This window comes from Schistocerca nitens, chromosome 5 (assembly GCF_023898315.1).
Source record: "Schistocerca nitens isolate TAMUIC-IGC-003100 chromosome 5, iqSchNite1.1, whole genome shotgun sequence".
Classification (NCBI taxonomy): domain Eukaryota; kingdom Metazoa; phylum Arthropoda; class Insecta; order Orthoptera; family Acrididae; genus Schistocerca; species Schistocerca nitens.
In genome coordinates, this window is record NC_064618.1 from 548,431,365 (window position 1) to 549,008,080 (window position 576,716).

General features: G+C 41.6%; 2 protein-coding genes and 1 non-coding gene across 4 annotated transcripts; all 3 read left to right on the top strand.

The window, feature by feature from the left end:
* Positions 1-155,131: 155,131 nt before the first annotated feature.
* On the top strand, positions 155,132-155,854 carry LOC126260571 (uncharacterized). The gene has a single exon (XM_049957906.1). The coding sequence runs from the start codon at positions 155,132-155,134 to the stop codon at positions 155,852-155,854; it is 723 nt and encodes a 240-aa protein (XP_049813863.1).
* A 20,747-nt stretch (positions 155,855-176,601) lies between these two features.
* Positions 176,602-441,755, top strand: LOC126259575 (balbiani ring protein 3-like). 2 transcript variants are annotated; one of them, XM_049956482.1, is made up of 21 exons: positions 176,602-176,722; positions 197,247-197,323; positions 326,733-326,927; positions 344,370-344,555; positions 353,125-353,265; positions 353,410-353,610; positions 353,738-353,953; positions 354,044-354,253; positions 379,320-379,502; positions 386,258-386,425; positions 392,284-392,467; positions 396,130-396,353; positions 402,635-402,790; positions 408,810-409,022; positions 409,364-409,711; positions 419,106-419,273; positions 433,344-433,595; positions 435,130-435,316; positions 436,622-436,743; positions 436,864-437,090; positions 439,245-441,755. In XM_049956482.1, the coding sequence occupies exons 2-21, from the start codon at positions 197,248-197,250 to the stop codon at positions 439,767-439,769; spliced, it is 4,182 nt and encodes a 1,393-aa protein (XP_049812439.1). In that variant the 5' UTR covers positions 176,602-176,722; position 197,247; the 3' UTR covers positions 439,770-441,755. The 2 variants fall into 2 exon arrangements, with proteins under 2 accessions (XP_049812439.1, XP_049812440.1); XM_049956483.1 differs by lacking the exons at positions 176,602-176,722; positions 197,247-197,323 and adding an exon at positions 316,730-316,840.
* On the top strand, positions 317,283-317,356 carry Trnan-guu (transfer RNA asparagine (anticodon GUU)). Its single transcript has one exon. It is a non-coding gene; the product is annotated as a tRNA-Asn (tRNA).
* Positions 441,756-576,716: the final 134,961 nt, after the last annotated feature.

Sequence of the window (576,716 nt, forward strand, 5' to 3'; positions counted from 1 at the left end):
CTGTAATCGACAAAATATTAAAAAAAAAAAAAAAAAAAAAAAAAAAAAAAAAAAAAAAAAATTAAAAAATTTAAAACAAATTTTTTGATGTAAATAATTGACTGGGGCGAAAATAAATATCGTATTCGTAATCAGCGTATCACATTTGACTATAATCGATCAAATTTTGGAAAAAAATGAAAAATTTTTTACGTACCTGCTAAACTGCATAAGTGCCGAAACACCTACCTTTGCGAACATCGACGCCGTTGTTCCTGGCCGGCCTTCAGATGCTTTGGGGACAATAAACTCAGCACCTGTCGTAGGCGATGTGAAGGCTAAAAACTACATCGACCATATATGCCCCGGGAACAATAGTCATGAAAACGCACAAGGACCTGGAGTGTTGTATCGTAACAGAAGACATGGACGTTGCTTCAGATCACGCACAGGCTCAATCTTATGGTGTCACCGGACTTAACACGCCATTTATGCTGGAATAACAATTTGTAATGAACACTATGTGAGAGTGAATGCTGTTCAAGACTGTCATAACACAGCGATTTTGAAACTGCCGCACGCGAAATTCAGTGATGCTACTGCGCATGCGCAAAGACTACGTGCTGCCAGAGATGCATTGGGAAACCAACGCTGGGAGCGCACAACATTAACTGCGCTGGCGAGCAGCTTGTTCAAACAAACTGTATGTAAATATATATATTAATTGTGTACAAAGGATCAAAACTGTAACAAGTGTATGTAGTATATAGATTTAGGAACCAAGTATTGACAAAGATAATCCTCTAAGTATGCACGTGGCATTACCTGGGAAAATATGTATAATAGACATTTAGGTATATCTATTCTATTGTTTGCTAGCCTGCCACGCTAAATGTTTTAGCGTGACAGTCGAGGGGGCGATGTAGCGGGACTTTGAATTTCGCCGCGCTACATTCGTTTCCTCAGATAAAAATATCCCGTCGCAGCGGTATGAGCGCTCGATGGCAGAGAGAAAATACTAAAATTGTTAACTCTTTTGTTTGTTTTTTATTCCGTTTCAATTATCTCTTGATAGCCGTAGCTTAAGGCAGGCGTGATCGGATGCTTACATAAAAACTTAATGGCTAATCTTGATCTGATTGTAATGTGTAGACATTGTGGAAGTTATTAAGAAATTAGGTGGATGGAAGTAGCAAAGTGAATTAAATTGCATACAGTATCAAGATGATTTTAATTGGTATAAATTAGTGATTCCTGGACTATTGCAAGATTTCGGAGCAGATTTTTCACGCTGAAATGAAGGAGATTTTTGAAGACGTGGACGCCGTCCGAAAGAGGATAAGTTAACCTGGTAAAGGATGATCTCTCATCTACGCCACTTCCCCCTGTCAGTTACATTCTGTTATTCTCTGTTTCTTTTCAATAACTTTTGTAGTGAAAATTGGTTTAACTTTTGCTCAAAAACGCCACAAGGACCACCCCAACAATAGCTTTTCCAAATAACGAAGTCCGATAGCTTTTCTGTAACACAAAGTCCGATTTGCTTTTCATTCTTTCCCTTTTTCACGGTCTCTCTTTTCACATTTATTTATTTTTATTAAACACTACAAACAGCAGGGGTGCATATCTTATGGAATAACACAGATATAAGATATATCTTTGCTGAATGTATTTGGTCTGTTTGAATTAGGAGGGGCATGTACTGAGACTGAGTAGGAAAAAAAAGTATTGTTGACTGAAGTTGAGAAATGCACTGCCTATGTGTTTCTGAGAGTGACTGACAACTGCACTGAAGGGAAGATTAAATATGATTCCCCTGAGACACTGCAAGAAGCAATCAGGGTTGCATTATTACACAAGGAAGTGCAACAGTTCACGCCCTATTATCAAGAGTTCAGAATACTAGATGTGCTTTTACAGCAGAACATTGCTGCAATCAGTATAGATGCAATGGATATAAAGCCGTGGAAAGTTTGGAGCCAAGTTGCAGTGACTGTAAGCATATAGGCCATGAGCGCCTCAACTGTGTATTATTAAGCACTCAAAAAGCACAAGGTATTCCACAATGCACAATAAACGGAGTCAAAAAATCATACTGTCATCCAAATTTTGGATATGCAATTAGAACTGACATATCCACCATTCCACACTTCCAGTAATAAAGGTAAGTAAAAAACCAAAAGATAGATTAGCCCAGGTGGAAAATGTAATTCTAATCAAGAGAGTTAGTGGGAAGCCCTCAACACTTCTTGTTGATACAGTTATTCAAATAAGTTCACTGTTTGTATCTTCAGTCAAGACGCAAAGTTTGATGTTGCCATGCCATCCTCTGAGTGGATTAAGAAGAGAGGTTATTTACAGTATTGGTTCACAGAAAACTGAACTTAAAATAAATAATGGGAAATATGAATTCACTTTTGATGCAGTATGGAATCAAGAGCAAGACTTTGATGTAATATTAGGAAATGATTTCCTTCCACATTTACAAGTTGATGTCAATTTCCAAACACACAAAGTCCATCTTGGTCAAATCATCAACCATTCTGTAAGAAAGGTCAAGAAAACAAGCCAAAGCCAAACCATGTACTGAACTCCACACCAACACCGACAAATTTTCAGTGTTACCAATTGCAGTCTCCCCCATCCTACAATTTTTGCTGTAAAGGTTTAGAACACGTACCTACAGCTGATTAATTACTGTGCTAGTTATTTTTATGATGAGTACTGATTATTTATTAACTGTCTTCTGACATACTTGGCCTCTCTATGTGACAACTGGTTAGTAAAAATTTTTAAGTAGGTTCATTGAATACATTTCATATTATCCTGTTTGAGGAAGATGTGTCAAAAGCAGAAAAGTATGTTGTCTTCCAGGGTCACATAATTACAGAGACACATTTTAAGCAACCACCAGTGTCTGAGCTGATCATAGCATTCGTTTCATTTCACTTTCTTGTTAAATCCTCTTTTGTCACCTATTATCTTCTTTTCTTGTTCTCACATCCTACTGAACTACCTATTTGCTTTGCTTTAACCAGGCAATTAATAATATTATGTTTTCCATTTTATGTGTTTTGTCAGTGCATATTGTGGTACTTCATGTGTTACAACTGAGATATTTATTTTAATTCTAATTGGAAAGATATCACAAAACTGGATACCCAAGAGCACCATGGCAAGCAATTTCACACAAACAATGAGCCTAAGTCCACTCTTGTATTGCTCACTCCAGCTCGTGTTGATCAACTCCCTGTGCTGGTAGGATACCAATTCTGCCAATACGTAGTGTCAAATCATCCCATCAGCACTCCTGACAAGCACAATCAAGGTTCATCTCCTCCTGTTGCTAAATTGCACTTTTTTTATCACCTTATATGCTGCATCATCACTGGAACTACGGAACTTCATTCATTTCTAAAAGATATAAACCTAGTGCTGAATTACCTCTGGTAATCACATTAAAAGGGATTTTGATTCATAAATCAGGAAAAACAGTTCTCTTTTACTGAACTTTGCAGAAACAGGTAAACTTCCCTGTCTGTCCCTCTTTTTTTGTTGCACACTATACAATTCTTTTCACTGAAAACAAAGAAGGGGAAGAGAGAGGTGTATACTAACAGTTAAATGTCAACATGAAATATTTTGTGACAGATTTATTATTATTGGAAAATATGCTACTGAGACTTCCTAGAAATGACATCATAAATATTTTTATACAGCTTCACTACAGCTATGCATGTGCGTCCCTATGTAACAACTACACTCCTGGAAATGGAAAAAAGAACACATTGACACCGGTGTGTCAGACCCACCATACTTGCTCCGGACACTGTGAGAGGGCTGTACAAGCAATGATCACACGCACGGCACAGCGGACACACCAGGAACCGCGGTGTTGGCCGTCGAATGGCGCTAGCTGCGCAGCATTTGTGCACCGCCGCCGTCAGTGTCAGCCAGTTTGCCGTGGCATACGGAGCTCCATCGCAGTCTTTAACACTGGTAGCATGCCGCGACAGCGTGGACGTGAACCGTATGTGCAGTTGACAGACTTTGAGCGAGGGCGTATAGTGGGCATGCGGGAGGCCGGGTGGACGTACCGCCGAATTGGTCAACACGTGGGGCGTGAGATCTCCACAGTACATCGATGTTGTCGCCAGTGGTCGGCAGAAGGTGCATGTGCCCGTCGACCTGGGACCGGACCGCAGCGACGCACGGATGCACGCCAAGACCGTAGGATCCTACGCAGTGCTGTAGGGGACCGCACCGCCACTTCCCAGCAAATTAGGGACACTGTTGCTCCTGGGGTATCGGCGAGGACCATTCGCAACCGTCTCCATGAAGCTGGGCTACGGTCCCGCACACCGTTATGCCGTCTTCCGCTCACGCCCCAACATCGTGCAGCCTGCCTCCAGTGGTGTCGCGACATGCGTGAATGGAGGGACGAATGGAGACGTGTCGTCTTCAGCGATGAGTGTCGCTTCTGCCTTGGTGCCAATGATGGTCGTATGCGTGTTTGGCGCCGTGCAGGTGTGCGCCACAATCAGGACTGCATACGACCGAGGCACACAGGGCCATCACCCGGCATCATGGTGTGGGGAGCGATCTCCTACACTGGCCGTACACCACTGGTGATCGTCGAGGGGACACTGAATAGTGCACGGTACATCCAAACCGTCATCGAACCCATCGTTCTACCATTCCTAGACCGGCAAGGGAACTTGCTGTTCCAACAGGACAATGCACGTCCGCATGTATCCTGTGCCACCCAACGTGCTCTAGAAGGTGTAAGTCAACTACCCTGGCCAGCAAGATCTCCGGATCTGTCCCCCATTGAGCATGTTTGGGACTGGATGAAGCGTCGTCTCACGTGGTCTGCACGTCCAGCACGAACGCTGGTCCAACTGAGGCGCCAGGTGGAAATGGCATGGCAAGCCGTTCCACAGGACTACATCCAGCATCTCTACGATCGTCTCCATGGGAGAATAGCAGCCTGCATTGCTGCGAAAGGTGGATATACACTGTACTAGTGCTGACATTGTGCATGCTCTGTTGGCTGTGTCTATGTGCCTGTGGTTCTGTCAGTGTGATCATGTGATGTATCTGACCCCAGGAATGTGTCAATAAAGTTTCCCCTTCCTGGGACAATGAATTCACGGTGTTCTTATTTCCATTTCCAGGAGTGTATATCCATAGCTAAAATAGACACCAGCTTTCACAGAAGCAGATTATGAAGCAACTTAATAGATTTATCACAGTCAACAAAATACAGTTCTGACCTGAAAAGTATCTCCATGTTTCTTTATCAAGTACTGTCTTATGTATACAGAGGGGTCCAAAAAATGTGTCCACTGTTTAAAAGTCCATAACTGGCAAACTAATGGACGGAGTTGTCTCATCTTTGGTTGTGTAATAGTTTGTAGTTCTGGCAATCGCCACACAAATGCTGTATTGTGTTGTTTTGTTTTGTCAGATGACAGTCGCCAGACAGTCAGTGTTTTGTTCTTAGTTGCACCTAGTCACATGAGTAAACATGGCTAGCACAAGGCTTACATTCCATGAAAGGAAGTCGGTTTTGAAGTGGTATTTTAAGTATGAAAACATTAATGAGGTTCAATGGCAATGGCGAAATGAGTATCAAACAGAGCCACCAACACATTTAACGATTCGTTGCATTCGAGACAAATTTGAAGCTGAAGGCTGTGTTAAAGATGTAAACATACAACGATCTGGAGGACCTGTAACAGTAACAAGTCCAGCTAACTCCCGTCGTGTGTTACAACAATTCACTTGCTCACCACAGAAGTCTGTGAGACACTGTGCCCGTGAAACTGGAGTGAGTCACTCAAGTATTCAGCGAATTTTGAAGACAGAAAAGTGGAAGTGCTACATCCCATGATCGGTACATGCAATGAACGAAGATGACCCAGATTGTAGAATGGAGCACTGTGAGTGGTTTACTAACGTGGTGCACAACGATGAAGAGCTTGCAGAGATGATTGTGTGATCTGATGAGGCACAGTTCAAACTCAATGGTATAGTAAATTGCCACAATTCCATCTACTGGGCTGCCGAAAATCCAAACATCCATGTAGACAAAGCCTTGAATTTGCCAGGAGTAAATGTGTGGTTTGGGTTGTCTTACCGGGGCTTGATTGGGCCATTCTTCTTTGACGGCACAGTTACCGGTGAGGTGTACCTTCAGAAGCTTGAGACATCCATTTTACCTGCCATCCGAGACTTGTATGGAGATGGAAGAGTTTACTTTCAACAAGATGGTGCCCCATCCCACTACGAAAATCGTGTTAGAGCGTAACTCGATGAAAATCTACCAGGAAGACGGATAGGCCGTAGAGGTGCTGTAGAGTATCCACCACGTTTGCCAGACCTAACTCCTCTGGACTTTTACCTGTGGGGAACACTAAAGGACGTCATTTATCGACAAAAGCCATGCACATTGCATGAACTTCGAGAATCCATCGTACATTTATGTGCAAATATCCAACTGAACATGTTGCAGTCAGTAGTTCATGCTGCAGTTCGGCGGCATCATTTGTGTGTGGATGTTAATGGTGACCATTTCGAACACCTACAGTGATATCTTTAAGTTGGACTTTAAGTTACACTTTCACCAAAAATGAGTCAACTCCATCAATTAGTTTGCAAGTTATTGACTTTTAAACAGTGGATACATTTTTTTGGACCCCTCTGTAATTTATAACACAAAAGAAAAACCTCAGAGGAAAATTTTAAATTTTGGTTGGTTACGGCATATAAAAATAATGTGTGGACCTCTAGTACACATCTGAAATAATTTCATTTATAACAATTTACATCGTGTCAGTTATGTTTTTCAAAATTTATACATACAGTGAAGGGCAAAGCTCAGTTCCCCAAAGTGTCTGGCTACTGAAATTAGCACAGATGAACATTCTCGGAGTGATTCCTTGGCTAGTGACATCACTAGTGGTGCCACTGACTGTATCACTATGTGGGCATGCTGACCACTCAGAATTGATGCAGCTGCACTTATAACTGCAGCTCGTACCTGCAAATCAAATAAGTGTTCGTCCACTGCAGTAGCTCAAGGTACTCAGTCACATATTACCAATGCTAAGTTTTCACAGTGTCCAAGTTACAACTGGATGAAGACCCAAAGTGCTGTATAACACAGTAAGAACGAAAAAGATATAATTTACTTTAGTGGAAAATGTACACAAACGCTCATTTCATAATATATGTACATAAAATTCAGGTTTGTTAACTTTGATGGTCAATCGTTCAAGTTAAGCTGTAATGTGGACAAAAGAGACTATTTTTATTAACCAACATAAGAAAGTCAGAATACTAACAAAAAATCAAGTTTATGGTATTTATCAAGTAGTTGATGAGGGCTCCTTTTTTTATTATTAAAGAATCTGCAAGAACTGGACCTAAATTCATATTCAATGATTCTCATTTAAGTTTCACATTATTTCCACCAGCCATTGGCAGTATTTTGCCTGCGACATGTCTGAGGGACTGATGCACCAACATGCTTCTCATATTGTGCCCTAATCCAGGGAAGACAAAAATGTTTTCTGAGATGTTCCCTCTACTAAACCTGCCAATGTAGAAAGGAGCCTGGAAGTTGGCTGTCTTGAAACAAATGATCAATAAGATCTGACCATTTTTTAATTAGTGAGTTGTTACCACTTCTAGATGGGATGGATGACCTCTACGACAGCAGAGTCAGGTTGAGGCAGTAGGTTTCTGTTAGGATGATAATCAATCCCTCTACTACATCAGTACTAGACATAAATTTTATTGGAGAACAAAATACATAATTGTAGTAAAGCAACAATGTGATGTGTAAGTGCCCCTGGACATGTGCTGATGGCAGCTAATGTAGCATTACTGATGCAACAGGCAGCCAGCAGCCTGTTTGATGCTGGCCACTGGCAGGAATGCTCACACAAGGAGGTCTGCAGCAGCATGTATACTTTGATCCCAACCATGTACATCAAAACAAGACAATAGCTTGGAGGTGTAGTAACTGGCCTGCTGAAGCCCCAGTTGCCCTGTCTTTCTGCTGTATCAACATTAATGAGTTGCTTGTGCCTGCTATATGGAAAGCAACTGTTGGTGTTGCTGCATCTGACATAATTGTCTTTTGATAGGCTCTGCACTCACTGGCTTTCATGGGCATTTGCAACAGCCATGCCGGTATTCTTATTTTACTCCATAGCTCTGAAAAATAGTGGTGGCACTACATACTATCCCTTTCTGGTAGATCTAGCTGCTGGATCTTAGCTCAGGTGATTCTACAATGACACGACATACTTTCCCACATTGATACTTGTGAACAGCACAATTTTCTTAAGACTAGTCAGTTTAAACCACAATGATCGATTGACTACGAACTTGACCTACAGTATTAACCCACAGAATTTTCATTTTTACTGTAAATTCCTTAAATGACCACTTATAAACTAACAGGGCAAAGTTACCAAATTCTTCACTCTCATCTATTATCCTTTAATAACTACTTAACAATAAATTGGCTACATAAATTTCCTGCCAAATTAACAGGGCAGCATAAAACTGTTAACACTGATTCCTACCAGTCCACTGATCGACTGACTAATCTTCAACATGCCATAAATTGTTTATGTCCTTCATTAACCATGACACAAAATGTTGCTTAAAGGCATTATGTCATTAATTTCATTCGTGCATTTCAGCAAAAGAAAAGAACATGCACTATGACTCATTAAACATATTAATCACTGGAAAGCATATTCTTACCATTAATCACAACAAATTTTCACACGAAGTAATGAATCCTCTAATGCTGCTACCAACAAATATAGAAAAAACTAAAAAAATACTGGAGAATTCTTTTATCTCTGAAAAACTCTCCTTGACTAAGTCATCTTTAACAGTAAATGGTCTGACTCCAATGATTCATCATGTTCGGCATCTCTTTTCGTCTATTCGGTGGTTTCTGAAGCCACTGTTCTGGTACATCATCCAAAACTTTGTCCCTGCAATGATAGTTCCTCTTCTGTTTTTCTAGAAAACACATCTCTAAGACTATGCTCCTATGACACCCATATACAGTACTAAGACAGACAATATGTTGACAGGTAGTTCCGTTTATTTCCCTCACTGTAATGTTAATTGCAGATTGTGTCCTCCCCACAATGCTAAGCTTTCCTGTAACCTCGCTCATACAAAGCAATTTCCTGGCACCTTACAGCACTATGTTACACAAATTAAGCCTTAGTGGTTTCATCCACAGTTTAAATGGTTTTTCTCTTATGACAAATGAACCTTGCAACAGTAGTTCACTGGTGACAGTTTGCCAAAGATGAGACATAGTCTTCCTGAATTCAACCATGTGTTGCCGATGGGTATTTTTGGTGTTATGAAACAGAAAATTTAATCTTAGTGCACCTATTTTACAACTTGGCACACATTCCACGAAGTATTTCATGTCCTTCCCACCCCATGCTTCTGATGAGGTTACATCACCACAGGTGGCAAAGAATTTGTGTGCTTCAGAAATAAATGTGTCTGTACAACTTCATAACCCACAACATCTGCAACACAGTCAACCTTATTAACAATATGAGAGAAGGAAAGTTGCTACTCACCATATAGCAGAGCTGCGATAGGCACAATAAAAAGATTCACACAACCTGGTGTAGTTTCAGCTCTCTGAGACTGCATATGTGTGTGCAAGTTGCGCTTGCGTGAGTTTGTGTGTGTGTGTGTGTGTGTGTGTGTGTGTGTGTGTGTGTGTGTGTGTGTGTGTGTGTGTGTGTCTACTGCTGACAAAGGCCTTAATGGCCGAAAGCTATGGTTGTGTGAGTCTTTTTATTGAGCCTATCGCGGCTCAGCATCTCTGCAATATGGTGAGTAGCAACTTTCCTTCTCTCGTATTGTTACATTCCATCCTGGATTTTCCATTGTTTCAGAGTCATCCTTTTTGATAGCTTTCGTTGCATCCTCTGCAGTATCTGTAACAAAATTACTCTACAACTCCACTCTTCACAGAACAAAAATCATTGGCAAATGCACTTGCCATGTACATCTGGCCCGGGCTCCACGGCCTCTAAACAACAACCATAATCACCCAGTGGGATAGATACTACTGCATGTATGCTGCTCTCCAAACACTTTTCTACTTCAGCACAGCACACACCTACTCCACCTGGCATTACAGATGATTCAAAATCAGCATTTTCACTAGAATCTTGGAACTGATAATTTCAGAAACTCCCCTTAACTTTGACAACACTACTGCTTTCTGCACCTGCACAAGCACAACCTTCTTTCCTTCTTTCAAGCTTCTTCAAAATTCTCGTATTTCATACTCCTGAAGATTCATTTTTAATCAACCAGTCATTAAATTCTTTCCATATCCACCCAGCATACTCTGGAATAACTGTTCTGCACAAAGCTCTGTTCCTTGCCTCAGCCTATATTTCCTTAGACATATTTGCATTGTCTGCTTGAAAGTGAGTTACTTGGGCTGTAATAATTTGCAATGTTTTGTCCAGGGTAGTTGCCTATGATATTCAAAATGACATGTTTGAACAATTGGATAAAAATCTAACACACAACAAGAACAAACAGAATGATGACGAGGACACTTAAACGTAAAACTATTCTAACACTGTAACTTAAGTTCTTAACCTGAGCAGCTATTCATGGCTACTACTGTACGTGCTTAGACATAAAGAGCCACCAGCTTAAATCCAAATATATTTTCTGTTCCAAATAGTGCAAATTAGCACACACTCTTAGACTTGTGGAAACTCTATTCAGTACAACAAAACAGCAACGACAGAGAAAACAAAATCAAATAGCCTGGTCGACAGTTACCTGTAACACTGTCATAACAATTCTTGGTAAAATTACTCCTGAGTCACTACACCTGGTTGACACTTTAAAAACTTCTACACAATGAGCCACATATACGTTGCTGATGATAAAGACATACTTGCTCTGCTGACCAACACTTATATTTAGACATCAACATAACATTCCCTGAGTTTATCTTCCACATGCAGAACCTACAAATACCATTCAGTCCGCTGACAGGTCATGATACCTGCAGCCAAATAAAAACACACACACACAATAAGTACTGCACTCACACTACTGCATGTTGACGCTGTGAGTTACAACTCATGACAACATTTCTGGTCCAGCTGCAGACGCTGATCCCATGTCTGACACCAAAATATAGACGCCTGGAGTGGATGAACTCTATAGTGGCAGGAATGAGTTGAGGTAGTGGATTGTTGTCAGAATGATGGCTGATGGTTTCTCAAGGTAACATCATTATTAGTCACATATTTTATTGAAGAACAGACTACAACACTTGTAGTGACACTGTGGTGTGTTCTGACTGCAGTAACTGTGGCAGCACCTACACCTACATCTACAGATACATCCACTGACGGAACAGGCAGCCAGCAGCCTATCTGATGCTGGTGGTGGGTAGGAATGCTGACACGCAGACTCCACAGGGGTGTGAGTACTGTCTACCACAGCTCTGCACCTCAAGGCAGGATGTGCTGGTGTGTATGGTAACCCATTATGATTCTTGCAGCAAAAGACAGCCTCCAGCAATGGTATTTGCCTTTACAAGCGGAGGCACCAAGCATCAGTGTGCTCACCCAAGTGTAGATGGTTGAGCAGCTGCCATCGCTCTAGTCTCGAACGGCTGCCCTCGAAAGCAGGAGACTGTGTCTGAAGTGAGGCTAGAGGTGACCCACCAACTGGAAGGCAGACTCGGTGCAAGCCATAGGCTTGCAGTTGGTGGATGCAGAATCTCATGGTGGCTGCTTGCAGAACCGTGGCCCACTCCCTCCCCACCTTGACTGGCATAGATCTTCCCTCGTAGATGGTGCTGCCAAACTAAGATCTGTTTGGCTGGAAATTATGGGTAATTATACTGGTTAGGTGCCTATTTGTTTTGCTGAAGCACCACATACACCAATATATGAGTCCGTACCTTGGAGATGTACAAACTGACCTGCCAAGGCTGCAGTTGCTCTGCCTTTCTGCTGTATAGAAGTTACTGAGTTGCTGGCCACTGGCATGGCATGCTATGTATAATGGGCGTTCAAAAAGAAACAAGCCGCAGGCATAAATACAGAAACCAGTACCTGTATGTTACAAGTACTGACTCTAGCTGTTAAGACACTTGTCCCACTGTGACACAAGGCGTTGAATGGCTGTCTCATAAAATTCCCAGTTCCCCACGTACAGCAGGACATTGTCGTCCAAGGTAAATTGTTTGCCACTCGGAGCCTTTTTAAGAGGACCAAAAATGGCTCCCTTCTGGTTCACTTCCTGCAGCAAGAGACAGCAATGAATGCCCAGTGTTACTTGCAAACCTTGACCAACCTTTGCCAAGTGATCGAATCAAAACGACCAGGCAATCTCAACCGTGAGGTCATTCTGCTCCACAACAATGCCTCATGCGGCCAAAACAGTCACGGCACTCCTTCAGAAATTAAAGTGGGAGGTTCTCAGCCACCCTCCATACAGTACAGACCTCTGTCCCTGTGATTACACCATTTTTGGTCCCCTCAAAATGGCTCTGAGGGGCAAACGCTTCACCTTGGATGACGACGTCCAGCTGTATGTGCGGAACTGGTTAACATCGCAGCCCCGGGAATTTTATAAGACAGCCATTCACTGCCTTGTGTAACAATGGGACAAGTGTCTCAACAGCCAGGGTCAATAATTCTAACATATGGGTACTGGTTTCTGTAATTATGCCTCCGGCTCGTTTGTTTTTGAACGCCCCTTATAGAAACTGACCAGAGATGATGCAGCCTCAGACATAATGCTGTTCTGGTCAGTTTTACAGTCACTGGCTGCCATGGCCTTTTTCAACAGCTATGGAAGTGTTGCTATTTTACTCAGTAGTGGTATTACATACCCAATACCAAACACAGATCTAAAAAGCGATGGAAAATCCAGGCTGGAATAACGACAGCATTATGAAAAGGATAATTGCTACTCAGCATTAAGAGAAAATGTTGAGTGGCAGACAGGCAACACAAAAAGTCTGCTATACATTTGAGCTTTCTGTCAAAGCATCTTCTTCTAAATTGTAAAATACACACACATTCACACAAGCACCTCATACACACATGACCTTGGTCAAGGTGCTTCTGTGAATGTGCGTGTGTCTTTTATATGTTAAAAGAGGGCCTTCTGATTGAAAAATCAGCTGTATAGCAGTCTTTTTGTTGTCCTTGTTGTGACTCAACATCTCCTCTGTATCATGAATATCAGTCATTCCTTTTCATAATACTGACATAGATTTGAGGAGGTAGAGTCAAAAATAAAAAGTTCTAGTTGGTGTACCATGGACCTCAACAATGCATATCGTCTAGTGTTCCAACACTGCCTCATGACCCTGTACCATGCATTCTGCGAATGCGTGAGCCATTTGGTCACTTTGCCTGGGGCACTTGGTCAAGGCAGTACAGTTGCATAGGCCATGGTTGGCTGCCCTACTGCCCACATATCAGCTGTCTGCCCACTCACACTCAATAGATGACTGGCTGCCTGTATGTGGGCAATTGAGCTGGAACCGGCTGGTTTATTACATGCAAAATACAGGAAAGTGCTAGGACTCAGAAATATTTCAAGCTAAAATGTGTGTGGTAAGATATGGTTGATAACAAGACCTCAGGAGGTCACATTTCATTCACAAAAATGTGCTTGGCTAGTGACAGGGCCCCAAGCTGTAACCACGGTTGCTTCCAGATTCCAAATTTTGAGCAGTTCCCTACTTTTTTGCTGTAGTATACATTTCACAACATAATTATTTTACCATTGGGTTTATCATGGACGGGACCATTAAATATTAATAAGTTGTATAAAATAAGTATCTTAGGAATTTAGGGAATATGGATAAAAACAGAGGAAGTGCATATCGAGTGATAAATAATAAAAGTATTGAAAGATACTGAATGAATTAAATGTTTGGGAGTTTATAATACAAAAATAGATGGATTTTGTTAATCAGTATGAATACATAAAAGGCATAATGTCTGTCTAGGAAATAGGAATTTGTAGTTCTTCTTTTTTGTGTGTATTTAGTATTAACTGATCTGAATACATCACTATTTACCAACATGTGCATTCTTAGGAAAAACTTAAGACGATAATTTTGAAGTGGCACCCATAAATTTTGGAAACTTGCATGAAATTCTTAGTAACTTGATGTTTCTAGAGTGAGAAAGGGAACTAATTTTGCAATAATGTTTAGTATTTGCAGATAAATAAACATGATAGGAATGACTTTATCTGAAGCAAAAAAAAAAAACTCTTTGTTTACATAGTACACAAATTATATTTTTGTAAATATTTGCTGTGTTAATTAAACCTATCATAGAAACATTAAAATGATACATTCCATAAAAAACAGAATAATAATCATGACAAGGGGCAAGGAGAAAGGCAAATTGTTGTGTTATGGAGCTGAAACTAATGTTAAATAGTGTTTTTGATCTCTCATTCCCTGCCCCCAGGAAAAATTGGAACTGAGACTGGCCATCACTCAGGGGCACTTGCACATTTGTATGAGTGAAGGGCATCAGAGCAGGGGCTATTCACCCTTGGGGAGTCAAGCAGTGAAAAGTGAAAGGAAAATCAAGGAACAGTGATCAACTATGACATTCACGTCTTTTTTAATATTTTCTGTCATTCCTCAGTTGATTCTATATTTTTGGACATGTGGTCCATCTGTGCAACCAAAGGGAAGACTGTCTGTTTTGTTTTGTGCCACCAAAGGGAAGGCTGTTTGTTTTGTGCCATATAAAGCAATTATTATATACATAAAGGAAATGTGCAATATAAACCACTGGTGATGCTTCGTAAATAAAAAGAAGTGGTACACATATGACATAAAATCATAGAGCCTTTCATTTAGTTGCACAGAGGAACTACATCTCAAAGAAAATGATGTTTAGTTTGTCTGATGTTTCAATGATTTGATTTATGTATCTGTTGCAAATTTATGTACAAAGAGAAAGAAAAACTTAGGTAAAGTTTAAGTTTGTGTTTTATATTTTGGCCATATACTATCTTCCAGGCCTATTTTTTACATTTTAATTTGAATCCCATTTTGTGACTTATTGGTACTAAACAATTATTTTTATTGAACTTTTTCCACTTATTTATAACATATTCTCTAAATCCATGCTGTGAATAGGTCACAGATATATGGAATAAGTCAATATTACAGGCTTGTTGTGGTTATTATGATACAAACATCCTATAGGATTAAGTAAATACTACTAATCAATTAAATAATTAAACGTCAGACAGATCTCTCTCTCTCTCTCTCTCTCTCTCTCTCTCTCTCACACGCACACACACACACACACACACACACACAATGATCTGACGAAGAATTTAAATTTTATTGCAACATGGATGTTGTACATCGTTCTCAAGAATTTCCATATGGTGTACAATGTATAATGAACCCTGCAGCAGAAAATGTCTCAACTTTTCTTTGACGTTCAAAACATCATGAAGGGAGGGAATCAAAAACCCTGCAGCCACTGATCTGAATCCCCTTATGCACCGTGCTAAGGTTTGTAAGTTCGAAATGGATGTCTCCTTTTCTTCTGCTGCCTTGAGTGTGATAAACACTATTTTACTTATGAAAGACATTACAGAGAATATGTATTGAGCAGTAGATGTAATGATTTTAAGTTTCCTAAAATGTTTTCTGCATTTGGTTCTTGTGAGAACACCATTCAAGAGTCACACGACTCATTACAGTGCATATAGCACTTCCCCCATCGGCAACCGATTCCCCCTAAAGATAATTCCATTAACTATGATGGCATGAAAGTAACCCAAATATGTTAATTTAATAGTTTCCATATTCTTACAAGAATAACGAATGAGTAAAGCAAAAGTTTTAGGATACAGCTGTTAGCACAGATCTATGATGTGGCTTGATCAGTTCAGTTCACTGTCAATATGTAAGCTGAGGTATTTTTTAGTGTCTACCCTTGCTATCTGGTGGTCACGTGGTTTCACTCCTATTTCTTCCAAAGCATTAGTAGTTGTATGAAACTGAATATAACTTGTGTCACTGAGGTTGACAGAAAACCTGTCTTGAGTGATCTGTTTATAACATACCACTTCAAAAGTTAGTGTAGTGGGGGGGAGGGGGGGGGTGTATTGAAAACTAAAAGGTTGGCCATCCTACTACGGGTTACTGCTTCTCCCTCATCTTCCAGCAGAGCTGTTGTAAGATGGTGACTCAGTGTTGAAAGCTTACTGCAAACAGGATCACAGGGTTAATAGGCATTAGAATGTCCTCCTTGAGTGCCTAAACAGAATATATTTTAAAATATGCATTGTATGTTACTGAAATAACAAAAAATGGCTTACTGTTGTACAAAGAAGAATGTGTTATAATTTGAATATACAGGTATAAGTTCTAGCAGAAGCTCAATATGTGAATTGTTTTAGTAATAATATGCTACAATATTTTACTGTATTCTCAAAACTATCTACAATGTCAAAGGAAGGGAAAGGCATTGTTAGGTAGAACATTAAGAAACCTATATTCAGTCTTATGATGATCACAGATGGTATTACATTACAAAACCTTGACTTAGAAAAATCACTTGCACAATTGAAAATTTCTGTGTGCTATGGATTTTATATGAGAGAATTCTGTACATTCATTTGGCTGTTTGTTACTTCATACACAAGTTTAAAGCAATGATGGTGATGGGCACATAATGTACATGTATACTAGAAACATACATCTTTCAAGTGTAGTGTGTTACTCTGCCATGTGTCAATCATTACAGTAGAGTATCAAGCCTTCTCGCAATCATTCCATTCTTCTGTTCCCAAGAAAAACTGTTGCAATTTTGTTACAGTTTTTCAAAAACAGCAAATTCTAATAACAGATAAGAAAAGAGTCTTGCTGCTAAGTAGTATCCATGGGAGGAGTGTGGGCCAGATGGTGCAGGAAATGTTAGGAGCAGGGCACCAGGTCACAAGTACTGTGAAGCCAAGTGCTAGCCTTAGCCAGGTGACAGAGGAGTTAGGAAAATTGTGCAAAGGTTTTGGCAAAGAGGATCAGGTTATTATAGTAGGTGGAGCAGGAATTAGCCTGGCTAAGAACTAAGTAGCAACTACACACAAAAAATATGAGTTTCATGGAGGTCCTGCAGCGCCATGACTAGCCCTTGGTTAATACTGCTGTGAGCCATGTTAACTCTGAGTTGAGCAGGTTACTGCTGACTGAAATAAATTCTCATGTGAGTGCAGTGCCCGTTGCTACAATTGGGAAATGTGGTTATACTAGACATGGCCTGCACATGAACAGGAGAGGGGAAGATACGTTGGCTGAACTTCTTGCACGAAATGTATGGGGGCCCACCATCACACAATCCAAGATCCCTGTGGTTACTGGTGTCAGAGGGGCACCTTTTTTAAGTTAGAATCAAGTTGCAGGACCCTGTTTTGAAAGAAGTCTCTATAACAGCAGAATGCACAGGAAAGTAAGGTTAGCTTATTCCACCAAAATATTAGAGGATTGAGTAATAAGGTAGAAGAGCTTCCTGCCTGCTTACAAAATTTAGAGAAAAAGATAGACACCCTGTGCCTGTCTGAGAACCACATAACAACAGGGTTAGATACGTTGCATATAAAAAATTACAGTCTAGCAGTTTACTCATGCAGAACTAATATGGGGAAAGGAGTTGTTGCATATATTAAGACAGAACACAAGTTCAAAAGCATTGGCACAAGTAGATTTTGTAGTGATCAGCACATAGAAGTGTGTGCTTGTGAATTAATGCTGAAAAACAGTTCACTTTTAATTGCAACAGTATACAGATCCCCACTGGGAAATTTTGAATTATTTATGAGGAACCTGGATTCCTTTCTGTGCTGTCTGTCAGACATCAGCAAGCAGTTAATAGCCTGTGGTGAATTCAGTATAAATTTTCTAAAGGATTCATATGGGAAAAATGATCTGGAAACCTTAATTGGATCCTACAGTTTGCTCTCAGTAGTTAACTTTGCAACACAGGTGGATAAAGACAGTTGGTCCTTAATGGATAATATTTTCTTTGATGGAGCACAAAGCAAGAAAATAACTGTTTACCCAGTAACAAATGCTCTCTCTGATCATGATGCGCAGTTAGTTAGGATAAATGACATAGTGCCTTACAGTGTTGATACACCTCGGTGGAATTCAGTTGGAATCATTAATGACTACAGAGCAAATGTTTTTAAGAGTGGTTTACAAGAAGCAACATGGCATGAAATTTATAAAGAAACAAATGCCAATATAAAATTTAATCTATTCCATGATAAATTCATATCAGTATTTGAAAATATATCTCTGCAAGCTAATCAGAAGGGACTTTAAACAGCTATCTAAAAACCATGGATCACTAAGGGGATTAAAGTACCTTGTGAAAGGAAAATGTATATTTTGGCAAGAACAAGTAGAGGCCCTGCAGTAGTTGCGCACAACAAAAACTACTCAAAATTACTAATAAAGGTTTTTAAAAAAATCAAGAAACATGCATGTAATGTCAGAAATCAGAAAGTCTGACAACAGAGTTGAGGCAACATGGAATATAGTGAAGCAAGAGACAGGATAACGAACCACAGTAGAGGATAACATTACTATTGAATTGAATGGAAGAATTATAAATGGAAAGTCACAGGTCGTAAATGTATTTAATAATCATGTCTTAAAAATAGTAGAAAGCATAGGGGCCAACAGTTCAAGAGAAAGATTACAGTAATATGTTGAAAAAGTTACTCTCATAAAATTACATCATATGAATGTACCACCAACTTCTTCTTCTGAAATTGAGAGGATCATATGTTTTCTCAAGAATGAAAGCTTTTCTAGTTTTGATGGTGTTTCCAATAGAGTACTGAAGATTTGTTCCCATATAATAAGTCCAGTATTGTCCGAAGTATGTAATGCATCACTAACTCAAGGTATTTTTCCAGAGAGACTAAAATATGCCATTGTTAAACCCCTCTTTAAGAATGGTGATAAAGAGAAATGTCAGTAACCACTGACCTATTTCACTGCTGACATCATTTTCCAAAATTTTGGAGAAGGTGATGTATTCTAGAGTATAACCTCCCCTTGGCAACAAAAATATCCTCAGCAAATCACAGTTTGGGTTTCAGAAGGGTTGCTCTACTGAGAACATCACTTATGTGTTCACCCACCAGATATTACAAGCATTAAATAACAAAATAGCACTGGTAGGTATTTTCTGTGACCTATCTAATACATCTGATTGTGTGAATCATAGTATACACCTAGATAAACTTAAGTTTTATGGGATTGATGGTATAGCCAACCAACAGATCATGCCATATCTAAACAAAAGAATGCAGAAAGCTGTACGTACTAGTAATTCAACCAACAGAATCCAGGGGCATAATTCTGACTGGGGAGAAATCTCATATGGGGTTCCCTAAGGCTCAATCTTATGGCCAATACTGTTTCTCATATGTGTAAATGTACAACAAGCAGAATTAGTTATTTCTGCAGATGACACCAGTATTGTAATCACTCCCAGTATACATACATAAATGGAAGAAATGGTGAACAAAATTCTCAAAAGTATCATTGATTGATTTTCTGCGAATGGTCTCACCCTGAATTTCACAGACACTTCATATTCATTTCTGCATCACTAGAGGTACTGCACCAGTCATAAGTGAACACATGGTGATGAAATAATACATAGAGTGGAAACTTCAAAATTCTTAGGTGTATGTATTGATGAGAATTTAAATAGGAAAAAAACACATTTTGGAACTCCTAAAACAACTTAGCCACATTTGCACTTAGAATCAAAGAAAATTTTTGGGAGAGAGAAATCAGTAAGATGACATATTTTGCTTATTTTCATTCACTAATGTCATATGGAATAATGTTCTGGGGTAAATCATCTTTAAGAAAGAAGGTCTTCATTGCCCAAAACTGGGCTGTAAGAATAATATGTGGTTTTCACCCACGAACATCTTGTAGACATCCGTTTAAGGAGTTGGGCATTCTGACTTCTGCTTCACAGTATATTTGTTCCCTCATGAAGTTTGTTGTAAATAATCCACTACAGTTCAAAAGGAACAATGAGGTACATAATTACAACATTAGAAGAAAAAATGACATTCATTATTCAACATTAAGGTTGTCTTTAGCACAGAGAGGGATGCACAACGCTGCAAAAAAATTTTTGACCATTTACCCAGTGATACAAAATGTCTAACAGGCAGCAAGGTAAAATTTGAAAATAAATCGAAAAAGTTTCTCCTTAACAACTCCTTCTGTTCAGTAGAAGAATTTATATTTTTGTTATGTGTAAAAGGTGGTGGATAGGAACTGCTAACTCAATCTGTATATCTTGTTTTCATTTTGAGGGGGTGGGGAAATTATATGATGATGGTTCAAGTACAAATAAATATACAAATTAATTTGCAATATGAATGTAAAATTACTCATTTCACATCATGACAATTTATCATGCAAAATGATCCATGGAAAATGAAAGTAACTAACCAAGTTCAATATTTTTCTTTGCACAGATACCATAAGTAGGTAAATTTTAGTAACTGTTGGCTGCACTATAACTCAGAGATTAGTCTAACAAACAGTCAGCAGCAGCACAGTTAACAGACAAAATAATAACTGCCATAGAGAACAAGGAGTAAGTTACTCAAATGTTTCTTAATCTTGAAAAAGCTTTTGATTGTGTAAACATCATCATATTACTTGACAAGCTGTAGAACCTGGGTATTAGAGGAAGTGACTATGAGTTAATAAAATTGTATATGAGCAACAACAATTTGTGTTGTGTAAAACAAACAGTGAATCTTCCAAGTCCAAAATTACTGATATCAAATACGGAGTGCCTTAAAGTTCCATGTCAGAGGCATTCTTTTCTTGGTTTGTGTTAGTGAAAAACAGTACTGTCTCCTAACACTAACAAAAAAATTGCGTGCTGCTGATACATCAAATGTGTACAGACACAAAGCCTATGATAGACTGGACGTGCTGTGCAACAGTGTTACAAATGAAACATCTAAGTGTATCAATGAAAGTCATCTAAATATAAGTACTTCAAACAGTGCAGTAATGGTCCTCAGAGTCTTTTATGGCGGCACATCTGAATAAAATCTGCTTGGTTGGATGTCAAAACGAAGCAACAACAAATGTTTCATGCTTAAAAGGAGGTAGGAATGGCAGTTTCAAATGTGACATCAGTCCCTCATGGCACATGATGTCGCTTGGTCCCTCGGCAGGCTGGAGCTGCTATGAGTCTCCCAATCACCTTCCGTGCATGTGTCAATTTGGTCCTCTCTGATTGGTGCCAGAGGCTACAATCATGGCTAAATAAGAGCAAAACCATGCCAGCCCCAACAGCCAGTGGTTTTACTCCTGACAACGATGGCGGAGATGGCCATTGAAAGTTCAAGAATTTTATTGGAACTGACGCAGCTTGAAAACCCAGAAGTTTTATTCACTTCAATAGTGGAATTTAACACCAGGAAACAAATAATGGAATTCAACATTAGGAAATAAACGGAACTTAGCATGAAATCCATAGGAAACAACACTGTAAAAAATGAAAAATGGACAATATTCTTGGGGAATCACACTCGAGGACAACCCCAAGCAGGACATGCATATATAGATTCCTCACCCTGTACGCAGTCTAAAAATGATTAGCAAATATTGTAAGGATGCATAACTGAGGAATGAAGTCGATGAGTATTGGCCATTTGTGCCAAAAACTACTTATCATTCATTATCCTCATCAAATTTAAAATATGCAATAGACATATGGAGATGCAACAATAAAAACCAACATAAGCATATTATTAACACAGCAGAAAAAAGCTATCAGAATTATTTGTGTTGTCAGACCCAGAATCATGTCAGAACCTGTTTTCAAAATTAGGTGTGATTACCATAACAGGTGCATATATATATTAAAGTAACACAGTTTGTGAAAACAGTAAATACAAACTTAAATTATGACCTACACCAGCATAGTACAAGACAAAAATTAAAACACTAACTAATAATTATTTTACCTGAAAACTGATTTGATTCCCTAGATCAGTCTTTTCTCCATGCAGATGCTTTGTAAGTATGTCTGGCTCATATTTTTAAGTAATTTACAAGCAATCTAATGATAATACAAATTTTTTGTAGCACTGTTGTTTTTACGAGGGAAAGTCAATTATTATCCGCAAAGAAGTTATAAAATTTTGTTGTAATCAAATACGAAACTTACAAGAACATAATTTTTTGACATAGTCTCCTTGCGTTTCAACGCACTTGGTCCATCGTTGTACAAGCTTCCTGATGCCCCCATAAAAGTAGGTTCTCAGTTGAGCTGCAAGCCAGAAATGCTTCACGTCTTTCACTGCTTCGTCCGAGGTAAATCGATGGCCCCTTAATGCCTGTTTGAGTGGACCAAACAAGTAATAGTCAGAAGGGGCAAGATCGGGACTATATGGAGGACGATCAAGTTCTTCAAATTTGAGTTTCTTGAGCGTTTCAGCAGTGTGGGCAACAGTATGTGGATGGGCTCTGTCGTGCAACAACATGATACCTTTTCACAGCAATTCTCAGCATCTGCTTCGAATCACAGGCTTTAGCCTGGCAGTAAGTATCTCACTGTAATGTATATTGTTTTTGTGTGTCCCAAAAAACTGTAAGCATCAGTTTTCCTGCGGACGGTTGCGTCTTGAACATTTTCTTGCATGGCGAATTTGGATGTTTCCATTCCATACTCTGCTGTTTGCTCTCTGGCTCGTAATGATGGATCCATGTTTCATCACCAGTAAAGATCCTGTCTAAGAAATTGTCCCCTTTGTTACGATAGTGATCCAAATGTTTTTTGCAGATGTCCAAGTGAGTTTGTTTATGCAACTGTGTGAGTTGTTTTGGGACCCATCTTACACAAACTTTATGAAACCCAAGTCTGTTGTGGATGATTTCATAGGCAGAACCATGAATAATTTGCAGACAATGTGCCACATCCTCAATAGTTAATAGTCTATCTAAGAGAATCATTTCACATGAACGGTCAATGGTTTCTTCATTTGTGGCGGTAAATGATCATCTGGTTCTTTCATCATGTGTAACGTTTGTGTGACCATTTCAGAATTTTTCAATCCATTTATAGACACTCCATAGCGGAAAAACACTGTTCCCGTACTGTACTGAAAGTCTTTCATGAATTTCGTCCCCTGATATGCCTTCCGACCACAAAAAAGGGATCACTGAACGTTGCTCTTCTTTGGTGCAAATAGACAGTGGATCAGCCATGATTAACACCACAGCAGCGATAACAAAACTAACCTAGCAGCTTGAAAATTGCAAAGATATAACAACAAATAAACAAAGCATGCATCATCAATGTAAAACTACAGTACTACCAAAATAAACAAAAATATAACTAAATTGCGGATAATAATTGACTTACATTTGTATATTATCAAATATAAAATTTATAACTAAACACAAACCCTTACTTCATAATTTGTAAACTGACATATCAGAAGAATAATCTGTATGATGACCTAAAATTGTATTATTTGATTAGTCAATGTTGAATAAATATTGTTATCACTCAACAGATAATTCAGAAATACCGTTAAAAGCTGAATTTGAGAGCTTTGTAGTGATACAATGTCACTAAGATTGAACTCAACATTTACCTCTTCTGATTCATCACTACCAAGAGCCAAAAATTCTGAGATGAGTTTGGGTGATGAGGCAAAACAGTGAGTAGCATAGACAAACTGCTGGCACGCTGCAGCCCGCACCCTCCACTCTGGATCATGACAGAGAACTATCAACTTAGGTATTACTGCGTCTCGGAGCTCACTTGTACCAGGTAGACTGCACATCTGAAAGCCATTAAAATTGACTGGCATACAGGAAGTAGGAAACATCGGTATTACTAATCACGTCCAATTTTATGACAGACAAAGTAATTAAATCTTTTTGTGTTTCTTGCTGCATCAATTCACTGTGTGTTCTCAATGTTTTGGAAGGCATATAGTTCCCTTCTGTCTTCTGCTAAAGTGTCAGTAGTTCATAACCCATGTGCAAAATACCAGCACTTCACTAGAAGATGGAAGGTTATTATACATCTTGCAAAACATTGTGAGCCAACTGAATTAATACTACAAGCAATGTCAAAACATTATATTGTGTTGACCAGCCACAAAAACCTTCAAGTGCTTGGATTTTAAGCATTCTCAAACATCGCACAGTATTAAAGACAAGCCAGTCTTATTGTTCTGAACTGAGATGAATGAACAACCTGTCACACATTCACCTCCATGTGTGAGATGTTCTATGTTCAAACATGATGACCCATCTGAAACAAAATTATCCACTTCATGGCAACCACCATTAATTCTGAAACCATAAATGAAGCGAAACCGAAAGCTATCCCTAAAGTAATGGGTAGATGTAACCTAGTAAATTCAGAGTTTCTAGATTTTAAAAAATCTTGGTTTATTATCTGGCGAAGTGAATATGATTATATCTTGATGGGTCTACAATTGAAGTCCTGAGAGAGAATAACCACATTACTTTGGAAGGAATCTCATCTAGCCACACAGAAGTACTATAAGTGTGCACCAGATGTGTGATAAAACCAGTATGATGATTCCTTTCTAAGTACAGTAAAAAAAAATGCAAAGTTTTTAGTTTTTAAGATTGTTCAATTTTTCAGTGTATTCTTCTTCAATGGCTATACACCAGATCCAGTGTGAGTCAAATTCTTCATCCTATTGTACAAGTAGGGTTTCCCCAAATTACACACTCTTGTAGAGGTGATCATTACCTCATTTAAGGAAAATTTCTTCCCACCATCGCAAAGTTCAAAGCAAGGATTGGGAATACATCATTCTGTGACAAACCAAAAGAATATGGTTGACTGAATCCCAATTGAAATACCGACTGATCCACTTTCAAATTTGAATTGCTCAACATTATCCTGCAGAAAAAAGATTTTTTTCTGAATTTGATCATTTTTCAGTCATCTAATGTTTTTTTGCAATCTGGTACTGAAACACAAGAGGAGTTCCTGGTAGTTATTCAGTTTGCTGAGAACTATCATTAATACACACAGGTACTCCAGAAGAGTAGAGCTCATTACACTTTCATGACACAAACATATATTGTCTTCTTTGATGAATATGCATAAGCATTTACCACTTATTTTACTGATGGGTGTACTCAAGATTGTTCTAATTGACCTAGGTTTCATATAAAGTTACAAATTCATACAAAAAGTTCTGCAAGTTTCCCCAAAACATGCTTATTCTGTACCCACTTATGGTCAAGAGTCAGCAATCACAGTCTCAATTGTACAAAGGACTTATTCATGTCATTCAGGTCTAGTTTTTTAAAGAAGAATGGAAAGTGCCACATCAGTTAAAATGTTCAGAATATCAGTTACTTTGTGCATTTTCATTTTGTGATAATCTATTCCCTTGTGGAATGAACGTTCACTCTGCAGCAGCATGTGCACTGACCTGATACTTCTGGGATTCAGAAGAGGCCAAAACAAGGCTTCAACAATTTTGCTGATGGCCCAGCCTTCTGTATAGGTGTAAGAATCTGTACGGGATCACCTGAATTCTAGCTTACATAGCATTTTTTAGCATTACACTGTTCACAGACTTTATCCTGAGCATCAAAGATCCTTACGTTTTCCAGCCATCTTGCTTCCTCATTCTGGTGGTGATATATTTGATGTAATCATCCTGAACAATATCAGTTTGAAACACAAACAAAGTATTCACTAACATTTCAGTCTGTCAATCATGGATCAGGATAAACAGCATGAAACCTGTAGTTTTTTGCTTTGTTGTGTTGAGCGCAAATGTCATGAAAGGCTGGATGATAAGCCAGTTTCTCTGTTAGTGTCAATGTACACTGAGAACATATCTACCAATGTCTTATACAAATAATCCATGAGACCATTCATCTACAGGTGATAGGCAGTTGTTACTCTGTAAACAAAGTTGCACTAAGAAATTATTTCTGACCCCTGTCTTGAGTGAAACACTTTTCCATGATCTGAGATTACTGAATATCATACTCAATAATTCAAAATTATGTCTTCTACAAAACACTTGGTGAAACACACAGCTTCTGCAGGAGGTACAGCCTTGATGAATACATAGCAGGTGAAGTAGACAGTGCACACTGTTCACCATTTATTCTCATTTGCTGACCTGAGAAATCTCCCCAAGAGATCACTTCCAATCTGGAGAAATGGAGGAAAAATCGTACCAGATGTCCTGGTGGTAATGAGGAACATGCTTTGGTCACTGAAATTTCACACAGTGGCTTACAGAATGACCGATGGATCGGAAGAGACCTGACCAATGATGCATGCTTCTGATTCTATCATGGGTCTTTGCAAATCTTATATGATCTGATGTCGGAGTGTCATGAGAATACTTCACTATGTTTGGCTGTAAATAAGTTGGGATGATAAGTGCCCATGTTTGCTCCACTGGGTTGTAATTAACTTATTACAATGTTCCATCTTTTAAATTCAGTTCTTCTTTGACTGCTTCTTCTTTCACCAGGGCCTCTGTTGTCTACAGTACTATTAGATCTTTCCTTTGTTCAGCGGAAATGTTTGTTAGTATAGTGATGACCAGGACATCACCAGCATAGTAATGTTTCTCCAGTGGTTTCTGTGAAAGGCAGTAGGCATCCTCTTGCTTGCAACCATTTATGTATACTGTAGTGTCGTGGAATAGTAAAGAGTTTGGAATATTGTCGAAGTTTCGTTGCCTATGCCGAGAGCCAGAGGCAGTAAGTTAGCCAAGAGGTAAGAGGATTGCGCATGTATGGAATGTGTCGTCACGCAAGGGCAATGCTTAGCACGCGGGTTTGTGTTAGACGGAGACTTTCGTAGAGTGCAAGTCAGAGGTATAGCTGTACTGTGTTTCACAACTTCGCGTAAGTCTGCCGCAACAACACGTAACTCTGGGGCAAGAACACCTATGGGGCAAGTACGACAGATGAATCAGCAGTCCACCACGGATGAGCCACCAGGAGGAGTAGGGAAGAAGACGGAGTGGGATAGAGTACACCCCGCACTACGAGAACGCCTCTCGTGCCGACAGCACCGGGACTCAAACCCGGAGCCTCTACGCGCAACAATCTGCTGTCCGCTGCCGAGCTGGCCGAACACCCAGCTGGGCGCCGCCAGCCATGCGCGGCCAAAGTAAGGGCATTCCTCCACTACGTCACAGCACGCGGCGCTGCACTAGCAAAGACTGCGCGGCCCGGATCTGGTGTCATCGCTATGAGGCAGCGAGGACTCGGGGAAGGTTGTTGATATCACCAAGCCACATTGTTGTTTCTTTGGCGTTTCTGACGCTTCTACAGCCATTTCCTAGCATCCTGACAACTGGAGAGGTCACCACTCGGCCATCCAGTCCACCGTAGGCGACTGGAACCACCAGGGCGCCTACAATACTGCTGTGATACTGTACTATTGAAGCTTCAGTTTCTGTAACATCAATCATCCTGATGGATCCTTCACAAAAAATGGTGGGGTGAATGTTGCACCTACGTGACTGTGAGGCACTCTCTCTGTTATAGGGTAATGCTTCTCAGACTGTGAGACTACTCTGAAGGTATAATCAATCATTATTCCAGCAAGTTATTTTTTAAGATTTGCATTAGAACTGCACCTATATCTTAACCACTAGTAATTGTATAGAGTCTTGCCTCAGAATTCTCACCAAAATGTGCCAACGCCATTGGCAATAACAGCACCTCCTCAGAATGCACAAAGTTCTTGGTGCACAATCCAAGAAAATTAGGCATCTGCAAGCATCACTTCGGGTAGTGATCATGCCTTGCAGCTGAAATCCTTTGTGAATCATCTATAGTAGAACAAACCCAGTTTCCATTAACTAGGTGCATCAAAATTTTTGTTCTTTGGTGAACGATGAGGCACTTTTTGAGGTTTAGGAAAAGACCTGCATTATTGACATGCTATCTCAAAAGTATGAGGCAGCTTAAATGACTTTCAAATGTCTCATCTAGTTAGCAAAAAGACTTCATGAATTCTACATGTCAAATTTGGTTGTCCATCATGCATTCTAAGGTGGATGGAGCCTTGCATACACCAGACAGCATACTTCTGAACTTCCAGGCCAATAGGTGTTGGAAAAGTAGTCATTTCTCTGTCAGCCTGGTCAATCTCAATGTGCCAATAGCCAGCCTGCATTTTCATAGTGGAGAGACACTTCATTATCAACCCCAAGATGTCGTCAATTCATATGACGATCAGACAAGCTACTGGTAATTGACATGGAAATGCCATGTCCCAAAGTTCACGGGGACCGCAGGAGAAGACCAAGAACTCTCTGACAGTAGAATGACGTTTCCTCGCAGCATCTTCTCCAGTTCCTTCGGAATTATCCATTGTTCAGCTTGACACACCTAATATGAGTGTTGACTGACTGTGGGATGATCCCCAATGGTGATATCATGTTTCACATTGGATCATCTACTATGGCATGTCTCCACTTTGGACTTGAATGTCCTCAAAAACTGACAAAAAATGGCCAATACTCATTGACTTCATTCCTCAGTTATGCTGGGACCTATTGACCACTGGATGGTAGAGTCATCTGGCAGGTAGTGAGTTATGGTATCATGAAGTTATTCTTCATTTATGGCACTTAGCTAATACTCCTGACTGGTACAGTTGTCTCTATGCACATAGCATTAGGGATGGCATGGTAACTGATGATTCAAGGTTCTCCTTGCCTTCATGGTTGTCACTGGCATACAGATTTCTTTAGTGAAACAAATAGAGCTTGACAATTTAAACAGATACCCTGACCGATGACTAGAGCTGATCATCTTGATTTTTATGGTGGGATAAAGGTGTTCTCAAGAGCAATTGTTGTGTGATCTTGTTCTAAGTAGCTTCATCAATCTGGAGCTTCAATCTCCCACAGTCCATAACTGATTGTGATGCCTGCAAGGAGTCTCATCCAAGAATAATATCATGGCTGCATTCTACTAAAACAACAAATCTAAAGAGCTATTTTCCGTCACTGAGAGTTATTCTCACAACACAGGTTCCCGATGGCAGCATTATTTTCCATATGCAACCCTCTGCTTATGACCTTTGATACATGGAACATAATATTCTTCAGCTGACAATGATAAGAATACTGTAATATAGAAAATGATGCACACAAGAACGGGTTGATTGTTGCTGATGAAGTTGATGTGATCCCGACATGACAACTTCAAAATTTTAGTTGTATCAGAGCCCACAGCTGAAATAATTTTTTGAATGACAATAAACTGCCACAAAGACTATTTTAACTTGGATTAGAATATCCTTTCACTTTTATTTTCCCATCTGACAGATCACAGTATGCATCAGAATATGGTCACATGTCCAAAACTAAGCCGTATTGACAAAGACAAATTAAAATGATTTTCTAATACAAGTTATGACAGTAAGTGTAGCAGAGTATAGTATTCAAAAAATCTCTGCAACTGCTGTTCATAGACGATTTTGATTTGAGGTAGCCTCACCTCCACATATGATAGAATTGGTCAGTTTTCTTGACTTTGACAGATGAGCAAGTGCTGGAACTACTGTTTGAGGGACAACTGTAGTGTGTTGGAGAGAGACCTCAACTATGATATAGTGATGGACTTGGTTCCATAGGTTAGCTGTAGTTATTTTCAGTTGTTTGGCGCAATCAGAATGCCCTGTTTCTTGCTGTCTTGTAGCATAAATAGTCATAGGACATCCTTCTTCTTTCTTCATATTAGTGCAGGTTATGCCCAGGATGTCCGCAATGGAAACAAAACTGTGTGTTGTCTTCAATTCTCCAAACATGCATTTTTCTGCCTGGTGATTGAACTGGCAAGGGACATGATTGTATCTGCGTTGTTGAGAAATTTGGATGTTGTCCAATAGCTGCAGCATAAGTCTGGGGTTTCTGACTCCATTCCTCAATGCTGGTAGGTCTTAAAGATATTAGTGCAAATGATCTGTGAGCCTCTTATTGGATTAATGATACCTCCAACTGGATGGATTCAACAGCAATGTTACTACGTCAAACCATCTGGCTTCAACAGTCAATGTTGCTATGTCCAGCCATCTAGATTCGACACTGCAAGACATCATGAACCCTTGTATTTCTTTTCTTACTATCCAACAATGGAAACACTGGATAGGAATATCAACAATGTACGAAAAGACAGACTGCTACTTATCGTAAAGAAGACATGTCACATTGCAGACAGACACAATTGAAAGACACTTAAAGAAAATGTTTAGCCAGAGCTTTCATCAGTAAAAGAGAGACATACCTCACTCATGTACACAAGCAAACACACCTCACACACACACACACACACACACACACACACACACACACACACACACAGACCACTGCTAAATCAAGCATCTCGGGCCGGAATGCAACTATCACATGGGGTGCAAGCAGCATCTGGAAGGGACGGGGATGGGGAAGGGATAGTAGTGTACTGGTGGGGAGAGAGACGAACACTGTCTGCTGGAGTGCATAGGGCCTAGCATGCCAACAGGAACAGCATCATGAGGTTGTGTGGCAGGGAGGTGGGGAAAAAAGGAGCAAAAAAGGAGAAGAGCAGGGAAAGAAGGGTAGATGTGTAGGCAGAGGGCTGCAAATAAACAGTTTGGGAGATGAGAATCAGGAAGAGATGATAGGACAGAGACAGCAGAAACTGTTGTATGGAGGTTGTGGGGACAGTATATTACCTTTGGTTCAGGCCAGGGTAATTACGGGAGCGGAGAATGTGTTGAAAGGATAACTCCCATCTGCGCAGTTCAGAAAAGCTGGTGATGAAAGGAAGGATACAGATGGTTTGGGTAGTGAAGAAGCCATTGAAATCAAGTGTGTTCTGTTCAGCTGCATGTTGTGCCTCAGGGTGGTCTAATTTGCTCTTTTTCACCATTTGGCAGTGGCCATTCATCCTGGTGGACAGCTGGTTGGTAGTCATACCAATATAAAAGGCTGTGCAATGATTGCAGCAGATGTGGTAAATGATATGGCTGCTTTCACAGGTGACCCGGCCCCTGATGACGTAGAATAAACCTGTGACAGGACTGGAATAGGAAGTGCTGGGTGTGCGGGTTGGGCAGGTTTTGCACCTGGGTCTTCCACAAGGGTATGATCATTGTGGCAAGAGGTTACGATTCGAAATGGTGTAGAGATGGACTATGATGTTGTGGAGGTTGAGTGGCCAAAGAGACACCACTTCAGAAGGGGTGGGAAGTATCTCAACTAGGATGTCCCTTATTTCACAGCATGATGATAGGTAATCAAAGCCCTGTCGAAGGGTGTGGTTCAGTTGTTCCAGTCTGAGGTGGTACTGTGTGATGAAGGGGAAACTCCTTTGTGGCTGGTTCTTGGGGGTGATGAGAGGATTGTGGGTGTCAGGGGAAATGACATGGGAGATCTGTTTGTGGACTAGGTCTAGGAGATAGTGCCTGTCTGTGAAGGCCTTGGTGAGACTCTCAGTATACTGAGAAAGGGAGTTCATGTCACTGCAGGTATGCTGTCCCTGGTTGGCCACACTGTATGGTGGGGGGGATTTTTTTGGTGTGAAAGGGATAACAGCTGTCCAAATGCAGGTACTGTTGGTGGTTGGTGTGTTTAATGTGGACAGAGGTGCAGATGGAGCCATCACAGAGGAGGGAGTCAACTTCTAGAAGGTGGCATGCTGGGTTGAGGAGGACCATGTGAAGCAGATGAGAGAGAAGGAGTTGAGGTTTTGAAGGAATGAAGATAGGGTGTCTTGACCCTGTATCCAGGTCATGATGATATCACCAATGAACCTTAACCAGACTTGGGGTTCGGTGTTTTGGGAGGCTGCAAAGGACTCCTCTAGCTGGCCCTTAAAAAGGTAGGCATAGGAGGGTGCCATGGGATGCCCATGGCTGTGGCACAGAATTGTTTATATACTTTCCCTTCAAATGAGAAGGAGTTGAAGTTTAGGATAAAGTTAGTAAGGTATATGAGGAACGAGGTACTGAGTCTGGAGTCTGAAGGACATTGGGAAAAGTAGTGTTACATAATGGTAAGACCATGGGCTCGAGGCATGTTGGTGTATGGGATGGTGGCATCAACAGTGACGAGTAGAGATCCAGGAGATAAAGGAATGCCAATGGTGGAGGGTTGGTGAAGGAAGTGGTTGGTGTCTTTGATGTGGGAGGCTAGATTACATAAAGAAAGTGGTTGGTGTCTCTGATGTGGGAGGTTAGATTACGTACCAAGCATTATCAACAAGAGCTAACGCATCAAGCTGAAAGTAAGTTTATTGATCGCACATGAAAGTACAAGGAGCTCAACTATCAGCCTCATGGAGAGTGCTCTTATTTATATACACATGCGATGTTATAAGAAAACAACTTGTTTTACAAAACCTTTTGTGAACCATGAATACCGAATTATAAATAATTTCTCATGGTGGGAGTCAAACAGTTCAACTGCATGTTGCCATGTAGTGACAAACTGTTATACCCAGTGTATCTAATACAGCACACAGAAACAATAAACAGGCTACAGAAGTACAAAATAATGTACAGTATCATATTTTAAGGATAAATTTCCTCACTTTTTTTTACATCATAAATTTTTATGTAAGGAGTACCATGCTCCCAATAACTTGTCAATAAAGGAATGAGCAGTAGACAGTAACAAAGTCAGCTCTCACTGGAAGTAAATCTGAAATATTTCACTGTGAAACTAAAGTCCCAATTGCCCTTCTATCGAAAAGCCTTGTCCTGCAGAAAGACTAGATTGTAGCTAGTGGCATAATGTACTGCCATTATTGACATTATGTCTCATGGACTCATCTGATAAATTCTCTTTGGGCATTATCCTAACAACTGGGCACTGTATATCTTGCCCAGACACCCTCCTGATGGTCTCTCTACTGTGGATTTTGTGGAGCAGTTTATGGAATCAACAATCTTATACCACGGCCTCCTACTGATCTCCTGGATGATTTAGTACCTTTTGGTCCCTACTCCTTGAAATGTGAAGTTTTCAGCTACTGGACTTCATTTTAATCTGTGCAGAGCCACACAAACATACTTGATTTTTAAACAGAAGTCCTCACTCCATGAGGAACAGAGTTTTTGCAGACAGTTTGTAGACTTTGTAACATATGCATCAGCAGCACAGCAGGTCACAGGCATAATATGACACACTAACGTCTGTCTTGATTTATGTAATTAACATTACGAAGTGTCTATTTCAATGGATTTATTTTGGATACTTCTGGAGAATGGTCACTAGAGTGCAAAATATTGGCCGTTTCCCTCTGAGCAGTGCAAGCGAGAGCAACAGAGGGTAACAAAAGATTTATGGCAGAAAATAGTACTGTAGCAACATTAAAGGCCATTTGGAAAATTCATACAGTAGTGCTCAAAAGTATTTTGTAGAAAGCATTAGTTACAATTACATAATGGTAAGTGAGCAAAATTGTATTTAGTTTAAGCAAAATATCTTGCATCAAAACCGAAATAACAGCTCTCAGGCTCAAAAGTAATTTTCAGGTCTAGGTGCTGTAATCTAAATCTCCCTCCTTTGTTGTTGTCACTACTACCATTGATGGTAAAGTCATTTCAAATAATTCGAGAGGAGTAAGATTTACAATAAACTTTTTGCTTACTTCTTTTCTTGTAGTTTGCTCCAGTTCCTAAAGTCTAGAGGTCTAATTCCTGAAGCTGAAAGTTTTGCATTTTAGGTTCCCATATTCCAATTTACATAGATAATTTTGATGAATGCCTGTGCAGATATTTTTATATTTATTTGTTTCACATTTTACTATATCACACTGCCTTTTGAATTTTCACATTGACAAAAGTGAAATTAGATTGTTCTTCCAAAATACAAAAACACATAAATTACTTCACAGGCATGCCCACTACCACCTCCTCACTCTGAATTAATAACAATATTCCAAAGGGTTTACAAATTTTCTTGACAAATGAATTTCTATTAATTTATAAATGAATCCAGAAATAAACATAATAAACAGTATAAGATTGCATAATTAATAATAGAAGTTTTAAGTGTGCCAAGTATTTCATAATTTCAAATGTTTCTAAAAAAAATAATTTTAACTGTACATACAGATTTAATACATATCGATTGTAACAACAAAAATAAAGTTAAGTCAGTTTCATGGTTTTTAGCTTGAAATATAACACATTGTGTATTAAATTATATGGAGTATTTACATAAAAAGTTGAGGTAATACTAACCTGTCCAAAATTTGAAAATTGGTTCTGGTATCAACTACTTCTGTTGATGAAAAGTAATGCTAGAGAGGAGCTTCCCTTTACAATGTCTCCCTCACATAATAAACAAAGTGTTTACAATATTTTGTGTCCTACTATAAGCTTTGCCAAATGGTGTACAAAATGATGAAAAAAGATACAATACAGGTGTCTAGAAGTATGTGATACATAACATATTACAGAAAACATACGAAAAGTATCTACTATGAAAGTCATAATTTATACTTATATCAGGGCATGGCATTCAGATTTTCAAATCTGTGGAACATTCCGTCACAAGACGAATGATACAAAGTCAAAACTACAATATTACAATGTAAATTTTTATAATTACAAATTGCAAGTTTACATCTATAGAGTCACACCTTCAAAATCTTCAAAAGAGAAGAAAAAAAATTCAAAGCCTAAGTGTACAACGAGTGAGCTGACTCGAAAAACTCATGACGGGTACAGGCCAGAACAATATACTCAATCACAGGTATGACTATAACACAAGATCAATCAGCCGCATAAACCATAGCATTTAAGGATGTGTTGACTCATGAAAGGAGAGAATAATGAAAAAGTATTAGGGCCCAAGCTTAAGATGTGGGGACTGACCCATGAATCCAAACCACACCAGGTACAGACCAGCAAAAATGATTCAACGCAACAAAATGAATAAAGTTCACAATCATATACCAATAAGTTCAATCATATGTAAAGAGTAATTATAGGAAGCATCTAGCCTCAATCAATAGTTGCATGCTCTCCTTGAGTGCACACACACACACACACACACACACAGTCGCATGACCAAGGGTACCAAAAACAGAGTTAAGCATGAGTTTGCCCACAACTCATGTTCCAATGAAATACAATATTGCAGTACTCAGGATAAATACAGGTAATCAGAGTCATAAACAGCTTTGAATGAGGATATAATCAAGTAGCTTGAGGACCAAAATCAGTGTGTGAAATCAGAAATGTATACATCTTGTTATACTGTCTATACATGTAAATGTCTTCCACACTAACTGCTAATTGTTCATACAAACTAACTAGAGATCTAGATGATTCATTTACAATTGGTGGAAAAAAATACATACTGATTTAAAGTAACATAATGTATTGGGAAGTTAATCTCCCTACTTGTAAAAACATAAATTTATGTGGAGTAACACTGTCCATGCCAGTGACGATTTTTCTAAACAAGTTCCATGAATTCTTCATAGAGGATAATTTCTTGGCTAACAACTTACAAATCTCAGTCACAACACTGATGTAGTTGACAGATGCTTGAGTACATTACCCAGCACCTATGATCTCTTGTAATCGACTGGACCAGCGAGCGATACAGCCATACAGCAGCATGGGAGTGGATCCACCCACACGCTCCAATGGATAGGTTGCTTCCTGTCTAGCATTCACATAAAATCCTGCAACATTGTTGTGTGTGCTAAGTATGCTGTTCAATTCCTCCCTCACATCACACAGCATATGCTCTGCTTATATATATTGAGGGGAAAAAGAGAAGTGTTCACATACAAAACTTTAATAAACAGAGCTAACTGTAATGAAAAAATTAACTAGTAAGGTGATACACAAACATGTACTAAGATACTATTCCTAATTTTTGCAGTACAAGAAATGAAAATTTATTACTAGATATTTAAATGCACAGTCCCATTACAAAATTGTAAAAGGATCTACTCATTTAGTATCATGGCATATATGTATCAAATTCTAAATCACAAATCTAAACATAATGACATAGTTGTATGAACCTGCAAGTATAGTGGGTCATAGATTTAAACTCAGTCAAAATATAAGACAGAACTTTAGAAATCAAATAATCTTACATACTACATTCCTGACAAGCAAAACACAATTATATAGTCACATGAATCTGCAAATATAGTGTGTCATATATATAATATATAAGACAGAATATATAAGACAGAACTTTAGAAATCACATGATCTTACATAGGCCTACTACTTTCCTGAGAAACAAAACAGAATTATATAGTCTTGTCAATCTGCAAATATGGTGTATATTTTCTTCCAGACTTTGGATCATTATGCATCCATGTTAAAAAGTACTTGTCCTATATACTAAAAGTTAACAGTACTTGAGAGTTTACAAATTTGCTTTGCTTACCAGTAGCTCCTCTTATCTTTGCACCTACAATGGACATTTCTACAAAATTATTACTATACTTGATCTTGTCTCTGAATTGTTCATATACATCACAAATTGGGCTACCTCTATAAATCAAACAGTTACCTTCCCACTAATCAATCTTAATTTCACGGTAAGGACACCCAAAATCTGAATCATCTCTGTTGTCAGACCCTTCATTCAAAAGGTCACTTTCAATTTCATCAAATGCTACATCCACACCGCCTTCACAGGTTTTTAACAACTTTGCTGGTATCATAGCATTACTTTGGTTACTCATGTTATCAGGTAAAGACTGAACACAATGAATGGATTCTATGGCACAACTAACATCACTTGTTACAGAAGGAACACAAAACACATTACTGTCAAAATTAGACTTCCTGTTTAGATCTTCTTCACTTAATTCCAACACTTTGGATACAAATTCTCACTAACCACAGCTAACTTACTCCACAATGCACTTTTATCTATGTTATCTTCAATCTGGTTCCAAACAAACTTCAAAAAGTTTTTACCCCTATTCTCTAGGCTCACAGATACCTCACCTTCACTGTTTGGATCATTACTCTGCATGACATTAACGAAAAACTGTTTTGACTGGACTGGTATTCCCATGACTCTCACTTACAATATCACATACATCACTTGTATTGTCAACATCATTCACAAATAACTCTGCAACTTCATTATTCTTAAACTCCACAAATTCCGGGTACTCATTGTCATCATATTGCTCCACAATTACGTCATCAACAACATTGTACAAGTCTGAGCTCCATCAAAGTCACTTACCTCACCTACATTCATTTGCAATAAGCCACCAGCCTCAGACTTACCAACCTCAGTTATTTCACAACTCTCATTCAGATCTGCATCAAAAATATCATCTAGTTCAGATCCAATACAGTCATAACCTGATTTACATAAATCAATAACACTGTTTTACAACCAAGAGAAGGAATCATTAGTGCATACTACCTCACAATTATCACTACTCTCACGTTCTGGTTTGTGATTTGCACCTACATCACCATAATTAAACATAGTATCCCAAAACATTTGACCAAAACATAAATGAGACACATGATACTCCTGTTCAATTTCAGACACATGTTTCATATCACCAAGACTCTTATTATTGTGTAACTGCAAGCATAACTTGGTAGTCCTGTACTTTTTGTGTTTCCTTGCCCTGAAACTGTGGACCTTCATTGAGGCAAACTGCCATTTCCTGAGTAGTTGCTTCTATGATTGTTTCTTCAGTTAAAATGCTCATGGTTATCCCCATTATTCCTATTCTGCTGATGTTCAAAATTTCCCTCTCTATTTATACTTTGATCCTGATAGAAGTTAACGTTATCTCTGTTTCTCTAATTACTCCCATTGTGATTTCTATCACTATAATTATTATGGTACATACTTCTTTCTGCTGCCCTACCCATCCTGTCAACACACTGTAAAAATTGTTCAACACAATCATCGGGTCCATATACTAAATCCCACTGCAACCTTTCTGGTATCAAGGTCATTTCATCAAATGGCTTGTCAAGGTTCTTACAAAACTCTTTCAAAGTACCATCTCTATTCTTATAATTAGTGTCATTCAAAAATTCACTTTTGAATGCAGATCTTTGCTCTGTTTCTCGATGGGCACAGAACCTAGGTCTGAAACTAAACCCCAAGAAATCCCAGGTCATTCTTATATCTCATCCAAAGTTAATCAGCCGGTACTTTCGCAAAACAGTCCCTCAAATACTCCTCAATGGTACCCAACTACCATACCAAAAACCAGTAAAAGACCTTGGAATGATCTTGGATGAACACCTAAACTGGGAAGAACAAACAGTCACAGCTTGCCAAAAATCACTCTCCTCCCTACATGCAATCCAAAAATTTAGAAAAATATTTCCAACCCACGTTAAACAAAAATTAGTCCAAACACTAGTCTTGCCTAATCTTTACTACTGTGATGTAGTTCAACACGGCACAAATAGTGAAAATTCGAGATGCCTTGAGCTAGTGGTGAATGCTTGCATTAGATACATGTGCAATATACGGTTGTATGATCATATCAGTCCTTCATACTCCCAGCTAGGTTGGATACGCCCACATAAAGCACGCGATCTCCACACGATGTGCTTACTTCATCGATTTCTTAGCCACTGGTGCCCCCAATACTTATCTTCTCACATTAAACACCTATCATCATTCCACAACTGCAATACCAGATCGGATACGTCTAGCATCTTGGCTGTACCTTTACATAACACAAAATCTTTCTCCGTGTCATTCTCCATCTCAGACATACGACTATGGAACGCACTCCCCTGTGATCTGCGTCTTATGCAGAACCACTCAACATTCAAGAGGGAACTCAAAACTTACATATTAGGGATGGTATAGCCACCATTGTTGTGCCCCTCTCATCTCTTTCATTCTCCTCTCCATCATAGCTTCGAATTTTACCATTCTATTTCTCTTCCTCTAACCTAGCTACCTCTTCTATATCTCTTTCACCCCATTCTATTGTCTTATGTCTCTGCTCGATGAGAATAACTTACAAGCTGCAAGAACATAACGAGAAAATTCCCAACTAGCAATAGGACTGACATTCATAAAAGAAAAATATGTTTACTTTCATATACATAGTGGTCATTACTATTAATATTATTATTATTACTGATTGTTATAATTATTTTTTTGATTGTTATAATTATCATTGTACTACTGTTATAATCTCTATTTTTTCTTATTTAACATTAATACTGTATAACACGTTATATGTCCTTAATGTTCTGTACAAACTGAAATTCATTCAATTTGAGTATGCCTGGTTAGGTGTAAGAGAGGGCCTGAAGGCCCTAATCTTGCCAGGTAAAATAAATGCATCAATAAATAAATAAACAAATAAATAATGTGCACTTAATATGTGAAGGATATACGTATAGTTTTAATAATCACCTCAAAATAAAAATAGGGCTGTGACCATGAAACTTTGTGACAGTGTTAGTCCTTCTCAATGTATTTATACCCCATTGCAGTATATTTTTCTTAACAACAGATTACTCTGGGGAGACCTTACATGTAGATGTCAGCATTTTGACCATTCAGGAAATGTTCCACATTGAAGATCACCTTGTTGTTCATCTGCCACTCTCTTCATCCAAAGAAATTTCCATTTTTAGCTGCCTTGTGTGGAAGTAATGCTTTGTTGTTCCTTTTTAATGGGATATATTGATGCTGCAGTGTTCGTCTCTGACAAGCTAGTGTAGAAGGTGTCTGCAAAGTGCAGCATCCACGCTTTTTGCACATTTATTCCTTGGTCCGGTACCAGGACTCAAGACATGTACTTGAAAAAAATAAGTTATTTTTTTGAGGTGATGACTAGAAATTTATGACTACCACTTATACAAAGTCAACCTTTCTTTAATATAGTCTCCAGTAAAGTCATCCTTACATGAAGGTCATAGACCATTATCACTGATGTATCTGAATGTTTGACTTTGTCTCCTGCAAACAAAAGCACAGGTGTTTTCCTTGTGTTAGTAGCTTGTATTCTCACACAGTGAATCCCTTACTATTCTCCTGCAGGTAGGAAGCTCTGTAACTGTGAGCTTTTCTCTTCTTTTCCTCTTTTTTCTCAGGGAGTTAGAGACCCTATAATCATTCAGAGGATACATGACAGACATTTTTGCTTCTCTCATGGGGAATTAAGCTTCCATACATTATCATTTAGAGGATACATTGGGGACATTTTTATTTCTCTCATGGGGAGTTACACTTCCATACATTATGTTAGAAGATTATAATTTGAACTAGCAATCAAATCTAGCATTGCATGGTGTGATAGTTTCACACATGTTCTCTTTGTTTTGCTCTTGCTTTTGAAATTGATTTTTGCTTTTAAAGATGGAAGTGTGAAGTGCTGTGTGCTTTGGGTTTCAGGGTTTGTTGGCATGAATCAATAATGAATCAATAACTGGCACAGTATTCAGTTCACTGCCACATGATTATTTGCAATCAACTAATGATTTTGTATTTGATTTTCCCTTTGAACCTGCTGGTACTTTTGCCAATATTGGTGTCTGTGTCATTTATCATTGTGGTTTCAAAACATTAACAATTTGTGCCAACTTATTGATCAACACTTTGAAATTATAGGACAATGTAGGTGTTTTCATTGCTTTAAATATTGTTTCTGCCTCTGTGTATGGTTTTCATCTACAACCCCCTACAAATTTTTCGTTATTCTATGTACAATGAACATTGGCAACTCTATACCGAGTGTTTACCCAAACAATTAACACAATATACAAAGTAATCCCTTTCTGGCTTCACGTGCAGTTTTTCCTTATTTGCCACATGTGTTATAACTCTTACATGTCAATATGGCATGTGCAAAGAGTTCACATCTTAGCAATATATTGGTTTAGTGGCAATTAGCTGGGAAATGCAGACTGACGACACTATGAAATTGTCAAAATTCCTTTTATGCGATGAAAGAGCTTAACTCCAATGTTGCCAGGAGATTCTGAAGATGCTCAGTGCAGTTGTGCATAAAATATCATGAGAAAATGATACATCTATATCTAAACTCTGTGAACCACTGTGAAGTGTGTGGTAGAGGGTTTGTCCCATTGTACCAGTTATTGAGGTTTTTTACTGTTCCATTGATGTGTGGAGTATGAGAGGAATGATCAAATGCGTCTGTGCATGCTGTAATTAATCTAATCTTGTCCTCAAGATCCCTATGGGAGTGATATGCAAGGAGTTGTAGTACATTTCTAGTCGTCATTTAAACCAGTTCTGAAATTTTGTAACTAGGTCATTTTAGGATAGTTTCTGTCTATCTTCAATAGTCTGCCAGTTCTATTGTTTCAACATCTATGTAGCACTCTCACATGGGTCAAAAAACTTTTACTACCACTCTCTGTATTCAGTCAATATCCCCTGTTAGTCCTACTTGCTACAAGACCCACACACTAGAACAATAATATAAGATGGGTCACATTACTGATTTGTATGCAATCTCCTTTGTACACTGATTACATTTACCTAGAATTCTACCAATGAACTGAAATCTGCTACCTGCATTACACATGACTGAACCAAAGTGATTGCTACATTTCATGTTCCTACTAACAGCTACATCAAGATATTTGGGCGAGATTACGGATTCCAACTGTGACTCATTGATATTAGGTTACCGATTACAGCTGTGACTCGTTGATATTATCATCAGTAATCTTGAAAAAGATATTTTTACAGGCTAGTGAAATAAAGAACAAGCTTGAGCGTACTGAATATACATATCACTGAAACTTCTGATAGCTTAAAACTTTGCACTGTTCTGGGACTCAAACCTGGATAGCAGTCCTTGGTAGGCAATTGTATCAGCAAGTGAGCTATCCAGCTTGCCCTTGCTGCTTCAATTCTGAAGATGGAAATGAGGGTGTTAGTCATGTTTCAATAACTCATTGTTGCCTCCAAAAGGCGTGGAACCAGGTTTGAGTCCCCATATGCCACATAATAATCGGACAGTTTTATAATGACAAAACACCCTCTGCAGAAAGAGAGATTTCAGGGTGCCGATTATTATTCAAACATTATATCTGATGCTATGTTAACTATATATCTTTTAGAAAGCTTTTGTGAATTTGAAATTGCAAGTTCTTTATGATCAGGCAATGGATAAGTGAAGTCCAAGAGGACATCGTTCAATAAAAAGAAAGGAGGAAACAAAGATAATTAATCTATAGTACTGCAGTCACCTAGTCTCAGCTGAAGGATGTTTACACAAGAACTTCCATGGGCAACAAAAATTTGATTTTTGGGATTTCATACAATTACTGACCAAGCTTAAAAATTTAAAAGGTATTATCTTAGGTTACAGATTTGTCAAACCAAGTCAAATATTATAGATAGAAATTGTAGAAATTGTCTTAATGTCTTCAGGCAGTGTAACTCATTCATCCAGTTTTTCAGAATGAGAGCACTTAGTGCCTCCCAACAAAATTTCCACATAACTTCAACTTTTTCATGCTGTACCCATACAAAATAATGAACGGAAAAGGGTTTATCAATATTGGATTTTTGCTGTTCAAATATTTAACACATTAAGTCATGCTGAAAGTAATTACATCAGATATGTGACGCTGTTTTACATATAAGAGTTCAATTTGTTAAGGAATTGTACAGATCACATACCCTTAAATAGAGTAAATAATGCCAGGTTATGAGCTTTACCTTTCCAAATATAACTGCAGCAAAAATCCGCTGTTGCTCATCATGCCAGGCAGCATTGGCAGCAGCTGGCAGGATCACTGACTGAACCACTTTCCTGGGCACACTCTCCATAACCGTAAGCAACATGTTTATCCAAATCTCAGCAATTGCTGCAGGAATGAACCAGATATTGAAAACATATGAAACACAGCTTTATAAAAAATATTTCAATTCAGTTTTTCTTGACTTTCTGGGAGAAATAACATATTTACTATGGTTTACAATGGGTACATTCAGTGGCATACAAATTTTAATTGTGCACAAAATACTTGTGTATGTAATTATTGTATGGGAATAAATTATAATGACTATGTAATGGCAAATGGAAATTTGTCCAGACTGGATCCAAACCACAGATACATGGCTTGTGTGAGTAATCACATTAACCTTTAATGTATCTGAGCACGCCTCCTGATCTATGTCAAACTTTCATTTTTTTACTTATATTTGCTCCTATTACTTTATAATACTAAAACCAGAAGTTCTCCATGGGGTATGTGACAACAGCACCACTGGGGTATGAGGGAACAGATTTTGTGAAGAATGGTGGCTTATCCAACCTGCTGGCATGTCAGTTGGATTAAATTCACTGAAATGAAATTAAGTAAGTCAGCAGTGGTGAAATCAATGAAGATGCAATGATTATGAAATAATATCAGTGAAATGAATAATATTAGTGAAAACCATTCAGAAATTTCAAAAGTAGTGTGCAGAGGCAAATGAAAATTTCTGCCAAACCTGAATTAAACTCACTAGTGCAGTTCCCTGCTCCTTGAGAAAATCTCCTTGTTATAGTATTCAAAGAAAATAGGAGAAAGTATGAGTGACAATAAAAGTTTAAGAAAGGCCTGCAGATTTGCACATATAACCTGAGGATTAACGTAACTGCTAATGTTAAATAGAATTATCTGTGTTCAAGTCCCAGGTTTGCGCAAACTTTCATTTTTCAAGATACATTCATTACAATGCACACTCAGTATTTATGAACTGTTTTCACTGACATCATTTCATCTCACCACATCTTTACTGTCTTCATCCTCAATGACCCTATTCTTTTCATTTACATTAATGAAACTCAAATGAATAAATTATGCTGAAAAATGTTAATCAAGATAACTGACAATCATCCTAAAACAGAAAACCTCAATTTCAGGTAATTTCAGCAAACCAAATTACAATAACTAGTATTTATGTAAAATACAAGAACAGAAAATGAACTGAAATACAACCCACAGAAAGAGTTCAAGGAAGCTAAAAAAGGCATTGTTAGAGGAGAAATGGAAAATGAAAAATCCAAGTAAAAATTCAAAAGTAAAATATGATTGTGGTGGCAAAGTGAGGAGTAATGGAAATATAACAGAAAATAGATATTTTAAGATTAAAGGAGACCACTCATCGAACAGCAGAAATGTTGAGTTGTCGACAACACACACAATCTAGAGTATATACATAAACACACACAAACTGACAAACATGCATACACATGCCTATGCTCCTATATGGTGCTAGTTAGACTAACAGTGACTAAACTGGCTGGGTTGTGAGTAACTGAATCCACTTTCCCTTCTTCCCTTTTTTCCCCTCTCTCCTCCCTGATGAAGGAACAAAGTTCCGAAAACTAGTAATGTAAATTTTCTGTTCTGTTTTGTATTATCTATCGGCTGTACTGAGCTGAGGTAAGTACTGGCCAGCCCCCCTATCTCTTTGTTAGTATTTGTTTAACAGTGATAATGCTATTTTGCAGCACATCAACAGGTTGCAGTGAGGTGGTGTCAGATAGGGTGAGCAGATAGAAAAGGGAGACAGGTGGCAAAGAGTGGGACTGGGGTTCAGTTGTTAGCAGTTGGAGGGAGATGGCCAGTTTGCTTTCTAGGAATGCAGGAGGAAAGGGTAGCAGGTATATGGGCTGGCACAACTGTAGCAGTGCTGGGAAGCAACACACACTGAAGGCCATTTGGGCACATGACTCGAGAGGGGGTGACAGGATGAAGGGAGTGGAAACTGTTGGGTGGGGGGTGTAAGGACAGTAGGTTACCTGAGTTTGAGGCCAGAATGATTATAGGAATGAAGGACGTGTTTTAAGGGTAGCTCCCACGTACGTGATTCAGAGGAACTGGCATGGAGGGAAGGATACAGATGGCTTGGGTTGTGAAGCAGCTTTTAAAATTGAGCATGTTGCATTCAGACACATGTTGTGCCACCTTGTTCTCAATGAAAATTTTCCAGTGGCCATTCATCTTGGTGAATGGCTGGTTTAGTGCAGACTTCCAAATACAGGAACAGTGTCATTAGAGAAGCCATCAAAATTCACACCAGGGATAATATTATCAATTGGGACAGCAGCTACAATCTCAGGAAGGCCTGTAAATCAGCACTGGGCCTAATTAAAGAACACTCACCAAACACAACAATCTGGTGACCAGGGCAGACAGACCAAACACTTCAAAGCTACCACTGCTACCACTGCTGACATGTACCCTCAGGCGTAGGCCACGGAGAGAGCAGCTTGTGGTGGGATGGGGTATTAGTTGGCCGTTTGCCCTGAGGAGCTCAGTTTGTCAATGTACCTGATTATGACAACATGTCTGATTGCCAAAATATTGTGCCCAATGGACACTTCAGACTGGCAGCATACCAGTGGACTGTTTGATCAAAGCCAACCTCATCCCAAAATTCAACTCTGCTCTCCCCATTCATACCGCCATCCATTCCCTTCCTAAGATACCAACCTTCCAGCAGGAGAAAGGACAGCCATACACGGCCTCAAAACAGATCCTTACATAGTCATCATATCTGTAGATAAAGGTTCCACCACTGCCCATTGTGAGTAGTAGTGACTATCTGGCAGAAGGCCTCTATCAATTGCCCAACTCCTCCATCTACAAACTTTACCAGAGTCATCCCATCCCCGAAGTCCACCATAACTTCCAATCCTCACTTAAAGCCAGAGGCCCTTTCCAGAACCTCTCCCTTCAATCCATATCTTTCCTCACCCCTATGATATCCTGCACATTCACCTTCGACATGTTCCCCAAAATCCACAAGCTCAGCAATCCTGACCAACACCTCCAACTAATTGCCCAAAATCTAGCCTCCCACATCAAAGATACCAACCACTTCCTTTACTGACTCTACACAATCGCCATCCCTTTACCTTCTAGAACCCTACTCGTCACTGTTGATACCACTTCTCTATACACCAACATCCTTCATGCCCATGGTCTTACCGCTATTGAACACTATCTCTACCACTGCCACTGTCAATTGCCCAACTCCTCCACCTACAAACTTTACCAGAGTCATCCCATCCCCAAAGTCCAGAATAACTTCCAATCCTCACTTAAAGCCACAGGCCCTTTCCAGAACCTCTCCCCTCAATCCATTTCTTTCCTCACCCCTATGACATCCTGCACACCCAACTTCTACATGCTCCCCAAAATCCACAAACTCAACAGTCCTGGATGCCCGATTGTAGTTGGTTATTGTGTGCCACTGACCAACACCTCCAACTAATTGCCCAAAATCTAGCCTCCCACATTAAAGCTACCAACCACTTCCTTTACTGGCTCTACATCATCACCATCCCTTTACCTTCTGGAGCCCTACTCGTCACTGTTGATGCCATTTCTCTATACACCAACATCCTTCATGCCCATGGTCTTGCCGCTATTGGACACTATCTCTACCACTGCCCTTCAGACTCCAAACCCACTTCATTCCTCATAAACTTACTAACTTTATCATAACACACAACTACTTTCCTTTCAAAGGGAAAGTATACAAACAAATTTGTGGCACAGCTACAGACACCTGCATGACACCCTCTTATGCCACCCTGTTTATGGGTCATCCAGCAGAAACTGTCCTAGCTTCCTAAAACCCAAAACCCCTTGTCTGGTTCAGGTTCATTGACAATATCTTCATGATCTGGGCTCAGGACCACGACACCCTATCCTCATTCCTCCACAACCTCAACACCTTCTCTCTGTTTTGCTACACCTAGTCCTCCTCAATACAACATCTCACTTTCTTGGATGTTGACCTCTTCCCCTTCATGGCTCCGTCCACACCTCTGTCGACATTAAACCCACCAACCACCAACAGTACCTGCATTTTGACAGCTGTGGTCCCTTCAGCACCAAAATCCCCCCCCCCCCCCCTTTATAGCCTGGCCACCCAGGGAAGGCACATCTGCAGTGACAAGAACTCCCCAGACCTACACGACCACCCTCAAGAACCAGCTACTAAGGAACATCCCCTTCATTGCCCAGTGCCACCGCAGAATGGAACAAATAAACTATATCATCAATCAGGGTTTTGATTATCTGTCATCATACCCTAAGAGAGGGACATCCTACCCAAGATCCTTCCCACCACACCTAAAAAAGTTTTCAATTTCCACCTAAATCTCTAAAATATACATACGCCACTAAGCTGCTTCATATTTGAGGTTCTAATTTGTCTTACAAGGAGAGGTCAGCAGGGAATACAACGTACTTCATCACATACACTGAGGAATGTCAGATGAAAGGCTTAGGGCAGGCTTGAACAGGTACGTGGAAGCCATAGTGCTCAGCTGCTCAGCTTACACAGAGCATCATGCTGCACTAGCCAATCTTCTGCCCCTGGTCCATCCCTTGCCAACCTTGATACTGCATTCATGTGGCTTACATAGGCCTGTTTCTAGGCTCTATGTGGCTATTAATGGTGGATGACTACTCCAAATGCCAGTGTGTGGTAATCACGGCAACCACACTACAGAAATCACAATAAATAAACTAGTCTACATTGTAGCTATTAAAAGGCTTTCCTGAACTAGATTGCCTATCAGTGGGCCCCATTCACAGTTACAACGTTCAAAGAATTCTGCACACCCTCCATACCACCAACGCTGCAACAGAAAATCGCATTGCAGGGTGCTGACATTTAAATGCTTGTACATGGTAAACACAGCAACCACCACAACAGAAAACCACAATAAGCATACTAATCCAGATTCTAGCTACTGAAGGGCTTTCCCAAGCTATACTGTCTGGCAATGAGCCCCGTTCACAGCAAGTACTTTCAAAGAGTCCTGCACATCCACCATTCTACCCATCCTCCAACAGCAAATTGCAGTGAATGGTGCAGACATTTACGCAGAAATGTTGAAAGCAGCGGGAGCCACCCCACAATAGCAGAAATCACACTTTTCTTGAGATTGTAAAGTATCACATCCATTCAGGACAACAGTCTTGCTGAACTCTGTGTGAGGCAACTGTGAACACTGGACTCGCATTCCAGAGAGTGATGGTTCTGTGGTGTCACCGTCAGACACCACACTTGCTAGGTGGTAGCTTAAATCGGCCGCGGTCCTCTAGTACATGTCGGACCCGCGTGTCGCCACTGTGTTATCGCAGACCGAGCGCCACCACATGGCAGGTCTCGAGAGACTGACTAGAACTCGGCCCCAGTAGTACGGACGACCTAGCAAGGCGCAGTTATCCATATCTGGAGAGAGTCTCACTTGTGTTCACCATAGAGATGTACAAGAAGAAATTAAAGATAAGTATATGAGAAGCTCCGTTCTTTTCTTTATAGCTTTTACCACATATCCTGTTTCAGATTTAACGCAAGACGGCGTGAGTTGACGCGTGCCCTATCGGCTACTTCATTGTGGACTGGCTGCTCTTGTCAGTCCACAACAGGTTCAAATCCACATCTGACCATCCTGATTTACATTCTCAATGATCTCCCTAAATCACTACAGGCAAATACTAGGATGGTTTCTTTAAAAGGACATGGCTGATTTTCTTCCCCATCCTTTAATCATTTCGAGAGTGTGCTCCATCTATAATATGAGAGTATGCTCCATCTATAATAATTTCAATATCGAAAGGATGTTAAACCCTAATCTTCCCTCCTTCCTTCTGTGAACACTCCTCCATCTCTTGGTCCCACATCTCCAGGTATACTAGAACCAGCAGTCAGGGTGCTATCCACAAGAAACAGCAGTGTGGGCACATTCCTACAGAACAAAAGAAAAGTGGACACTAGTGAGTGGTGGACACTAACAACAGTGGTGGACACCTACAGATGGTGCATCACCTCTGTCAGCAAACTGAAGAGTTTAGAACAGTGTCATACAAACCAACCCTATCCACATCTACCAAGTGCACCACCACCACCAGCAGTACACCCAGAACCAGAACATACATACCACCCCCCACTGTCTGTCTCACAGTCACAGAGACACAATGTGAATCCAAGATAACTGTTGAAATACCACCAGACACAGATATGGAGATGGAGATGTCCACACAGCCTCCACATTCAAGACTAACAATGCTCACTACACTGTGACCCTGTAAGTTTCACATGCTTGTCAGCAGGTTTGGCTTCAGTGCTAGAACACTGAATGCACCAGCAGTCCACCTCCTGAAACACCGCCAGATGCACTTCCAGCCAAATGCACCAATTTAAGAGGGGTGGGATTTAATATCTCCACCTGACGACACTAAAAGCTTGCCAGAAAGTGTGGAGGTAGATTTCATCTGTTAGATACAGCCAAATACTAGTGTCACTTGTTGCAGGGCCACTGGTTCGCACGACAACTGACCAGCACTCCCAGTGGTTGTATAAGCATGCCTGCTATGTAACACAAGAGACAACTGTTTATTCAGCTTGCAATTATTTCATCATAGTATTACAATGCTAGTTCTTGAATCTGCTTTGGTACATTTCCACTTTCCTCTCTTTGTGTTACTGGTTGAACTTTGCTATTCAGCTGCACCATCACAACTTGTTCATTTCCTCATTTGATTTCATTTGATTTACAAAGGTAGATAAAATTACAGTGGTCTTAGCATGATGTTGATCCTTTATTAGGAGTTTATTAGAGACAGTTTCTTCAGATATTAATGACCCTAATATTCTCTGTCTTTTGGCCTCCAGTGTTTTGCTTGGTAGATTATTTGAGATGTTGTTTCATCTCCCTCATTTACACAGCTTACACTTAGTGTCTTCTTTCTCTATACTCACTCTGTGCAGGTTTTTCCTGAAGTTCCCATGATCAGTCAAAGGCCCTACCCTGACTTCAATCTGTCTGCTGTTCAAGTCCACAATTGCAGAACTTCTCCGCAGAGTCCAGCGACAAGTTTTCCAGGACAATTTTTGATTTTTCCAGAGTGTAACTGTGTTTTCCTAAGCAATTTTGATAGATTTTATGACAAAATCTACAGGTCTTATCAAAATTTTTTGAGTCATCAGTCTTCTGACTGGTTTGATGTAGCTTGCCAAAAATTCCTGTCCTGTGCTAACCTCTTCATCTCAAAATAGCACTCGCACCCTATGTTCTCAATTGTTTGTTGGTTCTATTCAAATCACTGTCTTCCCCTACAGTTTTTACCATCTACAGTTCCCTCTAGTACCATCAAGGTTATTTCTTGACACCTTAACATGTCTCTACCACCTTATCTCTTCTTCTTGCCAGTGTTTTCCATTTGTTCCCTCCTTTTCTGTGGAGAACCTCCTCATTCCTTATCTTATCAGTCCACCTAATTTTCAACATTCTTGTATAGCTCTAAATCTCAAAAACTTTGATTCTCTTCTCTTCCAGTTTTCCCACTGTCTGTGATTCACTACCATACAATGCTGTGCTCCAAACTTAACAATCGCAGAAATTTCTTCGTCAAATTAAGGCCGATCTTTGATACCCGTAGACATCTCTTGACCAGGAATTCCCTCTGTCTGTGTTAGTCTGCTTTTTATGTCATCCTTTCTTCATCTGTCAAGAGTACTTTTGCTTCTAAGGTAGCAGAATTCCTTAACTTCATCTATTTCATGATCCTCAATTTTGATGTTAAGTTCCTAGCCATTCTCATTTCTGCTACAACTCAATACTTTTGTCTTTTTCCAGTTTACACTCAAACCATATTCTGTACTTATTAGAATGTTCATTCCACCTAACAGATCCTATAATGCTTCTTCACATTCACTTAGGATAGCAATGTCATCAGTGAGTCTTATCACTGACATCCTTTCACACTGAATTTTAATCCCACTTGTGGCAAAGCATGCTGGCATCACTTTACTTCCTCTCTTGTTTTGCCATCTGCTTCCATAAATTCATTTTATTTCCATTTTTGCCTAATTATCATTGACATGCATGTTTATAATCTGTGTTCCCATAAAAGAGAAAGGTTGTCCCTCAGTCTTAAAGAATATAGCACCAGGTCTATCTTTCTGCTTAGTTTTGTGTACCGGTATGCAATTAATTTCCTTATTTATTTTGACCATTCCTAGTTAATATCTTTTGCTACATATCATTATAGGGTGAAATTAGTAATTGTTTTGTGACATGATTCTATTGTTGACTTATAAACAAATATAAATTATGTATTAATTATAAACATTTGGAAGAATAACTACTAGGATTCCTAAAGTATTTATTTGGCTCTATTCGAAAACATATTAGCAAAGCCAGCCCTTAATTAATTCCAACATAATCACCAGGTTTGTCAAAAGTATTGTTTGTATAACTATATCTGTCAATTTCATTATTTAAACAAATAATTCAGCCTAATCTTTGTGGTAGAAGGAACTGTTAAAAAGAAGGTATTTTTTCATGTATTCAGTTAATTGAATGAGTTATGTTTTGATTGTAATTTCTGTAACTTAAACATTGAACAATGTAGAGTTTCAGAGCCTATTGTTGTGGGGATATATAAAGGACAGATTTTTGGTCCCGAGACAGTCAGTCCACGCCCGATTTTCAGATGTGTAACATGTATTGGTTAGATTAGCAACAATGTATCAACTTAACAGTTGAATAAGTGTAACACAAACAAGCCTTGTGTTAGAACAATTAATGATAATGTCTGTTTAATTTATTTGAAAAATAGTGTCACATGTACTGTATTATTCTGCAAGAACTGTGACCTGTGTGGTTAGGTTTTTACTGCTCATAGATTTTCAACAGCAGACTATTGTAGTAGTATTCTGATGTTGCCTGCAACCTATTAATGAGGCTTATCAACATTTACCAGTAGTAAACTGGCCATATAATTGTGTAGTATTGGAAGCTTGTGAACAGTGAAAGTAAAGAATTGTGAAATGCAATTGTGCAACTGTCCGCTACATCATTTACAGTAGTCAAAGTTGAACTTCCATCCCCCATTTTTCACCCAGTATAGAAATGAAGTATGTCAATACCGAGAACTATCAACAAAGAAATAAAGCAGGAGAATGTCACATACACTTGAACCTTTCTTTATTTCTGTCATTGATTCCTTGATGAAGAGTTTGAACAGTACAGGTGAAAAACTCCTTTCTTGTCTTACATCCTTTTTAATACGAACAATTTGTTCTTTGTCTTCCATACTTATTGGCCCCTCTTGGGTCTTCTACATATTGTATGTGACCTATCTTTCACTATAGTTTACTTGGATTATTCTCATAATTTAGAACATCTTGCGCCATTTTACATTGTCAAACACATTTTATAGGCCAAGAAATGCTAATACCATGTCTTGATTTTTGTTCAGCCTTGCTTCCATTATCAAGCTCAATGTCAGAACTGCCTCTCTGATGGCTTTACCTTTCATAAAGCATCATCTAACTGTTCCTCAGATTTCTTTTCCATTCTTCTGTGTATAATTATTATCAGCAGTTTATATCAATAAGCTGTTAAGCTGATTGTGTGATAGTTTTCACATTTATCTGGCCTTTCTGTCTTTAGAATTGTGTGGATGATATTTTTCCGAAACTCTGATGGTGCATTGCCAGTCTCATAGATTCTACTCACAAACTTAAACAGCCATATGGTTACCACTTCTCCCAATGATTTTAGAAATTCTGCTTTATTTGATCTCAAGTCTTCCAGAGCTCTTTTAGACTCTGACTCTAATACTGGATCCACTATGTCATTTCTATCGACTCCAGTATCTTCCTCCAACACATCATCAGACAAGTCCACCCCTCATAGAAGCCTTCAGTGTACTCTTTCCACCTATTTGCTCTATCTTCTGCATTTAACAGTGGAAATCTCATTGCACTCTTAATGTTACCACCCTTGGTTGTTTCACCAAAGGGTGTTTTGACTTTTCTAAATGCTGAATCAGTCCTCCCGATGATCTTTTTTTTCTGATGTCTTCACATCTTTCCTGCAGCCATTTCACCTTGGCTGCCCTGCATTTGCTATTTGCTCCATTCCTAAGGGATCTACACTACTGTATTCCTATCTTTCCCTGAACATTTTTGTACTTCTTTCTTTCATCAATCAAATGAAGTATTTCTTCTCCTATCTGAGGTTTCTTCACAGTTACCTTCCTTGTACCTGTCTGTCCAACATCTGTGATTGCCTTTTTCAGAATTTCCACTCCTCTTCAACTGAGCTGCCTACTTTAGTATCTCTTATCACAGTGTCCACATCCTTAGTAAATTCCAAACACGTCTCATCATTACTTAGTGCTTCGGTATCCCACTTCCTTCCATGTTGATCCTTCTGGACAATTCTCTTAAACTTCAATCTACTCATCATTATTACTAAATTGAGAACTGAGCCTACATTTGCACCTGAGTATGCTTTACAATCCAGTATAAATGATTTCAGAATCTTTGTCTGGCCATGATGTAATTCACCTGGAACCTTAATTCTCTCAGCCTTTTCCAGGTACATCTCTTCCTCTTGTGTTTCCTGACCAGAGTATTCACTATTACTATCTGAAATTGGTTGCAGAACTTAATTAATCTTCCTCCTCTCTCATTCCTAATCCCAAGCCATGTTCTCAATTTATAGAAACATAATATGGGCTATATTCTTGAATTGCAAGAAAACAACCCTTAGAATGAACATGGTTTATTTTAACCAAGATATAAACGTATCAGGAACTAACAACAGAATTAAGTATAAAATGTAATTTGAACAAAAAAATTACAAGAGGATCACAATGAGACAAAATTTCAAAAGAAGTAAATATTATTAACAAACATTTACATTAGGAAAAATCAGCTGTTTGGAACACACAGACCAAAAAAAAATCTGTTTTTGTAAGAAATTACTCATTTTAAAAATAGGTCTAAGAACAAATAGAAATGCAATTTTAATAAATCGGTTATGGAAGGAATAGAATAGGCTTCTCTGATAAGGAAACATACATGTACACTGAGTGAAACCACAAGCAGTTAATTTTTAGTGATAGAATTACCTCTTCAATCTGAGAACCTCTTTCTGCACACTTTCCATTAATTTTGTTTTCATACTTTCTAGCACTCTTAGGTTTTCTCTACTCACTTCCACCTTTCCCTCATTTTCTTTCAAAGACTTCTCAGCTTCCCTCTTGTCTGCTACTGTTTCACTGTACCTGCCATGTGGATTTCTGAAGTTGTGTATTAACTGCTTTGTGATAGTTACAGATCTAACACCCCCAGCAACCTTAACTGCACTGTGAGTGGTACAAACGACTACAAGAGAGGCTTCGATCCAATTTTTGACCAGAATGAAGTTGTCAGAGAAAAGTTTCTCAAGGCTAGCATTGCCATGGAGGAGATTTCAACAAACCTGATAAATCTTTTCACATTTTCATATACACTCTTTAGCCCAATGACATTATCCAGAATTGATTGAACCAATAATATCCTTATCAAATTCTTTGAGGATTTTTTTTTTTACTGACCTGATTCCTACTAGATTTTCGAACTCATGGGCAATGGCCATGACCATCAAAGTGATTTAAGGTACTGGGATGTATCAATACTAAGCCTAACTGTCTCTTCTCATGGTCAGGTTAAATCCCACTGCTAGGTCTAAACATGTGATGCCCTTTGTTATGGAATATGCTGGAGATGATTTATCCAGAATTTTGAATACCATACACATCATAAATGTAAGACACTCACTCCAGAATGCTAAGTTCTTTTCCGAAATATCTCATTGACTCAGAACTTTTCTGGTTCTGTACCTGCTGTCCACTTTCTGAGGTTGCATTTGATTTATGTTGCCATTCAGATCCTTTTTGAAGCTGATCTGTTTCTACCCACTTCTGGTTTGACAAATTTTGTCATTAATTTTCCAAGCACAGACTGGATGGAAGTATAGAGGAAAGGAGCTAAGGAAGCATCTGACTAATAATAATAATAATAATAATAATAATAACAATCAGAAATGACTCAACCCAAGCATCCATAGTCCCTCAAAGACTGACACACTACTTGGTAACTATAACTCTTGGGAATTCCAGTAGTGACCTTAGGTTTTGGTTTTGCCTGCTTCTGTTCCTTCTTTACCCTTTCTAGTTCCTTTACACATTTTTAAATAGCCATTAATATTTGCTGAGCCCAGACTGACTATTTCACTCCCCACCCACCAAATGTTGCAAAACATCTGCAGGAAAACTGAGGTACTTTTAATAGTGTTGAAATCAGTTTTGCAGGGGGCAGGAGCACATTTTTGAATAGATTCAAACAAAGTTCTAACCAATGCTAGTACAACCAGTCTCAAAGTCACCATGCACTGTACATAAGCCACATGTCCCAAAGAACAAAAGCATGAGATCCTCTGGATTACCCTAGACTTTGAACTTGCTTTTCAGTTCCCTTAGGAATGCCTTATTCGCATTAGAGCCACAACTTGCCTTCCCCCCAGGTTTACCTTAGACTGGGATGCACCCGCCCCCAATCCTTCAATTACATTTTTTGCAGCACTTTTTCTCAAAAATATGAAGTGAGGTACCCACTCAAAACCTGACACAACACACAATCCTAGAAACATACAAACAGATTTCCAGTCATTACCATGTCACAACATGTAGTTGTTTAGTGAAAAACAGCTGCAGTCTGAACACTATGCTATAATTTACTTTTGAGTTTTGGATCTGCATTTTGGAGGCAATGTTTCTGTCTGAGTACACATCCAGTAAGAGATTAACAAGGCTGCCAGTGTTCTGGTGTCTCACAGCAGCCAACAAACACAAATATATCTCTGCCTGTATCATGGCATCATTTTGCATGTAATTTGGCTTTGTCGGCCATCATCTAGATGTAGATGCTTGCTGCAGTTGCCTCTGAATAGGGTCTGGTTACTGGACCACAGCACAATGCATGATGCACTCCCTGTGCTGTGCTGCAGCAGACTAAAAGTACATGGACACTAATTAGAAATAATATTTTTCTTCATTGGAATTGGTACCTTTCTTTTCCAGTGCACTTAACACACTGAGGACACCTTCAGGATTGTCCTTTCCATTGTCAGAATTGATGATCAGCTGCATGAGCCAAGAGATGGCAGACAGTACCTCAGGGGTTACATTGGCTGCACTAGCATTGGAGCCATGGCTATTTGCAAAGATCAGCATGGATACAAACACTGTAATCTTCCTAGTAGCCTTGAGCCCAACTTGCTTCTTTCCCTTGCATGACTGGACAAGGCCTTGTTGCCTGTATTGCTGAACGAGAAGTTCATTTTACAGGGCATCATCCAACACTGAATTTTTCAGACATATGTTCCTCAAACCACCCAAATTCTGCATTCTCAGTCCAGCAAGTGTTGAACAGACATTTACAGTTCATTGAGAAGACCCTGAGTTAATATATGAATTAGACAGGATCACAGCTGAACAATACAGTGAGACATGGCCAGGAGTTCACAAAGACAGAAAGCCACTAAAAAAAATCTCATTAACTGCACATCTTCTTTCTTATGAGCCACTTCCATCCAACCCCCTCAACTACATCTCTCCTTGGCTGGGTCCAAAGGAAGGCACTAAAATCTTACTTACATGCCAGTAATTGAAAGTAATTTATGTTAACTAAGATCCCATCACAGCCTTTAGCTCAATATTAACTACATAAACAACCACATACCAAAAGTCGGGACTCGCATTCAGGAGGACGATGGTTCAATCCTGCGTCCAGCCATCCTGATTTAGGTTTTCCATGATTTCCCTAAATCACTCCAGGAAACTGCCAAGATGGTTCCTTTGAAAGGGCATGGCCGACTTCCTTTCCCGTCCTTCCCTAATCCGATGAGACCAATGACCTCGCAGTTTGGTCTCTTCCTCCAAAACAACCTAATCCAACCAAAAGTCGAATCTCTGCTTATTAGTGCTCTAATTACACTATTTTATGCCTACCACTAAAGATCTATGATCAATCTTATTCATAGACAACACAATCAGATGGGTAGCTGTTGGCATATACAATAGTTTTTCAGTCAATATGTCCCAAACAATTTACTGTATGCAAACCTATTTCACTAGCATTCGAGGTTCAAAGTAAATGTATTCAAATAGGCCACATATTCCTGTAAAAGCAGACATCTTTGTGACTACATCATCTTGCAAAGAAGACAGTACATATATTTGAACAGATGTAGGTATAGGCCACACCAAGTAATCTTGACAGATCCTTGCTGGTCATATCACATCACAAAAGCACGGAACCAAGGCACAACAGACCAGGCTAGCAAGGCTAGGTTGCAGTGATATGCAAGCAAGCCATTCCACATCAAACCTCCATGCAGCTCATCTGGACTTGGCAAGGCTTGGCTGGCTTACTGGCCACTGCACTGGACTGAGTGAGGGGAGGAGTTGAGGTATAGTGAAACACCAATGGAGACTGGTCATACAGCACAGCACTGTATCGAGCCAAGCACAATGCAAGTAAATGCCTTTGCACAAAATGAAGTTAGGTACCACGGTTTTTCCAAGATTTTTAGGCAAAATACAAAAATTCTCTGTGTCACTTGAGTTTTCTATAACAAAAACATTCCCTGAGATTTTCCTCGTTTTCCAGGATGCTGGACACCCTATTCTTCTAAAACACAGTTTCAGCATTATTTGCTTGCCATATTCTTATTTTTGGATTTTTGGATCTTAGTCCAACATTCAGTGTGTTGCCTCCAGCAACACAGTATAGATTTTACCGTCTCAGTGATGGATAAGATAGGTTCAGGTCCAACAAATGGAGTTGTCGCTCCTGTCCTGGCTAGCCTCTCAGCTTTTCATTACTATTAACTCCTGAGTCACCAGAGACTGACAGTAGGTTTCCCCTGTTGCTTTCCCCTACCCTCACAAGGGATTCAAAACATCCTGCAATGATCTCTGACTTCACTGCAAGTGCTGATAAGATGTGTGTGAATGAATTTAGAACCCATGATCCTTGTAGCACCTGAGTAGATTCTCCTCTACACACACTCTGATAGCAAATGTCTCCACCTAGAATACATGGCCAGCTTCCCTAGAGAGATTGTGCTCTGCATTATAGGCTGTGCCCTGTATGTACTAACACAGTTTCCTAAGTGTACTGCTTTGCCTATTCACTTTCAACAATCCATTTCAATTTATTCTAATTGGGTTATCGTGTCACATCCAACATTTTGTCATACCTTGGTCACAATACCTCCCATGTTTTCTGTAATTCAGCCTTCACTAGGTTCCCTAATGTTTTGTGTACCTTAATAAACTGACTGTGAACAGCTAAAGTCATCAACAAAAACAGTTGTATGCTGCCAAAACTTTTTAAAAGCACACGTTCTGTTGCAGAGTGAAAGATTCATTCTGGGAACAATCCACTATGTTGTGACACTATTCTTTCCTCCTGAAGTGCCAACCAAGTGAAGCATGGAAAGTTGGGAGAGGAACTGATAGAAGTGAAGCTGTGAGGGAAGGTCAGGTGTCATGCATGAATAGCTCAGTCAGAAGGCGATTTGACACACCGTCCAGCAGACAGTTTTAATACATCATGAAGTTTGTAGTTTTTTTCAGATAATGAAGTTCCTCATTCATGTTACTTCATAGATTCTGTTACATCATTTATGGTCAACAAAACAAAACTGTCAATGTGATATGTATATTACCACATTACTCCTTTACCACACACGGAGCATAAACTATAGTGACAACGCATGTAATCAGCATGCTCTACACAGTCACACACACTCTGAGCATTGAGTGAGCTAAAATTCTCTAAATGGAGAAAATTGGGTGAGACTGACCAGGGTAAGACTGTAGAGGTACGTGTGTTCAAACGTATGATCAGAGGAACTAACCAGAAGTAATGTACATCCACACTCATTATTAGTGAATTTATGGTGAAGTGAGGGATTCAGAGGATCACCTAATCATCACTCTGGCTTGCCTGAGAAATTAGATGATAGGGGCCACCAAACTCTAAAGCACAGTTTATGAACTAGTCATCAGTCATTCTTTCAATTTCTGCAAAGGACTTCTGTTGCAGCTGTGGCATAAAAGCCAGTTACAGAATGATCTGTCGAGAGGTAATAGCACTCAGTTTTCATGATTACACTATTACACAAAAAACTCACTGGTGATGATAAAGAATATGTAACAATGCTTATGATTCTGCAATACACTGTCACTGATTAGAATTAAAATTTTGTGGGACAAGAATCACATTGCCTGGGTGTGGACTTGGTACTTGCCTGGAAAAGAGTATTCTGGGAGTGTTGAGGCAAAAGTGAAATTTGATACAAGTGGTAGGATGTCTGGTGCTTATTTTCCTGGTTTGGGATCACAGCATTAGAGGTCATTGATGGAAAAATAAACATACCTGCCAGTATTTCAAAAACCTTTTTGACAGTAGCACAGTTCCCACAAAGGAGCAATATGAGCTTTCTCCATATTACCATGATAATAATAGTGTCCACAAATCTCGAATCATTGCATTGTGTGTCTGAAGAAAATTGAATGCATTTACTGAATTGGCTTTCTCAAAGTTCCCAGTTGATAGCTATCAAACATCTTTGTGGTTAACTAGAGCATCAGTCAGGCATAAGATTAATTTTTCAAAATTCTGCCATCAATCTACCTTCAGTGAGGAATTCTTTCCCAATAAATAAACATTGTAACCATGGCAAGAGGAAGTTATACAAATTATTAGTTAAATGCACAGTGACTTTGGAATGAACAGCAAATGGTGACAGATGGCATTTGGCCATACAACATATAATGAAACTGTGTACTGAAGAGATATGTTTGGCAAGTGTGACTTTTAATTTTCCTTCCTGAGTGTGTATGTGTGAAATCAGCAAAGCTAAATGGACAGAGCACTTCAACGGAAAACTGATACCTTGGATGGCACAGTGATTGGGATATCAGCAGGTACTGTAATGTTACATTTTAATAACTTTTCCTGGTGCACTGATATAATTTAAAAACCTTGGATATTATACTGACAATCTTTACCAAGAGTATGCATTAGCATCATATAAAGAATGAACAATCAAAATATTGTTTAACATAATTTTAGGTTTTAACAACTTTGCTATTCTCCTTGTCAGCTGATTTTTACATTACTAGTTTCTTGACAAATTATGTACCAGACTTGTTCTATAAAATATGAAAAATAGGGTTAGCTTATAGTTACCCTGATCTGGATGAACAATATTTCCACCAGCAAAGTGCAATAATGTATTGAGAACACTGGGATGCACATTCCTGCCTTGCTGACAAATTACCTGGAAAGGAAAATATGTGAAAAAGTGCTAATAAACTTTTGTTTGTTATGCTTAAGTATTATGCCGACATAGGGTGAAAATGTATGGCTTAGTAACTAAGTGAATGTCAGTTTAAAAATTAAAAAGGTCCATCAATTCAACCCACAGTCAGATCCAGTAGTTTCCCTGTCACTTATTAGTACTTTCACCTCTGTCAAAGAGTTGTGTATATGAAAAATAAAGTTGCTATTTGGCTTGGAAGGCACGTTAAGCTGTAAGTCTGCTAGTAATTGGCTGGGTAAGTTAGTTCAAAGGGTGGGAGGAAGGCACTGGTGTCATGACAACTTGTAAAATTTGGGAATTGTCTTTTTCTTTAAAATAGTACATTAAAGCACAAGGTTTGAAGAAACACCAACTTCATTTATTTTTTAAACAGCAACCAGCTCATATTACCAATGTATACAGAAACAATGCATACCGCACCAGCCGTGGCCTTACATTAACAGGTACATATCACTTTTGTTTACCAAGATCATTTTCTTTACATCTCAACACACTCCCTTAAACAAAACAATATGTTACTGCCTCAAAAAATTTGTAACCATGTCTTGGAAAATATATCAATTATACAAAAACAAGATTTTAAATTAAAAAAATGTCAACTTCTTTTTGAGTCTTTTAAAAGCAGTACACTGAAGAGGTTTAGCTGGAATATCAGCAAGTTGTCTTCAGTTTCACAGTATTGTATGCTGAACCAGCCATTATTCAATTCATCATTGATGAAATGATATTTTACTTTGCCTGAAGATGATAGGTAATAAACTCACTAAACATTGCAACTAGATGACACCACCATTTAACTTATCACCTCAGATTTCACCATTCATACTTCACATCAGTGTGCTTGCTTCTTCTTGACACTTGGACTGATTTTATCACTGGTATGGCACTTTCATTATTCACACAAAGCATCATTTTCATGTTTTTATTCAGCATTTCTTCTATGAAAGTCTTCACAACTTTCACCTCTTGATAACACTACGCAACAGACCTGTATTCTGCTTCTGTTAGGGCTATTGTGATCACACACTATCTCTTGCAGTACCAAGTGATTGGAGCATTATTGTAGAGAAATATACAGGGTGAACATTATTAAAACTGACAAACTGCAGGGATGGATTTCTGACTGTAAGTGGATGAAAAATGTCCTATGAACGTGTATCTGGAAATGCATCAGTGCCATGGTAGATGGCTCTAAGGAATGGAACTTCCTCTGACTATGTGCCATGTGTTCCTTGTGTGTTGCAGGTTGTGTGATTGACACAGCATACCATTAGCAGCAAAATGGTTGGTTTTAATGTATTCATATCTGGTATTTATGAATTCATATCAGGAACAAGCCGAGATGGTGTTTGTGTATGACCAAGTAGATGGAAACAATCAAGAGACAGCATGCTAATACCAAAACAAGTACCCTCACAGACACCAACCACATCACACAACATTTCAAGCCCTTTTTGAGTGTTTGTGTGATCATGGGTCATATCATGTTACCAGGCCACTGGCCTGGAGCTGTACTAGGTTTCCTCTCAATATCCTGTAGAGTAGAATTTGGATCTCCAAACCTGGTGTATGCACAGTCTGCCACCTCCCTGCACATTCGTCAGTCTGAAAGGACCCATGATCACACAAACGTCCAAAAAGGGCTTGAGATGTTGTTTGATGTGTTGGTGCCTGTGAGGGTACTTGTTTTGGTATAGCCATGCTGCCCCTCCACCACTTCCATCTGGTTGGCCATCCACAAACATCATCCCAGCTTGTTCCCGACATGAATATCAGACCACAGTACACTGCATCAATGGCACAGCCTGCAACACACAAGGAACATGCAGCATGTGATCAGAGTAACTTTCACTCATCAGTGCTATCTACTGTGGCAATGATGCATTTCTGGACACATCTTCATAGGACGTTTTTTCGTTCACTTCCAATCAGGAATCCATCCCTGCAGTTTGTCAGTTTTATTAATGTTTACCCTGTATATCATGTGGTACATTTTCTGTCTTTCTTATCACCTGTGAAATCTGCATCGCAGTAAGCTACTCTCTGTTGTTTTTATGATGAGTAGTGTTATATCCTAGCCAGTAATGCCACCCGAGCCCGCTGCCAAAAGGTTGGCAGCATCAAAGTCCGGATGCCGTCCGCATAAGCAGCGCCAGCGAGACAGGAAATCGCCGCAAGTCTGCGCGCGCCACCGCTGGCTTCTGGCTTCTTAAGTGCTGGAGTCGCGAGCGCTAGGACAGTTCTGTATTCGCCACTCAGTTGTATACTCGCCACCGAATTGTGTACTTGCTAGTCAGTTGTGTGTTCATCGCAGCAGATTTGTTGTTTGTCGTCAGCCGACGCTGATCTAGCCGCTCCGACTCGAACTAGACAGATTTCTGTAGACACGGAGTTCACTACTGTGTTCCTGTATCTTCGTTAATAAAGATAAGTACCGACTTTTATTTAATCAGAGTGTTTGGGTTTTCATCTCTCTGTTCACTGTTCCAGCGGACCGGTCGGCCCGCTATTAAAAGTGTGGCGGTGACTTCGTAAGCCGTTTCTACAGCGAATTGTTTGTCGCTACGAACGCCGCCACAAAACTGGCGACGAGGGCTTCCGAACTCGTGTTGCAGGGCTGGTTCAACTTGTTTCTGGTTATACTAATTATAGCGATAAAATTTTGGGAGCTGGTTTAATTTGTGTTCACTATGTCTGCTGAATTACAACAGTTGATCTTGTTACAGAGTCAGCAAATACAAAGTCTGGTGGAAGCAATCGCCAAACAAGCGGCTAATCCTCCAACACAAAAGGAACAAGCACAGGCAGCACCGCCTTTCCGTGCTTTTGATGCATCAAGAGAAGAATGGCGAGAATATTTCGCGCAGTTGCAGGCGCACATGACAGTCTACAAAATCACGGGTACTGAGCGGCAGCTTTATTTAATTTCCACTGCAGGCGTGGAAGTCTATCGACTACTTTGTAAGTTGTTCCCGGAATCCAAGCCAGAAGCTTTAGACTATGACGTTGTTGTTAACAAGCTTGCTGAGTATTTCGAGTCGCGAGTTCATGTGGCAGCAGCCAGATTCAAGTTCTTCAGATTAAAGAAACTGCCACATCAATCTAATAAACAGTGGTTAACAGATTTACGGGGCCTCACCCGTCAGTGCCGATTTAATTGTGTGTGTGGAGCTTCCTACAGTGATGTCATGCTACGAGACGCTATTACTCAAAACATTGCAGATTCTCGTATTCGTGCTGCTATCTTAAAGTTGCCTGACCCATCATTAGAGACTGTGATGAACATTATTGAAGCCCAAGATACTTTTGACTATGCTGAGTGTGAGTTAGATCAGCCATGTATTTCTCAAATTGCCTGTGCTAAGCAAGTTATGTCACGCCCGCGGCCCCACCGGCAGAGTCAGACTGTAAACACTAGCCGGCCGCGTCATGTTAAACACATTCGTCAGCCGCGTGTGCAAAATGATAGAGTTAAGTCTTGCCCTAAGTGTGTTCTTGCTCATCCTCGTGAACGTTGCCCGTTAAGAAACGCGGTTTGTCACTTTTGTCAAAGGAAAGGACACATCCAGACTGTTTGTTTGCGTAAACGCAAGAACAATTCTAGTGCTGCCCAGCCCATGGATATTCATGTTCTTCAAAGCCAGCCCGCCCAGAAGGTCGCGTTTAAAGACTCTTCCACGGTTCGTGTGGGTAATAAACTTGTTCGCAATAAGCCACCCACCCAGCCCTCTGCTATGCGACCCAAGCGTAATTCAAACGCTGTAAAAAGTAATGTACAGACTGCAAGTGAAGCGGGAGTTGTTGTTCCACCCGCCCAACCCACGAGTTGTCGTAAGCAGTGAACACGCGCTAAACGCGCTGATTTTGTGTCTTCCGCCTCCGCTGCACCGATCCAGAGACAGTGTAATAAACTATTTGTGAAGCTACGCATCCAGGATAAGACCTTCAATTTTCAATTAGACACTGGTGCGTCTGTGACTCTCATAAATAGTGCTACGTATGCGGCTATCGGCCGCCCTAAACTTTCAGCGGCAAAACATTCTTTGTCTACTTATAGTGGAGAACAAATTCCTGTGTTAGGTGTATGTAGCGTGCCAGCCACATTCCGTGGCAATACAAAAACGGTTTCATTCACAGTGCTCCGCGCTACAGACAGTGTAAACATTTTCGGATTAGACTGTTTTGACTTGTTTGGCCTGTCTATCCAAGACAATGTGTTGCAAATTAATTCTGTTGTTGTTCCTCAAGACAGCATAACCGATTTGTGTAAACAATACAGTGACATATTTAAAGACGAACTAGGTTGTGCAGCGAACTTTGCCGTTCATATTACGTTAAAAGATAATGCTCAGCCTCGATTTTTTCGTGCTCGTCCAGTGCCTCACACCCTCCGGGCACCTGTAGCAGATGAACTTCGTCGTTGGCAAAACAACGGTGTTATTCAACCCGTTTCAGCGAGCCAGTGGGCTTCTCCCTTAGTTATTATAAAGAAACCGTCTGGCAAGTTACGTTTGTGTGCTGATTTTAAGTCGACAGTTAATCCTCAGACTGTCATTGATTCTTTTCCTTTGCCTAGACCGGACGAGCTGATGGATAAGTTAGGGGAAGCTCGTTTCTTCTCCAAAATTGATCTCCGTGAAGCATATTTGCAATTGCCCCTCGACGAGCAATCACAACAGTATTTTGTCATAAACACGTCGTTGGGGTTGTTCCGTTTTCTGCGTTTGCCTTTTGGTTGTGCGTCAGCTCCAGCTGTTTTTCAGCGTTTTTTGTCACAACTTCTGGCTAATGTGCCATCGTGTTGCAACTATTTAGACGATATTGTTGCGTCCGGTCGGACGCCTGCTGAACATTTCCGTAATTTGGAGTGTTTGTTTACAGTGTTGTCTCAGGCAGGCCTACGTTGCAACATCGACAAATGTTCATTTTTCCTTACGGAGATGGAGTATCTGGGACATGTTATTAATGCTCAAGGCATTCATCCCTCCCAGTCACATTTAGCAGCTATTCGTGATTTGCCCGCCCCTCGCAATCTGCATGAATTGCAAGCAGTTCTTGGCAAATTGACATATTATATTAGGTTTATACCTAATGCATCACAGATTGCTGCGCCGTTGCATCGTCTCCGCCGTAAGAATGTTCCGTTTGTGTGGTCAGCTGATTGCCAATCAGCCTTTCAGCAGCTTAAAGAGGCTTTATTGAATGATCGTTGTCTGGTCCATTACGACCCTAACAAGCCTCTGGTGTTAGCTTGTGATGCCTCTTCTTTCGGCCTCGGTGCTGTGTTGTCTCATCGAGTCGGTAACACCGAACGTCCTATTGCGTTCGCCTCTAAATTGCTAAACAAAGCGCAGTGTAACTATAGCCAATTGGACAAGGAAGTGTTGGCTATTGTGTTTGGTGTCACAAAATTCCATCACTACCTCTATGGTAGACCATTCTATTTAGTAACAGATCACAAGCCCCTGACGTCACTGTTTCATCCGTCTAAACCAATTCCTCAGCGGACAGCTCAGAGACTACAACGTTGGGCTCTTTTGTTATCACAATACCAGTATGAGATACTGTATCGCCCTACAGCTCAGCATGCAAACGCTGACGCGCTTTCTAGATTGCCGATTGCTGCGGATGATGTCTTCGATTCCTCTGACGACTATTGCCATCAGATTGACACCGATGAGCATCAATCCCTCCGGGATTTTCCGATTGATTATCGTCAGGTGGCACGTGAGACAGCTACGGATCCTCATCTGAGTTTACTATTACGTTTTGTTCAACGTGGTTGGCCGTCCAAGGCAAAGGACATATCGGATCCTGTGGTTCGTCGCTATTATCCGAAACGTCATCTGTTGTCCGTTTCGCACGGAGTTTTGCTGTTACACACCGAGAATGACCAGCTTCGTGTAGTGGTTCCCCAAGTGCTCCAATCCAAGGTCCTCGACTTGTTGCATCAAGGTCATTGGGGGGTGGTCCGCACCAAGCAGCTTGCCCGCCGTCATTGTACATGGATCGGCATTGATAAGCAGATTACGCAGATGTCTACAGATTGTTCGACGTGTGCCGAACACCAAGCTGCTCCGCCTCAACGCTATTTTGAGTGGGCACGCCCTGCCGGTCCCTGGCAGCGAGTACATATTGATTTCGCTGGTCCATATTGGAATTCTCGTTGGCTCATCGTGATAGATGCATTTAGTAATTTTCCGTTTGTTGTGCCCATGCAGTCTACAACGTCTGCACAAACTATACAGGCGTTGACTTCAATTTTTTGTATTGAGGGTCTTCCAGAAGTTTTAGTGTCTGACAATGGTCCACAATTTACCTCTGCTGAATTTGAAAGTTTTTGTTCTGCCAATGGCATTCGCCATGTTCTTACTCCGCCGTTCCACCCTCAATCGAATGGTGCAGCGGAACGTTTTGTATGCACATTCAAGGATCATATGGACCGCCTTCGTGCTACGCACTCTCGTCAGCAGGCCCTCATCACGTTCCTGTCGTCGTACCGGACCACGCCACGCGACGGCCCTTCGCCTACGGAGCTTCTCCACGGCCGTCGTCATCGCACCCTACTACAGTTGTTGCACCCCCCGGATCGACCCGCCGCTTCTGAGCATCGCACGCGTTTTCAGCGCAACAACGCCGTTGTTTTCAGAGTTTATCATGGTCGCCGTCGTTGGGAACGTGGTACCGTGATAAGTGTCCAGGGTCGCGGTTTTTATACTGTTCAAGGTGCTACTGGGGTGCACAGGAGGCATCAGAACCAGTTGCGCTGCGCTGGCCGCCCGGATTCTGCCGCTCGTTCTTTGTCCACAGATTTGGTCCGCGGCGGGTTCCAGCCGCGCCTTCCGACTTCGCCGCCGCCCCCAGGGCAGCAGCAGCAGCCGTCGCCGCTACCACGCCGACAGCCCGTCCCGTTGATGCCTCCCGCGCAGCTTCATCCGGGAGCGCCCCAGGTGGTCGCTCCGGCGCCTGCGGTCCCTCTTCAGTCGCCACCGCCTTCGGAGCTGATGGACGTCGACCCCTCAGCCGGGCCGCCTTCCCAAGCGGTGGCTGTGCAGCCTGTCCTGCAGCCGCTTTCCTTGGGCACCCCCAAGGAGTCTGAAACCACAGCGCCTTGTCCGGCGCCCACTCAGCAGCCGTCGACGCAGCGTCAGGAGACGCTGCCTCTCTTCGTGGGTCCCGACGCCCCGTCGCGTCCAGTACCAGAAGCTGCGCCCGTGGTCACAGGCGTGCACCCTGACCTCGGTTTTCAGTCAGTGTTTCCCGAGGCCCCGCGCAGCCAATGCTGGGGTGCGGACCGGGGACTGCCACCGACAACAGTCTCCGCCCCAGTCTCTTCTGCTACGCCTGCGGCCAGACCCCTCCCCCGCCGTCGACGCTCGCCACGTCATTATTCAACGACGGTGCGGCGATTTGGAGGGGAGGAGTGTTATATCCTAGCCAGTAATGCCACCCGAGCCCGCTGCCAAAAGGTTGGCAGCATCAAAGTCCGGACGCTGTCCACATAAGCAGCGCCAGCGAGACAGGAAATCGCCGCAAGTCTGCGCGTGCCACCGCTGGCTTCTGGCTTCTTAAAAGCTGGAGTCGCGAGCGCTAGGACAGTTCTGTATTCGCCGCTCAGTTGTATACTCGCCACCGAATTGTGTACTTGCTAGTCAGTTGTGTGTTCATCGCAGCAGATTTGTTGTTTGTCGTCAGCCGACGCTGACCTAGCCGCTCCGACTCGAACTAGACAGATTTCTGTAGACACGGAGTTCACTACTGTGTTCCTGTATCTTCGTTAATAAAGATAAGTACCGACTTTTATTTAATCAGGGTGTTTGGGTTTTCATCTTTCTGTTCACTGTTCCAGCGGACCGGTCGGCCCGCTATTAAAAGTGTGGCGGTGACTTCGTAAGCCGTTTCTACAGCGAATTGTTTGTCGCTACGAATGCCGCCACAAAAAGTAGAATACTCCACTCCCTGCTGTTGAATTCAGGTACCTTAAACTTCTCTACAGATTTTGTGTGTCTGTGTAATTTGAACCATTCATTGACCTGCTTTCATAGTTCACTGCATATGCCATGACCAATCTTGTTTCACATGTTACACACAATAAAGAGCCTATACCTTCACAAAATGGATAGTCTGACTTTGCTGCAATAATTTCCTCAATTTGTCCTTGTGGTGAAATTGGAGTTGTTACAGTTTTTTATTTTCCATTCTGAAGCTATCCATGACATTTTTAGCATATTTTTCTTTATGAATACAGATACGTTCTTTTGATTTCAAGTTCAATATACACTGATGATTCGTCATCAATTGCAATGTAAACGTTTTTCTTCAGTTTTTGCAGATTTTTCATTTTACAGAAGTCTTTCTAAACAGAATTCCATCACCAGCATGTACAGTAAGGTACATTTTCTTCTCAGCATCTGATTTCAGTTGAATGAGTTTTTAATTCATAAGAAACTTCTTCAATTTCTTATTCCATTGCAAAGGAGTTCTTTTTTCTATCCATACAGTGAGCAGACAAATTTCCCCAGTGCTTTGTATCCTTCTGGAACTTCCATGAAAGCTTGTCCCTTTAGATAATCATTACAAAAGGTTATGACATCAAGTGTCATAATTATCACATCTTCTTGTGCTGCAATTGCAAACAGAAGTCTCAGGGACTTAGTTTGCGCACCAGAACTAAAAACATATTCGTTTGATCCTGTAGGCATCCTCTTGCCACTGCCTTAGCTTTGACTTTGTGTTTTCCGTTTTCTTGACAATCCATTTTCCTGTAATTATTTATTTCCCAAGATAATTTTTTTTTATCCAGCGGAGTCCATGTTTCATTTGTCTTCAATGATACTTTAACTAATTTTCCTTGCCTTTGCATTCTTCACATTCAATGATGCCTTCCTTGTACGATAACGTGATATAATCATCATATCTCTTTGGCAATTTTTTTTATATCTTGGTTTCTGACATATCAATGAAAATAATCAATTTTTGAAAATATAAGTAATTGGAGAGATAAAAAATCTACTCACCAAGTGACAGCGGGAGAACACAACATATAAAAAGCTTTCAGAGCCAGTGATTACTTCTTCAGGCAGAAGGGTTGAAGGGAAAGGAAGACATGTGAACATAAAGCACCAGCAAGCTTTAGTAAAAGGATTAAAGTTTTGAAAATTTGCCCAGAACAACAGGTCAGTGAAACTTGCCAGACGGGATGAGAAGGAAAGACTGATTATTGAGGACTGTCAAGATATGCTAATAAAGAAGACAGAGATTATTGCTAAAACGTCATTCATGAGTTAATAACAGTGGAAAGCTATGTGCATTGTATGTGATAGAGTGGGAGGGGGACAGAAAAACAGACAGTTCAGAAAATGAAAGATGTAGAAAACTAAAAGGGAGTGAAGAAAGGAATAGTTACAGTGAAGACATGCTGAAACCAAAGAAAGTAATGTAAATTAAGGCAGGGTGGGTAGTGAGAATCAAGGACATGTCGTAGTGCCAGATCCCACCTGTGGAGTTCTGAGAACCTGGTGTCTGGAAGAAAATGGCACATGTGGTGAAACAGGCACTGAGGTCATCACTGTTATGTTGTGGAGCATGCTCTGCAACAAACCGTGTGTTTCCAGTATGCACCCTCTGCCTATTCCCATTCATCCTAACTGATAACTTGATGGTAACCACGCCAATGGAAAAGGCCGAACAGTGTTTACATAACAGTTGGTATATGAAATGTATCATTTCACAGGTGGCTCTCCATTTGATAGTATATGTTTTGCCAATTACAGGGCTGGTATAGGTGGTGGTAGGAGGGTGCGTAGGGCAAGTCTTGCAGTGCGGACAGTCACAGGGGTAGTCCAGAACAATCATTCTTTCTTTCTCAGCCCATCTGGTAAGTCTCCCATGACCCAGGTTTCTCGGTGACTTTTCCAAACTCTACTCCTTTTTCTAAACCTCACCAGCCCTTTTCCTTCATCCCTCTTCTTCCTTTTCAACCCTTCTGCTAGAAGAAGGAGCCAGTGGCTCTGAAAGCCTGCAAACTGTAATACCTTTTTATATATGTGTTCTCCTGCTGCCAATTTTTTATCTTTCCAGTTGGTTTCTGATACATTTTTTGATCTTCTTCTGGTATGTTTCTTCTTTCTTCTTCTGGTTCATCTTTTCTTTCTTCTTCTTCTCCTTCTTCTTCAGTCTTTTCTTTCCAGTATCTGTTGGCCAAGGAGTGGAAGAAAATTTTGGTGTTAAGAACACCTTTGGCCTTTACCAGTGTAACAGGTTGGTGTATAGGTTTGGGAGCTCATCTGCTACTTTTGAAAGATCTTTAAAACAGTTGATAGTAGATATTCCCCAATGTGCCAGCTAGCATGATGACACCCTGGTTATAAATCATTCAAACAACAAACATCTGCTCAATTTTCATTGGGTTTTTGCAACTCTATCTGAAATGGCCTGAAGTGCAGTTTTCTAAACATTCATTTTTAAGCTTCGATCACTTACCTAGGATATGTCCTTAAAAACAAGGGATTATGGCCCACAAAGAACTGAACTGAGGTGATCAAAAATATGCCAATTGCCAATCTGTGAAAGGCTTCCCAGAACTTTCTTCTTCTTCTTCTTCTTCTTCTTCTTCTTCTTCTTCTTCTTTTTTCACTTGAACAGCTTTCATCACCAAGTCTTTAAAATTAGTTTCCAAAACTTTAAATCAGAATTAAGAAAATTATTTTTAAATACAGAAGGAAGTGCTGACTACCATTTTTGGAGTGCATACATTTTGATTTTTCTGTATGGAAATAAGTTTCATTTAGTTAGTGGGCACAAGCCTTTGCTTTATTTGTTTGGACCTAAGACTAAACTGCCAGAATTAATTGCTCACTGTCTTCATCATGGTCTTATCCAGTTACCACTATTCCATATATTAGCATCTGTCCGTCAATATTGTAATGCCTATGCACTCCCCAGATTGCCAATGGGTCCAAACTTTGAATTTGATACAAACAGTATAGGCCCAGACTTGGAATCTGACGCAGACAGGAAACTAATACTAACAAAGAGATAGAGGGGCTGGCCAGTACTTACCTCAGCTCAGTAAAGCTGATAGGTAACACAAAAGAGAACAGAAAATTTACATTACTAGCTTTCGGAACTTTGTTCCTTCATCAGGGAGGAGAGAGGGGAAAAAAGGGAAGAAGGGAAAGTGGATTCAGTTACTCACAACCCAGGTTATGAAGCAACAGGGAAAGGTAAACAGGGAGGGTAGCAAGAATGGAGGCATGGTTGTCAGAGGGAAGCCATAGATATCCTACTGTTAAGTAATGTGCCAGCTTCAAACCAAAGAGGGTGCATACAGAAGTAAAGAGGTATATTGCATAAAGATAAACACAACTATGTAGGATGAAAAGATGTGTGAACGGCTAAAGAGGAGAGGGAAAAAGAAGAAGACTGAAGATTAAATGGGAGTGAGGTTGGTTAACGTAGTTTCAGTCCAGTGGGATGGCGGGATGAAAGGATGTGTTGGAGTGCAAGTTCCCATCCCCGCAGTTCCGAGGGACTGGTGCTGGGTGGGAGAAGCCAAATGGCATGTAGGTTGTAGCAGGTTCCTAGGTCCCTAGAATTATGCTGGACAGCATGCTCTGCTACTGGGTGTTGGACATCTCCTAGGCGGACAGTTCGTCTGTGCCCATTCATGCGCTCAGCCAGTTTAGTTGTCGTCATACCGATGTAAAAGGCTATGCAGTGCAGGCATGTCAGCTGCTAAATGACATGTGTTGTTTCACATGTGGCCCTGCCTTGAATTGTGTATGTTTTACCAGTAGTGGGGCTGGAGTAGGTGGTTGTGGGGGGACGCATGGGGCAGGTTTTGCAGCGGGGTCGGTTACAGGGGTAGGAACTGCTGGGTAGAATTGGTGGTCTGGGAACATTGTAGGGTTTGAAAAGGATGTTACAGAGGTTAGGGGGGCGGCGAAAGGCAACTCTGGGTGGTGTGGGGAGAATATTGTCATGGGATGATCTCATTTCAGGGCTTGACTTGAGAAAGTCATATCCCTGGCGGAGTAATTTGTTGATGTATTCGAGGCCAGGATAATATTGGGTGACAAGGGAGATGTTTCTGTGTGGTCTGGGGGTAGGAACATTGTTGTTGGACAGAGAGGAGTGTATTGCTCTGGAGATCTGTTTGTGGACAAGGTCTGCAGGATAGTTGCGGGAGAGGAAAGCACTGGTCAGGTTATTGGTGTAATTGTTGAGGGATTCGTCACTGGAGCAGATACGTTTGCCACGAATACCTAGGCTGTAGGGAAGGGAGCGTTTGATGTGGAATGGATGGCAGCTATCAAAGTGAAGGTACTGTTGTTTGTTTGTGGGTTTGCTGAGGACAGAGGTGTGGATGTGAGCTTCAACAAGATGAATGTCAACATCCAGGAAGGTGGCTTGGGTTTTGGAAAAGGACCAGGTGAAATTCAGACTCGAAAAGGAGTTGAGGTTATGGAGGAAATTAAGGAGTGTTTCTTCACCATGAGTCCAGACCACCAAGATGTTATCTATAAACCTATACCAGGCCAGGGGAAAAAGCTGTTGGGTCTTCAGGAAAACCTCCTCCAATCGGCCCATGAAGAGGTTGGCATAGGATAGAGCCATCCTGGTTCCCATGGCCATTCCGCTGATTTGTTTGTAGGTCTGGCCTTCAAAAGTGAAGTAATTATGGGCGAGGATGAAGTTGGTAAGTGTGATAAGGAACGAGGTTTTTGGAAGATCTTTGGGTGGGCGTTGGGAGAGGTAGCGTTCAAGGGCAGAGAGACCATGGGTACGTAGGATGTTTGTGCAAAGGGATGCAGCATCTATGGTGACAAGAAAGGTTTCAGGTGGGAGGGGAGTGGGAATTGATTTGAGGCGTTCTAGGAAGTGGTTTGTGTCTTTGATGTAGGATGGGAGTCTGCAGGTGATAGGTTGGAGGTGTTGGTCTACCAGAGCTGAGATACATTCTGTAGGGGCCTTGAAGCCTGCCACAATTAAACGGCCAGGATGGTTCTCTTTGTGGATTTTGGGTAATAGGTAGAAGGTAGGGATACGTGGCTCAGGTGGAGTGAGTAGGTCTATGGAAGCCGTTGTGAGGCCTTGTGAGGGACCTCAGATTTTTAGGATTTTCTGCAGATCAGTCTGGATGGAGGGAATGGGATTCTGGGTAACAGCTTTGTAGATTAAGGTGTCAGAGAGTTGACGCGGTCCTTCTGCCACATACTCCACACAGTCAAGTACCACAGTTGTGGAGCCTTTATCCGCCGGGAGGATGACAATAGAGCGGTCTGTTTTCAGCTCCTTAATGGCACGAGATTCAGATGGGGTGATGTTGGGGGTTGTCGGGATGTTCTTCAAGAAGGACTGGGAGGCAACACTGAATGTGAGGAATTCCTGAAATGTCTGCAAGGAATGATTTAGGGGGAGGGGAGTAGGATCCCTTTGGGAAGGCAGTTGGAACTGTTCTAGACAAGGTTAAACACTGAGTTTAGTATTTGAGGGCTGTGTTTGGGTGGTGAAGTGATATTTCCAGTTGAGGTTCTGGGTGAATGAGAGGAGATCTTTAATCAGAGCAGTGTGGTTGAATTTAGGCGTGGGGCTAAAGGTTAAGCCTTTTGATAGAACAGATGTCTCTGGAGGAGAGAGGGATCTGGATGAGAGGTTTCGAACAGAATTGGGACTGGTTATATGTGGCATTTGACTGTGGTTATAGCTGAGATTTGGTCTGTGTGGGGTATGTGCTGGGACTGGGAGATTGAGTAGGGTGGCTAGGCTTGGTTTGTTGGCTATGAGGGGGTTTGTTGAAGGTGTTGTTGTGGTTGGTGTTTGTGAGGGATAGGGAGAGGGACCCCACTTCTTAGGTGTTGCACTAGCACTGTGGATAGTTTTTTCAGGTGGTGTGTGGCATGAAACTCAAGTTTACAGCTGGCTTCTAGGATGATGTTCCTGAGTCTGTTCTCCAAGCAGGGGTTTGAGAGGTGGAGGACTTTGAAGAGAGATAGGAGCTGTTGGGAGTGGTGGTTACACGACGTAGTGTAGAGATTCAGGACAAGTTGGGTAAGGGCTAAGGATTGAAGGTTCTGGAAGTCCAGGAGAGACTGGTGGGAGGAGGGATTGCACCCAGAGTTGGGAACTTTTAAGGTAAGTCCTTTAGGGGTAATTCCAAAAGTTAAGCAAGACCAGAGGAAAAGTGTGTGGGATTGCAATTTGGCTAGGGTGAAAGCATGTTTCCGGAATGAATGTAAATAATGTGGTATAGGATTAGGGTAAATAGTGGGTAACTGTTGGGTAGGGAAATTAAATAACTAAAGTTAAAATAGTAATAATAAGAAGGAATAAAACAAGGAGGGAAGGATGAGAAAGAAATTAAAATCTGTTGGTAATGTTTAATACCAAAGGAAGACCACTAAATAAGAAAAGAACGGATAAAGGATGAGCAGACCAGGCAAGTATGTTCAGATCAGGGCAAACAAACACACGTTCCTCAAAAAAAGAGATCGCGAGTGGCACAAAAAGGATCGCGGGTGGCACAAAAAAGATCGCGGGTGGCGCAAAAAGATCGTGGCTGGTGCAAAAATATCGCGGGTGCCGCAAATAAGATCGTGGGTGGCGTAAAAATGGCCCAAAAAATTTGCCTGTGGCAGAGAAAGATAGCAAGTATCACAAAAGGATCGCCAGCAACACGAAATCGACGGAAATCGATGATACTGGTAGGTGTGGAAAAGATTGTTGGCAGTGATTGTTGGCTGGAAAACAGCGAATACCGAATGTTAAAACTATGGACAATAAAAAAATAAAGAGAAGTGGACTATAAACAGAAGAAGATAACTGGAGGGATGGAAATGAGACTAGCACAGTTGGTGACGAAAATATATAATACTGAAGAAGAGAAAGTGTTTAGATGACAGATGTAAGTGATAGCTAACAAAAGGGACAAAACAATGAAGAATGTGGACCATATAGGTGATCTAAATGATTAATGGAAAATCTCATATAAAGATGTGAAACAAATACTAACAAAGAAATAGAGGGGCTGACCAGTACTTACCTCAGCTCAGTACAGCCGATAGATAACACAAAACAGAACAGAAAATTTACATTCCTAGCTTTCGCAACTTTGTTCCTTCACTCTCTGTTTTCAGACTGACTGCCAGGTTGAGCAGCTTTTGGAGGAATTCTAGGGATGTTGCAGCAGCATCCCTGCAGAGTTCCTTATCGCATCGATTTTCCAGAATGTATGAGCATGATGATTGACCAAATCGGTGGCCACAGCACTGTTGGGCCTGTTTCCCCATGCAACGCCAACAGCACAAGATTTGCCCAGGCTCCCTAAAACTGTTGTAGAAGAATGACAATTGTCAGATGGTTGTGTCTGTGACTCTGGAGCACTGGGTGCTACAGCACTTCCATCAGTCTCACTGGAAGTCCTCCCATATTAAACACATTGCTCATCATTACACGCACTGGCTGCAAATGGACAACAACATCACATGGGAGGTGCATGATTGATTCACCTCTTGAGCACAATAACCAGCATCTGTGCAGTCATTTTACCTTTGGCCAGAATCCAAACAGCTGTGGGACCTCCTGTATGTGGATTTTGCTGGACTTTTCTTGGGAGTCACAAGGCTTATAAATGTGTTTCCTATGCCATCAGGTTGCAGCTCGAATTGCTACTCTAACGATATGCCTCATTACATCTAATACTAGGGCACTCAGTAAAATTTTATGGATAATGGGTTACAGTTTACAGTGGTTGCCTTCTGGTGATTCTGCACTTATAATAGCATCAAACACATCGTAACCCCTATTTCATCGCAGCTCAACAGTCTGGAAGCAAGTTTGGTGCAAACCTTTAAGACCCAAATGTCATAGGTTATGAGATCACTCATGGCCATATCTCTCAATGCTTTCCTAGCTTCTAACAGAGTGGTGCCCTCCACAGATGCAATCTGGTGGAATTGATGCATGGGTGTCCTCATCGAACGATGCTCAGCCTTTTACTACTGCCACATGTTTGAGTCGAAAAAGAATGTGTCGGCATTACCATCTGAGTGAGTACGCTTGGGTGGACCTTGGGGTGGATCTAGATGTCAATTTGAGCACAACAAAGCTATCAATTGGTTCTCATGGTGATTGTGTGGACGTTACTCAGTAGACATCAGAATTAGTTTCAGTGCTGCATTCTGGTCTAATTTTTCTGCCATCTGCTGACTACGGGATTGTGATGTCCAGCATCTAACCAGGGAATAAACTACCATCCCCTTCATGCCTGTCACTGGAGGTGTCTATGGACTTCAACTCCATTCCTCACCAGTGGAGTCACCAGTGCTTCCAGCAACTCAGACTAAGCAGCCAACTCTTACTACTTCACCTTCAGAGCATCAAAACCCCAGAGGTGTCAGTGGCATCCTATTTACCACCAGCCCAATGCTGCAATGCCATCCTCTGCTTTGGCCAACTAGTTTTCAGCATTACACAATGATTCAATCAGAGAGGAATCTCTTAAACCTGCTGGATATATCAGTGGATGATGGCACACTATTGATATGGCTCATTAAACCTACATCTAGTGTGGTTGCTGCAAGCAAGGAGCAAACAGAATTTCTGCTGGCAGGTCATGTGGGCTCATCATTAACCCAATTTAAAGCCAAACGGTGACAGACTCACTCATTTCTGTTTGCTAGCTAATGCTTTTCTCTCTAAAGCCAACATAAGTACTGACAATGACCATGACTCCTCTTCACGATCTTTGTTTCCCTTTTACCCACTATTATGCTGCTTTGGGAAATTTATGACACTTTTTCCTTTTCCCCCACCTTTCCATCATTCTTCTTCCATAACTTTTTTTTCCCCAGTCCAGATCCCTTCTTCTTAAACCAGTCATGATCAAATAAATCCATTTTACTCTGGGTCTTCCTCTTTCCCTAAAATTTGGCCTCGTTTAGGTATTCTTCTATCTTCCATTCTCTTTACATGTCCAAACCATTTTAACCTACTGTTTTGAATTCTGTCATTCAACTTTTCTACTCCAATTTTCTTCCTAACATCTTCATTTCTCACTCTGTCTTCCCTCATTCTCCTAACATCTTTCTTAGGAATTACATTTCACTGGTTTGGATCCTACTCTCCTCTCCTCTGGTCATTGTCCAGATTTCCAACGCATCTACACCTACATCTATATGATTACTCTGCAATTTACAATTAAGTGTCTGAAAAAGGATATATTGAACCATCTTTAAGCTACTTCTCTGCCATTCCACTCTAGAACAGCTGCATGGAAAAAAATACTTAAATCTTTCTGTGAGAGTTCTAAATTCTCTTATTTCATAATGATGATCATTTTTCTCTATGTAGGTGGGCACAAACAACATATTTTCACACTATGAGAAGAATGTTAATGACTGAAACTCATGAGAAGGTCCTGCAGCAGTGAAAACCACCTGTGACTGCCACCCCAATTTTTGTACCATTCCTCTCTCCCTTATTTCCCAATAATACAAAATGATCTGCCCTTCTTTGAACTTTTTTGATGTCTTCTGTCAATCCTACCTGTTGTGGATCCCACACCACACAATAATACTCCCACAACATTATTTATGTGATCATTCCAATTTAAGTTATTTGTAATTCTATTGGCTGAATATTTAGTTAAGTTTACAGTCTTCAGATTTTTGTGAGTCATTATGTAGCTGCAATTTAGTGATTGTTTTTAGTGCTCATGTGGCTGCCTTCACACTTTCATGAGTCAATTGCCACTTTTTGCACCACACAGGCATCTTGTATAAATCATTTTGCAATTGGTTTTAATCATCTGGTGACATTACATGATGGTAAATGACAGCATCATCTGCATACAGTCTGGGAGAACTGCCCAGATTGTCTCATAATCATTTATGCAGATCAGGAAAACCAGAGGGCCTTGTAGTGTAACATGGGTTATTGGTGAAATGACCTATGTTCCACTGAAAATGGTAATACTGGTAAAAGATGGTCGTGTCTTTCAAAAAGATTTTATATAGTGAGAAAAATATACTGTGCATGCCCCGATCAGTGATCTCAGTAGACAGTGTGTATGCAGTGAAGCACGGCATGGTAAGTGCAGTAGCACTTGCTGAACACGGACATTTATGCCTTGGTGACCCTAGAGCAGTGGTCATCAAACTGTGGCCTGCAAGCCACATGTGGCCGGCCCAGCTCATGTTTTCGTGCAGCCTGTGACCCTCCTCGGCTTTGCACTGGTAGCAATAGTTGTCTACTTGTCTGGCGTAGCAGTGTTTTGTTTATGGAAACTGCATAGAATTGTGATTAAAGTCGGGTGAGTAATTAGGTAACTGAAAACCATCCACCACTTTCACTGAATGCACCAGTTGCCGGTGTTCCGCAGTGCTAAAGGTGTGAGCAGCCTGCTAGCCAACAACGTGAGCTGTGCAGCAAACACACCGCGTGCCCACAGCTGCTCGTTTCTTGGTGGTGGTGGCAGGTGGCAGGCTTGTCCCGCAGCCACCTCATTGTTAGCTTTGTCATGGCCGTGTGTCAGTTGTGAACTAAGTTTCGGTGCCCCTGAGCATTCGTCACGTATTGAGTGAATTTGTGCTCATATTTAGTGATATAATTATTAGTGGAATAAATAATGTGTGATGTACCCTCAAGAACAGTGACTAAGAGTAAAATATGTGAAGAGAAAATAATTTTCCAAGAAATATGGGAAGAAAAGTTTTGCTTTATAATGGGACACAAAGAAGGTAATGCTACTTGATTAATATGCCAGGATATGATTGTGGGACTGAAGAGATACAATTTATTTCGCCACTACACAAGTAAGCACAATTCATTTACAGTAGCTTTTCCTTTTAATTCAAATGAAAGGAAGGAAAAAATTGCTCATTTAAAATCTACTATTTGTCGTCAACAAAATGTTATGTTAGCAGCAGTTGGGCAAAGTGAGGCGGTCACGAGAGCATCATAGCAAATACATAATATTCTGGCAAAAAATATGAAAGCTTTCACTGATGCTGAATTAGTGAAGCAATGTATGATGACTGTTTCTGAAACTTTGTTTCAAAATTCCTCCAACAGTCAACAAATATCAGCTGAAATAAATAAGCTCACACTTTCAGAATCTACCTGTCGACATCGTATAGAAGATATTTAAAAATATATGTTTGAGGCAGTAATTAATAAAGTCAAACTATGCAAATACTTCAGTCTTTCATGCGATTCCAGTACAGATTTAGCTTTGATGGCTCAGTTTTCATTATTTGTGCGTTACTGCACAAATGATGGGGTAATAGAGGAAGAGTTTTTAGCAATTATAACCATGAAAGGTCCCACAGGAGGATGTGATTTTGTGGATGCAATTAAAGAATTCGTAAAAAAATGACTTATCTATGAGCCAATTAATATCAGTATGTACAGCTGGTTGTCCATCAATGATGGAGGTCAACAATGGTTTGATAGCACTGATTAAGAAGGAACAGAATTTGCAAAATTTACTCTCCATTCACTGCTTACTGCATCAAGAAAGTTTGGCATGTCAAATTTCAAATACCAAATTGAAGAATGTTATGCAAATGGTTATAAGCATTATAAATTTCATTCGTGCCCAGCACCTTAATCACTGAAAATTTAAAGAATTTCTGTAGGAACTGCAAGCTTATTACAGTGATGTTCTCCTAAAAACTGCTGTCAGATGGCTAAGCAAAGGGAAAGTGCTGGAATGGTTTCTCAATTTGAAATCTGAAATTATTTTATTCTTACAACAAAGTGGCAAAAATTATCCTGAACTTGATGATGATGAATGGTAGATACTATAGCTTTTTTGACCAATATTACACAAAAATTCAACGTACTTAACTTGGAATTAAAAGGACCAAACAAGATAACTGGGCAAATGACTAACAAAATATTTGCATTTGAAGCCAAACTGCAATTAGATATACACGAACTTGAAGTAAAAGATCTGTCTAATTTTCCAACTGTTGCTATGCTCCGATCAGGCTTAACTATCGCCGAAACTATTTACCAAAACATGAAAGAATATTTGGAAGCCTATTTGGAAGAAATAAAGAAACAGATTTGCAGATGTTAGAAATTTTCGAAGCTGTTTCATTCTCACAGAGAACCCTTGGCATGTTGGACATGATAATCTCAAATTATTCTGCCAATTCGGATTTCCTAAAACTAATTTGCTAAATGAAATAATCGAAGTTCAGCATGACACACAGCTTAAAGCTCTGTTTATAGAACATCGTGAAACACAACAGTACACTAACTTTTGGAAATGTGTGCCCAGTAAATATAAAAATTTTTGAGACTGTGCACAGTTCATTTTAATACTATTTCCTTCAACTTACCTTTATGAAGCTTCATTTTCAAAAATGAAGTATCTGAAAAACAAATATCGTAATAGGTTGTCCAGTCATTTAGAAGATGCAATGAGGATTGCATGCAGCCCAAACGACGCAGATATAGATGACATAGCCAAAAAAGTTCAACATCACAAGTAACATTAATGAAAAATTATATATTTGTATTTATGTTTGTTTTGCAATTATATGTGCAAAGCATATGTCCTTTTCTTATTTTTTAAATTTCTTATTTATTTCTACATTTTTTTGAAAGTTTGAGATTAATAAAATTATAATAAAGTTTTTGTGGCCATTTGAATAATGTAATATAATGTTTTAGTAATACTCCTATCACATCTTGCATGAAAGTACTTCAAAATAAATTTCAGGAACATAATACGCAGATCCCAGATTTGTTTTTGGTAGTCGCTCAAAATTACAAATGATTACCTTGCTTCCCTTCGCCCTTCATATGCTCCTGCCTAGCTACATGAATATCGTAAGATTATGCAAGTCATGTGAATTGTATTTTCACAGAGATAATTACACTGGAATAAATTAGTCAGATGCACTGTATACCTTTTTCCAGTTTATTGAAATTTGATCAGCAGCATTTTATGCAGTTTTCATTGACTCATGTTACCACAATGATTATTCCAGTCAGTCTCAACACTCGACTCCTGTGAAGACTGACTAAAAATGTAATTGTTTATAACATGACACAACTACTCGTATGTCTCCTACAAATGTAACACTCATAATCTAAAAGTTGTCAAACCAGCGGATGGGTATTTAAAAATCTTTTTCCCTATATTGCAGAATTTCAGTGTCATAAACATGGCTTATTGTTGTCAGCAACTGCACAGCAATGTTATTTGGCAAAGGAGTCACATACATCCAACAGTTGAAAGTGGTTTGTTTCCGAAAGTACTATTTCATTTCAACAGGTGCTAATGTTTACAGATTCTGAAGAATGGTAAATGCTATATATCCAAATGCAGTACAGAATAAATGGTTTGCAGCTGTTGGCCGTACCTGTCTCCTTTGTCAAAAGAAAAATATTCCAAGAATAGTAAGTAGGATGCATTTGTCGTTGCGGTGGGAGGGGACATAATAATGGAAATGTTTTCTTGTCTGTTTCTCAGTGGTGACAACAAATGGGTTGTACCAATTATCTGCTATTGTATCAATCTTAAACGAAAGTTCAAAATGGTTGAAATGGCTCTGAGCACTATGGGACTTAACTTCTGATGTCATCAGTCCCCTCTAACTTAGAACTACTTAAACCTAACTAACCTAAGGACACCACATACATCCATGCCCGAGGAAGGATTCGAACCTGCGACCGTAGCGGTCACGTGATTATTTTCAGTCTGTAAAGAAATATTATGGGGTAAGCAAAGGCAACATCTTATTGGGGCGGGGGATGGTAATGTGGAGAGAGAAGGGGGAAAGGACATGGACACATACAGGGGGTGTGCGAAATGGACAGATAAAGGGCTGAAGAGATAGTGAGTGAGGGGAAAGTCAAGATGGACGACAGAGATTGAGGGAAGGAAGGGACAGAATAACATAAGATTGGAATAAATACATATCTAGCCAGTGCCAGGTACCTCATCTAGTATGAAATAAAATTAAGGCTGTTGTAGTTCAGTCAAGTGAGTTGAAGAAAAATGACTTTCAAAACATATAGAAAACAGTTGTGATCATGTCTCATGTTACATAATACATTTAAGTATAAGTCAATTTGCTGTTATTAATGATCTGTTCACAAAGACCATGCAGAAACATTTCATCGGGCAATTACAGTGTTACAATTTATGGGTCATTGAGGGTGGCAACAATCGGAAACAGAGAACATTTTACATGTAGTGGTCCAAATGGTATCGACTTTAATGATAAGTGCTAAAAAGTCAGTGGTAAACCTCTCACTTCTTTACTACAGCTACTCTACTGGAGGTTCATAACACACCATTTACGTGTTTTGCCAGTTAATAAAAAGACCTGGAAATCTCTGGCCGAGGTGTCACATTATATTGTTAGTTTTGGCCCTTGAGCAAAAAAGTTTGATGACCACTGCCCTTGAGAAAAGAGACATACTACAATGTAGACACTCAAGACAAATGAAGACTGTAAATCTTAGATCTTAATTTGAGTTTGGCGTGGTCAGACATATTGAATGATGTACTGAAGTTATGAGTTAGTGGTAACTGGACCTGTCTTCACAACTGGTTAATTAGCTAAAGCAATATAGCACATTATCAGTGAAGATGTGTTTATCATTCAGTAGCTGGAAATAGTGAGACATTCTCTTACAGCATCACTGTCCCTGGAGACTAAATCAAGAAGAACAAGTTCATGCATGGCCATGGTACAGAGTAGGTGGACCACAACAACAAAACAAATAGGTGATCATATTGAAGAAAACAGCAAAAGGTAACTTAGACCACAACAAATTGACAAATGTGCTACACAGTGTTCTCTACTCATGGCGTTACAGCCAAGTCACCATACACACACCCAAAAGGGAAACATCGCAGCCTATATCACTTCCTTGGAGAATGTCAGATATTACTTTGTTTCACTCAATGACTTTCTACCAATTATTACGAACTATGACAGGAAATCATGGATCCAGTCACACAACAGAGATGATATTCCATGGGCACACAATTTAAGTAGAAGTCGCTTATCGGGTACAGTGTCAAAAGCCTTCTGGAAGTCTAGAAGTAGGGAATAAATTTGACCTCTCCTGTCAATAGCACTCATTATTTTATGAGAATAAAGAACCAATTGTGCTTCAGAAGAATGATATGTTCGGAAACTGTTTCAGCTATTGTGTCAATAAATACTTTTCTTTGAGGTGATTCATAATGTTCAATCTTCTAAAATGCTATTTCAAATCGACGTTAACGATATGGATCTGTAATTCAGTGGATTACTCCTATTTTCTATATTGGGTATTGTTGTGACTTGTGTAACTTTCCACTCTCTGGGTATGGATCTTCTTATGTGTAAGCGGTGCATGTAATTGCTAAGTATGGAGCTATTGTACCAGCATACTCTGAAAGGAACCTGACTGGTGTATAATCTTGACCGGAAGTCTTGCCTTTCTTAAGTATTTTAAGCTGCATTGCTATGCCAAAGATATCTACTTCTAAGTTACCCATGTTGGCAGTTATTCCCGTTTCAAATTCTGGAATATTTACTTCATCTTCTTTTGTGAAGGAATTACAGAAAACTGTGTTTAGTAACTCTGCTTTAGCGGTGCTGTCATCAATATCATCACCACTGTTATTGTGCAGTGAAGGTACTGATCACATCTCACCACTGGTGTACTTTAAATACAACCAGAATCTCTTTGGGTCTTCTGTAGATTTCGAGGCAGAGATTCTTGTTGAAACTATTAAAAGCATCGCGCACTGCAGTTTGCAGTACATTTTGAGCTTCTGTAAAACTCTGCCATCTCTTATTAATTTATTTTGTGTACATCTCTCAATTGCCATTGATATACTATTTCTTTGAATTTAAACCACATCTTTTCTACACTTACACAGTCAGATTGGAAGGAGTGGAGACAGTCTGCTGTGAAGGTGCCATCACATTTTTACCTGCATGTTTTTAATAGTTGTATTTTGCTTTTATTTTTGGAGGGTTTGGATATTATGGTACTCAGTCCAGCTACAATAACTTCATGGCAACTAATCCCTCTATCTGTCATGATTCTCCTTATCTGGTCAGGATTATTTGTTGCTGAAAGGTCGAGTATGCTGTTGTGACCATATACACTTCAAATTGACTCATGATAAATGCTTCTCACAGCAATAAACACTCCATCAAAATAATTTTCTGAGAAGGCATCAGTATGATTCTGGCTGACGTTGTCTGCCTACCACTGACTTTAAACATGTATTATCACCAATGTATTGGTGGTATATTGAAGCCATCACCAGGTATAATTGTATGAGTGAGGCACCTATTGGAAATGACACTCTAGTTTACTTTGAACTGTTCAGCAACTGTGTCATCTGAGTCAGTGGGTCAGTATACGAAACTAATTATTAATTTATTCCAGTTGCCAAGTATAATCTCTTACCATACTAACTCACAGGAACTATCCACTTCAATTTCACTACAAGATAAATGCTTCTCACAGCAATGAACACTCCATCACCAACTGTAATTAATCTATCCTTTCCATACATGATTAGTCCTTTGTAAAAATTTCAGCTGAACTTATTTATGGCTTTAGCCAGTTTTCCACAGCTATAATGATTTATGATTCAGCGTTTCCTATTAGTACTTGGAGCTTTGGTTCTTTTCCAACTAAACTCTGACAGTTTACAACTACAATATTGGCTGTTCCTACGTCCACCCTCTTCCTATGTTAGTCCTGTACCCTTTGGAGCTGAAGCCCTTTCTGCAAACCTAAACAACTGCACAGTCCCCTTCACGCAGCTCCTGTTACCCATGTAGTTGCTTCTTGTCTGAAGTGGACTCCTGACCTATTTACAGAACCCAGAAACCCATCACTCTACAATGCAAGTCAAGGTATCTGCAGCCTACATGGTCACACAATTGCCTGAGCCTCTGATTCAGACCCTCCACTTGACTCTGTAGCAAAGGACCACTGTTGGTTCTGTCGACAGCGCTACAGATGGTGAGCTTCACCTTCATCTTGCAAGCAAGACTGGCACTCTTTACTGCTTTGCCAGCCACCAAACTAGTTACTTGTCCATCCATCCAAAGCAATACACGTCATTAGTACCAACATGAACCCCCACCGGCAGTTGGCTGCATCCTGTGCTCTTCATGGCATCTGGAAGAACCTGTTCCACATCTGGAATGACTCCTCCTGGTGTGCACGTAGAGGGGCTTCATTGTGCGCTTAACATTGGAACTCCCAACTACCAGTAATCCCACCCTCTGTGAATGCCCAGACCTTGCAGGCCAAAAGGATTCCTCTGGAACAGTGCGAGCAAATTCATATAGCTCAGGGACTGCATCAACCACAGATAGCACCTGAAACCTGTTTGTCAGACGAACCACAGAGGCCCTCTCAACAGCCCCTTGGAAAGTCTTTCACTGCTGGCCAAACCTTGGAACGACCTCCCACTCAACCACAGGTAAGAGATTAACCACCTCAGCGTAGGCAGTACCAAACGCCATCAAGCTGGGTGACCAAAGCCAACACCACCTGGGGCTGAGACTGAAGGGTAACCACCTCAGCTTGCATCTGAACACAGCAATCACAGTTCCTATCCATACCAAAGATGGACTGATAAATACACATGAAATATAAAGAGTTGAAGCTAAAGAACACTGACAAAATGTAATGTAAGTCACTTTTCCTGAGAAGTGGTGTCACCTAACGGTACTCTAATGAGCTGCTGCTAGGAGAGCTATCACTTGACTGGAGGATCTAACTACTACAACAAGATCTCGAAACACAAAAACTAGTAGCTGGCATGATGCAAATAGTGGTTTTATGGACTATACAGTTAATAAATCACAGAACTGTGCCTGCTAAATAAACAAATACATGCAAGAAACAGGACTTGAAGCTAAAGAACACTGATTAAATTTAAGATAAGTTGCTTCTTATGAGAAGCAACTCATAAATGTAATTCACACACAAAGGATGTAACAGCCTTTATCTGCAGCAGGAATGCAGATCCTTTCTCACTGACAGTCTAGCCAACACTGATCTGAATACATGTGCGAAAATGGGTGTAAAATGTCTTGTACAGCACTTCATTACACTTCACTGGCATTTCCCTTCCTCAGAGTAAACCTTTCACACACTGGTAAAATTCACTGCTCTGTTATACCCTTTTGTTCATTGCTGCCCCCTTCCCTGCAATCTCCATTATCACACAACCTAAATATTTAAAGTTGTCCACAATTTCAATATCATATAATTTAATATTAATTTGTCCTTTATGCTTTCTGTCTCCTCTGGTAACCACTACAGTCTTGCTTTCCTCTACACTGTATTTCATACCATATGTCTCGATTTATTCATTTAAGATGTCCAATTGTCCTTGTACATACTTACTGTCAATTCTCCACAAGATAACGACACTGGCAAACACCACCAAGTTCCTCTCCCTTCCTCTATGAGTGTTTTGTGTCTCTTTCATGATTTCATTTGTTCCCACTATAAATAATAACTGTGACATTATACTTCCTTGTCTCAATCCCATAACATTCCTAAACCAAACATGCCTTCCGACTTGGGTCTGGACACATGTGAAGTTTTTGTCATGCATTGTTTTACAACTGTCTTTCTCTCCAAAGTTTCCCTTACCTTCTCTGAGGGGACACTGCCAGATGCCTTCACTAAGTCAAGAAATGACATCACCAGATTTTTCCATCAGCAGATATTTCCATCAACTGTCTCATACTAAAGATGGAGTCCACTGTTGGTCTACCATGTTGAAAGCCGTACTGCTTCTCTTCTAACTGAACTTCCACTTTTCCCCTCATTCTTCTTTCCAGTATCCTCTCCATTATTTTTGATAATTGTGATATAAGTGTGATCCCTCAATGGTTATCATGTACCTTTTCATCTCCGTTCTGGAATTATTATTGCCTTTCACCATTTTTCAAGCCCACATTTCTGAGTGAGTCCCTAAGCACCTTATCAAGTAGTACAGTAATCCACTGGACCAATCAAAGCCTTTTTGGTATGTTCTGGAGTTTGCCACTGATGGGACTACCAATTGGTAGGAGTATCTAAAACAAGACCCGTTGTGGGTTCGAACATCAATTTCTTACCAGTGAGAAAGGGAGGAACCGAAAAAGTAGTGCAGTGAGTGAATAAAAACAAACATTGCTGTGTGAGTAGTCAGTAAGCAGAGATACAGTGACTGAATACAAATCAAAAATAACATGTCAAAAGTGTGTAAACTGTACTTAGTGTATTTGATAGTAAAAAGTTGATTTGATTTATATTTTAGACAATACCCAAATGTAAAAGATGAGGAGATCTTGCCAGTTCTGAAGCAAAACAGCAAAAACAAAAAGAATAGCTAGAAAATGAAACATACGAAAAGGGTGAAGCACATTTAAGTTCACAACAAACGAGAATGAGTGCTGTGACAAGCTGAGAAACAGAAGAACACTGAAATGAACACATTGAAGACTCAAGAACTGTGACACAGTCTTATAATAAGAGACTGGAAACTCAAGTCAGCCATGACAATAATACCCTATGAAAAGTGCAGACAAGGACAAGTAAAAAGTACAACCCAATAAATAAAGCATCCCACTATGACCCAACGAAAGAATATAACAAACACAAACATGTCATAATTTATGCAATAGGAAAAAATTCTGTAGAGAAACACCAGGACTCTGTTACATGAATGAAAATATTCGATTACTACCAATGGGAGTACCTCCACAGGAATTTTTACATCACATGACCAGGACAACTCCAGAATCAAAACGCTTTCTTCAAAATACAAAAGCGTACAGTGCCTGCTTCCAAATGACTTCTTTTGGTGTCACCTCAATCAATGCCAACAGACATGAAATTGAGTATGTTTTCTTCCATCAAAGGACAAACTTATGATAACAAGAGATCATTACTACCACTTCCCAATGAAGAACATACATTTATGCAAACATATTTCACCAGAAATGAAGAAACAGACATTGATCAACAATGTACAAATATCAGTGGATTGAGATGAGAAGTAGTGCAAAATGTACAGAGGATCTTACACAAATAAAATCAACTGATTCGCATATTCAAAACAGCTCTAGACAGTATGATTTCTGATGACTGTAAAGTTATAATTACTCATTGCAGAGACACGCCACTCATATGATGCCCTCCAATATCCACTAATATTTCTGCATGGAGTGGACAAATATCATTTTAATGTGAAACACATTCAACCTGAAACAGGCATATTACTTAATTATCAGAGACAATGAAACATACATCCCTCGCCATCTATTCCAACAATTCCTGGTATATATATATAAGCAAAAGTACAAGTGGAACGGGTGCTTTACATAAGACTGAATAATAAGAAACTACACATGGAAAAATATATCCACCTTCTAGACACAATCATAAGTGATGGAAACATTGATGACACTGGAAAATGGTAATCCTATGTTTATCATACATAAGTGTTCAGAGACAGAATGCACAAATACACTCAAGATGCCATGACCTACATAAGAAAATGTGGATGACCTGACCTCTTCTTAACATTCCCGTGCAACTCATTGTGGCTGGAAATCAAAGAACAACTGAGATATGGACAAGCCGGTATACACTACATGACATAATAACCTGAGTTTTCCGACAAAAGCAAATGTGATTTATTGAAGTCATTACAAAATGCCACATCTTTGAAACCATTAGATACTGGATGTATGCAATTGAATGGCAAAAACAAGGACTGCCTCCCTCACAAAATCTCATATGGGTACACGAGAGAATTCATGCCATGGATAACAACAAAATCATCCAAGCTGAATTTCCCAATCCACAAGAAGATTTGGAACTGTGTGAAATAGTAGTGAAAAACATGATTCATGGACCATGTGGGCCACTGACGACAAACACAAACTGGAGTTGAAGGTTATCCAAAAATGGTGGCTTAAGAGCAAAAATATGAATTCCAGTTAAAAACAAACTGGAAATAGATTATCAATGGGGTAGTACCATGTAACACACTACTTTCCAAAATGTTCCAAGCACACATAGACTGCTGCAATTCAGTGAAATCCATCAAATATGTATGTAAGTATGTGAACAAAGGCAATGACATGGCAATATTTTAAACAGCCAAAGACAAAGAACAACAAAACAGAAACCACAAGCTCCTCATGTGCCACCTGGGAAGATACATACACAGTAATGAAGCAGCATGGTGGATTTTTTGTTTTCTCACACATGAATGCAAACCAATTGTGCAACATCTAGCACTATATTTGGAGAATGGACAGAGAGTTTGTTTCACAAAAGATAATGCCAGAAAAATTGCAAGCAAACCACCTCAGCATACAACATTACCAGATTTTTACCAAATGTGCCAAATGGATCCAATCACAAAAACATTACTATATGTTGACATACCTACCTATTACATATGGAACAAAACAAGAAAAACCTTTCAACAATGAAAACAAGGAATTCCAGGAGAAGATCATCCAGGAATCATGAAAACTGGCACACTAGGCTGAGTACATCCAAACAACACCAAATGTTTCTATCTCTGGAAGCTGCTACACGAAATACAGAACCCACCAAGTTTACAGATCTCAAGACTCTTGACAGTTCCCTAAGCCAGATGTACAGATAAGCGTGCCAATACTTAGGACTACTGGAAAATGACAACCACTGTGAATTCAGTCAACAAGAAGCCACACTCACAGCATCTGCTGAACAAATGAAAGACTTATTTGCCATAATTCTAAAACCATGTAACCCATACAATCCAATGGGACTCTTTCAGAGTATGAGTGATGACATACTGTACCAAATCCAATAAGCTCATCCTGAACTGACCATTAAATTCAGTGATGACATCTTCAATGAAACATTCACTCGCCTAGAAGAGATGTTTAGCAATGAGCAACCACACATTAGTACAACTTGGGATGCGAGCTATTAGTGTGCTAAACTTCTAAATTAAAAAGGAAAAAAGCCACAGCATCAACGAACTACTTCAATACATTGCTCACTACAAACCATTCCTCAATGAAACTCTAAAAGAAATTTACAACAATTTCATGTACCAGATCGACAACAACACTGGTGGAATTATTTACTTGGATGCACCAGGTGGCACTGGGCCAACATTCCAAATGAATCTAATGCTGGCAGAAATACTTGCTAAACAACACATCACACTTGCACTGACATCATCTGGCATTGCAGCCACACTTATGGAAGGTGGACGAACTGTCCACTCTGCCCTGCAACTACCATTGAATACAGCCGAAAAACAATTCCCGGTACGTAAAATCTCAAGAGAATCTAGGCAGAGTGAACTTCTTAAGCAAGCTAAAATTAACTCATGGGTGAATGCACAATGGCATATAAAAAAATCACTTGAAGCCATAGACAGAACATTGCAAGACTTGTGAGTATACTCTGAAGTCTGTTCATACTCTCAGGAAATTTTCAACAAATACTTCCAGTTATCCCCATATCAGCTCCAGCAGATGAAATCAGTACAGGGTTTAAAAAATCACTTCTCTGGCCACACAAACAAATACGTCGTCTACCAAAAAATATGAGAGTTGAATCATCGAAAGACAAAACAACAGAACATTTTGCTAACCAAGTTTTGCGAGTAGGTGAAGGCACATATCCTACTGAGCAAACAACTGGCCTCATTAAACTCAACAGTGATTTCTGCAACACAGCCATTGCTGAAAACGAACTCATTGACTAAATTCTTCCAAACATTGTTCACAGCTGTACCAATCTGGACTGGCAATTTGAAATAGTAATTCCGGCAACTAAAACTAATATTGCAAACAATATCAACTTTAATAATCAAAAGAAAATTCCTGGTGAAGAGAGAATATACAAACCAGTCGACAAGGTTGTAAATGTTGAAGAAAGTGTGAACTTCCCTACAGAATTTCTAAATTCTTTTCACGTACCAGGAATGCCATTAAAGTGCCTTAAATTTCAAACTGGATCTCTGATCATACTACTACGAAATCTCAATTCACCAAAACTGTGTAATGGTAAAAGGATAATGGTTAAACATAGAAGCCAAACTTGTGACTGGAAAAGTACAAAGAACACACACTATTCATCCCCAGAATACCACTGTTCTCTACTGAACAGTCATTCAAATTTAAAAGACTGCAATTTCCAGTCAAATTAGCCTACAGTTTTACAATTAACAAAGCACAAGGACAAACTTTCAAAATATTGCAGCATCAACCTCAGAGACTCCTGCTTCTCTCACGGTCAACTACATATAGCTTGGCCTTGAGTAGGAAATTCGAAAAACTTGTACATATATACCCTGCATAACAAAATGAAAAATGTTGTTTATAAACAAGTATTGTAAATAGTTAGAACACGTTTTCAATATTTTTGTATCTCTTATACTTTAGCAAGTATTGTAAATGGTTAGCCAGATATCCTAGCTAGCAGGAAATAAAGGGAAAAGGTCTATAATTGTTGAGGACACATTCCTTCGCAAGAATTGCGTTCTTATTAGAATTTTACTTTTCATTACCTTGCTTTGAGAGCAGAAAACTCACTGATAATGTTATTGAAGTCACAATTAGCAGCTGTGTAATATTCCTTTAGCAAGATAGCTTTATTTGATAGTTCACTTCACCTACGCTCCACCATAAGTAGTTTTTTTATCACTTTTAATTTGGTGGAACTTTGTTGAAATTGTCATCAATATCCTCGCATTTGTTTCAATATTTGGATAAGCATCTTGCAACCCATACATCAAAAACAAAACATTCAAAATCGAAAACAAAACATTCAAAATATCTGGGAATCTTCTCTTTCAACTGGAATTTGTAAACGTTTATTTCTTTACATAGGGCTGTTGTATCAATAATTCTGTTATATTTGGCACCAAAATCTGCTGAATATTTTTGAATAAAAAACCCAGTTTTCACTGAACACTTTCCTGGCAGAAAATTATAATGAGATGAAATGTTGTGTTTTGCATCCGATATGTTTCCCATTCCACTGATTATTCTGTCAAATATTTTGAAACACTCTAGCTTAAGAGTTTCATTCCAGTCCTTAGTTGGCTGAAATCAGCAGAAGTAGGGACCCTGCCTTTAAACAGCATATTATTGGCTTCAACATCCAGTGGACAACCTTTGAGACTGTACAACACTGTAGCAATGTACCAACAAAAACTCCACATTCAAATGGGCTAGCTGTGTAGGTAGCAGCTGTATGAACTAAGGGCACTGTTGACACATAACTGAAATGATGCATGTTCGGTCCTGCATTCCACATCCCTCCCTTACTGCCATTCATCAACAAGAAATGTTGCAAACAGCAAACGGGCCCATCTCTTAGTAGTGTTCCATATTCTGGAGCTGTGTGGTTGAAACTCGAGTATTCTTACAGTGATTTTAAAATGAATGAAGCAGATTCTTAGCTGAAAACGCCCTTTAATTTATTTAATATGGAAGAGCAGCTAGAAATCAAGCATTTAGATGCACCTCAATCAACTGAAATATTACACATACAACATAAAAAATCAAAAACAAAAATTGAGTTCACTTCTGTATACACTTTATTATTAGCTACAGTATTTCTTGAATTATGCCCATATTTATAGCTGTATAATTACCATATTTACTATTTTTTAGTATTTTTAAGAAGTATGATAATAAAGGAAAGTTATATAACAAACAGTTCATAGCAATTCCGTCATAAAGTTTATTGAGTTTTTTCTGGGCCCCACCAATGGAAATGATCACCAACACCACTGATATGAATGTATCACCTACTTCTCCCTCTGAAAATCAGAAAATTACTCATTCTCTCAAAAACAAAGGGTCATCTAGTTTTATGGTGTTTCTAATACAGTACTAAAGATTTGTTCCCAAATCACAAACCCAATATGTAATGCATCACTAACATTTTTCCACAGTCAGACAAAGGTGATAAGAGAAATGTCAATAACTACTGACCTGTTTCACTGCCGAGATCATTTTCTAAAATTTTTGAGAAGGTGATGTATACTAGAACAATATCTCCCCTTAGCAACAATAACAGTCTTGGCAAATTACAGTTTAGGTTTCAGAAGGGTTGCTGCACTGACAATACCATTTACAGATTCACTCACCAGATTTTACAACCACTAAATAATAAAACAGAGCTGGTTGGTACTTTCTGTGACCTATCTAAGGCATTTCACTGCATGAATCACCTATTCTCCTAGATAAATTTATGATTTATGGGACTGATGGCATAGCCAACCAATAGATAATGTCATATAAAACCAAAAGAATGTAGAAATTTATACTTCGTAATTCAACCAATACAGTCTGGGGACCTTCTGTCTAATATGCAAGCAGAATTAGTTCTTTTGCAGATGACACTTGTATTGTAATTAATCTGAGCAAACATACAGACACAGAAGAAATGATAAACAAAGTTCTTAAATTGATAAAAGTATCATTGACTGGTTTTCTGCAATTGGTCTTACTCTCAATTTTAAAAAGGCACAACGTATTCAGATTTGCACATCTATGGGTACTACACCAACGATAATGGTAACACATGGTGAAGAAATAATAAACAGAGCAGAAACTATTAAATTCTTAGGTGTCGATATCGATGAGAATTTAAATTCAAAGTAGTATAATTTGTAACTCCCAAAACAACTTTAGTTCAGCCATACTTGCACTTAGCATCATTGGAAATCTTGGGGAGATACAAATCATTAAGCTGACATATTTTGCATATTTTCATTCAATAATATCACATGTAATTATGTCCAGGGATAACTCATCTTTAAGAAAGAAAGTCTTCATTGCCCAAATATGTGGTGCTCGCCAGTGATCAGCTAGTACACATCTGTTTAATCAGTTGAGCATGCTGACTACTGCTTTACAGTATATTTATTCTCTCATGAAGTTTGTTGTAAATAATCCACTTAAGTTCAAAAGGAGCAATGATGTACATAACTACAATAGCAGAAGGAAAAACGACATTCATTACCCCACATTAAGGTTGTTTTCAGCACAAAAAGGGGTGCACAATGCTGCAACAAAAATTTTTGATCACTCACCCAGTGATATAAAATGCCTGACGGACACAGCAAAGTAAAATTTGAAAACAAACTGAGAAAGTTTCCACTTGACAATTCCTTCTATTCCACACAAGAATTTCTATTACTATAATGTGTAAAAGGTGGTGGGTAGAAATTAGTAACTCACATCTGTATATCTTTTCTCTTTATGTAAAAATTAAGTTGCGATGGGAATTTAAAATGACTCATTCCACATCTTTACAATCCATCATACAAAATGACCCATGGAACAAATTACTAACTAACCAATTGCACTTTCCAATAATAAGTCTAGAAATCAGTATCACAACAGAATGAAACAGGGATGTATAAATGGCTCCCTCTTTGATCACAGTAGTTTCTGGAAACATACTTTATCTCGTAACAGACTGCAAACTAATCTGTAGAGATATTATTATGCTCCAATACGCACACTGATGGAATGAGTTGTTTACTCATGCAAACAGCTTCTGACAATGTGATTCTTCAGTTTCTCCCGGCATATTTCTTGCTGGAACAGTCCACGGCTGTACTGCCAGTCCATAGTGTCCAACGGGACCAATATTTTGGTGATCAGACACGTCGCCATCTTTAGGTGCGCTGACGAACTAAGCTCCTGATGGTGGACGGCTGTATTAAATCCCCTCCCCTCGCAAGGAGTTCTCTCCGCGGTCCGTAGAGTTGAACAGGTTGCTGCGCGACTAGCAGCTGAAGAAGTACAACGGGAAACCTGCATTGCTCTGACGAGAACTAAACCGATCAAGAGGGCAGCCATTCAAGAGCTGAGACAGAGCTCTGAGATTTTTATCTTACCGGCTGACAAAGGCAATGCTACAGTTGTTCTTTCTTTTAAGGACTACATTGAGAAGATGCAGAGCCTGTTAAATGACGAATCTTACAGGAAGATCAACGTTGCTCCAACAAAGAAGGTGGAGAACAAGACTAGAGCTCTTCTCACGGATGCAGATTTAGCAAAAAGTGTCAACAAGAAATTGACCCCTCAAGGACATGTACCGCCAAGACTTTATGGACTCCCTAAAGCCCACAAAGAAGGGGTGCCATTACGCCCAATTGTCAGCAACATTAGGGCACCTACATATTTGCTGGCCAAATACCTGGCAGAATTACTAAGCCCTTATGGGGGTAAATGTTCTCATCACGTTTGTAGTTCTGTCAATTTTGTAAAATGTCTCGACAACTTTAAGCTGAAAGACTCAGATGATATCCTGGTGAGTTTTGACGTTGTTTCATTATTCAGCAGGGTGCCTCTTAAAGAGTCAGTTGAGCTTATTGCACAGAAATTTGACGAGAAGATGACCGATCGTTTCAAGCACGTTTTGACCTCCACTTATCTTCTCTTTAATGGAGAATACTATGTATAAACAGGAGTCACAATGGGGAGCCCACTCTCGCCTGTGGTCACGAATTTCTGTATGGAGTACTTCGAGGAGGAAGCTTTGGCATCATCCAAATGGAAACCTACTTGTTTTCTACATTATGTGGAAGACACGTTCATTATCTGGCCCCATGGAAGGGACAAGCTCCTAAACTTCCTTACGAACCTGAAATCCATACATCTGAACATCAAATTCACTATGGAGACCAAATCAGAAGGAAGATTACCATTCTTGGATGTCATGGTCAAAAGAAGAGCAGATGGCACCCTGGGCCACGAGGTGTACAGGAAGAAAATACACACTGACCTGTATTTGCATGTGGGTAGCCGCCACCACCCTGCACGGAGGAATGGGGTGTTAAAAACACTGGTGCACAGGGCGCACATGATCTCTGATGCAGAGAGTCTGCCCCAAGAGCTGGAACACCTCAAAACTGTATTCCGGAAAAACGGGTACTCGGAATGGCACCTCTACAGTACAGCGTGTGGAGGCGGAAGAAGTCACGGAGAAAGAGATAGCCACTGCCTATATACTGTATACTGGCACACAATCGGGGAAAATAGGACGAATATTGAGGAAACACCGAGTAGTCCACCAAATAAAACACAAGCATTATTGGGAAGTGTCAAAGATGATCTTGGCATGTGGAAGGCCGGCATATACCAGATTTCGTGTCAATGTGGGAAGACATATGGGACAGACAGTGCACACCATCGAATAAGGTTTCCGAGAACATCAGAGGCACACTCAACTTGGGTATCCCAACAAGTCGGCGGTCGCAGAGCACTGTTTGTCCAAATATCACAAAATGGACTACCAACTTACGAGAGTCTTGGCACAGACATCTAAATACTGGGACAGCGTCGTCAGAGAGGCTATCAAAATTCATACCAGGGATGGACTCATCAACTGAGATTGTGGCTACAACCTCAGCAAGGCATGGGAACCAGCATTGAGTCTAATTAAAAAGATGCTCACCTAAGGAAACGAATGGGCGACTAGGGCAAAGGAGGCAATTACACCAACGCCACCACAGACACCAATGCCAGTGTCTCAGTGACCACTGACGTGCGGGCGCGGACCTCGAAGAGATCACCTTGCGAGGGGAGGGGATTTAATACGGCTGCCCGCCATCAGGAACTCAGTTCGTCAGCATACCTGAGCTCGTGTGATCTCCGAGGAAGAAAGCTTAAAACAAGAACTAGACCACCTCAAGGATATGTTCCAGAAGAACGGCTATAGTGACCACCAAATTCGATGCGCCTTTAAGCAGAAGACCACACCACAGCCGACACCTGATGATGATCCACCAAAAGCGACAGCCTACATAACAAACGTGGGCAACGTATCTGGAAAAATAGGCAGGATTCTAGGACGTCATAACACCAAATGTGTCTACTGCCCACCGCCAAAGATCAAGTCCCTTGTAGGGACAGTGAAGGGCAATTTAGGACTCCGGAAATCTGGAATTTATTTCATACCGTGCGAGTGTGGGAAAGCATATGTGGGGCAAACTATTCACACGATCGAGGAAAGGTGTACTGAACACAAATGGCACACCAATCTCCAATAGCCTACAAAATCTGCAATCGCAGAACATTGCCTCGAGACAAATCATCGTATGAAATACGAGAACACAGAAGTCCTGCACAACACATCCCGATTTTGGGACTGTGTATACAAGGAAGCGATTGAAATCCAACTGCACGAGAACCTTATTAACAAGGACAACGGATTTCAACTCAGCCAAGCGTGGAATCCAGTAATAAAAGTTCCAAGTTCCGCAGGAGCAGCAGAAACGGGGCACCACACCCGCCGAATGCGGCGTGCGTACTGACACCCATCAGTCTCTCGTCAGCGCAAGCTACCCCCACCACCGCGGCCTGTACATCCCCGGTCCATATGCAGAGTCAGAGGAGGGGAGCGGCGACAGGTATATATAGCACACCACCCGCCAGCCCAGGACGTCAGACGTGCTCCTGCCGTCGCAGCGGAAGGAGCTCTCAGCCAGTGATGGCCGGTGCAACGGTAGCTTCAAAATGGTTCAAATGGCTCTGAGCACTATGGGACTCAACTGCTGTGGTCATCAGTCCCCTAGAACTTAGAACTACTTAAACCAAACTAACCTAAGGACATCACACACATCCATGCCCGAGGCAGGATTCGAACCTGCGACCGTAGCAGTCGCACGGTTCCGGACTGCGCGCCTAGAACCGCGAGACCACCGCGGCCGGCTGCAATGGTAGCTATTGGGGTTTAGGCCTCGCTGACCGCTCTGCTCTACAGTGAGTTCCCTTTCGAGGCCCAGTAGCGCTCGGTGGATCGGCGGAAGGTTGAGCTTGCTCCCTTTCGTCGAAAAGCCGCGTAGCTCGCGGAGAAGCTCAATTGTCGGAAGAGTCACTGACTAACAGTAACCCGTAACTTCGGTTACAAACTTCCTTAGCGAGACTATCTCATTCTGTGTTAGGGTTGATCAGTGCCAGGGGCCCGTTCACGTCAGACCACCCCGCGTACTGTAGGCCACTTCTCTTCCTCCGCACCTCCTTTAGGTGCCACGCCACTGCACGCTAGGCCGTAGGGCATTCCCCCTCTTCTGTCGGACCTACTTGTTAGCCTTTTCTTTTCAGAAAAAGCATAATTGTCGTGCCCACCCACACCTAATAAAGCTCCCGAAAGCACCAAGATGGCAGATTCCGCCGGTGTTTCCCCTGCCCTAACCCGCAGCAAGGCTGCAGCTAAAGAGGCGCATGAGTCGGCTGTTCCCGTTGACGTCAGCGTCCCACTTGCCGCCGTTGAGGAGGTATTGGCCGACAAGGATCGGCAGATCGCTGCACAAGCGCAGGAACTGCTGAGCCAGCGTCGATTGATAACCGACCTCTGCAGCCCAAGTGAGTCCCCCACACGGACAAGTACCCTCCACATCACGCTACATTCACCTGCAGCTGGTGACTCATGCACTACCGTCCCACTGCGGCAGCTGACTCCAACGGCAGAACCAGCAGCTGCAGATGCGGACACAGAACAACACTACACTGGGCCCTGGCAGGTGGAGGGCCCATGACGCAAACAGAGAAACACCATGCAAACAAGCGAGCAACCACACTCGCAAGGTAGCCGAAAGGCGCTGCTGCCTACACCAAAACCCGCACTTCCGGTTAGGAACACCAACACAACAACAAACACGAACCGACCTGCGGTCAGCAACACCACGCAAGAACCAACCGTAGCTATTCCCGCACAACAGAAGACTGGTTTTCCCCCAGTCGTAATACAAAACTACGGGGACCTCAGTGTCCTCAACACAACATTCGCGGAAAGGCACACACCTTGCACGCTACACACGAAGTACTCTGGGGATAGGGCCTCACTGTACGTATCAACTAACAATGAATATAAAGATCTCCTTACCTTCCTCAAAGAAAAGGGGATCGAACATTATACGTACAGGACTGCCGAAGAACGGACACAGCAGTACGTGGTAAAGGGAGTGGACCCCAGTACCCCAAACACCACAGTACAAGCGGCGCTCAACTTCCTAGGATTCGACTGCAAAAGTCCTTCCAGAATGACGGGCTTCCGCTCCCACTACTGTCTACCACACTACCTGGTCGAGATGGCCGACACGGCCGCCTCCCACGGCCTTCTGCAGATAAAAAGCCTTCTGCAGATGGACGTAAAGGTAGAGATATACAAAATGCCACAGGTCCCACAACAATGTAACAACTGCCAGCGGTTCGGTCATTCGGCCCTCCGCTGCGGCCTGGCACCCCGTTGCTGCAGATGCGCTGGCAAACACGCATCCAACGCATGCACACTAATCCACGGAAACATACGCTGTTGCGCCAACTGTGGCTTAGGCCATGAGGCCAACTACAGAGGCTGCGACGTGTACAAAGAGGTGCAGAGGAGCAAAAATCAACAGTCGAAGCCACCCAACGTCATAACACATCCAAGGCCAGCACCAAACCCTGTCAGGAACGGAGTGTCGTTCGCCATGGCTACACGCCCTGGAGGAGCGGAGCAGGCCGCGGTACCTCTGCGCCCAGCACATGCACCTAACACAACCACTGCGACAATAACACAGTCGTCTCAGCCAACACACAACACTACAACCACACTGGTACCAACACCAGCCCTCAAAAACAACACAACCCCACCCCCTGAAGTCACTGCCTGTGAACCTACACACGACACACAGGAAGACACACTCACACAAGGAACCCCAGAACCAAAAACCCAGAGAAGGCGTAGGCGACCACACGGAAACAGGAGCGGGAACACACATGCACCACAACAAAGTACCCAACGACAACAAAACACTGACACACAGTCAGCTAGCCAGTGATACCAGCACACACACTACTCCACCCCGCACCACGTCTGACACACAGGCACCTCAAAATGTTCCACATAACAACAACACAAGCAGAAACTGACAAGAGAGACCATCAGGCGTGTGAAGAGATCTTACGATCAACCAAGGCTGCAAAAGTTGGACGAAGAATTTAAAACGTACAACACCAGAAACGTTTATCAGGCCTCCAAAGATGAACTCTCAGGGCATAAACCACAATGCCTTCACTTTAAGAATATGGCAAGAAGCTGGCCACTAATAACTGCAAGAAGTGGGACTTTTGGCGAACTATTTTGAGCAACTTCTTAAGTATGAAGAGTCCACAGAAAGACTGTCTGTTGAAGATCTTGAATAGATATACCTACCATCTAACCCAAAAACTATACAGCAAGTTGCTAATGCCATCAATCATCTTAAGAACTGCAAGGCACCCAGGGAAGATGGCATCATTAAAGAAGCTCTGAAAGCAGGTGTAAATACGATTACGGAGGCTCTACACCAGCTCTTGGTCAACAGTTGGAAGGCTGGTAGGATCCCTGATGACTGGAAGTCAGCTATCTTACACCCGTTACATAAGAAAGGCGATCACAGCGATGTCAACAATTACTGAGGGATTTCTCTGCTGCCAATAGGATACAAAGTACTCTCCAAGATTTTACTGGACAATGTAGAAAGTCAATGTGCTCAAACAGTTGGTGAATATCAAGGAGGATTTCAATGTGGAAGGTCCTGTACTAAGAAGATCTTCAATCTGAAAACCATTTTCCAACTAAAACAAAAAAGGAGTACGAACATCGCCATAGTTTTCGTCAATTTTACGAAAGCTTATGATTCCATCAACTGCCAAACACTCTTCTTAGTACTCCAAGAACAAGGTATGAATTACAACACACACACCCTCATCAAACAGACTCTCATGGATACAGCCTCTAAGGTAAAGTTCAGAGGAGAACTATCTCAGAGTTTTAACATCTAAATGGGAGTATGACAGGGTGATGGTCTATCACCCATTCTGTTTAATCTGGTACTTGATGAAGTCATCAAAACCTGGGAATGTACGCTGAGAAATCTAGGTCTCAAACCAGTTACCATTGGAGCTGAGACCCAAAGAATTGAGATAAGGTACCTTGCTTTCGCAGATGACATTGCAATCTTGACCAATAACTCTAAGGTTGCTGTAATTGCTGTCCAAGCCCTGCATGAGATAGCGGATTCAAACTGCATTAAAAGAAATCTAACATACCGCAAAGAAGCGGGAAGGTAATGGTGAAATAAAATCATCTCTTTCAGCTTCCGGACTTGCAGAGCAGAGCAGCAGATTTTATGATGTGTTTTGCAGGTTGACGCGGGCTGATGATAATATATTGCTAACAGTACAAAAGAGATAATTTACCTTTGTAACATAATAGGAATTTTGCTGTGCTTAGTTCTTGTCTGGCAAACCTTATAGTAAAAACGTATTTTTCTCCGACAATAGTCTCATGTTCTGGTGCTAGCCGTGGTAATTATTGGTGTTTTGCTCTTAACAAAAATCCACTGCAAAATTTTGATGTGAACAACTTCGTGAACTGTAACATCAGTATTCATAACAAAGTAAATTTTCATTTTCAATAACTATAAAGTAGGGAAGATATGTTGACTTTTATAGTGAGTTACAGTAACGAGAAATGTTCCTTTAATAGAAAGCCAGATACAGAACAATAAGAACCCAATATATTCTGTTTTGTTGAAAATTAATGTTTATAAAGAAATTCAAGGCACAGCATTACTAAAAGGTATTTCGCGGCTCTTTTCGTATATGCGTTATTACGCGAGCAATAATAAAACAAAATAATAGAAAAGAGTTTTACGAAAGGCGAAATTGGCGCCCAAAAACGCGGGGCCCGAATTTGCAGTGGCCACAAAAATAAATGTTTTAAGTATTTCATTTCAGTGTCTATTGTTATATATATGTATGTATTTAGTGATAAATGTATGTACGTGTATCATGATTAATGCCATGTATTAACGAATGTACAAAAAGTTTTCATGAAAAAACGCACCACTGCAAGCGAGTCAGAGGAAACGATCCTGATAGTACTGAAAAACTGTAACGACTACATAATCCGGGGGCAGCCGAAACCCGAGATCAGATAAATTAAAGGTAAGACTACAGTGTAGTTGTCCTGTTTGTAGAAGCTTAACTCCAGTGAAGTGATCTCATATCGCTAGTGGTGTGTGTAGTTTTATGTTAGTGTTTATGAAAGGACAAAGTTGATTGTAGATAGTAATTTTTAGTGTGCAGTGTATTGTAGATAAATTAACATATTTTGTGTGCAAGTGGAAACTGTCAGATCTTGTGTTCGAGTAGGTAATTTATGAATATGGTTAAATTGCGTAGTCAACGTCCGAGCAATATGGATACTGAGGAACAGCCATTAGTTAGTGCAGGAAATGTAGAAGCGGGTGTATTAAGCAGTACAAGTACTCTCATTGAGGATATACCATGCGAAAATGTAGGGGCAGGGGCACAGGAAGTGATGCCACCGCCCACCAGTGATCAAGGGGAGGTAGATAAAGAAATTGCACCACCTCCAGAAAAGCAGGAACCAGAGAGTGGTAATCTGCCTGGTGGATATTCACTTCAGGCGATATTAGAGCGCGTGCTGGATTACCAGGCAAAATTTGCGCAACAGCAAGCCGAGCGAGATCGCCAGCAAGCTGAGCGAGATCGCCAGTTAGCAGAAAATTTACTTGCCCAGCAAGCTGAGTGAGATCGCAGGCTAGAGGAAAATTTACTTGCCCAGCAAGCTGAGAGGGACCAGCAACTTGTGCAATCGTTAGAAAATATGAAAAAAAGAGATTGCCTGTATGAAACAGAATTATGAGTCGATACCTAAGGCCGTGCAGAAGTTGACTGAGCAGGTCAACAACCTGCAAGTAGCAAACACTAACATGGTAGACGAAATAGGTGTCTTAGCCAACCGATTAGAAAAGCTAGAAGTAGATTCCACACAGCTTGTAGAGCAGAAGTGGAACGAACAAGTGACTAAAATTGAAACCGAATTCAACTCATGGCTAGAAGTGAAGGAGAGTGAGATCGAAAAAAATATTAATTCTAAGGTACAAGCAGCCATAGCAGATAGAGATTCCGAATCGTTCAGTACCGCAGTAAATAGTCAGGTACAGAACGACGTGCAAACCATCAAACAAATACTCAGTGAGGATATTCCGCAGTGGCAAGTGAATATTAACAAACGGATATCCGACTTGGAAAAGGGTTTAACACAAAGTAGCAAACATCTTGAACATGAAACTATGTCGCCAACAGCCAATGTTTTTGGCAACGCACAAACTTATATGCGACGCAACAATGGTGAATCTTCAGGCGATAATGCGAAGAGCTGTAGCTTCGGTTCGGAGCACACAGCCTATGTCCCAGGAACAAACCAGTATAGTCCAAAAATATTAGTTGAAGAAAGTTTGATAAAAAATAGGCAATTTCAAACGTTTACTACTGAACGGAAGTCAGTACACCCAGTAGTATTTATAAAAAGCTTTAAAAATATCTTGCCTAGTGTGTGGAACGAAGCACAGAAAATTCAATACGTAATGTCATACATTCAGGGTGATGCAGAATTGTGGGCTACGGAAGTAGCAGACAGCTGCATGACATACGAACAGTTCGAAAGGGCGTTTTTGTCGAAATACTGGTCGCCTTGTATACAAGAGCGGCTAAGAAAAGAAGTATACAATCCCGAACCGTACTCACCCCGTCTTGGGAATCTGAGACGGTATTTCGAGAAGTACATAAACAAAACGCGTTACTGGGACGAGCCTATCTCACCAAGAGACATAATAAGACTCCTAAAATCACATTTACCCATTCATATCAAAGAGAAATTAATACACGTACCAGAAAGCGACATGGAACATTTCCTGTCTGTTCTAGATTCAATAGACTTAATCCAGGAAGACGCAAAAGCAGCGTGTGATCACTCGCGGAATAATGGATCAGGGTGTAAACATGACAGAAATAATAGTGTACAAAACCACAACCATGGAAATGGTGGGGGTGGTAACAAGCGGCAAGAGCATTCGCAAAATGGTAATAATGGTAGAAGTCAGAACGGGTATGGTCAACCGTCCGATAATAAAAAGCGTCGATTTGACGACCGGTACGATTCCGGACTGCCAGGGACCAACCGCTGGAAAAATGCGCGAGGTCAGTGGCATAGCAATTACAACGATGGGAATCGTAATTGGAATCAGAATCAGCGACCAAGCCCAGAGCGGCAGGGTAATGACCGGTACGATAACAACAGACCACCACTGCAAAACGCGCCTATTGCGCAGTCGTGGCGGCCCACAAACCAAAAAGTAAACATAGTAGAGGTCGCGGACAATAGCCGTCCAAGTACCTCGCAAGCAGGCCATCCAACAAACTAGAATCGGCCTCGATATGCTCTCCATCGTTGGCCGAGGGGTGGAGTGAGAGCAACACGAATGACAATAATATCCCTGGAATACGTATGCTGCGATACAACGACGGTATCAGTATAGATAAAGATCTACTGACCGAACCGCATGAATGTAAGAAAGACAGCAACGAAAACGTGCAAGCCATAATAGAAGCGAAAATCAATGATGTTACAGTGAATATAATCATTGACACAGGTGCCTCAGTGAGTGTAATGAGTACAGAGCTGTTTAAAGCGCTAGGGAAGGGACGTAGCATACCGACTTTCCCGGTTAATAATTGCAAGGTGTCTGGAGCTATAAGTGCACAGAGCCAATTAGTTAAGTACCAAGTGCAGGTGGAGATTTGTAAGGAGGGCGAAGCCATAGTGAGCTCGTTCCTCATTGTTAAAGGGTTAAAGGTGGCCTGCATTCTGGGAGTAGATTTTCTCCGTGAGAGGGACGCAGTGATCGACCTCTCCTCGGGAAAACTAAGCATAGTTAATAAAGGTAGGAGGATTGAGTTGTCTATGATGAAATCGAAGGCGGTACTTGTGCCATGTTGCAATCGAATTAATATCAAATGTAGGAACCCCTGAGTACTACACCTCAATGATTATTCACCTGTGACGGATCTCTATTATCCGAATATAGAAGATAGAAATTTTGAACCAAATGTTGATGAATTTCAAACCAAAGTACAGGAATCTGAAAGTTTAAGCAACATACAAAAGCAACAGTTGACGCAGCTGCTATCAGAATATAACATGGTATTTACCGACCGACCAGGAATAGTCAAAGGGTACCACTATCACATAGAGGTGATGCCTCACAAAACATACTGTCGCGCATCTTACTCCATCCCTTGGTCGAGGAGGGAAGTAGTGGCTAAAGAGATTCGGAAGATGTTAGAATGGGATATCATTGAGCCCTCTCTCTCCCCATACAGTAGTCCTCTTGTAGCAGTGGCGAAAGCCAACGGAAAAATCCGGCTAGTGTTAGATGCACGGGATATCAATAAAATTATTATACCCGTCAGAACTCGCCCAGAAAAGTTAGATGAGCAGATACAAAAATTCCACGGGGTACAGTACTTGACCTCGGTCGATCTTAAAAGTTCATACTGGCAAATCCCACTTACACCAGAATCAAGGAAGTACACAGCCTTCATATTCGGAGGGCGAAGTTACCAATTCAAGGTACTTCCCTTCGGATTGAATGTAAGTGCTGGAGTATTTATTACTGCTCTAGACACGGTACTGGGTCCAGACTTGTTAGAAAAAATCACAGTATATGTTGATGACCTTGTAATCGCTACTGCTACTTGGGACGAACATATGGAATTGCTGCATAGAGTATTAGAGAAATTTAAGCAAGCAGGGGTGACAGCAAATTTAGAAAAGTCAAAATTCGGACGCAATAAAATTAAATTCCTAGGACACCTTATCACGCCGCTTGGTATCAGCCCAGACAACAAAAAACTAGAGGCGATCCGAGAATTTCCGAGCCCCCGAACTAAGAGACAATTGAAAGCGTTCATTGGACTTACGTCTTTTTTCAGAAGGTTCGTACCTAATCAGTTGTTAAATGACGCGTCATTGTTACATCTATTGCGAAAAAATGTGCAGTGGGTTTGGACTGACAAATGTCAGCAAGCTTTCGAAGCAATTAAAACCGCCCTGCTGAATGCAAATATTTTGCAGCACCCGGACCTATCAAAAAATTTTTGTCTTGCGACGGACTCGTGTTCCTATGGCTTGGGAGCGTGCCTGTTCCAGTGGGAGGAAGGCAACGACCCGGCAACAATAAAGATTATCGGCTTTGCCAATAGGACTTTAACTAGCTGCGAGAGAGCCTACTCGGCAACCGAACTGGAAGCGCTCGCCGTAGTCTGGGCTGTAAAAAAGTTTAATTACTACCTATATGGGAAGGAGATTAAAGTGTATAGTGACCACCAGGCGTTAAGTTTTTTGATGTCATGCAAGCTATTCCATACCCGACTAAGGAGATGGATGCTTACATTACAAGAATACCGAATAAAGATTATGTACATAAAAGGACAAGATAACATAGTAGCGGATGCTTTATCGCGACTGCCGGTAGGATTACCGGAGTTAGCAGAAATGCTAGAACAATCCGCCGAGTATAAAGTGCTTTTAGTACGAGACAATGCTTACAGGAAGGATTTTCTATATATATGTAAAAATATGTCTGAACTACAGAGGTCAGATCCGATGTGGGCAAAAATCATTAACAATATTGAAAATGGTGTCAACAATAGAGATGAGCAAGGTTTTAAAATTGTGGACAATATTTTGTATTATAAACTTAGCGCGAAAGAAGACGGCTGGGCAGTATGCATACCTAACCAGTCCGTCAAAGTCATAATATGGCACACGCACTTGGCATGGGGCCATGCAGGGATCGGGAAGTGTGCAGAAATCATGGCGAGATACTGTCACTTTCCCCGAATGAAACACCAAATTCAGGTAACAGTTAGGACTTGCGCTATATGCCAGAAAGCAAAACACTATAATAGGTCCACCAAATTTGAACTTCATCCCATAGTTCCACTCCGGCCGCTTCAATTAGTATCTGTAGATGTAGCAGGTCCCTACCCCATGGCCAGAGGAGGTATGAAATATATACTGGCCATGTACGATATTTTTTCCAAATACTTGGCAATTTATTGTATAAAATCAGCTACTGCCAAAACCATAGTCAGACGGATCAATCAAGAATACTTGCCTCAAGTGGGGAAACCTGAAGCCATAACGACTGACAATGCCACTTATTTCACGGGTCGCACTTGGAAAAATTACCTAATGGAACAAGGTATACAGCATATTCTGGTATCCCGGTTCCATCCAGAAGCAAGTTTAGTCGAAAGAACATTCAGAGAGTTGAATAAGTTCCTTAGAATTTACATAGGGAACCGACACACAAAATGGCCTGAGTTGGTACCTAAATTTGTAGAAATACACAATTTAACACCCCACTCAAGTACAGGATACCCACCGGTAGAGATATTGAAAGGGGTTAATGAGACAGAATGAATGGCTCATGCCTTTACCGAGACTACCAGCCAGGGCAGAAACAAGAGAGGAAAAGATAAAAAAGATATGGGACAATCTAACCAGCTGTGCTGAAAAGAGAAAAAAGAAGTATGACCGAGGTGTAACTAACAAACAGAAATACAATGTAGGGGACATGGTGCTTATTCGTAACCACCCCAAATCCTCAGCCACCCTAAAGCGAAATAGTAAGTGGCAGTTGGTATATTCAGGGCCCTTTGAAGTAATAAAGGTGCCACACGAATTTGTTAGCACATCCCCAGACGGGGAAAATAAAAGGACTGTATCCACGTAAAGATGTAAAATTATTTATTCAATGACATGTCTGATGTAAATAGTAGTAGTAAGAAGATTTCAATTGTGTTTTAGAGTATAAGTATGTTAGTTTTAAGAAAGAATTTGTGTGTAATTAAAATTTTGAGGAAGTAGAATCAGCAAACTGAGCAATAATATGCAAATGGAAGACTTTGTTTACAGACAGTTAGTGTCATTAAAATACTATATGCTCTTCAAGCAATGAATAATCTTTTTGTTGATAAAATAATGATTAATTTCTTGAATCATTTTTCATTTGTAGTAAGTAAGTACAATTAACGATGAAATCTCATATAGTAATGTAACAGATGTAATTGTGTTAGAATTAAGGAACCCTGAGAGAGAGTCTCTACTAGCCAAAAATGGACTTTGTAGTACGAAATAATTATGTGATGTAATGTTTACTGCCAGTAGTGATCTGAGAACGACACTGGAGCAGAATTCAATCAAAAACAAAACCGTTCCGTGTGACCTACGCTTTGTATGTATCGATGCTTCAATTGAAGCCTGTGTACTTGGTACACGTCCTTGAATATTAATTACGCGGTACGCGAATCAAGTTACGCGGAAACTACACTGTAGTCCTGTAGGACAGATCATTGAAAATAATACTAGTACTAAATGGAGTATTTATTGAGCAATATGCCCAAGTCAAGCTGTCATGCACATGGTAAAATCTGTTTGCTAGATGGGTGATAACTTGGCAAGCTACACTAAAAAAGGGAAAGAAAGCTATGTACCAAAAATCACACACCTTTAAATAATTACAAAAAAAACCATATATGTCTAGTAATAGTATTAAAAGTGTGTAATGACAAGGTAAACACAATGGACTCAATGTAGATGAGAGTGATTATGCTAAGAACAGTTGTTATGCATTAAAAATAAACTGTGTGCATAAACAATATAGGAAAGGACGGAATATTGTGTGTAGTAGGGACAGAAAATGACTGTTGTATCTGCACCAATATATACGTCGGTATAAGTTAAGTGTTGAGTGACTAACTGACATAGTGCAGTGCTCAACGAACAATACATTGTGAACAAAAACGGTAGTTAGTGATCCGTTCGGAGTCGATACAAACAAACATTGCTCAACGGAAACATTTAGTATGTGTGTGAACCGAAACATTTTCGCGTGTTGAGAGACGCTCTAGCAGCGAATCGACCGTGAGAACAAATGAAAGTGTGTAGTACAATGTGTGTGTGACGAACCCTAAATACCAGTGTCACAAGAAACCCGTTATCACGCCAAAACAGCCTGTGCATACCAGCGAAGCGACGGCGTAATGAACAATAAACGCTTTTAACCAAAGTGCATTTTCTTCCACAGCTAATAATTTGTATCCTTAAAGACAGTACACCGTTGTGGAATATTTGTTTCATGCGTTACGACGGGGAGCCATGCGGAGAAGCAGAGACGGGTGCCGTGCCGCCAGCCAGCCGGTCGCGAGAAACCACTACCACACGCCGACATTGGTGAATGGTTCGGCGCGGTTCGCGACTGCTCGGGCGCCACCTCAGCACGCCGTCGCTGTTACTGTGAGCAGGTCGTCAACCTCAGCGGTCGTTGGCACGCCGCGTTCCAGACGACGCTACGCAACAACTGCTTCGCGCCGCCCGCTCCGTACGACATTGTTGACGTTCAACCGAACATTACCAACTACGTTGTTAATGTACTAATATGAAAATGATTTATTGGACACGAAATTACGTGACAAACATTTTTTCTTTCTTTAGTTACTCTGTATAAACTCAAAACATTTACTTGTTCGATGATATATGTGATATGTTTTCGTCATATTAGTGAAGCAAACTGACACGAATGCCATACCATGGTAGAACATTTGTCGTGAGTAAGTGTAGAGACAATCCATTACATTACTGTATAACTGTTGAATGATTGACTTTCATTGTGACACAGAACACAAATGTGAAAGAGTGTAGAAGGTACATTTTTAACAAGGAGACAAAAAGTCTAACATTTTGTCATAAATAACCTTTGTTATCTGTGAACATTGGATAAAGTCCAACCTTTTTTGATGAACAATCAAACTGTGTGTTAAGACAAACCAAGCGAGATGACCATGGCTCCGGCGCAGTTTTCCCAGGTTTTCTGACCGCACGTAGCCCAAATGGGGGAGCCAGAAAACTGTAATGACCCTGGGACTAGGTTTACGGTCACCTCGCAAAGTGTGAAAAAAAAAACTATAAAAAGTGTAATTAAAAGAGCAAAGACGTGAACAGTGAATATTCCAAACAAGGTGATAGACAATGACAAAACGGACGTTAGTGGCAGCATATTGCCGAACATTCTTAACGTTAGTCAATTGCTGCCAGGGGGCATTGTAACGTCCTTTAGCAAAAGACATATTGTGTAGTAAAGAAAAAACATTGTGTATTATGTTTTATTATTGTATGGAATTATGTATTTTTTTCTTATTTATTTTAGATAATATCTGTGTCGGCGAGTACTGAAACCGCACAGACGATAAATATCATACAAAGATAAGAATATACCACTAGTATAAATAATACAGAACGAACATTAATTTCTCTGTCTTCTTCTTGGAGTTTTACGAGTAAGATAGCCTGTGACGTTGCAGTAAATGTTAACGTAGTCTTCTTTTGTCATGGTCAACAGATGTACGCCATTACGTACTCATTGTAAAAGGTGTGTATTAGTTAACATATTTGAATGTTTTGAATAGAGTTATTTAATGAAATCTTGCATTATTATTTGTAGTAGCTTGCTTGGAATATTATCCCATCCTTTTGAGACATTTTCAGTTATTTAAATATTATCCGTGGTGCAGAGCTGCGCTACGAACGAACGAGCCGCTGCCGCGGCGCATTCAAACTGCATTAAAAGAAATCTAACATACCGCAAAGAAGCGGGAAGGTAATGGTGAAATAAAATCATCTCTTTCAGCTTCCGGACTTGCAGAGCAGAGCAGCAGATTTTATGATGTGTTTTGCAGGTTGACGCGGGCTGATGATAATATATTGCTAACAGTACAAAAGAGATAATTTACCTTTGTAACATAATAGGAATTTTGCTGTGCTTAGTTCTTGTCTGGCAAACCTTATAGTAAAAACGTATTTTTCTCCGACAATAGTCTCATGTTCTGGTGCTAGCCGTGGTAATTATTGGTGTTTTGCTCTTAACAAAAATCCACTGCAAAATTTTGATGTGAACAATTTTCGTGAACTGTAACATCAGTATTCATAACAAAGTAAATTTTCATTTTCAATAACTATAAAGTAGGGAAGATATGTTGACTTTTATAGTGAGTTACAGTAACGAGAAATGTTCCTTTAATAGAAAGCCAGATACAGAACAATAAGAACCCAATATATTCTGTTTTGTTGAAAATTAATGATTATAAAGAAATTCAAGGCACAGCATTACTAAAAGGTATTTCGCGGCTCTTTTCGTATATGCGTTATTACGCGAGCAATAATAAAACAAAATAATAGAAAAGAGTTTTACGAAAAGGTGAATCAGACCACAGTTTCTGTATGCCGCAGAGACCCTCTTGATGAACAGAAAAAGACACGATGCATGACCTGGAGAAAGCCGAAAGACATATTCTCAAAAAAAAATTAATGGCCCGAGATTGCTCCCAGATGGAACCTACATATTGAAGTCTAATTCTGAAGAGTATCAACAGTTAGAACTGGCTAACACCAGTATGCAATGTAGGAGGCTCAAATTCTATAGGCACCTAGAATGAATTAACAACAATAGGCTTACAACGAAGGTTAAAAGCTACAAGGCTGGAAGCCCGTAGCTCAATGAAGTACTAAAGGACTTGGATTCAGCTGGGATCTCTGATGTTGAGGTAGAAGATTGTTCCAAATTTTGTGCTAAGGTAGATTCTTGGACCACACCACCTAAAGTCCCTAAACGTTGGAAGCCCCTTTCACAGGAGAGGAAGGAGAAACTATCAGCAGGGCTCAAGAGATGTTGGGAATGGAAGAGAGCATTGAAGAAGAACTAGACATAAGCACTCCTCAGTGGGCTTAAATCAATAATAACTTAGTAATGACATGCCTGTTCATTTATAAGGGGTGGCAGGTGTAAGGGTACGAGATTTTCTAGATATTTTGTAGCTAAAGCTTGGAAATAAATAATTTTGTTGAGTGTAAGTGAAATCTCATACTAATTTTGAATATAAATGAAGAAGCTTTATACGTAGAATAATATGCATTTTTGTTATCCTGGATAATCTTTCAGGATATAAAGTTTTAATTATTATATAAAATGATTTATTATGGGGCAGTTCCTGTCTTGTTTATTTTATTATTTGCATGAGATATTCCGCCTGTTCTCCATGCTGTTCCAAGAGACTTGAAGATGTACTTGGAGTCTTGATGGGCAAAGTAGTCAAAGACAACAAAGCATCTTCTGTGCCAGCCATGCTGTCAAGGAACACCAATGACCAGCAGTTTATCAATAAAGTATATACACACATCAAAAAAAGTTTTGCATAGCTCGGTTCTGAGAGTTCCAGAACATGTACAGAAAACTGGAATAGAGATTAACATAAACATGATTTCCACACTTTTTATTGCTCATAAAAACCATACATTGCATGTTGTACCACAATACAGTGAGACCTTCAGAGGTAGCGGTCCAGATTGCTGATCACACCGGTACCTCTAATACCCAGCAGCATATCCTCTTGCATTGATGCATGCCTGTATTCGTTGTGGCATACTATCCACAAGTTCATCAAGGCACTGTTGGTCCACATTGTCCCACTCCTCAGAGTGGTTGGTGGGGAACGTTGTCTGTAAACAGCCCTTTTCAATCTATCCCAGGCACATTCGATAGGGTTCATATCTGGAGAACATGCTGTCCACTCTAATTGAGTGATGTCATTATCCTGAAGGAAGTCATTCACAAGATGTGCACGATGGGGGTGTGAATTGTCGTCGATGAAGATGAATGCCTCGCCAATATGCTGCCGATGTGGTTGTACTTCAGTTGGAGAATGGCATTCACTTATCGTCCAGCCATTATGGCGTCTTCCATGAGCACCAACGGCGTACGTTGGCCCCACGTAATGCCACCCCAAACCAGCAGGGAATCTCCACCTTGCTGCATTCGCTGGTCAATGTGTCTAAGGCATTCAGCCTGACTGGGTTGCCTCCAAACACATCTCTGATGATTGTCTGGTGGAAGGCATATGCAACACTCACTGGTGAAGAGAATGTGATGCCAACCCTGAGCGGTCCATTCGGTTTGTTGTTGGCCCGTCTGTACCAAACTGCATGGTGTCATGGTTGCAAAGATGGACCTCATCATGGACGCCAGGAGTGAAATTGTACATCAAACAGCCTATTGCGCACAGTTTGAGTCATGACACGACATCCTGTGACTGCACGAAAAGCATTATTCAACATGGTGGCATTGCTGTCAGGGATCCTCCGAGCCATAATCCATAGATAGCAGTCATCCACTGCAGTAGTAGCCCTTGGGTGGTCTGTGCGAGGCATGTCATTGACAGTTCCTGTCTCTCTGTATCTCCTCTGTGTCTGAACAACATTGCTTGGTTTCACTCTGAGATGCCTGGACACTTCCCTTGTTGAGAGCCCTTCCAGGCACAAAGTAATGATGCAGACATGATTGAACCATGGTATTAACTGTCTAGGCATGGTTGAGCTACAGACAACACGAGCTATGTACCTCCTTCCTGCTGGAATGACTGGAACTGGTCGGCTGTCGGACCCCCTCCGTCTAATAGGCACTGCTCATGCATGGTTGTTTACATATTTGGGCAGGTTTAGTGACGTATCTGAACAGTCAAAGGGACTGTGTCTGTGATACACTACCCACAGTCAACATCTATATTCAGGTGTTCTGCGAACCAGGGTCACGCAAAACTTTTTTTGATGTGTGTATGTATGTAGTATTTAAAGGCAGTATAAGAGCCTTGAAAGATAGGAGTTGCCAAGTTTTGGTTTTTAGTAAAAATGAAGTTACTCTACAGATAAGAAGAATATTTATCAAGTCAGGGAAGTTCAGACCACTCCAAGTTAAAGAGCACAAGGTAACTTAAATATAAACCACCTCAAAAGCTGAAACAGTTCGTGAACTTGGAGCATTCTTAGGGATCATCAGTTTCCATCATCAGCATTTGGAACATGCTGCTGAAAACCAAGTTTTGTTGAATGATTATTTAAAAAGTACAATTAAAGATGACCATAGACATATTGCCTGGACAGAAGAAGCAATTGCTCATTTCAAAAATGCAAAGAAGAGCTCACAAATGCTATGCTTTTGACATTTCTTGGTTTGTACACTAAATTCGCATTATTTGTTGAGCATCAGATTTTGCAGCATGTGCAGCACTCCAACAGTTGCAAGAAAGTCTGGGAGATCAACGTGATTTGTTTCAAAAAAGTTCACAACGGCACAGAAGAAGTATACCACATATGACAGAGAGTTGCTTAATATATGCAAATTTCAAATATCTGTTAGAAGGAAGGGATTCCATTATTTACATGAACCTTGCATTCAAGTAAAATAATGAGAAATCAACACCAATCTAATTACATTATCTCCAGCATATTTTGCAATTTGCTACAGATCTGTGACATATATTTGGTAAAGGAAATATTGTTGCTGATAGGTTATCAATGAACTATAAAGATATAGCTCAAGGATAAGAAGATGATGAAGAACTCATCAGCTACAATCCAACAGTCATACATCACTTCAATTAAAATATCATTAGAAACATGGAGGAAAACAATTATGGTGTGATGTGTCAACACAAATTATTCCCCCTTTGTATTTATGAAGCATTTTCATATCCTACTTACCAGCACTATCACTATTTGGCTCATCCAGGCATTAAGATGACATCATCACATCAAGGACTGTTTGGATCAACTTAAAAAAGGATATCCAAAATTGGGGAAAAACATGTACTGCTTGTAATAAAAATAAGGTACCAAAACCTGTTCAAGTGCCATTAAGTCACTTTCCTAGTAATGACGAATGCTTCAAAATAATTCATCTTGACTTGATAGGACAAATATATATATCCTTCTGATGAATGCAATTATTGTTCAACATGCATCAATAGAGTTACAAATTGGACAGAGGTAGTACGTAGTACCTCTTCGAGACGTACAAGCGGAAGCAGTAACATGAGCATTTTTCAATTGGTCGATCATTAGATTTGTAACATCATACCAAATAGTGATCAATCTTGAAGACAGTTTAAATCTGAGCTATACCAAGCACTATCAAAAATAATTGGCTGTAATTAAACTCAAAGTACAGCACACCACCCTCAGTCAAATGGAAAACTGAAAGATTTCATCAGACACTTAAAGCAGCCATCTGTGGGCAGGCAACTGGTAAATGGACTCCGATAATACCTGTAATCCTTCTTGGTCTCTGATGCTCCATTAGAGAAAACACTAATGCTATAATTGCAGGAATGTTTTATGGATCACCCATTGGGATACCAGGTGATCCTCTCTCCTCTCTCTCTCTCTCTCTCTCTCTCTCTCTCTCTTTTCTTCTTCTTCTTCTTCTTCTTCTTCTTCTCCCCCCCCCCCTCCCCATGAGTATTGCACAAAATGGGATGCAGACTTACCTCAATTTGTAACACACATGAAGCAGTATATGAATGGTCTGAAACCTGTACAATATCCCCCAAAGCAACAGAAACACCATTCATACATAAGGATCTCAGCAATTCAACACATGTGCTTGTAAGGGTGATTGAGTGGAAGGCATTAGAGTCTCCAAATGAAGCCCATACAAAGGAATTGAAAGGAACCCTTTTTTGAGGATTTAAAGTGAAAGATCAGGTAAGGAATATATCCATTGGTCAATTAAAATCTGCATACCCGATGAATGAGACTGGTAAACAGCTTGAAGACACTCCAGTTGAACCAGCAACCCACGACCAACAGGCATCAACGATAAAGTGTAAACAATCATTCATCCCATAATTCTGGGTGCATTCATTGTCCAGGAAATCGACAGCTTGAATAGCATGTATGCACTCTGTGAGTGTTTATCACTGTCTAACACCTACATGGCATGCTCCCTATAAGTATGTGGTATCCATTCCCATTCATCAATGATGTCCCATGGCAATTCTCAGAGGGTCTGTTGTGGAACAGATCAACCAAAAACATGTCTCTCAAACGTGTCCTACATAAGCATGACGGGGTTTAGGTCAGGACTCACTGCCAGCCATTTCATTACTTCAATGTCCAGGGCTTGCAAAAATCCATACTGACACCTGCCACATAGGAATTCAGGGCCACCACTATATACAGCAGCCACCACACTGTCCACCAGGATCTGTTCAATGCACTTTCTGATGCTAAGGTGATCATGGACACTGTCAAGACCAGTAAGAATGTCAAAACCAAAGCTTTCCTACAACATCACAGAACCTTGGAAATCTGTCAATTTCCTGGACAATATTTGCCAGGTACCACTCACCATGGGTCTCCACCCACAACTATAGCCATCACCTAGCGTCAATGTATATCTGCACTTGCCAGTGACGAATTTGTCAGTTGACATGGGAACAGCAAAACTGAGGGCGAGATGATAGATACTGTCGTGTCAGGCAGGGTACTCCAACAGGATGAGTGGGTCATAAGGCCCTTTCTCATAATGTGTTTATTACAATCTGATCAGACACAGGGGCTTCAATGGCCCTCATGAGATTGTCTTTTTGTGCTCTCATTGTATCCATATGATGCTGCAACACAGAGAAGAGGAAACATTGGGTCACAGGTAATCCTTCCTTCTGAGGGGTCACCTGACAATGTAATGCACCATAGCCAATAGATGGTGAATCATTTCAATTGTTGCCTACACTGAAAGCAAAAATCTCAAGCCATACAACAAGACCACAGGTACTGTCACTATTAAAAGAGATTTAACATACCAGTTGTTGATACATGTGTTTCCCTAATGCTTTTGAACAGTGTATTAATATTTAAGAAATCTCTTACTGGCTCAATAGTAATCTTAAATTCATCTCTTATTTCCCTTGGGAAAATTTCAATGTCCTTCACACTTGCAGATACTAAACCAACATCGACATACAGAACTACAATGAACTTGTTGCAGTCTTCTCAATAGAACAGGCATGGATCTGCTTTACTTTCCACAAGCTCAAGATTCATTAGGAAGTCCTTGAACCATTGGTTCCAGCACCATATAAACTTTTATGAAGCTTCCACATCCAATCAGTCACATCATTATACCGCTCTGGCTGCTCCATATGTAACTCTTCTTTTAAGAACCCAATCAAAATAGTAGATTTTCCATTGAAATGTGCAAATTCAAGATGCTCACTAACAGCAACACTCAAAATTTCTCTAATTGTAATGTATCTTGCAACATGACTAAACTTTTCATTACAGCCAATACTCCGTCGTTGACTAAATCCACAAACAACTAGTCTTGCTTCATAATGATCAATTTTACCATCAGCTTTACACTTAACTCTATAAATACAACAGTTTTTAATGGACTTACAATCTGTTGGCAGAGGTTCAAACGTCCACTTAGCATTTTCCATTTTCCTCCAATGAAGCCATTTCTTCCTCCAATGCTCTTCTTCAGTGTTCATGATCTAGAGGCTTATTTATTTTAGTCAGCATCATTTCAATAAGATGCTCTGGTTTATCCAGCTGTTGCCAATTCCTCAATAATCTTTTACTAGAAATTGCTTCATATTCACGAATAATCTCCAACTCTTCATAGTGCATTTTACTTGGAAATAATATCATTGTCCATCCAATTTTCTCATATTCAAAAACAATATCCTCACACCAAATAATATATTTTTCTGATTCAATCCATTCTCAAAAGCCATCAGTGCCATCAGAATAACCAACAAAGATTCCTGGTTTGTAACAATACCAGAGAAGGAAAGTTGCTACTCACCATATAGTGGAGATGCTGAGTCGCGATAGGCATAACGAAAAGATTCACACAATTAAAGCTTTCAGCCATTAAGGCCTTTGTCAGCAGTAGACACACACACACACACACTTATGTAAACACAACTTGCACACACGTCTGCAGTCTCAGAGAGCTGAGTGGGGTTTCAGCTCTCTGAGAATCCAGACGTGTGTGCAAGTTGCATTTACGTGTGTGTGTGTGTGTGTGTGTGTGTGTGTGTGTGTGTCTACTGCTGACAAAGGCCTTAATGGCCGAAAGCTATAATTGTGTGAATCTTTTTGTTGTGCCTATCGCGACTCAGTATCTCCGCTATATGGTGAGTAGTAACGTTCCTTCTCTGGTGTTGTTACATTCCATCCTGGATTTTCCATTGTTTGAAAGATTCCTTGTTTCCCTTTTTGATCCCATTTCTTTCACTTTTCCTTTGGAATATGAACAAAATACTTCGCCCCAAAAATATGAAGTTTACTTAGCTGCATCGCCTTTCCAGTGAATACTTCATAGGGTGTTCTGTCATCACATGACTTGTACCAGTTCTGTTTAACATGTAAACAGCCATGTTTACCGCTTCTGCCCACAAAAATGTAGGCCAGCCCCAAGCAAGCAACACAGTTCGCACTAGCTCCACAACAGTTATGTCGGTATGCTCAGCACATATATTCTTGTCTATAGTGTAAGGATTTGTGATGAAGAGTTGTATTCCGTTTAATTTCATCAATTCTTTAAATTCAATATTATCAAATTCTCATATGCCATCACAAAGAAATGCTTTTGGTAGCTGACTACAAAAATTCATCACACTGCTCACCATTTTTGCAATCTTCTCTGCACTCTCAGACTTCTGCTTCAGGAAATACACCATGAATAATCTTGAAAAATCATAGTAAAGCTGAGAAAACATTCAGCTCTACCCAGCGATTTACAATCCATAAGCCCACACATATCAGCATGAATCACGTCTCCTGTTTGTATGGCACACTGCTGTATGAGTGGAAACTGCTCCAACACTGCTTCCTCCTACACATGCTCAAAATTCTTTGCCAAAATCTTCAGTTTCAACACCAAGATACATCAAGAATTGTTGGGCATGGGATTTGTTCTGATGACCCAAGCATTCATGGTGAGTTTGCAGAGATTCCCTTTAAGAGTAGATTTATCTCAGATTTACAAGGATGAATTTGTTTTGTTGGTCGAATCAATATCTTCAGTACATTGCTACTGCAATGCTACACACTTTTACAATGCCATTGTTTCAGAACTCACATGTCTTCTGATGAACAGAAGTGTAATCCCTTGTCCATAGCAGATTACAGAGGGAAGATTTCTTCTCCCGTCAGAGTATACACAACATTATCCATATAGCATAACTACCATTCTCCATCAACAACTGCTTCAAAATACATAGCCCCTTTTCCTACGGCTTTCATAATGAGACTATTACCCATATTTATCTGCAGTCATTTCTTAAACTTAGTAAACAATGTATACCACTCAATTTTCTTAGACATGTGATTCATTGCTCCACATTCGGTGATCCATGAGTTTTCACGTAATTCTGCAATCATCACTTCACCAGTGAAAGCCTGGTCAGGTATTCACTGTTATTTTGGTTATGGATAGTTGTTTTGGTTGTGTTTGACATTTGGCCCCTTTTTTTAGTATGGGAAAATGCACCACAACCAAAACACTTCATCTTCTTTTGGTTTGTCAACTTTTTTTATTTATTTGATGAAGTAACATTCCTGTCAGTGGTGCCAACTGCACTGTTCTCTTTTTAAATGTTTACTTTGGCAGCGAGTTGTGCAACAAACTTGTCCTGTTTCTCCATCTGAGAAGCATGACAACTTTCATCAGATCTTATGATGTCCATTAAATATTTTAGTGTCCACTGATCTCCACATTTTGCCCATGACAACTGTTGCAGACTTTCATAACTGTCAGGCACTGTGTCAAGTATTCACACAATTAATAATGATTAATCAGATTTCATACTGAGTTCCTGCATTCAAAGAACCAAGTTTTCAAAATGAGCAAGATGGACCATGTCATTGCCTAACTTATGTGAAATTGAAGAATTCTCATTGAAGGACACTGGCAAAGCTGCTAGCTCTTCTATGTCACCAATACACACTTCGTATGTGCCATCTGATGTTCCTGACAAATTTCTTAGTGCAAACTTCAATACAGTCCAATTTTCAGTCCTTCGCGGTTTCCCAGTAACATGTAAATCCATTGCAGCTCCTTGAAACAGTTCAGATTTAAGGCTGCAAAAATTTCACAGGAGAACATGCAGAAATTGTTCATGTATATGCAATATGGACCGCTTGTATTGCATAACACCTGGTAACACGTTTCTGGCATCACAACATGCATTATTACAATATCCAATTTCTTTCTTGAACTGAGGACTGGGCCCATAACCTGTTGCAGGAACTTCAAGAAAAAAGAGTACAATATAAAGTACACACACAGTGTGGTTGCTACAACATATACGAGGGCAGTTCAATAAGTAATGCAACACATTTTTTTTCTCGGGCAATTTTGGTTGAAAAAATCAGAAATTTCTTGTGGAATATTTTCAAACATTCCCACTTCGTCTCGTATAGTTTCATTGACTTCCGACAGGTGGCAGTGCTGTACGGAGCTGTTAAAATGGCGTCTGTAACGGATGTGCGTTGCAAACAACGGGCAGTGATCGAGTTTCTTTTGGCGGAAAACCAGGGCATCTCAGATATTCATAGGCGCTTGCAGAATGTCTACGGTGATCTGGCAGTGGACAAAAGCACGGTGAGTCATTGGGCAAAGCGTGTGTCATCATCGCCGCAAGGTCAAGCAAGACTGTCTGATCTCCCGCGTGCGGGCCGGCCGTGCACAGCTGTGACTCCTGCAATGGCCGAGCATGCGAACACACTCGTTCGAGATGATCGACGGATCACCATCAAACAACTCAGTGCTCAACTTGACATCTCTGTTGGTAGTGCTGTCACAATTGTTCACCAGTTGAGATATTCAAAGGTTTGTTCCCGCTGGATCCCTCGTTGTCTAACCGAACACCATAAAGAGCAAAGGAGAACCATCTGTGCGGAATTGCTTGCTCGTCATGTGGCTGAGGGTGACAATTTCTTGTCAAAGATTGTTACAGGCGATGAAACATGGGTTCATCACTTCGAACCTGAAACAAAACGGCAATCAATGGAGTGGCGCCACACCCACTCCCATACCAAGAAAAAGTTTACAGCCATACCCCCAGCCGGTAAAGTCATGGTTACAGTCTTCTGGGACGCTGAAGGGGTTATTCTGTTCGATGTCCTTCCCCATGGTCAAACGATCAACTCTGAAGTGTATTGTGCTACTCTTCAGAAATTGAAGAAACGACTTCAGCGTGTTCGTAGGCACAAAAATCTGAACGAACTTCTCCTTCTTCATGACAACGCAAGACCTCACACAAGGCTTCGCACCTGAGAGGAGCTCACAAATCTTCAGTGGACTGTTCTTCCTCATGCACCCTACAGCCCCTATCTCGCACCGTCGGATTTCCATATGTTTGGCCCAATGAAGGACACACGCAATCCGTGGGAGGCACTACGCGGATGATGAAGAAGTTATTGATGCAGTACGACGTTGGCTCCGACATCGACCAGTGGAATGGTACCGTGCAGGCATACAGGCCCTCATTTCAAGGTGGCGTAAGGCCGTAGCATTGAATGGAGATTACGTTGAAAAATAGTGTTGTGTAGCTAAAAGATTGGGGAATAACCTGGTGTATTTCAATGCTGAATAAAACAACCCCTGTTTCAGAAAAAAAATGTGTTGCATTACTTATTGAACTGCCCTCGTATTATCTGGAAAATAGAAGGCAAATGGTATCAGTCCAAGGAGCACTATCATGTGAATAGAAGTCGGAATGCCGCATGTCACAGGGATTGATAATGGCCCCCTCCTGTTCCTAGTTTTTGTAAATGATTTACGCTCTCACAGATAGTTGTTGCAATTTGCAAGACGACACAAGTTTGTACTCAAAAGCTATCACTTCCAGCAAGGCTCAAGAAGAAGCAGATGCTTTGTCTGATGCAACAAACGACTAGTTTGCTTTACACAAAATGAAAATCAATGAAGAAAAAAACACAAGAACTGGTGGGTAGCATCAGTGACAAAGGATACCTAAACTGTAGAGGGGTTGTGAACTTATGAGGTAGACAGCAAACTAACTCTACAAGAACACATAGCATGTGTGTGATAAATTTTATACAATCACATACCTGTTGAGAAAATTGATACACATGATAACTGATCAGTACCTCCTGATAGCATACTATTCATTGTTTCCGACCCATATCAGCTATAGCCTGGTGGAGTCAGTCTACGTGCCCCTAGAAAGCACTATTGCTCCAAAAATAAGAATAAAGGTCATAACATCGAGTAATAGCACTGCATGTTATTATTCAAGAATTTGGGAGTAATGAATGTTTATAGTAATTATGCATTTTTGCGGCTCCTTCATCTGAAGGAAAATCTAGATTCCTTCAGCAAGAGGCTTGACATACATTACCACAACATCCAGAACAGAGAGAAAAATCGTCCCAACCTGTAGACTGTCCAAAACAAAAGATAGCTTTCTGGACATTGCCCTGAGAATGTTCAAATCACCACCCACTAGTGGTTTGAGAACAAAATTTCAAGAGACTTAAAAAACATTTGTATAATCCATCCAGGAATTTTTTGACTGAAAAAGCAAATGGATTTATTGAACTTTTTCCAAACCTAGAAAATCTGTCAGAGAACTAAAATGTCAATAGCAGATTAAATTTACCCATAGTAAAATTATTAATCTGTTTTAAAAAAAATTTGCATGTTATATATTATTTGGATTGTAATATATCAATTTTGTAAATTTGACGCAGTCTATCCAGCCATAGCCGGCGAAAAACACACACTTGGTAATAAATGATTGAGTAAAAATGGTACCATAAAACAAGACACATATATTGTAGGACAGCAACCAAAGACAGAGATATGCAACAATGCATCAAGATTATTATAAACATTTCCTTCATTTCAACAGTCAGCTAGCTCTCCCTAAATGTAACTATTGAAATTAAAATTAACACCAACTTAAATGAGTAGAGCATATTGCTAAGATGCTTCTCTCCTTCCAGAGCAAATTAAATTTTCCTAACTACAGGTTGGCCAAAGGAGAAAGAGAAGGCAACAGAATTGCTCTTTGGAGAAATGCCAAGTTCGAATTGACAGTTAAAGAAAATATTGCTTCTATTCATCCAAGATAATTTTAACTTTTCCATGTAGTCAAACAGTGTTTCATAGAACAATGTCAAAAACATGAATCAGACAAGATATACTGAAAGGATGCGTAGTCAGTGGAATGAATCCCTTAAAATACTACAGGGTACTCAAATGTGCCACCCATGTGCAGTTCCATAAGTGAATTCAACAGTTAAATAATGAGGGATAATCACAAAAAGAGAACAATTACCACACTCACAAGTGATGATGTGTGTTGATGATGGTGGTAATACATACAGAGGACAACAGCTTTGGGCTAAATTACTGATTGTATTGTTATATTTGGAGAGATTACAATCATATAAAAGTTCAAAAGGTATGTGTATAGATGATATACAGGGTCATGTGTTACCTGATTTGCCATTATGATTTGTAATGTCCATGGTTTGCCCAAATTATTGTACTACCTGTCTGTAACAATATTATGAGAAGGAAAGTTGCTACTCACCATGTAGCAGAGAAGCTGAGTCACAGATAGGCACAACAAAAAGACTCTCACAATTAAAGTTCTCGGCCATTAAGGTCTTCATCAACGACACACACACACACACACACACACACAAACCAAACGCATGCACGCTCACGCACGCGCGCGCACACACACACACACACACACACACACACACACACACACACACACACACACACACATGCGCGCCTACGCAACTCACACCCATGACTGCAGTCTCAGCCTGTGGTTGATTAATATTGTTTCCCTGCCAATGTCTGAAAGCTATTAAACATAGAATGTTATGTTGTATTTTACTCTTATTAATGTTAATAATTATTATTATTAGTTTCATTATTGTTTTCACTGTTATTTTCATTTTGCAATTTCATAACTCAATGTTTCATTAATCTGATTGCTTTTATTTTTTTAAGTTTTTATCATATACAACATATTACACAGTTATAACTTAATTTCATTGGCACCGAGGTCTAATCGAATACAAATAAAAATAGTTAATTTTGAGTTTAAAGATGAAAAGTTGACCACTCTGTAAATTTTTTTCAGGAAAATTTAAAAAAAAAAGACACATCTCATTTTCATTAGAATGCTTCCAAATTTTTCTCAGATTTTTATGTTAGGGAGTAACTGAGTGAACCAAGTTGTCATACTAACAGACATGTGAGTCAGTCATCATTCAACAGAGGTAAAAAAAAGAAAAGTGGTAATAATAAGAAAGAAAGAAAAATGTACAAACCTGTGAAATATTATCACTGGCAGCCTGGTGGAATATTTTGGACCTTCCTGCACTTCCTCTTGCAAGTTCAATAATGCACGGTACAAGTTCTCGAGAAATTCTTTCTGTGTCAGGTGATAAAAGTAACTGGGGTAAAGTATGTAGTACACTCACTCTTTGGGCATCACTACCTTTCCTGAACAAAAAAGGATACACATTAAGAGTAGTGGAATAAGTAATATGTTCAGCATCATCATTATCAGTACTATAGGCTTCAAGTCCTCATTTATTTAGCTAGCTAGCTTTTTGTGATGAAAGAAAATGCTTACTAATATAGAATGTCTTAATTTTTTGAAACAAGCTTGCTCATATGTAAACATAGTGATATGGTCACCACACAATATAATAAATAAATGACACACTGAATTTGTTACCTAATATCTATTTGTATAGGTACATTAAATTCTAAACTATTTGGGGGCCGTTTGGAGAAGGAGACCAGACAGCGAGGTCATCGGTCTCATCGGATTAGGGAAGGATGGGGAAGGAAGTCGGCCATGCCCTTTCAAAGGAACCATCCCGGTATTTGCCTGGAGCGATTTAGGGAAATCACGGAAAGCCTAAATCAGGATGGCCGGACGCGGGATTGAACCGTCATCCTCCTGAATGCGAGTCCAGTGTCTAACCACTGCACCACCTCGCTCGGTCTCTAAACTACTTCATGATGATAATGATGATTACTGTAAAATTGTAAAATTATTTGGGCACTATTTAGGGCCCATACTGAATTCTGATAAATGCCAAAAGAATACAAAAATAAAGATTTTGTTACCAATTCTTACATGAAGGACAAACACACAATAAGAGCAGGTCATATAACGTTCTTGAAAAATTAACGAAAATGGAAAGACAGAGCTCAGAGATAAAGACAGTAAAATACTACAGCAGATACATGTGGGACTCTGATCACTAAACTGGATCTCCAATTTCATAAAATTTTAGCATGTGTACAACACTTGTCTCATTGTCAATGGAAACAGGGGCATATCCTCACTTAAAGTTACTGCTGTCCTTTCATCAGAATACTGAATTTACTTTCTGCAATCTTTTAGGTCCAGACAGTAAAGTGTATTTTCTATAGCGTTTCCACTGCTTCATATCTTCTTGTTGTTTAATCTTTCAGACATGCGTACCTTGCTCTAATGGCATGCAAATATTCTCTTTATTGCTTGCCTGAGATAGGTGATTACATTTCCAGGATCTTGCAAGTTATCTTCTGCTCTTCACTAGTGTTTTTTTGTATATGTGTTATATGGAATTTTAAAAATTTTATAACCATATACTTCTCAATACAGAAAAAAATGATAACACAATCACATATCTAAAATGTTACTTTAAGTATAAAATGCTGCACATCTTCATTTCAACCCCCATTTATGGGGTGAGTGAAGATAAAAAATGAGGTTCAAGTAAACTTGTTACACCAAAAAATTCCAAATAAAAATTAAAATCAGTCAACTTCTGATATGAAACTACACTCAACAAATGAAGTAGATATAACACATATTTATACTCATTCGACAATCGTAACAGGAGCTAAGGAAAAAAAAAAAAAAAATACTGTATGCAAATTTCAGGTATGCATTGCAGATTTTTTGTGAAAACTTCGGGATAAAATCAGAACAAGTGTTTTGTATAAATATGTAATTTTCATTATCAGTATTTTTAATACAATGTAATGTAATAATGTAATAATCCACCAGCCAAATGGTGGCAGGAGAAAACATATATAAAGATTAAGTAAAAATGTGCAAGCTTTTGGAGCCAGTGGCTCCTTCATCTAACAGAATGGTTAGAGGGGACGGAAGAGAGATGAAGGAAAAGGTCTGGTGAGGTTTAGGGAACAGAGAGAGTTCGGAAAAATTGCCCAGAATCCAAGGTCGGGGGAGGCTTACCATATGGGATGATATGGAAAGACTGATAGTTGGGGACTGCACCAGATGGGATTTGAAAACTGGAGAGATTAGAGGTGGAAGATGAGGTAATAAACAAGACAGACATTACTGACAAAACATCATGCATGAATTAATAAGATCAAAGCTAAGTGCATTGCATGTGATACAGGTGTAGAACAGGGGAAAATAGACAGGTCAAAAAGTGAAAGACACAGAAAACTAGAGGGAAGTGAAGATAGGAATAGTTTAATTAAGACCAGGTGGGTGGCAAAGCTAAGGGCATGTTGTAATGCCAGTAACCAACTGTAGAGTTCTGAGAAACTGGAGTCTGGGGGAAGAATCCAGAGGGAACATGTCTTGAAACAGGCACCAAGGTCACAACTGTCATGTTGCAGAGCATGCTCTACAACAAGATATTATGTGTTGCCAGAATACACCCTATGTCTATGTCTGCTCTTATTAATTCTTACACAGTATTTTGTCAACAATCTCTGTCTTGCTTATTACTCTACCATCCACTCCAAGGTCCCACATTTTCAAATTTCATCCAGTACAGTCACCAAATATCAGTCTTTCCATCTCATCCCATCTGGTAACTCTCCCCTGACCCAGGGTTCTGGGCAACTTTTCCAAAATCTCCCCATTTCTTAAACCTCACCAATCCTATACCTGTTCCTTCACCTTCAACCCTTCTGTCTGAAGAAGGAGCCACAGACTCCAAAAGTTTGCATATTTATTTATCCTTTATAGATGTTTCTCCTGCTGTTGTTTGGTGAGTAGATTTTTCAGCTATCCAATTACATTATATTTTCAAAAACTGATTATTCTTGTTTTTAATACAATGGTTACACAGAGTAGTCTAATGGTTACAGACAGATTCCAGTTCTGTTTAGGAAAGTCCTGTAAAATTTATAAGTGCCTTAGAATGTTCTGGATATTTCAGGAAAGTTCTTGAATGTTTTAGTAATAATATGACTGTTCTTAAATATTCTTGAGTGTTCTGGAATAAGAAATGTTTTAGAATTATATCAAATGTTCCTAAATGATCTCTAATGTTCTGGAACTGGAAATAATCAATGGTACTTTCTGTAACTTTCAGTCTCTGGCACTGTAAATAGCACAATTCAGCTTAAATTAATTAGTCAACAAAACAAGAAAGAGTAAGTCAGCCTGAAGCAAAAGGCTAAGGTACAGTAGAACAAAAAAATAAACAGAAGTAAGCTATGTTACAGATGTTTCAGTCTCCGAGTTTATAGAAGGTGAAGTTTGTCTTGATTATGTTAATTAGGTAAAAACTCAGAAAGTGAATTAAGTGAGAATTTCAGTGGAAATTACAAAAACAATATTTAGTGATTTTTATTACAAGGAGAATTTACGTGGATCAGAGTGAAAGAGAGACAAGGTGGCAAGAAGAAATAAAAGGGAGCCGAGTGAGAAAATGACATCTATCAGAACAGGAATATAATAAATAAGAGAGAAAGAAATAATGACAAATACGTGAAAATTTTCATGGACTTTTTTTTTCCTATTGGCAGATAATTTGTCAAGAAAAAATTGTTTTCTATATGCACACAAAAATATTAGTTTTGGTAAATGGTTCTCATTGCATGCTTCCCACTGGACCTAAAAACGAAACAGAACCTGACTGAGTTAAACAAATGAAATCAAGCTACTAAGCAAACTGACAAAAGAGTTACAGTTATTTAGTGATATCATATAAAAATCATAGCATAAAGATCAAAATATATATTGTACAATCCATTCAGATCCGACACAATAATGCAACCAAGTGGTTCCCACATTTCCTGCAAACTTTAATGTTGTAATCAACATGAAATAATGAAAATGGTACAAAGATCCTAACTCTTGAGTAGGCATACAGATGAAAACAATAACTGGAAAAACCACAAAGTGCACCTACAAAAATTGTAAGATCAGCTACTTTCACCATAGGAAAAACTGTGAACTTTGAAGACATGTGTTAACATATTTCTCAACCACGAGAAGGTAGGTCACTGTGTGAGGTTGGCCACATAAAATACAAATGTGCTGCTATTATTGTGTAGTATTTTATTTGGCTATGATAACTGACATGCTGTCTACTTGACCACCATCAAATTGTGGCTGCTCTTATGACATACTGGACGCATGACCATCCATCTCCCTTCCCCACTCCCATCTTACAGAAGCTCTGTACAAGAGTACAAGTGGAAATTATTCCCCCAGCACAGTCTACATTCTTGCAAACATCTTATCCTAAGCCTGTCTCTTTGTATGTGTCTATATTGAAGTTGTAGGAGACAAAGAGGGTCACATATCTCAACCAACAGCCATGACCTCAAATGTGATTTTCGAAGCGATTTGGAGGTTACTGTGAATTTTTTAAAATGGGAACCCTAATATTTAACTTGTAATTTGAGAATAGTGGCAAATTATTCATGTAAAATGATACATTTTTCAAGATCATGGCAATATCAAATAAGCAAATATATTTTTAGTCCTGGTATGGATTAATTCTGAAAACAGAAGGAATACAGCAAAATACAAAGTTACATGCAAATTGGAAGGGGCATCCTGAGGATTGAGAGATGAGGGCACCCACTCAGCAATTTGCAAATCAATGATCTACATTTTATTTGTGTTCATTCCATGTCGCAAATTTAAAAATAATATTTATACCTTGTAAAGTATTTTATTTCACTAATAAACACGTTCCAGATTGGGAAGGAATGCCTGGTCCCTGGCATGAATCCGCCGGGCAGACTTGTGTCAAGGTCTGGTGAGCCGGCTAGTTTGTGGATGGTTTTTAAGCGGTTTTCCACTTGCCTCAGTGAATACGAGCTCATTCCCCTTATTCCGCCTCAGCTACACTATGTCGGTGATTGCTACGCAAACAAGTTCTCCACATACGCGTACACCACCATTACTCTACCACACAAACGCAGGGGTTACACTCGTCTGGTGTGTGACATTTGCTGGGGGAGGGAGGCAGGAGGGGGGGGGGAGGGGGAGGCTCCACCGGGGGCTGAAACACACAATAACTGGAAAAGAATGGTTCGGTGTGGGGCGGCAAAGAGGTAAAGTGGACTGCGGTAGTTGTCGTGGAGTTATGGAACACTGCGGCTGCAGCAGGGATGGAGCCTCTCCATCATTTCTAGGCCCCTGGTTAACATACAATACAATATAATAAACACATTGTAGTGCCTCGAGAATTTTGGTGTAAGTTCTAGAGACATTCGGCTTTCCACCATCTCAAACATCCAATATTTTAAGTACGAGGGTGAGAGAGTGAAGATGTGTCTACCTCGCTGCCTCTTTCTGTATGTGCCGGATGGACATGTACTGGGAGAATACTGCAATAGTGACAGTCGATCGGTGTGGACAAGTGTTTTCCACTCATGCCATAGAAGCTATATGTCCAGTACAAGGAGCAAGCACGCTTTATTCCTTGATGGTGTAATGACTGTATTTGTTGTGAACAAATGAATTACACTCCTGGAAATTGAAATAAGAACACCGTGAATTCATTGTCCCAGGAAGGGGAAACTTTATTGACACATTCCTGGGGTCAGATACATCACATGATCACACTGCCAGAACCACAGGCACATAGACACAGGCAACAGAGCATGCACAATGTCGGCACTAGTACAGTGTATATCCACCTTTCGCAGCAATGCAGGCTGCTATTCTCCCATGGAGACGATCGTAGAGATGCTGGATGTAGTCCTGTGGAACGGCTTGCCATGCCATTTCCACCTGGCGCCTCAGTTGGACCAGCGTTCGTGCTGGACGTGCAGACCGCGTGAGATGACGCTTCATCCAGTCCCAAACATGCTCAATGGGGGACAGATCCGGAGATCTTGCTGGCCAGGGTAGTTGACTTACACCTTCTAGAGCACGTTGGGTGGCACGGGATACATGCGGACGTGCATTGTCCTGTTGGAACAGCAAGTTCCCTTGCCGGTCTAGGAATGGTAGAACGATGGGTTCGATGACGGTTTGGATGTACCGTGCACTATTCAGTGTCCCCTCGACGATCACCAGTGGTGTACGGCCAGTGTAGGAGATCGCTCCCCACACCATGATGCCGGGTGTTGGCCCTGTGTGCCTCGGTCGTATGCAGTCCTGATTGTGGCGCTCACCTGCACGGCGCCAAACACGCATACGACCATCATTGGCACCAAGGCAGAAGCGACTCTCATCGCTGAAGACGACACGTCTCCATTCGTCCCTCCATTCAAGCCTGTCGCGACACCACTGGAGGCGGGCTGCACGATGTTGGGGCATGAGCGGAAGACGGCCTAACGGTGTGCGGGACCGTAGCCCAGCTTCATGGAGACGGTTGCGAATGGTCCTCGCCGATACCCCAGGAGCAACAGTGTCCCTAATTTGCTGGGAAGTGGCGGTGCGGTCCCCTACGGCACTGCGTAGGATCCTACGGTCTTGGCGTGCATCCGTGCGTCGCTGCGGTCCGGTCCTAGGTCGACGGGCACGTGCACCTTCCGCCGACCACTGGCGACAACATCGATGTACTGTGGAGACCTCACGCCCCACGTGTTGAGCAATTCGGCGGTACGTCCACCCGGCCTCCCGCATGCCCACTATACGCCCTCGCTCAAAGTCCGTCAACTGCACATACGGTTCACGTCCACGCTGTCGCGGCATGCTACCAGTGTTAAAGACTGCGATGGAGCTCCGTATGCCACGGCAAACTGGCTGACACTGACGGCGGCGGTGCACAAATGCTGCGCAGCTAGCGCCATTCGACGGCCAACACCGCGGTTCCTGGTGTGTCCGCTGTGCCGTGCGTGTGATCATTGCTTGTACAGCCCTCTCGCAGTGTCCGGAGCAAGTATGGTGGATCTGACACACCGGTGTCAATGTGTTCTTTTTTCCATTTCCAGGAGTGTATGTATTGAACTAAAGACACTTACATTTTTTTCTGGTGTTGGACTTGCTAGAAGCAAGACCAGTTTTTTGAATTTCTGAGTGGTTCTAAAACCAAACTTGTTTGTAAATGTTAATTAAGTATGTTTCTAAAGCTTGAAGTATGAGTGAAATACAAGAAGATGGAGATATTTATGTCTAAGAAGAGAATTTTATGGTGTATGAATACATAGTGAATTGCCTATTTATTTAACAAGGACGGCAATCTGACTTTACACGTTCTATCGTCGAAAACGTTAGAACGTGGCGACCTAAGTGAAAGGACCTGAAGAAAACAGGAATTTTAAGACAGAAACGGGAAGAAGATATTATGAGTTGCCATAGCAACCAGGCCTAACAAGATGTGAGAACTGTTTCCAGTAATTGGATTGAGCCCAATAAACCAATGGAAGAAAGTTGCAAGTGCAATGCAGTGAAAGACGTGAGAAAGTAATAGTGGGGGGAAAAGACAAAAAAGAAGGAAAAGAAAAAAAAAGCAACAGAGAGAAGACCCCAATTTTTCGATTAAGAAGATTGGGTGTGGAGAGTAAGCAGTTTTCACACACATACATCGCGCTGACGCCGATGCAGTAACCAACCACCAACGTCGACTGCACCAGCTGCTACTCACCAGCGCTGACTCCGCATCTGCTCGCCGCCGACAATGTTGAAACCAACATTCGATGCGGCCAGTGCCAGTGCTGTCCACCAGCGCTGATTACACATTCACTCAGCAATGTAGCTAGTACTCTACACCGGGTTAGTGAAAAACAATAATTGTTTGGTAATGTTGAAGGAACTGTTGAATGATAAACTGTTAGTGTAGTTATTGTACTCCGTGGTAAATTTTCTTTTAGATGATTACTAGGTCATAATCAATAAAGTTATGCATCAAGAACAGCAACTAGCAGAACCATCCATGACTATGACAGTGAATAAGGAAACACCAGACTGGGCTGAAGTAGCAAATTTAATCAAAGAACTAAGTCTAACGTTAGACTCAGTAAGAACAGAGTCAGATGCTCAAATTACTACTCTAAGTAACAATTTAAATGCTCAAAATGCTTCCTTGTGAGATGAACTGAGTGCGAATTTAAGTGAAAAACTAAAAGCACAATGTGTAACGCTAAGTGAAAAATTAGATGCTCAGAGTGAAATTTTAAGTAATCAAAGTGGAAACTTGAACAGTCAAGCAGCAAATATAGTTTTATTAAAGACTGAATTTGACTCTTTAAATAATAAGGTAGAAAATCTGAAGTTAGATTTAAAGGGTGAACTCACTAGTTCTTTGAATACTCACATTAATCAACTATTTACTGAATTTAACCAGAGACAGGATGAGCAACTTCAAGATTTAACTAAAAAATTTGAAGTTGACATTGAAGATAAATGTAATAATGTAGAAACAGAACTTAGCAAAAAACTAGTATGATTTCAAAGCATCTGTAATGTTACGTTTGATGCTGTAAAACATAGATTACACACCTTAAAGGAGAGTGTTGAGAAAAAGGACAAATCATTACCAATAGTTCAATCGCAAATTACAGGTGTCAGTACACGAGTTGTCAGTTCACAAGTAGATAATATAGAATGAAGTTTTAAAGAAAAAGTAGCCAACTTTGATATTATAAATGTAAGTAGTTTGGTGGAACCATTTGAACTATTAAAAATCAAGAAGTTACTGAGGGTATAATCTCCGGAAACATTTTGACGGTTGCTTTTTCCAAACTTAAAGATGCAAGCAAGGCTATGGACAACTTGTACGAAGAATTCAAACTTGTTCATGACAAAGTACAAAATGGAATAACTTTACCTAATGTTGTGTTTCCTAGTAAAGTGGTAATTATTTTGTTGCGGGGACACTTTCACACTAAATATAACAAGAAGTGTTGGTCCATAAGTAATCGAGTGAGGTTAATGTCTGATCCATGGGATCTGGGCAGAGTCACATCTGTCTCCCCGGGACATTAACGTTCTGTGTTAACGGGCAGAGTGACGACTGTCAGATCCCTAGTTGTTTTTGGTGTTTCTTCTGTACTATTTTTCCTGCATCGAATTCCCTTCAAATCTTAAACTATTGTGTAATTTATTCTTGAATTCTTAAAATGTCCTACAATTTTAGTAAGTAGAAAAAACGGATATGACCAAAAGATTGAGACCAATTTAAGAGAATCACGGATGAAGTGAAACAAATAGAATGTTATATTAGTGGAAAGTATAATATGATGGTACTATTTAAACCAAGTGAAGTTGAGACAACATAAACTGAATAGAGGATTTTATGTGTGTACAACAGTACAGTATAAACTGAATGACAAAACAACTATGTAATCGTAGTGTGTAATTTTATATTTTTTATAGAACATTTTATACCTTTTATGAGAAGGGATGTATAAGGGAGGGTTTATATTAGTTTTGGAAGGGGTGGGTAGTGTAAGTACAAGCATGACTAACACTACACATACACACCACACCTTACAGATAACTCTCGCAGATAAGTGTGACTGGTTCTTCACCATTTGCCATTCCATAGGGGTTGCTGAGATTTTTCTTCGGGGACTTCAAAGGTGAAGGTGAGAAAGTCCATTCTGTAGGAGATGTTTAACATACCTCTTCTGGTTTCTCATTCAAGTACCAGCGAAGTAGGGATTCTGGGGAAGGGGGGTGGGAAGAGTTTCCTGTTTTTGGAGCTATCTTCTTTCTCTTCTTCGATCTTAGCAACCATTTCTACTTTTTCCTTTCTTACTTCTCACCTGAATACCTACCCAACTTTCCCTCTTTTCATATTCATATACTTCTATAGCAGAAGTCCTTCTCTTTTTCCGTGGTTACAAAGAACCTTTAACTTATTTCACATAAGCAGGCTGAATAATCAGACTGCACAAACAACCATAGACATACGCACAAAGAGAAATTAACACACAAGGGGAGTAGGGGACTAAAGACATATGTACATCTGGGTAGATGCACATATTACATTGTTGATATGTGATGGTTCTGCATCTTTATTTTCTTTATCGCTCTCATATATATTTGCATGCATATAAAGACAGGAGAATAACAATCAACACATGTGCCTAGAGAAGCAGGAGCAGGAGAACTGGGACAATAAGTACAAAACAGCGATAAGTTAATTGGAGTTAGTTGTGCTAGTCTTTTGAGAAAAGGCATAGTATCTACTGGGAATTGGTAAATACAGGTAGATATAGCATCTAGTATGTGTAGGCATATTTGTTCATATAGTAAGAGAGAAGAGTAAAAGAGGACTCTAGGGTCTTAGATGGAGTTTTGGAAAGTCTAGTTGAGGTGTAAAGTAGATTTGCAATTTTACCAGAGGATATTTAAGAATAGTATTCATAAAGATGTATGCTAGGGCAATGAACCACAAGGCCTACTCAAGAAGGATATGGAGGGTGCACTCGGCATTTATTGGATGAGAAAAAGGGCGGATAGGCAGACCTATGAAAGGCTGACCTATACTGCGTGGACAGGGTCACCAAGAAGGATAGGATTAATAAAGGGGCATACCTAGCAAAATGAAAGGAGAAAGGGTACTCCTAGGATCAACCCATGTAAGGTATAGGTACTGTTCCTAAAGGGAAAAAGGGCAGTATCGTGACAAAAGTCACACGTTTAAAGGGATGAGTCCAGTGGGTTTGAATTCTATGCAGCACTAGCATTTTTACGTTTTAGATTTACAAGTGTCAGAAGAAGGGAACACTTTTATTTTACCCAGAGTTCCTCCAGATTACAATAAGTAATGAATAAGTACGTACTTAGGAGAAGTAGTACGGGAAATAAGAACAAAGCAGTAGAGTATCCATGAGTTATGTACACCTGGAATTTATGATTGGAAAAAGGCAGAAAACAAAAATTTGGCATGCATGAATTGTCGGAGAATTGAAAAGAGCTAACTCCAACATGGATTGAACGATTCATGTCCTAATTGACGTAAAAAAAAATAGGAATAAGTAATGAGAATAGGCATTTTCACTGTTATTGATAGAAAAGATATATTGTTGAAAGATGAAGTGTTATCCTGTGAGTCCTTACTGGACATGATAATTATGTATAAAATATTGCATGTTCAAGCTAAGGGGAGGGATATGTAGTACCTCAAGAATTTCAGTTAAGTTCTAGAGACAAGCAGCTTTCCACCATCTCGAACACCCGATATTTTAAGTACGAGGGTGAGAGGGTAGAGATGTGTGTACCTCGCCGCCCATCTCTGTGTGTGCAGGATGGACGTGTATCGGAAGAATACTGCAATAGTGACGGGCGACCGGTGTGGACATGTGTTTGCCACTCATGCCGTAGAAGCTGTATGTCCAGTACTAGGGGCAAGCATGTTTTATTCCTTGATGGTGTAGTGACTGTATTTGTTGTGAACAAATTAATTATGTATTGAACTAAAGGCACTTACATTTTTTTCTGGTGTTGGACTTGCTAGAAGCAAGAACTGGTTTTATAGTGGTTATCAGACCAAACATATTGTAACTGTATCTGTTAGTACCTAATGGTCCAAGACGGGGTTGATTTGCAAGAGTTGAATGATTATGTGAAACCTGTGAAGTTGTTTTATTGTGTAGATGAAAATATAACAGAGTTGAACAAAAAGTATCCTGAGAGTAGAAAAGAAGTCTATTTTGAAATTCCTTCAACCAGCTATAGTCTTCGGGGAAGAAGAGTTTGTGAAGATCGACACAGCTGTCTGACCCGAGAAGAAGATCGGCTGCACACAATACGTAAGTCAACTGCGAGAGACGTGTGAGTCTTGCACCCTAGTACCACACTGTCTCATGTCGTCAGAAACGGTTAGAACATGAATTAAAACCTAAAGCTTAAATCTCTCTTTCCAAATCTGATGTTACAAATAGGGGATTCTCATTTGTATCTAACATTGCATTTTGCTCTATCCCTCCTATATTCCAATTTTATACCTCTTAGAACTGAAGTCTTATTTGCTTATTTGACCTTCATTGAACCTTGTCATGACTTTGAATAACATGTGATTTTATATGTAAAATTTGCTGCTCTTTCAAATCTTAAATCAAATATTGAGCTCCCATTTAAAAAATCACTTTAATCTCCAAATCACATTGAAAATCATGTTCAAGGTCGTGTCCATTAATAGCAATGCGTGACCCTCCTTGCCACCTACAACTTTTTGCCAAAGCATTTTCCTGTATTTATCGCCATCCTGAGTTATTCTCTATTATGGATTAAGATTTGTCCAATGATTTACCCTGTATGTGTGTGTGTAGGTGTGTGTGTGTGTGTGTAGGTGTGTGTGTGTGGGGGGGGGGGGGGGGGGTGTGAGTACACAGGCCTCTACATCCAGATCATCTCACTTTGCTGGACTACACTGTTATCTGCACCATCAATCATGAGTTGCAACCATGCTCCGAATTCTGGACTAGCATTTTGTTATAGTCTATCATTCCCTGTCTATTCTTGGCCAGACTAACTAGGCACTGTTTATTGGAGAAGGCTTTGGCTTGTGAACTGTACTTGGTAGATGCAGCCATGGCTCTTTCCTTTGTATGACGAAGCCATTGAGGAATGGAGTTCATATTAAAAATGTACTCACCAGCACTTCACAGTTTTTAAGGTAGGAGATCCTGACACTATCAAATCCCTTTTTCTCTTATATATAAACTGTTGGGAAAATCAGCAACGTTGACACAGCCTACAGCATTAACTTTTGATGAAATGTGTCCATTGCTCAGTGCATATTACTAGCAGCACTACATGAAGTTTTGGCACAGGTAGAATTTTATATGGGTAAAAAACTTCCTAACTAGTCGTATAGGGCATGGGTAGCTGAACTCCAAGGGCTTAGTAGAAAATGTCATTTTGTGATGGCCAAAAAAAGGATTTATGCAGACAATAAAGTGCCAGAAGCGGTCATTCAGTATGCCCTGGATAAACAATTCCAACATGATGCCATGCAGTAGCTAAGCCCAAATTAGATGAGGTGCTCACACTTGCCCAGTTACATGAGGTTTCGAATGCAGCCAGGAAATGGTCAGAAACATGGGCAGACATAGTAGCAGTCAACCACGGCCTAGAAAATCTTTATATGCAGGATGAGGACAATGAAACAGCAATAATTCAATCACGCTGGCAACAGCAGGTTGCTAAACATTGCAATTACGAATAAAATAATCCAGCTTCAGGTGGACACTGGTGCTGTGGTCAGTTTGATCAATTAGCCAACATATGTCCAATCGGGGTCACCAAAGTTGACTCCCACATGGAGGCAAACTGCCAGCTACAACAAACAGGGAATTCCATAAAAGGGCCAGGAACGCAACCTGGCAATTAACTTTTTCGGTAGTAACTAGCAACAACACAAGTTAACTTATACAACTCATTAACATCACAGATCCAAATTTTGCCTTCTCTATCCAAGATTTTGTAAACCTGATGTCAGATAATGTCCCACTTTAAAAAAAACAGATGCATTGCGCGAGGCTTACCATCAAATTTTCGCTCCTGGACTGGGAAAAACCAAACTGTTTGAAGCTCACATTATCGTTCAAGCATACAGCAAAGGCACAATTCCTTTGAGCTCCCCAGGTGACAATGTCGCTTCAGGCATGGGTAAAGGAGGAAATCGACCATTTGGCCAAGTTAGACATTACTGAACCAGTTGCATCCAATGAGTGGGCCAAGCCACTTGAATGTATTCCAGTCTCTGTCTTCCTCTGCTGTTTTTATTCTCTACCACTCCCTCTAGTACAACGGAAGTTATTCCCTGATATCGCAACAGATGTCCTATTATCCTCTCCCTTCTTCTTGTCAGTGTTTCTCCGTACATTCCTTTCCTCGTTGATTCTGCGGAGAACCTCCTGATTCCTTACCTTATCAGTCCACGTAATTTACAACTTTCTTCTGTAGCATAACATCTCAAACACTTCGATTCTCTTCTGTTCCAGTTTTCCCACAGTCCATGTTTCACTACCATACAATGCCATGCCTCAAACATACATCCTCAGAAATTTTTTCCACAAATTAAGGACTATGTTAGATATTAGTAGACTGCTCTTGGCCAGGAATGTCCTTTTTGCCAGTGCTAGTCTGCTCTTTATGCCCTCCTTGCTCCGTCAGCCATGATTTCTCATCTACATTGTGATCCTCAATTCTGATGTTAAGTTTCTCATTGTTCTCATTTCTGCTACTTTTCATTGCTATCATCTTTCTGCTATTTACTCTCAGTCCGCATTCTGTAATCATTACACTGTTCATTCCAGTCAGCAGATCCTGTAATTGTTCTTCACTTTCATTCAGAATAGCAATGTCATCAGTAAATTTGATCACTGACATGCTTACATACTGAATTTTTACTCCATTCTTAAACCTTTCTTTTATTTCCATCATTGCTTCTTCAGCATACAGATTGAACAGTAGTGGTGATCAGCTACATCCCTGTCTTACCCCACTTTTAATCACAGTACTTTGTTCTTGGTCTTCCAGTCTTATTGTTGCCTCTTGGTTCTTGTACATACTGTATATTATCCATCTGTCCCTATAGATCACCCCCCTTTTGCTCAGGAGTTTGTGCATCTCACACAATTTTACAATGGTAAATGCTTTTACCAAGTCGACAAATCCTATGCATGTGTCTTGCTTTTTCTTCATTCTTGCTTCCATTATCAACCACAACGTCAGAGCTGTCTCTCTGGTGCCTCACCTTTCCTGAAGCCAAACTGATCTTCATCTAACAGATCCTCAGTTTTATTTTCCATTCTCCTGTGTATTATTATTGTCATCATCTTGGATGCATGAGCTGTTAAACTGATTTTGGCATAATTCTGACACTTCTTGAATCTTTAAATCATCAGAATTGTGTGGGTGATATTTTTCCAAAAGTCTGATTGTATATCACCAGACTCATTCTACTCATTCATGAATAGTCGTTTTGTTGCCACTTTCCCCATTTACAGTAGAAATTCCAATGGAATACGGTGGACACCACACAGTATGGAATGGTATATATCCTGTCTTATTTACTTTAATTCATCCAAAGCTCCTTTAAATTCTGCTAATAATATGGATCCCCTATCTCTTCCCTGTCAACTCCTGTTTCGTCTTCTATAACATCATCAGACAAGTGTTCCCCCTCTTAGAGGCCTTTAAAGTCCTCTTTCCATCTGTCTGCTCCCTCCTCTGAATTTAACAGTAGAAATCCTATTGCACTCTTATTGCTATGAAATTGCTTTTAATTTCACCAAATGTTGTTTTGACTTTTCTATATGCTTGGTCAGTCTTTCCAACAAGCATTTCTTTTTCGATTTCTTCACATTTTTAATGCAGCCGTTTTGCCTTAGCTTTCCTGCACTTCCTATTTATTTTGTTTCTAAATAGCTTGTATTTCTGCGTTCCTAAATTCCCCAGCACATTTTTGCACTTTTGTTGATCAACTGAAGTATTGAAACTTCCTGGCAGATTAAAAAGGTGTGCCGGACCGAGACTCGAACTCGGGTCTCGGTCGAGTCTTGGTGCGGCACACCATTTTAATCTGCCAGGAAGTTTCATATCAGCGCACACTCCACTGCAGAGTGAAAATCTCATTCTGGGAACTGAAGTATTTCTTCTATTGCCCAAGGTTTCTTTGTGGTTACCTTCCTTATTTGTATTTTTTCCTTCCAACTTCTCTGATTGCCCTTTTTTGAGATGTCCCTTCCACTTCAACTGAACTGCCTACTGCACTTCTCACTATTGCAGTATCAATAGCCTCAGTGAACTTCAAGAATTTCTCTTCATTCCTTAGTACTTCCGTTCCACTTCTTTCCACACAGATTCTTCCTGACTAGTCTCTTAAACTTCAGCCTACTCTTCATCATTACTAAATTGTGCTCTGAGTCTATATCTGCTGCTGGGTGTGCCTTACAATCTAATACCAGATTTCAGAATCTCTGCCTGACCATGATGTAATCTAAATTGACTCTTCCCAAATCTCCCAGCCTTTTCCAAGTATACCTCCCTCTCTTGTGATTTTTGAACATAGTATTCACTTTGACTAGCGGAGCAGGTACTCCCCTAAAATCGACCTGGCTGAGAAGTATCTACAGCTCCCCTTAGACCAGGCCCCACAGCCTCTTTAAATTTAAAAGATTGGTCTCTGGCATTGCCAGCGCACCAGCAATCTTTCAATGGGTTTTGGAGCACCTGGTTCAGATCATGCTGTCATGCATAAATTTTTAGAATGACATCATCATGATTGTATTTAAGGAACCTTGAAACATTGTTCCAAGTTCTGCAGGAAGTTGGGTTAAAGTGCAACTTAAGAGCATTTTTTTCAAACCACAAATCAAATACTTCAGCCCCATTATTTCTGACGCGGGGGTGAAACAAACAATTAAGGGATAGAAGCTATAGTAGCATTCCCCTGGCCAGCAAACATTAAGCAGTTGCAATCCTTCTTAGGGAAAGTACCACATTAATGGAAGTTCTCACATGCTGTGGTGGAGACCATATTGCAACTGCATCACCTGCATAAAAAAAAGCACTCCGTTCATCTGGACCGATCAATATGAATATGTGTTCCAGACGGTGAAGCTACAGTTACGGTCCTCGCCATGCTTGGCTCTTTATCAGCCGGTGAAATCGCTTGTGATAGTCGCCAATGCCTCAGGCCATGGCTTGTGGGCACTGCTTGTCCACAAAAATGCTGACAGGTCAGGTGGCTTGGGGGCACTACTTGTCCACAAAAAAGCTGACAGGTCAGAACAGCTCATCACTTCAGCATCAACGTCATTGAACGCAGCACAAAAAGCATATTCACAAATACAGAAAGCAGCACTGGCAATTGTGTTTGCACTTTAAAAAATTTATGTTTACCTCTAAGGAAATACCTTTCAGCTCGTCACTGTCTATGAGCCATTGGTCACACTGTTCAATCTGGCCATCAGCTTCCATACAAAATCACTCATACCGCCATAGTGGGGCATTGTCCTTAATCCTGACATCAGTATGACATACAATTTCAGAATACCTCCTCCCATGCCAATACTGATGGTTTATCACAACTGCTCATGGCTCCTGACCCTGGATTAGCTCATGGTTTTTCATCCATATGACAACTTTCAGACGACCTTAGACAGCTTTCAACTCACCAGTGAATTAATTAGGCTACTAAGGAAACTGGATCACACCCACTACTCCTGGTAGTGCAAAAACACATCTTACGTGGCTGGCTGGAGTTGAAGCTGCGAAGAGGCAACAAACAAATTGTAATGGGACATCCTCCTCTAGCATTACTTTTCCTCAATGGTAGTAGTCAATACCAGCATTATTTTTCGAATTCTGCACAGGTCAACATTATCTCATCTGCTTTTCTGAAATATTTCATATATTTTTATGCATAATATGTTATACTTCAAACCAAAATTTATGAACAGGAATTATTATTTTGGATGTCATAATCGAAAAATACTAGTTCTGAACGTACAGTTAAATTTTTTTTTTTTTTTTTTTTAGGAACATCTGAAATTACAAACTATATGACATTTAAAATTTCTATTATTAATTACGCAATCTAGTACTGTTTGTTGTGTTTATTTCTGGATTCATTTATGAAATAATAACCGAAATTAATAGAAATTTATTTGACAAGAAAAATTGTAAACCCTCTGGAATACTGTTGTTACCATAGTGTGAGGTGGGAGTAAACACGCCTCAGATGTAGTAAGACGTATTTTTGTATTTTGGGCAAACAATGTCATTTTGGCTTTGTTAGTGTGGAAATTCAAAAGACTGTGTGATATACTAAAATGTGGCAAAATAAATTAACATAAAAACAAAAATTCTGCAACAACAATCTTCAAAACTGTTTAGATCAATTCAATCATGAGGGCCTAAAATGTGAGAATTTCAACTTCAAGAATCAGACCCCTAGAAAAGAAGAACTGGAGCCAACTTTACAAGAAAAGATAAGTAAAAAAAAAAGTTCATTGTAATCTTTCTCCTCTCCAATCTTCAGAAAAGACTTTGCTTATGTGGACAATAGCTACAATTAGGAAGGAGGGGGGAGATTACAAACTGCATCATTATTTCTCAAGCGACTCTTGTTTGTGAATATCAGTCTCAAGTCATGGTCCACCCAACACTTCACCAGCACATGCTGGAATTGGATGGGGAATTGCCAGAATGAAATTCTTCGCCCACCATTTTACCTAGTGGCCAGGAATCAGCCAGGACATTGTATGACGCAAATATGCTGCCACTATGCAATGCATCAAGCTGCTCCACAGCAGATGTTTGACCCCTGGCCAGAAGTCATGTCACTGCAGGAATGAGCCCACATAGGTCTATCAGGGCCACTTCTTAACACTGTGTGACTCATCATCACTCTTGATGCATATTACCTATTATCTGTTACTGGGCCTCCTTCATACTCTAGTTTCTGACAATGGGCCCAGGCTTTCAGGCATTTCTGTTCTCATAGCAGAATCCAACATAGTCAGTCTCCCCCCTTCCATACCCAATCAAGAGAGAGATTGCAGGGTGTATAAACAGACAAGAAAAAAAAATCCCACATTTTTCCTGGATTTCCCAGTTGAAAATACACTTTTCCCTAGTGAACATACACTTCTTCTGTCTTAAGTGATAGTATACTTTCCCTCAGAACTGTGAAACTTATCAATCGTTTGAATGGTTAATGTTTTATACACCAGTGTAGAACTTCCCATCACTTAGGAAACAAAACCCAGAAAAAGAAAGAGAGAAAAAAACATGTTTTAGAAAGATCTTTGATATGCAGCAATATGTAAGCTGCATATTTCCTTAGGCCTATTACATTACACTGCATACTTTGTATTACGAAAGTATAAATATGAATTCCACCAAACACAGCTTGTTAGTTTCCAAAGCAGTGAACTCGAGATAGAGATGTGTTTTTGTAAGCCAATCACAGCTCACATCACATGATCTTGCCAGGCGATGACAACAGATATTCAAAACATAGGACATGTGATGTAGTTGGGCAATAGCAACACCACTGTTAAGTAGTGCGAACACGCAAATAGGAATAGTTAAGGTTCAAAAATGGTTCAAATGGCTCTGAGCACTATGGGACTCAACTGCTGAGGTCATTAGTCCCCTAGAACTTAGAACTAGTTAAACCTAACTAACCTAAGGACATCACAAACATCCATGCCCGAGGCAGGATTCGAACCTGCAACCGTAGCGGTCTTGCGGTTCCATACTGCAGCGCCTTTAACCACACGGCCACTTTGGCCGGTGGAATAGTTAAGGCTTAAATTAGTATACATCATGCAGTTACAAGAAAAGCTAAGCTTTCACATATAATACTGGTCTTGAAGATTAATAAGCTACAAGAATAGCTAAGCTTTCACTTATAATGTTGGTCATTTCTTGCATGTTTTACACTTTTAAGATATGTCATACAAATATGCCAGTAAAACTTTAAATGATGACATATATATATCTGGTCTTCTGAGCACAAAATTCTTCTAAGTGGCTGCTCCTTGGAGTATCAGTACTGTATTGTATCATGTTTGGTTCTTTATTGTGGCATAATGCCATACATGCACTTGAAATCCAGTGAACAGCTGAAACTAGCCAGTACTGTGGAATTAAACATTTAGTTTCAAATACATTGGCTGCCTCTGTGGAAAAGTTAATTAAAGTCCAATTTCTTTAGCAAACAGACAAAAATAACAAAATTGTTCTGCAAGGTGATTAACACTTGACTTTCTGAAAGCTGAAAATAAAATAAATTCTGAAACTAAAAACATATGTTAGCCTTCTGTACTTACGTGAATGTACACTCCTGGAAATGGAAAAAAGAACACATTGACACCGGTGTGTCAGACCCACCATACTTGCTCCGGACACTGCGAGAGGGCTGTACAAGCAATGATCACACGCACGGCACAGCGGACACACCAGGAACCACGGTGTTGGCCGTCGAATGGCGCTAGCTGCGCAGCACTTGTGCACCGCCGCCGTCAGTGTCAGCCAGTTTGCCATGGCATACGGAGCTCCATCGCAGTCTTTAACACTGGTAGCATGCCACGACAGCGTGGACGTGAACCGTATGTGCAGTTGACGGACTTTGAGCGAGGGCGTATAGTGGGCATGCGGGAGGCCGGGTGGACGTACCGCCGAATTGCTCAACACGTGGGGCGTGAGGTCTCCACAGTACATCGATGTTGTCGCCAGTGGTCGGCGGAAGGTGCACGTGCCCGTCGACCTGGGACCGGACCGCAGCGACGCACGGATGCACGCCAAGACCGTAGGATCCTACGCAGTGCCGTAGGGGACCGCACCGCCACTTCCCAGCAAATTAGGGACACTGTTGCTCCTGGGGTATCGGCGAGGACCATTCGCAACCGTCTCCATGAAGCTGGGCTACGGTCCCGCACACCGTTAGGCCGTCTTCCGCTCACGCCCCAACATCGTGCAGCCCGCCTCCAGTGGTGTCGCGACAGGCGTGAATGGAGGGACGAATGGAGACGTGTCGTCTTCAGCGATGAGAGTCGCTTCTGCCTTGGTGCCAATGATGGTCGTATGCGTGTTTGGCGCCGTGCAGGTGAGTGCCACAATCAGGACTGCATACAACCGAGGCACACAGGGCCAACACCCGGCATCATGGTGTGGGGAGCGATCTCCTACACTGGCCGTACACCACTGGTGATCGTCGAGGGGACACTGAATAGTGCACGGTACATCCAAACCGTCATCGAACCCATCGTTCTACCATTCCTAGATCGGCAAGGGAACTTGCTGTTCCAACAGGACAATGCACGTCCGCATGTATCCCGTGCCACTCAACGTGCTCTAGAAGGTGTAAGTCAACTACCCTGGCCAGCAAGATCTCCGGATCTGTCCCCCATTGAGCATGTTTGGGACTGGATGAAGCGTCGTCTCACGCGGTCTGCACGTCCAGCACGAACGCTGGTCCAACTGAGGCGCCAGGTGGAAATGGCATGGCAAGCCGTTCCACAGGACTACATCCAGCATCTCTACGATCGTCTCCATGGGAGAATAGCAGCCTGCATTGCTGCGAAAGGTGGATATACACTGTACTAGTGCCGACATTGTGCATGCTCTGTTGCCTGTGTCTATGTGCCTGTGGTTCTGTCAGTGTGATCATGTGATGTATCTGACCCCAGGAATGTGTCAATAAAGTTTCCCCTTCCTGGGACAATGAATTCACGGTGTTCTTATTTCAATTTCCAGGAGTGTATTATAATTCACTTGATAGCTCCCGGCCACAGATATCCATTTTGTTTTCATTTGACGTGAGAGTGAAAGAAAGGTAAACAGCAAAATCACAAAATGTAAACACAGGTCACGTGGAGACTACCCACTATAACTCAGACTGCTCTGCGCACAAGCCCCGAAACTACAATATTTGCTAATTGGGTCAATACTAAAAAAAAACGAATTTTCTAAAATATATTCATTTTGTAGCACATATCTTCCTGAAAAGTCTAAAACATAAAACATATGTGTTCGAGGAAATGTAAGACACGCTATTTGTTCTTAAGTGTGACAATGTGCAGTGCCACACCTCTTCAGACAGCATTTTTCTATCGCACATCACTGTATTTCGCTCTGTTGAATTGAAACGTGTATATTTTGTAAAGGATGCCATCAAACTGTATTCAGGACAGTGGAAATTTTAATGTCCTGTGGTGCCTCTCCTGTTCCCAGTCGGCCGGTTTAATAGCGGATGGGATTATTTCTAATTGGGAGAACAAGACCTCTTCAGAAAATGTGCACTCTTTATTGCCTATTAGCTAATAACTTGCTGTTTTGCAACATAAAATTAAATATAGGATACATAAAACCAATAAAGTTTATTGGAATGGACCTGTATTTTTGCGGTGTGTGTAACAAGCGTGTGTCTGTGACTGAGTCTGTGTTCTTTCATTCATAAAATATAATGAGGAACATGAGGTGTTGGAATAGATTGTAATTGTGTGTGGTGCATAGTAATGCTCTTTATGTCCTGATTCCATTTTCATGTTATTACAACTATCAAAAAGACACTGTTATCACTAGCCTACAGAAGAAAATTTTGTAACTTAACATTAATAAATGTATTATCCTACATATCAATTAAAATTTCATAACAAAGTGGGATATTATTTTTTCATATGAAATAAAGGGTGCTGAGGCTTGGTTAAAAAATAAGTCAAACCTATGAGACTGGTGGTTTATGAATTCTGACTAAATATACCACGTTAGTACTTCCAAAGAAGTAAAATTTTATTGACGTAGCGGAAGATATACTGGACTGCAGAATTTTTAGCATCAAAAGTACAACTTCATTGACACAGAGGTATCAAAATCGGAGATTACCATTAATTCCAATTCAATTACATAAGATCACACAATCGAAATGGGCACCCTTGATTCCAACCTAACATACAACACGGGCTGTGATACAGCCATCTGTCACCACGATCAAGGAGGCAAGGGTGAGGTGACACTGCCACACTTATAGTATGATAGGGTACGGATATTTCTACGGGAAAGGTGAGCGGGTAAAGTGAAAAAGGACGCTATGGTATTGAGAAATAGACTCATGTGAGAAAAATAAAAAAAAGTTTTGTGGGTGAAAAGAGTCCGTCCAAACAAATAAGCAAGTTTGCAGATGCATCTACTGTAATTCATATGACAGGTTGCATTACACGTCTGAATAGTGTCGCGATGTGATTTGTCTGCCGCACGACAGAAACGAACGGACGTATGTTACGAAGGCAATTAGCAAACCATACCATGTGCGTGTTCAAACAAATTTCGGGCTTGCAGCCGGTCGTCGTTCAATACTTCGCACGATATTTCAACTGGGCACCTGAAGATGACTGGCAGGTGCCCAGTTGAAATATCGTGCGAAGTATTGAACGACGACCGGCTGCAAGCCCGAAATTTGAACAGTCAATTCGCCGGGAAAATTTTCAAATTCATACCATGTGCGTTGGTTAATATCTTGCCCCGTGCCCCATTTAGCTACCAACGCCCGAGTGAAACTATAGTCCACCTTCAAGAGATTCCAGAGGATGCGGCCAAAATTCACGAGAATTTTTCTATTTCTTTCCAAAGGCAACGGAGGGTAGCAATAATCGACAACCCACAACAACTGTAACGATTATTGCTACGATTTTTTTTTTTAAAATAGCGTACTGTAACCCCCCCAGAAAGAAACGATCACTTGACATACCTTATTAGATGCAAGGCTCTGTCCATAGGTCCTAAGGATTCGTCCACTTCATGTTGTTTTATTGCTTCTAAATCCTGTCGTGATAAGGATAATATATGATTATTAAATTTCAAATATTTCTGGCAGTTTCACTTTAAGATTACAACATCAGATTACATACCACTTTTACGTTGGCCTCATTGTAATCAAACTCTGTGTATTTTGCTCCCATATTATGACTGTAATTCTATGATGTGGCCTAACAAATTTGTTTTATTCAATAAATGATTAGAAGCGCTCTTTCCGGTTTTGAACATAAAAATAATATAAAACAAAATCAATCAAAATACGTCAAAACGACGACATTGACAGTTGTGTTCGCCGGTTCAGGTCTAGAACACAACCACCCATATTGTGTAAATGTTGTTCATTGTTGAAACAAAAGAAGAGCAGTACCGGCACAAATCTACTGACATGGTGACTGCCGAATTACATACAGCTATTAATTGCCGGAGTGGGAAGCAATCGAAACAGAATACGTAAACGAACAACCAAATACATTCATTGTTTTTAATCTTAATATAATAAACCCAACAATGCATTCGACTGCTTGTAGGCAAAGTTCTATGATGTCAGATAAATAGTCGCACTAGAAAACAGAAGAAAAGAATAAACACGAACTTCATGCAACAATCGCAGTTAAAGTGGTGCAAGTTTATCAATGACGGGTAGTTGTATTCAGTTATTTGCCGAGCTTAATTTTCCGGTATTGTATCGCGTATGCCCTTTAATTCATACGGAAAGTGCACCCGAATAGGCCTATCTGATAACACAAATACGGAAAAACGTCTCGCCATGAAGTAGCATGTAAATAATTGTAAGTATAGTAAACTAATACTTTAAAACTTCTTCCTAAGAGATTCACTTATTAAATCAAAGGTTAAGCAATTCAGTTATTACTATTTTGCGTATTAGTTACCTACATGTTAACGAACCTAATAAAATGTAGATATCTCTATTTAATTAGGACATCGTTCATAAACAGTTATTATGCAGCAGATAATACGGTAATTTAGATAATGGGACAAGTCTATTTAACCACTAAATGTAAATAAACAGTTGTTATGCAGAAGATAATACGGTAATTTAGATAATGAGACAAGTCCATTTAACCACTAAACGTATATTTTTAAGGTGACTATACTGCCAGTGCCTTGTATTTATATTGATGAAACAGATTGTTTTATTCAAGAAAATATACATATTTTCACAAAAAATAAAGACATAGAGCTTCATCAGTACATTCAATGTAATAAGGCACCGATATCAGTAATAAATCATTGGCTGTGTAAAGAATACAGCAGTGCAAGGCAAATGGGAGCAGTTCTGTAAAGCAAGCCACCCGAAAGCTGTAAGTCGAAGAGAGAAGTAGTAAAAGTAAAAAAGATACTCAAGTAAAAATGCTTCTATACTGCAGAGGAATTTATGAATGCCAGTCTGGAATAATTAAGTTAAACATTTGCTTATAGGCTTTACAGCTCTTTTAGTTCATTTTGCAGATGCAACTGTTATTTTTCTTATTGTGAATCTAAAATAGTAGATGTCCTTTCTAATCTCTTCAGTGCTAAGGTCTGAGCTTTGTACCGACATCCGGGACAGTTCCGGTTTATGATGTGATAGCTGGAATTGAACAGGCAGTCGTGAAACTTTCTAGTGAGGATACGGAAGAGATTAGACAGACACCTGCCAAATGTTAACCCAAAACTCTGTCTATAAAGAAGTTCCATATTACTTCAGCAGAAAGGAAGGCTCTGCAGGACTTTAGAGCAAACAAGGACTTTGTCATTTCACCAGCCAACATGGAAAATGCCACTGCCCTATCACAAACTGAGTACAACAGCAAGGTAAACCCTCCATACTGCAGAGAGGATCCAGCTTGTAAGATTCAGGGAAAAAAATTTTTAAGATGTCCTCATAAGGACCTCTATTCTGGTTATCATCATCAAGGGCCTGTGCCAGCAGGCTGTGGTTCCTTAAGACTATAAGGCCTATCAGAGTTTCACAAAGTCCCCTCTTCCACCTTTTATGAGTAATATTCGAGTGCCTACTTACATTTTTGCTAAATAACTTACTTTGCTGTTGGAACCTCTCACAGGTAAAAGTGGCCGACACATTCGGAATTCAGAGGATTTTAGGGTTGCCTGAAGATATTTAAACTACAACCATGTGATCATTTGGTTAGCTTTATGTTGTATCCTTATTTAGGAGAGTGCTTCTACAGTATTCATTAGACCTTGTTAGCAGCATTTTTTAGAATGACATTGTGGCATTGTTTGAATATGGCTCACCTCATTGTATTTCTTATTTAACAACCAGTATTTTGAGCAAGTGAGCATCATTGCCATGGGAAGTCCCTTATCTCCAATTATTGCTAACTAATCATGAAAAACCGAGGGAAAAGCTGTGCAGTCAGCAACTCCCCAACCTTCCTACTTCTGGCAGTAGGTTGACGATTCATTTGTATGGTGCCCACATGGAACAGAAACAATACCTATGTGTCGCCAGAATTTGAACTCTCTCCACTCAAATATTCAGTTCAACACATAAATGGCAGCTTACCGTTTCTGGACGTCATGGTTAGAAAAAAAGCTGATAGAATACTGAGACAAAGTGTCTGCTGCAAACCAAACCAAATAAGAGTTATATTTGTAGGCCAGAAGCTGTCATCACCTTGTACAATGTGGTAGTGTCTTATACTCCTTCGTACATAGAGCACATGTGGTCTGAATCCTGACTGTTACCAAGTGAGCTGTACACCAAAGAATGGTGTTCCAACAGAAGTTTTTTGATAAAAGATATGTGATGCATTCTGTTCAAAGCAAGTAAAATGTTGGCATATAATTTTATTATTTATTTATTTATCTCTTGTTCCAGTGATCCATGTTGTGACACTATCACAGGATACGGAACATGTCGATTTTACAAGCTATTGGCCAGAATTTATGGTAATACATAAAACAAAACAAAAACAGTAATTTAGGTCCCACTACAAAAAAAAAATACATTTTAGAGATAGATAGAGATTACAAAACAAAAAACAGTAACTTAGGTCCCACTACAAAAATACATTTTAGAGATAGATAAAGATTACAAAATAATAAGTGTTACAGAGAAATAAATATTGAAAAATATATGTTTACAATAAAAATATTCAGTATTACAAATATAAATTTGGGCATACATTTGCAATTTACAATACAAGAAATGTTAAACACTGTAGTTCAGGAACTCTTCTAATGTATAAAATGATCCTTGCAATAGGAACTGCCTTGAGGTTTTTTTAAACAAGAGATCATCATCTACCAAACACTTAATTCTTGAAGGGAGGGCATTAAAAATCTTACAGCCACTGAAATGAACTCCTTTCTGCACCATACTTAGATTTGGCTGTTCATAGTGGATATCATGTTTCCTTCTAGTATTGTGACTGTGATATGCACTATTCAGCTTAAAGATGGATTTTACTTTCCTTATGAAGCACATCAACGAGAATATATATTGCGCAGTGGATGTAAGTATTTCAAGCTTCTTAAAAAGATTCCTGCATGTGGCTCTAGGATGGACTCCACACATGATCCTTATGGCTCTTTTTTGTACACACAGTACTTTTTTAGTCAGTGGCTGATTTCCCCAAAATATAATTCCAAATGCCATAATTGCATGAAAATAACCATAATACGCTGACTTCATGGTTTCCATATTTCTATAAGAAGAAACAATGCGTATGTTGCTGAACTTAGTCTTTTGCACAGATCCACGATGTGGTTTGACCAGTTCAGTTTGCTATCAATATGCAAGCCTAGGTATTTTGAGAAATCTACCTGGTTATTGTCTGCTCACCTATCTTTACAAATATTTCCTCATCTTTGGATGTTTTGTGGAACTGAATGTAGTTTGTTTTACAGTAATTTAAAATAAGACCATTAATGTTGAACCAGTTCACCGTTTCATTTAAAACCTTATTTGCCGTTACCTCAAGTTTATCTACTAAATTATCAATAAGTAGTGTAGTGTCATCCGTGAAAATGGTGAATCTACAATATTCCGTAGAGAGAGGAAGATCATTTATAAATATAATAAAAAGTAGGGGGCCCAGAACTGAGCTGTGCGGCACTCCACATGTGATGGTACCCCATTCTGAAGATACTGGGACACCATCTTGACTATCTACTACAACTTTTTGTTTCCTGTTTGACAGATATGAGTCGAGCCATTTCCCTGCTGCAGCTTTTTGTAAAAGAATTTGGTGATTTACACAGTCAAATGCTTTTGTTAGGTCACAAAATATGCCAATCACTTTCAGTATTTTGGTGAGAGATTCCAAGAGTTTGCCAGTAAATGCAAATATTGCATCTTCCATTGACAAACCTTTCTGAAATTCAAACTGACGTTTGCTGAAGCTATTGTGTTCGCTGAGATGCTTAACTATCCTGGCATGCATTAGTTCCTCTACAACCTTTGAAAAGCTTGTCAGTAGTGATATTGGCCTATAATTAGCAGTATCCGTCTTATCCCCTTCTTATACAGCAGTTTTGCAACTGCATACTTAAGCCTCTCAGGAACTATTCCTTGCTTAAGTGACGCATCAAAAATGTGGCAAAGAACTTTACTTACAGGTATAGAGGAACCCACTGTAAAAGCCATCCTGCTGTTTACAGCATTTATCACACTGTGCAAGTACTTTGTTCTGAACACCACCAACTTATAAGCTTTGGACAACCCGATAAATCAGCAGTAACAGCACGGCTTGAACATGGGACACTGCATGTCTCATGAGAAGAGTGAAATTTTATCTGGACTGTGTTTTCAAGAAGGCAATACATATCCATATGGCAGACAATCTTACCAAGAGTGATACAGGTTTTCAATGAACCATCTTTCAGCAGTGAGGACAATAACAATTGTGGAACTTGCACAGTGTTATCTGGCAGCATGGCAGCAAACCTGAGAAGTGTATTTGTAGCACAGCACTGTTGCTACTATCAGTCCAGTCAAAGAAGAAAAATAAGGAGGGGGAGGGGGGAATTGTGTGGTCACAATTTTTTTCATGACAAACGGGATGTGAGTATACAGGTGGGGGGGGGGGGGGTTAAAGGTAACATTTTTTATGATTATTGAAATTGTTTCCCAATACAAACTTGAATTACATTAACTGTACTACAAAAAAAAATCTTATTCGTTTTTTCTCGAGGACTAATAGTTTCCAAATTGCAGAGGGTGGAAAAATTGTGGGTTATTAAGAATAGTGCTTTAATAGAATAAAATTGGTGTCTGTTGTTAAATGAAGTGGGTTAAGAACAAATAGTGGCCTATTATTGATAACACATGTAAGTTGAACCACTGTGTTAAGGGATATGTTGTGTTCAAATATATTGTGTTCTTGTGGTGTAATAGGCTGAAGGGGTGGTTGTGCTCATGGAGATCCCTCCTTTGCAATCTGCAGACTGAAGAGTGAGCAGGTGAGTCTTCAAATTTCAACCCCTCTAAGTCACAAGAATCAACTACAGAGTATTTGACAAAATTATACCAAACCTTCTGCAGCTTTCCTTTTGAACTACTGGCAACGCAGAGTGCAGCCACACCTGGGGTGTGCATTAACACAGCGTTGAATACAGGTAAGAGTTATTAATAATGCTATGAAAAGTTTGGTTTGCTACTCACCATACAACAGAGGTGCTGAGTAGAAAACCATCCTTTTCATAATATTGTCATTATTCCACCCTGGATATTCTAATGTTTGATTTTACTAACAATACTAACGTATATGGACAGGGTCTACATCCGTCTCTGTACATTGTTCTACACTGCTAGAGGAGAAATTGATTCTTAGTCACCCTCTATGGCAGCTGAAGCATTCCTCCAAAGAAGGTGACATCCCCCACAACAAGAGTTGTTGGGTTTAATGTTTACAAATAGAACAAGCCTCCCCATAATACCTTGTCCATTTATCTTATGTGAGTAGACTAAACAACTTAACTGAGCTTGTGTTTGTATAGTGAAGTTATTTTGAGGTGCTGAGTAGTTATTTGCAGTTGTTTAGTGAGCTATTATGTAATAAAGCTCAACAGCTGGAGATGTCAACTGTCTCCAACACACAAGGGCCTGCACCAAGTGTAACCTACTGTTAATATGTATTCAACAATGTTGACTTCATTGTCTCTACTATCAGTGGTAGAGCACTTTCCACAGCTTGTTAGGTATGAACTGCATCACTCAAGCCTCAGCTTTTCCAAAAACTAGGGAACCAGACATTTTAATTGACTCCTTCTGCATCAGAAGGAGGTCACCTTTATGTTATGGGATCTGTTCATGAACATGATCAGTTCCATTCCATTAGGTATATTTACACCCACATTACAAGATGTACTGTAGATGTGCATTAAATTGCTCCACTCAGTACAGCCCATTATGGCGCCTAGTGTAGATAGGGAGTATGTTAGCTCCGTACAAAAGTCAAAAAATAACGAGGAAAAGTGTTCGATATGCAACAAATTCTGTGTGTATTATGACAGTGCATGTATGCCATGTTATATTATCGCAAAAGTAGACGCCAAAAAAAACTTGGTAACAGGAAAATGTTATAATCAGGCATCTCATCCAGCAAGTACTTCGACTCATTCGTGGGAAATGGTGAACTCTGATACAACATGCCATTGCAAGAAACGTGTTGTAAAAGGTATAATGTGCTTAAATTGTAAAACGGTTTTTCATTATTCGTGTGTTAATGTCAGTCCTAAAAGGAAACTATGGTTCTGCAATAGCTGTTTCAAAGGCGACTTAGGCCAAAAACCTAATGTGAGAAACACCAAAGACGAAGTTATCAGTGCTCTACTGGAAGAGTTTTCAGTTATAAATCATCACGAACACGAACAGTATGAAAAAGAAGCAAAGAGGCTTAGCGTTTTACCTCAAGATACTGTAACTTTTGTTAATAACAGTTCTGTTATTTATGTTTGTAGAAAGTGCGGGAAAAACACAAACAGTGGTGTAACCTGTTGCGAGTGCGAAAGAAAACATCAGTCTAAAACTCCCGACCATGTTCCAAAACTTTACATTTTAGGCGATAGCCACAGCCGCGGTATTGTCTCACGCATAAATAAAGCTTCAAATGTGAAATCGATGAGCTTTGTAAAGCCTGGGGCGCCCTTCTCAGAAATAAGAAAACTAGTTTTTTCTGAAGAAATAAAAAAGCTGTCTTCGAAAGATTTTGTTGTCCTCTTTGGTGGATCTAATGACATTTATCAAAATGATACATCTAAAGCCTGTTGCGAATTAAACAAGTGTTTATCTGAACTAAGTCATACAAACGTTATCCTCGTAAATATACCACAAAGGTACAACTTGATGTCCTGGTCGTGTCAACAAGGAAATTAGTGCCGCCAATGAACTTTTTTCCAGTATATGCAAACAATATAGAAATGTTTCTGTTGTTAATATTAATACCATTGGACGCAGATTCCACACTACTCACGGGCTGCACCTAAATGGCCTTGGAAAGCAACTTGTTACATTAAAGCTAATGGAAACTATTCAGAGACTACAATACTTACCAACAACATCATCAGTGGTACCTGTATCATCATCACAGAAAGTATCTCTAGGAGTGACTAATGAAGAATCAGATACAGTAGCAGAAAATGCAGCAGAAGTACCTAAAGAAGCAATACTAACAGAAGTAGAATCAACAGCAGCATCAGAAGAACCACATTCAGTAGCAGCAGAAGTAACTCCTCCAGCATTAGAACCAGCTCCTACAGCAGTAACACCATCTCCCTCACCAGCAGTAGCAGCACAAACTACTTCACCAGCAATAGCAGAAGAAACACCATCAGCAACAGCAGAAGCAACTCCTCCAGCAGTAGAACCAGTTCCTATAGCAGCAGCACCATCTCCCACACCAGCAGTAGCAGAACCATCTCCTTTACCAGTAATAGCAGAAACAACTCCTCCACCAGCAGCAACTAAACCAACTTCACCAACAGCAGAAACATCACCAGCTCCTCCTCCATCACCTTCAAGAGTAGCAGAAAAGAATAGACCAGTCACAGTAAGTAAAGTATCACCTTTGTCTCATGATGAAGTGATACCAAATGATTTGGGAAAACATGTTCCTATAAAACTTGTGGACAGTAAAGTGAAACAAACTTCCAACCGTGTTTCAAACAGACCCAAAAAATTACCAAAGAGAAATGAAGATTTTTTATGGTTTATCCCAAGGAAGTCCAACCGCCACCTAACGTAGATTCCAGGGCTGAAAAAACAATTAAATGTTCTCCATTGTCCCATAATACTGTACTCCTCCCCTCCTGTGACATTAACAAAAACCACTCACCAACTTTGTCTTTCAAGATAGGTTATCTCAATATTGAAAGTATAAGTGGAAAACACATAATTTTAAATGCATTTGCAAATGAGAACTTATTTGATGCATTATGCTTAAGTGAGCACTGGTGTAAAGGAAATGAAATATCTTTTCATGTACTAGATGATTTTCACTTAGCAAACAGTTTTAGCAGAGAGCAACATATTCATGGGGGTGTATCAATTTACATTAAGAAGGGATTAATAAATTGTAGTAATGAACTAGATCTAGGATTTTTGTGCAGTGAGATACATTTTGAAGCCACAGGCGTATATCTGGATCATTTAAAAATTGCTATTGTATCTCTTTATAGATCACCAGATGGAAGTCCATTAATATTTTTAGAAAAACTTGAGACTTTACTAAACTTCTTTCTTAGTCCTCAGTGGAAGAAATATAGTATCGTGATTGGTGGTGACATCAATGCCGCATTTGATGTAAACAAAGATGTACACACTGTAAATGAATTTAAAAACCTGTTACGACAATTCAACTTCATTTTTACGAACTGCAAACCCACAAGACAGTCCGCTTGTCTCGACAACATACTTACAAATGTCAATAGAGAGTTACTGTCTTCAGATGTAGCTGTCTTCGATTTCTCGGACCATGACTCAGTTTGGGTAAAAATAGGTACAGATAGACCTAACATGGAGTATAAGGAGTTTAAAGAGCCTAAAGTAGTCATCACAAGACCAATAACGCAAGAAAAATTGTCTAATTTTATGGTCTCACTCAGTAATTATGACTGGTCACATCTGTTTAACAATAATGCTCAGGACTCTGCCAATACATTGTTTGATAGATTTTTTCATTATTTCTTAAATATATTCGAGACTAACTGCCCTCAATACAAATGTAAAGTTAACCCTAAAAGTAACAGTAATAGACATAGGGATAAGAGTCCATGGTATACCGCTCAACTAGCCAATATGAAAAGAAGGTTGTTGTTGTATAGAGATTCTTACAGACTTAAGAAAACTGATATGGCTAAACAAAGGTACTCAAGAGCACAAAAAGAATATAAGTATGCTTTAAATGAGGCCAAAAAACAACATAATCTAGTCAGCATTGAGTCATCAAAAAATAAATGCAGAAAAGCATGGACTATAATAAATTCAGTGGCCAAAAGCAAGCAGAAAGTTGAGGTAGTAATTTCAGCAGACGAATTTAATAACTACTGTATAAAATCTGTTAACCAAATTAGGGAAAGCATTGTGAGGCCACAAGAGACTGTTGTTGATCTCATTAAATACCATAATGTAGACTACACCCTGAACGATAAATTCCTTTTAACAGAGGTCACACCAGATGTTTTAACTCTTGTAAATAACTTTAGACCCTCTGATAGTAAAGATATATATGGTATTTCTTGTAATATGTTAAAAAAGATAATTGGCTACATAGTATATCCTCTTACTAAATGTATAAATAGATGTCTAATTGAAGGAGTATTCCCAGAAGTATTAAAATTATCCAGGGTAGTGCCCATTTACAAGAAAGGAGACAAAAATTGCCCATCTAGCTATCGCCCAATATCCCTGACACCTATTTTATCTAAAGTTTTGGAATCCATCATCTACTCCCAGTTGTGTGATTATCTGACATGTAATAACATTATTACTCCGGTACAATTTGGCTTTAGGAAGGGCAAATCCACAGTCCATGCCATTGACTCCCTGATTAAAAAAGTGCTTAATGCTTATGAAAGAAAAAATTTTGCTCAGGCTACATTTTGTGATCTGAGCAAAGCCTTCGATTCTGTGGAGCATATTTCACTCTTCAACAAACTAGTTTATTACGGAATCACAAACAGTGAAGTCGACAACATTTTTGAATCTTTCCTCAGCAACCGTAGACAAATTGTTTGTATTGGTAAACAGAGATCACAGCTAGCTGAAGTTAAGTGCGGTGTGCCACAAGGCTCAGTATTAGGACCTCTGCTATTTATCCTAATGACAAATGATCTACCATCCTACATAAATACTCACTCCATTCTCTATGCAGATGATACCACTTTTTTCAATATCAGCTCAGACATTGATATGCTCCAAACTGTGGCAAATGACACAATATCACAGGCATCAGTCTGGTTCCGAGCTAATGGGTTCCTGCTTAATGAAAGTAAAACTCAAAAGATTGTATTTAATTTGAGAGATCCGCCAGCAGAAGACGTCAAGAATAGTGTTAAGTTCTTAGGTATTGTTATAGATACTAAACTGACTTGGGAGCCACATATTAAATACATTAGTGCAAGGCTATCTAGAGTGGTGTATTTGTTAAAGAATTTAATAAACCATGTACCTGCGGCCTATGTAAGATCAGCCTACTTTGCTTTCTTTCAAAGTATTATATCTTATGGGCTTTTAATATGGGGCAATAGCTCACACCTTCAGGACATTCTGGTACTTCAGAAGAAAGTAATTCGAATTATCACAAACAGTGATAAACTGGCCCAATGCAAACCACTGTTTATCAACTTAAAAATATTAACTGTGATAAACGTGTATATTTACACTGCCCTACTGCATATAAAGAGCAACTTATCAGAAGAGATGTACACTTTCATGGAACCAGGAATAGTAGCAATCTTGACATACCTTACTACAGATTATCCAAGTCATTGAACAGCTACGAAGTGGTGGGTATGAAGATGTTTAATAATTTGCCACTAGAATGGGTAGAAGCTCCATTTGATGTATTTAAAGACAAATTGTTCAGTTGGTTAGCTGCAAACCCATACTACTCACTTCAGGAATTTTACGACTGTAAAATATCATAGTGGTACCGATTTGGAGAGTGTAGCATAATTTCTTTAACTGAATCAGTTATGATGCAATGTTTTCATATTACTTCATTTTAAATATTGTATTTTATGCAAAACTTATGTCACATATTGATCTTTAACCCATGTATATATGCTGTATAACTTGTATATGTGTAACTTGACTTTGTCAATTGCTGTAATAGCTAAACGACAATAAAATTTCATTCATTCATTCATTCATTCATTCATTCTATATGGCCAGAAATTCCTGGTTGTAGAGATTTATGCAGTCTGCCAGTAATACTGCAAATGGTGAGAGAGTGCAGTAACTTTTTGGCCATTCATTAATGCACCGCCAAGGGGTTACATGGCCTTACAATACACTGTAAACAATAGGTGCCATATTTAACAATAAGGCCATTTGACACCAACTCTACGTAGGTCACTGTCAACTGGGTCATTCAATGTCAAGTCAGCCAGGCCATCATACCGTCCATCTAGTTGAGAATTGAAATTTTGTGTACTGCTGTTGTACTGAATTTCATGAACTTATGCTGATTTTTATTGCTTATATACTTTCCAATGATAATAATTGCAGGAAGTTTGATACGTTGTGTTACCTCAAAGCAAACTGTGAAACATTGAAAATTGGCTGCAGTTTTTAAATGAAAAAAAGTAGGCTCACAGTTTTTTCTCTGAATATCATTTCTGACATACAGTTATTAAGACATGAAAGAATTGGCTATATAAAATTTTGTAGATTGGTTTTATTTAATTCTTTTGTCAAGTTTAAAATATTGAACACTTGCCTCCTCTGAAAATCATTTTAAAAATTTGAATAAGATCTACAAATAGCAAAGTTTCAGTAAACATTGACTACTTAAGTGAGCATAAAATGCAAAAAATGGCAAAATAAAACAAACAATTTATTAAGACATGAAAGAATTGGCTGTATACAATTTTGTAGATTGGTTTTATTTGATTCTTTTGTCAAGTTTAAAATATTGAACACTTGCCTCCTCTGAAAATCATTTAAAAAAATTGAATAAGATCTACAAATAGCAAAGTTTCAGTAAACATTGACTGCATAAGTGAGCATAAATATATACAAATGCAAAAAATAGCAAAATAAAACAAACACTTTTTGCCATTGGATTTATTTCACTACCCAATTGCAGCTGATGTTGGAATCTACCTTTTGACATGTACATACAGCTTCAGAATCATGAATGGTGTCTTTTCTTTTTAACATGCGCATAAATATATACAAATTGATGGCAGATAATAACACCTTCAGTGTGGATGCAATCTTTGTTCGACCTCTTAATGGAATCACGAGAGGCTCTGTGCAGTGAGGATAACGGACAGGGGACACTATGTGTGTAATGAGCGACATCTGAGAATTTTGGTTGGATGGGAAGCATGCTCAGATAGCCAAAGTGGTTAAGATGACCACTTGTGGTAAGTGGGAAATCCAGGTTTGAGTCCTTACTGGTGGTGGGAGAAGTCACCTTTCCTGGAAGTGTGCTGCAGCTGCACTGCAGTGTGGCTAAGAATCATTTTCCTTCTGTTATTGTAGAACAGTGTGTAGAGATTTATGTAGATTATGTTCTTATGCATTTGTATTATTAGTAATTTATATATCTGTGTTCCATGTAGTGTTGATGAACTTTATGGAAAATTAACGACCTCGGTATGTATACACACTGTGTTGCCATTGATCCATAAGTCGAGCTGCAGAAGGATTGGTATAACTTCATGAAATACCCTATGATTGCTTTTTGTTATGTAATACAGTAGAGAGAATTGTGAATAAAGATTGCACGCTCTTCATTTTGCATGCCTATGAAGGAGGGAAGTGCATGAGCACAATCCAGCAACCTACTTTCCCTTATACTTCTAAACTTTTACCCTGTTACACCCCAAGAACATAATTTATGCCTTAATATGGTCATACTGCACTTAGATGTGGTACAAACCTTTAATATTTGCTCTTAACCCATCTTATTTAACAACATACCTTAAATGTATATAATTTAAAACTATTTTAATAATGTGTGATTTTTTTCAGTACTTGCAATGCAGAAACTGTTAGTTCTAGAGCAGAACATAAGTAGGACCTTTTTTGTAGGAAATTTAATGTAGTTTAGTTTTGTACCAGAAAACATTTTTGCTAGTAGCTGCAGTTTTCGAGATAGTCAAGAAAAACTTAGAAAAATGACCTCTAAATACCCCCCACCCCAACCCTGTGGTCATGCAGTGAGAATTTTTAGTATTTTTATTACACTTCCCCATGCCACTGTAAAAAAATTGGGAATACATGATTTTTTTTTTTTACTGGATTGCACCATTTTTTTCTACCTTAGGTTTGATTACTTCTAATGTTCAAATGGGTGTGAATTCCTAAGGGACCAAACTGCTGAGGTCATTCGTCCCTAGTTTTACACACTACTTAAACTAACTTATGCTAAAAACAACACACTCACTCATGCCCGAGGGAGGACTCGAACCTCCGGTGGGAGAGGCCACGCAGCCCGTGACATAGCACCTCTAGCTACGTGGCCACTCCGCGCGGCCTACTAATGGTGATGACATTTTCCACTAATATACCAATTTGTATGGCAATAAACATGTACTTTCTTAAGTTTTAGAATTATAAGCCACTATCTCATACAGCAATAAAGTGTCCCAGTCGTTGTGATTGCTGTTCACATAATGGCTTAGAATTTTCCCTATTGTTTGATGAACACCCCGTTCTTTCATTAGGCTGTGAATGTAAAGGCCTCTTTCTCAGCCTGTGATTATGCAGTAAATGGTACAACCGCTTCATTAATGGAATACTGATCCCCAGTAATCAATTTTTTACCATTGCATGCCCTACTGTGTCAGCTTGCTAATTCGGGATCGCACCATTCTCACACAGCAAAAGAGATTATCCATTATGGTCAGAATATAGCGGTTAACCACTGGTATGTGGCTGAAAGGTGCTGAAATGTACAGCCTAATCACTTCAAGAGGTTTATTGGCTTCCAGATTCTCTGCAGCAGAACACATTGATGGCTTAATTTTGCTCAAGGTGCATGTGCCACACAGTTTTTAACATACTGCTCCACATCTTTTCTATGCACACAACAACATTAATGCTCACCTATCTTGCATCTGTTCTTACTCAATCATGTCTCATTACATATCCTAAGTAATTCACTTCTTGTAACACAAAGTTACTCTTCTCTGCACTAAGAGTTAGATTTGTTGAGTGTAATCTCTTAAAAACCTCCCTCAATTATTGAATGTGCTTTCTCATGTCTTTCACAAACACAACAATATCATCTAGGTACACCATGCATTGTTTAGGATTCAATCCCCTCAAAGGTCTGTCCAACAACCATTGAAATGTGGCTGCTGCACTTTTCAAACCAAACACCATTCACTGATACTGGTAATGATGATAGTCCCTCCACAGATCTATAGCGGAAAGATACCTACATAGCCCCAAGTTGTCAAGAGTTTCCATTCTATTCGGTATTTAATAGGTCTGTGATTGTATGACTATTGAGGTATCTGTAGACACAACAGAATCAATACTTCCTTGTTTCACAGTGGAATCGATACTTCTTTGTTCAGTCTGAACTTTTTTTCAGTACATGTCCACCCAATGAGCTAGTACTCTCCTCAAAAATACCATGTTGAAATTTGTTTGTTAATGAATTCCTCCATTACCACAATACGGTGGTGACTGGTTCCCTGTTGGGATCTTGTGTTGTGTCACTGGGGTTTCTGGTAATGTTCACAAGAATGAAACTGGTCCTCAAATTCTAACAGACACTTCCCAATTGCTACTCTTCCCATTCCTTTCAAATGCTTTATCTTCTAATGTAATGCAATTGTACTGGTGCCTTGCTCATGGCCAAGTTTTAAATTCACCCTTCATGAATCGTCTTTGTCCAGAACATCTGAATTGACAATCCTTCAGACAAATCCATGTCTTTGATCCCAAAATCATCAATATTGATAGGCACTACTTGCTCACCATTGTTCCCTGTACATGTACGATACTCCTGCACACAAAACAACGTGCTTTATTGAACTTATTGTTTTCTACCAGTAGTTTCACCACACATAGTACATTTTCTGCTTCCATGTTTATCCACATTTTCCCTGTACATTATGGTACATAATCACAAAAAATGATCCTTACTGCTCTTGCACAGAGTTTAACTGATTCATCTCTCATGAGAGATGAACCTTGGTAGTATGCTACTTACAACTACTTCCCTAATATGAAATGATGTTACCCCCAAGTTCTACCATGTGTTGCTCAAAGCCAGTCTTAGCAAGATGCTTATACAGGAAATCTATTACTAGGATTGTGCAGTACCCTTTGCCCATATGAGGCAAACTTCCATATTTTCTCGGAATCGATCTGCTCCCACCTAAAAACTCAACATCACTGAGTGTACCACCACCTCCACATATCCTATACTGAGGAGGATTTCATTGCCTCTTCACCTTGAGGCTCAAAACCTGCCACAGACATTTGAGCACCTGTGTCTCACAAAAACATATCTTGCCTACTGTTCACTATACCAATTAAACAACATTCCACCTCTGCAAACATTTTTACAGCATTAAAATGTACCGGGAGTGCCACCCAGTGGGCCTATGGCTCTCATTGTTGTTCAGCAGTTGATTGTTTGAACATTATGCCCTTTACTTGTGCAGTCTAGTTTTCGATGTCCAACCCTGCCACTTTCTTACATTGTGGCTGATGACTAACTAACTATTCATATGTGACCTGTGCAGCCACAATAGTAGCATTTAACATCCATGTCTTTGGCACCAATCTAGTCCTTTGTAAATTCTGCATGCACTTTTCTCAACACATTGAGTGGAAAACGCTGTAAAAGTGAACCAAAAAAACTTTGCTCAACTTCCTGCAGAAAGATGCTATTTGTGTCATCACTATACATTAATTAGTAGATATTATCATTAATTTTTGACAGATAGCAGAGATGATGAGTTGGAGATAGGTGCAATAAAAGATATTCAAACAAAGCTCTTGGCAAACAAGCCTTCATCAGAATTAGACAAATACACACACACTACTTCGGTCTCTGGCTGCCAAGGCCACAGACTGTAGTCAGTTGTGTGAGTTGTGTTTTTGTGAGTGTGTGCTTATGTTGTCTAATTCTGATGAAAGTCTGTTTGGCTGAAAGCTTTATCTGACAGTCTTTTTGTTGTTCCTATCAGCGACTGAGCATCTCCACTATATGGTGAGTATCAACTATCCTTTTCGTAATATTGTCATTATTCCATCCTGTATTTTCCACTGTTTGATTGAACCTTCAACATAATCATTCTATTTCTGTAATACACCTTTTATTTGGCTGTGATAGTATCTATGTCTGTCCCACCTCCTATATTGCTTCACTAGACCTGTTCTTCGTTAATCAAATGCCTATCACTTTTTGTGGTACTTTAAATGAGTTCCCGCACCCCCCATCAAGCATAATTTGGTCATTTTCAACAATTGCTTGTGTGTCCAACAACCCAGCTTTGCAGCTGTCAACAGGATATCTATAAACACTAATACATCGTGACCTGCCTTGCCTCAAAATGGATCAACTATGCTAGTGGTGGGTGAACCTAGGATGGGAACACCAAAACTAGATGAAGCTGTTTGCTCTTTCACAGCATCTAACTGATTATGCAGGTCTGTATTATCCACTGTCAGTTGAACTACCTGATTTGAAAGATTGAACCACTTTCTGAGTAGTAACCTGCTGTGCTTTGACTCACTCATTGTGAAGCCTTCATTAACACACTAGGACAAACAAAATGAAAAACACGATAGGGTCAACAGATGGATAAGCACTTGAAGTAGCACTAGTGCAATGCAACTCAATGTTTTTGCCTAATATATCACACATGTGCACTCATCTCTCTCTCTTGCATAATGTCTGCATCTTTCACCTGTGAAGCATATCACTAGAGATGATTCCATACAGAGGCCACTTTGTTCTAATGAATTATGCTGCATGCAACTAACCAGACACATGCTGGTGTAGTCATCTTTCATATGTCCCCTGAACTCATCCAAGTTTATTCCCACATTACTTTTCACAAAATTCACTTTCAGAAGACTCCACCAGTCCATCTGCCTTCTATTGCATGATACTTGAAGGAACACCACCGGAAAGATAGTTTTTCTGCACTCATCCTTCTGTTCTGATGATCCTGTATACTGATCCACATCATTATTTGATGTTGCTGATCATGTCTGACACCAGTTGTAGTGGGGTCAGGATGGTGCTGAGTATTGTTGACATCACTATAGGCCAGAATGTTGGTGGAGGATGGGAGACAGGGCAGCAGGTTTCAGAATATCAGTAGTTTGTTTACAGTAGTTTTGTGCAACACTACATAGTAGTATCAGTTGCTCTGTTATTTTCTAAGACATAAATGATAAGTCTTCTTCTTGTAAAGAAAATTTTATAATAATGTTCTTGTAATTCCTTGTCTGTATACCTCTCAAATATTTCTGCATTAAGTCATGTGTTTATTCATATGTAACTCTGTGATTGATAAATGTTCCCTGGATCAGATTAAGTAAAATTCAAATTAATTTTGAACATAATGATGATTTATGATGGTGTATGTTACTGAGTGCAAGCTGTCTTGGTCTTAAGTGCCCTTAAAACAATCTTCCAGAAACAGATGTGCTTAAAACAAATCAGTTAAAGTTTCAAAATGAATTAAAACATACATTTCCATAAAAATAAAAATCACAAACCCCCCACATACACACTCAAAAATAGTAGTGCAGTAATCCATTGTAAAACTATTAATTAAGAAAAAATTGATGCATTAAAAATATAAAACAAAATATAACAGTTTACACTGGAGTTTGCAAATTCACAAAATTTTGAACACATATTACATTTATCTCAGCATCTGTTAAAATAGAGGGCAAGTTCCCATAAATTTACTGCTGCTCTCTCATCAGAATATAAAATATATGTAATAATGTCATTAAAAAAGGTTAAGTGACATGTTTATGCCATAGGCATCACAAATGGGTGGCTCTTCCTGTTAGAGCAAGGGGCTATCCTACATAGAAATGAGTGAACAAGACTTAGTGCACCTCTATGATTGGAAGGAGGATTGCCGCGAACGTGTAGTTAGTTTCACAGCCCACAGCTTGTTGGCTTTCATCTCCAACCAATCTTACTCCCATTGATGCATGATCTTCCGACTTAACAGTGAGTTCAGATTGTTTAGGGGAATGGCACATTGTTCAACTCTGTCTCTCCTGTATGCCTCCTTGATTGCGCTTAATTCTAAAATAATTGTTCATTTCCATTTAGTCCCATGTACCAAATTACTCAGCTGAGCAGGACCACTTTTTCATGCTGTTCCAGTGAGAGGAAAGCGTATTGTACTCTGTGTAACTTTTTTGACTCGGTGCATTTGTTGAAAGGCGTGTAGATCAGTAAGAAAATTGCAGCAAATTAGAAACATGTTTCTGTGGTCTTTTCTCATCTGCTCCTGTGCCTTCAGAATCAGATACGGCATAACTTGATAGACTATAAATATATTTGGTAGGCAGATCCAGATCAGTTAGGGAAAAATATTGCACAGCTGAGTGAATTTCCCTGTTTTACGGCCATCTCTACATATACCCTTAAAATTTTAGTGCTCATCTAAAAATTATCAAACATATCTAAAAATCAGTTTCATGGTACTTTCTTTTCTAAACTTAGCTAAGAACCCAAGATGATGACTTACTGCACCCTTGGAATATAACGTTGATATTTGCCACACTTATTTCTAAAAAATGGCATTTTTTTTATCCCAAATGGCCTCGTTGCTCACAGACTACCATTGAAAAATTGCTCCATAAGAATTTTTATTCACCATTGATCATTTTACAGTGAAATAGGCTGCATCATTAGAGTGCAATACAGAATGTAATAATACAAATATAATACTAAAATAATGTCAATAAATATAGTATAGCCTACATATTAAGCACAGCAGTAATAAAATACACTACAGGAAAATTTCTAAGAGCTATAGTCAATAAGTTCCATAGTACAATGTGGTATCAACTCTGTGCATAATAGTTAGATAAATAATACAGAACATAATTGTACAAGACCCAGCTACAGCACATAATAATATAGTAAAACTTCAGTTAAATGCTAATATCATCCTCGAACATCTCAAAGAATGCTTTAATATAGTAAATTGGGTGCACTGATAGCCAGCTGTACCATTTAATTTTAAATGTTTTTGGTCCCATAGATCAATTATAGATTGGTAATTTGTTGAAAATTTTGAGTGGGTTCAACTTGTGAGAATTTCCAGGTGCTGCTAACATGTACCTTAGTATACATGAATAACCCTGGGCTCTGGTGTTGCATTCATGACTGCCCCCCACCCCTCTAGCAGCAAATTCTAAAATATTATTATTATTGCAATTGTTTGATTGTTATTGTTATTATATATTTATTAGCTGCAGTATAGAGCACCAGCAGATAGATGCACAAATTTATAGTTGTGAGTATTCTGAGCCTGGGGAAAACAGGACAATAGTGCTCCATGTGACCTGCTTTACGCATTATTCGTAATACTTGTGGTGTCTGGCCCACTTGTCTCTTATAGAGTGCCTAAAGGATGCTGCTTTATCAGATAGCAATATAACAGTTCAGTCAAATCACATTAATGGATTTTATTACGATAAAGTAGATTGATAGTACTTAACTTTGGGTCACAAGCATTTGGCGACGTGCAGATAATCAATGTCCTTTACTATAGACAATGTCCATACAAGCAATTCACACAAGTTACTATGGATCACTAATAACAGCTGTTCTAGTGCCTCTCTTCTAGTGCATGGTTTCTAGTCTGGATCTGCTAGTGCCTCTGCTAGTGCACATCTTCTGCTGTCTGGCCGAGGTTGGCAGGAGCAGCACTTATATTCTCTTCAGATAAAGGCTGCTCCTGTTGTGGTACAGTCCTAGTCAGCATACTATTGGCTGACATTGTCTCACAGTCTTCTCTGCAGTTACATTCTTGATCTTCGTGACGGCGCCTGTCGTTACGCCTGAACACTCCCCCCCCCCCCCCCCCCAAGTGATGGACTGTCATCACATAGGGACTACGACCACAGAGGGTGAGGCAGGAGTGTTATCACATCACTGGACCAGAAGTTCTGGCTGCAGTGGACGTCAAGCTTCTGGTCATACCCCTCCATCCTTCCTTCGCTCTGGCGGAAACATTCCCTGGAAAATGACCAGAAGGGTATGTGTCCCCCTCCTGATGCCATGCACCAGATGAAGGCAGTGACTGCTGCTGTGTGGGTGGGTGTAGCTCCATTTGTAGGACAAGAGGAGATGGAGGAGGTGAAGGCTCCGTCTCCATGGGGTCATCCTGCAGTGTCACGATGACACCCTCTGGTGGCTGCTATGGCCGCGCTGTCCTCTGGATCTGTGAATCTGGGGGAAGAGACAGCCGCTCAAAACCCTGTAAGAGACAATATCACATGGCACAATGTGATACTAACGGTTTTTCTACAGCACCAGATGCTGAGGAGGGTGGAGCAGTGTCCGATGGCGGCAGCCATGAAGCAATTCCGCCAGCGATGGTCCATTTCATGGGTGTGAACGATAGGAGGCAAGAAATAGTTGCAGTGCATGATCCCTGGTGTGTGCAGAGCGAAGTTTGGTCATCTGCTGCTTGAAGGTTCTGACAAAATGTTCCATTTTGCTGTTTGACTGTGGATGTAACAGTGCACTAGTTAGATGCTGTATACCATTGCATTCACAGAATGTTTCAAATTTATTTGTCATGAAGTGAGGGCCATTGTCCGACACTCTAATCTCAGGTAAACTTTCAAAGCAAAAAATAGAGCACAACACCTGAATGGTGCTACATGACATTGTCGAGTTCATGGTCACAGCAAAAGGAAACTTGCTGTATGAGTCAACCACAATCAACCAACGGGGGTTCCAAAAAGGTCCTGCAAAGTTTGTGTGCACACATTGCCATGGTGATTGTGACTTAGGTGAAGCAGACAATTTTTGTGGTGGAGCGGGCAGATTTTCCGCACATGCGTGACACTGTTCTATTTGGTTATCCATACCCTGCTGAGTACAGTGTCGATGTGCTAACTATTTCGTACGAACAATCCCCTCAGTGTTCTTGGTGAAATAACTGCAACACTTCTTTTTGCAGAGCTTTAGGGATAAACACATGTGACTGTCCACTGTCATTTTGAACAAGAATCACACCTTTCTGTACAGCGAAGCTATGCTGATGTGCAAAGCATCAGCACACTACAGAGTTCTTTATGCTATGCATGAGTGAGGCCAAGGTGTACGAATGTATTTTAGCAGAACCTGTTAAACTTAAATGCCTCATAAATTCTTGTGGCCATTAGCTCTTAGCTAGTAGGTTTCAGGTGTAGTCCATGTGCTTTTTATAGCTCTTTATTATTAGAGGTATTAATAAAGCTCACCTTTTCTAAAATTATGTTGTTTAGAAACTTACATACAAGTGCAATTGTCTTTCATCAGTAAATGTAAATAATTTTACTTTTAAACATCCAGATATTCTATAATGTTACAAAAGCAATGTGTTATTAAAAATTGTTTTAGCTCCCCACCCCACCCCCACCCCCACCCCATCTCCATGAATCATGGACCTTGCCATTGGTGGGAAGACTTGTATGCCTCAGCAATACAGATAGCCGTACCATATGTGCAACCACAATGGAGGGGTATCTGTTGAAAGGGCAGACAAATGTGTGGTTCCAGAAGGGGGGAAGCAGACTTTTCAGTACTTTCAGGGGCAACAGTGTGGATGATTGACTGTTCTGGCCTTGTAACATTGACCAAAACTACCCTGCTGTGCTGGTACTGCAAACAGCTGAACACAAGGGGAAACTACAGCCATAATTTTTCCCGAGGGCATGCAGCTTTACTGTATGGTTAAATGATGATGGCATTCTCTTGGGTAAATATTCCGGAGGTAAAATAGTCCCCCATTCGAACCTCCAGGTAGGGGCTACCCAGGAGGATGTCATTATCAGGAGAAAGAAAACTGGCATTCTACAGATCAGAGAGTTAATTGGCAGGTATGTTAGAAAATTTAAGAAGGAAAATGGATAGGTTAAAGTTAGATGTATTGGGAATAGTGAAGTTTGATAGCAGGAGGGTCAAGACTTTCGGTCAGGTGAATACAGGGTTATAAATGCAAAATCAAATAGGGGTACTGCAGGGGTAGGTTTAATAATGAATAAAAAAACAGGAGCACAGATAGGCTACTACAAACAGCATAGTGAACACATTAGTAGGTTGACACAAGGCCCACGCCTACCACAGTAGTAGAAGTTTACATGACAACTAGCTCCAGACATGATGAAGAGATTGAAGAAATGTATGATGCAATGAAAGAAATTATTCAGATAGTTAGGGGAGACGACATTCAGGGGGGACTGGAATTTGATAGTATGAACAGGAAGAGAAGGAAAAGTAGTAGATGAATAAGGACTGTGGGTAAAGATGAAAGAGGAAGCCACGTGATAGAATTTTGTACAGAGCATAACTTAATCATAGCTAACATTTGGTTTAAGAATCATGAAAGAAGGCTATATATGTGGAAGAGGCCCAGAGACACTGGAAGGTTTAAGATAGATTATATAATGATAAGACAGAGATTAGGAACCAGGTTTTAAATTGTGAGACATTTCCAGGGGCAGATGTGGACTCTGACCACAATTTATTGGTTATGACCACAATTTATTGGTTATGAACTGTAAATTAAAACTGATGAAACTGCAAAAAGGAGGAAATTTAAGTAGATGGGATCTGGATAAACTGAAAGAACAAGAGGTTGTAGAGAGTTTCAGAGAGAGCATTAGGAAACGATTGACAAGAATGGGGAAAGAAATACAGTAGAAGAAGAATAGAAGAAGAATGGGTAGCTTTCAGAGATGAAATAGTGAAGTCAGCAGAGGATCAAGTAGCTAAAAAGACAAGGGCTAGTAGAAATCCTTGGGTAACAGAAGAAATATTGAGTTTAATTGATGAAAGGAGAAAATATAAAAAAGCAGTAAATGAAGCGACCAAAAAGGAATACAAACATCTCAAAAATGAGATCGACAGGAAGTGCAAAATGGCTAAGAGGGATGGCTAGAGGACAAATGTCAGGATGTAGAGGCTTATCTCACGAGGGGTAAGATAGATACTGCCTACAGGAAAATTAAAGAGACCTTTGGAGAAAAGAGATCCACTTGTATGAATGTCAAGAGCTCAGATGGAAACCCAGTTCTAAGCAAAGAAGGGAAAGCAGAAAGGTGGAACGAGTATATAGAGGGTCTATACAAGGGCGATGTACTTGAGGACAATATTATGTAAATGGAAGAGGATGTAGATAAAGATGAAATTGGAGATATGATACTGCATGAAGAGTCTGACAGAGCACTGAAAGACCTAAGTCAAAACAAGGCCCCAGTAGTAGGCAACATTCCATTAGAACTACTGATAGCATCGGGAGAACCAGCCCTGACAAAAGTCTACCATCTGGTGAGCAAGATGTATCAGACAGACAAAATACCCTCAGACTTCAAGAAGAATGTAATAATTCCACTCCCAAAGAAAGCAGGTGTTGACAGATGAGAAAATTACTGATCTATCAGTTTAATTATTCACGGTTGCAAAATACTAACATGATTTTTTTACAGACAAATGGAAAAACTGGTAGAAGCTGACTTTGGGGAAGATCAGTTTGGATTCCGTTGAAATGTTGGAACACATGAGGCAATACTGACCCTATGACTTATCTTGGATGATAGATTAAGGAAAGGCAAACCTATGTTTCTAGCATTTGTATGATTAGAGAAAGCATTTGACAATGTTGACTGGAAGACTCCTTTCAAATTCTGAAGGTGGCAGGGGTAAAATACGGGGAGTGAAAAGCTATTTACAATTCTACAGAAAGCAGATGGCAGTTGTAAGAGTAGAGAGGCATGAAAGTGAAGCAGTGGTTAAGAAGGGGATGAGACAAGTTTGTAGCCTATCCCTGATGTTATTCAGTTTGTATACTGAGTAAGCAGTGAATAAAGCTAACAAAAGAAAAATTTGGAGTAGGAATTAAAATCCATGGAGAAGAAATAAAAACTTTGAGGTTTGACGATGACATCATAATTCTGTCAGAGACAGCAAAGGACCTGGAAGAGCAGTTGAACTGAATGGACAGTGTCTTGAAAGGAAGATTTAAGATGAACACAAACAAAAGAAAAACAAGGGTAATGGAATGTAGTCAAATTAAATCAGGCAATTCTGAGGGAATTAAAGTAGGAAATGGTTTACTTAATGTAGTAGATGAGTTTCACTATTGGGGCAGTAAAATAACTGATGATGGTTGAAATAAAGAGGATATAAAATGTATAGACAGGCAATGCCAAGAAAAGCGTTTCTGAAGAAGAGAAATTCATTAACATCTAGTTTGGGGGTAAGTGTTAGGAAGTCTTTCCTGAAAGTATTTTTATGGGGTGTAGCCATGTACAGAAGTGAAACATGGACAATAAATAATTTGTACAAGAAGAGAACAGAAGCTTTCTAAATGTGGCGCTGCAGAAAAAATGCTGAAGATTAGATGGGTAGATCATGTAACTAACGAGGAAGTGCTGAATAGAATTGGGGAGAAGAGGAATTTGTGGCACAATTTGACTAGAAGAAGGTTGGTAGGACACGTTTTGAGCATCAAGAGATCAACAGTTTAGTATTGAAGAGAAGCATGGAGGGTAAAAATCATAGAGGGAGACCAAGAAATAATACATTAAGCAGATTCTGAAGGATGTAGGTTGCAGTAGTTACTCAGAGATGACGAAGCCTTGCACAGGATAGAGTTGCATGGAGAACTGCATCGAACCAGTCTCTGAAGACCACAACAACAACAACACTTTTTTTTTTATAGCAAGCTGTGCACTAAGAAGTATTTTATGTTGATAATGTTCACTTTTTTTTATGAAAGACTTTGTGGATACTTCTGCAAAAATCATTGCCTCCTCTTGTTTTGTACTTATGAACCTTATTTTTCAGTGTTGAAAGTTACTGTTGAGTTTTCAGAAAGCACACACACTATAAACGTATAAGCTAGGACGTGTCATTATTTTAAGTTCTGTAAATATTGGAACAAGCACAAACAATGATTCAGTGCTGCAATAATCTAAAGCATACTTAGCATATAACAGCATTTACTTAGTTTTTTATTCAAAACTTTTGGTTATTTCTCCCATATCTAGTATTACTCCGTCCATACACCAAGAAATTTTGTGTATGGAGGTTGTCCCATACCACAGTTAGTTTTTATGCTGATTTTAGATTTAATTCTAATATTATCAAATTTTGTCCATACTATTTTTCTTGTTTATGACCAAAGTGTTACCCTATACCATTTTCATGGCTCATTTATTGTCTTAGACACGTTATAAAAATTCTTGTCATTGGCAAACATCGCTCTTATCAGTGACCTTCACATGGTTTAGCAAATTATGTATGTACACCAGGAACAACAGAAGGCTTAACATGTAACTCTAGGGCACTCCATCACTAATTTTGGTTGTAACCTGAAAGGTATTAATTGCCTTAATGATAAATTTGTACTCTCTGTTGTCTATCAGAAAGATAGGACTTGCATCATTTGAAGGCCAGTCCCTGGGACCCTGTAACAATATAGTTTCATAAGCAGTAAGTCATGGCTGATTAGATCAAATACTTTGATAAATCCAAGAATATCTCAGAGCTTAATTTATTCATATTCAAGGCATTTAGGACCATTTGCATGAATTGAAAAGCTGCTGTTTCTGTTGATTTGCTCTTCGTAAACCCATTTTGAGCATTAGTCAATATTTTATTTGTGTTCAGAAACCCAGGTAGGTTTTCACTTACCTTAGAAAAACTTGTCAGTAGAGACACTGGTCTATAATTACTTATGATAGCAGTATTATCTTTCATGTAGAGCGGCTTTAGTTTTGATGGAAACACCCCTGTCCTGAAAAAAGTTAGACTATCTGAGAATCTGTAGTGGTGGAATTACGTTTGATTACATTGTCTGGATTTCTGTCAACACCACTAGACATTCATTTTTTAATTTATTAATAGCATTTATTGCCTCAGATTCTGTTACTGGGTACCAGTAGAGAAACATAGTCTTTTCATAAAATAGGTACTTTTATGTTGTTGTTGTTTGAATTGCACATACTTTTAATTAGGGTTGGCACCATGTTCACATATGTTCATTGAATATATTGGCAATCTGTTGAGCATCTTCTATCACTTTATCCTCACTTTTGATTGTGAAGTTATAGGTTTTAGTTTTACGTTTTCCTAATCTTCTGAATCAAATTTGATTTATTGCTTCGCCTTTTGATGTATGAAATATTGCATAGCCATTTTGATTCCTGTAAAACATTAATGTAGAGTATAGACCTTCTGTATTTTATGTAGTATGGTTTTCTTGGTGTATTCATTTTGGCATGTCTGTATCCTTACCTCTGTTCCAATTTGTTTTCATAGAAGGTATTTAATAATGTTTCACAAGATGTTTTGTCACCCCCCACCGCAAACAAAATTGCAATTTTTGCAATTGATTGTTAAAAACTAAAACTTAACTCCACCCGAACAGGCCATGAAGGCCCCAATGGTACTGACCGACCACCGTGTCATCCTCAGCCCACAGATGTCACCGGATATGGAGGGGCATGTGGTCAGCACACCACTGTCCGAGCTATATATCAGTTTACAAGACCGGAGCCGCTACTTCTCAATCAAGTAGCTCCCCAGTTTGTCTCACAAGAGCTGAGTGCACTCGGCTTGCCAACAGTGCTCGACAGACTGGATCGTCACCCGTCCAAGTGCTAGCCCAGCCCAACAGTGCTTAACTTCGGTGATCTGATCGGAACTGATGTTACCACTGCGACAAGGCTGTTGGCAATTGATCATTCGATGATTAAAATCTTCACCAGTGATTACAATATGATGGGGAACTTCCCCACATGGGAACTGAAGTTTCCTTTGAAGTTTTGGTTACATCTGGAGGTGACTCAGGTCGCCAATAGATGAATGCAATTACAATTTTATGGTCACTCCTGATACAGAGTCTTGCCCAACAATCTCCCATGCAGCATCCATTTCTATCTCTGTGGATTTTAGTTTCTTTCCTACATCAACCAATGCAGCACCTCCATTTCCCATTAGGCTGTCTTCAAAAATCTCACCGCTGTTAACTTCAGGTTTTAATCAACTTTATGTTTTTAAGTGTTTGTTAAATTTCAAGCAACTTTATTTCGCGACTGGCTTAGTGGGATTTTGGTGCTAGCCTTCTGTGAGGTCTTGTTTTTTTCCCCTTCATTCATGTAGCGTAGAAGAGTAACAGAAGATGTTTCTTTCTAAAATAGCCTGTGTATGGAACATCTTGTTAATGCAAGTTGTTATTGCATTAGAGACAGCTGAACGCTCTTTACTTCATAAATTCGTTTGATTTTTGCAGATTTCCTTGTGACGTACCATAGTACATCACTTCTGAATAATGGAGTGTATCACAACATATACTAACTGAACTTAGTTACGATGCTAACTAAAAGTACATGATCGGAATCAACATAAATGACCACACGTTGCACTACACTACTGAACACGAAGTGGACAACTAATTTTGGCTTAACCTACAGCGCAGTTGCAGAGTTTTTCCGGGAAAGCTCACTTCCCCCACTAGAGCTCTGGTCGCTCAAGAGTTTACTGACAAGCTATAGTGTTGTGCATTGTTTGCTGTTGAGACACATCTGACTGGTAGTTGAGCATTATTTCAGTCCATGACTAATAATTCATGAAGTTTTTTAAGTCTACCACAGTCCAACAGTAAGGGTCTGGTAAGAAACAGCAAACCCTATCTAAAATCCCGTGCATAACCAGCCCGAACATGTTACTGATTTGATTATACAAGAAGTCAGGAGGGCTATGCCATTACAAGTGGCTATTTGTGAACGTGTAAATTAACAAAATGCAAGAAGCAAAGGACCTTGAAAGAAAACAAGGCTTCAGGGGCGATTCTAGAAGTCGGTCAAGGGTGGGGGGGGGGGGGTCGTTGGGAGAATGGAATATCGTTTAACAAAAGGAGAGTCGGGGTCCTCCACCGACAAATTGGTAACATTTGGTGTTGCTTAAAGTAGTTTTTGGTAACCGTTTTGGAGTTCAGGGTAAAAATGTGTCTACAGAATCTGTGTGCCCGGGAAAATAATACGATTTGATCCAGATGTCCGGCGATTTGGAAGTTTTTGTCTGGGGTCAGCAATTTAAGTGTTCGTAGGTATACCCGGCATATTTAGCTTTCTTGATTATTGATGTATATTAATAAATAATAAGTTGAATGATATTTATTGGTTCAGATAGTAAGCTATTTGTCGCTCTTATTCTTTTGTTAAAATGTGTTGAAATAAATTGCACCCTATATTGCTACATAATTATTAAAAAAATGATTGAATCTGTTGAAGTAATATATTCGCTCATTTCTGAAGTCATTTTATCCAGTGTAACATGATACTCGATTGGGAGGGGGGGCTATATCCCCCCCTCCCGCCTTGCCACCGCCCCCCAAATGCTTTAAAAAGTTTCTTCTCGGCGCTCGTGTTCTGAACGGATACCGGACGTAAGAAATAAGCAGCTCTGGCGTGTCCCTGCGCCTTAACTAGTGGCACCCCATAGCGGCGAGTTGTGGCAACTTCGCGCATGCGCAGTTTCACGGAACTAACGTGACGTAGTGGCAGTCCCGCGCCTTTGAAAGTCGGTCAGTGTGTTGAAAAGCGGCAGTAAAGCGCGATCGTATGTGGCGCGGTGACCAGTGCTGCTGATTTTGTTCGCATTGAAGCTGCGTGTGTGTTAACATTACAGTCGACAAGTTGCACAGGTCCACTACAGGTAAGTACTAAGCACGAATAAAGTATTGGTGTTGAGAACAGTGTATTCACCACTCAACAAACGACTGACAATATTTTAATACGCTTCGAGGGTAATTACTGCAGACGAACGTAATCTATTGCCATGTAACTACATAGTAATATGCAAATTATCTTCTTTTACAGTAAGCGTAGGTTTTGCTGGCTATGCATGCCCCATAAACTTTTGTCTGTGAGGGCAATTTAAAAACGTTTTATTAGATATCTGTCTCACAAAGCACTTCAGGATGCCCGTCTTCTGAAGATTTTCTTTTCTTAACGTTGAGGATTAATCTTAGTAGATAACATTTCGTGCTACTCTCTCTCGTAAGTTCTGTACCTATTTCATCTTTCGTTCTCGACGTTTAAGCTTCTTTTCAGATATGCTAGTGAAAACGTGGTAAAACAGAATTGTTAACAGCATGTAATATTGCTTCACAACTGAAGAGCGTCAAGAGTACTTGTCCTAACACTTATCGTGCTATTTTAATGTTATGTATAGGTTTTTAAAATAGCTACGTTTCCGTATGTATAAACAACAGAGCTACAATACTCAATAGCTTAGCGTATCTACATTAGAATAATGTCTGTGCATGTTTCAACAGTCCGAGAAAGTGTAGAGTATTTTTCTTAGCCGAATGGCACACGACTACTTGATGCCGCACGATTTACACTTTATGGTTTAGGAACTGTTCGACTTGCTAAGAAGAAGAATATACCGCAAGCAGTTTTATGTTGTATTACTCACCCTGCTGGACGTCTGTACATTTTACGACATGACGCGAACTACAGCCCAGAACAATTTAATAAAAAAAGTGGGAAGTTTTTTCGTGGATAACGATATTTAAAAATCATCAGCTAGAGACCTGTATATGGTGGTCATTACTATTAACTTTCCACGAATTTCTACTTCACAATCTTAAAAAAAAAAAAAAAAAATGCTGATCTCTGTTCCGTGTATACCTCTATAAAACCAGAAGTAAAGTTATTGCTCCACGGGGTCAAAACGAAATCATTCAAAACTATACAACCACGCTTAATTGACAAATAGTAGCAGCCAACCACCCGTATTCCCACAAATTTCTGAATTACAAGCGATCAGCAACCTGTCGCTGTCACTTGACGCGCACACATGCGAAATGTGCAGACACACGCGCTCCCTCCCCTCTCTTACTGCTCGGCGGAGGTAGCAGCAGAAGAATTAACCCAGGTCAAGAAACGGCCCAAGTTAAAAACCTAATGATGCAGCGTATCACGGTTCTTGACGCAGATCGATTTATTAGGGGTTTAGACGAGATTGTCACGATTATTACCTGCACCACCAACATATTGTAAATCATCTATTGTGTTCCTTGAATTTGATTGTAACTGCAACTAAGACCCGGCACAGTAATGCTTTATCTCACAAAATACCTTGTGTTGCAGATTATTTCTGGTTTCGTGTTGACATTTGACTGTCGGTAAAGTTCCGTTCAAGACAAGAGATAGACCTAGATAGACACGCAAAAAAAAAGTAGTTTTGGTGGGAAACTTTGAGATTGCCTATTGAGAGCACTCTTCTGTAAATATGAACTTGTAGTTAAGCACGACTTCTTGTCTGAATACCGTATGTACAATGAGGAAGTGGAAATACTAATATCCTGTGTAAAACTTAACACTGTAAGGCATAGCTTCCGGCCATTTACGTCTGACCAGTATCTGAAACTACTGTAAGAAACTACATAAGTATTTATAGAGAAACTTCGATACAGTGTAATTGTAAATCTCATCAGTTGTGTGTTTGTGAGAAAAAAATTTGTCTGTTTGTTGTTAAGCATTAACTCATACAAGTCGGTTGTCACGAGACGATTCGTCCTCGTGGGTTTAATATCATTCAACAATTATTCTGGAGTCGTTTTTTTTTTTTTTACATAGATGTTAGCTATCAATAGTTGTTCGATCAGATCCTGTTTGCGGCTGCGATATACATCGCATTTCTTCCAGGAAGTTGTCTCCTTCAGATGAAATTTACAACTCCCTAGAAATGAATTCTGCTGCTTACCTTTACTCTAGTGAAATAATCGTCGAGTCACTTCGCAATGCTTTTAATTTACTAGACGATTGGTTCGTTAGTGAGTGTTAAACGCTAATGATATAATACCAGGGAACAGTTCTTTGCCTATCTACAGAAAGAATCCCACTGGATTCGTCGTTACAGTAATTTAAGGTTCATTAAAATCGGAATTAATGCTTTTAAAACATGAATCCCGAACATAACGCTCAATTATCACCACGCTGAGGTGAGCTTCGTTCTGTTATCGCTGTACTTCAAATCCGGTAGTATTTGTAGCTGGACCTCCCGTGCAGACTAGTCGCTTTCTTGCGTAGACCAGAAAGTTGCTAGAATCAGAATGATTGCCTTCTAGAAACAGTTGCCAGATGTCCGGCGTTTTACAGATTGTTGAACTACGGCCGGCCAGTGTGGCCGAGCGGTTCTAGGCGCTTCAGTCTGGAACCGCACGACCGCTACGGTCGCAGGGTCGAATCCTGCCTTGGGCATGGATTTGTGTGATGTCCTTAGGTTAGTTAGGTTTAAGTAGTTCTAAGTTCTAGGGGACTGATGACCTCAGATGTTAAGTCCTTTAGTGCTCAGAGCCATTTGAACCATTTTTTTGTTGAAATACTTAATCGACGAGTAACTCACACAATGCTACACTTGTTGATACAAATCGGATTAATGGCAACGATTGCATTATGTCTGTAGGATATTAGTATGCTCATGCACACTCGCCTAGTTGTTGTCGGCCGTTTGCACGTGAAAATGTCACTGTACAGTGTGCCTGAGCGTATACCGCTTGTGAAGGCCTACTATGCGAGCATTAATAGCCCAACTGCGGCTTAAAGTAAGTTTGCGACCGAGTTAAAGCTGAAGACAACCGGTCCAAGTGTACTAACAATCAAGAATTTGATTCGCAAGTTTGAGAGAACGGGTAGCGCTCGTGATGACAGTATTGGAAATGTCGGTCGTTCAAAAAGGGTAAAAACGCCAGAAAACTTCGAGAAGACATGCGCTGTGTTTCAAACCCGCCCAAGGAAATCGGTCAGACGACCTGCACAACAGACCGGAATCAACCGGGAGACACTGCGACAAATTGTTGCTGAAGACCTGCATCTCTTCCCATACAAAATTCAAACCCGTCAGCAATTAAGCCCTAGGGCCATAGAACAGCGGTTGTGTTTCGCCAACACTGTCGTCCACTGAATTGCGAACAGGACTTTGATGTGAATATGGTTTAGCATAGCGACGAAGCCGACTTATATTTGGATGAGTTCGTCAGTAAGCAAAATTGGCATATTTGGGGGACTGAGAATCCGCATTTCGCGATCGAGAAGTCTCTTCGCCCTTAACGGATGACTGTGTGGTTGCAATGTCCAGTCATGGAATAATCGGTGCGATATTCGTTGATGGCACAGTGACTACGGAACAGTACGTGAAGGTTTTGGAAGGTGATTTCATCCCAGTCATCCAAGGTGACCCTGATTTCGATAAGATGTGGTTTATGCAAGGCGGAGCTCGACCCCATCGAAGCAGGAGTGTGTTCGATGTTCTGAAGGAGCACTTTGAGGACCGCATTCTGGCTCTGGGGTATCCAGAGGCCATTGGCACGGGCCTTGATTGGCCGCCATATTCTCCCGATCTGAACACATGCGACTTCTTTTTGTGGGGCTGCATTAAAGACAAGGTATACAGCAGTAACCCCAAAACCATTGCTGAGATTAAAACAACAACTGAGGAGGTCATCGGCAGCATCGATATTTCGACACTTCGGCGAGTCAAGCAGAATTTCACTATTCGTCTGCGCCACATTCGCCAATGATGTGAGGCATATCGAACATGTCATAACCAAAATCCGAATATCTGTAGTGACGTTTACTTGTTGAATAAGTTTTTTTCATATAGTTCAATAATTGTCACCCTTTACAACAATAGTTGCCGAAATTGACATCTCGTGAGAAAGAAACCCAAGGACTTTCGCAGAGTGAAAAAGAAATGGCAGATGAAATATTTCTGCAAGATGATTCAGTGGAATGTGTGGTGTCGTATACACTTGACTGTGCAGACAATGTACATGGGGGGCACAATGATGAATATACGTGCTTAACAAGTGAAAGTGATATTGAAACAGGTGTCGAGCCAGGTAGTTCATCACCCTTGTCGGACAGGGAGCCACAAATCCCTTCTCCAGTGAAACATAGTAAAGGACAATCGTTGTCCAAGGATCGGGTACTTAACATAAATACGTACATGGAAGATCATCCGCAGCATAGTAAAAAAGCAATTATGAACAAATGTTGAGTAAGTTCGCAAAATATGATCGTGTAATGCATAATAAAAACTAAGGATATTCAAGGGAGGACAAGGAGCACTTGTTACAAAAACTGGTGTTTGCGCGTTTCAAGGGTGCTCGGTACGGTTTACAGGATGTGCATGGCAGGGACCTACTACGTTATGCACATCAAATTGTGCGCGACACAAATCACAGTAATTTCGAGAGAAGCAATGGATGGTTGAATAACTTCAAACAGTGCTACAGAATTGGAAGTCGTAAGATACCGAAATTTCAAACAAAGCGTCAACTTGTCGATGCACAGCAAACTGCGGAATCGGTCCGATAATATGTAGGAGATAAATAAACTTTTATCATCGTTGAGTAAGGAATTTGTTTTAAGCGATGACCAATCGGAATTTGAAAATGTATATGAAAGGAACCCTGGATGTTAGACGTCCCAAGAGATTTGTATCAAGATCAAATAATAGCAGTGCCTTAACGCATTCTTGTACAATTATGCAGACTTAATCTGGATGGTAAATTGGTTGAAAATTTATTTATTGTGCTGCGAGAAGTTGATGGTGCTCTGCACCCCACGATTCTTTCTCGTGTGCGTGTTCTTGCAAGGGCAATAGGTAATATTTGCGTCACAACAAGCAAGTGTGGGATAATGGGCATAAGAGAACTAAAACTGTGGTATGAGCACTGCTTTTGGCCAGTAGCTGGTCAAAATAACTTGCTTTTGCTTTATTCCTGGTCTGCACGTAAAAATAACACTTCTTTAGAGCGAACTATCCATCCTGAAAAGTGTATGACATTGCAGTTCGTACCATCTGGAACCAATGGACAAATTCAGCCTCTGGATTTTTTTTGTGCCTATAAAACACATTATCGCACTATCTGCAGTTACACCTTAAAGGATAGCCAGTTTCACGATAAGCGGCACGACAGACTGTTTCGCATTCGGTTGCATGCCATCACATTCCATCAGTTCTCATCACCCTGTTACACCAGTATGATTCTATATGCATTTTTTAAGAGTGGGTCCCTAACTGAACATCCTTCACTGTTTGTAACTCCCAGGGAGTTCGCCTTCGATCTTGATGGTGCGCGCCAAATTTTGTTCGGTGTTCATTGTGCAAGTTAATGGTTTGTTTTCAACATATCTTGACTGTTGACGATGCCCATTTTGTGACCTGTGTAACATACTCGTACATTACATAGAAGGTTGATATCTGCACCTCCCAGACACTCATTTTCTGTCGCACTCCTGATGCACACGGTGAGTCGTTAGTAGCTAATATTTTTCTTGTCATAGTTGTTAACACAAGCACTTTCAAATGAGCCTGATTCAAGATTGAACTTGCAGCCTCGCACTCAAGGGTTCCTTGTCAGTATGACATCTTCTTTACTGGAGTTAGTTGTGTGTAGTCGTTCCACTTTAAACTACCCTGTACGCATATCGCTAATATTTTATGGACGTGACTGCTTCCAGTGATTGTAATGTAATTGTGTAATCATACAGTAATGAATCTTTCTCCTACATATGCCCAACACGTTGTATTTGGTTGTGCTGAGGGTCATTTGCCGATCCCTGCACCAAGCGCCTATCCTCTGCAGGTATTCCTGTATTTCAATACTATTTTCTAGTATTGGGACTGCTCTGTATACAGGGAGTGGACAACAATATGGAAGCACCATAAACACAAGACATGACATGACCATGCGAAGTATGGTGTAGGCAAGCCGGTGGCATTCGGAACAGCTTCCAACCGTGTCGGAGTGGATAAATTCAGGGTCTTTGTGGTTTTCAAGGGAATCGTATACCATTCTTCCTGAAAAATAGTGACGAGCTCCGGTAACGAGGACGGAGGTGAATAGCAATCACACATCCTTCTCTCTCAATAATACTGAGATGTGATGACGGTAGTAGCCAGGAGAGACGCGACAATTCATTCTCGTGCTCAGAAAACCAATCCTGGACGTTGCGAGCTGTGTGAACAGGGATTCCTGTCGTTTTGGCACAGAGCATCGCCATTGGGGAACAAAATTAGTAACATGGGATGGACCTGGTCAGCCAAAATGCCCACATAATCCTTGGCAGTAATGCGCCCTTATAGTGTAAGCACGGGGCCCTGAGAATCACCGAATCCTCGTCGGTTTCACTCTTGGAAGTAAACTGCGCCAAACGTTGGAAAGTGTGTGAAACAAGACACATCCGACCAAATGACTTTCTTCCATTGCTCCATAGTCCAGGGGTGGCCGAGTGGTTCTAGGCGCTATAGTCTGGAACCGCGCGACCGCTACGGTCGCAGGTTCGAATCCTGCCTCAGGCATGGATGTGTGTGCTGTCCTTAGGTTAGTTAGGTTTAAGTAGTTCTAAGTTCTAGGGGACTGATGATCTCAGAAATTAAGTCCCATAGTGCTCAGAGCCATTTGAACCATAGTCCAGGTTCTATGGCTTCGGCACCAAGTTTTCCAGCTACAGGCATTGGCATCACTGATGAGTTGTTTCGGAGTTCCATCTCGCCCAATAATTCCCTACTTCAGGAGCTCCGTTTCTGTTTTTGGTGCTGACAGGATTCGCAACTGCGACAATCAGTTCTGCAGTGTCATCGTCTTATTTTTCGTCACAAGCCTCCTGAGTGGCCGCCTGTCACTATCACTCAACACGGGCTTTCGTCCCGCATTGTGACTTAGCGAATGATGTTTCTCCGCTTTCCCCGTTCAAATGGTTTAAATGGCTCTAAGCACTATGGGAATGAACATCCGAGGTCATCAGTCCCCTAAACTTAGAACTACTTAAACCTAACTAACCTAAGGACATCTCACACGTCCATGCCCGAGGCAGCATTCTAACCTGCGACCGTAGCAGCAGCGCGGTTCCAGACTGAAACGCCTAGAACCGCTCGGCCAAAACGGCCGGCGCTTTCCCCGTATGCGGTGTAAATCTTTGATACGGTGCCTCTTGAAGCACCAAAAACTTCGGCTCCCTCGGTTATGGAAGCACTGTCCATAGGAGCACCAACAATTTGCTCATGTTCGAATTCACTTTGCTCCGACTTAATGCTCTCGAAACACAGAACGCTGGTCTGACTGCGACTGACACTTGCAACGTATCGAGACCATTGCAGAGGTGCCGATCGTGGTCCAATACAACAGCGCCACCTGCAGGCTTGGCTATGTTCAAGCTGTATTTATGTTTAAGCATGCATTTCGTATGGTGTTTCCATATTTTGTCCCCCCATTGTACAGCGGCATCGTCAGGCTGACCGACCCAGTGGTAAGTCACAAGACTCGTTTTCGGATGAATGGCCGTTCAAATCTCCGACCGGCAATCCAGCTTCAGGTTTTCCACGATTTCCCTAAATTGCTGTCTCGATGAATACTTTGCAAGGGCATGGCCGATTTATTTCCCCAATCCGAGCTTGCAGAAGTGTCCTCACATTCCATGTTCCAATTCGTATCTTTCCTCCCTTCACTGTCCCTTTCTTCCTTTCAAATATGTCTACTCTCAATGTGTTCCCCTCCCGGAGATCCGAATAAGGGGAAGTTTTAACTCCGGAATCTTTCACATGGAGAGACATACCATGTACTGCTTGGGAATCTACCATTAGCCAAGTAATCTACCATTAGCCAAGTAAGTGAATTTAAATATCTCGGAAGCACAATAACTGAAGGCTTGAGATGTCACCAGGAGGTGAAAACTCGAATTGCCATAGCGAAGGAGGCATTCAACAGAAAGAGGAGACTCTTATGTGGCAAATTAGATAAAGGACTAAGGAAAAGGCTTGGCAAATGTTTTGTCTGGAGTGTGGCACTATATGGGGCAGAAACATGGACACTGAGACGAGAGGATGAAAAAAGGTTAGAAGCATTTGAGATGTGGATGTGGAGGAGAATGGAGAGAATAAGCTGGATGGAAAGAGTGAATAATGAAAGAGTTTTGGAAAGGGTTGGTGAGAGAAGATGTCTGCTGAAGGTTGTAAGAGAAAGGAAAAAGAACTGGTTGGGCACATTCATTGAGAAGGGAGTGCTTGCTAGTAGATGCTTTGGAAGGATTGGTTTGTGGGAGAAAACTGAGAGGAAGAAGGAGATACAAGGTGATAGACGACATAAAGGGAAGAGGAAATTATGCAGACCTGAAGAGGATGGCAGAAGACCGGACAACCTGGAGAGCTACCATGTGAAAACCTGCCTTTAGGCAGAACACTAATGATGATGATGATGATGATGAATCCGAGCTTGTGCGCCGTCTGTTATCACCTTGTCGTCGAAGCAACGTTAAAATCTTGTCTTTCTTTCTTTCTTATAACTCTGCTTTAGTGGCACTGACCTTGTCGTCGAAGCAACGTTAAAATCTTGTCTTTCTTTCTTTCTTATAGCTTCGCCGTTTCTTTACTAACTGTAGTCAAAAAAATAAAATTGTGCATGTGCAGATAAAGCTGAAAAACCAAATGATGATTTAAAATAAATAAGCAAATGAATACATTACAAGCATTAATCACAATACCAAGTAGTCGCCCATTGACTGACTGCGCCTTACGAAACATTTGCCATGAAAATACTGATACTGTTACATTATAGTTCCAAATTTCTAGTCTCAACATTTACAACACATTATTGTATCCAGTTATATAAGTAAAAACTTCCAACTGATGTGTATTGTACCAAAATCGGAAATAGATTTACTGCTTCTAAATCTTCTGGCATATTCTACACAATAACTTCACCGTTGTTATCGCGCAGTGAAGGTATTGATTGCGTCTTGCCACTGGTGTGCTTTATGTATGACAAAAATCTCTTTGGGTTTTCTGCCAGATTTCGAGACAGGGAAATTATTGTGGAAATTATTGAAAGCATCTCGCGTTGAAGTACGCGCTATATTTCGAACTTCTGCAGAACTTTGCCAGTCTTGGGGATTTTGCGTTCTTTTGAATTTGGCATGCTTTTTTCGCTGCTTCTGTTGTCATTACACACGACATAAAGTATTACTACTTATATTATCTGAAGCGAAATACTGAACGCCTGCATCAATTAGAAAACTCCCTTTGTCAGAAAAGTTCCAGTTAAAAATAGAAAATTGCACATACCAAATAATGATCCTAGTTCCTATCGAAGTACTCCCCTTGGCTACTAGCCGGCCGTAGTGGCCGTGCGGTTCTAGGCGCTGCAGTCTGGAACCGCGAGACCGCTACGGTATATTTCTAAGTTCTAGGGGACTAATGACCTCAGAAGTTGAGTTCCATAGTACTCAGAGCCATTTGAACCTTGGCTACTAAACACAGTTGCAAGGGCCGGCCGATGTGGCCGAGCTGTTCTAGGCGCTTCAGTCTGGAACCGCGCGACCGCTACGGTCGCAGGTTCGAATCCTGCCTCGGGCATGGATGTATGTGATGTCCTTAGGTTAGTTAGGTTTAAGTAGTTCTAAGTTCTAGGGGACTGATGAGTTCAAATGGCTCTGAGTACTATGGGACTCAACTTCTGAGGTCATTAGTCCCCTAGAACGTAGAACTAGTTAAACCTAACTAACCTAACGACATCACACACATCCATGCCCGAGGCAGGATTTAAACCTGCGACCGCAGCGGTCTCGCGGTTCCAGACTGCAGCGCCTAGAACCGCACGACCACTTCGGCCGGCGTGGCTGATGACCTCAGATGTTACGTCCCATAGTGCTCAGAGCCATTTGAACAGTTGCAACGTTCCTGGTTGCAAGCCTATTTGTCACAGTCCGTTGGACGTCTGCGATATCTTGATGAAGCTTTCCTTCAGTCACCTCTTCACTCGAAGAAAAAATCGCAAGGCGAGAGATCGGGGGAATATGACGGACGTTGGGTGGCAATAACAGAATGTCTCGCCAGCTTCTCAGTAACAGATAAAGCGATATGGGGTCTGGCCACTGCCATGCAGTAAGAACCAGTCCTGGGAATGCCACAAATCAGGGCAAACGTTTTGTCGCAAACGTTTCAAGACTTCATTGTAAAGAGTGTGGTTCACTGTTTGATCTGGACGAACGTACTCATGGTGAACTAATGCTTCACTATCAAAGAGTGTAATCAACAATGCCCGTGTTCTCGAAGGGTTTTTTTTCCGCGGCTGGTGAGCCAGGACTCTGCCATTCAGCGCTTTTTCGCTCGTGTGAGGGTCATACTGGTAACACCAACTTTCGTCCCCAACAATAAACTTCGACAGATATGTGGAATCACGTCTGACACTATCCAGTAGCTCAGCTGAAATTCTTCGTCTTTCCTCTTTCTGTTCGTCTGTTAGTTTCTGAGGACCTAGTTTTGCAATAAGTTTCCTTTTTCCTAAATCTGCGCGTAAAATTTTTTGACACACATCACGATTGAAATTTTCAGCAGCTTTTGCAATCAGAATAATTGCCACTTTTGAGGATGTAGGAATTATTAAGCTAACATACTTTGCCTACTTCACACTCTGATGTCATACGGAGTAATATTCTGGGTCAACTCAACACTTAGGTAAAAGGTGTTCACTGCTCAAAAGAAAGTAGTTAGAATAATGTGTGGGTTTCATAGTCGTACATCTTGTAGGCATCTGTTTAAAAGGTTAGGAATTCGTACAACTGCTTCACAGTACATTTACTCAGTAATGAAATTTTTTCTCAACAACTTGGACCAGTTTAAAATCAACAGCGACATTCATGATTACAATACCAGAAAAAAGAAAGACCTACACTACCCTTTACTTAACCTATCTTTGGCACAGAAAGTGGTAAAATATGCTGCTATAAATCATTCTGATAAATTACCAGATGAAATAAAATGTCTGACAGACAGCAGTAATAGTTTCAAAAACAAATTGAAATCATACCTCCTTGGCAACTCCTTCTATACCATAGATGAATTCTTGAATATCGATAAATAAATCTGGAGATATAGGCCTAATATATGCATTTTGTGCCATTTAAGGGAATGGGATAGATAATAGGAATATTTAGGTATAACACTATAATGTAAAAAAAAAACCAAACACACTTGTTTCCTGTGCGCATTTCTTGTGCATTTGACACGTTCCACATCATAACGGTTTTCCCGTGCTGTTGATCAATGGAACACGTAACTAACTAACTTTAGTTATATCGCAAGCACAGTTACATGACGATCTTCTTGCAACAACTGCCTTAAACGCTCCACGTTTGCATCGCTTGCTGTAGACGGGCGACCAGCTCTGGGATTGTTTTGCACTGAATTTCTGCCTTCACGTAACCTTTTGTGCCCCTCGAAAATACGACTTCTTGAAAGTGCCTCGTCTGCATACGTTTGCTTAATCATTGTCCACGTTTCACTAGGGGTTTCCCCAACTTAATGCAGAACTTAATGGCCACTCTCTGCTCGCAATCAGCATCCATTATACCATCGTAACTAATGCGCCGAGAACCCAAATAGTGTGTTGCTAAGCACAGTCCTGCCACCTACTAAGTTTATGCGGAAACGTGGCCAAGGACATACGAATATAAGGTAACATAAAAACATTTGTTCGTTTTTATGCTGCAAAATCAGAAATAAAAAAAAAACCGTCCAGGGACTTTTCCGACAAATGGAGTATTACCCTGTAAGTCATTCCACCACACTTTATCCAGAGAAGATAGCCGTAAGTGGTCAAATATGCCAGGGAAAGTGGATGAGATGCAGTTCGTAATGTAACTGCCCCACAATCCATTCCGTAGAAATTGCAGACCATCGGATGTGTTAATCCTGGTGGTAGAGAATCTGATTTTTGCGATTTTTTTAAAAAAATTGTTGCTCTTTTTAAAATCATTTCCCTGTGAAATTTACTCAACACAGAGGCACAGCAAACATAATTTTTCTCTTTTCCAGTGCGGATTAAGTATTATTATTTGCGGACCTCGGAATAAGAAGCCATTATCTTTGAACTTACCTGTCGTTTGCACATTCCTTAAGCAATCTTGAAAGTTTGTTTTTAGGCTAAAAATACGTAATCGATTTTGTTAATAAAAGTACAATAATATTTAGCGTCAGGCGAAATTTGTGAATGGGCTTGAGAATATTTTGGTGTGGGGAAAACATGTTATCTTGTAGGAAGAGTCATCAACAGGCGTCGTCGTATCTTCCAGGCGCCTCCGAGGGAAGTGTGTTGAAACCATGTTGTTCATATTGCATATTAACGACCTGGCAGACAGTTAGTAACCTAAGATTTTTTGCAGATCATACTGTTCCCTGTTACGAAGAACTATTTGAAAATGTGTGTGAAATCTTATGGGACGTAACCGCTAAGGTCATCAGTCCCTAAGCTTACACACTACTTAACCTAAATTATCCTAAGGAGAAACACACATATCCATGCCCGAGGGAGGACTCGAACCTCCGCCGGGAGCAGCCGCATAGTCCATGATTGCAGCGCCGCAGACCGCTCGGCTAATCCCGCGCGGCAAGAACTATTTGAAAAAGTCACAAATATCCAGTCAGATCTTGATGATATTTCAAAGTGGTTTGAAGGTTGGCAACTCGTTTCAAATGTACAGAAATTAAAAAAAAAAGTGCACTTCATAAAATGAAAAAATGTAGTATCCTATGGCTACAGTGTCAATATGTCACAATTTTGCTCAGGTAACTCATAAACATCTAATTTTAACAAATGAAATAGATTGTCTACGTAGACACATTCTTACGTATGATACTAGGAAAACACAGGCATTATGGAAAGGAAGTTGTTTATTCGTGCGAGTCATCTTGATGCGCAAGGGTAAGTAAGACTGTCAGGCCGCTTTCACACTATACGGTTTTGACCGTACGGCAAAAAGCCGTACGAGTTTTAGCCGTGCCTGTGTTGCTTTCACATTACACGGCTTTTTGACGTGACCAGTTGTTGGTGTCTATTCAGTTTGCTTAATGTGTGTATCAAGATGAACCGTAAACGAGTTGTTGCTTTGTGGTTGCTTCATCGTCGCCGCAAAAGAAAAGGTCGTCTTTTGTGGGTACACCCCATTAACCAGAGAAGAGACGAAGTGGGTTTATTTTATACACTCTTTGAAGATTTGAGGAACGACGGAAATAAATTCTTTAACTATTTCCGAATGTCTATTACCTCGTTTGACGAATTACATAGAAAACTAAAGGATGTGTTACAACGACAAAACACACAATTCCGCAATTGCATCCAACCTGTTCAAATGCTGGCTATCACGTTAAGGTAATTTAATACATAAAAACTAGTTCTGTTTATTTACTTATTTATTTGTGTTTTACATTTTTATTACGCTCAGATTATGAAGTAGAAAAGTCAATATCAATATCAGCAGTTGAAACCAAAGAGTTTGTAGCAGGACTGACTGTACTGTCACTTTGTGGCGACAGGCTCTCTGCAAAAACGTTGTAGAACTGCGTTGTTGATGGTGGGCCTTCATGGCTACTTGTGGAAGGCGAAGGGTATGGTGGTGGCACTTTATTAATTCGTTGATAAGAACTGCGACCTTGAGAAGTCTGTAATGGTTGTTCGAGAAAAGTAGTTGGGTTTGGTGCAGCTGGAGGAGGACGAATCTGATGCGTATGGTAAGAGGATATTGGAGCAGCATTTTCCATAGGTGAATAAGAATAAGCTTGAAATCTATTATTATAGGGCATGGGAGGTGTGTAATGGGTAAATGGAGGAGGTTGAGCTGTCAATATATTTCTCCTTTCATATATATTTTCTATAACTTTGAGGACTCCCATCTGAAACTGAAGATAATCCTGTTCATCAAATTTTTCCAGATGAGGCTTCAGACTAAGTAAAAATGACATTTTGCTGCAAGGTTTGTCTTCTTCCAGAGCTCGTAATATTTTCATTTCGATTGCATCAGGTTTTCTATGTTTTCTGTTTGTATGGCACTCGCTTTTGGATGTTTGTTGTGTGGGTGCTGTATCAAATGGCCCAGAAACATTCTCAGTATTTTCGACGGAGCCCTGCGTTTCTATATCTTCTTCCAGTCTGGCGGTGCGTTCCGATTGAAAACTGTCCTCCGTCTCTCGAGCATCATACAGCTTTTTTAGAAACTGCAGCTGATCAGAATATACATACTTTTTCATTTTCTTTGCTGCTGAGCCACTTTTTTTCGCAGCTTGAATTTTTATGTTTGACTTCACAAAGGAGTCTCGTAGATTGGTCCACCTCCGTATTACTTCTATACCTACATCAAAAGAAAACAAAACTGTATGAAAACATTTTAATTTTGTATAGAAAAAAGCAAAACTGTAACAAAAAATGTCCACTGCAAACTAAATGTCACTGATTTTTTTTCGTTTTGTTCAGGTATCTGGCAAGCGGTTGTTCCTTCACTGACTTACATTTCCAGTACAGAATTGGGATTTCTACAGCAAGTAAAGTGGTTAATGATGTATGCACAGCAATTTGGTCATCACTGCGGGAAGAATGTATACAAAGACCGACCAAAGAGGTATGGGAATCAATAGCGGCTGGATTTGAACGTACTGCTAATTTCCCCCACTGCTTAGGAGCGGTGGATGGAAAACATATCCGTCTTACTGCCCCATTTAATAGCGGATCAATGTACTTCAATTACAAAGAATACTTTTCTGTGGTTCTGATGGCTGTAGCGGATTCCAACTACAGGTTCATTTATGTCGACGTAGGAAGTTATGGCAAAGACTGTGACTCTTCAGTGTTCAGACGGTCCAGTTTATGGAAGTCAATAGAAAGTAATTCCCTGGAATTTCCAGACGTCCAATGTCTGCCTGGTACGGAAGGTCCAAAAGTACCCTACTTCTTCGTGGGAGACGCAGCATTTGGCCTACACACGCATTTGCTCCGGCCTTTTGGGGGAACAAACTTGACAGTTGAGAAACGTGTATTTAATTACCGTTTGTGCAGAGCAAGGAGGTATGTGGAATGTGCTTTTGGCATCCTCACCAATAAGTGGCGGTTGTTTCACCGACCTTTAAATGTTCATCCAGATTTTGCAGTAAAAATGGTTAAAGCTTGCATTGTTTTACACAATTTTGTACGTCAGAGAGATGGATTTATAATTGAAGACACCACATCCTTCACTGGTTTGGAAGACTTAGCCCAAGATGCCAACATAAGAGGAGGACTGACAGCCAACGCCATAAGGAACACTCTTTGTAAATATTTTATGACAAATGCTGGAAGCGTGTCATGGCAGATGTCAAAGATATAAATTAACAAGCCTTTTCCTTTTTGTAGATTGTTTGTGAAAGCCTGCGACTGTATAGTAAATAGTTTTCTTTATAAATAAATTACTGCTACCACTCACGTTTTTAATCGTTTTGTTTATATTTTGTACGACGCGTTTCGGGAAATAATTCCGATCTTCAAGTGCGTTTTTTTCTCTAAGTTTTCATTATGTGTAGTGTTTTTTTATTTGTGAGGTCTTGTGCGTGTTTCTCTTATAAATTACAGTAAAGAAAACAGAATGCAAGACCTGACACATAAAAAGACACCACACATGATGAAAACTTAGAGAAAAACGCACTTAAGGATGGGAATTATTTCCCGAAACGCGTCGTGCAAAATATAAACAAAACAAAAAAAACGTGACTGGTAGCAGTAATTTACTTATAAACAAACGATTTACTTTTAGAATAAAATTTATAACGTTAAATAAAAACTGTTTAAAACGTATTAAATGTAATATTAATATATTAAATAAATACTTACCAAACGCATTTTTATCTTTGTCTTCCATCTCATCAAAATCTTGCTTCAGTGCTACGCAAACTTCCCGCCAAGCATTCTTTGTAGCAATACGATCTCTATACGCATCTAGAGTTTTGTCCCACAGAACAGGTCTTACTTCCACCAAGGTTATCAAAAGTTCAGTATCAATTTCATCCATTCTTCTACACTTTTCAGTAAACAAGAATAAACACAAATGAATAAAACGACACTACAACGAACTAGTCGACGCCGTACGGCTCAAAACCGTCCAGTGTGAAAGCATGCACTTAGTCACGTAGGCCACTGTTGTCGAACTTGCCGTACGGCGACCGTCTGTTGTAGTGGCAAGACACGGCTGCAGCACGGCACGGCAGCGGCATTTTGCCGTCGCCGTATAATGTGAAAGGCGCCATACATTTCTTCACACCTACAGCCGTACGGCTTTTTGCCGTACGGTCAAAACCGTATAGTGTGAAAGCGGCGTTTCAGGGAATATCGAATGTATACAAAGAAATTCCCAACTTATGGCTACAGATTTGATGGGAGAGTGTCACACTTTGTGGAAGGTAGACGCCAACCATGGTACGAAAGCCTACTTAAAAAGTTTCAAGAACTATCATTAAGTGAGGGATCAAGTTATATACAACTCCCTACTTATCGCTCGCGTGCGTAGGGATCGCGAAGAAAAGATTAGACTAATTACAGCGTAAAAAAAAGGCATATAGGCAATCATTCTTGCTGCTGCGCCCCATGCTAGTTTGGAACGGGAACAAGCCGTGATTGGGTTGTACCCTCTGCCATGCACTTTTGCGCTGGTTTGATGAGTGTAGATGTAGGGGACTTCGATTGCAGTTAAACTCTCTTAGGCACTGTAAGAAAGTGTTACAGAATTAAATTCTTGGACCGACTTGGATGTTCGCGATATCTCTCTTACCCATGTCCAGATGTTCATTCCAGATAAGTAACCAGTAACTAACAGGTTTTTCCAGCCTTCACTATCTCGCTATCTTCACTCATTTTCGTCAGACTTGCTGCTTTATATTACAAGTACGGTAGATCGAGATCGATCATTCCAGTCATCGCAACATTCCACTTGGAAAACAAACACTAACGCAGTTAATTAGTCAAAATTTCTTGGTTATATTATCACTCGCAAAAGACTAATTAAGAAAAGATTGGCATCCCGATGTCAGACAGGATAAGAAAACGAAATGGAAAGCGAAGCGAGACAAATTTAACAGTTTCCAAGCCAGCTGTTGATTAAAGGAAGTCAGTCCCAAATTCAGTGTTGAGCTTCGTCGCAACCTTCCCGGCAGTTTAGTAGTGTAGGTGGTTCGTGGGTGCCTGCCAATGGCGTGTCAATGAGATACCAGGTTTGTATGGCGTGGTTGACTGTTTCAGCAGTGTAATGTTGTGTTTGTATTGTTTTATGTACGAATATGGGATGAAATGCTGGGAGAAGGTTGGAAAGAAATGGCGGCATACACTCTAACCCTTCCGAAAAACGCCGAGTTTGTCTCTATATGGCGGTTGTGTTATAATCAAGTTCCATTAGACGCACGAAAGAGGGTTGGAATTTAACCCAGGCATTGGTTCGCCACACACCAACAGAATCCGAATCGGGTAGGTAAGTTCGAACGTTACTTATCTTTTCTGCCTTAGAAATCTCGGCTGATGATGGAATTTAAAAAAAAATCTTTTGGCAGCTTATTGTAAGAGAAAAGTCAAGACTGACAAAGTCACTTCATAGAGAAAGTCCGCAAATTATCCGTAACTGATATCTGAAGCAACTGGATGGTCAGAACGTGTGCAAATAACTTTTCTCTCTTGATCATCTAGTTTCATCAGGAAAGCGCGCTGGTGTTCCATAATTGGTATATTGAAGCAACTCGTCTCGGTCTACCTACAGGAGCTCCGTGTCTCTACACCGTGACTTTAAGGCAAGAAAAATTCCGGCAGTTAGCGCCTCCTTACAGGCCATCTCTGAAGCGGAAGCTCACACTAATTGGAAGAGTACAGCGCGTCTGTTCTTTCGTCACGAGGCCTAGGCAACAGATTTGGACGTTCGGTGGACCTATTCGGCCTATTGAACAGTTTCGGAGAGTAGTGAACACTGTTTCAGGAGAAAATTTGTTTGTAAACTGTTTTGTTGCGTGCGGCAGCACAGCTCGTCTACGAGTATTGCTTCTTACTCTGACTACTATCCGTTTCATCGGTAACTCAATGCAGCGATTGTGTAAGTCGTGAGAAGATAATTAAAACTAGTGCTACATTTAGCAGGTTCGCAATTTCTACCGTTGCAATATCAGAAACGTTAATCGCGTTGTATTTGTTATAAATTAAAGCGTACCATTCTATTTTTGTTTCTGTCAAATACCCAAAGAAATTCAAATTCTATTGGAAATGAAACTTCAGTAGCCTATAAAGCAAGTAACTCCGTGTAGACGTCATTCACATTGTTAGAAAACGAACAGATAACGCTGTTAAATAACATGAAATGAATATATATTTATAAATATGGAGTTATTAAAATGCAGTAGTAGCTCTGCAACAGCTTGTAAAATGAGAGAAGTGATGGTATACGTGCAGATAAGTTGTTTATGAGGATTCCTAGGTAAAACTTCGTTTTAAATGTTTTACAAATCATCATAATATTATTATATTTCCTAGAACAGCCATCAGATGCGATCGTCGAAGGCTGGAATGCATCTCATGTAACGAGCACATTTAGCCAAATTCTCCGGTATTTTCAAAAATGTAAACGTGAGTTATGATAAATAAACAGAAAATGTACCTGAATATCTGCAAATAACGGTAAATCTGCTGCTACCGAGCGAGGTGAGACGAAGTATTCGGTAGGAGTGAAGGTTAAACCTCGGACGGATATCGAGATTTCCTTAAATTAGTTTACATAGGTAACAAGCTCCATATGGCAGTAATCTATCCTTTTACGTATTGTGAATCCTGTCTAAGGATGTTTTTCTCAGTAGTTGACTCTTTTCTCTTCCCATTCTTTCGCCCGTTAACTGTATATTTTTGTAGAAGTAATTTAGATTTTCTTGTATCGACCGTAGTGGTCTCTGTAATACTTTACTTTTTATTTGTCTTTGTGTTTCCTTTAGCTGTGATGAGACGAATGTTGCTATCTAAGTCTGACAGTTCGGCTATCAAAGAAATCGAGCAGCTTCTTCCAGATTCGCATCTATCTATCTATCGCTTGGGCCTTCGTCCCGCATTTTGCGCGGGGTTGGCGTCATTAAATCGGATTTGGCATGTTAATTTGAAGGGGTGGCCGTATGCCCTTCCTGCCCCCAGGACGGAATCAGAGTACCCCATCTGTCTGTGTCTAGTGTAAATCATGGAAAAGTGCGGATGTGTTTCAAATGTCTGTGAGTCATGTAACTGAGGCGGGACATGGGGACCAGCCCAGTGTTCACCTAGAGGGATGTGGAAAACCGCCTAAAAACCACATCCAGGCTGGCTGGCACACCGGCCCTCGTCGTTAATCCGGCGGGCGGATTCGATCCGGGGCCGGCGCGTCTACCCTAGTCCAGGAAGCAGCGCATTAGCATTCTCGGCTAACCTGGCGGGTTCCAGCTTCCACATCACGCTCTATTATTATCGTAAATCTCTTACAAGGCCAAAAAGGGCTGAGGATGTTTTACTGCAAGAAAGCAGTGTGGCTAAGGCGAACAAAATGTGGAAAGTAGAATATGTGTACATATATGACGGTAGTATCTGTTCCCGAAAGAACACATACCGTGGTTGACCATGCAGCTTTGCTAGAAATGAAATGATAATTAAATTATTAAATTATTAAATGAAATGATAATTAATTATCATTTCATTTCTAGCAAAGCTGCATGGTCACATTATTAAATTATTAAATGAAATGATAATTAATTATCATTTCATTTCTAGCAAAGCTGCATGGTCAACCACGGTATGTGTTCTTTCGGGAACAGATACTACCGTCATATATAGTTAAAATATGGCTTCCCGGCCATTGACCTTCTTGTGTGAACGCACACGCTATGCCCGAACTCGTACGGGACTTGGTAGATTAATCTGCCACGAGTAATGAGTATGATGGGCAAACATCTATTATGCGCACTACGAATGTAGTGGTGTAGACATGTTGGGAATGTGGATCTCACGGGGAGCGTGCAAGGGATAAGTCCCTGCAGACGCACTATCCTCTGTGCCCTCGGTGGCTCAGATGGATAGAGCGTCTGCCATGTAAGCAGGAGATCCCGGGTTCGTGTCCCGGTCGGGGCACACATTTTCAACATGTTCCCAGTGAAGTATATCAACGCCTGTTTGCAGCTAGGGTGTCTATTTAATTATCATTTCATATGTGTACATGCAGTATGCCTCTGAACAAAAAGAGACCGCCACACAAACCGGAGCGCGTCCCCACGGCGTGAATGAACACGCTGTTACGATATCACTTTAAACAAAGATTTTTTATATTGTTTATTCTTCTGGGCAGCTATGTTATAGGCAATAGTATCAGGCGTGTCATTGTTGTTGCAGAATGCAGTGGAGCGGCCGCGTGGGCACCATTCTGCTGGTGTTAGCGGCGATACTGCAGCTGTCTGCCGCCCTCACAGGTACTGTGTTAGCATTAAACTAGCCATACTATGATTATCCTAATTTTGGACTGTTATAAATGTCAGACACGGAAAAAACCGCTATTTTAAATTTTTCTGTTTCTCACTGTCCTAAGATAATTGCCATGAAGGTCAACATTCATGCAGATCAGACTGTTGTAATGTCTTCTGTGACCTCGACGGGTACGCAAATTTCATACTTTAATTAATTCTTAAAGCTCGCCATAATATACACCTACCTGTCTGAAGAGGCAGACTCTCGTATGAAGAAAGTAAACTGTATCTTTTTTTCTGCAACTGCTACCGTGAATTGGTATTACAGGCCAACTGCTGCTCTGTGGATCGTAATTGCGGTGATTTAGTGCAACAGGTATTCGCCGTCAGATACATTACCTGTTCGTGGTTTCGACTAGCAGCTGCAAGCTTAATGCAGGACATATGTCTACAGGCGGAGCTATGTCTTCTTTCGTAACCTATCTACGTTAATCTAGTTCCATAGATTTTGCTATGTGGGCTAAGCTAAGGTAAAGACAGAGACGAGGGTATCCACTACTCACGTGTGTATATCCATAACAACGCAGGACTATTTACTCCATTGACAAGTACATAGTGGAATTTATTTTGTTGGTCACCTCCTGCAGCCTGGCGATGATTATTTTGTCGGAGTGGTAACACTTTTTCACAAATGACAACAGTAATTGCCAAGTACAATCTTTTGCTTGTGTTGCAGTGGTTCACCACAAAAACAGGGGAGAATAACTAACGCGTAGCTTACACCTCAAGGAAGCTTACGAAGAGATCATAAAATTAACATCCATTCTTTGCAGATTGTTCGCTCTTTAATTCAAGATATTAGCACTCAGTCAGGTTATCTGCAACTATCTGTTAATGCTTGCCCATATTGTTGAACAATTCTTCAGTTGTGGAAATGTCATATGGACCTTCCAGACAGTAGCACACCGGGACACAATTCCGAGTTGTCTTTAATGAGTAACATTGTATCACGTAAGCTATTTAAGCACCTTCATAACTCAACGAGTTAATCTTCCAATACCTGGTTCCTGAATTCGTGTCTTTAAGCTCTAGTGATCAGTGCCGTTAAGGAGGCTATGGAAGTTCTAAATAGGTGTATGCCGTTTGTGGCTTGGAGGATAAATCGTATCTCTTAAATAATGTTGTGAAAGAGGGAAGTATAGAAAGAAAATAATAGTTGGAGTAATTAAACGACAGAAGAGACTGAAACACGAAGTGCGTCGTAAGCCGTGAACAGATCTATTTCAAGGCAAGGTATTATTTCTTCCAGGAGTGTACAAAACGTACTGCCCCCATTGGACCACCATAAAAGTAAGACCAACTTAAGTTTCTTGTTCATGGCCAGAGCTCAAAGAAATGGCTCTGAGCACTATGGGACTTAACTTCTGACGTCATCAGTCCCCTAGAACTTAGAACTACTTAAACCTAACTACCCTAAGGACATCACAGACATTCATGCCCGAGGCAGGATTCGAACCTGCGACCGTAGCTGTCGCGCGGTTCCAGACTGTAGCTAGAACCGCTCGTCCACAGCGGCCGGCGCTCCGATTATGTTTCAGTGTTTGGCATCACATTCAAAACTACCGCAAAACATAATACGGACTTTTTATTCACAAAGTTGTACAAGTTAGCAACAGAAAGGTCGTTCGTAGAGCAAACAGGCAACGGAAAAAGGCAGCTTTCACGACGGCGCTGCGTCATGCATTTCTCGTAAACTGCATTCTGCTGTTGCAGGGTGACGCGTTTCTATGAAGCGCAGCATATTTGCTGTGCTCTGCATTTTTAACACGCGCTGACGACGTACCGAAGGAGAAACTCGAGTCACATAACAAAAGTAGTACAGACACGGCTGAAGAAGGTGTGACTAGGACGTCTTAGATATTTAACAACAGCTGTGGCATTGTAGTATCCACTATTGAGCGGGTGAAAGATGATGTCCAAAACAAATTTCTGCAAGTACGTGCTGATCACTTAGTAGCTGATAACAGATCGTAATAACACACTGTGATAACAAGCAAAAAACATCTTTTAGATTATGGAAGAAAAATATAAAAAATGGACATATACATAAATTTGTTCTGAAGTGATATGGCCATATCATTTTCTGGTTGTACACGCATTACCAGCTACAGGCATCAGCTGTCCTGAAGCTGAAGTGAAGTTGCGTCCTGCATGTGACATGCAACTACCTTTCAGTAGAAGTTTGATTCATACATCCGTTCAGCTATCTTAATTCACGTTTTTCCTAAATAACTACGGGTTCTAGAAAGCTCACGGCCAATTTTACTGTACAATCCGCGTCTCATCCAAGCTTTCGCTCCGTCACTAATAACTCCGTCGTAGACCGGATGTTGGAGTTTGGTTGTCCTTTTGTTTTCCTCCAAGCGACAGAATACGACTTGCCATTTAAATACAAAATGAGAGAAACACAATATTTAAAAACAAGGAAAACAAAAATAAAGAAAGCTGTCCTACAATCGCCGGCCGCGGTGGTCTAGCGGTTCTGGCGCTGCAGTCCGGAACCGCGGGACTGCTACGGTCGCAGGTTCGAATCCTGCCTCGGGCATGGGTGTGTGTTTTGTCCTTAGGTTAGTTAGGTTTAAGTAGTTCTAAGTTCTAGGGGACTTATGACCTAAGATGTTGAGTCCCATAGTGCTCCGAGCCATTTGAACCATTTTTTTTTTTTTTTTTTTTTTTTTTGTCCTTCAATCAGCCCCACTCGATGAGCCAACACCTGTCATCGTTTCAAGTCTGAAGACTGTACAGTTTACTTCACATTTGAATGATTTACAGAGGGGTAACACTGACATAACCCGTAGTGTGGTGGTAATCAAGAGTCCGAGCTCGACTCCAGATCCTATGCATTATTTTAGTCTGTCACAATAACGCACACCCCGCGACAAAGCGAAATTTTCAGTCCAAAAACAGCGTCGCTCTGTATACCCGTATCAATTCTCCCAGTAATGCTAATCCAGAAACGAGCAGAAAATCAGGTGTAGAATTTGGAAAGTTAAGCAGGGCGTGATGCGTACCTGGGTAGCTCAGTCCGTAATAACATTTTTTGCGGAAAGTAGGTACCGAGGTTAGACGCACATTTTTAGTCAGTCAGAAGGTTTCAATGCTATTCATTGTCAGCAGGTTCTCCATTGCAGCGATCCTCAATAAGTTGTCACTGAATGGAATGTCAGTTTGAACACAACGCTTAAAGACATTCTCTTGATGCAGGTCCTGTCCACCGACGCAGCCTGTTACAATGGCACAACTTAAACAGTTTATAGTCGGATTCACGAACGAAGACGATTCGCGCAGGTCGAATTATGGACGGGGATTGCATTATTGCGGGTTCCAAGTGACAGTTGCGGTACGCGCATGCACGTGCTTTGCGCTTAAAGAAAGCGTTTACCCTGCAAATTATGTCTCTCACTTGCTTATGTAGAATGTGTCGCTTACCGTCACCATCACCTATGACAACTCGCAACAAACAATAAAAATTCTCTAGATAAGTCGCTACGATTAGGTTTAATGCTCGCTTTGGCTACAATATCCATTGCTGAGCACTCAGAACGCTACTGATCGCTCATTGGATATCGGAAAATACATGACGTTGATGCACAGAACATGACCAGACTAGACTTGCCATCGTTCATGACTTCATGTGTAGTATAGAATACGAGCTACGGGGTAGCTTTATATGCTCACACACACAAAATCATATCGACTGCTGAAACTGCGGTGAATACCTGTTCCAGAACAACATAATACCTAATTCTTAACGTGTAATTAAGTATCGTCAGCAACTTTTCTTCTTTAGGGCCAGCAACGTATTATATGTCTGATAACGACATGGTTGTTACAGTCTATACACCAAATAGCTGCTTACAATAAGTATCATTATTTACGGCAGACTGTTTCGGCTTAATCGCCATTTTCAAGTACCTGCAGTTACAATTTTGGTGAGAACAGGCATGGATGCCAGTGTCATTCATATTAAAGTAACTGTCTTGTACTCATGTCTAGTTTGATGTGACGTCCATATTGCGTCGTTAGTGGACTATTTTGGAACTGTCACTGCTTTATTAAGATCGTAAATGGTGTCAAGATGTTGAAATTAAACATCGAAATATGTTAACCAAGGCATATATGAAGTCATGTGTGGCATCTGTAATAGCTTTTACATTGGCCATACAGTAAGAAATTTTAACGTGAGATATAAAGAACACACTAGAGAGAGCGAATGTAATCAGTCGAGCATCTTTCTACATTTGAAAAATCAAAATCACACTGCTGATACTATCGAAAATGCATTGCAGACTCGGCACAGTATACCAAAAGGTTTTGCTATGAATATTCTTGAGGAATTAGAAATTTATATGCGAACGAGAAAATACCCACAAAAAATATTAAACGAACATTTACAGAATTCAGACACAAGTACTATCTTAAAAACTTAATTGAACTTTTAGAACACGAAAATGAATGAATCGGAAGTAGCATATGCGACAACCAAAGATAATTGTAACAAATTTTTATTAATAAAGTAATATCGCTGTTCATCTGCACCATGTTTGTAAACATATAGCGTCGTAAGAGCGGAACTGTCAAACTGCTGTCACGTCACAGCTAACACTTAATTTCAACATCTTGACATCATTTACGATGTTAATAAAGCAGTGACAGTTACAAAGCAGTCCACTAACGACGCAATGTGGACGTCACATCAATCCAGACGTGTGTACAAGACAGCTACTTTAATATGAATGACATTGGTATCAATACCTGCTCTCACAAAAATTGTCATTGCAGGTTTTTGAAAATGGTGATTAAACCGAAACAGTCTGCCCAGTCTGTCGTAAATAAAGATTATTTATTGTAAGCAGCTATTTGGTGTATGTGCTCTAACAATGTAATTAAGTAATTTAACACCTATCCGCATACTAGCCATCAAGACAACTGTTTATTCTTCTTCTTCTTAGCGTGCCTATCCGCTTCGGACGTTGGCGATCATCATGGCTATTCTGTCTTTATCAGTTGCAATGCGAACCAGTTTTCTTCAGAGCTAATATTAAAGCAAGATCTAAGGTTGTCGAGCCAGGAAATTCTTCTTCGTCCCGGAGGTCTCTTTCCCTCGATTTTTCCTTGTAGGAAATGCTTATTAAAAGAAATTAAATGGAATGTACCGTAGCCATCTAAAAAATGGTTCATATGACCCTGAGCACTATGGGACTTAACATCGGAGGTCATCAGTCCCCTAGAACTTAGAACTACTTAAACCTAAGTAACCTAAGGACATCACACACATCCATGCCCGAGGCAGAATTCGAACCTGAGACCGTAGCAGTCTGGCGGTTCCGGACTGAAGCGCCTAGAACCGCTCGGCCACCGCGGCCAGCGTAGTCATCTTATTTTACTGCAGGCGAAACGTTATTACTTTAATTTCCTCAGAATTTTGACCTGCATCTTACAACAACTTTGGTGTAGAATACGAACCAAGCGCAGCTTGAAATTCTTCTCATCAACAGTGGTTACATGATGTAGCGGAAAAAATTCCTCAAACCAACCGTTGATCGATCCACGACATTCATAGTCTCACACTTCCCTACTAAGCTGTTCATATGCCACAGTAGCGCAATGGATTTGAATGTTCTCCAAATTTTTGGTATACTGTGGTATGGAGAAAATTTCTTGGCCTGGACCAAAGACAACTTTGATATAATATGAATATTTAATTTTTATACTGGTACGCACAATATCTGATCAAAAGTATCCGGACACCCTGTGTAATGCGGAATTGACCACCTGAGTGGCTCGGTCGGGAGACCTCAGGGGCTTCGAACGAGGACATTCATTCAGACACCTCATTGAAAGTCCACAACAGGTTTCAAGCCGTCATAAAGGCAAGGGGTGGAGACACGCCATGTTAATGTCCACTAATAGGTGTCCGGTTACTTTTGATCATATCGTGTATAGCGCTATAACTGAAGTGGTGTATCAACTTGATCCTTAGAATCCGCTATTTAATATAGTCGTGTTGTGTTCGTAACCTTCAGATGGATAGACTGGAATACAATGCCGTCAAAAAAATTTTTTTTTTCTTTTCTGTGATATTTCGACTGGGGGAGCTCACCCAAACCAAGTGCAGAGATTAATAACAAGTCGGCTTCTTCAATTTCAACAGAGGGATGGTTGAATTCAAATGTGATCACATAACCGCACTTACTTTGAAAATGAATCACATGAAGGACATCCCAAAGCTGCGAGGCAAAAGAAAATATCGATTACATGTACAGTATGGTAATGGGCGTTCGATAGGACTGAGCATAAAATGACTCAGAGAGAGTACGGTGCATTTTGTATGAAGCGTTATCTATTCGTAAGCATTATGTAAAATGAGTGTCCCATTCGTTGAGTGCTGACCAGAATTAAATGCGACAACTAATTCCTCAACAACATAGGGTTCGTTTTGAAGATAACCCACCTGATTTAGTGCGTCGATTTTTACTCTCGATCAGACTTGATCAGAAACTAAAGGGCAATGGGTTTAAGCTGGCGACCCTGTTACAAAAAATGTGAAGTCCATTTCATTTTCCCGAAATGTTATTCTGGTGTTTCCGAAACACAAAAAAGAATTTTCCTTTTTTGTTACCTTGCAAATGGTGAAAATGTTACTGGAGAATACTACACAACTCCTCTTGAGTAAATGTATGAATAACGACGTTAGAGGACTCCTAGACTACAAAATGGTAACTGCTTCATCAGTGGAAAAACTGATGATCTTGAAGTAACAGTTGCTGAAAATGCACCTTCTTCAACAGATTTGGCGCCTTATGCCTTACAATTGTTATCACACCTAATTTGTTATTTTTTTAGTTCATGCCAATCGATAACAGGTTAGTTCACTGGATAAATATTAGTCACCATCGCATAAGAGAACAATGGCCACTTTTAAGCATTGTAAATGATATAGAACTGGTACCAAGTTGTCATGAGGCCATCCAGTGCTGTCGTAAGTTAAGTCAGTGAGGTGGTTTGTTTGTGTGTCAGTCGGTTGTAAGACATCAGCGCCGTAAGATGATTGACGTGCAGAACGTGACAGATTGGCAGATAAGTTCTGTCGTGTTTGGGGTGTCCATGACTAAACCTTGAAAATGAACTTGCTCGATTTGTTACTGTATCAGTGAATAGTTCGCCATAAGCAGCCGAGTAACGAGGTGTAAGAACAGTGGCCGTAATAGGGCCTTATCTACAGAGACAGAACGGCAATGTCACGCCTTGTCAATGACAATTGCATTAAAAACCGGCAGGTATTGCTGCTGTTAGTGAAGCAGGCCCATCTCAACCAGTTTCCCAGTGAACATTGCGATGGGAACTCCACGTAATAAACGTGGTGGGGTGTAGTATGCTCCGATTTTGCCTCTTTTAAAATTGTGCACGGTGTCGACTGCACCGACACAGACCAATGAGGTGTTTATCGTGCAGTGTGTGGAGGGTGTAGTTTAGGGCGGGTGTGGTTCTGTGGCGCTTTGAGGATGTTTTTCATACCATGGCTTGGGCCCACTAATACAGTTTACCGTGATTATGAACCAGGAAGTACATATGCAGACTGAATGTTCCAAGGTCAGGATTCGAACTCGGGTCGCAGATGCATTAACCACTACGCCACCCTGGCACGGTGGCTTTGCACAACTGCACAGACTTGCCTAGCACGCGTACCTCTTCAATCCAAATTCCCATTTACACCTCAGCCCACGTGGGAATACCAGGTGGGCTTGAGGGGTGAGTAGGAATTTGGATAGAGGAGGGACGCGTTTTAGAGTAGTGCATGCACTTGTGCAAAGCTACTGTGCCAGGGTGGCGTAGTGGTTAATGCATCTGCGACCCGAGTTCGAATCCTGGCCTTGGAACAAATTTTCATTCGTCGCTTCAATCTGCATACACGCGTCATAGATTTTGAAATATGAAAAAGTCTCTGGAACTATGTAGTTTCATTTTTATGGTCCAGAATGTTTATTTCTACATTTTCTGACTTCTGCATATTCATGAAGCGTACGATGTGACTGCTCCCGTCTTCCAAGGTGACAAAACCTGTGCCCGTAGGCCTGCAGTCATACGTTCCTGGTTTGAAGAACTAATCGACATCGACTAGTCCGCAGAATAACCCCGTCTTAGTCCCACAGACAATGTCAGAGAATATTTACAACAACAGATGAAACGTAGCAATAAGTATTGCTGCTATTTTGCAGCACTGTGGGATTTTATAATCATTCAGTGGCTTCAGCTGCGTATAGCACATTTGTAGACTCTCTTCCTCTCCATATTAAGGCCATTATCAAGGCTCGATGTAGTGTTAGACGGTATTAGCGTTATGTCTTCTGAGGTGAATATTCTTTTGTCCGGTGTACTTATCTGGCAGACGTCAGAATGGCACTGCAGGGCTTTCTTTATATGTTGGTATTGTGTAAGAGGTGTGGCAAATCAGTGGATTAAATCATATTTGGAATATCGCTCTCAGGTAACTGAAATTAAGTACATGGAAGGAAATGAACTCCAAGTACACCTTTCAGAACTATGTGGACTAAGTCATGGTGTTCCACAGGGCTCCGTTTTAGGTCCCTTTCTGTTTTTGGTCTACATTAATGATTTCCCATCACATGTTAGGGATTCTGAACCTATACTATTTGCAGATGACACCAGTCTATTGATTGAATGGAATAAAGAAGAAAATCTTACTGCATCTGCAAAAGATACTACAAAAGGAGTGTCTGAATGGTTTACCAGAAACAGGCTAATAGTTAATCCCTAAAAAACGGTACTCATGAATTTCCACACTGATCAAAATAAAAATCCGGCACAACATGTAATATGTATAGATAACCAAAACATTAGTGCTGTGAATGAAAGCCGGCCGGAGTGGCCGAGCGGTTCTAGGCGCTACAGTCTGGAACCGCGCGACCGCTACGTTCGCAAGTTCTAATCCTGCCTCGGGCATGGATGTGTGTGATGTCCTTAGGTTAGTTAGGTTTCAGTAGTTCTAAGTTCTAGGGGACTGATGACCTCAGATGTTGAGTCCCATAGTGCTCAGAGCCATTTGAACCATTTTTTGTCAATGAAACTAAATTTCTTGGGATTCATATCCAGGAAAATCTTAAATGGAGCACTCATATCACAGCCCTAAATTCAAAACTAGAAAAAATGAGCTATGTAGTAAGAATTCTCTGCAACAGTACTAGTGCAGAAACAGTTAGGGCTGTATACTTTACTCGTGACATTCAATACTGAAGTACGGTATCATTTTCTGGGTTCAAAATGGCTCTGAGCACTATGGGACTTAACATCTGTGGTCATCAGTCCCCTAGAACTTAGAACTACTTAAACCTAACTAACCTAAGGACATCACACACATCCATGCCCGAGGCAGGATTCGAACCTGCGACCGTAGCAGTCGCGCATTTTCTGGGGAAATGTACATCAGGCCATAACAGTTTTCAGGAAACAAAAGGCAATTATAAGAATAACGAAACAAGTGAGCAGCAGAAAATCATGCAAACCTTTCTTTAAAGATCTAAAGATCCTACCCTTTCCCTGCATTTATATACTGGAAGTAGCCACGCATGTCAAAAAAAGCATACTGAAAAAAGAAAACCTTTTTCCTCAAAACAAAATTTTCCATGATTACAGTCCCAGGTCAGACAGTAACATACATGTTAATCATTGTAACACCACATTATGCCAAAAACGTGTATATCATTCAGGAAGAAAACTTTACAACAGATTACCAAGACATATAAAATCTCTTCCTCCATTACAAAACTTTAAAAAATCTGTGACATCCTACCTTCTGAGAAACTGTTGCTATTCAATCTCACAGTATCTTAAGCAAGAAAAAATGTAATTGTATCTTTAATTGTAGAAATAAGTTATAAATATACGGTATTTCAAAAAATTGTAATTATTAACTGTATAGATCCAATTTGTGATAAAAATTTATAAAATGTATGTTTGACATTTGAAAAACCAATAGCTAAAAGGGTTTTCTGTCCAATATCCTGTGTACAATATATGTACTGAAAAAGAGATTTATGACATCTAGTCCTTGGAAAATCATGGGTAACCCGTCCTGACCTAGAAGGGTACTACGACTAAAACAAGCGCATTTTTTGTCCAAAAGAATGCAGCCTTCTACTGACTGAGATGGAATTTTTCTTCTTGAGCTCTACAGACGGTTTTTCATCGTCCTGGTAAAACCGCATGTGAAAATTTTCGTCAGAGAATTGGCCATCGCTGAACGGAAAGGTCGGTGCTGTGGGTCAGAGTGAAGGCGGCGAGTGCCGGAACTCCGGCTGGTGCCCCAGAAAGCTCGCAGCGGTGAAACTAAGCTCGCAGACGCAGGCGGCAGCGGCGTGGCGTCACGCTGACCGCGCAGAGGTGCGCTTCCTGCCGGCGCCACGCAACACCTGCTGCCGCCGTCTGTCTCTGCCGACTGCACGGACACGACGGTTCGCATTCAGTCTTCCGATAGCCATCTTACGCCTCGGTTAAGTGAATGTTAGACACAGACAGTTGTTGTGTAGGATCGGAGGGACTGACGTAGATTTTGCAATCAGTTGTAATTAAACTGAGCTTCTGTTTCTGGTGACACGTTCTTGATTCAGTCAGACAACAGATCTTGGATTTTGTTTGTGAGTGACGAAATGCACCATAAAGGCAAATTCTCTGACTGCTGCTCCAATAACTGAACTTTGGTTCAGGTAACACTTTCGGAAGCTCTGCCTCTTCGGTTACGTTTTATGAATGTAAGAAAATAATTAATATTTAGAGATCATTTTTTATACTGTGGATCATTGTCTGTACTTAATAAATAGCGTCACCTGCGTGTAATCGCGCAACTCACGTACTATACGATATTGCAGTACCTGTGATATTCCTAATTACGCCGGCTGCTGTGGCGGTTCTAGGCGCTTCGGTCTGGAAACGAGCGACTGCTACGGTCGCAGGTTCGAATCCTGCCTCGGGCATGGATGTATGTGCTGTCCTTAGGTTAGTTAGGCTTTAAGTTCTAAGTTCTAGGGGACTTATGACCTTGGATGTTAAGTCCCAGCCGGCCGCGGTGGTCTCGCGGTTCTAGGCGCGCAGTCCGGAGCCGTGCGACTGCTACGGTCGCAGGTTCGAATCCTGCCTCGGGTATGGATGTGTGTGATGTCCTTAGGTTAGTTAGGTTTAAGTAGTTCTAAGTTCTAGGGGACTGATACCCACAGCAGTTGAGTCCCATAGTGCTCAGAGCCATTTGAACCATTTTTTTTTGTTAAGTCCCATAGTGCTCACAGCCATTTGAACCATTTGCAGTAACCGATCTAACAACCATCCGGCCGCTGTGGACGAGCGGTTCTAGGCGCTTCAGTCCGGAATCGCGCTGCTGCTACCGTCGCAGGTTCGAATCCTGACTCGGACATGGATGTGTGTGATGTCCTTAGGTTTAAGTAGTTCTAAGTTCTAGGGGACTAATGACGTCGGATGTTAAGTCACATAGTGCTCAGAGCCATTCCGAATTACGATACAGTGTTCCTTTGGACATGCAGGACAGCCACTGCGCCGACTACAGCCATTATGAAATAGATAAAATATATTCGTAGTTTCGAATATGGACAACCAGAGGCTGTATAATGGAACGACGACAGTGAAAATTTGTGCCGGATCGCGACTTGAACCCGGATTTCCCATTTATCGCGAGCGGTCGCCTTGCTATTAGGCTCGCGGGGAAGAGCCCACGACCACACCCAAGTTCCATAATGTCGGAAACCATGTGTCTACAGCCTGTACCCGTACATCCATTGTGTATATTTCCGTGCAGGTCAGAAATTTCACTTGAAAGTCGCTTACCCAGTGTCGGCGGATAAAGAATACATTGCAATGCCCGTGTTATTACTAATTACGATGCGCTGCAGCGACTACAGCCGCTATGAAATACGTTCAATGTATCCGCAGCTGCGGATATGACAACTGTCAGCTGTATAATGGATCAAATAATTTCATATTCAAAAAAGAGATAAAAATTCGAGAGCATTATTTGACTTAAAAAAAGGTGTCATGTTTTAATTACAGTTAGATTAGAAAATGAGACACTAGGAGTAGTAGACGGGTTTTGTTATTTGGGCAGAAAAATAAGTAACGATGGCCGAATAGAGAGGATTAGCAATAGAAACAAAGCGTTTCTGAGAAAAGTATAAATTTGAGTGTTAGGAATTCTTTTCTGAAGGTATTTGTCTGGAGTGTTGCCTCGTAGATAAGTGAAACGTGGACAATAAATGGTTCAGAAAAGAAGAGAACAGAAGCTTTTGAAATGTGGTGCTACAGAAGAATGCTGAAGAATGGATGGGTAGATCGAATAACTAGTAGCGGTGAGGTCCTGAATCGAATCGGGAAGGAAACACATTTGTGACACAACGTGGCTCAAATAAGAGATTGCTTGACAGGACACGTCATGAGGCATACAGGAATAGTTAGTTTTGTTACGGAGAGAAATTGGGAGTGGTGGGAGTAAAAATTGTAGAGGGAGACTAAGACTTAGCTACAGTCAGCAGGTTCAACTGGATGTACTAGAGCGAAGAGCTGCACCAAACCAGTCTTCGGACTCAATGCCATAACAAAAATTTACCTGAACGTAGCGGGTAAATATAAAAATACTTTTTCTTTAGTCTAGAAGTAAGCTCCTTGACTCTACAGTCCATGTAGCAACCTTCCGTGCCAAGCCACTGAGCATCATGAAAGGACAGTATTTGAATAACATGTGTTTAGTTCATTGATTTTCCGGAGCCCCTGCAACGCTTTCAAGGTGCTTCTCATTTGCCCTCACGTGGATGACAGAGCCCTGTTCCACCGTTTCCACCATGTAGAAATCCTCCGCTGTACTTGGGCCAAGTACGATAGACACGATTATCGCTGAGCTAAGTTGATCATTTCGTGAAATGTTAACTTAGCAAACACCTTCCGAACAGGCTTCAGAAGGCCCAACGTATCGACAGACCACCGTGTCATCCTCAGCCAATAGGCTTCACGGGATGCGGATATGGAGAAGCTTGTGGTCAGCACACCGCTCTCCCAGCCGTTCTAAGTGTTTGTGACCGGAGCCACTGCTTCTCAGTCACTAGCTCCCCAATTGGCCCCATAGAGGCTGAGTGCACCCTGCTTGTCACCAGCGCTGTGCAGACCCAAGTGCAAGCCAAGCCTGACTGTGCTTAACTACGGTGATCTGACAGAAACAGGTGTGATCACTGCGGCAAGGCCATTGGCACGTTTGCTTAACATTCTTCCGAAATAACCAAGAGTGAACTTATAAAATAGATGCTACAAGTTTGCAAATATCCTCCAGTGGCAAAGTGCGTAAGGCAAATAAGCAATATCTTAGCTGATTAGCTTGCGATGCAACGCATCATGTGGGACCTTTCCATATTTCTTTACGATCCTTTAGTACATCTAGCAGGATGCTCCGTTTACTCGTCAGTTACTCATTAGTACCGTTCATTCTTTCATATTAATCCATCGAACCAATAACGTCGCTTTACAGTATTTAACTCTTGGCTGTGATGGTTAAGAATCCAGCGTTTCGCCGAGCCTTTACCTGTACCTACGTCTTTATAAACGCTCAGTACCCATTCAGCGTCCTGCGTAAAGGGCTATATTACTTCGAAGCTTTTCATTCTGGGATTCAGTGGAAAGTTCACAGTTTCGTAGTTTCACGTTCACAGGAGAAATATGGACCAAGAAAATCAATGGTTCGAAAAGCGCGTTCTTGCGTCCAAGCAAAGTTTTACCCTTGTACATAATAACAGAGGTATATTAACTGCTTATAAGGAAGCACTGTGATTTCACTTATATGATTCGTGAGGAGGGAAATAAACTGTAATGTTAGTAAAATTAATTTTTCAAAAATTAGCTGTGAAGGCAAACATGCTGTTTATCTTGTTGAATGGAATAACTTCTTGTCTTTAGCAACTGAATTTGAATTTTGTGACTGCATTGACGATTTCTCGATAGGGAGGGCTCTATGTGTTGCCTTGAATAGAGTCGTCGACAGACGTAGAAGTAACTTCAGGTGTCCCTCAGCGAAATGTGTTGGGACACTTGTTGCTTACGTTGCATGTTAATGATCTTGCAGACAATATTAATAGTCACCTCGGACTTTTCGCAGAAGATGCGGTTATCGACAGTAAAACACCGTCTGAAAAAAAGCTGGGCAAATATTCGTATGTTCGTAAGATTTGATGCAAAGATTGGCAGCTCGCCTTAAATGTACATAAATGTGAAATTGTGCACTTCATAAAATACAAAAACATAGTATCCAATGACTCCAGTGACTTGGGTTTAGCAATTTTTATGAATATGAAAGAAATGATGACCTGGGCTCAGTCACAGTTTCATTTGTAGGATACTGAGAAAATGTAACGAGTCTGCAAAGGTGGTACAAGTTTGATGATAAATGGGCCACAACCTTTGTGAATTTTTTAAATGAAATCATTTTTACATACTTGCTGCTTTTGTGGAACCTTTACCACGCCTACTATGTGAAATTTAAACACCAGTGTTTAAAACATTATTTCCGGGCTCTATAACGTATATGGTATCTATAAATTCACTACACCTCGTGCAACTGCTCCTAGCACAACATGGCAGAGCGTTATATTATTGAGTGGGTTATAAAATCGCAAAATACTTGAAAATTTACAACATGTCGAAATCACAATAGCAATAAAAAATGTTTTAACAGTCAAAGGCGGAATGATTTCATTTACAAAGGAGGTGATAACAGAACACACTTTCGACTCGTCCTAGAATATTTCTCAAGTTTGTCAGATGCGTACCAAATTACGGGATACTGAACGTTTACAGAAAAAAATGCCCGCACGAATGTCTTCGGGTTTGTTTGACTCACGGGAGAGTAACAGGGACATGTTGAAAAATATGAATTGGCAGACGTTTGAACGTAAGCGCCAGTTGTCCAGGGAAAGCCTACTTAAGTTTTAAGAACCAGTATTAAGTGAAGAATGGAGAGATATTCTTTATCCTCTTCATAACTGTGGTTTGCAGAGTAAAGACGTAAATGATTGCGATTCCTAGTATTATACTCTCCAAATAAGAATTACACAGCGAATTAGCGCCGAAAATAGTAAGAGAAAGAGAAATGAAGAGTAGTATTGGCTTGTCACACATTGTAAGAGAAGGAACTATTGAAGAAAACGTGTCGAACGTTGTTTCAAGAAGAGGGAGGAGTAGCCCAAAGCTGTCAGAGGATTCGTGAATGGGTGGGGGGAGTGCTGAGCGAGAACTTTCTCCTCCTCTGCTGTTGCCCCACTCCCTCCATAGCGGCAGCAGACGGTGCCGCTACAGTCCGTGAGTGTGAACAATTACTGGATCTCAGCAACTTCGTGATGGACCATCAAACCTAAATCCGCACGTCGTGCTATGTCGTGCATTTATGGGTTGATTGTTGTGTTCTCCCTTTGTGTGGATAAAACCAAAGACATAGGCAGTATGACTGATTCATGTACAGAAACTACAGTTGTACTCGAATCATCTGTTCACCTGTTAGCACGGACGCTGGCAGTAGCTCTGTATTAATTAAAGGGAAAATGCAGCGTTAATGTAAGCGCTAGTGATGCTCATATTTTCCACTCTGTTCTCCTTTTGCTCTCACGTGTCGCTGTTTGTGTCTTAACCATTACCTATTTGCTTGATAGCGCTGCAAACCTCATTACAGTTGGAGATGGCTAGAAACGTCTTTGAAAGGAGTTAGGACCGTGTCTCAGTTAGCTCGAACTGTAAGCTAGGTCACTAAATCCAGAAGGCGGCTCCACAGTAGTCGTTATGTAAAATCATATCGTATCGCAATTATTACAATTGATTAAAATGAAACTGTAGTAGAGCAGTGACGGTGAACAAAGAGAATTTGAAGCAAACTCTAAACAAATTGAAGCTAGAAATAAACACCTGGAAAAACGAACAGACTGCTTATCGAGAAACTACACATAAAGTAGACAGTGGAGGAGAAATAATCCTACCACTGAGTAGTAATTTTTCTAGACGTTGAGGGAAAGATAAGAATTCTTGCTCTTAGGCTTCTCACATTTCGATTCCGTAGAGATAGTAAAAGATAAATTAGACAACAAAAGCTCGAAGAGAGGCGTCCAAGCAATCATTCTTGCCACACTCCCCCCCCCCCCCCCCCCCCGAAATTAAACGGGTAAAATAGCAATTGCCCTCTAACCATACATTGTATTTAGAAAAGTAAAATGTAAATATAGAATCTATTTTGTCCATTGCATTTTTTATCACAAACGTAGCCACTATGGGCTAGCCACTCCAGTGCTTCGGTGGTGGGCTCATGGATATCTTGTAACGCACCCCTGAAGGATGCATCGGAGCAACCAGCGCCAGTTGGGCGATTGTTTTCTCTTCGGCTCCACATCTCTTGCACCGGGGGGCACTCTGAAGCTTTCCTCATCGAGTAGGTTCTTGTTACAGATATCGTGGTATGTGAGAATCCTGTTGACGTTGCAGCACTGTCTTCTGCGAAGAGAAAGTCCTGGTACCTTCAAAGCAGTATCTGTCACGAGATAGAAGTTCGTGACATTCTGATCTCGCCAAAGTGGTGTCCAGTGATCATCGATGTTGAAGTCGTTGACTCGATTGACGACAGTTACAGTTGGGTACCGCGCCTTCAGTTTCGGTTACTGCCGTTTAAGGAAATCTGCGTCGGCATGAATAGAAAGGAATGGATTGGCAGAACATTTTTCCTACTGCGGTTTATGGATTGCTAGTCGCCTAGTTTGGGGAAGTGCGATATTACTTAGTAATGACAGTCACTGGTGTGGAGTTCCTCTACTAATTCCAATTATGGTTAGCATTGCTTGATTTAGCTGTGTGAGAGAAGGTCGGTATGGCAGCTATTGATTCAGAATCAAGGGTGCAGTATTCTGCAGTTAAGTATACGAGGGCTATTGTGACAATTCTTAAAGCTTCGGCGGTAGCACCCCATTGACGTACTGGCCAGCTTCTGAATCGGGTTAGTTCTAGTTTTGAGTTTTGCAGATAATTCTTTCGGGTGTTGTTTGAAGGTGTGTGTTCTGTCGAGAGGGGCACCAAGGTACAAAGAATGTGGATTATGTTTCAGTGAGACACCGTCATAATGAACTACAATAATTATGTGAACTTCTTTGTTGTGAAAATGAAGCGATGTGACTTCAGTTTGCTCGAATTCGGCTGGAGCCACCATTTCCGTAATTTTCCATTTTTTTTAAAAAAGGTCCATTACAGACGCAGATACACAATTCACCAGAAAATGAGTATACGCAAGATGAGTAATGGGACACCTTTTCTCTTCGCACAACGGTACTTGTGCGTTACACTAGGAAAAGACGGAACAGGAAGGGAGTGGCTAGACGTTGCAAAGAGGGACCTGGAATTTTCACAGTTCGAATTCTACGAAGAAGGGAAGGAACAAGAAAAAGAAGAAGAAAATGCGGTCCGTTCGCAGGTTCGAATCCTGCCTCGGGCATGGATGTGTGTGATGTTCTTAGGTTAGTTAGGCTTTCAGTTCTAAGTTCTAGGGGACTGATGACCTCAGAAGTTAAGTCCCATAGTGCTCAGAGCAATTTGAACCATTTGACAGACGTAAATTTTGGCTGAAGCCCAAATATGTCCATGTGCTCTCGCAGCCGAACTGTGCTGTAATGAAGAACATTAAATAAAAGGAATTTTAATCCAAATAGCAACAGTCATTGAGGCGGATTATTGTTGTTTGAAAAAAAACAAGTAATATACTTAAGACGAGTATTTAATTGCCAATTAAATTCGGCCAGCAGGTTTTCGTAGCAAGCTGAGGTCTCCAGCTGTCTCTTCTCACCGTGATTTCTTGGCGAGAAAGCAAAGCCCGCGGCTTAGAAGCATTTCCGGAGGCGTCACACAGAGGACGGCTTTCCCTCCAGGTTGGGTGTGAGGCACAGGATATGCGACGCCGGCAAGTGGGGCGTCTGCGAGCCCTCAGCCCGGCGGGGGCGACGAAGAGCGCTGCGAGGAGAAGCGAGTGCGGTCCCGTTACAGCGGCTGTGGCTGCGCCAGCTCTCTGTGTCACTGAATCACCCGGTCACTCCGCCGACTCTGGCATCCGGCTGGGTCCCGGGCTGGGAACTCCGAGCACTCGCTCCTTTCATTGTACGCCCGCTCCGGAATGGACGGCTTTGTTCTCACCGCGGGGGCTTTTCAAAAACACTGTCTTATTTGTCCCCGTTATGAGTATTCAGCAGGATTCTTTCTGTTCTGTTGCGAATTAACCCTCCTAGTGCCACTTGGGTCCATTTGACCTCACAAGCACATTGAAAATATGTATCTCCCTTGTTTTCAAAATTATTATTTCCAAAACGGATGATTGTCTCCCACTGGGTCAACCATATCCAATGATGTTTCGATAATTTCTATATCGGATGGTTGTAATTAAAGTGCAGCTTCCCACGGAGGTGGACTGTAATTATCGTATGGCAGCGAAATTTAGCAGATGTATTAATGCAGAACCGAATTACTCTGGACAAAAATGGTTCCAATTTTGGCACGCCGCTGTGGCCGAGCGGTTCTAGGCGCTTCAGTTCGGAACCGCACTGCTGCTAATGTCGCAGGTTCGAATCCTGCCTCAGGCATGGATGTGTGTGATGTCCTTAGGTTAGTTAGGTTTAAGTAGTTCTAAGTCTAGGGGACTGATGACCTCAGATGTTAAGTCCCATAGTGCTTAGAGCCATTTGAACCATTTTTAGTTCGAATTTTGGCCACCAGCTGCATATCTGGGGAGGTACAGCATCTCCTCAACGTCTCCGGTGCTCCTGTTGAACAGTCTGTGCATGCGACGTTTAATAATAAGATCAACATTATGCCATTCCCACTTGCCTATGCGAGGTATGCTGCCCAATTGATCAATATTAAGGAAATCGGCTTTTTTTTTTTGTCTCAGTTGCATTGGTATAAAATTCAGCTGTAGTCGTTACCGGTTTCGTGCTGAAGCGCCCATTTTCAGGGTGCACACGTTGCTATTAACCACAGTTATTCATACAATACGGCACCAAAAGGCTGGTGTGACACAGCATCTGCTCAGCGTCTCCGGTGCTCATATTGAACAGACTGTGCATGTGGCGTTTAATAATAAGATCAGCATTATGCCATTCCCACTTGCTTATGTGACGCATGCTGCCCAACTGATTAGTATTAAGGAAATGGGATGTTTTTTTTTTATTTCGTCCGTCTCACTTGCATTGATATAAAATTCAATTGTAGTGGTTACCGGTTTCGTGCTGAAGCGCCCATTTTCAGGCTGCACACGTTGCTATTAACCACAGTTATTCATACAATGCGGCACCAAAAGGCACAGCAGAGTACACAGTGGGCAACATGTACCCTCCCTGACATTAGACTATCCGACCATTGCTACTGACTGACACAAAGTGAGGATACTTGTTGCCCACTGTATACTTTGCTGTGCCTTTTGGCGCCATATTGTATGAATAACTGCAGTTAAACGCAAGGTGTGTAGTTTGAAAATGGTGTGTTAGCCCTAAACCGGTAACCACCACAGCTGAATTTTATATCAGTGCAACTGAGTCGCACGAAATAAATAGAAAAATATATCCAAGTTTCCCATTCTGACTTTTCTAACGTTTTCTGCCCACGTCCCATTTCTAATCCATTACACATGAAAAAATTTCTATACATCTTCCTTTCATCCTCAGCGCCAGATTTGCACCTGGCGGCATAATTTGGAACTAATTGTTTCCAGCGTAAATCAGGCCGATATTAACACATTAGAATATCTACCAAGTTTCTCCGTCATGCGATAATTACTGCCCGCTCTTGACCTCTATGAGTAGCTGCACTTTAATTATAACTACTTGGTATTTACAACACAATAAAATTTATTCATGCACTGAGGAACACTAGGGTCAATACGACCCCAATCTAATTTTTCTTCTCCTGAATGGTACATTTATGAAAACAGAATGACGACTTACGTTGAACAACTGGAGTATGTTTTTATGTTTGTTCATTAAAACGGTGCCAGTATGCTCCTAGTAAATTACATGAAGTCTTTATGGCCCCTATGGTACTCAGTGAAACAAAAAGATTCGGATACATGAAGAATTAAGTGTGTAAATGAGTCTTTTTCCAACACACACGAGCACCCACATGAGAGGTCGTAACGACCGTTTCGTACAGATTCGGACTACGAGAGGGTGACGAATCAGATGGCTGTAATCACAGAAGGGTAGCATGCATAATTAGTGAGCTGATAAATTTGATAGACAATGGATAATTTTCTCGATAATTCTGAAGCGATCAGTGTCTTGCCAATGTAGAGAACTACTCGGGGAGAAGGTCCGCATGTTTTAAGCTTTCTAGAAGCCAAATAATGAACATAATCCCAAGATGGCGGATATGTTGAAAAGGTAGACTTTAACTGTTACATTCAAACTCGGTTCACAGTATCGATCGGCGGGAAGAGACGCTGTTTTTCGCGGGACTGCCCGTTTGACGCTTCTTCAGAATGACCAACGTAGAATGTACAGGAGTCTGACACCCCTCTCCTCCTCCTCCTCCCCCCCCCCCACACACACATACACACAGGAGAGGCTGCACTGCCTCCTTGTCAGGTTGATAGTGTAGAACTATTTTTACTTTACAGTAGTAGCACTAGTGTTACCCTCGAGGTTAGCTGACAGCACTAATTTGCTGCTTCCTGGACTCCGGTAGGTGAGCCGGCCCCGGATCGAAACCGCCTGGCGGATTAACGTCGGGGGCCGGTGTGCCGGCCAGCCTGGATGTGTTTTTTAGGCGGTTTTCCACATCCCACTAGGTGAATATCAGGCTCGTCCCCACGTCCCGCCTCAGTTACACAACTTGCAGACGTTTGAAACACGTTCGCACTATTTCATGGCCTACACTAGACGCAGACATCTGGGGCAACACTGATTCCATCCCAGGGGGTATGGGGTGGCGGCAGGAAGGGCATCCGGCCACCCGTTTGCATTAACCATGCCAAATCCGATTGTAACAATGCCGCCCCTGCGAAAACTGTGGGACAAGGCACAAGTAAAAGAAGAAGAAGAGGTAGTAGCACTAGCGTGCTGTTCCCTAGGTGATAAAACTGCAAGGTGCATCCTCCAGAACTCACTCTGAAGGATCTCGTGATTGTTATCAGGCGTTTCAGTTTATATGAAGATTAGCTTTCAAGTCCGAAGCCATCTTAGCCGCAACATGTTCTGGACATCATTTTCTTGAAGCCAGACATGTCCAGTAAATACGCAGGAGAATGCGCTAGGATTGCAAGCCTGGTGGCATGACTCATTCGTTTCCGGACGTGCAGGTGATCCGCCGTCTGCTGTACAGTGCACTGATAGTAACGTGTTCACGCGCTCGTTTCCTCGTCTAGCTCTCTCTCAAGTTTCATTGATTACGTGTGTATCTTCCCTTGATTGATATTCTCTTAACACTAAGTATATCTTCTGGAAAGCCTCATTATTATTTACTTCCGTAACTCGTATATAACTTTTCCGTAGATAGGATGTTGGGGCCATTTGTAATCTGGAATTGTGGATTATTGGCTATTCGCAGTTCGTGAAGGCTGTCTCGCTTTTTACATGTTTTTTATAGCAATGCACCGATTTTTGTTCAGTATCTCTGTTACTTCTGTAGCCCTTCCCCCTGTCCCTAAATAATTATAATCACAGTGCAACTAAAACGCCTGTTTTCGTTTGCGAGGTGCGATAATGGTCAAAGTGACTGTCAGTTTTACAGGAAAGGTCTGATTTTTCTATGAAATTACAGGAACGAGTAGCCGAGCTGCAGGTACATATTCATCAATAGTACTCAATCTTTTCTGTATTTAATCTCGTCACGAAGACTGATCACACAGAAAGACAATTCTCTCAAAGACCTCACAGCCTGGACCCTTCTCCAACATTTACCACCATAGCACAGATGCTACAAGTGATTGTATCAAAATGAAAATGCGCTTGGGCGAAACTATAAAGGTATGACATAGAAATGCTGGCCATTACTTTCCTTCCAGAAGTGAGGTTAAAAAGTACTATCAATACACACATAAGAGATGAAAGTACACGAAACTGTCCTAGCTTTCGGAATTATTATTTCCTTCCTCTAGATGGAAATAGGGATAAGTTGGGCAGGTTAAAAAGGAAGAGCAGTAGTGGAAGTGCAGCTGTAGCGTGTCTCGTTGTTGTGTCACTTATCGCAATGGAGCAACATATCGAAATCTAGGTTGTTAAAGACATTCTCGAGAATATTTTGAAGAAGAGAAAAGTGTGAGCAAATTTTGTTCCGCACACCTTGACTCCCGAATAAAACAACGACGCATGGACGCCTGTCGCGATTTGATGCGAAATGCAAAATGCCGAAAGTTCTTTTCTGGAAACAAGAAGCTTCATGCTATGAATACGAACCTTCCAAAAAACGACAACGTTCAGAACTTCATATAACCGGCATTCAAGCCAGTGTGGCGCACGAGTTAATTATTGCAGATACTGACTTTTCTGACAGTTTCCACCCGATTGTGTGAGCGTACTGTGCTCTGTACTCCAGGGGAGGGAGACTATGTAGAACACCTGAAGCATTAAAACCACCATCTTAACTTTTCTCCAATTTTTATTAATCCAGCCTCGAAAATTTTTGTTGTGATGTTTGTGTAGGCTCACTTTATGCCCACCTTTCGCAAAAGTTGTAATGTAGTCAGTTACTGTATATTTTAAAATTTAAAAAAATATTTTCTGTTTTAATGAAATCGCCTACCATATTCTGTAAATGTTTTAAATTTTCCAGTAAACTTAACCCAAAAATTTAAATATTAGTAGTAGATGTCACTTTCCACAATTAATGCCGTATTCAGTATTCTCAGGATCAGGACCTTACTCACACATCAGTATCTATTTAAATACTATGCTGTGAGTGGAAGTCAACAACAATTAATGAATTTGCATTTCTTAATTTTTTTGGATGGGCATAAAGTACCCCTCCCTCCTTGGTAATGTGCGTTATGGAAAATGCCTTGGTGTTGCCAAGGGTTAATATTGTATCCCAGGTCATTATTACAAAACGTGAATAGGAAGGGCCCCAGCACACTCCCTGGGGGAACGCCTGAAGTTAAGATAGTGTCAGAAACAAGATATCTACATACCTCTGTGCAAGCTAGAGTCAAGTGATCTTCTCTGTGTGCGACCTTTTTTCGCAGCAATATGGTAAATTAATATGATGTAAAGCACCTTAAGTATCCATATCAGCTCGAATAGTCCAGTCAATCGATGCATATAAATCCTGTTTAGTGATCAGTGGGATAATATAATTTCCCGCTAACAAGTTAACCCAGCTCTTTCAGTAATGCTACAAGAATGTCACGAATCCTTAACTGTTGTTCTAATTCAGACCACTAGTCGTGATATTATTGGAAATTGTTTGTAAAGGATAAAGAAGACTTGTTAGACCTTCCTCGTGCTTTTCAAGCAAATGTTGGACGCTGACAGCGTGTTGATGGAGGTGGTGTCATCTTCAAAATACAATCTTAGGCGGTGAACGATGTCTGCATCTCCTGAATGAACGTATTATCTAAAGCGGTTTCCGAGGTCTTTCCAGCGATCTTCCCTTGCAGGAGATCATAGGACAAATTGAAAAAAAGAATATGATAATATGGTCCAAACTATTACAAAACTCCACAATGTAGCCGGCCAGTGTGAACGAGTGGCTCTAGGCGCTATAGTCTGGAACCGCGCGACTGCTACGGTCGCAGGTTCGAATCCTGCCTCGGGCATGGATGTGTGTGATGTCCCTAGGTTAGTTAGGTTTAAGTAGTTCTAAGTTCTAGGGGACTGATGACCTCAGCAGTTAAGTCCCATAGTGCTCAGAGCCATTTGAACCATTTTTTCCCACAATGTAGCGCAGTCCGAGGAAGACTGAATTGTACGATTCCGGCTGCTCTCTCCAAGCGTTAGGGAATAATATAAAAATATACTCATCAGGTAGCATTAATTATTTCCATTAGGTCTTGGTTCAAGTCTTGTGCTGCTTGCACAGCTGAAGCTGTTTGTCCTTTACGTTCAGAAGGGTCGAATAGAGGACAATGAAAAAACAAATAATCCTAATAAACATAGGTCCAGAAACCAATTGTATCTCCGATACGACGTATGCACAAGTGCAGTCATGCCAATGTTCCAACACTGTTAATGTCTACACAACATTTATGTTGCAGCTTCGTTGCTGGCACATCAGTGTCGGTTAGTTGATGACATCACTTTAATTGGTTTCAAACGAAAAATGGCCTTGACGAAATCAATCACAGCTCAAGTTTCGAGCCGTACGACGATATGCAATATGGCTGCAGCATAAACGCGGCATTACGTTCCAAGTACCAGTTCCTGAAGTGAACAGCAGACACAACGTGCATTTGTTGTATTTGAAGCGGTTGCTATGGGCACACATACATTTTCAAATGAAGAAATGGTTGAAATTCAGTTCATATAGGGGTGATAGTGGTAGCACGATTGTATCACGAAGAGTAGCCTCAGAGAAGATCGCTAGACACTGTCCATTAGGCCCACCAGCGCCTGTGCGAGCCGGTTCGTTTAAAACTAACATGCAACATGCAGGTAGATCAAGAACGGTGTCGGCACTACGAATGGAGGAGCTTGCATTACGAATGGACTTGTGCTAGGCACAAGTATCAGAAAGATTGCTCCAGCAGAACGCAATTCGCCCTCCACCATATGTCAGATACTACATGAAGGGACAGTTGTGCGCATAAAAGTGTGCAATCCCTGGCCTCCCCTGACGTTCCAGACAGGATTACCTTTTGCCAGTGGATCCTAAAGCCAATATGAGAATGATCCATAGTTCCTCGGGTACGTGTTATTTACAGACGAAACATGCCTTACCCGAGGCGGTATTATAAACATCCACAGCACACACGTTTGAGCTCACGAGAACCCATATGCTAGGTTAGAGAGTGGACGTCAACAGAGATTTTACGTTAACGTTTTGGCAGGTTTCCTTGGTGATCTGCTAATAGGGCAACATTCCCTATCTCGCCGTCTTACTGATCATGTGTATTCATTTCCTGCAGAACAAGCTAATCGATTATTCGGATGAATTTCCTTGTGGTGAAAGGATGCGTATGTGGTACATCCATGATGGTGCACTGGCACACTTTCATGTGGCTGTTCGGGAATATGCAGAGCGAATCTTCGATAACAACAAGTGTACCGATCGTGGCTCGCCAATATTATGGCCTTCCAGTCTACCCTCTCCTTTTCTTTTCGGGACATTTAAAGCTTTGATATGTTACAGCTCTATTGATAGTTTCGATGATTTCTGTGGTTTATGCATTTAAAAAACGCATTGGATTTTTGAACGTGCACGGGTATCGATGAGGAGACGTGCCTGATTCCACTTGAATGATAGGCACGTGGAACACTTTTTTCAATGTGTTTATCCCAGAATGGATACCTGCGGTTTGTATCCCCGGGGCCGGCCGTAGTGGCCGTGCGGTTCTAGGCGCTACAGTCTGGAACACAGTCTGGATGTGTGTGATGTCCTTAGGTTAGGTTTAATTAGTTCTAAGTTCTAGGCGACTGATGACCTCAGAAGTTAAGTCGCCTAGTGCTCAGAGCCATTTGAGCCATTTTGTATCCCCGGGGAAACCCTGTATAAAGCGTGATATTTTATGTTGGCACTATATTTTCTAGATGCGTATTAACATAAAAGGATATTTTCGTAGCTGTGGTCGCCTTACACCAGTAGGCATACTATAGAGTATAGCAGACAAAGCTTATCGGGAAACCCGTATGCTCTCTTGTGGGTCTGGAGTGTAGAAGGATACATTAATTAAACGGGAATCGACAATTTGCCTTCATTGCATGATCATAAGACCCGTCGTGGCGATAGGTGTACCAATTCTTCAGAGCATTTCATTTTATACTGCAAGAGGAAAACTAAAGACAAGATGAAATGTATTGTTTGTCTTGCACTGCTGCTATTAAGAATTTACGTGTCATTAACTATCAGAGAATAAATCGAAACACTAGGAGGCGTGGAACCCCGTTTCTGTCGGACATTTCCCCTCGCAGCCGTCAAGCGTAAAATGCTTTACATTCACGTATTTCACATTTACGCTGCTTTACACGATATAAAACCGCTTGGACTGAAGTGATAATCTCTGTAATGTGTGAGTTTAGTTACTTAGAGGCATTCAGACGAATCATGTGATGATGCAGTGAGCAGCAAAAATTACAGCTCTTGTGGGAAGCTGCTATAGTACAAAGTGAATGGGTGTTCCCCTGCAGAATAACTGAACGTGAACCCACAGTCACGGTCAGTATTACGAAATTCTTGAGGTCGTCGACAGCGGAGCAGTTCAGGCGGTCGCTCAACCGATCAGTGCGCTGTTACGCGAGAAAGCCGATCAGTGCGCTGTCAAGCGAGACGGATCTCAGCCTGCTTGGGGAACACCGCTGGTATGACGTTGCCCGAGAGTTCAGCGCACTGTGAATACGCACCGACTAAAAAAAGTCAGCAAACGAGAAAGAAGGAATCTGGGTACATTACTAAAAAGTATAGTCCAGAATACACCTGGCAGGTTTCCAATAACCATTGTTTTCAATCAGTTTTATCTACAAGTCATTATCAAAACTTTGGATACTGTTTTATGATGATTAGTTAGCGGTCTAACGCACTGCTTTCCGGGCGGGAAGACGTGCCGGTCTCCGGCACGAACCCACCCGGCGGATTAGTGTCGAGGTCCGGTGTGCCGGCTAGTCTGTGGATGGTTTTTAAGACGGTTTTCCAACTGCCTCGGTGAATGCGGGCTGGTTCCCCTTATTGCGCCTGAGATACACTATGTCAGAGACTGCTGTGCAGACACTGTCTCCACGTATGCGTATAGCACAATTACCCTACCACGCAGACATTGGGGTTACACTCGTGAGGTGCGAGACGTTCCCGGCGGGGGGGGGGGGGGGGGGCACTGGGGGCCGAACCGCACAATAATCCTGGGCTCGGTGTGTGGCGGCGGTGGGATGAGTGGACTGCTGTAGCCTGTTGTGGGGTTGTGTACCACTGAGAGTTGCGGCGGGGCGAAGCCTCTCCATCGGTTCTAGGTACCCAGTTCAATACAATACAATGAGTAGTTAATTTTTAGTGCAGCAGTATAGTGTATGTAAAATTAAACTTTTATAACGTATTTTAAACACTTCTCTGAATATATCAGCCAGAATATGTAGAGGATATGTAGTAGCTGTCATATGACTGTTCCGTAGCTGTGAACACCTATCATCTACAGGAACCATTCAATTTTAAAAAGCTATACATAGGTACAATTTTTAAAAACTCGCTTTAGTTTCGTAGTACTTTTTCGAGAGCACTACGAGTTGGTATAAAATTTACTTTTTTTTAGCACTGAGGGCGTCAAATCACAAACTTAGTGTGTCCTCAGTGTCTTTATGACGGAAGGACGACAAAAATATAAGATAGTAGCCGGTGGTCGTTCAGTGTGATACTTTAAAGACAGTCACTTTACTCGGCTTACGGTATGGCCGTTTGACAACTAGTTTACACTGATAGTCAGTGTTAGTAAACTAATAAAGATACGTGATGAAAAGGTAATTGATTTTGTGGTGTAACCGCCAGACACCACACTTGCTAGGTGGTAGCTTTTAAATCGGCCGCGGTCCGTTAGTATACGTCGGACCCGCGTGTCGCCACTATCAGTGATTGCAGACCGAGCGCCGCCACACGGCAGGTCTAGTCTAGAGAGACTCCCTAGCATTCGCCCCAGTTGTACAGCCGACTTTGCTAGCGATGGTTCACTGTCTACATACGCTCTCATTTGCAGAGACGACACTTTAGCATAGCCTTCAGCTACGTCATTTGCTACGACCTAGCAAGGCGCCATATTGAGTTACTGAATGTATTCTGAACAGATAATATTGTGAATCATGTACCGTCAAGAGCGGCGTTCATCATTAATTGATTAAAGTTAAGTATCAAACTAATTTCGTCCGCTTTCTGAATTCTCATTCCTTGTCATGTTCTAGACCTGACGTCAGTATAGTTCTTCCCTCTTCACGCCAGCCTGCGTGAGCTAAAACGCGTGCATTTCGGCCCCACTCGTAACACGGTGTTGGCTCTTCTGCTAACACAACAGATTTTATGTTGAAGATTGCCTCAGTTTTTATATCTTTGTTTGCGTGGTATGAAAACTGGATGCACTGTCATTCACCACTCTCAGAACCGGGCCAGGAATCATTCTTGTTATGGGAAAAGGGCCCATGTCTTACTGGTTGATACCAAGGTTATAATACCCTGCGCGCTCCGAGTTTTGATGTCAGAGGTGTGCCGAAGTCAGTGGTGCTATTTGCAAGGAGTACACTATATGCAAATGTCTGTTTCACTCTCGCGACTTCCCCTTCAGTAAGACAAAACACTTCACTGTACATCCACACATTACAATCTTCTACATAAAACAGATAAATTAAAACAACGTACACAAGACATACGATCAATTTAGGAACACTATCTGACCCAAAATATCCGGACATCCCTACGTAATGCAGAACTGAGCACAAGATGTCATGAGACGAACACGTCATTGTAAAATGAGGCGGGTCGAATATTGTGTTGCCTGTATAGAAGCAGTAACAGCAGAATGGGACGATGAGGAGAGTTCAGTGACATCGAACATCAACTAGACATTGGATATCATCTGAGTAACATATCCATAGGAACATTTCGACCCTTCTAAAGCCGTCCGCCGACCGGAGTGCCCGTGCGGTTCTAGGCGCTGCAGTCTGGAACTGAGCGTCCGCTACGGTCGCAGGTTCGAATCCTGCCTCGGGCATGGATGTGTGTGATGTCCTTAGGTTAGTTATGTTTAATTAGTTCTAAGTTCTAGGCGACTGATGACCTCAGAAGTTAAGTCGCATAGTGTTCAGAGCCATTTGAACCATTTTTTAAAGCAGTCCAGTAAACCCTTGGTGATGTGATTTGTGAAGTGTAAATACGATGGAACTACCACAGCGAAAAGAAAGCAAGCAGACTTCGTGTACTAACGGACAGGGACGAAGAGTGACTGTAGAAGAAAAGAGCATGAAATCAGCGTAAGGAATCACTCGGGAGTTCCAAAGTGCTACAACAAATCCGGGTAGCACAAAGACTGTGCGAAAGAATTTAAAAAGAATGGGATACAGGGACCGAGTAGCTCCTCATAAGCCACACATTTCTATAGACAGTGCTTAGCGACACTAGATTGGTAGAAAGAGCGACGCAACTGGATAGCAGATGACTGGAAACAAGCGACTTGGAGTGATGAATCTTGCTTTATCCTGTGGCAACCTGATAGAGGGTTTTCTGTTTGGCGAATGCCTGCTGTTGTGTGCAGTGCTAACAGTAATGTACGGAGGAGGTAAGTGTTGTTAGGTTTGGTGCTGTTTTCGTAGTCAGCGTGTGGTTCACGTATTGGGTTTGAGAAAAGGCTAAATGCGGAAAGATATGAACACATTTTACAGCATTGCACACACGTACAGAACAACAGTTCGCTGACGATAGTCATGTGTAGCAGCATCAAAATACACCTTGTTATTCAGATGATAGTTGACAGTGAAGCAAAAAGTGTTTCAGATCGTACCTGAAGAAGAAGAGGAATTATTAAGTAAATCAATGATACCACATCAGTTATCATCATCATCATCATCATCATCATCATCCTCTTAACTAATCGGGTATTCAGAGAACATTAGACACTGCATAAGTGAGTAATACTTCTGCATCTACCGCATCTGCTTCTATTTCGGAATGTAATTGTACTGACATGCATTTGGACAAACTGCGCCACATACATGGTTAAATATGTCAGATGTACACAGTTTCCTTGAATTCTTGAATTTACATGTTATTCGTTTATTTTAATTATTATAAGTATTGAGAGAGAGAAACTTTGATTTTAATTATGTACTTTAAACATATTGCTAATTTTTTAATAGGTATAAGGTCTCGCAACTTTGACCTTCCCTTTTAAGTCTTCCTCTACCAGCTTGTGAAACTCTTCGAACGGGAAGCTGTCCGTTAATTGCTGGTCAGTAACTTCCGTAGACGACGCCTATTCGCCACATTTTCTTCGCTTTTGCTTGTACTTCTTAACTCTAGGGAGACCTTTCACTACTCTTATGTGCACTATATACACTTACGTGACGAAAGTCATGGGATACCTCCGAACATAGTGTCGGACCTCCTTTTGCCCGACGTAGTGCAGCGACTCGACGTGGCGTATACTCAACTAGTCGTTAGAAGTTCCCTGCAGAAGTACTGAACCACGCTGCCTCTATAGCAGTTCGTAGCTGCGAAAGTATTGCCTCTGCAGGATCTTGTGCACTAATTAACCGAACATTCATGTACCATAAATATTCGATGGTATTCATGTCGGCCGATCTTGGTGGCCATACCATTCGCTTGAATTGTCCAGAATGTTCTTCAAACAGGTCGTAAACAATTGTGGTCCGATAACATGGTGCACTGTCATCCATAAAAATTCCATCGTTGTTTGGGAACATGTAGTCCAGGAATGGCTGAAAATGGTCTCCAAGCAGCCGAATATAACGATTTCCAGTCAATGATCGATTTAATTGTACCAGAGGATCCAGTCCATTCCATTCCATGTAAAAACAGCCCACGCCATTACGGAGCCACCACCAGACTTGCACAGCGCCTTGTTGACAACTTGGGTCCATGGCTTCGTGGAGTATGCGCTTCACTCGAACCCTGCCATTAGCTCTTACCAACTGAAATCGGGAATCATCTGAACAGGCTACGGTTTTCCAGTCGTCTAGGGTCACGGGCCCAAGATAGGCGCAACAGACAAGGTCACGTTGTTAGCAAAGGCACCCGCGTCGGTCGTCCGCTGCCATTGCACATCAACGCCAAATATCGCTGCGCTGATACGTTCGTCGTACGTCCCACGTCAATTTGTGCGGTTATTTCATGCAGTGTTGCTTGTCTTTTCGTACTGACAACTCTACGCAAACGTCGCTACTCCCAGTGATTAAGTGAAGGCCTGAGGCCACTGCGTTGTGCAAGGTAATGGCTGAAATTTTGTATTCCTTTAATTCCCGTCGTGCAGTCGTAATCACGTCGGAAACCTTTTCACATGAGTCACCAAAGTGCAAGCGACAGCGTCGCCAATGCACTGCCCTTTTATACCTTGTATACGCGATACTACCACCACCTGTGTACACTAGCGTCCAGAATTAAAGCAACAACTACTATTTCCCCGTTCTGTATAATTCACGATATATTCATACAAACTGTCAACACATATGGTTAAGATCGTGTTTTGCACGGAAGCTGGCATTCCGATCAACCACGTCAGGGCACTTATCAAACGGGGTAGTGTTCGCAGGGCAGTCCCACATCCAAAATCGCTGTGTACACAGTCACAGGCGGTGAAGTATGGCACAGAGAAAACGCTGCGGAGGACCATAGGATGAATGGAAGCAGGTAAGTCGGAAACTGATGTGGCCCTATGGCTTAATGTGAATCGTTCAGTTGTTTCTCGGATGAGGCGACAGTTTGTAGAGACCGAAATTGTATCCCGGAGACCAGGACAAGGCCGACCACGTGTGACACCAGAAAGAGTGGACCGTTATTTGTTTGTAAGAGCACGACGGTACCGCCTTTCTACTGCACTGCAACTAGCATCTGATCTCGCAGCAGCCCCTCGACGTGCTGTATCGAGGCAAACGGTGTACAGAAGGCATCAGCAGAGTGGCCATTATTGTTGGAGACCTGTTGTCTGTTTATCTCTGACGTGTCTTCACAGAAGGAAACATCTAGAGGGGAGCCATCAACACGCCACCTGGACGATCAAACGGTGGGTTCAAAATGACTCTGAGAACTATGCGACTTAACTTCTGAGGTCATCAGTCGCCTAGAACTTAGAACTAATTAAACCTAACTAACCTAAGGACATCACACACATCCATGCCCGAGGCAGGATTTGAACCTGCGACCGTAGCAGTCACGCGGTTCCAGACTGACGAACGGTGGGCCAATATTCTTATCACAGATGAACCCCGATTTGGTCAGGAGAGAGATTCTCGACGGATTCGCATCTGTACGGCACGTGGAACACGATTTCGGGATACAAACATTGCGGAGAGAGACCTATATCAAGGAGAAATTGTACGGGTGAATCAACAAGATTTAACTGCTGTCAGGTAAAGTGAGGTGATCTTGGGATCGCCTCGGGCATGGATGTGTGTGATGTCCTTAGGTTAGTTAGGTTTAAGTAGTTCTAAGTTCTAGGGGACTGATGACCTTAGAAGTGAAGTCCCATAGTGCTCAGAGCCATTTGAACCATTTGATCTTGGGATCTCATGCGAAGTTGGTGCGAGGTGCTGTGGGGCCATACTTCGTATTGATGGACGCTAATGTTCGACCTCATAGAGCACGGGTGGCTGATGTTTCCTTGGAAACGGAAGATATTGCACGTATGGCATGACCTTCTCGTTCTCCCTATTTGAATCTCATAGAGCATGTCTGGGATGCACTAGAGAGACGGGTTGCATTACGTCAGCATCCACCAACCATTCTCCAAGACTTGTAAGCAGCTCTGCAGAAAGAATGGGCCTCGTCGTGAGACTGATGACATCATTCGCAGCATGTCCCGTTGTTATCAGGCCGGTATTAGTGCCAGAGGTAGCCACACATCATACTGAGCACAGTAACCAGTTATCAGAATGTATGTGCAAATCTGATAAGTTGGAAGAAAACGAAGAACATTTTTGTCTACCTTTACGTATGTTGCAGTTGATTACTTTCTGTATTCTTCACATTGTTTCTACTTTATTATCAGCTGTTTATATTGTTTTGTGGCAAAATAAACGCAGCCTTGCAAAATTTCCATTTGTTGCTTTAATTTTGGGCACCAGTGTATATGGATATCGCTGTCCGCGACATGTTGCCTCAATGTGCATAGCAAAAAAAAAATTAGAATTGAGTTCCAAATCAGAACCTAAATCTAACTGCACCGAGAAGTTTCCTTTGAACCTACAGGATGTGCTGTGCTGTGGGAGTTCTGTGCGTTGAACTGCGGAGGCTGTGCTCTGCCTTTGCTGCGTGTAGTGAATGCTCTTATACGGAGGCCTTACTGCATCTCGGCTCTACCTCTTCTGGGTGCAAAGGACTTAATAAAGGACACTAGTGCAGGAGGTTGCACTTCTTTTGCAAGCACTTCATCGCGATGTTATTGTCTTCCTATCACAGACATGTACCAAAAGTCCGAATGATTTAGTGATTTGTGTGCGTCCTACATTAATATTTGCCAGACGCAAACACTGCTGCACCATTTCGAACAGCATAGTTCAGATTACGGGAAGCATTCAGCTTATTCCGTCATCTTCACAACGCTTTTTGTTGGAAAGCGAGCTGAGTGCGAAAAACTCCCTCAGTACTTTTAAACAGGGCGAGGCACCTGAAAGAGGCCTTCTGAAACATATCCGGAATGAGTAAATATATCGAGCTTCGGTTTCTCTGAACGAATTAAGTGGTTAATTTTCCAACGTACACTAGTAATATTTAGCATTTATAGCTGCCGAATAACAGCATCTACTTCTATTTTTTGAATGGATTTGCGTATTTTATGGCACTGAAAAAAAATGCCTTCGTAGAGGAATTTTACGATATAACATAAGCGGAAATAGATCAAACAGTAACAAGATAACAGCGTCGCAAACCACTATCCCGCAGTCAGGAGAAGAGATGCCCGCTCCACTGCACCCATTATAAGCAAAGACGTAACTCGATTACGAATCATATACAAGGTGTTCCAGCATCATTCAAAGCAAAAAAAGTGTAGTAAACACGAGGGTCTAAACTTCATACCTTAAGACCTGTGAGCACTTCTTCCTCTTAGACACATGTTACTGCAAGCTCTTTGCTTTCCATATTTTGAGAGGAGGTAGTATAGACTAAAAAAATAAATAAAAAGTGTCTATTAAACATGAGCCCTAAAATGCACACCTTAAGAGCTGTGAGAACTTGTTCAGTGAAGAGGTGTGTTTCACAGCAGCGAAGATGAAGTACTCATTGATCTTTAGGTATGCGTTTGAGAGCTCATATTTACTAGACTTTGTTTTGAATGGTCGTTTCTGTCATATACTTGAATATTGACTATTCCTCCTGGGATACCCTGTATTTACATGCCCACATGAAGCCTATCTGTGCTCTGCTATTGTAGCGATCAGACAACTCGCTCTTAAAGCTATTCACACTTTCACAGTGTGTACTACGGACGAAAAATTCCACATTTTTTCTCGTTTATGGCGGATGTCATTGGACTGTTAGCGCTGCGGTGTGGTTGCATTGCTGAAAGCTATCTTCACGATCTACCTTTGCATACACTATAAAAAAATCGAGAAATTGTAAACGAGAAGACAAAATACGCCAACGAAAAAGAACAGCAGCTGATAGAGAAATGCAACTAACATTTGGCAGCGGTAACATTCAATACACTTCTCAAAACAAGGCAGCCAAATAAGTGTTCTGCAAATGTTATCACTCAACGCATTTCATCCTTTCCACATTTCGCTCGATTAACAGCATTACAAGAGCGGCTTGATGTGGTGATCACCAACGTTTTTAGAGACTGTACCTATGAAATATGTTCTGGTGCTCAATCTCCATCCCATCTAGTGTTTCTTCAATTTCTAGTGCAGCGACCAGAACTCGTGCTAGCAGATCTCCCTCCGTCTCTACAGGAGTGTCTTAAATTAAACTTTGCATACGATTCCACAAGTACTCCATAAGTAGTCCATATTAGTTAAATCTGGCAGTCACGCGGTTGGGCCACCTCGGCCTATCTGTCTTTCACTATATCGTCTGTTGAGGTGTCTCCGAACCGCACGTAAGAAGTCAGGTGGTGCTCCATCATGCTGAAACCATATTTCCTGGCGGACATTCAGGAGCGTAGCTTCAAGTCATCCTGTCTATCCTATTATACACCAGGACAAGCAACTCGGACTTTCCGCTTACCCTCAGCAGACGTGGACGCGTTACACATCTGAAACGAACGCCGTAGACTGGAAACGGTAGGTTTCCGGACATGGGTTCCTGTTAAAAATGTTATGTACTCATTTCGCTTTACAATTCCTAGAATTCTGTAACTAGAATTTCCGAACACCATTTATATTACTAAGCGGCGACCTCGGAATTGCTACCAGACACGCCAGGCTGCAACGACTGTACAGGTTCCCCGCTTGCATTTGGCAGCTGTTTTGTTTCATATGGTGACCTCCAGAGCGCAACAGATAATTTCAAACATCAACGGGAAGACAAAGCCATGCATCCCAGAGATAAATACAATGTATATTCCTACATTTCGTTAGTTTTGGGCAAGTCTTACATTATTTGATGCTGAAAACGTTCCATTTAAAAAAATGCATGAAAGTCAGCTGGATTTTATACATGTTTGTATTTTGAGTAGCACGATCGCGCTAGTGATTTTTTGAACGTACTATAACCATGAAAATTTTTTGAGTATTTTTATGTGATTCTACAGGTGTCCTGTAGATTGTACAGAAATTGGTGCATTTTAGGTAAAGGTCTGAAAGATTTTCTGTTAGCTGGAAAGGACTAGTTAATGGCTTCTAGAACAACAAAAATTTGGTTTTCAATATTTCGTGTGTTTATTGACGGAATTTAAAAAATTTAAAACGATCGTGTGTTAAAAATTTAACACAGGATGACGAACATTAGAATCAGAAGTTGTGTAAATATCAAAAAATTGCTTAGGATTTGAGAACGACTTCCAACAAACTTTACAAATAATTTTAGACCATTACGAAACTTTTTCTCGCTGACACACCCCACAAAATATGAAAGGATAAATGTTTATCGCCTCCTACTTATTCGCTGTTCATGTAGTAAAACTTCAGCGTCAGGTGTGACCTTTTAATTTATTATTTCTTTACCTTATTCGTAACACAGTTTTCTGAAGACATCCATGTATACCACTGAATTCCCTGCAAAATTATAACGTTGTACGTCATGTAGTTCAGGAGATATGAGGTCTTAGACAGTTAAATGCGTGACAAACTTGCTTTTGCTTCAAATAGAGTGCAAATTACTCTGACTATATTCATTCAGTTTTTCAGAATGAGAGCATTTCCTACAAACTTCAAGATAATTTGAAACCTTTACTAATCTTTTCCTCGCTTATCTGTTTAATATCAAACTTTTAACAGATTCTCATTTGTAAGGTAATCAGACGTTTGAAGATGTTTTTGCATGGGCGTTCGATTTTTAAAGACTCGGGTTTGTACTGGTGTGCTAAGATTCTACAACAAATGGATATCAAGGATAATAGACGGTACTTTTGGGGATCACTTGTGCTACTTTACTTGTAAATGGTTGTGACCTGCGCTTACTTCCAGTTATTTGGCACGGTCTTTTTTTTTTTTTTCGAGGGTTCAACGGTGAATTATGGTTAAAAGATGGGCTAACTCAACTGCAGTAGAAACTAATTGGGATTCCATGGGGTACTGGCACTTAATTTCAGTTCTTTATCAACACAATTTACACTAATAACGTATGTGCATTATTCATATTCGCGGTGGTGCGTGATGTATTGTGGGACAGTACTTGTGTGTTATTCTCTGGTTTGCTCTTCTACCCTACATATCAGTTGCTGTCTCGTCCGTGCGTGCTTAGCCACTAACTTTGGTGCCACTATTTTGTGAAAGACCTTTCGATAATATTCTGCTGCGCTATTCATTGAAGGTTTTCCGCGTTGCCCTCTTGACAGACAAATGCGTTCATCTAGTGAGTCTACAGCCCTATGCTTTGTTTTGTACATATTATGCATTAGTCTCTGTTTCTTTAGAAGTTTCTGTACAGTGGCCTTACACCACGGAGGTCCTATCATGAACTGTTCCACTAGGTATATGTCTATTAATATATCTATTATAAGCATGGTTAACTATGCTAACCTTGAGCCAGGGACCGGCCGCAGTGGCCGTGCGGTTCTAGGCGCTACAGTCTGGAGCCGAGCGACCGCTCCGGTCGCAGGTTCGAATCCTGCCTCGGGCATGGATGTGTGTGATATCCTTAGGTTAGTTAGGTTTAATTAGTTCTAAGTTCTAGGCGACTAATGACCTCAGAAGTTAAGTCGCATCGTGCTCAGAGCCATTTGAACCATTTGAACCTTGAGCCAGGGATCTTCTACATGCTCCTGTCTAGAGCTAAATGTTTTGAGTTCGTTATTGAGATAAGACACTGCTGCTTCGTGCATGATGTGTTTGTAGACATTTCAGATGTGCGGTGGCTCATAGCTTCATGACAAGCTACCCTCTCACGCCTTGCGCCCTGCAGGCATTGATGAACAGCGGAGGCCTTTCCCCATCTTTGGAAAAAAAAAGTCCGAAATCAGTTTCACCTTGCTGGGATGCTGCGACATACTGCAGGAGATCCGCGTGCCTCTGGAATTTGTGTGCCGGATGCAGAAAGCAGGACATGGAGCTCTCGCTGCGTACTACTTACTGTTCGCCGTCGACCTCTGCGCTATTAGCAAAGCGCTTGACGCATCAGCACATCCCACAATCGACACAAGGCGTATGACGTCATTCACCAATAACCTGTCTACTACTTGGCCCTCTATTTCGGACACGGTGTGATGCAGTAGGTATAAAACACGATTTACATTCGGGCAGACAGCGGTTAAAATCCCTATCCGACCATAAAGATTTATGTTTACTGTGGTTTCCCTAAATAGCCGAAGGTAAACTACTGGATGCCTTCTTAGAAAAGGACTTTGTCAGTAGCCTTTCCCGTCCTTCTTCAGTGCGACCATGTGCCCCGTCTCGTAATGACTATTGAAGTGACCTGTTTATATTGAAATTTGAGTGAAATCTTTTGGCTGTAATTGTGTCCCAGGAGAATTGGTCAGTATGAGGTACATCTTCATCTTCGATACTGTGAAATAAATCTCTTCTACTGCAAGCCCTTTGCTTTCCATATTTTGAGAGGTGGTAGTATGGATAACAATAAAAAACAAATCCACCAAAGCTCTAAAGCATACCTTAAGAGCTATGAGTATTTATTGGTTCAAATGGCTCTGAGCACTATGGGACTTAACATCTATGGTCATCAGTCCCCTAGAACTTAGAACTATTTAAACCTAACTAACCTAAGGACATCAAACAACACCCAGTCATCACGAGGCAGAGAAAATCCCTGACCCCGCCGGGAATCGAACCCGGGCGCGGGAAGCGAGAACGCTACCGCACGACCACGAGCTGCGGTGAGTATTTATTCATCTTCGCTATTGCGAAATACATCTCTTCCACTGAACAAGTGCTCATAGCTCTTTAAGGTAGGCATTTTTAGAGGCCATGTTTAGTAGACAGTTTTTCCTTGGTTTTGGTCCGTAGTACCTCCTCTCAGAATATGGAAATCAAAAGCTTGCAGTAAGCTTAAGTCCTGCTCCCTAGTAGTGTCATACTCAAATATTGATCGCCAGTCCGAAGGGGAAAATGATGACTGTACGCTAGAAATTATTCGAAAAGGCTTGTACCGGAACTTGAAACACTGCAGTGTGGATGACCAGCGTAGCCACCGTTCTCTTCGCCAATATGCGATCCTTTGGAGATGTTCTGCGTATATTGCACGTCGGTAATGCATTTGACGCGAATCTTCCCTGGTTGTTGTTTATCATTCAGCCGTGATAACGTGCTCACCCAGCCGGTTGTAAGCAGTCTTCAGTTTAACGACTAATTCGAATGGCAGTGCAGCTTAGAATTTTTTGCGTCCACTAATCATTACCACAGATGAATGTCACGTTAAGCGCCAGAAAATACACTAAGACCACTCGCTGATGCTTGAACGCCGAACAGCCTGTAGACTTTTACTCTGATCCACGACGCAGCCACTGAACTAGTTTTTCCTCTTGAAGTCCTGTAGATAGCGAATGTCCGTGTATGAGAGTTGGCGATCACATTTTTCTGCCTTTTAAATATTTGATAAAGTTGGCACAAAATATCGTTTACCTTTGGTCGATGATTTTACCCCCTTCGTGTTATAGAAAAGAATATTCTTTATTCGTGCTCTGAATCTTGTATACAATTTTTAGGTGTGACAGTCACCAGTTATTAGAGGATTGCCACGTGGAACGATTGGTGACTCAATGTTTCAGGGCATTAGTACATTTTGTGCTCTGTTCTAATTAGGATACCTTTCCATGCTCACTGTCTTCTCTGGTGAGTTTTATGTAAACGAAAATAAAACGCTTGCTACTGCGTTAAATACTTCGAGCTCTATGTACAATAACCATGTTTTTGTTCAAAAAATGGCTCTGAGCACTATGGGACTTAACATCTGAGGACATCAGTCCCCTAGAACTTAGAACTACTTAATCCTAACTAACCTAAGGACATCACACACATCCATGCCCGAGGCTGGATTCGAGCCTGCGACCGTAGCGGTCGCGCGGTTCCGGACTGAAGCGCCTAGAACCGCTCGGCCACACCGGCCGGCCATGTTTTTGTTACGAATGTTTTTATAATACTCTTTACCAAAAAGTATCAAGAATTTTACCAGCCTTATTGTTTCTTCCCTCTGACATTTAGTTGCTTAGGTTTTGCGGCTTGTCGTGTTATGGACTGAAGCATCCGGCTACGAACCGTTCTGCCCTTAGTGGAACCGCTCTACAGCGGGCGCCGTAATCCCTCTGTTCAGCGTCTAGAAAGCTGGACTGTTTTTGTCTGGGGCTGCTGTAACGGGACTACAAACGCCACAGCAGAACCAAGACTTGCCCCCTCCATATGCATGCCCTCTCTGCACACTCCGAGCCCTTAGATTGAGAATCCATATTTGTAAGAACAGTGTACCGAAACTTCACTACCAAGAAATCGTTTCATTGGTGCATTTCATAAAAAGAACTGTTCTTATAAAACGTAACTAATTTTAACGATAAGAACGGTGAATCAGTAGGATATATTACATAGCACAGAAATGATTTTGTTCGCAGTAAAGTTACGTTCCATATCGTGCATTGAAATCACCAGTGTCGGTCCCTGTTGTCTAAGAGTATCATCACTGCCACGAAAAGAGCAGGTTCCGGGTTTGATCCCCGCCTCGGATATAGGTAAGGGAGAGAGACCTGTAAATGTGTCATTACTGTGCGATCATATAGAGAATGACTTAAAAACTACGACAAATTTCCCGAAAAAAGAAAAAAAATCCAACTAAACACCTGCCTGAAAATCCTTCGTTTTAGTTATTAATGAAAGAATCATTACAAAATTGTTAAACCAGAAACCAGTTACAGCTGTAATTGTCCTGTGCTTCCTTCTTCATACGCATGCGCTTACAGAACGTTTGTGGGACAATTAAGAAACTCATGATACACTACACGCTGGACACCAACAACATTTTTAATGCATCGGCTGAAATTGCAAGTACCTGTCTGGTAAGCTCATATGTTTTCCCTATACGTCTTCCTGATGCCGTCTAAAAGGTTCTCTATTCAGGGCATTTTTCCCGGCATGCTACAGGATGTGGCGCGCACATAAAAGGGAGCATGTGTTTTACGAGTAATGGAGCCACGACGTCGGGACGTGGTTTGGCCATGGTTTCGCCACATGTTGAAGACACTCGCCACAGCACTCCTCGAACAGTTTCCGAAACGCTCGTGCCGAACCTCCGGGCCATCACAGTGTGCCCTCGGTCAAAATCGATCGCATGCCTTTCCCATACTACTCACTGATACTACATGCGCCGTGTGTGTGTGTGTGTGTGTGTGTGTGTCTACACCGTGCGTGTGTCTAACAGTCATTCCTCGCCACGTGACGCTGCTATCGCCTGACGGGTTTATATTGATAGTAGGTCGATGGTTATAATGTTCTGGCTCTTACGTATTAGATAGCTTATCACTGTCTCATAGTAAATGAAACTTACAAATATTCTAATGTAAAACAGCGATCACAGTTTTTATTAATCATATTTTAGCCATGTACAGTCGCAGGCTCTGTAGTGTTGTGCTCTGATTGTCACGCTGTTAATACATAGTGAGCCAAAGGTTGCGTTTCATTGGCAGGACACTTACAAGATGCAACAAGTCCACTAATGAGACAGCTTACACTACACTCGTTCGTCCTCTGTTAGAATATTGGCGCGGTGTGGGATCCTTACCAGGTGGGATTGACGGAGGACGTCGAAAGGGTGCAAAAAAGGGCAGCTCGTTTTCTATTATCACGTAATAGGGGAGAGAGTGTGGCAGATATGATACGCGAGTTGAGTTGGAAGTCATTAAAGCAAAGACGTTTTTCGTCGCGGCGAGATCTATTTACGAAATTTCAGTCAACAACTTCCGAATGCAAAAATATTTTGTTGAGCCCAACCTACATAGGTAGGAATGATCACCAAAATAAAATAAGAGAAATCAGAGCTCGAACAGAAAGGTTTAGGTGTTCGTTTTTTCCTTGCGCTGCTCGGTAGTGGAATGGTAGAGAGATAGTATGATTGTGGTTCGATGAACCACAGAGTAATCATGTAGATGTAAATGTAGATGTCTGACCCTGGTTCTTGCTCCGTAGTGAAACACGCGCATGGAACACTGTTAAGAAGTTCCGGAAAACCTGTTGTTCACGAGTTTACAGAAACTTAAGATGCGAACGTTTCCAAGGAAATGTATTTACTAAAGTTAAGGACTTTTTGAAAATGGGTTGCGTAGCTGAATCTAGCCGGCACGGTAGCTCAGCGTGGTCGGTCAGAGAGCTGGCTGTCCTCTGTAAAAAATATGTAAAATTCATCAAACATACGGTAATTGAGACCATCTGATCATCATTTTTATTAAAAATGCACGTCTTCTTGTTTCTAATTACATATTGCACGCAAAATGCCAGTGTTCATTGCAAATATAAATTCTTAATCATCGGTATTTTATAAAATATTTTTAGTAAAAGGTGTTCAACTTAAGGGGAGTTGGAATGCCGGAAAATGGAAAAAATTCACATTTTCAGTTTTTAACCTTATAACTTAATTTGAAATTTTCTGCTTAAAATGGTGCAAAATTTGTTAAGAAATTCCAATTGGAAGTATTTTTATTTAATTTTTCAAAATTACATGTGCGCCCAGCAAAGTTACCCATCTTGTGATTTGTACACATTTAAATCTTCGCATTTCCGAAAACATTACATATAGAAGGCTGTGGATTTCACTCTTCAGTTGTAGAATCTTTGATCCTTCCATAGGTACCATTGTTTTTACGACTAGCTGTGTTTATTGTTCAGTTTTTGATCTGTGAGTGTTTGTTTTGAGCCTCGAGTTTAGTTTGTCGCTCATTTGGAGTTTGTTATCTGTCTTGTTTTGACTTTCAGTGGTGAGTGCGTAGTTTCTACGATGCCTAGGAGTGCATCATTATTTAAAAAGCGAAAGTTTCGCGGTAATAGATTTACAAATAACGTTTGTTCAAGTGATTCTGCTTCAGCACCTGTTGATGCTGGTGAAAGTTCTGACGTTTGTACAGCTGAGATGTGTGAAGGAGACACGCCCACCAGTGCATCAAAAAAGAAGTTATCAAACTGTGCAAGTGAAATTACAGATGAAGCTTCTAATGAACAATATGTTTTAGTCGACTTTCCTGTTTTTACTGAGTTTATGAAGAAATGTTTGTGTTGTAATCTTTGTGGAGGTTCTTTTGATATGAACATAACAAACTCTATAGGACTTTCCTGCAAAATTGCTATAGTTTGTGCCAGTTGTGAAAATGAGACCTGTTTTTGGAGCTCTAAAACATGCAGTAGCAATTTGTTTGAGAGTAATATCAGGCTAATGTATGCAATGAGAGCAATTGGTAAAGGACATACTGCTGCTCAAACATTTTGTGCCATAATGAATCTTCCACCTCCACCTGCTAAAATTGACAATTACACTGAAGTGATAGGAGATGCTGTTCAGTCTGTAGCAGATTTATCAATGAAAGCTGCTGCCAGTGAAGCAAAATATATAAATGAAGGAAACCCAGATATCCCTGTTGCTTTTGATGGAACCTGGCAGAAAAGGGGTCACACATCCAAAAATGCTGTTGCTACTGTTACTAGTGTGGACAGCGGTAAAGTTTTGGACTATGAAGTGCTCACTAAACATTGTTACCATTGTGCATCTGGTAAGAAAGAAGCAGCTCACATATGTAGCAAGAATTATGAAGGTACGAGTGGAGGCATGGAGGCTGCCGCTGCTGTGAAAATGTTTAGCAGATCAGAAAAAGAACGGGGAGTATTTTACACAAAATTCCTTGGAGATGGGGACTCCAAGGCATACAAAAGTGTTACAGAATCCATGCCATATGTCAATAAGACAATAACTAAACTAGAATGTGTCGGTCATGTTCAGAAACGAATGGGCACTCGTCTAAGGAAACTGAAACAGAATCTGAAGGACAAAATTTTGTCAGATGGTAAAACCATTAGAGGTCGCCTGTCAGATAAAATTATAAATGAATTACAACAATACTATGGTATGGCAATAAGAAATAATGCAAATAATTTGCAGGAAATGAGACAAGCTGTATGGGCCACATATTTACATCGATCATCAACTGATGATAATCCTCAACATTTTGCTTGTCCAGATGGTCCTCAGTCATGGTGCAATTATAGAAAATCTCAAGCTACTGGGGATCCTTATCACCATAAAAATTATATTCCATTGGCTGTTATGGAAGTAATTAAACCAATATATAGAGACTTGGGGCATCCTGATCTTCTGCGAAAATGTCTTCATGGTTGTACCCAGAATCAAAACGAGTCGTTCAACAACCTCATTTGGACTCGTGTACCTAAGAATGTATTTGTTGGGATAAAAACATTGAAATGGGGAGTCAGTGATGCTGTTATTTCATTCAATGATGGTCATATGGGTAGGCTAAAGGTCATGGCAAGGCTCGGCATTGCTCCTGGTATCAACACCATCAGAGGTCTTCAGCTTCTGGACAGCGTGCGAGTAAGGAAGGCTCAGTATGCAGCTGAATTTAATACAAAAAAAGCAAGGGCAGCAAGGAGAAGAAAGCTTCTAGGTGAAGAAGAAGAACTAGAAGATGACCCTGATTACTCTGCTGGACACTTTTGATAATAGAATAAAAGGTATTTGTGAATTTTCATAATAAATTACTTTAATCGCATTTTCTGGCATTTGACATTTTTAGTGTTACATGTACCTTTATCTCATAAACCACTCAACCAACAACATTCAAATTTTCAGAAATGCTGCAAAACAGTTCAAAGAGGCCACTGAACTAGAATCATGACAAGAACTGGCTTATTCTCTGAACTAGGGAAGTTTATGTTATACTTTTTCCAATAAAAAATGGCTTAATGGTAAAAAATTCATAAATACTATACCAACAAAAAGAAAACATTGGTTCTAGTTCAGTGGGCTCACAATATATGCTGAAAACCTCTGCCAGAATTTCAAAGTTCTGAAGATAATAGTTCCAAAGAAAAAGGTACACAAAGTTAGCAAATTTAACATTGGCGAGATAGGGCATTCCAACTCCCCTTAAGAGAACATATATCGAATTTTTAGAACAAAAATAAAAAGTAAAATACTCTTTATTTGAATTATGTCCAGTGTTTTATACCACAGATCTAGTTTCACATGAGCCAGAGTGATAAGCTTCATAGAAACATGGAGAACAATAATTTTCTCAGCACTGAGCAGTGAGCACACCATTTAAATGCTGCATTTATACGATTTTCACCACACCACTGCAACATGAACCCAACAGAACTGATCTGGAGCCAAGTTCAGGGATTTGTCGCGAGAATTAGCAAGACATTTAAGGTACGTTGTCCAAGACGCGACACACACTAGCGACTGCGACGGGTCGCTACGTGACGTCAGAAGTTGCCTGCTGGCGCATGCGCAGTTCGAGTTTGGGATGCGACGCGCGACTGTTGCGGCAGCTGTCGCAGCACTGCACCAGTGAGCAGTGTTGCGACGGAAGTCGCACGACACAAAGACGTACGGCTGCCAGAAAGCCACTCAAGGAAAACTGAAATGAGCCACTCACAGGATGTGATGCTCTGTGAGCTGGTCTCGCAACATCCTTGCCTTAACGATTTGAAGAACCCTAAATATAGAGACACTATGTTCCGAGACAGAATTTGGGAAGAAATTGGTGCACAGTTGAAACTGGCAGGTGAGTGAAATATATAATATTTTCCCATTAACGCAAATTTTTCAGGCCTGTTATGAAAATCATATAATCCATGCAGATGTAGAATTAGAATGATGAAAATGAACTTTCAATTTTCGCATTACTCTTTTTTGTGACGATAAAAATTGAAAACGGCAAGTACATTATAAAATGAACAATCTAAAGTATAACGAGAAAGTTACATTTTACAATACCTTCACTTCGAAAGTAAACGGTAGATTGGTGTCTTGATGATACCTTCTAGTTGTGAAAAACCACCACCAGATTGTTGTACAGCTTTCTGTAATCAATAGATGTTCGTTTTTGAGGAAGGCGTTTCTCAACAGATTGCGCAAACAGTTTGCTGCAATAAGTAATTTGTCACATTCACTTCAATTCATTGGTAGAAGGTGGTGCTCAAAAAACTTGTGCCAAAAGTACACTACTGTTTTACATGGCCCTTCTGGTCTGACACAGTTCACAATTGAAATTCGTCTTTTGTAAATCCTGGAGTCATCTTTGAGTGCAGCTTGGCAAGATTAAATGTTCATGTCATCCATAACGATGTATGCTGTCAGAATATAAGAATATGGAAGTTCATTTGGATGGGAATAAAGAGTCAGTCGGCTATGAAAGTTGCCTTAGCTTGTTCCAAAAGTTTCTGCATGGGAGAAACTGACAAATGTAATTTGGGGAAATTTTGTGAACAAGCACGGACATTATTTCTTCCACATTTCTGCTAGTGTATACTGTAGACGTTCAGAATGAAAGTTCTAGAGATATTTAAGGTGAAACCCTATCTTGTTGTCAAGAACTTGAAACAATGCAATGACGCTAGCGTGCGCTTATTGTTAATAAACTTATCTTTCGTTGGAATTTTAGGTGAAATGTGCAAAAACACATGGAGGAATATTCGGGACTCTTATCAGAGAAATAAACGAGAAAGAAAGCTTGGAACAGGTTCAGATGCCTCAGCAAAACCAAGAAAATGGGTTCTGCTTGATCACTTGGCTTTAAGAAACCTACATTTCGTGGCATTTTAAATGAAATTGTCAAGAGCATATGGAGAAATATTAGTAACTCATACCGGAGAAATATATGACATAAAATGGTTTCATTAGGTCCAAATGTGTCAGCGAAACAAAACAAATGCATTCTCTATCGTGTGATGACCACACGATTCTCGTTGCGCGTCGACAGAACTGGCGGCTAGTCGCGACGCTCCCGGAGATATATGAGCCCAAATCTCGGAAACGGAGATCGATATCATTCTGATCTCAACTTTAAAAATAATTTCGATATGTTAGCTTCTTTTCATCGGCAACGATGTATGACCTAACGTGAACCATACGTAAAGTAGCCAGCGACCACATTTTTCACTGTTCACAATTCAAATTTTATGCAGTAAGTTACTTGTAAATTAAGTATCGGAATAACTGTGACGAATATCGGAAAAATAGACGCCTCATTATCAAGCTGTGATGTGAAACTGTAAGATACGCAAACATCAATTTTTTGTGCCTTTTACTTTCCTCACAATTGATAGAGAAGTAATATACAGCGAAAAAAACACGCAAAACCGGAAGAGATACTTTTCAATTTTTTAAAGTAAAAGGAGAATCTGTATCGAAAAAGTAACTCTGGGAGCCGATGTAACTTTGTTGCATTAACATACAGTATTTTTTACAGCAAGAAAATCGGAATTCTTATTTTTCTTATGTATTTGAATCCGCCGCCGCCGACCGGAGCTTGGGAAACGGCGACGACTCCAGTCGTGTTGCGGCCGTGTCGCCGTCTGCCAGGGTGGGAAAAGAGGAGGGGGCAGCGTCGCAGTCGCAGCCAACTGTCGCGTCTTGCACAACGTAACTTTAAAGCTACCACACGCCACAGTCGAACGCTGGCGGGGTACAGAGCGGCACGTCATAATACAACAGGAGAAAATGTGGCTATTGGTTGGTATCGGGGATTCAGTTGTTGATCGACTCGTTCTCAGTGTAGCAGATGACAGTGCCAATACTGAAATGTACTCCTCGGATTTGGATACGGAAGGGACTGAGAGATTACCGGGTGACTGACTGTAAATCGTACCTTCAGTGCATAACTATAAGTTGAAATCCCTGCAATATGCATCGGCGTCACACATATCTCGAGTACAAAAGTTACCCTGTATTTAAGTTGGGAGTTTTCATCACTCTTCTTTTTAATTACAGTACTGTGATAGCTAAGAACGATAGCACGTTATGCTTTCCGTTTGGTCCTCCAAGAAGCGTGCGATATTGTTGGAGCTTTGCCGAATATTATTTCATTCTCTTTAAAAATTAAATGACATTCCAAGGTGTGTTTGTCTGCTCGTCTCTTTTTACGTTTCTAACTCCAACTGCTCGCATCACTGCAAGTTAGACCAGCTAAGCGTCGGTAAAACAGTTGTTTTGTATTATCGCCCAGTTAATGTGCTCGTAACGCAGAGCGTAAAACGTATCCTTGTTATTTTTCTGGGCTGTACTGGAGACAGCTTGGCTTCCGCATCACGTGGAAACGAAATCCAGTGAGATTCCAGCAATCGCGGAAGAATACATGGTGTAATATTTACATCAGCTTTATTATGATGATGATGAACACAGTATAGCAAATGCGCTTGACTTCCTCTCTCGAACCATTCTCTGAACTAGCATTTTCATTATAGCATAGGCAGCCTGATTATACCAGCTACTTTATTCTGGAAGATTGACTAACAGGAATCTCAAAGCATTTGAAACATAATATCTATAGTTAGATTTGTTTGCTACAGACCTGACAAATGTTCCGTAGTTTCAATTTCTTCCAGTACCTTTCACTGTCCGCCCTCACCTGTGCAACTATTATTACTGCCAAGATACGGGTTCGAGTCGGCGTCCAGATCAAATTTCTAACATGTCAAGGCGTTTCACTTCATTACAGAGTAAAAGGTCCAGTCTGAAACACCTACCCCACATGATGATGAACGGGCAGTTAACAGTTGCAATAAAAATTAGTTAAATATGGCAGTGGAAGTCACTGAAGGCTTGTCAACATCCCCAACTGAGGCCTTATTCCAGGTGAAAAAGAAACGTAAAAATGGCGTGCAGGCAATCTGGAAATAAATGAAGCTATGGTAGCACACACTGTCTGCCATATCTTAATGACAGAGACGCAGAAAATCGTAGTTCACCTCTCTCGTTAATACACTCCTGGAAATGGAAAAAAGAACACTTTGACACCGGTGTGTCAGACCCACCATACTTGCTCCGGACACTGCGAGAGGGCTGTACAAGCAATGATCACACGCACGGCACAGCGGACACACCAGGAACCGCGGTGTTGGCCGTCGAATGGCGCTAGCTGCGCAGCATTTGTGCACCGCCGCCGTCAGTGTCAGCCAGTTTGCCGTGGCATACGGAGCTCCATCGCAGTCTTTAACACTGGTAGCATGCCGCGACAGCGTGGACGTGAACCGTATGTGCAGTTGACGGACTTTGAGCGAGGGCGGATAGTGGGCATGCGGGAGGCCGGGTGGACGTACCGCCGAATTGCTCAACACGTGGGGCGTGAGGTCTCCACAGTACATCGATGTTGTCGCCAGTGGTCGGCGGAAGGTGCACGTGCCCGTCGACCTGGGACCGGACCGCAGCGACGCACGGATGCACGCCAAGACCGTAGGATCCTACGCAGTGCCGTAGGGGACCGCACCGCCACTTCCCAGCAAATTAGGGACACTGTTGCTCCTGGGGTATCGGCGAGGACCATTCGCAACCGTCTCCATGAAGCTGGGCTACGGTCCCGCACACCGTTAGGCCGTCTTCCGCTCACGCCCCAACATCGTGCAGCCCGCCTCCAGTGGTGTCGCGACAGGCGTGAATGGAGGGACGAATGGGGACGTGTCGTCTTCAGCGATGAGAGTCGCTTCTGCCTTGGTGTCAATGATGGTCGTATGCGTGTTTGGCGCCGTGCAGGTGAGCGCCACAATCAGGACTGCATACGACCGAGGCACACAGGGCCAACACCCGGCATCATGGTGTGGGGAGCGATCTCCTCCACTGGCCGTACACCACTGGTGATCGTCGAGGGGACACTGAATAGTGCACGGTACATCCAAACCGTCATCGAACCCATCGTTCTACCATTCCTAGACCGGCAAGGGAACTTGCTGTTCCAACAGGACAATGCACGTCCGCATGTATCCCGTGCCACCCAACGTGCTCTAGAAGGTGTAAGTCAACTACCCTGGCCAGCAAGATCTCCGGATCTGTCCCCCATTGAGCATGTTTGGGACTGGATGAAGCGTCGTCTCACGCGGTCTGCACGTCCAGCACGAACGTTGGTCCAACTGAGGCGCCAGGTGGAAATGGCATGGCAAGCCGTTCCACAGGACTACATCCAGCATCTCTACGATCGTCTCCATGGGAGAATAGCAGTCTGCATTGCTGCGAAAGGTGGATATACACTGTACTAGTGCCGACATTGTGCATGCTCTGTTGCCTGTGTCTATGTGCCTGTGGTTCTGTCAGTGTGATCATGTGATGTATCTGACCCCAGGAATGTGTCAATAAAGTTTCCCCTTCCTGGGACAATGAATTCACGGTGTTCTTATTTCCATTTCCAGGAGTGTATATAAATTTACGATGAGGTCTACTGCAAAGTCATGTTGTTCTGGAACGCCTTCAGTTCTATAGAGCCAGCTCTGAATGAGAGAACCATCGTGTAATAAGGATAATGTCAAACGAACGACTGATATCTCATGGCATTACAAGTACACCACTATCTCAAAATCAGTAACCTGCCAAGCCAGCCCGAGACCTTCTGTAGTTTACACGGAATCAAAATACTGAACGTTTTCTTCCAGAACTGCCCGCCAGGCTGCTACGATTTGAGTATTTATCTCATTGCTCCTTCCCGCTATATAGGACATTGATGAGCCACATGAAAAGGGATCGTACACTGTAGTGTATAGCTGCTGACACACTAGATGAAAGGGCAGACCAGTGCGGTCATAATTCACTCGGTGCTGCGTAAAGAAAGAATTGTCCTTTGGAAATCAGCCGACAGGATTGTGCCGAATACAGTGTGGAAAATTCTACAGTTCAGGAGAACCTCTGATTGCCATTGCTAGTAGTGATCGAGCTTTTTTCACGTTACAACAAATAACACTCTTGACTAGATCGTATATCAGCCAGCACAGGTCATTGGTTGAAATATTGGAGTTTGGTGTTCGGCTGGTCATTACACATTAGAAACCAGTAACCGCAAAATGAGAATTTGATTTGACATATCTTGATAGGCAAGTCTTCAAAAAGACGTCCAGTGCCTCTGTTATTTGTTATCGTATAATGTTATTCCATCAGTGTTAGCCATGCAAAAATTTAGTTTCGCCTAGTACAGTGAGTGCTTTCATCTTAAACATTATATCTTTCCTTTTAGGACAGTCTGTCGTCCCATGGTTTCATTTGTTGCTGGTTTCAAATTGTCTGTATCAACTAAAATCAGTTTTTAATTTAAACCCGGCCATGTGAGGAAACTAGTATAGTGCTTTTGCTACGCCATATCGCTGGCTCACTGCGAGTACATTTTGTGCCAAGAACGTCCGCAAAGAAAAAAAAAAGACAGTGCACATAACTGAAGTACTTCTGAGGAGAGGAAGGACAATTATCATCCTTCTTCTTCTTAGATACATCAGTCTTATGGCAGTTCCCGACTGGGCGCTCTCCACTTTCGTCTGTCCTGTTCTTCTTTCTTAATCTGCTGCTAAGAACCTCATCCAGCATTCCAAGTCTTCTTCCACGTCTTCTCTCTTTGTAATGTTTTCTGTAATGACAAGATGTCTTTCTCTTTGTTATCATTTCCGTTTCCTTAGTTCTTCGTTCGTCATTCCTTCAATCCATTTCACTTGTAGCAATTTTCTCCACAGCCAAATTTCGAAAGTGTCATTTTTCTTTAACTGGCCATGATTCACTGCAGTACAATGTTACATTCTACATATCTTTCTTAATTCTAACTGAATGGTTTTTGCTGTCAACAAACATTTCACATTTCCAAAATTTTTTTTTTTCGTAGATATTACACTTCTTATTTCCTCCACACAGCTTCCATTTTCTATCGCCAGACTTCCTAAGTAATATTTTAATGCGTACTTGTGCCAAAGACTTTCCTCCCATGATATTTTGACGAAAACTTTGTTTGCTGATTCTCATCTCTTTTACCTTTCATATATATATTAACGCTCACCTCACCATAATCCGTAGTTTTTGCTCTGATTCTGCAAACATGTGCGTCATAGCGATACAGTAATTTAGAGAGAAACGAAAGTAAGAGTCCTGCTGAATAACGTCTGGGTAGCCCAGCTCCGTGAAACGGTGTTGCGTCCGCTTTCTCTGGTCCTTTGGCGGCATTCCAGCTGTGGCACTCGAAGCCAGAGTGTGTACTCTCTGCTAGCTGGTTCCTCTCTCTCCCCACGTCAGTGCCGAGGGAAAGGTACCATAGCGATACTGTGACAAGCTAACGACTGAAAATTCTTTCATTAACGACGAGCCTGAAGAATTACGGTGTGAAAAGCATCACTCTACTCTTAATGTTTCTCATCATCTGCAACGCAGTGTATTCCAGTTTGTGCCGTGGTTCATTCCAGAAGGTTCTGCTTTATAATGGAATCTGCGGAGAACGATGAATGAATGACTCGAATGAAAATGATTAGTGAGGGAATAAGAGACCCATGAAAAAGTGTGACCCTGCTTACGAAAACCAGTGAGAACATGTTATGGAAAACCGACTCTAGTGCAGTTTGATTTACACCCGTAACAATGATCTGTCGACAGTTTCAATACACAATCTTTGACCACGCAATTGCAAAAGACTTTAGCGTAGCAAGGTCTTATAGGTTACCGAAATTACGTATTCTATCTTAAATATCGTAAGATAATCACACATTATCTCTCTCTCAATGTAAATAGCAGAATTTGGAGGAAATTAACAATTTTTTAAGTACACTGTTTGGGGACAACCTAATTCCTCGGAAAATGCTGTATTCTAGTAGAGTGCAAAGCATTTGACTACTTTCGCTTAATATACATGAAGACAGCCGAGTGTAGACTCTTGCAAAAGCTTTCATTAGGTCCTTTACAGTAGTGTCTTCTCCTCTAATGAAATACAATTGGCCTGAACTCTCCTTGCCAAAAAAATTCTCGAAGTAATTTGATGCTCGAATTCTTTGCCAGCAGTTACGCAACAAGCCTTGGCGCTATTGGTGTAAGGAAAATTACGCGGTCAGTTAACTATTTTTACTCTCCAAAAATTCAGGTCAATTCTGTAGTTGCTTTCCCAACTTTAGCTAGTATTGCTTTCGTTCCTCTTATGCAGATTCGGAAACAACTGCACTGAAACCTCTCCAGTTAATCAAAATATTTCCTTGTAAGAGATCAGTTGTTCGTAAGTAAAATACTAAGGTTAGCGTCCCAAGTTGGATCTCGGATTACATCCAGAACATTGTACAAGAATCAGTTACAGACGAGGTACGAAAAGTCGTACTAAAACGAGATCCACAAAAAAATTATAGCAAAGGTTTACTGCACTAGCACATAGTCATTGTGCGCTGCCAGAGATAAGTTCTCCGTCTGTATTATTTACGGAGGTGGAAGCTTCAGTTGCAGATGGGAGAGAAAATTTAAACATGTGCTACTTAATTTTAGGAGCGTTCGGGACCGGACCCTGGAAATAGTCCCTCTTATTACGGTAGGAACACCCATTTAGAGGTTCGAAAGGGAAGCCGGGCAAAACCACAAAAAATGACGGAGAAATCTTAATTCCGTTTGTAAAATAGATAGACAGAGATAGCATTTTTATTTCTGTAAGATACGCAGCAACGAGATGAACACTGAATGAGTACACGTATGAACACAAAATATTAACAGGCAGTTTTTATAATACATCTGTGTCAGCTATGGAAGTGATGAAACTCCGAAACTCAGGAAACTCTTGATCATGATAGCGGTAGATTTGTTTGTTGTACGTTGGCTAACATTCCCATTTAGTAGAGTGGTAGTGACAAAGATTCGTACAAAGCTGTGATAAATATAATATTTGTTGATTAGACAAACCTCTCTCAGAATGAGAGATCAAGAACTAGTGCATCCGTGTTTACTGATACTGAAAGAAGTTACAAGAAATATTGGAAAAGTTACCACATACGTAGCAAAGGATGCATTGCATTCAAAGAAAGTCGAGAACTTGGTACAATATGTAATCAGAGAGCAGCCAAAACGAAAAGCGTTCAGTGACCAGGAAAACAAACATTAATCGAAATTTGAAAATAGAGAAAAAAATTCCAAGAAGTCTTGATCCTAGGTCAAATCTGTCACTTGGTCAAATCATACATCCAGTCATTCGTCAAATACACGAAAGGGAAGATGATAAAAAGGATGGCCATAGTTAATGTACTCAAGCTGTCTGATACGAATTTTATCCCAGTACATTTTGGAGACTTGCAACTTCGGAGACACCACTGCACTCCGTTTCGCTCCCTCATCTGGATGCCTCATATGTTCTACAGTGAAGCGTCAAAGAAATTGTTATAGGCATGCGTATTCAAATACAGAGATATGTAAACAGGCAAATACGACGCTGCAGTCGGCAACACCTATATAAGACAACAAATGGCTGGCGCAGTTGTTAGATCGGTTACTGTGGCTGCAGTGGCTGTTTGTCAAGATTTAAGTGAGTTTGAACGTGGTGTTATAGTCGGCGCACGGGCGATGGGACACAGCATCACCAAGATAGCGATGAAGTGGGGATTTTCCCGTACTACCATTTCACGAGTGTATCGTGAATATCAGGAATCCATTAAAACATCAAATCACCGGCATCGCTGTGGCCGGAAAAAGATCCTGCAAGAACGGGACCAACGACAACGGAAGAGAATAGTTCAACGTGACAGAAGTGCAACACTTCCGCAAATTGCTGCAGATTTCAATGCTGGGCCATCAACAAGTGTCAGCGTGCGAACCATTCAACGAAACATCATCGATACAGGCTTTCGAAGTAGAAGGCCCACTCGTGTACCCTTGAAGACTTCACGACACAAAGCTTTACGCCTCGTCTGGGCCCATCAACACCCTCGTGGACTATTAATAGCCGACCGCTGTGGTTGAACGTTACTAGGCGCTTCAGCTCGGAACCGCGCAACTGCTGCTGCGGTCGCAGATTCGAATCCTGCCTCGGGCATGGATGTATGGGATGTCCTTAGGTTAGTTAGGTTTAATTAATTAGTTCTAAGTCTAGGGGACTGATGACCTCAGATGTTAAGTACCAAGTGCTTAGAGCCATTTGAACCATTTGGACTATTAATGAGTAGAAACATGTTACCTGGTCGGTCGAGTCTCGTTTCAAATTGTATCGAGCGGATGGAAGTGTACCGGTATGGAGACAACCTCATGAATCCATGGACCCTGGATGTCAGCAGGGGACTCTTCGAGCTGGTAGAGGCTCCGTAATGGTGTGGGGCGTGTGCAGCTAGAGTGATACGGGACCCCTGACATGTCTAAATACGACTCTGACAGGTGACACCTACGTAAGCATCCTGTCTGATCACCTGCAGCCATTCATGTCCATTGTGAACTTCCGAAGAAACTTGGGCAATTCCAGCAGGACAATGCAACACTCCACACGTCCAGAATTGTTGCAGAGTGGCTACAGGAACATTCTTCTGAGTTTAAACACTTCGCTGGCCACCAAACTACCCAGGCATGAACATTGTTGAACATATCTAGGATGTCTTGCAACGTGCTGTTCATAAGAGATCTTTACCCCCCTCGTACTCTTACGAGTTTGATAGCCCTGCAGGATTCATGGTATCAGTTCCTTCCAGCACTACTTCAGACATTAGTTGAGTCCACGCCACGTCGTGTTGCGGCACTTCTGCGCACTCGCGGGGGCCCTACACGATATTAGGCAGGTATACCAGTTTCTTTGTCTCTTCAACGTAGATCTGGCGTGTAAGCATTGCAGGATATTCCACTGTATACGAACACACTTTAATGTGCCCACTGTGGATATCCATGCACGCGCATACTTCTGGAGGATAGAGTAATGCCAATGTCTCTAATGAGAAGGTTGATTTGACGCAGCTCTTCACGCCAGTCTGTTCTGTACAAGCCTCTTCATCTCTGCATAACTGTTGCAACTACTATATACATTTGATCCTTCCTACTGTACTCAGACCTTGGTCCTTCTATAATTTTTATCCGCCACACTTCCTTCCACTACCAAACTGAATATTCCTTGATGCCTCAGGATATGTCCTATCAACCAGTCTCTTTTTTTAGTTAAGCTGTCATAAATTTCTTAAATCATCAATTTGATTCAGTAGCTCTTTAGTTATTCTATATAACGATCTAATCTTCAGCACTCTTGTATAGCACCGTAGTTAGTTTATATTCTCACCTGCAATATATTGTCGGCATTTGTAACATCTGCAGAAAGATCTTGAAGATTGTGAATAAAGGTTTTAGAGATAAAGAAAAGGATCCTTGAGTACATGTTTCAGTTTTGTTATTACAAAAGTAACAGATTTTGAGGCGATATCACATTCATCGGATCTATGGTCTCTTAGCTGAGTACTTGTTCGTGTTTCATGAATAGTTTGGTGTTCTAGTATGTATCCCAAGTCTTTCCTCTCAGTACTTGATCTGTGTAGTTCCCCTTTCACAGTTTATACTTTTCATATTTTGTGCAGCTTTTCATAAAGCGTACTTCACACCTGCTATCATAATTACTTTTCCAGCGACTATTGATGTGTACAGTACTTCGCTGCTTGCTGAGTTTACTGTCGAAGTCCTGATATGTTGATAAACAACAGCTATCAAGTGTATTCATCCCATAACGCCAGTTTTTCACTTAATATTTACAAAAAGAAATGCTACCATATAACGGAAAGTCGTCCAGCTCTCAGAACTTCTTTACAGCACCACAAATCCTTCCCTATGATAGATATTCTACCTAACTCCACAAAAAGTTTCAGAATAAGTGATCAGCTTATGAGAGCTGTAAGACAGCGGTTCGTTTTCTAACACTGGGCCACTGCCTTTCTCTCATCTCGTTACGAGTAATACATGGTCCGCGGAAGAAACTGCTGACCCTCAGTTTAGAAATGATAAGTCTGATCACGCTGTCTGTCATGTTTTCGAATGCGCCACGTCCTGTAACAACTAGTTCCATTTATACCATTGGAAATCCCTGTCTGCTATATAAGATGTTTTATATTTATCGTCGTCTTTTCTTTGAATTTAACCAATCATCTTTTCTTTGAATGTAACCAATCACATAACATTTAACTCATTATGATACTTCGTGGATTAGCACTTTCTTCAGCTGAATCCTTCAATTAATGGTTGGGGACGGACTGATATCTCGTTGACTGATGTATCCAAGCCGCAGACTAAACGGATGTTTCATGAAAACATTTCAACATTTTCTCAAGTAAGCTGTTAACCAGGTAGTAATGTAACAGTAAATGTAATATAACTTCAACGTTCAGCGTAATATGCAAAAAAACTTCTATATATAAAGTCTATAATACACCACTATTTTATAGTTAGTGCAGTTCGCTTCGTAGTTACTGTTAAAGCATTATTAAAGTAAGAAAATTATCACCGAGTAACTCTGACAATATATTGCATGCCTGCGTCAGTCTGTGAAGACGATGGCTGTTAAAATGTGTTGTATGACTAAACTGTGAAATGTTGTAAGTAAACATGAAGCAATAGTGAACGTGGTAGATATATATCGTCATTCATCATGAGTAGTGGTTATTTAATATTTGCAGTTACGTTATGCATCAAACAAGCAACGTTTTACATAAAGGACCCACAAAATAAGTATCACCAACACTTCAATAATGTATCAGAACAGCCCACTTGAAGATCAGAGAGTAAAACCCATAAAGGCGTCGTGGAACAAGTATGTAAGTGTAGTAACTGAATTCAATATTTTTTATGATTGATATGCTGTTATTCTTACATAAAATCCATTATTATTGTTTTTTAATTATACCATACGAGCTTGTACGCTTAATACAAAGCGCACTAAATATAAATTCATTCCATGCCTCGATACCTTATCCGGCATTCTGTCTTAGTTCAGACAAGGAATGCCGGTATGGTCCATCAGAAAGGCTGTACTCGATTTGTTAGTGATCGCTGCCAAATGAGAGCAATTGTATCGAACGAAATGACCTGTTTGGCAACATACGTTGAATATTAACAAGCTTTGCTTTCATTAATCATTAATGTTACAGTCCGATTTACATCAGATATTTCAGATGACGTCAGCGTCGGTGAGATTTTAAATCCTAATCGCCCCTCCGTTTCCCGGCGGCTAACTGTTTTATATCCTGCCCGCATTAATTCGGTACTAGCAGCAATACAAACCTCGAAATCATTTCATTACCAAATCATTTCATTGCTAAACGATGTCCAGCGTTTTTTTTTTTTTTTTTTTTTTTTTTTTTTTTTTTTTTTTACCGTCTCTCTAACACACATGTAAGAGTGAAGAATTAGAAATTGGTCCTTGAAATATTCGTGAATATCTTCGAATGTATATCAACCTCAAATGATGCGTAATTTCTGTCACAGTTTTCTGTGAGTGTAGCAGTTCTGTATCTCATACAAACATTTCATATGCTAGTCTCTTACGAAGGCAAACTGCTGCTTCTCTGTTACACCAAAGATTGTTCTGTATTTGGGTTTTATTAATGACTCATTAAACACCGAAATGAAGGATTTGTTTGAGGTGTAAGTGAATATATCTTAAAAGTGTAACAGTTGTGGTAGTACAGTGAGGAGCATGCCTAATATTATTTAATGATGCCTTTACAAATCGTGGAAAAATAGACATCTTTTTGTATTTAGAACGTGATGCCAGATATTATATGAGATTTAAATCCTGTTTGTATCTGAATGCACAAATGCTGATGTTTCTTCAGATAACACGTAACCGTAGATATACGCATTTGTCTAAACATTCAAATTTTGTTCCAACCGAAAATAACTTAACGTCTTTAATCAAGCACTAAATTGGAAACACATACAAACGGACTAATATAAGTTAGTGGAATCAACGGCTAATGCCTAGGAAATTCATTTAGATCAGCATGCGCCAGACAAAATCTCAACATTGCTTAACGTTTATGAAATTTTGAGACATAAGGGTGAAAACTGTTAAGTATGCAGACGTTCGTTAATGTTATGGTGGCCCCGTATCTTGCTATTGGCTCTGGCTCTGCGGTTGGCTATGATCATTAGGGGGCATCCTTGAGTCGAGACCCGCAGTTGCCGGCTGGGTGAGTCACCCGGAACGCAGCAGCTGGGACGCTCCGCTGACCTACTTTTCAGCCGGTTCCAGCAAGCGGACCTGAGGAATGCCTTCTTCTCCTAGGGGGCGTAACTGCCGGCTTTGCAAGAGGCCGATAAGTGGGGCGACGGAAAAACCACTACTTTCCCAATACATGTGTCACTCTATTGACAATAAGTTGTTTAATGCGTCTTTCGCTTGAAAGAATATTTAAAATATTACTATTTTTTTAAAATTGTTTCTGAATTTCCTAGTTGACATTACTTCAGAGCCCGTGTTTGTAGAATGTATAGAGCATTAGGTCACTAAGTGACTACGATTTTGTTATAACTTTCATGGAGTTGCACACACATCAAAGTATTGTATTATGGTACAAACAATGACACCGTAACAATGTACCACAAAGATAATATAACGATTTATTTATCTCTAGAAAGGTGCATCACCGCGACACTGTCGACGTGCACCGTACAAAAGCAAGAAGTAGCATTCGTTGTTTCCTTTTTTCTCTCAAGGAAAGTAGCCATGAGAAATCTACAGCAGAATAAAGATTCAGTATGGAGATAACTGTTTTAGTAATGAGAAAATACAGGACTATTATAAATCATTCATTCGTTTTCGATGTCCTATTTTTTCCAAAGCATTGCATGTAAAAATATGTTTCATGCATAAATAGAATCGTAAACTCACCAGGTTTGCATTTTGCACTCTACAAATGTTCTGTAAGAGCTCCTCTGGTCACACGACAGACTTACAAGGGGTAGTCAAGTTCATTCCATACCCTATGTATCAACATCCTGTCAGTGGTCATCACAGCAGCCCTGATACATTCCCTGTGTTGTTATGTTCTTGGCGGTGGGAGTACGTAAACACGGTCCTTTATGTACCCCCCGCCCCCCCGCACGCACACACACGCATACACACACTCAAAAGACAAAGTCGCAAGCTGTTATGTCAGGCGACCTGGTAGGTGAAGGAAAAGTGCCACACCATGTTCACAAATACGACCAATCCAGCGATGCGGAAGTTCGTTGTTTAGGTAGCGACGAAAATCGATGTTCCAATCTTCTTGCTGAATGATGAAATTCGTGGAATCAGCAGTTAGTTGTGGAAACCACCATAACTGCAACATGTCTAGGTAAGAGATACCTGTCATAGTTTTCTCACAATGAAAAACGGACCGTAATGCTTCGTCTGTGACAATTCGTAGAAATCATTAAACTTCGGCGAGTCTCGTACAAGCGCCACAATTTCGTGAGGGTTTTTAGTGCCCCACACTCTCACATTGTGGTAAGCACCCTTTGCAGATAAATGAAAAGGTGCTTCGTCGCTGAATATCAACTCGGAGGCGGAAAGTTCTTTCTCAAGTGCTTACCGTACTGCGATTTAAAATTGAAGGTGACTTAATCTTCCGGTTTTATTTGTTGCACGAGCTGCAGACGGTAAGGTTTGATTGTAACCGGCGCCGCAAAATCTTCCTACTGTTGTCTGCCGTATTTCAAGTTCGTGGCTTGCGCAGACAGTTAATATTTATTTGTTTACTTCTCTCACCCTCACCACGGTTGCATCTGGTACACTTGCTTTTTTTGTTTACAGAGACAACCAGTGTCCCTAAACTGTCGATACCGAAGCACAACGCTCTTTTTACGTGGCGGTTCTTCTCCATAGTTCCTTCTGAATGCACGCTGCGTTGTTGTAACAGATAAATGTTTCATATATTGCAATACACAAAAACGTTTGTCTAGCTTTGTGGCAGTTCTGTCAAGGCACCCCATTCGTATCGCCAAGTGGTGTACACAATGCAAATTCGATGAATCAATCATATTTGTACATGTAATAGTTTGGAAGATACAGAACTCTGAAAACGAGTGGTTCATTTATAGCAGCCCTGTGCACCAGTGGGTTGCATGATTAAAAACAGACGGCCAAGCATTCAAAACAAGGCAGTTGGTTTGTACGATCACTAACCATGCGTAAGAGGCGAACATTATAGTGTAAGAACCCATTTCTGCCGTCAAGGAAAAACTCCAACATCCACTGCGAAATTAATGGAATATCGAGTGCCAAATGTTGATGAAATTCTAGAAGAGCTGTGGCTGTTATGTTCAATATAATAGTGACATGCTGATAAGGACACCCACTAATTCTCACAAGTTTTACGGTGATTTATAAGATCGTCCACCATCTGCAACTGAACATAGTAGGGATACACTACATGATATGAAATTAAACGTGCTAAAACACGCAGCATACAATCCAGACTTTGTACCTTTAGATCTTCACTTGTCACTTTTTGAATGAACACGTCGGAGTCAAAAAGTTTTCAGATGACGATAAGGACAATTATATGGTCCGAAATTAGTTACTACCCACGCCAAACAGCTATTTTTAATATATTTTTTCTGAAGTACATATCAACCCTTTGACGTGTAGATCAACTGTACTTGAAAACAGGATGACCATGTCAAAATGTATAAGGTACCAATCGTTAGTGATAAGGACCTTTGAAAATGAGGCATAATAAAAATTCTGTTGTTTAATGACTGAATTTTGTATTTTGCTGTTTCCCTGTTTGAACTGGTATCTCAGCCTACGAGAGTGATGGAGCTGATGGCATCATTAGTGGCGTTAATGCACGCAGCTGCAGTGTTTTTAAGCTTTTGTAATTTCGTTCTACATCCATGATTCCTCTTTTTCTTACTCATTAATTTTCATCATCGCCGACTGAGATAAACGATTCCTGAACATTTCATCGTTTTCCATTCACCGAACATGAGAACTAGCTGCCTGTTCGTGAATTTCTAATTTCTACATCCACTGTGGAGTCGCGTAAGACGTAACACCACCGTCATTGCAGTAACAGTTCACGATATGTAAACGAGATTTTCGGCGAATGATAGTACTCAGAGGGGAGTAATTTTGTTGTACGGATAATTCTCTAAACTGGTTCACGGAACGAGATATTGAAGCAACTATAATTTATAGTGCAACGACGGACGTTTTTTAGTGGCTGTCTATGGCCCTTGAAAAGATAAGTAAGCACGGTGATGTAACGCTCGTTAATGTTGGCGGTGAAGCTCTTCGCAAAAATATTCGAGACACGTGTCGAAACTGAAAGACAAAGCGGTCGTAATTGACTATTGTGTAATAAACACAGCCGAGGAGGGATCTCTTATCAGGCTCCCTCGTTAGATGAAGCAATATCCCATTGAGGTAAAACGTATTCCGTCTTGGCTCTAAATATACGATATACACAAAGGAGCAGTAACGAGTTCTGTAAATGAAACTGCATGACAACTTCTGTTGTATGTGGTTTTCAGTTTGAAGACTGGTTTGATGCAGCTCCGCAGCACTACTAACGTATCAGAAAAGGGGCTTAGTGAAACTATTACAAATATGTGTACATACTCATGTTTTAGCGAACATGCTTTATGAAAACAAGTAAAACTTGTACAACAATGGAGCCTGACATGAGAGCCCAGCTTTGCAGTTTTCGCATCGCAGTGCCCTATTCCGACTGCATTGCCTTCCAGTTTTACATTTCTTGGATACTTTTTGCGACATGTTCCAATGCCAAAATCAACAACTATCCACCGAAAACATCGTTTCGATATTATCTCGAACCGTCCACGAAGTAAAAGCTATTTTACGCCTCACGCGACTTAGCATGTAAATGAAGACTTCGGCTGTAAGGCACATGTAGATTGTGTTGAGAAATCGCTCAGCAAAGTTCAATAAAATCTCATAAATATATTTCAAGTACATCCATTGTGATTATTATATTGGGATAAGTCATTTATTTCAAATACTTCTAGAGTAACAACATGTTTTTAAAATCGTATTTTCTATCTAAAATATTATTGTTAAAAATACGTTAAAGGGTAATTAACATTGTCTACTTGCAAAGTGAATGCACTTAACATGGGTTAGCATTGACATACCTCTGTTTACTTGCTGGTCGATTTCACGAAATATTACTGTGAAACGTTATAAAAAAAGAAAATGTAAAGATCCGCATCTTTCTAATTTATGATACTAAGATTTGCATTACTAATTTTTTGTAATAATAAAATGTAATAACCTCAAAAATTAATTTTATAATTCAGCATAATATGGAATTAATTTTATTGTCGCATGCAGTGTTAAGATGGCCCTTAACATTTCTGCTCTAACGTGTAAATTCAGGTGAACAATGATAGGAGACACAACATTGTTTACTTGCCGAAATAATTAATTGTTTACGTTTATCTGAAAAGCAACAACCTTTTAATCGTATTTGCGTTGGGGTATATATTCAGGATCATTATCTGAGTCGTAGTTATCCACGTCATCACGGAATATATGCACACATCGTTCCTGAAGAGTAAAAACCGTTCACGTTACTACTACTGGCACTCACATGTTTGGCACTTAACACTGTTTACATCGACTTTTTACATGCGATGCGCACATCCTGAGGAAGTTACCATTAGTGAGAATTTGAAAGTAGAGCTGCCACTTCTCAGTTAATTGTAGAACTATCAGCTGATATGAATAAATCACATCTCGAATCATGTTTTACATGCTATAAATTCGTTTCTCATCGACTGTCCTTACCGTTGTTACAGCCGAGGCCTTCATCTAACGTAAGAGTCAGATTGTCTTGAGGCCCATTAAGAGAACTTACCGAGAAACTTAACCTGCTAAAGAGAACAGTTTGTCTTCGAGCTCTGTCTCGGCCAGTTGCAGTACTTTGTGGACTAGGTTCCTGTCTGTTTCGCCGATAGACCTTATGAAAGTATGGATTTATGTTCAAAACGACTCCCAACAAATATGGGACCTGTCCTGATTTTACTATGGACATACGGAACCCAGCGTTAACTGCACCTTACTCGAAGTTGAAGTATTGCAGTGTCATGAAGGAAACGTATAAGTGATATGAAACCTGTAGGATAAGGCAGGATGTGACACCCGATAAGTAAGTTACAGAACAATAGCGTGAACACAGACTGGCCGTAAGAAACATCATCTGAGCAACCGTAATTAGACAGAGGTGACACAATTTAAGATACTGGACTCTCATGTTGGAAGACTGCGGTCCGAATCCACATCCGATCACGCAGATTTAGGTTTACGATGATTTTCGTAAATTGAACAAGATATTTGCTGGATCCTGTGAAAAGGGCACGACCGATTTTCTACCAAACCTTCTCCAGTCCGAGCCTGTAATGACGTCGTCGATGGGACGAGAAACTTTAACTGTCTTATTATTTCCTTTCTTCCCTAATCGTCCATAACTGCCGAAGAATGATAACACTTGTGATTTCCTCATACGGGTGATGAAGTTACTCAACAGTCTCTTACTGACCTAGCTCATTTCATTTTCTCCTGTTCGGCGTTGTCGTACTTCTGACACGCCTGAGAAAAGATTCACCAAATTGTGGGCCCCTGTAATATTTGGATAGGAATCTAAGCAGTCAAACGGCGACCGATGTCGACAGTTTTCCTGAAACTCGTCATATCCGATGGCAATGCCCTTCCTGTTCACAGATTAGAATACAGGGATGAAGTGATGCCGGCCGCGGTGGTCTCGCGGTTAAGGCGCTCAGTCCGGAACCGCGCGACTGCTACGGTCGCAGGTTCGAATCCTGCCTCGGGCATGGATGTGTGTGATGTCCTTAGGTTAGTTAGGTTTAAGTAGTTCTAAGTTCTAGGGGACTGATGACCATAGATGTTAAGTCCCATAGTGCTCAGAGCCATTTGAACCATTTTTTTTTTTTTTTGATGAAGTGATAACCGTCAACACCGATGTTACTCTGCATGTCAGTTTCTTCGATAGGTGTGAGCGCCTGCCTGCCCGGAGCGGAAATCAGAAACGGAGGCTGGAGTATGACAAACAATGCGTTTTTGGTAAATGGGGCATGAAATCTCACTATGCCACGTCGATTTCACTATGGGTTTTAAAGTATTGTTTGAATATGATCTATCGTATCGAGGGTCGCGACATATACGTATCGTAATGCCACTACAGCGATGATAGTACTGAATACTTAGACCCTAGAGAACAGAACTTGTCATACACCTGGCAGTGGATTAAGTAACGTGAGGCCAGACGAGAGTCGCCCTCCTTGTCGCCATGACAGTGGTGAACGATAGAACCTCGCCTCGAATGTTCTCATAATGATGGATGACTGGTATAAGTGTGCAATTGTCTTCTCATGCATTACGCCCGCATGTGCTGCTCCGCGGAGGATGTTAAAGTATTACAGATTTGTCGGATACCAAATGAAGGCTTGTCTCGTTCCAATCGACTCGATGCTGTGTCCTGTTGTGAACCTATTATTTATGAATCGTCTTTACCATCGAGCATTACTTCGGTTTGAGCTACAATGAGGATTGAATATAAGCGAAATGTTACAGAGATGGTCATATTGTTCGACGATGGCATAGCACGATGGTATAATTTGAAATCGCAGCTGCACCAATCTGAGGATGCTTTCAACAGCGACCATCCATGAGAGAAATTTGTTTTGAATTAAAATAGAAGCATGCCATATCGGAGGGACTTATTAAACACCTATTCGTTTCAACGCTAGTAAGTGTAAGAGTCGCTTGTCGAATCTCGTGGCGGCCTCACTAAATGAGCTGCTGAGAGCCAAAGTGGCGTAACTCAATTTTCCCAGTTCTGAGAAATGAAACGTTTTGTGTATCGTTTAATATAAATTCATGCTTTACGATAATTATTGGTTCATTTGATGAAATGTACAAATGAAAAATTATAATTACGTTTAGTGCAGGCATTTTAGCTATTTGTACCTTAAATTCCTTTTTATAATCCCTAAAAGTTGGAGTACCACTTTTTCTCTCAGCAGTTTACTCATAGAGAAAGGTGTAATGGTATTAATCAAAGTTGTACCACTCTTATTACAAACGTTTTGGTGAAACTGAGTATCTGAGAAGGAATACGCTGTCTTTTGATCTCCATACGTGCAATTTATTTATTAAACGTAAACATAATGTGATACAGTAAGCGTGACTCTGCACATATTACTCCCATTACGCACTTATCGCTCAAAAACTGAGTTAAAATAATTGCATTATTGTAGTTAATTGCTAGAATGCTACCTGCAGAGTCTAATACTTCAGCAGTGCGTTCATCTACGGATTATAAATATGTAATTTGTTGTTTCTGCATGTCAAAATTTCTTAAAATGTAATTCTTGTCATGCTGATACTTCAAGAGACTTTTATAGTGGAGCATGTCTGTTAATTCGATTCACCGTCCACGTTATCTTCCTCTGCTAAAGTGTCAACATGTCCAGGTACAGATTCCTGAGCCGAACTCGCAGTTGTCAGTTGGTTGAAACAACCTTGGTACACCGGAGGGATGTTTAGGAGAAGTGTCATGTCTCTCCTATTTGGTTCGGTGACAGGTCGCACAGCATTGTTGAGACGGGTGAGCTGAACACTAGAAAAGCGAGGACGGCAAAGAACACGATGTTAAGTTGTAATATCCAAAGTTTTGAAAAGGATTGCTATGTCAAGAGATTCTTTGCATAAAATGAAATGTGGGCAGTCTTTCTGGAAACGAGGCCAGCGAACGTGAAGGGAATTGATTTTTTCATTTTGCTTGTTATTCTTTCTAAATGTCACACTTTTTTCTAGATCCTTCATTGAAACAAAATCATGAGCACCATTCTACAAACGGTAAAGGGCTGTTTTCTCCTTGCCTTTTGAATAATATTACATCAATCATCGAGAGTGAAAATTTTAGCTGTTCTTAGTTTTGCCACCATAGCTCCGAAATCCCGATCGTTTAGCAGAAAGGAGTGACATGATAATATAAACTTATGGTCAACCGTATGGATCTCATTTCTTAAGTTCTTTACAGTCTGTCCAAATTAGCGCAAGTTTCTAATTCTGATTTTGATCAGTTGCTGCGTCAGTGTCTGGTATTACGTGAGGAGCATTATGGGTATGGAGTTCTATATGCCTTAGGAGTCAGGAATTTACTTTTTTAGGAGCCCTTTGAACCCAAAGTCTTCCGTTTTGAGATCATGACTGCCGCCGTTGTATACATATAAGTTCCTCAAATAATGAACTTTTGATGTTGAAACCTTAGGGACAGGCAGCACTTTCTAAAGATATAAAGTTATGGTTGCAGTATTCACATTCCCTTGACAGAGTTTGGTGTTCTCAGCCATTGTGCTATTTCTGCTGTTCTCCAATATTCATTTCGTGTTTGCAATAATGCCGATTTAAGTGGTTCTTCTGCAGTGAAATTCTCAACTTCCAGGAGTCGCATGTAGCACAGGAATCTTTCACCGGGGCTTGGGACGACACGTTGAATCTCGCGTTGAAAATACGTTTGTAGAAACTCTCTTTCACTTCACTTCTTTCTGGAAATTATTTCTCAATGCAATTTGTCTTGTAAACATCGTACATGATCTTAATACTGAGATCAGGGCTGAGATATTTCCAATTAGGTTGTGTGCTCTAGTGAGGTGACTTTCGTGGGGTCGGAACCGTTTAATGTCGTTCAATACAACATCCTCGGGAAGTCTGGGTTTTTTTTTTTTTTTTTTTTAATATTCTTTTCTCTCAAATCCACTCCAGGTGTTCGTCCCGTTCTTCTTTCTTTAGTATACGAATTAATCGATCATTGGAAATGAAAAAGGTATCCAAGAAAACTGGAAGCAATAATAGTTTCTGTTTTAACAATCACAAAGTATTTCTACGTAACTGATTTTAGTCCTTTGCGCTTGGCTTCATCAACTGGTCGCCGCTGTTGAACATGAACACATTTCGCCAGTCCGCAGAGGCAAGCGTTCTGTGTGCTGAAGCTTCCCAACCCCAAAATGCTTTAAACAAAGCAAAGCTCTCGACAGTACTTAAGAGTCACACATTTCTTATACCAACAACAGTCTTATCCACCGAATTCCTTTTCTACAACGTGTTTTCCCATATGTTAACACTTGAGATTTTCCTAAGTTCCTTTTTCTCGTTGCCAGCTGTTTCCGGTGATTTTGAGGTTGACGTTTTCGTTTTTTCGTGACTCCAACATTTCTAGGCATCGGATCTTGTGTTGTGTTGCAGAATGTTAAAGTTTCAGGAACACCGCTTTGATTTCCCAGACCGATGCTAGGTCAGGATGGTCCTATGGCCCCTTCAGGAAGCTGACGTCGGTTTTGTAGCATAGTGATCTGTGTTAATGTTGATCCTTGAAATGGAGGATACTCAGGACTGGTATCAGTCTCCAAGGATGTAGCCGTAGCTTCTATAATATTTCTTCTGTAGCACTTTGCAGTTGTCGGAGCAGACAACAAACACTGCTCTAAATAGTCCACTGTGTCAACCTCCACTACCACTGGAAAACTCGTCCTGGAAATAAAGGCTACGTGTTCACTTCTATATTTGTATACCCAGTACCCTTTTCACCTAAAACACTTAAAACTACTGCTGAACCTACTCTGAACTGTGTTTTCCTGTCTCAAAACTATTGTTTACTTTTATAATTTAACTCAACGCGTGGGCCATAAATTTTAAGGAAAAAAGAATAGCGTTTGGAAAAACCAGTACACACAGAATACTCGAAAAAAAAATCCGACCTCATAAACTTAAACTCCAATAATTAAAATTGCTCATCTGGAATTCGAATATTCTATTCTAAACTTTTTGTGAATAGATCAAACAAAGCACAATGTATAGTTTATGTATTTAACGCGAGGCATCACTGCTTGATTCGTGTAGTCTATAACCTAGATTACAACATGGAGTGCAAACTTCTCTTTAAATGACAATTTGTGATTTAATAACATCTGGATACTACAAATCTTAAGAAAGAAAACAATGCTAATACTTACTAGTACAGTTGCAATGCCTTTTTGATTATAGAGCATGTATAAACACTCGAAACAACACAGAACAATACGACCACGTGGCCTTGCCGCTTGACTTCACCACCATTCCGGCGAACGCACTTCACTCTGACGTGAGAGGAAGAATGCATTTGTCGTTCTCAAGTGGCTCCGGTGGAAGTGTTATTGTTATACCACTTCTCCACAACAAACTTCCATGCATTGTGAGTAAACTGAGTGGTATAACGCAAAAACTAGAATTTTTTTACTTAGACCACTTTGGTTCTCAGCGGCTCAAATATTCGCCGTCTGGAAAGGCAGGAAGCAGATTTTGTGTACTACGTATAGTGCTGTTCAAAATCTAAGAGCCATTGAACTGAAAGACTGTCGATTAAAAGGCGGCTGGTTCAGACCGTTTGTTCTGGACTCGGGCGTCGCCGAACGTAGGGGATATTCACCTGGACCAGCAGAACCGGCTTTTTCGCTTCTGTCTCGGCCCATAAAGGGCAGAGTCGGTGACCGAAACAAGTGACTTCATTCATCTGCGCCAAGTACACGCAACTACTGATACTCATATCTGTAGGGCTGATCTCTTTGAAACAGCACAGTAAGCCGGCGGCTACTGCATCTTCCTCTCCCGTGTAAAGCGTGTTAATTCTTCCTAGTATACACATTCTGGCAACAGTAGAAAATGAAATTTCTCGCGGAAGAGAGAGACATCTTTCGGTAGTACGAAGGACTTCGTATTATGATCGTATTTTCTTTAAATTTCCGCCAGAAACTGCCACTATCGCAACCGGCGGCAGTACCCAATGTCGGACCGTTGACTTTCTTTCGGCCAGAAAGTTTGCCGAAGTAATTACAGACTAATAATTCGTGTAAAATTGAATCATTTAATGCTTCGTCCAGTTCGTATTGCGGTATGACCTCTGTGACTTTTTTGGGTAACATCGATTGGTTTAGGTTGCTTGCAGGATATTCTTCGGTAACAGCTACGTGTGGTGTGCAGGTGAATGAAGCGTGAATGGAAGTATGCGAAACATACATCACTTTTCCTAATATATTTAGTTTAGGCAGTAAGAGAAGATTTTCAATTATGACTGGTCTGAAGGTAATATAGCTCAAGACGGCCTTTGCAACAAATTATGAACTGAACCTCTGTGGAGCTTTTAGTTTGCACGATTAAGATATTGTTATTCATTTAAAAATATACAGTACGGTTGGCAGTTTCAGTCGTGCTGATCTTAGTGCCACACACCAAAATATGCGCTTCCCAGAGCAAAATGGCTCTGAGCACTATGGGACTCAACTGCTGTGGTCATAAGTCCCCTAGAACTTAGAACTACTTAAACCTAACTAACCTAAGGACAGCACACAACACCCAGCCATCACGAGGCAGAGAAAATCCCTGACCCCGCCGGGAATCGAACCCGGGAACCCGGGCGTGGGAAGCGAGAACGCTACCGCACGACCACGAGATGCGGGCTTCCCAGAGCACTTCATTGGTCGGTGGCGCAGTGGTTAGACACTGGACTCGCATTCGGGAGGACGACGGTTCAATCCCGCGTCCGGCCATCCTGATTTAGGTTTTCCGTGATTTCCCTAAATCACTCCAGGCAAATGCCGGGATGGTTCCTCTGAAAGGGCACGGCCGAATTCCTTCCCCATCCTTCCCTAATCCGATGAGACCGATGACCTCGCTGTCTGGTCTCCTTCACCGAAACCAACCAACCAACCAACTTCATTGGTCACCGGATTGTATGCAAGCAACTGGAGCAATCCTCCGTGGTATTGGGAGGCTGTTTGAATGTGCAACAGTGAATTCCCTACAAACTGTCGCGTTACGCGTCATAAAAATAATAGTTGTACCTTTGAGAAAGAAAGAGCGTGGATAAGGCTGTACTAAACCGGTATCAGTAGGGATCCCACTTGGATCCACCTTAAGATATCTTCCTTATTTCATACACGCAAGTGATAGGCCTACTCACAAACAAAGTTAAGCGAAACATTACCCGAAATAGGAACAATACAGACTTTTTTCACGGCGATATTGACCTTAGCTTCATTACCACATATAGTATATTGACACCAAGGCAGAATTAAACGAGATAGTAATTCTTGGAAATTAAAAATAGCCACTAATAATGTCAAGCAATTGGATTCAGTACAAGATTGCCCTATTTGATAATTCTCCTTTTCGGAATGTAACACACATCGTCCAAGCTTAAAATGTCGAATGGAAAAGCGCCACAAAGACGCGCTACAATATGCGTGAAAAAACTAACAAAACTGTTGTTAAGTGTCACTTAGCTCATCTTTCAGTCTCTGTCCAAATTTTCTGATCGACACAAAGAGTCTGTACTCTCAGCGTAACATTTCCACCATTACATCAGTACTCTGCAAATGTGTGAAGTCCGTAACGGGGTGATTTACGTTATTGTCGCTTAAACTCACCGGACAAAATATTAGTTTTGTGTAATTAGTAGAGCAATCCGTTAACTTATGAACGCTTTAGATAGTGTAAAACTGGCAACAGGCACTCTTGTGACTTTTCGCCGGCGACGTTAGTCGTGGCTGTGAAGTACTGTATGTGTGTCAGTCTGTTCTATGGAAACAGCGCAGTAAGATCGGTCGACGTGGATACGTGTCACTAAAGCAGAAATGATGTCTCGTGTTTTTACATGCCCTTGACTACATCGTAATGAAGTTGCCAGATTTGTTGGCGTCTCAACGCAACTGTCCAACGTTTCCACAAGGCATGGTGTATCATTCGGAACTGTGTCACGGTGTAATAACAGCCACCTAAAAAGATCCTGACAGGAGACCGGAGACGAGTGTCTGGAGTTGTCAATGATCGTCTATTTCAAATCCGACAAGAACTGCTGCAGTCATTGACTGCAGGTCCATCTCAACCAGTTTCCGAGCGAACGTTGTGAGGGGAACTGCATCTAAAGGGCATTTGGATTCTGCCAGCTAGTAAAAGGCCATTGCTCACAGCGGCACGTAGAGCTGCACTTCTTCAACGGGCCAAAGAACCACAAACTAAACAATAACCTGCAGTGTGTGGAGCCTGTATTTCAGGGAGGAGGTGTTTTTCATACCATGACTTGGGCCTATTCACTCAGGTTACCATGCACATGAACTAGGATTGTTGATATTTTTAAAAAAATATCGGGAATCCGATAAATCGATATTTAAAAGTATCTTATTATAGCGCCACGATATATCGAAAAATGTAGTGATATATCGACAGAATAATAATCGACGTTCCTACCTATAAAAATATCGGCGGCGCATTGTAAATAAACTGCGTTTTATAGCTGCATATTTAAGTATTGGTTTATTATCAGATATTCAGCACATCAACAAGCTAGCAGCCTGCCTATCCTCCTTAGAGCAAGAATTGAAAGAAAAACTATGCACATTCACGCTGGCGATAACCACTGTGCTAATAGTGGTAGCGGCATGTAAAGTGGCACAATAAAAGACGTCCGATGGTTCCGTCACTCGGTTTGTCCGGAACACTTCATGTCGACTCCCATATTTTTTTCATTTCTGCCAACGCCAGTGACCTAGCACTTGTAGTGTCAAAATTGCGTGGTGAAACTAAACGTTTCAGTTTCTGCTGGTAGCCCCGAGCGCCGATTACGTCAGCATTTCCCTTCACACGTCTCCGCCCACCGCAAAGACCAATCCTGTCATTTAGATTTTATTCATCTTTTCAGCAGCTGTTTTTGAAGAATGCCGATGTGAAGAAATAGCACACTAGTTGCGTTAAAAATTGTTTTTAACACAACTGGTGTGCTGTTTCTTCGCATTGGAAACCTTGTTATTCCATTTACGCCACCAGTCCCCAGTGCAATCGAACTTCTTCTTTTGTGCCACATATACTTACTTCACACAGTCAAAGTAAAATTATGATCTACTACAATTTCAAAAGAACAACTTCAAATATTGACAGAAAATTGATATGAAATAAAAATATCGTCACACGATAATCCCATTTCGATTTCGATAAATCGGTGGAAAGATATCGCCGATGTATATCGATATCTTTTGGGAGCATTTATCGATATATCATTATATTTTTCAGCAGATTTAGTATGAGCCAGGTCGTCTTTCCTACCTCTTGGTGACCCGGTGTTGTCGTTTCTTGTACGTCTTCGTGATAAGTGGTGTGGACACTTCCGTCTACCAAGATGACAACACCCGTGTTCGCAGCAATGCACGCATATTTCTTGGTTTTAACCGAGCGAAGTGGCTCAGTGGTTAACACACTGACTCCCATTCGGGCGCCATGCCACGGATTGCGCAGCCCCTCCCGCCGGAGGTTCGAGTACTCCCTCGGTCATGGGTGTGTGTTGTTCTTAGCGTAAGCTAGTTTAAATACTTTGTAAGTCTAGGGACCGATGACCTCAGCAGTTTGGTCCCTTAGGAATTCACGCACATTTGAACATTTTTTCGCATTCGGGCGGACGAATGTTCAAACCCGCGTCCAACCATTCTGATTTAGGTTTTCCGTGATTTCCCTAAATCGCTCCAGGCAAATGCCGGGATGGTTATTTTGAAAGGGCACGATCAACTTCCTTCCCCATCTTTCCCTATTCCGAGGGACCGATGACCTCGCTGTTTGATCCCCTCTCAACGAACCTGGTTTGACCGACAATATGCACCTTGAGTCGCCCCCCATTCCCTCTGACAGCGGACTCCTCGTAGCGCGACCATGCTATTTATAAGCATTTTATTTCGCAGACTAGCTCTTGTTTCCTTATGACGCTCCAGTAAGTGGAATCCTCCCATTTGCCTTACGTATGCCGAAGTCCTGTTTCAGTTCATCATATCAAGCATTATTAATTCTTGTAATTTATATTCGATTCCACTTGTCAAGTTCACTAAATTGTGACGCGTATCACAGTTCACTAATTCTCTACAGGAATAGCTAGTGTCACCTCAGTTGGCTATGTTGTGCATTTTGCTGCTTCCCCGAGGAGAACACACGGGCAGTAAGTATATGTGTGAGTGCGACAGAGTTCTCTTTGGACTCAGTGTGGGGTTTTATTATAAGTGCGCGGCACGCACCTCACGCGCCACAATGCGTACCCGCGTGCCCTCGAGCTGCGTCACAGGCCGCGTTCGGCCCACCTGCTCCACTCATGGGCACTTGACGCTGACTTTGCACGGCCTGTGTGTGTGTGTGTGTGTGTGTGTGTGTGTGTGTGTGTGTGTGTGTGTTCACGGCTCTGTCCTGATGGGAGCTGCAAAGAGCTTGGATGTCGTGTCCATAGTACACTACTGGCCATTAAAATTGCTACACCACGAGGATAACGTGCTACAGAAGCGAAATTTAAACGACAGAAAGAAGATACTGTGATATGCAAATGATTAGCTTTTCAGAGCATTCACACAAGGTTGGCGCCGGTGACGACACCTACAACGTGCCGACATGAGGAAAGTTTCCAACAGATTTCTCATACACAAACAGCAGTTGACCGGCGTTGCCTAGTGAAACGTTGTTGTGATGTCTCGTGTAAGGAGGAGAAATGCGTACCATCACGTTTCCGACTTTGATAAAGGTCGGATTAGCCTATCGCGATTGTGGTTTATCGAATCGCGACATGGCTGCTCGCGTTGGTCGAGATCCAATGACTGTAAGCAGAATATGGAATCGGTAGGTTCAGGAGGGTAATACGGAATGCCGTGCTGGATCCCAGTGGCCTCGTATCCTTAGCTGTCGAGATGACAGGTATCTTACCCGCATGACTGTAACGGATCGTGCAGCCACGTCTCGATCCCTGAGTCAACAGCTGGGGACCTTTGAAAGACAACAACCATTTGCACGAACAGTTCTACGACGTTTGCAGCAGCATGGACTATCAGCTCAGAGACCATGGCTGCGGTTACCCTTGACGGTGCATCACAGACAGGAGCGCCCGCGATGGTGTACTCAGCGACGAACCTGGGTGCACGAATGGCAAAACGTCATTTTTTCAGATGAATCCAGGTTCTGTTTACAGCATCATGATGGTTGCATCCGTGTTTGGCAACATCGCGGTGAACGCACATTGGAAGCGTTTATTCGTCATCGCCATACTGGCGTATCACCCGGCGTGATGGTAAGGAGTGCCACTGGTTAGACGTCTCGGTCACCTCTTGTTCGCATTGACGGCGCTTTGAACAGTGGACGTTACATTTCAGATGTGTTACGACCCGTGGCTCTACCCTTAATGCGATCCCTGCGAAAGCCTACGTTTCAGCAGGATGATGCACGACCGCATGTTGCAGGTCCTGTACGGGCCTTTCTGGATACAGAAAATGTTCGACTGCTGCCCTGGACAGCACATTCTCCAGATCTCTCACAATTTGAAAACGTCTGGTCAATGGTGGCCGAGCAACTGGCTCGTCACAATAAGCCAGTCACTACTCTTGATGAACTGTGGTATCGTGTTGAAGCTGCATGGGCAGCTCTACCTGTACACCCCATCCAAGCTCTGTTTGACTCAATGCCCAGGCGTATCAAGGCCGTTATTACGGTCAGAGGTGGTTGTTCTGGGTACTGATTTGTCAGGATCTATGCACGCAAATTGCGTGAAAATGTAATCACATGTCAGTTCTAGCATAATATATTTGTCCAATGAATGCCCGTTTATCAACTGCATTTCTTCTTGGTGTAGCAATTTTAATGGCCAGTAGTGTATATCATTTTAAGACGTTTAGTTTGGTCGTGTGGGAGGAGAGTCATAATTTTGGCTATGAAATGACCCTACGAGGAATACAGTATGGAGAGAATAGATGGAGCAGAAATTGCACCTCTGTAACAAATGGTTCCTCACGATCTCACAATCAAACCCGGTGTTTAGTTCTGTCAGTGGAATATCCAGTGCAGTACTGCATTTCAGGACTTCTACAGTTTGTATTTTTCTTTCAATCAGGATGGTATTCTTAACTGCTCAGTGCTGTGCGTGGAATTAAGAAAACACATACACCACACACGTAGTAGATAACTCGTGATCATCCTTTGTCAGCTTGCTGGCTGGAAATTAACAAGATCAATCAGAAAAAAATAAGCAGTACAGAAACACGTGACTCTCACAAATTGTTAATTCAATACTTCTCATCGCCTGACATATTTATTGCTGACAGTTGGTTCACTGTCACAAACTAATCAGTTTACGTTTCTCTATTGTCTGTTTAATCTTGACTCCATTGTTTTGAGATACCCCGTGTGCTTGCGAACAGCCGTTTGGTATTTAAGCACCCCTTCAATCACACATATGACTACTAACGCCTATTATACCTAGGTTCAGTATGTTTTTTTATTACTTGGATTTGATTAATGTTCTTATTTGTCTTTTTTATGAAGAACTGAAATGTTTGCAGTGACCCAGTTACGCGTATGTTGAGATATTGACATACGTAGCTGCAGCTGCGTAGGTCTAATTAGGCATCATCTAACCATCAGAAAGCACGTTTATGAAAATAAAAACTTTAAGATACCTTTATTAGATCGTACGTAGTACACAAGGACGGAAATGGGAATAGTTGGCTGTTCGTAGGCCATACTCAAATATTGTGAACAATGCTTCTGTTCTTTTGTTCATCGCAGACTATGTATATTTCTGTTTCGTGTAGTGGCTTATATGCCAGTAAAGCGAAGTGTATTCTTGGCGATGAGGACAGGCACGGTTTCATATCGAGCATCAGAGGGAAACAGAGCCTTAGTGCAAATTGCTCTACCTAAGTACAATATTTTTCTGTCTCAATTGATTCAGATTGTGGCGAACAAATCAATCAGACGTCTTAATATACAGGTGTTTAAAAAAAGGTTTACAAACTAACGTGGCACATCGGGCATACAACAGGGGTCAATGATCACATACGAACCGCGGTCGCAAATGCCACGACAGGTCGCTACAGTCAAGAGACCGAAGCATCATAGCGAGTGTCCCCTTCACCGATGAGGCTGCATTTTGACTCGAAAGTGTGATGAACGTCACAACCTGCATATGTGGGCGGATGTTAACCCACATGTTACACGTACACATACCTCGCAACGGCAATTTACCCCATAACGTGTGGGCTGGCATCTTCGGAGACTGCTAACTGGGCTGCATATTCTCCCGGACCGACTTGATAGTCGCTCGTATCTCGTATTCTTGCGAGAGGTTCTGCCGAACATGCTGAATGACGTTCACAAACCTATTCGTCGCCACATTGAATTTCGGCACGACGCAGCCCCGGGCATTCAGCACAGATGAGAGCACATCTGTTGGCAACCTTTCTGGGCCATTCGCATGGCCACCACGACCACCCGATCGGACCCCAATCGATTTTTTTCCTGTGGGGAGTATCTGAATGACCTTGTGTGTAAAATACCTGATACCTCCTCGGAGGAGCTAGTGGTCAGGATTGTTGCGGCAGCAGGATGTGTTCAAGATACACCAGGTTACTTTGAGGAGGTGCGCCGTTAAATGCAGCGTCGGTGTGAGGCCTGTCTCGATGCATCTGGACAAAACTTCGAGATCTCCTGTAGTCAGCGTCCATTTATAGCACGTGACCAACTAACTGTACTACCATTTAATAGCACCGGATGGCCTTAGCGATCCCTTCTTACAATGTGATTAGTGATCCTTGTTGTATGCCCGATGGGCCATGTCAGTTTGTAAATCTTTTTGGAATCATCCTGTATACTCCGCAGACCACTGAACAAATATATGGTCTAGAGTACTTCAAACCAATATTAGCAACTTTCATTCAATTTGCATACGGAACGAGAGAAAAATTCTTGTCTATATGCCTCGGTAGTCGATGCGAGCGCTTGTTTATCTTACTTGTTCTCATGATCACGCCACTACGTAAACGACAGAGGCAGTAGAATTGTTACGGCGTCATCCTCGAATACAGGAACAACGTCGCCTTCTTCCAAAGATTCTCATTAAACTTAATGAGCATCTCTATTACACCTTCGTATAGGATGTACTGACCTGTTACGACTCTGGAAGAGCATTTTTGAGTTCCTTCAGTGTCAGTTACTACTGATAAAGATCAAAGACATCATGACGTCCTGCGTCGCAAGTAATTCCAAACTGCACCACTGTCATTCGGGACACACATTCACATGTTTATGGATAATTATGGAAATAAGAGGAACGGAGGGGTGTCACATGACATTACTACATGACACACAATGGAGCGCATTTTGATCCGGAAAGGAAGCTCCTTGAAACTTGTTTGATAGAGAGCGGGAAAGGTGAAAATCTGAGGGTGCAAGATCATGTGAATAAGGTGCGTGCGGAATAAGTTCCCAACCTAACCCGACTCCCAAGCCATCTCGTGTATCATGTCAGGATTGCCACAAGTTCTGGAAATCAGGGAATTTCAAACGTGACAGGAAAATCTGGGATATATCAGGGAAATTTGAAAAAATCATTGGAAAATCTCGTTTTTGTCTCAGTGGATGAAAGGTTTGTTTACTGAGATGTCATGCATCGTCGCAGGCTGGGCGCAGCTGAGTACGTGCACTGCTTCCCTGCTCCTCATTCTTATTGCTTCTCCCCTTTCTACCATTCCCCTCAACTCGCAGTCAGTGCTGTCACCACTTCTTGCCGCTAGCCTAGCAGTTGCCAACGAGAGGCAGGAAGGCATGAGGAGTGGTTTGTTTGGATCGGATTCTCAGAAACTGTTGACGCAGTGGCCGGAGATAGCGGTCATTTGTGTATGAGTGGAAGTGTGTATACTCTCGTTTTCTGACAAAGGCTACCGTCGAAAATTTAGTCTTAGGAGAGTGATTGTCTTTTCTACGTGGCCGTCTGCGGCTCAGCGATCATCTCCATGGTGAGTTGTTACATATCCTCAATAGTATTGATTCTTAGGGTATTCGCGCTAAGTTATCTGTTGCACGGATTGATCACCGTGGTCTCATTTCATCAAGATGGTGTCTGTGACACGTGAATAGCTGGCCACGCGATTGGACTTCCACGACGGGCCAAAATCGCAGTCCATTTCCGCGGGTATCTCTAATGGACCAGGTCTGCCGATCTGAAGCCCATCGTGTCCCCTTATGTGCAGGCCCTGAACGTCGGATCTAGTCTCACCGATCTGCCTGCCGGCCGGGTCTGTTAGTGTGTGGCGTAATGCGGAGGATTTTCGTTGTTTATCAATGGACCCAGGACTGCGGTGCTCCTCGCCAGACCAGAGGCCATGGGTGATGGATTTCAGGAATTGCGACTGTCTCACTGCAGTTACTTTGTATAGTGCAACGTTTTATAGACTTTTATTTATTATAGTACATTGCGGTATTTTCAACGTAGTTCATACATTAGAAAGTATGGACAACAACAAGTAGAAAATTGTGGCAGTCGCTAGCGGTTTTACGCTATGTTCTCGAAAGAAAAATCACATAATATCTGTGGCATTGATGGTCGGGAGGCCCCATCAGGGGAAGTTCGGCCACCGGGTCACAAGTCTTCGTTCTGGTGGCGGCACATTTGGCGACTTCGTATCGGTGATCATGAAATGATGATGAGGACAACATTAAACCCAATCCACGAGCGGAGAAAATCTCCAACCCGGCCGGGAATTAAACCCTGGCCTTCTGCACGGTAGGCAAACACGTTAACACTCAATTAAGCAGGCGGACACACCATTCCTCTAAAATAATAGATATAACACAGTGGTTAATAACTGACAATAACGAACATAGTAGAACCAACATTTTATTGACGGTCACCAATAGTGTTGGTTTACACAACTCTTTCCCACCATATACACTTCTTTCGAGAGGCCTACTTTTTTCTGAAGTTATTTCTGAAATCAGTGAAGGTATTTTAAATCTGTCATTATGTCACCAAATGTCTTTCGTTTTATTGGAATAAAATAATGTCTGTGGTCTTAATGAAACGTGTATAACATTTGGCTTGCTTTCTCCATCTAACAACAGTTCATTACAAAAGATGTTGATGTTAGTACTTACGATGTTTGCTCAAATGTTTAGAAAAAACAGAAATTCCTACATTTTTTGCCAACTTAAGTCTTTACTCAACCTTGAGATCTCAAAATTTTTCAGGGAAAAATGCTAAAACTTGTCTAGAAATCTGGGAATTATCAGGAAATTTGACTTGGGGAAACTTGTGGCAACCCTGAGTGTTTTTTGTCAGTCTAGCAAAATGCAGGCGGGCGTTATCGCGGAGTGGCAACACTTCACGCTATAAAACTGATCGTTGTTCTGGGATTGCGTCTGCAAGACGTCTTAGTTATTGACACTAAATGTCAGCAGTGATGGTTACACCTCGGGGAAGCAACTCTAAAACACATCATCGCTGGTCCACCAGGTGCATAACATAATCTTTTGTGGATGCCCGCAGGTCTTTATATGGGAATTTGCTGCTCTGTTTGTGCAAACCATTCCTTTCTTGTCCTTGTTTTAGCATAAGGACACTGTTTCTCGGCAGCGATAACGATACAAGATATGAATGGTCGTTGTTGGTCACGAGCCAATTGCAAAGAGCGAACAGAGAAGCAAAGGTGGCTACCTGCTGATTTTTGTGATTTTACCTACGAGCATGCTGTACCCATACAGCCGATTTCTGAACCTTCCCCATTGCATGCCAATGTCGCACGATGGTGGAATGATCACAGTTGATCACATTTGCCGGCTTTCGAACACAATGACGTGGATCATTATGTAATTATTAATGCGTTTATACGATGTTTTTCAAATCCTGAAGGTCTACCTGAACATGGAGAGACAACAATGTCAAAATGATCGTCATTAAAACGAGAAAGCCATTTTCTTGCCGTACTTTGTCCAGTGGCACCGTCCCCATACACGGCACGAATGTTTCTGGCTGTCTCCGTTGCTGTCACCCCGGTATTGAAATCAAATAAAAGAATATGTCGAAATGTTCTCATTTCTCCACTTGGCGCTGCATTTTCTAGCGTCCACAGCTCTACTCACCGTCTCCAAAAGACAAAATAACAATATATAAACTCAAATAGCAACAGTGAACTACAGTCGATAAACCAACCCATGTCTACCGGAATACCAACATGCAAAACAAAAACACTACGAACTTATGAACCAACCTAACACATATGGATATTGCACGGGTTGATTTAATGTGTACATCCTGCCTTTCCTTCTTGTATGGTGCATTCTCTCTCCTAATACGAAAAATCATTTTATGTATCATCATCTTAAAATTGTTCTTTGTTTGCCTTTATTGAAGTTCTTTTGTGATACATACTCTGTCCTTTTAACTAACGTACAAATTTATAATGAGATGACGATTGGTTGCGGGGCGCTCAACTGCGCGGTCATCAGCGCCCGTACAAAGTCCCAATTTTTATGCAGTCCAGTCTTTTTTTCACAGTCCAATCCAAGCATTGTATCGAATGATGATGATGATGCAATGATGAGGACAACACAAATACCCAGACCCTGGACAGAGAAAATTCCCAATCCGGCCGGGCATCGAAACCGGGACCCCGTGATCCACAGGCAGCAATGCGTACAATTTTATAATGCTCACATATCTTTAACTTGGCAATAATAAGAATGATACGCGGAATTATTATGGTAAAGAAAATTGTTTTTATGTTTTGAAGTCGCATGTAGAGAACGCGCAAGTGTAACGTTGGAAGTGGGTGGAGATGCTACACTATGTGATCAAAAGTATCCCGACACCCCCAAAAAACATACGTTTTTCATATTAGGTGCATTGTGCTGCCACCTACAGCCAGGTACTCCATATTAGCGACCTCAGTAGTCGTTGAACATCGTGAGAGAGCAGAATGGGGCGCTCCGCGGAACTCATGGACTTCGAACGTGGTTAGGTGATAGGGTGTCACTTCCGTCATACGTCTGTACGCGAGATTTCCACACTCCTAAACGTCCCTAGGTCCACTGTTTCCGATGTGATAGTGAAGTGGAAACGTGAAGGGACACGTACAGCACAAAAGCGTACAGGCCGATCTCGTCTGTTGACTCACAGAGACTGCCGACAATTGAAGAGGGTCGTAATGTGTAATAGGCAGTCATATATCTAGACCATCACACAGGAATTCCAAACTGCATCAGGTTCCACTGCAAGTACTATGACAGTTGGGCGGGAGGTGGGAAAACTTGGATTTCATGGTCGAGCGGCTGCTCATAAGACACGCATCACGCTGGTAATTGCCAATCGACGCCTCGCTTGGTGTAAGGAGCGTAAACATTGGACGATTGAACAATGTAAAGAAGTTGTGTGGAGTGACGAATCACGGTATACAATGTGGCGATCCGATGGCAGGGTGTGGGTATGGCGAATGCCCGGAGAACGTATCTGCCAGCGTGTATAGTGCCAGCAGTAAAATTCGGAGGTGATGGTGTTATGGTGTGGTCGTGTTTTTCATGGAGGGGTCTTACACCCCTTGTTGTTTTGTGTGGCACTACCAGAGCAAAGGCCTACATTGATGTTTTAAGTACATTCTTGCTTCCCACTGTTGAAGAGCAATTCGGGGATGGCGACTGCATCTTTCAACACTGTCGAACACCTGTTCATAATGCACGGCCTGTGGCGGAGTGGTTACACGACAATAACAGCACTTGATTGAACGTATTCCTGCGAGAGTGGAAGCTGTCATCAAGGCTAAGGGCGTGCCAACAGCATACTGAATTCCAGCATTACCGACGGAGGGCGCCAGGTGTGCAGATACTTTTGATCACATAGTGTATTTACAGCTTACACCACCAATATACGTGCATAATCCTGGCCTTTGGGTTAGTGCCGGCCGGTGTGGCCGAGCGGTTCTAGGCGCTTCAGTCTGGAACCGCGCGACCGCTACGGTCGCAGGTTCGAATCCTGCCTCGGGCATGGATGTGTGTGATGTCCTTAGGTTAGTTAGGTTTAAGTAGTTCTAAGTTCTAGGGGACTGATGACCTCAGATGTTAAGTCCCATAGTGCTCAGAGCCATTTGAACCATTTTGATTTTGGGTTAGTATGAGCACACGTCGTCTGGACATTACACATACCATGTAATGATGCACGGACATGACGATAATTTTATTTTATATTTATTTTAAATATGTTCTGTCATGTAGAAGAGAAACACTTTGTACATTTCGTGTTTATAATTTAGTTTTTATGTTTTCCGTTTTAGGTTCTGAAGATCTGTTTATAAGTAAAAATATTGTGATTGTGTTCGACAGAAAATAAAATCAGAATAAAATCAGTTATGACAACACCCGAATTTAAAAGTTTTGGCATTATAGTTCTTGTTCGAGCGTGTCCAGTCCTCAACATTGGTACACCACTTGACAGCCTTCTCCTGCCTGGCAAGTTGCGGAGTTTGGACTGGGGGATTGGTGGACCTTTCTTCGACCTTTTCTGGGCGCAAATTTCAATGGGCGCAATTTACTGTACACCCGTGACGGGACTGTGCCCTCCGCGCCTGAGATGAGGCAGATAGCGTGCTGCGCCTCCCTCGGCGCGTTCCTGACTTTACGAGCGGTCGCTGTACCTGCGCGGAGGCAGGGACTGCCACCCAAGGCGCGGCATCTAACGTGCTCCAGCATCCAGGGCAAGAAACAGTCTGCTGCCACTAATGTCGCGTTGTGACTGTTTGTCATTTCTGTGCGTACATAGAATGCTGGTGTTAAACTGGGATCTAGCAATAGCAGGAAGTCGTAATAAAATGTTTTGTGGTGTTGTATTGAAAATACTTTTTTCCTGTCCTTTCCTAGGCACCACTTTCAAGTCCTTCCGATAAAGAGGCGAGAGTGTGGGTTGGTGTTTTGCACAGTCGAATTACGCTAGCAACAGCAGGTGTCCTCCACATGAGTCTCTTTTTCTTCTGGCGCATGGTGCTTTTTATGAGACCTATAACTGCTAGAACTCTCAGTGGCTTTATTAGTTCAGCACAAATAAAGCATTGCCCGTATAGTACGATTGGGAACCTCTAGAAGTGAAGTAGCCATTGTCAGTCAGATGTTTCTTACAAATGTCTTATTAAACTTGCATCTGTTCTACTAGTTTAATGTTCTCTATTTTAAGCCTTTGTGTATTCGTTAATGTTTGGAGCCGCGTTAACATCGTTTTCATTTTTACACTGTAGACTACATAACTTATTAGAGCACGCCGGAGTCGAATCCAGGATATTGGTCGGGTGGGGGGGGGGGGGGGGTGGCTGGCTGAGCTCAAAAAACTTTTTTCACCGTACTGTACCTAAATTGTCTAGAGTAAACGTAGGTATTTTCTTAATTTATTATAGTACCCACTACAATAGAGAGAAAATTATCGAAACTGTTAAGTCTGAAAGCTATGTTGCAAAGGAATAATCTCTGTTTGTCTGTATCTCTCCCTCTCTCTCTCTCTCTCTCTCTCTCTCCCTCTCTCTCTCTCTCTCTCTCTTGAGATTAAGGAGGACTAGATGTAGTTCTTGGGGGAGGGGCAAATTCTTTCGCATAATCTCAGTGGCTATCTAGATGACTTTTCACTGTTAAGCAATTCTAGTGAATTTTTTATACCAAAGTTATTTGTCTCCATAACAAGTTTCATTACTTTTGAGCCAAACAGTTTTGTCTCAGGTGGCAAACTGGTTCAAAGTTCGCACTTTTTTTGGTCACTGTTTTTCATGTACATCAATTTAAATTATCACAAACCTAAAACAAGAGAGAGAAAATGGAATAAATAATGACATTTCCTAACCTTACAAGAAAATTACCACGTGCGCAAAACAAAGGCCGAAAGCAAGATACTACTACTAAATGACCAAGTGCGTATGACTGACTACTCACTGTTTACACTGACTCATAATATAATAGACATTAATCCCAATAGATATCACAAATCCTATTTCTCTCACAAGACTGTAAAGATACTTGAAAATAATAATAATAATAATATCAAAAAGGCTGAAAGAAAAATCATCCAAAACTCACAGTCAAAGGATACCGTCTACAACCACACACACTCACAGAAAAATATTCCAACATTGAAACCGATTTCCGCAAACGACGACTGAAATTGTACGGACACATCATGAAACTAGATGACAACCGACTATCAAAGAAAATTTGGACCTGCTTACAGAAACTGAAAACGACAACAGTCTGGATAAAACAGGTCCAAATTGATCTAAAAAATGCCAAAATCTCACCGACAGACTTCGAAAATCGAAGCGTCTTCAGACATAAGGTCTACAGCTGGGAAATTTCACCAGAAGACAAACACAAGGAACCTAGAAGAAAGTGGTCAGATTAACGTCGAGCGAAGCATAGCGAGATGATGAAACAATTCTAGAAGAACAAGAAAAATAAGAGCGACAGGTCATAATTTGCTTTATATGATCCTCTGTGGGTCTAAATATTGTAAATAAATAATAATAACAATAAAAAGTACACACACACTCTCTCTCTCTCTCTCTCTCTCTCTCTCTCTCTCTCTCACACACACACACACACATTTACACACAGCACAACGACAACAGAACATACATCAGTACACATATATTCACAGAAAAAAAAACTGGTTGAAAGCGAAACATGTGACAGTTGGCTCACTTACAGAAACGTGACCAAAAGAAAAGTGCGAACTTTGAACCAGTTTGCCACCTGAAAGAAAACTGTTTGGCTTAAAAATAATGAGTTAGGTGCTGATCAGTAACTACTTCTCCATTTTATTATGAAAAACCTCAGCGAACTTTTAAATCTGTAGCCTATAATTACAAACGATAACATGTATGTGCAAACGAAAAAATCATGTAATATGTGGGACAACCACTGTATATGCCTTGTAACTACGGCGAAATGCGTCTGGGTGCACAAGATAAATAAAAAACTTGATGTGCAGCATGCAAAAGGCGTTCCTCTTTTGACTGCTGTGACTTATCTCAATATCTCCCATTTCGGCATTCCTGCGATGATCGAAATGAAGAACTGTATTAACGATTGTCCACGTTGAAACCATCTCGGTGCCTGAATTCAGTATGTCGACTTTCTCTCTGTCACCTTATGTTTCTGTGCTGGTACGGTCACTGTGTATAATTGCCTATTAGCGCAAAAGTTACCTCTTGTGAGCTGCATGAGAAGTCCATTGTATTCTATATCCTTGACATTATCAAGTTAGAGGTCTATCTAGATTAATGCAGACACAGAAGTACAACTTCAAACGGCCAAAATCGCTATTGCACAGAATTTATGCGTATGTTCCCATGATGGCAACATACACTCCTGGAAATGGAAAAAAGAACACATTGACACCCGTGTGTCAGACCCACCACACTTGCTCCGGACACTGCGAGAGGGCTGTACAACCAATGATCACACGCACGGCACAGCGGACACACCAGGAACCGCGGTGTTGGCCGTCGAATGGCGCTAGCTGCGCAGCATTTGTGCACCGCCGCCGTCAGTGTCAGCCAGTTTGCCGTGGCATACGGAGCTCCATCGCAGTCTTTAACACTGGTAGCATGCCGCGACAGCGTGGACGTGAACCGTATGTGCAGTTGACGGACTTTGAGCGAGGGCGTATAGTGGGCATGCGGGAGGCCGGGTGGACGTACCGCCGAATTGCTCAACACGTGGGGCGTGAGGTCTCCACAGTACATCGATGTTGTCGCCAGTGGTCGGCGGAAGGTGCACGTGCCCGTAGACCTGGGACCGGACCGCAGCGACGCACGGATGCACGCCAAGACCGTAGGATCTTACGCAGTGCCGTAGGGGACCGCACCGCCACTTCCCAGCAAATTAGGGACACTGTTGCTCCTGGGGTATCGGCGAGGACCATTCGCAACCGTCTCCATGAAGCTGGGCTACGGTCCCGCACACCGTTAGGCCGTCTTCCGCTCACGCCCCAACATCGTGCAGCCCGCCTCCAGTGGTGTCGCGACAGGCGTGAATGGAGGGACGAATGGAGACGTGTCGTCTTCAGCGATGAGAGTCGCTTCTGCCTTGGTGCCAATGATGGTCGTATGCGTGTTTGGCGCCGTGCAGGTGAGCGCCACAATCAGGACTGCATACGACCGAGGCACACAGGGCCAACACCCGGCATCATGGTGTGGGGAGCGATTCCTACACTGGCCGTACACCACTGGTGATCGTCGAGGGGACACTGAATAGTGCACGGTACATCCAAACCGTCATCGAACCCATCGTTCTACCATTCCTAGACCGGCAAGGGAACTTGCTGTTCCAACAGGACAATGCACGTCCGCATGTATCCCGTGCCACCCAACGTGCTCTAGAAGGTGTAAGTCAACTACCCTGGCCAGCAAGATCTCCGGATCTGTCCTCCATTGAGCATGTTTGGGACTGGATGAAGCGTCGTCTCACGCGGTCTGCACGTCCGGCACGAACGCTGGTCCAACTGAGGCGCCAGGTGGAAATGGCATGGCAAGCCGTTCCACAGGACTACATCCAGCATCTCTACGATCGTCTCCACGGGAGAATAGCAGCCTGCGTTGCTGCGAAAGGTGGATATACACTGTACTAGTGCCGACATTGTGCATTCTCTGTTGCCTGTGTCTATGTGCCTGTGGTTCTGTCAGTGTGATCATGTGATGTATCTGACCCCAGGAATGTGTCAATAAAGTTTCCCCTTCCTGGGACAATGAATTCACGGTGTTCTTATTTCAATTTCCAGGAGTGTAGTTTGGTGAAACCGGTCATCACAATAAATGCCGTACAATAGCGATTTTAGCTATTTGAAATTGTACTTGTGTTTCTCCATTGTATTCGCTTCACAAGTAAAACCGCACTGACTTCATATTCGACAGATTTAAATTTAGTAAGTTATGGAGTTTTGCACGTTGAACATGATCACTAAATTAGCCTACTTACATTTGTAGTCTTTCTATTTGAACTGGGTACAGTTTTGTATAGAGGAGATGTCGATGTTTATACCACAACAGTGTCCTGAATGAAGCCATTCCAGGCGAAGAAGCACCGTGATAAAGACTCGTGGATCGCAAAAAGCTAGTGCTGGCGATGAGAGGTTATTCCAACCCTAGCGTCCTTGGGAAGCTCTGCCGGTTGTGTCTAATGTGTACAGTAAGGTTACGTGGCTGTAGCTTGTCGACGTTAAGTGCTTGTATCGCCTTTTTGGGGTGAAAGTAACTGCATTAGTGCGTACTTACTGCAGTAGAGTAAATTGTCTTAAGCCATACAGAGTTTTGTTTGTTTAGAGTGCATCTTCTATCGATTCACTGTAGTTTTTTCTACTTTTGCTTTTTGACAGTTCTACCGAAAGGAAAATTAACTGTTTAAGTGCAGAGGACGATTTTTAAATCAAAGCGAAACGCATGTTGATTAAACATGTGATGCAGAAAGATCAGTTATTAAGTGTTTTATTCGTAGTTTATTTTTCAAAACGGAGTGGCTGATTAATTAACGCTTTTTAGATGATGTCTTTATGGCAGATCGATAATAAAGTCATGAATAAGTACCGAGAGGAAGCTAAAACTTTATAATTTTTGGAATGCATGGTGCTACGAAAGAATCATGTACTTCCTCAAATTTCCGAGCAAACATTCTGACTCTTCGTGACACAATAAGAAATCATGGCGATTAAATACTATTCATTTTTCGTTTGTAAGCGGTCTCGATGACAAACAAACGAGGATTTTTACCATTCCAATGCCAAAACTATGTTAATGTTGCTAGTAGCTTTTGATATGTTCCTCTTTCTTTAACTTCGTCTGTCAAGCTTGAATATTGAAGAAATTTTGGTTGTTGATGTGAATGACTCGAAATGGGTTTACAACGTTACACTTAATCACCCTTTTACGTAGATCGCTCAGTACAATAGTTTTCTCCAGTGTCTTTCTTCTATTGAGATGAAGACAATGCGAACATCACGGAGAAGAAAGCTATGCCCACTATAAAAACACTTTGCTTTCGAACAATACGTTACGATAAATAGACAATGGACAATTTTTGTTCTATCTACGCCAGTTATCTCTGAACTAGCCTAGCGCGTTATCTATAAACTAGCCGGGCGCCCGTTACTCCACTGGCATTTGCGTGGTAATTACAAGAGAAGTAATTTTATAAGCATGTAATAATCCTAGTGAAAAATTAATGTATTAAAAGATCCGCTTCTTTTTGTACACAGTTCTCACAAAGTCGATTTGTCAGGTGACAGTTAAATAGCTTTCTTTAATTGACAAATTGCAGCACCTTCCAAACTTTTCACACTAATTGAGACCATTGAATCGAGGTCTTTTTCGAATGTACTTCTGACCAAAAAGCAACTCTCATAACTAGAGTCGGAGATTTTCGGTAAACCTGCGTTTTCAGTTCTTGCGTTGTTATTTCCATAGAAACTTTCATCACCTAACATATATTTCTTTATTTCTAACCCAGAAGTCAAGTGCCACTTTTCATTGATTTATCCTTAAAAATGTTTTAATATAATGAAATACATTTATAAAAATTTTCATTCGCTAATTCAGTCCCTTACAGGTTGAATTTCCAAAAATGCTGAAACATATATTTTTTATTTCTTGCCGAGAAACCAAACACCAATTTTCGTAGTTATGACTTCAAAATTGCCTTAATAGCGGCATATTTTAGGAAAAAATCCCCTATTTCACCCCTTAGAGATTGAATTTCGAACAATCAAAAAAATGTATGTGAAATCTTATGGGACTTAACTGCTAAGGTCATCAGTCCCTAAGCTTACACACTATTTAACCAAAGGACAAACACACACACCCATGCCCGAGGGAGGACTCGAACCTCCGCCGGGACCAGCCACACAGTCCATGACTGCAGCGCCCAAGACCGCTCGGCTAATCCCGCGCGGCTTCGAACAATCCCTTCTTAAATGATCGTTATAATATAAGATCAACACCTTGTCCAAATCTTAAGTGTCTGTCTTTCTCGGTTTGGGCCGGTCAGTAATTGGTCAAACAGACAGGATATTCTCTAGAGATGACTAGATTTCTGTTGTTAGTCACCCTGCATTTAGGGAGGCAAGAAACGTTTTCATCCATTTATAATCGCACTTGCTGACAAGGGCATTTTTCCTGGTCGACCTAATCGTATTTTAGTGAGTTTTTGGGACAGAAATTGTAGTGTTAAACATTTTTTTCTTATTAATGATGATTCGTTTCCCTGCTTTCGTTACCGAATTTGTCAGGCATAACATTAAATACATGCACTTGCATAGATTGCAGTTCTAAAAATAATTACGATTTGCGTGAAATCATCTCGAGTTATCAGTTGAGTAGCAGCGTTAACTTGAAATAACATTTCGGCAAGTTTCCTGCTTGTCATCGTCAGTCGAAGAAGATAACGAGAACAAACTTACCAAATATTGCTTATTCTGATTATAGTCCGAGTTTTCGTTAGTGAAATTCATGGACAAAGGTTGGCTATTCATAATTACCATCATATTGTGAATATAATGTATCATCAGATCTATAACTATACACATTTTAACGTTATCAAGAACGCACCACGATATGGAATCAAGAATGGGGCAACTATTCATATGCTTCACTCGTAGAAAAACTAAGAAGCAGTTGCGTGGGTCACATCACATTTTCTGAGCCACTTGTCTCGGTTCAGTCACAAAGTTATTTTAACCAGAGTCTAACGCATTTGTGCGGTAAGACTATTTTTCTGTAGCTGCAGTGAAAAATGTCTACAGTACTCATACTAATCAACTGGTATGTTCGTGTTGTTTGGGAGAACGTGGAATGAAAGGAAAGGAGCGCATGAAATGGCCTGCCTATTTATAACATTCGCATGTACTTCAAAAAGTAAGTTAAACACATGTCGTTCCAAGATATTTGCACAAGAGTGGCACATTGACAGAAGAGAGTACATGTTTCGTGTTTCCTGCAGAGACACATCTGGACCAAAAAATAATCTCTTCATTAATGTTAACACTAATTGTGTATCATGTCATGTATACCAGTATGCTAACTTCTTCCACATCATTTCGATCAAAGAATCGTTCAAATGATCCATGGAACAGGCAACTAACTAACTAGCTGCGGTCCGGATAACAGTTGTGTCACAGTGTACGATTGGGAAACGTACTCCAGAAGTTGTAATAACAGTACGATTTTAGTCACCAAAACGTCTAAATTGCAGACGGATTCACCGTGAAATACTGGCGGTATATGGACCAAATGCAATCTCGCGTCCATTCTTAGTGACATGGCCAGCAATTTGACGCAGGCCGCGCAGACGTAGCGGTACTAATGCGGAAGTCCAGATCTTGCACCGTTCCATTTACATCGTTTCGGCAAGGTGAAAGAACATTTGGGAGGAAAGAGATTTTCCAAATACGACGACGTTCACTCGGCGTTTCTCGAATGGGTCCGTGACCAGGGAGCAGATTTTTATCGTCAAAGGAACTCAAACATTGGTAGGACGTTTCGACCGTTGTTTACAGAGACTTAGTAACTGGTGAAAAATAGTGTCATGTATCTCTGTCGCTTTGAAGCGTAGTGTAGTATTCAATAAAAGTTACAGAGCCTGCCATAGTAATGTGGAACTTTCTTTATGAAGTCTCTTCGTGCCAAGTTTTACGTAAACATTAGACATTGTTCAGGTGTTTGGCTAATAGTCTCTTGGTGAGGTCTGCATCCCATAGTATTCGCAGTTAATCCAGCTTATTGCGATGACAAAATGTTGGTTGGTTGATTCGGGCGGACGGGACCAAACAGCGAGGTCATCGATCACATCGGATTGGTGAACGCAGTCGGCCGTATCCTTTCGAAGGAACCGTCGCGGAATTTGCCTGAAGCGATTGAGGGAAATAATGGAAAAACTAAATCAGGATAGCCGGACATGGGTTTGAACCATCGTCCTCCCGAATGCGAGTCCAGTGTACTAACCAATGCGCCACCTCACTCGATCGACAAAATGTCTGTGCATGGATGTCATCTAAGTAATCTCGTACCCAGCTCTATGCGATGTTAACAACTCGAACCATGCGGCGGCCACTGAGTAGGCTGCGTCGTTATAGCCTGGAAGTACAACATCCGCAGTGCGTCCTCTGCATCCGGACGACCGTCATTAAGCCGTGCAGCTGCCTGGCGCGACCGAATCGTACGAGTTGCGTCGCAATAGCGCTCAGTGGCACAGCTTACGTAAGCAACGCCCCCGAAGGCGCGGGAACTCCGCTGTCGCCCCAATACGACGCCAGCTGTATAGCGTGGCCTCGCCACCCTTCCCTGTTGGCTCCTACCGAGCGCGTCGGGACTTCCAGACTCCATCAGCGGCCGGCTGACGAAACGGACATGTTTTATTCAGCCCGCGCCGCCGCTACGTGCGCATACATGTGAGCGGCTCATGGAGTCCATTGTGTCGCTCTCTCTCACCACCAGCCGCCGAACTCGAGAGCCACACTCTTTCCTACGTAGAACAAGCGATGTATTCTCCGAGAAGGAATGCGGACACACACAAATGCTGTGTGACAAGGGTCGGTTGGAAATGAGGCGCCTGTAATGACGCACACATCTTGGAATTGTGAGAGCCATCTGAAACTGTCCCCGAATGGTACAGTTATATACCGTACATGGAGAGCGCATCGTTAGGAAATTATTTCGAAATACGGATGTACTGCAGTTGATGAACGTGTGATAAGACAGTACATGGAACAGTTATATAGAGGGAGAGCACATAGTTGGGAAATTGTTTCGAAATGTAGATGACCTGCAGATGATGAAACTGATATTCGGGGCTGTCTGTAGACAACTGTAAATGGTGATCACGGATTCCGTCGTCAAAATTTCGGAGGTTGTTCAGGGATAGTTTCTAACTATTGGTTGGTGCATAAGTTCGTAGCGTTTTTCCGTAACTTAAATAAACACATCAGATACACATAACAGACACTTAAGTCACCACTAATATATTCTCCTTCGTCATTTACAACAGTCTGCTAACGCTGGCGTAACTGTTTGATTCTGCGACTATAGGAACACTTGGTTTTGTGGCGAAGAACTCGTCGAGGCGTGTTCGGAGCGCATTTTCACCCGGAAAGTTCCTTGAAGGTTGTTCGATAGAGAGCGGAAAAAGGTGAAAATCGAAGGGTGCAAGATGAAATGAGTGAGATGTGTGCGGTATGACTTCCCACTCTAACTCCTGTCCTAAACCAACTCCTGTATAGTGGCCTCGCGGTAGCTTTCTCGCTTCCAGAGCACGGGGTCCCGGGTTCGATTCCCGGCGGGGTCAGGGATGTTTTCCTGCCTCGAGATGATCATTCATCCCCATCACGGTCGGAGGAAGGCAATGGCAAACCACCTCCACTAGGACCTTGCCTAGTAAAGCGGTGCGGGTCTCCCGCATCGTTCCCCTACGCTCTGTAAAGAAGCATATATATATATATATATATATATATATATATATATATATATATATATATATATATATATATATCATGTGGGCGGGCGTAACCGTGGAGTAGCATTACTTCACGCAGTCTTCCTGCTCGTTTTCTTGGACTGTGTCTGCAAGTCGTCTCAATTGTTGATAAGAAGTGTCAGCAGTGATGGTTGCACGTTAGGGAATTTGTCCGTAGTACACAGTACCGTCATTGTTCCAAGGAATGCATAAAATTATTCCACCAAATGCAAAACATTATCTTTCGTAGATGCGCGGAGGTCTTTGTACGTCCGCAGCTCGTGGTCGTGCGGTAGCGTTCTCGCTTCCCACGCTAGGGTTCCCGGGTTCGATTCCCGGCGGGGTCAGGGATTTTCTCTGCCTCGTGATGACTGGGTGTTGTGTGATGTCCTTAGGTTAGTTAGGTTTAAGTAGTTCTAAGTTCTAGGGGACTGATGACCATAGATGTTAAGTCCCATAGTGCTCAGAGCCATTATTTTAGGTCTTTGTACAGGGAGTTGCTGCTTTGTTGGGGCTCCTTTGGGCTTCCTATCTTTTCCTCAAGTTAGCGTAAAGACACCATTTCGCGCCACCAATAACGATACAGAATAGGAATGGTCGGTGCTGTTCGCGAGCCAATTGCCCACGAGGAAGCAGACATGTACTTATGGCTATCCGCCGATTTTTGTGCTTTTAGCTTAGAGCATGCTGTACTCATACGAGGTCTGTTCAAAAAATTTCGGAACTTTGTCCACAAAATTTTTTTCCACTTTCCTTTTACTTACGATCTCCTTCGAAGTACTCTCCTCCGCAATTGATACACAGCTCCCAACGCCGTTTCCACTTAGGGAAACAGACTTGGTAAGTCTCTTACTGGATCGCGCGAAGTGCTGTCTGTGAATTTTCCTTTATCTTGTCCGTCGTTGCAAATCTTCGTCCTTTCAACAGGTCCGCAGCTCGTGGTCGTGCGGTAGCGTTCTCGCTTCCCGCGCTCGGGTTCCCGGGTTCGATTCCCGGCGGGTCAGGGATTTTCTCTGTCTCTTGATGACTGGGTGTTGTGTGATGTCCGTAGGTTAGTTAGGTTTAAGTAGTTCTAAGTTCTAGGGGACTGATGACCATAGATGTTAAGTCCCATAGTGCTCACAAGGAAACTTCCCCATCGCACCCCCCCTCAGATTTAGTTATAAGTTGCACAGTGGATAGGCCTTGAAAAACTGAACACAGATCAATCAAAAAAAATAGGAAGAAGTTGTGTGGAACTATGAAAAAATAAGCAAAATATACAAACTGAGTACGTGAGCTCAGGAGAGCCGTGGCCCCGTGGTTAGCGTGAGCAGCTGTAGACCCAGAGGTCCTTAGTTCAAGTCTTCCCTTTAGTGAAAAATTTTAATTTTTATTTTCAGACAATTATTATTTGTCCGTCTGTTATGTTTTCATCAGTTTTTTGGGAGTGATTATCACATCCACAAGAAATCCTAAATCGGACAAGGTAGAAGAATCTTTTTACCCATTCGGCACTCGACAACATATTCCGGTCATGTGACGCACATGCCGTCACCAGTGTCGTATAGAATATATCAGACGTGTTATCCTGTGGAGGAATCGGTTGACCTATGAACTTGAGATCAAATGTTTTCGGTTCCCATTGGAGAGGCACGTCCTTTCGTCTACTAATCGCACGGTTTTGCGGTGCGGTCGCAAAACACAGACAGTAAACTTATTACAGTGAACAGAGACGTCAATGAACGAACTTTGCGAAAATAAATAAAGTTTTCGCTCGACGGAAGACTTGAACCAAGGACCTCTTGTTCCGCAGCTGCTCACGCTAACCGCGGGACCACGGCGTTCCTGGGGTCAGACTATCCTTAATGTTGCCTATCTTGCGCATGGGTTACTCAGTTTGTATATTTTGCTTATTTTTTTCACAGTTCCATACAACTTCTTCTTCCTGTTTTCTCGATTGATCTGTGTTCCGTTTTTCAAGGCCTATCCACTGTGCCGACTTATAACTAAATCTGAGGGGGGTGCGATGGGGAGGTTCCCTTGTCAGAACCATTTGAACCTTTCAACAGGATTTTCACGCAGGGAAAATGCGGAGGTTGAAGCACCACAGTGATTTCGTTTTCTGTGCAATAGTCACGCACCAACAGGGATGAATGCGCGGGTGCGTTATGGTGATGCAAGAGCCATGAATTGTCTCGCCACAATTCAGGCCGCTTCCTTCTCACAGAATTTCATGACGTGATCCAACTGAAATATTACATTCTTCTGCAGTCTGTCGGACAGTCAAATCTTCGATTGGCAGGCACAGTTTCATTGACGTTCCTGACATGAGCGTCGTCGGTAGACGTCGAAGGGCGTCCTGAACGAGGGTCATCTTCAACATGTACGGCCGTTTTTAAACCGTGATTCTGCCATTTCTAAATTCTCAAACTGTGCGACTCAACGTTCTACTCAATACGGCGCTGAACAATAACTGACATACAACAATGAAACTTCCGAAAGTTACACATTAAACACGGGTGTGCGGAGGGATGTCAATCGCATTTCGCTCCAACACAACATCGGCGCGAATTACAATGTTTCGGAATTTGCTGAGCAGGCCTCGTACACCCGTTTTTTCTACCTTCCCCATCGCGTGTAAATGTCACACGATGGTGGAATGATTACAGTTCATCACATTGCCAGATCTCGAGTGTGGTGGCGTGGATCATTGTGGATTAATGCTTTTAAACCATCTTCTTCAAACCCCCAAGGTCTTCCTGAACACGGAGTGTCGCAAATGTCAAAACAATCCTCCTTAAACGAGGAAACCATTTTATTCTGTCCAGTGAATTGTCCCCATACACGGCGCAAACTTTTCTACGTGCCTCCGCTGCTGTCACTCCTCTATTGAGCTCAAACAGAAGAATATATAGGAAATGTACCAATTTCTCCACTTGGTACTCAATTTTCCACACCTCCACTCACTATTACCAGATGACAATATTTAAATTCAAATAGCAACAGCGAATGACAAATAAAAAATGACAATCGATAAATAAACCCATAGCAACTCGAATACCAATATGCAAAACAAAAACCTAATACTTTGGGATAAGCAATCCGTGGTCGACGATGGCTCGTTACAGAGTAATTGCATTTCACTTTCTTATCCCCATTTATCTTTGTATAAGTATTGCACTGAAAGTATCTGCACAATGTAAATGTCGACGGTTAAGTGCAGTGTGTCTTGTTTAGAAACAAATTTGCCCCATTCACTCACGGTATTGTTGAGAACTTTACTCTTCCGTCTCAAGCTTGCATTCAGCACTTCTTGATTTTTGTTTTATCGGGAGTATTAGGTACATTAATAGTGATGCACTGCAGTATGGACAGGTGTACTGACGAAGAATTGGCCGATGTGTATGCGGCTGATATGCACCTCTTGTACGTGTTCACTGTATGCAATGGATGAGCGACATAACGGCGCTATGCTGATGTTGATTTCTCGGTACCGGAAACCACATCACAGTATTTTTATGTTTCACGCTTAGGTGACTGCGTATTATTCTATTTTTTCACTGTTTTCACTTTTTTCATAGAAACAAATGTAATTGGGGTAAAATCCTAATAAATCATAATTATATTATTACTCTGCAACGAGGCTCCGGTGACTATTGGCTTCTTATACCAAAACATTCCCAAAATATCCCAGAAAGACCTCAGATGTTTATCGGACGACTTCGGGTTCAATCCGTATGCAGAGAGTTTTTACGTTGCGAAATTGTTTCGAAATGCGGGTGACCTGCAAATGATCTTCTGTGGTACGAGGCTTTATGTGGGCAGTAATGTACATAAATAGTTGAAGTCCGTATATCTTCTGATGATGCTGTTGTTGATCTGCCAGACCCTTTCAGTATCCGTTGGTACCCATCGGAGCTTTCCTTTCTTTCTCTTTTTCTTAAAAAAAAAAAAAAGAGCGTTCTAGAATGATAATTACTATAACGGATTTTCTATCAGAGCAGCTCCCTACTCAGTATTTTTCAATATCGAGTGTAGTTATGGCAACATTTCAACTCGGTGTCCTCCTTGATGCATTTCGACATGATGCTATGTGCAGTTATTCATCCTGTTCCTTTCCTTATTTATACGCATTAATATAACTTCTCACACTGCTGAGTGTGGTCGTCTGCACCAAGTCATTGCATGCTGCCTCACGCAGTATGTACAAGTCGGGGAGGGCTAACGGAAAGACCACTGGAACTCCAACTGCACTCCCACACAGGTGAAAGCAAGGCGTGCAATCATTGTAGCGGCTCTGTAACTACAGTAAGACTAAAATTTCTTCACCACTCTTCCTACAGCCTTCGTGTTACCTGATATGAATTTGCCGTATTTGTTTTCACAAGCGGTGCTTCGAATGGAAGGGCAGCGATCTTATTAAGAATGATAGGTCACGAATGCATGAGGCGGTACTGGAAGACAACGGGGAAAAATTAAATATTTAGTAATTTCGAAATACGAAGAGGTGAACTGAGCGCAGTGGAAACTGTTTTAAAACATAAGGTAAATGGAGCTGAATTTAAAATCTTTCAAAGGAGATGTGAAAGAGAGGCAGTAGTTCAGAAGGGAGCGATTTGTAATACATTGGGCAAGATGTAAAGGAAATCAAGCAGAAATTTGAAAACGAAATTAAAGTCAGGGAGAACTTTGAGACATTCCGATGGTACTGTAATTCTGCCAGAGACAGCAAAGGACTTACAATGGCAATAGAACGGAATGGGATGTTCGTGGAAACAGGTCACAAGATGAACATGAACGAAACCGAAACGAGATTAATGGCATGTAGTCGAATCAAATCAGGCGATAATGTAGGTAATCGGTTACGAAGTGATATGCGAAAAGTAGTAGACGATTTTTCTATTTGGACAGGAAATTAACAGACTAGCCAAAGTAGAGAGGATATAAGATGGAGATCACACAATAGCAAGGAAAGCGTTTCTGAAAAAGGGAAATTTGTTTATACTGAATGTAAATTCACGTGTACCGAAGTGAAATATGGACGATTATAGTTCAGGCAAGAAGAAAATAAAATCTTTTGAAATGTGGCGCTACCGAAAAATAGGTGGGTGGGTGAAGAGGTACTAAACTGAACTGGGGAGAAAAGAAATATATGGCTCTATTTGATTAAAAGACGTTATCGGTTCGTAGAAACCACAAAGTGGCACCAAGGAATAGTCAGTTTGCTTTTGGAACGAAGTATGAGAGGTAAGAATTGTTGAGGAGGGAGACCAAGGCTGAGTACAAAAAGCAGGTTGAAATGAATGTAGGTTAAAGTAATAAGGCCGAGATAAATAGGGTAATCTATAAGAATAGCGTGGAGAGCTAGCTGCATCAAACCAGTCTTTGGACTAAAGACAACAGTGGCCAGTTCTGGTAACTTCTTTAGTAATAAACAGGAAGAATCTTTTTCTCGAACATAAGACACAGTGTTTTAGCTTGCTCTCAAATTGATAGTGAAGAGTTGCTTAATAACAGCATCATTAGTCGTATTCCGAAAAGGTGAACACTGAGATGATTTGTTTCCAATGCCTTATGCAGTATTTGCGACAAAGAGAACCGCGGTATATTTTGCATCAACTCCACTGGTTCAAAATTAACTAACAAATTGCAATGTTCTACATAAAAACGTTTACATAAAACGTCTACATAAAAACGTTTATCACAAATACGTTGTGTAAACGAGATCAATATTGCGCTGCTACTAAGACAGTATTATATACATTAATGTTTAGAAATAGTTATAGCTTGTTTAATAAGCGCACAGTCGCAACTATTGAGTTGGTGTAAAAGTTGACAATGTGGCTTCGTAACATTAGATGTGAATCAGCCACAGACCAATTGCTCACCGTCGGTAATTACGCTATATTGTGAAATATCCGAATCACAATGCCTGGTATCCGTTTCACTGCTTGTTGCATTGTACGTGCAGCCGGAAGCTTGTAAAAGAAAGCGGCTATCGCACCACTGCCCACAAAATAGTATTACGGGGGTCAGTCATGGCCAGTGTTAGGAAGCTAGAGTTCTCTGTGCTGTTTCCGACAGCGCTTTCACGTGGTAGCTGTCATCTCGCAACGTGGGTGGAGCGGCACTGTGCCTCCTTTTCGTAAGAACAGTGAAAGCATTGGCTCGTTACCGGAACTACACGCACCACGGTCAGGGCAAATTACTCAGACTGAAAGTTCACTTGGCGTCATCGTGTATATGTGTTATTGGCGCCACAGCGCACAACCGAAAGGCAGTTGTACGAGATAGCCATGCCCTTAGAACAATAACGAGTGACATAATGGCGCCAACTACACTGTCAGAACAATGGCGTCTGGCACAGTGTTACAATATAGATGTCGGTTGCCGACTGCGAATCGTCTGCATTGGTTTCACTCCGTGGAATTTCTGACCCGCTGCCTTAGAACGAGTCATAAATGAAGTCCGAAGTTACGTAGGACGACGAGAAAGTCCTTCTGCTGGCTTCCAAATGTAACGTGAATATCTCCACTAATAACGCAAGAAGTTATGACATTCTAGATAAAATCGCTAATAACATCTAAAATTGTAATAAATAATGTGATACTAGAGCAGATAACCCACTTTCAGCATCTCGGCTGTGACATAGGGTGAAATGTCGACAGTGAAGCTGATAATAAGGTCCTAAAATTTAACCCAATCTTTGGTATAATTAGAAATACTCCCCTGCCAAAGGATATGTAGATAGAATGTATGGAAATAGACTTCCAAGACAACTTTTTGACGACAAACCCAGAGGGATAAGACTGAGGGGAAGACCGCGGAAGAGATGGCTGGACCTTGCTGACCAGAACAGGTGAAATCATCTGATCCATGAATTGAGAAGAAGAAGATTCTTATAAGTACCGAAAAAACAGTAGACTGCGTGAGGAGAAATCCATTATTTTTTGATCACGTTGAAACAACAATTAAGCTTGAAATGAAATGATGGAGTGGCATTATTGGCCGGGAGATTCCGTCTGGGGTTGTAAGACGTTGTATCAACTATCCATGCGACAGGTAGTGCTGACGATTTTAGTTATCTGATATTGTATGTTTGTCATTTCCACTGTGAATCATGTTGAAATACACTGCTGCAAACATAACTCCTCTATGTTTTCCCACTGTTGTCAGTCATGTCCTTCGCTGCCTGCACAATGCACTCAATGAGTTAGGCCAGAGGTTAAGTCACTGCATTCGCATTGTGGATAAGTAAGATTGCAATCGCCTTATTACTATTCTGTATAAAGTGTTCCGTTGTTTCGTTAGTGCCCTCAGGAAAAAATCAGAAGCAGCAATTGAAGAAAGAAAAGACATAAATGATTTAGTTATGCTTGTGAATCCACTCACTTTTCAAACACAACGCTTACGTTCAGCGTTACCTAGAACAAAGTGCCGTCAGTTGGTTTTCTTTCGGTCGCGTTAACCAAATTCACATTTAACAAAGTTAGCTCTCAGGATGGTGCAACAGAAATCTTCATGCGCACCTTCTGAAATCGCGGCACAATAAAAGAAACAGTTGATTTGTTATTTTTTAGGTTCAGGTTTGTCGTACATCATCAACTAAGATGATGTACAGTACGTACCTGGGCTTTTGGATTACGAACATGTGTCCGTTTATAACTTTTTATCCGATTGGTCGTGAAGTCTTCGAATAAACAGATGCATTCCTCACGTACAAAAGCAATCGTTTACTTATATAATGCTGTTATGTGCCGTTTGTGGAAGCTCCTACACGCCAGTAGTACGTATTTTTCTCTTGTCTTGGTTGTTGTCTCTGCCGTCCACCTGCAGTTTGTATTTTCAGATATCGGGAATGTTGGAAAATGAATGAGGGCAAAAGTTGTGTGGCAAAGGCCTGAGAAAGAATAATGAGGTTTTCTCTCCACAATAGCTGTCGAGTTCTGAAAGACTTTTTCTTGTTTTTGTAGGCTATACATTGTGGCTAAGTGTGTACACTATGAAACCTATTTTCCAGCATTGTTGCAAATGCTGAAAATAAGAAAGATGTCTTTATCGAACGTCTTTCTCGAACTTGTAGTGCTTTAGTGCGACCAGATTTCGGCCTTTTCGTGTGAGGTACGCAACAGGTGTGGAAAGAACAAATGGTTAAGTTACAGGTGTTCGCCGTTAGCTCAATTTACATGTGAATGCACTCGTGAAGAGGAAGAGCGAATAAGATTACGAGCTGGATTCAAACATATTACAACCACCGAAACAATTTTATAACGGTTGTCGTAGGTGGTTAATTTTCGGTTGTTATTGAGTTCCCCCTGCGAGATTCATTCATTAAATCTGACAGTATCCGCTCGTAATTATGTGGTTACTAGAAATAAATTAGTTAGTTAGTACCAAAAGTGAAATATATTGAAATGTATAGATGTTTGACGCAGTGATAATAAACGTTGTAAATTAATACCAGATTGTATTTTTCTTACCAAATCTGTAGACAAATGCCCATGTTTCCTTAGATGTCCTTAACTTTCTGGCCTAGTATACTGAAAGCATTACGTCAGAAAAAAAATAATACCTCCTTATCCATCACTCTCCCATTTTACAGTGCCCTGTCCTCCAAAACATTGTCTTGTAGACTTCCTCGCCAGAGTGTGCATCTATACTGCTGTTTTGGTAAACTACAGCCAGTCGTCTGTGTTGCCTGACGGTAGCTGTGTACGGCGCACTTAACTAAAAAAACTGAGAGAATGTTTACTTAACATTATATTTCATAGTAGGAAGAATCGTCAAAGGCCCTCCTCTAATTTAGAGGGACAATGCAACCAAAACTTTGGGAAGATCGCCGTTTTCCGTTAGAGGAATGTTGAAAAACGTGGGGAAATAACGCAATAGCTACCGTTGAGTAATGAGCCCTCCGTTCAAAGCACGATTATAATTATGTTATTTGGTGTTTTTCATGGTTTTGTTACATCACTTATCTGAAACTCAACATTCAACCGTGTAAAATGCGATCAGCGATTAATTTTTCCAGTACTGCCCATTGATATTGCCTTGTGCTATATTGTGTAGCTGTGTGGTAAGTGGCCATACACTTGGAACGACACATTGTCGTTTGCCAAGCCAAACCAGAATACTCTTTATTATGGAGCACGTCTCAAGTAGAAAACTCTCGCAAGAAACGTAGTTTACAATCTCCGTTGTACGTCACTGCTTTCCCAGTTACAAATTCTACATTTGACTGCACTTAAATGTTACCTTTGTGAAGAGTTACGGTAGATGATGCCGAGCGCACTCTGAATGAAAGGATACACTTCCCGAATACACACCCAGAACTACCTACAACCTCTCCTCCACTCCTCTACATCAACATGTACATATATACTCCTCAAGCCACCGTACGGTGCGTGGCGGAGGGTACCTTGCACTACTACTAGTCATTTCCTTTCCTGTTTCACTCACAAATAGAGCAAGGGAAAAACTACTGTCGGCATGCCTCCATATGAGCCCTAATTTCTCGTATCTTATCTTCGTGGTCCTTACGCGCAGCAGAATCGTTCGGCGGTCAGCTTCAAATGTCGGTTTTGTAAATTTTCTCAATAGTTCTTATCGAAAAGAAGGTCGCCTTCCCTCCAGGGATTCCCATTCGAGTTCTCGAAGCATCTCCGTGATGTTCGAATCTACCAGTGACAAATCTAATAGCTCCCCTCTGAATTGCTTCTATGTCTTCCTTCAGTCCGACTTGGCGCGAATCCAAAACACTGGAGCAGTACTCAAGAACAGGTCACACCAGCGGCTTATATGCGGTCTCCTTTACAGGTGAACCACTCTTTCCTAAAGAACTGTGGTAGGGAAGGTAAATGGTCGACTTAGGTTTATTGGGAAATAAACCTAAGTCGACCATTTACCTTCCCTACCCCAGTTCTCACATGCTCGTTCCACATCGTATCACTTTGCAGCGTTCTGTCCAGAGATTTTAACGTCTTGAATGTGTCAAGCGGGGCAGTAGTAACAGTGTATCCGAACTTTACGGGTTTGCTCTTCCTACTCAACCGCATGAACTTACATTTTTCCGCGTTTAGGGCTAGCTGCCATTTATCACACCAACTGGAAATTTTGTCTAAATCGTCTTGTATCTTCCTACAGTCACTCAACTTCGACTCCTTACCGTACACCACGGCATCGTCAGCAGACAACCACAGATTGCTGACCACCCTGTCCGCCAAATCATTTATGTATATAGAGAACAACAGTGCTCCTATCACTCTTCCCTGGGGCACTCCTGACGATACCCTTGTCTCTAATGAACACTCGCTGTCGAAGACAACGTTCTGGGTTCTATTCTTTAAGAAGTCTTCGAGCCACTCACATATCTGTGAACTTATTCTATATGCTCGTACCGCCCTTAACAGCCTGCAATGGGGCACCGTGTCAAATGCTTTCCGGAAATCTAGAAATGTAGAATCTGCCTGTTGACATCCACAGTTCTCAGTATATCACGTGAGAAAAGGGCAAGCAGGGTTTCGCACGAGCGATGCCTTCTAAAACCATGCTGAATCTGGGCATAATCTTTTCATTCTCAAGAAATTTTATTATATTCGAACTGGGAATATGTCCTGCAGCGCCACGCGGGATTAGCCGAGCAGTCTAGGGCGCTGCAGTCATGGACTGTGCGGTTGGTCCCGGCGGAGGTTCGAGTCCTCCCTTGGGCATGGGTATGTGTGTTTGTCCTTAGGATAATTTAAGTTAAGTAGTGTGTAAGCTTAGGGACTGATGACCTTAGCAGTTAAGTCCCATAAGATTTCACACACATTTGAACATTTTTTTGTTCTGCAGCAAACAGAAATTAGGGATGTTGGGCCGACCTATTTGTAGCTACAAGGTCTAAGATACTCCCATTGCGTGTGGGCAGCCGAGCTAGCTGCTCAAGACAGTTTTCAGAAAACGTGTTCAAAAGTATTTCGCATGACTCTTTGTCTGCACCCTCCACAATGCATCCATAGACAACCCCATCTACACCCGGCAGGTTGAAGTCGCCTCCAACTAATATTGCATGATCTGGATATTTTCGCACTATTGACTGTAGACTTTCGTTGAATGACTGTAGAACTGTCACTGCAGAATCGGATGGCCGGTAAAAACATGCAGCAATTAACTTGGTTTTACCTACACCTGTCATACGCGACCAGATGACTTCACTATCACACTCAGATTCGACTCAATAGAGACAATATTTTCGTCTGCTACATTGAACACTTTCCCTCCTATGGCCTCTAATATGTCTTCCGATGTACGTTCCACGACTCGCTAAATATCTGAGAGCTTTCCACTTCGGGTTTCAGCCAGCTGTCGGTCCCAAGAATAATTATAGCATGAGAACTTTCCTGTACTGAAGTAAATTCTGGAACTTGATTACGAATACTTCGACAGTTTACTGATAAAATTGTGACAGTCGAAGAGTCTTTATTCTGAACGCCATTTGACTTCCCTTGCTGCATATCTGCTGGCGAGTGTTCATCGGAGCACCTCATACTACTGCCTAGTCTAAAAAATCCTCATGTGCACACCAAAAGTATTCTGCTGCCCTTGTAGTTGCTTCCTTTGTATAGTGCACCCCTGACCTATCAAGAAGAGTCCTACAAATCACCACACGATAACGCAGATCTAGAAATCTACAGCAAAGACCGTCACAGAGTCGACGAAGCGTTTGGTTCAGACCCTCCACTCGGCTCCAAACCAAAGGATCCCGATCAACTCTGGGAACGATGCTGCAAATTGCGCGCTTTGCTTGCATCCCGCGCGCGAGCCAGCAGTCTCCACCACCTCCGCCAACCGCCTATACGAACTGAGGATCACCTCAGAACACACGCGACAGGTGTCGTTGGAGCCGACGTGCGCCACAACATGCAGACGACTGCACCCTGCACGCTCGATAGCCATAGGCAAGGCCGGCTCCACATCTCGGATGAGGCCCCCGGCAGACATACCGAGTGCACATTTGCTTGCTTTCCTGCCCTGACCGCTATTTGCCTAAGGAGCTCCATAACGCGCCTAACATTGGAGCTCCCAATATCTAGTAAACCTCTACCCCCGTGTGCCTGCTCGGACCCTGCTGAAGGAGCGGCCACCTGTCCACTCACAAGAGTGAATGGGCGAGGCCAGGCAGCCAGTCCCCACACTGGCCCTCCGCCTCGAGCGCCGCGAAAGAGTTACCACCCGTCATTCACCCTGCTGTGAGGGCGGATCCACCGTTTCGGGTGCACTAGGAGAAGCAGAGCCCGTGGGCAAAACAAGTGACACATGAGGTGTCTCGTACGATGCGCCAGATTCTCCGTCACCGCTACACCCCGAGGCAGCAGCCTGAAGGTGACTGACCGTAGCCAATAGCACATTCAGCTGTTCAAGAACTGCGACCAGCTCCTCCTGCGTCCACATGCAGCATGCCCACATCCTAGCCATCGTAGCAAGACTAACTGAGGATGTTAACTATAAAAGCAGACAATGCTAGATATGCAACTTGCCACCCTCTTGATATGTTCCCGATGGACGCTAGTGCGTTAATGAGATATGTAGCTGGCTGTTCAGTGAGCAACTACTACGCTACAGACTGAAAGAATTTCATCCCAGACTGCTCCGTACTTGTCTGCTGTGTCTGATTTGTATACAGTGATGCAACAGTACTTACCTCCGAATTGAGTTCATAGGAGTATATCTTGAAGAATACCTTTGTTTGTAAATGTTAATCTTTACACGTAAGCTTCTTTCATATTGAAGCTGGTAGAATAATGTTGTCGGTGAACTTTGTTTGGTAAATTTTTGTGATAACCTATTGTTACTTATGTCCTTCGGCGTTATGTGACTGCTTCTGTACTGAGAAAGTGGGTAATATGCAAAAAGACATTAATGTTTCCCAAGCAGTTTTCATTGTTTTGTATATCTTTTCCCATTACATTGCGGTGCAGGTGTTTCTTGCAAGTCCTTCATTTATTCTGGTGTTATTATGGTGTTGTGTGGTCATATATCTTCCTTAGATCTCATCCGAAGCCAGACTAAATCTTTTATTATGCTTTGTAAGCTGCATGATTCAACATCATAGTTTTAAGCGAATTACAGAACGATGAACCACATAGCTAGCAGTCTCTTTATATGGTCATCTTTACTCCTGATGACGGTATTTCGTGGCATGGAACACATAAGACTAGGAAAGTTGTGAACGATTTTATCAATGACCGCTCGCTGTCGGACCAGTCCTTGTGAAGGTCGGAAGGAACACACTGCAAGACTCACACATCCGTTTCATCATGGTCCCAGATGCTCTTGTTAAGACTGAGTTCAGGTGATACCAAAGAACGTGCAAGTACCACAATTTCACTGTAATGTCCGTACAGAAGCGGCGAATGAGCGGTTACACATTAATTGCCAATATCTGTTGTAGAGCTCGCTTGTGAGGAGCAGTGACAGTCTTGAAACTTCCAGGCAGATTAGAAGTGTGTGCTTCACAAGGATTCGAACCCCCATTTGTCTTTCGCGGCTAGGCACACAGTTTTAATCTACCAGGAAATTTCAAATTAGAGCACATTCTACTGCAGGATGAAAAATCATTGTGGGAACAGTCCCCTAGACCGTGGCTAAGCCATTTCTCTGCAGTATCGTTTCTTCGTGGAGTGGTGGTCCCACAAGGTATGCAGGAGATCAGTGAAGTTTGGAGATTGGGTATTGGCGAAAGGAAAGCTGTGCGGGTTTTAAGGAAGGGGGGGGGGGATGTTTGAGTTTTGCACGGGTAACTCAGTCGGTAGGAACGCGGAGGTTGCGCTTTCAGCTTTCGATGTCGTTGAGATACATCACCGTTAGATGTGAAGTGTCAATATGATGACCCATTTCCACGATTGTAACATCTGGTGACAATAATCTTGAGCTCATCCAACCCTGTGACATGCAGTTAACAGTGGCAATTATACGGAGCGTTGGCTTTTGTAACCTTTAAAAATGAGACCGATCTGGATGTTATGACTATCGACATATTGTTACTGAGCATTGAAATTTGACCGACATATTCTTTGTAACCATCGTTTTGTCATCCAAAGCAGCTGACCCCGGTGCTATAGTTTAACCCGAGTGTGATTGCAGTAGCCCCTCGGATATGAGGTTTGTGAAAGGCCTTAATTTTATGTTACTTCGGAAATTGGTATCCTTCTTCATTCGAATATGTATCCACCTCTCTCGGTACACGCAGTCTAACTTCCGCGATAGTGGCCTACTAAAATACCCTCAAGAATTTTAAAGCAACTACGGACATTATGGCCACACAAATGAAGAATTTAAATCTTCCAGGTTTCATTGTCTTTCAGAAAAATTAGCTAAAATTAAAAAGAATGAAAACTTCATAATGTTACGCTACTATTCTGTTGGCGGGGCGCATGGAGAAACGACCGTTGTTCCGGTGGCCACAGCTGCATTCGTTGAGCTCCCGACTTTCACTGTCACGCGTCACAGCATCAGGACACACCGCATTCCAGCAGCGATGCTCATTCTCGGAAGCTCTGAGCCTTTCTCGACGCCTGCGCCTATGCCCTACAGCAGCCCTGCAGACGGCTGTTCGGTACTTCGCTGTTATTACGTCAGTGTTCTCCGAATGCAGGGAAAGCACTTTTAACCAGACGGCTTAGTGGTTTGGGTTTATGGTAAGCAGGGCAGGGTAACACTGAAACGATTCCGGAGGAATGATAGTCGTTCATAATATGTAAAGACCTTTAGAGATTGACGTATGTAAAAACCGTTAGAGATCAACGTATGTAAAACCTTTAAAGATTGACGTACAGACATCCATGGAACAGTTGTTTCCACCTTAACCATTGTTATGGTGAACGTCATGATAACTGTGATGATACTGACCAAAGGAGCATATTCATATAAAGTATCAAATGTGGCGTTGGAACTTCAGACAGCAATACCTCCTAGCATGAAGAGGAACAGTCCATGTTTGGCATGGCATTCTTTTTTACATCATGGTACATTTGTAAAACGTTGTCATCATGGAGTGAAGGAACCGTGCTACTCCGTACCCGAATATATGAACCCTGTTTCCTCCAAAAATAGTCAGTACTTTAAAATTGTCGCTTGACAGGTGACACGGTGTCTTACTCATGTGGAAGAGTCACATTATGCAATCTGTATTGTTTCTGCACCGTTGTTTTCACATAGAGATTTCTGTCATAGTTCCATTTTACATAGAAGGGTGACATATATGTCCGCATTCGTTGACTCGCTGCAAGCAGCAACAACCCACCTCCCTTCTTCGATTAAACAATCGGCGTGCGTTTCATGGCTTCAGCGCCGTTAGATCTTTAGACATTGTACAACGTGATGATTATTGTTCGGTCCATCTTCATTTTGCATTACGCTTGTTCAAATTACGAAAGAAGATACACTTCCAGGTGACATGCGTCCATTCAGACGTCGGGAAATCGCGTAGTAATGTGAGCTCTGTGTCAGTGACACTGCTGGACGCCTCTTTCTGAGGTGAAGAGCAGGAAATCAGACGTCGCTAACGCTCACGTTTCGTAGTTGTGGATGGCTGCTTATGTACTTCTGTGTTATAGCCCATCAGTTCCAAAAGTTTCGAGACTAGATTAATAAAAAAAAACAGAAAATTTAACATTGTGGTTTTAAAGCTGGGTGTACTACATAGTCTCTCCCCACTGGCGCACAACCCACAGAACGTCCTTACAACCATATGTAACTGTCAGAATGTAATGTCGTTCAGCTCGAGCGACACATTCACTTGAATGTCTGTTACGTTGTCAAGACGTTGACCCTTCACATGAATTTCTACACTTTGACATTTTATGGTAGATTCATATTCTTAACACTACTTCACATGAATTTCTACACTTTGACATTTTATGGTAGATTCATATTCTTAACACTACTTCACATGAATTTCTACACTTTGACATTTTATGGTAGATTCATATTCTTAACACTAAGTTCCGTCACCCGTGACGAGTTTTTCCGGAAAATAATTGTCCGTGTTTTGCATTTCAATCAATTCGCGGCAGGCTTCCACGCGTCGTTGTTATTGTTAGCTATGCGAGACGAACTTTGCGCACATTTTTCTCTCCTTCAGACATTCCTGAGAATGTCTTGAGCACTTGATTTAGAGATGTTTCTTCTATACGATTTGCGCCACAAAAATGTTGAAACACTACAGCCGCACTTCTACAACTAAACAGTGTCTGCTCGCACTGACTATTCCAATGCAAATATGGGTTTTACAGTTGTTAATTTAGACTGCCACCGTAGTTTCTGCGCTGATGTCGCTTGTGCGCCAGGGTAAAATCAGTCTCGGAATTTTTTCGACGGACCGCGTATGTACTGCTTCCTTTGCTTGCATAACCTGTGTTTGCAGACAGAAGGAATTAAGGAACCGCAGCCCGAAGGAAGTTGTCCCTGACTTGGTTACTCATGGGACGAACTTCTTGCTCATTGCACAGCAGCAGGCAGACAGGGTTTAGACAACACGCATTAGTGAAGGTAATTTCTGTGAGACGACAGCTGGCTCTCTAGACGCACGTGTAGGACATGAATGCGTGTAGCTTTCACGGCGTCCTCGCTTTCTATCCGAGTCGCTGGTCGTCGGTCGGACACTGAACATTAGGGGGAACAGAAAGTGCCAACTCTTAGGAACGCCCTTACATTACCCCAGCAATTAGTGGAAAAGATTCTCGTTATCACTGTGAAATAAGGACTGTCACTGACGGTGGAAATTGACGTAGACTATCCTTGGATCCCTCTCTGGAATGATACAATAACAAATTTGTCAGTGACATATTTATTATACTGTCGACCGTTATCACTTTTTTAGTATCAGGCAAAATAGAAAACAAAAGACAAAAGGGATTTGTGTCAGAATGCTGGCGAATGCGCACCTTTGTTGTCAAGCTGGAAGCCTTCGAACAATGTTCTCATTCACGATGCCAGAAGTGGAAGATAGTGTCGTCGGGAGCGATGACCTCCGGAACGTGCATGTTATGTTTGCATTCGCGATTGACTTGCAAGGAGAAGTTAAATACTAACTTCTTGTTTGTGTAATTCTTGTTGGGAGACGGAGCACTAGCTTTGTTTGGCGACGACGGGAAGTGTATCAGCATAGTCAATTTGTCCATATCGCACATGTTGCACATGCTACTGGGACCGCACTTGTCAGAGACTTCGCACCATACCGATGGTTTCTTTGTGGGAAAATTAACCGTTAGCAGTTTTGAACTGGCTATAATATCACTGTTTAGGATTATACATTGACAATCCAGAGTATTATGACCCCCTGATTATAGTTTATTGGTCCATCATCGAAGCGTAGAATGCTGAAGATTAGATGGGTAGATCACATAACTAATGAGGAGGTATTGAATGGAATTGGGGAGAAGAGGAGTCTGTGGCACAACTTGACTAGAAGAAGGGATCGGTTGGTAGGACATGTTTTGAGGCATCAAGGGATCACAAATTTAGCATTGGAGGGCAGCGTGGAGGGTAAAAATCGTAGAGGGAGACCAAGAGATGAATACACTAAGCAGATTCAGAAGGATGTAGGTTGCAGTAGGTACTGGGAGATGAAGAAGCTTGCACAGGATAGAGTAGCGTGGAGAGCTGCATCAAATCAGTCTCAGGACTGAAGACCACAACAACAACAACAACATTGGAGCGTAATACATCACCAGTTTTGCGTATCACGGATGCGGCAGTTTATTGGTAGGTGTGTGGAGGTATTTGGCACAAGCCATGTAATTCCATAAATAACACGCCCGATAGCAACGCATTTGGGTTCCATAGAATTTTACATCAGGCGAATTTGGTGGCCAGAACATCAACTCGAGTTCACTGTGATGCTCCTCGAACCACTGTAGCACAGGTCTGGCTCTGAGACACGGACAATTATACTGCTCAAAGATGACGTTGCCCTAGGGGAGACATCAAGCAGGAAAGGATGCAGGTGGTCCGCAGCAGGTCTCATGAAAGAGCAGGAGAATGTCTCCCAAAACATAATACTGCTCCCACCGGCCTGCGTTCGTGTCGTAGTACAAGTTTCGATTATTGTGTTTGTTGAGACGACCATCGACCTGGTGTAACAAGAACGTGATGCATTTGCCCAGAAGGCAAGTTTCCATTAATTCACTGTCCAATCCTGCTGATCCCGTGACCACTGCAATCGCAATTGACGTTGTCGTTGGTTCAGTATACAGTTCGACAGTTATTGATTTATTGAAATAAAATCGTCATAACTTCTGAACGGTTTGCGTTAGGACGCTCAAGCTGCATGATTGACCGCGGGGCATGATGGGAATGAGTATGTGAATATGGTTTGGTTTAGCGACGAAGCTCACTTTCATTTGAATGTGTTCGTCAATAAGCAAAATTGGGCGCATTTGGGGGACTGAGAATTTAGCGATCGGGAAGTGTCTTCACCCTCATCAGGCGACTGTGTGGTATGAAGTGTCCAGTCACGGAATAATAGGTGCGATATTCGTTGATGGCAAGTGACTACCGAACGGTACGTGAAGGTTTTGGAAGATGCTTTCGTCCCCATTATCCAAAAATGACCATGAATTTTGACAAGATGTGGTTCATGCAAGACGAAGCTCGACCCCATCGAAGTAGGAGAGTGTTTGATGTTCTGGAGGAGCGCTTTGAGGACCGTATTCTGGCTCTGGGGTATCCAGAGTCCACTGGCATGGGCCTCGATTGGCCACCATATTCTCCGGATCTGAACACATGCGTCTCCTTTTTGTGGGGCTGTATTAAAGACAAGATGTAAAGCAATAACCCCAAAACCATTTCCGGAAACAGCCATTGAGGAGGTCATCGATTTGCGGACACTGCAGCAGGTCATGCAGAACTTCGCTATTCGTCTGCGCTACATCATCGCGAATGATGGGAGGCATATCGTACATGTCAATACCTAAATCCCGAATGTCTGTACTGAAGTTTACATGTTGAATAAAGTGTGTGCACGCCGTAGTTTGTAACTAATTTACTTTTTTTCCATACAGTTCAATAATTGTCTCCCTGTATGAACACGTAGAGGTCGTCTGCTGCGGTGCCCAAAGTTCAACAACGTGCGCTGATCGGTGTGCTCCGAAACATTTATGCGTGCACCAGAGATACCATGGATCGTCGCCTATCCGATTTTACTGAGCAGGCAAGCCTCCGAACTCCACGTTCTCTGTAGAGTCGTGGACGTTCAGCCACTCATCGCGTATTGTATTTTCACTGTCCTACCACTTTCCATGGATGCCTAAGACAGTAGCACGTGAACATTCAACCAGCTTCGCCATTTGGGGGATACTTGTTCACGGGCCTGAGGTAATATTAATTTGCCTTGTGTCAAAGTCGCTTACGTCAGTGGGTCCCCTTTACGGCCCATATCGCCGCTAGAATGATCCCTCATCCGCCTCGGCTCCGCTTACACACTTTCCTTGTCGTGTCACGTTCCCGAAATGCCACCAAGCGACATCTAACCTCGTGGTGGGCAGTGGTCATAATGTTTTGGCTTATCATTGTACGCTCAGGGTTGTGTGTGGAGTATTTTTAAACTTTGGAAATAATTGATCATTAACGTACTGTCGTTTATTTTTGGACGTTGAATAAGACGTTCGAACTACACTAATTATATTTTATAAGACCACAGTTTACTTATTAGAAACTGACAAAAAAATTTAGTTTACATTTTCGATTCAATTTTTGGGCTGTTGTGCATTATTACGAACTTAACTTTACAAGATTATTTGCTTCACATTTTTATTAAAGCTCGCATGAAAATCGCTTGCTCATAAACTCTCGCATCAAACGGTGTGTCGTGACATTTTACCATGTGGCGCAGACATATGGAGGGTCTTGCAGAATATTGCTATATGATTCTAATTTTTATAATACGGTGCATTTTCCTTTTTTTTTTTTTTTTTTGTGACAGCTCCTCCTTCAGCGCCTGGCCCAAAACATGTCGACAGGCTGCCATGTCATTCTCTGCCGGTCGGTGACATCATCATCGTCATCATCATTATCTTGAACAGTTTCCAGCCTCAAGGTGATTCTGTTTGGAGCATAAGCCACGCCATGTATTCCCGTTTTCCCAGCATCCTTCTATGTTCACTCTAGTGCAGTCTTTCGACACATTCCTCCACACGTTTCAGCCGTCCATGCCTTGGTCTTCCTTTTGGTCGTTTGCTTCGCATCTCTATTTCATGGCTCTTCTTGGGAATCCTCTTTTCGGCGTAAAGCGGATGCAATATGGAGAGGCATGTGATTAGCACACCGCTCTGCCGGTCGTTTTGCCGACTTTCCAGCCTTTGGAGCCATTGATTCTCATTCCAGTAGCTGCGTAGTTGGCATCACGAGGTTGGATGCACTCCATTCCAGCCCTCCCACCAAGGAAAAATTCTTAGTAATACCGGGAATCGAACCCGGGTCGCACGCATGGCAGCCATATGTGCTGACCAGATACGGGGGCGCCCTTTTATATATGAGCTACAATAACAATCATTTTCGAGACTGTCTGCACAGTTCTGCGCTTGCGACAGCGAGTAACTGCCGGTTTTCTTTGCTTTTTACTTGACTAGTTTCAGTGTACATACGGCGTAAGTCTAAAATTTTATTTATGTTTTATGGTGGATAGACTAACCAATCACAAACAATGATTGTTTTCCTTGCTGTGCGCGTGGAGCTGATTTAAGTCAAATGTAATGGGTTGGTGTTTTGAGGGTTACGCAGATAATGATCAAAAATTTGAAGTTACCTAAACATATTATTTGGAACTAAAATAACTTATTAAAAATGAGTACAGTACACACATTTTTTTCTAACTTTGAGTAATATTTCATTCTGTGACTTATTTCGGTGGATAAACATGGTATTCATTCTTATTATGAAAACTGCACTTTATTCAGGCCCTTTACCATTATGTATGATATACCATACAGTGGGCAGTAATAAATAACGTAGCAGTCAACGTGTAGAAACTGTATATACACTGAAGAGCCAAAGAAAGTGGTACACCCGCCTAATATCGTGCAGGGCCCCCGAAAGCACGCGGAAGTGCTGCAACACGACGTGGCATGGGCTCAACTAATGTCTGAGGTAGTGCCGGAGGGAATTGACACCTTGAATCCTGTAGGGCTGTCCATAAATCCATAAGTGTACGACGGGTGGAGATCTCTTCTGAACAGCACGTTGCAAGGCATCCCAGATATGCTCAATATGTTCATGTCTAGGGAGTTTGGTGGCCAGCGGAAGTTTTAAACTCAGAATAGTGTTCCTGGAGCCACTCTGTAACAATTCTGGAAAAAAAAATGGTTCAAATTGCTCTGAGCACTATGGGACTTAACAGCTATGGTCATCAGTCCCCTAGAACTTAGAACTACTTAAACATAACTAACCTAAGGACATCACACAACACCCAGTCATCACGAGGCAGAGAAAATCCCTGACCCCGCCGGGAATCGAACCCGGGCGCGGGAAGCGAGAACGCTACCGCACGACCACGAGCTGCGGACCAACAATTCTGGACGTGTGGGTTGTCCCGAGTCCCTCGGAATGCACAATGGGCGAATGGATGTAGGTGATCGGACAGGATGCTTTCGTACGTGTCACCTGCCAGAGTCGTATTTAGCCGTATCAGGGGTCCCATATCACTCCAACTGCACACGCTCCCCACCATTACAGAACCTCCATCAGCTTGAACAGCGCCCTGATAACATGCAGGGTCCATGAATTCATGAGGTTGTCTCCATACCCGTACACGTCCATCCGCTCGATACAGTCTGAAACGAGACTCGTCCGACCAGGCAACATGTTTCCAGTCATCAACAGTCCATTGTCGGTGTTGACGGGCCCAGGTGAGCCGTTAAGCTTTGTGTCGTGCAGTCATCAAGAGTACACGAGTGGGGTTTTGGCTCCGAAAGCTAATATCGATGAAGTTTCTTTGAATGGTTCGCTCACTGACACTTGTTGATGGCCCAGCATTGAAATCTGCAGAAATTTGCGAAATGATTGGACTTCTGTGACGTTGAACTATTATCTCCAGTCGTCATTGGTCCTGTTTTTGCAGGATCCTTTTCCGATCGCAGCGATGTCGGAGATTTTATGTTTCATCAGATTCCTGATATTCACGGTACACCCGTGAAATGGTCGTACGGGCAAATCCTCACTTCATCACTACCTCGGAGATGCTGTGTCCCATCACTCGTGCGCCGACTGTAACACCACGTTCAAACTCACTTAAATCTTGATAACCTGCCATAGCAGCAGCAGTAACCGATCTAACAACCGGCCGGCCGCTGTGGGCGAGCGGTTCTAGGCGCTTCAGTCGGGAACCGCGCTGCTGCTACGGTCGCATGTTCGAATCCTGCCTTGGGCATGGGTGTGTATAGTGTCCTTAGTTTAGTTAGGTTTTAGTAGTTCTAAGTTCTAGGGACTGTGGCCACTTTACCCCAGAATCCTCAAAGTAAGTGTAAAATTCTTCTACTGTCAGTTCAAATTTTGTATGGCCTATCATTGCAGAATACTTAGCACTTTCCATACAAATGCGAGTCATTAAAAAAATTCTTACCAAATGAATTCATCTGAATGTTTTACTTTTACCTTTTATCTTTCTGTGGCTAACCAAACTCTGCTTTGGAGAACTTGGTATTGGGTCATGTACCGTATTTGTACTTTCGTTCGTATTTTCTACACACTCATCACATATGTTTAGGATTTTTTATGGTCATTATGTCCAGCAGTAGTATGTTCGTTCTGCTTTTTGAGATAGCAAGCCCTTAGGTAATTAAAAGAAATCTATCCCTTCACCTTCCTCATTGTTAGCATCATTCCTGTCGTGGCCGTCTGCTAGAGGAACCAGAACCACTTCATCAATGGCATCAGTTTCTTGACGTACATCAGCATTCTCTTGCTCCTCCACCTCTGCTAGCCATTTCAAGATTTTTTTCTGCATCATCCCTATAAAAAGTACAGAAAACGTCCCACTATTTCCCATCGTATGATGTATATTAATTTTTTCTTAGTTTTGAAACAAATTAAATTGAATTTAACTGTAAAATCATAAATCAGTGTTATTGTCAATCAGTTACCACATAGTTACAAATGAAACTGTGACTTATTTGTCTAAAGCTTAGAGTAATTGATTATTTTCATTACTTACATCGATGCTATGATTTCAGCATTAAGCAGATCTTACTACAATTAGCGGTCCCTCAGTTATAAAACTAACACCAAGAAAACTCGTTGTTGTCAACTCACTCAAAAAAGATTCGAAAAATAAAAAAAAATCTGTTTTCGTGATATACAATTTTAAAATTAGATTTATTCTCCGTATGATCTATCATAGGATGGATTTTAGTGGGTTAATAGGGTTGTAGAGGGAGAGACCAAGGGATGAATACAGTAATCAGATGGACATAGGGCAGTAGGTATCCGGAGGTGCGGAGGATTGTACAGGATAGATTAGCGTGAAGAGTTTCAAATCAGTTTTCGATTGAGGACAACAGAGGCCTCACAGTTTGTCAGTTTCATGGAATCCCCTCGATTTTAAACAGCTAAATTTTAAAAAGTTTCTCGAGTGCCATTATTGTAGAAACCAACCGAGTATTCGCCTAGCATGAGTTACAGAAACCACAGAACGTGATGGACGATCAGGGTACATGAACTCCATTCATCCCCAATACGTCAGTCTGTTATGTTGCTCTGTGTATGACAATACTGGATTAATTTTCATCTACGAGATGCGAACAGCTCCACTAGCACTTTACAAAAATGGTTCAAATGGCTCTGAGCACTATGGGACTTAACTTCTAAGGTCATCAGTCCCCTAGAACTTAGAACTACTTAAACCTAACTAACCTAAGGACATCACACACATCCATGCCCGAGGCAGGATTCGAACCTGCGACCGTAGCAGTCGCGCGGTTCCAGACTGTAGCGCCTTTAACCGCTTGGCCACTCCGGCCGGCAGCACTTTACAGAGAGATGATATAACACTACAAGATTTTCACGTGGTTCATGGCCCCAGAAACATCATACGTTGACCCTGACACTGTAACATTTGAAACAAATTTTACCAAAAGTTGTGTACATTTCTGAATGCGTTAGATTTCATAATCATCAAATTAAAAACAGTCGTGTACGAGTAGTATAGGGAACGTGCGAACTGCAAATGCTACACGCTTGATACAGCGTCGCAACTGTCTTGAAGGAGTAAATGGTTACGCATAAAGCATCGCGCTAGTATAAATGGTTACGCATAAAGCAGCGCGCTAGTATAACGGTGACTGAATTTAATGTGTCGGACTCTAGCGGGGTAGTTATAATTACTCTGTCGTTGGTTGAAACTTCACTAACAGCAAATCTCCTCCTGAAACGAAGTTGTTCTCAAAAGCAACACGCAACTAGATCATCGGTCGTCAAACTGCGGCCCTCGAGCCGCATGTAGCCCGAATCACGTATTTGGAAGGCCGGCGGTTCTCAGCCGTATTTTAGAGTAATATATATCTAACAACTAACAGCCGATTCCTAAAACATCAAGAGCTGCTTAACAGTGTTCGTTTCCTACTCTCTAACAAATTTGTCTACAGAACAGTAATATTTTAAGATGAGCTTAATTTTAATTGCCGTTGCTGAATTCGACCGTGAAGTTGGTCGCTTACCTCAGGGACAAGGCGGTAAGCAGCCAATGCGGGATTAGAAGATGTGGGAGGCTTTTGTTGGCCTATCAGTACTGACAACTCACGGGCGTGCGCAACTCGTACTGACGAGTGGTATAAATTTTGAACGGAAGTGACATGGACTCCTGAAGGCTCGTTATAGAAACGGTCACGTTCAAACGCGTTACATATTTGTAGCAGGAATATGAAATTAAATTACAACACAATGTGTAGAGGAAACGTGACGGAGAAAACATTTAGTGAACATTTGTGATCGTGTCCCGTGTTGGACAACACATTTGTATAGAAGTACAATAATCAATTAATCATCCGCTCATACAGACAACACAACACTTCGTCAGGCCATCGTCGCCCTTTGAGGTTGCTAAATGTGGCACCACTCTGAAACAAAGAATACTCGACACGAAATGTTGCGAACGGCGCCGACATTTAACGATTAGTATTTGGGGGCCGGCGGCCAACGCAACGCGCCCTTGCTACAAGTAGACTGTCGGGGGCTCGTAACATAAGAATTTATGTAGGTTACCAATTAACAATAAGATCGTCACGTATGCGGCCCGATGTAACAATGACAGTATTGGCTAGCAAAAAAATTGGATGACCATTGAACGAGACGAAAATCTTGGATCGTGGCATTGAAGACAGCTAATGGTAAACAATGGACTCCAGCAAAACATTCACGCGTTTGTAGTTGTGGTTTCGTCCATGGTGTGCCCACAAGAGAACTTGATAGCCCATGATATGTACCAAGATTACACACATCATCTAAATATCTTGGCTGGAGGTTGCAACATATGATATTACTGCAAGAGACATTAGAAAGACCTGCAGAGAAGTAAAAGCATGTACATCTGTATGAATCAAAAACATCCCAAGCAAGCACCCAGGAGGAGCATAGTAATTTAAATCTGAACGACATAAACATACTCTTCTTCTAGTTTGGTACGTAACTGTCAGACAGAAGTTCAAACAAATGCGCAGTTGCAACAGGTGATGCATGATCGAGTGTTGAGTAAAGATGGTTATGGCGTTCAAGGTTACATGTCTATAAAAATAATGAAGGAAACCTTACTGCCTCAGGTCGCGTAACATTAAGTTGGCAAGATGGCTGATTGTTGTATAACCGTTAATTGTGGTGTTCTGTATTATAATGAACAATGCAGCCACATGTTGACAGCGCCGTAAGAGTCCTGCTTCACACTCATTCACCTTCGATCACGTTCCTTTCACACCCTGCTGCACATATCGCTTATTATACATATAACATTCTCATAATACTCTAATAAACGTATTTATGCAGCGTAAATTAATTTTAACCCGCTTGAGGTTGCTGATTATCACTAGATTCCCGTAAACACTTGCTGGACACGTACAAAACTTCCTTAACTTCAAAAACATGGTGGCTGTTTTGAAGGCCTACGCTTTTCGTTATGGTGGAAGATCTAAAATAAGAGTTGTATTTTGGATTCTGAAAACCAGCAAAAATTGGACATAAAGTATCGGACGCCGTACCCAACACATGCACCGGAATGCAGCCAACCCCTTGGTCTTTTCATTCATGTTAAATTTTCCACTCGTGATGCTAGAGGCGCTCGCACTCCCAAGTGCATGCGCGCGCGCGCCCCCTATTTGAAAGTTACTTGGGAAATGCACAGACCAAGCGCATATTAAGACATGCTCTTTGTTAATGATCTGAACATCATATGAATGCATGTTTCCTATTCGCCAACGAGACAGTAGTGCATAGAAAGTTAAAAATACACCGAATCATCCGGTCTTCTTTGGTCCATTAGCTTTTGGATGCCATGTAAAAATCACAGTAGGGTTTTGCACGATGAGAGCTCATTCTAATATCGTGAGAAGGCCCTACTGTAATTTGTCTTTACGTAGATGTTATACAATTGTGAAACATAAATAGCAGATGCTGTTGTACTGTTGTCGTAAGCACTGAGCCATTGCTTTTGTCTGAACTATGGAACCGGGGATTATTTTGTCCTTAATGAATCCAAGGTAAATTTTGATTAAACTTAAATTAGATACAAATTCCTTATAGTGTGACAAGCATTCTTTGGAATTCAGTGGCCATAGAATTTTTGGGGATTCAATTTATTTTTTACGTGATTTCCATTTTGTCCATAATTTATAGCCATCGATATTTAAGCCATGGAGGATTGGGATAATGATCTTTCGTTTCTCAGTAATGTTCAATAACAGTCACCAGTTTTGAGAGTATCTTACTGATCACTTTTTACATTCAGCGTTTCTGCCGAATGTAAAGAAACATCCATCGTTTGGGCATTAATCGGACCAACGAAGGAAACTGCTAGGGATATATTTGAATATTAATTGTAGTGACAAATACAACAAAATGTTCTTCTGCATCATTCATGTAATGTCTATTGGCTTATGGGTAAAGGTTCACATAAAGAGTGTAGGCACTGTGGGGCAACAAGCCTCCGTGGCGCAATCGGCTAGCGCGTTCGGCTGTTAACCGAAAGGTTGGTGGTTCGAGCCCACCCGGGGGCGGATATTTTGAGTATAGTCCATTTGTGTTATGAACGCATTTTGTTATTTTAATTAGTGTAGGTTTTGAACATGTCGACGTGCTAATTAAACCAGAACTTGAAAAAGTTGCAACTCTTTCAACTTTCTGGTTTCATTTCACTAGTTCGTTATTGAGGCAATAAACATCATAAGATATTTATTTACAATTATCTTATAAATTAACTAATTCAGGTGACCTTGATTATATTCATAAAAGCAAGCTATCATGTATCATTGACAGTAACTAATTGGTAGAGAAATGATTGGTTTGGACACATGGAGGTGAATACACGTTATATTCTGTACAAAATATGATATCTGACTTTGTAAGAAACCATTTCACTTAGAAAAGAGACAAAGCCGACAAGAACATACATGCAAGGCAAAATGAAACGGACCTTTTAGGAATATAGAATTGTAAATGGATGGTGGACAATCTACAAATAATGATTCTTAATTGTGGTAAAGAAATACTAATTCCGATAGTTTCAGAAAGCGGTAGTTCACAAATATAATGTCTAAAACGGCCTATGAGTTACAGAAATATTATTTTAATAAAATAATTTCGAGCAACATAAAATGAAAGAAAGAACTGAAGTGATATAACAGGTGTTGCACAATCAGACTCCAGGCATTTGCAAAAATAGTATGATATATGGGAAGACAGAGGCATTCACCATGTGGAATAAATGTTAAGCAACAGAATAAGATGTTCAGCCCTGCATCTGAGCTTTGGAACTTTGAAAGCTGAGCTTCACTGTTCAGTAACTTGTTTGTGGCCATACCAGTTGTTCAACACTTTTCAACTAATTTTTAAAAAAAAATTATATTCAACCAATCAGTTTCCATTAGCGTATTAAAACTACAAGAGTATTGCATAAGCTTTGTTGGCACCTTTTGTTTGTAGTTAAAATGGTAATTTATAATCAATCCCCTTAGTCACCAATGTTCTATTATTATTTCTTTCTTTTCTCAGACGTTATGTCTGGTCAAAAATGGAAAGTGATGCGGACCTTGATCAAGCGTGACTTCCTTTTAACTGTATGGTATATATTATATTGCATTTAGGAACTTTCGGGTAATTGAACATGTATCAATAATTATGGATTTCTGTAGTTGTATATATAAGTTTGGATGTAGCTGTATTGCATTGATGTACTGGTGGATATTGTGTGGTATGACTCCTGTAGTTGATAGTATAATTGGTATAATGTCAACTTTATCCTGATGCCACATGTCCTTGACTTCCTCAGCCAGTTGGATGTATTTTTCAATTTTTTCTCCTGTTTTCTTTTGTATATTCGTTGTATTGGGTATGGATATTTCGATTAGTTGTGTTAATTTCTTCTTTTTATTGGTGAGTATGATGTCAGGTTTGTTATGTGGTGTTGTTTTATCTGTTATAATGGTTCTGTTCCAGTATAATTTGTATTCATCATTCTCCAGTACATTTTGTGGTGCATACTTGTATGTGGGAACGTGTTGTTTTATAAGTTTATGTTGTAAGGCAAGCTGTTGATGTATTATTTTTGCTACATTGTCATGTCTTCTGGGGTATTCTGTATTTGCTAGTATTGTACATCCGCTTGTGATGTGATCTACTGTTTCTATTTGTTGTTTGCAAAGTCTGCATTTATCTGTTGTGGTATTGGGATCTTTAATAATATGCTTGCTGTAATATCTGGTGTTTATTGTTTGATCCTGTATTGCAATCATGAATCCGTCCGTCTCACTGTATATATTGCCTTTTTTTAGCCATGTGTTGGATGGGTCTTGATCGATGTGTGGTTGTGTTAGATGATACGGGTGCTTGCCAAGTAGTGTTTTCTTTTTCCAATTGACTTTCTTCGTATCTGTTGATGTTATGTGATCTAAAGGGTTGTAGAAGTGGTTATGAAATTACAGTGGTGTAGCCGATGTATTTATATGAGTGATTGCTTTGTGTATTTTGCTAGTTTCTGCTCGTTCTAGAAAGAATTTTCTTAAATTGTCTACCTGTCCATAATGTAGGTTTTTTATGTCGATAAATCCCCTTCCTCCTTCCTTTCTGCTTAATGTGAATCTTTCTGTTGCTGAATGTATGTGATGTATTCTATATTTGTGGCATTGTGATCATGTAAGTGTATTGAGTGCTTCTAGGTCTGTGTTACTCCATTTCACTACTCCAAATGAGTAGGTCAATATTGGTATAGCGTAAGTATTTATAGCTTTTGTCTTGTTTCTTGCTGTCAATTCTGTTTTCAGTATTTTTGTTAGTCTTTGTCTATATTTTTCTTTCAGTTCTTCTTTAATATTTGTATTATCTATTCCTATTTTTTGTGTGTATCCTAGATATTTATAGGCATCTGTAATCTTCTTGTTTAGTGTGTTTTCCCTTGACTATGTTATTTTTCTTACATTTGTCTGTTCCAAAAGCCATATTTATATCATTGCTGAATACTTCTGTTATCTTTAGTAATTGGTTGAGTTGTTGATTTGTTGCTGCCAGTAGTTTTAGCCCCCCCATGAACCATGGACCTTGCTGTTGGCGGGGAGGCTTGCGTGCCTCAGCGATACAGATAGCCGTACCGTAGGTGCAACCACAACAGAGGGGTATCTGTTGAGAGGCCAGACAAACGTGTGGTTCCTGAAGAGGGGCAGCAGCCTTTTCAGTAGTTGCAAGGGCAACAGTCTGGATGATTGACTGATCTGGCCTTGTAACAATAACCAAAACGGCCTTGCTGTGCTGGTACTGCGAACGGCTGAAAGCAAGGGGAAACTACAGCCGTAATTTTTCCCGAGGACATGCAGCTTTACTGTATGATTAAATGATGATGGCGTCCTCTTGGGTAACATATTCCGGAGGTAAAATAGTCCCCCATTCGGATCTCCGGGCGGGGACTACTCAAGAGGATGTCGTTATCAGGAGAATGAAAACTGGCATTCTACGGGTCAGAGCGTGGAATGTCAGATCCCTTAATCGGACAGGTAGGTTAGAAAATTTAAAAAGGGAAATGGATAGGTTAAAGTTAGCTATAGTGGGAATTAGTGACGTTCGGTGGCAGGAGGAACAAGACTTTTGGTCAGGTGAATACAGGGTTATAAATACAAAATCAAATAGTGGTAATGCAGGAGTAGGTTTAATAATTAATAAAACAATAGGAGTATGGGTAAGCTACTACAAACAGCATAGAGAACGCATTATTGTGGCTGAGATAGACACGAAGCCCACGCCTACTGCAGTAGTACAAGTTTATATGCCAACTAGCTCTGCAGATGACAAAGAAATTGATGAAATGTATGATGAGATAAAGAAATTATTCTGGTAGTGAAGGGAGATGAAAATTTAATAGTCATGGGTGACTGGAATTCGTCAGTAGGAAAAGGGAGAGAAGGAAACATAGTAGGTGAATATGGATTGGGGCTAAGAAATGAAAGAGCAAGCCGCCTGGTAGAATTTTGCACAGAGCATAACTTAATCATAGCTAACACTTGGTTTAAGAATCATGAAAGAAGGTTGTATACATGGAAGAACCCTGGAGATACTAAAAGGTATCAGATAGATTATATAATGGTAAGACAGAGATTTAGGAACCAGGTTTTAAATTGTAAGACATTTCCAGGGGCAGATGTGAACTCTTACCACAATCTATTGGTTATGACCTGTAGATTAAAACTGAAGAAACTGCAAAAAGGTGGGAATTTAATGAGATGGGACCTGGATAAACTGAGAGAACCAGAGGTTGTAGAGAGTTTCAGGGAGAGCATAAGGGAACAATTGACAGGAATGGGGGAAAGAAATACAGTAGAAGAAGAATGGGTAGCTTTGAGGGATGAAGTAGTGAAGGCAGCAGAGGATCAAGTAGGTAAAAAGACGAGGGCTAGTAGAAATCCTTGGGTAACAGAAGAAATATTGAATTTAATTGATGAAAGGAGAAAATATAAAAATGCAGTAAATGAAGCAGGCAAAAAGGAATACAAACGTCTCAAAAATGAGATCGACAGGAAGTGCAAAATGGCTAATCAGGGATGGCTAGAGGACAAATGTAAGGATGTAGAGGCTTATCTCACAAGGGGTAAGATAGATACTGCCTACAGGAATATTAAAGAGACTTTTGGAGAAAAGAGAACGACTTGTATGAATATCAAGAGCTCAGATGGAAACCCAGTTCTAAGCAAGGAAGGGAAAGCAGAAAGGTGGAAGGAGTATATAGAGGGGCGATGTACTTGAGGACAATATTATGGAAATGGAAGAGGATGTAGATGAAGATGAAATGGGAGATACGATACTGCGTGAAGAGTTTGACAGAGCACTGAAAGACCTGAGTCGAAACAAGGCCTCCGGAGTAGACAACATTCCATTGGAACTACTGACGGCCTTGGGAGAGCCAGTCCTGACAAAACTCTACCATCTGGTGAGCAATATGTATGAAACAGACGAAATACCCTCAGACTTCAAGAAGAATATAATAATTCCAATCCCAAAGAAAGCAGGTGTTGACAGATGTGAAAATTACCGAACCATCAGTTTAATAAGTCACAGCTGCAAAATACTAACACGAATTCTTTACAGACGAATGGAAAAACTAATAGAAGCCAACCTCGGGGAAGATCAGTTTGGATTCCGTAGAAACACTGGAACACGTGAGGCAATACTGACCTTACGACTTATCTTAGAAGAAAGATTAAGGAAAGGCAAACCTACGTTTCTAGCATTTGTAGACTTAGAGAAAGCTTTTGACAATGTTGACTGGAATACTCTCTTTCAAATTCTAAAGGTGGCAGGGGTAAAATACAGGGAGCGAAAGGCTATTTACAATTTGTACAGAAACCAGATGGCAGTTATAAGAGTCGAGGGACATGAAAGGGAAGCAGTGGTTGGGAAGGGAGTAAGACAGGGTTGTAGCCTCTCCCCGATGTTATTCAATCTGTATATTGAGCAAGCAGTAAAGGAAACAAAAGAAAAATTCGGAGTAGGTATTAAAATCCATGGAGAACAAATAAAAAGTTTGAGGTTCGCCGATGACATTGTAATTCTGTCAGAGACAGCAAAGGACTTGGAAGAGCAGTTGAATGGAATGGACAGTGTCTTGAAAGGAGGATATAAGATGAACATCAACAAAAGCAAAATGAGGATAATGGAATGTAGTCGAATTAAGTCGGGTGATGCTGAGGGAATTAGATTAGGAAATGAGACACTTAAAGTAGTAAAGGAGTTTTGCTATTTGGGGGCCAAAATAACTGATGATGGTCGAAGTAGAGAGGATATAAAATGTAGACGCAATGGCAAGGAAAGCGTTTCTGAAGAAGAGAAATTTGTTCACATCGAGTATAGATTTAAGTGTCAGGAAGTCATTTCTGAAAGTATTTGTATGGAGTGTAGCCATGTATGGAAGTGAAACATGGACAATAAATAGTTTGGACAAGAAGAGAATAGAAGCTTTCGAAATGTGGTGCTACAGAAGAATGCTGAAGATTAGATGGGTAGATCACATAACTAATGAGGAAGTACTGAATAGGATTGGGGAGAAGAGAAGTTTGTGGCACAACTTGACCAGATGACGGGATCGGTTGGTAGGACATGTTTTGAGGCATCAAGGGATCACCAATTTAGTATTGGAGGGCAGCGTGGAGGGTAAAAATCGTAGAGGGAGACCAAGAGATGAATACACTAAGCAGATTCAGAAGGATGTAGGTTGCAGTAGGTACTGGGAGATGAAGAAGCTTGCACAGGATAGAGTAGCATGGAGAGCTGCATCAAACCAGTCTCAGGACTGAAGACCGCACCAACAACAACAGTAGTTTTAGATCATCCATGTATAGCAAATGTGTGATTTTGTGTGGGTGTGTTCCAGTAATATTGTATCCATAATTTGTATTATTTAGCATGTTGGATAGTGGGTTCAGAGCAAGGCAGAACCAGAAAGGACTTAATGAATCTCCTTGGTATATTCCACGCTTAATCTGTGTTGGTTGTGATGTGATATTATTTGAATTTGTTTGGATATTAAGTGTGGTTTTCCAGTTTTTCATTACTATGTTTAGGAACTGTATCAATTTAGGATCTACTTTATATATTTCCAATATTTGTAGTAACCATGAGTGGGGTACACTATCAAAAGCTTTTTGGTAATCAATGTATGCGTAGTGTAGCAACCTTTGTTTAGTTTTAGCTTGATATGTCACCTCTGCATCTATTATCAGTTGCTCTTTACATCCTCGGGCTCCTTTGCAACAGCCGTTTTGTTCTTCATTTATAATTTTGTTCCGTGTTGTATGTGTCATTAATTTCTGTGTAATGACTGAAGTTAATATTTTGTATATTGTTGGTAGGCAAGTTATGGGGCGATATTTAGCTGGGTTTGCTGTGTCTACTTGATCTTTAGGTTTCAGATAAGTTATTCCATGTGTAAGGGTATCAGGGAATGTGTATGGGTCTGCAATGTAACTGTTAAATAATTTAGTTAGATGTGAATGTGTTGAGGTGAACTTCTTTGGCCAGAAATTTGCTATTTTATCTTTTCCAGGGGCTTTCCAATTGTGAGTAGAATTAATTGCTTGGGTGACTTCATGTTGCAAAATTATCACTTCAGGCATTTGTGGTATCATTTTGTATGTGTCTGTTTCTGCTTGTATCCACCGTGCATGCCTGTTATGTTGTACCGGGTTTGACCATATGTTGCTCCAGAAGTGTTCCAGGTCTGTTATGTTTGGTGGATTGTCTATTTTAATGTGTGTGTTATCTATTGTCTGGTAAAATTTCTTTTGGTTTGTGTTGAATGTTTGGTTTTGTTTCCTTCCATTTTCACTTTTTTTGTATCTTTTAAGTCGTTTGGCCAATGCTTGTAATTTCTGCTTCTTTTCATCTAATTGCTCTATAGCTTCTTGTTGTGAGATTTTACCTAACCCTTTTTTTTCCCCTGACATTTCATTTCTTATAAATTGTGTTAGCTGTCCGATGTCTTTTCTTAGTTTTTCTATTCTGATCTGTAGCCTGTGTTGCCATGCTGGTTTTGTGGGTTTCTTCTGTGTGTTGGTTGGTTCTGATCTCTGCCTAGTGTGTATATTTAGTGTAGTGAGTGCTCCTATATAAACCAGTAGTTGTAAACATTCCATAGTTGTGTTTTCATTTATTTTGTTGTGTATGATTGTGTTGATAGTTTTTATTGTTGTTTTGACTTATTTGGCGGTCTATGCAAGAATGGTCTAATGTCTGTATTTGTGTCTTTCTATTCTATATATGTCAGCTGAAATTTTTCTTCTATATCTAACATGTGTGTCACTTCGTGTTCTATTTGTGCTTGTTCTGGTGGCTGTCTTAAGATTTCGTTTTCCTCTGATTGTTTAATTGATGTGTGTTGTTCTTTGTTTGTTTGCTCTTGGATGTTTGAGTCCATTACTGTATTTTCTTCTTCTTCTGATTGCACATTATTTTGTTCCAGTATTTGTTGTACTTGTTGTTTGATGTTTTCTGATTCTAACTGGGGTATCCTGTTATTTTTGATTATTACACAGATCTGATCAGCTAGTCGTTGTTCTGTTAAAAATTTTAATTCTGGGTATCTGGTAATAAATGTTGTGTATACTTGTGATCTGTATCCAGTTGTGTTGGTTCCTAGGTTTGTTGCTTGGTAATAACAGAACATGAGGTGTCGATTAACTTCATCTGACCATCTCATCCTCTGTCTTTGTTTTCCTTCTAGGGTGGTTGCAGGAAGCATATCCTGCAAAACACCTCTATTTGGATTTAAATCATTTTCCAGTTGGCTAGCAGTGTCGTTACCATTGTGGGCGGGCGTAGGGTTCAAGCGTTGTCCCCGACCATGACGGCGCTTGTCTGAGGCTTCTTTAGTTCTGTCCTGAACCAACTAATCACACTAAAAGGGTGGTTAGCCCTATTAGTGGTTTGTTCTTTTCGTCGCCTTTTATGACTGGCAGAACATACCGGAGGCCTATTCTTTTCCCGGTATTAGTATTATTATTATTTATTATTTATTATTTAAAAGTATTCCAAGACAAAAGAGCTCATTCACACAGTGTAAATTTTTATTGTAGGTGAGGGAATCTTACAGAGGTTTATACTGCATGCAGGAACTGGCTGCTGTCCCTTGAATTATTGTTCAATTGTACATTAAGTCACGAGAGGAAGTCACAGCAAAAAAAAAAAGTGTAGAGATGTGGATTCAGAGTGAGATGAAAATGAAAGAAACACAAATGAAAGTAATTGTAGGATGATTTACTTGTCAGACTGGTATTGGAAGATATTTTGTGGATATGCAATTAAGCCATGAAATAGGTGGCTTACAAAACAGATGCTTGGGCAATTCCTGGTAGTGCCCATCAGTCTGGGACACTTAGGGGGTACAAAAAAATCCAAAAGACTGCGGCATGTTTCACTATGAAAATATATTACGGAGATACTCATCCAACTCCAGTTTCTGAAGTTACAAGATGGACATTTACAGTTAAAATTATGAAAAGGAGCTTCCCAAGAAGAATTGTCACATATTCCTTTGTCCACACATATCTTATGAAATGACCATAACAGTAACATCAGATATGAAATGACCATAACAGTAACATCAGATAAATTCAAGCATAGGTGGAGGCTTACTGATAGCTGTTTGTCCCGCCCATAGTTCACAAATGGAATAGGAAGGGAGGGAGATGGTAGATATACCCAAAGTACCCTCTGCCAAACATTATTATGTGACTTACAGAGTGTAGATTTAGATTTTTGGTAACTGAAATGGAAGGCAAACCTGAAGTAATCACACTTTTAGTAATGACAAATTGCAAATGATTGTCATCTGTATTTTCACTAAAGGCACTATTTTGTTGCTAAAATCACTGTTTGCCTCTCACTATTTGCACTCTGTGTTTGTAACTGTCAAAATCCATCCACTGATTATGTTTTAGAATTTGTTTACTTGCTTGACATAGTTTGCTGTCAAAGGCCTGTCCACTTTACCAACATAACTTTGTCATTGTTAGTGTTTATCCTTAGCTTGTGGTTAGTTGGTGCACCAGACAAAGATTTTTAACATGTTTGACTGAAAGCTTCATAATGCAATTATCACTTTAGCTCAATATTTTTTTCTAATGTTTGGTCTATCACAGTTTAAATGTTTTCAAAAGCGGCACCATAGAACAAAAAGATACTATTCGATGTAAGGACACTGTCATTTTTAAAGAATTTACTGTATGTATAATCTCTTGCATTACAGATATTTTTCTACTGAAAGGTTCATTTTCTAGTATGTGAACAGCATTGATCTTTTGAAGTTTCTTTATTCATACCTTTACCACATATTTAATGTAAAGTGAGAATACAATAGCGTGCATTGATTTTAAGGAAAGATTTGTTTACTTGTTGCAGGTTGTGAGCAGTTAAAACAAGAAGCTGAGAGACATTCCCGAATGTTGCAAGAACCTGTAAGAATCCCTGAATGTACCCACAGTGGTGAATTTGAGCCTGTCCAGTGTAATTCCAATAGCTGCTGGTGTGTAGATGAAGCAGGCCTTGAATTAGCTGGAACACGAGCTCAGAGTCATGAGCTCATCAACTGCTCGGGTATAACATAATGTATCTTACTTTACTTCTTATCATCAGTTTTATTTTATTCCATATGTTGTTGATTGGAATCATATACAAGGATTTAAATGATTTTGTGAGATACACTTTAAATTTTTTTATCATCATTTACTTATCATCCAGAAGACTGGAGGCTGTTACATACTGCTTCACCCCACGGTAAACTATGAAATCGGATACAGTTGTAAGTTTCTAAATGAAGATATCTCATTTGAAAATAGCTGCATTTAATGTAAAGAATGTAACCTGCTGATCACCAGTATATACTTTATTCCTAGATACCAGAGTAGCTCAGTGTTCCTTAGTGTAAAAGCTTATGACAAATTTATTTCACATTTAAAGCACCTAGTAGCTACAAACCTATTAAATCTAAATTTTAAAATTACATAAGGGGCAAATTTCCATTACTGTTGCTAGATATATTTAAAAAAGATAGCTTTAGATTCTTCCTCAGGGAAGAAAGAGTAGTAGATTAGGGAAGGCTGCAAAGGAGGGGCTCCCAGGATGAGACGACCGATTTGGTGTTGTGATGAAAAGTGTGTATTGACAGTCCTGGAATTTCACCTCCTAAAGATAAGGATAGGCCAACCATTCTGCCTCTTTGTTAGTCTTACAGTTTTCTTAAGAAAATTTTCATTTTGATACCATTAATTTTAATTTTGACCAATTATGAGAAAAGATACGTGTGTAGCTAATATTGTTAAGTAACTGTAATTATAGAGTAACAGAAATATTGATTCTAAATGTGGTAGTATCAAATAATGAAGCTCTTTAATATCATTACCAAGATTATATACAGGCTGCACAAGCAAAAATGTGGGAACTTTAGTCAAGAAAATGTGAATAATAAATAACTGAGACTCATCAGGTGTTCAGTCGGTGATCACACTTCAGCAAATATAAACTAAAATAATTTCAGAACTGAGATCAGGATATATTTAATAATTGCTTTCTCATATAACAATAAATGGTGATTGTCAACAAGTCTCACAAGTCAAATAATGGTTAAAATAAGTAATTAAGAGGTCTAACATCAAGATGAGGAAACGGTATATAAAATGAAATGATACAGACTTTTAAGTTTTCCCTGTTGACAGTTCTGATATTTTGAAAGTCATATTGTCACCAAAAATTTAAACTCTGTAGACTGGAATGAAATTACCATTAAAACAGTTAAAGAATATGTCATAATATTGCACACCATTCTCTCTCATAATCAACCAAACTTTTGATGAAGGCTGTTCCACTGGAAGATGCGAAAGTATGGCTAATTCATAAAAATAGTGATGTTGAGGTCCAACAACAAGGCTTGGGTGACGTGATCTTTTTTGTGATTGGATCAATGAAATGTTTGGTCCTTTGGTGAAAAAATAATTGCTTGAGATGAATCTGCCACTCCACATGTTGCTTGTTATGGACAATGCTCTGCCCATTCTCCAGGCCTACAAGACCACATCCTTGAAGGATTTCAATTCATCAAGATACAATTTCTGCCTCCCAACACCACTCCGTCACTTCAGCGTATGGACCAGCAGATTATTTCTAACTTTCTGAAGCTCTACATTAAAGCACTCTTCGAGCATTGCTTTGAGTTGGCTGAAGCTACCAATCTCACTCTAAGAGAGTTTTGGAAATACCACTTCGACATTTATTAAGCTAATCAGAAAGGCATGGGAAGGGTTTATCAAGACAACTCTCACTTCTGCTTGGAAGAAGCTTTGGCCATAGTGTGTTGTTGAATGTGACCTTGAGGCATTTGAGTCAGTACCTGTGGAGCCTGTAGTCAATGAGATTATATATTTGGCCAAGAACATGGGACTAGAAGAGGATAACAATGATATTGATGAGCTTGTGGCATATCACAGCCTAGAAATGACCACCAAAGAGCTTATGGAGTTGCAGTGTGTTTCACAGCAGGAACTTGTGGAAAGGAGTTCTTCAGAGGAGGATGAGGAGGCGGCAATAGCAAAGCAGCAATCTTCTGGTGATATAAGAGAAATGCTGAAAGCATTGCAATTGGTTGCACTGTACCTTGAAAATCATCATCCCAATAAAGCAGTGGCTATGCATGCTACAAATTTACTTGATGATAAGGCTATGTTGCATTTTTGCCAAGTGTTGAAGCATTAGCAGAAACAAATGATTACAGACAGATTTCCAGTAAAAAAGAATTAGTTACGTATCATGAATAATAAAGTACATAATACTGTATGTATAATTTTCTGTGAATAAATGACATGAATAAGGTAAAACGTTTAGTACTTTTTCTGCATGGAACGCATTATCATATTTTGCATTAATTTATATGGGATAAATTGTTTCATTGAATTAGTGTTTCGCACTGCGAGTAAGATTCTGGAATGAATTATGCTCAGTATTTGAGGTTCCGCTGTACACTACAATAACAGTACACTCAAAACTGAAGTCATCTATGTAAGTAGGCAAAACATCATGATATATAACAAGAGTTGTGAGTAATTTACTGTGCAATAGCAGACAACTACAAGTGAAGTTACATTACAACATAAATCGAACCGCATAAATAACTGCAAATTGTTTAATGCTCAGACCATGATGGCAGAGCACCAATACAACACCTGTGCTCATATCCTAAACAAAGTGTTTAAGCTCCTTCTACAAACACTGTTTATAAATTATATAGGCCTACCAGGACAGGTTCAGTCTGCCACCATCATCTGTGCAGGTGATTCAACAGTAATAAGCTGCTACAAAACTGATGAAGACTTAATCAGTCATATTAGGCAGAAGCTTGGGAAACTAGAAATATCGGTTAAACATAATTGTTTGAAATTAAATTCTATGAAAGTTATCTATGCACTGTATAACTGAAGTAAGCTCAAAGCTGAATATCATAAACAGAGCTACATTTTCATGTAAGCTGACCGAAGAATCTCAATCTCTCTTTCAGTCATTAGGTGCAGTATAACTTTGTGGGGTGGGGGGGGGGGGGGGGCTGGTTTTGAAAAACTAATACCTAATACACTCAAATGTTAAATCACAGAAAAATGTAATGCTATCCTTGGTGGAATTTATAAAGAAACATCTTTGCAGATCTCCACTTGCAAAATTAAATCTAAAAACCATTCCAAACTTGTATAAATATCAAGTACTCACATTGAAAAAAAGAAACACGAGTTTTGCCGAGTACAATTACTTTCCCCTCCAGTATGAGACCAGGCTCAATCAAATAAAATGTAACTGTTCAAAAAACCCCACACTATGAGAGTATCAAATTTGCAAATAATACAATGGAGTTCAAACTCAGCACCAATATGTCAAAAATACTGAAGCCATCCTAGAAAAACTCCTGGAAAGTAGATGCTGTTATAGCATAGAAGATTTCTTGTGTTATTCCTGTGCATAATATATGTTGGTCGTACAAAGATTAATAAGTGCATTTTATCAGAATTAAGAAATAGTCACTTTGCAGAGACATATTAAATAATTCTTTGAAAATTATCAGTGATAATCTCTTTAATGGCTTCCTCTTTAATGGGATTTATTGAAACACTATTACTGTCTGCAAAAACTATAAATTCTTTTTGCTGACTATTAAGTGGAAGGACATTGACATAGAGTTTTTATAATTCTGTTAATTTCAGAGAAGGATGTTGGTGCTGGTTCTTGTAGCATAAAGTTTTATGGAATGACATTTTTAATGTATTCTCTTTCTTGCTTCTTTAACTGAATCATTTATTCCTAATTTTGCTGTTAAATTTGGAAAGTAGTTGCAAAAAGTACTCAAGAGTCTGAATTATCAGTCAAAACATTGTCATTTAGTTTAATTCGTTATGGTATCTTGTACACTGACTGGCAGTCCTATCTCTTGATTGACATTATCCTTTGTAGCTGTAATCTTTGCCTACTTCTTGACATTTTAATGACTTTCCATAAAATATTAAAGTTTTGTAGTAAGCAAGTAATATTGGATCCTTGCATGCCTCAACGATAAAGATAGCCATACCATAGGTGTAACCACAATGGAAGGGTATCTGTTGAGAGGCAAGACAAATGTGTGGTTCCTGAAGAGGGGCAGCAGCCTTTTCAGTAGTTGCAGGGGCAACAGTCTGGATGATTGTCTGATCTAGCCTTGTAACATTAACCAAAATGGCCTTGCTGTGCTGGTACTGTGAACGTCTGAAAGCAAGGGGAAACTACAGCCGTAATTTTTCCCGAGGGCATGCCGCTTTACTGTATGGTTAAATGATGATAGTGTTCTCTTGGGTAAAATATTCCGGAGGTAAAATAGTCCCCCATTCGGATCTCCAGGCGAGGACTACTCAGGAAGACATAGTTATCAGGAGAAAGAAAACTGGCGTTCTACGGATCGGAGCGTGGAATGTCAGATCCCTTCATCGGGCAGGTAGGTTAGAAAATTTAAAAAGGGAAATGGATAGGTTAAAGTTAGATATAGTGGGAATTAGTGAAGTTTGGTGGCAGGAGGAACAAGACTTTTGGTCAGGTGAATACGGGGTTATAAATACAAAACAAATTGGGGTAACGCAGGAGTAGGTTTAATAATGAATAAAAAATAGGACCACAGGTAAGCTACTACAAATAGCATAGTGAATGCATTATTGTAGCAAAGATAGACATGAAGCCCATGCCTACCACAGTAGTACAAGTTTATATGCCAACTAGCTCCGCAGATGATGAAGAGATTGATGAAATGTATGATGAGATAAAAGAAATTATTCAGATAGTGAGGGGAGAGGAAAATTTAATAGTCATGAGTGAGTGGATTTTGATAGTAGGAAAAGGAAGAGAAGGCAAAGTAATAGGTGCATATGGAATGGAGGTAAGGAATGAAAGAGGAAGCCTCTTGATAGAATTTTGCACAGAGCATAACTTAATCATAGCTAACACTTGGTTCAAGAATCATGAAAGAAGGCTCTATACATAGAAGAGGCCTGGAGACACTGGAAGGTTTCAGATAGATTATATAATGGTAAGACAGAGATTCAGGAACCATGTTTTAAATTTCAAGACATTTCCAGGGGCAGACGTGGACCCTGACCACAATCTATTGGTTATGAACTGAAGAAACTGCAAAAAGGTGGGAATTTAAGGAGATAGGACCTGGATAAACTGAAAGAACCAGAGGTTGTTGTAGAGAGTTTCAGAGAGAGCATTAGGAAACGAAATACAGTAGAAGAAGAATGAGTAGCTTTGAGAGAAGAAGTAGTGAAGGCAGCAGAGGTCAAATAGGTAAAAAGACGAGGGCTAGTAGAAATTCTTGGGTAACAGAAGAAATATTGAATTTAATTGGTGAAAGGAGAAAATATAAAAACGCAGTAAATGAAGCAGGCTAAAAGGAATGAGATTGACTGGAAGTGCAGAATGGCTAAGCAGGGATGGCTAGATGACAAATGACCCCGGGGTTCCTGAGCTGGGGACTGGTAAGCGCCGCCAGTCCCCTGTCACCGTAACCTCTGGGCATACTTCAACGACCACCGTGCGGCGCGGCGGTGGAACGTTGTGTGTCTCAGGGAATGGGGATCTTGGCTTGACCGCCCGGATCGCGAGGATGGAATAAACCTCTATAAAAAACCCCTCAATCTCAAGGTGTGCTGCGCGCCGATGAGATGCATGGCTGTTGAGGTGGAACAGTCGATAGCGGGCAACCTCTGGGGAACCTGCCGCACCTCAGTTGTATAAGGCTTACCTAGGCACGCGGGGCTCTGTCTAGGTGGACTTCTAGTTCCCTAGCTGCTCGTGGGACCGAGATGGATCCTTCGAAATCCTCTTTTCTTCCTCCCAGCGGAAAGGGTGGGCCGCTGGAAGGTTCTAACACCCAGTCTCTTAAGAGGGCCCGTGCAGTCAGTCCCCCTGACTCCGGCGCTTCTTTGAAAACTCCAGTCTTAGGTAACAGAATGCATTCTGGTAATCCGAATGTGTTTCTCATTGTGAAACGGAAGGAGGGTAGTTTCGAGAAGGTTTCGCCCTTCTATATTCAAAAGGGATTGGAGGGAATCTGTGGCTCCTTAAAATCGGTGAAGCGCTTACGTAATGGGACCTTGCTAGTGGAAACTTCCACTTCTCAGCAAGCAACTAACCTCCAATCTGCTAAATGCCTTGGAGAGTATGCCATAGACACTGAACTGCACAGCACCTTGAACTATAGCAAAGGTGTTGTGACATGCCGGGATCTAGCTGATATTCCCAAGGAAGAACTGCAACGTGAGTGGGCTCCGGAAGGTATCGTTGATGTCCAACACATCATGAAGAGGGTTGATGGCACTCTTGTCAAATCCGACTCCTTTATTCTGACCTTCAGTAGCACAAAACTTCCCGAACATGTTAAAGCTGGCTTCCTTCGCCTTAGTGTGAGGCCTTATTTCCCGGCCCCAATGCACTGTTTCAAATGCCAGCGTTTTGGGCATACCACCTTAGGCTGTAAAGGCGAAGCGACTTGTGGAAACTGTGGTCAGGCTGCTCATGAAGGAGTTGGTTGCTCGTCTCCGGCTAAATGTATTAATTGCTCTGGGAACCACCCTGTTTGGAGTAGGGACTGCCGCATATTTTTAGAGGAACGCAAGGTCCAGGAAATAAAAACAACCAAGCGTATCCCCTATGGTGAGGCCAAGAAGATTTATAAGTCGATGCAACCTCCCACATTTGCTACATCTTTTGCATCCCTGGTACAGAAGCCTACTCCAAAAGTCGATGCCTCAACGCAGACTGAGGTGGTGAGTGTTGGCACTAACACCTGTAGCTGTCAGTGCACTTGCAACGCAGCCAGTGTTCCAGAGCCAGTAGCCCCTCCTCGCACGGCAGACAAAGGTACAGTGGCGGACTTGGTCCAGCCCCTCGCGCCTCCAACAGCTGAGGTTGTCCCCAAGCCCAGTGCGCCAATTACCACTCCCACATCCGCTCCCCCAAAGTCCACCAAGCCACAGAAAGCTACTGTGCAGCAGCAACAGCGGGTCAAATCCCGTGGTAAACCATCTGACCATGCGGATGTTGTTTTACGCGAGGCTTCATCTGACTCTTCCCCAGAGTTGATGGAGTACGATGTATGTGTGGGGCAATCATCTCGTCCCACGCCTGCCCCTCCACCTGCTGCGGTCTCCCACCCCGTCGGAGAGACAGGATGAAGGTGCTACCCCCAACATAGATGGCTCCCATACTCCAGTGGAACTTGCAAGGGTTCAGGACGCATGTGGAGGAACTTCGTCTACTTTCTCAGGGTAGCCCACTGTGTCTCTGTCTCCAGGAGACGTATTTCCATCCATCATACTCCCCTGAGATACGAGGCTATACACTCCACAAAAAGGACGACCTGAGTGGAGAGAGAGCTAGAGGAGGCGTAGGTATTTTCGTCAGGACGGACTACCATTCCTCGCCTCTCTCACTTACGACGACTCTACAGGCCGTCGCTGTGTCCGTGCACGTGCGTCATCCATTGACTGTATGCTCACTTTACTTGCCCCCACATGATGCTCTTGATGAAGCGGCTCTCACCGACCTTCTTACACAGCTCCCCAAGCCATTCATTATTTGTGGTGATTTTAATGCCCACAATGTGCTTTGGGGCTCTGCAATTACCTGCCCCAGGGGTAGAGCAATTGAGAGGCTTCTCCTGTCATCCTGTGCCTACTTGCTCAATGGAGGACAGAGTACTCATTTCTGCACGGCGACTGGGTCGTTCTCTGCCATAGATCTCTCGTTTTGCTCTCCAGCTCTTGCCGCTAGTGCTCACTGGGAAGTGGTCGCTGACTTGCACGGCAGTGATCATTTCCCAATCTGGATTCACCTGCCAGATGGCGTGGGCCCCGAAAGGAGACCACCACGATGGGTGCTCAGTGGAGCTGACTGGACACTTTATAGCCAGTTGGCCCAATTCGAACACTGTGCGAATGTTGAGGTGTGGGTGGATCATATTACCAAAACGGTCCACCACGCCGCTGCAGCATCCATTCCACAGTTCACAGGCCACCGGAAAAGGCCACCTGTGCCTTGGTGGAGTGACGAATGCCGCTCTGCAATCAGGACCAGGCGTGCGGCCCTGCGGCGGTTCAAGTGTCGGCCGACTGCTGAGAATCTTGCAGCCTTTCGGGTGGCGAGGGCGAGATGTCGCCGCATTATTCGTGAGAGCAAGAAGAGGTCGTGGCAAAAGTTCCTGAACACCATTAATCGTTCCACCAAAAGTTCCATTGTGTGGGAGACCATTAGGAGAATTTCTGGCAGAGGAGGGAGGTGCCCCATAGCTGCTGTAATGAATAACGGCACTCTCCACACAGATCCGCGAGACATTGCCCAGACTATGGCAGCATATTTTGCGACAGTTACTGCCACAACCAGTCAGGATCCAGGTTTCCAGCGCCATAGAGCGGTTGCTGAGAGGTGTAGTCTGAACTTCCAGCCCACCTCTCATGAAGTTTACAACTGCCCTTTTTCTATGTGGGAACTGGATTCTGCATTGTCTGGAGCTCGTGACACTTCCCCTGGTCACGACAGGATCCATTACAGTATGCTATGGCACCTCACAATGCGCAACAAAGAAATCCTCCTCGCACTTTTTAATGCCATTTGGGCGTCGGGTCACTTTCCTGACGCGTGGCGTGAGGCAGTTTTAATCCCTTTTTTAAAACCTGGGAAAGACCGCACGAGCCCAAGTAGCTACCGTAGTATTGCCCTCACTAGTTGCATAGGGAAGACCTTGGAGCGGATGGTCAACCGCCGCCTTGTCTGGATGTTCGAATCCCGGCAACTCCTTAGTCGCTTTCAGTGTGGGTTCAGGAGGTTTCGTTCCACCTTCGATAACCTTGCCCTCCTGGAGGCGGCTATACAACAAGCTTTCCTACGCCGTCATCACCTTATAGGTGTATTTTTCGACATCGAGAAGGCCTACGATACCACTTGGAGGCGTCTCATCCTGGAGCAGCTTCACGAATGGGGTTTTCGTGGTTGTCTTCCTCTTTTTATTCAGTCTTTCCTCTCGCCACGATATTTTAGATACCGAATTGGTGACGTCCTGTCTGATCGCTTTGAGCAGGAGAATGGTGTCCCTCAGGGTAGCGTTTTAAGTGTGACTCTCTTTGCCATCGCTATTAATAGCATTACGTCCATAGTGAAAAGTCCTGTCCAGTGTTCTTTGTTTGTGGATGATTTCTCTTTGTTCTGCTCTTCTTCAAGCCTTGCAACGACAACTCGTCAGTTGCAACTTACGATTAGGCGTTTGGATGACTGGGCGCTGAAGAGTGGATTTAAGTTTTCCACCGAGAAGTCTGTATGTGTTCTTTTTCACCGTTCTCGTTCGATTTTCACCTTTCCTGAGTTGCACTTGAGGAACACTATTCTGTCTTTTAAAGACACGGTGAGATTTCTGGGGCTCATTTTTGACTCGAGGCTCACGTGGTTACCTCATCTTAAAGACCTGAAACGGCGGTCGCTTCAGACTTTAAGTATTTTAAAATGTCTTAGCCACAGTACATGGGGAGCTGACAGGAGTTGTCTGCTCCAGTTTTACAGGGAGTTTGTGCGATCTCGGCTCGATTATGGGTGCACGGTGTATGGGTCCGCGAGGCCTTCTTACTTAAAGATTTTGGACGTTGTGCACCATGAAGGGCTTCGGTTGGCCACTGGGGCATTCCGAACTAGCCCCATACCAAGCCTCTGTGCAGAGGCTGGTGAACCACCACTTCATATGTGGCGACAGCTACTTATGGTCCGCCAGGCGTATAAAACTTTGTCCACACCATACACCCCTGCATACCATACCGTTGCTCAGCCTCCTCTGGCACGGTTGTTTCATAACCGGCAACGTGCGACGCAGCCCTATGGGATTCGCGCACAGGATTGCCTCGCTGCAATGTCTATGGCTGGTCTTCGTGTTTTACGTCGCGGTTGGAGCAGATCTCCACCTTGGCTCCTCCGAAGACCCAAACTTATTTTAGATTTGACTCATTTTAAGAAGGATGGCACGCCAGATTTTACATTCCAGTCACTGTTTTTTAACATTTTAGATGTGCATCACGGTTTCACTGTCGTTTATACTGATGGCTCCAAACAGGAGACTTCCCTTGGCTGTTCTGTGGTGTTCCCTGATCATGTTACCCGGATTCGCCTCCCTGCTGAATATACCGTTTTCGCAGCGGAGCTCCACGCGATCCTGAAGGCACTGGAGCAGATGAATCGTGTTCGGGGCAATCGATTTCTTCTCTGCTCCGATTCTCTTAGTGCCTTACAATCACTGCAGAACCTATACCCGACTGAGGAGATGGTCCAGCTGATATATGACCAACTGTACTTGCTCCAACGGCGGGGTAAAGAGGTATCCTTCTGCTGGGTGCCTGGTCATGTCGGCATATGGGGCAATGAACAGGCTGATCGGGCTGCCAAGGCGGCCTGCAGAGAGCAGGATGTGGTCCAGTGTCCTCTCCCCTTGCAGTCAGTCATCGCTGCACTCCACAGGAAGAGCATGGAGTTGTGGGAGGACGAATGGCTGGCGGTGACGGCCAATAAACTGCGGTCGGTAAAGTCAACCACTCGGCCGTGGCGTTCCTCCTGCCGGTTGCTCAGGCGGGAAGAGGTGGCCCTCACACGTCTTCGGATCGGGCACTGTCCTGTGACGCATAGCTATTTATTATGGCGGGAGGATCGTCCGTTTTGTGATGCCTGTGGTGTGCACATCTCTGTCCGGCACATTTTAACAGACTGCATTTTATACCGTGATGCAAGGGCAGCAGCACAAGTTGATGGGGATCTGCCTTGTGTTTTAGCTAACGATGAGACGTGTGTGTCTAGGGTTTTTAAGTTTTGTGATGTGTCTGGACTCTGGCCTAAACTTTTAGGCTGGAGGTTTTAGTGTATTGCAGAGTGGCTGACTCCTCCCTTTTTTTCCTTGCGGTCAGCCAGCCACTTCCATCTGCTACATTGTTTTAGCTCCCTCTCTCATTTTCTTCCTGTGTTGTCCATGTTTTACTGCTGACGCCCTGCTTCATCCCACGCTTCGGTGTGGGTAAGCACATATTTTCCAATGATTGTTCCCCGTGTTTTATGTTCCGTTTTATGTAAATGTTCTGCGTTTTTTTTTTTTTTTTTTTTTTCTTGACACCCGTCTCACTAGGATACTGAACGGGCGCTGAAGACCTTGCTGTCGTGCGCCCACAAAACCCCTCTACTACTACTACTAGAGGACAAATGTCAGGATGTAGAGGCTTATCTCACAAGGGGTAAGATAGATACTGCCTAGAGGAAAATTAGAGAGACCTATGGAGAAAAGAGATCCACTTGTATGAATATCAAGAGCTCAGATGGAAACCCAGTTCTAAGCAAGGAAGGGAAAGCAGAAAGGTGGAAGGAGTATATAGAGGGGCGATGTACTTGAGGACAATATTATGGAAATGGAAGAGGATGTAGATGAAGATGAAATGGGAGATATGATACTGCATGAAGAGTTTGACAGAGCAATAAAAGACCTGTGTCGAAACAATGCCACAGTAGTAGACAACATTCCATTAGAACTACTGATAGCCTTGGGAGAGTCAGTCCTGACAAAACTACCATCTGATGAGCAATTTGTATGAGACAGGTGAAATACCCTCAGACTTGAAGAAGAATATAATAATTCCAATCCCGAAGAAAGCAGATGTTGACAGATGTGAAAATTACCGAACTATCAGTTTAATAAGTCACGACTGCAAAATACTGACAAGAATTCTTTACAGACGAATGAAGAAACTGGTAGAAGCCGACCTCGAGGAAGATCAGTTTAGATTCCGTAGAAATGCTGGAACACGTGAGGCAATACTGACTCCACAACTTATCTTAGAAGATAGATTAAGGAAAGGCAAACCTACGTTTCTAGCATTTGTATACTTAGAGAAAGCTTTTGACAATGTTGACTGGAATACTCTCTTTCAAATTCTGAAGGTGGCAGGGGTCAAAAACAGGGAGCGAAAGGCTATTTACAATTTTCACAGAAACCAGATGGCAGTTATAAGAGTCGAGGGACATGAAAGGGAAGCAGTGGTTGGGAAGGGAGTTAGACAGGGTTGTAGCCTATCCCCGATGTTATTCAATCTGCATATTGAACAAGCAGTAAAGGAAACAAAAGAAAAATTTGGAGTAGGAATTAAAATTCATGGAGAAGAAATAAAAACTTTGAGGTCTGCAGATGACATTGTAATTCAATTGGGTGATGCTGAGGGAATTAGATTAGGAAATGAGACACTTAAAGTAGTAGATGAGTTTTGCTATTTGGGGAGCAAAATAACTGATGATTGTCGCAGTAGAGAGGATATAAAATGTAGACTGGCAATGGTAAGGAAAGCGTTTTCTGAGGAAGAGAAATTTGTTAACATCGAGTATTGATTTAAGTGTCAGGAAGTCGTTTCTGAAAGTATTTTTATGGAGTGTAGCCATGTATGGAAGTGAAACATGGACGATAAATAGTTTGTACAAGAAGAGAATAGAAGCTTTTGAAATGTGCTACAGAATAATGCTGAAGATTAGATGGGTAGATCACATAACTAATGAGGAGGTACTGAATAGAATTGGGGAGAAGAGAAATTTGTGGTACAACCTGACTAGAAGAAAGGATTGGCTGGTAGGCCATGTTCTGAGGCATCAAGGGATCACAAATTTAGTATTGGAGGGCAGTGTGGAGGGTAAAAATCGTAGAGGGAGACCAAGACATGAGTTCACTAAACACACTCAGAAGGATGTAGGTTGCAGTAGGTACTGGGAGATGAAGAAGCTTGCACAGGATAGAGTACCATGGAGAGCTGCATCAAAACAATCTCTGGATGGAAGACCACAGTAACAACATTGGATCCTGACTTATTCTTGCCTTTCTATAAATTTCTTTCTTCCTCTTACATGCGATTTTAATTCCATTATTTATCCGTGGCTTACCCTTTCTTTGAATTTTCTGGATATCTTTTTAGGTAAGAAGCTACTTTTAAATATTGACACATTTACTTTGGAATAAACTGAATTTGACATTAGCATCTGGATGTATCATTTCTCGAGGGGTTGACTGGTAGAGATTGAATTCTTATGTTCTAGTAACAACTCTTTATTTATTAACCATAAACTAAACTCCATACAACTTCAAACCAAGAAGGCACACATTTGAGTACAAGTGAAAAGCCCTCCTTGACGTAGTGCAGTGGGTGCCCACTATGGCAGGGTCCACAATTGTTGGAAGTGGCAATGAGCCAGGAGGCACCCTGGATGATCAGTGGCTCTGTACCATGAGGCTGTGAACTCAAGTGTGGAAGTGGCTGATGGATGTCCAGCACCTGAGATGACACTGTCTTATGGGTAGCAGTAGCAGCAGGTGTTGTGGTGCAAAGCACAGATGTGAGACAGCTGATGGTCAGTCTGGAGCTTGATGTGGAATGTGGTGCTGAGGTCTGAGCAGCAGCCTAAGTACCCATCAGTGGAGGAACATGCATAGTGTCACATAGACACGCAACTGTTCAGATGTAAATAGGGGCCTGGGACTTCAGTGCTGATTACCGCGACCTGTGTGCCACGTACTGACAAATTTGCACCCCCAGACACTGTGGCAACTATGGGAGGTTTGATAGTAAACAGCCTAGTGTATCTTCTGTTGACAAAAAACCTCTCAGGGTAAAGTAAGTGCTGTGCTGGCCAGTGAAGTGTATCCATGAGTGTGGTGGCCAAATATACAAGGGTCCAGCCCTCCGTGTATTACATTCCAGCCCCTCAAGAGAGATGGTGCAACCATTTCAGATAAGCACTGCACACAAGGGAGGAAGCACCAGGGCACCAACCAGTGCAGTCTGAAATGAAACAACAGCACAGTCAGTTAATGAACACACAAAAATTGATCACATTGAAAGAAGCATACCACATGTGCATAGGGGAATGGCAAAAAGTGGGTGCTGTAGGTAGTGACGGGTAAGGCGGGACTGGTGGCAGAGATAACAAGAAATTGGAACCCAAGGCCCAGAGGAACTTACGATGGAATTGGTGGTGCCAGTGGAGACAGCTAAGCTGGTCGCAGCAGAGGAGGCAGCGGCGGCTGAGGTGGCAGTGACCGGGAACAACACAAAGATAGCTGGCTGCAACAGGTCTGGTGCTGACTACAGAAGTAGCTGCACAGATGGCTGTGTTGGTGCCAGCAGCGACTGTTAAGCCAGTTGCTGGGGTGACCACAGAGCTGATAAAGGTGACAAACTGGAAACATCATCACAAGGACCAATCACAAAAGGGCCAGCAATGACCAGATGGCCAGCTGTGACAGGGTCATTGAGAGAGCGTGTATCAGCATTGGCAGGGCCGGTGACGAAAGGAGGGCCAGTCAACCAGGCCAGCAAATACTGGGCTCAATCTGAAGGGCCTACGATAAGTGGTTGGTGTCAGAGGGTGGCATGTTAGTGGCTGGGATAATACTAGAGGATCTTCTGTCAGGGACCTCTGTAACTGGAGTGTCGCATGGTATGACAAGATCGCATCAAACTCGATGGAAGATGGCCCAGCTTGTTATAAGCAAACTTCTGGACACCCTGTCCGAATGTTGGTCCTGATCGCATCCAATCAGAAGACTATGAGAAAGACTGTAGAACCTGAATGAGCAGAGAGATGCTCCATATCAGGTCTGTAAATTGCCCAAACCTGGAATGGAAGGGCCTGAGGCAACAACGGCTCCTGTGAGTGAACAGAAATCACAAACAAGAAATGCTGCGATGAACCACAACCTACACATATACAGAGGAATGAGGTATATGCCACTGAAATACTGCCAGTAACTTGTGTCTACTCAGAAAAGAGGAACACTAATTGCAACACAAGCCTACCAATATCGAGATAAACATGCAATCGAACACAGTTATGGAAACCAAGAATTGAATTGTCCATGTCCAGTACATGGGTAGACAAACTAGCACTCTAGTAGTATTTGAATACAGATTGTCACAACACAATAAACCTGAATATGCTGGCCCCCATCAAGCCAACTAGAACACAAGTGAAAATGCGTTTGCTTGAAAAACCCATGATCAGTTGCAAAAACATTAAGACACATCAGGAAACACTGAAACACATATGAAGAAGTGGCTTTGTCATCCATGTCCTGTCCAAGCACTTGCCACTATCAGGATGAAGGCAGCCCATAGCAGCATTGTCTGGGCAAAATGTCACGTCGTGGCATGGCAGCGTCGGGCTCAGCACAAAGGAGGGCAGTAGTCTGATAACAGGCGAGACCAGGAGCTGGCGCTGTAGCTGACATTGGACAGGGCAAATCTTGAGGAGGCACTATTCTGAGTATCCTAATGAACTTTGAGTGTAACATTTGGGAGAGTCAGTCTCCTCGCCACTATAGTATACGGCACTTGATGGAAGAATAATGTAACATGACACCATAATCCTCACACCACTGAAGTATCCTTATCTAAGTGGTGTGACTGATAGATTCTGAATTCACACATTGCAATAACAATTCTTTGTTTATTAAGCATTAACTTAACTCATTACAACTTAAAAGGATGCGGGTGCACTCTTGGGTACAACTGAAAACCCCAATTTGATGGCATACCCCTCTATGGCAGGTCTGCATTTTCCAGAAGTGGTGGTGAGCCAGGAGGTACCAGAGATGATCAGCAACATTGTACCACAAGGCTTTAATCTCGTGGGCTGTCGAGAGACAGCTCCCAATGCAGGTGTGGCTAACTGATGTCCAGCAGTTGATGATCCCGTCAAAGGTGTGAGATGGCACTATCTGATAGGTGACAGCAGTGGCAGGCCTTGTTGTCTGAAGTGTAGACTTAAAGCAGTTGACAGACAGTCTGGAGCCCATAGCTGAAATAGGTGTTGAGGGGCTGAGAGGTGACCTAAACACCCATCAGTGGAAGAATACATGCATGGTGTCACATGGACATGTGACTGCGTGGATACAGATAGGTGCCTGTGACCGCAGCACTCGTTACCACGACCTCCACACCGTATATCGGTGGGTCTTGCACTTCCAGCCTCTGTGGTGGCTGCAGGAGACTTCACAGTAAACAGCCTAGTGAATCTTCTGTTGACGAACAACCTTGCAAGGAAAAGCAGTGACCATGCTGCCCCACAAAACGTATCTGTGAGTGTGGTGGCTGGTATGCAGGGGCCCAGCCCTACATATACCACACATCTCTTTCTATATATAACTCATTTCATACCACCTCTTTTAACACAGTCTTAAAACATTTATCCTGTTTTCAGTAGTTAGCCTCACTGCTTCATATGAACCTGCCTCAGGGTTGTAATGTGCTAAATTGTTTTGTTTCCTGTGGTTTCTCTAAATTGCTTCAGGCAAATACTGGGACGGTTCCTTTGAAAGGGTATGATTATTTCCTTCCCCACCCTTCCCTCATCCAGTGGGACTGATGACCTTGCTGTTTAGGTTATCAACAATTGGGTAACATTAATTTTTCCTCCTGAGCATTGTCTATAAAAAAAAATTATCAGTGCAATACTATCTTGCTGCACGTGAGTTTGAAAATTGACTACTGAAATTAGATTGAAGCACTCAAATAATGATTCCAATTCAATTTTCCTGCCAGTATCTTTTAAGAAATCTACAGTGAAATCTCCACAAACTATTAACTATTTCTTGTCGAACAGGTGACTCAACAATCTACAGTGAAATCTCCACAAACTATTAACTATTTCTTGTCGAACAGGTGGCTCAGCAATGTATCTAGATTTCTCATAAATAGGTGAAAGAGGGGATCTATAGACTGTTAAAATTACAGAGAAGTATTCTGCAGTAACAACTCAAAAGCACATGGTTTTAGTTTCTGAACCACTTTGTGTCCAACTTTCACATATGTTGCAACTCCTCTTTTGTTCAATGTTAACTGTACACAAAAGAGATGTATGTATATGAAGTTACATTGAAATCTGACTTTTCTTCTGGGTTGCTTTGTTTTTAATCATTGTACTTGCTCAAGTGCCACATGCTCACTGTGTTTTTGGTTTGTAGGAACATGTAGAGCCTTGTCAGTTTGGCTGGCTACTTGCCAGCAAAAGTCACTTCTGCTGCAATCTGTCAACCATAAAGTTATTTTATTTAAGCCCTGGTACAGTCTTTAATTATAGCAGTACAGTCTTGTTCAGCATTACTGCTGAATGTAATGGTTGTTAGTTCAAAATTTAAAAAGTAACTGTATTGCCACATTTTAAGTAAGAGAGTAAAATAAGCTTGTTGAACTTAATATTCTGAATGACGGCCTTAAAGTAAGACTGCAGACCTTTTGTTGTTGTATATCTGTGTAAATCCTATTTCTACCACTAGAGACTGTTAACTAAGTGATTCTTCCCAGTTTCCAAAATATCCACCGTATACATAATTGTGGGGTGTAAAATCTTTTTTAGTGTTGAGTAACCACAGATCACCAAAGGAAGTATACATTTATTCAGCAGTTAACCTTAACTTTTTTGCAGATCCAAAGCCATGTGCAGGGCCAACCTGTCGCATGCTTTGTCCTCATGGTTTTGTAATGGATGAGTCTGGATGCCCAAAGTGTGAATGCTATGACCCGTGCAAAGAGCTCAAGTGTCCTGGTTCTCTGATGTGTGAACTAGAAGAAGCTACATGTTCCACACCACCTTGCCCCCCTATACCAAAATGTAAGTAACAAACCTCTGTCATGAGTGCTACAGTATTTCATCCAGTAATAGCAATTAATACTCAGAACTAATTAACAATTTAACTATTTCATGGAAATCATAGTCATTAGGAACGTTTCTGATCAAGTAGATTATGTGCATAAACTTCAATGACCTCTTGTGTCATGACGTAGGTATTCCAATTACAAATTCTTGATCATACGCAGCAGAAAAGGAGCTGTGTGACATTAGATGAAATGGCTGATAAGTTTGTCTTTTGTAATCATTTACTACATTTTTTCTGCTGTTCTCAGATACATCTAGTGAAAACAGATTTTGTAATAAATTTTGAGAATGGTTTAGTTATCAAGACTTTTAAAAGGGAATGTCAGCACCTTAGTTAGCTACAAATTTATCTTTGTAATTGTTGATATTTATGAAGATTGTTTGTAAGTAAGGGTCCTCTGTAGCCGAGTGATAAGCATAGCTAATTGCCATGCAGAGGACCTGGGTTCGATTCCTGGTAGTGCTAGGTATTTTTCCATGCTGGGTAGACTGGAATGTGGTACATTCAGCCTCATGATGCCAATTGAGGAGCTAGTTGACCTGGAGCCTCCAGGTCACAGAAACTGACAGCGGCTCGGAGAGCTGTGCGCCGACCCCACGCTGACCACACCGCGCCAAATGATACCATTAGCAGAAGGTGATTCTGTGATTGATCAGTACCAATGGGCCCACCTGGGCCCATTGATGGAATTTAGTCGTACTTTTAGTTTGTAAGTAAGGATCACTTTTCAGTAAAAACAAAACTAGGGTAGATATGTCAAAAATGTTACATATTTCACTCTTAACACCTTCAGCTATTTTTGTACGCAATTTCCTCCATTGATAAAACATTTACCACAATCCTGTATTAATTTGTCTATACCCACATCATGAACATCAGTAACCAGTTTTCAACTGGTTTACTTCCCCCGAGGTCTCACAACTCAAAACATGAGTACACATGTTGTGAGCTTTTGTAGTAATTCTTTCTGTTTTGTGCTGCAGCTGTACTTAGCGAGTATATACCGGGTGATCAAAAAGTCAGTATAAATTTGAAAACTTAATAAACCATGGAATAATGTAGATACAGAGGTAAAAATTGACACATATACTTGGAATGACATGGGGTTTTATTAGAACCAAAAAAAAAATTCACAAAATGTCCGGCAAATGGCGCTGGACAGCAAAACATCAGTAACTGCTACCGTGATGGGTGAGAGGTACGCCGATATGTTACAGAATCGCATCATCCCCAGCCTGGCTGCTAAACACCTGCTGGAACGTATGATGTTTATGCAGGACGGCACTCCACCCCATATTGCTAGACGAGTGAAAGATCTCTTGCGCGACTCGTTTGGTGATGATCGTGTGCTCAGCCGCCACTTTCATCATACTTGACCTCCCAGGTCCCCAGACCTCAGTCCGTGCAATTATTGGCTTTGGGGTTACCTGAAGTCGCAAGTTTATCGTGATCGACCGACATCTCTAGAGATGCTGAAAGACAACATCCGACGCCAATGCCTCCGGACATGCTTTACAGTGCTGTTCACAATATTATTCCTCGACTACAGTTATTGTTGAGGAATGATGGTGGACATATTGAGCATTTCCTGTAAAGAACATCATCTTTGCTTTGTCTTACTTTGTTATGCTAATTATTGCTATTATGATCAGATGAAGCGCCATCTGTCAGACATTTTTTGAACTTTTGTATTTTTTTGGTTGTAATAAAACCCTATGTCATTCCAAGCATGTGTGTCAATTTGTACCTCTCTATCTACTTTATTCCGTGATTTATTCAGTTTTCAAATTTATACTGACTTTTTGATCACCTGGTATTTTCTCCAATGTGTTCTCTAAAATGGATTCCATCTGACAACCCAGCCCACTTGTAGGATCCTGATAGTAGTTTCTTCCACTTTGTCCTCTGATTTTAAACCAAATATTTCAGTTAATATATTCAGTCCTCACTTCTGGATTTGACCTTGACCTTTTTCAGAATTTTTACAGATGTGCGGGCTATGCAGGATAGGTCACACGCTACCCACTAGCTAGTCCATGTGGAGATTATAAGGTACCTGTACAGTGGTAGCCCCAGACCACACAACGATTGCGCTGTTGACAACTGAGCTTTCACTGTCCCACACTTGGGAGAAGTAGAGTCTGTTCATTGGGGGACTCCAAGCAATGGCCATCATGCCAGGTGGCCTGCTGTGGTTGGCCACTCATGGGCAGAGCCCTCATTCTGAGTGGGCAGCATCATAGTGGATATTTGGTCTCATGAAATGACCTGTCAGTCTCTTCAGGCAGACCTCAATTCAGTGTCAAAAGTTATTTAACGCTGTAGGAACTTTTCTCTCCTCGACTATCCCTCAGGAGGAACTCAAATGGAAGTGACTTGCGATAAAGTTATTGTGCTCATTTCCTGGTTGACACCTGGAGCAGCCTTTCTCTTTACAAAATCAATGTTTTTTGTGGAGAATATTGAAAACATATTTGGCAAACTCTCTTGCCATAGCAAACTATGAAGTGGTTCCATTTTAATGAAGGCTGCAGGTGCTAACCAGTCCTGGGTGTTACTGTCTTCTAAGTAACATGATGATGTAATTGTTACCATCACTCTCATAAGAACCTCAACATTGGCCACAGATTAATTTTTTACTGGGACTTCACATTGCAGACAGATAAGGAAATATATGAACATTTGGAGAGGTGAGGCATCCCCCTTTGTATGTTGAGACCGGCCAGATAACAGGGTAGGCACCAGCACATTAATCCGAGGAGGATTAACTTCTAGAAAATGTTCAATTCATGTGTTACTGCTGCCTTTTGAAGCCATATTTTCCACCCCCAATGCGGTGTTTTAAATGCCAGTTGTTTTTGGTATATGTCTTTCTGATGTACATACGACCCAATTTGTGGAGACTGTGGCCGAGCACTTCAAGAAAATTCACCATGTGCATTACCTCCTATCTTTGCTAGTTGCTTGTACGGCCATCCTGCCTGATCCCCACAGTGTGCTAACCTACTCAAGAATTGGCAAATGCAGTAACTGAAGGTTACTGTCATATTTTGTAGCTAGGAAAACTAAGATTGTTTGTGTTCAGTTTCTGTGATGTTGACATTCATTACTACTGTAACCAGGTCATCAGCAGTAATTGGTGTATTTACTCAATCAGTATGGAAGTCTGGTAGTAGCATTGATAAATGGGGGCAATAGACGGTCCCCTTTCATGCTGAGGAACCACTGCACACACCCAACTGGAGAAGCAGCTTTCTCCATCGTCTACCAGTGACAGGCCTCCCTCTTGACATCCCTCTCCCTGGAAATTCACATTTCAGAGGCCTGATGCCAGCTGGTGGCTGAGGTAACCTCAGACTGTGGGTCCCAGAGCTGCCTGTCTTTTGTCCATTCCTACAGCCACAGTGACAAGCCTTTCCAGGGTCTTGATTGCCAAAAGTGAAAGAGAAGAAAAAGAAATCATAGGAGAAAGCTACTCCAGTGACCTTGGAAGCACCTGATTCCCCTCCACGCCATTAGAATCTAATCCAGTGTTCATTGATTTGATTACGTTCCCACCATTGAAAGGCAGTGATGCTGGTGTGTGACCACACCCCCTGGCCCCTTCATGCCTAACACCCACAGTGTGATGATCCAATGGAACTGTAATGGATATTACTGTCACTTGCCAGAATTACAACAACTCATTTCCACTTCTTCTGCTGTCTGAGTTGCTCTTCAAGAAACACGCCTCACTGGTGACCATCCCCTATGCTTCAAAGTTGCTGTGCATTTTGTTGGAAACATACTGGACCTGAAAGGGCATCTGGAGGGGTCAGTATATTGGTTTGGACATACATCATCCATGAGTGGATTCCCCTTCATGCCATGTTGTAAGCAACAGTGTTGTGGGTGCAAAAACACCAGCAATCACTGTTTATAATCATTATTTAGTTCACGGCAGGTCACTAACACCTATGATACATTTCGGCTATCAACTTTACAATCTCTTTGCCCAGCCTCTTGGCTCATCCATTCTCTTGCCTCATCGTGTGATATGGCCCTGTGCACAGATTCAATTCTTAAACAGATGATTAAATGTCAGAAAGTGACTCAATAGTTTCATCTACTCAGGGTCTTCAGTGGTATTTGGCTCACAGGTATCTTCCCTTCTCAGTGGCAAGATAGTGTCATACTGATCCTTAAGCCGAGCATAAACCGAACATCCATCAACAGCCAGCATTAGGACATTGTGCAGTCCTGAATTTTGGAACTCTGTTTTGTAGAAAGCTGACGTGGCTGCCCTATATTCAACAGCTAAAAACTAGCTTCATGTGTAAGCTTAATGCTTTCTTCTTACTTCCCACTCCTTTTGGGGAAGGGGGGCCGTGCTGCTGCTTTCCTTATCTACCAGGTCCTGGTCTCATCATGATTAGATTGTGATTGCCACATTTATGACCTTATGGCATCTGTTCCTTTCAATTCTTCAGGCTTATCAGGCTGCTAACATCATTTACACTGACGACTCTAAATGTGTGGATAGGATGGGATATAGTTTTAGATCTCTCGCTGGTGAGGAACAACATTCATTGCTAGGAACTTGTTTGTGGTGGAGCTGACAGCCACTATCAGAGCCCTCCAATTTAGTAAACAGGCCTCCCTTGACTGCACTTTAATTTATAGTGACTCAGTGAGGAGTTGTCAGTCCTTTGAGTAACGTCACTCTTGTCACACAGTGATATCTGGTATTCATGATTTGCTCTCTGAAATTAACCATGCTGCCTATTCAGTTGTCTGTCCCTCTGGGTTCCATATCATGTGTGTACACAAGGGAATGGATTGGTCAACTGTTTGGGTAGAGAAGCGATTACTCAGCTCATATTCAGTTTGGCGATCCCTGGTGCAGATTTGTGGGTGCAAATAAGGCATCTGTTCACTCGGAGATGGAACATCATCTAGTGGGCCACATTGCGCTATCCTGGAGAGTATTGTTGCATGGTAGTGCTCCTTCTGTTCCTCCTGGAAGGAATCCACCACCCTATGTCATCTCTGCATCAGTCATTCCAGACTAACCCATAGTTTTATTTTATGTAATGAGCTACAGTCACATTGTGGTTGTGGAGTCTTACAGACAGTAGCTCATATCCTGATGGAACACCGGTCCTTTTGGCTGTCAATGATAAGCATGGTCTTCCAAACTCTTTTCCTCTCATATTTGCGGACTTGTGTGCACTTGATGTGGTACTCCATTTTCTCTGTGAAAGTGATTTTTATTCTCATATTCAGCATTGTATGTACTTACCAGCATAGTTATTTTGGGGGTTTATTGGGACAATGAGCTATATCTTTTTTACATCTTCTTTTATTCAAATTAGATGCAAGACAAAATTATAAAATCTGGTCATCTGCATGAAAATGAATTAAAAATTGTTGCAATTAGACTGACCAAGCTGTCTCCACCATTTATCATCATACAAGTTTATAATTTAATACAATTCATCACATTATTATAAAATCAATCGCAGTTAATTTCAGTGTATTGAAGTACTTTTACAAAGTTTCACTATTTCTATTTAAAATCAGTGATACAACATCATTTTATAACAACTCAATGTTTTTTTCTACAATGGTATAGTTGAACCCTTTTTTTACGTTTTTGTATGGTTCAGTCTTAAAAAACATAAAATTGAGGAAAACATAAAATCCCCAAAATACAAGCAAAAATGTGTGTCGTTCGATATATGATTAAAAATTTAATCCTCCCCAATACCTTTTATAAAATTTGTATAAGTGAAGGAAATTCGGGTGATAAATTTCATCAGTTCTTAAAAAAAATTACAGGTCTGTAACAGCAAGCAAAAACTCATCAAAAAATTGAAATTGGTGTCTGCGTACAGTGTAATTGAGGTATTTTCTGACATGCTATGACCACAAATTATACATTGAAACATGCTTTTTTTGAGAGATCTTTCCTTTGTGCTCACCGAGAAAAAAGAAAAAATTAAACTGAAAACTGAAGTACGTTGAAAGGCACTGGAATCTAACATGTTGGGTATGTGCGTTTTCCTTCTGTAGCCAATGGAAGTGCAGAATATTCTGGTGACATGAACACAGTGACCTCTAGTGTATTGCTTGTACATAAAAATTGGTGGGTTCTATTTAAATAAAATAATAACTGTAAAGCCGGCCAGTGTGGTCGTGCGGTTCTAGATGCTTCAGTCTGGAACCGCGTGACCGCTACGGTCGCAGGTTCGAATCCTGCCTCGGGCATGGATGTGTGTGATGTCCTTAGGTTAGTTAGGTTTAAGTAGTTCTTAGTTCTAGGGGACTGATGACCACCGATGTTAAGTCCCATGGTGCTGAGAGCCATTTGAACCATTTGAATGACTGTAAATTCGATGCGATAAGGCAGACTTTGGTCAATTGGAATTGATCCGGGCACAGAAATTTTCAGCAGCTACAAGCTAAAGTGTAAAATAAGCTGAGAGATACAGTAATTTTTATTTTGTGCACTGCATATGTAATTTTTATTTTATGCACCAACTGAAATAAAGAAGCAAGGAAAAATATAAAATATCACAGCAATTAGATGGTTAAACCATAAGCATAAATGTGGACATTTGCGTAGTGACAAACTTTGTCACCATTGCTGTTATTGTTTTACATTTTTTTATGAACTGCACTTAATATACTCCAACCCAGCAAAGTGTTATTTTAGACTCAATGAGAGAAATAGATTTGTAAAAGTGAGTTTACTTCCACAATTGGTGGTTACAAGGTTATTACAAGTCGGCTTAGTGAATTTCTATACACTGTGTAAAATGTAAATTTAAGAGAGAGCTCAGGAGCTACAGTTTCACTTCACACCTTCTATCACTGCTGCCAATCTTTAAAATCTACAGTATGTGGTGCAAAGTATATACGTGAATAGTGTATGTAGTTGTTGCAACTGTGTCATGTCAGATTTGAAAACAAAAGCCTTTAAAATGTACTATCATGAAATCCTTGTTCTATTTCTATGTAAAAACTCTGCTATAGCACTTGATCTGCACAAAAAGTATGTTTTCAGCACTTCACAAAACGCTTTCACTCCTACCTCCACTTCAGTCATTGAAGGACCAATCCCCATCTCCACACATCCATCAGGCGAGCTCATTTTATGGCCTAAAATACTCCCTTAACTCTGCCACCACTTGCAGTGCAAACCGTATGTCATTTGTGCTGCTTATAACTTGTTCAGTCATATCAAATGTCAATAGGAAGAAAATGGGACAAAGTCAAGTGAGATGTTGAGTAAGAATGTAGAATCGAGGTAAATCTTACTAGGAAGAAACATAAAATTGTGTAATTTTCAGCATTGATCTTAGAGGTTTTTCACAGGGTCTATGAATTTACTGCATAGAACCTCAAAAAAATTTAAAATTGGAGAATGTAAAATTGAAGTTCTGCTGTGTATTTTTACATTAATAATTATCTACATTTCTTTACATATATTTATACTGGACATTAATACTTGTTAACATTTGTATTTTACTTGTTTAATGAGTTTTGTCTATGTACAATTCAGTCTTGTTAAACAACATTAATTTATATAAAAATTACAGAATTACATCACATAAAAGAACAAACTGCACAATACCAAAGTATTGTTATACTGGAACTTCCGGCCAAGTTGAAACTGTGTGCTGGATCGAGATCTTTGCCTTTCTCGGGCAAGTGCTCTACCGAGTGGGCTACCCAAGCAAGGCTCACGACATGTCCTCACAGCTATACTTCTGCCATTACCTCGTCTCCTACCTTCAAAACTTCACAGAAGCTCTCTTGTGAAACTTGATTCTGGAAACATCCCCCAGACTAAGGCAAAGCCATGTCTCCGCAACAGCATTTCTTCTAGGAGCACTAGTACTGCAAGTTTCACAGGAGAGTTTCTGTGAAGTTTGAAAGGTAGGAGACAAAATACTGGTTGAAGTAAAGCTGTGAGGATGGGTCATGAGTCATGGTTGGGTAGTTCAGTTGGTAGAGCACTTGCCCATGAATGGCCTACCTGAAAAATCACTCCAAATCAGTGCAAAATCATCTCTCTACTTTGTAAAACCAATGTTTTCAATAACACACATAGGGGTATTGCACAATACATTTTATGTTGGACAGTTCACCTACTACCAACAAAAAATAAGTTATATATATATATATATATATATATATATATATATATATATATATATATATATAACAAAGATGATGTGACTTACCAAATGAAAGTGCTGGCAGGTCGACAGACGCACAAACATACACACAAAATTCAAGCTTTCGCAACAAACTGTTGCCTCATCAGGAAAGAGGGAAGGACGAAAGGATGTGGGTTTTAAGGGAGAGGGTAAGGAGTCATTCCAATCCCGGGAGCGGAAAGACTTACCTTAGGGGGAAAAAAGGACGGGTATACACTCGCGCGCACACACACACATATCCATCCACACATATACAGACACAAGCAGACATATGCCCCATGTAATTGGCACAGGAAGCTGATGTAATGTTTTCCAGGTAAAAGAGGCCGCAGTTTGAATGACCTGTGTCCATCTGGAGAACCACTAAAAATAACCAACACACCACGTCCATTTCTTTGTGGTTTATCACCTGGAAAGCCACAGTGTCCACCATTATACCAGTGTATGGTTAACACCGGTAAGCATACCCCCATAAAGTAATTGTTAAAGCACAAAGTTAAATGCTTTGGTATGATCATGAGTTGTTGCTACAGAAGAGCAAAATATATTTTTTTAAGTTTACTAAGCTTTCATTGCTAATGTTTATTTAATATTGCCACAGGTCATGATTATGGTGTGTGTTGTCCAGCATCTTTCAGTCTCCAAAAACCTGGCTCTTGCCCGATTTGGGACCAAAATGACCCAAATAATTCTATAACATGTGGAATGAAATGTAATTATGACTTGGAATGCCCATCAATGCAGAAATGTTGTGAGACAGATGTTTGTGGTAAACACTGTAGTCAGCCACAGGATGTGACAGGCAAGTCATGTTTTTCTTAACTGGCAATGTCTTTTTCTGTCTTGTATGCTGTCAGAAATAACGTTAGTCACTGTACTCATTTTTTATATATAAATATTTATTTTGCATAATATATGACTTTTTTTAGTTTGCCTTCAGCAAAAATTGCTTGCTGAACTACTGTCCATGAATGAGAAAGAAGGAAAAGGATATATCCCACAATGTTCAGAGAGTACTGGAGAATTTGAAGCAAAGCAGTGTAGTAGGAATGGACTGGTTTGTTGGTGTGTTGATTCCAAAGGAGACAAGATATCTGGAACAATGGGGCCTGGAGCTAAAGTCAATTGTGAAAAAGTGTCACGAAGTTTGTACTGATACTACTTAATTGCTAACTTTGTATTGTTATTTACATGTTTCTGTCTGGATAAATTACAATATGCATAAATTTTTGCAGCAAGAGGAACAGGGCGCAGTTCATCTCCATCCTGTGATCTCAATATCTGTGCGCAAGTGTGTGAATATGGGTTTAAAACTGGAGATGATGGATGCCGAACATGTGAATGTGATAATCCATGTGAAGGATTCACATGTGGTGATGGAGAAGAATGTGTTGCTGTCAAGGATGACTCATGCACAGATTTCTTGTGTCCTACCTTACCTGTTTGTAAGTGTGAAAATTGTTGACCTTTTAGTAATGTGAAATATCTCATGAAATAATGATAAGAATCAATTATAAACATTATTTTTGTGCAGTAACTTATAGGATAAAAGATTCATAATATTGTCCATGTACAATCAGCAACAACTAATGATAATGTTTATACTGGTTCAATAAAAATTAAATTAAAAAGAAGAAAGATTAGAGTTTAATTTCTCATTGGTGATGAGCGTATTGGAGACAATGTTCAAGTTCAGATTGGATGAGGATAGAGAATGAAATAGGCTTGTCATTTTCAAAGAAACTGTTGTACTTTTCATTCTAAGCAATTTAGGAAATCTAAGGGAAACATAAATCTTGATGCCCTGACTAAGATTTGAACCCTGTACTTCCATATGCAACGCCAGTGCCTTAAGTACTGTACCACCTCACCTAGTCAAACTAAAAGATCATACTAATACACTGAAGATTTTTTAAATTTCATTTTTATGAAACAATAATTTCCTAAAACAATTAGTTTGAAGATTTTGGATGGTTAGTATAGATTTAGAGAAAGAGAACAATTTTACCAGGCTAATTGACGGTTGGAACAAGCAGGAAGTGTTGGCATAAATTCTATGTGTGCTATTATAGAATAGAGGTAGTGGTGGCTGAATTTTTAATTGCTTGCCATGTTATGCAGGAGCCAATCACATTACAAAATGTTCAGTACTGCTCTTACAAGTGATGGACACTTGTAATTGTTCGTGTAGTTGCGGAAGATACACATTTTTGACACTCAGTATGAAGCACACATGCCTAAACAAACACAACAAAAATCTGCTCTGTGCCCTTCCTAAGACCTCAGATGTTGAAAAGGCACTTAAGGTCAGGTGGGATCAAGGGCAGAGCATCAGTAAGAAATACCTGAATATCATAGTACTTAGTATATTGACTTTGTGATTCAGTGAAGTAGTCAACAGGCTGGCAAGCAACTACTCATTGGTATGATTCAGATTAAATCCCACATTCATCATTTATTTTTTGTTTTACTGTGTTAATTTTTTCAAGTCACAGAAAACATGAAATTAAATGGATAGACAGTTCGAAGTTGTTAAGATTTTTTCAGCCATCGAAAGAGAGCAGTACACGATTTCAATAGAACTTAATATTCTGCTTCAATGACCATATGTAAGAAACAGAGTCTATGAAATAAGTAATAAACCTCTCATTGTCTGCCACCACCTCTCAGCAACTAGGCTGAAATTCCAAACATCCTTCTGGGTTCTTGGTGCAGGCTCGGGCCAGTTTCCTCATGTGGGCTCAGGCCAGTTTTCTCCTGTACGTCTCTTTTTCTCATTCATATATTCACAATAGAATTTAGGTCTGGTTCAGAAGGAGATTTGTTGAGAAAAAATCCCAGTCTGTTCTGCAAACAAGTACTCCACTATAGCTGATGTGTTTGGAGACTAATTCTACTAGAACAGATTAATCCTTCAGGATACAATTGTCACTCTGAAGGAATCAGAACATTACTCGTAATATGAGTATGCTGAGCAACATGAAGTCAGCCAGCTGTACTGTAATGAATCCAAAGTCCACAGCAACACAACCATTTCCGAACTGCCACAGACACAACCACTGTGAGATGTCTAGCAATTATATTTGGGTTCAAAATGCGCACCAAGCAGCCTATGTACTTGTACTGGACGATAATTTGCCATGAAAAATACTGATATGGCCTCTGTCTGTCAGAAAATATCACACCTCACTGTTTCTAGTGGATGTTTTCATCATCAAACACTAATTGGTGGAGCTGATGATCACCATAGAGCTTCCTCTTCATTGCTGCACATTCACTTTGTAGTCCAGTTGCCTGAAGCCAACAATGAACCGTGTCAACCGATCTGGGAAATGCAATAGCATATTTCAATTGCACTGCATTTGGAAAAGAATTTTGCAGTTATCTGTTTTGTGACACCTCTCTAAATTCTAAAATTTTGTGAGTTCCACAGTCTGCCCTAGCAAATGACTTTCCCCTCAGTCACACCTAGATACAGGGTGTGTATGACCCGCAACAACCAGGAAAACCAGGAAAAACCCAGGAATTTTTCGGAATTCTGGGAAATATTCATTGTTTTAGCTTTCAGTCAAATTTTTGTAATTTTGACTGGTAATACTGTAACTGTACCCTGCTACTGGAGAATGATACTGCAGCAATAAAATATATCAAGAGGGGAAATAACAAAACTTCAGTGGCAAAGGAAATATGCCATTTACAACTACAAAACACCATGCACACACAAGCGTCTACAAACAGCAAAAATATGCCAAAGGCTTTAGGGCAAAGACTATGTAACACTTTTTAACAATAAATGGCTTTCTATGAGTGTGACGTCACAACTGTTTACATTAGGTTCATTTGACCAGTTGCCAGCGGGCTCATAAGCATGCGCAGTTGACTCGCGTATGAGCAGTGCCTTCTCCTGCTTCCCACTACTTGAAGTGTGGCTGTTAGCTGTATAAGCAGTTGCAGCAAGCAGCCAGATGTTAACGAGAAAAATTTTTCTCGCGCATGCACAGAGTTGTCGGAGTTGTAGTGGGGAGGAGGTTAGTCTCCTCCTGACCCCTGTTTGCGTTAAGTTATTTCGCTGTTTCCTCTTCATTTACAGCTCCCACATCAAATGATAACCAAATGGATTTCTGTGGCAGGGAGTTATGAAGTATAATACATTCACATAATCACAGAGGGCAGAAATATATTATTAGTTTCAGTTTTCTGATTTTATTTCCAAGTTATTAGCAGTCAAGCAGTAATTGCCTTGCAGAAAAATGAAGTTATTTTTGTCAGTTTGCTAAAGAAATTTGGCTTTATTAATCTTTCTACTGAGGCAATCAATTTATTTGAAATGAAGTGTTTGGTTCCACAGTATTGGCTAGTTCCAACTGTTCACTGAATTTCAAGTGCGCATTTTCATTTTCTGCTATGTATGGCATTATGCCATAATAAAGAACCAGATATGAGATAGTACAGTTCTGGTACTCCAAGAAAATTTACATCCCAAAAACCACACTGAAAAGCTTAATATTAAATGGGACCTACTTCATTGTGAATCTGGAAAGAAACCAATGTGCACTTCAAGCCAAATTATGCATTTCAGTATGGTTTATGAAATTTCGGTGCTCTTGGAGTATCCTCTGATGTCCTGTTTCTTTTATGGTGTAATGTAAGCTCTCTTAGTGCTTTATACATATGAACATCCGGGCTTCCTACACCACTGCAACTGTGCACATGCAATAATGCCTGTTTTCTGGTGCTCTCTGGCAACTGCTAAATCAAACCTATTTCTAACAGTCTCAGGATAGTATTATGAACGGTGGTTCGAAAAGCGTTGCTTTCAAAGTAAATTTCTTTTTATGCAAGATGAATTACGTTACATGTGAGAAAGTGGTATGAATTTCTTAAATCGCAGAGCGTTTAAAACTGGACACTTTGAGGACCAGCCACTTACAAGAATTTCGAGCCCAGAAGACCAGACATTTATGTCATTACTTTAAATTTACTGGCACACTTGTGTGATAAAGTATAACACATGCAAAAAAAGATCAGTATTAGATGTGAAAGCTTAGCTTCTCTTGTAGCTATATTATTTATATTAATGTGAACCATTAACTTTTCCTCTTTGCATGTTCGTGCTACATAACAGTGATCTTTGGCTGACTATAACACGCATTCTATGCTCTGAATATCTGCTGTCATCGGCTGGCGAGATCACGTGGCACGAGATATGATCGGCTTTCAAAAGGACATCACAGTCTCGATTTCAATGCTCCAGAAACTAACGTGCTGCAATTCGAATTTATACTTTCATAATACAAAAATATGCAGCATATGTTGCTGCACATCGAAGGTGTTTCCAAAACTACTTCTCCCTTTTTTTTCCCCAGAAAGTTCTGTGCCAGTGTGTAAAACATTAACCATTCAAAGGATTGATAAGTTTTACAGTTCCAAAGGAAAAATCTACGGAAAACCTACTGTCACTTAGCAGGGAAAAAGTGTTTTTTCGCCCAGGAAAAAGTATATTTTTTAAACGTGATATCCGGGAGATTTTTTCCTTTTCCATGTATACACCCTGAGATAATATCCAAAGCAATGATACTATAGTGGGCACCTACCAATAGGAATGTCTTTTCCTCCACTACCATTACTTGCCTACCGTGGCTTTCATTCAGGAGACCAGTCTGTATCTCAGAAGCAAAAATTCCTCCACATGTTGTGGTGGTGAATGGTTGAGGCAGGAGGTGTGAAAGTGCTTAACTTCTCATTTGTGAACCAGTCCTTCCAATGAGGACCCAAGCTGCCACGCAGTAACTATTCGAGGACAAATGTGGTGAGTCGGTCTTGTGCTTTGCTTAGCAGTGGATAACTTGTGACTGCCAGAGCTTTCCGGACAGGACCAGTCACAGATTGCACACGGCATCCTTTATAATATCCCAGAGCAAATTTGCAGAGCCTGCCATCCAATTCCAGAGGCCATTAATTCCATGTGCAGTAACATATGTAAGCCTCCTGTATGATTTATTGCTTCATACCAGTGCTGAGCATCCACACAGACTGTCCCATTTAGTTCTCACTGCATCTCTCATATTTTAATTCATTGTTTCCCACAGTCTCTATGTTGAAAAATGAATTTAACATGTATTTATTTCTGTGAAGGGACTGACGAAATAAGAAACTTGGCCATGAAAATCACACCTCAAATTTGAGTACTGATCATTTTTTCTCCAAATGTTATCATTTATGTAGTATGTGTACTAGTTTGTATGACCTAATAAATGGCTTTTGTGAGCAAAAATTCATCTCCACACCTTTTAGTTGCTTCACTAGATATGAATGTTTCACATCTCTTCCTGCCTTCTCCTTCCAGTTCCCTTAAGCTCCCCCTTTCAGTATTGGTGAGTGTGTTGTGCAGTGAAACGCTTATGGCACTGCACTGTGCTTCCGCTCTGGGTGACTCAGAAATCAAGGACCCTCCTTCTACTGTTCCCATTCCTTTCGTGTTCCACACAGTGTACCTTCATGGTCTCTGAGCTGCACCATAAGCTCTGTGCGGTGTTTAGTCATTGTTTCCATCCTTCTCCTGCACTCATCAGTCATGCAGAGCTTCTTCCCAGGTTCCTATATTTGACACCTGTGACCCATACCTGTTCTTTTCTTCTGCTGAGGCGATCTTCGCTGGGTCTAGAATTACAAGTGACACAACAGAGTTTGCTCATATCATTGCTAAGCGTGACCCTGTGGTCATGGCAGATGCTCGCAACATCGGCACCAACCATCTGCAGTCTGGCAGCTTCTGTAAATAAAAAGAGCACTGAATGGTGTGATTGGTGTGCAACTAGAATTAGATAACGCAGCCATTGTTTCACATTTTGGTCTCTTTGTAAGCCCTTTCTGTGAACTTCAGCCTCCATAACACTGCACAAACTTACCAATGCTTCTTACACCAAAACCTCCAGATGTCAGACACTCTGATCAGTACCAAATGTCGTGTGTCGATAGAGTATGAACCAAAACACTGATTCAGTTCATGCTGTTTGCTGTTGTACAGTAGAACATGTGTAAATGATAATTAAAAGTAACATTAGAACTACAGAGTGTAGGAAAAGTGTATCTGTGAGCTGCGAATGATGAGATCTCTGGAACTGAGTTGGTAGAGCATCAGATTGTCATACTAAAGGTCCCGAGTTTGAAACCCACTGATAGCAAAATTTTTTTTAACAGTTTACAGTGAAATTGTTATAGGGGAGAACATTTTTCTGACGTCTAAAAGGACATGTCAGAGTTTGTAGCACTGGTCTTTTGGCAGTCTATTTTTGTTTCATTAGTTTAAAGTAGCAAACTTATAGAGTACATTTGTATACATAGATGCGGTGTTATCTACACAAATGTACGCTATAGGTTTACTAGTTTCATCTAATGAAATGAAAGCAGACTGCCAAAAGGACAGTGCTACAAACTCCAAAATGGCCTTTTAGATGTCAGAAAAATGTTCTCCCATATAATAATTTCACATGTAAACTGTTAAAAAAAAAAAAAAAGCCACCAGTGGGTTCCGTACTCGGGACCTTTAGTATGGCTATCTAACGCTCCACCACCTCACCTACCAATGATCTTCGCATTTGGACCTCACAGGCACGGTTTTCCTGTACTCTGTAATTCTGGTGTTACTTCTAATTCACATTTACGCATCTTCTATTGGATGACAACACACAGCATGAACTAAATCAGTGGTTTGGTTGATACTCTGTCGACATGCAACATTTCATGAGATCTGGAGGTTTAGGTGTTAGATGATGTCCTCCACAGTGCTCTGGGCTGTTTTGCTTACCTGGACGATATTCTTGTTTGCTCTTGGTATATGGCCAAACACCATGAGCACCTCAGTGAGATTTTTGCTTGCCTGGAAAGAGCAGGGATCTTTTTTAATCTAGAAAAATGTGTTTTTGAGGTTGCTGAGATTGAATTCTTATGGCACATTGTTTCTGCTTCCATCTTGCAACTCCTACTCAAAGACTGTGCAGTCTTAGAATTTCCATCCACCACAGGCTAATATGCAGCTTCATAGATTCCTAGGCATGGCTAATTTGTTTTTATCACTCCCTTAAAAACATGGCCTCTATTCAGGAACTTTCCACTGCCCCTCTGCAAGGTGCCCAAAGCCCAAATGAAGGCTAACAAATCTATGACGTGGCCCCCACCTATGAATGCTTATTTTGAAAGCACTAAGGGTGACCTTACCAATGCGCACTCCTAGCATCCCCCCCTACATCCTTCCCACCCCCATCCCTTTGCCTCCCTTGCTGTTGTTACTGACGCAAGTCAATCCGTGATCTGTGTGGTCCGTCAACAGTGCATTCGGGTCACTTGGCAGCCACTGTCCTTCTTTTCAACCAAGCTATCTGAGCCCCAGAGCAGATTTGCTGTGTATGATCAAGAATTGCTCACCATCTAAGTGGCAGTGAATTTCTTCCATTGAGGAATGCCCTTCAGCATCTGCACTGGCCACTGCCCTCTTACACCCTGCGGGTTCAGGGGTAAGAATAGGCCCGCGGTATTCCTGCCTGTCATAACAGGCGACTAAAAGGAGTCTCCAATGTTTCAGCCTTAATGTGATGGTCCCCTATGGTGTTTGACCACTACATTTCCAAATTTTCTGTTAGTGTGTACCATTTGGGGAAGGACGCCTTACGTGGTGCATTCTATATCCATCTTACCTTAAGATCTGGCACATACGTTACTGTCATGGAGTTGGACTTACACTGGGCTTCCGGCCACATTGGCTGCAGTATGTTCCGTGTAGCATACCTTCCCTCCATTGTGCACTTCCATCTTTGCTCCCTATATACATGGATATTCGACACCCAACAACCAGCACGGTAGCCAGTCCGTTGTGGTGGGGTCGTCATGTACCCTCTTGGTGATAGCCCCGACTACACAGGGATCGCACTGCTGATGCCTGAGCTGCTACCTCCCCACATATGCTGAGGAGTAGATGCCTATCCCTCTGTGGCATCAGGACTCCCAACAAAGCATCCTGCCAGGTGGTCTTTGCTGTGGCTGGGTGGCGCCCGTGGGGAGAGCCCCTGGTCGGAGTGGGTGGCGTCAGGGCGGATGACCCGCAATGAAGTGTGGTACATCATCTCTGGCTGGTGGGCCTCCACCAGCAGTCTCTAAGCGATTGAGGTCTAACCTCAATGGGAAGAAATATAATCCGAGATCATTTCCCTCCCTGGACACTCCATGGGAGGAACGAATGGCTAAAGACGGCAGTGCAGATTATTCACCCCGATACCTCGTCTGTACATGAGTTGATGGTGAATCATTTATGTCGACGAAGCCTCAGTGTTTTGTGGAGCATTTAGAGGACAAGTTCAGGGAGGTGGAGGGCTTGTCCAAAATGCGCTCTGGGTCAGTTCTCATCAAAACAGCATCCTCTGCCCAGTCATGGAGGTTGCTCGCTTGTGACAAGTTGGGGGATGTTTCAGTTACGATCATGTGCCATAAGAGTTTAAACTTGGTCCAGGGTATTATATTCCACAGAAATCTTCTTCTGCAGTCAGACGATGAACTAGTCGCCAACCTCGAACGACGAGGTGTTCACTTCGTCCGGCGTGTCCATCGGGGTCCGAGGGATAATCAGGTAGCCACCGGTGCCTTCATCTTGGCCTTCGAGGGTGATTTCTTACCCGAAAAGGTCAAGGTGATGGTTTACCACTGTGATGTGAAGCCATATGTCCCTCCTCCGATGCAGTGTTTTAAATGCTGTAAGTTTGGGCATATGTCATCCCGATGTACTTCCGGCATCATGTGTAGAGATTGTGGACGACCTTCGCATCCCATTATTCAATGTGCCCCGCCTCCTATCTGTATTAACTGCGGAGAACACCATTCCCCTTGCTCACCGGACTGTATGATATTCCAGAAAGAACGGAAGATAATGGAATATAAGACCCTGGACCGCCTGACCTACACTGAGGCTAAGCAGAAATATGAGAGGCTGCATCCTGTGCCAATGACGTCAACCTACGCCGCTGCTGCAACAACGGTTCTCCCATCTCCCGTGTCTTCACATACGGTTGGCTCTATGATCTGTCAGGATCCACCTGCCCCCTTGATTGTGGGGGGGGGGGGGGGGGAGGGGCAATTCACTCTCTTTTGCTCCTGTTCCATCTACTTCAGGAGCAACACACACCCCCCCTCCCCCACCCCCAACCATTGTGGACATCAGTTCCCCCTTCCCAGCCAGAGAAGCGTAAGACTTCTTCGGCTCCTCTCGCCAGGATGGGGTCTCTTGGGGACCTCCCTTTGCAAGTTCAGACCAGCGGAAAAGCGGATACCCGCAAGTGGCTGAAACAACCACCGGTCGCTGGTCGTAGGGCCTCACGGTCGTCGTCCGTCCCTGAGACTGGCACAGGGAAGCCCTCCCAGCCAGATCCACCGAAGGCACAGCGCAAGAAACAGAAGAAGAAAAAGGTTCCCAAGAACCCCGACATTGCGGTGGCACCCGTCCCACTGCTTCCTACAAGCTCAGCGTCTGAGGATGAGGTCAAGATCCTGGCGTCTTCTGAAGACCTGGATCTCGCCGGTCCCTCAGATGCAATGGATGTCACTCACACGGGTACTGAATCTGTGGCAGCAAGTGACCCAGTGGCGTAAACTGCCTGCCCAGCCCCTTCACGGCTTTCTCAGCCATGGACAATACCATCCTCCAGTGGAACTGCAGCAGTTTCTTCCACCATCTAGCTGAGCTCCGACAACTTCTCAGCCTTCACCCTTTTGTCTGTATTGCTCTACAAGAAACTTGGTTTTCGGCAATGCGAACCCCCGCCCTCCGTGGCTGTTGGGTTATTATAGGAACCGGGCAGCTTATGAAAGGGTATCTGGTGGCGTCTGTATCTGTGCCCTTCACTCCCTTCACAGCGAGTCTGTCCCTCTACAAACCCCTTTAGAGGCTGTTGCTGTTCGGGTGTGGATGCCACAGGCTGTTACTCTCTGCAATCTTTATCTTCCACCGGATGGTGATGTCCCGCAGCATGTCCTGGCTGCGCTGATAGCCCAATTGCTGCCACCTTTCCTGTTACTGGGCAACTTCAACACCCATAACCCTCTATGGGGTGGGTCAGTGGCAACAGGTCGAGGCGCCACCATTGAGAATGTATTGACAGAGCTCAACCTTTCCATTTTAAATGATGGTGCCTCACACATTTCAGTGTGGCGCATGGCACGTTCTCTGCCATCGACCTTTCGATCTGCAGCCCTAGCTTCTTACCATCTGTCCAGTGGAGTGTGCATGACGACCTGTGTGGCAGTGACCACTTTCCAATCTTTCTGTCACTGCCACAGTGTCACTCTTCTGGGCGCCCTTGCAGATGGGCTCTGAATAATGCTGACTGGGACTTGTTCTCCTCCACTGCCACCATTGTGCTTCTTTCTAATGAAGCCATTGATGCGGTGGTTCACTCGGTCACCACCGGCATCGTTCTGCCGCAGAATCTGCCATTCCCCGTTCTTCTGAGTCCCCTTGGCGGAGGACTGTGCCTTGGTGGTTGCCTGCGATCGCCGAGGCGATTAAAGATTGCAGGCAGGTGCTCCAGCGTCACAAGCGGCATCCCTCATTAGAAAACCTCATCGCCTCTAAAAGTCGTTGTGTGCGGGCCCACTGCATCATTTGCCAACACAAGCAGGAGTGCTGGGAACGGTATGTCTCCACCATTGGCCTCCATATCTCTCCATCGCAGGTTTGGGCCAAGATTAGGCACCTCTATGGCTATCGGACCCCTGTTCAGCGTCCCTGCCCTCTCACTGAATGGAGCAGTTTGTACTGAGCAGACCATTTTGCTCTCAGTTCCGCTTCTGTGAATTACCCACTGGCCTTCCGCTCCATTAAAGAGTGGTTGGAACGTCGGAGCCTTTCATTTCACACCTGCCATCATGAATCCTACAATGTTCCATTCAGTGAGTGGGAATTCCACACTGCCCTAGCCGCTTGCCCTTATACAGCTCCCAAGCCAGATCGCATCCACTGTCAGATGCTGAAACACCTCTCAGTGGACTGCCAGCGACCCCTCCTCGACCTTTACAACCGTATCTGGGTTGAGGGTGAGTTTCTGTCGCAATGGCAGGAAAGCATTGTTATCCCCATTTTGAAACCTGGCAAGAACCCATTGGAGGTGGACAGTTACCATCCCATTAGCCTCACCAATGTTCTTTGCAAGTTGCTCGAACGCATGGTGAGCCGTCGGTTGAGTTGGGTACTCGAGTCTCAGGGCCTTCTTGTTCTGTCTCAGGGTGGGTTCCGTAAAGGCCGCTCTGCCGCCGACAATCTGGTGAGCCTGGAGTCAGCCATCCGTACGGCCTTTGCCCGCCGTCAGTACCTTGTCGCTGTCTTTTTTGACATGCGAAAGGCGTACGATACGACATGGCGTGATCACATCCTCTCTACGCTTCATGGTTGGGGTCTTCGGGGTCCGCTGCTGATTTTCATATGAAATTTTCTGTCGCATCGTACCTTCCGCATGCAAGTTGCGGCCTCCCATAGTTCCCTCCGAGTTCAGGAGAATGGGGTACCACAGCGGTCTGTCTTAAGTGTCTGCCTGTTTTTAATTGCAATTAACGGGCTCGCTGTGGCAGTGGGAATGTCTGTCATAGCTTCCTTGTATGCTGACGACTTCTGCCTCTACTATAGCTCTGTTGGCATTGCAGCTGCTGAATGTCAGCTGCAGGGCGCTATCCGCAAGGTGCAGTCTTGGGCTGTAGCACATGGCTTCCAGTTTTCGGCTGCCAAGACCTGCATTATACGTTTCTGCCGGCGATGCACTGTTCACCCTGAGCCGCGGCTTTATCTTGCCGGCGACCTTCTTGCTGTGGTGGAGAAACATCGGTTTCTGGGTGTGGTTTTTGATGCCTGGTTGACTTGGCTCCCACATATTTGGCAGCTTAAACAGATATGTTGGCAGCATCTTAATGCTCTGCGATGCTTGAGCCACACCAGCTGGGGCGCCGACCGGTCTACTCTCTTACGGCTCTACCGGGCGTTAATCCAGTCCCATCTGGATTATGGGAGCCTGGCTTATGGTTCAGCATCCCCTTCTGCGTTGCGGGTACTGGACCCAATCCTTCACAGTGGGATCCGACTTGCCATTGGAGCTTTCTGGACCAGCCCTGTGAACAGCATACTTGTGGAGGCAGGTGTCCCTCCATTGCAGTTATGGTGCCAACGTTTACTGGCTGCTTATGCTGCACATGTTTTTAGCTTGCCCGGGCATCCTAATTATCGTCTCCTGTTCCCTCAGTCAGTCGTCCATCTCCCAGAACGTCGGCCACGGTCGGGTTGTACGATCGCGGTCCGCGTCGGAGATCTTCTCTCCGGGCTTGGGGTTTTCCCTCTTCCACCTCCTTTCCAGGCCCCCCTGCGTACACTCCCGTGGTGCGTGCCCCGCCCTTGCTTCGGCTCGAATTGGCACAGGGCCTGAAGGACTCAATCCCACCAGAGGCATTCCGCCACCGCTTTCTTTCCATCCTTGCCATTTATCAGGGCTCTGGTGTTGTTTACACCAATGGTTCGATGGTTGCTGGTTGTGTCGGTTATGCTCTCACTCTAGGGGACCATTACGGACAACGCTCATTGCTGGCTGGCTGCAGTGTTTTCACAGCTGAGCTGGTAGCCATCTTTCATGCTCTAGAGTATATCCACTCCTGCTCAGATGAGTCCTTCATTATCTGTAGTGACTCCCTGAGCAGTTTACGAGCTGTCGACCAGTGCTTCCCTCGCTCTCGTCTGGTGATGGCTGTCCAGGAGTCCCTTCATACTCTTGCCCGTTGGGGCCGCTCTGTGGTCTTTGTGTGGACCCCTGGTCATGTCGGCATCCCGGGCAATGAACATGTTGACCGCCTGGCCAAACAGACCACCAGTGAACAAACTCTGGACATTGGCCTCCCGGAGACTGATTTGCAATCAGTCATACACCGCAAAGTTTTCACACGTTGGGACGCTGAATGACGCGATCTGACCACACCCAATAAACTCCATGCTATCAAGGAGACGATGACTGTGTGGTGGTCATCCATGCGAGCCACTCGCAGGGACTCACTTGTCCTTTGTCGGCTCCGCATTGGCCACACCCGGCTGATGCACTGATATTTACTGCGCCGTGAGGACTCGCCTCTATGTCGCTGTGGGGCGGCTTTGACATGGTCCACATTTTGTTGGCCTGTCCCCTTTTATCTGTGCTCAGGCAGACATTTTCGCTGCCTGATACGCTCCCTGCCCTTTTAACAGATGACACTGCCATGGCAGGCTTAGTTTTGTGTTTTATTCGGGCAGGGGGCTTTTATCACTTAATCTAAGTGTTTGTCTTTTTTTGTGTTGTGTCTCGCCTTTGGCCTACAATTTTAGACTGAGTTTTTAATGTGTTTGTCGGTAGTTGCCTTTTCCTTTTCTGTCTCTATGGTCGGCCAACCACTGTCACACTCCGTGTGATTTTAATTCGTTTTGTCTGATCTCTGTCTGAGTCTTTCTTGTCCTGTATCGCCTGTTGTCGTCTCCATTATTCGTTTTTATTCTGTGTGGGTGTTTGCAGTTCTGGAAAAAGGGACCGATGACCATCGCAGTCTGGTCCCTTCAGTCTCGCAAACCAACCAACCAACCACTGCCCTCTTACGACAGGGTTATGTCATAAAGGCGGCACCCAAATTTGCTCCAACAGTTCCACCAGCAGCAGTACATGACTCCGTTATCTACCTCATTGTCAGCATCAGTAATATCAACACGAAGTGCATAAGCCGGTCCTGTGCCCTCAGCCTCATTAGATTATGAGTCCCTCGCAAAAGCCCAGTCCACTAACTCCATGCTATGTCAGCACCTGAATTCCAACCTTGTCCACCAGCTCCACAAGGTCCCTGGCACTGACCTGCTTGTTTTGTGCGATCTCCTTTCCAACTCCACAGACACCAATAGCTCCAAAGACCGCATCTGCCCCTACCTTCTTCCACCCACTCCCTCCGTGCCTTCAGCAAAGCAGCTTTCAACTGCCTGCATGGATTGACACATTTGGGTATCTGCTACCTTCATCCGGTAATGTTTTCTCTGGTACGGCATCCAACAGGACTGTTGTATTTGGATTCGTGTCTTCATCCTGTGCCAGCATGCTAAACTGGGCCATTATGTTAATGCACCTGTTGCCTCATTTCTCCCTGTCAAGCCCTGATTCTTCCATGTACACAAAGATATCGTTGGCCTCCTGCCATTCTCAGGCCATTTTGCACACTGGCTGGAAGCCATCCCAGTCCTGGACATTTTTGCGGAAATGATTGTCAAGGAATTTATCAACTCCTGGGTTTCGCATTTTGGCTGTCCCAACCACTAAACATTGAACCACTGTTGCCAGTTCACGTCCTGTTTATTCAGAACCCTGTTGAAAACCTGGAACACATTTGTTCATTTTACTGCTAGCTACCATCCTGCAGCCAATGGAATGGTAGAACGTATCCACCATACATTAAAATCTGGCCTTGCCTACTATGGCATTAAATGGTCCGTCACCCTGCCACTGGGCCTGTTATGTTTGTGGGTGGCTGATAAGGCCAACTTGGATTCATCCACCGCTGGCCTGGTATACGGGCAGCCCCTAGCCCTACCAGGTGACTTTTATCAAGCCGCAGCCTCACCCTTGCGTCTACCTGTGTTCCAGTTTACATTCAGCAGATCTGAGATTGTGTGGCCCAGCTATGACCAAACCCTCCACGGTGCCATGGCAAGTGCAAGACTATTATACACTCACATGATGCTATGCATCAACATCTGCTAGCCTCCACTTTGCCCTCAGTACTCCAGTCTTCACCTCGTATCACAATGAAATGACAAAGTAGTTACCATGCATCTGTATGAGACCCCTTCGGTTGTGTTCATCGACAGATTAAAGCTAGCTTACATGCTCACCCTTGACGATATCTTTATGTTGCCGATAATTGAGGTCTCCTTGCCCACCACTAGTGCTGCTGATGTTACCACTAGTGCTGCCCTCGACACTGCCAGCGCCACCCTGGGCACCAACAGCACCGCTCCTGATGCCGCCCCCACCAGCTACTTTGAACCACCAGGCAGTGCCTGGGACCCAAACACAGCCACCTCACTCCACACAGCTACCACTCCCTCCTGCTCCTGCTTCTTAGAGCACACGGAGCCTGACATCAAACACACTACACCCAATACCGAGCCTGACACTGAGCTCCCACCACCAGTCGGGAGTGTCAGGCGCCACTCATCCAGCAGCCTTGTGAGCCAACTCCAAAACTCAGCCCCCAACACCTCAGAATCAACACCAACACTCTTGCTGGTTCTTGCACACTCCAACGTGCTACACATGCTGGCGTTGGCAACAAAGTGCGTGACTGTCCTTTCCTTTCTTGCGAGTACCTTCCGACCCCCCCCCCCCCCCCCAATTCCGTTCCGTGCTCAGCAAGACTGCACCACATTGCAGCTCCTCATGCTGTGTGATGCTCCCTCCGCGTCCATTGCTGTGCCATACAGCACTTTTTCCAAGTTGCAGTGCTAGCTACATCACAGCCCACCAGGCATGCCATCAGCTCTGTGGTACAGCTTGCTGTTATGCCAGTCACACATCGTGTGTTCTTGACTGCCACCACGCACAGCCTGTCGCCCGGGTCACATTCCACAACACCACACCTGCCTGGGGCCGAGGAGCTGCCCACTGCTGTTATGTGCTGTTGCACCACCATGCAGCCAGCTGTTTTTCTCCAACTGCATGCCGAGCTGGCATGGCCTGCTGTTAAATCTGCACATGCAAGGCTGAATAGATCTTGTCTGTAACCTGCCCCTGCTACTCAACCGATCTGTCCAAATGCCACCACCATTGACAATGCTGACCGACATGGCACCTGCACCCCAGCCTCTGATCCCTCAGACCCACATTTGGTCTTGCTACCCTGACATCCTTCTCTCATAATGGGAGGGGGAGGGGGGAGACAATGTGCTGCCTTTCTAAATTCTAAAATTATGTGAGTTACACAATCTGCCTTAGTAGATGCTTTTCCCTCACAGGCGCACTTAGATGCTCTCCAAAGCACCCGTGCTATAGTGGGCACCTGCTAATGTGAACGCCTTTCCTCCCACTGCCTCAATGTGCCTACTGTAGCTTCAGCTCAGGATTCCCATCGGCATGCAAGGCAGTCACTTTGGAGAGCCCGTCTTTCAATTCCAGAGGCCTGTAATTTCATGTGCAGCAACACACACAACCCCTGTATGATGTATTCCTTTGTGCCGGTGCCATGCGTTAACGTGGACCCATCCCATTTAGGTCTCATGCACTTCTGAATCTGCCTTACCCCATGATGGCACTCTGTCACTGTATTTCTGTTATTTATTTATTTTTTCATTTATTTTCACGACCTCTATGAGGGGTAAAGTTTTAGTGTTTATGTTGAATTTTCTAACAGGTGCTAATTTTAGTGAAGGCTCCAACCCGTGTATCTAACATGCTTGCTTCTGTGGTAGAACTGATGAACTAAGAACCTTACCTAAATCACACCTCAAATTTGTGTATTTTTCATTTTTTCCATGTTCTTTTGTTTAAATAATAGGTAGCAGTTTGTCTAACCTAATAAATGCCTCGCGTTACCAAAAACCATCTCCACACCTTTTTGTTGCTTCACTGGAACATGCGTTCCGTATAACTTTTTGCCGTCTTCTGTTTCCCTCAAGTTCGCTCACCCAGTGGTGGTGATGTGCTTTGTGCAGTGTGAAACACTTACAGCACTGCACTGTGTTTCCATAGTTTGCGTGTTCATTATCTTGGACAGTTGTTGATATACAGGATCCAATTACCACAACTCTGCTGCATTCTTCAGTATATCAATATTGTTTTATTTATCATTATGTAATACACAGTGAATCACCAAACCATGCCTGTGACACTGTTAAATATCCTTCTTCCACAAGGGCAGTGACTTGATTATGAATGTGCTATTGAGGATGGGATGTGGCTCAGGGTGATACTGCCATCAAATGTGAGGATAAAGTCTAATACAACAAAGTACTCCAGAATTACGTATCTCTGTAGATAAGATGATCATACTAGGAAGTTAAGCAGCCTGGCATCTCTAAACATGTCCACACCATGTTTATTTCACTAAGCGTCAGTTTTTGAAATTATCACCACCATCTGTCATCACTAATAAGCGCTTTACTGCTTTCAACTGGAGAGTTGGCACTGTGATTGGAGCGATTATTTACTGACCAGGATGTCAAGGGCTCGAATTCCCAAGCTTAATTAAAAGTATTTAATAGAACTAAATATTAACTTAATGCAATAATTACAGGATAATGCAATAACAAAGATAAGAATAATACATATGCAGATGTAGATAAGCATAACACGTGCCATTTCATATTGTCACTGAGGCATTGTCCGCTCCCGGTAGCTGAGTGGTCAGCGCGACAGACTGTCGATCCAAAGGGCCCGGGTTCGATTCCCGGCTGGGTCGGAGATTTTCTCCGCTCAGGGACTGGGTGTTGTGTTGTCCTAATCATCATCATTTCATCCCCATCGACGCGCAAGTCGCCGAAGTGGCGTCAAATCGAAAGACTTGCACCAGGCGAACGGTCTACCCGACGATAGGCCCTCGTCACACGACTGAGGCATTCACTTACCATTAACTAACTACACACAGATCAGATTCATTTTTGTTAATAAAGTCCAAGGTTCTTTTCTGGTGGCCATTAGGCAAAAGAAATGAATATGCACTGTACTGTGCCACCTGGAAAAAAACTACAAAATATCCAAAAAAAAAAACCTTGATTTCAAAGTGGTGCAAACATTGGCAACGTGCTTTAAATGTGCAGAAATGTAAAATTTTGCATTTCACAAAATACAGAATAGAAGTATGCTAAGAGTGCAATATCAAAATTGACAGTTGGTATCTTTAAGTTCATACAACCGTAACAATTTGTGGGGATATGAAATGCAATGATCTCATAGGTTCAGTCATAGATATAGTAGATTGTAGAAATTGGTTCATTGACAGGATATTTGCAAATAGTCATTCTATAAAGGAGACTGCTTGCAAGATACTTATGTGCCCATCTCTGAGTATCACTCAGGTGTGTGGGGCCCATACCAAATAAGATTAACAGAGAATATTAAACTTACTCAAACAGTGGTAGCACAGATGATCATAGGTTGTTCAACTAATGGCAGGGAGTTATGGAAAGTTGAAAAACCTAAGTAGACAGATTGAATTGAACTTTATTTGATGCTGTAGGATTACATGGTGTACAGTGAACGTACATGTAATATAGGACATGTCAAAAATACAAAAACCTTCATTATCACAACTTCATAACTATTCTAACATCATTGATTATAGTTAACAATATTTATAAATTTAATGTGAACAATGCTCATCAATTCTGTAAAATTCCTTTTCCACCAGATAGTATTTTAAGTTCTTTTGCAACTTAGTGTCATGTGCATTGTCATGCAGTTTTCCAGGCAGACTTCTTAGTAATTTGATATCTGAGTACTGGCATCCTTTTTCAAGCATTGCCAGTGGGTGGGATGTCCGCCCCCAGTAGCTGAGTAGTCAGCGCAACAGAATGTCAATCCTAAGGGCCCGGGTTCAGTATCCAGCTGGATCAGAGATTTTCTCCGCTCAGGGAGTGGGTGTTGTGTTGTCGTAATCATCATCATCATTTCATCCCCATCGATGTGCAAGTTGCCGAAGTGGCGTCAAATCAAAAGACTTGTACCCGGCGAACAGTCTACCCGACAGGAGGCCGTAGTCACACGACATTTTGCAGTGGGTGGGATATGCATCATGTGTCATTCTTCCTCTGTGTGTTGTGAGTGTGTACACTAGCGTTTGTAGTCCACTCTGCACTATCTTTTGTGACACATAGCACAGTATTATAATTGTACAAGGAGGAAAAATTTAAGATGCCTAGTCTTTTGAAGCAGTTTCTACATGTTTCAGAAGTCTTTCTTCTTAATATGATTCTGACTGCTTTTGTGTGTGTGTGTGTGTGTGTGTGTGTGTGTGTGTGTGTGTGTGTGTGTATATGAATATAATAGAGGGAAACATTCCACGTGGGAAAAATATATCTGAAAACAAAGATGATGTGACTTACCGAACGAAAGTGCTGGCAGGTCGATAGAAACACAAACATACACACGAAATTCTAGCTTTCGCAGCCAACGGTTGCTTCGTCAGGAAAGAGGGAAGGAGAGGGAAAGACGAAAGGATGTGGGTTTTAAGGGAGAGGGTAAGGAGTCATTCCAATCCTGGGAGCGGAAAGACTTACCTTGGGGGAAAAAAGGACAGGTATACACTCGCGCACACACACACATATCCATCCGCACATACACAGACACGAGCAGACATTTGTAAAAAATTTACAAATGTCTGCTCGTGTCTGTGTATGTGCGGATGGATATGTGTGTGTGTGCGAGTGTATACCTGTCCTTTTTTCCCCCAAGGTATATATATATATATATATATATATATATATATATATATATATATATATATATATATATATATATATATATATATATTAGTGTTTGTGAACACTCTTCTTATTTCTTGGATGTTGAATGAGTTTCCCCACACTGCCACTCCATACTGAAGGTATGGTTTAAGGAGTCCATGGTATTGTGCACAAAAGCTGTTTGTATACTGCACTAGCTGCCTCATTATAAATATGACAGAGCTAAGTTTATTACAGGCAGAATTAATATGTTGTTTCCATTTCAGTTTGTTACTCACAGTAATACATAAGAATCTAGTGGATTCTGCTTCTTCTAGTCTCATTTGATCCACCTCTAAACCCATGTGCATAGCCTTCTCTTTATTTCTGAACACTGCATACATAGTCTTTTTTTGGTTTATAACTAGTACATTTTCCAGAAGCCATTGAGCTGTGGTGTTTGCAGATACGTATGCTCTTCTCTCAAGCTATGCCACAGTTTGGTCATTGTTCAGTAATGTCATGTCATCTGCATACAATATTTTCTTCTCTTTCTCTTCAATACCTATGTCATTAACAAACAGATTAAAAAGCTATGGCCCCATTACTGGTCCCTGCGGCACTCCATATTTGATGGTTTTGGTTTCTGACTGATATGCATCCCATATTGATACATATTGCACATATTGGTCGCACAAGTGATGCCCAAGATTAAGAAAGTTCTTGAGGTTGAAATTCTCATCATGGATTATGTCACATGGGAATACATGCAGATCATTTCTCCTGGGGAATGTTTCTAGTTTACATGTCCCTGCAACAGTTTGGACAATCTGGAAGGGGCGTACTGTAATCGACTCCCTCTGACATCAGTGCAGATCATCTGCCACCATTAACATGGAATGTGACTAACGGGATCTCATTGTCTATTGGCTGCATCTGCAGGGCATTCTTCAGTACTGCAGCAGGGACGTAGTTAGAAATGCATGACCAAGTTGTCCTTTACTTATTAACCAATGAATCCTTGAAGAAATACTGTGGTAGCTGCAATGGCACAACCTGTGTCTCACAGGCATAGTGCGACTTTCTCATGACAGAATGCTCACACAGAGCCAGCAGAGAAACAGGGCTGGTGGTGTCAGTATCCTTATTTGCCAAGTAGCATATCGGCACTATAGTGCAAGGATAGATGACGTCTGGCACACTCAGCCAGTGTTCCAGTGTCACCAGCAGAAAGTGAGAATGCACTCTTTAAGTTGAGCTGAGGACTCTGGGTCATCAGCTGGTGAAAAGTGATGGCAGACACTGAGTGGTTTGCATGACAGCACGTAGACCAGTGGCTCCAGTTAGTAGACACCAGTGCTTGGTGAGGGCCAATGTGATGTAGCAGCACATTCAATTAATGACTAGCCAGGAGGCTCTGCCAGTCAAATGCAAGATACTGAATGATATAGCCAGCAGACACAGGAATATTTATAGTCCTTATACCAAGGTGCATAAGGAGGCAGGTTCCTGTCACATACCTGAATTTGTAAATGGTGCATTATGCTGCACTATGTAGCAGTATGGTCAGCCACCAATAATCATTTGTGCTAGCACTATTTCAGCTCCCACCTGCAGAACTGGGGCTACAGATGTTCTGCATCTTACATGGCTAGTTGCAAGGGCCCCCTTGCGTCTTAGACTGTGTCAGATTATTAGACCAACGGCAGAGCGCTCTCCATACACAATTAGAATGGGAAGAAAGCCTGATTTGTAGCACAGTGTTAAGTACCCTCTGCCATACAAATCACGGTACTTTCTTGAATATGTGTGTGGGTTACATGCAGAGACTTCATGAACTCAACGACTCGTGAAGATATTTCCCAGGTACATATTAAGGTACTCTTTGGTTCCATGCTGTGACGTTGTTCTTATCCTAATTATTTGTGTATTGTAATGTACATAAGCTGTGGCATAAAGCTCATTTCAGTATCATTTATCCTTCTAATATAACAATTTTCATAAATTTTATTGTATATGCGTAGTACACTTTAAGCCAAATAAAGAGATGCACCAAGAAGAAATTATCCAAAATGAACAGAAATCAGTAGATGTGATTTGCATATACATACAAACAAATGATTAGAGTTTCATAAAAATTTAATCCTTTATTCAAGAGAAAAAGAGATTCACAATCTGAGAAGGTCAATAGCACATTGTTCCACATCTGGCCTTATGCAAGCAGTTATTCAACTCGGCCTATGTCCTCCTGAGGGATATTGTGCCAAATTCTGTCCAATTGGCACATTAGATCGCGAAAATACTGAGCTGGTTGGAGGGCTCTGCCCATAATGCCCCAAAATTTCTCAATTAGGAGAAGTCCATTGACCATACTGGCCAAGGTGGGGTTTGGCAAGCACGAAGACAAGCAGTAGAAATCTTGCTGTGTGCAGGCAGTCATTATCTTGGTGAAATGTAAGCCCAGGATTGCTTGCCTCAAAGAGCAACAAAAGAAGGCATCGAATATCACCAACATACCACTATGCTGTAAGGGTGCTGTGGATGACAACCAAAGGGGTTGTGCTATAAAATGAAATAGCACTACATACCATCACTCATTGTTGTCAGGCCATATGGTGGGTAACAGTCAGGTTGGTATCCCACTGTTGTCCAGGGCATCACCAGATTCATCTTCCAACTGGAATCTCAATGACTGGAGTAGAATTGTCCTCAGTGATGTGTTTTGCTTCAAACTGAGCCCCAATTGTTAGTGAAAACTTGTCTCAGGGTGCCCTGGACAGTGGTGGGATACCAACCTGAATGTTGTGCACCATGCAGCTCAACATCCAGGAGTGATGGTATGCAGTGCCATTTCATTTCTTAGTAGGACCTCTTATGTTGTCATCTGCAGCACCCTTACAGCACAGTGGTACGTCAATGGTATTCTACACCCATTTTGTTGCCCTTCACAGCAAACCATTCTGGGCTTACAATTCAGCAAGATACTGCCTGCATATGGCGAGAGTTTCTACTGCTTGTCTTCGTACTTGCAAAACCTTTCCTTTGGCCAGCAGGGTCGCCAGATCTCTCCTCAGTTGAGAATGTTTGGAGCATTATGGGCAGGGCCCTCCAACAAGCTCAAGATTTTGATGATTTAACTCATCAATTGGACAGAATTTGGCAAGATGTCTCTCAGGAGGGCTCAAGAGGACATCTAACAACCAAGCTGCATAACTGTTTGCATAAGGGCCAGAGATGGACCAATACTATATTGACTTGCTCAGTTTGTTGAAGCCCTTTCTCGTGAATAAATCACAATTTTTTTTCTAAAATTGTAATAATTTATTTGTCTCTACACTTTCATCATATCTATCAATTTCCTTCCCTTTTGGCTAATTCCTTTGTGAATTATTTTTATCTTAGAGTGTATAAAGAGGGTCTAACTCTTGATTAGTGTATAACAATTATCTTTTTAAAAAAATTATCTTTCACAACATACTAATGCATACAGAACTTAAGTAAAAAGAGCATACAAATAATATAATACTGATATAATTTTAATGATATCTAAATTGTGTCTGTTAGTAATAACCTTATTTGCATGTACATTGATGAACGAACAAACATTACCACTGCCCTCATCCCCCCCCCCCCCCCCCCCCACACACACACACACCAAAAGATCAAACATCATCTGATGACATTGCAGGCACATGATGTTTTAATGAAAATATATAAGCAGAGCAGAGAGAAATGGGGAATTATTTTAGTGACAATAAGGGCCACAAATGGATGACTTTGATAAAAGGCCAGAATGTTATGGTGAGGCACCTGGGAACAGGTATCTCAGAAACAGCAAAGCTGAGTGGTTGTTTGCGTGCTGTTGTTCTAAATGTCTATGGAAAGTGATTGAAGGACAATGAAATTGTGAGTAGGTGATATGGTGTTGAATATCCATGCCTCATCAGAGAACTTGCAGATTGGAGGCTTGCCCACTGTGTAAAGTATGATAGACAGCAATCTAGGACAGATCTGATGATAGAGTACAATTGTGGTGGAAGCACAGGAGTTTCAGAATGTACCATTGGGTATAGATTGTAGAACGCAGGGCTCTGCAAAAAGTGGCCCCTACATTTCTCCATGTTGATCCAATGACACTGTCAGTTATGACTGCAGGGGGCATGGGATCATTGAGATTTGACTGTGGATCAATAGAAATTTGTCCTGTGGTTGGGTGAATGACATTTATTCTTACATCAGGTTGAAAGTCATATCCAGAAATGTTGTCGTCCAGACAAATGACTGCACAATTCATGCACTATACTGTGGATGTAGACTAGTAGCAGGCAGTATTATACTATGGGGAACATTCATCTGGGCTTCCACGGGAACTGTGGTAGTAATTAAAGGCACCACTACAGCTGTGGACAATGCGATAATTATTGCGGACCACCTGCATTTCTTCATGTTTTCACTGACAGCGATGGCATCTTCCAGTAAGATAACTCTCAGTTACTAGGCCAAAATCGTGCAACAGTGTTTTCAGGTGCGCGATCATGAACTCATGTAGATGTCTTGGTCACTAAATTTGTGCATTCTGAACCTTCTGGAACACATCTCGTGCACTATCTGGTGCCAGCTCTGCCAATAACAATTATTGGGGCATAATTTATGGACATTGTGTGACCTGTGCATAAACATCTGGTGACACATACCTTCTGAAACCTGTCAGAAACTCATCAAATCCATGCCACACACAATCACTGCTGTATTAGGTTCTAAAGCTGGGCCAACATGCTATTAAGCAGGTGACCATAATATTTTCATTCATTAGTGTATTTCTCAAGAAAATGGTTCATTCTCATTGTGAACACAAGTTAACTATCAACTGAATTTTAAGATAAGAGGCAAGACTCAGATTTACATCAAAACTTATTCCTATAGAGTGAAAATTGTGTATGATGTATAACTTCCTCTTCTATCCTGTGGATAAGCTTAATATTGTGCAAAGATAGTATTTTGCTGGCTGTACAAAAGTATTCATTCTTTATATGGATGTTTTTCTATCTTACACCTGTCTTCAATATCTTTAAATTCCATAGGTTTTTGCATGCATCACATATTCATTGCTAGTCATTGGTAAAAGTCTCTGAAACTTGAAACATCTGCTGTCTACCAGCTTAGAGTTCCCTCTAGTTCACAGATTGTTCATTAAAATGTGTTCACAACCACCTCACTTGTCAGCCATACATACAAAGTACTCTTTTGTTGTTTTTAGTATAAAATGATGACAGATAGTAAACAGTCATTAAGTTCCTAATGTTATCTATACTAGCCTTAAGTAAAAAATAAAATAGATTATTGTCTCTTTAACAAGAGTTTATGTTGGTGAAATTGCATGAAAATGCTAGAGAAGATATCCAGAAAAATCAAAAATAAAGGGGAACAGAAGAAGGGAAAGATTTTGATATGATCCACTGCTGCAGTCTATGCTTAACAGAGTAGTTTTAAATTTGTCAGTGAGATTCCTCCAGAATATCAAAATTCAGGAGGGGATTAGGAACTAGAAACCTACTCAGTTTGGTGTCCAGGATCACTGAAAAAAGTGCAACCAGAAAAATATGTTAAAAGGCAATAAGTAAGTTAATACAGGAAAGGGTGAGAAATGTAAGTACTATAATGACCATTGGACAGGTTAATACAGTTAGCTAAGTGAATGTTTTTTAATGAAAATCAAGGAAAAACCATCAGAACATATCAGTTGAATGAGTTTTAAAAATTAGATAAAAGAATATGTGCACACAACTGTGCACCCACACTCAGTTAGCATTTGACTTTAAAAAGTCATTTGATGCTCTAGGTGTTAGTGGTTGTATCTTGATACCTCTTAAGTATTTGCTGTAATAAGTTCCTTTTTCAGTTATTGACTAAAATTGGAGACCATGTGATTACTGGTAACTTTTTTTGTCAGCTTCACACTAGAGATAGTAAGACTGTATAGTTGTTTTATTGGATGTATTTGTATTATTAGCTGTATTATGATAATTTATTAAAAAGTTACTCTTTTATAGGTCGTCAAAAAAAGGCATTTATGAATCTCTGTGGTGTAAGCAGTCCTCTAGTTGATGCTGAAACTGGAGAAGCAGTAGAATGTAAAATAAATGATACAGCAATTAATTGTCCAAGCAATTATGAATGTGTGTCTGCTAATGACACAGATCATGGTGTCTGTTGTATTAGTGAAGGTAGACCAGGTAAGCAGCTGATCATTTTCATTACATATTACAACAAACCAGTAAATCCCCAATTCTCTAAATAATTGGCCTCACATGTACAAAACAGATTCAAACTTCTGATTAGAGATGAGTTGTAATGTATCAAGTATTTGACATTAAACATGTAAGTGAGAAGAAGTTTAGAAAAGGATTGAAATTACTTTTACAGTTTGTTGGAAGTTGCTGAGTGCTCTCATTATAAAAGTCTGGACATGCATAGCTTGGGTACTTAGGGCTCCATTTTAAGCAAAAGCTAGTTTTTCACAAAACTCAATGTTTATGATGTCATATCTCTGGAAATATAATAATGTTGTACAATGATATAATTTTGCAGGTACCTTCAGTGGTATACACGGGTACTGTGGGTACTGTATACAAAATGTCTTGTGCATGGAGTTGGTAGTAAAAATATCATAAATTGTCATGCGTGATGCTGAAGCTTTGCTGCATGAACAGTGAAAATGTTCTGAGTCATAAATGCTTTTCCTTTCATCATTTTTGTGATGCATGTCAGAGAGGAAAAGTTTTCCAAAGTTTTTAAATATGTGTAACATTTCTTATAGAGCATAATCCCAAGCATATGTGATTGTGTGCATGGTCTGTGCATCAAGGACCCGAATACCAGTGTGAAGTTACTGTCTTATCTCCAGTCACAATAGTCGTAGCAGTGTGTCCACTTTTTGCCAGAAAAGTGCACACAATTCATTTTCCCTACACTTCAAACTCTTTTCTGTGGTAACACCCAAATGTGACTACTGCTTTGTTTCAGTTTTGAATTGGCACAGCCATAATTCATCATCACTTATATTAAATATTGCTTTTGACCACCTGAAATCATGTTCTTCTGTAGTATTACTTACAATAATAGCTACAATATGGAGAGAATAGATTGCTGCACATCCCAAAGAGGAGATGTTGAGTTGCAGACAGGCACAATGAAAAATAATGCTAGAAATACTCCAGCTTTTGGAGAAAGTCTTCTTGTGGAGTAGCAAATTCACACAACAATAACTCTCACACACAAAGAAGCACTTAAACCATTAAATTCATTTGTAATGTCATCTCTATTTAGTCCTCTACATAAAAGTAGTTGATTCTCAGATCCACATAGGGCAATACCTTATGATGTAGAATCACATTGCACACCAAAACAATTCACACATTATGAGTGCTTGTAAGATATTCATGTCACTGTGCTGAACTTTGACACATTACATTTTCCTTCTGTGACATTACATTTTCCTTGTTGGTTAGAGAGCAGTGTATTGCTTTTGGGACCAGAGTTTATCAGCCAAAGTGCTCTGGTAGGTCCCTTGCTGCCATAATACCGTTGAGATTTATGAACACTTCACTGTCTTCTCATATGTGTGACTGATTAGCCGTCTAATGAATTCTGATCACACATAGCCATTTTCTTTTGTTAACTGCTTCAGACGAGTCTTGGTAGGAATCACTAGCCATATAATTTCTCAGGACTTGGATTTCATCTCCTCTATTTCCACTTCTTATGTTCATGGCTAACAAGAATGATTATTTTAAGACAACATTCAGACTGTTTTTGTTTTATGGAAACATAGTGTAATCTTGCACTTACAGTGTAAAGTGCGCAAGTGTAGTTAGATGAAAATTATGGTGAAACAGTGACGTGTTCATGGCACTTGCTCAGTATGGACTCCTTCAGGTATTTTTTGGATGGCTCTGTTTATGTTCAAGAGATTGCTTTACATGTAGGAGGAGGCTGTGGTCAGATATCGAAATAACACAGTTCAGTATATCTCAAAAAGAATTGGCATCCATTTCTTTGAACTGGCAACTGCATGGATTTTCTGCAATTTTCCTATGACTTTTGTCTTACCATAAACCCAAATACACCTGCCCACAGGGTCGATAACAACACTGCCTTGAGGGTCAAAATATTATTCTCACTGGTCAAAAATAAAACTGTCAGAATGTGCAGAAAATATAATGTAAATTTGCATGACAAATGCTTTGCTGAGTTTATGCATTATGATATGTTTTATATTCCTTACATACCTAGTACGATTACTTAATAGTTCATAACTTTTAATAATAAACACTAATTATGAAGTTACTAATGTTGTTGTGGTCTTCAGTCCTGAGACTGGTTTGATGCAGCTTTCCATGCTACTCTATCCTGTGCAAGCTTCTTCATCTCCCAGAACGTACTGCAGCCTACATCCTTCTGAATCTGCTTAGTGTATCCATCATTCATCTCTTGGTCTCCCTGTACAATTTTTACCCTCCACACTGCCCTCCAATACTAAGTTGGTGATCCCTTGATGCCTCAGAAAGTGTCCTACCAACCGATCCCTTCTTCTAGTCAAGTTGTGCCACAAACTCCTCTTCTCCCCAATTCTGTTTAATACCTCCTCATTAGTTATGTGATCTACCCACCTTATCTTCAGCATTCTTCTGTAGCACCACATTTCGAAAGCTTCTATTCTCTTATTGTCCAAACTATTTATCGTCCATGTTTCACTTCCATACGTGGCTGCACTCCATGCAAATACTTTCAGAAACGACTTCCTGACACTTAAATCTACACTCGATGTGAACAAATTTTGCTTCTTCAGAAACGCTTTCCTTGCCATTGCCAGTCTACATTTTATGTCCTCTCTACTTCGACCATCATCAGTTATTTTGCTCCCCAGCAAAACTCCTTTACTACTTTGAGTGTCTCATTTCCTAATCTAATTCCCTCAGCATCACCCGACTTAATTTGACTACATTCCATTATCCTCGTTTTGCTTTTGTCGATGTTCATCTTATATCCTCGTTCCCGTTCAGCTGCTCTTCCAGGTCCTTTGCTGTCTCTGACAGAATTGCAATGTCATCAGCGAACCTCAAAGTTTTTATTTCTTCTCCATGGATTTTAATTCCTACTCCGAATTTTTCTTTTGTTTCCTTCACTGCTTGCTCAATATACAGATTGAATAACATTGGGGATAAGCTACAACCCTGTCTCACTGCCTTCCCAACCACTGCTTCCCTTTCATGCCCCTCGACTCTTATAACAGTCATCTGGTTTCTGTACAAATTGTAAATAGCCTTTTGCTCCCTGTATTTTACCCCTGCCACCTTCAGAATTTGAAAGAGAGTATTCCAGTCATCATCTTCCAAAGCCTTCTCTAAGTCTACAAATGCTAAAAACATAGGTTTGCCTTTCTATAATCTATATTCTAAGATAAGTCTTAGGGTCAGTATTGCCTCACGTGTTCTAACGTTTCTATGGAATCCAAACTGATCTTCCCCGAGGTCGGCTTCTACCAGTTTTTCCATTTGTCTGTAAAGAATTCATGTTAGTATTTTGCAGCCGTGACTTATTAAACTGACAGTTCAGTAATTTTCACATCTGTCAACACCTGCTTTCTTTGGGATTGGAATTATTATATTCTTCTTGCTGTCTGAGGGTATTTCGCCTGTCTCATACACATTGCTCACCAGATGGTAGAGTTTTGTCAGGACTGGCTCTCCCAAGGCTGTCAGTAGTTCTAATGGAATGTTGCCTACTACTGGGGCCTTGTTTCGACTTAGGTCATTCAGTGCTCTATCAAACTCTTCACGCAGTAGCATATCTCCCATTTCATCTTCATCTACATCCTCTTCCCTTTCTATAACACTGCCGTCAAGTACATCGCCCTTGTGTAGACCCTCTATATACTCCTTCCACCTTTCTGCTTTCCCGTCTTTGCTTAGGTTCGTGCTTTTTGCTTTAGGTTATGACATGTTCGATATGCCTGCCATCATTGGCAATGATGTGGCACAGACGAATAATGAAATTCTGCATGACCCACTGCAATGTTGGAACTTCGATGCTGTCAATGACATCCTGAATGGTTTTTTTTCAGCTCAGCAGTGGTTTTGGGGGTCTGGCTGTACACCTTGTCTTTAATGTAGCCCCACAAAAAGAAGTCATATGTGTTCACATGTGGAGAATATGACAGCCAATCAAGGCCCATGTCATGGTCTCTGGGTACCACAGAGCCAGAATGTGGTTCCCAAAGTGGTCCTCTAGGACATCTAATACTCTCCTGCATCGATGGGGTCAAGTTTCACCTTGCATGAACACATCTTGTCGAAATAAGGATCAGTTTGGATAATGAGGATGAAATCATCTTCCAGAACCTTCACATTTTGTAGTCACCATGCCATCAAGGAATATCGCGCCTCTTATTCAGTGACTGGGCACTGCACACCACAGTCACCTGTTGAGGGTGAAGAGACTTCTTGATCGTGAAATGCAGATTCTCAGTCCTCCAAATGCACCCATTTTGCTTATTGATGAACCCATACAAATTAAGTGGGCTTCTTCTCTAAAAGAAACTATGCATGTGCACACTAATTCCCATCATGCCTCACCGCCAACTGTGCAGTTTGGATGTCCTAGTGCAGACTGTTCAGAAGTTCAATAATTGTCACCCTTTGTCACTAGGAGGCAGAGCCCAGCAGAGGCAACACTGTAGCCTACTGCAGACCACCTCTGGTATCTAGCAGCCTATAAAGTTCACAGTAATATATGCCAGAGCAGATCAATTTACTGTATGGAGCTGTTTGGTACGTGCCGTACTAGTCCAGTGTTGATGACTTCACTGTGTACTTTTCTTGTTGGACAGTTCATACTCTGCTGTTGATGGACTTAGATGTGTTTGCATACATATTGGCTTGCATCTTCTGCTGTGGCAGATATGAACTCCGAGTATAACCTTTACTTTCTCCAGTGTATCCTTTGGCATTTAATGGTTGTAGACTTAATCTAAGCATTGCTTTGCGGGGTTCTTATTTGGAGAATGGTATGGATAGTGTTTGCTTATATCTTGCAGGATACAAAAGCAACTGCATTGGCATCATGAGGTATAACTCGACCATGATATTATTGCACTTGACCTCCTGTGGCCATTATCAGAAACATGCAGTGACAGAGAAAACATGTACAGTGATGACTAAGGAAAATGCATTGCACTATTGAATAATTTCAAGACAGTTGTGCATATACTATCAAGTGGTTCGGCATGTCTCATGATATATCGTGAAAAAAACTCATAATAAGCCAACCAAAGCTGACTACTGATGATCAAGTGTGTGCCTTCATACTTATTCTATTTATGGTTAGTCTCCTTGATTGTGTGCAGTGTCCTGTGTAAAGTTCGCATCCTATAGTGAATCAAACAAGCAATATATCTTCTGGATTCTGAGATTCATACATACACCAGTGAACTAATTTCTCATTTTAAGCATTTTCTCTTTAACCTACATAAATGCTCTCATTCAGGGTAACACTGATCAGTCTTTTTCCAGAATTACTTGTAATATTAGGAAATGAAGTTCAGGTTAACATAAGAAAAATTGAGAGAGAGCACTGGATTAATTGGGGAGTGAGACTCTGAAAACATAGCAACAATGTATAGAAGTTAATCTTAAATGGTCAAAACCTTTGGTTTGACAAGGAAGGTGTTGTTTCTGGGCTTTAGTATACAGGAGTTTGATCATCATTTCTGACGTTAACTGTCAACAATTCAGGTCTGTTATGTTCATAGACAGAAATTGCATCAAGTGTATCAGTTAAACATGATACTAATTGGGAGCTTTTTCATCTGATTTGTCATGCTGCTATGATATTGCACCCATAAATGTCCCTCATCTTCATTCTTACCCAGTCATTATCAAATAAAATTTGTCATTAACTTAGATTAATGTTTTCTGTAACTCCAAAACATGCATCCCCCCCCCACTCATCTTCTCAGGAGTGGTATGTATCCTGTCAGTCCAAAAAGTTTCAGGGCTGGCTTAATAAAAAACTATAGAAAAGATAACATAGTGGTTTAAATGCTTCAGATATTCTACATAGTATCCCCCAGTTGAGTACAACGCACAGAGCATTCATATGACCATATGAAACAGTCAGAAAAGTCATTCTTGGTGATATTGTTTAATTCCCACATCACATTGGCTCGAGTATCAGTTAATGACCCTTCACATGAATTTCTGCACTTCATTGTTAGTGTTAGATTCATATTGATAATGCCAAATCTTGTCACCCGTGATGAATTTTTCCAGAAAATAATTGTCCGCATTTTGCAGTACAGTCAAGTTATGGCAGGCATTCAAGCATCATCATTTTTGTTAAGGAATCAAGATGTGCAGGATAAACTTCACACACGCTTTTCTCTTCTTCAAAACATTCTAAAGAATGTCTTGAATGCTTGATTTAGAGGTGTTGCTCCATTGCGATTTATGACATAATAGTATTAATACACTACAGCTGCATGTCCACTGCATAACAATGCCTGCTCACTACTAATTGTTTGAGTGCACATTTTTTGTTTACAGTTAATAGTTCAAGCTATCACCTTAGTTACTACACTGCCATCCCTTATACACAAGGAATAAAATCAGTCTCAAAACTTTTTGAGTAGACTTTGCACAAATTGCCTGCATAGCCTGGTCAGTAAGATTAAACAGTAAAGTTCAAGATTCCTGATTTTAGTCCCTGTCGGCCACACAATTTTAATCTTACAAGAAGTTTCAAAAGAATGCAAACTTCATTTGATAGTGAAAGAATCATTCTGGAATTGACTCAATCTTGGTAGTCAGTTACAGATAATGTTGAGAGTATGTTACTCACTTAAAAGAAAAATAATAATTTTTCTTATGTGAATTTTATAGTTTTTGATTTGTGTGTCAACTCTTGTTATATTACTTGTGTTCTCTTTTAGAACAAATGCAACTGGATGTATGCATATCAGAACCAGAAGAAAATTGTGAAAAGTTAATGCCATGTCAGGCAGATAATGATTGTGAAGAATACAGCAGATGCTGTTTCAGTGATATTTGTGGTGCAGTATGTATGAGTACTCCAGTACCAGAAGAACGGCCACAGACAAGTAAGTTTCATGTTTTGCTACACATCCTTTTTCTCAGTACATTACTATGATGTAACTTAAGTAGAAGAGCAGTAGTTATAATTTAAGCAGTCTGTTATCTTACCCAATGTTAAGAACATGCCCAAATCAGATTAGATAAGTATTGGTGCCGCCGTATGCCATGTTAAATAAGAGTTGACCTTTTTTTTTTTTTTTAATTCATAGACTTACATAAATTAGAAATTATTTCTAGCATTTTGCAAGTGCATTTAATCCACTTGTTAACAAAATTTCATTACCAAATAATAGTATTACCAATGACAGAAAATTTACACATTAAATTTAACAATGGAAAATCTAGAATGGAATAATAATAGTATTATGAAAAGGATAAATTGCTGCTCACTATATAGAGGATATGTTGAGTTGCAAACAGGCACAACAAATAGACTTATGGGATTTTGGATATGGATCGTAATATACTTAATAAACAGTTCCCAAGTTTTCTATATACACATATATTTTACCATAAAGACTGATACACATGAACACTGTAATTTGTGTGATCGAAGTGACCTATTTAGCCACACAGCCCACCTCCCGCAGTAGGGAGTATGCCCTATGAGACCTGAAGGGGGGGGGGGGGGTTGTGTGGGTGTCAGCATTAGCGTGAGTGGTGTGAGGCGGCAGGTGCACGACCGGAAGCTCCATCTCTGTCGGGTCAGCATGTGAAGGTGCAGAGGGCACTGAACGCGAATTGTCACATAGCAATGGATGTTTTTGAACTAACCTGATGAGTGGTCGAACTGATGCTTGGCAATGAAGTTCAATCTGGTGAAGGAACTGCGGATTGCAGTTCCAACAGCAAGGTGCGGGCCCAGTGAGCTCGTTGTAAGTGTGAGCAATGCAGTGTTTCAGCTCATCGTTCTCCCGGTGGAGGTGCACCACTGAGTCATATTCTGAAAGTAGGTTAGTGATGCAGGTCACAATCTTGCCCACAGGGACGGAACACTCGTGAACTAAATCCCATTTTGTGGCGGAAACGGAACGAGGAGTATGGGTGCCAGAACACGGTATCTGAGTGTTAGACGGGTGGTGTAACACTGAACACTGGACTACATTCGGGGAGAGCTTGTAATGGGACAAACAATCCATACCGAGAATTGGTTCGTCGATGTCGACAATGTAGAAGGTCTACGGGAAATGTAGAGAAGGGGATAGGTGCATCATCACTTTCACAGAACAGACAGTTTGTAACGTCGATGCATTGACAGCCGTAGGAGAGACTTCGTCGGCCGAGGGGGCGAGTGGTCGGAGTGCAATGTTAGGGAACTCCTGTGAAGTTCCCCGCAGGACTCGGTGTTTGGGTATTGGAAAGGTAATTTGCACTTCATGGCCTCAGCTCCAAAAATCTTGTGGTACCAAAAGTACAGATGAGCCAGATGTGGCAGTGGCGGTGACTGTGATAGCAGGGGAGGCTTGCCCTCGTTGATGATCTGTTCTGGGACATAAACTGGGACGTGTGGAGTCTTGAGTGCTCAGAAAGAGGAGAGAGCATACGAGTACTGCCTGGCTGCATAGAAGGTGTTGAAGCGGGAACGAGCCCTGCCCCTGCCTGCAGACAGCTGGTAACAGGAGCTGTAGTGTCACACAGCGATGGGGGATGAGCTGGGTGTTTCTGGCTCAGGAGCGCATACAGCTGATCTGCTATGCATAGGCAAGAACCGATAGACTCAAAAGAGTGCGGCAGTAGGTGTATCTGTAGTTCATTAGGTAAGTTGGTAGACCATACCGCCCACAGAGTGACGTCTGGCATTGTGTGTTCACTCACGAGTAACCTGAGGTGGCACCAAAGTTCTGACAGAGTGCATTCCCCCAGGTGCTCCTCATACAGAATCTTGATTATCAACTCCTGTGGTGAGCAGGCAAGTCAGTCCAATATCGTTTTCTTGGCAAACTCGTACTTCGGTGGCCTTGGATACGAAAGTAGGAGATCACAAATTAAATCCGAATGGTTGTGAAGGTGTGTGACCAAACATAGGAACTTGGAGTTGTCATCAGTCACTTGATGCAGCTCGAAGATGTGCTCCACCAGTGCAAACCATGAAACTGGATTGTCCTCCTATAGGGGGAGGTAGCTTGGGTAGGCGGCCTGGAGGTGGAGACGAAGGTGGCTTCGCTGTGTCTTGTAAGGCCTGCAGTCCCGCTGCACAAGAGTTCATGCTGGGATCTGGCATCACCGGAGCGGAAATGTTACTAGCACACATGTCCTGAACAATGGCTGGTTGTAATGTCTTTGAAGACGCCCGAAAACACAATGCGGCAGGCACGGTCGGTACCACGGGAGCGAGCGGCGCGTAATGAGGGTTGAAAACTGGACCGGAAATTGCAGGAATAGCACTGATATTGTCCAACTCGGAAATGATGTGGTGGCCGGTGTGGGAGTTGCAGACAGTACTGCGGAAGGAGCGAGTTGTTGTATGGTCAGAATCGGGGCTCCCTAGGGTAGGGGGGGAGGCGGAGGGGGTGGCCTGGAGCTTAAAGTGGCAACAACAAGGGTTTTCTGCACACACTGGCTATGCACTCTTCGTGGTAGGACCATAAATCACTGGTGAAACCTGTTGGCAGTCGCACTATCATAGTACAACGTTGTTCACTTTTCACTTGTTATTGTACATAATCTGGTGAAACAAAGCCTGAGTCCATTGTTTGAGATAACTGCGTAACACTCGGTCGTTGTGGAGTTGCTAAAGTAGAGGTTATCTTCATTGAAGATCGTAGATCATTGTCTGTTAGCTGCAAAATAACTGACAGCGGAAGGGTGTGTTGGCCTGGTTGTAAGAGCTGGGCCTCCAAATCTTCGTAAAGAATGTTCTGTGGTGTAGCCATGGCGTCGGGCGTGAAACCTGTTGATTCTATACGACCAGCACAGAAGTCACAGAACTTCTTGTACGGGGTCACCAATATGGGATTCTGGATATGGATCATAATATATGTAATAAACAGTTCCAAAGTTTTCTGTATACACACATATTTTACCATAAAGACTGATACACATGAACACTGCATGAAGTACAAAGGCAGACTGAATTAAACATGGCAGCTCGTCAGGGGAATTAATGTTCCAAAGATTGTAATTTGTTGTAATTCGTGTGGTCGATGTGACCTATCGGCGCCACAGACTATTACACATTTGAGCTTTTGGTCAAAAGGCCTCCTTCTAAAGTAGGAAACACACACACGTCCACACAACACAACTCATACACACGTAGCCACTGTCTCTGGTCAGTGAGGCCTCTCAAAATATGGAAAGCAAAGAGCTTGCATTATGAAAGATTTCTTTCAAAGTATTAAAGATGAATAAATGCTCATCCTAATGTATATATTTTAGAGCCCATGTTTACTGGACCTCTTTTTCTTTTAATGATCTCTCCTGTCATATCCCTGAACATCGACCAATCATCCCGGAACACTCATACGTATTTCATATCAGTAAAGCCACATTGGTCTTCAACTACTTTTCACTATCCCCTATAGTCAGTCTGTAAATTGTTATATCCTCATTACAACCAAGTTATTTCACTGTTCCTTTTGTAATGAATTCCTCCAAAAATGAGTCTTCCAGGTTTATTCTTGATGAAGGTTGAGTTAACTGCAGCCAACACAACTGTTTATTTAAATAACAGGACAGACTGTAACCTGAGTTCAAGTGTCCAAAAAGCTATGTGCAGCTAAAGAATCTGACATAGTCAAACACAAAATAGATGATACTTACCATATCATGGTTTTCTTTTTCTGTGACCTTATGTTGGTTTAACTGAAAATGATTACTCATTAAGACACTGGATTCATATGTGTGAGAAGTGGACTTCAATTTTTCATCAAAATTCAGGGCACTGTAGTTACTCCAAATCATATCATCTAAGTGCCTGGATGGTTCATTTGAAACATTGTGATCAGTTTCTTTATTCATTTTATTCATAATTGCCCATTAAGACAGCATTCCATCTCTGATTGTACCACTGTTGATGGAAAATCTTCCTTCCTTCTGGTATATTGTTATGTGGTTTTTCAAATTCATTGAGATTATTTTCTGGAGTTCTTTCTTGAACAAAGCCACAGCCAATGTCATTGCACAATCTGAACTTGTGCTATTGTATTTTATTGGTCCTGTTGTCTACAAAGCAGATTATGCATAAAACATTGGGCAAGTCAGTTTGTAAATGTACAGGTGAAAGTGATTTCTAAGCATACTTATTTAAAAGTACAATAATACACTTAATTCATTAAATATTTTACAACACACTCCATAAATTTGAAAATTATTCAATTGATTAAAAGCAGTGATATTATAAATATGACATTAAAGATTTGCCAAAAGTTTTGACCTCAGTAATTGCTTTTATGTTTTTGGGATGTTTGATATAAAGTGGAAAATACTGCTTTGGTCCAAGGATGTGTGGGTCGTATACAAGTTTTCGTTTGTCTGGTAAAGTAATCATGAACTTTTTTTTCAGTCCTTACCTATTACATTTATTTTAAAGAGAAATGATTTTTCCACATTGTAAATACTTGAGGAATACCAGTGACCTTAAAAAGGGTCTTATGTGTTCCTTAGGTTTGCATCCAAACATGATTTTAATGGCCCTTTTGTGCAGCTTGAAAGTGCTGGCAGCTGCTTTAGTTTTTTTCACAGAAAGTGACCCCATATTTCAGGCAATAATTAAAGTAGGCATGATATGCATTCATGAGTGTTTCTCTCTAGAGCAGGATTTTAGTGAGCAAAGACAATAGCACATCCTGCTCAATTTTTCATTAAGGTATTCAATACATTTATTCCATTTTACATTGCTTTGCAGCCATAGTCCTAAGACTTTGGTTTCCCTATTATTACCAGCTGATTCATTGTTGATAGTCATATATGGGATAAACATATCCTTATTTGGAGCCTTGTGGAATTTTAGTATGACATTTTATTAAAAAAAAAAAAAAAAAAAAAAAAACTGGATTGTTGTGTGTCCTGTATAAAAGGAACAGAGGGGCTGGGTCCCATTACTGACCCTTGGGGTACACCACGTTTAGTTGTTTGCAGCTTGACAAGTGTTCATAGATAGATTTTAGGTTGACACCTGTGTGTTTGATGCACACTGCTTGCTTACAGTTGCTCAGGAAGCAACTGATTCATTTCTTGGTTGGTCCTCGAAATCACATTTTTCAAGCTTTGACAGCAGAATTTTATGATGCAGCATGTCAAATGCTTTCATAAGTCAATTAATAATCCTGTTGATTCCTGTTTCTTGTCTTTCAGGCTTAGTATGCAGTTGATGCTCTCATAAATGGCAGTTCTTGTTGACGTCTTTCTGAATCCATGTTATTCATTACGAAAGATTTCACAAATTTGTCATTTCATAAGTTTTTCTTGCTGGGATTTATTTATTAAGGCCCATCTCTACTACAACACTGTAAGATTCAGATGTCTGATGACATTATGTGATAATTTTGATTTAGATGCATAAGTGTAAAATTATTTATATCTGTGTATCTTAATACTAGGCAAGTTTCAGCAAAACAGACAAATCTAGAAGTCAGTTAGGCACACAGATTTTCCCCCTCACCACATTATCAGCTACAGTAAGGGGCAGGTTTTGTTTAATATTAAGGGCAGCCATATTGTCTTAGCATCTCTTTACCATTGTGGCTTGCTGGCTTGTGAAAGGAGCCAGTCACTCACTCATTGAAACAACAGCAACAAACAAGTATCTGTTGTTTACATTAACTAAATTTTCATAAAAATAATTGGCATTTTCATAATGTTTCATTGATGACACCGTGAATGGCAAGAAATGGGAACGATTGATGTATTGATTACTTTTCTTCAGTGTGTGAATACTTGCGTGACTTTAATGATAAAATGGAAGGAACAAGAGAAGGTATGAGTCTTGCATTACCTGCTCCAAGATGCCATCCAAATGGTTCATATGAGGCAATGCAGTGTTCATTGCGTAATGGCAGAGAAGAATGTTGGTGTGTGGATGAATTTGGTTCAGAAATACCCCATTCAAGGTATGTGAATCCATGAACCCATGCTGTTCATAGTGTTCTTGCTGTAAAAATTTCAGTGTACTATAAGAAAATATTTGCGCTTTACTTTCTCATTTGACCTACAGAAGATAATGCTATGATTAAAACGATAATTGTGTTTATTGTGTTGTCTTTGCTTTTCATTAGCATTGTTTATACCTGTGAAGACAATATATATTGAGTACTAAATCAATAAATTAACTTTCTTGTGCTTTTGAGTAATTGTTGTCTTCTGCTATTGGAATTTGTGGTCTAATGTATTGATTATGTGACATTTTCGATTGATCTTGTCTCTAGTTGTATGTCTCATCATATTCAGTACCTCCTAAAACACCAAATGTGTGATTCTTGATGTATGGTAGTGCTCCACAGGACAACTGAGAGGTAGTGTACTACTGCATCAAACATTAAAAAATGTATTTTAAACAACATACTCTTTGTCCTAAAAAGAACTGCACCTAGAAGATCACAACTGATCAACTGCAAACTGGGTGGATACATTCAGCCACATAGTTGGGTATCCTGGGTGGATCTGTGATGTCATGCATTGTTTGATATAAGAGAAGCCCAAAAGGCTGTGCCAGCCAGTACTACTGTGCTAGCATCACTAGAGCATCACGTGAACATGCATTATGCCCAGGCAACATGTTTGACAGTAGGTTGCCCAGCTGGACAAGTTTGAGAGTTTGAGTTGGCAAGTGATGATCAAAGGGATCGCTGTGTCAAGGAAAACTTTGCAGATACCAGTAAGTGGTTGCTGGCTCATATTTCCACTGTATTTTCCTAAAAGTAAGTCAAGGGGCAACTAGGTGCACAAATAAAATGAAACTGGAAATTTAGATGGCTGAAGACATTTTGATTTGACATTTAAGTTCAAGAACCATGGCATTGTATGTCTGTGGTAGGTCGGGTGGTCCTAATATCATATTGTACATCACACTGATCGTACAGATAGCATTGTTTGTTGTTGGTGGTGATGGATACAAGAAAGCATGTAAATACAACATGTAGGATCTGAATATCAGACAAGCACTATAAGGAGGGGACACTGAAGGGTTGTCCGCCACATGCAAGCAGATCAGACGGCATTGATAAGTTTCATTCAGTGGACTGTCCTGCCTCCGATGCAACATCCTATAAATGTTACAGGCGGCAGCAAGATGCAAGGCTCGCTGCACACTTGGTTGTTAAGATACCTGCCATTCAACCCCTCCCCCCCCCCCCTCCTTTCCTGCTCTTCCTCTCCCCGCAGCATTGTGCCTGACATGCCTAGTGTCGATTATGATGAACATGGGACTGTGCACACTGACAGCAGGCTATCTTTAATGATAAGTCCCACTTCCTTCTAGGAGGCAACATTCACTGAGTCGGTGTCTGGAGGTGCAGTGGAGGGCGCCACAAAGAGCAGTTTGTGGTCTCCCATCACACATTTAACCAGCATAGTGTAACACTGTGGGGAGCACGCCCATTCATCGTTGGTGTCCCTAATGGGCTCCATGACAGCTTCACAGTACATGGATGTGGTCCTACAAGCGGTAGCTCTGGCACTCGTGCACACCCATGCCAATGCCCTATTTCAACAGGACAACTCTTGTCCTCACATTGCTGCCACCTCCGAAGCATACCTTGCAGCTGTGGATACACTGCCACTTGCCATGGCCAAGGGCATCGCACAATTTCTCCCCGATTGAGAATGCGTGGGATGCCTCAGTGCATGTCTTCAGGACTCTACCTCCACCCTCTAGTCTGTAGGATGTGAGCAGTCAGGGGCAAATGGCATGGGATGGAATATCACATGACTACATCTCAGACCTGTATAATTCCATGCCACATGTCTTGATGCTTGCATTCACAACCATAGGAACCCCAGCACCATAGTAGCATGTACATTTTGTTTCCGTGCAGCACAGTATGTGGTGGTCCTTTCCAATTGAACGTGTAATCATTTCATGTGCACGGTACCACCTACCTGATTGCCAACAATGATCACAGTTTCTTGTCCTTTTAGGTGCAGCTCTTTTTATGAGAGAGTATGTACATTGATTAAGCTTTTAATAATGAAATTAAATTAGTCTGTAACAATGAGAAAAACACAGAAATTGCTCATAATTTCATCAAACTAAATTTGAAACTAATTTTCAGATTAAGTTTACATTCATACAGCTGCAGACATTTAGATTGCAATTTTATGTGCTTCTCACAAAGACGCACTTGTTTTCCAAAATAACACAAAATACATATTGTTTTCTGTACGCCATATGACTTATTGACCCCCCCTCCCCCAAAGTAAACAAGATAAGAATCTTTTTTTCTTTTTGTGGTTCCTGTTAAAGTTGCAATAGCGCTTGCAGCAGCAATTATATCTGATTGTGTTTCCGTTTTGCTAGAAACTGTTCACAGATACCATAGTTCTCAGACCAAGCTTAATTGATTTGACAGGATGCCCTTAGTATTACCATTTTTAAAACACCAATTTTTAGCATTTGACAGTGACACTTACAGCTTTGATGGCGGTTAACTTGCAGTATATTTTGCATCAGAGTGGTCTGTCCAGTGAAGGGGAAAGAGCTCTTAATTACTTACATTTATTTAAATTAAATGTTTTTATTCATTTTGCATACTGGAGGCAATTATATGTTCCTTTAGCACCCAAAAATTAGCAAGCAATACTCTGGTCAGGACACGATAATTGTTTTTTGACAAAACATACACATCTCTTTCATACACTATCTTCACTGATGAACTTTATACATTCGAGTGATCTCTTCATACTACCTAACTTTGTGAATTGATTGATTTTTCACATTCTGAACTAGCCACCTTATTTTTCTCTATTGTCTTTTTTTAAAATTATTTGCTTTCTTATTGCACAAAGCCCCCTAACATTGTGGACTGCTCCAGAAAAGCTTTCTCCAGTGCTGTCTTTAATTACCTTGAACATATTGCAATACATTTGTTCTTATAGGCTGTTTGTGGAAGTAAAAGCTTACCCTTTTGAGAAAGAAACATCTGGTTCAACACCTAATGACGCCTTAAGATCTAAGTAAAATCTTTGGCACATAACACATTACTTTTGATAGCATTATTTACATTGCATAAAATTTATTCATAGTTACAAATATGAACAACCAGCAATGATGGAGTGATGGTAGTGGAAATTTTTGCTGGACTGTGACAAAACCCAGATCCCACTTATCACAAGCACGAGCACTGGGATATCTGAGTATGCTCCACTGTCAGACCCCAACTCCCATATGTCATCAACCATGTGCCTACAACCTATGCTCATACATTGATTATGTGTATTCCCGTACAGGGGAGACATTTTAATTGAAAGTCACTTGCATGGTATCATTGAATAAATATCATTTTGCAGTGCCTGCATTGTTCAGAATTACAGTGCAATGTTCCAAGCATAGCAGTAACTGATGGTCATCCACATTTGCAACTACGAATACATTTGACATATTTCATAATGGCTGTAGTCCCCGCAGTACCTGTTCCTTCAGACATGCATGCATGTCCATAGGCATATTGCAGTGTAATTCTGAACAACACAGTCACTGCAGTATCAGTATCGTAATCGTGTACACTGCATCCTACATTTCCAAAAGCATACATTTTTTGTTGTTTTGTCACTGAAGGAACAATGGCTCAACAAACTGTGCAGCATTTCGTGAAGAAATATCATGCCTGGGCCTTACATGTAGGCTGGGTTGTGACTATGGCTTTGAAATGGATCCAGAAACCAGGTGTCCACGTTGTGAATGTAGGAATCCTTGTGATTCTATCCAGTGTTCTTTAGAGGAAGAATGTCAGATGGTGGAAGTAAACTGTGATGATGAATTCTGCCCCTCTGTACCTGCATGTGAGTGAAAGACATAAATTTTAACTTGAGTGCTTTATTTCTACCTTTAACATAAGTATTTAACACCTTCATGTCTATTTCTGTGTATATATTAGTTCACTACCATTAAATGCATCTTCTGTTGGTGATATATTAAATGTTATGAAACTATAATATCAATTTTCAGCCTTATTTAAACTTCATGTGAATCTATCCACCTACTGCAGTGCTAAAACACGGGGTGACCCAGTTGTCCCTTCTGACAGGTATTATGCAACACACAATGACTTCAAAAACCACATGCTAGATTTTCATATTCTTTCGCTTACTAAGCGCAAACTACTTGTAATACAGAAAAGAACAACACAACCTTCCCGTAGGAAATTTAATGTAGTTAAATTTTGTTCTGCAATATGTTTTTGCTGGAGGCCACAGTTTTAGATCTATTCAAGTTAAATTTGTTAGAAGGTAACTTTGTACGTTTTTCTTGGTTAATTCGAAAACCACGGCCTCTAGCAAAAACTTAACCCACAACAAAATTTAACTACATTTAATTTTCTTCAAATAGGCCCTTTAAATTTTTTCTGTTAAACAAATAGTTTGCACGTAGCGATTGAGATAATATGAAAATCTTGCAAGTGATCTTTGAAGGCATTGTGGGTTGCATGAAACCTATAAATAGGGGCAGCTGAATCTCCCTGCCTACTAAAGCTTGCATTCATATCTAAACACCATTATGGAATTCATTCACTAAAACACTGAAAAGGCTAAGTGTGTAAATTCACTGACTGGAGATCGATTTTGATCTTAGTTCAGAAAATGAATGCACTTTACAAATGCACTATGTTATGTAATATTAAACTTGGATCAACATAATGAGGTTCAGTGATGATCTGAATCAGTATAACACTCACTTGGCAGCACTGCTGAATCAGCTATCAGCACAGTTATTGTGCTTCCACTGCAGGTGAAGGTTTTGTGTAATAAAGATGGAGGAAAATAAGTGGATTAAACTTATCAAAAGTCTTCAGGAAATTTCTCCATGACCATAAAACATTGAAGTTGTCAGATAGCCATTAAGTAAATGAAAAGAAAGAAAATATTTCTAAATAAATAGCGCTCCCTCCCCCCATGGACTATGGACCTTGCCGTTGGTGCAGAGGCTCACGTGCCTCAGCGATACAGATGGCCGTGCCGTAGGTGCAACCACAACGGCGGGGTATCTATTGAGAGGCCAGAGAAATGTGTGGTTCCTGAGGAGGGGCAGCAGCCTTTTCAGTAGTTGTAGGGGCAACAGTCTGGATGATTGACTGATCTGGCCTTGTAACACTAACCAAAATGGCCTGCTGTCCTGCTGCTGTGAACGGCTGAAAGCAAGGGGAAACTACAGCCGTAATTTTTCCCAAGGGCATGCACCTTTGCTATATGGTTAAATGATGATGGTGTCCTCTTGGGTAAAATATTCTGGAGGTAAAATAGTCCCCCATTCGGATCTCTGGGTGGGGACTACTCAGGAGGATGTAGTTATCAAGAGAAATAAAACTGGCGTTCTACAGATTAGAGCATGGAATGTCAGATTCCTTAATCGGACAGGTAGGTTAGAAAATTTAAAAAGGGAAATGGATAGGTTAAAGTTAGATATAGTGGGAATTAGTGAAGTTCAGTGGCAGGATGAATAAGACTTCTGGTCAGGCGAATACAGGGTTGTAAATACAAAACCAAATAGGGGTAATGCAGGAGTAGGTTTAATAATGAATAATAAAAATAGGAATGCAGGTAAGCTACTACAAACAACTTAGTGAACGCATTATTGTGGCCAAGATAGATAGGAAGGCCACCCCCACTACAGTAGTACAAGTTTATATGCCAGCTAGCTCCGCAGATGATGAAGAGATTGATGAAATGTATGATGAGATATAGAACTTATTCAGGTAGTGAAGGGAGGCGAAATTTAATAGTCATGGGTGACTGGAATTCGATAGTAGGAAAAGAAAGAGAAGGAATCGTAGTAGGTGAATATGTAATGGGGGTAAGGAATGAAAGAGGAAACTGCCTGGTAGAATTTTGCACAGAGCGTAACTTAATCATAGCTAACACTTGGTTCAAGAATCATAAAAGAAGGTTGTATACATGGAAGAACCCCGGAGATACTGTAAGGTCTCAGATAGATTATATAATGGTAAGACACAGATTTAGGAACCAGATTTTAAACTTTAAGACATTTCCAGGGGCAGATATGAACTCTGACCACAATATAATGGTTGTGAACTGTAGATTAAAACTGAAGAAACTGCAAAAAGGTGGGAATTGAAGGAGATGGTGCCTGGATATACTGACAGAACCAGGGGTTGTAGAGTGTTTCAGGGAAAGCATTAGGGAACGATTGACAAGAATGGGGGAAAGAAATACAGTAGAAGAATGGGTAGCTTTGAGAGATGAAATAGTGAAGGCAGCAGAGGTTCAAGTAGGTAAAATGACGTGGGCTAGTAGAAATCCTTGGATAACAGAAGATGTATTGAATTTAATTGATGGAAGGAGAAAATACGAAAACGCAGTAAATGAAGCAGGCTAAAAGGAAAGAGATTGACTGGAAGTGCAAAATGGCTAAGCAGGGATGGCTAGAGGACATATGTAAGGATGTAGAGGCATATATCACTAGGGGTAAGATAGATGCTGCCTAGAGTAAAATTAAAGAGACCTTTGGAGAAAGAGAACTACTTGCATGAATATCAAGAGCTCAGATGGAAACCAAGTTCTAAGCAAAGAAGGGAAAGCAGAAAGGTGGAAGAAGTATATAGAGGGTCTATACAAGGGCAATGTACCTGAGGACAATATTATGGAAATGGAAGAGGATGCAGGTTCGAATCCTGCCTCGGGCATGGGTGTGTGTGATGTCCTTAGGTTAGTTAGGTTTAAGTAGTTCTAAGTTCTAGGGGACTTATGACCTAAGATGTTGAGTCCCATAGTGCTCAGAGCCATTTGAACCATTTGAAGAGGATGCAGATGAAGATGAAATGGGATATATGATACTGCATGAAGAGTCTGACAGAGCACTGAAAGACCTAAGTCGAAACAAGGCCCCAGTAGTAGACAACATTCCATTAGAACTACTGATAGCCTTGGGAGAGCCAGTCCTGACAAAACTCTACCATCTGGTGAGCAAGGTGTATGAGACAGGTGAAATACCGTCAGACTGCAATAAGAATATAATAATTCCAATCCCAAAGAAAGCAGGTGTTGACAGATGTGAAAATTACTGAACTGTCAGTTTAATAAGTCACAGCTGCAAAATACTAACACAAATTCATTACAGATGAATGATAAACTGGTAGAAGCCGACCTCGGGGAAGATCAGTTTGGATTCCATAGAAATGTTGGAACACGTGAGGCAATACTGACCCTATGACTTATCTTAGAATATAGATTAAGGAAAGGTAAACCTACGTTTCCAGCATTTGTAGGCTTAGAGAAGGCTTTTGAAGATGTTGACTGGAATACTCTCTTTTCAAATTCTGAAGGTGGCAGGGGTAAAATACAGGGAGCGAAAGGCTATTAACAATTTATACAGAAACCAGATGGCTGTTAAGAGTCGAGGGGGCATGAAATGGAAGCAGTGGTTAGGAAGGGAGTGAGACAGGGTTGTAGCTTATCCCCAGTGTTATTCAATCAGTATATTGAGCAAGCAGTGAAGGAAACAAAAGAAAAATTCAGAGTAGGAATTAAAATCCATAGAGAAAAAATGAAAACTGTGAGGTTCGCCGATGACATAATAATTCTGTCAGAGACAGCAAAGGCCTTGGAAGAGCAGCTGAATGGGAACGAGGATATAAGATGAACATCAACAAAAGCAAAACGAGGATAATGGAATGTAGTCGAATTAAATTGGGTGATGCTGAGGGAATCAGATTAGGAAGAAATGAGACACTTAAAGTAGTAAAGGAGTTTTGCTATTTGGAGAGCAAAGTAACTGATGATGGTCGAAGTAGAGAGGATATAAAATGTAGACTGGCAATGGAAAGGAAAGCATTTCTGAATAAGAGAAATTTGTTAACATCAAGTATAGATTTAAGTGTCAGGAAGTCGTTTTTGAAAGTATTTGTATGTTGTGTAGCCATCTAAGGAAGTGAGACGTGGGTGATAAATAGTTTAGACAAGAAGAGAATACAAGCTTTCGAAACGTGGTGCTACAGAAGAATGCTGAAGATTAGATGAGTAGATCACATAACTAATGAGGAGGTATTGAATAGAATTGAGGAGAAGGGAAATTTGTTTCACAACTTGACTAGAAGGAAGTATCAGTTGGTAGGACATGTTCTGAGGCATTAAGGAATCACCAGTTTAATATTGCAGGGCTGTGTGGAGGGTAAAAATCGTAGAGGGAGACCAAGAGGTGAATACACTAAGCAGATTCAGAATGAAGTAGGTTATAGTAGGTACTGGGAGATGAAGAAGCTTGCACAGGATAGAGTAGCATGGAGAGCTGCATCAAACCAGGTTCTGGACTGAATATCACAACAACAACAGCGCTGTTCAACACAAAATGGTGCTCCCACATCACCCAGAAACCTATGATAACAGCATGTGGTATGTTCAAGCAGTGTGATTTCCATACATAGAGCTGTCAAAATTATCTTTATAAACTACACTGTAGAGAAAATGTTATTCAGCAGCTGACACTTCACAGGCACCTAGTTGGCACTGCCGATTTTAGTGCGAACAGAAACGAAATGACAGTGGTGCCATGTCTGGGTTTCAGAAGCTTACTGAGCATAATGAAAAAATACATATCACAGATCATTGACCATAGGTTTAGGCAACTTCCTATGTCAATGAAAGTTTTAGTAGATCACCGGTTTTAGAGCCATTGTTATTCAGTGCTAGAGAACTATTGGCTGCTTAGGTGGAGCTGTTACCAACCTGATGGTTTTGACAACCACAGTCATTTACTAGGGATAGTCCTCTTGGAGTTGGTACACCCTTGCCTTTCTCAAATCTTTGAACAGACTTAATATAAGTTTAATGTGGCCTCAAACCACAATGCTACTCAGCATTTTTCACTGTAACAGACATTGCCAACATGAAAGAAGCGTCAAAGAAAGAGAAAAAATAAATATTAGACCCAGCATGCAATCAAATTCCAGTCCTTACATATCAAATTCCAGTACATAAACAGTGAGACACAACTACAGTTAGAAATTACCTAATAAACACAAATTTGCTCATTGACTTGTATGGGAATTTTACCAACAACTACTTTATTATTTACTTCTTTTTAACTTGAATAAAAAGTTCTCTCTTGACTTGGCATGTCAAACTTGAATAAAATCCTAAGTTTTAATGACTATGTCACACTTAAATCCTCACAAAGATGGTGGAGGTACTGATCAAAAGCTTGAGATTTTTATCTGAATTTGACATTGCAAGTTAATCAAGAACTTTCTATCCAAGGACTCTGTCACAAAATACTTTGTAGGCATATTATTTTCTACCTGTATTTACACAAAACAAAATGTGTTCTTTTGTTGTGTCACTACATTATGAGCTTTTGTTGTGTCACTACATTATGAGCTGATGACTACATTTGAACATGACTGGATATGCAAAATTTTGCTATTCAGACTTGATCCTAGTTTACATCAAAATAATCTGAGATTAATTGTAATATATCACAGGTTTCAGAGTTCATTTTTTGTGCTAATCAAAGGTCAACAGCATTGTATAATTGGCCCTAAAGTAAAGAGCCATACATGTAGACTGAAACAAAAATGTCCTCATCATAACTAACACTTGTAATTTACATGTAAATTGAAGAGAGTTCACTGCTGTCAGCTGCAGCAGGACATTAAGCAGAATCAGCGGCAATGAACGAAAATTTGTACGAGACCGGGATTCGAACCCGGGGTCTCCTGCTTATTAGGCAGGTGTGGTACCCACTGCGCCATCTGGGACATAGTGTTATCACAATTGCATGAACTATCTCAGTACATCTCACGGCTGATCCACATTCCCACTCAGAGCCAACTGTCTACAGTCCCTGTCCATTTACTCCTGTTTGCTACCCAGAGATTCTCACAAGAAGTCGGACGTATTTGTGCATCCACACTGAGAAGGTGGATCCATTGCCCATCTAAGTTATCAGTTATACGAATGTGTGGTGTCTGTTCTTTCGGACATGTCCTAAAGAACAGACACCATGCATTCATATATTTGTAATTACATTACACAAAGTGACATACACATATATTTAGGAGTTCATGTTATTGTAAATATGCGCCTTTATAAAAACTTGTCTCTCATTATAGGTCTGCCCAAGAAACCTGGCCAGTGTCCATATCTAATACCAATGAATTCTGGATCTTGTGACTATGAATGTAAGTCAGACAATGACTGCAATTCCTCATCAAAATGCTGTTCTAATGGCTGTGGAACACAGTGTATTGAGCCTGTTCTTCTTACAGGTATAGTACAACTTACCATATACTTCCTTTTGTGAAAGAACATCATGTTCTGTAGATTTCAGTGTGAAAAAGTGTACTGGCACATTAGGAATGATGAACCTGTCTCTCTGCATTACATTGTCTTTAATTGTAGTACTATTGACAATGTTGGAAAAGGTAGATTACTACTTACTGTAAAGAAGATATGTTAAGTTGCAGACGGGTACAATTAAAAGATACTTACAAAGGCTTTAATTGTGCCTGTCTGCAACTTAATGCGTCTTTTTTTATGATAAATAGCAATCTGTCTTTTACTACAGTGTTGATATTCCTATCTGAAGTTTCCATTGTTTAATAATATTATTGAACATTTATGACAAGTTGAGAATGAGTTTCAGATGGGGAATCAGCTTTAATTTGTCATCTTAGTACTGGTATTGTTCATTCCCCTAGAACTATTCACTGTACATATTGTGCATGTGGGGAAGGTGGGGTGGGAGGAAACACTTGCTACCGAGAAAGGCAAAGGAGGGCTGCTGCTTTTCTAATCACACAATTACAGTTGTGTTTACATATTAGACTGAGAAATACCAAATGAATATGGAAGCATTAGAATCTGATAAAATATAAAAGAAAATAGGAGTTTTAGATATAAGGTAACAATATTGAATAGAAAGATTGCTAGTCCTGTGTAGAGGAGGCATTGTGTCGTAGACAAGCACAATGAAAGAAGTACTACAAATAATTCAAGCTTTCAGGCAGTGTACTCCCTCAGAAGTAGAAATCTCACAGATTCACACTGCAGCAACACACACAGGGCTGCTTTTGTGTGTGTGTGTGTGTGTGTGTGTGTGTGTGTGTGTGTGTGTGTGTGTGTGTGTGTGAGAGAGAGAGAGAGAGAGAGAGAGAGAGAGAGAGAGAGAGTTCTACATATGAGGAAGGACTTTGTCCAAAAGCTTAAATATTTGCAGTATTTCTTTCATTGTGTTCATCTGCAACTCAATACCTTTTCTATGTGGTGAGTAGCAATCTATCCTTTCCATGTTATTGTTAATCCATCCTGGACTTTCCACTGTGTGATTATGTATAAAATGTTACACCGTCCAGGTTATCTGGATACTTCCCACTAACACCAACCTGTCAGAACTCCGGAGATGGGAACTTGCCCTTCGGTATATCCTCTCTTCTCGTTATCCGCCAGGCCTCAACCTCCGCCAATTTCAAGTTGCCGCCGCTCATACCTCACCTGTCTTTCAACAACATCTTTGCCTCTGTACTTCCGCCTCGACTAGGCCTTTACAAATGTCTGCTTGTGTCTGTGTATGTGCGGATGGATATGTGTGTGTGTGCGCGAGTGTATACCTGTCCTTTTTTCCCCCTAAGGTAAGTCTTTCCGCTCCCGGGATTGGAATGACTCCTTACCCTCTCCCTTAAAACCCACATCCTTTCATCTTTCCCTCTCCTTCCCTCTTTCCTGACGAAGCAACCATTGTTTGCGAAAGCTTGAATTTTGTGTGTATGTATGTGTTTGTTTGTGTATCTATCGACCTGCCAGTGCTTTCGTATGGTAAGTCACATCATCTTTGTTTTTAGATATATTTTTCCTGTGTGGAATGTTTCCCTCTATTATATTCATATATATAAAATAATGTAGTTTCATTCTGTTGACACTATTGTTTGTTAAAAATCCAGCTCCCAGAAAGAATGGCCTGAATGAATCCAAACTTGGGCAGTGGGATTATGGAACAGTGTACCAACAATAAGTGATAAAGATTGAAGAAAGCTGGCTTTTATATAGGCAGGACAGTGCCCTCTCTTTTGTGATCACAAAAGCCACTGTTATGCCAAGAGTCAGTGACAAGCTATCAGACTAAGTGGAAATATGAATATAAATGCCAGTATGGCTTGTCAATATCAGCATGTTAGTAAGTTTGAATAGTGCAGAATACAAGGGCTCCAGAAGATGGCTTTGTTATACACTAAAAGTTTGTCCGTGTTTAGCAACAATTTTGTTGCATGTGGAAAACCAGAGGGTAGAAGAGAGTTAGGTACTGGATCATGCATTGTGGCCAAAGCACAGTGTGACTGAATTGTTGTCCTTATGGCTGTAAGACAGTATATCACTAAAACACTGCCACAGGTGCAGACACAGTTGTGTCAAAGATTCATTACCATATATTGTGGGAGCCTCTGTTGTCCAGAAACAACAAAATGTCTCACACTGGAATTGCACTCATGAATGCTGTTGCTGGTATACCTGAGTGGGGAAATGTAATGTCCTTGAATGTCTTCTGCTTGAAACTGTCCTACTGCGATTACATAGGTGACTGAAAACCCCCTGGCAATTTCCTGGTTAACAGTGCCATATAGCATTTACATTTATACCATAAATATGTGAAACAATACTGTGTTGCCTATCTGGCTGTCTGCATCAATGAGTAGCATGAGTGACAGATGTCATTTGTTAGAGTGTGGGCTACAACTGGGTACAATGTGTGATCTGGATGCATATGTTGAAGGCACTTTGAGCATCAACTGCTTCATTAGAGGTGGTTTAGAGCCCCACTACACTGCACCTCCTGCAGGTAACTCCACATGACATGTTTCAGCTGGATAGCGCCTGGTCGTGTATGGTGGAAACTGAACAGGCCTTTTTCGAAGAACAGAGAGTACTGTTGTTTACCTGCCATTGGTCTGACTTTAAATATGTCTATGGTATGGTTGGTCAAAAACATTTTCGTCATGGTAATTCAATAACTACTGTTGTCTAGTGAACTTTCATACAAACTGCTGAGCAAGGGGGCCATACCCAGGCCTTCATTGACTGCGTGCCCTGACATTTAGAAGCCCTGGTATGTGGCCTTCACATCATGGTGAATTCTCAGTGTCACAGATCATGTACAGTTCTGTAATCCCAGTCACCCTTGCATTGTTATGTATCAATACTGTGGTACATTATTTAAGTTACATACATTCTTGTTGCTGTTGCTATTTGTACAATATTATGCAGTCCTGATAACTTTCATAATAAAATAAAAGAAACTGATGACCAGAAGTGCACGAAGTATCTGCAGCAGTGCAGTTACATTGGTGTGCATTCTGTCAGAGTGATGCAGTAAGTTGTTGTTGGTAAACATTATAAAAAATAAATCAATACTCTCTGTTTCTTGGGAATACTCTTATCCCCCAATCTGGAATTCTAAAATTATTAAGCATTTTTAGTTAAAAGTCTATAATCACCATATGCTTGCCTTATGATGCAGCCGAGAGCTACCTTTACAGTGCTGTAAAACTACCATTATTTTTCTTTAGGATATTTGGTTTATTTGTACAATGGATATTAACCTTTGTTTATTAATTTTGGTCTGTGATCCAGTAACAGAGCACTTTTTCTGATGTTCCTCTATCAAATATAGTAAATTTTATATGGAATTTTTAAGTATTTCTTTTTGTTCACTTTGTTTTGATATTCAGATTCATCAGTTGCTGTAAATCCCAGAATCCAAAATATTGCCAACATGCTCTTGAAATTATGCTAACTATTTGCTAAATGTGGAAATATCAGTTATTTTTTATTGGAACCACAAACTCACATGCATAATATTCATTATCTTACTACTCATTTTTGCTATATCCAAGCAAGATCAATACTGAACATTCTTTAAAATATAGTTAATAATTTAGGAGTAGAGGAGATCACTCACTGAATAGCAGAAGTATCCCCCCCCCCCCCACCACACACACACACACACACACACACACACACACACACACACACACACACACACACACACACACACACACACACACCTGTGCTCCTACATTGTAGGTACAAAGCTGGCTCTGTGTGTGTGTGTGTGTGTGTGTGTGTGTGTGTGTGTGTGTGTGTGTGTGTGTCATTCATGTAGCTTGCAGTGGCCTGCTTCATGAAACTGTACAGACACCATGCAGTGCGATGACACTGCAATGGCAGGCTTAGTTTTGAGTTTTATTTGAGCGAGGGGCTTTTATCGCTTGATCTGAGGATTTGTTTCTTTTTTGTGTTGAGTCTGGCCTTTGGTCTACAGTTTTAGATTGAGGTCTTTAGTCTGTCTCTTGGTGGTTGGCTTTTTTTTCCCCCATGGTCGGCCAGCCACTGTAACACTCTGTGTGCTTTTAATTCCTCTGTTCTCTTCTTTGTCTGTCTTTCTTGTTCTGTGTCATCCCTTGTCATCTCCGTTGCTTGTTTTTTTTCCCCCTTGTGGGTGTTTCATGGTCATGGAAAAAGGCACCGATAGCCTTTATGATCTGGTCTGTTCAACCCCCACAAACCAACCGCACCATGCCTTGCCAAACAGGTATTTGTGCTGCTAGCATGATATTTTTCTGCTATGTTTAGTGGAATAACAATTTTGTTTCATACAAATGCACAAAAAAAGCTCTCAGTAAAATATCTTTCATAATCACTCTGTATATTTTATAATATGAATATAACAGAGGGAAACATTCCACGTGGAAAAAATATATCTAAAAAGAAAGATGATGAGACTTACCAAACAAAAGCGCTGGCAGGTCGATAGACACACAAACAAACACAAATATACACACAAAATTCAAGCTTTCGCAACAAACTGTTGCCTCATCAGGAAAGAGGGAAGGAGAGGGAAAGACGAAAGGATGTGGGTTTTAAGGGAGAGGGTAAGGAGTCATTCCAATCCCGGGAGCGGAAAGACTTACCTTAGGGGGAAAAAAGGACAGGTATACACTCGCACACACACACATATCCATCCACACATACAGACACAAGCAGACATATTTAAATATGTCTGCTTGTGTCTGTATGTGTGGATGGATATGTGTGTGTGTGCGAGTGTATACCTGTCCTTTTTTCCCCCTAAGGTAAGTCTTTCCGCTCCCGGGATTGGAATGACTCCTTACCCTCTCCCTTAAAACCCACATCCTTTCGTCTTTCCCTCTCCTTCCCTCTTTCCTGATGAGGCAACAGTTTGTTGCGAAAGCTTGAATTTTGTGTGTATATTTGTGTTTGTTTGTGTGTCTATCGACCTGCCAGCGCTTTTGTTTGGTAAGTCTCATCATCTTTCTTTTTAGATGTATATTTTATAAATTATTCTTCTTCTCTGGAAACTAACTGGAAAAGATAACTCGGAACACCACTCATCATGAAAATGTGTTGGATCTAATGACAACAAATAGACCTGACCTCTTTGAGGATGTCCACATCAAAACTGGTATCAGTGGTCGTGATGCAGCTGTGGCAAATGATGCAAGCAGAAAGATATGTATGTTCAGTAAACAAGATAAAAGGTCAGTAACATCATGTCTCAATGAAGAACTGAAACTTTCAGCACAGGGCAGGAGCATGTAGAGGAATTCTGGCTCAAGTTTTTAAAAGAATAGTTGGCCATGCATTGTATAGAAATGTACCCAGTAGAACAATTCATAATGGGAGGGACCCTCTGTGATATACAGTCCCTATAAAGAAAATGCTCAAGAAACAGAGACTGCTATGTAATAAGTGTAAAGCGAAACATAAGGTTATAGACAGAGAGATGCTAAATGAAACCCATTTGGCTGTCAAGAGGGCAATGTTCGAAACTTTCAGTAACTGCTGTAGCAGAATATTGTCAAATGACATTCCACAAAATCCAAAGAAATTCTGGTCATACGTAAAGGCAGTTAGAGGCACCGAAGCTAGTATCCAGTCCCCAGTGAATATGACAGGAACTGAAACTGAGGGTAGAAAAGTAAAAGCTGAAATTCTTAACTATGGTTTCAAATGGTCCTTTACAAAGGAAAACCCAGGAATTCTGCCACAATTTAATCCTCGTACCACTAAAAAGATGAGTGAAATCAGTATTAGTGTCAGTAGTGTAGAGAACAGCTTAAATCATTAAAATTGAACAAAGCTTCAGGGCTTCATAGAATCCCTGTCAGGTTCCTCATTGAATTGGTGGCTAAGTTAGCCTTCTAACTATAGTCTATCATAGATCCCCTGAAGAAAAATTAATAGAGGAATTTTGTTTTAAATTTGAATATTCAGCATGCCAACATCAAAAGGCAATAGTACAGCATAAGGCACACGAGAAGGGCATTCCAGCAAGGCAGTTGTATGTGCCCCAGTGCAATGATGAGGATGGGTCATTTGAACAAATTCAGTGTCATCCTGTGAGCAGACAATGTTGGTGTGTTGATGAGAAAGGTGAAGAGCTGCCTGGTACCAGAGCACCACCTGATGTACAGCCATCCTGCAGTGGTAGGTACAGTTTGTTACACTTAAGGTTTTGATATGTTTGATATTTTTTTACAAATAAAAGTTGTTTTGTGATGCTGCTTGATTAAATTTAACCTGAGGTAATCAATAATAAACTAAAAATGATAATAAATGTACTACTAGGCTGCTGTTAGCATATTAAGTTACTTAAAGGTTGTGATTGTCAAAAGAAAGGTGAATTCTCTGCCAGCCAGTGACAAGATGAGAACACAAGTGAAGAAAAACTATGAAATATGTTTTATCACTGTACTCTGGCAGTTTAAAATAATTTAATGTGTTCTCGAAACATAATCTGTTTAAAAACTCATACATATTTTGTGCAGCTCCTGCTGAATGTCCTGAACTGGAATGTGAACCTTGTGAGCATGGCCACCATATGGATCACTTAGGATGCCAGACCTGCAAGTGTCGCAATCCCTGTGAAGATATCTCGTGCAATGGTGATGGAGAGACATGTCGCCTTGTTAAAGTATCTTGTATAGACAGGCCTTGTCCACCGGTACCCATGTGCTTGCCACACAAAGAGAACCCCTGTCTCTATGGACACCCTCTGTTGTTGAAAAACACATCTAATGTGATGCAGTGTGGCCCAAATGGCTTGCAGTGCCCTTCATCACACAAATGTCATTTGAGTCCTTTAGGAGAATATGCTGTCTGCTGTCCAAAACCAAGTAAGTGAAAACAACAGCACTACAAACTAGCAATTCATTTTGACAAAAAATTTATGTATGTGCATAGCTCTGAGAAGACTTAAAGATAGTTAAATGTTTAAATACACTCAAGCTTAAAAAGAAAAATATGCTTTTATAGAAATAAGAAAAGTGCATTAGTATAAAAGTTAAGAACAACCAAGCACATAAGAATACGAATGGCGGACATGATGGCTGTGAGAGAATCAGTGATTGAACTCTATTTCAGATGTAACTAGCCATCTTCATTATGTTAAAAGTGTGTTTGTGCCCATTGAAAGCAAATAAAAATATATTGAAGTGCATATCCTGCTTCCAGTGTGAACTTTTAATGAATTAAAGATTATTTTACTCTTCTTCCTCTTCTTTTTCAAATCCGTATTGTTAGTTTACACTTGGTAAACTTCTTTTGTTTATATCTTACTAATATTAAGCCTCTGTTCCAGCCTTTAGTCTTTATTTGAGCACCATGTATTTCCTTATTCTACAATATGTTGTGAATCTTCCAGTCTGTAGTGATCAGAAACAGATAACAGGTGTTTGGGATAATAATGCAGCTTTGTGCAGTGCTATTTGTGGTTTCTGAAGGTACTTTACCATTGTTTTGATCTTTGTATTGTAGATAATGAATGTTGACATATTGTCTGCCAAGGATCAACTGATCATTTTACTAACAGCAGCACTATACTTGCAGGCAAACCTTAAATATATATCTAGGAAGTTTACTCTTTTTTTTTTTCATGCTGTTTAATATTCCTGTAAATGTACACCAGATTTTACACAAAAGTTTTTTGCAATTTTTTCTCATATTTAGACAGAAAAATTTTCCACTATCAACCATGGTTTGTCTGTTCTATTAATGATACAAATGTTTTCATGCCCTTTGTTGTTCTAAAGTTTTGATCTTTGACTTGTGGTTCCAAGTGCAAATGGATTCTAGTCTTTATATCATCCATTAAATAAAGATGACCATTTACTGAGTTAACATTTCCTAAATTGTAGCAAACCTACTTGCCGCTGGTCATCCAAGTTCTCTGGAACTATATTCTGTGTTATTTTGTTAATAGTTTTGTAATTTTGTGGTGATTACAGTTTTTACGATGTCTCACCATTTGTGACAGCTCCTACTGGGGTAATGAAACTTTTTTGACCCTTAAAGATTATTGAATTGCAGACACTGTCCAGTCACATTAATGTGACCACCTGTCAAAAACTGGAATAACCATATTTTGCAGTGCAGACTGTGAGATACATTCAGGAAAAGTGTCAGTGAAGCTCCAGAAGGACAAAGATGTGGAGACATGCCGACTTCAGTGCTGTGTCCAGCTGTGCTAGGTTACCCAGTTGAGGATCCTTGGTGTGAACAGCCTGATTGAGGTGGTTCCACAAATTCTTGATTGGGTTTAAATGTTGGCATAGAATGATAGGAAGAAAATTAGAGCAAATAAAATAGTCAGTATGATGATGAAAATGATGTGACAGAGAATTAATAAAACAATTAAATCAATTAATTGAATAAAAATAATAGACTCTTTCAATTAGATTTATAAATAAAAAAATTCGATAGATTTAACCAGATTTGAACCTACGACCTTCTATACATCATACTTATATGCTATCCATTGTACAACACCATAACTTAGGGTGACGGTATTGAGACAGTGGTGACCCAGTCACAGTGGTGTATTCAGGCCTTCAAAAATTCGGCTAAATTCAATGTCATGTGAAGCTTACCCAATGTAAGCCAATCTCTGTGATTATGGTAACTGTATAAGTGACGCTGAATTGTGTACTGTGCAGAAGTATGCTGTAGTGTTTGGTTAGTACTGTGTATGAACTGTATTTCATTACATTTGTGTGTGTGTGTGTGTGTGTGTGTGTGTGTGTGTGTGTGAAATACAATACAAAATAAAAGTGCCAGACCCATGATTTAGGATCCAGACACATTGAGAAAGAATGCCAGACTAGGGATTGGATATGAGCTAACCAATTATTGCGGCAGTTCGACTACAGCAAACAGTTCAGACATGATGTTGAGCGCTCTGATTGGAGGAAACCAGCTTCATTGTGCGAACTGATAACTATCAAGTAATTTTAATCAGATTATAGTGCTGCCACCGTCCATCTGTGAGTGGGTATTGCACATTATGTTGAGCATCGGCGGTGGTCACATTAATGGAACTGGACCATTTATTTTCATGATTTTAACTGATGTCAAGCCTTTCCACTTGTTTCTAATGAGCTGTATCTGTTATACATGTCTAAAAATGTTCCTTATCCTCCAAACAAATGGCAAAAATCACTTCATGTCATTGTAAAATTGTAATGCTTGATAGACAATAGAGATGCCATATGTATCATTTTGAGACTGGAGGCAGAGGAGTATTTAATTGCCTGAGGTTATTTCAATATTATACAAACAGTAAAATAACTTTTATGTAAAACATGTGATGATAATTTATTTTATTTATTATTTTACATGTCCTAGATGCAGGTCCATGGAACAATAAAAGTACAATACAATAAATAAAAATACAATACAGCAATACAAAATAATAAAAATAATAACAAAATTCTACAAGACACTGCAGATTTTCTATTAGATGGACCATAAACTCCAGAATTCATCTGGCCTGATGAGCTTATCACTTGCTGCTTATAGGTCTTCTGTAGTTAAAGGATCGGGCAGGTTTCTGCTGACCAGGTGATGTTGAGAGTCCTGTTCCCGGTAGATTTAGTGTCTTTCCATGTGTGGAGTTTCAGCAAGCCAATGCTACATATTCTGCTGCAGAGAAACATCATACCGGGGTGGATGTACAGAGCATGTTTTTCTGTGAGCCCCAGGTGGTGCTAGTAAGTTTATGTATGATGTTGTTCTGGTCACATACTTTCAGCTTTGTATCTTCACAGTGACCTTTGAACTGAGACTATGGTACTTTGGAGTATTATAGCATGTTGTAATTAGGTATAAGTACAACATGACCACTAGACTGAACACAGTATTTAAGTAACATTTAGTAGGAACCAATTACATACACATAGACCTGATAGACCTGTAGCAATACACACAGAGAACAGAGGCTGAGTGTAGCTCAGCTAGCCTCAAATAGACTGGGACCTGTGCCAGGTCCTGAAGCTGATTTCTCTCTCTCTCTCTCTCTCTCTCTCTCTCTCTCTCTCTTTCACACACACACACACACACACACACACACACACACACAAAGTTTGAGGCACTGTATGTGGATAACTTAACACTATCACACACACTATGCACCACTGCATTCCTCCTGTCTTAGGGAGATTATGGATTCTTGAGACTTCCTTGCTGGGCTCTTGGTAAGATGGCATGCTGCAGCAGGAGCATACAGTCTGAAGTGCTTCAGGCATGGACAAATTCTGTGCCTACCTTCCCGTGTCAAACCAGATGGCAACACTTGAGACGCTGGGGCTGTTTCCATGTCAACCCCAGGCATCGGCTCTTGTGACAGTGTTTGTGGTGTTGATGATACTGATATTAGCAGTTGCTCAGGAATGGGTGACAGAACCCCTGATGATGGTGGGTGACGGAACCCCTGATGATGGTGTCGGAAGCAATAGAGGAACTGCTGGTTCGGCTACAAAGGATGGATGCCCTCACTCACATGGGAGTAGAACTGGCAGCAGCAGGTGATGAGATGCCTGATGTAGACAGGCTCAGAAGCAATAGTGTGACATCAGGGGGCACCCAGCTGCCCATGCGAAGGCAAAGCTGGTCATGGCGCCTTGAGCAGAGGGCATCCTCCTTGCCGATGTCACAGGGATGTCGCCCCTGGCATCTGGCGAGAGCAGCTGGAATCCATTTAGGGCGACGTCCAAGCCTCCAGGCTCTTCTCTCCAAATGGTGTGAAATGGTATGAGGAGAGAAACCAACCTAAGGCAATGTCAGACAAAGAGTTGGCAACATTCTTTTTCAACATTCTTTTTCATATGAGTTTGAACATTTCCACTAGACATTCCACCTCACCATTAGGTTGTGGATGGAAAGCAGAGCAAGGATGTAACAGATACCACAGGCATCATAAAATACCACAAACTCCTGTGATGAAAATTGTGGACCATTATTGGACACTAACATTGTGGGCAAGTCTTTCAGTGACAAAATTTTGGTTAAGGATACAATTGTGGCAGTTGCAGATGTGGAAACATAGTGAATGACATACTGAAAATGAGAATATGCATCAACGATCAACAGCCAGTATGCACTGAGAAAGGTCAAAGAAATCCACATGTATACCATCCCATGCATGCGATGGCATTGCCCAAGGAGATGACGACGCCAGTGGAGCTGTTTGTTGCTTCGTAAACTGTGTGTAACATCACCATCCAAGCCTTGCCAAAACACACGTCGACATGCATTGCGCTTGTGTGTGATACACCCCAAGATGTGCCTGTAATAAATGGAGAACCTCCAAACAAAACAGTGATGAGATCACTATCTGAGGGGCTGCATGGTCTGTGTCTAAAAGCGGAACACCATTCACAACAGGGAATTGATTTGAAAGATGTAGTAATTACAGAGGGGGTCAGACACAGGAGAAGGTGGTGAATCTGGCTAACCATGTTGTACGAATTTCATGACCTTCCACAAAATGGGACCCAAAGCTATAGCCTTTGCCATCCAGTGCCAGTTACTGCAAAACCATCAACCATCTGTTGTGCACCAACATAAATGTGGAAACAGAGCAATTCTTCTTGATCAAATTCTGGATGTGGACCGGTCGGCAGGCAGGACAAAGCATCGGCATTTGCATGTTGATCCGTAGGATGGAAATGAATCTCGCAGTTGTAACGCGAAAGGCAAAGAGCCAAACATTGAATGTGATGTGCCACTTTATCTGGTAATGATGAATAAGGAATGAATAAGGAAACCAATGGTTTTGTGATCAGTGATCTAGTGGAATTTGGTACCAAGAGAATAACATGGAATTTCTTCACAGCATATAAGATGGCTAAAGTATCTTTTTCTATCTCAGAGTACCTAGTTTGAGTAGAAGTCAGCATTTTTTAGGCATAAGCTATAGGCTGCAAGGAGCCATTGGGATATCTATGAGCCAGTACCACCACTAACCCCTACTGGGAAGTGTCCATCCCAGGAACCAGGTGGGTACCTCATTGGTATGTCTCTAAGCAGGGCACAGACTGCACAATCTTCAGGGTGGAAAACACTGTTTCACAAGTCAGCGACTGGGTCCCTTTGTGCAGCAACGCATGTAATGGTTGCACAAGGCAAAAATTTGTGGTAGTAGTAGAGTTTGCCAAGAAAAACCTGTAGTTCCTTGAGTGACGTAGGGTGTGGAAGTGACACAATAGCAGAAATGAGTTGATGCAGGGGTCTGAGACCGTTGCAGAAACTTCAAAGTGAAGATAAATAGTCGAAGGTTGAAAAAATTGTCAATTTTTCTAAATTGTGCTTCAAACTGGCTGCTTGGAGAACAGAAAAGAAGAGTATGGAGATTTTGTAAATGTTCCTCAGTGGAAGCACCAGAAACTACAGTGTCATCCAAATACTTGGCGCAACTCAGTGTCAGTGGTGTAAGTTGTTCCCAAAAAACATTGAAAAATAGTGGAAACGCTGGTGATTCCAAAAGGCAACCGCAAGTATCGGTACAGTCCAAAAGAGGTATCGACAACTAACATATGTTGTGACTCTGTATCTAAAGGGAGTTGCAAATAGGCATCCGACAAGTCTATTTTTGAGAAATATTTACCACCTGATAACTCTGCAAAGAGTTCGTCTGAGCACAGTGTCTGTGAGGCGATCTAATTTATCTTTGACTTGTTCCCTGAGTGCCACTGGAACCAGACAGGCACAGAAAAAATGATGTTGAGCAGAAGGTTCCGTGGTAAGGTGCACATCAAAATTGTTAGCATATTCCAATCCAGGAGAGAACAAAGAGAAAAACTCAGAACATAATGCATCTAACTGTGCATATGGCACTTGTTCAGACACCAAATTAACTTCATCTGAAAATGTAAAAACCAAACAACTTAAAAGCATCCCAAAAGACTCTCTGTACATGTATTATCTGCAACAAGAAATGTAAGTGACCAGACTACTGACTTGTAGGTCAGGGGCAGAGAACTGGCTGAGAATAGGGATAAACTGTTTATTGTAATTTACTAACTTTTGTGACACAGGGAGAAGAGGAGGGGAGTCCAAGTCCATATAAGTTTATAAGTGTAACAAGGTTACCACAGCTCGTGCATCCAATTGGATGTGCAAAACTTTACAAAAAACCATAACATCAATGAAAATCTTGTTTGGCACAACAGAAATAGCTGATACAATGTTTACGCCCATATCCGCAGCAGGATTGTTTTGCTGAATTTTTGCATTACAAACAAGCAGTGTGACCTTTTTTGTTGCAGTTATGACAGGTAGCCCAGCGCTTTGGGCAGTCTGGGCACTCATGGTTAATGAAACAATAAGGGCAGAATGGGAGCACGGAATGCTTACATTGCTGCTTACTGGCCTGTTTACTTTGTTGGTGCGGCTGCTGCTGGGAGTGAGGCCCGCCACCTTGATGCTGTGATTGTGTGCAGATTGTCACAATCATTTCTTCCCCCCTGCAAACTAAGTGAAGCTTGGTGTGGAGGAGAGGGTTGGATTGCTGATACCTTACCCCATGACCCACCTTGGTTAACTACAGCTCGAAACACCTCGGACGACTGTGCAATAGCTAAAACCTTGGAGAGGAATGGATTTTTGCAGTGGATGGCGTGCTCTTGCAGCTCAGGATCTGGAGCTAAATGAATGGTAGCATTGCTCACAATCTTATCAGCATATGGCTCTTTGTGCACATTGGACACAAAATTATGACTACTTAACCCACGGAGTTCAGCCACCCTTTCTCATTAGGATTGATGTGGTTGCTTCCTACTGTGGTAAAACTCAGCCTGGAATGTAGTAATATGGCTGCACTTACAGTATTATTTTGAAAGGACTTCACACATTTGGTAAAACATTAAAGAAAATGGATCCTGCAAATGGGTGAGCTGACACGGGACTTGATACATTCTGGATGACACCCATAAAAGGTACAAGGCATGACATAAAATAGTGTCAGTAATTCCAAAAGCATGACAGTGTTGTTTGTAGACATTTCTTGTAAGCATCCCATTCCTCAGTGGGCTTATCATATGTAGAAGAGGGAGGCTGATAAACCATGGGGGCTGTAAGGGCAAAACAGCAGATGACACAGACTAGAGAACATACCGACTGGACAAAATAAAAGCCAATGATTGAAGTATGTGAGTTTGATTGTCCAGCACCTGTAATTGGTGGTGCAACATTGTGCTGAATGATTCTTGCTGTTCAACCAACTGATGTAAAATTTCCTCCAGAATACCATCAGCCATTGTGAGAATAAACGGAGGACCATCAGAGTAGAAATTTGGGTGGAGAACAGTTATGTGTAAGCACAACATGACTAATAGATTGAACACCAGTTCATTCCATGGAAGCATTACAAACTTGAACACATATTTAAGTAACATTCAGAAGGAACCAATTATGTACACAGAGAGCTGTAGCAATACATTTAGAGAACAGAGGCTGAGTGAGTGTAGCTCAGCTAGTCTTAAATAGACTAGTGCCCTTGGCGGGCTCTGTCGGTGATACACATCTGAGGAGCCTTCTGCAGACAACATAGCACTGCCGCACACAGGGCATTTTAAAAGTACGCACACTATCATTGCATAGTGGCACATCTGTTGGTCTCTCCAGGTAATATTAACTTTTCCCTGGCTTCCCGGTTTCTCAGATGAAAAGCGCACACACACTTGCATCTTTCCCGGGTTTGGCTTAAGGTAGTTATCATCGTAATACTATACTATACTTGCCAAGATCTTTGAGGGCTGCTGTCAGTTTCATCTCCACTTCTTCAAAGGTTTTGCCTTCAGCTGCAGTTGCTGTCATCAGCATAAATGAATGGTCTTGTTCGTAGGTTGATTGGTTGGTTGTTCTACAGCAAGGGTGCCAATACACTACCCTGAGGGAGTCCATTCAAGGTCCTCCATTGGGTTGTCTTCTTATGTATAGTCATCAAAAAACTTCCTGTTTTGCAGCAAACACTAGATAACATGGGTTAAGCAGTAGTCTTTTGTGACTGAATATATCTTTCTGATCATCATCTTGTGGTAGACGGTGTCATATATTGCTGACAGATCTCCCGCTGACAGATGCCACTCCTGTGATTTGTCCTCTTTCGTATCATTCTTTTATATATTGAGTCAGGTTCTGACAACAGCATCACTTCCCTTGGTGGAAACCTGACCACTCATATATAAAGTTTTGATCAGCATGTTGTAGATGTGATTGAGGATAATCCTTTCCAAGAATTTATACAGTTGGTAGAGAAGAGAAACTGGTCGGAAGGGTTCAGGACCTGTTGGTTCTTTTCCAGGCTTCGAAAGTTCTAGCTGTAGCCTTGTACCAGATGTTGGGGATCTGTAATTTTGAGATTCAGGAGTTCATAAAGTTTAAGATCTATTGCTTTGGTATGGGCCCAAACATTGTAATTTGCTCTAGTCTTAGCTCATCTAAGCCTGCAGCTTTGTTCCTTTTCATAGATTTGAAGGTTACTTCCAGTTCTTCCATGGTGAAAGGAGTACCAAGGCTGAGAGCCTTGCCCTGCAGGGCAACGTGTTCACTAACAAAGATGTTATCTGGATTTGACTGACCATGCCATCTTCCATTGGTGGAGGAGAATGGCAGCTTTGGATGATGTATTAGTATCAGCCCCATCTTTTCAGCCCATTTTTAAAGATCTTCTCCATTCGTATCAGTCTTGTGGTAACCCCAAGATGTGCTACAGCAGCTGAAGTCATCCGTGATCAGATTTATTATCTGTGATTGAAAATTGTGGGGTTCCACGAACTTGAACTCACCATTTGGTGGTTTGTGTACTGTTGTAATTGTGCATGACCAGATCTCAACAGTCAGGATCTCTACATAATTTTCTGGGCTTAACCCTTTGGACAGGGTGTTTAGGCCAAATTTGACAAAAACAGCACTACCTTACTTTGTATGTGGTCTTTCAGTGACAAGGTCCATTCCATTTACTTTTGGCCTCCAGTCTTGTGGCCCTGTGTCGTCTCCTGCATTAACACACATCAACTCTTGTAAATTTGTAACGTGCATGAGTCACTTCTTGAGTAAATTAATTGTAATGTGTAGATACACTTTGTAACTGATAATTTCTTCTCACTTTGCAGTAACCTTCAGTTAACAGTTTTAATCTTTCTGATTAGTCTAGAAGCTTTATAACAGTCAAGAATTGTGTTTATTGTAGTTCAATTAAAGTATCTTACCTCATTTGCTTTTTGTCACCTACAGGAGATGTGTGTTTTGAACCCAAAGATGAAGGTTTTTGCAATACAACTAATGATTCTAGATGGTACTTCAATGCCGAGAAGAATAAATGTGAAATGTTTAACTTTGGTGGCTGTGGAGGAAATCAGAACAGTTTTGAATCTGAAGAAATTTGTAATACTGTTTGCCCAGGTAATTGCATTTGTTGCTCCATCACATTCTGCATTTCTTAATTTAAACATGAAGGGGATTTATGAGGCTGTACAGTAAGTTGAGAATTAATACATTAGTAAAAAAAGGAATGGCTGTTATAAACTACTTTTTATGCCAAAACTACTGTTGACAATCATTAATGATAAACTATTTGTAAAATTATGAAATAAAATTAATTGCCAGTACTTAACCTCCAAGAGGCAAAATCTTAGTATTGCTGATAGACACAAGCCAATAACCAAACAAACTGACACATATAAAACAACTTTACTGTCTGATTACTTTCTGATGAGTCATTGTGGCAAATTAAAATCTTAAGGTTGAAGACACAAACCCTAATTTACGTTGTTTCGATACATTTCAGATTATTCACCCATAGGCTAATGAAAAGGCTTGAACCAAAACTGGTTTGAAATTTTTTAAAGTTGGGTGGAAGTGGTAAATGCCCTCATTATGAAACACTGGATGAGTATAGCATGAGTAATATGCACTCTATTTTACGAAACACTAGTTTTTCAATGTTTGTGATGTCATGTCTCCTCCTGAACTATGTTTTGTACACTGATATAATTTTGCAGATACGTTCAGTGCCATGCGTGGATACTGTTCGCAAAATGTTTTATGAATAGTGTTAATAGGAAATAAGTAATAAAGTAAAACATCATGCATGATGCTGAAGCTTTTTGGCATGAACAGCAAAAATGTAGTAAATGGTAAACTATTTCTTTTCATTATTTGATGGGAGCTGTCAGTGAGAAAAAGTTTCAGAGGGGTTTGAAATTATCTCTAAAGTTTGTTGAAAGTTGCTAAGTGCTCTCATTCTTATATACACGATGAATATAGCCTGGGTAATTTGTGCGCCATGAGTAATGCTGCCTCAAGACATATACACGGTTTCCAACTGTAATACTTGTCTGTCTTTGTTAAAGTTTTAACACATGATTATACCTCTTAATGAGTAGATTATGGCAGCTTTAAAATTTTTGAATTCAGTCAGCAATTACAAGAAATACTGAAAATCATATCTTTATTGCCCCTGGAAGCTGTTAGACGCCCTGCAATTGTAACTGGGTGATTGTTTTAGTTGCTTAGTAGTATATATAAAAGTACATTCATTGTCCTGGCTTTTGGAACTAATAATTCTTTCCTCAAGCACTTTTCGAGCATCTGCAAGTGCCATGATAAACTCATAGTATTACCATCAATTATAGGTCAAAACTCAAAATTATGCTATTTCAAAAATTTTTACAACATTAGGCCTATTCTCATTTTAAAAAAAAATTGTTCCCAAATTGTACAATTACATGAGAAGCAGGTTTGTTTTTTATAATTTTGGCACATTTATGAAAGTACATTTTTGAAAATTTTTGGAAGTTATAAGGATTGTGTTTAATTCATTTCATAGCAAATCAACAGTTGTGATTTACTATTAATGTCAAAGAATTATGCACCCAAAATTTCAGTAAATATGAGCCTGAATAAACATACAGTTTCATAATTTTTGGCACTTATCATTGCTGTTTGCATAAACGTGTTTCACAGTAAATCAGTGTTTGTGATTTAGTGACTGTAGCACATTTTATAACTAACATATAGTGTTCATCTAGCTTCCCATTTCAAAAGGAGTGTATATTATCCACATTTATCATAAGTTAACACTATGTTTGAATTTGTTAGTGACTATAGCCTTGAAAAGTTAGGAAATGAATAATTTTTACCAGAGATTATACTTTGGCTTAATGAAATCTCCTTTTGTGTACTAATCACTCAAGTTCTTCAAGAGAATTGGTAATATTTTTAGCTCAACAGATTAGATGGTTAATCAGTGGGCTTAGTTTAAAGTTATTTGTGTACTGTCGTGTATAACATTGCACCAGTCACAATGCAGTTCACTATGAATTATGATCTCAAGCATGGGATGAGTTAGTTGACATTTGTAAGCAGCTGACTACTGTCAAATGATTGGTAGCTATTGCAAATCAGTGTGTTGAGAGAGCTCCCATGGGTTGTGTATCAGATTTACCAAAGGTATCTCAAGTACTGTCCTCTCGTGTGAAACCTGTCTCCTCTGCAGGAAGTACAGGATCTGCCACTGCCCTTTCAACTGACTTTGAATGGCTTATCGTTGGTGCTAGGTGTGGCCATCCTGTACAGGATAAACAGGAACTAGCAAGGACTTACAGTGTCTTCCACTGAGACGAAAAATGAGCCAGTGGGATTTGCTTTGCCTTTTGGGAATCCTGCCTCATCCTGTGTCAAGAGGAGTTAAATGCAAAAGGGTAGGGGTCTATTGATTGTCAGCAATCCAAATGTATGACAAATAATGGTACCCCTTAGGGAAATGGCAACAGGGAACATGATGGAACACTAGCTGCACTCAGTTTGTACCCCTGGGAGCCTCATTCAACATGTTGAGGAGGCTATTCCAGCATCCATTAATGGAACAAGGTGCAATCTATTGCAGGTTATGGTGCACATTGGATCAAACTACGTACGCCACCTGGGCTCAGAGGTCATACTAGGATCATTTCAGTGACTGGTGGAGAAGGTTGAGAAGATAAACCTTGTGCATAGAGTTTCAAAAAAACTCACAATGTGCAGTATTGTCCACAGAACTGGTTGACGCCCCCTGGTTCTGAGTCAATTTGAAGGATTGAATCAGAGACTTTCAAGGTTCTCAGACAAACTGGGCTGAGACTTCCTGAACTTGAGCCATAGGGTTGAGAACTGTAGGATCCCCCTGAATAGATCAGGTGTGCACTATGTATCAGAGGCTGATATCCAGCTAGAGGATGAAAGTTCATAGAAGTGAGATTTTTTTGGGAAAATTTTAAGTGTCTAGCTAATGACAGACAAAGGTAGTTATTTGTCAAAGTGGACAAGAAATTCATGTCCACCAAGATAGAAATTATAGCTGCATGTTACATGGTTTGGGCAAGACTCAGAATCATGGATGGGCACAAAACTGTTATTGGATCCTTCTGTCAATCACCAGGCTCACCTGCCGGTTTAACCAAAAACCTTAGAGAAAACCTCAGTTCGCTTGTACTTAAGTTCCCCAAACATATTGTAATCATGAATGGAGATTTTAATTATCCAACAATTAATTAGGAAAATTACAGTTTTATTAGTAGTGGGTGTGATAAGACATCCTGCGAAACATTACTAAATGCCTTCTCTGAAAACTACCTATAACAGATAGTTAAGGAACCCAACTCATGATGGAAATATATTGGATCTAATGGCAACAAGTAGGCCTGACGCATTTGAGACTCTCCACATCAAAACTGGTATTAGTAACCTTTAGGCAGTTGTGGCAACATTGATTACCAAAGTACGAAGGTCAACTTAAACACATAGAAAGATATATATATGTTCAACAAACTAGATAAAAAGCAGTAGTGCCACTTCTCTGTGAGGAACTGGAAACATGTAGCACAGGACAGGAGCATGTAGAGGAACTACAGATCAGGTTTAAAAGAACAGTTGACCATACAGTGGATAGATATGTATCCAGTAGAACAGTTCATAATGGGAGGGACCCTCTGTGGTATAAAGTCACTGTAAAGAAACCTCTAAAGAAACAGACACTATTGCATAATAGGTGCAGGACAAAGCATAGAGATATAGATAGAGAGATGCTAAATGAGACATGTTTGGCTGTCAAGAGAGCACTGCATGAAGTCTCCAGTGACAACTGTATCAGAATATTGTCAAATGATCTTTCATAAAACCCAAAGAAATTTTGGTCATATGTAAAGGCTGTTAGTGGCACTGAAGTTAGCATCCTATCACTCATGAATGAGATAGGAACTGAAATTGAGAGTAGCAAAGCAAAAACAGAAAATCTTAACTCTGTTTTCAAATATTCTTTTCTAAAGGAAAACCTGGGAGAGATGTTCAGATTTAATCCTCGTGCCACTGAAAAGGTGAGTGAAATAAGTGTCGGAGCCAGTGGCATTGAGAGGCAACTGCAATCATTAAAACTGACTAAAGCTTCAGGACCTGATGTAATGCTTATGAAATACTGTACTGAATTTGTGGCTTAGTTAGACCCTTTGTTAACTTAATCAATCATATATCCCTCAAACAAAAAAACTGTGCCCAGTAGTTGAAAGCAAGCACAGCTCATAACTATTTACAAGAACAGTAGCAGTAATGAGCCACAAAAATACCATCCAATATCCTCGACATCGATTTGTTGTAGACACCTAGAATGTATTCTCAGTTCAAACATGGTAAAATATCCTCCATGCCAACCAGCATAGATTCCAACAATATCAGTTGTGTGAAACTGACCTACATTTTTCTCATATAACACTCTGAAAGCCTAGGCAGTCAAGTACAGACGGAATTTCTTGATTTACAAAAAGCATTTTACTCTGTACTACTTCCACGCTCATTTCCAGTGACAGATGTAGAAGTAACTTTGGATGTGCCGCAGGGAAGTGTTGGCACCTTTGCTGTTCAAGTTGTGTGTTAATGACCTTGCAGTCAATATTTATAATAACCTCAGACTTTATGCAGATGATCCAACTGTTGTACTGGAGTACAATCAGAAAGAAGCTGCATGAATATTTGGGCAGATCTTGGTAAGATTTCAAAGTGGTCCAAAGATTGGCAGTTTGCTTGTTCAGAAATGTAAAACTGTGCACTTCACACACACCAGGGGGGGGGGGGGGGGAATAGTATCCTGTGACTACAGTATCAGTGAATCACAGTTGGAATTGGCCAATTCATACAAATACCCAGGTGTAACACTTTGCAGGGATATGAAATGGAATGAGCACACCCGGCAGTGTAGCCGAGAGCACTAACGCGCTGCTTCGTGGACTCGGGTAGGTGCGCCGGCCCCGGGTCGAATCCGCCTGGCGGATTAACGAGGGCCGATGTGCCGGCCAGCCTGGATGTGCTTTTTGGACAGTTTTCCACATCCCGTTTGGTGAATATCGGGCTGGTCCCCATGTTCCGCCTCAATTACACGGCTCGCAGAAATCTGAACACATTCATACTATTCCACGGATTACACTCGACGCAGACAGTTGGGGTACACTAATTCCATCCCGGGGGGTACGGGGTGGCGGCAGGAAGGGCATCCGGCCACCCCTTAACCATTAACATGCCAAATCCGATTAACAATGACTGACCCTGTGTAACTGCGGGACAAGGCACAAGCGATAGAACAGAATAGAAATGGAATGAGCACATAGGCTCAGTTGTGGGTAAAGCAAGTGGTATATTTTGGGGAATTGAAATCAGTATACAAAGGGGATTGCTTACAAATCACTCGTGCGATCCAACCTACAATGTTGCTCAAGTGTGTAGGGCCCACATCAATAGGACTAAAGGGGGACATTGAATGTATACTGAGAAAGGCAACACAAATGTTTGATCTATGTGACACTGTCACAGAAATGGTGAAGAAACTGAATTGGCAGACATAAAGAACTGGTTTGAAATGATGACTCTAGAAATTTCTGACAACACCCTACATATAGCTCTGGTAGAGATCATAAGGACAAGATTAGATTAATTACGGCATGCACAAAGACATTTAAACATTCTTCCTGCACTCTATACTTGAATGGAATGGGGAAAAAACCCTAATAACTGGCACAATGGACATACTTTCTGCCATTAATTTTACAGGGATTTGCAAAGTATAGATGTAGATGCAGCAGAGGAGGATAGTTTGGGTAAATCAAAAAGGGAAGGTAGGTCACTTGAGACCCCAGAATGAGAGGGGCTCCCCTGCAGTGAGAATGAGGAGAGACAAAGGTCTGCTTATACTGTGTTACAGAAGGAAATTTTCTTAACTTTGTTTGTGTGTAAGAAATCTGCAAGTGAACAGTAGGGAAGAAAAAATATTTATCTGAAAACGCTACTATCTTCAGCTACCATTTAGATGGGTACTTCACATCTGTGTAAACACACGGGAGTTTACCCCAAAGAAATGGTGAGTGCGCTTTAAGAGAGATATTTGTATTGTTAAGAATGTTATTCCGTTTACTGCTGCAAATCGCCGCAGTGTGTCAAGTGTGCTGGCATGCACAACACCCGCATCTGTGACAGACAATGAGAGCAAGCACCAGCTTGTGCTCACTGCGATTGGCCACATGTAGCAAACTGGCATGGCTGCCCAGCCTTTGCCAGCGATGGCTGCACTGGAGACTAGGCACAAACTGAGAATAAAAGACGATGGCGCCATAAGCACCGCCAAATGAAGACGCAGCCCAAAGACAAGAAGTCATCTCCCACTGCCGTGAGAGTGGCATGGGGGACCGGCCGCTGGCGATAGCACTGCAAGTGCAGGAGATGCGCACCATGCAGCCAACTGTGGCAATTGCACTCACAGCTGGCGCACGACATCTGTACGAATGCCACAGGCGAAGAGAAGACACCTGCCGCCACTCCCCTTATGGAGTAGCAGGTGGAAAACATAGTGTGATGGACACACCGAAGAAGAAAACAGGTGCTGCTGCAACAATGCTGAAGCCTATGGGTCCCAGGCACCTCTGCTCCGGCGAGTGGGCTACCACAGCAATCAGGATTCTCAGGGGTATGGGCTATATCGTGCACTACACAGAGGAGACTCAACCACAGCCCTCACTGAGCCTGTAAGCACAGCCAATGAGTGAGGAGTGGTGCCACTATGGAGTCACACATCTCCAAGTGCTTGGCTTCGACACTCGCCCACCAGACACCTATGGGCGAATTGGGCCTTCCCCCATGTCAAGTCACCAGTGACGCAGCGTGACAGGGGGCTGTCATGGCCTAAACTGCAGCACACCATGCTGCAGCAACGTAACGGACTGATCTCTTATGACGAACGTGGTATCCACTTGCTTGATACCCACGTCTAACTTAACCCATCCTTGCATGACCTGTTGCAATCAGAAAGATTCCACTACTGGTCTTACCATCCGACCTAACTATAGCAGAGGTTTTATTCCCTTGGCACTTTCCTTGGCAGTTTTTTCCCCTCTGCTCTTCAAACTGCTACCCTTCATTCAACTTTTGACCCAATCTATCTCCAGATAAGCACATATTAATGGTTAACCTTAACCAGATGTATGCAAACACTGCAGTACCCACATCCTGCAAGACCTCCCTTTAGTGAAAACTAACCCTTATGCAGAGATGGCAATAGCCCTTTTGTGTTGGTCACTGTGTTGGTGTGGGCGAGGAGGGGCTCCACCTCTATAGAAAGACACAGTTGTTAGATCTGTTACTGCTGCTACAGTGGCAGGTTATCAAGATTCAAATGAATTTGAACGTGGTGTTACAGTCAGCGCATGAGTGATGGGACACAGCATCTTCGAGGTAGCGATGAAGTGGGCATTTTCCCATATGTTCATTTCGCAAGTGTACCATGAATATCAGGAATCTGGTAAAACATCAAATCTTCAACATTACTGTGGCTGGAAAAAGATCATGCAAGAATGGGACCAGTGATGACTAAAGATAATCATTCAACATGACAGAAGTGCAATCCTTCTGAAAATTGCTTCAGATTTCAATGTTGGGCCATCAACAAGTGTCAGCATGCGAACTATTCAATGAAACCTCATTGATATTGGTTTTTGGAGCCAAAGGTCCACTCATGTACCCTTCACAACTGCATGATACAAAGCTTTACGCCTCACCTGGTCCCGGGCTGTTGATGACTGGAAACATGTTGCCTGGATGGACGAGGCTTGTTTCAAATTATATCGAGTGGATGGACATGGATGTGTATGGGTATGGAGACAACCTCATGGATCCTGTATTGTCAGCAGGGGCTATTCAAGTTAGTGGATGCTCTGTAATGGTGTGGGCCATGTGCAGTTGGAGTGATATGGGATCCTTGATATGGCTACATACGACTCTAATAGGTGACATACACGTAAGCATCCTGTATGATCACCTGCATCCATTGATGTCCATTGTGCAGTTCGATGGATGTGGGCAGTTCCAGCAGGACAATGCGACACCTCACACATCCAGAATTGCTACAGAGTGGCTCCAGGAACACTCTTCTGAGTTTAAACACTTCCACTGGCCATCAAACTCCCCAGACATGAACCTTACTGAGCAAATCTGGGATGTCTTGCAATGTGCTTTTCAGAAGAGCTCTCCACCCCCTTATACTCTTACGTATTTATGGACAGCTCTGCAGGATTCATGGTGTCAACTCCCTCCAGCATACTCCAGACATTAGTCAAGTCCATGCCATGTTGTATTGCGGCACTTCAGTGTGCTTGCAGGGGCCCTACATGGTATTAGGCAGGTATACCAGTTTCTTTGACTCCTCAGGGTATATAGACTAAGCTGTTTACAGTAATTTACTCTCTGTTGTAACTTCTTATTCATAAAGAATTCTCAAGTTATACTGTTTTCTGCTGCTGCTGCTGTTATTAATCTACACTCGTCTGACCAGAAATCCTTGATTTGTTTCCATTTCATATCACTGAGCCCCATGATATCTAGATTGAGCCTTAGCATTTCCCTGTTCAGATTTTCTAGCTTCCCTGCCACATTCAAAATTCTGACATTCCATACCCTGACTTGTAAGACATAATCCTTTCATTGGTTATTCACTCTTTTTCTCAAGGTCACCTCCCCATTGGCAGTCAACTCCCAGAGATCCTAATGGGAGACTAGTCCAGAATCTTTTGCCAGTAAAGAGGATGTCATGCTGTTGTTGTTGTTGTTGTTGTTGTTGTGGTCTTCAGTCCTGCTTTACGCCTGGTACTTGCATTGTTTAATTCATAAATTTCGGGCGTATTATAGTATTTGAGAGTTGTAGCATCGCGTTTTAGTACCTGAATAGTGTAAAATCGCGTAGTCTCCTTCCGCCGCCGAGCAGTTTGTCAGCAGTGCGCAAGTAGCAGCATTACTGCATTTACTAGGCAATCTTGTATTTTAATAACCGTTTAAATTTTGTCGATTTGTTTGCGCTCTCTGTAGATTAGTTCAGACGTTCTTTGCACAACAGTTTTTAGCATGGATAGGGACTGCAACTGCTGTGTTGGGATGCAGGCTGAGTTGGCGTCCCTTCGCTCCCAGCTTCAGGCAGTGTTGACTTCGGTCACACAGCTTGAGGCTGTTGCCAATGGGCATCACTGTGGGGGTCCGGATGGAGGTTTGTCGGGGACGGCCAGCTCGTCCCACACATCCCTCGATCGGACTAGGACTGTGGTTGCCCGGGATACTGCCCGCATTGAGGCTGATCCCTCACCTGTGGTAGAGTGGGAGGCTGATCCCTCACCTGTGGTAGAGTGGGAGGTCTTCTCAAGGTGTGTCAGGGGGCGAAAGACATTCCGGAGGGCTGAATGGAAGGCCTCTCCAGTTTGTCTGACGAACCGGTTTCAGGCTCTGTCTCAGGCTGATACTGATCTTCGGCCTGACATGGCTGCTTGTCCTGTTCCAGAGGTTGCCCCTCAGTCTGCAAGATCCAGGCGGTCGCAGAGGGTGGGCTTACTGGTAGTTGGGAGCTCCAACGTCAGGCGCGTAATGGGGCCCCTTAGGGAAATGGCAGCAAGAGAGGGGAAGAAAACCAATGTGCACTCCGTGTGCATACCGGGGGGAGTCATTCCAGATGTGGAAAGGGTCCTTCCGGATGCCATGAAGGGTACAGGGTGCACCCATCTGCACGTGGTCGCTCATGTCGGCACCAATGATGTGTGTCGCTATGGATTGGAGGAAATCCTCTCTGGCTTCCGGCGGCTATCTGATTTGGTGAAGACTGCCAGTCTTGCTAGCGGGATGAAAGCAGAGCTCACCATCTGCAGCATCGTCGACAGGACTGACTGCGGACCTTTGGTACAGAGCCGAGTGGAGGGTCTGAATCAGAGGCTGAGACAGTTCTGCGACCATGTGGGCTGCAGATTCCTCGACTTGCGCCATAGGGTGGTGGGGTTTCGGGTTCCACTGGATAGGTCAGGAGTCCACTACACGCAACAAGCGGCTACACGGGTAGCAGGGATTGTGTGGCGTGGGCTGGGCGGTTTTTTAGGTTAGATGGCCTTGGGCAAGTACAGAAAGGGCAACAGCCTCAGCGGGTGCAGGGCAAAGTCAGGACATGCGGGGACCAAGCAGCAATCGGTATTGTAATTGTCAACTGTAGAAGCTGCGTTGGTAAAGTACCGGAACTTCAAGCACTGATAGAAAGCACCGAAGCTGAAATCGTTATAGGTACAGAAAGCTGGCTGAAGCCAGAGATAAATTCTGCCGAAATTTTTACAAAGGTACAGACTGTGTTTAGAAAGGATAGATTGCATGCAACCGGTGGTGGAGTGTTCGTCGCTGTTAGTAGTAGTTTATCCTGTAGTGAAGTAGAAGTGGATAGTTCCTGTGAATTATTATGGGTGGAGGTTACACTCAACAACTGAGCTAGGTTAATAATTGGCTCCTTTTACCGACCTCCCGACTCAGCAGCATTACTGGCAGAACAACTGAGAGAAAATTTGGAATACATTTCACATAAATTTTCTCAGCATGTTATAGTCTTAGGTGGAGGTTTCAATTTACCATATATAGACTGGGACACTCAGGTGTTTAGGACGGGTGGTAGGGACAGAGCGTTGAGTGACATTATACTGAGTGCACTATCCGAAAATTACCTCGAGCAATTAAACAGAGAACTGACTCGTGGAGATAACATCTTGGACCTACTGATAACAAACAGACCCGAACTTTTCGACTCTGTATGTGCAGAACAGGGAATCAGTGATCATAAGGCAGTTGCAGCATCCCTGAATATGGAAGTTAATAGGAATATAAAAAAAGGGAGGAAGGTTTATCTGTTTAGCAAGAGTAATAGAAGGCAGATTTCAGACTACCTAACAGATCAAAACGAAAATTTCTGTTCCAACACTGACAATATTGAGTGTTTATGGAAAAAGTTCAAGGCAATCATAAAATGCGTTTTAGACAGGTACGTGCCGAGTAAAACTGTGAGGGACGGGAAAAACCCACCGTGGTACAACAACAAAGTTAGGAAACTACTGCGAAAGCAAAGAGAGCTTCACTCCAAGTTTAAACACAGCCAAAACCTCTCAGACAAACAGAAGCTAAACGATGTCAAAGTTAGCGTAAGGAGGGCTATGCGTGAAGCGTTCAGTGAATTCGAAAGTAAAATTCTATGTACCGACTTGACAGAAAATCCTAGGAAGTTCTGGTCTTAACGTTAAATCAGTAAGCGGCTCGAAACAGCATATCCAGACACTCCAGGATGATGATGGCATTGAAACAGAGGATGACACGTATAAAGCTGAAATACTAAACACCTTTTTCCAAAGCTGTTTCACAGAGGAAGACCGCACTGCAGTTCCTTCTCTAAATCCTCGCACAAACGAAAAAATGGCTGACATCGAAATAAGTGTCCAAGGAATAGAAAAGCAACTGGAATCACTCAACAGAGGAAAGTCCACTGGACCTGACGGGATACCAATTCGATTCTACACAGAGTACGCGAAAGAACTTGCCCCCCTTCTAACAGCCGTGTACCGCAAGTCTCTAGAGGAACGGAGGGTTCCAAATGATTGGAAAAGAGCACAGGTAGTCCCAGTCTTCAAGAAGGGTCGTCGAGCAGATGCGCAAAACTATAGACCTATATCTCTGACGTCGATCTGTTGTAGAATTTTAGAACATGTTTTTTGCTCGAGTATCATGTCGCTTTTGGAAACCCAGAATCTACTATGTAGGAATCAACATGGATTCCGGAAACAGCGATCGTGTGAGACCCAACTCACTTTATTTGTTCATGAGACCCAGAAAATATTAGATACAGGCTCCCAGGTAGATGCTATTTTTCTTGACTTCCGGAAGGCGTTCGATACAGTTCCGCACTGTTGCCTGATAAACAAAGTAAGAGCCTACGGAATATCAGACCAGCTGTGTGGCCGGATTGAAGAGTTTTTAGCAAACAGAACACAGCATGTTGTTATCAATGGAGAGACGTCTACAGACGTTAAAGTAACCTCTGGCGTGCCACAGGGGAGTGTTATGGGACCATTGCTTTTCACAATATATGTAAATGACCTAGTAGATAGTGTCGGAAGTTCCATGCGGCTTTTCGTGGATGATGCTGTAGTATACAGAGAAGTTGCAGCATTAGAAAATTGTAGCGAAATGCAGGAAGATCTGCAGCGGATAGGCACTTGGTGCAGGGAGTGGCAACTGTCCCTTAACATAGACAAATGTAATGTATTGCGAATACATAGAAAGAAGGATCCTTTATTGTATGATTATATGATAGCGGAACAAACACTGGTAGCAGTTACTTCTGTAAAATATCTGGGAGTATGCGTGCGGAACGATTTGAAGTGGAATGATCATATAAAATTAATTGTTGGTAAGGCGGGTACCAGGTTGAGATTCATTGGGAGAGTGCTTAGAAAATGTAGTCCATCAACAAAGGAGGTGGCTTACAAAACACTCGTTCGACCTATACTTGAGTATTGCTCATCAGTGTGGAATCCTTACCAGATCGGGTTGACGGAGGAGATAGAGAAGATCCAAAGAAGAGTGGTGCGTTTCGTCACAGGGTTATTTGGTAACCGTGATAGCATTACGGAGATGTTTAATAAACTCAAGTGGCAGACTCTGCAAGAGAAGCACTCTGCATTGCGGTGTAGATTGCTCGCCAGGTTTCGAGAGGGTGCGTTTCTGGATGAGGTATCGAATATATTGCTTCCCCCTACTTATACCTCCCGAGGAGATCACGAATGTAAAATTAGAGGGATTAGAGCGCGCACGGAGGCTTTCAGACAGTCGTTCTTCCCGCAGACTATACGCAACTGGAACAGGAAAGGGAGGTAATGACAGTGGCACGTAAAGTGCCCTCCGCCACACACTGTTGGGTGGCTTGCGGAGTATAAATGTGGTGTAGATGTAGATGAGACTGGTTTGATGCAGCTCTCCATGCTACCCTATCCTGTGCAAGCTTCTTCATCTCCCAGTACTTACTGCAACCCACATCCTTCTGAATCTGCTTAGTGTATTCATCTCTTGGTCTCCCTCTACGATTTCTACCCTCCACGCTGCCCTCCAATGCTAAATTTGTGATCCCTTGATGCCTCAGAACATGGCCTACTAACCGGTCCCTTTTTTTTGTCAAGTTGTGCCACATACTCCTCTTCTCCCAAATTCTATTCAGTACTTCATCATTAGCTATGTGATCTACCCATCTAATCTTCAGCATTCTTCTGTAGCACCACATTTCGAAAGCTTCTATTCTCTTCTTGTCCAAACTATTTATCATCCATGTTTCACTTCCATACATGGCTACACTCCATACAAATACTTTCAGAAACGTCTTCCTGACACTTAAATCTATACTCGATGTTAACAAATTTCTCTTCTTCAGAAACACTCTCCTTGCCATTGCCAGTCTACATTTTATATCTTCTCTACTTCGACCATCATCAGTTATTTTGCTCCCCAAATAGCAAAACTCCTTTACTACTTTAAGTGTCTCATTTCCTAATCTAATTCCTGCAGCATCACCCGACTTAATTCGACTACATTCCATTATCCTCGTTTTGCTTTTGTTAATGTTCATCCTATATCCTCCTTTCAACCTTTTTCGATTAAAGACCACTTGTTCTGTGGATACACTTTGAAATTGAGTAATTATGGTAATGCAAATCCCAGGGTAGGAACAACATTTGTATGTTTAACATATTGTGTGTATAATTAGCATATTATTTGTATTTCTGCATCTCTGGAAACATGGTATTGAAGCTCAGTTGACTATCTCTTCACATTTTTGTGAATGTGACTGTTGCTCAATGGCGTACTGTTTTTCCACTTTGCTCATTCTGTTCGGCCTGTATGTTGCCACTTGCTGTCATAAGTATAACAGTATTTAAGTATAATTACATAGCACAAAGTCAATATATTAAGTATTTTAATCATGTGATTTTCCACGCTGAATGCAAAATCGATGTATCTAAAAACAGAAATTGTTGTTTTTATAATATCCTGACTATATATGTTGTTATTTACTGTGGCTCTTTTGTAAAAATATTTATTTCTTAATTGTTAAATTTATTTTATTTACAGTTCTGAGTCAGTGTGAACGTCTGCGGGAGAAAAATCAAAAGATGGCAGAAATGTATAAGAAACCTACTTTCATTCCAAATTGTAATCCTGATACAGGAAACTGGGAGCCAGTTCAGTGCTTGAAGCATGTTGGTGTTTGTTGGTGTGTCAATAAAATTGGCGAACATGTTAAAGGATCACTTATACGTGGTGATTCACCAAATTGTAGTTCCCGGCAAGCTCGTAGACGAATGGATGTGGAGGAAGATACCTGTTAGTATTGGAACTGAAAATATCTCTTACATATTAACGTAGAATAAGATGATGCAATTATCAAACAATGGAAAATCCAGGATAGACTGTAACAATATTATGAAAAGGATATTTGCTACTCACCATATAGCTGAGATGCAGATAGCCACTGAAACAAAAACAACTGTCAGAAAGTGAGCTTTTGGCCAACAAGGCCTTCGTCAAAAATAGACAACATGCACACATACTTTCATGCAAATGCAACCCACACAACTGTGTGAGTTGCGTTTGCATGGGTGTTTGTGCAAATGTTGTTTGCTTTCAACGAAGGCCTTGTTGGCTGAAAGCTCACTTTCTGACAGTCTTTTTGTTGTGCCTATCTGCAACACAATCTCCACTATATGATGAGTAGCAATATCCTTTTCATAATATTGATAGATCCAATTATTTCACACTCTTCCAGTACCAACCATATGGTGACTTTAACATACGTTTTTCTTGGGATGAATGGAGGTACAGTGAATGATCATTTGACAACACCAGCAATGATAGTCCATTGATTAAAAATTACAGCATATTTTTTATTAAAACCAGCTTCTTAGTTACTTGTTAACAGTTGTTTGTATTCTACATCAATACTAGTGCATCAACAGGTAGAGGACTCATTACAACAATGATTAGAACAAGAATATGAGTTTCTGCAATCACAAGATAAACTATGATTTACCTGCTTTGGCTAACCGCTTTAAAAAATAAGAAATATAAATGTATGCTGCAGCAGTTAATATGTTTGTAAATATCCTTGTACTTAACAGCCCCCTTCAAATGAAAACCCTCTAGTACTTACCACATTGAATGTAATCTCATTCACTGCAGCCGTATACGGCAAGCCATAAGCCTTAGGCATTCACTGTATAATTGAGGTGCTGAGAACCATAAGGGCCTAAGGCAAATCATTGTCAATTGTAATTCTAGTATCTATTGAAGTTTCTGTCATCTGTTGATTTTCTGGTAAGTCAGATTTATCTATGCTGTAAGTAGCATTGTATGTATGGACATTCACAAAATACTGTCTCACTGTTTCTTTGATATTCACTTAAATGTGGGCTTGATGACAGTGTGCTTTAGGTTCTCAATATTGCCAGCTAACATATTTATGCAAAATTAATATTTTTGAAAGAGGTCATTATGGACTGTAATGCGAGGAATATTAACGTAATTGTTGTGCCTAATCATGTGTTATTTCTTGGATTGCCTTGGACATTAAATAGTCCTGATGGAAGGTAGATAACATAGACATAGAAAATTGGATAGAAAAAATAGTGCATTTTAGAGATACAAATTGTGTCATTTGATTGAAAATGGATTAGAATATATATATATATTCTGCACAAGACTGGGCAAAATATTCCCTTGTCAAACACCTAGTCAGACTTTGTATGTTACTATATTTATTCTACTTTCATGTGGTAGAGCTGGTCATCAGTTATTACAACTTTCCAAAGTTTTGCAATGTGTTAAACATAAGGTATAATTTTTACCTTCTCTTTCACAGTGGCAGAAGAACTCTTAAGAGAAGTGTCTCAGTTAATTGCTCAAGAAGAATATATCCCAGATGTGATTGTGAATGAAGAGGACAGTATTATGTTCGAAGATGGTTTTAAAACAAGGTGCCAAGCACAGAAAGAAAAATTGTCAGGTGCCAACTCTGCATACTCGGTCGAATGTGATGCTGAGGGCAGGTAAAAAATTAGTTTAACTTACTTTAGTCACTGTCTCGCAATTCTGAGTTACCATACATATTCATTATACAGATTTCTTTAAATGTTTCATTTGTAAGTGGTGGTACATGAAAAAAGTTGCTCCACAAATATAATTACGAAAGAAAAAGAAACAATAGAATGCAGAGATTTCACAGAGGAGCAGGAGCAAATGTATTGTAATAATTTTATATGATATTACTATAATAACAAGAAACCTGTGGCTGTTAGAAAATGTAAGGGAAAGAATACTCCAAACATAAGTCAAACACCCAGCAGTAAATACTATCCAATGAAGAGGATAATATTTTCATGATTTTCAATTTATTTCTTTTTTTGTCAGGCAGAATTGGTAAAGAAATATAACAGAATTTATTTTATGGTCTTTTAGATGAAATTCAGCATACCCACTGGGTTCTAATTCTGCTGCCACAGTAAACACTGTAATGGTCACAATAGCTAAACATGGAATACTAACTTTATATTATAATAGTTGTAATTTTCAGTGACCTACATCCATGCAGCAGGTGAATTGTATCACTCTGTCCTCCACAAAAACAGGTCAAATTAAAACCTTGTACTTCCTGGGACTCTAATGCATATCATTAGTTTTTGTTGCCTCTCACTGATCACTTCACACAGGCATTATAGCAAAATTCCACAAGTATGGATAAAGTGACAACCTCTATCGCTAACTATTTCTACTTTACCGTTGCTTTCTGTTTTGCAAGATGAGCCAGGAATTTTTGACAAATGTTCTTTGTTGTTAGTGAAAAGAATGAGTTATTCTTACAGGTACGGTGTCTTTCATGGGGATTTTTTGAGTGATCTCTTTCATGTAGAATGGCTGTGCATGAGAAGTTAGCAGCAGAGAGATAGCTGGCTATGACAAAACTCCAACAATGCATGAATTGAAGATTATTTGTGGTGATTAGACCAAAAACACCCTGTTAATCCCAAACAGTGACTTTTGAGTAATTTTTCTTTTCCCCACAAAAATGTGCTCTTTTATGTTTTTTGGGAATTAATTCATTAATTTCCTATGTTATGGTCAGTTCCAACTCATCAATTATGATATAATCCTAAAGCACAAGATTATTTTTTTCATTAGTGACAAATGTGTAAATAATACTCATTAGTATTCAAAGTATTAGAGTTTGAAAACAAGGTAATTACTGACTCCTAGACTTCCAGAAACATTTAAGTTCACAAACTCATAAAAGTATTGAGCGTTGTCAAAGTTTAAGCATTGCAGCACTTTTTTCATCTGTGAATATTTATTCTCAGATTTTCTCCGACACAATGTTACCCACGGAATTCAGAGAAATTTCCTGAATGCTGGTGTGTTGATGAAGCTGGGAATCAACTTCCTAATACCACTACATTTCAGAGAGGCTCAAAAATATGTCGTGAGTGTCCTTACAATGTCTATTTTTGTACACTTAATTCAAATGCGCAAAATTTATACATAGTTAAGTGACTTCAAACAGTTTTGTGTTAAATGGTACTGATATCACCGTTATTTCCAGTGCCTACCCCAGTGCAAGCTGTTGACATCACTTTGGGCTTTCATGGACATTTCAGCAGATCACTTGAAAGCAAACTGGAAACAAAGATAGCAAAATTGTTGTTTGATATTGGTGCAAAATTGAAGGACAATGAACTAAGAATTGAGGCCCAGCCAGATACTATATTTATAAACTTTTCTGTGATTGGTAGCAGTAAGGTTGACGTGTCTTTCTTCTTGGAGCAAATGGTATGTTGACTTAAGTTGCAAGAATTACTTATGGGGGTGGCTCTCATTTTCATGTTTTCTTGTCAGTTTGTGTTTATATGTTTATTGATACAAATGTATATTTACTTATGATTAGTAGATTCATAACTTTCTGCAATGTGGCTCAATGGCTGGGTTGTTGAATGTCTATGAATCCAAAGGTTCAGGATTAAATCTCAGTCATAGGTTTTTTTGCTGTGACTTATTGGTTATTTCACATCTTACAATGATTTATTAATATGAGCAATGTAGGAAAAGATGCAACTTACTGTAAAGAAGAAACTTTAAGTTGAAGACAAGCATAATTAAGACACACAAATTTTTTGGCCACAACCTTCATCAACAAAAGAGAAACACAGAAACACACATCTTACATACACACAAGCAACCACACCTTGCACAGGCATGGCTGCAAACTCCGGAAGCTCAGGCCAGAATGCAACTATCATGTGGGATGGGCAGCAGCAGTCTGGACGGGGTGGGGAAAGGGAAGAGATAGTAGTGTATGGGTGAGGAGACAAAGGAACACTGTCTGGCAGAGTGTACAGGTACTAGAATGTCAGCAGGCACAGTGACAAGAGGCTGTGGGCAGGGAGGTGGGTTAAAAAAAAGGAGCAAAAAAGAGAGGAGCGGGAAAGATGGGTGAGTGTGTTGGCAGAGGACAGCAAGCAAAGAGATTGTGAGACGAGAATGGGGAGGAGATGGTAGGGCAGATGGGGTGGAAACAGTTGGGTGGAAGGTGTGGGGACAGTATGTTATCATAGGTTGGGGCTGGGCTAATTACGGGAGCAGAGAATGTGTTGTAAGGATAACTCCCATATGCACAGTTCAAAAAATTTGGTGATGGAGGGAGGATCCAGACGACTCGGGCGGTGAAGCAGCCATTGCCATCAAGCATGTTGTGCCAAAGGGTGGTCTACTTTGCTCTTGGCCACAGTTTGGTGGTGGCTGTTCATCTGACGGACAGCAGGCTGGTAGTCTTACCAGTATAAAAAGGTATGCAATGGATGTAGCAGAACTGGTAAATGACGTGACTGCTTTCACAGACCTGGCCCCTGATGGGGTAGGATAAACCTGTGACAGGGCCGGGCCATCTGTGGAAGCAGCCATGTCATTTACCAGCCCTGCTGCAACCACTGCATAGCTTTTTATATTGGTTTCACTTCCAACCAGCTGTCCACCAGGTTCAACAGCCACCACCGAACTGTGGCCAAGATCAGAGTAGACCACCCTGTGGCACAACATGCAGCTGAGCATAACATGTTTGATATCAATGGCTGCTTCACTATTCAAGCCATCTGGATCCTTCCTTCCACCACCAGCTTTTCCAAACTGCGCAGATGTGAGTTATCCTTACAACACATTCTCCACTCCTGTAGTTATCCCAACCTCAATCTATGGTAACATAATGTCCCCACACCCTCCATCCAACAGTTTCCACCCCTCTGTCCTATCATCTCTTCCCCATTCTCGTCTCCCAGCCTCCTTGTTTGCCATCCTCTTGCAATGCTCCTGCCCATCTCCCCACTCCTCTCCTTTTCCCCCATCTCTGTGCCCCACAACCTCCTGATGCTGCACCTGTAGACATTCTAGTCCGTGCACACACCACCAGTAAGCGTTCCTCTGTCACCTCCACCCATACACTACTATCCCTTCCTCTTCTGCTCCCCCTCCAGATCGTTGCGGCCATCCCACATGATAGTTGCATTCTGGCCTGAGCTGCCAGAGTTGTGCATGAGGTGTGCTTGCTTGTGTGTATGAATGGTGAGTGTTTCTCTGCCTCTCTTTTGCTGATGAAGGCTGTGGCCAAAAAGCTTTTTGTAAGTGTCTTTTAATTATGCCTGTCTGCAATTTTACGTATCTTCTTTATGGTAAGTAGCAATCTATCCTACATTTTTGATATACCTAAAGTTTGTCTGTGGTTGGAGTAATATTATAATATTAAACTTTTATATTCTTATAATTCATTGGGTAAATCCAAGGTCACAGAAAGGCAAGGGCATACCACCACCATAGGATAGACCCATGCCAAGTCTCTATTTTTTAATAAGAAATACTTGAAGAGCTATAATTTAATTTGTTCTTCATGAGACAGTGCATACTGTATTAACATAGGTACACCCTTTTGTTTTTCAGGTCAAAAATGAAAAACTGATCCTCAATATTGGTGAAGGTCATGCAGCAAAAGCCGATATTACTATCTCACGCTTCACTCATCGATTGGCGGATTATGACTCAAATGACATAGAATATTCAGACCGTATAATAGCATTAGAACACCGAGAAATAGTATCCCAGTCAACAGTGTCGATGATAACTCCATATCAAACAGCAATCATTGTACTCTGTGTTGGGTCTGCCTTTATTATCTGTATATTGGTTATTGTCATCATTTTATACAAGAAGAAGATTGCATCCTCTGAGCTTTCAGAATCTCTTAATGAAAAGTGTGCAGGACTGGATCAAAGATTTTTAGCTCAAGCTCCACCAATATATGTGGTGTCTTTGCCACCAACTAAAACCATGAGTGATGAATCCTCTCATCACAAATCGAAAGAGATTCCGTGTCAGACCAAAGACAGGAAGGATGGGGTGGCAGATACCATTGCCTCAAGTGAAGCAAAACTGGAAGACAGCAGGCCAGATAATGATGTTGTGTAACATGTATTGCATGACTTATCATTGTTACACCACACATTTTGATGGTGCAGCAGAGTTGTGGTCCTTCTCTTTAGACTGAACTAATTGTGACACTCAACTGATACAATTGAGGAAATGATGACTATGTGAAAAAGAGCTGGTTCACAGTATGAAATGTTTATTTCATTTGTGTATTATATGTATATTCACCAGTGAGTTATTTCATTATTTTAACTTGTAGCTCCTCATCATCATCATCATCATGGACTGTTCATATTCCTTTTCATACTGCATTTTTTTATTCATTTTAGCAGCATGATATATCTGCAAACCAGTAAATATACATTTAACTCTTTTCATATTAGGTGTCACCAGTTTGAAGTGTATTACTACTGTGATGTGCCACATGAAAACAGTCATGTGTTGGCCACCGCTCGTATTCCAAAGAATGAAGTTGTTATTTTGCTTGTTTGCTTCCTACTCTGAATGAATTTGAGAAAACTATGCACAGAAAGAGAAAAAAAGCATGTTGTCTTTGCAAAGCCTAAACTACATCTTTGATACACTGGACTGGCAAATATTAATTGTCTCTTTCAACAATTTGCATTACCAAGTGGTTTAGTAAATAGTTTCGAATCATATAGCATTGGAAGGACATGTGAGTTGCAGGTATCTGGCATATAAAAAAATACTAAGTAGTATTAAATCCTCTTGGATTAAGTTTCATCTTTGTGTAGTTTTCAAAGAAATATTCATTAATTTTTGTTGATAATACTAACAATCAGTTAAATTTTGTATTAGCTCTTTCCCCTAAGTAAAACAATGTCTTTCAAATTTTACTAAATCTGTAATGTAACAAGAACACTGTACATTATTTGTACTTTGATTTACTGTAATTTCAAAAGGAAAGGACATTGTTAACAAACACTAAAATGCTACATATGTATGTATTGCATTTAATGGAATTCAGCTGTTATGATGGAAAACTCTTGAGACAGACAATAAGGATCTTCACTATTTGTTGAATTTTATTAATGTTTCTCAAATTTTCATTTTTATGCTGAGTAAAGTACTTTGAAGCTGACTGATTGCACAACAGAAATATTTTCAAACACATTATTGTCACAATTGGACTGACTAAGAGCTTCCACACCAACAATGCAAGAAATGTGCAACCATTAGCTACACCAGTCATTTTGAGTGGCTACTTGTATATAACATAATGTAACTAATTACCAAAGACAAAGCATCTCAGATGTGTGATAGACTATATGTTTATTCTGCTGAGTGCAGCTTAAATATTCATGAAGGACACAGGTTTTGAAATGGCACTTGAAGAAACTGCAGGTTTGGAAGAAACTTGCTGCCTTAAATTTCTGTTTCATGTGTGGATTATAATTTAAAAAAATGTAAGACATTACTATGCACACAGAAAAAAGCCATGTTAAAACATTTGTCCATAAACAGAAGATAAAATGTGCTTAATGAGACAATGGATACTTATCGCTGAGCACAGTACAGTTTGCATAGATTTACATATCTTACTTATAATGGGACAAAAAGCAGTTTGTAGTGTGATAGCTTTGAAAGTACTCTCATACTCCATAGCCAAGTGAGGAGATAGTTCTCTCTCTCTCTCTCTCTCTCTCTCTCTCTCTCTCTCTCTCTCTCTCTCTCAGGAGAACACATTTGTAGATAGTTGTGTAATGACATTGACTTACTTTGTGACAGCAGCTAAAATTGTGTTGCTCAGTATAAATATATATATTCTTTAAATTGTAATTTCAGTGTGTCATTGCAGCTTACCTTACAAACCCCAAGTAACAATTGTGTGTACCTAATTATAAAAACTAGTGACTGAAGTGTGATACCGTATTTTATACTTTCAACCACTTTGTTTGTGTCGCTAACAAATGGAAAGGTACCAGTAGAAATCTTGGTGCTACTGTTTGTTGTTCTGTATGACTTAATAATATTTTGCAATAAAAATATAAGACTGAAACAAAAGATATCGCATCAAGAAAAATGCTGTAAAGTATAGATCCCATGCAATATAAACAATATGTTACAGAAGAAATGAGCAATTCGGCTTGGTTCTGCAAGTGTGTGACATTTGTAGGGATGGGTGCGGTCTGCTTTTAGATGTTCCACTGTAAAATTAACCTGAACACAAATGATTTGGTAGCACTATAATGGGTTGCACAATGAGAGCACTGTCTCTTAACTCTTTTTCAATGTCTCACTAATTTATTCAACCAATCAGTGTCTACTGTGCACAAAGCTAGATACAGATGTAAGGTAAGTAATGCGTGAAACATGTTAACTCAGTTTATGAAAAATAATTTTTATTCATTAGTTCATCATGTCACATATCACAAATAATTAAAGGAAAACCATAATGGATAACAATAAAGAAAAGTGGCTTTCAACTTATTTCTGCAGAATGTATTAATTTAAGCTGATATATTCACCTGTTCTTAGAAACATTATAAACAAACATAAGAAAATTAGTGGGGGACTATTCAACAGCTACCATTGTATTAAATAGCTGCTCTTTATTTACTGCTGCTTGCTTGAGACTTAATTTTCCAAGGGCAGCACTTACCTGCACACACTAAAAGGGATACCTATTTGTGATAAGTTTGATTATTTATCATTCTATTAAAAAAAATTTAACCTTCTAATCTAGATAAAAATTAATTTTATTGACTAGTGTTTATAAGATATGTTCTTAAATTTTCTGGGATTCCTTATTATATGTTTGCAAGCAACCTAAAGATCTTAGCACCATAAAACACAACTCTACACTAAATCACAGAAAAAATAAAATAATTAATAGTACTAATAAACAATAAAAATAATTTTGCAGATAAATGGAAAAATCTTTTCTTCACGAGAGCTCCATAAATGATGATTTCATAAATACTATCTGAGATGGGAAGAAATGTGTGTGTGTGTGTGTGTGTGTGTGTGTGTGTGTGTGTAGTTGTAATAATTCTTGTAACCAACTCACCTCATCCCACTTGAAAGCAGCCTGCAAACACAATGCATGAAATATGTATCCGTTTGACTAATGGTTGTTTCACATCATTCTAGTAAAAGATGAATGATTTTTTCTTATAGAACTACTGCTGAAGGCGTGTGCAGAAATAATAATGCTGCATGACTAATGAAACTAACTGGGAATTACACACGTAAGAAAGAGGGCTCCGAAGTGAAATCTTCACTTCTGAATGAACTCAGCAGCAGATGTTCAGTGTCCTTCAAATATTTTAGGCCATCAGGCTACAATTTTTCTATGTGTATCAATAAATGTTTTCATATACTAGTCTGAAGATAATATTTAGAAGATAGGTTAACTGCAGGGAGTTGCAGACCGGTCCAAGCTGCTGGAGTTGGCAGTCGTGTGCGTGAGGTGTGCTTGCTTGTGTGTATGAAGTGTGAATGTTTCTTTTTTGATGATGAAGGCTGTAGCTGAAAGCTTTATGTAAGTGTCTTTTAATTGTGCCTGTCTCAACGTGTCATCTTTATGGCAAGCAGCAATTTGTCTTTTCCTACATTGTTGATATTCCTATCATAGTTAATTAATTTCAAAACTCCTTTCTTTGAAGTTAATTGTCTGATTTGACAGTGCTGTATTATTTTTTAAGTAGCATTTATGGGAAAAAATTATGGATATATTCTTCCTTCCATCTCTCTAATTTCTACAGTATATTAGTATGCGCAGAAGAAGCGAACTGTTACGTAGGGCAGACACAACCAACTGTCGGTCACCGACAGTTTTGCTGATTTTGACAGACATATGTATTCTAAGATAGGGAAGGACACAACCTACAAAATAGTCAGGCAGATAAAAAAGATGAGACGTATTCTATTTTCCAACCAATTCAACCCGATCTGACTGTTAGAGATAACGATGAAGCATTCTTGTTTAAATAGGCGTAAGCACATGACTGTCAATTTAGTAGTCAGGCAGGAGGGGTAGAGGGAGGTACAGTTTGCAGCGAAAGTAGTGGCAGTTCCAGAACGCAATCAGTCCCCTTGCATCCGAGCACCTAGTGTTGTTCCACTGGAAATCTTCCTGCATTTCGCTTTGATTTTATAACATTGGAACTTTTCCGTACACAACGGCATCATCTGTGAATAACCTCATGCAGCTTCTGACGTTATCCACAAGGTCCTCTACATACAGGGTGGTCCATTATTAGAGACCGGGCCAAATATCTCACGAAATAAGCATCAAACGAAAAAACTACAAAGAACGAAACTCGTCTAGCTTGAAGGGGGAAACTAGATGGCGCTATGGTTGGCCTGCCAGATGGCGCTGCCATAGGTCAAACGAATATCAACTACGTTTTTTTAAATAGGAACCTTCATTTTTTATTGCATATTCGTGTAGTACATAAAGAAATATGAATGTTTTAGTTGGACCACTTTTCTCGCTTTGTGATAGATGACGCTGTAATAGTCACAAATGTATAAGTACCTGGTATCACGTAACATTCTGCCAGTGCGGACGGTATTTGCTTCGTGATACATTACCCATGTTAAAATGGACCATTTACCAATTGCGGAAAAGGTCAATATCGTGTTGATGTATGGCTATTGTGATCAAAATGCCCAACGAGCGTGTGCTATGTATGCTGCTTGGTATCTTGGGTGACATCATCCAAGTGTCCAGACCGTTCGCCGGGTAGTTGAGTTATTTAAGGAAACAGGTAGTGTTCAGGCACATGTGAAACATCAACCACGACCTGCAACAAATGATGATGCCCAAGTAGGTGCACATCAGTAGCAGACAAATTGCGCGAGAATCGGGAATCTCAAAAACGTCGGTGTTGAGAATGCTACATCAACATCGATTGCACCCCTACCATATTTCTATGCACCAGGAATTGCATGGCGACGACTTTGAACATCGTGTACAGTTCTGCCAATGGGCACAAGAGAAATTACGGGACGATGACATTTTTTGCATGCGTTCTGTTTAGCGACTAAGTGTCATTCACCAACAGCGGTAACGTAAACCGGCATAATATGTACTATTGCCGTAAACTGGCATAATATGCACTATTGGACAATGGAAAATCCACGATGGCTGCGAGAAGTGGAACATCAGCTACCTTGGCGGGTTAATGTATGGTGCGGCATTATGGGAGGAAGGTTAATTGGCCCCCATTTTATCGATGACAATCTAAATGGTGCAATGTATGCTGATTTCCTATGTAATGTTCTACTGATGTTACTAAAAGATGTTTCACTGCATGCCAAAATGGCGATGTACTTCCATTTGTCTGGCACATAGCTCGCATGTGGTTGAAGCGGTATTGAATAGCATATTTCATAAAAGGTGGATTGGTCGTCGAAGTATTCTGAGATCCACAGTGTCATGAGTGTATCGAGGATACCAAATTTCAGGCATTACCTCTCACTATGGACATTGCAGTGGCTGACGACCATCATTTAACGACTGAGAGCAATGGCATTTGCATAGAGTTGTCAGTGCTAACAGACAAGTAACACTACTTGAAATAACCGCAGAAATCAGTTTGTGACGTATAATGAATGTATCCGTTAGGACTGTGGGGCAAAATTTGGCGTTAATAGGCTGTGACAACAGACGACTGATGCGAGTGCCTATGCGAACAGCACAACAATACCTGCAGCGGCTCTCCTGAGCTCGTGACCTCATCGGTTGGACTCTAGGCAACTGAAAACCCGTGTCTTGGTCAGATGAGTCCTGATTTCAGCTGGTAAGAGTTTATGGTTGGGTTAGAGTGTGGCACAGACCCCACGAGGCAATGGATCCAAGTGGGCAACAAGGCACTGTACAAATTGGTGGACGTTCCATAATGGTGTGAGCTGTGTTTACATGGAATGGACTGCATCCTCTGGTCCAGCTGAACTGATTGTTGGATGGAAAGACCATTTGCAGCCATTTGTAGACTTCATATTCCTAAACAATGATGGAATTTTTTATTGACAGTATGCAACGTCACTATTGTTTGTTATTGATTTGAAGAACATTCTGGACAGTCCCAGTGATTATTGGTTTGGCCACCCAGATCGCCTGGCATGGATCACATTGAGCATTTGTGGCACATAAGTGAGAGCTCTGTTCTTGCACAAAATCCTGCACTGGCAACATGTTTCCAATTATGGATGGCTGTAGAGATAGCATGGTTCAATATTTCAGCAGCGGACTTCCAATGACTTGTCGAGCCCATGCTACGTCGAGCTACGGCAGTAGGCGGGGCAAATGGAGGTCCGTCACAATATTAGGATGTATCCCATGATTTTTGTCACCTCAATGTACATTGTGTATATATGGATCAAAAATTATATATTGGTTTCCACCCATTTGTGCTTTATCTCTAAGTACTCAACTTGGGATCCTCAGACACCTATATAATTTGATAATGATTTGGAATACTCTGGATAATTACAATGAGGAACTTAGTTTATCCACAGGGTTGAAAATATTTTAAAAATAAACGCAGATTCTAGATTTGCGCTGTGAATTTTGACGGCTTATAGTTGGGGATGAGTAGGCCTAGGCATTATATGGAATAAAAACACGTATGTGGGAACTACCGTTTGCTCGGTACAGAAACAAATACTTAAATTAATGTATCATAGTTTTTCTACCTCTAATGACCGAAAGGGCATTAGTAATTTACCATGTATCTGGTATTACTTAGGAAAAAACATTCTGTTTGGGGAGACAGTGATTGACTTATTGTAAGGTATTACTATTTGACTCAGTCACTTTCTATGGTACAATCACAACCGGTTTCGGCCTTCTAAGTCCATCTTCAATAAAACCCATATCATCTGAGGATGCCCTTTAAAAGCTCAAACCGGTTATGATAAAAGTGATGGTTATTAATTAATTTGTAATCAACTAACTAAAATGGAACAATGCCCCATACCGAGGGTCAGCAAGTAATATAGGTGGGGTCCAGATACTTTTGAAAATTTTTATTGAGGTCCAGAAGAAACATTGTATTCCTTATTGATGTTTACTTTAATTTTCACTCACAAAATATGAAATATAATAGATAGGCATATTTGAATTTAAAAATCAATGGGAGAAATTACATTTGCTGTCTTGAGCGAGTTTCTTAAAATTAGGTTCACATGGAGAGCAGCTTAGGTGAATACTGTTATCAAGGTGGGTGGCTGTTAATCTCGAACAATACTTGTTCTTCAAAAAAGTAATTTCTGAAAATGAAATTTCACTAATGTATGTGGAGCCAAACATAGTAGCCAGGTGTAGGGCTGATTTTTTGCAATTTTCATATTTGTCTGGGATATGTTTACTCCAAAATTCTTCAGCAGATGCAGTTTTATACATTTGGAAGGAAATTTCGTCAAGTCTATTATCTCCATTTGGAGTAAAGGCTTTGGAAGGCAGAACTACGTCTCAGCCACATCTGTCTAATATGCCGCTGGAGAAACTTCAAAAGGCGATTTTAAGAATCGCGACAGCTTCTCTATATCTGAAAAGTCTTGAAATCTTGCTGCAAATTCCTCCTTAAGCGTAGCCGGAACGATGAAAACGACAAAATTAACATTTTTTGGTTTTTTTTAATTATAAAATTATTTGGAGTTTTCTGAATAAAACAAATCAAGTTTCAACCTTCTAAGTGAATTCCAAGTGTGTTTTTTATCATTGCAAAGTTGACGCGCTGCATAAACGGTTGTAGCGACTTGGTGTGTCACCTCTGACGGTGCTGCTCGCTGGCTGCAAGCAGGGTATCTATACACAGTTAGACAATGTTTTGTTTTCCAACGTTGTATGGCTTTATCTCCAAGAAAAATTTGAAAGTGCCAGCAATCATGTGAATGAAATAATAAACATTTCCTTACTCTCTAATATTTTGAAACATAACATATTATGCCAAGTTTGCAAAGAAAGAGGACTGGAATTGAAAATAACTTCACACATTGGTTTGGCATGTAAAATGTTATTGAAGTGTAACAAATGTGCTACAGAAGTTTCGTTTTCTAATTCTAACAGTATTTCTCGTAGTGGTAATAGTGGAAAGAAGGTGTATGATATAGATGTTAGGCTAGTGTATGGTTTGTGTTGCATTGGTTAGGGCAGTGCTGCATGGACAATGTTATTTGGAACTATGAACTTGCCAAAACCACCCAGCAAGTTTGGATTTTGTAATGAAATGGTGAGATCTTCTGCTGAAAATATTGCTCAAGCAACAATGAAGAAAGCAGTTGAAGAAGCTGTGACAGATAATGGGAATTTTAGAGATTTAACTGTTGCTTTAGATGGATCATGGCAAGGTAGAGATCATAAATCTCTAAATGGAGTTGTGACAGCTACCAGTGGAGACAGTTTCAAAGTGATTGATGTTGCTATTCTCTCAAAACATTGTAGATGTAAGGGCAATACCAAGGATGAACATAGTGAAAGTTGTGAAGCAAATTTTAACGGCACGAGTGGAGCGATGGAAGTAGAGGGAGTGAAAGCAATTTTTTCCAGATACAGGAGTGGTACAATGTATGATACACTAACTGTATAGGAGATGGTGATTCTAACAAGGGAACCTCCCCATGGCACCCCCCTCAGATTTAGTTATAAGTTGGCAGAGTGGATAGGCCTTGAAAAACTGAACACAGATCAATCGAGAAAACAGGAAGAAGTTGTGTGGAACTATGAAAAACATTAGCAAAATATACGAACTGAGTAGTCCACGTGCAACATATGCAACTTAAAGGGTGATGTGCAGTCAGGAGTGCCATGGTCCTGTGATTAGTGTGAGCAGCTGTGGAGTGAGAGGTCCTTGGTTCTAGTCTTCCCTCGACTGAAAATTTTAATTTTTTTGTTTTCAGACAATTATTATCTGTCCGTCCGATGCGATCACTTTTTTGGGAGTGATAATCACATCCACAAGAAAACCTAAATCGGGCAAGGTAGAAGAATCTTTTTACCCATTCGCCAAGTGTACAAGGTGGGTCGACAACATATTACTGTCATGTGACGCACATGCCGTCAACAGTATCGTATAGAATATATCAGATGTATTTTCCTGTGGAGGAATCGGTTGACCTATGACCTAGCGATCAAATGTTTTCAGTTCCCATTGGAGAGGCACGTCCTTTCGTCTACTAATCGCACGGTTTTGCGGTGTGGTCACAAAACACAGACACTAAACTTATTACAGTGAACAGAGACGTCAATGAACGAACGAACAGATCGTAACTTTGCGAAAATAAAGAAAGTAAATTTTTCACTCGGGGGAGGACTTGAACCATGGACCTCTCTTCCGCAGCTGCTCACGCTAACCCCGGGACCACGGCGCTCCTGACTGCACATTACCCTTGAAGTTGCATATGTTGCACGTGGACTACTCAGTTAATATATTTTGCTAATTTTTTTCATAGTTCAACACAACTTCTTCCTGTTTTCTCGATTGATCTGTGTTCAGTTTTTCAAGGCATATCCACTGTTCCAACTTATAGCTAAATCTGAGGGGGGTGCGATGTGGAGGTTCCCTTGTAAGGGACATAAAGCTGTAGAGTTTGGCAATGAAATTCACATTAAAAAGCAGGAGTGCATTGGACATGTGCAGAAGCACACGGGGGCTTGCTTGCGCAAACTAAAGCAGACATTAGGATCCCAGAAGCTTAGTGATGGTAGGACCCTTGGAGGAAGAGGAAGATTGACAGATGAAGCAATTGATAGATTGCAGAGGTATTATGGGTGTGCAATTAGGCAAAATACAAGAATCATTGAGCATATCAGGAGAGCAGTATGGGCATTATTTTTTCATATTGCATCAACAAATGAGCACCCACAACATGCACTGTGCCCCACAGGTAATGACTCATAGTGTAAGTACCAATCAGGAAAGGAATATGCCCATCAAAACAGTTTGCCAAATGCTGTAATTGATGTAATTAAGCCCATATTCAGAGATTTATCACAGCAAAGTATATTGGAAAAGTGTTTACATGGGAAAACACAAAATTCAAATGAAAGTGTAAATAGCCTAATTTAATTTGGATTAGAATTCCCAGAAGAGTGTTTTTACAGATGAAAACATTGCATTTTGGAGTGTATGATACAGCGACAACATACAATGAAGGAAACAACATCAAATGTGATGCACTGAAACTTTTAGGTTTCCAACCAGGACACAACATTTCCACAATGTGCCTAATTCATGAAGAAAGACTAAGAGGTGCAGGAAGAAGAGACAAAAGCCTACAACATGCAGCAAAAGGGGAGAAAAGACCAATGAAAAGGGAACTTAACACTGGAAAAAGAAGAGGATGCTGATAATCCATCACATGGGGCAGGAATGTTTCAATAAACTTTGGAAGCCATTTCCCACAACTTTAAAATTTTCATCTTTGAGGAACATTTTCTCAAAAACTGCTAACAGTATATCAATGAAATTTATACAACATATTGTTTACTTCTTTTCCTTCATTTTTATAACAAATTGTAAAAATATTGTATAATTCTAGAATTGTAGAAGAAAAGTGTAAAAGTTTAGAGAAAAAATAAGCATCTGCTTAAAAAAATTGTAAAACAAAAACCAATAAATATTTATTAACATGGTATTATAACTTTGTAGAGAAATACTCACAGAACATGTAGTCCAAATTTCAGAACAATATGTTTAATGGTTTTAGAAAAAATGTTCCTTCTATTTGCTAAAATTAACATGGAGGAGATGGATCGTTCTGGCTCCCCTTAAGATCTGACATAAAATTTGAGAATACTGAAATGTCTATTTTAAATTATTTTTGTATTTAAAAATTGTTGGAAACGAAAAAATTCTTGACTTGCGATGTCTTTTTAAAACGGAAAGAAGACACACTTTTGTATCTGATCACATATTAATTTCACATTCCCTTGTAGCTTGTTACTGAGCGCATTTTAGTGTTTCAGAATGTCTTTCAAGAAAGCCACAGCTAGCTTACTGCGTTCGTTTGCTAAGAACTGCAAATAGTTTCTTGCTTCTTGTGAACTCAAGTTTTCGAAGAAAGATATCACCTCTCCTTTCATTTGCCAAAAATGTTCAATCACTTGACCTTTACTTACTCAGCGAACATTGTTGCACTGCAGTAAATCAGAACACGCCGAATCACACTCTGAAAGAAACTCTTCGAACTGTCTGTGCGGAAGAGCAGAATGAGCCCTCATAACATTAATCAAATTGATCAACCTCTCCATTGCTTCTCTCAGAGTCGCACTAAGTTTTCCACAAAGGGCTGCCTCGTGAATTATGGACCGATAACATAGCAGCCCAGCAGTTTGTGATTCTCTTTATTAGTCCTTTTTTTCCCCGATCACCGCTGGGCCCCGTCGGTTGAAAGAGACGCCATTTTATCATAACTAATGTTTGATTTTGTCATGAAGTCATCAAAAGTCTTGAATAAATCTTTTCCGCGAATCTTACCTTTGAACGAAACTATCGTTAGCAATCCTTCCCTAAATTTTACACTTCCAGTATCCCAAAATCACACGAAAACGAACATTTGTTCATCAACGTCTTGTGATTCATCTACCGCTATGGCGTAGCAAGGCGCCTCCTGCAGAAGTGTGAACAAACTACTTTTATTATCAGCAGCCAAAATTTTAGTTCTTCTTGTATTACTTCTTGCCGACAAGGGAATACCTTGAATTGTGACAACAGGCCGAGTGGAGTGGCCGAGCGGTTCTAGGCGCTACAGTCTGCGACCGCTAAGGTCGCAGGTTCGAATCCTGCCTCGGGCATGGATGTACGTGATGTCCTTAGGTTAGTTAGGTTTAAGTAGTTCTAAGTTCTAGGGGACTGATGACCTTAGAAGTTAAGTCCCATAGTGCTCAGAGCCATTTGAACCATTTGTGGCAACATCCTTTTCCTCTTCAAAAAGTGCCAAGGCCGTTTCCAACTTAAATTTTTTTCCCCCATCTCAGAATCTGAAGGTGGCTTCTGATTTTTACTAAGCGTCCGACCCACACGCATCGCTGCTTCCGCAGATTTTTCTTGCTTGCTCATGGAGCGAATTAGGAAGGTCGTCCATTCTTTCGTAAGAAGCTAGATATGACGAGTTTTTCTTGATACGCTTCACTACACAGGAAAATTTTTATGGTACTGCTGACGAGTTCTTTCGTAGCGTCTCTTTAAATTGGCATTTTTAGCAAGAGTGACAGTTCAGTTGTACACTCCTGGAAATTGAAATAAGAACACCGTGAATGCATTGTCCCAGGAAGGGGAAACTTTATTGACACATTCCTGGGGTCAGATACATCACATGATCACACTTACAGAACCACAGGCACATAGACACAGGCAACAGAGCATGCACAATGTCGGCACTAGTACAGTGTATATCCACCTTTCGCAGCAATGCAGGCTGCTATTCTCCCATGGAGACGATCGTAGAGATGCTGGATGTAGTCCTGTGGAACGGCTTGCCATGCCATTTCCACCTGGCGCCTCAGTTGGACCAGCGTTCCTGCTGGACGTGCAGACCGCGTGAGACGACGCTTCATCCAGTCCCAAACATGCTCAATGGGGGACAGATCCGGAGATCTTGCTGGCCAGGGTAGTTGACTTACACCTTCTAGAGCACGTTGGGTGGCACGGGATACATGCGGACGTGCATTGTCCTGTTGGAACAGCAAGTTCCCTTGCCGGTCTAGGAATGGTAGAACGATGGGTTCGATGACGGTTTGGATGTACCGTGCACTATTCAGTGTCCCCTCGACGATCACCAGTGGTGTACGGCCAGTGTAGGAGATCGCTCCCCACACCATGATGCCGGGTGTTGGCCCTGTGTGCCTCGGTCGTATGCAGTCCCGATTGTGGCGCTCACCTGCACGGCGCCAAACACGCATACGACCATCATTGGCACCAAGGCAGAAGCGACACTCATCGCTGAAGACGACACGTCTCCATTCGTCCCTCCATTCACGCCTGTCGCGACACCACTGGAGGCGGGCTGCACGATGTTGGGGCGTGAGCGGAAGACGGCCTAACGGTGTGCGGGACCGTAGCCCAGCTTCATGGAGACGGTTGCGAATGGTCCTCGCCGATACCCCAAGAGCAACAGTGTCCCTAATTTGCTGGGAAGTGGCTGTGCGGTCCCCTACGGCACTGCGTAGGATCCTACGGTCTTGGCGTGCATCCGTGCGTCGCTGCGGTCCGGTCCCAGGTCGACGGGCACGTGCACCTTCCGCCGACCACTGGCGACAACATCGATGTACTGTGGAGACCTCACGCCCCACGTGTTGAGCAATTCGGCGGTACGTCCACCCGGCCTCCCGCATGCCCACTATACGCCCTCGCTCAAACTCCGTCAACTGCACATACGGTTCACGTCCACGCTGTCGCGGCTTGCTACTAGTGTTAAAGACTGCGATGGAGCTCCGTATGCCACGGCAAACTGGCTGACACTGACGGCGGCGGTGCACAAATGCTGCGCAGTTAGCGCCATTCGACGGCCAACACCGCGGTTCCTGGTGTGTCCGCTGTGCCGTGCGTGTGATCATTGCTTGTACAGCCCTCTCGCAGTGTCCGGAGCAAGTATGGTGGGTCTGACACACCGTTAGGCCGTCTTCCGCTCACGCCCCAACATCGTGCAGCCCGCCTCCAGTGGTGTCGCGACAGGCGTGAATGGAGGGACGAATGGAGACGTGTCGTCTTCAGCGATGAGAGTCGCTTCTGCCTTGGTGCCAATGATGGTCGTATGCGTGTTTGGCGCCGTGCAGGTGAGCGCCACAATCAGGACTGCATACGACCGAGGCACACAGGGCCAACACCCGGCATCATGGTGTGGGGAGCGATCTCCTACACTGGCCGTACACCACTGGTGATCGTCGAGGGGACACTGAATAGTGCACGGTACATCCAAACCGTCATCGAACCCATCGTTCTACCATTCCTAGACCGGCAAGGGAACTTGCTGTTCCAACAGGACAATGCACGTCCGCATGTATCCCGTGCCACCCAACGTGCTCTAGAAGGTGTAAGTCAACTACCCTGGCCAGCAAGATCTCCGGATCTGTCCCCCATTGAGCATGTTTGGGACTGGATGAAGCGTCGTCTCACGCGGTCTGCACGTCCAGCACGAACGCTGGTCCAACTGAGGCGCCAGGTGGAAATGGCATGGCAAGCCGTTCCACAGGACTACATCCAGCATCTCTACGATCGTCTCCATGGGAGAATAGCAGCCTGCATTGCTGCGAAAGGTGGATATACACTGTACTAGTGCCGACATTGTGCATGCTCTGTTGCCTGTGTCTATGTGCCTGTGGTTCTGTCAGTGTGATCATGTGATGTATCTGACCCCAGGAATGTGTCAATAAAGTTTCCCCTTCCTGGGACAATGAATTCACGGTGTTCTTATTTCAATTTCCAGGAGTGTATAATCCTTGTGTTGCATTCGTGTGTACAGAGTTTTTATGTGAATGGGCCGGCCAGCTTGCTCCCTTCCGCCCCCGCTATTCAGCGCACGCATGTGCTGCAGAGCATAGCAACTGTGTATTTAATCTGCCTATCACTAACCATTAAGAATTATATTTATTCAGCAGTTAATTGTACACTACTAGAAAAAAATTATCAGAGTGACGCTCAAATGAATTGTTACCTACAGAAAAATATTCTTTAAATGACTGCGTAATTTATACTTCCGAAGTTTTTGGCGGTCCAGTTTTTGACCTTACGCGGTCCGGACCTGGAGCGCGGTCCGTCAGTAGCCGACCGCCGTCCTGTACAAAATGCTGCTGGATACAGACTATCAGTTGAAAAGAAGACATCTTGCGTGCTACATGATATGTGACTGCTGCTCGCTTAGCTAGTCCCGTAGCACTGAGCACTATTATTTTGCAATAGTTTGAATATAGATCTGCACGCCTGCTGCTTTGAGTTAGGTTTCGAACTTCTTGTTAGAGGCGTTTGTATGTAGGGTGGCGGTATCATAAAAGCGAACAAACGTTACGTACCCAAAGTTCTGCCACGCAATTACGTGAGTCACGGCTTGCTTTCGTGATTACACTTACGTAAGGGCCGTGCGTGCCGCTAGCGGAAGCGTGTGGAACACACCCACTGCGTTCTCCGTGACAGCTGCGCTTAAACTCGGACCATTTCAAAGCTTCCTCTTCTACAGCTGTGCCAACTTCAAAGCCACTCAGATGAATAGAGACCGTCACCTACGTTCATAAATAATATTTATCAAATAAAATAAACCAATTTTAAGGAGCAATTATTAAAGATAATGAACCCATAAAATATCATTAATTTGTAGTTTTTAAAATACCAATAACTCTTCTTATACGAACAGCAGAAGAATAAGCAATGAAAAACTTCTCGACAAAACAAATAAATATTACAATAACACCTCTTCAGATCTAATGTTAGAATAGTTTAGTGAAATGTGGATGAAATGCATCGTAGGAGAGCAGAAATACTAGCAGAGCTTGATAGGAGCTTCCTTGACAACGTAATTCATTAGTTGAAAATCTGTATAAGACGCAAGGACAGAAGACATCTCGATATGCAAAAGCAGTTTGGCAGCAGAAAGACAGACAGCGAACACGTGGTTGTTTGCTTTTTTACGAGGGGTGAGTCGGCGCGCACCGTACTACGAGCAGCTTCCCGATAGGTACACGTTCTTGGTGAGGAAGTACTATGTGTCACCTCAGTAAACGTACGGTCATTGGCTGGATGTGGGAGAAACTTAACCCTTTGTGAAGCATGCAAGCTATCTGTCGTAGCTGCGTTTTATGTTGTTCACAACAGTCATGGTTTTTAAAGAAAGGAATAAAGATATTCAACAGGCAAATTAATGTTGGACGGAATTATTTGTTTATCAGGGCTCTCTATGCGACCAGCGACTCCAGAGCTATAGCTGACCAAAAAACGTATTTCACTACCACAATTTAAATGTACACCAACTGCGACATGGTCGCGTATACAAACAGTGATCCAATACTGTCAAATGTTTTTTATTCCAGTCTTTGATCACACTATCAATTCTAAAAAACAATTTAAAATTAATTGATGAAACTGATGATACTCAGCGGTGTGTCAATAGATATATCTGTGTGAACGCTACCTTCATCACATTATTCACATGTTTTCTTAGCTAGCAGGCGGCCGTCTCTAATTGTCATATTTCAGAAGCTACATAAGGAAAAGAGTGTTACACACAGCATCAAGTACTAGTATTGCCCTTGCTATCAGAATAAATATAAATGCCTGTGCTTTCATGTAAATTAAGATCAAAATTAGATGACGCTAACTGCATATTATTATTTAGTTTCCTTTCATCTACTGCATATTTAAAGACTTGTTAGCTAATTTTTTAAAAGAGATCGTACATATTACAGTTTTCATCATGTAGTAATATAATTTTTTTCGTTATACAAACATATATTGTTTATAGCAGAGGAAAATCAAGATAATAATAATGAGCCTAGTTGCTCAATACGAAGACAAAAAAAGAGTAAAAAAGAAAGTCTAACAAAAAAAGTGCTGTTTAGTTGAAAAACGGAGGATGTTAAGTAAAAATGTTAGTAATTTAGAAGAGAATACAAGAAGCATAATAAATAATAAACAAAACTGTAGCCCGCCACCGTCAGTGATTGGAAGGGGAAGTCTTGGAATTGCACCGAACCTTTTTCTTTCGATCTGACATGAAGAGATTTATGTATAATATGATTGTATACTAAGGGTTGCAATTGTATACTAAGGGTTACAATTTTTAAGAGATCTTTTGCCAACAACAGCCGTGCTCTGATTACAGGCTAATTTGAAATATACTTAAAGGATAATTATCATGGTAATTATTACTGCCACTAGTTTATGGGGTTTGTTAGGAAGACAAATCTCGGACTGGGCAGATCTCGGATTGGGGTCATTGAGTTATACGTTTCTGAGCAACATTTTCTTTATATTTAGGTTTTTACGTAGCTGTGTTTGTACGCAAAAGGGCCTTTCCAATGAAAACGTGACAGATGAAAAAGAAGTAAATAAACTGTTTATTATTTCAAAAGTAATCGCCATGATTGTTAATACATTTACCCACTGAGAGACAAGACAGTCAATGTCCTCATGCAAAAACGTTTGAGGATGCCTACGGAAACATGATTGCACCGAGGTATGCACCTGAAACTTCCTAGCAGATTAAAATTGTGTGCCTTACTGAGACTCGAATTCGGGACCTTTGCTTTTCATGAGCAATTGCTCAACAGGAGGAAGCAAATCTGTGAGGGTGGATCGAGAGTCGTGCTTGCATAGCTCAATCACTGGTCCGTGAAAGGCAAAGGACCCGAGTTCGTGTCTCGGCCTGGCTCCCAGTTTTAATGTGCCAAGAAGTTCCATGTCAGTGGCCACTCTACTGCAGAGTGAAAATTTCACTCTCGAGACATTCCGCAGGCTGTAGCTAAGCCATGACTCCGCAATGTCCTTTCTTGCACGAGTGCTAGTATTGCAAGTTTCACAGGAGAGTTTCTGTGAATTTTGGAAGGTAGGAGGTGAGGCAATGGCGGAAGTAAAACTGTGCGGATGAGTCGTGAGTCTTAGTTGGACACTCAGTCGGTGCCAGCATGCAGCATTATGGAGCAGTCACGGGACAGTGTTTTGCTAACGAGGCATGTGTTGCGTGTTGCGCTTACTTCGGCCGCAGCTAAGTGCTTCCTTCCTTCCCACTGAAACCGTCATTGCGGCGCTCCGACCCAACGGCAACGTCATGAAGCATGCCACCGAACGATGAGTACAATTTCGAACCCATCCCTTCTTAAACAGCATGAGGCAGTCTCGTAAAGATCTGCAACGCCACATGCGTTCCCAACGTTGTATCAGAGGTTGCTGTGCCATCATCATGTATAACGGTCATCCCTGCACCTGTTCCAGTTGTGGGCAGGAGGGCCACTTGCGGTCTAACTGCGTTCAACGACGTGTCGCGCAGCTCCCATTGTCAGAAGTGTCCCTGTCACCCATGCTGGCCACCCTACCAGTAACATACGCGGCGGCCCTCGTCACGCCTATGGCTTTGCCGAGCTCCTTGCATGGTCTCTCTGATCAGCATGTGCTACAATCCCACTACTTTTCGGACAGTGTAGGCACTCCACCTGACAACATGGCCGCCACCCACACTGCTGTGACAGTCACCTCAGGGTTGGGTACTTCTCCACAGCACCCACTTGACTCCATCACAGTACTGGCAGTGGTCTGCGAACTAGGTCGATGCTCTTCCTTGCCATCATCCGACACTGAGGAACATTTACACAAATAATGCTCGCTGTGTCAGTGTAAACATCATCGCCACTCACTCGTGGATCCTCATGACACTCCTACCAAAGACAACACAGACGCTGCCCAACCAGCAGAGAGTCCCATGCAAATGTTGGCAGATGGTACTAGTCTATGAACAAGCAGTGGAGATTGCCATCAACATAGTACTGACTGGTGTGTAGGCTGAGATGCCTGTCTCCCTGCCGACGCCTAATGATCTCTATCACCAAGATGACATTCACATGGACATTGGACAGCCTCTTGGCACAGGGGCATGGGGTGACGACATGGGGGATGGAATGCTTCTTCCACAGGACTGTCTACCATCTCCTGATGTGGTTGATCGTTAATATCATAATTGCTGTATGGACAGTCTCTCCTTGCTATTCACACCCTGCACCTCCCCCTGTCAATGGTAGATGCACGTCCACCACTGCTAGCACAGATGTACTGGTTTGCCATAGTGAACATCAGCATGATCGGCACCACACAACAAAGCTGCAATGTTTCACCTTGCACGATCATCCCTAGTACTGCAGTGCGTACGCAGACGATCTACTTCTCACCTTCTCCACGCTGGAACTTAATGACGCCATTATTGGATCCAGCAGTATGGACATATTTTGGGTAGCATACTCAATGTCCACAAGTCGATGATGCATATCAGACGTGGACCTGAGGTTGTGGTGCCGGATCCGCTTCCCATTGGTACCGTGCTTCATTATATAGTGATCGATTTTATGGGCTTCACACACTGCACTGCAGCACTGGCTTACTGCCGTCTTTTACAATCCATAAGGTACCATGTTTGCTGCCATGTCCTTGTAGCTTGAACCAACTACACTACTGGCCATTAAAATTGCTACACCAAAAAGATGACGTGCTACAGACGCGAAATTTAGCCGACAGGAAGAAGATGCTGTGATATGCAAATGATTAGCTTTTCAGAGCATTCACACAAGGTTGGCGCCGCTGGCGACACCTACAACGTGCTGACGCGAGGAAAGTTTCCAACCGATTTCTCATACACAAACAGCAGTTGACCGGCGTTGCCTGGTGAAACGTTGTTGTGATGCCTCGTGTAAGGAGGAGAAATGCGTTTCCAACTTTGATAAAGGTCGGATTGTAGCCTATCGCGATTGCGGTTTATCGTATCGCGACACTGCTGCTCGTGTTGGTCGAGATCCAACGACTGTTAGCAGGATATGGAATCAGTGGGTTCAGGAGGGTAATTCGGAACGCCGTGCTGGATCGCAACGGCCTCGTATCAATATCAGTCGAGATTACTGGCATCTTATCCGCATGGCTGTAACGGATCGTGCAGCCACGTCTCGATCCCTGAGTCAACAGATGGGAACCTTTTCAAGACAACAACCATCAACGAACAGTTCGACGACGTTTGCAGCAACATGGACTATCAGCTCGGAGACCATGGCTGCGATTACCCTTGACGCTTTATCACAGACATGAGCTCCTGCGATGGTGTACTCAACAACGAACCTGGGTGCACGAATGGCAAAACGTCATTTTTTCGGATGAATCCAGGTTCTATTTACAGCATCATGATGGTCGCATCCGTGTTTGGCGACATCGTGGTGAACGCACATTGAAAGCATGTATTCGTCATCGCCGTACTGGCGTATCACCCGGCGTAATGGTATGGGGTGCCATTGGTTACACGTCTCGGTCACCTCTTGTTCGCATTGACGGCACTTTGAACAATGGACGTTACATTTCAGATGTGTGACGACCCGTAGCTCTACTCTTCATTCGATCCCTGCGAAACCCCACGTTTCAACAGGATATTGCACGACCGCATGTTACAGGTCCTGTACGGGCCTTTCTGGATACAGAAAATGTTCGACTGCTGCCCTGACTAGCATATTCTCCAGATCTCTCACCAATTGAAAACGTCTGGTCAATGGTGGCCGAGCAACTGGCTCGTCCCAATACGCCAGTCACTACTCTTGATGAACTGTGGTATCGCGTTGAAGTTGCATGGGCAGCTGTACATGTACATGCCATCCAAGCTCTGTTTGACTCAATGTCCAGGCGTATCAAGGCCGTTATTGCGGCCAGAGGTGGTTGTTCTGGGTACTGATTTCTCAGGATCTATCCACCCAAACTGCACGAAAATGTAATCTCATGTCAGTTCTAGTATAATATATTTGTCCAATGAATACCCGTTTATCATCTGCATTTCTTCTTGGTTTACCAATTTTAATGACCAGGAGTGTACAACGTGTGTTCTACGTCAGCACATATGTGCCCCCTAAACTGTAACATGTAGCCTACCTAGATCCTCCCAATGCCGTTACTCCTTGGTCACCAGCTTCAGTCAACCTTAGGATATTTCGTGTTGGCAGGGGCCGCTACAGAACTCTTAACACTGTTCTGTCTAAAAGGCGGCGTCAGACGTGTTAACATGTGAGTGGAACCTGCCATACACTTTGTGCATGCTATGCTGCGGCATTAGTGGGGGTCCTACCCACGTTTAGTTTCTCTCCAGCCACCAATGGACAAAGTACGTATCTGCCCTTTATTGTCCCATATCATAACTTGTTTCGTGGAACTCTGCTAAAAAAATAAAAATAGAAAGACTTGTGAAGCACTTCGAGTCTCGATCGCTTTTAATCTGCCAGAAAGTTTCATATTAGTGCACACTCCGCCGCAGAGCGAAAATTTCATTCAGGTGTTCACCTCTTCGTCTGAAACAAATCGACGGTCACAAATTCTTAAGTGCTCAAAAAATATGGTAGTCGCATGGGGAGTGGTCGAGACTGTATGTAGGAGCTGCAAGGGCTTCCCACAGGAACTTCTGCAGTGTTTTCGAAACAACTTTGGTAATGTGTTGATGGGCCCACATGTTGCCAAAGTTACTTCGACTATGCCGCAGAAGTATCGCTGGGAAGCCCTTAGATGCCCTCAGTACTATTACGATCTCTTCCCATGCGATTTCCATATTTGTGGAGTCCTGAAGATTCGTAACCGTCGATTTGCTTCGGACGAAGAGGTGCATACCTGGGTACAATATGGTCCCAGAAGCAACTGCAAGAATTATTTCATGAAGACATTGACTTTCTTGTTTCCTCACAGTAGAAATAATGTATTGACAGTTATTGTAATTACTTTTGAAATAACGAACAGATTACTTACTTTTTTACATCTGTCTCGTTTTCATTTGACTGGCCCTTATGTTTCTATCTCTAATATTATTCTATGTATTTATGTAGTTTTGTAGCTAGTTTGTGTTGTGTATTATCTTGTATTAGTGTGTGTTTGATTCATCTTCTGTTTCTGTATGACTATAAAATGTTTCATTTTCACTATCAACACTGCTCTCATTTAATGTTATAGTTTTATTTGTTCTGGTGGGGGTCGTATCGGCATATGCAAGAGATAGGCCGTATCGGCCCCCCACCAGATCAATCTCTTGCATATTCTTCCAGTAATATTTTTGTAATAGTGTCCACAGTTGCATCTATGTCTACCCATTTTTCTGGATTCCTGAGGGAGTTGTTCACATTGCCGTGTGTCATCCTATGTCATCTATCCTGTGTATGCGCAGTTCAGTGTGGTATCACATGTTCAGGTGTTCCAGTTTCACCGCACGTGCTTCCACGGGTCAGCCGGACGTTCATCCGATGTAAATGTGTTGGATATGGCCCATGTTCGGTTAGGAAACGTGTTATTCTGTGGCTGGAGGCAGCGTATTTTATTCCTCATTTTCCCCTTATTTCTGGGAAGAACACAGATTCTCTGTCCTTTTTCGCGTGTGTCCCACTCCCTTTGGCATGTATTCATCCGCTGTCTTTTAAGATGGTGTTTATCGAGGGTGTCTTCTTCTGTGATTGCTCATATTTTGATTCTAGAGCCCACATTCATCCAATATGTTGCAGCACGGTACCTAATGGTGATGTCGATTGGAAAGCCGCGCAAAACCGCACAGAGGGCTTCCGGAGACGTAGTTATACAGCCACCTGATAACAGAAGGAGCACACCCATCTACTTGCGCCTCCCAGCGGCTATTTTAATCATCAGGCGGAGTTTATATGCCAATGTGCTCGCCACAAAGCATATAATGGTATATTCTCATGTGTATTGAAGGAAATCTGTAATTTGTAACCTATAGCGTTTATTAATATCGTCAGTTTTGGGAAAATCAGAAGTGCTACATCAATTATGAGTCTGTAACTGGAAAGATGGCTATTATGCTCGAAAATGCAATTTTTGGTCTCAAGAACATATTTATTCATTTATAAAATAGAGTTGTGTAGTGGTTTAATATGAGCCTGCTTGTCCACATTATTGTTAAGTGAAATTTCCGATTATTAGAGCACGAAGCAAGTAGTGTTGTGCGAGGTGCAGATGGGGTCTCAAATCAGTTTCCTATAGAGGCGGATGTATGCAGTGATATGTGTTTTGAGTGCTAAGGCTCATTAATCTTTGAATGATGTCGGCACCAGTACAGAAGCACGCTCGTGTAATTTAAATGAGTACGACAGCAGTCATAACCTCATCTACACAAATGGTAAAACACTTAGGCATTGTTCCGCCACTTCAGTCAGGGCATAGCTAGTGTGACCATCCACCAATTAAAGAAGGCACATACTGTATTAAAGAATGTACTGGAGGCCAGAATGAAATTTTCACTCTGCGTGTGCGCTGGTATGACACTTCTTGGCAGATTAGAGCAGTGTGCCCGATCGAAACTCGAACTTGAGACCCTCGCTTTCGCGGGCTAATGGTCTAACGATCTTTTTCTTTTAGTCGGGGGACAGAGTGGGCAGGGATCGTCTCTCAAGGCTTGGCCACGGTTTTACCCTTCGCACTGAAGGAAAGAAGGAGAGGAAGGGTTGTTTGGGCAGAAAAGAACAAAAAAATGCTATCCGGAAGCATGGGTTCTTTTTTTAATCCAGTCGGATACGATGTCAAGTTGTTCCATGAAGAAAGAAAAGGAAAGGGAGGTTTGTCCACCGAATGAAAGAAAGTAAACAGGTACTCCACTAGTAGTTGCACCTGGGGTCCTCACATTGCCAGATCATCCGAGTGTATCTTCTCGTATCTTTTGTTAGATCATTGTTGTTCATTCTAAGTCATCTGCATTGAAACACATTCATTATTCCTCGCCATGGATGATCCAGCTGCATGGTGGGTTGTGTAGCACACTCGAGAGGTAGTTGGAAAACTAGTGTCTACATCTGGGGTTCCCAATTATCGCGCGATGACGCTCCTGCAGCAGTTCCATAAATCAAATACATGCTTTGGGCCATTACTGAATAAGCAGTAGACCACGGGGCCTTGGCTCCATGTGATGGCACTGGCCTTGGTCCTAGGTTACTACACTCTGTCTGAAAGAACAAGATTTTGGGTAGTGACGCGTTCTGGTGTTACCCACAGTAGAAAAGCCAACATTTGGTCCACGAAGTACAAGACTGCCCTTGCCCTGCCAAAGCTAAGGAATTGTTTGTCTATGTCAACCACATTACATTGCACGCAACTGGGGGACTTCGTCACGTGGATTTTATGCATACCTAATGGGTTGGACATGAGAGTCGAGCACGTGTGAGTGAACTGTCCGCCATACGACACGCCATCGCGTGCTAGAGCATTTTGTTTCCACCTCGCTTGGTTGCTGTCTTCATTGCAGGGCGCCGTAGATCTCCTTCGCCATCGGCAAAGGTGGAACAAGGAAAGTGTCGCATTTATAACTGAGTTCCAAATAGAAATCTCCTTCGCCATCGGCAAAGGTGGAGCAAGGAAAGTGTCGCCTTTATAACTGAGTTCCAAATAGAAACGCCCAAGATAGAAGAACGGTAAAGGGTGTTTTCTAACGATGTAACCTCTCCACACGAAATTTTGTTAAATGAAAATGGAAATGGAGCCAAGCGTAACCTCCCCACAAAAATTAAGGAATGAAAATTGACCATAAACCCACAATAATATTAATTAAATAATGAACCATGAACGAAATGTAACCTCCTAACAGAAATAATAATATCTCGTAAATTTTATAAGGACAGCAGCGCTGACCTTCGGCCCTGTATTCTGAATAAAACAAGCAAAAATTCTTACCTCAATAAAACTGCAACTATTTCTGCTCTTATTTATCGACACAGCTTCATGCAATGCTGGCGTATATATATATATATATTTTAATTCTTGGAAGGAATGCATAGGAAATATTCTTTAAATTGAAATGAATGTTTTTCTTTTTTTAAAAAAAGGTTACTTTATATTGTAAAAATTATTATTGGGGCATTTTTTCTGAACAAATTAAATTACAATTAACATACATTATTAAATATGCGCAATGCTGCTTCTTTACCTTCTACAACAATACTCATCGTCCAGAATCCTGACCAGAGTCACGAGCAGAGCACACAGTCGACGCATGCCGACACCAGCAGACTACTACTGTCCACCACTACTAAAGCCGACCGACTACTACTGTATCCGACTGACTACTACTGCAGACTCGCGCAGACTAGCAACAACTAACAATAAAGTACTCTCTGGTCAGAGATTCTGTCATGCCTCGCCCATCGCCGGCGAAGCATACACCTTACATAACCCTCCACTGGGAATCACAAAAAAATTTGGCAGCGATGGTGAGTCAATTGGACTTGCCATGAGCAACAAATTTTTCATAATTAATTAACTTTACAATCACAGAATATGTACATATATATAGGTGCAGAACATGAAATAAAATATAGTGCACATGCACTGAGTACAGAACATATCAGCAAATCACAAAATGTATACAGAATGAGTAGAAATCACATTAACAAATGGCATAAAGTGCACACCTACTGTAGTACAGAACATATCCGGAAATCACAAAATGTATACGCAATGGATACAAATCATATTAACAAATGACATAAGTGCACACGCACTGTAGTTCAGAATATATCAGCAAATCACAAAATGTATATGCAATGAATACAAATTATGTTAACAAAATGACGAAAGTGCACACGCACTGTAATACAGAACATATCTGGGAATCACAAAAAAATGTATACGTAATGAGTACAAATGGCATAAAGTTCACACGCACTGTAAAACTCTCTAATATTTTTACAAAAAATAAACATATTGAGTACAAATCACAATGACAAATGACAAAAGTGCACACGCACTGAAGTTCAGAACGTATCTGGGAATCACAAAATGTATACGTAATGAGTACAAATCATATTAACAAATGGCATAGAGTGCACACGCACTGTAAAACTCTCTAGCATTTTTTTACAACAAATAAACATACCAAGGAGTGAAATAAAGTGCACATGCACTATAGAAGTCTTTAGTATTTTCAGGACAACTGATCTTGAAACTTCCTGGCAGATTAAAACTGTGTGCCCGACCGAGACTCGAACTCGGGACCTTTGCCTTTCGCGGGCAAGTGCTCTACCAACTGAGCTACCGAAGCACGACTGACACCCAGTACTCACAGCTTTACTTCTGCCAGTACCTTGTCTCCTACCTTCCAAACTTTACAGAAGCTCTCCTGCGAACCTTGCAGAACTACCACTCCTGAAAGAAAGGATATTGCGGAGACATGGCTTAGCCACAGCCTGGGGGATGTTTCCAGAATGAGATTTTCACTCTGCAGCGGAGTGTGCGCTGATATGAAACTTCCTGGCAGATTAAAACTGTGTGCCCGACCGAGACTCGAACTCGGGACCTTTGCCTTTCGCGGGCAAGTGCTCTACCAACCTTTTTTTTTTTTCCCGACCGAGACTCGAACTCGGGACCTTTGCCTTTCGCGGGCAAGCGCTCTACCATCTTTTTTTTTTTTCCGACCGAGACTCGAACTCGGGACCTTTGCCTTTCGCGGGCAAGCGCTCTACCATTTTTTTTTTTTTCCGCGGGCAAGTGCTCTACCATTTTTTTATATAAGTGCTCTACAAATTGTTTTTTTTTAGAAAAACAAGGAAAAACCTCTTGGGTATGAAAATAAAAGACAACGTTCTTCATAAAATAACAGAATATCCTTTTTTTTTTTTTTTTTGAGCACAAGAGAAAGAGAACAAATAGGCTGCAGATAGAGAGCTATGTGTGAAAAGGATAAACATGTGTAAGGAGAAAAAAAACTTAGAAGAGGAGGAGAAAGAGAAGTGAAATAAAATAGGAATACTTTCCGCGCCATGCTCCACTTTGGCGCGCCATCAGAACAAAATGCATTCTATCATTGATCATTGAAGGGGAATGTGGGATCGTCCAGTCTTGGCTGGCACGGTTCGTTAAGATTCCAGCTTTGAGGCGGGTTGGTGAAAATGCTCTGTAAATAGTTCGCGAAAGTGGCCCGATAGTGTCGATGCCGGCGAAGGGTGTGGTGATGTACTTGGAGGCGTGTCCAAAAGTCCGCCGGATCGACGATGTCGTCCTGGAAGAGGTAGTTGATAGCCATGCCACTGATCCATGTAATGGCGTGCCACTTAGCCGATGGAAAGTAGGTCGTGTCGGGATGTATCAACATAGTGGGAGAAACGTGATGTGGTGGTACTCGGAGGTAGAAAGCCACAATCTTCTGTACGAGGGTCCAGACAGCTGCTGCTGGCCCACACTCAAAACGATGTAAATCTGTATCTTCGACATTGCACTTGAGGCACAGGGGTGAGTCCACCAGTGCGATGCGATGCTGTTTCTGTCTTGTAGTATACTTGCCGTTGACTAGAAGGTACCACATAGAGGTGGTGTCAGTGGTGTGATATGGTTGGTGGATTGTTTTCCAAACTGTAGGCCATGAAACCTGGGGGTGACGTGTTTCGACGGGGTTGCGGGGTGGAGACTTTCGGAGAAGGCGGTAGATGTCGCGGGTGGTCGTCTTCCTGGTCCTGGGGAGCTCGGTGCATATGTAGCTGTACTCCAAAAAGAAACGGCCGATATGTGACATCGGAGGTGGGATGTGTGCCAAAGACGTCGGTGGGCGTCTCGAAATAGGTGCGAGCTCGGTGGTCAACATTCCAGTAAAACTAGCATTTTGGCTTTTCCATAACCGGAGCATAGTATTGGTGTAAAGTGCCGTAGTCCTGGCTCTCACATTAACCAGATCGAGGCCACCATCCCTCTTCGGTAAGGTGAGAGCTTCATACTGGACTTTGAAGATGTGTCCAGAACAAATGAAATAGCCGAATGCCGCCTGTAACCTGGCCGCCATTGTCGCAGTGATGGGCAGAATCTGCGCTATATGGGGTATCCGAGCTGCCAGATGGGTATTGACGAAGGTGACTCTCTGGCACATATTCAGCGGGCGTAGTATGTGATTTTGTATGTTGGCCCAGATGCGTTGCAGCAGCGCCCGAAAATTGATCGCCGAGGTGCGGCGAATGTCTCGCGTGTACACCAATCCGAGACAACGAAGGGTGTCCGCCAGTTGAAATGGAACTACGCTGTCTGCGGGAAGGCCGCGGCCGATCTTCATGGCGCATGATTTTGCCACGTTCATAACGCTTCCTGCCCCTGCACTGTAACGGGTAATCCACTGCATCGCAGCTTGTACGTCAGCCGCTGAACGTACGACGAGGGCCAAGTCGTCAGCGTAAGCTCGGCAGCGGAACATATGATCCCGGAGTGGAATACCTGTCAAACGTCGCCGTAATCCGCAAATGAGTGGTTCCATCGCAATGGCATAAAGCACCGTCGACAAAGGGCAACCCTGCCGTACTGAGCGTTCAATCCGTATAGGTTCTGTAAGTCTGCCGTTGACGAGAAGTCTGGACGTTGCTCCACGAAGGAGCCGCATAATCACTTGCGTGAACGTCGGGGGAATTGCCATTCGGTCCATCACTGCGTTGAGGAATGCATGATTGACGCGGTCAAACGCTTGTTGGAAGTCGATGGAGATTAAAGCGCCTGGCAGTCGCGAGTGTGTTGCCACAGCGATCACATCTCGATATTCACTGAGGGCTGTCTGTATATTACGATCGCCGCCTAAGGATGTTTGTTCGTGGGAAACAATGTCCCGTAAGACACGTTTGAGTCGCACTGCTAGAAGGCGTGTAAAAATCTTGAAGTTCGAATTGAGTAACGTGATCGGCCGATAACTGTCGAGTCGTGTTCCTCCTGCGGGTTTCGGGACTGGTACAAGTAAGCCTTCCATGAACATTGGTGGCGGGTTCGCCGCGCCGGACAAAAGTTCCCAGTACATGTCCCTCCATCGTGGCATCATCAAATCTTGAAAGGTTCTGTAAAATTCGAGAGGTAAACCATCCGGGCCGGGAGATCGATTCAGAGACCCCTTGGCCACAGCGCCTTGGACGTCGTCGGTGCTCACTTCAGCAGTCAGGAGGGTTGCAGCTGCTGCGTGTAGAGTACCAAGTGTCTCCTGGGCAACCTCAGCAATGGCCTCTGCACCGGCAGGTACTTCTTGATAGAAAAGTCTATAGTGCGTTGTGAATGCATCCGCAATGGTAGCTTGCGAAGTCAGCCGTCGTCCATCAGGTAAGTCTAAAGTTGTCATTAAAGCCTGTCGGCGTCGACGAACATTTTGAACAATATGATGCATAGAAGGGTCTTCACCGTTAATCCTGTCTTGGCTGCGGGCTCGTACAATGGCTCCCTCTAGACGGCATCTGGTCAAGGATAAAATCTTTGCCTTGATGCGTTGAGCTTCTTTGAGGCGATCCGGGGATGGAGGATGATCCATGAGTTCACGTAGAGCGCTATAGTAAAAATCAGTTGTATGGTGATTCCAACTGGCTTTGGCTCTGCCATAGTGTGTCAATGTGCGTCGGATGGCCGGTTTGGCGCACAGCAACCACCACTGCAGTGTGGTCTCGTAACGCATAATGCGTTGAAAACAGGTGTGCCACGTGTCGGTGACCTGTTGTCGACATTCAGGGTCCCGCAGTAGCGCGACATTGAGTTTCCAAGGTCCTGCACTGCGCCATATAGACTGTCGACGTAGGTTCATGGTACAGATATAGATGTCATGATCCGAAAAGGCGGACGGTCAACGTTCTGCGTCGAGGAGAACTGATTTTAGAGCGTTAGAGATGTATATTCTATCAAGTCGGCTGGCGGAGTGGCTCGTGATGTGTGTATACCCCGGGCAGACGCCGTGTACCACTCGCCAAGTGTCGAGGAGACAAAGGCGGCGGACGAGGAAGCGAAGTTCGGGACATGTGGTGAAATGGGGGTATTGGTCTGTGCGCTCGAGAACACAGTTGAAATCTCCACCTACGATGAGATGATCGTATCGACCGAGGAATAAAGGCGTGATATCTTCTGCGTAGAACTGGGAGCGATCCCTCCGTTTATCAGTGCCCGATGGGGCGTAGAGATTTATGATTTTGAGTCCTTCAACTGTTATGGCCACCCCTCGCGCTGTTGGGAGGTATGCGACATCGGAAACTGCAATTCCTTCTCGGAGGAGGATGGCTGCGCCTGAGTGTTCCATAGCTGCAGGGCGGCGTACGTCTCATATCCATAACACCCAGTCCAAGTCGCTGTCCTCAGTTCTTGTAACAGGGCGATGTCGATGTCTGCTGCTCTTAGCGTGTCACGGAGCAGTTGAAGTTTAGCGTGGGAGCCGATATTATTAGTATTGATAGTAGCTATTCGGTACGCCTGATGAGAGATCCGTGCTGCCGATAGGTTCGTAGCTGGTGAAGATTGTTGTGGTGGATGCTGGAAGTCCATAGAAGTCGCAGGAGTCGCCGTAGAAACTTCCCCCGTTTTAGTGTTGGTCTAACGGAGAAACAGATCGCATTTCCGCATCAGATGGAGGTGGGAAATCCGTGTCATCCGCCAATGAAAGGTGTCCGACAGGTTTGACATCGGCGAGAGGTGGCAGCGCTGGCCGAGTCGCCTCAATGGCGTCGGTGACAACAGGCATGCTATGTTCCATGGCTTCTGGGCGCGGGGTTTGCGCACGATCTCTGTTGGACGGTTCACCGTCTTGTGGATGACGCGTCTCCGTGGCAGAGGAGAAAGTGTTATCGTGTTCTCCGTCGGAGTGATGTGGCATCTCTTCGTCCTGCGGAGGGGGCTCAATGGTCGAGTCTGATGTCTTGCGGCTTTTTTTTTCGTCGTTTGGGCGACTTCTGCTTTCGGCAATGAGTTTCGGTGTCTGAGGAAGGAAGAGAGTCACGTCGTTCCGGTACAAAAGCCGCGGGTGCTATGATGCGGTCTTCATTCTCCAGAACACTCTCATTGGTATCCTTGTGATCTTCTATCGGGGGTGTGTCCGGCTGTTGGACATGTTCACGGGCGGCATCGCCGGTGTCAAGGTGCTGGGACGCCTCCGGGTGTATCGGACCAGAGAGACGCTCATGAACGGCGCCTTGTGAGGGCTGGACGTGCAGTGTCGCCGCATAGGTGACTGGAAGGGTGGTCGTGGTTCTGTCGGTGTTCGTATCGTCGGGCCTTAGTTGTGTGATGCGGCGTTGCAGGCATTCATTACGGACGTGGCCTTCTTTGCCACAACCGGAACATGTTCGAGGTTGTCCGTCGTAAATGACCACCGCACGGCAGCCGCCGATAGAAATGTACGATGGAACGTGCCGTTTGAGATCGATTCGGACTTGTCTCACACCATTAAGCACCGGATACGTCGTAAACTGTGCCCATGTCTCGGCTACGTGGCTCTGGACTTTTCCGAACGGGCTTAGCACCGCGATGACTTCATCTTCATTCACCTCGAAAGGCAGTTCGAATACACGGATCGTCCGAAGGCCAAGTCCTGCATGGTCGACATCCACAGGCCCGACGTTTCCGTCGGAGTGCCGAAATTTTAGTCCATGTCGCGTCCTTTGAATGATCTCGTTGCAGGCAGCGTCGGAAATCATCTTAACATAAACGACGCTGCTAATGATCGATAGGTGTATGCCGATGAGTTCGTCACGCGGGGTCTTCACGTCTTCGCGTAGGAAGCGTTCGACGGCCAGTGCTTTGGGTCGTGCGTATTCGTTTGAGAAGGTGAACGTAAGAGTGTTCTTCCTGTAAGAGTTGGCCATTACAGCTTGTTCGACTGAGAAGCGCTGTGACGAGGAAGTAAACAAAACACTCCGCGCGCGCAGCGGCGTGGACGGCCGAGCGTGGTGCGCACTGCTGCCCTGCCGAAAGCAGACTGACCAACTGAGCTACCGAAGCACGACTCACGGCCGGTACTCACAGCTTTACTTCTGCCAGTACCTCGTCTCCTACCTTCCAAACTTTACAGAAGCTCTCCTGCGAACCTTGCAGAACTACCACTCCTGAAAGAAAGGATATTGCGGAGACATGGCTTAGCCACAGCCTGGGGGATGTTTCCAGAATGAGATTTTCACTCTGCAGCGGAGTGTGCGCTGATATGAAACTTCCTGGCAGATTAAAACTGTGTGCCCGACCGAGACTCGAACTCGGGACCTGTGCCTTTCGCGGGCAAGTGCTCTACCAACTGAGCTACCGAAGCACGACTCACGCCCGGTACTTACAGCTTTACTTCTGCCAGTACCTCGTCGGGCACACAGTTTTAATCTGCCAGGAAGTTTCATATCAGCGCACACTCCGCTGCAGAGTGAAAATCTCATTCTGGAAACATCCCCCAGGCTGTGGCTAAGCCATGTCTCCGCAATATCCTTTCTTTCAGGAGTGCTAGTTCTGCAAGGTTCGCAGGAGATCTTCTGCAAAGTTTGGAAGGTAGGAGACGAGGTACTGGCAGAAGTAAAGCTGTGAGTACCGGGCCTGAGTCGTGCTTCGGTAGCTCAGTTGGTAGAGCACTTGCCCGCGAAAGGCAAAGGTCCCGAGTTCGAGTCTCGGTCGGGCACACAGTTTTAATCTGCCAGGAAGTTTCATATCAGCGCACACTCCGCTGCAGAGTGAAAATCTCATTCTGGACAACTGATCTTATTAACAAATGAAAGGAAGTGCACACGCACAGTATATGTCTTTATCTTTTTACAAGAATTAGGAAAGGAATGGGAAGGATTAGTCATGTTTGTAGCACTTTAGGTTGCACGCAGCTGCACTGAAAGTCCATATCTTTCTACAGAAGCACAACACCAAGTGAGACAATCTGAAGCTCTTTTCCTTGAAGTATTAATCAGTGTAGCCAAGACACTGAAATGTCGTAATAATATTCCATGCTATCATTTTGGTAGTACACTAGGTACACCAAACAGTGGGACCATAATAACATCTCCATCGCTCAAGGTGGTGGACAGCATGTCGTGTCAACACCATGTTCTTGTAAAGTAGACCAACGTAGAATTAGTGCAAAAACCAAATATAGTGCTCCATGATCATGAGGATAGACAGGACAAATGGATATTGCAGTAATTTCTGGTAATTAGGTCAGAAGGTGAAGGACATTAAGTCACATAGTAGTCTTCATTGAGAATTACACCAGTCTAACAACTGATTTGAGTAATTGGTGGCACTCATCGCCCAGTTACTGAACATTTCTGTACCATGTATGTAGTATTACAGAATAATGTTCATAAAATTATCTGAATATAGTAATTATTGGCACTCATTGCCCAGTTACAAACCATCAGAAGTCATCCTTCAAAACAGAAGCTAATGAATGGCATAGTATTAACATAATTCACTTAATTATAGTAATCATTGGCCTCATAGGTAATCTTATTACAATAAACAGTGGCATTCATTGGCCAGCTACAAAGCATTTTTTTCTTTTTTTTTGTATTATTCAGAAGTCATTACTCAAAATGAGTTAATTATTGGCATAGCATTTATACATAATTAATCTAATTATAGTAATCATTGGCATCATAGGTAATCTTATTACAATAAACAGTGGCATTCATTGGCCAGTTACAAAGCATTTTTTTTTGTATTATTCAGAAGTCATTATTGAAGTGACATACTATTCAGAGCTGATCAGTATTACTCAGAACTCTCTTAAACTAGTAGCATTATTTGGGACTGGTAATTCCTTTGTTTGTTTTTGAGTTATTGCTGCAAATGAAGATGTGTAACGTCATTCGTCATGAGTCAGCTGTAGTAAGGTTATGAAACAAGTAGAGTATATGTGATCACATTCATAAACGACATAGGTTTAATAAACAACTATTTATACCACATTAATTTCATGAATAATTTCTACTGCAAAATATACAAAATGGATTATGAAACTGAAAGAAGAAACGCATATTATGCTGAAAAGTAGTGAACTTCGAATTAACAGGTAGTGAAATGTGTATAAAAATATATATGTTCTCTAGCTGTCCTTTCCAAAACCTTCAGTCATCATACCATGCGATATAAGACATACTGTCAAAACGAACTGCAACAAATACTTAAATAACTACATAGCACCTCTTAACTAACAGCAAATATATAAACTTCATCATTATTTTCATCTGCAAAGAAAAACTTCATTATCCATATCACCATAACTCCATTATTATCATCACCTGTAAAGAAAAACTTCATTATCCATAGTAGCATATTCTTCATCATTATTCATCACCATTCATTATCATCTGCAAAAAAGTCACTTCATTATTCATTATACAACTATTCCATATTTCTATCATATTTCATCACTAAAACTAAGATGTGTAGTTCTGTCTGACAGCCTGCATCAATCGCCTCGTATTCTGAAAGAAAAAATTAGTTAAGACTGCTATCATACGATGTGTATAGTATATTCTTGTTAATGCTTGTTAATTCTGATCCATTTACTCTTCATCACGAGGTATTGCATCCTCTTTCGTTCATTCCAAAGGTGAAATTCCCATTTCTGTTTAATTTATTTCGTTTACACGTTATTTCTTTCTGAAAATGATGAACAAAGACTAATGTCTTGCATTTAATTCATATACCCATTAGATAAAAACTGGTTTATAGTAACATAATTGAGCATACAGCATAGCATGACAGAAAACGTAATATGTCAAAAACATTGACAGTGTTCATAAGCAAAAATGTACACAGTGTATCACAATGTAGCAGCAAAAAAAAGTAAAGTAGTCACGATGTTTAGCTATCATAAGGCAAAATGTTAAAGTCAACTGGTGTTTGTTATATCTTAAATATTTCATAGTACATAGAAACAAAACAGGAAAACAATCATACATACATAAAAATGGAAATATGCACGGTCTAGGGTGTACAACGACAAGAAATGTGATCTTCTCTGTGTACAGCTTGTATGTTGTGTAGTTAATAGAGGCGAGAATTGAAGACTTTAATAGAGAGAAAATTTGATAAAATTAATATATCACTAGATAGAATTGCATAATTATTCGTAAGATACGTAATTTTATCTGGAAAATGTGCACTGTCTAATGTGTAACGACAAGAAAAGCGACCTGCTAACCTTACCTTGCCGGGCACTTGCCAAGAAAAAATGCGATAATCATCAGTAAGTAGTCACATAAATATAATTGCATAAGTGGTCATAAAATGTGTAAGTTCATCTGGAAAAATATGCACGGTCTGATGTGTAACGACAAGAAAAGCGACCTGCTAACCTTACCTTGCCGGGCATTTGCCAAGAAAAAATGCGATAATCATCAGTAAGTAGTCACATAAATATAATTGCATAAGTGGTCATAAAATGTGTAAGTTCATCTGGAAAAATATGCACGGTCTGATGTGTAACGACAAGAAAAGCGACCTGCTAACCTTACCTTGCCGGGCACTTGCCAAGAAAAATTACGATAATCATCAGTAGGTGTTCATGTGAATATAATTACATAAGCGGTCATAAAAAATTAGGAAATGGCATTACAGTGTGATAAATCATAAAGTATTTTCATTCAATAAAAGGTTTGACGTTCGACACGTGGTGGTTCCCTTTGGTTTTTCTGGTTCTCAAAGTTTCGACGTCTACTACATTGGGGTGAGGAATGCTGCGAATTCGATATAGACCTGCGTATAGAAGTTCAAATTTACTACACCTACTTTTTCCTCTATTCGATAAATAGTGTGTACGTACTAATATCTTCTGTCCAATGTGAAATTCACGGCGTGTACAAACCTGTTTTTGCTGTCTTCTCCGGCGCACTGCGGCACGTTTGATGTTGTTCAGCGCAATGTCAATTATTTCATGGTGTCGTAGTCGACGAGATGTAGGAAATGTTACTAATTCTTTAATTTTGTTAGGTGGTTCAACATTTTTCAGTATAACAGGCGGAGATAGCATAGTAGATTCATTCGGTATGGAATTAATTACATCTTGGAATGAGAGTATGTGTGTGTCCCAATCAATATGTTTTTTATGGCAGTAAATTCTACACAGTTTACCAATACCTTTCATTAATCGTTCACAAGGGTTCGAAGAAGCATGGTACCTGGATATATATATCGGAGAAATGTTTCTAGCTCGTAACATACGTGTCCATATAGCAGATCGAAACTGTGGTCCATTGTCGGAAATTACTTTCAACGCATGCCCTATATGAAATAGAAAATGTTTTACAAATGCTTTCGAAACAGTTTTAGCAGTAGCTTTACGTAACGGAGTGAAGGTAACAAATTTTGAAGTGAGTTCAACAGCGACAAAGATGTAGCAAAAACCTCTATTAGTTCTGGGAATCGGACCAAAAATGTCTACAGCGGCCATATGTCTCAATTTAACAGGTACAATGGGATGTAATGGAGGAATATGTGAAGTCGTGTCTGATTTAGCTTTCTGGCAGATTTTACATGACGCTAAAACCCGTCGTATACATTTCTCCATGTTGGTAAAATAACAGTTCTGTCTCAGTATAAGAAAACATTTTCTGGCTCCGTAATGTGCGTAACTTAAATGAGTATATCAGATTAATTTGTTAACAAGTTCGTCAGGAATGCATAATAACCAATTGTTGTTGTCAGGATGAGAGCGTCGAAACAGAATGTCATTGCGTACAGTGTAATGGTTTCTAATGGTACCATTATTCCTATCTTGCCAAAGGTGTTTAATCTCTTTTCATACGTTGTCTTTATTCTGCTCTTGTGCTATGTCTTGTAATGACGCCGAAATGAAATTTTCAAATGCAACTTGTTGAATGTACACTCCTGGAAATGGAAAAAAGAACACATTGACACCGGTGTGTCAGACCCACCATACTTTCTCCGGACACTGCGAGAGGGCTGTACAAGCAATGATCACACGCACGGCACAGCGGACACACCAGGAACCGCGGTGTTGGCCGTCGAATGGCGCTAGCTGCGCAGCATTTGTGCACCGCCGCCGTCAGTGTCAGCCAGTTTGCCGTGGCATACGGAGCTCCATCGCAGTCTTTAACACTGGTAGCATGCCGCGACAGCGTGGACGTGAACCGTATGTGCAGTTGACGGACTTTGAGCGAGGGCGTATAGTGGGCATGCGGGAGGCCGGGTGGACGTACCGCCGAATTGCTCAACACGTGGGGCGTGAGGTCTTCACAGTACATCGATGTTGTCGCCAGTGGTCGGCGGAAGGTGCACGTGCCCGTCGACCTGGGACCGGACCGCAGCGACGCACGGATGCACGCCAAGACCGTAGGATCCTACGCAGTGCCGTAGGGGACCGCACCGCCACTTCCCAGCAAATTAGGGACACTGTTGCTCCTGGGGTATCGGCGAGGACCATTTGCAACCGTCTCCATGAAGCTGGGCTACGGTCCCGCACACCGTTAGGCCGTCTTCCGCTCACGCTCCAACATCGTGCAGCCCGCCTCCAGTGGTGTCGCGACAGGCGTGAATGGAGGGACGAATGGAGACGTGTCGTCTTCAGCGATGAGAGTCGCTTCTGCCTTGGTGCCAATGATGGTCATATGCGTGTTTGACGCCGTGCAGGTGAGCGCCACAATCAGGACTGCATACGACCGAGGCACACAGGGCCAACACCCGGCATCATGGTGTGGGGAGCGATCTCCTACACTGGCCGTACACCACTGGTGATCGTCGAGGGGACACTGAATAGTGCACGGTACATCCAAACCGTCATCCAACCCATCGTTCTACCATTCCTAGACCGGCAAGGGAACTTGCTGTTCCAACAGGACAATGCACGTCCGCATGTATCCCGTGCCACCCAACGTGCTCTAGAAGGTGTAAGTCAACTACCCTGGCCAGCAAGATCTCCGGATCTGTCCCCCATTGAGCATGTTTGGGACTGGATGAAGCGTCGTCTCACGCGGTCTGCACGTCCAGCACGAACGCTGGTCCAACTGAGGCGCCAGGTGGAAATGGCATGGCAAGCCGTTCCACAGGACTACATCCAGCATCTCTACGATCGTCTCCATGGGAGAATAGCAGCTTGCATTGCTGCGAAAGGTGGATATACACTGTACTAGTGCCGACATTGTGCATGCTCTGTTGCCTGTGTCTATGTGCCTGTGGTTCTGTCAGTGTGATCATGTGATGTATCTGACCCCAGGAATGTGTCAATAAAGTTTCCCCTTCCTGGGACAATGAATTCACGGTGTTCTTATTTCAATTTCCAGGAGTGTACATGACGCTGAAATTTGCTTTGCAGAAGTTGGTTGTGATGTCTTGCTGATTGTTGCTGAGAGAACGGGATAGTGCATCTGCTACAATATTTTGTGTGCCGGGAATGTGAACAATTGTAAAATTAAATTCCTGTAGATAAAGTTTCCATCTGCTTAATCTGTCGTGTGTAAATTTAGCCGAAAGTAAAAATTGTATCGCTCTATGATCTGTGTAAACTGTAGTGTGTCTTTCATAAAGAAAATGCCTAAATCTGGTAAAAGCCCATACAACACAAGATGTTTCAAGTTCTGTAACAGAATAATTTCGTTCAGCAGTTGACAGAATGCGACTTGCAAAAGCGATGTTTTTAATTACTGTACAACCATCTTCTTCAATTTCCTGAAAAATATGTACACCTAAAGCGGTGTTAGAACTGTCGGTGGCAATGGAAAAATTTCTGGTAAGATGTTGTTGTTGTTGTGGTCTTCAGTCCTGAGACTGGTTTGATGCAGCTCTCCATGCTACTCTATCCTGTGCAAGCTTCTTCATCTCCCAGTACCTACTGCAACCTACATCCTTCTGAATCTGCTTAGTGTGTTGATCTCTTGGTCTCCCTCTACGATTTTTACCCTCCACGCTGCCCTCCAATGCTAAATTTGTGATCCCTTGATGCCTCAAAACATGTCCTACCAACCGATCCTTTCTTCTAGTCAAGTTGTGCCACAAACTTCTCTTCTCCCCAATCCTATTCAATACCTCCTCATTAGTTACGTGATCTACCCACCTTATCTTCAGCATTCTTCTGTAGTACCACATTTCGAAAGCCTCTATTCTCTTCTTGTCCAAACTGGTTATCCTCCATGTTTTCACTTCCATACATGGCTACACTCCATACAAATACTTTTAGAAACGACTTCCTGACACTTAAATCTATACTAGATGTTAACAAATTTCTCTTCTTCAGAAACGATTTCCTTGCCATTGCCAGTCTACATTTTATATCCTCTCTACTTCGACCATCATCAGTTATTTTACTCCCTAAATAGCAAAACTCCTTTACTACTTTAAGTGTCTCATTTCCTAATCTAATCCCCTCAGCATCACCCGATTTAATTTGACTACATTCCATTATCCTCGTTTTGCTTTTGTTGATGTTCATCTTATATCCTCCTTTCAAGACAATGGTAAGATCTGGGTGCGATAAAAGTGGTGCATTCAACAAAGCTTGTTTCAGGTTCACAAATTCAGAATGTGCTTGCCTATCCCATGACCAAATAGTGTTTTTACCTGTCAACTGACATAATCTAGGGGTGTCTAAAGCAGAGTAATGAATAAATTTACGAAAAAAGTTAATTAAACCCAAAAAGCTACGTAGTTGCTTCTTCGTCGTAGGAACTGTAATGTCACGTAAAGCTTGAAGTTTTTCCGGGTCAGGCGTAATGCCCTCTGCTGAAATTACATGTCCAAGAAATTTTATAGAAGTTTTACCAAAGTGCGATTTACTGAGATTAACTGTGAGTCCTTGTGCACGAAAAGTTTGCAACAGTTGTTCAAGAATCAAATTGTGTACAGACCAGTTAACTTCTGCAATAAGAATGTCGTCTACGTGCGTTGTAATTCTGTCTTTAAGTTCTGTCGGAAGTATTGTATTCAAACCGCGAATAAAAGCTACTGAAGAAATTGTTAAACCGAACGGTAATTTACAAAATTGATAACAGTCACCAAAACAGAGAAATGCTGTGTACTTTCCGCAGCTAGGATGGAGCTGAATTTGCCAAAATCCCGATTTCAAATCTAATGTGGAATAAATAGCAGTACCATGAAATTTCTGTAGAAGTTCTTCTAGTGTCTGTGGGCGATCTGTTTCATTAATAATAATGTCATTGATGTGCCGCGAATCAAGTACGAGGCGAAGTGAACCATCCTTTTTCTTAACAATATGGAGCGGGTTTATGTACGGACTAACTGCCGGTTCAATAATTCCTTGGTCAAGCATAGCTTGCAATTCTTTCTTAACTTGTTCTCTGTGAATATACGGAATGGGATAATGCTTGGCTTTAAATGTGTGCTGTTTAACTTGAAATTCGTACATAAAACCGGACATAGTACCAGGAACGTTGTCAAAAACTGGAGCTTGCTGTAAAAGAATATTGCGTAGTTGAGTACGTTCGTCGTCTGTATTTGCACTGCTCTGTTTAACTTTATCAGAAATCGTCTGTATAACGTCATACTCGGCTTCGTCTGGAGTATTATAGTTGTGTACGTACGTATCTGTGAACAATGTGGAATTACAGTCTATGTTACGTGATGCGGAAATGACCTCTGTACGATTAATTGTTTGTTCTTATACAGATAAAGAATGCTGAAATTTTAAGGCTAGTTGTACACTTTCATCCTTCAACATTAAATAGGAATTTTGAAAGTCAATAATGGCATCGTGTTGTACCAGAAAATTCGTACCTAAAATAATGTCTGTTGTCAATAACGGAATAATCCAAAAATTTGAGTGAAATGTATAACCTGCAATAAAAAATGATAAATGCGTCTGTAATTTTACGTCTACTCCTTTACTAGATACTGCTCCTTTGACTTTCGTTTTGCCTAATGGTAACGAGGATAGGTATTTGTTACACTCGTTGAAAGTTTCTTCATTTATAACTGACATAGGAGATCCAGAATCGATTACTGCTGAAAATTTCGATGATCCAATTTTAATTTCGATGACAGGGTATGAAATGGTTTTTTGAACAACTGGTCTTTCCTGCAAAAGAGTGTCTCGGATGTCGTCAAAAGTAATAACATTTTCGTGAACAATATTCTGTGTATCTGACGTATTGCTTACGTTGCTGGGAGATGCAACCTGTACTGTATCTAGTCAAATTCTATCTGACGTGTTATTATTTTCAGGAGGATGCTGTGGCATTTCCACTATTTGTACTGTTCTATTATTTCTTTCTGACGTATTACGTTCGGGATGATATCTACTGTCTGGTTCATTCATGATAATATGTTGTTGCTGATCTTCTTGCTGCTGATAAGATCGACTGTTATTAAATGTACGCTGAAAATTGTGCTCATTATTTTTACGTCTGTCGTGATAATCATTTCTATACGGTGCATTGCGATACGAATTGAAATAGTGTGTTTTCTGTACATACTGATTTCCTTGTTGCTGTGTGTTACTATTTGTTGGAGTTGACGCTATACGCGTACGCGGCGAAACATTAAAGCTTGGTTGACCTTGTAGACTACATTGTTGGTTAGGTATGCTAACCGGTTGGTTTTGTTGCTGTTGTTGGGAAAAACGTCTATTGTTACCAAAATGTGGTTCCTGTTGCTAATAATTTTGACGATATTGATGATTAAAATTTTTCCTATTATTAAAGTTCTGGTGGTTGTCGTTCCTAAAGCGTCTATTACCTTTGCTATTGAAATTGCGTGGCTGATCGTAATTGCTGTATGTTTGTTGACCTTGGTTATTATATGAAAAATTTTTGTTCGTAAAGGAATAATCCGATTGCTGCACTTCCAAAAGTTGTAACAGATCTCTGAATGCCGAAATATTTTCTTTCTGTTGACCCGTTAAAAGTGACACTCTTAATGATCGTGGTAATTTAGAAATACATAATTGAATAAGTGCAGATTCACTGTATGGTTCACTTAAGTACTGGTAATTGCGTGACACTGGGAAAATTTGAGTTCTCATATAACGCCGGCCGAAGTGGCCGTGCGGTTAAAGGCGCTGCAGTCTGGAACCGCAAGACCGCTACGGTCGCAGGTTCGAATCCTGCCTCGGGCATGGATGTTTGTGATGTCCTTAGGTTAGTTAGGTTTAACTAGTTCTAAGTTCTAGGGGACTAATGACCTCAGAAGTTGAGTCCCATAGTGCTCAGAGCCATTTGAACCATTTGAGTTCTTATAATTCGGTAAACTAATTAGTTGATCCTTAATTCCGCGCTGTGTCGTCTTCGACCAATTCGCTGCCAGAAAAGCATTCTGAAATTCTTCTACCGAGCAGCATTGTCTTGCGATCGGTCTCATACGAGTTACCGGTTCGCCTTCCAAAAAACTGCAAATAAATTCAAGTTTGTGCGTTACAGGCCAAGTTGGTGGAAAAGCAAAGCTAAATTGTTGTATCCAATCCAAGGGGTGGATCTGTGTTCTGTCATTTTTAAATACTTTAAATTTTCTCACTGATAGAAAATGTTTGTAATCAAAATTATCTTCTCTGTATGTCTGAACAGGTTCAGGATTGTATGAGAATCTATTTGCCTGTGACTGTTCAGAATCTAAGTCACGTACTCTCTGTAAATTAGCCAAATTATACTGGCTGTGTGAGTGTGAGAAATGTTCGGAATGTGCCGTATGCTGTGACGTGTTATTAACTGAAATATTTTTTATCTCTGTCACTTCTTGCTGTAAAGTTGACAATTTTCTACGTAATGTATCATTAGATGAATCTATCTCACTGATTGTCTGTTGTAGATTTTGGAATTCAGGTGTTTGATTAAACGAAATCGGAGAAGTATCGTCTGATTTGCTGTCATTATTACATTCGATAACATCAATACGACTGGCCAATTCATCATATTTTTCAGCAGGAATTTTAACCTGATCACTGTTTTTAGTGACGGAAGCATTAATTGTTTTTGTATTTTACGTGTGGTATCGTCCAATTTTTTAACATCAGCTTTGATGCCATCAGAACCCTGTGTTAGTTCTAATTGTTCGAGTCTGTCTGTCACTGTCTGAAAGTCTACTGTGTGTGTGTCTGTTTTTGTTTTAAGATCGGAAATTTCATCACGCAATTCGGTGTTCAACTGTTTGATTGTATTAATTTCGTCTGATACAGTAGCAATATTGTTGTCTACGTATGTTTTTGCTTTCGTAAACAATTTGCGTTTATCTTCCTGTCTCTGTGCGGTAATTGTTTCCATAACTTGTCGCTTTACTTTATTCTGTTCCTGTATAAATTTACGGAAACGCGTTTCACTGTTTTGCAGGTGATGATTAAAACGTTCGTCAATTTGACTATTCTGTTGGTCGAATTTCGCGTCTACTTTTGCATCCAGCGTGCGCGAAAGTTCTACTGTCATTAATTTAAACTCCCCGCGTAACTGTGTTGTGTTTTCAGAGCATTGTTTAGCGACTCCACTAATTTCGTCTCTAAGTGTTTCTGTTTCAGCTGCTTGCGTATTCCTTAATTCTTGAGCAACAGATCTAATTTCTTCACTACTTTTCCTAGCACAAGCCTCAATTTCCTCACGTAACTGTTCTTTAGTATCATGACACTGCGCGGCAACAGCTGCAATCTGTTCACTAAGCTGTCTGGAATTGTTGTCTAATTTTTGATTCAACTGTTTGGAATTGTTGTCTAGTTTTACATTAAGTTGTTTGTTCTGTTCACTAAGTTGTTTGTGATTGTAGTATTGTCTTTCATTAATTTGTTTGACATTTTCATTAGTTTCATTAAGTTGTTTGAAATTTTCACTATATTGTAGCAATATTGCCATAATTTGATCCAAGCCAATATTACCTACTCTATTCTCTGTGCAGTTTGATGGTGTATCTGCTTTTGTCGCGTTTTGTGTATCCATTCGGTCATTTTGTGATTTTTGAAAAGGTTTGCCAATCAGATGTGCACTGTTGGTCACTAGCTCGGAATCAAATAAATCTGTCCTACTTTGAGTATACTGTTCATTTTCGTCAGAAAAATTTGTCTGTTCGTTACGTAAATTTTGCAAACCGGGTGTGTCAAGCTCGGCAGCGTTCATTGTAACAGAACGTCCCACGTCATCAATCGTCGTCAAATTAACATAGGACACAATTGAATTAATTTGTTCATCATTAGGATCAGAATTATTATAAGTGGTCGGTACGCACTGATTGTCTGTAAATGGAGGATTGTCATCATTACACTGCGTGTCGCCCGCATCTCGTGGTCGTGCGGTAGCGTTCTCGCTTCCCACGCCCGGGTTCCCGGGTTCGATTCCCGGCGGGGTCAGGGATTTTCTCTGCCTCGTGATGGCTGGCTGTTGTGTGATGTCCTTAGGTTAGTTAGGTTTAAGTAGTTCTAAGTTCTAGGGGACTGATGACCATAGATGTTAAGTCCCATAGTGCTGAGAGCCATTTGAACCATTTGAACACTGCGTGTCGCAAGTACTATCGGTCAAATTATTTGAGTCGGCTATTTCACTCATTACACATCGCGATGTACTGTTAACAGTTTTTCGCGGCATTTTTCACAAATCAAAATTATTCACAAATGAAACAAAGACAATGCAAAATTCAACAAGCACAATTATAACAAAGAGCAACAAATTGCCGATGATCTGTGAAAGAAAGAGCGACAAATTAGTAAATGCGTTGCGCCAGATACAAACTACGTTTAAGTAATTAAGAGCAGATATATGACTACCTCTCAGAAGATTCACAAAGAAATACGTTCCTGGCCGGATGTCGCCAAGTGTAACCTCTCCGCAGAAAAATTTAAAAATGAAAAATGTGAAATTGAGCCAAGCGAAACCTCCGCACAAAAATTAAGGAATGAAAATGCAAAATGGAGCCACAATAACATTAATTAAATAATGAACCATGAACGAAATGTAACCTCCTAACAGAAATAATAATATCCCGTAAATTTTATAAGGACAGCAGCGCTGACCTTCGGCCCTGTATTCTGAATAAAACAAGCAAAAATTCTTACCTCAATAAAACTGCAACTATTTCTGCTCTTATTTATCGACACAGCTTCGTGCAATGCTGGCGTATATATTTTTTTTTAATTCTTGGAAGGAATGCATAGGAAATATTCTTTAAATTGAAATGAATGTTTTTCTTTTTTTAAAAAAAGGTTACTTTATATTGTAAAAATTATTATTGGGGCATTTTTCTGAACAAATTAAATTACAATTAACATACATTATTAAATATGCGCAATGCTGCGTCTTTACCTTCTACAACAATACTCAACGTCCAGAATCCTGACCAGAGTCGCGAGCAGAGCACACAGCCGACGCATGCCGACACCCGCAGACTACTACTGTCCACCGCTACTAAAGCCGACCGACTACTACTGTATCCGACTGACTGCTACTGCAGACTCGCGCAGACAAGCGCAGACTAGCAACAACTAACAATAAAGTACTCTCTGGTCAGAGATTCTGTCATGCCTCGCCCATCGCCGGCGAAGCATACACCTTACAACGACACTTGGGACTAGAGGGAGGCTGGCGCTAGTGCTTCAACAGAAAGCTCGTGAGGCTGATGGGGCAGCAATGCCATAACCGTAAATGTGAACTAACAAATAGAGGCATGGATCTATCGCAAACGTTTACTATTTCTATTACTCCCATGTCCTTGGAGAGGGTGAGGGATGAATTTAAAACATTGCAAAACATTCTCGTGCTAACAAAGTAGCCGAGAGTCGCCATAATGCTGCGGGTCTTTGGATTTACAATGGGAAGTACCTGTGCAATGTGCAAGATGCAAGATGCTAAGTAGACATTGGCACTCTTCTGTCCTCTCGAGGCTGCTACCCTTGCTCTAATTTGATGCAAGAGGCGCCTATAATTAGGGGTGTCGTATGGTGTACATTGTTCATGAAGTCTAAACCCAAGCATCTCATCTGCTCGCTGATCCGTAAGAGATTGACACTTTCAGGTGGCAATCCCTTATCCGTACACTTGGCGACTGACTTTTCGACATTAATACAGCTAACTGAGGTTGCCCCATAGGTCGCGATCGATCCAATAGGATGTGTCGCATTTGTAACTGAATTCCAAATAGAAACGCCCAAGGTAGAAGAACGGCCATGCGGTGTTTCGTAACGAAGTGGGGACTAGATATATCACCAACATCACGGAGGACCAACGTCAAGGCGTCCCCATACGTGGTGCAATGCAATGTGGCAGTAGCAACAATAATACCAGTCGGTCTATGGCAGAGGCAGCTTAATAAGGACTCTAAGGCCAAGGTGTATAACGTTGTTGATAGCGGGCACCCTTGGTGCACCAAGCGGTGAATTTGGATGGATGCTGTTAAATGACCATTAAAAAGCGCCTTGATGACACGTCACAAACTAGGCACTTTATCATTTCGATAATGCAGTCGTATTGCATGTTATGGAGAACTGCCGTCAAGAATGAGTAGTCAACTCAGCCAAATGCTTGCCTAAAGTTGATGGATGCCATTGCACCTGCTATGCACCCAACGTTATCGTGTCCCCATATCAGCACAGAGCTGCATGTATGTTGTGGGGACCGCCCAACGATGCTGGAGCCTGTGGAATTACGTACCTTATCATACTCCTGAAACATGCAGCCATCAATCTGGTGAAGATTTTCATCTCACTAGTCAGCAGCGTCAAGGGTAGGTAATCATGGATATGGGACCCCCAGCCAGTTTATGAGTAGGCACTTCAGTACCTGTAGGTAGGTTATGGGAAATGGTATAAGTGGAGACATCAGTTCTTGGCACATCTGTGTCAAACATGGCATTAACAAATGATTGAAGGCCTGATAAAACTCCAAAGGGAGTCCGCCTGATTCTGTAGTCTTGTTAGGCACTCCTCTGTCAGTAGTATCAGACTCCTCATGTTCTGTCATGGCCCCTATCAAGTCTGCTTCCAGTACCTGTAGTATGGTGCTATGGATTAACCCTGAAACCTTCAGATCAGGCTGCTGCACCAAATACAGTCGACCATAATGGTCATGAAAAGCCTTGGCTATATCCCATTGTTCATTGAAACATTTACTATTCTCCATGCCGACAATGTGGACCAGCGCCGGCCGAGGTGGCCGAGCAGTTCTAGGCGCTACAGTCTGGAACCGCGCGACCGCAACGGTCGCAGGTTCGAATCCTGCCTCGGGCATGGATGTGTGTGATGTCCTTAGGTTAGTTAGGTTTAAGTAGTTCTAAGTTCTAGGGGACTGATGACCTCAGAAGTTAAGTCCCATAGTGCTCAGAGCCATTTGAACCATTTTTTGTGGACCAGCACCCATCACCAGCAGCTGCACTCCATGTGTATGTGATACATTGAAGGTCTTTCCATGGAGAGGTTGTCTTGTGCGTGCTCCTTACAAATGAAAGTGCGTGATAGCATTGATCCTTGCTTTAGCATGGTTGACTGAAGCCTGTTTGTCTGATGAGGGCAGCTGACTAAAATACTCTGTGAGGATGGTAAATTAAAAGTCAATTGATTGTATGTGCAACTCTTTTTCTTCTCTAGAGTTCTCCATGAAGGTTTGCCTGAGGACAGTTTTTGCACAGTCTGTCCACCAGCTTAGCGCTGAGGGGCAAAGACCACAGTAGTGGACACACTTATTCCACATATCTTACAAGGCTACTTAGCACACTTAGCACTTACATTGCTTCTGCCTCGCAATACCGTGAGGGGACAGAGCTATTGCACAGATGTAGGCTGAGTGATCCAAAAAGGCTGTTGTCCTAGCTTCAGGTTGCATATCGCCATCTTTAGTGAACCTTTGACTTAAATATGGTCGAGTCAGCTGGACAAGTGACTGATGAAGTGAGTTTAGTCATGTCTATCACGTTGGATGTGGTGACATGTGTCCAGCATTTGAAGATTGTGGACAAGTAAGTCAAGCTCAGTGCACAGGGAATGACGTGGGACCTGGTCTAATGGCACTTGTGTTCAGATGAAATCGCTGCCAATCACTAATAATCTAATTGACCCTGGTAAAGCAGTGTGATGTCCTCTGCAGAAAATGATGGAGCGTTCTCGCTATTGATATACACTGGAAGAGGCACAGACATTGATGAAATGGACTTTGTTCGTCATGGTGGCCATGATACGTGTGTTTGGGAGATATTAAATGCTGTCAGCTGCCAAGCACTCTCTAATTATGATGGCATCGCCCTAATGTTGAATGGGAGACATTTGTTATGTGACCTAAGAGGTCAGAAAAGCTGGCTATGCTGACATCTTGCAGGAGAGCGATGTCAATGCCCAAAGCTTTAAGCGTGTCTTACAGTATGGAGAATTTATGGCACATTCTGATAATGTTCAGGTTGATTGTTCCCAGCTGAATAGTTTGTTGCCTTGTCTCTGCCTCATATGGTGTCATCATTGACGACAATAGAATATCATTGCCAAAATGCAGCTGACTCACTGCCAATTTTTGTCCACTGTAGCAGTAAGGACATGTTGGATATCACCCTGATCTTCATTCCTCTCTTCTGATGGAACATCACGTTCAGTGTCATCTGCCCTCAGACTGTAAGTTGCCAGCTGGTGTTATGTAGTAGTTCCAGAGGTTGAAGCCGATATCTCTTTCCAATGGGCAGTTGATGTAGGGTCAGCTTCCATTGGCTTCATGGCCAGCAGGTCGAGAGAAGACAAGGAGGCGACGTCGTGAGCATGGAAGGTGTCAGGCAGGTCAGCCCCCATGGCTAGCATGTCCTCCATGCCATCCACAAAGCTGTCACTTCTTTCCTGTTTCGTCATGAGTAAGAGCCAATGTTGGAACTGTACACTGTTGCTTCTTATGTTTGCGAGGTGATAATTGCATATGGATATGATTTTCTGTGTCAGAATGTGAGTGTTGATCACTCTTCATCGTTTCATGAGTTGGAAGGCCGAGATCAGCATCAACCAGTTGTCGACGACCATATTTTCTTGAGGTTCGCCCAGTAACATATTGCAAGGCTGTCATCACCTCATGTGGCTTTGTGACCTGGGTTGTGTCCTTGTTGGATCTGCAGGACATTTGCAATCGCAGATGATCAGTGGTTTCTTCGTTCATAGGAGTTGTCACCGCATCTTTGACGTAGGTGGGGGTGAGGGTTGTCGCCGCCGCCAGTGGCTCCGATTCTCTGATCGGCGTTTCTTCCATTTGGTGTTGAACACATGTCAACCTGACATGGCCTTCGTGACCATAGCCACAACAGGGATGCGGTTGGCCATCATACATCACTGTTGCACAGCAACTGCTGGTGACCTGGTATCATGGTAAACAGTTTGTCAGTTCAGTTTTTATTTGGCAGATACCATCATACACCTTGTCAGTCTCAAGTGTCTGCCGTTTCCCATTCGGTTGGAAGGCTGCAGTTACACCATGTCAGCCAGCACCTTAGTGGGGAGTTCAAAGACTCTAAGTGTGTGCAAGCCCAGGCTAAAATTGTCCACTGTAACCGCCCCCAATGTGACCATAGCAGTGTTTGAACTTAAGTGAGTTTGTGAATTTTTTCACAACAGTTCTGCACACCTCAACATTTATCATCTTTATGTAATTGAAACTGGCGGTAATTGAGAAGTGGATGCCCACAGTTGCCAGGTATCCAGATACACATTGTGTTGTAGGAATCATTGAAAGAAAATGGTTCAAATGGCTCTGATCACTATGCGACTTAACTTCTGAGGTCATCAGTCGCCTAGAACTTAGAACTAATTAAACCTAACTAACCTAAGGACACCACACACATCCATGCCCGAGGCAGGATTCGAACCTGCGATCGGAGCGGTCGCTCGGTTCCAGACTGCAGCGCCTAGAACCGCACGGCCACTCCGGCCGGCCGGAATCGTTGAACCTCAAATGCACTTGATCTGATGTGATCCTATTGAAAAGTGATTTTAATCATGACCTGTCTATAGGACGTTGCTATATTTAGAACATGTGCCTAACGACTTGCAATAGCTAGTAAGTAAACAACTGTTCATGCGCAACTCCACTGTTCGGATGCAAACAATATCCATGCCTCAATGCTGCCAAGAGCAGACTGCTGACTGAGCTACCCAGGCATGACGCATAACCTGTCCTGTTAGCCTTACTTCTGCCAGTACGTCATTGCCTACCTTCTCGAGTCCGAGTCTTAGCCCAGCACACAGTTTTAATCTATCAGGAAGTTTCAATGTACTAGATGTTTAGAGTCAAAGTAGATTATTTTTTCATATACATCATTTTGTCTGATTCACAAAGGTACTTTCTCTGTGCTGAGTAACTGTAACGAATTTTTAAAGAAATAGTAACTGAAGGGACATGAAAGTTAATTTTGGAGTAGAGAGAGACTTACCAAATCTATCATTGCCCTAAAGTCAGAGCTTTCCAATTATCTAAATATAGTTTATGGTACGTAGAACTGACCAGCTTATTTTAAAGCGATAACAAACATGGAAGAGCTACAAAGCATTATTTTAGCTGATCCATTGTTCCATAGTGGTGATTACTTTGCTACTGTGTTCTGTGGTTTGCTTGTAAACCTATAGGAGTGCATGTGTACTGTGTGATTAAGCTGACACGATTAAGTGGGTGAATTCATTTGTTCCTTTCACATTGTTGCTTTCGAAATGAAATGTTTCACTTCCCTTGTGTGTTCTAGTGCCATGGCATTCAACTTTGTAATTGCAAGTGTTCTGAGTTGTTTGCTTTTGTTACCTGCCCATTTCTTACAGATGTAGTGTTTCAAAAGCGTTTGTAAATAACTTTGGAGAGGATTTGTTTTAATTTTTTTAAGTAAGTGATGCTTTCTATAAAACTGTTCACAATAAACCTAATTACCATGAATTATGATTCATAAATCTGCTTAGCTGTGAATCAGCGAACAAGTGTGTTAGTACCCTGTAGAATATATTTGCGTTTGCACGTTAGTAGTGACGACAACTCGCGCATAGGACAGCTTCAGCGCAGTTATGTGTAAAATTCACTTGTTCATATATAGTTAAAGGAATTCTGAACAAAATTCACAGTGGGCAAAGATATTCAGTATAGTATCTGCATATTCCATTATACATACACGTTCCGTCACCCATATGAAGTGTTTGTGAGAAAATTTCAAATGTAAACTCTAATGGCTAACCTGGCATGTGAGTTCCATTCCTTTAGAACACTGGTCTCAACCACTGTGCTAGTTCACTCAATCACAAAATGAAAATATGTAGCATCACTGATGAAAGGAAGACCAGAAGAAAGGTTAGAGTTTAACTTCCTGATTCCTGATGGAGATCTCTTCAAAAGATGGGAATCTTCAGAATAGTAGGCAAAGTTCTATGGCAGCACTCTGCACTGCATCGTTGCTAAATTTATTCAAGATAGCGGATCCAAGATGGGCGGCGATAGATGTGGCAATGTCACACTGACATGATGATGGGAAGTTCAAATTTTGGCTGGGCAATAGGTCAATTGTGCTACCTGCACTAACCTAACCTCACCCCCTCCCCCCCCCCCCCCCTCCCCCGCGCCCCTTCTCCCCTTCTCAAGAAAATGGCGGGACAACTTTGATGGGGAAAAAGATCACTTGGGCTACCTAAGAAATGGTGGGAAAATAGGTCAATTGGCCTAAGTTATCCAACCACCATCTCTTTCTTGGAGTTGGTGGGAAAAGGATGCAATGTGTGCCGGGCTGCTGGATAGGAAGGATGTAAGTCTTTATTTTGCATACACTGTTTATTTAAACAATTTGAGTTGTCATAGGCAGTAGCTCCATCCAGTGCGTTCACCATGAGGTCCGGAGGCCAACTGACCAAGTACACAGTACCACCACCAGAGGGCGCTGTCATTCTTCTCATGACATAATCCAAGGTGGAGGCCCAGAGAAAAAGGTGGGAACCAATAGGAGCACTGAATTTGGTTATGTGTTAGACTTCAGCCAGTATGATGGCAGTATCTGGTAACATCACTGGAGGGGATATAGGGCAGGCTCAGCAGCTGTGTGACCTCAGTCTCGCCCAGTAAGCCAACATCAGGAGGAGCAGCAGCAGCAGAAGAAGAAGAACCATGAAGCATCAACAGCAGTCAAGATCCAGTACAGCCCTGCAGGACAGTAAGAAATGGAAAAGTAAGTACCCCATATCACGTCTTTGCTATGGATAGCATTATTATTATTGGTTGTTTTCGCATCTTGATCCATGTGTAACACTTCCTCCTCTTTGTTCAGCAGTAGCTCTCGACACATCCAAGCCTGCAGGGGCAAGTGCCAACATGACGACCTCTGCGCGGGCACTGATAACCTCGTTGTTGTGCGCCCTAAAACACTAATCATCGTCATCATCGACCTCTGCCGCCTCCAGAACAGCAGCAACGTCAGCTGCCATCTTGACGAAACCTGCACCGACCTCTGGACCTGTGGCAGCAATAACTTCCAGCATGTCTGAACCTCTAGTGACCTCTAGTGCATATATACCACTTGCTGGAGCAGGACCAGGAGCTGTTATTGTCTGTCCCACTCATTGATTTGTGTGATGAGGACACACAGTCTGCTCTCAATACATCGAACGCTACTGGTGGTCGTAAACAACAGCAAGTTTGAGGACATTACTGGTCACCAACATATGACCCATCCTAGCAGAATGTCCCTGTGCCAGTACAGATACAGAGTGCAGATGCTGTGGATAGGAAGGCATCAGGTGTACCCATGCTTTCAGTTCTACATACAATTTAACTCCCAGTGGAATGAAACGTGTAAACAAAGGTATAGAAGCACATAATGACTGGGGCTTGCATGCGTGAATAGAAATTGAAAATGCATCGAAGGGTGTTAAAGTGCCTATTTCTGAGTTCGATTGTTGTGCAGAGCGCTACATCAATCAGCAGATGACTAAAGACATTCGCCTTGCTGCTGTGACTCTATCTATTATGATAGTGTATGATGACTCTGCATTATGTGTGAAATTTGGTAACAAGTGCGCATGTCTATGAACTTATACGATCTGGATACTGCACTACACCTTGCATTGGAGAGATTGAGTCATTGGTTGCCGAGCATAGACTCCGCATACAATCAAGTTGTAAGCTTCCTATGTGTGCATTGATGATCTGCAGCAGTAGCTTTGTTTGCACATGAACACAGAATCAAAAGAGAAACAGGTTAAATTTGCGTGTGAAACACCCAAGGACTGTGAGACACCAATTGGCTTCAAGGAGATACGTGCAGAATTTATTGCATATCGGAAAGCTTTGTTTGGGTAATACTGTAGAGGTGCAAAGAGGAAGATAAAGAGTTTGACGACTTTTTTAAAAATTATTGCATCCGATGTATGATATTTGGTTCAAATGGTTCTGAGCACTATGGGACTCAACTGCTGAGGTCATTAGTCCCCTAGAACTTAGAACTAGTTAAACCTAACTAACCTAATGACATCACAAACATCCATGCCCGAGGCAGGATTCGAACCTGCGACCGTAGCGGTCTCGCGGTTCCAGGCTGCAGCGCCTTTAACCGCACGGCCACTTCGGCCGGCGTATGATATTTAAATAAATAATCTATATATTCGTGTGTTTGTGTTTTATTTCATACCTCTCATTATAGTCCAAGTATTACACTTATTACTCTCATTATTTTTCAGTGCTACACATATGATGATGCAGCAGTAGCAGACGATTACCCCAAACATCTCCTCACCAATCATTGACAAAATGAATGCTGAAGTTACTCTGCACGGGTAAAATATATATACAGCTGATTTCTCTGTGTAGCAGTACAGCTCAGTTGGTTAAGTGATGGAGCTTTAGTGGCTACACATACTATTACCATCCCTTCAAGTGTATCTTTCTGTATATGCCAACTACTTGTCAGTATCTGCCATAGTTAGTGTCATGGCAGGGTGGGTGAAACATCCTCCTCATAAGGACTTTGTTGTCAGTGACTGGTCCTCTGAAGATGCAAAACAAGACCTGAAGAATAAGAAGTATAAGAAAAAGAAGAACGAGATACTCCTTCCTGATAATTTACGAGCAAATATTTTAGGTCCATCCAATTGTGGCAAGACTAATGTCCTCATGACGCTGCTAACATATGTAGATGGATTCCGATTTGAACATGTTTGTCTATTCTCAAAAACACTGTTTCAGCCCAACTATCAACTATTACAGGAGATACTGAGCGGTGTAAAGGGTCTTACATACACGACGTTAAGTGAAAGCGGTGACATCCCTCCGTCTGAAATAGCAAAGCCAAACACTGTTTTCATATTTGACGATGTTGCTGTGGAAAACAAAGACCAAATTCGAAAATATTTCTGTTTCGGTCGTCATATGGGTGCTGATGTATTTCATCTAAGCCAAACATATTCCAGAATCCTGAAACAGTTTGTTAGGGATAATGCAAACCTCATTATAGCCTTCAAACAAACAATCGGGATTTAAAACACATTTACCAGGCCCAAATTGGAACTGACATCTCGTTCAGTGATTTTGCAAAGATATGTGCTGATTGCTGGAATCATTCACAGTATGTGTTTCTCGTTATTGGTAAAACAAGAAAACTGCATGATGGTAGGTACAGAGGAAACTTTCAAGAGTTCTGTATATACAGCCTGGTAAGAGAGGTGAGTACTTCAGTATACGCTGCACAGTAGACAAATTCGCGGGCATGTCTAGCTCTCAACCCGAGAGAATGGGTGTACACAGACAGAACATTCGCCTGTATATGGATGCGAAAATTCAGGCTACTGCACTTATAGTGGGATGTATGTGCAGGGAACTAGAGACTTATTACCAGACTCGTCTGAGAATGGTCAATGCGTTAAATGAGTTAGTTGATGAAATCTGTAAGAAAGTAACCGACTTAAATACAAAGGTCGAGGATATTGAGGGGAAAACAGAGTTAGATTTCCTTATTGTTGAGAAGGGGGAGCAAGCACATAGTAACAGGAAGAAGAAGAGCGGATATATAAAGCCTTAGGCTGTGGAGACGTCTGATTAGTACACACCGAGATGTCAACGAAGCAGAAAGCCATTCAAGCGCGGAAAGTGGTTCGAGAAAAATTATGGTTGCTAAGGTTAGGGCATATGGATCGACAGCAAACACTAAGAGAAACCTTTAAGCCGTTTACTGAATGTGTCTGGCAGCTCTCAGCAAAAACAAAAGCACACGATAACGATGGTGGATGGTGTTGCCATTGACAAAATGTTCAGATGTGTGTGAAATCTTATGGGACTTAACTGCTAAGGTCATCAGTCTCTAAGCTTACACACTACTTAACCTAAATTATCCTAAGGACAAACCCTCCCACCCATGCCCGCGGAAGGACTCGAACCTCCGCCGGGACCAGCCGCACAGTCCACGACTGCAGCGCCTTAGACCGCTTTTTGGGCGGACGTGCTAAGACATCCGTTTAAGTTCGTTGTTGATAGATTAACTCAGTTTCTTTATTACAGAGGGCAGCTAACCCTCTGACCGAACACGCTGAGCTACCGTGCCAGCAAAACATCCGTTCAAGTTGATCGTTGATTCCTTTACTCAGTTTTTTTATTACAGAGGGCGAGCAGCCCTCTGACCGAACACGTTTAGCTACCGTGCCGGCAATAAATTAAATTTTCCACTCGAGGGAAGACTTGAACTAAGGTCAGATAGATTCGGCGTTAGAAGGAGGAGACCGTACATGTTGGGTTTGCATACTGTAAATGTAACTGATGACACAATACAGATTGGTGATGAGCGGTTTGAGAGAATCTGATTTTCCTAAGACCTACCAAGAACTTATAAATTATTCAGTTAATGATAGGGAAATGTACCGTAAAATACTGCATTTGACTGATCTACGTAAGATTGGACAAAGCCTGAGCAACAAGAAATATAAAACCACCATAAAACCAATACTTGATGGCGAAAACAACAACAACAGCACCAGCGGCGATGGTATTACATTGAGCATAAAGCAGTGAACAGTCGTATAGATCGACTATGGCTTCTCATCGCATCAGCTGCAGCAAATAATATGGTTCATTCGAATGAGGCTGTTTCAGTGATCTCTGAGCTTAGAGACAGAGGTATCATCGAATAAGTATGGAGACAGCAGTTCGATAACTGCACAAACCAGCATGCAAAACATACCCTCGTAGGCATGTTATGATTAAAGGTTTGGATGACTTATGGCAGGCTGATATTGTAGATATGAGGGAATATTCAATGAGGATAATGGATTCAAATAAATGTTATTGATTATTGATACATACTTCAGATCTGCCTGGGCATTACCTGTTAAAACAAAAACGGTTAGAAATGTCACGGGTGTGTTTAAGCGTATGCTACAGACAGGGACGAATCGATGCCCAGACAACCTCCAAACCGATCACGGTGGAGAGTTTTACAATAGGTATTTCAAGATCGTGATGCCGTGGTATCGAATACGTCACTACTCAACATTCACTCACTTGAAGGAAAGTATCGTGGAGCGTCTGAACAGAACAATAAAAAGTCGAATGTGGATGCATTTTAACCTTCGCGGCTCATACAAATGGACAGATATCCTCCCAGAAATAATTTCTCAGTATAATCGAACCAAACATAGCACAATAAAAATGAGATCAATCGACGTTTGTGTGTGGTAATGGAATCAAGGGTACGGTGTACTATCGCATTAAAATGCTGGATCCAAGCAGACAGAAATTTAATATGGGTGGTTTGGTACGTATCTCAAAGTACAAGACAGCATTTGAGAAATCATACCTACTGAACTGGTCAACAGAGTCATTTACAGTTTCAAAGGTGCAAAGAATGAATCCTAGAAATTACATCTTGAAAGATAGTAAAGACGAAGAAATTGCAGGTTGTTGCTATACCGAGGAGAAGCAGAAAAGCTCAACCGGATGTGTTCTCGTGGAGAGAGTCATAAGACGTCGGGGAAACAGAGCAAAAGTCAAATAGCTTGGTTTTCCTGCTGCAGAAAACAGTTGGATTGATGCTAACGATTTGCTGTATAATGGGGCGCACAGTCCACCGCAGTAGCATAACATGGATGCTAGGAGACGCATTAGAGGAGACAGACTGCTAGTGGAATGACAAAGTCCGGGGTATAACTAACTTGGACTTAGAAGAAAGCTTCAGAAACGCTTGGCACGAGGTGATGAGGGGTAAATCTGCGCGACGAAGCGTGTATGGAACATGACAATACATACTCTGCAAATAAAGCTCCCTGAAGTCACATTACAGATAGGATTCTAGCTGATAAGGCTAAGGCGATACGCAGAAGAAAGGATATTGGTATAGGTCAATGCATTGCAACATTTGCAGTCGATAAAACCATGCGTAGAAAAATTAAGTTGGGTTTAGGAGTGATGAATCTCAAGCGAATTATGAATGCTGCACGTTGTGCACTAAACATGAAGAAGAGGACAGGTGGGAAGCAGAGCTGTTTGAAGAACGGTATCCCATCAGCGATGTATGCAGCTAAAAACACGCGGAAGCAGAAAGGTGCGGGAAGAAGAAGACTGTTAAAGCACCTCGAGTTCTACCAATAGCCTAGACGTCTGGTGGTCTTCTTCCATTCCTCATTCTAGCGCTCTCCGCCCTCTCGGTGGTGGGGTCCCTCGCTAGGATGCTGCAGCCATTGTTCGATCAGTCAAGAACGCGCAAAGTTCCCTAGCGCAGTTAGAGGAGGCAAGAAGACATAACTGCATGATGGAAGCCGTCGGAAAAGGACTGTACTTGAAACCGTACAGGAAAGGGCTTGGTCTATTAGTAAATAGCTGTCCTACCATATCGACCACTCACAAATACTGATCTTTAGTTTGCTAGAAAAAAATTCAACATTCCAAGATTCCGTCGTTGGTTTATGCGGGATACATTACCGAAGACTATGTAGAAAACTAATAATGTGGTAATGTGAATTAGATGTTGCTGTAGGTCCCGGCACACACTGTGTGTCATATGTTATGAAAAATGCGGATACCGTCTACTGTTTCGACTCATTTGGTGACCTGCAACCGCCAGAATAGTTACAACGACAATTCACTAACAGGACTTTACTACACACTCTTGACGTTTACAAACAAGAAGAAGAAAAAGAAGAATATATAAGGAGGAGTTTTAAACATTCCTTCATCTGTTGAGATTCAGATGCAATGCCGTACAATTTGATGTTAAAAGAACGATCATCTGTATTGCGTGCAAATTACTTCCCTCCAATTGATTTGAGCATTGGTGAATCGAGTATTGCATTGATTGGACTGGAGCCGTACAACAGCATCCTAAATATCACCGAGACTAACAACAAAATGTATCTGGATATTAATGGTGAAAAAGACGTTGTGGATTGGCTTTAACCAGAAAGATTCAATAGGGCACCTACTGGGTTTCACAAAAGGGCAGGTTTTGAAGAAGGACATACTGCCCGTCAGCACAAACTGAGTCAAGTGTAACATTGCAACGAACTCCTATCTCAACGACAGTTTGATTCGTACTATTTACTGATTCTTCCCCTCAGTTGCAACAGGATATAAGATTGTTTAGACATGTAACAATGCAATATATCTTCCAGTGACAGTTCAGACAATGATCTATTTGGAGTTGCGTATTGTGGACCAGAATAATCAACTTGATGACTTCCGTGGTGAGTAAATCATTGTAGGGTGGGTGAACGGTGTAAAACCAGTGTACACAATCCACAGCACGTTACTTCATAGCCAAACTGCAAAGTGATAACATGTGCGAACTACGAGTTTCTTAAATCAATTAGCTTGAAACTTCGCAATGACCTCCTTACTCAATATAACCATTCCAGTAGAGTATGATGAACGAATTATACGTCAGGAATACTTCTCAGCCGGCCGAAGTGGCCTTGCGGTTAAAGACGCTGCAGTCTGGAACCGCAAGACCGCTACGGTCGCAGGTTCGAATCCTGCCTCGGGCATGGATGTTTGTGATGTCCTTAGGTTAGTTAGGTTTAACTAGTTCTAAGTTCTAGGGGACTAATGACCTCAGCAGTTGAGTCCCATAGTGCTCAGAGCCATTTGAACCATTTTTGAATACTTCTCACGCAAACCGTATACAGCCACATTTAACAAGAATTCATCTGACACTTCCATGCAAGAGCTTCATATATTTGGAGGGGTCATTGAAGAAAACAGACAGCAGCGATACAGTGGGATCCAAGCTTACACATAACGCTTTAGCATTCCTGTTTCAAGATACACTCCTGGAAATTGAAATAAGAACACCGTGAATTCATTGTCCCAGGAAGGGGAAACTTTATTGACACATTCCTGGGGTCAGATACATCACATGATCACACTGACAGAACCACAGGCACATAGACACAGGCAACAGAGCATGCACAATGTCGGCACTAGTACAGTGTATATCCACCTTTCGCAGCAATGCAGGCTGCTATTCTCCCATGGAGACGATCGTAGAGATGCTGGATGTAGTCCTGTGGAACGGCTTGCCATGCCATTTCCACCTGGCGCCTCAGTTGGACCAGCGTTCGTGCTGGACGTGCAGACCGCGTGAGACGACGCTTCATCCAGTCCCAAACATGCTCAATGGGGGACAGATCCGGAGATCTTGCTGGCCAGGGTAGTTGACTTACACCTTCTAGAGCACGTTGGGTGGCACGGGATACATGCGGACGTGCATTGTCCTGTTGGAACAGCAAGTTCCCTTGCCGGTCTAGGAATGGTAGAACGATGGGTTCGATGACGGTTTGGATGTACCGTGCACTATTCAGTGTCCCCTCGACGATCACCAGTGGTGTACGGCCAGTGTAGGAGATCGCTCCCCACACCATGATGCCGGGTGTTGGCCCTGTGTACCTCGGTCGTATGCAGTCCTGATTGTGGCGCTCACCTGCACGGCGCCAAACACGCATACGACCATCATTGGCACCAAGGCAGAAGCAACTCTCATCGCTGAAGACGACACGTCTCCATTCGTCCCTCCATTCACGCCTGTCGCGACACCACTGGAGGCGGGCTGCACAATGTTGGGGCGTGAGCGGAAGACGGCCTAACGGTGTGCGGGACCGTAGCCCAGCTTCATGGAGACGGTTGCGAATGGTCCTCGCCGATACCCCAGGAGCAACAGTGTCCCTAATTTGCTGGGAAGTGGCGGTGCGGTCCCCTACGGCACTGCGTAGGATCCTACGGTCTTGGCGTGCATCCGTGCGTCGCTGCGGTCCGGTCCCAGGTCGACGGGCACGTGCACCTTCCGCCGACCACTGTCGACAACATAGATGTACTGTGGAGACCTCACGCCCCACGTGTTGAGCAATTCGGCGGTACGTCCACCCGGCCTCCCGCATGCCCACTATACGCCCTCGCTCAAAGTCCGTCAACTGCACATACGGTTCACATCCACGCTGTCGCGGCATGCTACCAGTGTTAAAGACTGCGATGGAGCTCCGTATGCCACGGCAAACTGGCTGACACTGACGGCGGCGGTGCACAAATGCTGCGCAGCTAGCGCCATTCGACGGCCAACACCGCGGTTCCTGGTGTGTCCGCTGTGCCGTGCGTGTGATCATTGCTTGTACAGCCCTCTCGCAGTGTCCGGAGCAAGTATGGTGGGTCTGACACACCGGTGTCAATGTGTTCTTTTTTCCATTTCCAGGAGTGTATATGCTATACACTCAATGGGTCTGAGAGCGATCGTACACGCAATGTTGGCCTAACATCAACCCTTAAAACATACGTCTTTGCATCACCCACGGATTTGAATGGATTACAAAAAGCGGGATGGTTCATAGACAGTGGCAGAGAACACGAGATTTACTGCTTGCATACCTCTAAAACTGCTTAAGGGCTACTTTGAGGACATGAGGCAGATTATTATGAATGTTAAACGGATGGTTCATAGACAGTGGCAGAGAACACGAGATTTACTGCTTGCATACCTCTAAAACTGCTTAAGGGCTACTTTGAGGACATGAGGCAGATTATTATGAATGTTAAACAGTAACTCATTCTGGAACGGCATGCAACGGATAATAACTCATACATTCTAGGAGCTCAAAAGGAGAATATGATCGCAATCTGCAATATAATATGGAAAATGCCTCACATCAGTGTATCAGATGAGAAGCGTTTGAAGTTTTTAAAAGTCCTGAATTCCGGTACATTTCTATCACTAACATTTCGCTTGTGGGAGGTTTTCGGTACCCAGTGCTACCGACAGCAAGCAAACAAACATGGGCTATTAAAACCTCTTCGCAGCTAGAGACACCTAGATTCATCATACTTGCGTTTCTGACTGATGGAAGAGGGAATATAGCAAATGACTCCACTATGTTAGACAGCTGCCAGTCAACTAATGCCAAAGTATACCTGAATTCAGATTTCTACCATATGACAATTTATACCTGCTGAAAATGTATACTGTCTGGCATACGACATGTGTGCAATGTTTCGTGCTTCTTACTATGAAAGTGCTAAAGAAGAAGGAGGAGGGTGTCTACTCAATCCACAGAAGTTCAAGGAGCTATCACTGATCATCGAAATAGACTGCTCGAAACAGAAGAGATAATTAAGTCTGGACCTATAGATGTGCAAACTGAATTTGAATCTTCGACAAATTTCCCAGAACACACTGGTGCATATGCTCTAGTTCTTTATGACTGTGTGATCTACTACTGTCTACAGGGTTGGGCTGTATAAATGAACAGGTGTTGCACCATACCTAGAGCATTCCACAATGGCATCTCAGTGTGTGAACATCATTGGAGACACTCAGGGTTTCTGTGATGGTGAGTGTACAGTTCATATTTAAAGATGATGCACTTGTAGCGTACACAAAGATGCAGAAATAATAGATACATTCTCAGCAAACATTGCAACACTGAGGTATTTCAAGAATGTGAAGTGTGCCAAGACACGGAAGAGTGTAAATTCTACCATGGAATTCATTGGGATGATCCTGGCATACCCTATAAAGATATGGTGACGTCGCTTTAATTATTCGACAACATGGATACCATCATCCATGTGAAGAGGAAGTAGAAGATCTCATGGATGTGTTAAATCTACAAGTTTGCTACTATTCAAAGCCTGGAATTCTACGGGTGTCCTGCTCTCCATCGACTCAACAAGAAGAAGAAGATGTGTGAAAATAGTGTTGCTGTGTCTGCTTATGAAAATGTAAAATTACTTTAAAGTTGGATGAGAAAGAAATGAATTTTTACCTCACAACCTCTACGTCCTTTTTTTCAACCTTGTTCCCACTTTGACAGTGTATAGTTTTAATCAGATTCTATGCTTTGGCTTTCTTCAAACACAGGAGATATAATTTTAGACATGTCTGCTATATACCTTTGGAAGCGGACACAGTCACATGCCTCCCGCTCCCATAGCCCAATTCATGCTACACGACAGGTGTAATTCCATGCAGCCAGTGTACATCTTTTGTTATCTTCAATCTTAAACTTCACCTTCTTAATAGCAAAACTAATGTCATTTGTGAACTGCACAGCCTTTATATATATATAATGCAATAGGAGATAGGTTTTTGTAAATAACAACAACAAAGACTATGGTGACGAATTGTTTTTCTTAGTTTATTCAATTCACACAAATACAATATACACTCCTGGAAATGGAAAAAAGAACACATTGACACCGGTGTGTCAGACCCACCATACTTGCTCCGGACACTGCGAGAGGGCTGTACAAGCAATGATCACACGCACGGCACAGCGGACACACCAGGAACCGCGGTGTTGGCCGTCGAATGGCGCTAGCTGCGCAGCATTTGTGCACCGCCGCCGTCAGTGTCAGCCAGTTTGCCGTGGCATACGGAGCTCCATCGCAGTCTTTAACACTGGTAGCATGCCGCGACAGCGTGGACGTGAACCGTATGTGCAGTTGACGGACTTTGACCGAGGGCGTATAGTGGGCATGCGAGAGGCCGGGTGGACATACCGCCGAATTGCTCAACACGTGGGGCGTGAGGTCTCCATAGTACATCGATGTTGTCGACAGTGGTCGGCGGAAGGTGCACGTGCCCGTCGACCTGGGACCGGACCGCAGCGACGCACGGATGCACGCCAAGACCGTAGGATCCTACGCAGTGCCACTGTGCGCAGGGACACTGTTGCTCCTGGGGTATCGGCGAGGACCATTCGCAACCGTCTCCATGAAGCTGGGCTACGGTCCCGCACACCGTTAGGCCGTCTTCCGCTCACGCCCCAACATCGTGCAGCCCGCCTCCAGTGGTGTCGCGACAGGCGTGAATGGAGGGACGAATGGAGACGTGTCGTCTTCAGCGATGAGAGTCGCTTCTGCCTTGGTGCCAATGATGGTCGTATGCGTGTTTGGCGCCGTGCAGGTGAGCGCCACAATCAGGACTGCATACGACCGAGGCACACAGGGCCAACACCCGGCATCATGGTGTGGGGAGCGATCTCCTACACTGGCCGTACACCACTGGTGATCGTCGAGGGGACACTGAATAGTGCACGGTACATCCAAACCGTCATCGAACCCATCGTTCTACCATTCCTAGACCGGCAAGGGAACTTGCTGTTCCAACAGGACAATGCACGTCCGCATGTGTCCCGTGCCACCCAACGTGCTCTAGAAGGTGTAAGTCAACTACCCTGGCCAGCAAGATCTCCGGATCTGTCCCCCATTGAGCATGTTTGGGACTGGATGAAGCGTCGTCTCACGCGGTCTGCACGTCCAGCACGAACGCTGGTCCAACTGAGGCGCCAGGTGGAAATGGCATGGCAAGCCGTTCCACAGGACTACATCCAGCATCTCTACGATCGTCTCCATGGGAGAATAGCAGCCTACATTGCTGCGAATGGTGGATATACACTGTACTAGTGCCGACATTGTGCATGCTCTGTTGCCTGTGTCTATGTGCCTGTGGCGCTGTCAGTGTGATCATGTGATGTATCTGACCCCAGGAATGTGTCAATAAAGTTTCCCCTTCCTGGGACAATGAATTCACGGTGTTCTTATTTCAATTTCCAGGAGTGTAGTTCTTGAGGTACAATATACATAGTTCTTGAGGTGCAATGTAGTTTCTGACGTAAAATATAGAATTCTTGAGGTACAAATCGACTCTGCTATTCCAATGAACAGATACTTTAAACTTACACGATCCAACAGTAACACTGGCCGAGAATATTTTTATAAATCTATGCTGAAAACTAATGTGGAGACACTTTCTTTACTACAACTAAATTGCACAGTCCCAGTAGCATAGCTTTTACAGTAATTCTGATGGACTGTGCACACTTAGAATCTAATTTCAACAGCCCCATTAGCAATGTTTTTCTACAATAAAAGTTCTGATGCACTGTGAACCATATAGATATATACACACTTAAAGACTGTTCTGACTTGGATGGCTAGTGGCAGGTGAAAAACTTAAAAACTATTCTATTTACAAGACACACATGGTGTGTAGATGTATGTACTTACAGGCTATACATACATTGCGCATGAACAAACAATGTAAAAATATTTTTTTGTTTATACTTTTTAATATTTTTGTTTATGCTTTGTTTTAGCTTTTTTCTTTCACACATATGGTGTGCATATATATACATCTTTTCTTTTAATTTTTTATTCTTTTTTTCCACACATGCTCTGTGTGTATGTATAAACACATGTGCATAGGAAAAAAAGAATTATGTATATATATACTACTTACATTATGATAAAAGGGGCATACTACTACTCTGCAGACAGTCTCTCTCTTCCCCCCCTCTCTCTCATTCTCTCACTCACACTCAGAGTCCCCCACCCCTTCTCTCGCTACAAGTGAACAGTGTCGACACAGGAGAGTTAAAATTCTGTCATCACAAATGACCCTTTTATCGTCATGAGGTGACAGGCCGATATTAGACTGTAGCACAGTGTACACCTCATGTCCTCTCGATCGAATACTGGTGTGCCGTACCATATGCAGTGGCTGCAGTGCAGCACTGTGAACACCGCTGTACAGGCATCGCAAGCAGTCTTCAATAGAGAGGGTTTTCGATGCCACACGACACACACCATTAGCCACCTTTGGGTGGCACCTTCCAGTGTGTGATAAGCATAAATTTTTAGACCTACGAACTCCACAATCAGCAATCCATTCACCTAATCCTTCATAAGACCAATACCCTTATTGTTCTGTGGAACAATACCATAAAGATTATTAGCCATATATGAGGACGTGTCGAATTCATTACCATGGTACCTCATTACTTCATATGGATCACAGTTCTTCACCCAACATATGAAGCTATCTGTATCCATAGAAAGTAATTTAGGATCTGCGAAATGAGTTTTCGCAAACTCGTAATGAAAGTGGAACATGCGAAGTTTGGATAGGTCTAGTATGCACATCCGCACATAAATAGGTTTTGTAAACTCTACTGCAGTCTTCGCCATCTCCACAGCAACATGCTCTTATTCAATATGGTGACCTGCTTAAAATTTGTTCTGGCAATGCATTTTCGTATGTGATAACGCCCATCCCATTCGGCTGTAATCAAAATTTCTCATCGTTCCCTCAAATTCTCCACTGTTTTACCGAAAAATGAATTATTCACTAATTTGTAAAAATCGTTCTCAAAATCATACATCACAGAAGTTCTCTGTCTCGTATACAAATCAATATACTCCTTCAACCAGGGGGCTGCTTGAAGGAGATAGCCTGGATCATTTTAACCAATTCCACAACCAAGCTGAGACACTGCTGAAGATTATGATAATGAATCAGTTTCAGCATGGAGCTTCCCCGCAGAACTACACTCCTGGAAATTGAAATAAGAACACCGTGAATTCATTGTCCCAGGAAGGGGAAACTATATTGACACATTCCTGGGGTCAGATACATCACATGATCACACTGACAGAACCACAGGCACATAGACACAGGCAACAGAGCATGCACAATGTCGGCACTAGTACAGTGTATATCCACCTTTCGCAGCAATGCAGGCTGCTATTCTCCCATGGAGACGATCGTAGAGATGCTGGATGTAGTCCTGTGGAACGGCTTGCCATGCCATTTCCACCTGGCGCCTCAGTTGGACCAGCGTTCGTGCTGGACGTGCAGACCGCGTGAGACGACGCTTCATCCAGTCCCAAACATGCTCAATGGGGGACAGATCCGGAGATCTTGCTGGCCAGGGTAGTTGACTTACACCTTCTAGAGCACGTTGGGTGGCACGGGATACATGCGGACGTGCATTGTCCTGTTGGAACAGCAAGTTCCCTTGCCGGTCTAGGAATGGTAGAACTATGGGTTCGATGACGGTTTGGATGTACCGTGCACTATTCAGTGTCCCCTCGACGATCACCAGTGGTGTACGGCCAGTGTAGGAGATCGCTCCCCACACCATGATGCCGGGTGTTGGCCCTGTGTGCCTCGGTCGTATGCAGTCCTGATTGTGGCGCTCGCCTGCACGGCGCCAAACACGCATACGACCATCATTGGCACCAAGGCAGAAGCAACTCTCATCGCTGAAGACGACACGTCTCCATTCGTCCCTCCATTCACGCCTGTCGCGACACCACTGGAGGCGGGCTGCACGATGTTGGGGCGTGAGCGGAAGACGGCCTAACGGTGTGCGGGACCGTAGCCCAGCTTCATGGAGACGGTTGCGAATGGTCCTCGCCGATACCCCAGGAGCAACAGTGTCCCTAATTTGCTGGGAAGTGGCGGTGCGGTCCCCTATGGCACTGCGTAGGATCCTACGGTCTTGGCGTGCATCCGTGCGTCGCTGCGGTCCGGTCCCAGGTCGACGGGCACGTGCACCTTCCGCCGACCACTGGCGACAACATCGATGTACTGTGGAGACCTCACGCCCCACGTGTTGAGCAATTCGGCGGTACGTCCACCCGGCCTCCTGCATGCCCACTATACGCCCTAGCTCAAAGTCCGTCAACTGCACATACGGTTCACGTCCACGCTGTCGCGGCATGCTACCAGTGTTAAAGACTGCGATGGAGCTCCGTATGCCACGGCAAACTGGCTGACACTGACGGCGGCGGTGCACAAATGCTGCGCAGCTAGCGCCATTCGACGGCCAACACCGCGGTTCCTGGTGTGTCCGCTGTGCCGTGCGTGTGATCATTGCTTGTACAGCCCTCTCGCAGTGTCCGGAGCAAGTATGGTGGGTCTGACACACCGGTGTCAATGTGTTCTTTTTTCCATTTCCAGGAGTGTAGTTGCTCTGGACACAGCAGCAAATCAGCATAAACATCATGCAAGCTAATAATGTGAGTTCTGCCTCCACCACAAACCCCAAATCCGAATCAGCTGACATATCCCCATGATTTTTCCACCTAGTCCCTTGCATTCGTCTTTGGGCACCCATTGTAACTCACCACTTGGCAGTGATTTCTCCATGGTGTGTCCATATAAGTTAGTTACGTGCAGGTACATTATGTAACTCGAATCAAGGGATGTTTTGCACCTGTTACCCATCCACAGGTTATTTGCCTTAATATGCCTATGGACACATTGGCAAAGTCACCCACAGATCCCTCACTCAAACAAAAGAATCACGTATGCATAGGCCAATAATTCAATGCTGCACTTCGTTTTCTTGAACATTGCATCCCAAGACAACCCAGCAGCCTTGTAATAAAATGCAGGATCCAGAGAATATGTGGTCATGCACAGACTCTGGAATTTCTCGAAAACATCTGTATGCAAGCATACGTCTGTGTCCATGTAAAGTCGTATGTACTCTGCTAGTGGAGGTGTTGAATTCCTGCCAGACATTCACGGCATGCTTATACTCTGCATCCATTATGGTATCGCCTGTAAGGTTGCTGGAGAATGCGGTTATGTTGGGTGGCCTTGTTTCGTTGAGTTTCGCCATACTAGCCACATACTCATATGGGAAAACTCCAATCCTAGTCAAAAACTGAAACTTTTCCTCGTCGGAAAATGTAGCTTGTGTGATATGCATGTCCTCCCGAGGTAGGGTTTCAACGAATTTCTGGAGGGGCGCCTGCATAAAACGTAGTGTACCAAGGAAGTGGAGCATAATTCTTAGCGTCATTCGTTTGGAGAATGAAATGTTTTCCTCGATGCTCTCTGGCAGGACACTGACCTGATTTTTCTCCCAACTGAAATCAGCCAAGTGCTCAAATAGAATCACTTTCTAGTCATACTCGCTTAAATTTTGGAAGAAAACAGGCATGTGCCTTGGTAGCTGGTACTTCAAATTGCACATATTATGAGCTGCTCCACGGAACTTCCCCATAAGATGACAGTGGTCCCTACAAGGAGTTTCCGCTTTTCTATCTAATGGCAGCCCACAAATATGTCCATTATAATTAGCCGGGCTGTTATGCCGTGGTCGGTTGATGAATTCTGTGTCGATTCCCAACGTTTCGTCTCCGACTACGGGGTGTGTTGGACCTTCCATCGAGCTACGGACCCCCTTGAAGATGTCTCCCGCAGTCGGAGACGAAACTTTGGGAATCGACACAGAATTCATCAACCGACCACGGCATAACAGCCCGGATAATTATAATGGACACGATATTTCCGGCCGTGAAAGTCTACATTTTAGCCCACAAATATGACAATCAACAGCGTTATTATACAAATTTTCATTCTCCTTTGATTTGGTCATGGGAACGTTGTCGCTGTAAACCTCATCAACATCCCATGAAAGTTTTTCGAGCTCAGTGAGCAGCCAAATTGCAAGATTATCTCTGAGATAAAATTTGTAGTGGTTAAGAATGGAATCATAGGACGATTCAATTTGGTATGCTGCCGCATATGGTATGTGTTTTTCTGTAAAGGTGGTATGTGATGCCATGTGGTCACCTTTGAAGCAGGTCACAGGGGCGAGGAGGCTTTCAACATTTGATGTGTGATGTTTGGTTTGTGGGGTGCTCAACTGTGGGGTCATCAGCACCTGTGCAAAGTCCCAATTTTTACACAGCCCAAATTTTGTACACATTTTAGTCACAAATGATGGTGATGATGACGAAATTGTGAGGACAACACAAACACCCAGTCCCTGGACAGAGAAAATCCCCAACCCGGCCAGGAATCGAACTCAGGACCCTGCGATCCAGAGGCAGCAATGCTAGCCACTAGAGCACGAGCTGCATATGTATTCAGCATTGGTGTACATTACAAACAGGCATCGCTCTTGGTGGTGAGCATTCTTAAACTTTATTAATTTGCTTTCCTCAGCAGGCATAATAACATGTACTGGATCCTTGGAAACGCAGTCTGCAAGATGCGTCACTAACAAGTTGTCTGAGGAGAAATAACTCAGGCACCTTAAGCAAGTATGCTTTACACAATGATTAGTTGATAATTGGGAGGAAAGGCGCTGGGACATGTCTTTGATCCAAACATAGCCATAGTTATCACCTTCACAGAAGAACAGCATGTTTAGCTGCAACTCACACTCACTGGCAAATTTTGAGAAATGGAGGGGGCTGACGACAATATGTTTGTATTGCTCATCTGACTTGCTTTTCTTCTCCAGGCAATATACATGAACCAATATTCTGGTATTCTGTGCCTCAAATTTAGATATGTCCTGAATCTTGACGGGAAACTCGATACCATCAGAGTTATAGCACTGACGAATATTATCACCAACGTGAGATGTACTGGGACGCTTAGGGTGATCCCTACAATCGTAATTTCTCTTGCAAGCTAGGATTGACCATGCAAAACAAACCTGATCGTTCCTATTTTCGACATTAATGCATGCCCACTTGTTAGCTATACCTTTAGGGAGCTTGATATACCTAGACCCTCCATTTACCGGATCATAGACATGTATGTGGATGTGATTCTTGAAGTTTTCCCGGCGGACATAATGTTCCATCATCTTTCGGGCGTGCACTCGGGACAGCGACAATTCTTCTTGCGATATTCCGACTCGCCTTGAAGATGGCTGGGAGGTTTCTAGCCGAAATATCGCAAGAAGAATTGTCGCTGTCCCGAGTGCACGCCCGAAAGATGATGGAACATGTATATGGATATCTAGATGTAGTATTCGGCTGAGTGCCTTAGCTGACCAACTGACCTCCGTCTCGGAAAACTGGGCCAGTATAGCACTCAAGGTGGATTTACAAAACCATTCGGCAATTGGCGTCTCCATGTTCTCATGCCATTTTCTCCCCAAAGATAATGAAGAGTTGTCTCTTCAGCACCAGAATCAACTTTAGGGGGCATGATAGTCTGAAGCAGAGCACCGCACTGCATTTGATGGCAGGATATCACAGATCATGGACTACTCTGTGAAACTCCATTTCAACGACAGGAAGGCATGCCCTTAGAAAATCAATAGGGTTGCAGTACCATCCTACCGTGTTCCTGATCCTCGTGAACGAGATTCGCTCCTCAAAGGAGTCTGCAATCAGCGAGTATTCTAACTGTGGTATGGTATCACTGATCTGATGTCCCTCACTAAAACGATGGGAGAGAGAACTGTCACTAGCCACAGGGATCTTCTCTATTACTATTAATGCTATTCTGCGTCCACCCTGCTGATGATGGTGCTGAGGAGGGGCAAATCGGTATGTGCCGAGGCACACATACCTTGCGCTTACGCCAGTTCTGACGAGGCTGGTATTCTGATGACGATGGTGACAGAGGAGGATGCTGCGTTGCTACCGGGTCAGACCAAGGTGAACAGCTAGGCTGCGTTAATGGACCTGGATGCTGTTGTTGCTGCTGCTGCAAACCCAACCCAGCTACTCGTTGCTCGGCCCACGATCGCCAGGGCGGCAGTGCTGGAGTGGCGGTGGCGGCGGCGGCAGCGGCTTCGCTTCCGGACACTAGCAGCGCCCTTATAGGCGATGTGTGCCTTACCAGGCGCCGCTTTGGCGAGGAAGAAGGTATGCCCACCACACTGTGTTGCAGCTGCGGAGACGCGATCCCTGTAGAAGATATATAAAAAAAAAATTGTTAAGTACATTGCTTACTGCAGCTGGTGCAGTGAAAGAAAGAATGCTGACGATCATAAGGCTACAATCAGAGTGAGCACTTACTTTTTTCGCTCTGGCTCCAAGGCATTAATACTTCATTGGGCCACTCCACAACACCCTCAAAGACGTCATCATGATCATGATCATGATCATCATCATCCAACAGGGTCAGATCACGGCGCCTTTCCTCCTCCTCTATTTCAGTGGCCCTTTGTCTGACCCACTCAGGCATGCCATTGTCCTCGTCAGAATCGGCATCTGGCAACTGGTCTGTCTCGCCTACAATAACAACAAACAAGACACATAAACTTAAAAAACAAATATGAAATAGGAAACTTTTGAATCGCTACTATACAAGAACAAATTAAAATGATAATTATCCTCACAAGGCAGTTCTGGCTGTGAATCCATCACAGGAGACTGGACTTTGAGAGTCTGCCACAGTCCAGCCCCTTCCGTCTCTCCTCCCAGTCTAAGTTAAAATCCTGGAGTTGTACTATAACAAGGAGACAGAATTAATAAGACGAATCTAACATACACACGAAAATTTACACTCAAAACACAAATTATTTACCCACTTGGTCTACGCCTCTTGCCACTATACTCTGAATCGTTGTTGCTGCTACCTGTCTTCATCTTGGGCAGAAAAAACAACGCACAACAGGGCGGACAGCAGTGGACTGAGGACAATGGAAGTTGGTTGTGGGTTTATAAATAGACCGAGGCGATCAATGAGAGAGCTTCATTTGAATGGACAGCGAATGAGAAGCCTTTATGGAACGTCACTATTTCCTGGAACGGCTTGATGCGACCATCGTCTCTTCCAAATAACAAGAATGTTTTCTATGATTAATGCAAAGATGTGATGAAGACTTTTAGCTGAGAGAATGTTTACCTTTTCTGAGATGTATGTTGAAAGCAGAACGGTACACTTTCCAGGAAGGATACACTTGAAGGAAAGGGTGCCTCGTTAGGACCATAGGAAGAATGCAATCTGTGTTATTCTGGGCTATTTTCGTAAACAGATCCTGTTAAGACAAGAATTCCATGCAGACATATCGAGACATGACGAAATTTCTTACAACAAAAGCGACCATTAACTACACTCCTGGAAATTGAAATAAGAACACCGTGAATTCATTGTCCCAGGAAGGGGAAACTTTATTGACACATTCCTGGGGTCAGATACATCACATGATCACACTGACAGAACCACAGGCACATAGACACAGGCAACAGAGCATGCACAATGTCGGCACTAGTACAGTGTATATCCACCTTTCGCAGCAATGCAGGCTGCTATTCTCCCATGGAGACGATCGTAGAGATGCTGGATGTAGTCCTGTGGAACGGCTTGCCATGCCATTTCCACCTGGCGCCTCAGTTGGACCAGCGTTCGTGCTGGACGTGCAGACCGCGTGAGACGACGCTTCATCCAGTCCCAAACATGCTCAATGGGGGACAGATCCGGAGATCTTGCTGGCCAGGGTAGTTGACTTACACCTTCTAGAGCACGTTGGGTGGCACGGGATACATGCGGACGTGCATTGTCCTGTTGGAACAGCAAGTTCCCTTGCCGGTCTAGGAATGGTAGAACGATGGGTTCGATGACGGTTTGGATGTACCGTGCACTATTCAGTGTCCCCTCGACGATCACCAGTGGTGTACGGCCAGTGTAGGAGATCGCTCCCCACACCATGATGCCGGGTGTTGGCCCTGTGTACCTCGGTCGTATGCAGTCCTGATTGTGGCGCTCACCTGCACGGCGCCAAACACGCATACGACCATCATTGGCACCAAGGCAGAAGCGACTCTCATCGCTGAAGACGACACGTCTCCATTCGTCCCTCCATTCACGCCTGTCGCGACACCACTGGAGGCGGGCTGCACAATGTTGGGGCGTGAGCGGAAGACGGCCTAACGGTGTGCGGGACCGTAGCCCAGCTTCATGGAGACAGTTGCGAATGGTCCTCGCCGATACCCCAGGAGCAACAGTGTCCCTAATTTGCTGGGAAGTGGCGGTGCAGTCCCCTACGGCACTGCGTAGGATCCTACGGTCTTGGCGTGCATCCGTGCGTCGCTGCGGTCCGGTCCCAGGTCGACGGGCACGTGCACCTTCCACCGACCACTGGCGACAACATCGATGTACTGTGGAGACCTCAGACCCCACGTGTTGAGCAATTCGGCGGTATGTCCACCCGGCCTCCCGCATGCCCACTATACGCCCTCGCTCAAAGTCCGTCAACTGCACATACGGTTCACGTCCACGCTGTCGCGGCATGCTACCAGTGTTAAAGACTGCGATGGAACTCCGTATGCCACGCAAACTGGCTGACACTGACGGCGGCGGTGCACAAATGCTGCGCAGCTAGCGCCATTCGACGGCCAACACCGTGGTTCCTGGTGTGTCCGCTGTGCCGTGCGTGTGATCATTGCTTGTACAGCCCTCTCGCAGTGTCCGGAGCAAGTATGGTGGGTCTGACACACCGGTGTCAATGTGTTCTTTTTTCCATTTCCAGGAGTGTATTTCTGCGACACTTTACGATTTTTGGGAAGAGGATTGATATGTAACGGATGGGCTGTCCCATTATGATCACTAGAAAGAATGCATTCCGTTTTATTCTGGGATATTTTTGTAAACAGTATCTGAAAGCATTGCAGAAGATTTCTATAGCACATCCAGGGGGAGTCATAGCTGTTATTCACACAGACATGAGATGTCAGTATAACACACAACCTTTTAGCTGCACCTGCAAGGGTGGGTCACTAGGCAAACATCTTGCAGATATGCATCAGCCATGCTGGGGAGGTAAACATGTGCATGGCCAGATGTGCCTCGCATGTGGGACAGATTGGGCCAGCATGTGCATGCCACCCCCCGCACATGCCTTGGTACCTCTGTAGGGAAAAGTTTGCTAATACATCATGGTCGAATTTCTTAATGATAGTTCGAAAGTTTATGCATAATAAAAGTGTCTGTGCATCAGTGTACTGCATTATTTTGTGAACATGTCTGCAGGCTGTGCAATGCATTATTTCGACAGTTTATAATTAGTTTGTGTGTTTGCAGAGATTTTTACATGCATTATTTTGACAATTTACGAGTTGTTTGCGTGTCTGTACATCACTGTACTGCATTATTTCGGTGATTTACGAGTTGTTTGTAGGTCTGTAAGTTGGGCAATGCATTACTTCGACAGCTTAAAATTAGTGAGTATGTTCGAAGATGCATTACTCTGCCAATGTTATGCGTAGTGAACGTGTCTGTACATAAGTGTACTGCATTATTTCGGTAATTTGCAGGTCTGTAGGCTATTTATTGGGACCCCAAGAACGTCATTGCGTGTGTTTTGTATAAGTGTCATAAATAAACTATGTGAAATCCATCCCTAAATAAATTGTTCCAGCTTCTCACTGGAAATAAATATACTCCTTCATCTCCCCTGCAACTGGACACAGACTGAGTACTTTTCCAGTTATTTTTCCCCAGACAGTCCTGATTGGTTGTTTTGTTTTTGGCGCGCGATTCAAATCTTGGCAACACACTCCCTAGTATTACTAGGAGTGTGTTGCTCAAAAACTCATTTCCGGTGCGATTGCGTAAGCTGATAAGAGTCCACATCCGCTGCGTGCGCCAGGACTGATGCTATAAATAGCACACTGTTCTGTCTAGCGCATTCACTTGGTTTGAGTGAATAGCCACTGAGGCACTGCTTCTTACAATGATGCGTAAACGTTGTTTTCGTCGTCGCCGGCGAATGCTGGTTTACAAATCACTTGTTAATGTGGACGGCACTCTTGGTGCTTCGACATCTTCTATGAAGGGTAAAAAGAACGAAACAACTTAGGTTAGTGAAGATAGCCCAATTGACCTATTTTCCCGCCAAAACTTTCCCGCCATTTTCTAAGGTTGGTGGAGGTAGCCCAAGTGACCTTTTCTCCCACCAAAATTTTCCCGCCATTTTCTTGGGAAGGGGAAGGGGGTGAGGAGGGGGTTAAGTGTAATTGGTGTAATTGAAGAGGACTGTACTATGGATTCTCCTATCATGGTAATCGACATCATGATCAACACCAACACTTCAGTATATCCCATACACATATTTCAAGATGGAATGTGAGACTAGAGCAAATCTTTTCGATGTGGGTGATTATCCCATATTTTTCTCTCGTGTCCATTGGTACCATTGAGTATTAAATTCCGAGTTTCCAAGTCTTAACTGTATCATGTTATCGCCAATGACTGTAATGCCTTAGCTAGAGCGTATTAATTGTGAGGTTGGCGTTTTGAGAAAATCAAGAGGAAACCAGATGCCAACTCATAGCGTGCTATCATCGAAATAGTTCATTCTGAAGCTTGGAAGGAACATTAAAGTATAACGTCCCATCGACAGCACGGTCATTAGAGATGAAAACAAGCTCGGACTGCGAAAGGCACCTTTTCAAAGGTACCCTCCAGGCATTTTCCAGGAGCGATTTAGGGAATTCACAAAAAACCTAAATTTGGATGGCCGCTTGGGGATATGAACCGTCGTCTACCCGAATGCGAGTCCAGTGAGCTAACCACTGCGCCACCTCGCTCGGTAAAATCTTTTTGAAATCTGCTGGAAAGGCAAGATTCGATATAGCAGTGATTACCAACATTAGGAAATGAAAATGTTGTTGGCATGCTGCTGAAACTGAGGCATCCGAATATCTGCTTGCCCGTGCGTTGTATGCTCTTACTTTGTCATATTTTCACATTTAAAAGAGCTTTTATATGCTGGTTGAGGCATATTAACTGAAGTGTCTTTACTAAGGCCTGGCCTGTAAAGCACTACGATTTCGTACTCATTTTCTTCGTTTATTGTGAAAAGCTATTTATTTATCCGACGACATAGTGAGCAGTGGTTGTTTGTATCCTCTATCAAACACAGGAACGTCAGCAAACATTGCGACAGAATAGATATCGACGGAGGAGCTCTAGCTCAGCATTGTGTCCCGTCATGTCCAAGTCAGCAACAGTCTACGAAAGATAAGCATTGTGAGAGAAACGTTGTGGGAATACTGTGACCAGTGTTAGCTAGTTACATGTTCCATAGATCACTTGAACGATTGTTTTATTGAAATGACGAGGAACGAGTCAGTTTACAAGATTTATATACATGAGTAGTGGTAACATTAATGAAGACATTATTTTTTAATCCTCCTCATGCTACTACCCCTAAAAAAAGATTTTAGTGAAACTAATACTGAAGCATTCGAGGCCGTTTCCAGTTCATGATTACAGATTACACTACAAGGTACTTTTATGATGTGGGAAAACATCTTGAGTGAGGTTTTCATCGTATTCTTCGACATGTACGCGACCGGGGAAACGAGGTGCATTCAAGTTCTAAGGCCTCCAAATTTTTTTTCTAATTAACTACTCACCCGAAATCGATGAAACTGGCGTTACTTCTCGACGTAATCACCCTGCAGACGTACACATTTTTCACAACGCTGACGCCATGATTCCATGGCAGCGGCGAAGGCTTCTTTAGGAGTCTGTTTTGACCACTGGAAAATCGCTGAGCAATAGCAGCACAGCTGGTGAATGTGCGGCCACGGAGAGTGTCTTTCATTGTTGGAAAAAGCCAAAAGTCACTAGGAGCCAGGTCAGGTGAGTAGGGAACATGAGGAATCACTTCAAAGTTGTAATCACGAAGAAACTGATGCATAACGTTAGCTCGATGCGCGGGTGCGTTGTCTTGGTGAAACAGCACATGTGCAGCCTTTCCCGGACGTTTTTGTTGCAGTGCAGGAAGAAATTTGTTCTTCAAAACATTTTCGTAGGATGCACCTGTTACTGTAGTGCCCATGGAACGCAATGGGTAAGGATTACGCCCTCGCTGTCCCAGAAGATGGACACCATCATTTTTTCAGCACTGGCGGTTACCCGAAATTTTTTTGGTGGCGGTGAACCTGTGTGCTTCCATTGAGCTGACTGACGCTTTGTTTCTGGATTGAAAAATGGCATCCACGTCTCATCCATTGTCACAACCGACGAAAATAAGTCCCATTCATGCTGTCGTTGCGCGTCAACATTGCTTGGCAACATGCCACACGGGCAGCCATGTGGTCGTCCGTCAGCATTCGTGGCACCCACCTGCATGACACTTTTCGCATTTTCAGGTCGTCATGCAGGATTGTGTGATCAGAACCCACAGAAATGCCAACTCTGGAGGCGATCTGTTCAACAGTCATTCAGCGATCCCCCAAAACAATTCTCTCCACTTTCTCGATCATGTCGTCAGACTGGCTTGTGCAAGCCCGAGGTTGTTTCGGTTTGTTGTCACACGATGTTCTGCCTTCATTAAACTGTCGCACCCATGAACGCACCTTCGACACATCCATAACTCCATCACCACATGTCTCCTTCAACTGTCGATGAATTTCAATTGGTTTCACACCACGCAAATTCAGAAGACGAATGATTGCACGCTGTTCAAGTAAGGAAAACGTCGCCATTTTAAGAATTTAAAACAGTTCTCATTCTCGCCGCTGGCGGTAAAATTCCATCTGCCGTACGGTGCTGCCATCTCTGGGACGTATTGACAGTGAGCGCGGCCTCATTTTAAAACAATGCGCATGTTTCTATCTCTTTCCAGTCCGGAGAAAAAAAAATCGGAGGCCTTAGAACTTGAATGTACCTCGTAGTAAGGATGGAAGACTCGGGTTTTACGTTCATGGACGACGAGTTCATCAGTGACGGAGTGCAGGCTCAGATAGGGGAGGGATGAGGAAGGAAGTTGGCTGCGTGTATCTGAAAGGAAACAACTTTAGAGTTTGCTCTAATCGATTGGGGGAAACCACAGTAACCTTAACTCTGAGGGGCTGCGCAGGGATTTGACAGCGTCCTCCCGAAAGTGAGGACAACGTCTCAGCATTGCACCATTTCGTTCAATGATAAGGTACCGTTCTCCAAAATTTCGGGCTGATTCTGTGTGGTATTTATTAATCCATGCCAATGACTTCTGAATGCAAATGTAAAAGTACTGCAAAGACAAAATAACTGGAAATCAATGAAACTTATAAAATACAACAAAGTAAAAAGAAAATAGAGCACAACATAGAAAGTTGTATTAAACGAGACCAGAACTTGACGACATCTAGTGCTTTTGTCCTTTTGTCTACGAGGTCGTCAACTACAGATGTAAGGACATTCACGACAGTTTGTGAAGTACTGAGCAGTCTGTTCTTCATTGTGTACACAAGGATTCTCTCGATACGTGGAAAAATCCCACTACCATTCTTGCAATTTTGTCCTGGCCATGTTGGTGCGCAGACGATTCAGAGTATGCCAAGTAGCCAAAACCAGATTTTTGCTAAATAGTAATGAAGGACTTCTGAAGATAAGAGCACTGCTTATTTTTATGCCGAGATAATTAGGCGAAACGAAGTACTTCACATGAAGGCAGTTCCACATTACTGTGTATCCAGTTTCCCCCTGGCTTCTCGGTTCCAGAGATGTTTTTGATGGAATGAGTTTTAAATGGTAAATGTCATAATATTGCGAAATATACAAGAACAGTGAGTTTGTCTTGTTCATCCCTAAAGCGAACATTTTGAACTGTTGTGTATCGATCGTCTGTGCAAATGAACGATCTGCCTTCACAACGATTGTTTTGATCATTAGAGTAGATATCGAAAAGCACTGGGAGTATTACTGCGTGTAGGAGAGAAGACTTCGAGAATTAAGAGCGGTATTCGAGAAGAAATCATGCTTTTGTAAAACATTTTGTAACGGTAGACCATTTCATTGCTGTCTTGGTCTAATCATTTTGTTCTGCAGTTCAGCCAAATCAGAATAAGCATTGCCTTTTCATAAAATTGTATTTTTCAAAAAATGTTATCGTTTTACTGTTTTCGACATTTTTTATTTCAAAATCCAGTCCGCATTTCATTGGCCGTGTCGTAAAAATGAACAACATCGGCAGACAGCGACGTGACAAGAAGAATCTGGGTCGCCTCACACAAATGAGGAAATAGCATTGAAATTAACGATAGCGTTTCTTCACTAATAAAAGTCGTTTTGGAAAACTAAAGCTTAATTTTTCTGTGAAGAACACTGCTTCCATTCACCCACAATACGATCTGGGAGCTACTAACTACCATAAAGTGACGCGCCTCTTCACGGACGTTAGCAAGGACGCACACTGCACACTGCACACTGCACATCTACAGACTAACTACTACGAGCTTGCGATAGGCGCTGTGTTGGGAAACTGTGAAAGTCGAGGCTGTTGGAAGCTCTGCAGGCAGTTAGGCGTGCATAAATCGGTGGATTTCATCGTGCAGTTAAAGGTCATATATTACCCCTGTTGTGCTGTTGTTACTGTTGGTCAAACTTACAATCTTCGGCGAAACCTCTAAAACGACACATTGTGGAAAATATAAGGCTCCGAGACAGCAGTCTGTCTCTGGCCTTCTGATGGCGTTCGAGGTTTCTACTTTCATATCAAGACATTAACGTTAAATCAACAAGACTACACTCGGTTCACAACGAAATCCGAAATAGGCCGAAGACGGTGTGAATCTAAAGCGCTTCTTTAAGTTATTTGTTCGAAACAGGGAGTACACAGACAGCTCCGTTCTCGTTTGTGCGGAAATCGTGGAAGGAAGGAAGAAACTAAGACTTGGGTTTAAAGTTGCTTCCACGACATGGTGATCAGGGACGGAGCAGAAGCTCGGATTGGGGGAAATGTGGGGAAGGCAATCGGCCGTATCTTTTTCAAAGGAACCATCCCAGCATTTGCCTTAAGCCTGTCAGAGAAACCCTGCAAAACTTAAATCTTAGTAGTCGCATGGGGATTTACGCCCCGTCCTTCCGAGTAAGGGCCGAGTTGGTCACCACTTCGCCAACTTATTCGTTGTGGCTATTCTGACGTTTATTTACAATCACTGCTACTCTTATCATTTCCCTTTTTTTCTGACCATATTTCACTTGTACACATTTGCATATGTACTAATGCAAGAAATTTCGCTTTGTGTCTTGATGCTGCGGTCACGGTTTATGACTTCGGTGGCAGGTCTCGGTGTCGCGTCCGCAGTGTGGAGTGTCCCGCAGTGCCTCCTATCGATCTCCCTGCAGTACGTCTGGACGAGGGCCGTCGGTCGACTTGGTGCGATCGCCAGGGCCAGCCAGCCTCTGTGCCACGGCTACGGCTGCCTCTTCAGATATTCCCGCTAGGTGCCAGTTCCAGAAGTTAGATATTGGCTTCTCCGGTTTCGATGCTGTAAAAATATTTTCATGCAAATGAGAGTGTAGAAAATCTGCCATTGGAGTTAACTGTGTAATAAATGCATCACCTTACTTATAGCAAAAACTTCCATTTTACATTTCAAGCCATTTTTGAAATCGCAACATTTCTCACTCGATTTTGAAAGAAATCTTCTTAAACGTATCTGATCTTCTTACATCTGGGCGGGTAAATCATAACTTCGTAATGAATACCTCATCTTATTACTGTTTACTATAGTCATTATGAAAGCTCACTATTAGTCAAGCACGCGCACTTGGCCGACAATTGTCGTATTGAAAAAAGTGTGATTAAGTTCAAGGAGGTTTTTGGATTCTGAAATACGATAGATGACAAAAACTGAAGACCTCAGCGGGGAGGAGAAAAGGATATGAAACTTCACGGATTGAAAGGCTATAATTATGGTGTTTCGATGGTTACAAAATTCAGTCAGATTTACAAAGAACTTGGTAGTATGAGCCAATTATCAGTATAGCTTCCCCTGGGCTGGATGCACTCAATGATTCGGTTGGGACGGATGTCATAAACCGTTGTATCCTGTCCTGAGACAAACTGGGCCTTGATATCATGGATACTGCCAAAGCGACGGAGCTGACGTACTTGCTGGTACCGCATCAGTTCCATCGTGGACAAATCTGGGGATCATGCTGGCCACGGTAGCACCTTGGGATTCTGCAGACAGTTTACAGAGACACGTACCATCTGTTCGTTCTGCTGAATAATAGCATCACGGCATTGTTGCCTGATAGGTAACACATGAGGCCGCAGGATGTCCGTGACGTAACGTTGTGCCGTCAGAGTTCCCTCAGTCAGTACCAGCCATGACAGGAAATGATACCTGTCAGTTCCCCCACACCACGACACCAGGAGTAGTGCCGCTAAGCCTCTCCAAAGCATTGGAAGAATGGGACCCTTTCCCAGGTCATCGACTATGGTGATCCGGGGTAGGGCAGAACGACGATTCATCGCTGAACGTAATATGATTCCATTCCCTTGTATTGGGCAGACGTGTTCGACCGGAACTTTGACGACGAGTATGACTGTCTTAAGGTTTCCATACATCCAGCATCGGGCCGCTGTCACATCTGATCGCCCCACGCATCTGAATATTATATGATTCAACCAGTCGGTCAAATGGAAACCGAAACTGAGGCCCTTTCAAATTATGTCAGGTGCCGATAGCGCTGTCTCACGCGCGGCATGTCCGTGTCCTTCACAGTGATAACATCAGACACTTTTCACGCTCGTTACATACCTATACTTCTACTAATATAACTTTTGATTGACGTTGCACCGAGACGAGTAGTGCGGGTCAGCCTCCAGGCAATCGTCGCTTTTTTTCGAGCGCCAGGTACTAGTTGCGTTGCACAAAGTTATTTTGTTTGTGGTATTCCAGGTACTAGCTGTGTTGCACAAAGTTATTTTATTTGTGGCATTGCAGGCCAGGTAACAACATTAATCATGATCAACATTAATGTACTTTGATGGCCGTTCTATCCGCAACAGAGGTCTGCAACTCTTGTTATTTAAGCACCCATCGATGGCGTGTACGTGTATGAAGTTACACTGACATCTGACAATGTCTCCTCGGTGTTTCACTCTTTTCATCAGGTAACATAACAAGATTACATCTATGCATGGTACGTCAAACGTACTTTTAAAAGCTTTTAGACGCAGATCCTCACGCCAAAACAATAAAAAACGGTCGTTATAAATTGTTTGACTTTTTAATTAAATAAAATTTCACAGAGTTCTCAAGTCCTAATCTCATAAACAAATGTGAAAACGTTTTGAAACTGCTGCTACAGATACAAGCACGTTTCGTGTCACAAACCGTGTCACATTCTTAAGTATGATGTTAAATCATTTCGTATGCACGTAAAACGTTACTACAGTCATGTCTGCTACATAAGAAAATTGTTTTAGGTGACCCTTTAGACGCTTCAGTCTGGAACAGCACGACCGCTACGGTCGCAAGTTAGAATCCTGCCTCGGGCATGGATGTGAGTGATATCCTTAGGTTAGTTAGGTTTAAGTAGTTCTAGGGGACAGATGACCTCAGATGTTAAGTCCCATAGTGCTCAGAGCCATTTGATTTGGCCCTTTAGATCCAAGGTGTTAGGGGCTGAGTTATTTTGAGGTGGTAGAACTGGTCCTACCCTTCCTATCTAGGTACGACTCATGACCTGTTTGCATACTATTTCAAGGTTTACATAATAATATTACAACAGTTACGTTTTGTGGTTATACTACAGTTTTGTACACATTAATGTATTATAATTATGTAGGTATCTAGTTAGCATTCCATAGATTTCCATGCTGTTTTATCACTAGTTATTAGTACCGATGGCGGATTAAAGTAAAAGTGTTAGTAGTTCAGTTTTATTAACGTTATAGCGCCACTGAGAACACAGATGTTCCATTAGAGAGGAAACGTAGACGGTATCCAGAATTTCGAGAGAAAATAGTGCATTCTACATTGTTTCTATCATGGGGTTTAGTAGAAGTCTTTATAATTTTTTTTACAAAAACATTCCGTGCTCATATTTCTCGATTGGAGTGCAGGTGCCTTTTTACTGGATATTTATACTGTACACTGATACTGGAACGTCGTATTCCAGTGTTTAGATTGCTTTTGCACTGTGTAAGACAGCGATATACAAAAGCTGTTGTTGGCGTTTATGTGAATCTATCGCTCTGCCCAGCCTTTCGATTTATCAAGAATCGGATGCGTTTAATCAGTTACTACAGTGACAAATATCAACCTTCTAACTGCACTTTCTTAGCTTCCAATAGCAAGACGTCCACTGGTGGAGACGTCATAGAACAAAGACATGAACGAAATTTTTAACTTGTCACCGTTAAACTTTTCTGAGACCTTTAACCCACATGGAGAAGTATCGGCAGCTGTGCAGTCCAACTCAATACAACGAAAGAATTTTAGTTACACAACAGTCATGTTTCAAATCGCCGATTCATACATTACACGTAATCACATTTTCAACGATAGTAATCGTAGGTCTCTTGCTTAACTGACAAGTCGATAAAATTAATGGCCAATTTGTTCATTACTATCACTTTTCCCCAGCTGTCGGAAACCACCGCTGTGTTGCCTAGATATAGGACCATCGAATGGTGCATGTGACATTGCAGGTTTTAAAGAGTGCCAACAGCCATCTCCTGTGGGAAGCGAGTAACTATTTCAGATGAGTTAATTAATTGTTAACTGTGCGTTAAAATGCATCCAAGCTCTCGACAGTTCACAACAAAGTAAATACCTTTATTGGGTACCTTTCATTGACATACCGATTTCCCATGGGCGGTGCACAGAGCCGAGCATTGACGAAGTATGGTGGACAAGGCGACTAGCGTGACGTCACGCGCTCCTTTCAGGGCCCGTAAACCTAGTGGGTCCCGTGCTCAAGCCTACATCTGTCGTTTGTACAGGGTGGTGAGAAATAGTCTGGAAAGCTTGTAAGTGTTTGCGGGGTAAGGTTGTGTTGAGAAGTAATTGTTAAGAAAAAAATCGATACGTTGCTCCGTTTTCAAGTTAATTAGCATTGAAGTTAGCTAAAGGGGCCGTTGCACGAGTAAATTGATGCAGCCCAGCAGAGAGGGTGCCGCAAACGTGTTCATTTGGTTTCCTAAAACCGAACAAGACAGAGATACAAAAATTGGACATAGGACGGTTGTAAGAATCGTACCCGATCCAAGGGTTGAGCAGTCTCGTGTGCAATCATCTACCCTATGAGATTAACTAACACTAATTACATCTGGCGGGCCGCGTGAACTGGAGCGCGCAACTGTCTCACAGGCTAGTTTCAATGCTAAATAGCTCGAATACGGTGCAACGCATGGAATTTTGTTCATAACAATTATTTCGCAGTACAACCTACCCTGCAACATCGTTAGAAGCTTTCCAGACTGTTGCTGGCCTACCTGTATTACGCGATCACGCCGTTTGCACCGCGAGCAGCCGGTGCTACGATTTCATTAGTGCTGACTGATAAGCGTTGTCGCCCTGTCACTGTTTTTGCTTTCGTATCTGTATCTCCTCATGGCTAACCACCTTCTTTGCTGTTATTTACCTCCAATAGTTCATTTCATTTCTCTAAATACCACACTCTATTGACTGAACGACTTATAATTTGCGTTTTGTAGCATTTCCATGCATTATTTTCCTACAGTAAACTGCTACATGCCAACTAAACCGGAACTGTTAGTTTATAACGTTCCAGTTGCGAAACGAGACTACGTCGCATCTGTTCTGATTTACATGAATAATGACTTTATTTTTTTAATTGTTGTCTGTTACTTGTGTCTAGATCCCCTCTCCCCCCCGTCCAATCCTTTAGATCATTCCTTCTGTTAGTCAAAATACTCGTAGTAAGAGAACACGTGTGATGTTTGCACGTTCAGTGGGAAGAAATGAACATATATACACTGTTTACCCATTGATTCGGAAGCTCTTTGTCTCATTTTGTGGAGGTGATGCCCCACAACGCGTAATTGTTTGATAAAAGGTGTATTTCAGAATCACCAAGAGCTGCTAATGAAAGAAACCTTTATTACCTATCAAATTTCCGACCAACTCACTTACTTATTTATCTTACTTTTTGTGTCTGGGCAAGAACATCTAAACTATTGTCAATAGTGAAGTGCATCAATAATGTATTAGTTTTATTGTGGACTGAAATCACGCATTTCACTATTGACGTAAAGTTCAGTGACGTAGGACAGTCTTCCATTATATTTCGACTACACAGCAAGAATGTTGCCATACAGGCTGACGTAAACAATTTTATCAAACAATGGAAAATCCAGGATGGACTGTAACAATATTAGAAAAGGAAAATTGCTACTCACCATATAGCGGAGATGCTGAGTAGCGGTAGGCACAACAAAGAGATTCACACAATTATAGCTTTCGGTCATTAAGGCCTTTGTTAGCAATTGACTGCAGTGTGGTTTCAACTATCTGAGACTGAGACTGCAGACGTGTGTGCAAGTTGCGTTTGCATGAGTGTGTGTGTGTGTGTCTATTGCTGACAAAGGCCTTAGTGGCCGAAAGCTATAACTGTGTGAAACTTTTTGTTGTGCCTATCGTGACTCAGCATCTCCGCTATATGGTGACTAGCAACTTTCCCTCTCTAATATTGTAAATAATTTTATGATAGCTGATGACGACCAGTTGATCGTAACTGGTAGAAATAAGCAAACACCACAAACACAACACACTACTATCCCCAGTACGGGGTAGGAAAAGCGTTAATATTCAAAACAGTGTACAGCAGAATGGAAAAATGCAGGTCCTCTATGGTTTTCAAGGGAATTTATAGTATTATTTCTGCAAAGTGTGGCAAGTTCAGGAAACTACGACGGAGGTGGAAAGCGATCACGCACCCTTCTCTCCAAAGTAGGCCACATAGTCTCAATAACATTGATATCTGCCGACTACGGTGACCAGGGGAGACGTGACAGTTCATCCTCGTGCTCACAAAATTAGTCCAGGACGACCTGAGCTGTGTGAACAGGGGCCCTGTCGCCTTGCAACACAGTATCAGCAATGGGGAACAAACATTCTACCTAAAGGGTCCCATAATCGTTAGCAGTAATGCGACCGTGCTGAGTCCCCCTGGATGCCATGGAATACCACGATATGGCTGCCCAAACCATCACCGAATCTCCGCAATATTTCCCTCTTGGCACGTAAACAAGGCCAGAAGTTGCAAACTGTGTGCCGGCCGAAGTGGCCGTGCGGTTAAAGGCGCTGCAGTCTGGAACCGCAAGACCGCTACGGTCGCAGGTTCGAATCCTGCCTCGGGCATGGATGTTTGTGATGTCCTTAGGTTAGTTAGGTTTAACTAGTTCTAAGTTCTAGGGGACTAATGACCTCAGCAGTTGAGTCCCATAGTGCTCAGAGCCATTTTGCAAACTGTGTGAAACGACTCATTCGACCAACAGACTTTCTCCCATTCTTGCATAGCCCAGCTTTTGTGGTTTCAGCAGATGCTTTCCTCTTATTTGCATCACTGATGAGTAATTTTGGAATTACATCTCGCCTGCAATTCCCCGCTACGATCGTGTTGTTTTGGCGCTGACAGGGTTCGGGATTGTGACATTCGATCCTGTAGTGACTTTTGCAGCTGTGGTCCCCTTATTTTTCGTCACAATCCTCTTCAATGACCGTCTGTCACGTTCACTCAACACATACTTTGATCCGCGTTGTAACTCAGTGTTCGATATTTGCCCACTTTCCTCACATTCGGCATAAATTTTCGATAAGGCGCGTCTTGAAGCACGAAATACATCGTCTACATTGGTTAGGCAAGCCCTACCATACGAGTACCAACAATCGGCCCATGTTCGAATTCATTTAGCTCCTATGTAATGTACTCATTTCAACACAGGACGCCGCGCGGGGTAGCCGCTCGATAGAGGGCACCTTGTCACTGTTTGTGCTGCTCTCCCCGTCGGAGATTCGAGTACTCCCCCGGGCATGGGTGAGTGTGTGTTGTCCTTAGTGTAAGTTAATTTAAGTTAGATTAAGTATTGTGTAAGTTTAGGGACCGATGACCTCAGCAGTTTGGTCCCATAGAACTTACCACAAATTTCCAGTTTTCAACACTTGACGCTGTTCTGACCACAAATGACACCTGCAACGTCCTGAGGACATTGCACAGATGCCGTTCGTTGTCAAATACAACAGCACAACCTGCATTTATGTTCAAGGATGGGTTTTTCGCGGTGTTTTCATATTTTTACCTAACCCCAGAATTACCATCTGTCATCTAGAAGACAAACTTTAAAAAGTAAGTTGATGGTGCGAATGGAGCGGTCAACTGCCTGTCGAATCTCTGGAACAGTTCTGAAGCGAATGCCACGAATTGGTTCCTTCATCTTCGGAATCAAATAAAAGTCACAAGGACGCAAGTCCGGGGAGTATGGTGGCTGGTACAGTGCTTCCCACTCCCATAGACCGAACAGAGCAGCCACAGCTTGCGCTGTATGCACCCGCGCATTGTCGTGCAAAATGATGGTTGGGTTGTGCAGAAATCGTCGCCGATATTTTCGCAAAGCTTTTTTTTGGAGCATCACCTGCGACCAGCTTTGCGAAAATATCGGCGACGCTTTCTGCACAACCCAACCATCATTTTGCACGACAATGCGCGGGTGCATACAGCGCAAGCTGTGGCTGCTCTGTTCGGTCTATGGGAGTGGGAAGTACTGTACCATCCACCATACTCCCTTTCTGGAGGGAAGGAGACGTTCTTTTCGCGGATCACTATTGAGAAACCTTAGAGAATGGCCATTTGCGACTGACTGCAGAACGATCCTACTGCCGCCAACGTACATCCAACCTAAGAGTGGCGAAGACAAGATATGAGAAATCCGGGCTCGCAAGACACATATAGACAGTCAGTTGTCCCTCGCTCCATTTGCGAGTGGAACAGGAAAAAGAACGACTAGCAATGTTACACGGTACCTTCAGCCATGACTTGTGGAATATGCAAGTAGATGTAGATATGGGACTTTGAATGGGACTGTGGTCCTATACTTGATCTGACTAATAATTTAATGTTGCTAAAGACTCAAACATCAAAAAGAATATATACACTATGATTTGATTTTTTCCACCGTGTACAAATTCTAGGGACTGATCGATGAGAGGACATGGAACAAGAAGGGGTTAACGAACTTATGTCTGTAGATGCATGGTTTCCATGCTAGAGATCATTTATACAATCATACTTTGTTACAGAGACTATGGTCTAATACGCGCTGTACCATGCAGCCACAGTCACAGTATGTGTTGAAAATGGTTTCCATGTGCCTCAACGCATGTGTGTACGCGCCGTGTCTCACTCGTTTACATCGGCCAGGCAGCATCTGAACAGTGTCAAAGGTAGCATGAAAACGCTGCTTCATTGTCTCCACATGTGGAGTGGGCTCTTCATATACGATATACTTTTGAGATTGCCCCGTAACCAGAAATCGCACGGGTTGAGATCCGGTAAACGAACCCCCTCGTCCGATCCAGCGACCAGGGAAGGCATAACTGAGATGCGTCCTAACGTTAACGGCGAATTGGGCTGGAGCGCCGTCAGGTAGCAGCCACATAACCCTTCGAATCATCAATGGAACTTCTTCCAGCGGGGGAGACAAACTCACCCACAAGAAACGCCGATAGCTGTTAGGCGACGTGGAAGCAAGACTGGTCCCAAAATACAGTCGCCAATTATCCCGGCCCATACATTCCGGCTGCACCGATGCTGTCATTATACTAGGGTTCTGCATACTATCCCACAGATGCAAATTGAAGATACTACTCCATGCAAAGGTTGCCTTATCTGTGAAAAGGATGGACTGCACAAATCCCGGAATCGTGGTTGCCTGGTGAAGCAACCTGTGACAAAATTTCTCCCGATGTGGAATGTCTGCCGCTAGTGAGCCCTGCACACGCTGCAAGTGATAAGGGTAGTAAGAATTGAAGTGGAGAATGTTCCACAAGATCGTCTGGCTGGCAGGCCAATTGGCTGCTACTGACACGGAGATCGCCTTCTACAGTGTTAATCACATTTTCCTAAATGTCTGGTGTCCGAACATTTCGGGTACGTCCTTCACGATTTCCTGGTTCCTTAAACGATCCTGTCTCAGACAAACGGCGAAACACTGTTGCAAACATTGAATGCTGTGGTTGTTGTCGGCAGGGATTGGTCTGATACAACCATGCTACACGCCGCCCGTTGCCATTTGCCTTTCCGTAAGTAAACACCACGTCTGCAAGCGCTCGATTCTAATACGGAGCCATTGTCTACAATTCTGTATCACATCCACTACAAAGTGAGTCAGCAAGAGAAGTGAATCGGACACAATATTACCAATTAATATGGCAGGAGAGGGAGCTAGAGCATGACGTTTGAGGATCAGTACCACTGCCTAGGAGGAAACCATGCATACCGTAACCGTGGCTGCATGGTACAGCGCATATTAGACCGCAGTCTCTGTAACAAAGAATGGTTAAATAAATGGTCTCTAGCATGGAAACCATGCATTTCCGGACATAAGTTTGTTCCGTACTCTCTACATCTTAGAGCCAGCATGTGCATCACAACGTCTACCTGCTGTCGCACAGAATTCCATAAATCGTCAACAGTAGGCTACTTACTAGATGACAGTAACAAATAAGTTGAACTAATATACCACAAACGTTTTCAGTGGGTGACGTGACAGCTTAAGGTGCAGTACGAGCGTACTGAAAACATCGGACCTATTGAGTGACTGGAATAAAGTGTTTGCTGCAAACAGGACACAGCATGCCATTCTTGATGGAGAGATGTCCTCGGACGTAAAAGTAACTTCAGGCGTACCCCAAGGGAATGTTACAGGTTCGTTAGGTTTCACAATATATACAAACTACATAGTATACAATATTGGAAACGCCATGAGGCATTTCGCCGGATAAGGCTGTTTTATACAGAGATGTAGCAACACTACAGAATTGTGACGAGATGCAGGAAGAACTGCAGAGTTTCGACGTTGGTGCGGGGAGTCTCAACTAACCCTCAGCGTAAACAAATGTAATATACATCGTGTTCACAAAGAATCATTATTGATGATTACAAGATTGCAGAACAACCAATAGAAACAGTTACTCCTTTAAAATGACTAAGAGTATCCATATGGAGCGATGTAAAATGAAACGACCACATAAAATTAATTGCGGGTAAAGCAGCTGCCAAAGAGATTCGTTGGAAGAATCCTGAGGAAATGTGGTCCGTCCACAAAGGAAGTAGCTTTTAAAACCATCGTTCGACAAATAGCTGAAAACTGATTATCAGTGTGGGATCTATACCATATAGATTTGATAGAGAAAATAGAGAAGATCCGAAGAAGAGTAATTCTCATTATTTTCAATAAATAATTGTTGAAGAAAAAAAATGCGGTGCATCACTTTCTGGGCGATTCTGCTGGGTGACTGGTGAGGGTTATGTGCTTGGTCTTTCATTTAGGTGGTAGAAGAGGGGTGTTGTGTTTACAGTTAGGGGATTCAAGATGAAGGCTAAGTCTGAGCATGACTTCTCTGTGTTTTGTACTATTGTGCAGATAGGTGTTATATATTTGTATTTGGGTTTCCTACATGCTCTGTGGTCTGTCGGTAAGTTTTCCACGTCAGGCCTTTTGTGAAGGATGTGACTGGCATATCTCGCCCTCAGTCTGGGCATTCTCGTTTGTAGGGGTTCGATTCTAGTAATTTGGTAGACAACATCACTGGATGTAATGGCTGATAGCTTGTTATACTACGTAGCAGTCGTCTTTCGTCACTGTAAAGTCTTTCTGCAATGTTTGCTTGTATTGCACCTGGGTGGGCGGGTGGGGGGGGGGGGGGGCGACTGCATATTCTAGCACAGATCTTATTGAAGTTTTATATGTGTGTATTGCGGTTTGGTCACTACACCCATGAAAGAGGCCTTGTATCTGTCTTATCAGATTTTGTGTGAGACTGGGTTTGTTGGGCAGATAGGTAAAGTGGTTCTTCCAGTTGATATGTTTATCTAGAAACAGCTCTAAGTATCTAGTTGTATTATTTAGTCTGAGTGGGTTGTTCCAAAGAGTAAGTTGTATGCCATCGTGTCTTTGTTGTCGTTTCTCGATAACATGTCTGTGTCTTAGTCGGATGCGCCACTTTGCCATTCAGTTTTCTAGATATGTAACGCATTGGGGAAGACGCAATAGAAGTTTGCCGCGTGAACAACGAGGACGTTTGCGGGCGCAGTGGCGACTTGACAGCGTCGCGGAGATGGCTTCGTGACTGGCAGGTTCTGCTGCTCAGCGAGACTGCGTGCGCCGCGGCCGCGGCCTTGGAACCTGTCTGGGTCAAGAGCAGAAAGCTCGGCTCTCTCGCTCTCTCACGTCATGCTTTGATTGTAGCCGCCCCACAGCCTGCCACAAAAACTTATCCCATCCTCTCAAATCCTAGTGGCAAGAGTAGTGTGCATCTGGACCCTGGCATTGTTTAAATCTCTTCAAAGTTTGTTCTGTTATTCATAAAGTTATAATTGGCAAACAGGTTTTTGAAAACTGTATGAAGTGTCTCGCTAAGGATAATTCATTTCTTTCGGTTCGTTTCTTATAGTTTTGACCTTGAAAACACAAAAACAATATTGTCGTGGTCTCCAGTCCGAAGACTGGTTCTAAGCAGACCTCGACGCTAGTTTATCCTGAGCAGGCGTCTTCATCTCTGCATAACGTTTGTAACCTAAACCCCTTTGAACCTGCTTACTATAGCCTTGACCATACTCTGCAATTTTTATCCCCAGCGCTTCCCTCCACTGCCAAATCAGCTCTTCATTGATGTCTCAGGATGTATTCTATCAACCGATCCTTTCCTTTAGTATGTAGTGTCATAAGCATATTTTCTCTCCAACACTTCCAAATAAGGTTACACTCTCGGAAAATATTTTCAGAAACAACTTCCTGACAGTTAAATTCATATTGTTTGTTAACGTCTTTTTCAGAAAAGCTGTCCTTGCTGTTGACAGTCTGGATTTTATATCCGCATTATTCTTCCATCGTTAACTACTTTGCTACCTAAATAGCAAAACTCATCTACTTCCTTTAGTCCCTCACACCTTAATCTAAAGCCCTCAGTATCGCCTCATTTGTCCTACGTTCCATCCATCACATTGGCAAGCATCAAAGTTGTAGTTCTTCTCCTTAAACTTCAATTGATTTTACAAATTTCATCTTAATTTCCATTACTGCTAGTCCAAAGTATAGACTGAATAACGTCGGGAAATTCACATTTAGTCTGTCTGACTCGCACTAGATTGCTTTTAGCCACTGAACCAACTATCTCCGAGGTCACGTGCCTGTGAAGTATTGCTAAGCGCACAGGAAAGTATTCTATTCATTAGTGAAAAATGACACCAACAATCCTATTACGCATATCCACATTCAGCAGTTTCCTCTTTCTTTCTTTTTTTTTTTTTTTTTAAAAAAAAAAGAAGTCTAAGTTCGTCGATGGAATGACCTAGAGTTCCAAAACCACAATTTGCATTCTGAGTTTATTGCTCTATTACAGTTACCTGCCTCGAAATCTTTTTGATTTTCAGATGAATTGATCGTCACTTACTTTGAAGCCCAATTTAGATCCTCCAGTTCCTTTCCCAATTTCAACGTGCCCTGTAAAACACCATTCTACGTTCTATTTCTTGTTAACATGAAACGTTATTAATAGTTTCGTTGTACTGCTGCTGATATTCACTAGACTCTCAAAGATGATATCTATAAAAATTATGAGAAAAAGGATAAATGTGTGAAAATGGTATGTTTTAGTGGACAGTCAGTCAGTCCATATCATAAGCAATAGACCATGCGAACCTACATAGCCTGTAGCAAGACAAATAGAAGATGAAAGGGGAATGAAAATGAGACTGGATACTAACACCGATACAAGCATGCACGCTCTCTTAAGAATCACTCATGACATCTCACTTGACGTCACATAAACGTCACACGGCGATAAGGAAAGAACACCATCATAGCTCATTCAAAAAGCACGTCTAATTTCACTACGATTATGCACTGCACAACTTCCGACAGATGAAAAGCAAATTTCGGAAACTTGTTATGGTCGTTAACATGTAATGCCGCGATGTATTTTACTATCCCAGTGAAATATCGGATTCCAAGCCTCAGTTATTTTCCTTGAGTGTTGTCTGTATAGCTGCGCTACCCCGTATGATCATCGTTGGCGAATGTGGTGGCGACCCGTGTAGAGTTCGCATTCTTCCAATGTTTTGGAGAGTCACAGTGATGTTACTCCTGGGATCATGGTGTGCTGAGCCATTGAGTAGAACTTAAGATTAAGATTGATAGTGACGAGGCAACTATGACAGAACCCCAGTAGGCTACAGACATCCTTCGCCTTCATGTTTTACCTTTCATGCGACAGTATCGTGGAGAAATTTTTCAACACGCCTGTTGTTCTTCCCTTGTTAACTGCAATGGTCCTTCGCTGCAGCACAGGAATCCAAAACCCAAACACCTTGAGGCTTTCCTCTTTCTTGTTGAAGCTGTTGTCATGTTTGTGGATCTCTATGTCTTCCCTGTCAAAGCTTGGTGGTAGCTCTTCTCCACAGCAAGAACTTCCATGTCGACGAATTTTATTAACGGGTCGGTCCCACACAGCTCATCTCCGTCACTGCCGTGGGTTTCTTCTGTCCTTTACCGACCTGAGACACTCGTTGATCTTCTTCCTTGGTTTTCAGATAGGCTAGGCGCTACTGTCTTTGAACCGCGCGACTGCTACGGTCGCAGGTTCGAATCCTTCCTCGGGCATGGATGTGTGTGGTTCTAAGTTCTAGGGGACTCATGACCTCAGAAGTTAAGTTCCATAGTGCTCAGAGCCACTTGAACCATTTTCAGATAGGCTGTACACCGTGTTTGTGCTACATAGGACCGGTTCTACCGATCAACCTGGTGATGTATGGCGGTAAGGTCGTACCCGACACGTCTTCTTTCGACATGTTACTTGCCGGGTATTAGCTTTCGCGTGAAAGAAGAAAACCTGATGTGAACAGATCCTAGACTTCCATGATGCAACGAACGACCATTGCAGATAGCATGGGGAGAACAACAGCGGTAATGACCAGGGAAAAGCCCTCAGACGTTAGCGGCCTCGAACTCGACTCCTGTGCGCCACCAGCAATGGAGTGTGAAACTCTGACAATACCAACCACTCGAGCTGGCGAAACAACAGAAAAATCATCAGACAAACGTCAGCCGAAAAACCCGAGACAGAACCCAACAGGCGATTTGTCAACAAGTGGCCACGATAATCTAAATAATTTTATATGCGTGACTTTGAGGTACTCATGTGGCCAGCAAGATCCCAAGATCTGCCCCCGATAGAACGTTTGTGGGGCCTGCTTGGACGATTGCATCCCAGTGCTAGTATCCAGGATATCAAGAACCAGTTATGCAACATTTGTGGACTAGCTTGTCTTCAGAGAGTATGACACCCTTATGAACCAAATCAGTACATGCATCTAGGTGGAGGAAATGCGACGTCATGCTCATAAGTGAGCTCATACTGCCAAATTATCACTTCCACGTAACAGAATAGGGCTGGTTCACTGACACTTTCTACTTCTTGATCCCTCCTTTTCTCTATAATTTGAATCCTTAGGAAGGATGCAAACTGCACAATGGGAAATAAAGGTCTCACTCCGTACTTCGATATGTTTGACTATACACCACTTCTACTCATGTAACTGACGCTCTGTTCTGCACACTTATTACATCTAACGTTGTCAATATTAAGGGCTAACACCCATGGGCGCTTTCGTAAACCAACAATTATCACTCGTTTCTCCTCGCAAGGAGCGCGGTGTGCCAGTCTCAGAGCGCCGCACTTCCACTCTGGGGAACTAGCAACATCGAGTCAGAGATTTACCCTCTACTATAGGAAACTACTTGCAGTAGAAACTCCAGTCAGAACCGGGCCAGAGGCTCTGACGAGCGATAGCTGTAAGCTCTTCTCTGCATCCAGTTATGTTAATAAAACTGTGCGCCACCATAGATCGACGAAACATACATTTACCCTACTCGCTTATTTCCTGGCCTACCCGCTCACATGACGTGTTGAACAGTGAATACGTCTGTTATTTAGCTGGTCGATGACTCGTGACGCTTAGTCAGTAACAGATACTGTAGAATGTCACACCTCAAGGACACGTGTCGAAATCTCAGGAACTGAAAAAAATACTGAATTCCCAACGTTCAATATCCCTAACTCTGCAAAGTTACTTGACATGGCTCTCAATATTGGTGATGTTAAAACACACCTGACAGCCATAAAATTTCACAATGCTCCAAGGTCGAATGCAGTTCCTCTCACATTTAGTATATACACTCCTGGAAATTGAAATAAGAACACCGTGAATTCATTGTCCCAGGAAGGGGAAACTTTATTGACACATTCCTGGGGTCAGATACATCACATGATCACACTAACAGAACCACAGGCACATAGACACAGGCATCAGAGCATGCACAATGTCGGCACTAGTACAGTGTATATCCACCTTTCGCAGCAATGCAGGCTGCTATTCTCCCATGGAGACGATCGTAGAGATGCTGGATGTAGTCCTGTGGAACGGCTTGCCATGCCATTTCCACCTGGCGCCTCAGTTGGACCAGCGTTCGTGCTGGACGTGCAGACCGCGTGAGACGACGCTTCATCCAGTCCCAAACATGCTCAATGGGGGACAGATCCGGAGATCTTGCTGGCCAGGGTAGTTGACTTACACCTTCTAGAGCACGTTAGGTGGCACGGGATACATGCGGACGTGCATTGTCCTGTTGGAACAGCAAGTTCCCTTGCCGGTCTAGGAATGGTAGAACGATGGGTTCGATGACGGTTTGGATGTACCGTGCACTATTCAGTGTCCCCTCGACGATCACCAGTGGTGTACGGCCAGTGTAGGAGATCGCTCCTCACACCATGATGCCGGGTGTTGGCCCTGTGTGCCTCGGTCGTATGCAGTCCTGATTGTGGCGCTCACCTGCACGGCGCCAAACACACATACGACCATCATTGGCACCAAGGCAGAAGCGACTCTCATCGCTGAAGACGACACGTCTCCATTCGTCCCTCCATTCACGCCTGTCGCGACACCACTGGAGGCGGGCTGCACGATGTTGGGGCGTGAGCGGAAGACGGCCTAACGGTGTGCGGGACCGTAGCCCAGCTTCATGGAGACGGTTGCGAATGGTCCTCGCCGATACCCCAGGAGCAACAGTGTCCCTAATTTGCTGGGAAGTGGCGGTGCGGTCCCCTACGGCACTGCGTAGGATCCTACGGTCTTGGCGTGCATCCGTGCGTCGCTGCGGTCCGGTCCCAGGTCGACGGGCACGTGCACCTTCCGCCGACCACTGGCGACAACATCGATGTACTGTGGAGACCTCACGCCCCACGTGTTGAGCAATTCGGCGGTACGTCCACCCGGCCTCCCGCATGCCCACTATACGCCCTCGCTCAAAGTCCGTCAACTGCACATACGGTTCACGTCCACGCTGTCGCGGCATGCTACCAGTGTTAAAGACTGCGATGGAGCTCCGTATGCCACGGCAAACTGGCTGACACTGACGGCGGCGGTGCACAAATGCTGCGCAGCTAGCGGCATTCGATGGCCAACACCGCGGTTCCTGGTGTGTCCGCTGTGCCGTGCGTGTGATCATTGCTTGTACAGCCCTCTCGCAGTGTCCGGAGCAAGTATGGTGGGTCTGACACACCGGTGTCAATGTGTTCTTTTTTCCACTTCCAGGAGTGTAGTTTCGTTCGTAATCAATTTTCCTCAATGTTCCTTTGTCAGAGAACTATTTCCGGCTATTGGAAAAGAGCACCGCTATCATCAATTTACCAAAAATACAGCACCATCGGTTTTCAGAATTTTCATTCATTATCAGTCATTTCGATGCGTAGCAGAACTCTAGAACATAGCTTTAGTTCGCACTCCCCACGATCCACTGACCTTGTCACGGTAGGGTGCTGTGTGTGCCTCAACTTCAAAAATAATTTTGCTGTAGGGAGAGGTATCATTGGAAAGACCAGACTAAGACACACTGAGTGAGTACGGTGGCCTATTTAGATATAACGTGAATCAGTGAAGTGGCAGTGAATTGATTTGGTGGCAGGTCAGGATCATCAAGAAAAATATCAAATTGGTGTAATGCAAGAGTACATCCAATAATGAATAAGAAAATAGAAATGCTGATAAGTTACTGTGGACAACATACTCATCTCGTAATCATACCCAACATAGACACAAAGCCAACAACACTGTACAAGTTTATATGTCTAGTAGCTACACATAAGACTGCCCTGGTGATCTAGCAGTAAAGTGCTTTGCTAGCAACCTCTAGGTTATGGGGTCAAATCCCAATGGTGACTCTAATTTTTTCAGTCTGCGTTTTAACGTAGCCTTCACTTCTTAGCGATGTGTGGAATTGTTAGAAATATCAAGTGGTCGGGATTCTGCGTTAAACTGTAGGTCCCTTTCCCCCAGTTGGATAAGTGGGGTAGGTTAGGGATACGCAAGTTGCAGAAGTAGCATCCACCAGGCCAGTGAGCCACACGAAATAATTATTGTAGCTCCACATGCGATGAAGATGCTGAAAGAACTGTTAAGAGACAAGGAAATTTAATATGTGATGGGCGACTGGAAAAGAAAGAGAAGGAAAAATTGTACGACTTGAGAGAAGGAAAGAAAGAAAAGGAAGCCACTTGGTACAATTTTGCAAGAGCCCAATTGATCATTACTAACACTTGGTTTAAGAACTGTTAAAGAAGGTTGTATAGGTGTAAGATATCTGCACACATCGTAATGTTTCTTATGGTTTACATAATGCTGAGGCAGAAATTTAGAAATCAAGTTTATTAATGTAAAACATTTCCAGGACCTGATGTGCACTTTATGAACAACACTAATCATTACTTATTAGTTATTAAAAGCATGTTAAAATTGAAGGACCTGGCCAAATGGCAGGTAACTAAGTAAATGAGATCTGGATAAGTTGAGAGTTTCAAGGGGAGTGGTAGATAACTGAAACCGCTAAATGAAATACAATAGCAAATAAATGGATAGACTGAGATGTGAAATAATGAAAACAGCAGAGGAAAAACACTATGCAAAAAGGTAAGATCCAACAAAAATCCTTGGATAACACACCAGATATTATGTTTAATTGACGAAAGGAGAAAATTAACTGCAGCAAATGAAGTAGACAAAAGACAATACAGAAATAAAAAGATGAATGACACAAAATACAAAAGTAGTAAAGCATGACTACAGGAGAAATTCATGCATGACTGTCGGGCACTATCATGAAGTAACTCGGAACATCACAGAACATGCTTTTTTTTTACGAAGTTACATTGTTTTATTGGTTTGCGCATTTGCTCTTTTCTTTGTAATATTCTAGGTGACACTTGTACTATAGTTCATAAACTTCTCACTTCTTTGTTGTTTATCTTTTTTAGAATGTTGCGCACATGCGATTTCAACTTACAGCTTTTCTGCAGTTCCGGCAAGGCTGGCGAAAGCAGAAATGAGTGACCTTTTCTGACATACGTATTTCTTATCGTGATACTAGTTCGTAGTATCTTAGCAGATACACGCTTTTATCAATGCCATTTATAGTAAAAAGTGCTGATGAACTCTGATCTATTTCAGTCGCTGAGCTATAATCACTTATCATGAAAGTAGTCGCGCAACTGCTCACACCCTTCTTCTGCGTCACGGCAAAGTGTCCAGTCAGCAGACTGTGAATGTACGAGCTGGTCATCTCATGTGGGGCGATAAACCTACAGATAAGAGAGCGAAGCTTTTTTCGTTCCTGCTAGCAACTTTCTGACAATGCGTGCTACGTAAGAACATCAGATCTCAAACACTGGCAGTGAGCGAGGTATCGCAATGGAAACACTCTGGACCCGTATTGTAGGATTGGGTTCAAAGCAAGATCCGGCCATCCAAATTTTGTTTTCCATTGTTCCCCTAAATTGCATAACGTGAATGTCGAGATGTTGTGTGCGTCTCTTGTAATTCATCGCTACATTGGTAATGATTTTACTGCAATACTACCAAACCTGGCTATGCTTCGCTAAATATACCTATGGGTACTGGAATGTGTCCTAATCTCCTTCTCCCTCCTTTGTCTGTTAATGTCCTCCTCGCCCCTCTCTTTATCCGTTCCTCCTCGCTCTCTCACTGTCCATCAACTCCTCTCCCTGTTTCTGTTCATCTCCTCCCCCCCCCAATCTCTTTCCACCTCCTCCTCCTCCCTCCTCTCTCTATCCATCTCCTCCTTCCCTCTCTCTAAGTCCCTCTCATCCCTCTCTCTGTCCATTTCCGCTCCCCCCCCCCCTTTTCTGTCTTTGAACCTATAGCCAACGAAACCTACATTGGGAATTGAAGTGTTAATGTGCGAAAAGATTGAATTATAAAGATTCTGATAATTCAGATTTCGTAGTAATCATATGTCCATTAGCCACAAATACAACTTCTCAGTTTTCTTTTAAAACCGACTGCGAGGAAGAGAACAGAACAGCACATAGTAGTGCATAAATATTTTTTAAAAAAAATTCTATGCGAGTATAATGCGAAAGAATATATGCAGGAGCAACAATTCGACTAACAGTTTAAATGGCCAGCAGTCGTAGTTAATACTGACTCCGAGAAACAAAACAAACCGTACATTTTCAGAGCACTCCATAGCCCAGCATTTTCTTTCTCGTCGTCGGTTTCAGAACAGAAAGCATGTATGATGTTGTTCAAGAAAATATGTAGCCTACGTCTGTCTGAATGTTTATTAGAGTATCGTGCAAAAATTTGAACTAAGTCAGTCAAGTACTTTTCGAGACTACTGCTAGTAACTTTTTCCCGTCTGACCAAATGTTTGTCAGAATACCGTGCAAAAATATGACGATAATCGGTCAACAGCTTTTCGACGTTTTTGTCAACAATGCTACCTCTTTATACATTATGTATATTTATATATGATACATATTTTAAAAATGTAGCCTATGCCCGTCAGAACCTTTCCCAGGCCACCATGTAAAAATTTGAAGAAAACCGGTCAAGAACTTTTCGATATTACTGTTAATAACCATGTCCCTGACCATTAAAATAGCTACACCGCGAAGATGACGTGCTACAGACGCGAAATTGAAACGACAGGAAGAAGATGCTGTGATATGCAAATGATTAGCTTTTCAGAGCATTCACACAAGGTTGGCGCCGACAACGTGCTGACATGTGGAAAGTTTCCCACCGATTTTTCATACACAAACAGCAGTTGACCGGCGTTGCCTGGTGAAACGTTGTAGTGATGCCTCGTGTAACGATGAGAAATACGTACCATCACGTTTCCGACTTTGATAAAGGTCGGCTTGTAGCCTATCGCGATTGCGGTTTATCGTATCGCGACATTGCTGCTCGCGTTGGTCGAGATTCAATGACTGTTAGGAGAATACGGAGTCGGTGGGTTCAGGAGGGTAATACGGAACGTCGTGCTAGATCCCAATGGCCTCGTATCACTAGCAGTCGAGATGACAGGCATCTTATCCGCATGGCTGTAACGGATCGTGCAGTCACGTCTCGATCCCTGAGTCAACAGAAGGGAACGTTTGCAAGACAACAACCATCTGCACGAACAGTTCGACGACGTTTGCAACATAAATGAACTATCAGCTCGGAGACCATGGCTGCGGTTATCCTTGACGCTGCATCACAGATAGGAGCGCCTGCGATGGTGTACTCAACGACCAACCTGATTGCACGAATGGCAAAACGTCATTTTTTCGGATGAATCCAGGTTCTGTGTACAGCATCATTATGGTCGCATCCGTGTTTGGCGACATCGCGGTGAACGCACATTGGAAGCGTGTATTCGTCATCGCCATACTGGCGTATCACCCGACGTGATGGTATGGGGTGCCATTGGTTACACGTCTCGGTCACCTCTTGTTCGCATTGACGGCACTTTGTACAGTGGCTCTACCCTTCATTCGATCCCTGCGAAACCCTACATTTCAGCAGGATAATGCACGACCGCATATTGCAGGTCCTGTACGGGCCTTTCTGGATACAGAAAACGTTCGACTGCTACCCTGGCCAGCACATTCTCCAGATCTCTCACCAATTGAAAACGTCTGGTCAATGGTGGCTGAGCAACTGGCTCGTCACAATACGTCAGTTACTACTCTTGATGAACTGTGGTATCGTGTTGAAGCCGCATGGGCAGCATGTACCTGTACATGCCATCCAAGCTCTGTTTGACTCAATGCTCAGGCGTATCAAGGCCGTTATTACGGCCAGAGGTGGTTGTTCTTGGTACTGATTTCTCAGGATCTATGCACCCAAATTGCGTGAAAATGTAATCACATGTCAGTTCTAGTATAATATATTTGCCAATGAATACCTGTTTATCATGTGCATTTCTTCTTGTTGTAGCAATTTTAATGGCCAGTAGTGTAATAATGTTTACCACTCCGCTGCTTTATGAAAGATTGAAGTATTGCAAGCCCAATTGTCTGGTCTACCAGTCTCCAAATAACGATTGCAATGCCATCATTAAACTGCTATAGGAAGTTAATTAAACTGCTATAGTACGGTTTAACTTACCATAATGCTATGGGACTAATCAAAATCGGTTTCCCTCTTCTTTCTTCTTACAAGCTTATCCATCATTAGAAACTATCACTACAGCAGACAGCACGAAAATAATAAGTAGCAGCGCTTACATTAAATTAAATTCAGATAAGACCTGGACTGATTAACAAAACTGCATCTGAGCTCAAGTAAGGCCAACAATGTACAGTAGACTTGGCCACTGTTTCTATGTTTCGATACAGTGTATCGATACGTGGAATTGTTTCAGTGTTTCGGAACGGCTGTGGTTCACTGTTTCGAAACAGTGGTGTTTCATTCCGCCCTCTCGGGTAACCGGACCAGATTCGATCTCGAGCCAGAGACAGAAACTGTATCGTTGTTTCAAAATAAGTCTGTTTCAGTCCACCTGTGCTTGGAACGGACTAATTGTATCGAAACAGTGATGTTTCATTCCGCTCTGTGTCGGACGAGATTCGGGCTCGGCACAGGTACTGAAGCACAACATACCACTTCAAGAAACACTTTCAAGAGTGTCGAAATCTTTTTGACAAGCAATAGTATGAAGCTTAAGATATCCGAAAATAAATCTTCATTTCTAGCTGACTGTCCTATTCCGAAATGGCGTAACATCTGCTTTACAAACACTAACCAAACAATAAAACAACGCAAACTATTCACATTCAAAATAATAAATACGTGAAAATCATTCAGTTAAATTACACTTTTTTTTATAACATACGCTTCTCTGTTCATATACAGTAATCATATTAAGAAACGCAAGTAAGCCCACAACATTTTGAATAAAAAAGGCGTAGAGTGACCGTTATTAGACATATACATAAATTTGATGTAGGTATAATTGCAAGCAATCTGTTTGACATATCACTTATAATGTAATGGTGAACAGGAAGGGCTGGGAAGCATGGTGAATTTATAGTAACTGTTCGAAACACCTTGAAAGACAAAATTTTTTCTGTTATATTTTGTTATGTATTCGAATTATTTTGCGTTATTTGTGAGTCTATAGTCACTGTGCCTATTATCCACAATGATTCCCTTTGTGTGCATGGAAATTAGCAGGATGGGTATACTACCCATAATAACGGAATGTGCGAATCCCAGTAGCATATCCGTTAGTTCTGCAGTTTGCTCCCACCTCCATTTCCGTTCGTGGTGGTTCTTCTGTCTTCAGCTATGGCTGTCCTCAGCCAATTGAAAAGTATGAAAGTCACACGACACGAAAGCAGCGGATTTGCTGCAGGAAATACGAAAGTGCCAAGACGCCTAAGCGATAGTTTCATACTTTCTGCGACATGATTAGCGCTCTCGCATCTCATTTGTGTTTATATGGACTCACTTATACAGCAGGCATTCAAGATGATAAAATATGTTTATTAGATTACAAAACACAAACTGTTTCACTGTTTCGAAACAGCGTATCGAAACATTACATTGCACTGTTTCATTTGTTTCGAAACAGTTACGTGTTTCAGTTTGCCCATCTCTAATGTACAGTAGCTGGTCTCCGCTAAAGTAGAGATCGGAATTAGCCGATAACGCTATCCATATATCGATAGCTTACAACTATCGATGGCGTTGTCGATTATCGATAGTGTAGGTCACTTTTTTGTCGTATGACTGAAAATCACAATATTTTTCAATCCCAGTGCACGGCAGCTAGGTCGTGTGTAATTTCATTTTGGTGATGGGGTGTGGCGAGGGTGTGGGGGGGGGGGGGTAGGGGGGAGGAGGAATGGGTCTGGACACAATCCCCTTTGGCTGCGTCCTTGCCCTCATACCCCCTCCTCGACCTTAACACTCTTATCTGAACAACATGGCAAAAACGCCCGTTCCCATCAGAGCAAAACCCTTTCTGTCCCACTCCATCGTTGAGCCACCTCCCGAAGTTCTTGTCAATAACAGGAAACTGACTCTGGAGTAACTTACCACATTATATTAGAAAACTGAGTAACATTTCCAGCTGCAGAAGACAGTTGATGACACGTACTAAAGCAATGATAAGGATTACCATTGTCCCTGTAGGAATTTGTTACCTTTTTATATCTTTATTTCTAACCAGGTCTTTCTCAGTTCCCAATATTCGTAGCTGATGCAGTCTCTCTAAATATCCATTCCCCAGAACTCGCTATATCAGGAAACATCTATTTTGTAAACCTATAAATTCTTTTTATGTCTTCCACTACCATTATTATTATTATGTCACTATTGGTGATAGCAGTTGTAATAATACAAGAATAGGAAGTGGAGGGTACGGTGGCCGGTGCGCAGTGATCAGTTTTCATCTGAGGAGGGGGGGGGGGGGGGGCGACTAGCGTTTGCCACCTTTCGGCCAGTCGGCGATGACAGAATCGACGCACACGCCTTACACCCTTTCTCAAACGATTTTACAGAAACTATTCGGTAAAAAAAAAAAAAAAAAAAAAACCATTTCATTGTTGCTTTACTTGTAGCTTTAAATGTCGGTGTCATTACGTGTGCCCATCATTTCGTTAATCGCCCTAGTTATTGTTATATTTAAGTGGAAGTAAAGCACAGAGGAAATTTGAAAAAGTTTGCAATGAAAAATAGGGGTGGCTATGATTTTGCGTCTGGTGGATATTACATAATATGGTGTGAACATGAAATTTAGCTAACGCATTGAATTTTTCTTTAGACTTAGCTGGAACTCTCTACCCGGCTCCTAACTCGAGAAAATTACTCATTACTCATTACGATCGCACCCTGCCAGCGATAAAGCCAAAGTGAAATATCCACAACATTCCTCATATTTCATAAACGGTTTGAGATATCGAAATGAGATTTTGGCAAATGAAAGCACACAAGGAGGAGAGTATTTTGCCGTATGGTTATTATACAAAACTGCATTTTCTACCGTGTTCTTCCACTAACTACCGATCAAATAATGTAATTTTTAAGGGCCATCGATAGCTGGTGAAACGAGAAATGCTATGGGCTTTGGAACAACATAAGTGAAGTCATTACACGTTTATTTTGTACCAAGGATGTTCTTCTTCATAAAATGCCCACCTCACTTTTCCTCAGTTCCACACTTAATGGAGTACTATTTCAGAATTCTATCGCATTGCGTCTGCATAACATGTTACTGAAGTGAGACTGCGTAAACTTCGCTGAGTTTTGACAAAAGAAGCAAATTTTAACATGGCAACAAGAGAAACGTGTATGTTTTACCCAATATTCCCCACTCGTGACTGTTCTCTGAAAGTCACAGATGATTAACAAACCAGGCGAAAATAAATCGCTGCATTTTAGCATGAATTGAGTGTGGGTGTGGAGGGACCCCGCTTAATATTTACCAAAAATGTGAGTGTAGGCCTCGGTTTAGAACGACACTTCTCCCTCGGTCAGCATTACCCTCACAGCGCTCTGAGAGACCCCCCACCATCCATTGCCACTCTCCCCCGCTTCCCCAGCGGCTAGCGGCCACGGCATTTTGGCATTTTTCGCGGACTATACTGCCAGTATTAACTTTTTTTAATGCATAGTCAGTATTATTTACTTGCACTACTACTTCAGGCACCCAAATAATTTTAATACTGTTTCTCATATGACACTGTTGTTTCTTATGTAGCTATGAAGTAAGAAAAGGGTGCTGTACGTGTAAAACCACGGTCCGAAGTAAAGTAGAGCCTGATGGCTCTAATCAGGCAAGGTTAAATAAATAAATAAAATAGAGAGAAGAATTCTTCCATTACAGAGACGTTCCCAGTTTAGTTGTTAGTTACTCACTGCTCTCCTTTCTACTACTGTACGTCACCTTCGTCTTTATTTGTCCTTAAGCCACATTTTGTGATAAGCGTGCTGTCCATTCCTTTCAACAAGCCTTCTGATTCATGCAGAAGATCAATATCGTCTCCCATCTTAAGCACTATCCTTGAAAATGTGTTCCTCTTGCAATTTTTTTTTTCATTTGCTTGACTGTTTCTTCGACATACAAGGTGGGCAAAAGTGGTCATAAGGCTGCTACCCCCTGCCTCTTTAACAGAAACATGTCTTTCTTGTCCTTAATACTTTTGATACGCCAACTTTGATTTTGTAGGTATTACAGATTATTTGCCTGTCTCTGTACTTTAGAACCCATTTTCTAAATATTGTTACAAATTACATTGTTGAAGGGTTTCTCTGGATCTTATAAAATTACACTATTGTGGCGGCGTGTCATCTGGGAGCTACGTATAATGCTGCGACTCTACAAGTGTGCATAAATTATCTACCTGATTTTCTTGCCTTTATTGAATGGGTCAGTACAACACTACCTTTTCTTAGAACAATACGTGTAGGTTAGTAGTGAGAAACTGGGTAAAGAATAAGGGGCACAATAACTCCCTTATCTCGAAATTAAAAATTTTTCATCGAAGTCACTTAAGATTCCCTCTGTTGTTAGATGAGCTGTTTGAAAACCAGAGATGTTTAATGACTGCACCACAGAGACTTCAAATAACATTGGAGTTTTAAAACTGGTTGCTCAAATGGATCGCAAAACGGTATTTTTAAGCTTTAAATATTCTTTCTTACTTATTATTTCTCAGGTAATTGAACGTCATACTTTCAGTAATAGGTAACTTGTAGATCCTTTACACCACAAAACGTCACAATATTTTGTCATAATTTCAAGTCGTCATAATATTTTAAGATCAGAGATGCTTTTTATATTAGTTTTTCTCTGTCGTTGTGGTTGCGATCCATTAGTGCTTGTACAGTTATTTTTCCAGTTGCCAGGTATCACACATTTCAAAAGAAAGGCCTTCAAATAAAAGTTAATTAAACAACCACTGAATAATTTGCAATACTTTAAATGATTTCTTGCACATTCGCGACATACAATCTACCGCCATTTGTATAAATGTTAAGTTAATTAACAATTGTGTGCAATCAAAGGTGGCTGGAAAGGAACTGATACAAGATTACCCGAACAATGACATCCTTTACTTTTTCGATTTTAATAATGGTCTGCGGCATCTTGACACAGTGACATGTATCTTCTCTCGAGGAGTGGCTGTCAGATCGGCGTTAGCTTGGCCCTGCACCTCAAGCAAACTGGGTCAGAAGATCCATCCACTGATGCCAAGGCTTCCCGTTGATCATGAAACAAATAAAAAAACACGAAAATTTTGTAGTATGTTGCAAATAACGCTTAACAGGCTTGTAACAAAATCAGTCGGCACGCAGCTGAAATAAATTGTGTCACTTACTTTACCATATATCATGACGGCGAAAAAATCCGTAGTGTTACAGCTTCAAACGTTGAATATTCAAATTCTAAAAAAGTATCCCGATTTCCTTAACTCAGTCTTCCATTACCGAGCCCACTTGAAGAATTACTTCTCTGATACATTTCCCTTCCTGAAATAAATCTTATGTTCCTCCGGCATTTTGATTTTATCCATAAAGGGATACGAGATCATGGTTGGTAAAATTTAATGTTAAAATATAATATCAAACACCTTTCTCAATGCAAAAGTGCTAAAATTGACGTGTTTTGAAACAGAATTATTATGCAAGAGTAGAGTTGCACCTTACAAAAACTAAGTTTTGATGGTTTTGGTTCACTACATAAATGAATTAGTAAATGGTAGGGTTACTGGTAGCACTGGAAGTACTGACGCCACTTCGGCGACTTGCGTATCGATGGGGATGAAATGATGATGAAAGACACACTGGCGTAAGTATAGTTTCTACTACTCTTTACCGTTATTCTCTCGGCTCTGTTCGTTCTTAAAACAAAGTTTGTGGTAAGTTGGCTGTCCACTTAATTCTACAGTTAGTTCAAGTACTGCTTACTTTATATCGTGAGGATCACGTGTCCTGTGTGGCTTAGAATTATTATATCTTTTCCTTGCACTTTTTCACCTGTTCAGAATCTTCCCACATTTAGAAGGTTTCAGTTAATAGCATTTGGCCTTATTGTTTTATTCGGAGTGAAACCAGCTGCTATATTCCATAATATTGCGTTGTGTTTATTTTGGTAATGGAGACATATTTTCATCCAGTAGTAGTCCTATAAGAAAGTTCAGTAGCTTTGTACCATTTGTAGGTCTCGATCCGGACAGCTCTTGATTCAGATAGTCTTTTTCTAGCAGAGCATACCGCACATTGATGGAGCAGCAAAGAATTCCAAGCTACTGAAAGAAGACGCATATGATTCTCGTTTTGAAGAACGTGTGTATAACTAGACATATATCGCTGACATCGCTCATCTGGGGAAATCTACAATTACATACTCTACAAATTGCTGTAACATACAGGATAATGATTTATTTTACCAAGTACTAATAAAGTTCTTTCAGACTGGTTGGTCCAGGCAGTTTCTGTGTGGCTTGTAAGTGCCATTCTGTTGGTCTCACTCGTTCTTTTCTCATAATAGATCCAAAGTACTCTACTCGGGGTAAAAAAAGAGCACTTTTCCAGGTGGCAACGGGGATCTGCTTTTTCCAGCAGCGTGAAAACATACCGGAAATTGTGCATATGGTCTTCTTTATCTATTCCGTTACCATGATATCGTCCAAATAATTGGAACAATTGAGAATGTCATGCAGTATTTGCTGCAGGAAACTCTGAAATGTTGCTGCAGCGCTTGCTACTCCAAACACTAGCCTACAGTACTGTTATTATCCAAACAGCACCATGATGACCATTAATTTTCGAGACTCTTTATGAAGGGGATGCTGGGAGCATACTTCCAAGAGGACGATCTTTGAATGGTAAGGTCCACCTACAAGAAAATAATTCTTCGGGTAGCGGTAGTGGATAGGTACCTATTGCAGTTGGGTATTTATTGTGACGTTGAAGTCGCGATTGATACAAAGAGGTCCACTCTGGTTTACGGGCCACTATCAATGGAGGATAATTAGAGATTTGACGGACTTAGGTGCAGAACGCACTGTGCCACAAGACGACTGAGTTCATTTCACACAAACTCTCTAATGGTGGTAGTAAGCTATGGAACGAGCACGTGGAAATCATGGAATGGCGTCGAGGCGAGTAGTGATATGAGATGTAAACCTTTTTGCATATTTTGAATCTTGTTACAAAAATGAGGGAAAATTATTACAATTGTTACTGATTTCTTTGAAAGGAACAACCACTGTTACCATACGAACAGAGTTTATAATTATGAAATTGAATGCATGGAGAGGGTTCGTGTCTCGTATGTTATGGACATCCTTATGGTTGATTATTGCAAACCGAACAAGGCAGGTAACGAGTTTGTGTGTGACCAAGGCATACCACACACCTAAAAATGTAAATAAAACGACGACTCAAACCACCTTCAGCCGTCTAAATTTCCAGTTGTTATTTTATTTGAGCAACCAGTTTCGACGTTACATCACGCCATCGTCAGACCACTGGCCGAGGTGCAAGGAGAATCCCTAGTCCAGTCAGAACAGGAGCCAACATTCAGTGAGTGGTATCTGTAGATTTCTTTTTAAAACAGCAGTCCTTTCGATCATCATTTGCCGACTATTGAATGTTTGTTTAACAGTCGGCAAGTGAAGATCGAAGGGTTCGCTGAAGATGGCGTAATGTATCGCCGAAACTGGTTGCTCAAATAAAATAACAACTGGGAATTTTGACGGCTGAATCTGGTTTGATTCGTCATTTTAAACTGAACAGCCATGTGTATAAAGATGGACCTACAGAGAAAAATGTGAATAGCGCTTCGCCAAGCTGAAGCAGAGGTGTATACGTGGCTGAAGGGGGTAATGTTCAATTCTTTATACTTGTTTATGGACGACAAGGTTGCTTTAGCGTCAGCATCCAATGGAAATGGTACATGGTGGTCGACGATGTGGGGATGTACTGGTGGTGGTGGTTAGTGTTTAACGTCCCGTCGACAACGAGGTCATTAGAGACGGAGCGCAAGCTCGGGTTAGGGAAGGATTGGGAAGGAAATCGGCCGTGCCCTTTCAAAGGAACCATCCTGGCATTTGCCTGAAACGATTTAGGGAAATCACGGAAAACCTAAATCAGGATGGCTGGAGACGGGATTGAACCGTCGTCCTCCCGAATGCTGGGGATGTACTCACACGTGCTTGACTTGCAAACTGTTCTCCAACTTGTGGAGGATGTCTACCTCTGTTTGTGGTGAGGGCCTTCCAGGCCGTCATCTGGTGCTGTGAGAGTGGCAATGTGGCCTACCCAAGTCGAACAAACGGCTCTCCGATGGGACAGGTATCGCAGCAGTGGTGGGAGCAGCACTCTGGGCAGGGGGGAAGCTGCCTTCGACGGTGGCAGGTTGGACCTTCGTGGACGGTGAGGGCGGCTGCTGTATGGAGCTGTAAAGGCGGCGTTAGATGCGGTATCGTGCATTGGCTTCGACGACTAGGACCTCTTCCAAAGTAAGATACGGTAGTGTCGATTCGCAACTGCTGATCGGGTCTGTCTTGAACCAATCTGTCTCATACTATCTGCAAAAGGCTTAACACAACCCTCTGTCGTGAAAGAGAATTTGTAGCCTCTATGGATGCCTTGGTGTCCTGGGTGCAGTGGTTCTGATATCACACACATTCGACAATCATACTATTGGGGTAGTTTATCCGCGATCTAATGTAGAAGTGAGGTAAAGAGCTCCTGCTGAGGGGTGATCTTTTGTATCATCATGAGTCAGAACTGGGAGACCACAATCAGTTCTTCGGACAATACTGTAGATTGCGAGTTTAGTTGAAGCTCAGAGCAAAACTGACCTTCTCAACCCTCTCTGCAATTCCTGGAAAGAGCCGAGTATGACCTCGCAGCCCGGTTTGCTTGACAATCTGCAGTTGGTTGCAACTTTTTCCACCGACGCTGACGGAACAGCCTATTTAACTTGTCGAATAAGTGCACAAGATTATGCTTCCCATTCCTCGCTGCCATTTCCCTAAGGGGTATCATTATTCACCACACGTCTGAATTAACAGACTACAACCTTTTTCACTTGTTTCCCCCGACACAGGTTACACAAGGCGTTTCAACAGGTGAAATTTGCATCACTGGCTCAGTTTCAGTTTCAGTACAACAAGACAGCGCTACTGATTTGTTGGTCAGAGTTCTCCCCTATCCCTGCCTCCCCTGTATATGGTCTGCAGATCTACAGTGGCATCCCACTCACAGTCCAGCCCACTTGCAGGGGAGGCATTATTTATTGGAGAATCTGCCAAATTTTAACAACAAATGCTGCGACAAAGCCGTGAGTAATGGGATGGGGAAAATGAGGCAGCTTGCATTATGTAAGTTTGGATGTCAAATAGATGTCTAGTGTCATGTGGAAATATCATGCCACACATGGCAGCAAAGATTTTCTTTTGAAACATTCTTGCTGTGATTGAGACAACTGACGTCGATCGTGTAACAGCTCAGCAGTATCACTACATACGTTAGATCACTCTGCACAGCTGCCTCTACACACTCGTACGACAGTTCTGCACTTTGCGTAGCTGTTCATGCGGGAAACCTCACTCACGCAACGATGATATAGGACAGCAGACTACGGCACAATATGTGTCACACACGTACCACAGTCACGGCATTGTGCTCCCTTATGTAGCGCACAACAGGAAAGCTATCTGGAGGCATGAACGTTATGTGTTCCATGTAAGTAGGGAACAACAGACACTGGAAATCGAAATCTGCTTGCTTCATATGCATGACCTCCACCCGTGAGTCACATACATAAATATTTTTCACTATAAAAAACGTTGCTTCAGATTATAACTGTAAATATACTAACAAATTTATTGTTGCGCCTTGTATTAGGTAACAATGCAAATATTTATAAAGAAAGCAAAAAATCTGTGAATGTTTGTCAGTACTGCGAAAACAGTTCGCATTTCAGTTGTGAAGTATAAGAAATAAATTTATGCTCTTTCAGCATACTAGATACTAAATTTTTCCATTGTTCCCGCATACATTACGACCCGCAGGTTGTCGTAGTTTCTGATTTTGCCGCTAAAGAACGCGAGCAGCAGCGAGAAAGCTGTTTAAACAGATCTTTACGCAGGGGGGGGGGGGGGGGTGGATGACGGAAGCCATGTCTATCATCTATCAACATTGCCATCTGGCTTCGCCCGCCAACCTTTCATCTCAAGGTCTGTAGGTTTGTTACAGGGACATCTGACACAGATATTCCTAGGTTGAATCGTAACCCACATCTACATGATTACTCTGCAATTCACAATTAACTGACTGGCAGAGGGTTCATCGAACCACCTTAAAGCTATTTCTTTACTGTTCCTCTCGCGAAAAGCGCGCCGGAGAAACGAACACTTAGATCTTTCCGTGCGAGCTCTAATTTCTCTTATTTTATTATAATTATCATTTCTCCCTATGTAGGTGGGCGCCAACAAAAAATATTTTCACACTAAGGAGGAAGTTGATGATTTAAATTTCATGAGAAGATTCTGCCACGACGAAAAACGCATTGATTTTAATTATTGCCACCCACGTTCGCGTTATCGTATCCGTGGTATTCTATCCCCTATTTCGTGATAATGCAAAACGAGCTGCCCTTCTTTGAATTCTTTCGACGTCTCCGTCAACTATCAACCATGTCTGATGCGGATCTCCGCCCCCCCCCCTCCCCTCCCCACACCGCACAGCAATACTCCAGAAGTGGGCGGACAAGCTTAGTGTAAGGAGTCTCCTCAGTAAACCTTTTCTATTTTCTAAGTGTTCTGCCAATAAATTGCAGTCCAAGCTTTCTCCACAACGTTATTAATGTGGTCGTTCCAATAGTTATTCGTAACTGTAATCCCCATGTATTTAGTTCAAATGACAGCCTTAGATTTATGTGATTTATCGTGTTACCGAAATTTAGCGGATTCCTTTTATTACTCATGTGGATGATTTCACACTTTTCATTATTTAGCGCCAATTCTCATTTTTTGCACCATACAGATACCTTGTCTAAGTCATTTTGCAATTGGTTTTGATCATATGGATTCGGGAATATTTACTTCGCTTCTTTGGTGAAGGAACTTCGGAAATCCGTGTTTAGTAACTCTGCTTTAGCGGCACTGTCATCGGTAACATCACCAATGTTATTGCGCAGTGAAAGTATTGATTGCGTCTTGTCGCTGGTGTACCTTACATGCAACCAGAACCTCTTTGGATGTTCCTCCAGATTTCGAGACAGAGTTTCGTTGTGGAAACTATTACAAGTATCTCGCACGGCAATTAGCGCTAAATTTGAGCTTCTGTAAGACTTTGCCAGTCTTGTAGTTTTGCGTTCTTTTGAATTTGGCAAGCTCTTTTCTTGGTTTTTATTTTTTACTTCTGCAAAAGTGTAATGACCTGTTTTGTGTATCATGGGGGGATTAGTGCCCCCTCTCACTAATGTATTTGCCATATATCTCTCGGCTGCCTTCCATCCTATTTCTTTGAATTCAAAACACAGCTGTTCTACGTTTCAAAAGATTAAAAGAAGTGGCCACTGTCTCTTAGGAATCCGTCAAGCGAATTTTTATCTGCTTTTTTAAGTAGAAGTGTTTTACATTTATGTTTGTTGCGTTTGAATGTTACGGTATTCAGTATCACTACAACAACTTTGTGGTCCGGAACATCCTGGCAGATTAAAACTGTGTACCGGACCGAGACTCGAACTCGAAACCTTTGCCTTTCGCGTACAAGTGATCTACCATCTGAGCTACCCAAACACGCCTAGAAGGATCTCGCCATAGCAAGTAGCTGCATAACGATCTGCAGTGTAATGAGCATTCGGAAACTAGACGTTTCAGGTAAGAATGTTTCTGCGGCTGTGAGAAGATTATGTTATTAAATGAAAAGACGATTTTGTTGGCAGAATCGAAAATAAATCCCAGTGAACGACAACGTGCACGAGACGCGGAACACATTGCACGATGTGAGGACAGACTTCGTGCCAGAGAAGCACTTCACGTGATTACTGTGAGATCCGGCAGCAGAAGAGGTAGCAAAACACATTACCCTAACGAGGTTTGTGACAAAAGCGCCAATTCCCGTTCGCTTCAGTGCGTATTTAGACCGTTTCACGCAAGTGTTCGGAAGGCAAGTGTAATCAGTAGAGCGGTGGCTTGCAAGGCGTAAAGAGGAGGGAGTGATACAGCCGTGTCCTGCTTTTGTGGCCTCAAATCAGTTATGAAAATTACAGTCAGCGTAGTATTCGGATGTTTTATTGTATTCCTGTCTCGCAGTGCTAAACAACACACATCTAAATTTTAGAGGCTGTAACGTATATTCTACGTGAAGAATAATAAATCCAAAACAAAACACATATATCGCCAAACAAACCCAACTCATAAATAATTGTCCATCTGTTGAGTGTAAAACCTATTCTAACGCCTGAGAACTTTTGGACTCCATGACTTTGCATAGTCATATTATTGGCTGCCATTAACAAAATTAATTGCACAATTACTAATAGATTTCTTCCGTGGTAAAAGATATTTGATGAATTAAATGTACTGCAATGAATGAAAACGAAACATTCTTTAACATTTATGTGGTTAAGTAGGGAACACTTATACCAAACGTGAAATTCGTCTTTTGCCGGTTTGCAAGAAGCGCTTCAGTACGTACACTCATCAAGAAAGTGTTGTGCAGCACGGCAACTATACCCTAAATCACGTACTGTACTTTTTATGGATATGGAGCGTTCTCCTTCTACAGCTAAATATTCATTTTGCTACAGGCTGAGTAAGAGATTGCACCAACTACTTAACTGGTGCTAGGCATGCAAGAAAATCTGAAATAAAGCGCAAATCTATACGAGAGCGTGCTGAAAAGTAATGACTCCGAATTTTTGTGTGAAAACTCTTACAGATTTTTAAATAAAACAATCGTTATTAACATTATACATCTTTATTGTTCATGACTGCATATTTGGAGCCCTTTGCCGCTGGGGGACTCCGAATCGTACAATGTAACACGGTGGCGTGTAACGTAACTATGTCGGTGCATTAGAAACAACGTTTTGTAATCAAGTTTTAAATTCGAAGAGTTCGTCCACACATAGAACGCCCTTTCCTTCAGCATGATAATACCAGACCACACACGAGCGCTGCGACATCTGCAACAATCCGACGCCTTGAGCTCACTGTCATCGATCATCCTCTATGCAGTCACGACTTCTCCCCATTCGATTTTTATCTGTTTCCAGTACTTAAAGAATACCTTCGGAGATCCACTTCCATAATGATGAAGACGGACAAGCAGAGTTGCTCCGTCAACAAAGTCGAACATTCTACACTGACAATAGCAACGAACTGGTCTCTCGTTTGGAGAAATATGTTCGTTGCCAGGGTGAGTGTATTGAGAAATAAATATGGAGTAATGAAGAATAAAGATGTAAAATGTTAATAACGTTTCTTTTATTTAAAAAGCTTGAAGAGTTTTGACAGGAGTTAGGAGGTATTACTTTTAAGCACGCCCTTGTAATTATGGGTCATAACGAAGACATATTTCATTCTGATTCTCATACAGTCACGAGATCTCCGTACCTCTGTGCGACTCAGCGCGTCACCCTGTAGCAGAAATTCAGCAATAAGCATGGAGCTGGCCGAACGTCGTCTCACGAAAGGTGGCAAACAATATACTCTGCTGTATATTGTACTCAAATACTACGGAAAAATGTACACCTATTCCATTATTTGGATAAAAATCATATTAGTCCGTTGAACGCATACTGCTCGTAGCCAAATGCGTCATCCCATCATTCAATCATCTACAGGGTGTCTATAATTAATGTTCCAGTTTCAACAGGCTGTAGAAAGAGAACTACTACTCAGAAGGACGTCAAGTTTGAACAGCGTTTTATTGACGCAGGAACAAAAAAAAAAAAAAAAAAAAAAAGACCAATAGATAGCGTTGTAAGAGTCAGAATATGTACACCAACTAACGTGTGCCGCGGGCACGGCTGTTCCTCAGCTGGCGCCCGAGACGCCAAACATTACTGTCTCCATGAAGGTTCGCCCGCTGCTGGTAAAGCTGTTTTACACGAGCGATGAGTGCACCAATAGCCCTTTAGAGGGCATGTAAAAAAAGAATTTGTCTGATGTCTGCTAAGAAAATGATTACAAAAACCGAAAAGCCAGTTTCTTTTGAAGTGCAGTGTGGCAGAGGGGGGAAGGCAGTTGGTCGGTCTGACGTCTGTCGAGGATGTTGCCACAGCACCGCAGGAGGAGTCGAGCGATAGTGTGCAAACATGCAGCGCACTGAAAATCGCCCGAACATTGGACATGCCTTCGAGCACTATACATAATATCCTATGAAACATCATGCATTGCTATCTATACAAAATCACCCGTTTTCAGGAGTTGTTTCCAGCTGAACTACTAAATGCCCTGGAATTTTTTGTTCGGGTGGGAGTAGACTATCTATGGCCATCGAACAAAAAAATGGTTCAAATGGCTCTGAGCACTACGGCACTTAACATCTGAGGTCATCAGTCCCCTAGAACATAGAACGACTTAAACCTAACTAACCTAAGGACATCACACACATTCATGCCCGAGGCAGGATTCGAACTTGCGACCGTAGCGGTCGCCGCGCGGTTCCACACTGTAGCGCCTAGAACCGCTCGGCCACTCCGGCCGGCGCATGGATCATTCTGTGGACAGACAAAGCCCATTTCCATCTCCAACGACATGTCAATACCCAGAATGGCAGAATATGGGCAACGGAAAATCCACACGCATATCAATTGGTACATTCTACAAAGGTGACCGTGTGGTGCGGGTTGACGGCATCGGTTATGGTAGGGTCGCATTTTTTTTTAGGAGATGCGTCCTACAGGCCCTGTTATCTGTACGTCACTGGTAAAAGCTATGAGAGTCTTTTGCGCACCAACTTCATTCCAACACCTCAAGACTGTGGATGTGTCGGTAGGATCATTTCCCTACAGCCTGCCCGTCCAGATCACCTGATCTTCATCCGTGTCACTTCTCGCTGTGGGGTTACGGAAAAGCTGTTGAGTTCAGTGCTCCAATTACCAAAGTAGCTGAATGGAAGGGACACATTGCTCAACCCATTCTGAACGTGGCCCCTGAGACACTAAGATCTGTTGTGGAACGTGCTGTTTCTCTATTTCAAATTGTGGCAGATAACGGTGGCCAGCATACTGCACTTGTCTTGCTCCAGTCTCACGGCAATAATAAACCGATTTCATTGTTGTTTTTCTGTGGTTCTTGACTCCAGGAGAATTAAAACCCAGTATTTCCCATCCGATGTGGTACTATCTTGCCGTTGTGGATCGGCTTACCTAACTAACAGTGCCAGAAATTATGACTGCCGAACTTGTGCAGTCATGCACATTGAACAGCATGGATGTATAATGTGCAACTCCGCCATCGTATTGCAAGTCATCTGTCATTTGTAGCCGACCCCATTTATGTTTAGATGCTTACAGTGCAAAATTTTCGTTTAATTTTTTGTTCGACGACGTTGAAACGTCCCCTTAGAAACATTTATGAATTACTATGCTGATAAACCTCTTACATTGATTTTCAAACAGCTGAGCAGAACTGAACGTACTTAGACATTTCGCTCTTTACCTATTCTGATTAAAACTAAACTGACACACAATATTTTTAGCGCAACGCAATCTGACTTTGAAAAATCCCTACAAAAGAATGGCCCTGACTAACAATGACCTATACTTTTCATAAATCACTTACCTCACAAAAATCTTCGTTAATCGAACTACTGCAATACAGCCAGCGCCACTACTGCCAGCTAAATAAAAGATTCTAACTACTGAAGTCACTAACTACTGATAGGTATAGTTAGCAAATAAAAGATTTTGATGTAGAACAATCAATGTATTTACCTTAATAATGTTCAAAAGACATCATATATATGTATCATTTCATGATATCCAATAATACAAATTTACTCTTTCTAATGGACACACGTCCAGATCATCCGCTCTCAAAACTCCGCCATCTCTCTCCCCACATCCACCACTGCTGGCGGCTCACCTCCAACTGCGCAACGTTACGCGCTGTTCACATCCAGCTGCCCAACACTACAGTAGCGAACAACAATGCAAACCAGCCACAGACTGCACACAGCACAGCCAGTGATTTTCATACAGAGCGCTACGTGGCGTTACCAATATAAAAACCTAAACAGTCTACTTACATAGCCCCCATGCTCCCCACAAAAAATTTTACAAATTGTTTTGGGCGGTGGCCAATACAAATTTGAAGAAATTTTTCATAATTACAATAACAAAGATATCAAATGCACACACTTATTGATACAATGTTGGTCAAAAGCTAAAATTTTATCACAGTTCATAAAGACAGTCCTGATCACTCATTACAGTAAAATTGCAGTGCTTTGTTTTTCTCAAAGTCTGAGCAGTAAAAGAAAATGCACACATAAGTAGTGGATTTCCACGCAATCTTGAAGAAGTAGTGTTGTCCTTCCAACGGAAAGACAGTGCTGACTCTTGACATGCAGACAGCTAATGGGCCACAACAGAGTAAACCCACCACAGAGTCAGTCGAAGTTTTGAGGAACATTGGTAGGTAGGTCATCACAGAGCAGACCCACTGTAGTCCTGGTAGAGATTACGGTGTTGGTGGGCCACTAGAGGTGCAGACCCACTGCAGTTCTTGTAGAAATAATGGTATTGGTGGGCCATCTAAGATGCAGACCCACTGTAGTCCTTGTAGAGACGGCCAGCGGCCATCTGTTGTGACTGTGCAGGTGCACAATCACCATCGAAGAGTCTTGCGGACAATATAGAAAGTCCATAAACCACCACTTGTGCACTCAAGAATGGCCCTGACTAACAATAACCTATACAATTCATGAATTACTTACCTCACAAAAATCTTCGTTATTCAAACTACTGCAATACAGCGAGCGCCAATACTGCCAGCAAAATAAAAGATTCTAACTACTGAAGTCACTAACTACTGATAGGCATAGTTAGCAAATGAAAGATTTTGATAAAGAACAAACGATGTATTTACCTTAATAGTGTTCAAAAGTCTTAATATATATATCAGTTCATGACATACAGTCTTACAAATTTACTGTCTCTGATGGACACACGTCCAGATCATCCGCTCTCAAAACTCCGCCATCTCTCTCCCCACATCCACCGCTGCTGGCGGCTCACCTCCAACTGCGCAACGCTACGCGCTGTTCACATCCAGCTGCCCAACACTACAATAGCGAACAACAATGCAAACCAGCCACAGACTGCACACAGCACAGCCAGTGATTTTCATACAGAGCGCTACGTGGCGTTACCAATATAAAAACCTAAACAGCCTACTTACAACGTTTCCTCCAGCGTCAATAATATGCTGTTCAAATTTGACGTCATTCTGAGCAGTAGTTCTCTTTCTGCAGCGTTTTGAAACTAGAACTTCAATTATGGATGCCCTGTATTTGCTGCGTTCCGTAGATCACACCGAGACGGAGAACCTTTAAGTAAGTTTTGTGGAAGAGTCGACGTATACGTTAACGAAAGATACACAAAACACTAAGTCAATCTGTACACTGTATCAACAATAAACTATCACTACACCACTAAAAACTATTTGTGTTTACACCAACGTAATGTAAGCTACTGTATTACAAGGAGAGGCACTAAAAAAAAGTAATAGCAGCTGCTTTCTCAGCCACATGCACTGCCTGAAAAAAAAAAAAAATAAAAGCGTAGCTCCTGCAGTGGTGAAGGGAAAGAAATGAAAGTTCACGGGATGAGAGAGTACGTGATGTTATTTCACTGATTACAAAATCGAGTCAAATTTAATAGAACTTGTATGCTGCACACCCTCTGGCCTGGATGCTTCCACTGATTCGTTTGGGAATTGTGGCATAAAGCCGCTATATCCTCCCCTGGCGCTAGCTGCTCCACAGCTGTTGTAACTGGTCCTTGATGTCCTGGACACTGGCACTGTAACTGATGTCTGAGCTAGTGGACGAACATTGTACAGTTGAAAAGACGATACTGTTGCTACAGATAACATACGAGGACGTAGGATGTCCGTGAAGTATAGTTGTGCTGTCAGGATTCCCTCAGTCACTAACAACAGAGATGAAGTCATGCCAGTTGGCTCCTTACACTATGACGCCGCTAGTAATAACGCTGTGTCTCTCCAAAACATTGCAAGAACGGGATCTCCGCCCATGGTGTATACGTCTACAAAGTTACACTGACAGGCGACCATGTCTTGTAGATGCTTCACTTTCTGCCAACAGTGCATTATAAACCTGCAATATACCCCCTGTTAGTGTCTTCGTGTCTGCTTAATTGCATTCTCATTTTAAGAGAAACCAATTACCTACATTGGTTACAACATGACTTATTTCCGGTACCCTATTATGTGTCATGTAAATTGAAAGGAGTATACTGGGGCACACTTGTAGGTGGCACCAGAATAAATAAGAATATTAATAAATTAAAATGAACCTAGTATACTATAAACGGTGAATGTCTTTGATAAGCTTTATATCGCAGACCCAGAGATACTGCTAGTGCTGGAGTAAGAGAGCGCTTGGCTCACCGTTGTAGGTAGCTGTGTGTGAGGGAAAGACGATGGAGTAGGCAGTCTTTGGAGGGGGGGGGGATGATGTGTCAGGCCACAGAGAGTTAGATTAGTGTAGGTTTGTCAATATCGTTGAAAATGGAAACAGAAGTCTTCGCGCATTAAGGTAAAGATGTTCAATAATTATGATTTCTGTTTTGGCAGCGCGTTACTGTAGATGGGTTGGCTGATAATTTGTAATTGTTGAGTAAGCCCAGAATGTACGTAAACAGTTTTGATAAAAAGGCTACTAGCTAGGTATTTCATTTTTGTAATGCGTTTAATGTTTGTTATCAGAGCTATGTGGAATTCGATGATCTGCATTTATATTGGATTAATGAAGATAGATAACACTTGCTGCTTAAATCTGATTGTTTGTGAATCAATTGTGAGTAACGTAATTGTCAGATGTTTTTGAAAAGACAAACCTAACTTGCAATTTAATTTTGCTAAAAAAAACTTTGTTTTAGTAATTCACCATAATCTGTTCCGCCTCCCAGTCCAGGTCATATATTTTTCAAAGAATTTGGATTTTCTTAAATGTTCTCGTTTATCATCCGACTGAATTTCATGTGCATTTCAAGTATTGTGGGCAGCATCGCACACTGCTGAGCTTGTAATTAGCCTATTTATATTTTTTTATGAGAGACCGGAATATATTGCGTTCCACCGTTGCGGCTTTAGAGGTAAGACAATTTAATTTATTTGTTATTTGCACAGGGACCAAAGTTATTAGTTCTGAATAGGGCCTTAGGATTCAGTGCTTAAGGGGCTGATGTATTTTGCAGTGACCGTATTTCTTTATTGGTACTGGGGGTTGCATTGCTCAGTCGATTCGTAAAGTTCTGCTAACACAAAGTAACCACACCACTTGCACTTACAACACGTTACACGACAATTTGAGTTCAGTACTCATTCCACAGATCAGACATTCATTCAACGTAATCGTAATTTTTCTCCTCCTTTATGAAGAACGTTACACTCTTTACTATGGAAGCTGCTACTGCCACGTGGATAATTGAAGTTTTCAATCGCTGAAACCAGTTTATCGGATACTGTGCAAAATGACTTTCTAGTGAAATATGACGTTAATACAGTATTCTTATGGATTGACAGGGATTCCAACTTTTTTCCTTCATATTAGATTTGAGCTTGTAGAGCACCTTTGCACTAGGACTGTTGATATTTTTAAAAATATCGAGAGTCCGATATATCAATATTTAAATAAATATCACTATCGGTTCTCGATACATAAAAAAATGCATTGACATGTTGTTGCCGTTTTGGTTTTCAGTCCAAAGACTGGTTTGATGCCGCTGTCCATGCTACTCTATCCAGTGCAAGCCCCTTCATCACCGAGTAACTGCTGCGACCTACATCTTCTCAATCTGCTTAGTGTATTCATCTCTTGGTCTCCCTCCAGTGCTAAGTTGGTGATTCCTTGATGCCTCAGAACGTGTCCGACCAACCGATCCCTTCTTCTGGTCAAATTATGTCATAAATACCTCTTCTCCCCATTTCTATTCAGTACCTCCTCATTAGTTACGTGAACTATCCATCTAACCTTCAGCATTCTTCTGTAGCACCACATTTCAAAAACTTCTGTTGTCTTCTTGTCTAAACTATTTATCGTCCCTGCTTCACTTCCACACATGGCTACGCTCTATACAAATACTTTCAGAAAAGCCTGCCACATAAATCTATACTCGATGTAAATAAATTTCTCTTCTTCAGAAACGCTTTTTCTTGCTATCTCTAGTCTACATTTTATATCGACTCTACTTTGACCATCCTCAGTTATTTTGCTGCCCAAATAGCAAACTCATCTACTTTAACTGTTATTCCCTCAACATCATCTGATTTAATTCGACTACATTCCATTATCCTCGTTTTGCTTTTGTTGGTGTTCATCTTACATCCTCCTTTCAAGACAATGTCCACACCATTCAGCTGCTCTTCCAAGTCCTGTGCTCTCTCTCACAGAATTACAATGTAATCGGCAAATCTCAAGGTTTTTATTTCTTCTCTCTGGGTTTTAATACCTACTACGCATTTTTCTGGTTTCCTTTACCGTTTGTTCATTCTTGAGATTGAATAACATCGGGGAGAGGCTACAACCCTGTCTCACTCCCTTCCCTACTACAGCTTCGCTTTCGTGTCCTCAACTCTTGTAACTGCCTTCTGATTTCTGTACAAATAGCAAATAGCCTATCGCTCCCTGTATTTGACCCCTGAAACCTTCAGAATTTGAAAGAGAGTTTTCCAGTCAGCATTGTCAAAAGCTTTCTCTAAGTCTACAAATCCTAGAGACGTAGGTTTGCCTTTCCTTAATCTTTCTTCTAAGATAAGTCATAGGGTCAATATTGCCTCACGTGTTTCAACATTTCTACGGAATCCAAACTGATCTTCCCCGAGGTCAGCTTCTACCAGTTTTTCCATTCGTGTGTAAAGAATTCTTGTTAGTATTTTGCAGCCGTGACTTATTACATTGATAGTCCGGTAACTTTCACATCTGTCAACACCTGATTTCTTTGGGATTGTAATTATATATTCGTCTTGAAGCCTGAGGGTATTTCGTCTATCTTATACACCTTGTCCACCAGATAGAAGAGTTTGGTCATGGCTGGTTCTTCCAAGGCTATCAGTAGTTCTGACGGAATGTTATTACTCCCGGGGCCTGGTTTCAACTTAGGTGTTTCAGTGCTCTGTCAAATTTTTCACGCAGTATCACATCTCCAATCCCATCTTCATCTACGTCTTCTTGCATTTCCATAATATTGCCCTCAGGTACATCACCCTTGTATAGACCCTTTATATACTTCTTCCACCTTTCGGTTTTCCCTTTTTTGCTTAGAAATGGACTCGGTTACCATCTGAGTTCTTGATATTAATGCAGGTGGTTTTCTTTTCTAAAAAGATCTCTTTATTTTTCTGTAGGCGGCATTTATCTTACCACTAGTGATACATGCTTCTACATCCTTACATTTGCCCTCTAGCTGTTCCAGTTTAGCAGTTTTGCACTTCCTGTCGATCTCATTTTTGAGACGTTTGTATTCCTTTTCGCCTGCTTCATTTAATGCCTTTTTATATTTTCTCTTTTCATCAATTAAATTCAAATTTTCTTGTGTTACCCAAGGATATTTACTAGTTCTCGTCTTTTTTATCTACTTGATCCTCTGCTACCTTCACTATTTCATCTCCCAAAGCTAGCCATTCCTCTTTTACTGTATCCATGTGTCCTGTTCTTGTCAATCGTTCCCTAATGATCCCTCTGAAACTCTCTACAACCTCTAATTCTTTCAATTTATCCAGGTCCCATATCCTTAAATTCCTACCTGTCTGCATTTTCTTCAGTTTTAATCTACAGTTCACAACCAATAATTTGTGGTTAGAACCCACATCTGCCCATGGAAATGTTTTACAGTTTAAAACCTGGTTCCTAAATTTCTGTTTTACCATTATACTGTATATTCAGTCTGAAACCTTCCGGTGTCTCCAGGTCTCTTCCACGTATACAACATTATTTCATGATTCTTAAACCAAGTGTTAGCTATGATCAAGTTCTCTGTGCAAAATTCTACCAGGCGGCTTCCTCTTTCGTACCTTATCCGCAGTCCATATTCACCTACTACTTTTCCTTCACTTCTTTTTCCTGCTATCGAGTTCCAGTCCTCCATGACTATTAAATTTTTGTCTCCCTTAACTATCTGAATAATTTCTTTTATTTCATCATACATTTCTTCAATCTCTTCGTCATATGCGGAGCTAGTTGGCATAGAAACTTGTTCTACTGAGGTACGTGTGGGCTTCATGTCTATCTTGGCTACAATAATGCGTTCTCTAGGCTGTTCGTAGTAGCTTATTCGCGTTCCTATTTTTTATTCATTATTAAACGTACTCCCGCATTACCCCTATTTGATTTTGTGTTTAGCACCCTGTATTCACCTGGCCAGAAGTCCTGTACCTCCTGCCACCGAACTTCACTAATTCCCATTATATCTAATATTAACCTATCCATTTCCCTTTTTAAATTTTCTAACCTACCTGCCCGATTAAGGGATCTGAGATTCACGCTTCGATACGTTGGACGCCAGTTTTGTTTCTCCTGATAACGACGTCGTCCTGAGTAGTTCCCGCCCGGAGATCCGAATGGGGACTATTTTACCTCCGGAATATTTTACCCAAGAGGATACTATCATCACTTAATCATACAGTAAAGCTGCATGCCCTCGGGAAAAATTACGGCTGTAGTTTCCCCTTGCTTTCAGTTGCTCGCAGTACCAGCACAGCAGTGCTATTTTGATTGATGTTACAAGGCCAGATTAGTCAATTATCCAGACTGTTGCCCCTGCAACTACTTGAAAGGCTGCTGTCCCTCTTCAGGAGCTACACGTTTCTCTGACCTCTCAATAGATACCCCTCCGTTGTGGCTGCACCTTTGCTACGGATATGTGCATTGCCGAGGCACGCAAGCTTCCCCACGAACGGCAAGGTCCATGGTTCGCGGGAGAATTATCGACATATCGGCTGAAAAAATATCGACGTTCCGGACTATAAAATATATGCTGCACATTGTGAATATATTGCCGGTTTTAGAGCTGTATATTTAAGCACTGATTCATTGTTAGATATTCTGTACATCAACAAGCTAGCAGCCTGCCTACCCCCACCCCCCTCTTAAAGCAAGAATTGAAGGGAAAACGATGCACGTTCACGCTTGGCGATAACCACTTTGCTAACAATAGTAACTGCATGTAAGTGGCACAGTAAAAGGTGACCGATAGGTCCGTCGTTCGGTTTCGTCACATATCGGCTTTTTCCGGAACTCTTCATGTGGACATTCCAGTTTTTTTCATTTCTGCCAACGCAGCGACCTGTCAGTTTTAGCGTCAAAACTGCATGGCGAAGCTAAACGTTGCAGTTTTTATTTATAACCCCGAGCACTGATTACGTCAGCGTCCCCTCCCCCACGTCTCCGTCCACGACAAAGACGTCTTGTCATTCTTGTCATTCAGGTTTTTGTTCATCATTTTCAACAAGTGTTTTTTTGCGGAATGCCAGTGTAAAGAAATAGCACACTACTTGCGTTAAAATTGTTTTTAATGCAACTGGTGTGCTATTTCTCCACATTGGAAGTCTTGTTATTCCATTCACACCCCTAGCCCTCAGTGTAATCGGACATCTTATTTCGTGACGCCTATACTTGCTTCACACATCCAAAGAGAAAAATTGGACGTGATGAAAGCTCAAAAGTCGTAAGACTCCTTCACAGAGTAAAAGAAAAATTATGTTCTACTACAGTTCCAAATGAACAGCTTCAAATATTTACAGAAAACTGTCAAAAAATAAAAAATATAAATATCGGCACTCGATATCGCCATTTTGATATCGATACGCCGAGTGAAAATTTCGCATATATTTTTCCATGATTTTTTAAAAATATCGAACTGTCGATATTTGGATATTTTTCTGCAGCCCTACTTTTCAACACGCCACATAACTGAACTTTATACAAGAGGCAAAATCCACATGAACAACATTATGTGTCCTCTACCGTGATTATGCAAAACACAGTTACCTCGAAATGATTTTTCTTATCTGCAACAAAATAATAATTCTTATTTAAATGTACTCGAAAATGAACATCAGAATTTCCAGATCCATAAACACACCTTTGAAAGTCTAAGGCTATCTACTTTATATAGCATGCTTTAAGCTCGTTTGTGCTGAATAAATACTAAATTTACTGTAGCTGCACCACCCTATAACATTGTTGCATAACATAAGAGAGAGTGAAATACCCTTGTCTTTAGATCTAAACAAAGGAAGCTACTTCCAGGAGCAAAACATGTTGAAACCAGTTGCTTGATACTTGTTGTCGCAATTGTTTGTCGTGGACTTTTTATGGCAGACTTCTTCGCAGTGGCACGCAAAGAACTGTGTCCAGGTTTGATTCAAAGAATGCTGAAAGCTCAGTCATCAGCTGCGCTGCTGCAAAACTTCCTTCCCACCGAAGTGACAGAAGTCATGTGATAGCGATATGCACATATCCAGATGGCAATAGTATCACATAAGGTATGAAAGGGCAGTGCGCTGATAGAGCTGTCATTTATACTCATTAGGTGGTTCTTTTCGAAAGGTGTCCCACATGGTTTGGAATTTGTGGTAAGTTCCTATGGGACCAAAGTACTGAGGTCATCGGTCCCTAGGCTTATACACTACTTAGCCTAAATTAGGAACTTACGCTAAGGACAACACACACCCATGCTAGAGGGAGGACTCGAACCTTCGACGGGGGGAGTCACTCGAACCGTGACGAGGTGCCACAGTCCACGCGGCAACCCCGCGCGGCCCGACGTGGTTACGGCCGCACGAATGGAATTAAAAGGAACTTCCTGGCAGATTAAAACTGTGTGCCCGACCGAGACTCGAACTCGGGACCTTTGCCTTTCGCGGGCAAGTGCTCTACCATATGAGCTACCGAAGCACGACTCACGCCCAGTCCTCACAGCTTTACTTCTGCCAGTATCTCGTCTCCTACCTTCCAAACTTTACAGAAGCTCTCCTGCGAACCTTGCAGAACTAGCACTCCTGAAAGAAAGGATATTGCGGAGACATGGCTTAGCCACAGCCTGGGGGATGTTTCCAGAATGAGATTTTCACTCTGCAGCGGAGTGTTGCATGGGGGCGTAATTAAAATAAAATGCAAATAATTTTAATTTTTTTGTTTTTAGTAGCTGTTTGTCCGATTACGAAGTCTCGTAACGGTTGGCCCTGACTAGTATTATTACGCAATCTGACTGCTAGAACAACAACAAAGAATGAAATGGAAATTTTCATTAACACAATTAATTAATTAAGTCCCCAGCAACTATAAAACCTACGAAATCAAAGCACAAGTATAACTGTTCTATGTGTGGAAGTATGACTCAACGTACGCATCTGGCACGGTTCTTCTTCAACAACACAAGAAATTTTAAATATCATTTATACTGAATTAATTAAAGAAAATAAAAATACCGTAATTACTCAAGAGAACCAGAATTACACTCTAATCCAAGAACACAAGCCAGATGCTTTGTTGACTGAACCTGTAATGACGCATTATTTAAAACATGGAAATAATGAAAAATAAATCAAGTTTCGTTACCTTCATATATTGACCAAAATCACTCTAATCATTACAATATATCTCCACACCGACTCGCTATTACCACATCTCAACAAGAACTTTTCAGTATCACATCTCAGCAAGCACTCCCTACTAGCACATCTGAACACGAACTGACTACTACGAGTCCTGGACAAGCACTGCCCACACGACATCTCAATAATCACTGCCAGTGGAGGCGGCGGAACAATGCTCTCTAGCGATCTCTGGCGCTGTGGCTCAGTGTAGCCACCTTTCATATGCCCTTCCTCCACGGCTAGAATTTGATGGTATTTTTGCCAGCATTGGTGGTGAAAATACCACCAAATTCGTCAAAAAAATACAGACAAAATAAAAGATAATATTAATACGTAAATATCATATAACTAGATAAAATTTTGGCTTTGCGCTGACCTTTCAATAACCTATTATATAGAATACAGTAAGCAATACAAATTCTTTCACACATGTGACTTTACATAATAGTTTACACAAGTATTATGTGGTTAAACAGTTCAATCAATAGCGTCAGCAATGACGAATATGTGCAGGTAAGAGTCTCATAACTTTTCACAAATAGTAATACACAAAAAATCAGTTTATACAAATATTCACATAAACGCTTTCCATAGCTCAAGAATAAGCAGTTGACAATTCCAGCAGTAGCACCCAGCAATGGTCAACAGGTGCAAAAACCAACTAGTGACATTTTTTCAGTAGAAACAGTCCATCAGTGGCACCCAGTAATGTTGAATAGGTGCAGACACCAACAAGTAACACCATTTCAGTATAAGCAGTTCCATTAGTGGCACCAGCAATGTTGAGCAGGTACACATAGCAACAGGTGACATCTTTTCAGTAGAAGCAGTCCATCAGTGGCACCCAGCAATGTTGAGCAGGTGCAGACATCAACAGGTGACATCTTTTCAGTAGAAGCAGTCCATCAGTGGCACCCAGCAATGTTGAGCAGGTGCAGACACCAACAAGTAACACCATTTCAGTATAAGCAGTTCCATCAGTGGCACCAGCAATGTTGAACAGGTGCGGATATCAACAGGTGACATCTTTTCAGTAGAAACAGTCCATCAGTGGCACCCAGCAATGTTGAGCAGGTGCAGACATCAACAGGTGACATCTTTTCAGTAGAAGCGGTCCATCAGTGGCACCCAGCAATGTTGAATAAGTGCAGGTAACAGTCCATAATATTCACTATCACTAATGAGACAGTTCAGTCATGAACAATAGGTTGAGTGCACACACAATTAACAAAATTATTATCAATGCTCTTACACTAAACATACAAATCATAATAAACGCACAAATAATATCAGGTAGTTGTCATATTAACTATTACAGTACACAAATAACAGTAAACCTATAATATTTATGGGTGTCAGTGCAAGCCACAACAAACAAGTAAAATAATATTTAGGAGATAGGTTGGGATCACTTCTCTGGGATTATAAAAGGAAAACACACAAAACACACTCACTCATCTTTCATCCACATTAGTGCTACTGTGTAATTGAATAGTGTTAACTGTGTAAATGCAATTCTGTCAAAATTTTATGTTCATCATGTGTATCAAGTAGTAGTGGCAGCAATGTATAACAGTCAATAATAGTTAGTCAACGTCATAGTCATCATGTCAAGACCAATGTTTGCCAAGCCAAATCAAATGTACGGTTGCTGAACAACTGTCAGTGTGCCAAGATATGCAAATGCTTCTTCTCTCAAAAAAAAGTATATACTGCTTAGTGATTTGACAAAGTGTGTGTGTAGACAATCTTCCTTCTACTTGAGTGTTCTAGTCTGCCATCTTCATCCTCCTTGTTCCATATAGACCAACAAAAAAAAAAAATGCTCCTCACTTACTTTACCTCTTATCCACCAAAACTCCAATAATCATCATCATCACTTAATCTTAATACTTCAATAATACCTCTTACGTCTACATATAAACCTTATCATCAATATCATCAATAATACCTCTTCAATACGTCGATACATATAAACCTCATTTACCTTACCTCTTGTCCACGAAAACTCCAATAATTCAACTTCACATAATCTCAATACCTCAATAATACCTCTTCAATACGTCGATACATATAAACCTCAGCACCAATATTATTTCACTTTCATAACAACTCTTTCCTCTAGTCAGTCTCTTCGAACAAGTACAGACAAAATCCTAGTGCAACTTCAATTCATCATCCCATACAATCCGAAGACACAATGTCAACACACAACCTCTGTGTAATCCATCTGACCCAAATCTTCTACTCATTATGAATCATAAAATATATTTTGGTTACTTTGTCCATCATTAAATAAAAGAAATGCATACATGACCTCTAAAAGCCTTTAGTTCGAAGAACTTTCAGTAAGTAAGTACGATTACGAAGTGTGAATAATCGTGATATTTCAGTGTGTACACCACTTCAAGAATTATAGCAAACAGAAGCAAACATGTGGAATATTTCTTGTGTCAAGTGTCACTTACTATTTCAATTGCTCACGAAGAATGCAATGTAATAACTGTCAATGGTCTAAACCTAGTGTTGTTATGTCATGTCGTTAGCTTCCTTCCTATTAGCATAAATTTATACAGCTTCCATAAAACCTCCAGCTCATGTGGCTTCTATGAAGTTTCTCGTACTAATGACGTTCGTCGAATTACAGCAGTTCATTTTCTTATCTTAAAAATATCAGGCACTGAGCGTAAGCAAAACATGCAATAGAGAGTAAATATACCAGTAGAGAACAGAATGTCAACAAGTGGATGCAGCACAATTCCTACAACGAGGCTCTGCCAAGCAAACAATCTATAATTAACACCATAGTGTGGCCTAAACTCCATGTACGTACACAGTATATCAGCATTTCTATACACCAAATTAAAGAGTAGTTACGACAACAAAACAGAAATGTGTAAATATGCAATCCATACGAAAAGCAGCAAATAGGTATCTTATATAATAAACAGGTCATTATCATCATATCAGCATAAGCAAATAAATGTTCATATGTAATCTTAATAAGTAAACATGAAGGCGCAAGCAGATAAATCACAAAGTATAACCTACATACATAACCACAGTCAGCACAATTAATCAGTTGACAATTACAATTTAAATAAATAAGCACAGCAGGCACATAATAAAAAAATATGACGTCAGTGAAAAAGCATAGCAGCCAAGCGATGCATAATATACATAAGTATCAACACTGTTTATTAATCAATAATTGTCAAAATCAGTTAATGTGCGTAAGCACGTCGCTTCACAAGTAAATTCATAGAACACGAAATTTAGCACAAAGTATGAGTCACGTAATCGCAAGCAGCAAATTACGTCTAAAGTACGTACCTAAGTGGAAATATGTTACCTGAAAAATAAACTCAATTAATCGTTACCTTTTTTGTTTATTACTTTCTTCTTCGAAATGACATTCTTCCTGAAATTTTCTCAATAGCAAGTCGTCTTAACGTCGGACACGCACAGAATTTACCTAAAGGTCTTAAATATTTTACACAACCGTATCCTGAAAAATACTGAACGTTAATCACATAATTTATAAAGTCACTATAGCTTTATACAGAATTTAGTCGGAAAAATTAGACTGTGTATTTGTTTACGGCTGTCAGTGCATTCACACTGTGCGCTCGATCAGCTGTAGGCGCGTGACGTATGAAGTAATTGTTTGCGGTCAACGACTGCCTTTTGCGGTGCGCAGACTTCACTGTTGCTTTGAGTATCTGCCGCCGCCGGAACACGGCGCGGTATCCTTGCATTCTCCACCTGTTTACGTATAACTGTTGGTTTCTCAAAAGTATGTCATTCCACAAAAATTTTTACGTTCGATATATGATGTATTCCCTTAGAGCGCCGAGATTTAAGAGTTTCTACTTCCACAGTATTATCATGTATAATTTTGCGAATCCTATATGGACCGTTATAAAGCAGAAAAAATTTGCGACACAAGCCTTTTCCTTTATGAGACAAACGATGAGACTTAATTAACACCTTCTGACCAACTGACAAGATTTTTAAACGACCAGGACGTTTAGCTGATTTCTCTCTTCTAGCAGCCGCAGATGCAATATTTTGTAGAGCCAGGTTGACAACTTCAGAATGCCGCAGTTTCCGTGAAGGCGGAAATGGAACGATTTCAGAAATGCGATTTGTTGGTACTTTATTTTTTAATATCAATAGAGGCGGTAAAGAAGTTGAGTCATTAGGAAGTTCATGCAGAATGTTTTGAAAAATATGAAGATACTGATCCCAAGTTCTGTGATTCTGATGACAATAAAGACGGCACAATTTATTGATTTCCTTCATCCATCTTTCTGAAGCGTTAGATTGAGGGTGAAAAAGTGAAATGAAGATTGGTTTAATTTTACGACGCCGTAGAGTACGAAGCCAAATTTTAGAGCGAAACTGTGATCCATTATCTGATATAACCTTATCAACATGACCCACTTCTTTAAGAAAATGTTTGATGAAAGCATTAGATACTGAACGAGCTGTTGCTTTGCGTAACGGTGTAAAACACACATATTTTGATGTCAATTCCACTGCTACAAAAATGTACGCAAAACCATTAGTAGATCGAACCACTGGACCGAACAAATCAACTGCAGGAATGATAGGAAACAACGGTGCTCTGTGAGAAATTGTTGGCGGCTTAGCCTTTTGACATAATTTGCATTTGGCAAGAACAGAACGAATACGTTTTTCCATATTACTGAAGTAGCAATTTTCTCGTAATTTATGAAAGCATTTTCTGGGACCAAAGTGCGCATAACTAAAATGTGTAAACGAGGTGTGGCCAAATCATCCAATCTAACAAAGCGCCTAAGAAAATTACAGACGCCAAGGAAACTACGAACATTACGTTTTGTGGTAGGAACAGCATAATTACGAATAGCGTCTAGCTTCTCTGGATCAGGAAGAATACCTTCTGTAGAAATAATGTGACCGAGAAATTTCACCTGAGAACGACCAAATTCAGATTTTTCTAAGTTCACAGTAATGCCAACTCTTGCAAAAATACGTAATAATAAATCCAAAATTTTGTTATGCTCACTCCAAGAACGTTTAGCAATAAGAATATCGTCAACATATGAAGTAATATTGTCACGAAGATAAACAGGTAAAATTTCATTTAAGCTACGAATGAATGCTGATGAAGATACAGTAAGTCCAAACGGTAATTTCCAAAGTCACTTTTGGGTAAAACAGTCAAATCCGGTAATTTTTTACCTACTGTCTAGATAGATGGATAGTAGAAGAGTTGTTTTTATACATGCAAAGAATAGTATAAGAGTAGGCAGCGGTGCAGAAAACTAAAAGGAAAATAGCACCACTACAGCTCGGGGCCCTGTGATCGCTACGACACATATTCACTTAGTGTAGTGAATCCCCTGGGGACTTTAATAGCTGCACATAAATTTCAGTTTGTGAATTAGTGGCAAATTTGGCGGAAGTGCGTACGTAAATTGATCTAACCATGCACATGGATGTATCTCATTCTTAGAATTACGAAAGATCTTAAATTTCCGAACAGTCAAGAAGTGTTTACAGTCAAAGCTTCCGCCTCGCGGCGACAAAGACCTACCGCGTCTGTCCCAGTCCCAATGTCGATTATTGTCAAGTTCCCGCGCCTGGCGCTCTCTTGTTACATCCCGTAAATGAAACAAATTACTTTCTTCAAAGCCCTCTGCTATCTGTGATACTAAATTTCGTCTGCTGTCTTTTCCTGTGATTTCGCTTTCAATATATTTGTCTTGCTTTTGTAATGCCTCAGATTCCCTTTTGACGCGTTCATTAACTTTTCCCTGATTTTCAACATGCTTATTTATGTTCTGGTACTCTTCGGTTTCTGCAAATGGCAATGGTGCTGTATCATCTGAGTCTCTGTCCCCATTTAAGTTAAGACTTGTCAATTTATCTGGAATCTCCTCAACTCTTTCCGATAAGTTTACGTCTTCCGTCAGTGTCGCAAATCGGGTTTCGGTATTGTCACATTTAGTAGTTGACTGTTCACACTGTTGCGTTAAGTCATTTGTTACGGATTCCTCGATTCTCTCAAATATTTCTTCCTTATCATGTGCAAGTTGTAAATTTAACTCTGAAAATTTTTGAACTATCACGCAATCTTTTTCTTCCCGTTCTCTGTCCTGTTCCTCTTGTCTGATTTCTGTTGAAATTAAGCTATTATTGTGAGCATTCAAAACCGGTTGTACTTCTTCTCTAATTTCTTTGTTTGATTCATCATTCGTATTTTTGAAACATGTCCCTATTCGTGAGTCTAACCGTGTTGTCATTGCTTTCATCGTGGTTCTAATTGTTCCTATATCTGTTTTAAATTCAGATCGAAACTGCTCCATTGTTCCCATACCAGTTGTAATTATTCCTATTTGTGATCCCTGTGAGTCTAACCGTGTTGCTAAAGTTCCTATCTCTGTTTTAATTGTTTCCATTCGTGCTCCCAAATTTAATATAGCACTCATCAACTGCTCCGTAATAGTCGGTTCGAAATTCTTTTCGCCCCCAACATTTCCCGCAAAACCAACTTCTTTCGTCATGGCTGTAAAGCTATCTGTGTTCGATACTATTTCAGAATCTTCTGTCGTTAATCTCGGATTCTGTGAATTTTCTGATTGAGAAAAATTTTGAAATGGTTCCGGACTATTTTCCCGACTTATTACATTGTTTTCCACTTCATTATCCATCATACTGTTTTCCTCTGTTGGCGAGTTCGCCATGTTAACAATTTCGTCATTCTCACTATCCATCATTTTCGCCTTTTTCATTGATCGCGTAATCATTTACAAAACATACAAAACTCGTCACTGTACGGAAATTATACACAATGACTCTTTATCTCCAACAATACCATTCACTCGAAATGTTTCCCTCAAACACGAATAACGAACAATTGAAATAATTGCACTAAATCGTCAAACGCGTATACAAGACAACAAATCACATTCAGAGAAAAAAAATACCATTAGAAGAATGACAATTACCAAATCTACACATGCAAAATAGACTACAATTACTAAACTACAAATTACTACAACAATACTACTGTCTACTATTTTTACAATCAGAAGAATTCCAAGGGACGATCCGAAGCAGCGGTCGCCACGTGCATGGGGGCGTAATTAAAATAAAATGCAAATAATTTTAATTTTTTTGTTTTTAGTAGCTGTTTGTCCGATTACGAAGTCTCGTAACGGTTGGCCCTGACTAGTATTATTACGCAATCTGACTGCTAGAACAACAACAAAGAATGAAATGGAAATTTTCATTAACACAATTAATTAATTAAGTCCCCAGCAACTATAAAACCTACGAAATCAAAGCACAAGTATAACTGTTCTGTATGTGGAAGTATGACTCAACGTACGCATCTGGCACGGTTCTTCTTCAACAACACAAGAAATTTTAAATATCATTTATACTGAATTAATTAAAGAAAATAAAAATACCATAATTACTCAAGAGAACCAGAATTACACTCTAATCCAAGAACACAAGCCAGATGCTTTGTTGACTGAACCTGTAATGACGCATTATTTAAAACATGGAAATAATGAAAAATAAATCAAGTTTCGTTACCTTCATATATTGACCAAAATCACTCTAATCATTACAATATATCTCCACACCGACTCGCTATTACCACATCTCAACAAGAACTTTTCAGTATCACATCTCAGCAAGCACTCACTACTAGCACATCTGAACACGAACTGACTACTACGAGTCCTGGACAAGCACTGCCCACACGACATCTCAATAATCACTGCCAGTGGAGGCGGCGGAACAACGCTCTCTAGCGATCTCTGGCGCTGTGGCTCAGTGTAGCCACCTTTCAGTGTGCGCTGATATGAAACTTCCTGGCAGATTAAAACTGTGTGCCCGACCGAGACTCGAACTCGGGACCTTTGCCTTTCGCGGGCAAGTGCTCTACCATATGAGCTACCGAAGCACGACTCACGCCCGGTCCTCACAGCTTTACTTCTGCCAGTATCTCGTCTCCTACCTTCCAAACTTTACAGAAGCTCTCCTGCGAACCTTGCAGAACTAGCACTCCTGAAAGAAAGGATATTGCTCAGATGGTAGAGCACTTGCCCGCGAAAGGCAAAGGTCCCGAGTTCGAGTCTCGGTCGGGCACACAGTTTTAATCTGCCAGGAAGTTTCATATCAGCGCACACTCCGCTGCAGAGTGAAAATCTCATTCTGGAATTAAAAGGGTTTGAACACGGCATGGTTGTTGGAGCTAGACGCATGGAACATTCCATTTCGGAAATGGTTCGGGGATTCAATATTCCGAGGTCCATAGTGTCAAGAGTGTGCTGAGAATACCAAATTTCAGGCATAACCTCTCACAACGGACAACTCAGTGGCTGACATCTTTCACTTAACGACCGAGGGCTGCGACGTTTGCATATAGCTGTCAATGCTAACACACCAGCAACAAATCGTGAAAGTACCGCAAAAATCAATATGGAGGGTACGACGAACGTATCCGTTAGGACAGCGCGGCGAAATGTGGCATTAACGGGCCACGGAAGAGGACGACCGACGCGAGTGCCTTTGCTAACAGTACGACATCGCATGCAGCGCTTCTCCTGGGATCATGCCCGTATCGGTTGGACCTAGCCGAGTAGCAAACCGTGGCCTGGTTCGTAAGGGCTGACTGTAGGGTTCGAGTGTGGAGCAGACCGGTCGAAGCCGTGGACCCAAGTTGTCAACAAGGCACTGTGCAAGCTGGTGGAGGCTCCATAATATTGTGGGCTGTGTTTACATGGAATGGATTGGGTCCTATGGCCTAACTGCACTGGAAATGGTTATATTCGATTACTTGGAGACCATTTGCAGCCATTCATGGACTTCATGTGACCAAACAACGATGGAATTTTTATGGATAATAATACGCCATGTCACTGGCAACAGTTGTTCGCGATTGGTTTGAATAACATTCTGAAAATTCGAGCGATTGATTTGGCTACTCAGATCGCCCGACATAAATGCCATCGAACATTTATGGGAAATAATCGAAAGATCAGTTCAGCAACACTTCCGCAATTGTGGATGGCAATAGAGGCAGCATGCTTCAATATGGCTCAATATTTCTGCAGGGGACTTCCAACGACTCGTTGGGTCTATCCTACGTCGAGTTGCCGCACTACCCTTGGCAAAATTAAGTCCGACACGATATTGGGAGGTATCCCATGAGTTTAGTCACCTCAGCGTATAAACGAAGTAAAGCTGTATCCCATGCTGCGTTTTACTCCATGCGTAAATAATAAATTGAAACCTGTAGGTGTTGGACTCATATTTTTGCGCTGTGCAGTTGTTCTGAAATGACTGTGATGAACTGGACGTCATGTAGGCGACTTACATATCCCTAACCAGTTACCCAGCCGGGGAAAGGGGAGCTACAGTGTATCGTGGAATCCGTGCCACGTTTGGTCTCTCGCGAATCTCCAGATCATTGAGAAGTGAATGCGAGGTAAAAAGTCGGAGGCAAAAAAGTGACTCAGCTGGGATTCGATCCTACGAGCTTTCACTTTCTAGCCAAACACTCTACCAAACTTTTATTCATTGTATCTACCTATTTCTTCCTTATATTTCTCTTCATGCGGTCTGTGCGAATGTCACCTGACACCTTTTCAAGTTCCCCGTTGAACTTCACGCAGTTTCTTTACTGCAGAAAGCAGTCAGCCGCTGACCACAGAGCGGTGTGGCCGCACGGTTGAAGACTCCATGTCACGGATTGGGCCCCTCCCGCCGGAGGTTCGAGTTCTCCCTCGAGCATGGTTGTATGTGTTGTCCTTAGTCTAAGTTAGTTTAAGTAGCACATAAGCCTAGTGACCGATGACCTCAGCAGTTTGGTCCCTTATGATTTCACAAATATTTTAACATTTTTCAGCCACTGAGCAAACACGCTGCGCTACCGTACCCGTTTTGCTAGACCATCAAGTCAGATGGTAATTCAGCGGGGCCCACGAGATATCCACTTACCCCTCCCAACGAACCTGTGACGTCACACTAGTCGCCTTGTCTGCCGCACTTCGGCAACACTCGACTCCTTTCAGTGTCCAAGGGAAATCGATATGTATTGGCAAACTTACCCACTAAAAGTCTTAACTTCGTCGTGTGCTTTCGAGGGCTTGTATGCATTTAAACGGCAGTCAAGAATTATTTAATTTTACCGATTTAGGTACTCGCTTCCCGCCAGAGACGGCTGCTGGCTCTCATAATGACCTGCAATGTCACGTGCTGTGATTCACGCTCCACGGCCTGCCATTTTCGTGGACTTCTCTAATTTGACCACACTTTCCACTTCCTCAAGGCACTGTTGCTCTCTCGGGTTATGGCGGCTTTTCGCTAGATGACAGTGGCATAGTTTTCACATCTCAACTTTAATTCATCATAATTCAGACAGTTTGTACAAAATATTTATAAATTACACACAGAAACCTTCCTTGTGAATCACTGTATCTATTGCTGAAATCCGTATCTGAATCCGTAAAGCAGTATCTGAGATTAGCCAGCACGTACAGACGGACGCGAGGAGCCGATTTGAATTTAAA

Coding starts and splice junctions, on each gene's coding strand:
- LOC126259575 (XM_049956482.1), top strand. CDS start 197,248: ATGCAGTGGAGCGGCCGCGTGGGCACCATTCTGCTGGTGTTAGCGGCG. Junction 419,274..433,343: donor TTGTAATACTGTTTGCCCAG/GTAATTGCATTT, acceptor TTTTATTTACAG/TTCTGAGTCAGTGTGAACGT. Junction 436,744..436,863: donor GAGAGGCTCAAAAATATGTC/GTGAGTGTCCTT, acceptor CGTTATTTCCAG/TGCCTACCCCAGTGCAAGCT.
- LOC126260571 (XM_049957906.1), top strand. CDS start 155,132: ATGGAAACTATTCAGAGACTACAATACTTACCAACAACATCATCAGTG.